The sequence below is a fragment of the Schistocerca nitens genome, chromosome 8, assembly GCF_023898315.1.
Source record: "Schistocerca nitens isolate TAMUIC-IGC-003100 chromosome 8, iqSchNite1.1, whole genome shotgun sequence".
Classification (NCBI taxonomy): domain Eukaryota; kingdom Metazoa; phylum Arthropoda; class Insecta; order Orthoptera; family Acrididae; genus Schistocerca; species Schistocerca nitens.
In genome coordinates, this window is record NC_064621.1 from 541,451,140 (window position 1) to 542,027,855 (window position 576,716).

The following is a 576,716-nucleotide window of genomic DNA, read 5'->3' on the forward strand; positions in this document are numbered from 1 at the left end:
CTGATGTAAAAGGGGTGATTTTGTATTGTGGGGGATACGAACTGTATGTTTACTAGATCGACACAGTACTCGGTGATATATTGCTGGGGTGGTGATCGGTTTCATGCTCTAATATTATAGCGAGTACAGTATTTTTTTGATGATCTGTAGACAATTTTGCGAGGGTTTAGTTGTCAGTGCGAAATGGTGATCAGTGTAAAGTAGTTTATTAGCTATGAATGTCGCGTTGGTAGAAAGAAAGATAAGGCTGACGGCGCTTCCCTAGGACTGGGGAGCATGGTAACATATAGCCGGTGTGAGTGTAGGCGTAAGATAATTTTTTCGTGTGCTGTACAGATATAAAAGATAACAGCATTGTTTGTCTAAAATGTGTATATATTGCATTGTAAAGTTAGTGTGGTTTACGTTGTGTAAAAGGTGTATATATTGCATTGTAAAGTTAGTTGGTTTATGTTATGGCATGACTAGAGTGGATGACTGTGTGTCCTATCATGAGGGACGCATAGATTGAGCACATTGATAATGATGAGGGTATGAGTGAGAGTTTTTAAGTGGAAAATTATATGCGATATAGAAACTGAAGCACACTCTTCAATAGGAGAGATTTCCTGAAAATTGATTGGTGTCAGACTGTAGCAACAACAGTAATATTTAATTGTAGTTACAGTGGTAAATATCTACATGGCTTGCAATATTCTGGTGAGTCAGGTATGTATTTGATTATGTGGAGACAATTTTGCATGTTTAACTGTCAATGCAATTTAGCGATCTGTGTTAAATAACCTCCGAAAGCCCCGGAAAGAATACTGGATTGTGCTCCGATACCAGCAGCATAACTAAATCAACGTGTGGTTCCTGAAGAGGGGCAGCAGCGTTTTCAGTAGTTGCAGGGGCAACAGTCTGGACGATTGATGTGGCCCCGTAACACTAACCAAAACTGCCTTGCTGCTTTGGTACTGCGAACGGCTGTAAGCAAGGGGAAACTACAGCCGTAATTTTTCCCGACGGCATGCAGCTTTAAATGATGATGGCGTCCTCTTGGGTAAAATATTCCAGAGGTAAAACAGTCCCCCATTCGGATATCCGGGTGGGGACTACTCAAGAGGATGTCGTTATCAGGAGAAAGTAAACAAAACTGGTGTTCTATAGATCGGAGCGTGGAATGTCAGATCCCTTAATCGGGCAGGTAGGTTAAAACATTTAAAAAGGAAAATGGATAGGTTAAAGTTAGATATAGTGGGAATTAGTGAAGTTCGGCGGCAGGAGGAACAATACTTTTGGTCAGGTGAATACAGGGTTATAAATACAAAATCAAATAGGGGTAATGCAGGAGTAGGTTTAATAATGATTAAAAAAATAGGAGTGTGGGTAAGCTACTACAAACAGCATAGTGAACCCATTATTGTGGCCAAGATAGACACGAAGCCCCACCTACTACAGTAGTACAAGTTTATATGCCAACTAGCTCTGCAGCTGATGAAGAAATTGATGAAATGTATGATGAGATAAAAGAAATTATTCAGGTAGTGAAGGGAGATGAAAATTTAATAGTCATAGGTGACTGGAATTCGAGAGGAAGCCGCCTGGTAGAATTTTGCACAGAGAATAACTTAATCATAGCTAACACTTGGTTCAAGAATCATGAAAGAAGGTTGCATACATGGAAGAACCCTGGAGATACTAAAAGGTTTCAGATAGATTATATAATGGTAAGACAGAGATTTAGGTACCAGATTTTAAATTGTAAGACATTTCCAGGGGTAGATGAGGACTCTGACCACAATCTATTGGTTATGAACTGTAGATTAAATCTGAAGAAACTGCAAAAAGGTGGGAATTTAAGGAGATGAGACCTGAATAAACTGAAAGAACCAGAGGTTGTACAGAGTTTCAGGGCGAGCATAAGGGAACAATTGACAAGAATGGGGGAAAGAAATACAGTAGAAGAAGAATGGGTAGCTTTGAGAGATGAAATAATGAAGGTGGCAGAGGATCAAGTAGGTAATAAGACAAAGACTAATAGAAATCCTTGGGTAACAGAAGAGATGCTGAATTTAATTGATGAAAGGAGAAAATACAAAAATTGCAACAAGTGAAGCAGGCAAAAAGGAAAACAAATGTCTCAAAAATGAGATCGACAGAAAGTGCAAAATGGCTAAGCAGGGATGGCTAGAGGACAAATGTAAGGATGTAGAGGCGCATATCACTAGGGGTAAGATAGATACCGCCTACAGGAAAATTAAAGAGACCTTTGGAGAAAAGAGAACCACTTCAATGAATATCAAGAGCTCAGATGGAAACCCAGTTCTAAGCAAAGAAGGGAAAGCAGAAAGGTGGAAGGAGTATGTAGAGGGTCTATACAGGGGCGATGTGCTTGAGGACAATATTATGGAAATGGAAAAGGAGGTAGATGAAGATGAAATGGGAGATAAGATACTGCGCGAAGTGTTTGACAGAGCACTGAAAGACCTGAGTCGAAACAAGGCCCCGGGAGTAGACAACATTCCATTAGAACTAGTGACAGCCTTGGGAGAGCCAGTCCTGACAAAACTCTACCATCTGGTGGGCAAGATGTATGAGACAGCCGAAATTCCCTAAGAATTAGTAAAATATACAAACGTAGTAGTCCATTCGCAAGATAAGCAACATCAAGGAGAATAAAAGGTTAGGATCGCCGTGGTCCCGTGGTTAGTGTGAGTAGCTGCGGAACGAGAGAACCTTGGTTCAAGGCTTCACTCGACTGAAAAATTTACTTTCTTTATTATCGCAAAGTTATGATCTGTCCGTCCGTTCATTTACGTCTCTGTTCACTGTAATAAGTTTAGTGTCTGTGTTTTGCGACCGCACCGCAAAACCGTGGGATTAGTAAACGAAAGGACGTGCCTCTCCAATGGGAACCGAAAACATTTGATCGCAAGGTCATAGGTCAACCGATTCCTCCACAGGAAAACACACCTGATATATTCTATACGACACTGGTGACGGCATGTGCGTCACATGACAGGAATATGTTGTCGACCCACCTAATTTGTACACTTCGCGAATGGGTAAAAAGATTCTTCTACCTTGCCCGATTTAGGTTTTCATGTGGATGTGATAATCACTCCAAAAAAGTGATGAAAACATAAGAGTTTTTCACATAAACTAAAAATAAAAAATTAAATTTTTCACTCGAGGGAAAACTTGAACCAAGGACCTCTCATTCCGCACCTACTCACGCTAACCACGGGACCACGGCGCTCCTAAGCTTACATTTTTCTTGATGTTGCCTATCTTGCGCATGGTCTACTCAGTTTATATATTTTACTATTTTTTTCATAGTTCCACACAACTTCTTCCTGTTTTCTCGATTGATCTGTGTTCAGTTTTTGAAGGCCTATCCACTGTGTCAACTTATAACTAAATCTGAGGGGGGTGCGATGGGGAGGTTCCCTTGTTAGAAGAAAGATTAAGGAAAGGCAAACCTACGTTTCCAGCATTTGTAGACTTAGAGAAAGCTTTTGACGATGTTGGCTGGAATACTCTCTTTCAAATTCTGAAGGTGGCAGGGGTAAAACACAGGGAGCGAATGGCTATTTACAATTTGTACAGAAACCAGATGGCAGTTATAAGAGTAGAGGGACATGAAAGGGAAGCAGTGGTTGGGAAGGGAGTGAGACAGGGTTGTAGCCTCTCCCCAATGCTATTCAATCTGTATATTGAGCAAGCAGTAAAGGAAACGAAAGAAAAGTTCGGAGTAGGTATTAAAATCCATGGAGAAGAAATAAAAACTTTGAGGTTCGCCGGTGACATTGTAATTCTGTCAGAGACGGCAAAGGACCTGGAAGAGCAGCTGAACGGAATGGACAGTGTCTTGAAAGGAGGGTATAAAATGAGCATCAACAAAAGCAAAACGAGGATAATGGAATGTAGTCGAATTAAGTCGGGTGATACTGCGGGAATTAGATTAGGAAATGATACACTTAAAGTAGTAAAGGAGTTTTGCTATTTGGGGAGCAAAATAACTGATGATGGTCGAAGTAGAGAGGATATAAAATGTAGACTGGCAATGGTAAGGAAAGCGTTTCTGAAGAAGAGAAATTTGTTAACATCGAGTATAGATTTAAGTGTCAGGAAGTCATTTCTGAAAGTATTTGTATGGAGTGTAGCCATGTATGGAAGTGAAACATGGACAGACAAGAAGAGAATAGAAGCTTTTGAAATGTGGTGCTACAGAAGAATGCTGAAGATTAGATGGATACATCACATAACTAATGAGGAGGTATTGAATAGAATTAGAGAGAAGACGAGTTTGTGGCACAACTTGACTAGAAGAAGGGATCGGTTGGTAGGACATGTTCTGAGGCATCAAGAGATTACTAATTTAGTACTGGAGGGCAGCATGGAGGGTAAAAATCGTAGAGGGAGACCAAGAGATGAATACACTAAGCAGATTCAGAAGGATGTTGGCTGCAGCAGGTACTGGGAGATAAAGAGGCTTGCACAGGATAGAGTAGCATGGAGAGCTGCATCAAACCAGTCTCAGGACTGAAGACCACAACAACAACAACAACAACAAGTAATTCGGCGTGTAAATTCGATGAGAGCCAATCAGAGTGCTCGATTCATTGACATCGTTTGTGCTGTGATATGGGGTCTTTACATAGCGGAGGGAACGTTTGCGTATGTTGAATTGTGAGGGGTAAGAAGTTAGGAGCGCTGCGATCAGTGCATTCGATGCTATTTTGGTAAACGGATTCTGAAGAGTAGGACTTTCCGTGCATACAAGCTGCGACATCCAGAAAGCTAGCGTCAAGTATTTCTAGGACACAATACAATTACCGAGAGGTCGATTTGGCTATTATTTCTTTTTTTAGAAAGCCATATGACGTAAGAATAACATTGGGAACTTTGTTAGATGGCGAGCCGCCACGCAAACGTTTTGCCGGGAGACGTGGCGCGAGCCATACTGAGGCGGGTACGCGCGGCTGAACACGTCACGTATGTTCCATTAGATGGAAGTAGTCTGTGCTATTCTGCCAGCCACGGTAAAGACAATGCTGGCCTGAAGTGTCTCGAGTTGGGGGCTGCGCCTTGGAGTTCTGTGACGTCGGTAGCGTTACCGGCTACCACGCACGGGGCCCGGGTTCGATTCCCGGCTGGGGACTGGGTGTTGTGTGTCCATCATAATTTTCATCATCATTGACTCGCAAGTCGCGAATGTGGCGTCACCTAAAAAGGACTTGCGATACGGCGGCCGAACTCCCCCGAACGGGGCCTCCCGGCCAACAATGCCATACGATCACTTCACAAGGGAAACTTTAAAGACGCAAGTTTCACGTGCGTCGGCATCGTCAACCGCATGTGCGTGTGGCTAATCTTGGAGTGCCAGCGCTCTGTGTGTGAGTCTTCGCTCCCGTCCGATCGTGTCATCATCGGCGTCTAGGTGAACACGTATTTGTATAGGAATTTCTCTAGTGTCAAGTATGAAAAGGGATGTATCTGCGTCATCCCTGTGGGCACTTCGAAGCCTGTGAGCTCCGTGGAGCGCCCCATTCTGCTCGCTCACGATGTCTAATGATAACTGAGGTCGCAGATATGTAGTAACTGGCAGCAGGTGGCACCGCAATGCACCTAGTATGAAAAACGTATGTTTTTTGTGGCGTCCGGATATTGATATCATGTAGTGTATGGGAATCCAAGAATATCAAGTGTGCATCCCTATGGCAACGATTGGTGTCCTACTCTATACATCTTTGGTTGGCTGTTCGTATGTTACACTTGTCAAAATGTGCATAGTGTAACAATTCTACCAAAATCTAGTTGCTACAAAAGGCTTTTCAAATTTCTAGTGCACTTTTAAATATTTTAACACACAAGAATTTGTCGATGAAAATCAATCTTGCATTACATTTACACATTCAATATGGGTTTTCTTCTGTTGTACACTAACTATTAGGTACTTTTTCACTCATTGCTTTACTCTACAGACCACATGTGGAACAGTGGGCAGGGCTTTCCTCTTGTAACCACTAGCATCTACAAGTAGTCAAAAGTTGCTGACTGGTACGTTTTCATATGTACAGCAGCCCTGTGCACTTGCTTCACAGGTCACCTAAGGTATATATGTATTTCATTTTGTAACTTAGTTGCTGTATGTTAGTTTGTAAGGTGACTAGCTTATACTTGGCCAGTTTTGTAAATTTTAGAGTTAGTGATCTGAAGATGGTCATGTTTGAAAGAAACTGGTTACCAGAGTAAATAAATATTAGTTGTAATCTAGACTTGTTGTTTTTGTTGCTGCGACTGCCCCTTCTTTGTGTGAATCCATGTGGGGAGAGTGCACTTATTCCCATCTTGGTGATGAATGCTAAAACGCATTTGTTCAGTGAATAGTATGTAGCTTTCCATCTCGGATGAACACAGATGCACTTGGACAATTTTCTCCAGTTTGATCAAAGTTTAATTAAATTTATTTTTCTGAACTTGTACACATGCATGAAATGAAGTCACAATTTCTCTGCTGGGCTCATTAAAGACATGTCGTTACTAGTTGTGACGAAAAATGTTGCTTTCTCCTCATTGTGTAGATGAACAAATGTCTGCTAGATTCTTATGCATCCAACCTTTCACTGTTTCTTGAATCCTGCAACATTTCTCACACCTCGCAATGCTATTCCCAAATGTAAGTGCCTGGGCAAATTAGTGCATGTAAATTCTTTTGTATTAAAGGACAATGTAGATGAATTGTCACAAGTGGTGACAGTTTGACTGATCCCATGTCCCTTTGCTTTTTTAATAATTTATATTATTTGTATGTTTCAGTTTGGTTATTGATTACAAAATCGTTGTAATAAAAGAACAATTAAAAATAAATAAAACTGTTTTGGAATTGCAATGCCACACCAGATGCTGTCCCATTTCAGAGGGTTTGTGACCACTTACTACTAACAGTTCTTCAGGCAGAGTTTGGTTGTGAGACAAGAATGTCAGTTAACAGTAAGCCTTTTTCTCTAAGCATGTGCTTTCGTCTGTAGCTTCATATACTGACTTCATGCCCGCTACTTCGTATTATGCATTGCACACACTGTCATACAAACAGGTATTGAAGGCTGGAATCATGTGTATTTATTAAATTTGATCCTAATTAATGTCTCTTAAGGACAGCAAGCGTGATAGTTTGTCACAGGTGTTTGAACAGAGTGAGTGTAAGTGAATTACAGCTACTTTTCATCTGCTGACACAAAGTTTGGAGATTTAACACCACCCTTTTATTTGGTTACCCCTCACTAGAATCTTTCGAATTCTTGCTGAAATTTTCCAATAAACAGACAGATGTATAGGTTGTGTAATTAATAATCTTCTTTCCAGGAGTAACAAAATTCTGATTTTGTCCAATCACAGCATTGCTTTGGCAGCTTTTAATTGTTTACTATGTGTTGAGATTATGTGCTGTGTTGTGCATTATTGTATATTTTTGGTTTTGTGTATATACTTGTGGGAGATTATTTGTTTGTAGTGACTTTTGTAAGGGATGAAAGTGTCTATCTTGTTTTTGTTAAAAAATTATGTTACCCCTTTTGAATGTCACAAGGTGATGGGCATGACTGTTACGTAGAACAGAATCGATTGGGTAGAAAGTATGAAAATAACGACTTCGAAGTCAATAAGTATATCAAATATGGAAAATGTTCAAGATGAGCTTTCAGCTGTTGACATTGAAGAAACTGACATTGTTGTTGGACAAAATGTGAACTAAATGCCACAGGGTGTAAAGAGTGCTGAAAGCAGTATTGTTAATAGTGAAATGGTTGACACTATGGATCATTCCATACAAATACTTTCATAAACGACTTCCTGACACTTAAATGTATACTCGATGTTAACAAATTTCTCTTCTTCAGGAACACTTTCCTTGCCATTGCCAGTCTACATTTTATATCCTCTCTTCTTCGACCATCATCAGTTATTTTGCTCCCCAAATAGCAAAACTCCTTTACTACTTTAAGTGTCTCATTTCCTAATCTAATTCCCTCAGCATCTTCCAACTTAATTCGACTACATTCCGTTATCCTCGTTTTGCTTTTGTTGATGTTCATCTTATATCCTCCTTTCAGGACAAGTTCTGCTTAAGGAAATGAAAAATTAAGTCTGTTTTCCTGTTAGCCAGTTAGTTACTGTTAATGATTCGGTTGAAGATATGGGTGTAGTTAACAAGACATAACTGGAAACAAAATGTAGATGAACCGAATCGTAATCTGCTAACCATATTTAACAATAATAAGTCTGACAAAGAGACTGGAAAACCTTTTGAAGATTATTTCACTAAAGAAGATTTAACATCATACAGCCTAATACAAATCGACATCATTCATGAAAGTGTATACACTAAGCAAACAGTTCAGATCATATTTAAGTCAGATGAATATGAAATCCAGTTAGAGTTAAAAGCAGTAACTATATTTGTTAGTAACATAAATAGTGATTTGTCAATGCAAGACATTGCTGTTTCCAGAGCCAATCATTAGTTAGAAATAAAGGCTATTTTCTTACAATAATACTAGCAAACACATTTACAACACTACCTGTAGACGATAAAAGTTATTTTTTCTTCGAACAAATAATGAGGAACTATCATTTTTATCCTGTATATACAATTCAATCTCAAATAGTAACAACTAAGAATGGAAGGTAGAGAGTTGATGACATAAGTACTATCTATAAATAACTGGTAAAATCGCTAAAAAAATTGTAAACATGGTTCAGTAGCTGTAAATGTAGAAGAAGAAATTACAAATGAATTACATAAAACAATGAAAAAAAAGTTACTGAAGTAAACGTTGCTTCATTTAACTTACAGAAGGAATATTATGTTCAAATATCTAAAGCTAAAACATAGGTAACGACATTCTTTGACACAGAGCAAGTATGAAACTAAGTTGTTCCAGAAGATACACTATAAGAGCAAGCATCATCACACGGATTTTTAACCTATCAAATTACGCTAATATTGATCTTGAAGCAATACTGCCCATATTTGAATTAATTCCAGGTGCTGTGCACGACCGATACGAGAAAAAATTTGGCAAAATACGAGAATTAAGATCTATAAATTTATGGTCATCCCACTCCTTTCGTATGGGAAGGAAAGCTGGGTGCCAACTAAAAAACATTAAGTGGAATACAGAGCACGAAAATGAAATTCATAAGAGGAACAACATGTTACATACCAGAAATGAAACAATAAGGCCATAACTAGATATGTATACAATCCGTGAAGAAATAAAACAAATACCTCAATTACTGATATGACCACATACAAAGTTTTCGAAATAAATAATGATTCTCACTGCACATCACACAATATAACATCCAAAACATTCAACAGTATGTTTCAAACAGCGGAATTCTCACACATCACCAATGGAATGGAACAGAATGGAATGTAAATGTCAAGTATTTTCTGGTAGAGAGTTTTGATCTTAATGTTGGTGGGACAAATGTGATGTCATCTGCTGACATTCAAAGTTAACCTGCCCTGCCTATACTCATTCATTTTATAGTAATTTATATTGTGCTCTGCTATTCTTAATCTTTTATTACTATTATTATTATTAAATTCCTAAAGGTCCTATTGGACGATGCAGTGCGTTTTGGTTTGCTTTCCTGATCTCCCATACAGCTCTTGTTCTCTTTCTTTATTTAAAAGAACTTGTTCTCTGACTGTATTATCTGTCAGCACACCTTTTGAACGAATAATTTCCTGTCTACTACCTTCACTGCTTAATCTGACCTCTCTCTAAGTCCTTTTTAATTTGTAATTCCTCATGCTTTCCCGGCGATCTGTTGACATCTTGGATATTCGGGAGTCCAGCCAGATGTTCGAGTCGTTCTCGCACGATGTTTCAACAGCGTGCCTCGCTGTCTTCTTCAGGTGCTACCTGGACCAGTCTCAGGTAGCACCTGAAGAAGACAGCGAGGCACGCTGTTGAAATATCGTGCGAGAACGACGGGAACATCCGGCTGGATTCCGAATATCCAAGATGTCCTTCTTAACTTGTTGGATCCATGGTATATTCTTTAATGTTGCTTTAAAAGTTTGTGTGTTAGCTTCATTGTTAGATTGTTTGAATATGTCTTTGTCTTCTAATGTCAGCTGCCAAATTTTATAATTTCTCTGCTACTTTTCGGGTTTTCAGTGTGTATCTATACTCAGTATTTTCTGGGTCCTGAATTTTCTTTGTTTTTTTTCTTCCTTCGAAATGTTTTCCAGATCCCCTTTTCTGTCGAGAATTTCAATTTCACCTGCATACACAGCTCGAGGTTTGATTACAGTGTTCTCACAGAGTTGATGAAAAAACTGAGCAGGCAGACTCTTGAAGATATATGCAAACTGTCCCAACAAAGTCTACTATCAAACTGTGAAGAACCAGCTCTGCATGATGACTCCAGGAATATGCCATACTACAAGCCCTTACATATGGTGAGGATAACATTAGATAAATTACAGCACTTATGGAGGAATTTAAACCTTCTTCCGACACACCACACGTGAACTGAAAGGGAGAAAACCCTTATAAATGATACAGTGAGACTTAGCCTCTGCAATGCACTTCACAGTAGTTTGCAGAGTATAGATGTAGATGTACATTTGAATGTGTGGAAATGTACTTATTCATGTAGAATTCACGGATTCTCCCATATGATTTGCTGAGTTTCCGTAATCAAACTCTCTGTGCTTACTTTTCAAATCCCACTGGTTCTGTGTTTTCAACGTGATACTTTAAACCTTGGGCCCTCTTGATTTGCCTCTATTTTGTATTTAATTTCATTAATTGTTCTGTTTTCTGATACATTCCGAAGGTACCAGGAGGTCTTAGTTATTTTTACTTACTGAATTCCTCCACAAAAGGTCTTTCACTGTGAATTGTGCTTTGACCTTTAATAAAGTCTATCAGTATTCCTGGTAACTTTATTAATGAACGTTATCTCAAAATTCTTTTTTTGTGGTAGATGGCATATTCTATTCTGTTCCAGGTCATGATGCTTTGTTCTGTCCAGTATCACTCGATCTTTCGATTAGAAACGATATGGGTGGATGGACATGGGAAATCCTAAGCAGTCATGAAAAGAACTTGTGAACAGGGAAAAAGCTAAAGGTCTATTCACATTGGATGTTATTTCACAGCAGTATGGGAAATTAATAGAAAAAGCTTTTTGAATTTTACTTTGGCCGTTAATAAACTTTACTATCATTGCTAAATCTTTATTTCGGTTACTCTATTCCGACATTTTGTATCCCAGTTGGTATACTGGTCTAAGTGAAGTGACGTTGTGTGGATGTTCGGACTACCGCTATGGTGAATGTTGCGTTCCCTCTTGTTCCTTTTTACGTTAAGTGTGAATCGACGTTTAAAAGCCTAATTCCTAAAACGAAAAAGAAGAATGTTTCTGTCTAGTGTACCGCAATACACAAATCAACATAAGAGGAGTTGTCGATAACATCCTGCTATCTGATCAATAATATTTTACTGGACTTGGTGATACAAGGAATTTCATACATACACAGATCCGGGTAATTCTCAGCGTGAAATAATGTCGAACTCTTAACTTTTTTTGTAAAACTTCTCTCAAAATACACAATACCCGTAACTCTTTCAGCAGTCAATAAATAAATAAATAAATAAATTTATTGTTGTCACATTATGAGATACAAGAGGTCGATCGTGTAGAATCGATCAATTGATCGACCTTGTGTCGTTGCAAAGCAGTTCAGAAGGCAGAGCAAACTATACTTATGCGATATAAGACCTCAGTTTCTCGTAGAATCGTTTCCGCGCTGTGTTTGGATTTGAGCGCTAGCTTTATTAACCTGCAATTTTTCAAAATAGTAGAACAAACGCTTCTTGAAAAATAGTTTGTAACTGTTTTTTATCCCTTACTTCGTATGTTTAAGATTTTTCTCTAATAAGTACACGAAGCGCCAAAACTTCAAATCTCTCGGCGGTGTTGCACTACAAGTAAAGAAAAGGACGCTGCTCCCAGAATTCCTATCAGTCGCAGTCGAGATCGTGTAGGAATATGGCGGAGGAGTTCAAACTGGGAGACTTAGTGTGGTGAGCGAAAATTGTTCGAACATAGTGATATTAGGAATGATTTAGTGTTTGAAATTGAAATATGTGCTGTGTTTATAACGTGGAATCTTATTCCAGGGCAAAAATGAAGGGGTTTTCTCCATGGCCTGGACGGGTGAGTGTTTTTGTTTACGCTTACGCTAGTGAGAAACCGTTAGGGCGTAAGCCTTCGGCTGATGTGCCTTGCGAACTTTTTAGGCATTTTGCAGGTAGCGAAAACCCTTGGAAAATCATTTGTTGGTGCGCCGCAAGATAAGTCAGCCTCTTAATCAGAGAGCACCCTCTTGCAAGTTACTGGATGCCACATTCGCTGCTGATCAAGCCTTATGTGTTGTTGCTTGTTTACATTTTTAACCGAGGAATTGTGCTGCTATCAGAAGAATGTGCCAGATACTTTAAACTGCAAGCTGTAAAGTGATTTTAAACTGGGTGCAAAATACTTGCGAGAAGCATAATGACTGTGTTTTTGTTATGTTTACATTCACATACAACGTTTTATACGGTTCGACTTCCGACAGATCTTGGATTCCTCCACTAGAACATCAATAATTGCATCAAATTATTTGTTTCCATACAACCGATTGACCCGCACCTCTCGGAGTAGAACTGATAGTTTTTTCTTAGATTTAGACTAGAATGGCAAGTTTATACATTGTTTCTCCAGGGGAAAAGTCAACTCATTGGTTGTCTTCTTGTGTGCAGGAAGAACTATGCACCGATTTTAACAATAAATGTAAGCTGTGATGTGAGCTGAAATATGCTTGTTCCGTCAGAAGTGTCTTTACTGTTTGCTGATAGTTCCTGCTTCGAATACATAAAATATAGTCCATATTTGGCATTTATGTAAAATGAGATAGTGTGCAGTAAACATTTTAAATTTAAAGATCGGTGGGATGATTTCATTCTTATGTAATTCTACTTTGAATTATGCATGACAGATGATCAATCTCTAGAACAGACTAATTGCATTTCCTAATGGCTGGTGCTAGTTGCACTTAATATAAACTGCTTTGTCATATAAATGGAATTCCCTTGTTTTGAATTACCATCAACATGCAATTGCATAGGTGCTGACCTTTCTTTTGTGTCCTCTTAATAACTGGGGGTATTTCTTCATGGCAGTAATCTGTACTACAATTTACTGTCACGTTAACATCATCAATTGTGCATAATTATAATCATAGTGTGAATTATGTGGTGTGTTACTGTTCTGTAGTCACTGAGTTGATTTCATAACTGTATATCAGAACTTACACACCATTGTTAACAAATAAATAAATATTTGAAGGTAACAGCAGATATTGACGCAAACACAATCCTAGCTTGCGTGGTAATTCTGATGGCAGGCTACTTGTTGTCATGCTGCTCTCTTAAGTTCTGACCATTCACACTGCAAAGACCTGTGGATTTTCTATTCATTGAGTGGTTATGGTGTAATAGAGAAACTTGTGTACAAGATGAAGGGTACCCCATTCATTATTTGGTTTCGGTAGAGCTTTGTATTGCTCCCTACTCTCTCTCTCTCTCTCTCTCTCTCTCTCTCTCTCTCTCTCTCTCTCGGGGGAGTGGCAAAATGATTCATGTATGTAGTTATTGGAACATTGTCTTTAAATTATTTTTTTTAGTCCTCATTTTTGTCTACAATAGGCTATACCCCAGTTTTCTTCTTTTTTTTAAAAAAAGATGTGTTACCTCAGAAATATGGTAGGGTGAGGCTAATTACAACACAAATCAACAAAAAGTCTGCTGTAAATACATATGTAACTATTGATTAATACTGAGTAATAAATTCTATTTTTTTCCTTTATCAAGAAACTTTGAATGGGAAGAACATGTAAACAGGTTTGGGGGTAACAAGTGTAAGAGAATTCCGCGGAATCCCAAACTGAGGCAGCACTGAAAGACAAAATGTATAACATTCATTAAGGAAATTCTCTGAAGCACACTGTAGCTTATGACACATCATACAACAAATTCCATGGACTGATAGTGAAGAAGACAGGTTGCCAAACTATTTACCAACTCTGAACAAAGGACTATTTTTAAATTGTGTTGTTAAGTGTCTCATGAAGTTCAGATACAATATTTTGATGATATGGAAGGTATGCTTTCTGGAATCCCATTGTGTATTGTCGATCTATGATGAGATTGACATTATCAAATAGAGTGGAAAATCACATGATTTAATGATGTACAAAGTGCCAAGAAAAGATACATAGTGTGCAGTGTTTATGACCTGTGGACCTGTTATTCATAACTTGCTGCCTCCCTTTCATACAGAGATAACCATATTTAGTAGTTTTGGATAGGAAATATTCCAAAAGATCTCTGGTGTGCAGTACATTGAGGAAACAAATATCGACACGGCAAAGAAAATATTTTTTGGGATGTTCTGGAAGGAGATAGAAGAACTGAACCACAGTTCTGTAGTACATGATGCTCTGGATGAAAAGAAAATGAAGGTAATGAAAATGAGATGAATTAAGGAGTCCACGAAAGAGTTTAGAATGAAAAGAAAAAAAAGAGAGAAAATGCTGATATCTTAGCAGTAGTTATGAAGGAGATTTTATTTCCTTTATCAATACCATGTATTGTTTTTGTTTAAAGTATACATTCTGAAAGACTACATGGTGTACAACAACATGGAACACTTTAGTTTTCCTCATTCTTTTTTTTTATCCTGTGTCTTCAGTGTAATAGAAATAAAAAGTCTAGAGTGAGTTGTTGCTTGAATTAATGGGTCGACAGAAGCGTCCGATCCCACGCGTCGACTTTGACCCGTGACGTAAGGGTGTTGTCGTGTGTGACGTCATGACGGCACGGAGTTTGGTTTGAGTGTGGCTGTCTCCAGTTCTGTTTTATCTTATTTTATTTACTTTTCTGATCTGTTCGTTCTATCTCGTGAGATTTTTTTAAAATTTAAAAACACTTATTACTTACTTTAATTATCTGTTTCCTCCAATTTCTGTTTTAGTTTATTATATTTATCTTTCTGATCTGTTCGTTCTATCCCGTGAGATTTTTTTTTTTAAAAAGACAAAAAACACTAATCGGCTACTGAAGCATCTTTATCTTCTATGGGTTGCAGTGGTTACGACCCCTGGGGAGGTGGGTGGGTATTCATGCATGGCTGTCTTCACTTACACGTCGTAGCTACGCAAGGCGTCTAAATTTGTTTATATTTAGTTTGCCCCCCCACCCAAAACACCCCATTTCCCGCGCTTGTCCCGTTAGTGTCATTAGGCTTCTTGTGGAAAGTGTGTGTGTTTGTTTTTGTTTCCGTCACATTTGTGACATCATGGGTCAAAGCAGACGGGTGGGATCGGACGCTTCCGTATTTCCGAATTAATCTTGCCTCACATAATATTTTGCCCATTGGCTCAGAGTTTCATAAGATATGGAGGAGTTATTTCTAGTTTGCTAGCTCTTTGCACATATTACATAAAATAGACGTGATTAATCTCATCTTAAAACAAGTGTTGTGCACACTTGTCTCGAAAGGTGAAGTTGATCAATCTCACTCAAATGAAGCCATCAGAAGATCAAAGCAAATTTCAGAGCGATTTAGAAAAGATGTCTGTATGTTGCAAAAACTGGCAATTAACCCTAAATAATGAAAAGTGAGAGGTCATCCGTATGAGTGCTAAAAGGAATCTGTTAAACTTCAGTTACATGATAAATCAGTCAAATGTAAAAGCCATAAATTCAACTAAGTATCTAGGGCTTACAATTACAAACAACTTAAATTGGAAAAAAACCACACGAAAATGTTGTGGTGAAGGTGAACAAACGACTGTGTTTAACTGGCAGAACAGTTAGAAGATATAACGGATCTACTAAAGAGACTCCCGACACTACAATTTTGGAGTACTGCTGTGTGGTTTGGGACACTTACCAAATAGGATTAATGCAGTATATTGAGAAAGTACAAAGAAGAGTAGCACATTTTGTATTATCGAGAAATAGGGGAGGGTCTCACGGACATGATACCGTATTTGGGGTGGACATCACTAAAACAAAGGCAGTTTTCATTGCGGCTGAATCTAGTCGTAAGATTTCAGTCACAAAGTTTCTCCTTCGAATGCGAAAATATTTTGTTTACGCCAACCTACAAAGGGAGAAACAATCATCATAATAAAATAAGGGAAATCAGAACTCAAACGGAAAGATATGGGTGTTCATTTTTTCCACGCACTGTTTTAGAGTGGAATAATAGATAATTATTGTGTGGGGGCTTCAATGAACCCTCTGCCAGACCTTTAAGTGTGTTGTACTGAGTATCCATGTAGATATTAACTCTGCTATTTTTACGGTCTCAATCAGTGTACCACTGATAAAATGCAAAACATTATTGGTGTGTGATCTGTTATTTCATCTATGGCCATTGTTATTAAATCTCTCTCAGTAAATCAGTTTCGCAGTAGAATGTATTCATATTCTTGCCAGTGCAGTCAGTGACCTGTGAAATGACCAGAGTTAAGTCAGGAACATACGGGATACCCCCACCCCGCCTACCCCCAAAGATCCATGTGGGAAGGTTGTGCAGTACTTGGCATGATAGCCAGTCGATGTGGGGGTTGTCAGACACTGACATAATGGCAGCCCCTGACTATGCAGAGAATGCACTATTGTAGTCACGTTGTTTCCTCCCTGTGCATGCTAATGAATAGGTGCCTATTTGTTTGGGGAGTGGTCAGGGGTTCTGAGACTCCATGCAGTGACTGTCAAACCAGGTGGCCATTACTCTGGCTGAATGGCATATATGGGGAGGACGCTTGACCAGAGTAAGTGGTAGCATGGAGGCTATGTTGCACAGTCAAGAGACCTGACCCCCAGGGGGCTCACTGCTTTTTGGTGGGTTCGTGCTTGGCTACCACAGGGTTCCAGCCTTTGCAGCATTTTTTCCATTCTGTGCTGCATGTCTGTCCTCTTACTATTCTTTTTCCCCCCTCCCTTGGGGAACATGTCTGGGATGTTTTGGGAATGTGTTCTGCATTTTCAGTAGCTGATATCAGAATACTCTCTCAACTGTTTTTCGTTCCATTTTTTTCTTTCTTCATTCTCCTTCTCCTATCCTTCCTCTGCTTCGGTGTTTGAACGTGCTCTTTTTCTCTTTCTCCCTGTGCCCTCCTGAAGACCAGCCCTTGCATCTGACGCTTAACAGGTGACTGGGTAACGAGTCATTCACAGCCCCGCACGTGCCCCCTGGTGCAGGCCAAGCCCAGGTAGGGGCAATTGCCTGAGCGGTCCCTCTGTCGGGTGTTCAGGAGGTGTATACAATCACGTAAGACGGGTGTGGCCCCATCTGAGGGGGGGGGGGGCTAATTGGAAGCAGCACGCCAGAGGAGACGCTGACTGTTATGGGGGATTATCTTGCAATGAGCCAGTCATCTTCTTCACAGTCAATGTCTACCAAACATAAATGGAATGAAGCTCAGAATTCAAATACCCTCCTAGCTGCACCATGGTTCCTTGTGGTTTCATGTACCAAAGATGGTCAATCCTTTGCAACTGTAAATCTGTTTATTATTCAGAAAGGTGTCGATGCAATTGCCAGACCTGTGAAATCCTGCTCTTGTTTACGCATTGGCTGAAGGTTGAAGGAAAAGTGCCTCACCCAGTCCCTTGCAAGTTGTTGGCTAGTTGCGAACCCTGCATTCTTCCATCTGGCCTTTACAGTACTGTTCTTGCTTACATCTCATTCCACAAAGGACATGGCCACACAGACATGCGATCTCAAATTCAGCACTGTGGTTGTAAAATCTTTAGCCTCACATGGCGAAGTTACCTGCTACACAACCGGCAGGGCGGGCAGGACATAAGGAATATTCCTGCAACAACTTCCTATTTCCTTCCAGCCAACAAACATCTGAGTCTTCCTTCTCCAGTCGGGAGTCAAATAAAGGCAAACTGTCTTCTCCTTGGCTGACTCGGAGATCCTCTTCGACGTGGTGTCACGTAGTATCCTCGTCCATGTCGCCGGTGCACACCACCAATTGTTTTTCTGCCCTGGATGCTGCAGACCGACAAAACGAGAATGCCAGCGTCTCTGTAGATCTCGTGGAGTAGGATCCTCCAGCCTCCATAGGATGACACTCCGCAGCTGTCGAGGCAACACCCCTTCATTTTTCCCTCCTACCCATTCCCTCCTCTCTCCTCCAATGGAAAGTTCGAAGCCTTCGATCCAACAAAGAGGACTTATGGCTGCTTTTGGAATCACAGTGTCCCTTGTTCTCCGCCTCCAGGAGAAAAAATTGCATCCTCACGACCAATTTTGAGTTCTCACATTTCTTCCTGGTCCGTTTTGACACCCTCCCACCCCACCCCCCGAGGATGGCATTCCATCATGTGGGGAGTCATGCTGCTCATACGGGATGACATTCATAGTCAACCCATCTCCCTGACTACCTGCCTTCAAGCTGTTGCACTCCGCATTTTCCTTCCTCACTTGACCTCCTCTCTGCACTGTTTACATCCCTCCATCATTCTATGCCACAAGGGCAGAATTTCCTGCAGTTTATTGGGCAGCTTTATCGCCCCTTTCAGCTGCTTGGTGACATTAATGTGCACCATCTCCCAGAACCTGTCCACAAGGTGCACTCTTGTCTTACCTTCACAATCAACTTGACCTCATCTGCCTTAACACGGGAGCACCCACTTTCCTTTCAGACTCCACGCACACTTATTCCCAGTTGGACCTCTCCTCCTGCACTTCTCAGTTTGCTGCCCATCGCCTCTAGTGATCTGTTCTCTCTAACACGTTCTCCAGCGACCATTTTCCGCATGCTATCCATATGCTGACTCCTAACCCATCTACATGCACACCGAAGCGGCAGCTTTCTCAGGCCAAATGGAGGCTTTACTCATCCCTGGCGACTTTCGCTGAACAACATTTCTCCAGTTACAATGACCAGGTGGAGTATCTTGCAAACATTATCCTTTCCACCACAGAAAAAAGGTAGCTGGATTTCATATACTAGTTCTTCTAACAGTTCCACTCCCTCATCTCTCATGTGGGTGCCAACCTCCAATGGCTCTCTGAGACCAAGGTCCATTCCCCAATTTTCAGCCTGGCAGTAGCAAACAATGTCACAGTGCACCCTATTGCTGTCTCCAACACCTTGGCCACTATTTTGTGGAGATTTTGAGCTGCATCCACTATTGTCCTGCCTTCCTTCATCAGGAAAAAGTGCAGAAGGCTTGGGTGACACTGTTCTCAGAATCATCAGTCCTACAATGCCACCTTTACTATGAGGGAGCTAGATCATGGCCTCAATTCATACCAATACTCTGCCCCAGGGCCAGATGATGTTCACATCCAGATGTTGCAGAACGTTTCTCATGCGAGCAAGCACTTTCTCCTTCATACGTACAATCGCATCTGGGCAGAGGGCATGTTTCCCAGATGCTGGCATGAAGCCACTGTCATACCCATACCTGAGCCCGGTAAGGAGAAACGCGTTCCTTCTAGCTACCACTCCATTTTTTTCACCAGCTGTGTTTGCAAGGTTATGGAACGTATGATTCAGGCCCAGCTGGTGTGGTGGCTCGAGTCTCGCAATTTAATAACCTCTGCATAGTGTGGATTCCGAGCGCGCCTTTCTGCAGTTGACCATCACGTCACTTTGTTTACCTATGTTATTAATAATTTTCTGTGAAACTATCTCACTCTGGCCGTGTTTTTCGATTTGGAGAAAGCCTGTGACACGTGCTGGAGGACTGGTATCTTCCATACTCTCTACATGTGGGGCTTCCGTGGCTGCATGCCCTGTTGCCTTCAGGCGTTTTTAAAAGACCCAGTTTTCAAGGTAAGTGTGTGTGCTGCTTTGTCAGACACCTTTATCCAGGAAAACAGTGTGCCTCAGGGTTCCATCCTGAGCGTCGACCTCTTAGCTATCGCCATTAATCCTATAATTGCCTGTACCGCACCGGGCATCTCCAGCTTCCTTTTTCAATTACGATTTTGCGATCTGTTGGAGTTCTGCTTGGACTTGTCTTCTTGAGTGGCGTCTTCAGTGTAGTCTTGATCGTCTTTACTCATGGAGCATTGACAATGACTTTAATTTTTCAGCTGGTTAAACCGTTTGTGTGAATTTCTGGTAGAGCAGTGGTTTCTTCCACCAACTTTACATCTTGGGCCCGTTGTATTAAATTAGTTGAAACTACGAAAATCCTGGACTCATGCTTGACAGGAAACTTTCTTGGTCCTCCCATGTGTCTTACCTGGCAGCCCCCTGCATGTGGTCCCTCATTGTCTTGCATGTCCTCATTGGTTGTAGCGGTTCCTCCTACTTTTATTTTTGTTCGTTTGTTGTCCTCGGTGTCAACGTGTTCATTGCTGAACAGGGTGGAGAATGGGGTTTGTAATTGGGACAATGACTACTGTAAATGATGTAGCCGACAAACACACAGTTGCGTTTCAGTGTCTTTTACTTTATTATGTTCACAACCCTCCAATAATACACAATTATATATGGCCAGTGCACTATTGTTCTAACTTCCAATAAGCCTCATTGATAGTTAGCAGGCGAACCATCCACATACTGCACTGCTACAATAGATTTCTTGTTGAGCATCTAAGAGCAGTAAAAAACCTAACCACAAAGTTCACGGTTCTTGGAGAATAATCAGGTACGTATGGAGCAGGCGCTGTCCTTGTTTTTACACACGGCCGAATTGTTCAACACTTATTACACTGTTAAGTTGAAGCATTGTTGTTGTTCTAACTAGCGCAAGTTATGCGTCTGAAACTCGGCTGTGGACTGACTGTCTTTTGACCAAAATCGGACCCTTATATATCATCACAATAAGAGGTACTGAAACTACATATTGTTTGAAGTTAACATTTACAGAAATTACAATTAAAACTTAACTCATTAATTTAACTGGATACATCGAAAAACTGGTTCTTTTTAACAGTTTCTTTTACTACGAGGGTTAAACCGAATTATTAACATGTATAGTTATGTAAACAATACTTTGACAAAATTGTTAATTACGTTGGAATTAATAAAGGGCTGGCTTTGCTTACATGTTTTTGAATAGAGGTAAATAGATTCTTTAAGATTACTAGTATTTCATCTTCCAAGTGCTTATAATTAGTACAGGATTTATATTTATTTATACGTCAACGATAGAATTTAAGTTATGAAACAATTACTGATTTCACTCTATACTGAAAGATACTAACTACGAATAGTCAAAATAAATTAGAAAATCAGTTGCCTACCTAAATCAAGCTCAAAATCATATCTGGTGTTATGTACTTTAAAACTGAGGTCCAACCTTTCTCATTTTTGAAAATGCAGATTATGTTAATAGTAATTACTCAAAAATGAAATAAACGAATTTAAAGACGCAGATGGCAAAACAAGAGGGAATTAAAATTATCCCTGCTCTTGCTTCGTCACGTGATATTTCCTGGGGAGCAGATTGAACCTGCCTCCTCTGTTTGTACCAGTCCCTTGCCTGTTTCACTTGTGCACCTGCACGTCCATCCCTCTTATGCCACCTTCATACTATCCACCATTGTGGCATCTGTTTTGCCACTGGCACCTTTTACACGAGCCTGGTTGAAAGTCTGTATGGAAAAAGCTGCCGAACTACCGCTGTCCTACTGCCGTGACTTTCTGCTCAGCAGATAGGCATGCAGTTTGTCTGCCATGAGTTGGCACCCATCGTATGCTTCCTCATTCGATGACTCCTTTGATCGCCAGTATTGGATGTGTCCATCTTCTCTGTTACCTCCTGGAATTCTCGTTCAGCTCTTGCTCCAGCAGCTTAACTTCACACTCCCTGCCACTTTCCTGATGGGTGTGAACACTTCACCACCTTGGCTTCATACGGCGACCCGTGTTCCCCTTGGCCTTCATTCGCTTCCTAAGGATAGTACTCCACCCTCACTCTATCACCGTAAGTTTCACAACCCTCGCACTGAACATTGTGATAATACCTTTGTGTACACTGATGGCTCTCGGACTGACCGTGGCGCCGGGTGTGCTTTTGTCATTGTCACCGAAGTTTTTCAGTATCTGCTTCCAGAACACTACTTATTATTTATAGCAGAGCTCTCCGCCCTGTATCAGGCCATGGAGTACATCCGGCGACATAGGCTTTTCAATTGCGTCTTCTGTTCCAACTCTCTCTGTGCACCTCAAAGCCTCTGGTGATGCACATCATCATCCCTTAGCGCAACGGGTGCATGAAAGCTGTCACTTGCTCCCTCTTGATGGAGCCACTGTGATGTTTGTGTGTGTTGGTCAAGTCAGTCTGACATGAAATGAAGCTCCTAATGCTGCTGCCAAGGCTGCAGGCCTCGTACCTCGGCCCACCGTTCCCTCCGATGTCTCTGCATTGCCGTCTGTCAGCAGGAGGTGTCACTTCGGCATCACCACTGGTCCTCCCTTCATGGCAACAAGCTCCGGGGAATTAAGACTCTCCCAGTGGCTTGAACGACCTCCTCTTGGCCCTCTTGCTGTGAGGAGATCGTTTTAGCTGTGTTGCATGTTGGGCTCAGTCTTTTTAGCTATCGCCATTTGTTAAGTTGTGCTCCCCCATCACCGTGTACTCATTGCCCTCAACCTTTGACGGTCTGCCATTTCCTGATGGAATGCCCTTTTTTTAACCACTTAAGTTCTCATTTGTGTTTGCCATTTGAGTTACCGACCGGTTTAGCAAACGACGCGTTGGCTGTTGACTGCATTGTACTTTTTATCCATCGCAGCAGTATGGCGAAGGACATTAATCTTTAGTTCAGGACCTCTGTTTCTCAAGGGTTTAATTTATAGACCATTCTTCTCATCCCTATATTTAGCTAGCTTTCCTTCTGTCAATTGAGCCTATATTTACGTGCCTTTGTGTTCTACAGTTATGACACGGACGTGTGTGGCCCTAGTTGTTTTACGACCTGAGTCATCAGCTTGTGACCATTACCAAACTCTGGCAGTCTCTTCAGACATCCTTGAGTGCTTCAGTGTAGTTCATTATGACTCCAAGAAGTTTTCTTCCTTCACCACTCCGTGGGAGAAAAGCAAAAACAAGTAAACCACAAAAACCTACTCCCCTCTGTTCCTGGTTTGTGACTTTACTATAAATGATCCTGTCTATCTATTGTAAACAATATCAAAAATGTTTCTGGTGAAATCTGTTAATCTGAACTGAACATTGTACCCAATCCTCTTGCAAGAAACTTGATTACATAACTGTTAACTGAGCCATAAGAGCCCATACATGGTATGGGGTTAAATTTTCACCACAACTTAATGCTGCATGCACATGAGGAATTACATTAAACTTTGGAGAAGCAAGTGACCCACTTCATATCAAGCCCCACTAGACAGTAAGGTTGACACTGAAGCATCTGGCCTCACTTCTGAGACGGATTTGCTTCCTGAGCAATTTAAAATCATGGTCTACAGCTGTGATGTGAAGCCATATTTCCCTCTCCCATAATGTGATGCTGTATTCATCAATGCTTTGGGCATGTGTCTTCTGTTGTACGAAAAGCCCAATTTGTGGAGACTGTGGTCAGCCACTTCATGAGAACTTACGATATGAGCAGTCACTTCTGTGTCGTATCAACTGCAGAGACCACTACCCTTGCCAATACCCGAAAAGTCTGTTACCTTAGTTAAGGAATGTAACTGGTCGCCCCTCATATTTTGAAGCCCAGAAAATAACTTATGTGCTTATAGACCATCCCAGTGATATCTAATTTTGCTGCTATGTCAAGTACTTATTCTCTTCATTCCTGCAACATTTCTGTCTGGTAGTCGTGCAAGTAAATTAGCCCAAAGGGGAGAAAGGCCTATTTCTTGCTGTTCCTACAGCACCATCTTCTGGGATCTCAGTTCCCTGCATCAGGCCAGAAGTAGTACTGTCCTCCTGCAATGTTTAGCAGTGATAGGTCTCCCTTCAGGGAATCATATCCCCAGGAATCTACATACCATCGACCTAGTCAGTGCTTGAAGGAGCCTCAGACTGCTGCTCCCAAGGCTTCCCACTCCTATTCAGTTCCTATTCTTACACCAGTCACGCCCTTGCAAAGTACTGTAAAGTAGTTAATGAGAAAAAGAAAATGTCACTCGAGAAACACACTCCAGTGTTGCCAGACCCTCGACACTGTTGAAATCAAAACCTATGTCCCTGTATATTGTTCACTGGTGACAGACAGTAAACCTGGAGTGTGAACTGTTCTGTTGGGCCCTTCACTCGTAATATGATAATTTAATGGAACTGCATAGGATGTGACTATCACCTGCCATAACTGCATAACAGATGTCTCATTTTGTTAGCTGTGTTGCTCTTCAAAAAACACATTTCACAAATGACCATTAAAATTACTGGCAGCTAGAAATGTCTATTTACCTCCAGGCAGGGTCCTTATGGACCCTGAGATGGCAACATTAATCAGACAACCTTCTCCCCCCAACACTCACTTGGTGACTTCACTGCACACCACTCGCAAAAAGCAAGATAAGTGTTTCTAAAGATGGAGGAATTTGTTAACATCTAATATAAATTTTAGTGTTAGGATGTCTTTCCTGAAGAGATTTGTCTGGTCTGTAGCCTTGTACGGAAGTGAAATGTGGGCGATTGGCAGTTCACACAAGAATACAATAGAAGCTTTTGGAATGTGGTGCTATAAAAGAGTGCTGAAGATTAGATAGGTAGTTCTAGCAACAATTGAGGGGGTAGTAAACCAGATTAGGCGGGGAAAAAAAGGGACAGAGAAATTTATGGCACAACTTTACTAAAAGAAGGGATCTGGCATGAAGGACTCGTCAGTTTCGTAATGAAAGGCAGTTTGGGGGGTAAAAGTTGTAGAGGGTGACCAAGGCTTGAATACAGTAAGCAGCTACAAATTCATGTAGGTTGTAGTAGTTGTGACACACAGAGGCTTGCACAGGGTTGGCCAGCATGGAAGCTGCATTAAACCAGACTTTGAACTAAAGATAACAACAACAATAATAATAATAATAATAATAATAATAACATTCACCACACCACTGACTGATTCATGAACTTCTTTCCAAACTTCTCGATGACAGTACCACTATCCACTTTGGTGTTGCCCATTTTGGCTATTGATCCTGCTCTGTCTCTTCCCCCTGTCTCGTGACTTTCCTGCAGTGCTTGCTATATAGTAGTTTTTCCAGTGATCTTGTCGCCTCCTTGTCACTGCACAATGAACTGACTACCAACTGGGGCTCTCCGAAGGGCCAAGTGGCAGCTGTATACCTCTTTTTATCGGTTCCCTTCACAGGTAACAAGCTTTTCAGGACCATCAAACTACTCTGTGTTTTAAGCAACACCCTCCTCTGACTGCCATCCTCAGTTTAAGTGGCTGCTTACAAAGGTTTGCTACTAAATTAAACATGGTAAGAAGGAATGCTGGGAATGTACACTTCTTCTTCCAAGGTGTGGGCAAACTCCATTGTCTACAGGACTGTCACAGATCAACAAATGTTCTGAGTCTCCTCCTCCATGATGGTTTTCTACCAATGCGTCAGTTCTTGCCAAACACTTCATGACACATTTTTCAAATTTGTCAGTGTCCCTTCTTATCTTGCTACCTTCTGAAGACATAAAGACAAGTAGAAGACACCCGCTTACCTGGATTCGCTTTATCCTGAATATTGTATAATCATCTTTTCATTGACTGGGAACTTTTTCAGGCTCTTAAGTCATCACACGGTATGCCATCAGGCCCTGCTTCTGTTCGTAATCTGTAATCCAACATTTCAGTGCAACTCACAGACTACCATGTGTTCAGAAGGTTTTTCCTTCACTATGGAGAAATAATATCATCCCAATAGTTAAGTCTAGGCAAAAATCCAAATTATATGAAGAACCATTGACTGATTTGCCTCGCAAACTTCCTCTGCAAACTGCTTGAAAGAAGGGTAGCCTGACAATTTTGCTAAGTTTTTGAATTGCGGGGCATCATTGTTACTGGGGAGGATGATCCACAACTGACCATGGGTTAGGTTGGAAATCACAATCCAAAAGTCCAGTGCTAAGGCCAACACCAATATCTCATTATCACGTTGAAGTCTTATTTCAACATACATGAGGTGCACAACAATGCTTGATGAATCCTTCATGCCTCAGAATGTGTCCTATCAAATGAATTTGTCCTTTTAGTTGAGTTTTGCCATAAATTTCTTTTTGCCAATTTGATTCAGTACACCCCCCCCTGCCCCCCCCATTTGTTACAGGATCTACTCATCTAATCTTTAGCTCTCTTTTATAGCATCACATTCCAAAAGTTTCTATTCTCTTCTTGTTTGAACTGCCTATCATCCACATTCCACTTCCATAAAACGCTAAACACCAGACAAATATTGTCAGGAAAGACCTGTCATCACATTTTACATATCCTCCATGATTGGAGATTCCACAGCTGCTTGCCGAAGTTTCAGTTATCACTATGATTCTTATGGAACAATATTATGAAGAGGAAAGTTGCTACTCACTATATAGCAGAGATACTGAGTCTCAGGTAGGCACAAGAAAGACTGTCACAATATAAGCTTTCAGCCAACAAGGCCTTTGTCAAACACACACACACACACACACACACACACACACACACACACACACACACACACACCTGCAGCCTCTTGCAGCTGAAGCCATAATTGAGAACTGCATCCCTCAGGGCTCAGTATTGAGTGTTGCACTCTCCCAATCATCATCAGTGGGCTAGTGACTTCTGTCTGACAAGCGGTTACCCTCCCACTGTATATTGATGACTTTTCCTGTAGCCTTGGTTGAATGCCAGCTTGAAGAAGGCATCTATCTTGGACCATTTCCCACAGTTTCAGTTTTCTCTTGTGAAAATGCATGTTATGCATTTCTGCCATAGTACCATGGTTCTTCTCGGCCCATAACTCTACTTGTGTACCCAATATGTAGAGACTGGGGCATAATTGTGATTTTTGGGGCTCCTCTTTGATAAAAAGCTGATGCGGCTGCCCCACATTTGTCAACTTAAGATAAGCTACATGTGAAAGATTAGTGCTCTCTGCTTCTCCTTCCCGGCCACACCATGGAAGGGATGCCAGGTTAAGGATGTAGTGAATCTTATTCGCCCCGGTACCTCATATGTACGAGAGTTGATGGGGAATCTTTCATGTCTGTGAAGCATCAGTTTTCTTGTGGAGCATTTGGAGGACAAGTTTGGGGAGGTGGAGGGCTTGTCCAAAATGCGCTCTGGGTCAGTATTGATAAAAACAGCATCCTCTGCCTAGTCACGGGCATTACTCGCTTGTGACAAGTAGGGGGATGTTTCTGTTACCATCACACCCCATAAGAGCTTAAATATGGTCCAGGGTATTATATTCCACATGTACCTTCCTTTGCAGTCTGACGACGAGCTGTGTGCCAATTTAGAGCAACGAGGTGTTCATTCCGTCCATCGGTGTCTGAGGGATAAACAGGTTGCCACCTGTTCCTTCATCTTGGCCTTTGAGGGTAACACATTTGCCCAAGAAGGTCAAGGTGATGGTCTACCATTGTGATGTCAAGCCATATATCCCTCTGCCAATGCAGTGTTTTAAGTGCTGGAATTTCGGCCATATGTCTCCCTGCTGTACTTCCAGCGTCACAGTCCACAGCTCATGGTCTCACGGTTGCGTTCTCGCTTCCCGAGCACAGGGTCCCAGGTTTGATTCCCGGCGGGATCAGGGATTTTCACCTCCCTCGAGATGACTGGGTGTTTGTGTTGTCCTCATCATTTCATCATCATTCATGAAAGTGGCGAGATTGGACTGAGCAAAGGTTGGGATTTTTGTACGAGTGTTGATAACCATGCAGTTGAGTGCCCCACAAACCAATCATCCTCATCATGCAGCGTCACATGTCAAGATTGTGGACGTCCGTCACATCCCAATACTCCATGTGCCCTGCCTCCCATCTGTGTCAACTGTGGAGAGAATCATTCACCTTGCTTGCCAGACTACAGGATTCTACAGAAAGGGAGGAAAATCATGGAATATAAGACGCTGGACCGACTGACCTACACTGAGGGTAAGAGGAAATTTGAGCACCTACATCCTGTGGCTGTCCTCTTATGCCGCCACTATGAGAAAAGAAGGTTCCCAAGACTAAGGGAATTGTGGCACCCACAGCTCCGCTACCTACAAGCTCTGCATCTGCGGATGAGGTGGAGCTTCTGGCGTCCACTGAGGACCTAGATCTCGCTGGACCATGGATATAGACTGCTCAGGCAATAAATTGATGTCTGCAGGTGACCCTGAGGTGTAAACTGCCTCATTGAATGTTCCATGCCTTCCCAGTCTCACAATGATGTCATCCTCCAGTGGAATTGTGGCGGTTTTTTCCACTGCCTGGCTGAGCTACGGTAACTGTGAAGCTTTCCACCTGCTTTCTGCATTGCCCTCCAGGAAACCTGGTTCCTGGCAATGTGGACCCCTGCCCTCCGAAACTATAAGGGATACTATAGGAACTGTGGTGACTATAATCGAGTGTCTGTTGGGGTTTGCATTTATGTCCTAAATGCAGTCTGTAGTGAAACTGTGCTCCTTCAAACCCCTCTTGAAGCTGTAGCTGTCAGAATAAGGACAACACAGGAAATAACTGTCTGCTATATCTTCTTCCACATGGTGCAGTTTCCCTGAATGTATTAACTGCACTGATCAACTCCCTAAACCTTTTCTACTGTTGGGAGATTTTAACGCCCATAACCCTCTGTGGGGTGGCACCATGCTTACTGGCTGAGGCAGATATGTCGAAACTTTACTTTCTCAGTACGACCTGTGCCTCTTAAGTACTGGGGCCGTTGCACATTTCAGTGTTTCTCATGGTAGCTACTCAGCCATTGATTTATCAATTTGCAGCTCAGGACTTCTCCCGTCTATGCACTGGAAAGCACATGACGACCTGTTTGGTAGTGACCACTTCCCCATCTTACTGTCACTGCCTCAGCGTCATGCCCACGTACGCCTGCTAAACGGACTTTGAACAAGGCGGACTGGGGAACTTTCACCTCTGCTGTCACCGTTGAATCTCTCCCACACGGTAACATCGATGTAATGGTTGAGCAAGTGACTACAGCAACCATTTCTGTGGCAGAAAACACGATCCCTTGCTCTTTACGGTGCTCCCGGCAAAAGGCAGTCCCTTGGTGGTAACCGGAAGTTGCTGAAGCAATTAAGGAGCATCTGCGAGCTCTACAGCGGCATAAACAGCACCCTTCCCTGGAGCATGCCTTTAAATGGCTACGGGCCCGCGTTCGCCAACTTATGAAACGATGGAAGCAGGATTGTTGGGAGAGATATGTCTCGATCATTGGGTGCCATACGTCACCTTCCCAAGTCTGGGCAAAGATTAAACGTGTTTCTGGCTACCAGACTACAACAGGTGTTCCTGCTGTTAACATAAATGGCGTGTTATCTACTGGTGCAAACGCGATTGCCGAGCACTTTGCTGAGCACTATGCTCAAGCCTGTGTGTTGGAGAATTACCCCCAGCCTTTCGCACACTCAAACAGTGGCTGGAAGGGAAAGTTGTCTAGTTTACTACACACCACAGTGAATGCTATAATGCCCCATTTACGGAGTGGAAGCTCCTCTGTGCCCTTGCACATTGCCCCGACACAGCTCCTAGGCCAGATCAGATCCGCAGTCAGATGATTTAAACATCTCTCATCTGACTACTTCTCATCATCTTCAACCGGATTTGGTGCGATGGCATCTTTCCATCGCAATAGCAGGAAAGCAATATCATTCCGGTGCTCAAACCCGGTAAAAACCCGCTTGATGTGGATAGCTATTGCTCCATCAGCCTCACCAACGTTCTTTGTAAGCTACTTAAATGTATGGTGTGTCGGCGGTTGGGTTGGGTCGGGTCCTGGTGTGACGTGGCCTACTGGCCAAGTTGGTGTTTCCCATAGTTTCCCATAGTTTCCCCCATATCCAGGAGAATGATGTCCTGCAGGGCTCTGTATTGAGTCTCTCTCTATTTTTAGTGGCCATTAATGGTCTAGCGGCAGCTGTAGGGCTGTCTGTCTCACCTTCTCTGTATGCAGACGACTTCTGCATTTTGTACTGCTCCCCCAGTACTGGTGTGCTGAGCGACGCCTGCAGGGAGCTTAAGCGGAAGTGTTGGCAGCATCTCAATGCCCTCCGCTGCCTGAACAAAACCAACTAGCGTGCAGATTGCTCTACCTGCTTCAGCTCTACAGATCCCTTGTTCAATCCCGCCTTGACTATGGGAGTCTGGTTTATGGTTCAGTGGTGCCCTCAGTGTTGCGTTTACTCGATCCGTTGCACCACTGTGGCGTTTGCCTAGTGACAGGAGCTTGTAGGACAAGTCCGGTGACCAGCGTACTTGTGGAGGCCGGAGTCCCTCCATTGCAGGTTAGGCATGCACAACTGCTGGCCAGTTACATTGCACATGTTTGTAGTTCTCCTGCGGATCCGAATCACCATCTTCTTTTCCCACCCACGCCGGTACATCTCCTTCATCAGTGGCCCAGGTCAGGGCTTCCAATTGCAGTTCGTGTCCGATCCCTTCTTTCCGAACTGGGGTCCTTGCCTTTACCACCTATACTTCAGGTCCATTCACATACTCATCCATGAGGTAAACCTAGGCCGCGGCTTTGCCTGGACCTTTCACATGGCCCTAAGGACTCAGTTAACCCCGCAGCTCTCTGCTGCCACTTCCTCTCGATTCTTGACATGTACCAAGGCCACAAAGTTGTTTACACTGATGGCTCACTGGCTGATGCTTGTGTCAGCTTCGCGTATGTCCATGGAGGACATATTGAACAGCGTTTCTTGCCCAATGGCTGCAGTGTTTTAATGGCTGAGCTTGTAGCTATATCTTATGCTCTTGAGCACATCCGTTCATGCCCTGGCGAGTTGTTTCTTCTGTATACTGATTGATCAGCCTACAAGCTATCGACCAGCGCTACCCTCGTCATCATTTGGTAGTGACCATCCAGGAGTCCCTCTATGACCTGGAACGGTCCAGTCATTCAGTGGTGTTTGTCTGGACCCCAGGTCACGTTGGAATCCCAGACAACAAACTTGGCGACAGGCTGGCCAAACAGGCTATGTGGAAACCGCGTATGGAGATCGGCTTCTCAGCAACTGACCTGCATTCAGTACTATGCTGCAAGGTTTTGCGCTTTTGGGAGACGAAATGACATAAACTCAGCACGCACAACAAACTGCGTGCCATTAAGGAGACTACAAATGTGTGGCAGTCCTCCTTGCGAGCCTCTCACAGGGACTCTGTGGTTCTCTGCCAGCCCTACATTGGCCACGCTTGTGTGACACATGGCTAGCTCCTGCGCCGTGATGACCCACCTCAGTGTCGATACAGCGTCTGGCTGACAGTGGCCCATATCTTGGTGAGCTGCCCTTCTTTGGCTGCCCTGCAACGGGCTCTTCAGCTACCGGACTCGTTGCCATTAATTTTAGCTGACAACACCTCATTGGCTAACTTCGTTTTATGTTTTATACATGATGGTGCATTTTATCATTGTGTATAAGTTTTAGCGCATGTCCTTTGTCCCTTTGTGTTCTGCACTCTAATGCTTTTAGGATGAATTGTTTTAATGTGTCACAGAGTGGCTGGCTTTTCCTTTTTATTCTTGTGGTCGGCCAGCCACGGTCATTCTGCTATCTTGATTTTACCGCTTCTACCTGTTTCTTGCTTCTCTCTGTGGTTTTCTTTTCCTGTTTTGTCCATAACAATGTTGGTTGTCGTTCTTCTGGTTCTTCCTTTCTCCTGTTATTGTGCTGTATGTCTCCTTTCTTTTCTTCTTTCCGTTGTGTAATTATTTTACCGGGAACAAGGGACTGATGACCTCGCAATTTGGTCCCTTCCCCCCCTCCCTCTTTTAACAAACCAGCCAACCTATCGGCGAACAGATTGTGCGTTTCGATACATTTTTACCAGGCCATGGCATCATACTGACTTGTAGTACGATTTCCAGGTTGATGTGTGAGCAACACATTCAACTTTGAAATTATTGTGCCCAATACAATGTCATGATATATAGGGTGTCCCATTTATATTGACCACACTAAATGACTGTTCAGATGCACATTACAAATTGTTTCAAGCAAATGTTCTTTAGCTGTCGGGGGGACAGCAATCAGAATGATTGCCTTCGTTGTGGCTTTGTTTTTTACAAAGATGAGCACACGACAGCTTAAACACAAGATTGGCATTCCTAAAACCAGTGTACATTGTATTCTTACGTGTCACACAATGAGGCAATCATGCTGATTTATGTCCCCCTGATGGCTAAAGAACATTTGCTTGAAACATTTTGTGATTTGCATCAGGACAAACAGTTATTTATTATGGGACATCCTGCATATAAGATTGGCCACTGGTGCCTTCCTAACTAGTCCTGCAGACCACCTCCATGCTCAGATGACGATCTGATCTCTTCAGTGCCAACAGTACCAGTTCTTGTTCACTTACACATGGAGCATCAGTGTGGCACGTTTTTTCCAGGAGTCCCAATTGAGGAGGTCTAACACTTGGTGCAAGTCTTCTTATTTGATGCCTTTTCAGTGACTTGTGTGTTGATCATGGTGAAATGATGGGGGTGATAATACTTCACTAGTTCCCAAGAGGAGAAAGTATCTGACTGGGCTGGGAATTGAACCTTAGCCTCTCACATGGCATTCAGCCGCACTAACCAATCACCTACAGAGGCAGGTTTCACTTACACAATCACCATATGGCTCCGTCCCCGGACCTGCCTGCTCCGTGACCTTGGTCAGTTTCCCAAGGTTGGTACCCCTTCACTTGTTTATCGTCGGGCATTTTCTGCTCTATGTGCACAAATTGAGGAAGCCACATTTATTTACACTAATGGCTCAAAAACATCGTTAGGTGTAGAGAGTGCCTATATTGTTGGCGACACCCCAAATCGATTTCGGCTTCCCGACCAGTGTTCGGTTTATACTGCGGAGCTTTACGCTGTTCTCCAGGCTGTCCAATACATCCGTCGCCATCAACGGATACAGTATGTTATCTGTTCAGATTCTCTCAGCTCTCTCCTCAGTCTCCAAGCTCTCTACCCTGTCCACCCTCTGGTCCACCGGATTCAGGACTGCCTACGCTTGCTCCACTTGGGGGGCGTCTCTGTGGCATTCCTCTGGATCCCATGACATGTTGGTATCTGTGGAAATGAGGCGGCCGATATAGCGGCCAAGGCTGCAGTCTCTCTTCTTTGGCCAGCTATTCACACGATTCCCTTCGCCGATCTACGGAGTGTTTTAAGTCGTCGTGTTGTTCTTTTATGGCATGCACATTGGTCGACACTTCCCAATAATAAATTGCAGGACATGAAAGCTCTTCCCTGCACTTGGACCTCTTCCTCCCAACGCGTCGTCGGGAGGAGGTAATTTTAAGTAGACTCCGGATAGGGCACTGTCTTTTTAGCTATCGATATCTATTAAGTGGCGATCCTCCCCCACTCTGTCCCCAATGCTCTCAGCCGTGTACGGTAAGACATCTTTTAATTGAGTGCCCCTATTGTACTCAGTTACGCACCCGTCTACAGCTTTCACCTGATATATCTTCCATTTTAGCAGATGACACGCGCTCAGCCGATCGCGTTCTCGAGTTTATTAGTGCCAGTGAGATGACGTCAGTCATTTGAAGCTCTTTTTGGGGACAACCAACCCCCTTCTATAGTGGTTTATTAAGCTTTCCTTCTGTTTTTAGTTTCTCCAATTTTTTGAGTTTCATTCCCATTGCTGCTGGTTTCCAGTTTCGTTTTTTTACCTTTTCCTAAGTCACAGACCGGGCGCTAATGACCGTAGCAGTTTTGCGCCCTAAAACCATAACAAAAAAAAAAAAATCACCATATGACAGTTTCCTAACCATCTTACTTATCAAGTTACTTTTGACCTTGTAAAGCTCACCCTTGGGTGGATTTCCCAGTTGGAATGTGTGTACAGACCCAGTGCTGGGAACTCTGCCTCCCCCCACCCCCTTAGTGTTTGCCTTCATGTATTTCCTTGCATTCATCCTTGGTTGGTACTCAACCCACAGATTAGGACCTGTTCATTTCAACTATCTGAAGTTTGTCGCCACCCTGACCTTTTGGGGTCTGTTCCTCTCGGTCTTCAGGTTACTGATCAGTTTTACTCTTATCACCCTGACCTTACTTCTAGTACCTGCTCAGCAGTCTTTCTCTGGGTCCCAAATGATTTGGATGTTCCAGGGAATGGACTGTACAAGTGTTTGTGTAGAGAACTGATTATTTGCCCACCATTCACTTTGACGATCGCAGACACACATTTGCGACACGGGTAAGGCCTATACTCACGCGGAGATTGAAGATCAACTGTTGGGCTACTGCCTCCTCCAATAAACTTTGTACTTTCAAGGATACTCCAGCTGCATGGCCTTGCTGGCAGGAGGAATCCACCCTGTTGTTGCCACTGCATCCATCATACCAGATTAACCCCTAGTTCTGTCCTATGTAATGAGCTACCCCCACGTTGTGGATGCAGAGCCTTAAAGACAGTTGCTCACATCCTGCTGGAATGCCTCTCCTGCTTTTGGTTCTCCATGCCAACACGGTCTTCCATAGTCTTTGTATATAACATTGACATATGACGTTTGGACAATTGAGCTGATTGTTTCCTCCAAGAAAGATGTTTTTACTCTCAGATGTAAAGTTTTAAACTCCTTTTTGGGTGGGGTCGGGATTGCTGGAGTTATGGTCCCTTGTGCTGCATAACCAGGGGTGCCGTGATGCTACCTCCTCCACCAGCTGCCCTATTCATCCATCTCATCCTCTGTTTTTATTTACTTTTAAATCTAATTAGCACTTTTCTAGATGTCTCCTTCATATTGCTCTCAGGTGAAGGCAAGATCTTAAGGATTCCTTATCCTTAATACTAGTAGATGACGAAAGAATAGTTCAAATTTTTGTGCTTCTTGTGAAGAAATGGTTTCTATTCTCATCTTAAACACTTTGATTACATTGGTTCAGGAATGGAATGAATGGGGGGGGGGGGGGGGTGCTTTCTCCTACATGCTCGGTTTTGGGAGTCGCCTGACTGTCCACCCACCTACTGACCTCATTATTTCTCTCACATTATTTTATTGTTGGTGTTCATTACTGTTTAGCCTTTTCATTTCTGCTGTTACTGGCTCTCCATCCGATTACGAGGAATTATTTACTCTGTTTCTGTCTTCCGTCTGTGTGCTGGGTTGGTTGGGGCTTCGTCATAGGGAAGGTGTTGCTCACTGCAGGTGAGCCCTTGGGCACCTCATCTGCTCTCTGATGTACAAATCGTCTTGACTCATATACTGTTAGCTCCCGCGCAATTATTTCTCATCCCTGGCGTCAGTATTGCTTTCAGTCCTGTGGTTTTACCTCTCCTGCATATTGTTATAAGAAGATCAGATTTCTGGTTGATGTCCCTTGATCAAGGGACTGATAAACTCACTGTTGAATCCCTTAACCAACACACCAAACAATGACCTCCGTTACCTACACAAGAGAGAATATCTGTCTTAGAGCTGGTTAATATGAGAGCTACTCGTATACTGAAAGTAAGATAAGTGGTACTAACTTCATTGACTGTTGCAGATTGTTCAGACAGCATCTGGATGGAATAACTTTTCCCCTGTAATAAATCCTTACTAATTCTTTTCAACCAGCATTTGAATCCTCTCGGAAAAAGGTCAGGTGTGTGCTATTGTATCTCCTTCTTCATACCCATCTTTACCTCATCTTTTTTCCAAATAGGCACAGATCCAGACCTTATGTTGGATTGGGGTGACCTTGAACAATTCCTATGTGGCAGTTGTTTGATTTATTACCAGTGGACTGTACTTTGGCATATTGTTGTGATATTTATGAATCACTTTAGATTCTTATATAGTTCCTCCATCTTGATGGTTTCTTTAAGCTTCTGTAGTTTCTTAACATATTACTTGCTGATAATGATTTTGCTATATGCGAGAAAATTTGTGGGATGCTCTTGTCATAAAAATAGTCATAGTTCTCTTTGTGCTGATTGCAGACTTTGTCTTAGGCTCTTCAAATGAAATATGTCGTCATTCTGTGGACTGATATTTTGTTTTGGATCATGATGTGCCCATGCTTCTTTTTTTTTTTTCGTGCTAGGTAAGGGAAGCGTATTTTTTTTATAGATTTTGAAAACTTCAAGCAGATCGGAACTCTTCTATTCTAGAAATCAGGTATCGTCTGTGAAGGTGAAGGTGTGCTGTTAAATACCTCAAGTATTTCGCTATCTTCTGTTGGGCGTTGTGACTGCAATTCAGCTGTGCAGCAAGCTCACAAATTGTGATGTATTTATGTGCACAAATAAACTTGTACACTTTATGATAATTCTTTTTAGTGTGTGCCAGGCTGAACATATTGAATGCTGGTTTCCCCTTCTGTTAATTTTTTACAGCCATGTACATAACTCTTAAGTACGTAGTCTCCTCAGATAGCAAGATCTCAAGGAAATGTAAGTTTTGAGACACTTATGTGGAAGAAATGTTGTCCAATGTTCCTTTCTTTCTTGTTATTTATATATGAAGACACATTCTCACATAGGGTAATAATTTCTGTAGTGAGCAGTACTGGTGTCACTTTGTTGGCAGTATATGTTGACAGTTACACACTGAGATGACAAAACTTATTGAATACCTCCTAATACTGTATCAAACCTCCTTTTGCCAGGTGTAGTGCCGCAATTTCACATGGTATGGACTCAGCAAGTTGTTGGAACTCCCCTGCAGAAATGTTGAGCCGTACTGCCTCTATAGCCATCCATAATTGTGAAAGTCTTGCCAGTGCAGGATTTCGTGCATGAAATGATATCTCAGTTATGTCCCATAAATGTTTAATGGGACTCATGTTGGGTGATGTAGGTGGCCAAATCGTTTGACCAAATTGTCCAGAATATTTTTCAAACCAGTCACGAACAATTGTGGCCTGCTGATATGGCGCAATTTCATCCATACAAATTCCGTCATTGTTTGGGAACATGAAGTCCGTGAATGGCTGCAAATAGTCTCCAAGAACAAAATTATTTCCAGTCAATGGTCGTGTCATTTGGACCAGATGACTCAATTCAGTCTATGTAAACACTGCCCACATCATTACGGGGCCATGACCAGCTTTCACAGTGCCTTGTTGACAACTTGGGTCCATATCTTTGTGGGGTCTGCACTGCACTCGAGCCCTACTGTCAGATCTTACCACCTGAAATAGGGACTCATCTGACCAGGCCACAGTTTTCTGGTTGTGTAGGGTCCAACCAGGATTGTCACGAAACCAGGAGAGGTGCTGGAGATGATGATCTGTTAGTAAAGGCACTTGTCAGTCACCTGCTGCTATAGCCCAATGAAGCCAAATTTGCTGCACTGTCCTAAAAGATATGTCCCACATTGATTTTGGCTGTTATTTCAACTAGTGTTGCTCATCTGTTAGCATTGACAACTCTACACACACGCCGCTGCTCTCGGTCATTAAGTGAAGGCTGTCAGCCACTGTGTTGTCTGTGGTTAGAGGTGATACCTGAAATTCTATATTCTTGGCTCACTCTTGACACTGTGCGCAACTACCATTCCACGGTCAAATTCTGGTAATTCTTGTCATGCGTCCATAATCTCATCAGGAATCTTTTCACATGAATCACCTGAGTACGAATGATAGTCCCACAAATACACTTCCCTTTTATACCTTGGGTACATGATACTATCACCAACTTTGTAAATATCGCTATACTATGGCTTTTGTCACTTCAGTGTATGCTGTGGCCATCTCTGGTGCTGTGGGCAAATAGAGGTTGGTGCTTTTGTGTTTTGTTAGAGGGTATTGTTTCAGCATTTGCAGGGCATTTTTTGTGCTAAATGTATCAATGTAGTACATAACCATGGGAAGGCATTGATTTACCTTGTATGATGTGTTCTCAGAGAAATGATAGTTTCATGGTGAAATGTGATGGTCTTGTTACGTGAGTACTTCTGTAATTCACTACAGTTTGACATACAGGTGGTTTAACTCAGTGAAATAATGTCTTACACGTGAAGCATGATGTGGTTCATTTTTTAAAATCAGGACTTTTTTTGCATCATAGTAATTAGTAACTACTAAATAATGCAGTCAGCACACTAAAGTTGAATGTAAACTATTTATTCAACACTGAAATTTATGACAGAGACATGTGTATGAGTTAACATCACTAAAACTCATCCAGCGCTGACCTCTCGTGGCTTCAGCTGCCCCCTTTAAATAACATTGTAACAATACAATACATACAGAGTGATTCCATGATGTTACATACTTTCAGGAATGATTGAGAAGGGCATACATATCAGTTTGAGGTAAGAGACCACAGTCGGGAAATGACTGAATCAAAAGTTTAAACGAAAACTGCTTTGATATCTCTGACAGTGGAATACATGTACTGGTACTGTTGTTGCTAACATTGTGGGGTAGGCAACTTTCAGAGGTGGTAATATAGACCAGTGCAAGAATAAAAAACCATCTGCTAAACATGAGCTCTAAAATGCATACCTTACAAGCTGTAAGCGTTTGTTCATCTTTGATACAATGAAATACACTGCTTATCTTGAACAAGTGCCCATAGCTCTTATGGTATGTGTTTTAGGGCCCATGTTTATTAGATAATTTTTCTTTTCTTGTATTGGTCCGTACTACTACCTCTGAAGTTGTCTACCCTACAATGTTAGCAACAACAGGACTAAAATATGTATTACACTGTCAGATATCAGTGATTTTTTCCTATAACTCTTAGATTTGATCATTGACAGACCAGGATTCTGTTCCCCAAATTGGTACATTTACCCTTATCCATCATTTCTGAAAAATTTTTTATTGGATAGATAAAAATCTAATCACCAAGCGGCGGCAGAACACACACGTAAAAGACTGTTGTAATTGGCAAGCTTTTGGATCCTGTGACTCCTTCTTCAGGCAGAAGGGTTGAAGAGGAAGGAAAAAGGTTGAAGGAAAAGGACTGGAGAGGTCTAGGAAAGGGGATAGATTTCAGGAAAGTCGCCCTGAACCGCAAATCAGGCGAGACTTCGCTAACTTTGTCGTTAATTGGTTGTTTTCGTAGCTACCTCTGAAAGTTTGTTACATCTTCATGAAATCACTCTGTAGATTTCATTGTTGGAAACAGAAGTTTTATCATTGTGCAGTTATTGAGGTTTAAGTTTGTAAAAATCAAGCACATTTTAATTCATAAAGTTCCCCCCCCCCCCCCCCCCCCCCCCCCCCCTTCAGTTCTTTCTGCACCTTCTCCTATCCTTCCTCCGCTTTGTCGTTTGAGGCTCCTCCTCCTCTTCTTCCTCCCTGTGTGCTCCTGAATGCCAGCCCGTGTGTAACAGGTGACTTACTAACACATAATTCCCAGCCATGGGTTGACACGAACCCCCTGGTACGGGCCAGGCCCAGGGAGCGGTGATTGGCGTGAGCGGCCACCTTCCCAAGATGGTCCCTCTGTCAGGTGTTAGGGAGATGTGACCTGAGGTGTGAACAATCACGTAAGATGGGTGAACCCCACTCTGAGGGGGCGCCCAGTTGGAAGGAGTGCACCATCGGAGACACTGGCAATCGTGGGGGATTTTCACACAATGAACCAATCATCTTTGCAGTCCACATCTATCAAACGTCAATGGAGTTAAGCTCTTGATTCAAAGACCCTCCCAGCTGCACCACAGTTCCTTGTGGTTTCATGTACTGAAGACTGTCAGTCCTTTGCAATGGTAAATCCATTTCTCATTCAGAAAGGTGTTGATGCAATTGCCGGCCCTGTGAAATCCTGCTCTCGTTTACGCAGAGGCACTTTGTTTTTGGAGACTACCTCTGATTCCCAAGCACAACAAATGTTTGCCGCTTCACTTTTCCATGGCTATCCTGTTCGTATTGAGGCCCGTATAATTCTGAATTCTTCCTGTGGTATTATCTACACTAGCATACTTGACGGTCTGACCGAGGCAGAAATCCCAAACGTACCTCTCTAATCAGAGTGTAATTGCCATCCATCGGGTGACAAGAAAGGTAGATGCATCTTTAGTGCTCACACGCATTCTTTTTCTCACCTTTGATAGAGTGGTGCTTCCGTCAAAGATCAAAGTAGGCTATGAAGTTATCACAGTCCAATCGTACATTCTGAATCCGATTCGCTGCTACCAGTGTCATTGTTTCGACCACACTCGAATGTCTTGTCGACACTTGATCACAAGTGTAACCTGTGGCAGGGAGTGCATGGGGTGATTATCCATCTCTCTTCTCCCTACTGTATCAACTGCAATAGTGAGCATGCCGCCGCCTCTTGAAATGTATCTCGATGAGTGGACTGCCCCAGAGATCTAGGTAAAGGAAAAAGTGCCTTAACCAATCGCTTGTAAGTTATTGGCTGGTCACAAACCCAGCGTTCTACTGTCTGGCACTTACAGTACTGTTCTTGCTACGTCTTGCTCCATGAAGGACGTGGCCACATGGACATGCAACCTCAAATTCAGCACTGAGGGTTGTGAAATCACCCAGTGTCATGGTAGCATCTTCGTCTCCTCGTCCAGGTGTGCAACAAGCCACCAAACATTCACCTTTTGGCTGCACAACCGGCAGGCTGGATAGGACAGAAAGAATACTCCCGCGGTGACTTGCTATGTCCCTCCAGCCAACAAACATCTGAGGCTTTCTCTGCCAACTGGAAAGGCTCCAAGAAGTCAAATAAAGGCAACCGGTCTTCTGCTTCGCTGACTCCGAGATCCTTTTTGGCGATGTTGTCACGTGAACCAGCTGGCAACGCATGTCGCGTGTTGCCAACTGTTTTTCTGCCCTGGACTCCGCATATCGACAGAGGGAGGGTGCATACGCCTCTGTAGGTCTCGTGGAGCAGGATCCTCCAGCCTCTGTGACCTGTAGCAGTGGGTCTTTGAAGGCTGGCATTCAGCAGCCACTAAGTTGACACCCCTTCATTTTTTTCTCTCCTCCCTTTTCCTCATTATGACTCTTTGCCAATGGAACATTTGTGCCCTTCGATCAAACAAATAGGATTTACAGCTGCTCTTAGAATCCCAACATGTCATTGTTCCGTGCCTCCAGGAAACAAAATTGCATCCTCACGACTGCTTTGAGTTCTTTCATTTCTTCCCAATCTGTTTTGACACCCCTCCCCCCACCCGCCCTCCAGAGGATGGCATTCCATCTTGTGGGAGAGTCGTTCTGCTCATATGGGATGATGTTCACAGCCAGCCTCCCCCCCCCCCCCCCCCCCCTCTCTCTCTCTCTCTCTCTCTCTCTCTCTCTCTCTCTCTCTCGCTCTCTCTCTCTGACTACCTCCTTTCAAGCTGTTGTAGTTCAATTTTTCCTTCCACACTTGAACTTTTCCCTGTGTACCGTTTATATTCCTCCATCATTTGATGTCAACAGACCAGACTTCCTCCAGCTTATTGGGCAGCTACCTCTCACCTTACTGCTGCTCAGTGACTTTAATGTGCACCACCCCATTTGGGGTTCTCCCAGAACCTGTCTGGGAGGTGCCCTCTTAGCTGACTTTCACAATCAGCCTCCTCTGCCATAAAGCAGGGCCACCCACGTTCCTTTCAGACTCCATGCAGAGCTATTCCCATTTGTGACCTACCCTTCTGCACTGCCCAGCTTGCCCATCATCTTGATTGGTTTGTTCTCTCCAATGCGTACTTGAGTGACCATTTCCCGTGTGCGATCCGTTTGTTGACTCCTCCTCCACCCACATCCACATACAAATGGCAGCTAACTAAGGCTGACTGGAGGCGTTACTCTTCCCTGGCGACCTTCGCCGAACATTTCCCCAATTGTGATGACCAGGTGAAATGTCTTACAAATGTTATCCTTACTGCCACAGAACATTCCATTCTTCGCACTTCCTCTTTACCACGCTGTGTCCCGGTCCCTTGGTGGACTGAGATGTGCCGCAATACAATCTGCACATCGAGGAGTACTCTCCATGGTTTTAACCATCACCCTACGATGGTAAACTGCATTCATTGTAAAAGGCTGCGTGCACAGTGTCGCCGCATTGTTCGGAATAGAAAAAAAGCTATATGGATTTTATTCACTAGTTCTTTCAACAGTTCCACTTCCTCTTCCGTTATGTGGCCCAACCTCCGACAGCTGTCTGGGACCAAGATCCATTTCCCAATTTCCGGTGTGACAGTAGCCGATAATGTCATAGTGGAACCTATAGCTGTCTCTGACACCTTGGGCTGCCATTTTGTGAACATTTTGAGCTCCTCCCACTATCACCCTGCCCTCCTCCATCGGAAACGAGAGGAGGCGGCTCGGGCGATTTTTCTCAAAATAGTGAGTGCTACAATGCCGCCTTTACTATGAGGGAGCTAGAGCATGTTCACAATTCATCCCAATCCTCCACCCCAGGGTCAGACGACACCCACATTCAGATGTTGCAGCACCTTTCTCCTGCGGGCAAGCACTTTCTGCTTCTTGTACAACCGCATCTGGGCTGAGGGCATGTTTCCCAGACCCTGGTGTCAAGCCACTGTCATACCCATGCCTAAGCCAGGTAAGAACAAACACCTTCCTTCTAGCTACTGCCCCATTTCTCTCACCAGCTGTTGTGTTTGCAAGATAATGGAACATATGATTTGTGCTTGGCTTGGGTCTCACAATTTACTACCCACTGCACATTATGAATTTTGAGCACAGTGTTCTGCAGTTGACTGTCTCGTCACTCTATACACCCGTGTCATGAATGGTTTTCTGTGGAAACATCGGACTGTGGCTGTGTTTTTCGATTTGGATAAAGTCTACGACACCTGCTGGCGGACTGGTATCTTCCATGTGCTCTAATGTGGGGTTTCCATGGCCACCTGCTCTATTTCCTTAAGGAATTTTTAAAAGACAGAGTTTTCAAGGTAAGTGTGTGTTCTGCCTTGTTGGACACCTTTAACCCAAGAAAACGGTGTGCCTCAGGATTCCATTCTGAGCGTCATCCTCTTTGCTATCACCATTAACCCTATCATAGCCTGTCTCCTGCCAGGCATGTCCCTTTTCATTGATGATTTTGCCATTTATTGCATTTCTTCAAGGACTTGTCTCATTGAGTGGCGTCTTCGGATATGTCTTGATCACCTTCACTCATGGAGCATCGACAGCAGTTTTCGTTTTTCCACTGACAAAATCGTATGTATGAATTTCTGTTGGTGCAATTGCTTTCTTCCACCATCTTTATACCTTGGGCCTGTTGCTCTTCCATTTGTCGAAACTACCAAAATTCCTCTGGCTCATGCTCGATTGGAAACTTCCTTGGTCATCCCACATGTCTTACCTGGCAGCCCGCTGCATGCAGTCCCTCAATGTCCTACTTGTCCTCAGCGGTACTTCCTGGGGAGATCATACCACCCTCTTCTGTTTGTACCAGTCCTTTGTCCATTCAAAATTAGACTACGGATATTTTGTTTATGCATCTGCACGTGTATCCCTGTTGTGCCACCATCGTGGCATCCGTTTGGCCACTGGCGCCTTTTACACTAGCCTGGTTGAGAGTCTGTACACAGAAGCTGCCGTACTACCACTGTCCCACCGCTGTGACTTTCTGCTCAGCAGATATGCGTGCTGTTTGTCTGCCATGTGTAGCCACCCATCCTATGTCTCCTTCTTCGATGACTCCTTTTATCGCCAGTATGGGATGTGTCTGTCTTCCCTGTTACCTCCGGGATTTTGCTTTCGGCTCTTGCTCAGGCAGCTTAACTTCATGCTACCTGCCACTTTCCCGATGGATGTGAACCCTTTACCACCTTGGCTTCATACGGCAATCCGTGTTCACCTTGCCCTTCATTCACTTTCTAAGGATACTACTCCACCCTCGCTCTATCACTGCAAGTTTCACGACTTTCACACTGAAACTGAACTTCACGATAGTACCTTTGTGTTCACTGATGGCTCTCAGACTGAACATCGTGTTGGGTGTGCCTTCGTCATTGGCACCAAGGTTTTTTGGTAACAAGCTTCTGGAACACTCCTCAGTATTTACAGCAGAGCTGTTCGCCCTGTATCAGGCCACAGAGTACATCCAGCGACAAAGGCTTTCCAATTGTGTCATGTGCTCCATCTCTTTCAGTGCCCTTCAAAGCCTCTTGTGTGCTGTATACCGTCCATCCCTTAGCACAGCGGATCTTGATGGAACCACTGTGATATTTATGTGGATTCGTTGTCAGATTGGTCTGACAGGAAACAAGACTGCTGATGCTACTGCAAAGGCTGCACTCCTTGTACCTCAGCCTGCTAGTTCTTACATGTTCTCCCCAGATATTTATGTTACTGTCTGCAGCAGGTGGTATCCCTTTGGCACCACCACTGGTCCTTATTCATGGGAACAAGCTCTGGGTTATTAAGTGGCCTGGACGACCTCCTCTTGCCTTCTCGTCGTGAAGACATCATTTCAGCTAGGTTGCGCATCGGGCACACTCTTTTTAACCATTGCCATTTGTTATGTGGTGCTCCCCCACCACTTCGTACTCAAGCCGCTCTCCCAAGCCGATTTGTATAACTAACCTTTCACAGACTGGGCCACTGGTTCAGGCTCTGCTTCATCCCACAGTATGGCCCCAGACCCTGATTAAATTCATGATAGGATGATCCAACATCTGAATGTTACTCAAAGTGTACAACTACTCAGTATCTTCAACCTTATGTGGCACAAAGGTGTCTTCCTTTTGCAGTCGTAAGATAGTACCATCATCCCCATCCTTACATCTGTTGACATCTACTGATAGATTAGCCTCACCAGCGTGCTCTGCAAACTGACTGAAAGGGTGGTTGTCCTAAGATATTCTGGGTTCCAAATCGTGGACCCTTTGACCTCCTAGCAGTGTGGTTTCTGGAAGGGATGATCCCCAACTGATGATCTGGTTTGGTTGGAAACAGCAATGTGACAGGCTTTTTTTTTAAAATACCAACACATCATCAGTCTTTTTGACCTACTTAAGGCATGTGACACTGCTTGGCATCATCAAATTGTACTTAACCCCATACAACCTGCCCGCCTGCTGGACTGGGGCTTTTGAGACTGCCTATCAATTTTTTTATCCACAAGTTCTTATCCTACCAGTTGGTCCAGGTTAAATTTGGTACTTCACTCACCTCCCCACAAGTCTAAGAGAACTGCACCCCACAAGGCTACATGCTTAATGTCACACCCAGGCCACTGGTCACTGCCTCGCTGAAGGGCCATGACTTTTGCATTTGGTACAGCTCCCACTCTGTAGCTCGGCTGAGCACCAGCTCGAAGGTGCCACCTGAAATGTCTCCAGCTGGACCCTGTCTCATGCTTTCCATTTCTCTTCTGCAAAAAGTGGGCCATGCATATCAGTCATTATACAACAGTCCATTCTCTCCCAGAAATCTACTTGGGTGTCCAGCACTTAGAAGTTGTTGCAAAGTCCCACATTTGGGCCGTGCCTTTAACAGAAAGCTGATTCGCGACTCCATATTCATCAGCTAAAGACCAGCTGCATTTGGAAGTTCAATGCTCTCTGCTTTCTTGCCCATACCCCTTGGAGGGCAGATTGTGCTACTCCTCTGTATACTTACCAGGCTCTGGTTTTGTACTGACTGGACTATGGTTGCCAGTTATGTGGCTTGGCAGCACCTTCAGCTTTGAATCTGTTAGATCCAGTCCATCACTGAAGCATTTGACTGGCACCTTGCGGACTAGCCCTGTAGACAGTCTCCTTGCAGAACCGGGAACTTCTCTCTTGAGTTTTGATGGTACCAACTGTTGCTCACTTGCACAGTTACACTTTGACTATTTCTTCTTAATCCAACTTAACACATTCCTTCTGCATACAAGGACATTGACTCTCTTGGATGGAATTACGAGTAGGAATGTGCCTCGCAGGCCTCTACTTCCACCAAACCTTCTTAGAATGTAATCTCTGTGTTTTCCCACACAACACCCGTTGTTTGGTAACCAGACCATGAATTAGGACCAATATATTTCATTGTCCTCAAGTTTTGATTGCCCGCATGCCCTTTCAGTGTCTGTTCCTTTCGGTTCTCCACAAATATCTAGGTGCTGTTATCATTTACATGGACAATTTCAAAGCAATGAATAGAACAAATTATGCTTTTACACCACTCACCAGTAAGGAACATCATTTGTTGCTAGGAACACAGCGTTTTTACTTCAGAGCTGATAGCAATTAACAGAGCCATCTTCCCTAAAAAAAATATCCAAAAGATCCGCTAAAAGAACAAGTAAGATCTCATGTGAGAGGAACAGAAAAATTTATGTAAATACCAGGGTAAGTCAAGATCCAACATTAGCTGCATACTGCAAAAAATACTGTAGTACTTTAATGACTTTCCTTAAAGTCAGTAAAATATCCAGAAGTATCCATGTTGTGCCAGAAATAAATAATGCAGATAATAAGATTAAAACTATACGGGACATTGTCAAGCGGGAGATTTGACAGCCAGTAAGTGTGTACGATTCCATAACAATTAAACTAAATGCCAGTGTTGTGACTGACAATTCACAAGCTGGAGGTACTTTTAACAATCACTTTCCAGGCATAGCAACAAATATATGATTAACTGGTTTAGTTGGAAAAAGCAAGAGAATGTATTAAGTGTCATTCCACCAAACCTTAAGCAGCTAGAAGTAGCACCAATGTCCTTCACCAAAATTGATACAATTCCAAAGATTCTAAAAAATAAAAGCTCTTGTGTGGTTGATATAATTTCAAACAGAATTCTGAAAAGTTAAGTAATGTCCTTAGTGTTATATGCAGTGCATCACTGGAAGAGGGAATTTTTCTAGACAGGTAAAAATATGCAATTATTAAACCACTTCATAAGAAAAGTGACCTGACAGACTTAAACAATTATCGTCCAATTTCCTTACTGTCATCTTTTACCAAGATATTCGAGAAAGAAGTATACTCCAGATTAGCTGCACACTTACAGGGAAACAATTTATGTAGCATAACACAGTTTGGATTCCAGAAATGTTACTCAACTGAGAGCACTATTTATACATTCATGTAAATAAGTTGTATGGAATTGGTAACTTCACACACAGCTGGTTTGACCGAGCGAGGTGGCGCAGTGGTTAGACACTGGACTCGCATTCGGGAGGACGACGGTTCAATCCCGTCTCCAGCCATCCTGATTTAGGTTTTCCGTGATTTCCCTAAATCGTTTCAGGCAAATGCCGGGATGGTTCCTTTCAAAGGGCACGGCCGATTTCCTTCCCCATCCTTCCCTAACCCGAGCTAGCGCTCCGTCTCTAATGACCTCGTTGTCGACGGGACGTTAAACAACACTAACCTACCCACACAGCTGGTTTGAATCATACTTGACAAATAAAATGCAAAAGGTTGTGATGAATAATTCAGACAATGTCATAATGGTAGAAAGTTGTTCCGATGGGAGGGGGGGGGGGGTGGGCGGGGGGAGAGATCACAAAGGGAGTGCCATAAGATTCAATTTTGGTCCACTTAATGTTAAAACAACCAAAATTTGTACTTTTGGCAGACAATAATGGTGTTACGATAAATCCCATTAGAACAAAATTGAAAGAAAGCAATAGAAGAGTTCATTAGTGCTATTTCCAAAGAATTATTAAGTTGTTCTGTGAAAATGGACTCTCCCTAAATTTTGGAAAAAGCACACTACATTCAATTCGGTACAACAAAAAGGCTTGCCACAACAATTGATGTAGCATATGAGCAGGAGTCAGTAAAGGGGAGCAGATGTTACAAATTTTTGGGTGTACATATTTATGAAAACTTGAAATGGAAGAAGCATATTTCTGAGTTCCTCAAACAATAAAGTTCAACTACTTTTGCTCTTTGTGTAATTGCTAATCTTGAAAACAAATGTATCAACCTCCTGCCAATTTGGCTTGTTTCCACTCAATGTTGTACAGAATAATTCTGTGGGGACTCATTCCTTAGAAAGGAAGCATTGATTGCACAAAAGCGAACAGTAAGAATCATATATGGTGTTACCCACGGACATCATATAGGTACCACTTGAAGGGGCTATGCATTTTAGCCCCGCTGTAACGATACATATTTTTGCTAATGAAATTTGTCATAAAGAACTCATAACCATTTGAGAAGAACAGTTTGCACATACGTACCTCAACACTAGAGGAGGAAAACTGACCTTTATTATCCATTGTTAAAGCTGTCAGTGGCTCAGAGACTAGTTCAGAGTGAAGTCATAAAAATTTTTGAACATTTTCCCAATAACATAACATGTCTGTCAGATACTGAAGCAAGTTTGAAATGTTCACAAGAAATGATTTTAAATTATTCCATTGAGCAAGTTGTACGTAAAAACAGGTAGCCAGCCAAAAAAACCTTAATTTTAAGTGTAGCTGCATGAGTAGGAATAAAATGATAGTGTGTTCATTAATGTTGGCACTGATCTCGTATACATATCGTGTAAACGGACTTGTTCCACATCATTTCATAAAAGAATCATTCAGATGATGTATGGAACATGTAACTAACTAACTAGTCACCCCTGTGCCCCATCCTACCTTCTTCCCCAAGTCTTTTTTGCTACACCTACATTCTCTCCCCCATATTTCCTCCCTCCTTTCCCCTTATTCTCTCCACTCCCCTGATAGTTAACCCCCGTATAAAACCCTCTTCTCAACATCTAAACTCCTCGGATATAACATCTCCCTCTTCATGTCCTCCCTGTCTTCTAAGTATCCACATCTCCTCCTCCATCCCTCCCTCCCCCATCCAGAGCATATCTCCCTCCCCATGGTCCCTCTCCCGTGTAGTCATTTAATTCCCTCCCTTCCTGTAACATATGTGCCTTCCTTCCTCCCATGCATCCACTTTCCTTCCATCATTCCTCCCTCCCTCCATCGAGGCATCCACATCATTGTCCCCCACATCCTCTGTCTTCACCCACCTCATCCCCCCCGCCTGCATGCCTCCCCCGCCCACATGCCCCACCCGTTGCTGACCTCCCCACCCGCATGCACCCCCCCCCTTGCTGCCCTCCCCACCCGCATGCACCCCCCCCCTTGCTGCCCTCCCCACCCGCATGCACCCCCCCCTTGCTGCACTCCCCACCCGCATGCACCCCCCCTTGCTGCCCTCCCCACCCGCATGCAACCCCCCCCCCCTTGCTGCCCTCCCCGCCCGCACGCCCCCCCCCCCCTTGCTGCCCTCCCCGCCCGCACACCCCCCCCTTGCTGCCCACCCCGCCCGCACGCCCCCCCCTTGCTGCCCTCCCCGCCCGCACGCCCCCCCCTTGCTGCCCTCCCCGCCCGCACGCCCCCCCCTTGCTGCCCTCCCCGCCCGCACGCCCCCCCCTTGCTGCCCTCCCCGCCCGCACGCCCCCCCCTTGCTGCCCTCCCCGCCCGCACGACCCCCCCTTGCTGCCCTCCCCGCCCTCACGCCCCCCCCCCCTTGCTGCCCTCACCGCCCTCACGCCCCCCCCCCCTTGCTGCCCTCCCCGCCCTCACGCCCCCCCCCCCTTGCTGCCCTCCCCGCCCTCACGCCCCCCCCTTGCTGCCCTCACGCCCCCCCCCTTGCTGCCCTCCCCGCCCTCACGCCCCACCCTTGCTGCCCTCCCCGCCCTCATGCCCCACCCTTGCTGCCCTCCCCGCCCGCACGCCCCACCCTTGCTGCCCTCCCCGCCCGCACGCCCCCCCTTGCTGCCCTCACCGCCCGCACGCCCCACCCTTGCTGCCCTCCCCGCCCGCACGCCCCACCCTTGCTGCCCTCCCCGCCCGCACGCCCCACCCTTGCTGCCCTCCCCGCCCGCACGCCCCACCCTTGCTGCCCTCCCCGCCCGCACGCCCCACCCTTGCTGCCCTCCCCGCCCGCACGCCCCCCCTCTTGCTGCCCTCCCCGCCCGCACGCCCCCCCTCTTGCTGCCCTCCCCGCCCGCACGCCCCCCCTCTTGCTGCCCTCCCCGCCCGCACGCCCCCCCTCTTGCTGCCCTCCCCGCCCGCACGCCCCCCCTCTTGCTGCCCTCCCCGCCCGCACGCCCCCCTCTTGCTGCCCTCCCCGCCCGCACGCCCCCCCTCTTGCTGCCCGCACGCCCCCCCTCTTGCTGCCCTCCCCGCCCGCACGCCCCCCCTGCTGCCCTCCCCGCCCGCACGCCCCCCCCTGCTGCCCTCCCCGCCCGCACGCCCCCCCCCTGCTGCCCTCCCCACCCGCAAGCCGCCCCCTGCTGCCCTCCCCGCCCGTTCTCGCCCCTTGCTGCCCCCCTCTCACCCCTCGTGCACGGCCACACCTGTTCCCCCCCCCCCATCCGCCAGCTGCCCCTCCTGCTTCCCCCCCACCCGCATGGTCCCCCCTGCTCATTTCCTCCGTTCCTTCCCCTTATTGTCTCCACTACCCTGTTAGTTAACCCCCATATAAAACCCTCTTCTCAACATCTAAACTCCTCCCCCATAACATCTCCCTCTCCTCCATACCCTGCATCCTTCCTCTAGATCCTCTGACATTCCCCTGTATCTTCATGTCCTCCGTGTCTTCTAAGTATCCACATCTCCTCCTCCATCCCTCCCGCCCTCATCCAGAGCATACCTCCCTCCCCAAGGTCCCTCTCTTGTGTAGTCATTTCATTCCCTCCCTTCCTATAACATACATGCCTTCCCTCCCCCCATGCATCCACCTTCCTTCCACCATTCCTTCCACCTACTTTCCTTCTTTCCTATGTCCCATGCATTCCACCTTCCTTCCATCCTTACTCTGTCCCATGCGTCCAGCTTCCTTCCACCATTCCTTCCTTCCTCTATCCCATGTGTCCATCTTCATTCCTTCCTTCCCTCCCTCCCCCATAAAGGCATCCACATTGCTGTCTCCCACATCCTCTGTCTTCACCCACCTCTCCACCTGTTTCCTTCAATTACCATTTGTTTGCCCTCTTTATTCCTCTGTCCTTACCTGTCAGAAAACCTATTTACCCCTTTTAGTGACCACTGGGTTGCCTCTCCCCCCTCCACCTCCTAACCGCTGCTGCCACATGTACACCCATCAAACACCTCTGTTCTTCTTTGGCCTCTTGCCCCCAACTCCCCACATGCTGCCAAACCCTCCCCACCCCCACCCCTCTCCCTCCACATACTAATAATGTATATCATTTCCATTTAAAATATTTTTTAAAGATTTAATTGCGAACATTTTTACTAACCCAGCAATATAAGATACCCATTTCTTAACACCATATTCTTATTTTTGTCTTAATATTTTGCTTTAATTTTTTCAGGTTTCTCATCCAACAAAGGATCTGAAACGACCATCGACGAAGAAGACTGCTCTACATTGCATATTCTTCTTTGGTACAAACAATTAGTTAGTATCCTCATTGAATAAATAGATGAAATAACATAGCTGTTCACTATGTCGCTTGAGTTAATTTCGAAAGTTATCTTTTTGCAGTGCATGGATTGAAGAGACGAACATAAAACCATACTTTGAATTCAAGGATCAACTTGTGAAGTCCAATAAATCAGTAGCATTTAAAGATGCCATAAATGCAATAGAGGATTATATAAAGAATCAAGGAGAGGTAATATGATGGAAATGATTTTCCTCATATTTTTGTATTTTAATGGTGATTTTATTTATAAGTGTTAACTTTTTCATGGCAGTTTCTCCTCGGGTAGCAATTAATTTTAAATTTCTGTTGCTGAAGATTGTTTTTTACCACATGCATTTGTAAACATGTGTGTTAGAAAAGGAGCTGTTTACACCTGTTGTAACCCCCCCCCCCTCTCTCTCTCTCTCTCTCTCTCTCTCTCTCTCTCTCTCTCTCTCACACACACACACACACACACACACACACACACATTGTTATATTGTAAGTTGCCTTATAAATAATGACTTTTTTACCCTAAATATACTGGAAGAAATAAAAATTTTCACTGTTGTAACAAAATATGCTGACATTACTTTAAATGGACAGACAGATAAAAAAAATGGTGAAAATTTCACTAGCATTATTTACTGACAACGTATTTGTTCTACTACTGGAGGTAATGCAAATTACACATAGCATTATATATATTCTGTGATATGTAGCAAAAAATAGTCTTTGCATGTGCAGCAATTGCCAGTGACAACTCTGTATATTTTCATTAAAAGTACCTTACACTGACTGCATATGTGTACATGTCATATAATTACCTCATTACATGCTTGTTGTTGTGGTCTTCAGTCTTGAGACTGGTTTGATGCAGCTCTCCATGCTACTCTATCCTGTGCAAGCTTCTTCATTTCCCAGTAACAACTGCAACCTACATCCTTCTGAATCTGCTTAGTGTATTCATCTCTTGGTCTCCCTCTACGATTTTTACCCTCCACGCTGCCCTCCAATGCTAAATTTGTGATCCCTTGATGCCTTAAAACATGTCCTACCAACCGATCCCTTCTTCTAGTCAAGTTGTGCCACAAACTTCTCTTCTCCCCAATCCTATTCAATACCTCCTCATTAGTTACATGATCTACCCACCTTATCTTCAGCATTCTTCTGTAGCACCACATTTCGAAAGCTTCTATTCTCTTCTTGTCCAAACTGGTTATCGTCCATGTTTCACTTCCATAAATGGCTACACTCCATACAAATACTTTCAGAAACGACTTCCTGACACTTAAATCTATACTCGATGTTAACAAATTTCTCTTCTTCAGAAATGATTTCCTTGCCATTGCCAGTCTACATTTTATATCCTCTCTACTTCGACCATCCTCAGTTATTTTGCTCCCTAAATAGCAAAACTCCTTTACTACTTAAAGTGTCTCATTTCCTAATCTAATCCCCTCAGCATCACCCAATTTAATTTGACTACATTCCATTATCCTCGTTTTGCTTTTGTTGATGTTCATCTTATATCCTCCTTTCAAGACACTGTCCATTCCGTTCAACTGCTCTTCCAAGTCCTTTGCTGTCTCTGACAGAATTACAATGTCATCGGCGAACCTCAAAGTTTTTACTTCTTCTCCATGAATTTTAATACCTACTCCGAATTTTTCTTTTGTTTCCTTTACTGCTTGCTCAATATACAGATTGAATAGCATCGGGGAGAGGCTACAACCCTGTCTCACTCCCTTCCCAACCACTGCTTCCCTTTCATGCCCCTCGACTCTTATAACTGCCATCTGGTTTCTGTACAAATTGTAAATAGCCTTTCGCTCACTGTATTTTACCCCTGCCACCTTCCGAATTTGAAAGAGAGTATTCCAGTTACATGCTTATTATGGAGTATTGCCATTGGCATTTGCTAAAAAGCATTATATATAAGGCAGGTCATATAATTGATATGAAAAATCACGTACATATAAAACACCACTGTTGGTGTGGTCTTCAGTCCAGAGACTGGTTTGATGCAGCTCTCCATGCTACTGTCTCCTGTGCAAGCTTCATCTCCGAGCAACTATTGCACCCTACATCCTTCTGAATCTGTTGAATGTCGTCATCTCTTGGTCTCCCTCTACGATTTTTACCCTCCACCCTGCCTTCAATACTAAATTGGTGATCGCTTGATGCCTCCTATCATCATCTACCAACTGATCCCTTCTTCTGGTCAAGCTGTGCCACAAATTCCTCTTCTCTCCAATTATATTCAGTGCCTCCTTGTTAGTTACGTGATCTACCCATCTAATCTCCAGCATTCTTCTGTAACACCACATTTCGACAGCTTCTATTCTCTTCTTGTCAAAACTATTTGTCGTCCATGTTTCACAGCCATGCATGGCTACACTCCATATAAATACTTTTAGAAAAGACTTCCTGACATTTAAATCTGTACTAGATGTTAACAAATTTCTCTACTTCTGAAACGCTTTTCTTGCCATTGCCAGTCTACATTTTATATCCTTTCTACGTCAACTATTATCAGTTATTTTGATCCCCAAATAGCAGAGCTCATCTACTACTTTAAGTGCCTCATTTCCTAATCTGATTTTCTCACCATCACATAATTTAATTAGGCTACATTCCATTATCCTCATTTTGCCTTCGTTGGTGTTCATCTTATATCCTCCTTTCAAGACACTGTCCATTCCGTTCAACTGCTCTTCCAGGTCCTTTGCTGTCTCTGACAGAATTACGATGTCATCGACAAACTGCAAAGTTTTTATTTCTTCTCCATGGATTTTAATTCGTACTCCAAATTTTTCTTTTCTTTCCTTTACTGCTTGCTCAATATAAAATTTGAATAACATTGGGAATAGGCTACAACCCTGTCTCACTCCCTTCCCAACCACTGCTTCCCTTTCATACCCCTCGACTCTCGTAACTGCCATCTGGTTTCTGTACAAATTGTACATAGCCTTTCGCTCCCTGTATCTGCCACCTTCAGAATTTAAAAGAGAATATTCCAGTCAACACTGTGTACTATAACTAAAGTATTATAATAAATGTGTGTCTTTTGTAACACGTATGTCAGTGATGGGCAGTGCACAAAGCTAGTCCAGTAAAATAAACTAGTATCTGCAAGCAGTTTATAACAAACAATTAATTATCAGTATGATTTGTCACTACTTCTACAGGCTGCAGAGCACTGAATGTATACGCTTTCACTACTGGCCAGTTTCTTCCTGTTCCCTTCACAGGTAGAGGGGCTATCAATGTGCCTCTGCAGGAGTAATAATTTTTCTTATCTTCATGGTGCTTACACAAATTGCATTCTTAAGTCTGACATGTGCAAGGAATGCAATCCATCACTACGGGTGAATGACCTGTTTTTACTGTTTATAAACGTCATCAAGTGACAGTGATTTCAAATTTTCCCGAAGCACTAGTTACTCGAAGGAGTCTCACAGCTGTATTATTGTATGTGTCTGGGTTGAATACGTTGGTATATATACATTTTGAAAATAATAAGATGGACGTGATAAACTTTGGTGTTTGTTTTTATAAATAAGTTGAGAATGGATTATTTGAATTCAAACCACAGGAATAGTATAGAGTATGTATAGATAAGTTTACAAAGTCCAGCAGGAGAATTTGGTAAATAGTTGTTTCTCTGTTGTGTATTTCAAAGTGGGTGTTGGTTTAATGCCACATCCATCAGAAGTCACACTATCGTCTGTACCCTGAAGACAGGTTCTGTCCATGCCATTGGCAATTGGGTTGAATTCAGTAGCTGATCAGCTACATTAGTAGCTACAGAAGACTTCTAAGGATAGCAGATGGAAGGGAATGATGGAGTTTGATAAGCACATTAATAATACAAGAGTAGAATGTGTGGTTTTTTTATTATTATTATTTTTTTTATTATTAACTTGTCCCAATAAACTTGGCAGTAAATCAGGCCATGCCAATGCATTTTAAAAGACAATGCTGCTAAATTTACTGCTCAGCACCAGAGACACGAGTTCTAGTCAAAGGCATAGTTATTGTTTTATAAAAGTTTGTACCCAGTTGTTGAAGGACTTAATTGGAAGGGTGAAGGACGTTTGAAAATAACAGCAGTCAACTTCTAGAAAGATGCATACAAAATAGAATCTAGCATCTGGTGAGGAGGAACAGCTGGTTAGTCTGTTTTGCGTTTTCGGAAGAGCTTGTACCATCAAGTGGCAAAACCTGCAGGAGGGACAGGCTGGCTGAGCTCTGACTGTAATGTACAGTAAACTGTCTGCATACCAGAATGTGGTAAACCACTTCAAACCAAAGGCAATTACTCAAGAAAGTTCAGAAAACTAAATATGTTTTTATGGGAAAAAATTATAGCTTCTTTCTACATAAGCATTAAAGATTGATATAGTAGCTAATTGCAAGAATAAACAGAAAATGAAACTGTCTACGCTGGTGTGATCTGTAGGACCTATGAACTTTAAATTCTACTTTCATAAGTGGAGTCATTAAATGTGAGCTTCCATTGTCAGACAAACAAGAAATTTTATTAGTCCTAGAACAATAGAAACATAAAGCATCAAGCCACTACTGGACAGTTTCCAGATTGATGTTAGGTAGCTATGTTTTGAGATGTTAAGTTTGTTTTGTTTGTATGTGGGCCAGATGCAGAAACAATGTAAAAACCAGATCCAATAACAAAGTAAGAGCTCTGTAGTTTCCCTGCTTTGCTTGTCTGAAGGTATACTGACAGGAAATCAGTATGCCTGATGATTTCATTTTTGATTTCAATCATTTGAAAAGTGACAATCATATTTGTCAGGTGCTGTTAATAATGGTGTAAAATGTGATCTCAGTCTGTTAGCTGGTTTTGTCCAGAAAGGTTAATAGTTAATCAGCTAACTTCCCCATCCCCACCTTATATTTGGCAACTCACCTAGTAATCTTTGTTACATCCTGCAAGCCATGATTCCATCCAGATTACTTTTAATAAACTTCCCAAAGTAGAGCATGAAGTGATTGAGTCAAATGGTGAAGGTTTCAACACAAACTCAGCACATTACTGAGTCTATATTTCCTACACTCTTTCTGCATGCCCACTTGCTTGTTAGATTTGACCAAAGTTTGCATATTATCATTAAAGTCCAAAACTGTTTCTGTTGTCTCCTTTCTAATCCCATTATATATTTAAATTTGTGAATGGCGAATGTATGGAGTTGGAGTACACTCTCTCTCTCTCTCTCTCTCTCTCTCTCTCTCTCTCTCTCTCTCTCTCTCTCTCTTTCCTAGCATTTTGTTCAATGCAACATTCAATAATACTAAAATACAACATTGCACCACTATATATATGTTTGTATTTTCCATATATATGTAGAACTTGTGTTTTTATGATTGAAATATCCAAAACTTTATACTAATGTTTGAATAACTGTTTATTAGTGGCAGATAACTACTTCAGTAATATGAAGTTGGTTATAGATGACACAGTAGTGTATTAAGTGTCATTATTAACTTACTGAGAAATGCAGAGTTGTGAAGATTGGTATCTGGATCTAAATACAAATAAGTGTCTAGTAGGATATGTAAATAGAAGGAAAGATCAGATATGGGTTAACAGAACAGTTATTGATAATTCACCTGAATCATTTACAATAGTAATTTCTGTCCAGAGCAGGGGAAAGACGCCACAAATGTAGCAGTGAGGAAGGAAGATGCCAGACACCAATTTATTGGTATGGTTCTAAGTAGGTATGATATGTACATGAAAAAGGTGGTTCCCTTATTGTGTGAAGCCATAGTCACAAAAATTCCAAGTGCCTATGTTCCAAAATGAGTTAATAAATATATTACATTACCTAGCAACAACAATATTAAGGAAAGGATATATAAGGAGACACTGAGTCACAGGCCATTCACCACAGAGACTGCTGTACATTCAAGCTTTTCGCCAAAGGCCTTCTTCTGAAGTAAAAAGCACAGAAGCATTCGCACAAGCACAAGACGCATGCGCACACACACATGACCACTGTCTCTGGCTATTGAGTCCAGACTGCGGATGCAACTGTGCCAGACAGGAAGAGCAATCTGGTGTGGATGGGGGGGATAAGGAGGTGGTGGAGAATAACGTTCAGTTGTGTCAGTCCTGGGTGAGAGTCTTGAGGGGAATGCTCCTCTGTGGCCAGATGGTGGGTATGTGGGAGGTGGCTGGTGACTGGAAACAAAGTGTGGGAGATCCATTTCTGTACATGGTTGGGACGATAATTTCAGTCTGTGAAAGCCCTAGTAAGACTCCAGTTGATATGGAATGGATGACAGTTGTTGAAGTGGAGGCAAAAGCCTTAGACCCACAGAAGTATCAATTCTTTCCAAGGCCGTACCTTCGGCCTCACTCCCAAAGTCAGTCAGCCAGGACTTCTGAAAGACATTTACTCCTTCTTCCATTCTGTACAGTGGAAACATTTTGTCACCAACCCTACCAATAGGACTCAACTCAAAACTGTAATTGAACCGTGCCTGCCTCACTACATTCCTCTATCCAACTGTGACCTCCCTTGTTAACATTGCAGAATTTCCTAATGTCAGACTTTGTCTCACCATCCTACATGGAAACAAACTTTACATTCATAGAGAGAACCACAATCCACCCTCTTAACACTGATCCTGACAAAGACTCCTTCACTGTTGTTTTGAACTGCAGGCATTACCTGACAGAGGGACTCCACCAGCTGTCACATTCATCCACTTACAAACCCTGCCATGTGACCCTATTCCAGCACTGGAAATCCTTAAGCCCATCACAGAATCTCTCTCTCTCTCTCTCTCTCTTTCTCTCTCTCTCTCTCTCTCTCTCTCTCTCACACACACACACACACACACACACACACACACACACACCTCCACCACTCCCCATATTCCTACCCAGTCACCCAGGGCACTTCATTGTGACCAGTTACTGTCCCTCCATTGAGAAAATGTTCTCTCTCGTGGGCCAACACCTGCAGCCTGTTACCTGCCCTTCTATATAAAAGACAACAACCGCTTGCTCCAGCAATTTACCCCAATTCCTATTCCTGTACTACACAGCACCCTGCTCAACACTTTTCATGCCACCTCCCTCTACACTAACATTTCCAATGACCATGGAGTTGCCACTACTGAACACTATATTTCCCAATCCCCAACTGACTCCATTCCTGCAACCTCCTTTGTGGCCACCATGACTGACTGTACCCTCATCCACAGTTACTTCTCCTTTTGAAGGCATCACCTACAAACAGATCTGTGGTAAAGCAGTGGAAATCTGCATTGCACCGTCCAGTGCGAACCTATTTATTGGCCTTCTAGAGAAATCCTTCCTAACCAACAAGAATATTAAACCCCTCACTTGGTTCAGATTCACTGATGGTTCTTTGTGATCTGGACCGAGGGTGAGGAAACTTTATCCACATTCTGCCAGAACCTCAACATCTTCTCCCCAGTTTGCTTCCCTTGGTCCTCCTCAACCCAACAAGGCACCTTTCTCGATGTCTACATTCACCTCAAGGATGTGCATGCATATCAAACATACCAACCACCAGAAATACCTTCACTTCAACTGAAATGAGGAATAACCTACCCACTATTCGTAACACCCCTCCCATAGTGGTATTCTGCCACCTGCTGAACCTAAGTAGCATCCTTGTCCATCCCTACTCCCAACCCTTTGCCTCAGGGCTCATACCCCTGCAATAGACCTAGATACAAGACCTGTCCCATACATCCTCACACCTCTAGTCACAGGCATGTTGTCCTATCCCATCAAAGACAGGGCTATCTGTGAAACTATCATTTGATGTACAAACTAAGCTGCAATCACTGTGCTACTTTCTGTGTGAGCATGACAACTAACAGCTCTCTCTCCACATGAATTGCCACTGACAGACTGTGGCCGAGAAACAGGTGGACCACACAGATGCTCATGCGGCCCAATACAGTGTGCTTCATTCATTTCAATGACTGGTTCACGGCCTGTGCTATATGGATCCTTCCTGTGAAAATCAGCTTGGTGCTTTTCCAATTTACCCAGATGGGAACTCTTCCTGCAATATGTCCTACATTCTTCTCTCTCTCTCTCTCTCTCTCTCTCTCTCTCTCTCTCTCTCTGCTATCTCGCCCCTCACCCATGCGTCCTTACCCCACCACTCGCGCCAGAGTGCTGCTCTCATCAGGTACAGTTGCTGTCCACTGTCCAGCTCAGTGGTTTGTGTGTGTGTGTGTGTGTGTGTGTGTGTGTGTGTGTGTGTGTGTGTGTGTTTTGGATTTTCTTTGGAAAGTTATTGGAAATCAGTACTGATGTCAATAATCTTGAGGTTCTTCTTTGAAATAAAGATTACAAGTGTTTCACCTCAATGGATATTTAATTAATATTTATAAAAGCTGTACCATTTGTACATACATTTACATACTATTTTAAGGTAACAGCTATGGTGTCTTCAAACCATACATTTGGCTTCAGATTGGGCAAAGACAGCCACCACTGACTAGTAATTACCTTACAGGCATCGGCCTGGCAAATAAATTTCTCAAAAAATAGTTCAAAGCTAACTGCTGTTAAAATGACAAAACATAAAGTAAAATATTTAAGAAAAGTTGATGTGGATGATAAACTAATGTTTTTTTCCACAGTTAATGAGTCAGTTTGGATTTACTGATTTATTGAATAGAAATAAACATGATAGACATTTTAGAACTGAGAGGTTATCAGCTTATGTAAACAGTCCATAAATGAATAACAGAACCAAGAATGGGCGCAACTCATTATAGATGTTAATCTTATCCCATGTGAATATAACTATCGGACATTAGTTTAAAATGTAATATGTTATAAAAAAAAATTTTAAATGTAATATGTTATAAAAATTGTGTTGAGTGTTTGTTGTTTTACAAGGTAGAAATTAAAAAAATTAATGACTTTATAACTATGAAGTATATTATGAACTGCAAAATTCATTAGTGTGTGCACTATTAAACTTGTGTGTTCAGACAGTATTGCTTTATTGTAGAATCTGTGTTTTAAAAATACTAGTGGTTCCTTGCCTATTATTTATGGTTTTATTTGTCATACTTTTTCACAGAAATACAATGACCTTATGGACCCAGATGCGGAGTTCAATAGGTTAAGGGAATCTGTAGCAGCCAAGAAGGATGCAAAATCTAAGGCATTAAAAAAGGTGTGTGTGTTTCTCTTCTCTCCCCCCTCCACTCCCCCTTTCTGTTAATTTCTCAACCATTTCTGTAGTCAGTATAAGTATGACAACTGTTTGAATTTGTATGTTGATTTGCTACCTATAGCAACTTAATTCCAGGTTTTAAAATTATGTTGTGACAGTTTCTATATTTTAAGAAAGCTCAGGGCACAATTAATGGCTTGTAACACAGTATTGCATATTAAAATTACCAGTAAATGTTACTGAGAATCAGTGATGTATTCTTAGTATAAGAAATATTAAATTTAAGACAAAGGCAGTATGAAGCAGTTAGAACTTTGAAAGTTTTTAAGAGCCCATTTGGAATGGAAACTAAAACATAATACATGAAACCTGAGGTTTCAGAGTTCTTTGTAGGAACACAACAAATTCAGAATTATAGAAAATCTTGATACAGTAGAAGGAAGAACAAATGTATGTGTGGTAGGGAAGAATAGTATCCTGCACTGAATGGCGTCATTGAATGCAGTATATCCTTGCCTTCTTTATTATTTGAAACCAGTCACACTTCAGCTATCTTTGATTAAATATGGACTTCCAACCTTATAATAGTTTGGAACTTTTACACATGCAAAAGTATTGGGAGATGCAAGTCACATCTGGATTATGAATACATAAATGGTTGGCAGCTGATACGGTAAACCACAAGATTGGTTTTCATTTGGATATCATTATAAATTAATGTTTATGTCAATAGTCTTGAAGTTATTCTTTGAAATAAAATATGGTTGTGTCACTGTAGTGGATTGTCTAACGACATTAAGAAAATATTAACCACTTTGGCAGAAATTTAATATTAAATCTTGATAACACAAATTTGATGTTACAATTAGAATGAATGCACGACTCGTCTCAGTAACACTATAGACAGATCTGTGATAAGAAGTACGTACATGCTAACTGTTTTAGACATTATTTTTCCTGACCCACTGACCATTACAGTGAGGTAAAATATATCATAACAATTAAAATTCTCACAGAAACAGATGCACAGTATCTTGCCGGATCTGTGCTTCCTTGTACGAATGTACCTCTCAAACTGATTGCTTCACACAGTTTATTTGAAGTCACTGCCATTGGTGCCAGATGTCACAATATTGACACACTTTGTAGCATACAATGTGTGTACTTTCATCTGCTGATGACCTTAAGGCTTACTCCTTCCCACTTTTGTGAGACTATATCTTGAACCAGTCACTTTAATGAAACAGAAAACAAACCACAGAGTATGTTGTTTGGGATAGCAGCAAACTCTTTCTTGATGACTTCAAGAATGAGTTAACAATTAGCCATTCTTGACTTTTATAATCTTATAAACCAGAATAAGATGAAATTAGCAGACAATCTTACAAAGATATTTACTTTGAAAGTGAATGGGATATGTCCATAGTACACTGTTAATTTACAAAAGAAACTCTTAACCCGCCATATGGATAGAAAAATAAAGTGAATCGGGTGTCTATGAGGCATTAAAGTGTTCTTCTGTAAATAATATGATAATGGTTGACATGATGACTGAAATACTTTTTCCTGGGCCTTTGATTCACCAGCCATGCAGTGAAGGTATGCACTAACAAAACATCATAAAATAACTTTTATTAAAATCATTAATTTTGGGTATTTATTTTGAATTAAATTGATCCATGTTTAATTCTGTCTGCTTACTGCTGTCAGAAGAAAAAAGCGATTGTGGCGTTGCTGCTGTCTTCCAGGTATTTAGGTGGCTCTCTTTTCAAGAGTGATCTGTAAAGGAACATTTGAACAGAGTTAAAATTTCAGGTTTTGCTCTGCTACCATTAATTTCAGTTCCTGTCTCATTCGCTAGGGACTGGACGCTACCTTTGGTGCCACTAACAGCCTTTACATGTGACCAGAATTTCTTTGGGTTTTTTGAAAGATCATTTGACAGTGTTTTGCTACAGTAGTCATTGAAGGCTTCTTGCACTGCTCTGTTGACAGCCAAACAGGTTTCATTCAGCATCTGTAGTGTTTCTTTATAGTGGCTGTATATCATGAAGGATCCCTCCCATTATGAACTGTTATACTTGGTACATATCTATCCAGTGCATGCTCAACTATTCTTTTAAACTTGAACCATAGTTCCTATACATGCTCCTGCCCTGCACTGAAAGTTTAAAGTTTCTCTTTGCGAGGACAAGATTAGAATAATTACAGCACACACAGAGGCACTCAGTCATTCCACCTGTGCTCCATGTGTGAAGAAACGGGAAAAAATCCCAGTAACTGGCACAATGAAACGTGCACTCTGCCATGCACTTCATTGGTTTGCAGAGTATTGATGTAGATGTAGGTGTAATGGTAGGCTGTAGTGAGCAAGCAGCACTGTCAGAAAATAGTAAAAAAAAAAAGACTGCTGCAACAGTAAAGAACCAGAGAATATTAGTTTGTAAGCAGGTTCAAAAGGATGCAGTAGTTATGTTGATATGAAAACAGTTGCACAAGATAGACTGACATGGAACAACAACAACAACATGAATAAAGAGCTTCCATTTGCTGGTTTGAAGTTGTCACAATAAATTCCCAATTATATAGAGTTAAGGTGCTCTAGGCATTGTCCTTATGATGTACATTTGGCAGTGGAACCTTTGATTTTCTACCTGAACATCTCCCTCATTCCCACTCCTGTCTGCTTGCTACCTTCTTCCTTTCCACCCTGTCACTAGGCCTATTTGAGGTCTCCATTCCTCCCTCATATTATGTGCTTTCCATGTCTCAATCATGTACTCTGAATATGCTGGCTGCCTCTCCCTCAGTTTCTCTCTGATTGCTTGCTGTCTCTCAACCTCCCTTTTACTCTGCATGCCATCTCCCTTTTGATTCTACCACTTCCCCGTATCACACTCTGTTCTACAAACCTGCTGCATTCTCTTTGTCTTTCTTTCCTTTTGCCTATATGCCACGTACATCCCTTCCTGTGCCACTTGTCTCTTCCTCTTCCCCTCTGTGGCTTAGCCTTTCCATTCTCCATCTACCCCTTTTGTCAAACATGCGTTTTGACATGTCAAACTATTAGTAGATGCAAGTATTGAATGTATTACACTTGAACAGTCAACAAGTTCACTACTATGTGCATCAATGAAGGAAAATGTGTATCTGGAGACTTTATATGATCTGAAGAAGTATGCAAAGCTATATAAATAATGTGCCTTTTAGGATATTCTTAAGCCATGTTAGCACAGATTTTACTCTACAAGCCGTTACTGTATACATGGCAGTTTGATTTTTGTGTTTGAAATCAATTGTGTGTCTGACAATGTAGGACTCAGAAGCAACATTTTAGTCACCTGAATGATGCTTTGGATATGGTAATCCTGTCATGAAATGAAAGCATGTTGTTAATATTTCCTACATCTTTTAGAGTTTACTACTACTACAACTATGCAGAATCATAATTTCCCCTTTATACCAGTTAATTAGTCCCATCCTTCCTGTTTCCTCATTGCTGGGAGAATACAACACAGTACACATCACAGACACTAGGGGATTATCAGGTTGATGTATGTCTTATTTCTTTCATAATAAAGAAATGCAAGAGGACTCCCCTATTAATGAATAGTAATTAATAGCCGATAGCATTGTCGGGGGCATCATTTCTTGATTTACGTTCCTCTTTCTTTCCCCAAATGCCTAAATGCTTTAGAGGCTTGGCAGTTGGAACTTGACACTTAAAGTTAAATGTGTGTTGTAGGCTGATGAAATGCCTTTGTGACATTGCACAAATGAAATATGTAAATTACAAGGAACAGAATGGAGTTGTAATTTGATAGATTTAAAAAAAAGTACTCACCAAGTGGCGGCAGAACACACACATAAAAGGAGATTATACAGAAAATAAATGAGTGGATTAGGACATAAGGTAGAAAACAGATGACAGTTTAAACAAGACAGACAACAACAAAGACTGTAAAGAGGATTACATAAGAAGGAATTATGTCCACATGGGCTAATATAACAACGAAAACAATCAACAGAATGGAGTTAGTTCCATTAATTATTGGAACATGGCGTATAATTTGAGCTCTACTGTGACCATTTTGTGCAGAATCAGAAAAAAATAGTTCTTTGGAAAGTTTGTGAAGGTCTGAATTACTATATATAATCATTCAGTTTTAATCTGTTTTTTGTAGAACAAATATATTATTGATACAGTAAATGCTAAGGTAGTGCCATTTTTCTCATCTTAATATAATAGTAGACATTTAACTGATAGTGGTAATTGTCTTGTGTTACAGGAGACACCTGTTAAAAACATTAAAAGAGGGCCTTCAGATAAAATGAAGGATACTCCAACACCGAAAAAGGCTCGAAGTCAATCTTTGGAAGATGATAGTGTTAGGATAAAACATAACATTTCACCAAATCTTGTTAATCACAGCCCAAGTCCAAGGAAAGGAGCTGCATCAAATTTATTGGAGCGCCCGTCAAATATTATACGCCCTGTGAGTATAACATTCTTCAATTTTGTAGATATAAAAATTCAATTAGGTTCAACTAGGTGCAGCAACACAATTGTAGAACACATTTAAAAGCTACAGAATAGATTTGCTTTCACCGCAGTTGTGGTGGTGGTGGTGGTGGTGGTAATGTCTGTAGGTGGTGAGAGTATACTGAGGAAATAAATAATGTATCATACATAGTGTATAACTGAATATTAGAAAAGTCAATCAGGGATGATTCGAAATATTCTGTTGACATTTAGATGTCTTTCCCAAAGATGCACTTAATAGCCTTGTACCCACATTAAATTTTTATGCTTGATTGTATATGTACCACCTTTTTCCATTAGGCTACAGAAGATTAAACGAGTAGATCGCATAACTGATGAAGAGGTAAGGGATCAGATGTGAGAAATGAGCATTATGGCACTTGTTGATTAAAAGAAGGAATAGGGTGACAGGAGCTACCTGAAGCATCTGCGAATAGTTAATCTGATGATGGAAGAAGTATGGGGGTAAACACTATAGAGGGAGACCTAGGTTTGAATATAGTAAGCAGGTTCAAATTTGTGCAGGGTCATACAGATATGGAAGTAAAAGATGGATCTGTGTAGCTGCATCAGACCAATCTTTGGACTGATGACCTCAACTGCAGCTACCATCCGACAACAAAAACACATTTAGAGAAAAACATCTGTTAAATTGTGGTATAATGCTCCAGTAAATTTCTTCCTTTTCCTCTGCAATATGTTGAATTGTTGTATAGTATTGGTGTGTTGAGTATGATACCTCTCTGCAGATTAAAACTATGTGCCAAACTCAGACTTAGAAAAGTCAATCAGGTATGGTTCTAAACACTCTGCTGACATTTAGATGTCTTTCACAAAGATGCACTTAATAGACCTGTACCCACTCAATAGAGGTCTGCGCGGATAAGAAAAGTGCAATCCGCATCGCAAGGTCCTAATCCGCATCCGCAGCAATTAATCCACATCCGCAAGTTCCTTATCCGCATCCGCATATATTTAAGTTTTGAATGAGTAATTACTAGTAATAGACAGTAGTACTTAGAATTATGGTATGTAATGACATAGTTATTGTTAGGGTGCCATTTCTGTGACAACTTAACTACTTTTGACTTCTTAAATCACAGGAAATGCATTGTACCTACTCTAAAGCAGACCATTCCAAACAGGAAAGCATTGGCGCTCCGGAGCACACACAATAGCGGCTCGGATGTCGTGAGATTGGAAATGCTATTTAAAAAAATAAAATTCAATGTAATAGTATTAAATGATGAAAATACGTATATAGAAACAATTATATTTCGCTGTGCCAAGGCAGCTGAAAATGACGATGGTTTTAAACTGTTACTAGCACATTGCATCATTTACCGACAGTTTTTTTTTACTCACTGCTTGGATGTGTCAAATTTTGAAGCCATTCATGTCAGCTGATGATTACATTATAGCTCACGCTTTCAGTCCTCGTCATTTCCGGGTGAAAATATTTACAGTATTAGGCCTTCACTGCAAAACGCTGGCGCACCTGTGAAAAAGTTGAACTGCCAGCGATAATTGACGTTTTCTGGAAGAAATAATTCGTCTTCTGAAGAGTGACAACAAAATCGGTGGTTATAGAAATTAGGAGTGGTTGGATGAGGTAGCAGTTCCTTAGCACTCACTGCACCGTACTTGGCCCCCATATCAATAAGAAACTGTACCGTCTCGAGAAACCCAGATCCACATGCAACTTGGAATGGTAAAATGTCTTTGCTGCCAAGATTGATAAGTTTTTCTGTCGCGGCTGTCTTCAAATTTGGCGGAACTTCAGGAACTTTCACGTCTCTCTTGGTATTTAAATAAGTAATTACGCTACTTTGTCGAGCCTCACACGAGTGTTTTAGCAAATTTGAAGTTCCACTTTTGTGTTCAGTGTAGGAATATACTTTTTTACATGCAAAACAAGCCACTATATCTTTTATCTTTTCGTTGCCATCAAATACGTATGCGAATTTTTTCCAAATTGGCGATTTCAATTTGTTTTCCTTCACTAATGTAAAATCACCTTTTTTCACCTTACACGAAATTGAATCCATCAATATGGTGTTCATTTGAAGAAAGAACTCGCACTGATATTTGCTACGATGCACGTTGTCACTCGGTCACTACAAAGCGTTAACTGAAGTTGGCGGAAAATTGCAACAGTCACCTGTCTGGTAGACAGTGGGCAAGTTTGCCACACAGAGAGCACTTCACAGGCCACACAAAAGACACCGTCGTGGAAACGGATTAGGCGCAGGTCTCTTGGGTACAGCTACGTCGGTCGTAGCCAGGGGCTGAGGACAACAGACATCTGCTCTACCCGAGCCCTGCAAGATTCCAAGAATGTCAACAGACTTGAAGTTTTGAACTAACATTGCAACATACGTACTGGGCAGATGCCTTGCTCATTATCCGCAGATGACCCGCGGATATCCGCGCCGGTCGCGATTTTATTCGTCAAGTAACAAATACCGCGGATATCCGCATCCGCGCAGACCTCTACCACTCAGGATCTCTTCCTTTCCCAGGCAAGTGCTCCACCAACCGAGGTAACCAAGCACAACACATGATCTGTCCTCACTGCTTTACTTCTGCCAGAACCTCTCCTATCTTCCAAACTTCAGAAGTTCTCCTGCAAAACTTACAGGACTAAAACTCATGGAAGAAAGAATATTGTGGAGACATGGCTGAGCCAAAGCCTAGGGGATGTTCTCAGAGAGAAAGTTTTACTCTGCAACAGTGTGTATGACCATGAGTCGCACGTGGGTAGTTCAGTCATTAGAGCACTTGCCCTCAAAAGTTTGGCACACAGTTTTAATCTGCCAGGATGTTTCATATCAGCGCACACCCCATTGCAGAGTGAAAATTTCATTATGATGTTGAATGTTAACATCACTGTGTTATTCCGACTGGGTTGGGATCAGTTCTGTCTTAAGTACTCATGAAATTTCATTCCCTGCTATTTCATCAAACCACATGATTCTGGCCTTAAGATAATGTATAGGAGTTTCTTAAGTTGCCAGTCTTTTTACTGGTTTGATGTGGTGCACTGACTTTTCAATACTTGTGCTATCATCCTAACACAACTACTACACACAGGAACGTTATAACTGTGCAAACTAAAACCCCAGTTTCAAATTATTGCCACAGGAGTGGCATGAAGAAAATGTTCAGTGTTTCCATCACACGTAATAAGAGGAACAAAAACCATTGAAGTAAAAATGGTATTAAGTGTAGATTTGCAATAGCAAGAAATGTTTGTGTAAAATACACCTATATAAATTTGTGGTAGGAAGCCTTTTCTGAAAGTATTTGTCTAGAGTGAATCCTGGACAATAAACAGTACAGCCTGATGAACCTAGAAATATTTGAAATGAGGTATTACATACAAATGCTGAAGATTAAATGTGTGAAGAGATTAAATGATGGAGAGCTGTCGAGTTGAAGAGAGAAGATGTTAAGGTATGTCCACATGATGCCTCTTTCATTGTGCACAATCGCAGACACACAGGAATAAAAGGACATGCACAAAAATTCGTGGAAAGACTCCATGTATGCATAGGCATTCTGCAGTCCATGGGTTCCTCTTCACGCAAGCAGTCTGCTGTGTGAATCCCCTTATTCACTTTGGAGCTTCTGTTCCATTTATTATGATGAAAAGGCGACAGAAAAAGTAAACAAAAAAGATTGCAGGTAAAGAAGTGTTTATACACGGTAAAAGTGAAGACATCATTGTGCCTGCAAGTTTCAGGAGGAGGTCATGGCGAGATTTTAGATTTTCTGCTTGGGAAACTGCAGCGATAAGCCTGGCAATAAAATTTTGTTACCTAGTAAATAGCGATTTATATATTCGTTTGAGTCATTTATTCCTCATTTCAAAACAAAGCATTTCAGTTCTATCACATTTGTAACTTGTAATGTGGAATAATTGTAATTTATTATTTGATTATTTTATACCTCTTTTCACTGTAGGAAATCCCTAAGCTTTTAATTATTAGCATATTTTGTTCCTATACAATATTAAAATTTTTATCTATGAGCATCCACAAGTACTGTTCTCATGTATAATTATGACTCGTTCCATATCCATGCAGTTCCCTTTCATACTGGATCAAAGGAACACAAATAAATAAATAAAAATAAAAAGTTATTATTCCTAAGACTGACATACATACTTAAGGGAGGTTCTTTGTCATGTGTGAAGGTTAATTTACTGTCAATGCATCATTTGTATGTAATCATGAAATGTGATATGTAGATTAGCGTCCTTGGACATGGCAAATTTGGGAATTTCATAAATGCCAGAATCTACTAGAACAGAGGTTGTGTTTTTCAGTTTCTGTTGTTCAGATGTCAGGCTACTCAGTTATTGTCTTTAAGTCACCACAGCACAAATATTTGTCCACCAGAGTTTTTATATACACTGTTCATAAATTTTTGGGTTATTCTTTTCAGTTTTCCTACTTCAAAACTTATGGTATCTTATTGTTTACAGAAATATGATGGGAGCCTTTTTATCTAATACGTGACACTCAGGGTGACACATCTCGAATTTTTATTCAAATAACTGTCAGAAGCAGTTTTACACATGTTTTTTTCCTTGTCTGTAATCACCTATAAACTTAAATGTGCTTCCTGTTGAGTCAACAGACATTATTGCACATAAATCATTTTACAGCATAACCTCAACACAGTACACAATCAAACACATACAGAACCCAGCTGCCCATCGTCAGCTAAAAAGCGCAGTGTCCCGCCGAAGACAGGTAGCAATGTGCTTTATGCACAGATTCCATTTCCAGGAAATTACGCATGCACAAATGCACATGTGTGGTTGCACTATTGGAAATTAATGTGCGAAGTTTAACACAAAAAATGCATCGTATGGACACGGCTTTGTGGTATAACTTGACCAAAAGAAGGGGTAGGTTGAAATGACACAGTCTGACCATCAAGTTAGTGTGGGGGCAAAAATTGTAGAGGCAGACAAAGGCCTGACTACAGCAAACAGTTTCAAGTAAATGTAGTTTGCAGCAGTTATGCAGAGATGCTATGTAAACCAAATTTGATGGTTGTCAAATGCATTTAAGCAAATAACTTGGGTAAAATTTTACAGGCCTGTTCAAGTCGCTTGAATCTAGAAATTATGATGATGATAGGATTTGTTGATAACTCTGCTCTTTCCCACTTACCACCTTTATGTTTTGAATGCAGGGTCGGAAATTTTGTACAAATTGCATGTGACCATGTATTGGGTGAATCAAAATTTGCACCCTCGGACACCACAGCATGATAATTGCATACTAAGAGTGAAAAGTGTTTCTAACAAATTTTCACAAAATTGGGCAGATTTTCAGAAGAAAATATTCTTCAAAGAAAGGTAATTTGGCAACACTAATCAGTCACCTGTATGACACTTATCTGCGTTCAGTATTCTGTTGGTGTGCTGCCTACTTAGTACAGTGAGTAGTGTTTTTGAGATACAGTACTCAAGTTTGATTCTTATTTATAATTTTAGGCAGTGTAATACATTATCAGGCTTCTTAATTGTTAATGCAGCAATTACAGCAAGTCTTACACAAAATGTGAGCAATTATTTATTTCTAACACAGAAACGAGACTACAGTTGTTTTTCTTCACATTTACACATGTATGTTCCTGCTTCATGCTATCCATTCCATTGTGAGCCTTTAAAAAAAGAAAAAGAAAAAACCATTAACCACTGTTACTTAATATAAGAAATTTGTTTAAAATCTCCAAATTAATAAGTTTTGTGGGTATTTCTGTCTTAAAACAGATAATTTCTTTAAACTAAGTATGAACATGTTTCACTTATATGGCCAATAATTATATTCAACATTGAAGAATACTGTAGTTGAGGTATATACGCATTATTTAAGAAACAGTGTACTACAGCATTTTTGGGCAAATCAAAGTTAGAAGAAGAAAAATTACCACTAGACCCGGAATCAAACTCTAATATTCTAAATTTCTAATGCAAAACTCAACTGACTGCATTAGCTGGATGGCGCAATTACAGAGTATTGAATGATGAAGCTGCTTGTCATACATGTGATTGATTACATTGTTTCCAAATTTCCTTTTTGTTGACATCCATTTTCTACTGAAAATATTTAAGGGACAAGATTTTATTACATTTTTGGAAGTGCTAGCAAGGAAGAAAGCACCCTATACTTTCAGTGTTTACGGATTTTGGCTCACCCTGTATTGGTATGGACATTGTGGAGGATCAGTAAGATAACAATTTAGTGTAGTGGAAGGTAGGAAGTTGTTACTCATTAACGGCACGCTAACACAGCAATTGACATGTTGAAAGCTGCAAATCCTTTACCACATAAAAGTAATTGTGTGTAGAAGTGTGACTAGAAGAGTGTTTAATTTCTAATTGATGATGGTGACTTCCTTTTAGTCATTGAAATTCTTGTTAGAAATCATGTTAATGATCTGACATTGGTAGTTGACTGGTTCAGGCCAGATACCAATTTTGTCTTTGTAAGTCATGAGATGTGCTGTGACAATATGGTTGCCAATATATGACTTTTGTAAGAGGCATATAACATTGTGTGAAAAGGATTGTTGGCAGCATAAATGATGGTGGGTGTTACCATAGATAACATTGGGTTAAGAGGAATGTTTGCAGCTTTCGCCAGTTTTGTATCGTTAATGGCTGCTGTCACCTTTTGGTGCATATATTCATAGTTTTGTTGTTAGTTTGTGAATCCAATGACTATGAAGGCAAACAAATAAAACTGGTTGTTGTGACATACCAATCTGTAGCATAGCTCAAGGTATGTGTTACGTTGGAAGGTGACAATTGGGTTGTGAGTTGGCGAAGCCAATGAATGTTATGCTAAAATATCTGGTTGTGATGACGGACTGATCTGTACATTAATCCATTTGAAAAAATCACAAACAACAACATGTTATAGTCGCCATGTTGTTTATGGCATTTGTTGCATGTTTCCCACGTCAGTGGTCAAAGCTGACGATGTGTATGAAACATTCCTCCATTTCCGATAAGATTCATATGGCAAGCAATTTGATATGAGACGCCTCATACATCCACTTAAACAGACCATCTTCTGTAAATCTGTATAAATTTGACAGAAATGTGCATGGATGTTTAGCTTTCTTACAATGTTTCATCACAGTGACTGAGCTGTTTTATGATTCTGTCTCTATCTTTGCTATTATTTTGACACCTGCATACTTCTTGTTGAAAATGTAGCTCCTTCAGTAATTTGTCGGTATAATTCATGTGAAGCAAAGTGAAATGCCAGAATACTTTGTCCCCCAACAAGCTTTTTCCATAATGTAGAACAAATGCCAAAGTAAGACCAAAACTTCGTGTATTAAGATACGGATAAATTTTAAGAGGTGAAGATGGCAATTACCTCTCACTGATAATTGCAGCCTGTGGTTTCACTTAGAAGTATTGCTAAATTTCTCTTATAAATTGGCTAGTGGCTTAAAATGTGTTTATCTCATCATCAAAAAGCTTGTGGCATTGTTGTTTGATTTATCATCTTCTTATTATTTCTGCTGTTTTTGCATTTGCACTTTTATTTTGTATGCTGTCTGATCTGGAACCCCAGGACATTACTTACATTGAATGCATTCCATTAAGAAATAATTATATTCAAAGTTTGTCTAATTGTCAGTTTTGTTGTAGGAAACTCCTATTTTGGATGTAGAGAGTGTTACACAGACTCTAAAAGAAAAGAATATTCTACCATCTGATCTCAAATTTGGCTTTCTCGGTCTGGGAATCATGGGCTCAGGAATAGTGAAGAATTTACTAAATTCAGGCCATTCAGTGATTGTCTGGAACAGGACGCCGGAAAAGGTAAGACAGCTATGATTTTTAATAATTAAATAGAACATGTTTGTTGTTTATGATTGATGAGATGTCTTGAAGACATTAAAAAGATAAAGCTTGAAGGTTGGTTTGAACACCACACTGCTGAAGTTGATAAGGTCCTATTTGAGGTAATATGCCATTACCTTCCTCTGACCACTGAACTGACTTACTAGCTGTTTGTAGGGGGGAAAAGTTCAAGGTGGACACCAAACCATGGTGCAGCTTTTTTCCCCACATTAGCACACATTGCCACAAGTGAAAATTGACAGAAACAAATATGGGATCAAACCCCATTCTTGACACTTTCCCACTTGCCTCAAGACATTGAACAATGAGATGATGTGAACTTTAATGAAATAGGAAACTTTCAGAAGATTTTTGAATTGTCACAGTATTCTGTGTTGTAGTATCTATCCAATAAAACACTCAATCTCTATGAACTATGTATATTCTAATAGAGTGGTGCACACTGCTGAAATAGGTTGGTGGTGCCCATAGATCAAGATGTCAAATGTCCAGTATCCAATCTACATGTTCTGAAATTAGGTGGTTTAAAATTTTTTAGATGCAGGAAACAAAACTGACTCCTGACGACGTAAAATATAATTAGCAAGAACTACCACTTCTCAAATTTTTGAAAACTAGACATTGAAATTCATTTTAATTTATCACTGCTCATGTTTTATCGCTGCTCATGTTGTAGAAATTAAATTTGCCAATTTTAAAGCATACTGAACAGGGCAGTTTTACATGTGACACAGTGGAAAATCTCTGGTAATGGCAGAGCTGAGAATATCAGTGGAAACAGCAAGCAATAGTTTTCAAAAGCTGTTTATTTTCAACATTACAGAAATACCACAAAAATATAAGTATCCATTCTCAACACTGTTACTAAAATGGTGCTTTTTAATCTCAGTAACTTTTTAGCTAATTATTGTATTGAAGAACTTCCTTTGTCTAGTTTGTGGTAGGTAATGAATTTCTTTTCCATGTTTTTGTATTTCAACTGGGAAAAAAAAAAAATCAGCTTTTCAAGATGAACCGTAAAGTGAAACATCCTGAAACTTACTCTGAGAATAAGTTTCATTGCTGATAGTTCAGTTCCTGTCTAAACAATACCCAACCCCTCAGTCTTTTGTATGTTTTATAATTGTATGGCAGTGTCTCCTACAGGATTTTTAACGATGACAGTGCATCTTGAAAAGCTTTTCTTAAAACAAGAAAACACTTAGTTATTGAGATTCCACGAAGGACAAGATCCCCCAGTGTACAATTCGATTGCTAAAACAAGTTCCATTACATACCATCATTTTTACTGTATTTGTGATGTTTCAATTAAAAAATGCCAATTTTGTTGACAATGCACTAGGTAACAAACTTGAGAAAAGCAATTACTGTTCATTAAAATGTGGCCCTACATTTGATTTAATTATTTATTGCATGAGAGAATGACTAAAGAAATTTTAGTTGTCACTAAAACCTAAAATTTCCAAAAGATTCTTTGCAGAACATTTTGGAAATTGTTGAAACAAAAGACTACAGTAGAGATTTTAAGCTTCATCTACCTACCACTGGCAGCCATGAATGCTTATTACAGTTCATGGAAGTTGAGAAATCACAGCATAGGAGAATCTCTCTCTCTCTCTCTCTCTCTCTCTCTCTGATACGCACGCACGCGCGCGTACACACACACACACACACACACACACACACACACACACACACTCTCTGAGCACATTCTTGAATGGAACATATCACAGTTATTTAAATAAGTAAAATACCACACCCAGCTTTCCTTAGCTCTACAGCGCAGTTTCATGACTTGGTGTTGGTTGCTTTCCCTGGTCACTTGCCGCATTATCATCACATTTTGAGATGAACACTTCTGATGACCCATGTGCACTCAAATGGAGCTGGGGTAGTAGCACTGCCACTTCTTCAGGAGTACCTGCCTCCTGCACTTTCACATCACTACTATTTCCACTTCTGTTCACTTTAGCACACTGAAACACAGCACAGTCTTCTGTTGACAATTTGGTTGCTGCTACACTTCTTGTTCTCTTTCCTTTAGACTGGCACAGGACAGGAGAAAAGTATGGAGAGGTTTGTGGTTCCACAGTTTCTTCTTCAGGCAACTCTCTCTCCATACTGATGTTAAATTTAGACTCCAATTGACTAACAGTACTCACTGGAGAAAAGTTAGGACTTTCTGATAATTCACTTGGTGTGTAATAGAGTGATATATGACTCTGTGTATCATCAGAGTTATTTGAATCATTTATTGAAGTGCTGGCATGTGCTTTTGTTTTTAGGTAGACTTCAACATTTTCCTCTTCAGGTTCAAAAACTGCAGAGTCCGTACGACCACAGGACCCAGAGCGGCAGTTTTCAAAATAGAATCCCGGTAGATTTTCTAGAAGTTTGGCAAGTGTTTGTTGCTGGAATTTGTAAGATTCCCTGAAACGAAGTATCTGATGAGCACTGAACTTGCGAATCCTGTTGCGTTGGAAGACATAATTTTCTCGTACCCAGTTAAGCTGCCCAGTTGAATAATCTCTAACTCGCCTTATCTGCAAAGAGAGAAATAGTGTAACTTAAAAGAATTCCACCATATAATTCTTGCACAATTCTTTTTATTTATTTATTTTTTATACATTACCTGATCATAGTATTGATCTCTGATGGATGTTAAATGATTTGTGCCATAATCTCTAAAATCCTTCAAGTGCTTAACTTGACCCTGGTAGCTTGTTTGGATCCATTCTACTTGCTGAGCACAATTATCCCTAATTCTATGCACCTGTGAACAAGGAAAAAAGATAATTTTTGTTATTTTTAAATTTTACAGTTCTTCTGGGCTGTTTTGGAATATAATTTAACAAAATTGGAAATATACTTCCAAATAGAATGATCAATTTAAGAAACTGTCCATTGCAGAATATAAAGTCAAATGCAGTACATACAGATGTTTCCACAGATCTTTGTTTCATACCTGTAATGTATAATTTTCTCTTAGTTTTTCCAATTGCTGTGTCTTATACTGCTCAATATTGTCTAGCATTTGGTAGATCTGCTTTGCTCGGGGTGATATTCTGTCTCTTCGACAGCAGCAGCAGTACTGGTGCCAGCCAGTCCTTTAATACAGTAAGCATAAATATATTTTCACTGTGCAATTACTGTAATAATAATGACATTGTAAAAGTGAAGGCAGTATAACTGTGCTCTACTTACTTGTGTATTAAATAAATGAACAGTTTTATCACCAGAGTTAGGAGAAGAAAAGCAGCAGCACTTGCTATACCTACAAGAAGACTTATCACTTTTATTTGCTGAATTGTAATTGGGTCAATGTTAAGTATTACTCGAGCAGTGGCATTGGATATAGGGTTTGAGGCAAAACAAATGTATTCACCGCAGTCAGAACGTTTTATATATTTAATGTACAGGGTGCCATTTTCGAGGACTTTTATGCGTGACTTGCTGTGATCTATAGGCTGCATGTTTGTAAAGTGTGCTGGTGGATGATGATCAAAAACACCACGGATACCAGGATCAGGATTCCAGTGAAAAACTTCTGCTGTCGGTGTCATCCACGTTATGGAAGGGGCAGGGCTACCACTAAATGAACAATGGAGCATGGCATGAGACCGCAGTGGGTACATTTTCTGAGGTGTTGCACTAACAAAGGTTGTTGGCCTACAGTTCAAGCTCCTCAGAATTAGGATCATATTGTTTTGTTTTACGTTGTGAGGATTGTTCGCACAGTGTAGTTCAGTCTTTGGGATAGCAACATTCTGGCTCCATTCTAAAAACCAGAGCATTTGGCAGTCACAAGCCCACGGATTGTTTGCCAGTCTTATCTCTCTCACATCACTCAGGCTCCTCAATGAAATTGGCAAATGAGTCAGATTGTTACTGCTGAGATCGACATGTTGTATCCTCGGAGTGTGGTTAAGGACAAAATTATCGATATGTTCGAGATACGAATTTCTTTTTAATACGAGAGAATTGAGATTAGACAGACCTCTTAAGTCGGAACCCTTGACTTCGTGAATTTTCGTATCTTCCAGAATGAGGGTGTTCAGTTGCCCACACGGGAGAAACAGATCTGTCGGTATCCTCTGTATTGGATTACTACTCAAATTGAGCAATTTCAGCTGATGGAGCCCAAAAAATGAATTACTTGTCAGATTTTTTATGTAATTGTGAGCTAGATTCAGAGTCTGTAAAGTGCTCAGTTCCCGGAAAAGACGGCTGGGAATTTCCGCTAGTGAATTGTTGAAGAGAGAGAGCAATTTTAGTTCGTGTAGACCATTAAAGGCATTGATAGCAATTCTACTTATGGCATTACACTGTAGATTTACTGTACGCAGTTTGCTGTTGGGCAAGAAAAAATCGTCGTGTATCGTAGTGAGCATGTTAAACGATAAATCCAGAAATGACAGTTGCTTCAAGGGGGCAAATATTTGGAAAGGTATCACGTGAAATTCGTTATAACTAAGAGACAGCAGTTCTAATTTATCCAGACCGTCAAATACATTTTCTGGGAGGTCGTGCAATTGATTGTAAGATAAATTGAGCACTCTGAGTGAGAGGAGAGAGTGAAAGGTGTGAGATGAGAGGGATTCGAGCTCATTGTGACTGAGATCGACGTTCTCTAAAAGCGTCAGCTTGTGGAATAAGGTTTCGTTGGCGGATTTCAGCCTACTAAACTGCCAGGAGAGATAATCGAGCGAAGGGGAATCGTAGAAGGTGTAATTGGAGAGGCACTCTGGCTGTACGTCGGTGAAGGAGACGCGGACGGCGCCGGCGGGGACTTGCACGTGCGGCAGGCAGTCGGTGCATTCCACGTGGAAGTGCAGCTGTGACGAGTGGTGCTCCCTGAAGCAGCGGCACTCGGTGGGGCACGCGGCGCTGGAGTGCCGGGAATGGTGGCGCGGGTGCAGCGTGGTGGAGGCGCCGTGGCACAGGGCGGCCGCCGCGAGCACGGCCGCGGCCACCACGAACGCCGCGCACGGAGCAGAAGTGCCGGCATTTCTGCTCGCGTCGCAAGCTCTCATCTTTCACAGCTGTGCATTTTGCTGCGGCCGAGCTCAGTTGTCGGGGCTACCTGCAACACGCCACAAGCGGACTGCCGTCACACACTCGGGCCGCACCAGTCCACACTACTCGACAGCTTTGTATCGAACTGCATTGACACTTCTACATATGAAGTGACGGAACGTCGGAGTTTTGGCAGCTGTAGTTAAAATGGCCGTTCCAGATTATACTCACCTTTCACCATCGGTGAAGTAACCCGCGACACTTTCCCATAATATAACGGACGTGTAGGAGTAACTTGGTGCGGGAGACTGCTTTGCTGCTGATCGGCGTTGGCGCGAGAGTTGCGGAGCTATTCACGGCATGGCGTACGCTACACTTGCCACGACGGGAACGGATACGGAACTGCAGGCCGGCCGGGTCGCACACCGCGCTGCCGTGTCTGCGCATGCGCGGAACTCGCCTCCCCTTCCATACACGCGTCTCTCTCTCTCTCTCTCTCTCTCTCTCAACCGTTGTACGCTACCCCTAAGCTCGTTGCCTGCACCCTGTATCTAACGGAACCGATTTATATGCTTTGTAATTCTTTTCTTTGTGGTTTTGAGCTTAGGGAGCAGCAGGCAAGCAACAGTATTAATAATGCTGAATGAAATTAGTTGTGCGACGACGCCCTTGCATGAAGTATTCTCGATCTGCTAATGTGGCTCTTTATAACCAATACTTCACCCATCAGGGGCCCACCTGCGCCTACTCACGCGTCAGGCACGAGTAGACAATTTTACGATGCTGTGTTGTTAACGAACTTCTAATTATTTTAGGTTTTCACTAGTAATTCAGTGATGTGCACAAGCGTAGCATTTAACCCTTCTGCTGAAATGTTAACGTTATACACGTGTACGATATTCGTTTGCAACGTTATTGCGTACGATTTTGTCTACTTCTTCAGCAGGCGATTCTAGGTGCTGCTATGAAGAGTGCAACCATATCTTGATTCGTCGTGCTCAAAACAAGAAATATTTATTAATAGTTATAGTCTGACAGGCAACATTTAGATTAAATTGGCGATTTTGTTGAGTGAACTGCCACAAGACCTCTCTACTTTGTTTTAAAAGTTCTGTCACAAAGAGTTTAAGCGGAAGTTGTCGCACAACACCACTCCTGGGTAGCCAATGTGTTGAATTTGCAATTTCATTACTTTTTTCACGTGGCATGCAGTATTTCTCGACTTCCGTAAAGCATTTACGCTTACTATCAAACGTGCGATCGTATCGCTTATCAATCGAAATTTGGGATTGGATTGAGGATTATTTTGGTAGGGTGACCGCAGCTTGTTACCTTGGATGGTGAGTTATTGACAGATGTAGAAGTAACGTATGTGTACACCAGGGAAGTATGTTGGGACCATTGCTGATCGTGTTGTATATTAATGTAACGACCCAGCGGGCAATATTAATCTTAACATCAGATTTTTCGCAGACAAACCAGTTATTTATAACAAAGTAGTGTGTGTGTAAAAAAAAAAAAAAAAAAAAAAAAAACTGCGCACACATTCATGAAATTCATCCTAAGATTTTTAAGTGGTCCGAAGACTGGGAACTTGCTTTAAATGTTTAAATACGTGCGCTGCATAAAATGGAAAAAGAAACGTAGCACCCTGTGATTCCAGTATCAGTGAGTCACAGTTGTAATAGGTCAACTCATGCAAATATGAAACTATCACATAGGTTCAGTATTACCCTAAAGCAGGAGGCAGACTTCGGTTTATTGGTAGAAAACTAGAGGAAATTCAATGAGTCTACAAAGGAAATTGCTCGCAGGTAATATCTACGACCCATCCTACAATATTGCTCAATGTATGGGATGCTTACCAAAGAAGGATATTGAACGTATACAAAGAGGGGCAGCATGAATGGTCATGTGTTCGTTGGAAGCATGGGAGAACGTCAGGGAAATGCTGTAGAAACTGAACTGGCGAACGCTTGAAGACAGACGAAAACTATCCCAAGAAGACGTACTTAGAGTTCCCAACCTTTAAATGATGAATCTAGGAATATATTTAAACCTCCTATGTATCACTACCGTAGGACAAGTTTACATTAATTATAGCGCTCACAGAGGCGTTTAAAGTCATTCTTCTCGCGTTCCATACGTGAATGGAATAGGAAGAAGCCCTAACAACTGCTCTGCAGTGCGTTTGCAGAGTTTGAATGTAAATGTACAAGGGACGCCCAGTGAGTAATGCCACAGTAAGTAGCCTTCGAAATGGCGTCTGTAACGAAGGTGCGTTCGAAGCAGAGTGGTCACTTGAGTCTTCTGGCAGAGAACCAGAGCATCGCAGATATTCATAGGCACTTGCAAAATGTCTTCGGTGACCAGGGAGTGAACAAAAGCAGAGTGAGTCGGTGGGTAGGCGCCTGTCATTGAAACGAGGTCGCGCAAACCTGTCCGATCTCCCCGCGTGCCAGCCGGCGAACCGCACAAAACTGACTCGTGCTATGTGGGGTCGTGCGGACACTCATTCGTCGCTGTAAAATCCAAACGAACTTCTCCTTCTACATGACAACGCAGGACCTCGCCCAAGTCTGCACACCGTCGAGGAGCTCACAAAATTTCATTTCTCATCCATCGTACAGCCCGGATCTCGCGCCTTCCGACTTCTATCTGTTTGACCCAATGAAGGATGCAGTCCACGGGAAGCAGGACGTGGATGACGGGGAAGTTATTGATGTAGCAAGACGCTGGCTCCGACGTCGACCAGTAGAGTGGCATCATGTGGGCATACAGGCTGCGCAAGGTCGCCGCATTGAACGGATACTATGTTGAAAAATAGGGTTTTGTAGCCAAAATTATAGGGAATAATATGCTGTAATGGAATCCTCAATAAAACGAACATGATTTCAGTAAAAATGTATTGCATTACGTATTGAAAGCACCTCGTACATTAGCGATTCCTGCATGTGACTGCTGACTGTTTTCCAACTGCCGAAACAAATTTCGAGGAACGCAACCAATGACCTTTATTTATGATCACGATCTGACAGGACATCGGGAAGAGCTGCGTGAACGATCCACCAGGCGGCAGCCGTGCAATTACCAGGTACGAAAATGAGCCAGCAGGCACACGGAATCTTGACGGATGTTAAGCTGCTTGCACACGGGACGTCGTCTTGACCACACTGTTGAACGCTCAGAAACGTTCTGGCTTGTGCATACGGTGCTTGTGATCGTTATCACAGAATAGACGATACACAAAAAGGAAAGTAGAAGGCGTTTCACGTGGTCTGTGCGAAGTCAAGCGTTCGCTTGACACCATATATTGAAACCGAGTAAACGCGAAACGATAGCTGCTTACTACTGCGGCTCTTACGAAATGGAACTAATATAAGCGAGTAAAAGGAACACTTACGAAGTTGTGATGAATCGTTCGTTAAAAACATGCCATATAAGCCTTTAAATTCATAAGTCTTCACATGTGCAAATTCTGAACTGCCGCTGCTTTTGGCTTCAGAGGACAACGAACCTAATTTTTTTTTGTAAATGTCTAATTTTCCTTGCAAAAATTTTATTTGATTTTTCTTTTATGGGATTTCACTTCCAACAGAAACAGCTGTTATGAGACACTGCAGGAGTTCGTGTTTGTATCATTGCGGGAATATTCATTCATGTCTTCACTCCGAAAAACATTACATTAGGTGAAGGTAATAACCTGCATTAAAATTTAATGTGTACAAATGTTTTGAATTCGGCCCAGAGCCATAAGTGCTCTCTAACATATTACGTAATGTGAATCATTCGTTTAATAAACGATTTGTGTCGCAAAATAACTCCTGCCTAGTTGTGTCCTGAAAATGAGATGTTTCAGCTTTTCCATTACGTACCTGTTGTGGTGGAATGTTTTGCTTGTCTTTTTCTTCAAGCACTAACTGCAATAAAAAAACGCTCCACTAATTTGAGAAATGTGCGTCTACTTGCACAAAATGTTGACGACAGGCTACTTGCACGTGGAAACGTCAGAGAGCGCGCTCAAATGAAATACTTCTGTTTCGTCCATACTGTAGTGAGACGTGGATTTCCTTGCAACTTTCTAAGCAATTTCGATACGCTAGCTATTTTAAAGGGATAGGAGAACCTCCACCGAAAAACTAACTCACGGAGTGGATTTAACTTTGCTTCATTTACATAGAGAATCTTTTTTATTTTTCAATTAACTGTTATTTGCAGGAAGAAAATTGGAAGACTCATTTCCCTCATGTACTGCTATGAACCGTTCTGTGGCAACCGATCGTTATTTTCGTGTGTAGTCTTTCCACTTACTACTGCTCATTATATATTTCTAACTTTAATAGTACGTCAAACAGCTGCTTAGTTAAAAGGTAAGCCCTGCAGCTGAAATGCGCAGTTAAAATAAGCAATACATAACCGTTCGCCCTTGGTTTCAATATGGCAGACTTCGCGCATGTGCACTAAATTTTGGCGCATGGATTGCTACCGAGTTTCCATTCTGTATACATTCCCTAGTCTGTTACCATAACCGACGTGAGACAGAGCCTCTGAGAGACTATGGTAATTTGTACTTTTGACAAACTACAGGCATTCTTCTTTAAATGCATATATGAAGAGACACTCTGTATTGAAAAGACAAGCGACCTGCAAGTGACGTGCTTCATTGGCCCTCCCACGAACAAATGGCGGTTTCGGAATATCTGACGTGCTTGGTATTGGTATTCACGCTTGTAAGTTCTCTGCAACGTGCGTTTTCCGCGCTATTAATGTGAGGTACTCGTCACGTTTAAAGCTGACACTCCAGTTCACAACCTGTGTGAGGATGGCATTGGTCTATTAATGAGTTTAAACTATAGTTGTAACACCAAGCGGTCTTGATAATCGTCCAAAAGCTCGTTCGTGGTCTGGAAGCAACAGACATATAAGCATAAGCAGACATATAGGCGACGTAGGACGGAGATCGGCGGAATTCAAATCTGGTTTTCTTATGCCGAGGTTCCCAGTCGGCAGTAAATGGATTGTAAAAAAAACCTGTTGGTGTAAACAAACTTCCCGAAGTAGTACACTTCGTGTAGGTATTTCCAGAACTAGTTTTTTAAGTAATGCTTTACTTTCTAGAAGATAAACTTCTTTTCTCTTTGCGCAATCTTTTTGCCCCCAGTTTCTCGCTCGATTTTGAAACAGATAGCCTTTGAAAAATGTTGTTTATTTTACAATTAACAGAATAGTTTGAAACTTCCTGGCAGATTAAAACTGTGTGCCCGACCGAGACTCGAACTTGGGACCTTTGCCTTTCGCGGGCAAGTGCTCTACCATCTGAGCTACCAAAGCACGACTCACGCCCGGTCTTCACAGCCTTACTTCTGCCAGTATCTCGTCTCCTACCTTCCAAACTTTACAGAAGCTCTCCTGCGAACCATGCGGAACTAGCACTCCTGGAAGAAAGGATATTGCGGAGACATGGCTTAGCCACAGCCTGGGGGATGTTTCCAGAATGAGATTTTCACTCTGCAGTGGAGTGTGCGCTGATATGAAACTTCCTGGCAGATTAAAACTGCGTGAGTCGTGCTTCGGTAGCTCAGATGGTGGAGCACTTGCCCGCGAAAGGCAAAGGTCCCGAGTTCGAGCCTCGGTCGGGCGCACAGTTTTAATCTGCCAGGAAGTTTCATATCAGCGCACACTCCGCTGCAGAGTGAAAATCTCATTCTGGAACAGAATAGTTTATATTCCGTAAAGAACTACGTATTATTTCTCTCATTATGAAATGTAGTCATTAGGCAAGAAGTCGCGTGTGCTTCGCTGAATTCAGACAATTATTATTACAGTCAGCGAAAGAATACCTGACAGTTCGTGTGGAATTGTTGCGGCTGTTCCGCGCGGCTAAATCAGCCAATCGCGTAACACAGTATGTATACGTCTCTACGGCAACGCAACAGTGTTGCCGCAGTCCTATAAACGGATATCGTTTTTGCTAATAGCCGCTTGCGCTTCGCTGTTGAAGTATGGCAACATTGCTGCCAGCAGTCAAGGGCTCGTCTCTGGTCGTCTGCAAGGACGTAGCCAAAGGAGTGTTCGGACCTCCCCTATCACCTGAAGGAAATTAATCACGACCTAGTTGCTGTGTAGTGAAATTTAAAGGTATCATGAATTTCAGTCATATGACGGAAAAGGGATACACACTATCGATACTCAGCAAGGCCAACGGTAGATTTAAACCATCTATATATCCATAGCGCAGTCGGATATCGTCCATCCCATTTTAGCCAAGCCATTTTGTCGGCCTTGCTTGAGCTCATTTTTTTTATTCAGTTCCGTTCTTATTTCCAGTTGAATTTAATGGAAGTACTACCGTTTATTGTTTTGGTGCTGTGTGCCGTTGTGATATAATTTTTAATGAAGGGTAAGTTTGTAACAAGAAAGAAGAGGAAAACATTTTGATTCGTCCGCTAGCGTTATGTTAAATTAAAAATATGTAGGCAGTACTATAATAACCTGATTACCTATCTAGAACAGTTCAATATTAGCACTGAACTCGTTATTTGGAGCCTGGTAGAACTTTGGGGTTACAATGTTTTAGTATTTCAGACGCATCATCGGTAAATAATATTACAAATAACATTAAATTAAAATAATTGCATGAAAATACCCTCGGATTTGTCTCATCTAAAAGCCGCGTCGTTCAACAAAAAACACCGAAACGACGATGGCTGCATTTCTTTAACAATTTTGCTCAATATTCTAGCATTAGTAGTCCAAATGACAAAAAATCGCCCAATGTCGTCACCGGGGCGGTACTGTTTTATGAAAACCAGGGTGGGGGGGGGGGGGTATTTCATGACAGCACATACTATAATACGTTCACTTCAAAAAGATTTTTTTAGCGGGCAGCTTGTGTCCGTTCCACATCTCCTCCAAAACCACTGGACCGATTTCAACCAAGCTTGGTACATACATCCCTTGCTGTCAGGCAACAATTGCTGCGGGAATAAGAAGCGCCTATCATAGCTGAGGGGATATGACGTCATAAATAATGAGATGCGTGAGAAACTGCCGTATCATGCATGACGTTTAAATTTATTTCTTCTTCGGTAGCAACTGTACTCGCAACACATTCCGGAGACAGTATCCATATATGCCGCTGAATGTATATACACAAACATATCATTGTACGAAACATAGTTCAGAAGATACGATATCATAAACAATGAGATACATAAAAAAATGTAGTACCATGCATTAAGTTGTACTACATTTATTCTGTATTACTAACACACTCATACAGTCCAGTCACCTTAAGGAAATCCGTGACACCGGGTAGGCTTTTACCACCTTTCAAATTAGAAGCGCAAACGGCTGTGGGCGGAAACAGTAGCTGTCTATAGAGAGATGAAGCGGTGTTGCCATAGAGACGTTTACAAAATTTAGTTACAGATACGCGGTATAGAGCGTACATTAATTCTATGATCCAAATTTTCCTCATTTAGGCTCATTCATTTATCTGCCGGCACTTTTTTAATGCAAAAGAGTAACTTAGGTAATGAAATTTGGGAAAGCGTAAGGTTGAATAATTTCAGATCCCTTGCATTGTCGGCACCAAGAATTTTTGTGTGTTCTCTGTCGAGCAGTGATCTCTTTATTCCAAAGCCATGTCTGTAATAATTACAGTGCCCTAAAAAATTAGCGCTCGTCCATCCCGGATCACTTAGCTCAGATCCGTAGCGAAAGAAGAGTGTAAAATGACCAAGGAGTGCAAAGGGAGATTCGAGCGTGATTGCTTATTAGTGGTTTGCCAAAATACAACACTCCTAAGTAACGAGATTACATCTCAGCACGGTGAAAACTCCGAGTTTTGTCGAATAAAACGGTTTATCGTTCTTTATGGAAATTTTCAAAGTAAATTAAAACCATGAGTCTCTTTAATGCCCTCATTAAGAAATCTGACCCCCCTTCTTACAAAATCGTGGCTACGTCCTTCCCGTCTTTGCAGTAGACTTCTTAGGGGCAGCTCGACCCAAAACGTGAATGACCTATAGCATTACAGCGTAGCGAGCGCCAATATGGTTGCTTCGTTTTGGATGAGCGTTGGTGCCGTCTGGCGGAGATACAGACGAACGAAAGCTAAATGTTTCCGTATGAAACATTGCGAGAACAATTTGTCAGCAGATGATTCATGGAATGTTTTATTTTGTAACTGTAGTTACTTTTGTAAAAAAGAGGAGAGAAATAGAAGTTGGTCCATGTTTCCAATACGTAGAGTGCTCGTTTTGCTGTCTTCTGCTTCTGGCATTCTCGTGTTGTAAAGGTTCACTGAAAACTTTTTTTTGTAATTCGTAGCAGTCAGTATATTGAATAGTTGTCTTGGCGAACAGTTTCTTGCTACAATTAGCTGCATATTTTGTCTTGAAATGATCATGTAGTGAGATGTAAAAGACAAAGGTGGAAATTACGGTACAAATTACAGTCGGAAACTGTAGCAACAGTGTCCATTATCAATTTTGCAGAAGTTCATTAAGTGTAAATTTTGACTGCTACGATTTGATCGCAGCCAGGTACTTTAACAAGCGAGATTACAAAATTTCATTGCTACTTGTTTCACTTGAAGAAATTTAAGCCGTCTTAGTTGCCTGCCCATCTACACCCTTGGAAACTGCAATATATTGGGAATATTATACGAAAGCGTGCTGGCTGTTCTTTCCGAATTTGCAAAAGAATGGGCTTCACGTGAAATCCGCAACTGTGCTACATTTTATGTAAATTGAAGGTGGAGGGGGAAGAAAGCAAAAGAAAGGGAAATAACTCGTATCCTCAGCTGGATCGGGACTTTATGCGGAGTCAGTGGCGACGAGTGAAAATATGCGCCGGACGGGGACTCGAACCCGGGATCTCCTGCTTGCTTATATGTAACCCAGTTGTGGATTCAGCGTGGCGTTTGTTGTTTCGGACATGACGGAAGGAAAATATGCAGTCTTTCTCGATTTTCGAAAAGCGTTTGCCTCGGTGCCACATTTACGCTTATTATCAAAGGTACGATCATATGGTTGTGTGACGAAATATGTGAACCGGATTGAAGATTGTATATTTATGATCTTGTGGACAACTTTAACAGTAACCCCAGACTTTCTGAAGATAATGCAGTTATCTACAGTGTGAAGTGCAGTCTGAACGAAGCTGTACAAATATTCAGTCAGACCTTGATGATAGTTCAAAATGATGCATGATTGGGAGCTTGCCTTATATGTTCAAAAATTTAAAACAGTATACTTCACAAAATGAATAAAACCTAGTATCCTATGACTATAATATCAACGAATCTGTTGGAATCGGCCAACTCATACTAATTCCTGGGTGTAATACTTTGTAGGGATATGAAATGGAATGATCACATAGACTCAATCGTGGGTAAAGCAGGTAGCAGACTTTAGTTTATTGGTAGAATAATAGGGAAATAAAATCGTTCTACAAAGGACATTGCTTACAAATCGCTCGTGCGCGCGATGCTAGAATTTTGCACAAGTCTGTGGGACCCGTACCAAGCATAGGAGTACCGGTACCTTGTGATATACAGGGCCACTCGAAAGAGGCCCCACAAGCATATATATAGGCCGGTATTACACGGTCAGATTTCTTTGTTAAAGATTTGATCAAATATTTGTTAAATTTGACCAAAATCTTTGACGTGGCGCTAAAAAGGGGTATTACACTGTCACCATATTTTTCGTCAAAGTTAAAGATGGCTGACAACAACATGTTATTAACCGGAGCAGTTGCATGTACCACAATTGCTGTGTGTGCACATAGGGAAGAGAAGCGGAAAAAAAAGGAAACGTACCAGGGTGAAGCCGTGTGTTTTACGACGAGATGATAAAAGCATTCAACAAAACTTGTTACGTGAGTTTGTAGAGGAGGACGTCAAGTCATACATAATTACTTAAGAATGGATGAGCACACATTTCAGTATTTGCTCAGTGAAGTGTGTCCTAATATCAGAAAGCCTTAAGAACTGCTATATCTGTAGAAGACAGACTCACTGTAACACTCAGATTTCTTGGTACAGGAGAGGGTTAGGTTAGGTCTCCAATCTTCTTAATCTATTTTTTTTATTCAGGGTGCCTCACGTTGTAAAGCGCCTCATCAGCTTCATACCTCTCCATTAATTTTGTAGTTGCCGGTACACACCAATTGTATTCATTGGCCTTGTAAGATGACAGCGATGCTAGTGCTCCACGTGGTAACATGTCACATTGCAGTGAACAGAAGACAAGCGACTTTTATAATCAAATCGACAGCGAGGCCCTACATTTGATCACATTTATTTGACGACAGACGAGATTTGACAAAGTGCCCTATTACACCATCAAATTTCTTTGACGTATCAACTTTGACAAAGAAATTTGATAGTGTAATACCGGCCTAAGAAAATCCCTGACAGCTAACAGCACTGTTGTCAGCTTTCAACTGAGAAGCGCCTACGGCTGCAGCCGAAAACAGTAGCCATCCACAGACAGAAATGTGACAACACTGAGGCGTTGCCATAGAAACGTTTACAAAATCGCGTTACGTTATTGGTTGACGGAGGCACGTGACCCTGCTGCGCCTAGACCTCTGCAACTGTCAGAGTGTAGTGAAGCAGGGGGGGATTCACCCCGTCGGCTTTGACCAATGACGTCAGAATTGGCCAGAGTGCTTTTATTACACAGATGAAAGAGCAGACAAAGACCCTTTAGGAACAAAGGAATACGAGAGACAAAAAATATAGTTGACATATATCAAGGCAATTAGTGTTATCACGTTAAGGATATAGCGTGTTTGTATCGTATTATTTCTGTGCAAAATAAAGGGGGAAAAATGGATGGAAATCCCATACTTCCATATATATGCTGCTAACGAAAACGTGGAAATGGACGTACGTTACATTTGCAACCTGTACCGCAGTTGAACTACGCAATGAGGCAATAAGACGACACATATACAATTTGTATCCCTTACTTCACTTTTCGCCTTCGATGCTAATAGTATCCCATTCTGTACTTGAGCTATATAGCTATACACAACATTTGTATCCTCCTCCTCAGTTGACATATGTTTGTAAATCTCATCAATGTTACAAATGTCGTACTTTCCGAATACGTAGTGTCAAGAGTTAAGGTCAACTGAAGGACGCGATACAAATTTCAGTTGTGTCGGCCGTTTCGCCTTCAATATTGCTAGTACAGATCCGAAAAAGTCGTACTGATACTAATGCTGGGACACGAAAGAAGAACGACAGCTGCGAAATTTCTATTACTTACTGGATTACACGAAAACATACGTATCGGTGTAATACAACAATAAAATTCGTCAAAATTGTCAAATGCAGTAAAAGAAGAAAATGGAAAAGTCAACTTACCAGACGGGAACTTCCTAAAAGAACAGAAGCTCGCCTAGAAAGACTTCAGCAAAAATCACATACGGCGACGAGATACACCTGTGAGGCGCATATCTTCTCCGCACTCACGACTGAATATGTTCAGCAACGAGACCATACGTAACATTTGTATCCTGCTCCTCAGTTTACTTATATAGGTAAATCACATCAATGTTACATATATCTCTCTTCGTCTAGGTAGTACCAGTATCCCGTATTTAAGTTGACCTTTCTACGCCAGCTAATGTACAGGATACAAATTGTACGTGTGTCGGTCTTTAGTAGTGCTAGTATAGACTCTAAAAAATCGTAGTGATACTAGTGCTGGGAAAGGGAAGAAGAGCAACAGCTGCAAAATTTGTATTACGTACTGCAGTTGACGTGCCCATACGTAACGGTGTAATACAACAATCAAATACGTCAAAATAGACAAACGCACTAAAGCAAAAAATAAAAAACTGAACTTACCACACGGGAAGTGCAATGGACCGATGCACGCCTAGAAATACATCAACAAAAATCACATACGCAAGAAACACATTACAAAAAAACACATTACAAAAAAACACAACACACACACACACACACACACACACACACACACACACACACACACAATTCACCCGCCGTCCTAATCTGAAATTGACAAATTTTGGACGATACATTTGCCCAACAGGTTTAAAAAAAAACACTTAAACGGGCAGTATGTACCGGGTACACAAAACCTCCACGAATATTCATCTAAGTGACTCTGTAGTGTCGAAATACGTTCTTTCCGCCTCCCTAAAACAGATTTTATGGCTGACCAATAACCTTCTATACTATTTGTACAAGCCCCAGTTGATGAAGATCTGAATTCAGTATTATGATAAACAACAAGGTGCTGAAAACCCCAATTCCCCAAATCCCTGTATGAAGAAAAACTATCAGAAATCGCTACGGAACCCTCTGCAACATGATCTTCAATTAATGTGACCAAACTTACTTCGTTCGATTGGGAACTACTTTAAAAACTAGATCGCCACATTCTGGACCTGAAACTACAGCGCCTGCCCCCAAACCCATAATCCTACCGCAGGTTCCCCCGTTGTAATTCCTTTTGCCAAAATGCGACTCATTGATTTCGACTATAACACCCCCCGCCCCCAAAGGCCCCCTGTATTTTATATATTCCCCACAAACTTCCCTACAAAAAGAGTACCAATCTACAACTGTACGCTCACTTACACAACATTCATGCATACACAGCCACACAGGATACCTCAAACACCAACAGTGTGTCATTTTTATGATATCCCTCAAGGCGAGCTTAGATTTCTCGAATCTTGTTCCTCATCTAATGGACCGCCACTACCGATCTTTGCTGCAGCGCCATACGAATAAGTCGTGAATACGACGAGTAGACACACTTGTCAGGCGCATATGTTCGCCGCACTCACGACATCGAACGTAATTGGCAACAAGACCAGACATATTTAAAAATCGAATCGTGACCATCATGTCTACGCCCCTTTAAATCCAGATTCATTAGAATAGTTAGATTGTTAACATCGAGTATAGATTTAAGTGTCAGGAAGTCGTTTCTGAAAGTATTTGTATGGAGTGTAGCCATGTATGGAAGTGAAACATGGACGATAAATAGTTTGGACAAGAAGAGAATAGAAGCTTTCGAAATGTGGTGCTACAGAAGAATGCTGAAGATTAGATGGGTAGATCATATAACTAATGAGGAGGTATTGAATAGGATTGGGGAGAAGTGAAGTTCGTGGCACAACTTGACTAGAAGAAGGGATCTGTTGGTAGGACATGTTCTGAGGCATTAAGGGATCACCAATTTAGTATTGGAGGGAAGCGTGGAGGGTAAAAATCGTTGAGGGAGACTACGAGATGAATACACTAAACCAGGGATCCCCAAACTATTTTGGACAAGTGACCCCTTTTCCAAAATGAACTGTTACCTCAGACCCCCATGGCCAAATTACCTACTTTTAAGATCAACCCCCTGATTCATAATGGTCCGCTAACTTAAAACAGCGGCTGCAGAGTGTTATTTTTCATTCTGACTTAGGTCAATAGAAGAAGACAGAGTGAGAATTAGCAATGCTTTAAGTTAGCAGACTATTATGAATAAGGGGGCCTATCTTTAGGTTTTTCCTATTGATACAAAATACCTAGGTACTAAGGTACCAATTGGAAAACTTTGCACTTGGTTAAGTGAGTAAAGTTGACTTCATTTTCTCATCAGAATTTAACAAAATAAAAAGACATACAATTCAGTTAATACCAAGTTTAGGTTATAATGATTATTACAAATTAAGTACTTAAAGAATTTTAAGTAGGTAGGAAATTATATTTAAAAAAGTATTAATTCGCAAAGAGAAAATAAAACATTCAGTGTGATGGATGAACCTGGTGACTACCATCCGGTTCAATATTGGTGAGTTGCAGCCTTAAATCTCCACGTTTGTTGATTTTCAAACGGTTTCTTTGTTTCGTCAAAATGTTTGTTACCACACTGAAGCTTTTTTCAACTAGGTATGATGATGGAAAAGCGATAAGGTATTTTTCAGCAATGTTCCACAATGTAGGATACTGTGTTTCAATGTTGCGTTGCAACCAGAACTTCTGATAGCCTTGGTTGCTGATAGCCTTGGTTGAACTTCTGCTTAAGCTCTTCGTCTGTGCTGATGGTAATCAACTCTTCTTGCATTATCACATTGGCTTCTTCTATGGCTGTGGTATTGTACGGATTTATTATCCATTGGGGAATTTGTAAATTTAAAAGATCCTCAAACCTCTCCGTAAAATCCATGTGTAATACGTCCAAGTGAGTGACATATAATAAAATGTCACCATCTTGAAGAATTTCTGGTAATTTTGACAAATGCAGAAACTGCGAATATTCTTTTCTGCCTAAATTTTGTTTATAAAGGAATAGTTTACACACGAAGGCCGATATTATTGATTTTGTTTTAATCAAGTTAAGATCGTCACTCTGCAGTTGCAAATTAACTTTGTTGAACATTCCAAAGATATCAGTCAAGTAATAAATATGTTTTACAATTGTTCAGATTTTTTTTTTTCAAGTACGGATCTTTTTCTTGTAAAAACTCCAACACAGATTCAAAAATGGCTGAAAATCTTTCTAAGCAAGAACCTCTTGATAGCCTGCGAACTTCGGTGTGCAGAAGTAATCGAGTAAAGACTTTTCCTCACATAGCTGAGCAAATAACCGAGAGTTCAAAGAATTGCTTCGAATCTTGTTGATAGCATTTATTACACATTATAAAGACTTATGCAATCCAAGACTCAGCTTTTTTGCTACTAAATGCTACCTGTGAATCACGGAGTGAATGACCAGTACATCAGGCAGTTGTTGCTTTAAGTGAGCTATAAAACCACAATGACGACCAACCATAGACGGTGTACCATTAGTCGCAACAGAAACAATGTTCTTCCATGGAATGTTCCACGGCCTGAAAAATCGATTCTCCTCTGGTATCAGTCTCTAAATATGTAGCAAAAAGCAGTTCTTGGCACATATTTTCATGTTTGATAAATCGAACCTATCCTAACAACAGAGCTTCATTGCCGGGTAATGTAGACTCGTCCAACTGGAGAGAGAATCTGTTGCTCTGTAAGAACTTGCATAAAATGTTTTCCGCGTCGCGTCCCATCTTGTCTATGCGTCTCCGAACGGTGTTATTGCTCAAAGGTATTCTCTTTAAAATATCATGTGCGGGGTTGTACAATACATTAAGGACCTCCGCAATGGCTGGTAAGATAAGCTGCTCTCCAATTGTGTGGGGTTTCCCCGACTTCGCTATTAGTAAAGATATATTATAGGACGCTCGTAAACCATCATCTAAGAATATACTACAATCCCATTACATGTAGTGCTACCGTTGAGATCGTGAGGCTAATCACTTATCCCACGCTCCAGATGTGAATGGAACGGTAAAAAGCATTAATAACTGGTATGATACGACGCACCCTTTGCGATGCACTACAGTGGTTCAGAGTATAGATATTTCGGAAAGTCAAATTGTGTAAAGGAAAAGGTAATTGAGAGTCGAATTAGATTTATAGTCTCCCCCTTAAGTTGTTCAACGTGTACATTGAACAAACAGTGAAGGAAACTGATTCCGTCTCAGAAATTCCCTCTATTGTTCATCGAGAAGAAATATAAACTTCCAAGTTTGGAGATAACTGACAAGGAAGAGCTTTTGAGTGGCATGGATGTATTGAAGAGGGGCAATATTATTAACATTAAAAAAAAAGTAAAAACAGGGGTAATAGAATGATATAAAATTTGGACGAGTAGTGGGAACGAAAGCTTGCCAGAGAGAGAGAGAGAGAGAGAGAGAGAGAGAGAGAGAGAGAGAGAATATGGCGGGGGGAGGTGATACATCATTGTTAAGGCACTGAACTAATTACTGGAAAGATGCACCAAATTTTTGCGTATAAAAACTAATCTTTATCCACGACAGATTGTTTCGGCATTTATCACCACTGTCAAGTACGTCTATAGATTGATGTGACTTCCATATTTCGTCGGTAGTGAACTGGATTATAGCTGTCACTGTTTTAGTAAGACAGTAAATGATGTAAATATTTTGAAAATAAAATGTTAATTACGGTCTGATGCTAATTTTACAGTTCAACTTCGGGATGACGGGGATTCAATAGTCCGTCTGGCCATCTAGATTGTTTTCCGTAGTTCTCCTAAATCGCTTACGTAAATACCAGTATGTTTCGAACTAGTGAACGGGTACTGAAACGAATTGGGAGAGAGGGAGTAGAGAAGACATTTATGGCACAATTTTACTAAGAGAAAGAGCATGTTGATGTGACATATCCCAAGGCATCAAATAGTTAATAATCTTGTTGTGTAGGAAAGTGTGGGCGGTAAAAATTGTAGACGGAGACCAAGACTTGACTACAGTAAGCATCTTGGAAAGTATGTAGGCTGCGGTAGTCATTCAGAGAGGAAGAGACTTGCACGAGATCGACTAACCAACATCAAATCGGTCTTCCGAATGAAAAGTTGGGGTCGGATGTAAAAAGCTACTGTACTACTGGCAGCTGGTTGCACCCATTGAATACACGCAAGCCTGTCCTGAAACTCGTTCGTTTCGTGGCATTCGACCTTTGTCGCAAGTATCGACTTTTTGCCCTAATGCTTTCGAGCTCCGGTCTGCTGGAATCGATACGTACCTCCATTAAAGACAAACATCGCAATATCGATGTGTCCTTGGCGTCTATGACCTTTCCACGTCCGTAAGTGCTGCGGAACATGAGGGACCACACGTTTGCTGCGACGGATCCGGAGGATATTGACCTTTGGGAAGACCTCGGGGGGGGGGGGGGGGGCGGCTCGATGCGCGCCGCCCCACCATTAAGGGAGAATTGTGGAAGGAATGGTTGCGTTTCAGGGCCCGTTTAAGGCCCAAGGGATATAAGCGGCCGCTTAGGGTGTGAAAGTGAGAGGGGCGCCAGACACTCGCACGGTGCAGATTTTGTACACAGTGTGTATCGTAATAATTAGTAATGAAAACAGCGTTTCCCACACTCACCAGGTCGAGATTTATGTTTAAAGATTTTACCGAGCCCAATGAACAACTAATATATGCGAGACAGGCGCCGAATCATATGGCACTTGTGTGAAAAAATGGAGAGGGGGAGTGCCAATGATATGTTGCTTTTGTGGAAAAATGTTATAGAACCGGTTGTGCTGTCCTCCTACAAACGTCACAGAGTCGTATACAGCGGCACTACGCACATTCGTCCGTATTGCACTCTTTGAATTGCATTGTAAAAGTGCTGCTCGTATTTTGCTTAATTTCTGCTCTTATCTGTAATATTGACTTGGGCAAATGATTCTGTATCTATTTATGTTTCATATGCGCCGTCCTACCGTTAAGGGATAATTATCGAAGTGAATGGGTGCCTTTCAGGGCACGTTTAAGGCAGGGTTCGTCACATGGTAATCTGTGAACTGATGTCTATTTGTTACTGCTAACGAACTCTCATGTGAACGGTTCAGTTTAGCTGCATTGTAAGTATGTTGCTCGTTCTACGTTTTCGTACTCTCGCGTTTAATGGAGGCCACAGAAGTTTCATCGACTTCTACTAAAATTTGTTTGTACTGATGTGTGAAAACATTTGCTTAACTATTGTCGCATTTTTAGCATTTATAAGGATGAATGCTCCAGTCACCAACAATACAAAGCATACTCATCTACGTACATACTCCGCAAACCTTTGGGAAATGCATGGCAGTTAGTGGCAAGAAGCAACAGCATTCAAAGCAGAATTCCGTACTCATTCCGTAAAAGGTTGTAATAAAGTTAAATACCAATACTGTCAGAATCTGCTAACATTAAATGCGTCAAATTGAGGAAAACCGGGGCATACAAAAATAAAGTAGAATAAAAGCAATATACTTAACATGCATTTAAATCGAGCACTTCACATACAAATTGGCAATAACAAATACATAAAAATCCACAAGACACCATGTGACGAAGCTGGCTTCTGTTTTGTATGAAAAATACCAAATATGAAATCGTTTATTCCATCCAGTATTATGGATGCGAGCAGAATCGATTAGAATATGAGTAACATATTTACAATGCTATTCAAAAGAGCGCAGTACATAAGAGAAGTCGTAATCAGATGTTTATATTTTAATGGAAGTTGCTGAGTGTTCTCATTAAGAAACAATGGGTAAATATAGTCCTGTTAATCTGGCCATCACGAGCTACGCTCCCTCAAGACACATATTCACTTTCTAACTGTAATACTTGTGTTACTGTGTTTACCCCGTAATGTGTAGATTATGATAGCATTTAAAATTTTTAAATTCGATCAATAATTGTATGAAATACTTGAAATCAAATTTTCGTTACCCGTGGTATCCCTGCAACTGGGATCGTGTGGCATGAACTGGGTTTGCCGTTTAGTAATGCAGATAAGCTCGACAGACAATTCGGACAATGTAAGACAGTGATGTGATGAACGGGTAATCGCAATTCTGTTGTACTACACGCGGAAAATATGTATTTAGTAATACCCAGTAGTCCAATATTTTTCTTGCCGATTAGATTGTAATAATATAACTGTACGATATCAGAAAACAACATTGAGATTTTCATTGAAATTTTAAGATATCTTAGTTTAAAATGACGGTTGTGAAAGCATAATTTTTTTCCGACGTATAATACAGGATGTTTCAAAAATAATTTACATATTTCGAATGCATATATTTATTAAACTTTAAGACATACGAATAAACTTTACACACACATTTATGAACCTCTCCAAGTTCAGATTACAGATGTTCAATATGTCCTCCATCAGCGACACGAACATCACATCGATACTCAAATTCCTCCCATACTCTGGCAAGCATGTCATTAGTCACTGTTATGGCAGTACTGATCCGGTTCTTCAACTCTTCCAGGTTCTGTGGCAGTGGTGGTACATCAACGTTTTCTTTAACGAAACCCCACAGGAAGAAGTCAGAGGGTGTCAAATCAGGTGACCGTGGAGCCCAGCTGAGACATGCTAAGTCGCCATCTCCTTGACGACCAATCCAACGGTTCGGTTGAATTTTATTCAGATATTCACGCATTTGGCGACTCCCGTGAGGGGATGCCCCGTGTTGTTGAAAAATGAAGTTGTTAACCGTGTTTCTATCAAAGAAAAACGGGCCGTAAACAGATGATCGGGATATCGCACAAAACTCATTGTCTTTGGGCAAATCTTGTACATGTTCAGTGGCTGCATGTGGGTTCTGTAGGCCCCAAATTCGAACATTGTGTGTTTACCTGATCACTAACATGGAAAGTCGCTTTATCACTGAACTCGATGCGTTTTGCGAAAGCAGTCAGTAGCATCAAGGATCTCGTTAAAAAATGCCACACGTTTGCGTTAGTCATCAGGACGCAGAGCCTGTAACAGCTGTAACATGTACGGCTTCATAAACAACCGACGTCTAGAAACACGCTTAATTGTTGTCATAGGCAGTTGTAACTCCCTACTAGCACGACGAGTTGAATTTGAAGGACTACGTTGGAAAGCAGTTTGAATTCGTGCAATATTTTATTTATTCAGGAAAACGAGGGCAGTCAGGACTCTTCGCACTGTAATCACAGAATTGCACTTCGCAAACTCGAGAACACAGAATGAGTTCTGCTGCGGGGTAGCCATTTTGAACATATGACGGCTACCAAGCAAAACAGAAGACAACTGACATCTAGCTGCTATTAATATAAACTAGACTACGTATTCGGTTCACCAAGAGGCGAGGCGCAGCGATCGATAGTTTGGACAAAATAATCCATTGTAATACGTATATTCTTTTTGAAACATCCTGTATATTGCCTTATCTCTGGAACTGTCGCTGAAACTACGACGAAGCAGCTGTCAGTCCTCTTAAAGATGATGTCTTTAATAGCACGCTTCTCCCTGTGTACGTGTGTGTGTGTGTTAGTGTGTGTGTTAGTGTGTGTGTGTGTGTGTGTGTGTTATTTAGATGACGTCTTTTGCCGAACGTTCATCGGAACGATCTTGAGAAACGAACACTGGACCAGAAGGAACACCATTCAGCCACTAAAACGATGTAAATTGGTACCGATGTTTTGCATAACACGGCGAAATTATGGCGATGGCAGTGGTCGCGGATTTTGTGTTAGCTCATGACAGAGGTGGCATGTGCGTGGTAGATAGGGTGTGTGCTACTATCGTAACAGCTGCTTATGGCCAGTTGGCAGTGGTGGAAGGCTTTTCGCTTGCTCGGCGCTTGGTGTGTAAGCGTACCAAGTCGAAATGTGGAGAACGCGTAGTGTCAGTCATTGTGGGAAATTAATTTACGCGCGTCACTCCCAATTAGAGTACAGCGTCTGCTGCTAAACAAGTAGAGCAGAACCAGGCGCACCAAACACGCTAGAGAAATGTGGGATGAACAGCTACACGAGTATTTTTCTCTGCGGTATCTGTTGCACGATTTCTCCGTCTTTGAAGACGAAACGCGTATTCTGACTGTGTTATCTATAATATTAGTCAGAAATGTTGGCTCCGTACTGCGTAATTTTTAGCGGAATATATGGCTTAGCTTTAACGGGACCATATTCATCATGAATGTCCCACAGGCCGTAGGGATCAAGACACTGATTTAACCTTTGTTAGTATGTGCATAACACATACAAATGTTAAATCTTTCAGTAAACATCATTGGGATTGTGGGAATTTCAAAATAGGACGAGTCAGGCAAAGAGATTTCTTATAACAAAAATTATCAAACAGAGAAAGTTTCCGTATGCAGTAAACTTATTCCTTTTTTTCCTCAATTTAGCCACCTAAGTTTTTCGGGTGGTATTGCACGGCTTACCTCTAGTGCAGGTTAACTCCAAAAATGAAAGAAAGAGCTCAGTAGAATGATTGTACGTGAGGTCGTGACTGTATTCAGTTTGAAAACAAAAAATGTAATTTGAGCCGAACACCAAGCAAAACCATTAATTTAACACGTTTCGAAGTTACGTGCTTCAATGATCAGAATTATCTGCACACAAGTATCTTCATTGCATGGCATACATTTGGAAACGTTTATCCACCCAAAGACCTCACGATAGTGTCATTTATATATAAAAGGAATAAAAGATAGCATATAAAACTATATTTTTGGTTTCTGTGTGTATTTTTCTTTTTATACATTGACCGTACGATGAAAACTTCGTGGGTAAAGGCTTCTAAATAATGTATTCAGTGCGATGAAGTGTGTGTAGATATTTCAGATGAAGAAGGCATGTACGTCATGCACAATCAGAATAGTGAAAAGAAAATTGTAGAAGATAATAATGATGGTGTAGAACATATTGATAAGCTTTTGTATTGAGAGCAGTTGAAGACAACAAGTAAACAGACAAAAAAAGAAATACACGGAAGAGTGAAATTGGTCTGCAGAGCATTTAGATTAAACTAAATAGGATTTTCAAAACTATAGTAGTATATGTCGTCAGTATGGACGAAACATGGACTTCACTGTGAAAACCATTGAAAACCGTAAACGTGTTCAACAATCAATTGAGAATGGACAGAGGCGTGTTGGGACAGTAAGAGAGACAGAAAACAAGTGGACCCTTTAACAAAATGGAGTGTAAGACGTAAATATGGCTGTAATGAAAATGAATTTGAGCTGATGGAGACATGTATCGAGGTGAATGGGTGATGGATGGACAGAGAAGACGACGCAATGGAAACGAGGGGGGGGGGGGGGTAGTAGATGTAGATGTTAACCATGCAGGTGCTGCATGAGTACTCACAACTGAAGAAGTAAGGAGGGGGCCTGTATAAATCTACATTTAAAATGTCTGATGTCGCATGTTCCCAGACACTTTAATGGCCCAGATAAGGCTGAAAGGACGATCCATGATAACCGTCGACCGCCTTTTAAGCCCTGACACTGTTTGAAGTAAACATAGCTCCGCTTTCGGGGCGGAATAAAAGTGTGTGCATTTCGAAACATGAGCGTTTCATGAAAACAAGATTAAGTAACAGGTGCGAAGAGCCTGCGTGACGAAACAGCTTCGGCAAAAAGTGCAGTTCTTTTCCAGCAACGTCGATACTAAAAACAATGGTTTTAAAGCATCCTCCATAACTTTTTACCATCAAGCAAAATTTTTCCGTACGTTCTCCAAATCTGAAAACTGCAGTTTTGATTCTCTGTTGTCTTATAACAGACAGCTCGCGTCGCCGTCCCCGTGTCCGTGTATATTAATCGACGTAAGCTAGGCATTGTAGGGAGCAGAAGTAACAAAAATCTAAATAGAAAGGGAAAGGTCAGCCATTAGCGCCAGTGGTATTAAAGATTCACACTAGAATTATGCTTTCGGTATTCGAAAGTTGTAACCTTGTTTCTAGGATGTGCACGATTCAAAGATAAGAAAAGCAATGCTTTAAACTTGTGGTTCTCTTTTACATAGTTAAAGTGTTTTTCCTGCTACAGTATTAGTATTTAATTTCGCAGGCGCATTTAGCCTTGAATATGCAAGGCATCATTCAGGCGTGACTCATCCCAGTCAGCGCTTACTGTCATTCAAGTTAACATCGCACCACTATCTTACGTCTACATATTGAGAATCGAAATGATATGACAGAATAGCTCTCATTTTATACTTCAGGTTTTATTTTCATTGCATTCAGTAACTTCACTAGACATTCAAACAAAATTCGCTTGGACTTTGCTGCTCAAACATGTAAACACTATGAATATAGCAAACATTTCTCATGTGCTTTATGCATTTGTACCTCAGTACTTATTATAGTGTGTGTCCTATTTGAAATTCACGTCTTGTGTCCATTAGCTGTGTGGGTAACATTTCTGCGTCGTGATATAACTAATAATAATAATAATAATAATAATAATAATAATAATGCTTCGATGGAAATACCTCGCCTACTAATCCCTAAATGCGTGGCCGACTCTCACGTCGCCTATTACTTTCCTATTCCCAATCGTCATATACGAGTGGTCGAATTCTGTGGTCGATCCAAAACTCTCATTATCATTTATATACGACTGGTCGATCCAAAACTCTTTCATCATCGTTTAACTGCGGCTGGACTCATCCTAGCCTAAATATACACACATCAAAAAAGTTTTCCATCACTCCGGTTCCCAGAACTCCTGAAGATAGACGTTGACTGTGGATATTGTATCAGACACAGCCGCTTTGACTGTTCAGAGATGGCACTAAACCCGCCCAAAGATGTAAACAACCATGCATGAGCATGAGTGTCCGACAGCCGATCAGTTCCAGTCATTCCACCAGGAAGCAGATACACGGCTCGTGTTGCCTGTAGTTCAACCATGCCGAGACGATCAATCCCGTGGTTATCGCGTCCGCATTGTTACTTTGTGCCAGGAAGATCTCTCAACAAGTGAAGTGTCCAGGCGTCACGGAGTGAACCAAAGCCATGTTGTTCGGACATGAAGGAGATACAGAGAGACACGAACTGTCGATTACGTGCCTCGCTCAGGCCGCCCAAGGGCTACTACTGCAGTGGATGACCGCTACCTACGAATTATGGTTCGAAGAAACCCTGACAGCAACGCCACCATGTTGAATAAAGCTTTTCGTGTAGCCACAGGACGTCGTGATAAGACTCAAACTGTGCGCATTAGGCTAGCTGCATGATGCCCAACTTCACTCCCAACATCCATGGCGAGGTCTATCTTTGCAACCACGACACCATGCAGCGCGGTAAAGATGGGCCCAACTACGTGCCGAATGGACCGCTCAGGATTGGCATCACGTTCTCTTCACCGATGAGTGTCGCATATGCCTTAAACCAGACAATCGTCGGAGACATGTTTGGAGGCAACCCGGTCAGGCTGTGAACGCCTTTAGGCCGCCTCCTACGTAAGTGACCGACAGCAGACGACAGCTTCAGGCGACAAAATACAACCGCGGGGTGTGTCGCTGCCTGTCTTCCGCTGCAACTGGCGACGTTTGAATTCAAACGTGTTTGAATCTTGTCGCTGCAGCACGCGCGACAGAGAGCGACAGCAACGTGTCTTCTCGGCTAAGCGGTAGAGCGGACGCGACGGCAGCTATGAAATGCTTATCATCCGATTTTAAGAAAAGTATTCGGTGAAACAAATTGATTCTTCCGCATCTTATAGCTTGATATCTTTTCTCGATAATGGCCTGAATTTATTTTCGTTATTCGCTCTAGTTACTGTGGTGCACGAAATTGAGTCTTGCGTTTCGGGAATTAAGTGGTCTTAAAAATCGTCGTTGGTCATAAACGGTTCAAGATACGGAAACGACGATTTTTGGTAGTGGCAGCACGTAAGGAGGACTATTTTATCGTATGATTAACACTAAATACGTTTTTGTAAGCGCGTGAGCAGAGCGAAAACAAGACTCCCTATAAATTACGCTATGAAGTTTTGTCCGAATTTTCATAGCCAGACAAACAGGTACACGAGGTATCAAAGTGACCAGCGTCAGATCTAGTTTTGCTTGAAACTATTTAATTACTTGAAAGTAATCAGGATAATTAACGAAAACTTAATAGATGGATTGAGAAAATTGAAATATTTAACGAAAAGTTGCTGCCAAACTACGTAAATGAAGTGTCAAAAATTTCATCTGTTCAAGGCCTAGATACTTCGCACATAAAAAGATACATTGGTGCGATATTTAAATGTCAAAATCAAGTACCAGAGTTATAAAAACGTTAGGAAGGCTAACGAGGGGTCAGTAAGATCATGCTTTCTGAATAAAACTTGAAAATAAAAAAATGAAAGTAATCGGTAAAAAATGTTATGGAGTTATTTGTATAAAAGAAATAAGCAGATAAAAGAAACGTTCTACGTGCCTTTGAATGATGCTCGAAATCACGAACAGAAAATGAGGTGCACCGAACGTTTCCCTAATATTTTTTATTTCATACTTTTAGACAAATCAATTCACAGAACTTTTGACTTTCTTTTCAAAAATTTTGTATGCTTCACTTTTACATACTACTTAGATTAATTGAAACGCTTGGTCTTAACACTGACTGCTGATGAATGACGTTCGCAACATCAAATATCTGTAAAATTTCATGGTGCATTGTAATTTATTAGAAATGTAATGTGTATGATGTACTGGGCTAGGTATGTGTACACTTACAGGTCAAGTTCTTTGGCAAGACCTTAAAAATATACTTATGGATACAGTGTAAACACTATACATAACACTTAGTATACAGAATTATAACTGAGTCAGTTAAAATATAAGAATAACATGGGATCGAACCCGGGCCTTCCGAAGCCGCTATCACAAGCTGATACGTTTCCGCTACACCACAGCTAACGGAAACTTACATTGTCAATCTGGCTATTTATGTGTGTTTAGGGTTGTCAGTCATTCTTCCGCATTTATTGGCTGTTAAAAGTTATTGATCATGTGAAAAACAATCGTCTTTAATTTATTGATGAGATAGTCGAATGCTCCTCTGCTCATTCACGTGTATTAGAATAATTTGTCTGGTGATCTTTGTAGTTGAGGATATTTATGAAATTGTCCTTGGAGATTCCTCCCTTTGTAAATTTCATGAACAGCATTCCTTTTTGCTCTATTTTCTTAAATAAATATAATTTTGTAGCCTTACTCTCCAGCTACAGTATTCTACAGTTTAGGGGCATCGTCTTATAGAACCATCTGGTTGGCTCTAAGCAGCCATCTTGTAGCGCGACATGGTCGCTCGCACGCAGGACACCGGAGCTTTTAGCCCGATGCTGCTGCTGCTTGTCGCTTGAGTGTCGCGTATCCAGAAGGCACTCGCTGTCGGTAGCTTCTGTCGCTCACGTAGGACACGGCCTTGAATGCCTTCCTCCAACCAATAGTGCAACCATATCGGCAGCATATTGGCGAGGCATTAGTCTTCATGGATGACAATTCCCCTCCCCATCGTGCACATCTTGTGAATGACTTACCTCAGGATAACGACGTCGCTCGACTAGAGTGGCCAGTATGTTCTCCGACATGCGTGGGATAGAATGAAAAGGGCTGTTGATAGACGACGTGACCCACTAACCACTCTGAGGGATCTAGGCCGAATCGCTGGACCAACAGTGCCTTGATGAGCTTGTGGATAGTATGCCACAACAAATACAGGCATGCATCAATGCAAGAGGACGTGCTACTGGGTATTAGAGGTACCGGTGTGTACAGCAGTCTGGACCATCACCTTTGATGGTCTCGCTGTATGGTGGTGCAACATGCAATGTGTGGTTTACATAAGCAGTAGAAAGGGCGGAAATGATGTTTATGTTGATCTCTATTCCAATTTTCTGTACAGGCTCCGGAACTCTCGGAACCGAGGTGATGCAAAACTGTTTTTGGTTCAAAAAATGGTTCAAATGGCTCTGAGCACTATGGGACTCAACTGCGGAGGTCATTAGTCCCCTAGAACTTAGAACTAGTTAAACCTAACTAACCTAAGGACATCACAAACATCCATGCCCGAGGCAGGATTCGAACCTGCGACCTTAGCGGTCTTGCGGTTCCAGACTGCAGCGCCTTTAACCGCACGGCCACTTCGGCCGGCCTGTTTTTGGTTGTGTGTATATGTATTGCAGCGGAAATCTCGTAACTGCTTGTAATCACTCGCATACCACCTACCAGTTGTTGCTAATACAGTTTAATCGTCCCAGGACCATTGCGTATTGTTTGTTCCAATTGTGTCCACTTGGTTGGCTTGGTATCGTCCTCTTCCTTTGCGTCAGCTACAAGCTAGCTAAATAAAGAAATATAAAAGATTGTTTTCTCTGTGTATATGAGTATATAATTTCTTCGTGTTTCGTAACATACATAAAAAGTTTTGTACGTAGCTTATAGGGTGTTCTCCCGCCTGTATTGAAGATGATTTTAGATCTTATAGCGTAGGTTCTGTACGCCTTTGGCAAACTTTATGCTAAATGTTATCTTTCGTTGTATGTAAGTATAATCTATGACCGGTTGCTTAACTATTCGATTAGTATGTCTTTTGTTTCAATTTCATTTGGACGCATGCTTTGTAAAAACAGTTTCAAACATGTAATCTTGAAATATGCTTGCGATAATTGTTAGTGTATTCGTGGAATGGTTTCTGTTCTTTGCATCACACTGTCGCTTTGGAAGGATGGAACGTAAAGAGTGAGATTAAGTGCCCCAAAAGCATTCCATTTTACATAATTTATGGACGAGGGCGTCGTTTCTGATGCGACCAAACCTCTTTCAAAGCCAAGAACATCGCATTAGTAACTTACTTCTTTTGAGCCTGGCCTACAGTGGTGCTTTAAAAGCCTAGTTATTGCTGAATTGTGGAACGCTTTGCGCAGTTACCAATCTGCTCGGTATCAGAAAATTGCTGTCAGAAATTGGTGAAGTAGATAACTTCGACATTTTTGTCTGTGTTTTGTTAGTAGAGTAATTGAATAACAGCTGTCTGGAAAGTAGTCATAATTATTTTATCAGTTTTCACCGGGAAACCACAGTTACTTGCCACGCCGAGGAGAAGTAAATTAGTTTGACGTGCGTTGAAGATGTTCCCTGCTGTTTGAAGGCTGATTACTTATTCGATCTATCCATCTAATCTTCAGCATTTTTATAATATATTTCAAAAGGTTATAGTCTCTCCTTGTCTAAACAGCTTATCATACATGTTTCACTCCTACGCAAGGCTTCTCTCCACATAAATACCTTCAAAAACGACTTCCCAGCATTTAAATTGATATTACCTGTTAAGACTTTTTTTTTTTTTTCAGAAATACTTTTCTTGCTATTGCCAATCTGAATTTTATATGCCTTCTGCGTCAGGTATCAGTAGTAATTTTGTTGCCCAACTGGCAAATCTCATTCTACTTATATTGTCTCATTTCCTGATATGACTCTCCCAACATAATCTGATTTGATTCGATTGCATTCCATTACCTTTATTTTACTTTTGTTGATGTTCACTTTGTCTTTTCAGTGCGCTATTCACTCCGTTCGACAGCTCTTTCAAGTCCTTTGCCGTCTTTGACAGTGTGCCAGTGTCGCCTTCAAACTTCGAAGTTTTTATTGCTTCTCCCTGAACTTTAATTCCTTCTCCAAATTTTTCTGTGGTTTCGTTTCTACTTGCTCAGTGTCCACCTTGAATAACATGGGGGATAGACAACATGCCTGTCTCACTCCTTTCACATATATGGCTTCCATTTTATGCCATTCGGCTCTTACAACTGCAGTCTCATGTCTGCACAACCCTTCGCTCCCTGTATTTTATCCCTGCTGCCTTCAGAATTTCAAAGAAAGTATTCCAGTCAAGCTACAAATACTATAAACGTAGGTTTACCCTTCCTTAACTTCACTTCCAAGCTAAATCACAGGATCAGTATTGCCTCGCTTGTCCCTACATTTCTTCGAAATCCAAAATGATCTTCCCCGAGGTCAGCTTCTGCCACTCTTTCTTTCTCCTATATTCGCGTCAGTATTTTGCAACCATGATTTATTAAACTGATTGTTTGGTAATATTCACACCTGTCAGCGCCTGCTTTCTTTGGAATTCGAATTATTACGTTCATCTTGAAGTCTGAAGGTATCGCCTCTCTCTTATATAGAGTCTTCAGAAACAGAGTGGAAGAGCTTGTAAGGGTGTTGCAGGGTTTCCGGGTTAATTAGCTTTGAAGTTATTCAGTCAGGTATTGCGCACGCAAATTCAAGCGGTCCGCCAGATACCATTAATGTCAGTTGTTCTCATAGAGTAGAAACAGCACACGATACTTCTCAGCCTTTGGCTCCAGTTCGATCCTTGCTACTGTCCCGTATCCAATTTTTGTATGGTTCTCTTGTTTGCTTTTTGCGAACCAAACGAAGAACACGTTTCACGACATACACTTTGGCGGGCCGCTTGAATTTGCATTCGCAGTGGCCTGATTAACTTCGATGCTAATTAACTCGGAAACTGCTCAACGTATCTATTTTTTTTTTCGTAGTAATTATTTCTCTGCACAACCTACGCAGACCTGGACGGGAAACTGTAACTATAACCTACCCTGTAACCAGTGGCGGATACAGAAAAACCTCAAGGAGGGGGCGATGAAGGTATCTTGAGTTACCTTCACTTTTAACGTAAAAAAAAAAAACATGAAGTCACATGAAAAGTTAAATAAAGTTTTATTTGAACTGATTATACACACATACAAGACAGTGTCATTTTATGATATAAAAATGTTACACTTATGGTTATCTTCCTTAGATGATGAATTCTAAGCGCCTATTCTTCCTGCAAATTGGTTAACTACATCTTCGATGAGACAATCAATGTAAGGGCGAGTGTTAAACAGAGCTAAGCCATTATCCTCTTTCATTGTCGACCTCAGCCATGTTTTCGTACGCCGCAATGTTGAAAATCTTTAGCATATATTTTGTACGGCGTGTGCAAAGTAGGATAGTCATATATAGGACAAACAGACAACGCTTGCATAACAGAATCACGATCACTAAGGGTGTTTATGCCCGTTTGCTTGTATTGAAGAATCTCTCCCATTAGTCACTTTTTAATCACAAAGAGTGATTCTTCAAAGAACGATAATTCAGTTAAGCACTGATTTAATTTATGTGCCATACCATTACTGTCATGTTTCAGTAGTTGTGAGGGCAAAAGTATTTTGAATTTTATATGATAAATATTTTCTTCAGAAAAACATTCTCTCATGCCAGTCGTAACATGGTCCATTCTTGGAACAAAAACAGTTGTTTTACAATATGTCATAGCTTCATCATTCTGATCGCAGTTTTCCTTGTGACTTTGTCCGCCTTTAAGACGAGGAACACTCATCTCCACATCTAACACTTCAATAACTACCTTCCCCTCTTCAGCAACAAGAGCAAAGTGGCTATCAGCATTAGCTCTCATGCCGTCTTAAACCTTGAGCATCGAATCTAATTTTGCTTCTGCCATAGCGACGTCCAAGCTAGGGTCTTGTAAGATTTTGCTGACTGGATATGTTATGCTCATAATGTCACTCGTTGTAAACAGTGTGATAATAAACTCGCAATTAGAGATTAAGAACTTTGGAAATTGTTCCGAGATCAACTGCGAATTGAATAACAGCATCGTGTCGCTCAACCCATCTCGTTTGAAAATGTGACTGCAGCGAGTGTTTTAGGTGACTCTTCAGTGTTGCGAACCGCTTGCTAGACGCTGTAAAGAACGATACTACTACTTCAATAGTACGGGGTGACACAGGAAAACGGGAACATTTCCACAATCCCATAAAACTAGAAGTGATGAATGAAAGAAATTGCATTCATAGTAATTGGAACTTCCCCCATGAACCATGGACCTTGCCGTTGGTGGGGAGGCTTGCGTGCCTCAGCGATACAGATGGTCGTACCGTAGGTGCAACCACAACGGAGGGGTATCTGTCGAGAGGCCAGACAAACGTGTGGTTCCTGAAGAGGGGCAGCAGCCTTTTCAGTAGTTGCAGGGGCAACAGTCTGGATGATTGACTGATCTGGCCTTGTAACATTAACCAAAACGGCCTTGCTGTGCTAGTACTGCGAACGGCTGAAAGCAAGGGGAAACTACAGCCGTAATTTTTCCCGAGGACATGCAGCTTTACTGTATGATTAAATGATGATGGCGTCCTCTTGGGTAAAATATTCCGGAGGTAAAATAGTCCCCCATTCGGATCTCCGGGCGGGGACTACTCAAGACGACGTCGTTATCAGGAGAAAGAAAACTGGCATTCTACGGATCGGAGCGTGGAATGTCAGATCCCTTAATCGGGCAGGTAGGTTAGAAAATTTGAAAAGGGAAATGGATAGGTTGTAAGTTAGATATAGTGGGAATTAGTGAAGTTCGGTGGCAGGAGTAACAAGACTTTTGGTCAGGTGATTACAGGGTTATAAATACAAAATCAAATAGGGGTAATGCAGGAGTAGGTTTAATAATGAATAAAAAAATAGGAGTGCGGGTTAGCTACTACAAACAGCACAGTGAACGCATTATTGTGGCCAAGATAGACACAAAGCCCATGCCTACTACAGTAGTACAAGTTTATATGCCAACTAGCTCTGCAGATGATGAAGAAATTGATGAAATGTATGACGAGATAAAAGAAATTATTCAGGTAGTGAAGGGAGACGAAAATTTAATAGTCATGGGTGACTGGAATTCGTCAGTAGGAAAAGGGAGAGAAGGAAACATAGTAGGTGAATATGGATTGGGGGGAAGAAATGAAAGAGGAAGCGGCCTTGTAGAATTTTGCACAGAGCATAACTTAATCATAGCTAACACTTGGTTCAAGAATCATAAAAGGAGGTTGTATACCTGGAAGAATCCTGGAGATACTAATAGGTATCAGATAGATTATATAATGGTAAGACAGAGATTTAGGAACCAGGTTTTAAATTGTAAGACATTTCCAGGGGCAGATGTGGACTCTGACCACAATCTATTGGTTATGAACTGCAGATTGAAACTGAAGAAACTGCAAAAAGGTGGGAATTTAAGGAGATGGGACCTGGATAAACTGAAAGAACCAGAGGTTGTAGAGAGTTTCAGGGAGAGCGTAAGGGAACAATTGACAGGAATGGGGGGAAGAAATACAGTAGAAGAAGAATGGGTAGCTCTGAGGGATGAAGTAGTGAAGGCAGCAGAGGATCAAGTAGGTAAAAAGACGGGGGCTAATAGAAATCCTTGGGTAACAGAAGAAATATTGAATTTAATTGATGAAAGGAGAAAATATAAAAATGCAGTAAATGAAGCAGGCAAAAGGGAATACAAACGTCTCAAAAATGAGATCGACAGAAAGTGCAAAATGGCTAAGCAGGGATGGCTAGAGGACAAATGTGAGGATGTAGAGGCTTGTCCCACTAGGGGCAAGATAGATACAGCCTACAGGAAAATTAAAGAGACCTTTGGAGAGAAGAGAACCACTTGTATGAATATCAAGAGCTCAGATGGCAACCCAGTTCTAAGCAAAGAAGGGAAGGCAGAAAGGTGGAAGGAGTATATAGAGGGTTTATACAAGGGCGATGTACTTGAGGACAGTATTATGAAATGGAAGAGGATGTAGATGAAGATGAAATGGGAGATAAGATACTGCGTGAAGAGTTTGACAGAGCACTGAAAGACCTGAGTCGAAACAAGGCCCTGGGAGTAGACAACATTCCATTAGAACTACTGATGGCCTTGGGAGAGCCAGTCATGACAAAACTCTACCATCTGGTGAGCAAGATGTATGAGACAGGCGAAATACCGTCAGACTTCAAGAAGAATATGATAATTCCAATCCCAAAGAAAGCAGGTGTTGACAGATGTGAGAATTACCGAACAATCAGTTTAATAAGCCACAGCTGCAAAATACTAACACGAATTCTTTACAGACGAATGGAAAAACTAGTAGAAGCCGACCTCGGGGAAGATCAGTTTGGATTCCGTAGAAACACTGGAACACGTGAGGCAATACTGACCTTACGACTTATCTTAGAAGAAAGATTAAGAAAAGGCAAACCTACGTTTCTAGCATTTGTAGACTTAGAGGAAGATTTTGACAATGTTGACTGGAATACTCTCTTTCAAATTCTACAGGTGGCAGGGGTAAAATACAGGGAGCGAAAGGCTATTTACAATTTGTACAGAAACCAGATGGCAGTTATAAGAGTCGAGGGACATGAAAGGGAAGCAGTGGTTGGGAAGGGAGTAAGACAGGGTTGTAGCCTCTCCTCGATGTTATTCAATCTATATATTGAGCAAGCAGTAAAGGAAACAAAAGAAAAATTCGGAGTAGGTATTAAAATCCATGGAGAAGAAATAAAAACTTTGAGGTTCGCCGATGACATTGTAATTCTGTCAGAGACAGCAAAGGACTTGGAAGAGCAGTTGAACGGAATGGACAGTGTCTTGAAAGGAGGATAAAGATGAACATCAACAAAAGCAAAACGAGGATAATGGAATGTAGTCAAATTAAATCGGGTGATGCTGAGGGGATTAGATTAGGAAATGAGACACTTAAAGTAGTAAAGGAGTTTTGCTATTTGGGGAGCAAAATAACTGATGATGGTCGTCGTAGAGAGGATGTAAAATGTTGACTGGCAATGGCAAGGAAATCGTTTCTGAAGAAGAGAAATTTGTTAACATCGAGTATAGATTTGTCAGGAAGTCTTTTCTGAAAGTATTTGTATGGAGTGTAGCCATTTATGGAAATGAAACATGGACGATAACCAGTTTGGACAAGAAGAGAATAGAAGCTTTCGAAATGTGGTGCTACAGAAGAATGCTGAAGATAAGGTGGGTAGATCACGTAACTAATGAGGAGGTATTGAATAGGATTTGGGAGAAGAGAAGTTTGTGGCACAACTTGACTAGAAGAAGGGATCGGTTGGTAGGACATGTTTTGAGGCATCAAGGGATCACAAATTTAGCATTGGAGGGCAGCGTGGAGGGTAAAAATCGTAGAGGGAGACCAAGAGATGAATACACTAAGCAGATTCAGAAGGATGTAGGTTGCAGTAGGTACTGGGAGATGAAGAAGCTTGCACAGGATAGAGTAGCATGGTGAGCTGCATCAAACCAGTCTCAGGACTGAAGACCACAACAACAACAACAACAGTAATTGGAACCTTTACAACTTTGCCATTTACGAAACATTGATGTCACTTATCATTAAAAAAAAATGTCCTTTAGGTGGCGTCGTCCTGTACGAATACATCCGTGAAATCTGCGGTTGAGATTCATCATTGACCGCTGCAACATCTCAGCTGGGATACTGTGAATTGCATCCCGAATTATCTGTTTTAACTCATCCAGGGTTCTTAGTCGAGTCGTGTAGACTTTGCTCTTGAGGTAAACCCACAAGAAAAAATCACGAACTGATAAATCTGACGATCTTAAGGGGCCAGGGAATGTTACCGAATCGTAGGATCACACGGTTGCCAAACAATTCTCGCATATGCTATTGATTGCTGTGCAGTGTGTGATGTCTCTCCGTACTGTTGAAACGAGGCTTCTTGAACGGTTGGAAAGTTGTTCAATGCAGATGTAATGAAAGTTCGTAACATCTCCACGTAACGATAGGCATTGGCGGTTATTGTGTTACCTATTCATTTGCGAAAAAAATACGGCCCTATAATCCCGTGTGATGAAAACACCACACCATAGTGTCACTTTACTAGCGTTTAAAGGGCGCTCATAAACGTCGTTAGGTAGGATGTGTGTTTGCCCAGTAACGGTAGTTCTGTTTATTCACGTAACCAGTGAGATGAAAATGTGCCTCATTTTACATCCATAACTTGTTTAGAAATTTGTCATTATTAATTTTTGTTATTATTTGTTGACAGAATCGTAACCGGTAATCGTTGTCCTTCAGTTGTTGCACCATCTGTAGTTTGTACGGATGAAATGTTACCTCAAGATGAAGAATACGAACACTCTACTGGAACATTCCAACCACTGCTGCTTGCTTACGAATTGAACGCCGTGGGCTCTGTAAGACAGGCCCGCGTACATCAACTTTCGCTGGAAAACCCACACTTCTTGGTCGTCCTATTGGTTTCTTCTTGAAGGCAGATCCAGTCTCTTCAAAGCTATTAATCCAACATTTTATCGCATGTTTCGCTGGAACGGCACTATGACGTCCTAAATTATAAAAACGTCGAAAATCCCTCTGTGCCACTACCAAACTATCATTGTTTTATAAAACATTTTTGTGGCTAACGCACGCTGTTGTCCGTTCCACTGATTCATGATTACTGAAATGGCGGCTTGTTTATTTGCTGTCACGAATCATTTCAAACATTCCCGTTATTCTGTGTCACCCTGTACTAAGTGAGTTTCTCACACTTGTAACTTTGCAACTGCCAGAGACAGCGAGGTTGAGCTGATGACTTCGACACAGTGCTACTTGCGCATTGATAGCTTTCTTTTTTATTGTAGCCACAGCTCCTTTCAATTCTGACATGTTAACTGAGAAACCATCAGAATTCTCCAACGACGAATTCTACTTAGGCTCGTAGTACCTTATACTTCACCAGTAACGCTACGTTCTTCATCTTGACTTTCATCGTCACTGTTTCGACTACAATCATTGTCTTTATGGATGTCAACGAAACCCGAAAATCTTTCGTGTAATTTGCCGTCACCATCAACATATCTTGCAGCTAAACTCGGTTGGACGATGTTCGCAATGTCCGTAGTCTCATCGAAGATTATGCTATAATAACGAGAATGCTTGATTTCGTCCAAGCGATAACATCACTGTTTCACAGCGTGAAATAAGTCTCAAGGTTGCAAGTCTGCAGGGTCAATTCTAAATCTTAGAGGAGCTCTAAAGTTTCCCTCGTTATTCACTATACTTTCACGATCATTTTAGTTTTCTAATCCATCATCTCTATGCCCCCGCAGAGCCACATATTGCTTTCCGTGAAGCACGATTGTTTTTATTATAGGTACAAGACGGTCTCTGTTTTCCTAAATGCTTTCCATTCTCTGTCGTGACAATTGATTTATGACCTCATGTTCGCGGTTGTCTCGTGTCGCCAGAAATAATTTTGCATCAGTTGACGCTTCAACGTGGTACTTCAGCTGAGAGTGGGTCTCAAGTCTTACCAGTAAGTTTGGTAAACTTAGTTGAGTCAGAAATATCTTGGCGATAATGGATTTCTTTCCTCCAACCTTTCTATTATTTACAAAAATCGAACAGTTCGTTTGGTTCAGATGGCTCTAAGCACAATGGGACTTAACATCTGAGGTCATCAATCCCCTAGACTTGTTGTTGTTGTTGTTGTTGTTGTTGTGGTCTTCAGTCCTGAGACTGGTTTGATGCAGCTCTCCATGCTACTCTATCATGTGCAAGCTTCTTCATCTCCCAGTACCTACTGCAACCAACATCCTTCTGAATCTGTTTAGTGTATTCATCTCTTGGTCTCCCCCTACGATTTTTACCCTCCACGCTGCCCTCCAATACTAAATTGGTGATCCCTTGATGCCTCAGAACATGTCCTACCAACCGATCCCTTCTTCTGGCACAAATTGTGCCACAAACTCCTCTTCTCCCCAATCCTATTCAGTACCTCCTCATTAGTTATGTGATCTACCCATCTAATCTTCAGCATTCTTCTGTAGCACCACATTTCGAAAGCTTCTATTCTCTTCTTGTCCAAAGTATTTACCGTCCATGTTTCACTTCCATACATGGCTACACTCCATACAAATACTTTCAGAAATGACTTCCAGACACTTAAATCTATACTCGATGTTAACAAATTTCTCTCCTTCAGAAACGCTTTCCTTGCCATTGCCAGTCAACATTTTATATCCTCTCTACTTCGACCATCATCAGTTATTTTGCTCCCCAAATAGCAAAACTCCTTTACTACTTTAAGTGTCTCATTTTCTAATCTAATACCCTCAACATCACCCGACTTAATTCGACTACATACCATTATCCTCGTTTTGCTTTTGTTGATGTTCATCTTATATCCTCCCTTCAAGACACCATCCATTCCGTTCAACTGCTCTTCCAAGTCCTTTGCTGTCTCTGACAGAATTACAATGTCATCGGCGAACCTCAACGTTTTTATTTCTTCTCCATGGAATTTAATACCTACTCCGAATTTTTCTTTTGGTTCCTTTACTGCTTGCTCAATATATAGATTGAATAACATCGGGGAGAGGCTACAACCCTGTCTTACTCCCTTCCCAACCACTGCTTCCCTTTCATGTCCCTCGACTCTTATAACTGCCATCTGGTTTCTGTACAAATTGTAAATAGCCTTTCGCTCCCTGTATTTTACCCCTGCCACCTGTAGAATTTGGAAGAGAATATTCTAGTCAACGTTGTCAAAAGCTTTCTCTAAGTCTACAAATGCTAGAAACGTAGGTTTGCCTTTTCTTAATCTTTCTTCTAAGATAAGTCGTAAGGTCAGTATTGCCTCACGTGTTCCAGTGTTTCTACGGAATCCAAACTGATCTTCCCCGAGGTCGGCTTCTACTAGTTTTTCCATTCGTCTGTCAAGAATTCGTGTTAGTATTTTGCAGCTGTGGCTTATCAAACTGATTGTTCGGTAATTCTCACATCTGTCAACACCTGCTTTCTTTGGGATTGGAATTATTATATTCTTCTTGAAGTCTGAGGGTATTTCGCCTGTTTCATACATCTTGCTCACCAGATGGTAGAGTTTTGTCAGGACTGGCTCTCCCAAGGCCGTCAGTAGTTCCAATGGAATGTTGTCTACTCTGGGGGCCTTGTTTCGACTCAGGTCTTTCAGTGCTCTGTCAAACTCTTCACGCAGTATCTTATCTCCCATTTCATCTTCATCTACATCCTCTTCCATTTCCATAATATTGTCCTCAAGTACATCGCCCTTGTATAGACCCTCTATATACTCCTTCCACCTTTCTGCCTTCCCTTCTTTGCTTAGAACTGGGTTTCCATCTGAGCTCTTGATGTTCATACAAGTGGTTCTCTTATCTCCAAAGATCTCTTTAATTTTCCTGTAGGCAGTATCTATCTTACCCCTAGTGAGATAAGCCTCTACATCCTTACATTTGTCCTCTAGCCATCCCTGCTTAGCCATTTTGCACTTTCTGTCGATCTCATTTTTGAGACGTTTGTATCTCTTTTTGCCTGCTTCATTTACTGCATTTTTATATTTTCTCCTTTCATCAATTAAATTCAATATTTCTTCTGTTACCCAAGGATTTCTACTAGCCCTCGTCTTTTTACCTACTTGATCCTCTGCTGCCTTCACTACTTCATCCCTCAAAGCTACCCATTCTTCTTCTACTGTATTTCTTTCTCCCATTCCTGTCAATTGTTCCCTTATGCTCTGCCTGAAACTCTGAACAGCCTCTGGTTCTTTCAGTTTATCCAGGTCCCATCTCCTTAAATTCCCACCTTTTTGCAGTTTCTTCAGTTTTAATCTACAGGTCATAACCAATAGATTGTGGTCCGAGTCCACATCTGCCCCTGGAAATGTCTTACAATTTAAAACCTGGTTCCTAAATCTCTGTCTTACCATTATATAATCTATCTGATACCTTTTAGTATCTCCAGGGTTCTTCCATGTATACAACCTTATATCATGATTCTTAAACCAAGTGTTAGCTATGATTAAGTTGTGCTCTGTGCAAAATTCTACCAGGCGGCTTCCTCTTTCATTTCTTAGCCCCAGTCCATATTCACCTACTACGTTTCCTTCTCTCCCTTTTCCTACACTCGAATTCCAGTCACCCATGACTATTAAATTTTCGTCTCCCTTCACTATCTGAATAATTTCTTTTATTTCATCATACATTTCTTCAATTTCTTCGTCATCTGCAGAGCTAGTTGGCATATAAACTTGTACTACTGTAGTAGGTGTGGGCTTCGTATCTATCTTGGCCACAATAATGCGTTCACTAAGCTGTTTGTAGTAGCTTACCCGCGTTCCTATTTTCCTATTCATTATTAAACCTACTCCTGCATTACCCCTATTTGACTTTGTGTTTATAACCCTGTAGTCACCTGACCAGAAGTCTTTTTCCTCCTGCCACCGAACTTCACTAATTCCCACTATATCTAACTTTAACTTATCCATTTCCCTTTTCAAATTTTCTAACCTACCTGCCCGATTAAGGGATCTGACATTCCACGCTCCGATCCGTAGAACGCCAGTTTTCTTTATCCTGATAACGACGTCCTCGTGAGTAGTCCCCGCCCGCTCCGGAATATTTTACCCAAGAGGACGCCATCATCATTTAATCATACAGTAAAGCTGCATGTCCTCGGGAAAAATTACGGCTGTAGTTTCCCCTTGCTTTCAGCCGTTCGCAGTACCAGCACAGCAAGGCCGTTTTAGTTAATGTTACAAGGCCAGATCAGTCAATCATCCAGACTGTTGCCCTTGCAACTACTGAAAAGGCTGCTGCCCCTCTTCAGGAACCACACGTTTGTCTGGCCTCTCAACAGATACCCCTCCGTTGTGGTTGTACCTACGGTACTGCTATCTGTATCGCTGAGGCACGCAAGCCTCCCCACCAACGGCAAGGTCCATGGTTCTAGGGGGGGGGGGGGGGGGGCTAGACTTAGAACTGCTTAAACCTAACTAACCTAAGTACATCACACACATCCATGCCCGAGGCTGGATTCGAACCTGCGACCGTTGCAGCAGAGCGGTTCCGGAATGAAGCGCCTATAACCGCTCGGCCACAACGGCCGGCTACAGTTAGTTTCCTTGTGAGAAGCTTGTATTTTGTGTCATCACTAATATTTCCTGACGCTAATATATCCAAATAATTGCCAATGCCCGTGGGACTAACGATGAACTTTGTTGTGGTAGTTTCGACGAAGTGCTGGGCTCCGCCTGTACACCTGGTGTTTTTGCGGCTGAATGGTGACCGGAACCCTCAGATGTTTCTCCTTTTCTTTTTCTTATTACATAACGATCCATTTTATTATATTGTTACGACGTAGGTAAATTAGATGCCAATTATTCTCGAATAAACATTTTATTCGCGTTGAAAAATGCAACACTAATACACTTAGCACTAAAACACACACGGTCACACACAATGTATTTCTAATATCACTAAGCACAACACTGACTGAAGTCCGTAGTAATAGTCAATAACATCAGTTGCTCACTTTTTATCACTTCCAAGTTATCGCGACGATTGTAGCTTTCAAACTGACTACCTGGCAGCGACTGAACTTCCCTTATATTATGGTTCGGGTGTTTCGAGAACATTCGCTGCCAGAATGTTCGCTTCCACACTTTTATGGAGTGTGAACAAGTACCTACTGTGAAAGCGACAAGCTAATATGTACCTTACGACGTATAATGTAAGGGCGAGTTTCCAATGATGTCATCCGGCAATTTGTGTGTGGAACTTTTATTGTCGATTCCGTTCTTTTCTAGTGCATTCGATAGAGGGCCTATATAGTAACAATGAGTTTTTAGGAATCTTCTCGACAGTCACTATTGCCGGAGATACACGCATCAATAGTTTCCCATACCTAACTCGTATTACTGTGGGAAACTGTTGTTACGTGACTAGTAAAAATATTATTAAGAGTCTAGTAACAATACTTTTACTGAGAAATTACTGTGAATTACTGTTATTAATACTTCACAATCAACTGATCACTCTCGACTAATTTTCATACTTGCGCTTGCTACAACTAGGACTTTTTGCTTATTCATTCTTCAGTCTTAATATTACTTCTTCTGAATGTAAACTAGCTTCCTATTCGGCGAATAGTCCGTATTTATAACGCTAAGTATCGAAGGTTCTCTGTGCAAGAAAACAGAATATTCGCGACTTTTCTCGAACAAATGCCACACAGAATAATGTATCGAGGTCATTAGAATGGCCGCGAATTTTCTCGTAGGTATGTGTTAGCTAGCTGAGTGCCAGATAGAAACGTATAAAATACGATGACATTGACGCGCGTGCTACGTAGGAAAGTACAACTACTTAATAACTCGATTCAGTCGAGTCGGCTGACGAAAGAAACGAACGATTAGCGTGCGGGCTGACTGGTGGGGGCGGCGCGGGTGGCAATGCGGATGGCCCCGCAAGGGGCCTGCAGCACCCTTACAAGCTTTTCACTGTTTCCAGACCACCCTGTACATTGCGCACTAGACACGATTTTTGGCGTGGCTGGCTCTCCGAAGGCTCTCAATAATTCTGAGGGAAAGTAATCTACTTGTGAGACCATGTTTTGGTTCAAAAATGGTTCAAATGGCTCTGAGCACTATGGGACTCAACATCTTAGGTCATAAGTCCCCTAGAACTTAGAACTACTTAAACCTAACTAACCTAAGGACATCACACACACCCATGCCCGAGGCAGGATTCGAACCTGCGACCGTAGCAGTCCCGCGGTTCCAGACTGCAGCGCCAGAACCGCTAGGCCACCGCGGCCGGCCCATGTTGTGGCTAATGTCTTTCAGCGCTGTGTCAGATTCTTCTTGCAGTATCATAACTTCCATCTCGTCATCATTTACTTTCTTTTCGCATTCTATAATATTGTCTTAAAGATCACTTGCCTTGTATAGCTCTTCTACATATTCGTTTCACCTTCCCTTCTTTATCCGGCAATTGCATCATTTCTGTGCGTGGTTGTTGTATATACTTATTGACCGGCACTTAGACCCATTATAGCTTGCATCGTGTGCTTAGCACTGGCTTCCCATCCGAGCTCTTGATAATTTATATAGCTGCTTCTCTTGTCTCCAAAGGTCTGTTCACTTTTCCTATGGGTGGCATCTTCCCCTGCTTATGCATTCCTCTGCAGCCTTGCATTTGACATCGAGCCACTACTATCTAGCCAATCTAGCCAATTTGCATTTAAGGCGTCTGTATTCCCTTTCGCCTGCGTTATAAATTACTAATCAGATTAGTGCTTCTAATCTCTTTTTACCTACAGGGAGCCGACTGAGGATCAAGCTGGCATTTAGGGGAATAACGCTTTTTATTGCAGACCCGAAACCTGTTCAGGAAAGCCCTCGTCTACACCTCCCGGTCATGCTCTTCAGCACATCTATACTGTGCCTGCTCCGAGCTGTAGATTTGTTATGCGTAGTATCCGTGGCGTAACTAGGGTAACTGGCGCCTAGGGCAACGTTGGGGGCACTACGGTTCAGCAGAACCCTCACAACAAATATGTATTCCATTCACCTGGATTTTGCGTTTTGGACCCATTTCATATCGCTTCTTAGTATTGCTCAAAATGTTTAGTACTAATTTTCTGCATTCGGGAGGACGACGGTTCAATCCCGCGTCCGGCCATCCTGATTTAGGTTTTCCGTGATTTCCCTAAATCACTCCAGGCAAATGCCGGGATGGTTCCTCTGAAAGGGCACGGCCGACTTCCTTCCCCGTCCTTCCCTAATCTGATGAGACCGATGACCACGCTGTCTGGTCTCCTTCCCCAAACCAACCAACCAACTAATTTTCTAATTAGATACGCTACGTTTCTTTCTCGTTGTTCTGCTAGCTGAGCTTACTTGGGGTTGAAACTACTATCTAACCTATATAGCTGCTGCTATTTCCAGCTTTAGGAGGCGAAAAACATGCCTGAAACCACAGCCTAATTATTATATAACAAGAATCAACAATTGGGTAGTATTTGAAAATGAAGAAACAAGCCCCTGACTGATAAACATTGACGCAATTCACATGAATGGGCAATAAACTTTTCAAAACTTTTAAAGTCTAGCACTGCACGGTATTCCAGTTCATTGGTTTGAACGAAACTCAAAACGCAACTATTAAAAAAAGTATAAACAAAACTATTCTTGCGAGCGAGTTGATATTCTACTTGAGTCACTGCGCAGCACGTACCAACATAATAGAATGAATATTGTATTTATATTAACACTATCTGTGCACAAGCTGTTGAAGCACACTGCCATTGTATCATGTTATTTGAGTAAAAGATGTAACGTCGACATAAATTTCAAACTAGGTATAATACTTCACAGGTGGGAAGAAAAATTTATATTAGTAAGTAACTGCAAAGAATTCTACTAGCAGAATTACTGTTATCTTCGGTTTTTACTAAAAACCTGTTAATAATGTCAATTCAGCGACTTAACTTAAAGTCCATGAAATTGCGACAGATCAAAAGTTTAAGAAATTGGAAAGGTATTGTGCCATTAGTCATTAACGAAATTAGCGATTAAATTAATTTACATGCTTCCTATGGACTGTAAACTTCAGTGCAACATTTCTATGCGTGGTTGTTGACCGGCACATAGACACACTGCATCGTGTGCTTAGCGATATCTCATACTTACGCACCTATATACTCTATCGGATCAAAGAATCCGGATACCTATTAGTGGATATTAATATGAGCTGTGTCCACTCATCTCTTTTATGATGGCGTGAACTTTGCTGCGGACACTTCCATTGAGTTATCTTAATGTCTATGGAGAAAAAGCAGCCCATTCTTCCGCGAGAATCGAAACCAGGAGGTGATAATATTGTTGGATGCAGACTCGTCCAATTGAGTTTAGGACGGAGCTCTGGCCAGGTCAGTGCAGTTCAGGAGTGTTATTATCCACAATCCAATGCGTCAGATGCTGATTCATGACAGGGTGCAGTGTCATGCTGAACAGTTATCGTCTCCCAACTGTTCCTCTACTGCACGCAGTACACAAAGCTGTAAAATGTGTTCATATCCTTCTGCTTCTAGCGTTTGCTTAAGCACAATAAGGGGACCACACCCTAACGACGAAAAACATCCCCATATCATAACACCGCCTTCTCCATGCTTCTGTTGATACTACGTATGTTGACATGTAAAGTTTTCAATGCTTTCGCCAGATCAGAACCGTTCCATCGGATTACCACTGCGTATAGTGAGATTTATCAGTCCAAATTACTAGTTTGAAATCATCTGCTGTTCAGTGGCATTGCTCTTTACTCCTCCTCAGGCGTAGCTTAGCATTGACTAAAGAAATGTGTGGCCTGTGAGAAGCTGCTTTACCATTGTACCCCTTTAACTCCCTATAGCCAGCCACAGTGCTAGCTGGACTGCTGTGGCATTTAGGAACTTAAGAGCGATTTCTTCCCCTAATTCTATGCTACTTTTTTTTACAATACCACTCAGTAATTCTCGACGTTGCCTGTGCATCAGTACAACTAGGTTTGCCTGGTCTTGTTTTACATGTGGTTTTTCAATCGTATTTCCACTTCCAAGTCAATTAACAGTCGACTTTAGCAGCTTTGGAAGGGTTGAAATGTCCATGGATTTGCTACTCAGGTGGCCTTCAGTAACTAGTCCATGTTAGAAGTCACTGTGATCTCCTGGCTTTTCTACTGGCAACACTACATTCCCCGCCTCGTTTTATAGGCCTCTCGTGACATATGGGCGTCCGTATACTTTTGATCAGATAATATATATATTGGACTGAATATAGTGTAGTCCGTGTTGATTTGACAATAGTTGGTCGACGGAACATAACCAGTAAGTTACAGTTAGTACGCGTTTCGCCCTATTTAGGCATATTCAGGTTGATCTACATAGAAAACAGAGAACAAATACATCTATTTAAGAATCGTGATCGCGTTGTGCAGACTTGGATAACCTGAAAGCATGTATAAACAGATCAAATACTGAAAGAGCAAATAGCATAATTTGGTATTTCTTAGAACGATCCTTTAGACAGTGTAGCCAAAGGGCATCGTCGATTACATCAGGCCAAAATCACCTTCGTTAAACTCAGTAAAAACTAGAAATATAAAATAGTAAAAACAGATAAGAAAATTCACCAGTGATCGGACACTCAGAAATGCAATCATATTGCCGAAGCCTTATGATAAGGCCTTACCTTTTCTAGATGGACGCGAGTTACTCCAAGACACGTATAACGCGTTCCCGTTCACAGGAGCTAGTAACAGAATAAGCTGGGGCTCAGGTAGTAAGCATAATGCACCACAGCGTCGTGTGCTAGTACTGACACCTAATACAGAACCACCTCAATAGGTGACGTTGCCACGCAGCTGCTGGTAAGAATGAGAGATCGTAAACTGGATACACATACCCACTAAAACTATATAAATGTAATGCACATAAAACATTAATAAGATGGAATTACTAGGGGCAACACCTGTGCAATAACTTATCCTAAAATTTGGACGAAGTAAAATACAAATGAAGGCGGTAAATTTAAAATGAGAAAACAGGGTGTATAATGCAACACACAGATGCAATACATAAACAGATTTTACGTATCATATACCACTAGAACGAGAACATTAAAAACACAGGACCGTAATTTCAGATGAAGAGGCCCCCCATATAACACTCAATACTGCGTCATTCGGAACTAGAACTTCTACCTAACAAGAAAACTCTTTTTATAAAATACAAGTAAAATTATTACGCTTAAAAATCACACCAACGTGGAAGACGGACGTAATGCGGGTAAACTTTTTCCCCGTTTCCATTTTATAGCTACATTGAAATGTGTAAAATGCGTCGACATTTAAAGCGTCAAACTCGCAAGTATCATAATTAAGTTAAAAACCACTAATGGCTTGGCTAACAAGACGACACAAGGCCAGAGAGGAACAGGGCTCATATTTAGGCAGAATTACGATAGCTCCAAGATTACATTAATAACACCGATTTCACAACTTCTAAAAAGGCCTGATTGGCGCCAAATATTTGGCCGTTATCCTCCATATGCCTAAATATTTCAATTTATTCCTAAATGTTTAACTCCTTACCCTTTTGCGCAAAATGCAAAATCTTAAGATTTTGTACTTGCGGAGGACTAAGGACACTGGCTTTAAGATGTTGGGCAAAGGCAGAGCTCTGTTTTACCTGTCCCCATGTATTGAGGAGCTGTTCTTGCAATCTAATTTTGAAGGTTCTGCCTGTCTGTCCAACATATCCTACATTACAATCGCGACACTCCAGCAGATATACGCCCGATGCCAAAAGGTTGTTCATTTTAGGTGATTCATTATGTATGTACATAAACTGGAGATAGGTAGCCGCGTCAAATACTGTACGAGAGCCCACTCCCCGAAAAAGTTTTGCCAGTTCATAACTAAAATTGCCCATAAATGGCAAAGAAATGTAATTGTGCTCCGCGGCAGAAGCTGCATTGGGTGTACTCCGCGTCTATGCGAATTGCCATGATCTGAAGCAGTTAATAGAGAACTTGACAATCTAAAGGAGGGCCGCACAAGGTGCATGCACCGGTGCATCGCACAGTAGACGGCTGCGCTATGTTGAGGACGGTGCAGACCCGCCACTCCTCGGCTTTGCGCAACAGCGCTGCCTCTCACTTACTTGGCTTGTCGCTCGCGCCGCCTGTCTCGACCTGATTCAAAGCTTTTACCCTGTTGTCTTCGTCATTGCCAAATACTAATGTACACTAGGTGCAGAGTTTAGTTTGGTGTACCGGTAAAAAAAGAGATTTATATAATAACTGTAATGGTAACAATTTTAAATTTGGTTTCAACACAAATGTATCTTCCTATGCGCTCTTTATTTTATTTGCAATTATGCTACTAAGATCTGGAACAAGAGAGTGGCTGACAGCAATTCTGAGAGAATTTTTTAAATTACAATTAGAAATACTCGCATGCAATCTAGTTTTTGTACAAGACAAAACAGAAAAAAACCTTTCACATACACAAGTGGAACCAAACATAGAAATAATCTTCGCTGCTTCTCTGTGTAACTTGGGAAATTCTTCCTTCGGCAAATTCTGGTAGAATTGGAGCAAACCTTTTGTATTGTAAAACACATCCTTTCGGTGAACATCGCTTTGAAAATCAATTAGTTCGAAATGTAAATCTGAAGGCGTACTTTCAATATCCATCGAAAATGGTTTCACAAAAACTTCGAGAATTGGCTGCAGGTAGGTAATTTCCTGAAACAATAACAAAGCCAATGTTAATAAATGAAAGTAATCTTAAGCCGTTGTTTCGAAGTACTAAAATGCGATAGATTTTAATAAACATGTAATGGGTACTGTTGGTTTTAATGTAGTGTTACACTTGCATATGTAACGCAATCTCCTTTATTTAGCTGTATGTCATATACCGGCACATTACCTGGAATCGGTCGTTAAACGCATTTTCAAGAGATTGTAGCACCTCGACGTATTTTTCAAAGCGCGCTCCTTCCTGCACAGATGCTGTCAAACAAAAACATAGTACCGTTTTGATTAGAGCGGTTATAAAAATCATGCTGTTTTAATAAAGGTATAATTTATATCTCGCTTACCTAGTTCAGGAAAGTGTTGCGTATTTTTCTTTGCCGGCCGGAGTGGCCGAGCGGTTCTAGGCGCTACAGTCCGGAACCGCGCGACCGCTACGGTCGCAGGTTCGAATCCTGCCTCGGGCATGGATGTCTGTGATGTCCTTAGGTTAGTCAGGTTTAAATAGTTCTAAGTTCTAGGGGACTGATCACCACAGCAGTTGAGTCCCATAGTATTCAGAACCATATTTTCCTCTGAAAGGTTGTTTTTGAGGAGCTTCAGTTTATACTGGAAAGCGTTTATTTTGCTGATCATATCGTTGAACAGATTGCTTTCTTTTTGGAGTTTCAGACTTAAATCATTTGAGAGAGCCATAATGGCCTGCTAAAAATCCTAAATTGGCTACCGATTCAGACTCCGGACGTCCTTTGCTCTCCAAAAACTGAGCCACATTGCGGCGTAGTCGAAAAATTCGAGAAATCACTTTCCCTTTGCTCAGCCAGCGCACCTCAGCGTGGTAGGGAATATCTGGATACTCATCTTCAAAGGAAATAAAAAAATTCCTTGAATTGACGATGAGTGAGACCATGAGAACGAATGTAGTTCACGATACGCACCACTACCTTCATCACATCTTCAAGACCGATAACTGTCGCACAAAGAGCCTCTTGGTGTGCAAAACAATGAACGGAAGGTAAATTCGGCATGTTAAGTTTTTCCGTAGTAGGCCAATAAACCCTTTTGTTTTACCGCACATTGCTGGTGCCCCGTCTGTGGTTACGGAAAACAGCTTTTCCCAAGGGAGTCCTATTCCTTCAGCTACCATTTCAACAGCTGCTAAAATATCCGCCCTGTAACAGTGTCCTTCAACGAAATCATATCCAAGAGCTCTTCCGTTACATGTAGGTCGTCGTCCACGCCACGCAAAAATATTGCTAACTGAGCCGTGTCGTTATATCCGTGGACTCAAGTGCGATGGAGTACGCTAGGAAGTTTTGAATTTTGGCTGCCAGTCGTTCATGCAAATTCTCAGCAATGTCGTTGATTCTCCGATGTATTGTCATTCTGGAAAGTGGTATTCTGCTGTACGCGGGAGCTAATGCGGGATTCATTGTCTCTACTACGTCCAACATAATGTTTTTTTATTAATGGCCCGTCCATAAATGGCCTCCCAGCTCTTGCTAAACGTAGAGCAACTTTGTAACTAGCTCTGAGAGCCCTTTCGCAACACCCCTCATCTTCTTCACCCTAAAGTAGAGAAAAAAGATATGTTAGAAATAATTTATGCGAAAACGAAAACTAAGGAATCTATTTCGTTTCGCATGACCTTTAACTAAAATATACATGCTAAAGTACTTGCAACAAACCTCGTTTGTAGATACAGAATTCTCTTCTGCAAGAGTTTGCAACTTTCGTATTTCTTCCTCTCTGGCATCCCCTGTTATATCACTATACTTTTCTGAATGCAATTTGCTGTAGTGACTTTCAATAGACGATTTTCTGACACGTAATTAGTGTACCGCAGATTAGACATTTGGCTTTATCGTCACAACGCTCAAAAAAGTAGGAGAGTTCCCATTCCGGTTTAAATTGACTTTCAGCAATTTTCCCTTTTTTTGGAGCAGATGGTTCGATTATTCCGGTAATTGTCTTGCGCTTACGTATTCCAGTGTTGACTAAGCCGTCTGGCAGCGCATTCGGCAGCGCACAGCGTCGGCCTCACCTAGCAAGCCGAGTTGAAAGTATGCCGAGTTGAACCGATGCACTGTGCAGGCACTCGCTGCACCTCGCTTTGCACGCGTGGGGTTTTCCGTGTTTGTGCGGCCCTGATCTAAAGTATATCGCCCGTAATAATGGCTAGAGTGTTACGCTCGTTGATAAGTTATACCTAGACATAACAACGATGCCCCTTCGGAGTAGCCTCCAATTGCGAAAACATTCTGTTGGCACTCACCTACATAGGTAGAAATGATCACCACGATAAAATAAGAAAATTTCAAGTGCTCGAATTCCCGCGCGCCATTCGAGAATGGAACGGTAGACAGACAGCATGAAGGTGGTTCATTGAACCCTCTGCCAGGCACTTTATCGTGAATAGCAGAGTAAACACGAAGATGTACTCGATTTCGGCCAGGTAGTCAGCTAGAAGTTGAATTCTAGTGCTTGTTCAGTGGAAGTAGTTAACTGCATTTATAGTGAAGTAATAAGAGTTCCGCCATTCCTGTGGATAGATGGCTGATTCGCAAGTATACAGTTCTAATAAGGATAAAGATTCGATTTTAAGCACCAAGTACATTTTCTCTCTCTCTCTCTCTCTCTCTCTCTCTCTCTCTCTCTCTCTCTCTCTCTCTCTCTCCCCCTCCCCCCCCCCCCCTCCCCCTCTCTCCCCCCCCCTTGGTTCCGATCAGCAATGTTAGTTCTAAACGCAAAACAAAAGGGGATAAATATAAAGTTGATCATCTGGCGTTAGGCTTGGCCAGCATTCTTCTGAATAATGAGGAAACACCAGTATGTCTTCTTTGTTTGGAGATTTTAGCCAACGATAGTTTGAAGCCTATAAATCTAAAGACACACCTGCAGACAAAACATGCTGATCGCGTAATTAAACCCATCGAGTTTTTTAAGCGTCATGAGTAACAGGAGAATCCCTGGAAGTGTTGTACTTAATTGCCAAATCTGAGACACCGCACATAATCGGTGAGAAATTACTATTTCTCGCAGCCGTCACGGAGAAAGGTTTGGCTAGAGTCTGATGTCGACGCCTCTCCCATATAATACGTTCGTCGTGTTGATGCAACAGCTACTGACTCGAAAAATCAATTGCTATTACGCCTTCATGATAACCCAAAATTCGCCCAGTAACCTGATAACAGTACTGATATTCAAAATATTTTCCAGCTTCTTGTTTTTGTGCGCTGCTGTTACGAAAATGAAATGCACGTAAACTTTCTATTTTGTAAAGCTGTGGAACGGCGGACTACTGGCGAAGAGATTTTCTTTTTTGTGACTTCCTTTTTTGTTGACAACTTCCTGTAATGGACAAACTGTGTTTGTGTGTGTGTGTGTGTGTGTGTGTGTGTGTGTGTGTGTGTGTGTGTGTACCGAAGACACAGCAGCATTTATAGGAACTGAAAAGGGGTTCGTGGCAAGAGGGTGTGCTGTTTCTCCTTCTGTAAAGTAACATATTGCTTGATTCTCAGAAGCGTTGGCTTCTAAAGTAGTACAACCGGAAGTCAGTAAAGTGCCGAATGATACAGTCAGTATTGTAAATTTTGTGAAAGGTTCTTTGTCGCGTTGAGGAGCTGAATGATGAACATCTTTTTCCCATAGAATAGGAGTCCCACAATCCCGGCTCTGTTTCTGGAAAAAGGCTTCAGTTATTGTGCAGATTGTCCTACGTTTTTGAGAAACTCAGTGATCTCAACGTATCATTTAAATGCCGATATAGTAATTTATCTTTCTAAACGAAAGTGTTCGCGTTTAAGAGAAAACTTGGCCTCGGAAAACCTAGATGGAGAAGGGTAACTGCGTGTTGTTTCATATGTGTATAATTTCATGAAGGAAACAACTGGATGTAGGTAAAACAGTTGAATTAGCTTCGTACATGTGGAAAACCTTCGTCAACAATTAGAGGATGAATTTCCCGTATCTTCATCTGAATGACTGATTCCACAATCCGTTCGATACGATAACAACAGACCACTTGTCAAAAGTAGAACAGTAGGTGCTAATAGAATTCTTCGAAATGAATTTAAATCAGTCGCTTCAAAATTTTTGGGTTGCAAACTCGGAGTGAATACCCCAATTCAGCAAGAAGGGCAGTGGACTTCTTGTTACCCTTCGCATCAACTTACATGTGTGATTAAAGATTTTCCGCAAGGTCATTAATCAAGACGAAATATGTGTCGACTGCAGCTGCAGACTGTATCTGCTTTCTTTCCAGGTTCAAGCCACACACACCTCTCTAACACTAAATGGTTCAATGTTCAGTGTCAGAAAATTTCCGAATTTTGAACTTTCATTTTTACTCCAATTTCCTTTTATACGTCGTTATCTTTCAAACAGTAAAACATACTAAATGGAATAAAAAGCAATATAGGCGATAACAGCTAAACTTTAACTAATTTGTGAGCTAATTTGTAAAAAAAGTGTAGTGAAATATACCTATTTGCTCAGTTCCTATAACTGCCCAAGCAGCTGTGGTTTTTTTAACGATTTTATTATCAACTTTCGCTACCTAAGGATAATACACATGTATGATAATTTTTTAAAAAATTGTTTAACTCTGATGTGCTCAAAATACGCACTCTAGTTATTATTACTATCGTCCTTGTAAATGGTACTTGCAGTAATTAGAAGCAAATAGTGTAGGCCGGTTTTGAGCCAAGTCTGGGAAGTGCTGGGGAAGGGTGGAAAAATAGGAGACTAATTTGTTTCAGAAGGGGCGCGGCGGAAAAAGTTCGAGAACCCCGCACTGAGCGATGCTGTAAAGTTTATCATATGACGTACCCTTTTCCTTTTGACAGGTTTTTTTTTTTTTTCACCCTTTACGAAGGGATCAGCTGTAGAAAGATTGCCCCCTCATGAATATTACACAGTTACCGACGATGAAGCTGGAGTTGCTGTCGTCGTTACTTTTATCGTGGAGCAGTTCTGTGCTATTACATAGCGTGATTTCGTTTCTTTGTCATGCGAGAATACTTCCGTCCTATTTGACACTTATTACGGTCTGCTTAATTATACTCCAGTGAGCACTTCACAGTGGCGTAATGCCAAAATTGCTCTGTAGTGAAACAATAATGCAATAATTTTGGCTGATGTGTTGTCATTCAAACAGATTTAAACTCAGTCTTGACATGGACCAAAATAAGAGTTCATTATAGTTAGGACATTGCTATACTTACCACTGATTTTGAGGTTAATTGCTATGTTCCCTACATTTTAAAATGCTCCGCCACACACACTAAATTTTATTGGATGTTTGCGTCGGTCACACCGTGGACACGAAGCTCACATGGAAGAACAGAGCCAAGGGAGTAGACAAAGACCTCGCCAAAAACGCGAGCGCGCGTATTTATATTCTTCGTGACGTCACAGTACTTTGCGAGGCTGAATGCCGAAAATGTAAAAATATAAACGAAAAACACTAGTTCCGGACAGATATTTAACAATGTTGTAGAGAAACCGAAGTATTTGGGAACGGTAGAAGTCTGGCTACTAATTATTAACCCTCCCAATATCAGGGAGGAGGGGGCGCTTTGTGCCCGCCTTTTGAAAATATTGTAATCTTGTAAGGTACTTTATTTTAAAATTTTGAAAAAATATTTACTGTTTTTAATGAAGTCTTCTACCAGATTCCGTAACTGTTTTAAATTTTTCAGTTAAACTTAACCCATAAATTTAAGTCTCAGTACTAAATGTGACGTTTCACAAAGAATGTCGTATTCAATATTTTCAGGTTCGGCACCCTACTTAGACATCAGTATCACTGTAAGAAGTATGTTGCGAGTTGAAATCAAGAGTCATCAACGAAGTTTGTATTTTCATAAACCATTATAAACGAGACAACATATTAAAGACGTAAGATATGCACTACAGTCAAATAACTTACTGAACATTCCTCGGTCACTGGAGGGCTTCTATGGAGACGTGGTGGATGACTTTAATTCCTCCTCCTAACACTGTAAATTACGCAACTTAAAATATGACCCAAAGTTCACTGCGCACACACACAAAGGATCATTGGCAAGATCCCACTTGCCATTAAGAGTTTGCAGTGATCCGTTACAGACCTTTTCTCTTTAATCTTGTCAAGGGTCTTCTTGGAAGGTCAAAACCAGGAACTTGTTTGGTCATAGCGATAAGGGTTCCATTTTGTGGGATGTTCCTTCGCCAGTATTCCTGCCAAATCTTCTAATCTTTAGATGGTTTTAGAGAGTAGCATCCTGGACTGCAATCGATTCGTTGTGTGTAAAAGACGATAAATTGGAAGATCGCATTGGTTGGATGTCTTCTTCCAATCTCTTTTTATTGCAACCTTGCGTCTGATGTTTGATGGTCGTATGTGGGCTAACTCTGGTAGCCAGGTTGTAGGGGTCGGTTTCAGTGATCTATTGAGTCATTTAGATCTACATCAACCTTTTTTTTTGTGGGGCTGCTCATTTCCCATATTCGGCACAGTATTCTGCAGTACTATGTACTAGTGCTAATGCTGATGTTATGTGCGCATCGCTTTCCCATGAGCAGCCTCATAGTTGGGAGTTCATAAATTATTTCTAGGTGGCGCCTGTATGAAAGTGTACGGTCAACTTTAACTCTTAAGTATTCATCCGTGTTTTTATGTTTAATTGCCTCTCCATTAAGGCTCAACTTCCTGCCACTCTTTATTGTTGAGATACGCAGTGATACTTTGAGGTTCGGAAGGATTTGGTTTTATGTGCCACTTGGTATAATACTGATGAAAAGTATCTAGATCACTAATTAGGGTAGCTTCTAGCTGTTAAAATGACTTTGATTGTGTGACAATTGCTAACTCATCGGCATAGACAAATTATGTGACTATGTGCTGGGTAAATCCGATGTATATAAGTTGAAAAGTAAGGGGGCTTGCACTAAACCTCGAGATAGGCCGTTGTGAAGTGGTTCAGGTAGTTCTTATCTCTCAGGTGTACACTTGAAGTTATTTCAAGTAGCATAATTTCATCATCTAAGGCGTTTCCTTGCATTTGGTGACTTCTGCAAATTTCAGTTAAAAGCCCTTGGTCCAGACTGTGTCATATGCCGATGTCGATCCAGCAGCCTATTCCTGTCTTCACTGCACCTTGGAAACCTGTTTCTATAAACGTAGCTAGTGTAAATACTTGTTCATAGCAGCTCGTACTTTTCCTGAAACAAGATTGTTCCACAAGCATCACCTTTTCGATAAGTGGCATTAATCTCGAGGAAAATGACCTCTCAAACAGTTATCAGGTCGTACACAGTAGCAAGATAGGCGTAAAGTTCTTTGGATTGTATGCTGTTTTCGTGGTTTAAGTATTGGAATCACTTCTGTCTCCTTCGATATCTGTTTCCGTGAAGAATCTGGCCAATTAGATTTTGGCTTTTGGTCCCGTAATAAAAAAATCCGATGGTAATCCATCCACACGTGAGGTCTTAAGCCTTTTCGCTTGTTTTAGAGCAGCCTCTATTTCACCAATATCAATTATACGCGCAAATTCTGTTTCTTTAGAGCAATTTTCTAACTAGCAGCTTATCTTGCTTCTCATTTCCTTCTTTTCTGAAATGCTCATTCTTATTTTTTAGTTTTCTGAAGTATGGAAGCAACCATTCTTGACGAGAACACTCTGAGGTGAGGTGACGGGAGTCATGGGATGCCTTCTAATATCGTGTCGGACCTCGTTTTGTCTGGTCTGGTCTAGTCCAGTAACTCGACATGGCATGCACTCAACAAGTCGTTGGAATCCCTCGCAGAAATGTTGAGCCGTGCTGCCTCTATAGCCGTCCATATTTGCAGAAGTGTTGCCGGTGCATGATTTTGTGCACAATCCGATCTCTCGATTATCTCCCGGAAATGGTCGATAGGATTCATATTGGCTATTTGGATCTCCAACTCATTCGCTCTAATAGTCCAGAATGAAACATATCGCAAACAGTTGTGGCCCAGCGACTTGGCGCATTTTCATCCATAATAATTCCGTCATTGTTTGGGAATATGAAGTCCATGAATGGTTGTCAGTGGTGTCCAGTTAGCCGAACAAAAGCGTTTCCAGTTGGACCTAGACCATTATAGAGCCACTGTTAGTTTAACAGTGCTTTGTTGACGAGTTGGATCTATGGCTTCGTGGGGTCTGAGTCACGCTCGAACAGACAACCAGATTTTACCAATTGAAATCGGGAGTCATCTGACCACGCCACGATTTTCCAGTCGTGTAGGGTCCAACCAACGTGGGCACTACCCCAGGAGAGACGCTGCATCCGTTGTCACGCTGTTAGAAAAGGCATTCGCGTTGGTCGTCTGCTGCCATAGTCGATCGAAACCATTTCATCGCACTGTCATATCGGATATTGGACGACATTGAATTCTAAGGAATAATTTGTCTTTTTTTGTGTCACAGCAGTTACGGCTGTATCGTTCAGTTGACGGCCTATGGACTTTGTTCCTTTTGTCTTTCGGACGTTTTCAATGTCAGTGATACATACTTTAAAAAGGGATTTGTCTCGCCTCAGGAAAAGTTTTGCATAATCCGTATGTGACATAAATGAAGTGAACAATGTTACTTATAGTCCTATCACAAGCATACTCATTCCATTGAATGTCTACTTTTGTTTATTAAAAACAGTTTAGGGCTTTTGTAAATAGTGTACGGACGTTGTGGGATGCCACGATACGGATATCAATGTTTGATCGCGCATGAAATATTGCTCTGTGTCAATAAGGACTGTGTTCTCTTTAGTCTTTCGCGGTGACATGCTTCAATAAAATCTTCTCGGTTTACATGCCGCATCACCTCGAATAAATCACTGGAGTTTCCATAGCTGTGTCCGCCATCGTCAGGAGTTCAAATCAGTGACTGCCGCTTTTATAAGAATGCGGTGTCAGCCTCGTTAGTCAGTCAGTGATTTCAACTACTGATGACTATGGCGGAGACAGCTATAGAAAGCTCGAGTATTTTATTCGAAGTGAGTTGGCTTGTAAACCGAGAAGATCATTAACTGCTATCAACAATAGAAGTTGCGAGGCAAATAGCAGTTACCGAGTGTGATATATGGACACGCAATCGTTTTCAAAACGCAGGTGCTGTTCATGACCCTGCCCCGCAGCGGTCGACCTACGGTAACAGCTTCAGTAGGTGACCAGTATCGGCGACTTCTAGCTTACATAAATCCCGACTATACTACCACAGTAATAATGACACTGTGTGGACGTTCGGTTGACACGTGTCCAACCAAAGTGTACGAAACAGACTCCGCAATGCCTCTCTCTAGTCGACTTGGCCATGGAGACGTCCGGCTGTACGCTAAACAATACAGATGGGCACAAAATCACCAAGAACGGGATAGTGCAACATGGTACAAAACTCTGTTCATAGAAAGCTGTCGTCAACGTGTGTCAATGGAGCGTGGTAATGCTGCACGTCAAGCACGTCCCGTCCGTAGAATTCAGCAAGGCGGTGTATCAGTGATATTGTGGGGTAGTTTCATGTGGGGAGCGTTGGATGCTACTGTTCTCCGTCCAGCGCGAATTCAGTACTCCAGAATTCAGTGATAACGTCTTTCAACCTATTGTTGAGCCGTTTCATCGGCACTTTGGCGAAGAATTGAAGTTTACGCATAACAGCCCCAGTATCCATCGTGCAAGCGTAGTCGTGCCGAATTTGCCCAAGTGGACTAAACTGCATCCCCCCCCCCCCCCCGACATGAATCCCATGGGATAGATTGAGAAGGTGTACTAGTGCGTCCTTTGACCCATCACGAGATGTGCAGGATTTATAACAGGAGCGTCACTGAACAATGGTGAAATGAATTCGTGGGCAGCGTACTATATACAGCTCGGGCGTGCATTTATGCTAGGGGACATTTTATCCTGTTTGTAGCTGTAAATGAAGCTGATACCCATTGGGACTACCTTAAGAAAAGTTGTTTTTGTTTGATAGGTTATAGTAGAAGTGATTTCTTATGTTTTGATTGTCAGTAAATTCGAAGAGGCATTACTTGTGAATGACCACTTCACCTTCTACCGACTGCCTTAGAACTTTAGTTTGGTACATAACTTTTTTTGCCGTGCGGATATTGTACGAAGACATGATCTTGAATCTTTCCATCAACGAACCCACACTCGTATTCTTGGCTTTCGTATACCATTCTTATAGGTGAAGTGATTCGGAAAAGAAGAAAAAGAAAAAAAAGGGGGGGGGAATCCAGAGGATGTGTGCATGTCATAAAACATCGCTTTCAAGAACCACTGAGCAAATCCTTAGTTTCCATATCATACATGAATCAACACATTTTGATGGCTGGATGAAATTTCGGAATAAAAGAAGAGGCAGTGTTTAGCGACGTCTGCATTGCAGACGAGCGAAAAGTACAGTGTCGCCAAAAAGTTTAAATGTACACATAAAGGCCTAGAAATATTGATGTCTTCTCTGAGAATTTGATTTCCAGATTTCCGGGTTTGCCTTGAGATTTAATGTCATGCTTCTTCCATGATATTTCGAAAACTTCTGTATTCAAGTATTGAGCACAGACTCCATTTCTCGTGTTTAGACGTCAACCGCTTTAGTGACCTCAAAGTAATTTAAGACTTACCAAAGACTATGGCAAATCGTAAAAAAAAATTAGAAGTAAGAATAATATATAAAATTGTACTATTCACAAAAATTGCCTTAATGGGCACTTCATCTATGAATTAAGAGAATGTTTTTCCGACTTAATTTAAACAAAAGTGAGCGCCAGGTACCACGCTTCACATGAATTAAATCCACTGTACCTGTTAATTAAATTATCATCCTCTCTTAATTTAGATTGCTTTATTTATTACATTCTCCCACAACTTCGAAGCCTGCACCACATCGCCCGTATATTCGTATTTCATTGCATATTTACAGGTGAGGCAGTGTTCACCGACAGCTGAAATAGTTGGCTGCGTGAATCTATTCTTTACTCCTTTTCTCAGTGGTGGTTATACTCCGTCAGCGCGCAGCGTGTCAGCATTAACTCAGCTGCAAACCCAGAAATCTAGTGGTAACAGAAATATTTTATTCTGTTTTTCTATTTGGTAATTATACCACAACTTAAACTAAATTAAAATTTAGGCATATCCTTTCTGTTATTTAATTGTCTATTTGCTGGACCGATAGTTACGGAAAACTCTACAGTCTACTTAATAATTAAAAACCATCTATTCAATAGACTTTTTTTAATACGACAGATATCACTTAAACATTATTCCGAGCAAAACACAAATGGTAGCGTGATACGTGTGGTACAATTGTCATCCATTTTTATGGCTGGGAATACCTATATTCCGTAAGATCTACGTGAATAGATAATGGAAAGTAGTGGATATTCGTAATTAAGAAACAAACCACAAGCTGGTAAATGTCTTTTAAACACAAACTAATCAAATTTTGAGAGTAGACAAGGAAATAAAGATCAGGGCGTCTGTAGGTTTCTTTTTTTTTTTTAATCGGACAGAAAAATAACAAAGTTTGTGCTGATTTGTAACTGCCTTGCTGTCTTAGTCTCAAACGACAGCTTTTTAAAGGTTCTTTGCATTTGAAGGTTTTCCTAATGTTTCGTTGAATTTAAATTTTGTAGGCAAAGCACGTATACAGACCGTGTTTTCAAAATAAAAATTCGTTATACGCTCTTGCCTTATGAGTTTTAAACTACTATCAGTCGGGATATTCTCTGTGCGTATAACAGCACTATGCTCTATGCGTATAAAAAACACTAGGCTTCTAAGGATGATAACCGAGATAATTGCCCATTATATTTTAGTTTGTATTTACAGTAAGCCAATGAGAAATACTTAATCTAAGACATAGGGCTTCTGCAAGTTCTAGACGGTAAGAATTTATGACTTATTTTCGGTATTAAAATGTTTTAACTGCTTATATGCGTTAAGAGATGGACCTGTACGTACCAAATAACGATCAGTTTCAACCATAAAGCACTTGTGTTTTCAAAGGCGTCATTAAATTTCTATTTCTGCACTGAAATCTCGTTGTTTCGAGCTAGTTACATAGAGATGATCACATGTGGTAGGTAGAAGTTTGTGTACGTGGGAAGAGCTATTCGCGTTGTGAGGGGAAACCGGTTCCTGTTTCCAGCAAAATGCGTTTCATAGCACTCCAGTTATTAATGAAGTTGGCCTGAGGAAGTTAGGCAGTAGTTGGCTCACCCTGTTGCCTCAATTATGGGCGCCAGCAGTCAAGGCTGAGAGGGGGCGGAAGACCCCATACCACAGCCGTCGCGGGCGGTACGATCTCCACTTGACTTCCTGCTCGGCTGTCGCCATTGTGTGCAAGAAGGAGCAATTCCAGCAGCTGCAACGCTTGGCGGTCTGCATTCCGCGGAAACGAGCTTTCGAAACTAGACGGCATCTCTTTGTCTGTGTGACGCAACGTCTGTCGTCTGCTGCTTTGTATATGAAACTTATAACATTACGTGACTCGAATCAACTGCGTATATCATGCAAGGAAGGGGCAATTAGCCCGATTCTCCATGTACGTGTGTACCTAGTAAACCACTGTACTGTTGTGGGTGTCATAACTTTGCAGTCACTTTGTCCATTTCTTATTCCATTCGCGGGAAGGAAATTTGGATACCTCCAGGTACGCTGGAATTTTGTGATAGCGTCCCTATGAGTTCAACACAAGTAAAGTGCAGGAACTAGCATCACAAACGTGTTCATATGTAAGATGGAAACGTGCAAACGAAACAAAACATTAAAACTGATCGGCGTAACTATTTAGCTAAAAATATACTTCACATGGTCAGTGCCTTCAAAAAGTTACAAAAATAAAAAGTAAAAAATTTAAGCTATCTACGCTATTTGTATTTTACATTTCAGTAATTATCGTGGCCCATTTTATTGTATTATGTATGTTGGTAGCTTTTTTATTATTTTTTTATATATGAACACACATGTGATAGTTGTGCACTTACCTACCTCACGCTTCTATGTGGATCGTACTATACATTTAACATAATTTTTGGTGGGATGTATCTTGATAATGCCCGGGTGGCGGGGTGAAATGAGCTGTTATTGAAATATGTTTCATTCAAAGTACGAAAACAGTCTGCGCAGGAAAATGGTATTTTCTTCCGGCTTAGTTCAGCAATTTCTTAAGGCTTCCAAAGCGACAATCAGCGTTCGTGAGTTGGTTAAAAGAGGGTTTTATTGACGACTTACTTCTTGAGCGAATTACGCTTAGTCGTGATCGAAATGACCTGTCACGTCCCATAAACGTTCGGGGGGATTCTTGCCAGGATATCTGGGCGGGCAGCTCATTCGGTAGAATTGTCCAGAATGTTCTTCAAATCAATCGCGAACAATTGTGGCCCGGTGACATGGCGCATTTTCATCCATAAAAATTTCATCGTTGTTTGGGAACATGAAGTCCATGAATGGTTGCATATGGTCTCCAAATAGCCGAATATAACCCATTTCCAGTTGCATACAGACCATTATGGAGCCACCACCAGCTTGCACAGTTTCTTGTTGACAACTTTGTCATGGCTTCTTGGGGCTGCGCCACACGCGAACCCTATCATCAGCTCTTACAGATTGAAATCGGGTCTCATCTGACCAGGCCACGGTTTTCCAGCCGTCTGTAGTCCAACCGATATGGTCACGAGCCCAGGAGAGGTGCTGCAGGCGAGGTCGCACTGTTAGCAAAGAAAGGTACTCGTGTCTGTCATCTGCTGCCATAGCCCATTAACGGCAAATTTCGCCGCACTGTCGTTTTGGATGCGTTCGTCGTATGCCCCATATTGATTTCTGTGGCTATTTCACCCAGTCTCTTAGCACTGACAAACGCCACAGCCCTCGGTCGTGGAAAGTGTAAAATGGACCCCCCCCCCCCCGTTTTACACACACACACACACACACACACACACACACACTCTGCGTTGTCACTGGTGCAGAGGTAATGCCTGAAATTTGGTGTTCTCTGTACACTCTTGAAACTGTTGACCTGGAGCATTGAGTTCCCTAACGGTTTCCGAGTGTCCCATGCGTCTATCTCCAGCTACCATTCTGGGTTCAAAGTCTGTTAATTCCCGTCATGCTGCTATAATTACGCCGGAAACCTTTTCACTGTAATCACCTGTATACAGATGACAGCTCCGCGAATCCACTGTCCTTTTATTTCTCTTGTACGGTATACTACCGCCATCTGTATGCGTGCATATCGCTATCCCATGACTTTTATCACCTCATTGTAGATGGCCCTAGTAGCGTTGCAAACTCGATCTTGGGTTCCATACCCGGCCGAGTCGGGGATTTTCTTTGCTCGGGACTGGATATGTGTGTTATCATCACCACTACCACGGTTGTGGTCGAAATGACTTCAAATAAGATGGCTTCCACCAGGCGGCCGAACATTCCAGATGGCGTTTTCCGACCAGTAATGCCATACGCACATTCCAGTGTAGGTTTCAGTGATTAAAATTTGCACATGATAGCCCAAGAGGCAGATTGGTCGTTCTGTCTACTGTTGCTTTAGATCCACACTCAAGAGGCGATCTCCAATAATCCCCGTCCTCACATTGAGGCTGAACCAGCGTTGATGGTTCCATGCCACCATACTATGGGGATTCCCCGTAGCCCAAAGGTGGGTGCTTGAACGTTGACCATACCACCCCTCCCAAAGGTAGGCTAATCTGTAAATAGGACGGATCACAGAAAACCCAGAACCATGGTGACCTGTGAGACGAACCAGCGACTGAATCCTCGCCGCGGAGGCAAGTTTGTTGGTAAGAAGGTCTGCGCGCGTTGTAAATGATATAGATAGTGTCAGTTGTCGTGGAGAAAGATCTACACGATCGTCTGGCTTACTCTATGATGGAGAGCCACCTGCCTGGTACTGGTACCAGAGTCACATTTTACAGCGTTCAACACAATTATTTTCACCTTCAGGTGGGTGTACCTCTCGTGAAACGCGTCGCCGGCCTTTTTTGCTTCTTATCCTCTTCAGGATCGTTTCCTGCAGTTTTTCTACATTTTGCAACAACGTCCTAACGGCGTCACCCACCACCTTTTACCACAAATATCGAACAGTCTGTACTAGAAATCTCATGTGACACTTCGTTTATGAACCGTAATGGTACGATTATAATAGTTCGAGGTAGGCCGATCGCTGCGTTCGCTTCTGCGGCGGTCTCCCTGTTGAGAATGACGTACTGAGTTCCAATTGTTCGGTCTCCATAAAATTCGTTTTTACGCCAGTCAAGCCTTAGGCGATGCTGAGGCAATTAGATTAGGAAGTGAGTCACTCGAAATAGTTGATGATGATAAAAATGGCTAACATTGTAAAGAGTGACCAAGGCGTGGTCACAGTAGGCAGGTTGAGATGGATGCTAGTTGGAGTATTTTTGCAGACATAAAGGAGGTTTTACTGAATAGACTGGGGTGGAGAGCTGCATCAGATCAGCCATCGGACTCGACGAAGACGATAATAAGCCTCTTAGTTGTCTTTTTTGAGCATATTAATTACAGTCAGCCCACATACTAGTATTAAAATGTAATAAACATAGCTAGATTTATTTCCGAAGTTAACTTTGGCCATTATGAGGAATGTTTCTGCATATTTTTCTCGTCTGCTCTCTCATATCTCAATGGACTTTATTACAGCTATCAGTGTAGACTACACTTAATAGATGTTGTTAGTGCTGAATACTTTCAGATAATCGTTTGACCAGATAAATGGTTGTAATACATGAAACTTTATTCGTTATCGTGATTACTGTCCAGTAGTAATTATTGATAATACATGAACTGCTACAGATACGAATGGGACTGCGTGAAAACGATCTCAGGCATTTACTGCCCGTAAATAACTATCTGCCGTGCACAGTATCTCATGAAGTAATCGGCGTATCATTGGAATGCTGAGACTTAAAATAGGACTGCCCAGTAGACAATACCGGTGTCTGTTACACTTGTGATGGTGTCGATGGTACTTCTCAACGAAGAGCTTCGGAATGTACCACGACCTGGTACTGCACTTTCATCTAGTACAGAATTCAGCCAGAGAGAAGAGGTAATAGTTAGATGACGGGTGAGCTAAATAAACTGCCCAACCGTTCAGCTAGAGAATAGCCTTCTCTCTGCATTCGTGTTATTTCTTCACAAAGAGCACTTAGGACATTGGAGAGTTTAGTGAATTAACTTGTTTTGTAGAACTGTGAAGCATCCGCCCTCTGAAGATAGCCTTAACATAACGTGGTCACGACAGAACTTCGCATCTTACTAAATGAGAACTAGCTATCCTCGCATCTATTATCAAGAACGGTAGGCGTTAAATGTGTGTAGTAAGAACTTTTATTGGTAAGTCAAAATTCCAATTATTTATTTTTTGTAAAGGTATTGAAGTACCAGTTAATTGCAGTTTTTACTGTTACCTGTGTTTTTATTAATTAGATGTTGTGTTCGACTCAAATTGAAACTTCCAAATAAAACTGCGAAGAAAGCTAAAGGCGCTGAAAATTTACAGCTACATTTTGTGGGCACTTGGTGATAGAGCTTTAAAATTTGTTTTACATACATCAGTATAAAACTTATTTTGATTAATCTAGCATTTTTGAAGTTGTTTTACACATCTTAGATTTAGCGCTGCCTGTGTCTAAGACATGGCATCTCACAACATTTTCATGTGGTTTCAGTATAACTCGTGTTACTGCTTGGAAAATGCCTTTGTGTCGTCGCAAGGGTTGGTTGCTGTCTTCACACGTAGAACTTCCAGCGTAAAACTGCCACCCGATACAAATCCAAAAGACGCTGCAGTGTTCTCCACTCCTGCATAGACGGACCTGCTTCATGCCAACAGTTCCTACGATCATCAAGGAATGTAAGATGTGAGGTTGATAACTTAGAAGATCGAATCTGGTCATCTAAAAATAAAAAGCTTTGCGATCACGTCTATGTGTATTGAAAGAAGTTACAATATTATAAAGAAGTCCGTTTTCCCCGGAACGATGTACCAAATAATTTTGTTTAATGTTTGCGATTCAGAAATCTTTGTAGTGGTTAGATTCTTCGCCAACCAAATAACTTTAGACTTCTTACTGGTTTTATGCGGCCCACCACAGTTTCATCTCCTGTGCTGCTCTATCATCGTGTCTTCTTTCGTTTTTCATCACCAATGCTGTGAAGAACCTCATCTTTCCTCATCAGTTTACTTGTTTTTTCAGCATCCTTCTTTGCCTTGTTTGTCTTTAAATGCCTACTGCTAATAAACTTATTTTTTCTGTCGTGAGATTCGTAGTTTCCAAGGCACTGTTTCATGTCCTTATGTACTGCTGTGCTTTGACGATAGTAAAAGAACAAACTTTGCGGCTGCAGTTAGGCCAAGTTGCAGATTTATGCCATCGCTGAGCTTACAGTTTATTGCGAAGAAACAAACATTCTAACCGTTGTACCATAAAAACACGGGAGAACTGCCGGATTTCAGTAACTTCCTGCCACGATATTTCGGCGCAGAGTCTTCTGGCCATCTTCAGGTGAATGCCACTGTAGTAGTACTGGCGAGTACGTTAGAGATGGGGCCCCTCCACGCCCGCACCAACGTGGTGACCAAACCAAAAGTTCTACTGTCACCTCCGTAAACATGTTAGTTATCTAGTAAGTGGATCACAGGATGCTGGGCTGTGATGTTGTCCGTGCGTCTGTGTAAGGCTACGCATTAACACGGTCCATGAGGTGATAGATAGTGGACGAAACGGGAGTGAGGGTAGCGATTTGAAGAGCAGAGGGAAAAAAGTGCCATGGCTCGTGCCGTGGGAAAAAAACCTCTGCGACAGTGGGATGGGTAGTAAGAGCAGTAGTGGCTTACTAGCTGCTCTATCATCGTGTCTTCTTTCGTGTTAACATTATGCATATATTCTTTTCATCACCAATGCTGTGAAGAACCTCATCTTTCCTTATCAGTTTACTTGTTTTTTTCAGCATCCTTCTTTGCCTTGTTTGTCTTTAAATGCCTACTGCTAATAGTTGGATTTGTTAGTATAGGTATCATGCATCATTACCGTGACAAGCGATGGCGATGTGTCCCAGTTGCTGCAGCTGCTACATTCCTGGAACAATCAAGATCGTTATACAGTAGTGGGAGATCGGCCATAGATCATCTCACTGTGTGGGGGATGTGTGGAGCTTGTTTGCATGCAGTGTACGGTACGGCTTCCCTGTGTGGTGCCAGTTATTCGACAGTGTATTTCAGCTGGAAATCCAGTAAATGCGTCTGATTAACAGGGGCTCGCCTGTGCCGTTATGTTTGCGTATGCTTGGCCATAGATGTTATGTCCTTGCAAGTATGTCTTTTGGTCTTTTATGTTTCCATCTATGGTTGTGGTCGTAGTTCACCAGATTCAGAATAAACGGGTTCTGCGAATGTCTGGAGTTTCTGTATAGTCTTGTGGTGAGTTTGTGGATTACCTCCGTGAGAGTCTCAAGTCGGTATTCCCGGTGATGGTCCGCGATGCGTGTGTATCATGGAGCATTGCTTATGATTTTGAGTACTTTGTTTTGTATGAGCTGCAGACGGCGCAGGCGTGTAGGCGCAGCGTATCCCCAGACTGGAGCTGCGTACGTCATCAGGGGCGGATAAGTGTCATGTACATGGACCTCGACACCCTTCTGTTCAGTGTGCTACGCCTGTTGAGCATAGGATAGAGCTGTTTGAGCCTCGCGCTAGCTCGGTTGGTCATGTGTTGTATGTGGTCCCCCCAGAGTAATTTCCGGTCCAGCCAGACACCGAGGTATTTGACTTTCTCGCGGAAACGTATTGGACGTGCATGTAGAGTTATTGGTCTGCAGTAGCGGTGTTTGCGCAGTTGCTTCGGTCTTTTAGTGAACAGAACGGCTTCGCACTTGTCGACGTTTACTCTAACACGCCATTTCTCCAACCAAGGCTCGGCCACTCTGAGTGCAGTCTGTAGGCGTGACGTAATGTTTGATGGTTTCCAATCTTGCGCAAGGATGGCTGTGTCATCCGCGTAGATTGCCATCATTGTGTTGTGTGTGGTTGGGAGATCGTTTATGTAGAGGTTAAACAGTAGGGGCCCTAGGATACTTCCCTGGGGTCTCCCGCGTGTATACCGTGTCGTGTTGATTGTTTTCCGTGCACGTCAGTGTTGAAACTCCTGTCTGTGAGGTATGAGTGTATTAGACGCAGCAGCCCGTCGGGGAATCCCGCGTCGCTGAGTTTGCGGATGAGGCCGTTGTGCCATAGACGGTCGAAAGCCTTTTCGATGTCCAGGAACACTGCCCCTGTAGCTTTGTTTATGTTGAAGCCATGTGTTATATGTTCAACGACCCGTAGGAGTTGTTGCGTTGTGGAGTGGTGATTCCTGAAGCCGAATTGCTCCGGTCTTAGAATGTCATTTGTTATGCAGTGCCTAGTGATGCGTTTGAGAATCATCTTCTCAACAACCTTACTGAGCGAGCTCAGAAGGCTGATGGGTCGGTAATTTTGTGGGAGGCTGTGGTCTTTCCCAGGCTTCCTGAATATCAGGACCTTGGCCGTCTTCCAAAAGGCGGGGAAGTGTTGGTGTTTTAGTATGGCATTCGTTATGTGTGTTAGGTACTCAGTTGCTTTATCCGTGAACTCCTGGAGGACACGGTTTTGAATGCCATCATGACCAGGGGCTTTGCTAGCAGCGGAATGCATTATAGCCCAGGAGACTTCGGCTGTGCTAGCATGTCGAATGTCGTCGAGCGATGGTTGGGCTAGAATGCGTGTAACCTCTTGGTCAGTAGCAAGTGTGAACGCTGGATCTGATGGTACCAGGTTCGGTGTGAATGACGCTGCGAGTGTTCGGGCCATTAGTTCTGCTTTCTCTTCCGCTGAGTATGCAGGTCCGTCAGGCCCTTGAAGCGCTGGGGTGTATATTTTCTCCCTGGTGAAGTGTCCGGCTAGTTGCCACACGCCAGGTCGTGTGGTGTCCAGCCCTTCGAGTTTTTGGTTCCACTGTTGTGTTCTGTGTGTTTGTATTTTATCGTGTATGATGCCCTGTAGTCTGTTAATGTGCCGTTTGAAGTACGAGCGCCTGGTGCGCTGCCATTGTCTCCTGAGGCGATTCCTCATTGAGATAAGGCCCAGGATTTCCTGGGGCAGGGCCGCACTGCGTTGTTGTGAGGTGCGATCAGGTATGGTGCCTGCCATTGCGTCTTGGACGGCGTTGGTGAGACGTGCTGAGCTCCGCTATTTAAAGCCTTCTGAGGTGACATTGCGCATGCGCTGCTCAGCGTGCGCGTTCATACCGGCTCCGTGCGCTGCGCCTCGCGCCCTCCACTGTGAAAGCCTGGCGTATCGGTGTCAGGTCGATTTCCATGCAGATAACTACGTCGACTACGAAGTTTCTCTATAACAGGATTCCAAGCAGAGTTCAGCTGATAACCGCTATCTCGATTGATGAGAGTCTCGTTGTCAGACAACCGTATTTCCACAGATTCATTGATAATCGAGCTCCAAAAGTTTGATGTATGGGCCAAAATTTTTGTGTCGTTGTAATTCATGGAATGGTCTGTGGAAATACAATGTTCTGCGATTGCGGACTGAGCAGCGCATGCGCAATGTCACTTCAGAAGGCTTTAAATAGCGGAGCTCAGCGCGTACTCGCCAGTACTACTACAGAGGCATTCACCTGAAGATGGCCAGAAGACTCTGCGCCGAAATATCCTGGCAGGAAGTTACTGATATCCGGCAGTTCTCCCGTGTTTTTATGGAACAATCAGTACGCCGGGAAAGCTTTAAACATCACATTCTAACCGTTAGACACTGAAAAGTTTGTTGCCCCCACTATGAACTACGGATCGTGCCAAGGTGGGGTCGCTTGCGTACCTCAGCGATCCAGATATCCATGTAGTAAGTGCGTCCACAACGGAGGGGTATCCACGGAGAGGTCAGACAAACTTTTGGTCCCTTAAGAGTGGCAGGGGACAGTAGTCTGGATGTAGGGACAGTAGTCTGGATGATCGACTGATCTGACATCGTAGCACCGTCCATCGTTGCTTTACTGTGCTGCTACTTCGAGCATCTGAAAACAAGGGTAAACTACAGCCGTTATTTTTCGCAAGGGCATACAACTATACTGTATGGTTACATGGCGTCATCCTCTTGGGTAAAATATTCCCAAGGCAAAATAGTCGCCCCTTTGGATCTCCGGGCGGGAACTACTCACTAGGTAAATTCCCCATCGCATGCCCCTCAGATTTAGTGGTCAAATGTCCCGGTGGATGGCCCGTCGAAAACTGAACACAGATCAAGCATGAAAACAGGAAGGTGTTCTGAACTTTGATAAAGAAGCAAAATAGAAACATTGAACGGTCCAAGCTTAAGAGATGCAATATCGAGCGAAGTGCTAGAGCCGCCGCATCTTGGATGTGTGATCATGGTGTCTGTACGCGGAGCGGGAGATTCGTGTTCAAACCTCCCTCGTACCCCCCTTCTTTTTTATTCACAGACTTACGAACTGTCCGTCCGGTCACTAACGTGTCTGTTCTCCTTCCGCAATCTTGGCAACTGTTATACTATACATAGCGTATAGATTGAGTCATGTGTATTACCGTCACAAGTAAATGTGATTAGTATTGGGCCAGAGCCGCATAGACCTCTTACAGAAATAACAACAAATAAACTGGCGTGAACTATGTTACAGCAAAGAAATTTAAAGAGTCAACACTTAAAAAACGAAATGAGAGTCATAACACGTTATACTTTTGTAGAACAAATAGGAGATACATGCCTATGGACGTCCGTTCCTTACACCTCGCTGTTGCAGACGTTACATCAAGACACAGATACAAATTTTAATACAGCGAACAGACACGTCAGTGACCGTATGCACAGTTCATAAATTCGTGAGGAAAAAAAGAACGGGACACGGGGGAGATTAAAACCCAGACCATCACCTTCGCTAGCCAACACCGTGTCCACGTAACGACGACGACGTTACTATTCAAATACATTGGTCATTGCACATCTTGATCTTGAACCATTCACTGTTTCTATTTTGCTTCGTTTTTCACAGTTCAGTCCACCTTCTTCGTGTTTTCATGCTTGATCTGTGTTCAGTTTTTGACGCGCTATCCATTCGACGTCTGATCACTAAAGCCGAGCAGAGTGCGATGGGGAGTTTTCCCTTGTTAGGAAGAAAAAATTAAGAAATAGCAAAAGATAGGAAATTATGAAAATTGAACCTGGATCAGTTGAAAGAACTATGGGTTGCAGTTGTCCACAGTCATGATCTATAGAAAGAGTATTCTAGAGATATTGGAAAATGAGTTTAACTATAAAAGTGAGCCGTTGGCCAAGCTGAATTGTTAGCACAAGGTATCAGTCTAGAAGTTTTTTGCTTCGTGTAAACTGGTACTCATCAATAGCGGCGTTTCATACGCTTAAGCTGTAGCAGTAATTAACTAGATCAGTTTCTAAGTGAACTCTTGAGATGAGATTTGCTGGATCTACTGTTCACAAATACATTCTGTATGGCGTGTGTTAAAGTAGACACTGTTTCGTTCTCAAATAAAAGAGCTGGTTTCTTTGCGAAGGCTTAGATATTGATCTGCTCAGACTACCACCTAATCATCTCGGTGTCGCTGTCAGGGAAACATTAAAGCTGTATGAAGGAAGTGAATAATACCGTTCGACATCTTACGAAATGTTTAGGAAAAATCCGTAAGAGAAGCAGGACTACAAGTAAATTCACTCTCTCTCTCTCTCTCTCTCTCTCTCTCTCTCTCTGCCGGCCGCGGTGGTCTAGCGGTTCTAGGCGCTCAGTCAGGAACCGCGCGACTGCTACGGTCGCAGGTTCGAATCCTGCCTCGGGCATGGATGTGTGTGATGTCCTTAGGTTAGTTAGGTTTAAGTAGTTCTAAGTTCTAGGGGACTTATGACCACAGATGTTGAGTCCCATAGTGCTCAGAGCAATTTGAGCCATCTCTCTCTCTCTCTCTCTCTCTCTCTCTCACACACACACACACACACACACACACACACACACAATATCTTAACGTTATTCAACGCGACCTTTGGCTACCCGTAATCGTGACATTTTTCAGTCATTCGTCTCTCTTCATCCGTTCTATAAAGCCGATCTCTCACTGCCGTATGAGAATAATTGACTGTCTCCAGCAAACTTTGTTACGCGAATTGGTTGAGCAGTTTGCGCGTCTGTGTCGCTTGTTCTTTATTCGAGCAGTTCTCTCATGAGACTTGATAGACTGTGGTGATGCAGCATACATGTTGTAGCTCCGTGCGATCGTGTCAAATATTATCTAAATTCTCCTGAAACAACCTCTGATAGAATTCATTGGTGGAAACATACAGGGCGACAATTATTGAACTACGTGAAATAAAGTCGTCTTAACTTCTGAACGGTTTGCGTTAGGACGTTGAAAGTGCACGGTTGGTCGCGGCGCAGGGTGGGAATTAGTATGAGCATGTGCATTTGGTTTAGCGACGAAGCTTACTTTCATTTGGAAGGGTTCGTCAGTATGAAAAATTGGCGGATTTGGGGGGACTGAGAATCCGCATTTGGCGATCGAGAAGTTTCTTCACCCGCAACGGCGACTGTGTAAACGGCGACTGTGTAAACGGCGACTGTGTAAACGGCGACTGTGTAAACGGCGACTGTGTAAACGGCGACTGTGTAAACGGCGACTGTGTAAACGGCGACTGTGTAGTGTGGAGTATCCAGTCACGGAATAGTCGGTGCGATATTCCTTGATGGCACGGTAACTGCCGAGCCTTACGTGAAGGCTTTGGGAGATGATTTCATCCCCATTATCCAAAGTTTCACTGATTTCGACAAGGTGTTCATGCAAGATGGAGCTTGAGCCCATCGAAGCAGGAGTGAGTTTGATGTCCTGGAGCAGCACTGAGAGGACCACTTTCTGGCTCTGGGGTACCCAGAACCCATTCGAAGGGGCCTTGATTTGCCACCGTATTCCCCGGATCTCAACACACGCGACTCGTTTTTGTGGGTCTATATTAAAGGCAAGGTGTACAGCAATAACCCCAAAATCATTGCTAAGCTGAAAACAGCCTTCAGGAAATCATCGACAGCATCGATGTTCCAACACCTCAGCGGGTCATGCAGAATTTCGCTGTTTGCCTGCGCCACATCATCGACATGTCATAACTTAAATCCGAATATCTTTAGTGGCGTTTGCATGATGAATAAAGTGTGTGCAAACCGTAGTTTGTAACTAATTTTTTTCGTATAGTCCAATAATTATCACCCTGTTAGTGACAGTGCGAGGCCTGTATGCTTTTAGCACACTGGACTCGCATTCGGGAAGACGAAGGTTCAAACCCGTCTCCGGCCATCCTGATTTAGGATTTCCGTGATTTTCCTAAATCGTTTCAGACAAATGCTGGGATGATTCCTTTGAAAGGGCACGGCCGATTTCCTTCCCTAATCCGAGCTTGTGCTCCGTCTCTGATGACCCCGTTGTCGTCGGGACGTTAAACACTAATCTCCTCCTCCTCCTGGATGTTTGTCAGCCTTGACAAAAAGACTGATGGTCATTGCGATTGCTCGTAAAAATAGGAATTGAAGATTCGAGTCTCGATAAGGCACATGTTCATTACATTGCAGGTTCTGCACATCTGTTTTTTTTTTTTTTTTTTTTTTTTTTTTTTTTTTTAGCATTTCATGCCATTGCATCTTAATTATTTCCTCCGCATAGAGTCCATATTCATTTAATGATTCCCGCACTACAAAAATTTATAAACCGACCATTCCTACACACGAACGCGAATCATTCCTTGTGTAACAACATTGTCGTTGATGGGGGCGTTAAAGCCTAGCCATACTACTTCTTCCGTTACAAGGTTATTAGCTGGATTTATGTGACCTTCCGCAGTTACTGTAAGTCATGACAGCGCAGTGATGCGTATGTGCCAGTCTGTTGTAGGGAGTTCGCGCTGTAAGATGGGCCGACGTGGTGAAGTGACAAAATGACAAAAAGGAGCGGTCGTGTTTCGATGTGTCCATGGCAACAAAACGAAGTTGACTGATTTGTGTATCAGCACGTGCCTACAAGGAACTGAGTACCAATCGCCGCCATATAACTCGACGTAATAACATCGGTCGTACAAAGAGCCTGACCGAAGGGACAGGACACTAGTGTCATGCCTTGTCAATGGCATTCGGTGTCTAACGCGACAGGACTTGTTGTGAGTGAGTGCAAGTCCATCTCAGTTTTCAATCGAAGATGGCGAATTTATTTGCATGCAGTGGACGTTTGACGCACCCCCCCCCCCCAAAAAAAAAAAAAAAAAACTGTTTCTGCCGGCGGCAGCTCCACATCTTGAGAGAGCCAAACGACACAGATATTGGGCAGCAACTGACTGGGATGCATGTACAGCTACCTGTCAAAAGACTGAATAACCAGCTTTTGCAGCGCGGACCACCGCGAGATGTGGAGGAAGAGTCAACGATGTTCTGGAAAGTATCGACAAGGGTATGGAGCCATGCCGATTCCAGTGCCATGGCCAGGTGCACTTGAGGATCCATGGCGCGCCAACAGCTCGATCGAGGTGGCCCCACAGATTTTCGATTGGCTTGAAATCCGGGGAGTTTGGTGGCTAGGGGAGTACAGTAAACGCATCCTGGTACCCTTCCAACCACGCACGTACACTGTGAGCTGTGTGATACGTTGCACTGTCCTGCTGCTAAATGCCACCGTGCCGCAGAAATACAAGCTGCATGTACTGGTTGATATGGTTCCCAAGTCCCCAATGATAGATGCACACTTGTATTTATCCATTTTGCCTTCCAGGACGAGGTCATCCAGGGTATGGTCTCTGGCCTGGACGCTTCCAACGATTGTTTCAGAACATTTGCTTTCAGACGTTTCACACCGTACACGCAAACGGCCATTTGTGTGATGGAGAATAAAATGTAATTTATCCGAAAAGAACACCTGTTGCCACTCAGTGAAGTCTAATTGCGATAATCGTGTGTAAATTCCAGTCCTCGTCGCCGATTAACAGTAGTCAGTATGGGCGCGTGAATCAGGTACTACTGCGGAGAGGCCCATACGCAGCAACGTTCGCTAAACTGTTGTTGACTAGACACTGTTGGCAGCCTCCTTCGTTCATATGGGCAGTCAGTTGCTCCATAATTGCACGTCTATTCGCTCGTACATATATCCACATCTGTAGTTCACTGCCGGCCGGGAGTGGCCGTGCGGTTCTAGGCGCTACAGTCTGGAACCGCGAGACCGCTACGGTCGCAGGTTCGAATCCTGCCTCGGGCATGGATGTGTGTGTTGTCCTTAGGTTAGTTAGGTTTAAGTAGTTCTAAGTTCTAGGATACTGATGACCTCAGAAGTTGAGTCCCATAGTGCTCAGAGCCATTTGAACCATTTTTTTGTAGTTCATTCCTCTTTTATGGCCCTTCGTGCACTACTAGCCGCGCGGAGTGGCCGCGCTGTTTGAGGCGCCATTCACGGATTGCACGGCCCCTCCCGCCACAGGTTCGAGTCCTCCCTCCTGCATGGGTGTGTGTGTTGTTCATAGCATAAGTAGTGTGTAAGTCTAGGGACCGATGACCTCAGAAGTTTGATCCCTTTGGAACACACACACACACACACACACACACACACACACACACACACACACACACACACACACACACCACTGTTACCTCGGCGCTGGTTCTGGATAGCGCCATGTTGCCATACACAGTATACTTTAATTAGGGTGGTACGCCTACTATTTACAAACTTAGCCGTTTCCCAAATGCTTCCACCTCTGACCCAAAAGTCAGTGATCATGCCCTTTGAACGTCAGATAAATCGCTCCTTTTCTGCATAACGACGATTCCACTGCCCCCACCCCTCCCCCTACACGCTTCGTGTACCCCCCCCCCCCTCCACTCTAGTGCAGCCCCCTGCCGCCTGTGAATGGTTATTGCACGTTGACGTCGATCACAAGCGGTGGTCACATTAACACAAGGTGCATTCAAGTTCTAAGGCCTCCGATTTTTTTTCTCCGGACTGGAAAGAGATAGAAACATGCGCATTGTTTTAAAATGAGACCGCGTTCATTGTCAATACGTCCCAGAGATGGCAGCACCGTACGGCAGATGGAATTTTACCGCCAGCGGCGAGAATGAGAACCGTTTTAAATACTTAAAATGGCGACGTTTTCCTTACTTGAACAGCGTGCAATCATTCGTTTTCTGAATTTGCGTGGTGTGAAACCATTTGAAATTCATCAACAGTTGAAGGAGAAATGTGATGGAGTTATGGATGTGTCGAAAGTGCGTTCGTGGGTGCGACAGTTTAATGAAGGCAGAACATCGTGTGACAACAAACCGAAACAACCTCGGGCTCGCACAAGCCGGTCTGACGACATGATCGAGAAAGTGGAGAGAATTGTTTTGGGGGATCGCCGAATGACTGTTGAACAGATCGCCTCCAGAGTTGGCATTTCTGTGGGTTCTGTGCACACAATCCTGCATGACTATCTGAAAATGCGAAAAGTGTCATCCAGGTGGGTGCCACGAATGCTGACGGACGACCACATGGCTGCCCGTGTGGCATGTTGCCAAGCAATGTTGACGCTCAACGACAGCATGAATGGGTCTTTCTTTTCGTCGGTTGTGACAATGGATGAGACATGGATGCCATTTTTCAATCCAGAAACAAAGCGCCAGTCACCTCAATGGAAGCACACAGACTCACCGCCACCAAAAAAATTTCGGGTAACCGGCAGTGCTGAAAAAATGATGGTGTCCATGTTCTGGGACAGCGAGGGCGTAATCCTTACCCATTGCGTTCCAAAGGGCACTACGGTAACAGGTGCATCCTACGAAAATGTTTTGAAGAACAAATTCCTTCCTGCACTGCAACAAAAACGTCCGGGAAGGGCTGCGCGTGTGCTGTTCCACCAAGACAATGCACCCGCACATCGAGCTAATGCTCCCTACTCACCTGACCTGGCTCCTAGTGACTTTTGGCTTTTTCCAACAATGAAAGACTCTCTCCGTGGTCGCACATTCACCAGCCGTGCTGCTGTTGCCTCAGCGATTTTCCAGTGGTCAAAACAGACTCCTAAAGAAGCCTTCGCCGCTGCCATGGAATCATGGCGTCAGCGTTGGGAAAAATGTGTACGTCTGCAGGGCGATTACGTCGAGAAGTAACGCCAGTTTCATCGATTTCAGGTGAGTAGTTAATTAGAAAAAAAATCGGAGGCCTTAGAACTTGAATGCACCTCGTATGACTGAACCGTGCAATGTGGTCCATCAGTCACGATCTAGCCCCTTTTTCAAATGGTGCAATGCATCGAGTTCACCGACGGTCAAGTTGGGTGTTTAACCGGCAGTGTCTGAAGAGTGTATTTGAGGCCGGAGGTGGTTTTGTGATAGCACGAATGTGAACCATGATGATTATTTCAACATTCTCGTTGGCCAAGTGACACCTTCATCGTCTTCGTAACGAGTATGCCGTACACTCTCCCGTCTTCCAAGGTAACAGCCGTGTACACAAGTCAAGACAAATACGTTCGTATTTTGACGAACACCCAGCTATCTTACAGCACCTCGACTGGCTCACTAAATGATCCCGTGGCAAATGTCTGGGACCATTTGGAGCGTCAGGTGAAATGTAGTAGGGAATGTCACCACACTTTGGTAGCTCTAAGGCATCTATCTCAACAAGGAGCATTTCAGGATATGGTAGCCATGAAGAAACTTGTGGTCCCTCTCCCTCCCCGAATTGAGACCATTATCAAGGCTAAAGTTGGTGTTACGCGGTATTAGCGTGATTTATACTGGGTGTATCGAAGGTTTTGTTCGGAGAGTTTAATTCCGTTGATAGACGTTTTGGAAAGAATGGGTGTGGATGTCCAGATAATTTTGGCCACATCGTTTAGGTGTTCCGCGGAAATTTGAGATACCAGCAAAACGAAGTCGCGAATGAATAAATCGCAGGAAATAAAAAATTGTGCCTTACTTGGCCTCCAACCTGTTCCCAGATTTTCGAAAGCTGCCGCTAATTATTAGGATGTCTGAGTACGCTTCAAGATTAGACATAAAACGTCATACCGTTAATTTTTCCTTTGCGAACATTACAAAACTTAAATTCTCTCACGGGGTATGACAAAATATCGCCACTGGGGCAACTGATATCTTTAGGAACCGCGGCTTATCCTGCCATAGGAATCAATATACATTCAATTGAATTCACTGAAATGAAAAGGCTAGAGTCTACGGTTGTAAATCAGTGAAGATGCAATGAATCGGTGAAGGCTGCTCAGAAATCCTGAACCGTCAATGTGACGAATATGTTGTGACAGTGTTCGTATCGTTCTGAAGTAATAATGTGGCTGTGAAAGTTTGAGTCAGGTATGGAGACGTGCGGAGTTTGCCTAATGGTTAAGGCGATTGCTCGTGAAAAGTAGGAAATCCGCATTAGAGTCCCTGTCTGGCGCAATGTTCAATTGTCAGTATGCTCATTACATTGGAGGTTTAACATTTCTGTTTTGACATCACTTCATGCCATTTCATCTTCAGAGATGGCAACCCCCATTTCCATTTTTCCCTTCGGATAACTAAATTGCAGAACGTTCAGAACTTTTAGTCCTTATGTCTTACGACTCCTACGGTTAGTGTTCAATCATGAGCTGTTAGAAGTAACCTCGGCATTACACAGTATCCCCACCCGCCTCCGCCGATCTTTGCTACAGCACCGGCGTGCACTCCTTAGCGAATGAAGGACGTTATTGTTCCTCTGTCGTCCGCACCAACTAAATTGTTTAGACAAGTTTACGGAACTATAAACTGTGTTCTTAACACAAGTGGTTACAGATCCACACAATATGAAGACGTGCATTCAGCAGTCCCCCTTTTAGAGTACATTAGCCAGTTTTCAGTTGTTAATGCAAAATCTGTGCGTAACATGTTAATGATGGAAATAAAATTGTGGAAATGCAGTGATCATTAAGAACTGTTACAAACAAAAGTTCTCTTAGTTATACTCTTATCTCAGTACTTACTACAATATTTTGTGAAACGTTTCGGTGTCCCCAGATTCAAACTTGCAATAAAACCTATGCAGGCACGGGCGTCAACTAATTGCAATGTAAACGGTGGCCCGCTTAAGTTATTAACATACATACCCAAGTATCTTTGCCAAGTGCTTTGTACCATTATTACTTGTTTCCATTTTTGCTGCATTCTCACATGAAACTCCAGAATTTCTTCGCCATTACGCTCATTAAGAAAGACAGTTTCAATCATTCTGCAAGATCTTTGGTTTGAGTTGCAGAAACGTTGTACTGTCTGTGATTCCAGGAATGCGTTCTGCATGTTCCTGCTACACACACATTAGTCACTCGTCTTTTTTTTACCGAAAAATCGTGTCTGCCACCCCTGTGGAATCGTCGTATGGGCTCTTAATTTTATTACCTATCTCAGTGAAGGAATATTCCTCAAATAATAAAGCAAGTAAGATATCTAATAAAAGGGCCCACCGTGATTGGTATAAAATGTTCAGAACCAAGATTAGTTTTAAGAAGCTTGCCATACTAAGACGTAGGGGCCTATACTTATAAAAAGCTATATTCCTGTTCGCGAAACATGTCCATTACGATTCAAATGACACGTATCTTAATAGCTTCAACACACTTAATCACCCTGAACACTCGAAATATCAGAGAACGTATGTCGCGGTTGTGTTGGATGATTGTCTATTTAATCTTATAATTTTAGGACCGTTAGGCCGTTTCTTACATCGGACAAAGTTTTTGAACTTGTAACGGTTTCTTCAAGAGTGGCGATCAATTTAGATGTGTAACAAGTCTCTTAAGTCCTTCCAACAAAACCCAGTTGTATAACAACACAGCCTGCACCTACAATTGTGTGTGCCTTCAGTTTCGCTTCGTAATTTTCCCGTCGTAAATTTAATCGATGCAGCAGATTCATGCGTCTCACAAACGGTGCTGTAATCGAACGCACTTGCTTATCGTCATGGGATATTAGAAAGTCTTTTGAAAATATTTGTCTTCCTACTAGCTTACATAGAAGTGTAACGTATACGGTAAAAGATGCATGCAATAAGAAGCTTTTGGACTGTGGCGCTACACAAGAACGCTAAACTTACGGTATGTTGATGATTTTTGCTTTTTGATTGTCTAATTACAATTGCTATTTTAAATTTTGTTTTTGAGATTTACAACACTAGAAACTGAACACTAGTTTTGACGCTATGTTGTACCAAAACGTAGCATCAAAATAAGTGTTCAAAAATAAAAGAAGAAGAAGAAAAACACCAAAAATGGAACAGAAACACAACATATAGAATAACATTCACGGAACCTACCACTGAAGATTCCTTGCAACGAATAAAGGCGAAACGAGTTTGGCACGAAAACTGTTTCATTAAGTTGTAGTTAGACCGTCCAAAAGTAAAAATTATCAACATACTGTAACATTACACGCACCTGAGGACGACAGGACGCTAAACTTCAGTTCGCTAGATAAGGTGACTTGGTGCCTGGATCGAGTTAGGGGGAAAAGGCCTTTATGGGAAACATCAACTAAATGATGGGGTATTTGGTACGGCCACCCCGAGCTATTAAGAGAGAATTTGGTAACAGTGGGAAATGTCAGGGGGTAAAATTGTTGGAGATAAAGGTTCGCGTTGAGAGCTACGTCAAAACAGTCTTCGGGTTGATGAGTAGAACATGACAGCCATTGTCTACCGTTCCTCCACACTGAAGGTTGGGTGTCATTAAAAACAACAAATTAGTATGGAAGTGTTGATTGTTTTACAAGAGATTGTATTGTGCGGAACAAAATGCAATATTTACACTTTTTCTTGCATATTATTTCGCGGAATATAAAGCTATTTAAAAACAAGGAACAGTGCCCTAAAAATTACTCAAGATATTCGATGTAAGTAAAAGATATGTACTTTCATGCAAGAGTGAAATATATGAAAACATATATCCATTGGTAGGGTAGAAGAAAAATTTAACGACTCTGCAATTGAGGTTGCTTGCTGAACACTCCAGCTTCCAACCCTAGGATATTGCCCAAATCTTCGGAGAACTATCATATAGGGCTGACGAGGGGTATTAAAGGTTACAAAGAAGGGCATCTCGAATGGTCCCAGGGTTTTTACCCACTGAAGAGCGCCACTGCGATGATGATAAAGCTTAACAGGGAGACTGTTGAACCCTACTTATCAAGTTTAAGATAACAATAAAATGAGTCTAAAAATATATCACAACCCTCTATATATCGCTTCCGTAGGGGCTGGGAAGACAATACTAATTATAGCGCTCTACAGCCATTTAAGGAATTATTCTCCTTGCGCTCTGTGCGCAAAATTTTAATACACGGTACAGTAGTAAGTACTGTCTGCCATAAACTTCACAGTAGTTCACAGAGTGTAGATGAGGTGTAGAAGCTGTTGGTCCAGTTGTTACACGTAGATGAATTTTGGTGAATGGTTATGGTGTGTTCCTGTTGCTTTAGCAGTGTAACGTAGTCACGAATACAGCCGCCACAGATACGACTATGTACGAAGACGGCAGTTGCTGATGCAAAAACGAGCAGTATGCGAATTCTCAACGTCGGTGGGCTGTTCTTTCCGGATGGGCTGCGAGAGAGCAGAGCTGTAGATGGCCCCGTAGCACAGGAGAAACGTGGCAACGCCGCGAGGCAGCTGACGGCTGCGGGCGCAGCCGTTATAACACCGTAGCCTCGCTCGTTCGGCGGCGACAGCCTCCACCGAGTAGCAGCTGGTTAGGGATGTCAGCGGAAGCACGCTGTCTCAATGAATGGCTCAGCCATTGACTTTGTAGGGCATAAAGTGGAAGACAGTTTTGATAGGAAGACTAGGGTTGCGAAAGGATACCAAGAGCCCCCTTATACCTTACTTAAGCTCTAAAGCTCGAGTAAACGTGTTACCCGGGGTATAATTATACTGCAGTGCCCTTAACAGACAAAAATCTTGAAAGCAGACGAATCTTGCCATTACATCTACATCCGTACTTTGCAAACCATGACAACGGGTCCTCGGATTGTACCTTGTATTAGTTCTAGACAAACATGTTTGGGAAGTTCCCCGTATGTCAAGTGCCCAAATTATTAATGCCTTCACAAAATATTCTCAATTGGGAAGCTCTTGGTTCATTTCTTTCTCGCTGGGAAAGAACTGAAAATTCTAAAACGGCCCGTTCTGCCTACATATACAGGGGAAGAAAAAAATTCATTAAGTCAGGCAACGAGGTACCAAGATCTCCGCTAAAAATTCTGGTTCCAAACACAGCTGTGGAAATATCTTGTATAGTGGTAACTGCAAACTTGGATGTTTTACGTGTTATCCGCATGCCTTAATTCCCCAGAAATGATTACTTTCCTGTGCAATGAGTCTCCGTTGAAAGTCTTGACTTCATTCTCCGGTATTATCCCAACTTTGGCCGAGCGAAGTGGCACAGTGCACTTACATTCGGGACGACAACGGTTAAAATCTCCCTCTGGTCGTCCACATTTAGGTGTTCCGCGATTTTCCTAAATCGCTCCACGCAAATGCTGGCATGATTTCGTTGAAAAGGCGACCAATTTCCTTCTCTATCCTTCTAACAATCCTAGCTTGTGTTCTGTCTCCAATCACCACGTTGTCGATGCGGCAGAACGGTAAACCTTAAACTTCCTTCCTTCGTACTCCAGTCGTAGATTTTTCTGTATGTATCCAAGAGCATTTCCTTCCATCACCCAAGCAGCTTTTATTTTCCTGCCATTTATTTGTCATCTAGCTTTTGCGATTGAGTTTCAAAACTAGGGTTAATTTTTGGCAGTTGCCTATAGTTCATAACGGGGTACGCTACCGAACGAACACACTGATGCGATGGTGCCTATTATTATTTCCACAATGTCAAGCACTTGAGAAATTACGTACCTCTTCCTGACAGTCCTCCGTCCAAGAGACACAAATTTTCTCTTCGAAGTCTTGCTTCCAGCCGCAGTGTTCCTAATAATGCTCAACCAATTTTGTTTACTTTTTCTCTCGGTCACACCATATTTTTCGGTGTTCCTTATGCACAGCCTCTATGTATTCTAATATTTCGACTCTTTGAATCACTGCGTTGTTGTGCGACAAATCAGTAGTGTCAGCAAAACGCAGGAAAAGCCTGTAGGACTACAATTCTCATTTATATAGCCGTTGTATATATGCAGGGTGAAGAATATTTTGGTACGTGGGACCTGGTGGTTTCCAGTGGCTGGACCCGGTGTGATTGCAGTTCGTTTTGATTTGTTACCGCTGTTTATCTTCGCATGTGTGTCACACCGAAAATATCTGCACAGCAGTGCAGATGTTGACGGTATGTGCTGTGTATCTTGTTTAGAAACAAATCACAGCTTTTGCTGCTCGCAGCCGAAATGCCAACTTTTCTTTCGCCCCCAAGCTTGCGTTCAGTAATTGTCGATTCTGTCTCGTGTTTGTTTTTCCTGCAGTGCTAGTTGTACTATAATAATAATAATACAAAGCAGTATGGATAGGTTTACTGGTGAAGAGTTGGCCGGTGTGCACCTCGTGTGTGAAGTCACAGAATGAAATGCAAAAGCATCACAACGATGCTATGCAGAGCTGTTCCTAGGGCGGTGCGTGTTGTATAACTCTGTTTTGTTTTGTGCGATTTGTTGATTGCATGTTACAGACGTTTTCACTGTTGTAAAGGTATTTCCACAGAAACAAAGCCAGTTAGGGTAAAAGACCAAATAAATAATTACATTATTACTCGCAATGCGCCACTGGAAATCACGAGTCTGTTATACCAAAATATTCAGAAGAAATCCCTTCCCTGAATAATAAACGATTTTGAACTCCAACACCATCCACAAAATTTCGCATAAGATTCCCCAGGCAACAAGTAACTCATGTGTATATGTTGTAACCCGAAATTTAGGACCTAGTAGTCAAAGATTGCACCCCGTATTGTTTAAAAGAACGTTGACCCACCAAGAGGAAGGCCATTGTGTATGGTGATCATTTAGAGAAGAGTTTTTTGGTTCTTTTGTGTAACCATGTGTCATCTCACGAAAGGGGTATTTGAGTTACGAGGCGACTTATGAGTGGAACTAATGTTTTGTCCTTTCGCGTTGTCTAAAATAGTCGTAACGGGCCGTTCGGCTAGCGATGCGTCCTTTAAGACGAGTGACCAAACTAGGCGCTCATGCTTGTATTTGTAGTCATTCTCGAGGGATTTAGGACGTTGATTAGAACTTGTTTTACAGATGATCTGTGCGCTGCAGGTTTGTTTCTGAATTCATGGCCCATGCTTGTGAGCGGCTAAAATACTGTCCGTATTATTTTCGACTATCACCTGACGTAGTCGCCGGACGAAACAATAGCGGGTCGTCTTTGTTTGTGGGTTAAAGACCTTGCGCTGTCGGTATGTACTTTGGACTTAAGCTTTGCACATAGCAATCAAGTGATACACAGCAAGTTCGCGCTCTTATCGCGTCTCAGCTTTCACTGAGGACAAATGCTGGTGTCATCCATCATACTGTGGTTTATGTGATAGTCCATCATCCATTTTACTTAAACAGAATTACCTCTGAAACACACACACACACACACACACACACACACACACACACACACACACAAAGAAAGAGGGAGGGAGAGAGAGCTTACTTACGAAGCCAGGCAGCAATTATCTTTTATTGAACGTCAACCAACTGTCTTAAGTTATTAGACAATTTGCCTTCAATGGCTCTGAGCACTATGGGACTCAACTGCTGAGGTCATTAGTCCCCTAGAACTTAGAACTAGTTAAACCTAACTAACCTAAGGACATCACAAACATCCATGCCCGAGGCAGGATTCGAACCTGCGACCGTAGCGGTCTTGCGGTTCCAGACTGCAGCGCCTTTAACCGCACGGCCACTTCGGCCGGCAATTTGCCTTCAATACAACAACGCGTATCGCATGAAATGTACTCCTGACATGCTGAAAATCGTGCCTAGTTACAGCGGTTACTATGTTTATTACTATCTGAGGGAACATAGTTCCTACAAAAATTATAGCTCCATATGCGCGTGCCCTCCTGCACCTACATCATCGCCAAAAAATTTCGATCTCTTAATAAACTTCATAAGAACATTTCTCCCATCTCAAGCATCTTGGAAAGTAACACAAACGTCTTCTTACGACGAAATACATAGGCTACTCCTCTTCCACGCAAGGCGTATACCCTGCAAATTTCAGAACTGTTAAATTCATAACGAGGTTTTCAGTAAGTAATGGTATTAGAAGGGCACGTGTTCCTATAGCGGCTTAATGATTTCAAATATTATTGTCTATTAAGAAGTGGATCCGACTGTGGTTATTGTAATGAAGTACTATATACTTAATAGCATTCGATAGTCCTTAAAAAGATGCCTAGATGAAAAAAGCACCAATGTTCACAGTGAACGGTTTAGGAAAATAAATGGCGATTTTGCTATCTGTTCAGGTCAGAGTCAACTCCAAAGGCACGCCAACGACGCATAACGGGACTGTGCTGGCGCATTTCCACCTCATTACCCGGATATTTTTGCGAAAAATTACATACAGTGCCACCTGTGCTATTTGCGTGTGTTTTTGAGTGCGGAATTCGTATAAGATATGAATGTCAGGCATTAGCATAGGACGTGACCAAGTTAATTGCCGTTTGTGCTGTTATGTACCGTAATAACAAGCGATACTGCTAACAGTAATTATAAATGGCATGATTTTTCTTTCCCTGTTAATGTCCTCTGCAGTGGCTGTTCTTTACCAACGTTTTAGTACATGCGCTCAAATAGCGGATTGTATGGTAGCCGTAAATTCGCCGGAAGTAAAAACAGAATTTCAAGCTTTGTGGAACACGAAACACTGTGCTGTACCGGTTAGACGTTTATGTACCCTTGTATAAAGTAAAGTCACCATGTGCTGGCTTCGATATGGATCTGCAGACCCGGGTAAGTGAGACCAACATTAGACGTCAATGTCAACTAAGCGTGCCAAGGCTGGGCAGAGATGTGGCTCAGGAAATATTTGGCAGGATGGGATCAAGAATGTGTAAGACGCGCACTTTATTTACTTTCAATATGAAGGCGTGGGCTGTTGCGATGAGTGAAACGAAAGTCAATTGAGATGTAGCTCTTATGATATGCTTTTTTAAAGTGTAATTGGAATTTTGTTGGAAACAGTACAACCATATAAATGTGATTTTTAGGACTGTGTGATACATTAATTACGATACTGTTGAAACTTATTAGAATTTCAGAGTATGTTGGGGAGGGGAAAATAAATATTATCGTATAGTTTACTTTGATCAATGTCAGAGCATCACAATATGACGTGGCTCAGATTACCGTCGCCTTCTGCGTGTTCACAATGTGGGGGAGCGTTTATGACTCCGATCTTCCGTAGATATGCTGGGTAACCTGTGTTCACCCAAAACTTATTCCGAAAATTGATGTAACACCTCTGCTCGAAAGATTCTTCTGATAGTTCCGCGGTTTTGTTGGTCCGATGAAGTGGACTGGAGTGTACGTAAACCTCTTCCCCTGCTGAGGTGTTTGCCACTGCTTTTACCTTTCTTATACGCCTCTTTACTTGAAAAATCGTTTTGCCTTCATTGATGTATTTTACAAGGTCATCAACCACTTCATTGTGTTGAATATCTGATTGTCCCTTTAACCACATTGTACAATTTTTTCTGTTTTGAATTTGCTAATTACATCACGTCGGAAATATAGCTGTTTCTGGATATCCATTGGAATTGCTCCAAAGCACTTCGGGTAGGTAAGAATAAGAATTTTGCTAAATTTTTGGTACCAAGCGTAATTACAGTTCTGGTAGTATACACAAATTAGATTTTTTATTTGCGAAACACAGCAAGGTAAAATACGTCAATTTGGTAAATTTTAATCATAATATTTACTAAAAGATGGTAGTATTTGATTCTAGGAATCAAAGAAGATATGAAACTGTGACTGCTGAATTTCAAAAAAGATATTAGATTATAGTGTCACTTTTACAGTGCGAGGCTCTTGTACTGCACGGTTTATGAATAGTCCATGATCCACGTTTTCACAGCTTTGTGTTGATATCATCATACTGACCGCCTGTTATTACTGCCTCCCTCACATAAATATGAACTGCATTACGATAGTTTTGTCAGGGCAGCCAGAAGTGTTATGCCCAGGAGCGGCTGTGTACGAAGTTTCTGAAGAAGACGAAAACAAGCAGCAGAAAACTGTAAGTTTCGGCAGCAGTTAGTATTCACTTCGAACTTTACGAATCGTTGGCTGTTAGTCGTCATTTCACGAGTTAGTGCACGTGACTGCAACTTTAAAAAGCATAATGACGTATGATGACGCTTATTTGTAGTCCAGAGAGTGAGAGTCAGTGACGGATAGTCACTGCCACGTTACACATCTTGTTACTTACGTTTAGATCTGCATATTAATGATTTTCAGGGTACTCAGCTGCCGAGTTTTCGAAGTAATGGGAGCTTCGGAACTCAGCCGTTATTCCGAGAGGTGGGTGACCATTGACCTCCAGTCAATAACGTACAGGACGATAAAAAGTGGCGAACTTGTCTACGGTAGTGTTGTAGTGACAGCAGCCAGTCATTAGACAAAGACGATTTTGAATGTCGTTACAAATGAAAATTTGTGCCAAATTAGAATGCAATCTTCCTGCGTATTGCGAGCAGCAACTTTAACCATTACATAATTAAAAATTTCGCTGTCATTGACGTTTCCACTTACTGGACACTAATACCTCAGATTCGTTCACGACTTGTTGTTGTTGTTGTTGTTGTTGTTGTTGTTGTTGTCTTCAGTCTAGAGACTGGTTTGATGCAGCTCTCCATGCTACTATATCCTGTGCAAGCTTCTTTATCACCCAGTACCTACTGCAACCTACATCCTTCTGAATCTGCTTAGTGTATTCATCTCTTGGTCTCCCTCTACTATTTTTACCCTCCACGCTGCCCTCCAATACTAAATTTGTGATCCCTTGATGGCTCAGAATATGCCCTACCAACCTATCCCTTCTTCTAGGCAACTTGTGCCACAAACTCCTTTTCTCCCCAATTCTATTCAATACCTCCTCATTAGTTACGTGATCTACCCATCTAATCTTCAGTATTCTTCTGTAGCACCACATTTCGAAAGCTTCTATTCTCTTCTTGGCTAAACTATTTATCGTCCACGTTTCACTTCCATACATGGCTACACTCCATACAAATACTTTCAGAAACGACTTCCTGACACTTAAATCTATACTCGATGTTAACAAGTATCTCTTCTTCAGAAACGCTTTCGTTGCCATTGCCAGTCTACATTTTATATCCTCTCTACTTCGACCATCATCAGTTATTTTGCTCCCCAAATAGCAAAACTCATTTACGACTTTAAGCTTCTCATTTCCTAATCTAATTCCCGCAGCTTCACCCGATTTAATTCGACTACATTCCATTATTCTCGTTTTGCTTTTGTTGATGTTCACTGTCCATTCCGTTCAGCTGCTCTTCCAGGTCCTTTGCTGTTTCTGACACATTTACAATGTCATCGGCGAACCTCAAAGTTTTTATTTCTTCTCCATGGATTCTAATTCTTACTCCGAATTTTTCTTTTGTTTCCTTTACTGTTTGCTCAATATACAGATAGAATAACATTGGGGAGAGGCTACAACCCTGTCTCACTCCCTTCCCAACCACTGCTTCCCTTTCATGCCCCTCGACTTATAACGGCCATCTGGTTTCTGTACAAATTGTAAATAGCCTTTCGCTCCCTGTATTTTACCCCTGCCACCTTCACGACTTACGGGAACATAGTACTATTAGGTTAACTGATTAGGTAGAGAGCCGTGGCTTTCCTTGCTACAGAACAATAAGAGGAACATAAAGAAAAGTGGAACGAGACTAATGGAGTGTAGTTGAATTAAATTAGGTGATGTTGAGAGAATTAGATTAGAAGGTGAAACGTTGACAATAGTAGATGAGGGTCCGTATGTGGGCAGCAAAATAACTGACAATGGCAGAAATATAGAAGATATAAAATGCAGGCTGGCAATAGCAAGTAAAGTGTTCCCGAAACAGAATTATTTCAGTATTAAATATATTTTTTTTCTGTGAAAGCGTATGTCCGGAGTGTAGCTTTTCACCGAAGTGATACGTTGACGATAAATAATATGCGAAAGAAAAGAATAGGAGCTTCTAAAATGTGCTGCAGAAGACTAGACTGCTAGATTAAATACCTACCCTAAAGAGAGACTGAGCAGAATAAGGGGGAAAAGAAATTTGTACGTGAACTAAAAGAAGGGGTTGGTTAACAGTACACATCCTAAGGCGACAGGGAAATAGTCACTTTGGTAATAGAGGTAAAAACTGTAGAGGAGTACCAAGACTTGACAACAGTAAGCAGATCGAAGTAATGAAGGTTTTATGCATAGATCAAGAGGAGGCTGATAAAGATACGCTAGTGTAGAGAACTGCTTCTAACCAGTATTCGGATTGAAGACCGCAGAACAGGGCTCTACACAAATTGAATTAAATTTACCGAGATCGGTGGGATGAAATTGCTGAACCTGGAATGTATCGAGTATGCCGAGACAAATAGAAATTTGTACCATTCTGGGACTCAGACCTGGAACTACCGCTTACAAATTTCTTCGCCCAAGGATGTTATCACATTTCTCGTGACCTTTGCCCGTAATATAGGGAAGTGATAGAGAAGAAATATCAGTGGAATGAAAGTAAATAGCCCCTTAGTGGATTTACTGATAGATCGCTGACCATATAGTGAAACGATATGTGGGGTGTTTTCATCAGCCTAGTCTCATTGCATTGCCAGGTAGTTGCCGGCACAGAAACAAACGCTGTTCATCTTAAAAGGTTTTCCGCATTTGGTAACGTTTTTCAGACGAATTTACCTCTGTACACCAGTCTTGAAAAGGTACGGAATGTATTTATCGGGTCTCTGGTTTACATTCCGCAAGTTGTCAGTTGCGTGTGGGTTCTATTCTGCATATTACTAAAAGTGAATACTGGTATCCGTTTAGTAAGGACGACGGCATATTTCTTCCCCGCGTCTAGCGTGATTTGAACTAGAATCAGTAAACACACTGTAGTAATTAAACAATACTGCCGACAAGAATTAACGACGTGGAGGCGTTTTGTTTACCTTCGACTTCAGTACTATATGCCATGGACATTTGAGTGGGTGTAGTACTTGCTGCCACCCGTTGTTTGTAGTAGAAACCCAGGTCTGTCCATAATCTGATTGGCTCGGTAAATATTTGACACCGTGGCGGACTCTCCGACGCTAATGCGATGGGCCGCTGTAGCCCCTTGTTGCCGGGCAGTGAAGTAGTTTGCGGGCTCTGCCAGCAGCTGGGAAATCGATTGACGGTAGCACGTTGTGAAGCAGCTCGTCTCGAGTGCAAGCTACAAGTAAGCGCTCGTTACCATCGAGTACAAGGACGCCTGCTCTGGCCGCGTTTGGCCTTCTCGCGTCGCCGTGTGTCAGTGTGTGCGTACCCTGCTGCGCGTTACGTAAAGGCGGTTAGGAACAACCCGGCCATGCTCGCGCCGCGCTGCTGTGTCGGTTTTGCAGGCGCCTACGCAGCCACAGCAGCTGCGCTAGTGGCTGTGGGGACCAACTGCTGCTGCTGCTGAATGCACTTAAAGGAGTGCGAGTTGTATCCGATTAGGGTTCCCCGACATCCCGGTTTTCCAGGATAGTCCCTGTATCAGATTAAAGAAATCGGGACGGCCGTTTGTCCCTGCTTTCGGATTTCAGAGAAATATTCTCATATTACTTTTTTTTTCTTCAAGTTCTTGCGTGGATCTGTATTTCAGCTCCAGCTGTTAACCTGAATACAGGAAGTTTCTATCAGCGCAGCTTGACTGAGTCCTTTACGAAGTATTTTGCGCTGTTAAGCTGCCATTACTGTCCCTTATCTCACTTCAGTATAAATTGTGCACCATCGTGGTTTTCTGTTTGAGTCTTATGCAGTTAATCTGTTATTAAAGTGTCTGTTTCAAGTGAACTCGAACAGCCAAAGAGGAAGTGTTCATTCCGAAAAAAATATTCAGAAAAATGGTTCTTCATAAAACGGAAGAGAAATGAGTATGAAGTAGAAAGTGTTATTTGTGTTATGTTTCCATTGCACATGTGGGAAGAGAACATACTAAGGATCACTTCGCTTGCGAAAGCCATAAATCAAACGTGTACTCTGCAAGCACTTAAAAATGGACAGCTATTTTGTTTCAAATTTGTTTAAACAGAGCAAATTAGTAACAACAGCTGAATTAGCAACCAGCTATCATACCGTTAAACATCATATATATTTGAAATCAATGGACTGTACTTGTAGACTAAGCTCCAAACTTTTTAATGATTCTGAAACAGCAAAAGATGTGACATTGGGCGGAAAAAATCAACACCGAATGTGAAGTCATTGTTAGCGCGCGACACAGTCAAACTAATAAGTCTGTTATTTTGGTTTGCCTTACAGACAGTAGTAATCACAAAGCCGAGAAAATAATTCCAGTAATTAATTCCTTTTTTTTTTAAGCTTAAGAAAAGTGTCCTGATTTTTCTTCCCTAAATACGTCCATTTTTAGTCAGCTTGAGATAAATGTCCCTGTTTGACAGACAGAAATAATGGAAACCCTGATCCAGTATCCAATATATTCTCACAGAAGCATCCCTAAACGCAGCTCATTATTCCCGCTGGGCGCAGCTTGTTATCTTGGACAGAGTGTCATCGATAGATGTAGAAGTAACTTCTGGCTCTACCTGGGGAAGTGGGAGGGGGCCCTTGTTGTCAATGTATGTTAATGACCTTGCAGACAATAATAATAATAATAAGACATGTGGCATCAGGATAAAGTTGACATACCAATTATACTATCAACTACAGGAGTCATACCACACAATATCCACCAGTATATCAACGCAATACAGCTACATCCAAACGTATACATACAACTACAGAAATCTGTAATTATTGATACATGTTCAAATACCCGAAAGTTCCTAAATGCAATGTAACATATACCGTACAGTTAAAAGGACGTCACGCTTGATTAAGGTCCGCGTCACTTTCCATTTTTAACCAGACACAACGTCTGAGAAAGGAAAGTAATAATAATAATAATAATACTAGTAGTAGTAGTAGTAGTCTGACAGATGCAGTTACCTATAATGAATTACTGACTCCAAAGGAAGAAAAGAGTGGCAGCTCCTTTTAAATGGACAGAAATGTAAAATTGTGCTCTTAACAGACGCAAAATATCTAGTGTCCTGTGACTGCAGGGTCACTGAGTCGTCATTTGCATCAATCAGCACATACAAATGCCCGTGTCAAACAATTTGTAGGTGTGTGAAATGAAACGCTGACATCGAAGACTGAGTCGTACTTGAAGCTGGTGACAACCTTGATCCATTTGTAGCATATAGATGAAATTCGTGCGACACGTCCTGGAATATTGCTCAGGAGCGTGTACCAATAGCAAATATGACTAACAGGAGATACTGAACAATACAAGGAAGGGCAGCTCATGTGGTCACAGATTGGTTTTTCCCAAGGGAGAACGCTACGGAGATGTTAAAAACATCACCTAGTAGACTATTGAAGATACACGTCAACTATCTCGCGAATGTCTACTTGCAGAGTTTCAAGAACCAGTAGTGGATGAGAAATCTAAGAATATGCTGCAGCCCCTTGGTATCACTCGTACGGACAGCGAATATAAGATTGATTATAGCGCGCACAGAGGCGCTACGCACTCGAATCGAACGGGAAGAAATTCCAGTAATTGGTAGATCAGGAAGTACTTTCTACCATGCACTTCACAGCGTTTTGCAGAGTGTGGTCGCAGATGTAGATTTTGCCCAGCAGACTTCTGTGTTTAGAAAGCCGTTTTGTAAAGATTTCGGTGATTGTATGTTTACGAGTATATGATTTACGATGGCACTGTTATACACTAAAGAACTAGCGAGAGTGGACTGTGTGTTTCATCTCAGGCGTCGAGTTGTTGCGTACCTAACGAATGTGGCGTGTGCTGCCATGGACACATGTACGAGGATTGGAACTTCAGTAGTGGCAACTATTTATTTGGAACTTAATAAACTATAGATAAAGGTTTTAAAGTGATTCTGTCCTTCAAAGTAGTCACCAGCATTGTATTTAACTCGTTGCCAGGCATTGGAAGTCGTAGGTCACTCTTTGCAGCGTCAGTTGTGTTGATGGTTCGAGTGGAGCTTGCTATTTCTCGACGAAACTGTGTAACAGCTCTGAAGCGAATGCCATGAAGTGCTTTCATCATCCTACGATTCAGTTCGAAGCAACAAGTGCGTCGATCCCTCCCGCTGGAGGTTCAATTCCTCCGTGGGGCATGGGTGTGTGTGTTGTTCGTAGCATAAGTTAAAGTAGTGTGTAAGAGTAGGAACCGATGACCTCGGCAGTTTGGTCCCATAGGAATTCACTCCACGGGTAGTGAGCACATCCCACCCCATCGATCGAACAAATCCTCTACAACTTGAACCATATGCGCCCGAGCATTGTCTTGCAAAATGATGGGCGGCTCCTGCAGAAGGTGTCGCAGCTTCTTTTTCTAAGCTGTTGTTCATTTTTTGAAAACAGCCTGCGACCAGCTGGCAACGGGTTATACACAATGCTGGTGACTACTTTAAAACGCAGTAAAACTTTTGAAATATGTGTGTATTGTGAATAAACAAATAGTTCCAACCCTTGTATGAGCCATATAGCATTTTGAGCTAACCAATTGTGACTAGAGGAAACTTCGACAGTCCTGAAGCCGGCGAGAAAGAGAGAGCAATATTTGTTACGAAATTTCTTTCTTACCCGACAGAAATGTCAAGCATTAAGCTGAAAGTCTGAAATAAAGCTCTTAATCACTTAGTTCCAAAGCTCGGCCGGCGAGGACGACGATGAATGGATGTCAAGGGGCCGTCCACTGTGGCCGCCCGGTTCTAGGCGCTTCAGTCCGGATCCGCGCTGCTGCTACGGTCGCAGGTTCGAATCTTGCCTCGGGCATGGATGTGTGTGATGTCCTTAGGTTAGTTAGGTTTAAGTAGTTCTAAGTGTAGGAGACGATGACCTCAGATGTTAAGTCCCATAGTGCTTAGAGCCATTTTGATGCCAGGGGGCGGCGGCGGTGAGTATTATTCCGGGGCTGTCTAGCTGCTGTAGAACAAAGGTTCGTCGGCATACAACAACAATAATCCGTCCATCGTGTCGTGTGTAGAGTTTGTACATTGCCCGATGAAACCATTTTCATTATTTAAGAATTAGCAGTCAATATATTAAAATATACGCTGAACTCCTTCAGACCATGGACCTGATCGTACTAACATGCTTGCCCCGTGACTCGTGAGAAAGACTATACTTCCGTTATATCGTGGTGATTACTGCCCATTTGCGGAATCTTTCGTATGAGTGAGTAGCGTGTGAAGTGGTATTATCTAGTGCTGGTCCGCAGGCGGGAGTATCCGCGCCATTTGCCGGAATTCAATTGCTGAGGTTGAGTAGTAGCAAGGGATTTCCGAACAGCCTACCTCCGTGGTCCCAGGGCAGCATCGCTTCCTCGAATGCCACATAGAGGGTGAAACATATATTTTAATGTAGATGCTTTATTATATGCTGAAGATATTGATAAGCTATTTTCATTTTGACAAATAGTAAGACTTCATGAAGTAGTGAGCAGCCTGGTATTGTAACGATCTACCTGTTTATAATTCAATGAGATGAAACTATGAGGGTTGTTAATTCCGAAATAGTTTTGCAAGAGTTCAGCGTATATTTTAAGATAGTGTCTGCTAATTCTTAATTAATGAAAATCATTGTAGACCTAAAAAACATTAACAAGGTAATAACGCCACGAGACAATATTTATGCTCAGAAATATTCATGGACATGGTTTTCGTTACACACTTAAAGACGTCATTATTTTTTGGCCCACTCATAATAATAATTATTTTTGTGACATCGTTTTAATTGTTTGTGGACATTAGACGTTCCGCCACCTGTGTCACAGGGCCACTCACGTTAACTATATATAATCATATCTCAAGACTTCCGCCCGTACGAAATACTGTCGTCCACCTGAACTGTCATATAGGAAACGGAGTAGGATACAGATACGTATCATCAGGCGGAAACACTACCGTCTGGTGGCCTACATAGACCGGAGATTGGGTTATCTGCAGCGTACAATGACGCGACTTCACACAGTGAAAAGGGGGACTGCATCTTCACGCCAGTTTTGAGTTCCAGTTTAGTTGGTAATGCCGTTATGCTCCATGCTCTACCATTGCCCATGACTAACAAGGTAGCAAATGCCGACGGCTACAAATAATCTGAAATCAACATATGAATATTATATGTTGCGGATGTATTTGAGAACACTCGTTATTATCTTGCGATACACAGAAATCCATCGTATTTACGAAACAATTACTCATCTTACGTGTTAAGACCAAGAATACTCAAGTGATTATAAACATTTGGAGTTTGGCATTCCCTATCCACACGAAACTTTTTGTTGTTGCCATTAATGTCGGTATTCGGGACACAGCAAAGAAGGAAACCTATTTTCGTCGCGTTCTTAAACGGGTGAAAAGCGTTCGCATGATTTTAGCCCGTGTTCCGAAATTTGGGTCCGCGGTTTCAGTGACAGTTTCATTTTATGGTACTCTCATATAATGTTGCCAGTAGGCAGAATGTGAATTAATCTTTTATTCAAGGTGTCGTGCACCAACCCATCGGACACTACATCCTGATAAACCACACACATCTGGTTTCTCCCTTTCTGATTTGGCATCTGGAAAGTCAGAGCCGCTCTGGGTAGCCGTGCGGTCCGGGGCGCATTGACACGGTTCGCGCGGCTTACCCCGTCGGAGGTTCGAGTCCTCCCTTGGGCACACGTGTGTGTGTGTGTGTGTGTGTGTGTGTGTGTGTGTGTGTGTGTGTGTGTGTGTGCGTGCCCTTAGGGTAAGTTAAAGTTATATTAAATAGTGTGTAAGCCTAGGACCTCTGAAGTTTGGTCCCATAGAACTTACCACAAATTTCCAAATTCTGTTAGTAAGTCAGTCAGTCTGTCTGCATTCACCTAAGTTCGTATTTGTTGTATTCTAGAGCTGGGCGTTCATACCTGATACATTTGAAGCCCACAACGCTTGAAGGAAAAGGTACTCGAGTGGGAACGGCGTCAGTGTGCTAAATTTTTCTTCCGGAACGGCGTCGCAGTGCTCACTCTGCATCGTTTCTGCGCAAACCGCTACCCATGAAACCTGTTTTTCCAGATACGTGTTCCAATGGCAACCATACGACTTGAAACGACGCTTTTAATTGAGACTTTGTGGATGGGATTCTTTTCGTGTATGTAATTATGTGCGTCATCAGGTTCTGTCGCCATTGAACATCCCAATGCATAGTTTTCTTGGTGGAACAAACTTAAGTGATGAATTCAGATGGGAAATTCCTCCTTTCGGGTATTCGATTTGCAAACGCAATGTGATTTTTTCCCCTAACTTTTTATACATACACGAAGTGAGATGAAGCCATCGTTAATGTACAGGACCTGGATTTGGTAAGAGAGGATTTCAGATCCTCGACCGGCTATCGAGGTTAGGGTTTTCGTGATGACCCGTACCACTTTAGACCATTATCAGGAAGGTTCCTTCGAATATATCACGACATATTTTGTGCTCCATGCTTGTCCGGACCTAGTTTTTGCTGTCTAATTATCGTTGCGGAACGTTAGTAGCTAATCTTATTTTTGCTCCCTTCGTCAGACTACAGCATACCTTTCCCTGTTGCTCCGTGCTTGTTTTTCGGATTCTAGATAGGTCGGTTCTATGCAAGGATAAAGATCGTTTATTTAAGCATATTTTCTGCTCACTTAAACTTGCAGTATATTTTTGCACCTATTTGAAGTTTGCTTTGAGAACACGTTATAACTGGAACTTAACATACGAAACTACACAACTTTCTTTACGCCGAGAGTTGTTACGCATATAGTGAGGAAAAGTGATGCGCCCACATGCTTTGACCCATAATCCGCAATGCACACACACGTAACACACTGCTCTGAAAGAGCTACGCAAACCAGAAGAAACCATTGCATCACTCACCAGACCGCGACCTATGCGACAATGTGAACAAATACAAGATACTAAATCATCATCATCATTTAAGACTGATAATGCCTTTCAGCGTTCAGTCTGGAGCATAGTCCCCCTTATAAAATTCCTCCATGATCCCCTACTCAGTGCTAACATTGTTGCCTCTTCTGATGTTAAACCTATTACTTCAAAATCATTTTTAACCGAATCCAGGTACCTTCTGCTGGTCTGCCCCGACTCCTCCTACCCTCTACTGCTGAACCCATGAGTGTCTTGGGTAACCTTGCTTCTCCCATGCGGGTAACATGACCCCACCATCTAAGCCTGTTCGTCCTGACTGCTACATCTATAGAGTTCATTCCCAAATTTTCTTTGATTTCCTCATTGTGGATACCCTCCTGCCATTTTTCCCATCTACTAGTACCTGCAATCATCCTAGCTACTTTCATATCCGTAACCTCAACATTGTTGATAAGGCAACCTGAATCCACCCAGCTTTCGCTCCCATACAAAAACGTTGGTCGAAAGATTGAACGGTGCACAGATAACTTATTCTTGGTACTGACTTCCTTCTTGCAGTAGAAAGTAGATGGTAGCTGAGCGCTCACTGCATTAGCTTTGCTACACCTCGCTTCCCGTTCGTTCACTATGTTGCCATCCTGTGAGAACATGCATCCTAATTACTTGAAACCGTCCACCTGTTCTAAATTACCATATTTTTTTACTCAGTAAATTTTCGTTTATGAAAGCTGCTAAGAGGTAACGTATGTCTTGCATTTACATCTTGTAACCGCATGATACGCTTGTGCCTGATCGTAAGAGTCGTGTACTGTTATTGTCGTAAGTCTATAAACAGCCCCGGTCGATACTACGACCAAGCAGTGCGTATGATCCTGTTAAGTGAAGCCATATGTGCTTAGGTCACTAGAAAACATTGCGTCTGCTTATGTAAACTTCAAACCGATACTCGGTGCTTTAACAATTAGCCGATATGCTCGTAACTGGTAGTCTCATCTTTTCTGCCGTCGACTCTCGGTAGATTTGCGCACGGTTTAGCACTTGCCAAGGCCTTCGCGGATAAGAGCCTAACCAAGCTTCTTGTGCGATGTTAGATGAGCATTGGTATTTCTTCTAAGCATGAAAACACACATTGTATATTACGTGTTTCTTGATGTCTTCCTTACGGATAGAATATTCCAGCATCTTTCGGCTGAGCATCCGTAATATTTATTTTTCCAGTATACGCGCCCGAAAGATGATGCAACATATGGTATGCTGGTTGTCGTTGTTGTTGTCGTCGTCGTTGTCGTTGTCGTCGTTGTCGTTGTCGTCGTCGTTGTCGTCGTCGTCGTTGTTGTCGTCGTCGTCGTTGTTGTCGTCGTCGTTGTTGTCGTTGTCGTCGTCGTTGTTGTCGTTGTCGTCGTCGTTGTTGTCGTTGTTGTTGTTGGGGGTCTTCAGTCCAAAGGCTGGTTTGGTGCAGCAACTCTCCATGTTCCTATATTATCCTGTGCAAGGCGCTTCATCTCCGAGTAACTACTGCAACCTACATCCTTCTGAATCTGCGTATCTCTTGGTGTCCCTCTACGATCCCCCCCCCCCTCACCACCACCACCACCACCACCACCACACACACTTCCCACCAGTACTAAATTGTTCCCCCCAGGGGGTCCACAACTCTTTTGTGGATACGTGCGTGGCGAGCACGGGGCCCCGAGCCATTGCAGCCTTCTTTCTCTCCCGGGCTGCATTTCCTTTTCCTTCCCCTCCTTTCCCCTCCATGCTCCTTTCCCCTCGCCCTCTCCTCTCCCACTATTGGTGTCCTTGCTTATGTTGGCCCCGCTATCCTCCTGGTTCTGTTGGTTTTACTCTCTGGCTTTGTTGCGTACTTATCTCCTCTTTTTGGCATTCCTTGGTCCCCCTCTGGGGTTTGACCTCCATTCCAAAATTTCTCTTCCGTAGTGTGAGCCATTTGGGGAAGAGCACCTTACCTAGTGTCTCCGACGTGCGCCCTCCTAGTACATTCCACCTTTTCTTTCACGTCGTGGTCTGATGCTAGGGTGCATAGCCAGCACGGTAGCCAGCCCGTGTGGTGGGGTCGCTATGTACCCTTTTGGTTGAGCCCCCTGAACACACAGGGATCACACTTCTGATACCTGAGCTGTGACCTCCTCATGCATGCCTTGGAGTGGTTGCTCGTCATCCTGGAGCATCGGAACTCCCGGCAATGGCCGCCGTGCCAGACGGCCCTTGCTGTGGCTGGGTGGCGCCCGTGAGGAGAGCCCCTGATCGGAGTGGGTGGTATCAGGGCGGACGCTATGCAGATGAAACGCATAAGGGTCCAAAACTCTGGCCGTTCTGCGGCCGTCTCTCTGCGAGGTACTGATTCCTCAAGTGCTGCTTCTCTTGCCCCTTCGGCCTTCCCTTCCATGGCTACCCCCTGGGAAGAGGGTCAGGCCCGTCGTCTAGGGGCAAAACCTTTCCCCCGTTATCTCGTTTGCACCAGGACTGATGGAGATACTTTCACCAGTGTCAAGCCTTTATTCTTTGTGGAACACATTGAAGACAAGTTTGGCGAAGTGGACTCCCTGAGCAAGATGCGGTCGGGTTCGTTGCTGATTAAAACTACTTCAGCTGCCCAATCTGCGGCCCTTCGTGCCTGTACCCATCTTGGCACAATTCCTGTGTCTATTACCCCTCACCAGTCTCTAAATATGGTACAAGGTGTGATTTTCCACAGGGACCTCATCCTTCAAACTGATGAGGAACTTCGGGACAATCTCGCACGGCGAGGTGTTCACTTTGTTCGGCGTGTTCAGAAGGGTCCTAAAGATAACCGTATTGATACTGGTGCCTTTATCCTGGCCTTTGAAGGGGATACCCTTCCTGAGAAAGTTAAGATTATGGTCTATCGCTGTGATGTGAAGCCGTACATCCCACCTCCTATGCGGTGTTTTAAGTGCTTGCGTTTTGGCCACATGTCTTCTCGCTGTTCCCAGGACCCTCTCTGTGGTGACTGTGGACGTCCACTCCATGAGGGGAGTCCCTGTGTTCCCCCTCCTGTATGTGTAAATTGTCGTGGTAGTCATTCTCCACGTTCACCAGATTGCCCAGTTTATAAGAAAGAAAAAAAGATCCAAGAGTATAAGTCCCTCGATCGTTTAAGCTACACAGAGGCCCGTAAGAAATATGCACGACTGCACCCTGTGTCTCTGACATCAAGTTACGCCTTGGTTACATCTTCCCCCCTTCCCCCCCTTCCTTACCCCCATCCCGGACCCCACTCCTCCCCCCCTCCCCTGCGGCTCCCACACCTTCTCCTCTGGGTGCTGCTCCCCCTCCCCAGCCGGAGAAGTGTCCCACTCCTTCGGCGTCTGCCGGTCGAGGGCGCCTCTCCCGGGATGCCCCTTCCCGGCACCTTCCAGGTCAAAGGTCTGCTGCCGCGCGGCGACCGCGAGAGCCGCGGTCTGTCGGCCCCCAGGTCGCCCGGTCTCTTTCTGTTCCTGATCTTGCTGCAGCTGGCTCCTTTATGCCACACAGCCCTCCTCGATCTCAGCCTGAAAAGAAGAAGAAACATAAGTCCCGGGACAAAGAGCCTCTGGTGTCACCGGAGGTCCCTTCCCCGACTTCACAACTGGATTCTGACCTGTCGTTTATGGATGTCGCCCCCTCCTTGTCTGTGACGGGTGGGGACCCGGCAGTATGACTGGATTTAGCGTGTTCAGCCCTCATTTAAACCATCGTTCTGTGGTTCTCCAATGGAATTGTAATGGCTACTATCGACACCTTCCGGAATTGAAATCCCTTCTTTCGTCCTACTCTGCAGCTTGTGTGGTTCTCCAGGAATCACATTTTACTGATGCTCACTCACCGACCCTCCGTGGGTTCCGTGTTTTCTGTCGCAATCGGGTCGGACCCTTGCGGGCTTCTGGTGGCGTTTGTACGTTGGTCCGTACCGACATTGCTTGCACGTGGATTCCTCTCCAAACTACATTGGAAGCGGTTGCTGTTAGGGTCCACTTAGACTCTGCAGTCACCGTTTGCAATCTTTATCTCCCTCCTGACAGGGCTCTTACACCTGCTGCCTTAACCACCCTTCTTCAGCAACTTCCTCCTCCCTTCCTCCTCCTTGGGGATTTTAATGCTCATCATCCTTTGTGGGGCAGTGCCTTTCCATCTAGACGAGGTCTTCTTATAGACCAATTTATTGCAGACCACGACCTGTGCCTTCTTAATGATGGCTCCCCTACTCATTTCAGTGCTGGTCATGGTACCTTTTCTGCCATTGATCTTTCTCTTTCTTCTCCCTCTCTCCTCCCTTCATTACACTGGTCGCCACACGACGACCTTTGTGATAGTGACCATTTCCCGTTGATTATCACGCTCCCTTCGCGCTCCCCGATGGACAGGTTACCTCGTTGGTCTTTCCACCGCGCCGATTGGCCTCTATACACTGCACAGGTCGAGTTTTCTCCCTCTTTGTCGGGTTGTATTGATGACGTCCTACGTGACGTGTCTGACGCGATTGTTCGCGCTGCTAACGTTGCTGTCCCGCGCTCATCTGGACTATTTCGTCACCGGCAAGTCCCGTGGTGGAGTCCGGCCATTGCCATTGCCATCCGTGATCGCCGTCGAGCTTTGCAACACTTCAAGAGGCACCCATCCGTAGCCAGCCTTACTACTTTTAAACGCCTTCGCGCTAAAGCCCGTTATTTAATCAAACAGAGCAAGCGGATATGTTGGGAACGATTCGTTTCTTCCCTTGGTTCCACTGTCCCTCTGTCACGGGTATGGGCTACACTTCATTCTCTCCAAGGTTGCCATCGGCAGTCCACCCTACCAGGCCTTCACCTCCCAGATGGCATTTGTACGGACCCATTAGTTCTCGCCGAACATCTTGCGACCCATTTTGCAGTGGCATCGGCGTCAGCCTCCTATCCCGCTGCTTTCCTTCATCACAAACAGCAGGCTGAAGCTCTCACCTTATGTTTCACCACTTGTGAGTCAGAATCTTATAACGAACCTTTTACTGAATGGGAATTTCTTTCTGCTCTATCTTCTTCTCATGATACGGCCCCTGGCCCAGATTCCATTCATAACCAACTGCTTCAACATCTCAGTGCTCCACAACGGCAACATCTTCTTCGGGTGTTGAACCGTATCTGGCTCCAGGGTGACTTCCCTTCTCAGTGGAGGGATAGCATTGTGGTTCCTGTCCTTAAGCCTGGTAAGAACCCCCTATCTGTTGACAGCTATCGGCCAATTAGTTTGACCAATGTTGTTTGTAAGTTACTTGAACGGATGGTAGCCCGTCGGCTCACTTGGGTCCTCGAATCTCGGGATCTATTGTCCCCTTACCAGTGTGGCTTTCGAGAGGGACGATCTCCAATCGATCATTTACTTCGCTTGGAATCCGCAGTTCGGCAGGCTTTTTCCCAGCGCCGCCATTTGGTTGCAGTGTTTTTTGACCTTCGCAAGGCCTATGACACGGCCTGGCGCTATCACATCTTACTAACCCTTCATCAGTGGGGTCTTCGGGGCCCACTCCCGAATTTTATCCGCCAGTTCCTGATCCATCGGTCATTCAGAGTTAGAGTTGGTACTGCTTTTAGTTCTCCGCGGACCCAGGAGACGGGCATCCCACAGGGTTCTGTCTTGAGTGTCCTTCTTTTCCTCATTGCTATCAATGGACTTGTGGCCTCTGTCGGTCCCTTGGTCGCCCCTGCCCTGTATGTGGATGATTTCTGCATTTGGGTTAGTTCCTCCTCGATGGCATCTGCAGAACGGCAGCTTCAGGTGGCTATACGGCGTGCCTCTGCATGGACCCTCTCACACGGGTTTCAATTCTCTCCTTTAAAATCGCGGGTGGTCCACTTCTGTCGCCGTACTACGGTCCACCCTGATCCAGAGCTCTATCTCGCTGCACAACGATTGCCTGTGGTTTCACAGTTTCGTTTCCTGGGTCTTCTTTTCGACAACAAGCTCACTTGGTTGCCCCATATCAGACTCCTGAAGGTAGGATGTTTACGTAAACTCAATGTCCTTCGCTTCCTTGCCCACTCCTCTTGGGGTGCGGACCGTTCTCTCCTCCTCCGTCTTTATCGTGCTCTAGTTCTGTCTCGTTTGGACTATGGTTGTCAAGTTTATGGTTCAGCTGCGCCTTCCACACTGCACGTGCTGGATCCAGTCCACCATCGTGGTATCCGTTTGGCCACCGGTGCCTTCCCTACTAGCCCTGTTGATAGTCTCCTGGTTGAAGCTGGGATCCCACCCCTTTCTGTTCGGCGGTCCCAGCTTCTGGTGTCTTATGCCCTCACTATCCGTTCTTCTCCCTCTCATCCTTCCTATTCTATCCTGTTCCCAGACCATGGACGTCGCCCACCCGACTCCCGCCCTCGGGCGGGTTTACCGGTTGGGTTGCGCCTTGCGTCTCTTTACCGTGATTTTCAACTTCCTTCTTTGTCCTGTCTTCCTCGCTCCCTCCCCTCCACCCCTCCTTGGTTAGTTCCTCGGCCTCGAATTCGGATGGATCTCCGCCGCGGTCCGAAAGATTCCATCCCCCCGGTGGTGTTTCGTTCCTTTTTCCGCAAAATTTTATGGGAGTTTCGGGATGCTGTTGTTTTTTACACTGATGGCTCTAAATCTGCTGATCATGTTGGGTATGCCTTCACGTCCTCTGTTGGAACGGAAAATCATCTGCCGCCACCTACATGTGGGGTGTTTACTGCGGAATTGATGGCAATTTCCCGGGCCCTTACCTTTATTAAACAATCCCAACACAACCGCGTTTTGTTATGTACGGACTCGATGAGTGGCCTTCTTGCTATTGACCGGTGTTTTTCGCGCCATCCCTTGGTCTCTGCCATCCATGACCATCTCGCTGATATTCACCGTGCTGCTTGTTCCATTGACTTCCTATGGGTCCCTGGCCATGTGGGTATCCCGGGAAATGAGCTCGCTGATCGTTTGGCTGGGGGAGCAGTTACTTACCCCCCGTTTCCTGTAACCCCTCCTGCAGCGGATTTACGGCTTCACATCAAATCCCACTTCGCGCAGTCATGGGCCAATTCTTGGGAGGCTACTCCACTGTCTAATAAACTTCGTGCAATTAAGGTGACACCAGGCCCATGGCGTTCTTCCTTTCGCCTCTCCCGAAAGGACTCGACCACACTGTGTCGTCTCCGCATTGGTCATACCAGGCTGACCCATGGTTTTCTTTTGCGTGATGAGCCACCCCCGCTATGTGGTTGTGGAGCCTTCCAGTCAGTGGCCCACATTTTGGTTGAATGCCCCCTTCTTTTGGCTCTGCGTACTAAGTACAGACTCCCCCACACTTTACCTTTGATGTTGGCTGACGATTCCCGGATGGTCTCTCTGGTTCTCGGTTTCCTCCGGGAGAGTGGTTTTTATTCTCAGTTTTAAGGTTTTTAATCTCTCTGGTGTTGGGGCAGGGCGGTGAGTGTTTGGGTGTCTCCCACTGTAGGCAGTGTTCAGAGATTCCCGATTCACCTCCCTGACCGGAATCCTCTTTTCTTCCCCTTTTACTCTTTTTACCCTTTTTTAAGGCTTGGTTAGTCTTTTTATTCCCATACGTATTTTCTGCATTATAGCAGTTGTACCTTTTAAGTCACAGGTGGTCTTGCCTATGCTGCTTCAGCATAGTGTTGGGTTCGTTCTCTTGCCGACTTCCCTCATTTGTTTTTACCAATGACAACGTGACTGCCCTTTACGTTTTTTCCCTTTTTCCGTTTTATTGTTCTGACTTTTCTGAGATGTCCCGTTAGCAGAATGGAGTATATTTGAAACAAGGGACTGATGACCTCGCTGTTTGGTCCCTTAAACCTCAAACAACCAACCAACCAACTAAATTGTTGACCCCTTGATGCCTCAGAATGTGTCATACCAACCGATCCTTTCTTTTGGTCAGGTTGTACCACAAATTTCTCTTCTCCCCTATTCTATTCAGTACTTCCTCATTAGTTACGTGATCTGCCCATGCAATCTTAGCATTCATCTGTAGCACCACATTTCAAAAGCTTCTATTCTCTTCTTGTCTAAAGTTTTTATCGTCCATGTTTCACTTCCATACATCGCTACACTCCATACAAATACTTTAAGGAAGAGCTTCCTGACACTTAAATCTGTACGCGTTTTGAGTAACACTTTTCTTGCCATAGCCAGTATACATTTTATACACTCCCAAATTCGACCATCATCCGTTATTTTGGTTCCCAAATAGCAAAACTCATTTACTACTTCTAAGTGTCTGACTTTCTAATCTAATTCGCACAGCATCACGTGATTTAATTAGACTACATGCCATTATCCTCGTTTTACTCTTGTTGATGTTCATCATATATCCTCCTTTCAAAACACTGTCCGTTTCGTTCAACTGCTCTTCCAGAATTACAATGTCGTCGGCTTACCTCAAAGTTTTTATTTCTTCTCCATGGATTTTAATTCATACTGCAAATTTTTCTTTGTTTCCTTGACTGCTTGCTCAGTGTACAGATTGAATAACGTGGGGGATAGGCTACAACCCCGTCTTAGTCCTTTCTCAACTGCTGCTTCCCTTTCGCGCCCCTCGACTCCTTCTGGTTTCTGTACAAATTGTAAATAGCCTTTCGCTCCCTGTATTTTATCCCTGCCACCTTTAGAATTTGGAAGAGAGTGTTCCAATCAACATTAACAGCTTTGTCTAAGTCTAAAAATGTTATAAACGTAGGTTTGCCTTCCTCAACCTATCTTCTCATAGAAGTCGTAAGGTCAGTATTGCCTCGCGTTTTCCTACAGTTCTCCGGAATCCAAACTGATCTTCCCCGAGGTCGGCTTTTGCCAGTTTTTCCACTCTTCTGTTAAAGATTCGTGTTAGTACTTTGCACCCGTGACTTATTAAACTGATAGTTCGGTAATTTCCATACCTGTCAGCACTTGCTTTCTTTGGAATCGGGATTATTATATTCTTCTTGAAGTCTTAAGGTCTTTCGCCTGTCTCATACATCTTGCTCCTCAGATGAAAGAGTTTTGTCATGGATAGCTCTCCCAAAGCTGTCAGTAGCTCTAAGGGAATGTTGTCTACTCCTAGGGCCTTGTTTCGACTTAGATCTTTCAGTGCTATGTCAAATTTTTCATGCAGTATCATATCTCCCCTCTTGTCTTCATCTAAATCCTCTTCCATTTCCATAATATTGTCCTCAAGTACATCGCCCTTGTATAGATCCTCTATATACTCCTTCCACCTTTCTAACTTTCCTTCTTTGCTTAGGACTGGTTTTTTATCTGAGCTCTTGAAATTCATGCCGGCGGTTCTCTTTTCTCCACAGGTCTCTTTAATTTTCCTGTAAGCAGTATCTATCATATCCCTAGTGATATATGCTTCTACATAGTTAAATTTCTCCTTTGGCCATTCCTGCTTAGCCATTTTGCACTTCCTGTCGATCTCCTTTTTTTTTAGACGTTTGTATTCCCTTTCGCCCGCTTCATTTGCTGAGTTTTTATATTTTCTCCTTTCATCGACTAAATTAAATATCTCTTGTGTTACCCAAGGATTTCTAAAAGTCCTCGTCTTTTTTCGTATTTGATCTTCTGCTGCCTTTACTATTATTTAATCCCTCAGAACTCTCATTGGCTACAGAAATGTGTGGCATATGAGGGGCTGCTCGACCATTGTATCAAACTTTTTTTTTTTTTCTAACTCAATACACAAATAATGGTGCCAGCTGGATCCCAGGTATCACTTTGAAACTCTACGAGTGATTCCTCCGCCGAATTTATTTGATATTTGACAATCACTCCCCGCAATGCTCGACGTTGACTGTGCGACATACATAAGGCCTGCGTGGTCTTGGTTTAACTGTAGTTGTTTCTTCGCGTTTCCACTTAACGACCTCGTCACCAACAGTCGTGTTGGGCAGCTTTAGAAGGGTGGAAATGTCACTGATGGATGTGGCACTACTTATGTGACTATCTGTGACTAGTTCACCTTCGAGGTCTTTGAGCTCTCCGGACCGACCCATTCGTTCTCCTTTTACTGCATCTCTACCGACAACACAATACTCCCCGTCTCCTTTTATACTGGCCGGTCCACTACCCTTAATGTCTAGTGGCCGATTCCGTATTACATAAGGGTTTCCGTATATTTTTGACGAGGTGGTGTACTTTCTTGTAATTCTTGATATGCGCATTGCTATGGTTTCTGTAAATAAGCAAGAAGCCTTTCTCTGTTGGGTAATGGAAGTACCGAAAACTCATCTGTGTTGCATACAAAACTTTCTGTAGTATATTTCAGAGCAAGTAACGATACTTTTAAAGCGATTGGACATATCGACTGGGCGAATCAGTGTACGTCGTCTGTCGTAGGCGATTGGTACGTCAGATATGGACATGTATATGTGTAGTTTCCGAGTGACATTTAATGCAGTGGGAGTACTGTAAAAGGCATGCAGGATGATTCGTGGAGTGCAGCTGGATCGATCTGATGGTTTTCCACTTTTTGACAGGTGTGCTCGTTGCCCAAAACTGTTTCCTGGAAAATTATAGGCGGAAAGCATCCGGTGTTTGGGCGGTTTGTATCTTACGGAAATAAGAATTTTCAGCTACGTGGCAAATAAATCTCAGAGATCTGGCTTGGGATACGAAATGTATGCGTAAGCACGGGCTATGGAAACCTGGAAAAATGACAGTATCCCAGGCTCTTCCTTAGGCAGATATAACAAACTCATTCGACAAGACGGAAAGAGTGACAATAACATCAATGACAATTGCTTTGCCACAGCTGGTGACTTGCTGAAAGATTAACATGGAATGATTGCTCGAAGAAATAAGGCTAACGGGCTTACGTGAATTATGAGGAATCGTACATTATCGACGGAGCCAATAAGTATAAATTCCTTGTTTCTTGTCGAACGGTGTTTGTGTATATGGGGTAAGGAGGAATGAGTGACGGTTTGATTGACTTGAATCGTAGTGGTACGCATATAAGCAAAAGATGAGAAAAAGCAGCAAAAGAACTAATCACAGTGAATCATATAAAATTGTAAAAATATTTCAGATTTATGTGGTCTGCTCGTCAACAAGAGAAATTTAAATAACTTCGCGTGGTCTGAGGCGCCTTGTGACGGTCCGCGCGGCTCGGAGGTTCGAGTCTCCTCTCGGGCAAGGGTGCGTGTTTTGTCCTTAGCGTAAGTTAGTTTAAGCAGTGCGTAAGCTAAGGGACTGATGACCTGAGCGGTTTGGTCCAATATGCATTTTTTTCTATCACGTAATGGATTTGTTTGATCCGTTTTCTGTTTCCGAAAACCTGAAGCAAAACTTTTTTCAGAGAATTTAGCTCTCACGTTTTGAAATTGAGCAGCATGACATTAGTTCAGACGAATAAGTTTATGATTCCCCTCCTGGAGGCTTCCAGATGCGGCCGCAAAAGTTCACTGATTTCACCTTGTTGTTTGTATACCTATAGTGCGTCTTCTTATGCGAAATTTGGTGGCACAGTGTATGGATTGCTTCTTGCCTGTTGGAGAAGATTGCTGTTTCATCACCAAATCGCTAGACCTTGTGCCTGTTCATAATTTCAAACATTATCGTGAACAACGTAGAAAAAAAGAAGTCGCCATTATTTGTACTTGCTTGTGTGCTGGAGTTCGCAGCTGTCGAGCGTGCCTATATAGTCAACTGTGTACAGCAAAACAGCATCCCAGCTGTGCGTGCACTCTGTTGCCTGGGACACGCGAGGTCACGCGGTGAATGCAGCTGCGTGCCTCGCTAAACGCCGCTAAACTGCCTGCGGCCCTCCTCACCACGGGCCTCTAGCAAATGAGCATTCCCAATTAAACCACACGTGCCGGCTGATTTACACCCGGCCGTCTGTGTGCCCCTGAAGCACCGCCTTTGGTCTTCCTCTCGAGGGAAGGAAGATCAGATTTTAACGTCCCGTCGACAGCGAGGTCATTAGAGACAGAGCACAAGCTAGGACTGCTTCAGGGATGGGGAAGGAAGTCTGTCGTGCCCTTTCAAACAAAGCATTCCAGTATTTGTCTCGAACGATTTGCGAATCCATTGTGCTAACCATTGCGCCATGTCGCTCGGTCCCACAGGCGACGTTACGCGTGTGTAGCGTGCTGGAGATGCGTTCTGAAATGTTAAGCCCGTACGTATCACGCAGACTAAAGTTCACTAACACATAATGAGATACGCTGTAAGTTTGACGGCTCGCGCGATTGCTCCCAAATAGGCTTTGTTGGGTGTTAGCCGTCTGGGGAGCTCCGCACGTTTTCTGGTGATAGCTACGGTGCTATTTTCCATGTAAAATTATTGGTTTCACGTACTCAACGGTCAGGAATCCTTTCGGCGTCTGACATCAACCTGCAAGCAAGCGCCTTCACGATCGGGCCGTTAGGTTGGAACTCGATCTCACGCTCCTTTTAACTAACATGGGTACCTCCACAGTGGACTAAAGAAAGCATTTTTACGTTAATGGATGCATATAGGGAAGAGTCGTGCTTATACGCTGAAAACTGCTGATTACACCAAACATCTGCGTATTGAAGCTCTGGCAAGTTTTGTATCTTGAGGCCAAATACATTTTCTATCCTATTAGAAAAAAAGACGTGTGTTGCAATCATTTTAAAGATATCTAGAACGTCGATTCGCAATGAAATACGGTACTTGTTAACAAAGTAGTTCAAACTGAACAAAACACTTAATTCAGACGCAAATCTGTATTCTCCATGAAACACAGAGCACACCCAAACGACGAAGTTATCAACACAAAATGTTCGCTACATGTGATAAGACTTTCACAGTCCACGAGTGACTGAATCATGCTCGCCATCATTTGAATCCCGTACTGTCGTCATCCATTTCTACAAGCGCGGAAGAAATTAATCTGTTAATTTATAGCGTAATTTAAATGGAAAGCTCAGTCTGTTGCGAATGCTGTAAATGGTTGAAACTGGCGTATTACACGGGCTCAATATTACTATTTTTTTTTTTTTTTACAAAATTTCTGGAAAGAGTACTACAGTCTTCCACTACACAACTGTACGATATCGCAGTCTGTGTACCTGACGTCGTACTTGTTCGGAGGAAGGAAATATTTCAAAGCATGTTGCCAAGAAGTATTTGTAAGCCTTGAAACGATAGCTTCCATTGCAGTTGAGGGGGCAGTCTTTTGAGACTTGAATTGTGTACGTCTTATGATAAAATAGCCACGTGCTAACCTGGCACGAGGCAATGTCTGTCGTCTCCGTACTAGCTGCAGGGCTTGCGAAACACCGGCGAGGGTCGCCGCAAACCGGCTTTTGCATCTCGCTTGCGTCTTAGTTACGTCCACTGCACAACAGGATTTCTTATCTTTTTATTTTTTCTAACTGATAGGGAATTGTTCTGTGGTCATTTCGCCACGCGTTGACAGCAGCTCTCCATTCAGTCCCATGAGTGCGGTGTTTTTGAAGATATTTAGTTGTTTTAGTGTGTGTGGCAGGGGCACAACTAACAACATAGCTGTTGGTGGACAGAAGAAATATCGTCCAGTTATTCTGGATTTGAAATAATTTGAGGATAAGTACACGGGCAGGATAAATGAATGCTCATAAAATGCAGATTTCTTGCGGTGGACGCTTACGTTCTTGGTGACGTGTTTCCTGCGATTTTTGGAGCTATTTAGGGTATATTGAGTGCTGTTAGTGAGGACTCTAAAATAAAAAGAAGTAAATAATATAAAGCTCACTCCTCACTGTAGGCTAAATGACGCATATTTTAATCTCCAAACCTCGGCTTTTCCCAATTTTTGATCCATTTACCTATCAGAAGCCGGTATCAAACGTCAATACCTTCATAACTTACACATTTCAAAATTCACATAATGGCATCTTCTAAGGAATTAAAATAGTGCATCGACATAAACATTGATTTACACAGTGAAAAAAACTTTTGCGGCCACCTGGTGGCATATTACCTGTTGGGTTTTGTCTGTATCTTCGTGCGACGTTTGTTGAACGATTCGTCTGACGTTTCTCCAGCGCGATGCCTGGTGTTGCCAAAGGGCCGGTAGTGGCCAGATATTTACTTCGCATATGTTTTGAAATGTAATGCATAATTGTTGTTTTGTACGTCAGATCTGGACAGACTAAAAATTGTCAAAGGTTCAATTTCCATTGCTCGTCGGGGTTTGGGGTCGAGGCCGTTAAAGATCCGAAGATCCCGAAATAAAAGCCAACAATCGATGCGTCGGTTCAGTAAGTGATGCTGAACCTTTCGGGCTGTCCTGTCTGAAGACTGAGGTTTTTTTTTCCGACATGAATAATGTTAGTTATTGTGTGGACTACCGTTTAATCACAAACTTAAATCATCATAGTCATAGGAACTATCTTCCCTTGATGTCAGTTTTAGCCGAGCGGTCTGAGGCGCTGCAGTCGTGGACTGTGCGGCTGGTCCCGGCGGAGGTTCGAGTCGTCCCTCGGGCATGGGTGTGTGAGTTTGGCCTTAGGATGATATAGGTTAAGTAGTGTGGATGCTTAGGGACTGATGATGACCTTAGCAGTTAAGTCCCATAAAATTTCACACACACATTTGAACATATGAATTTGATATCAGTTCCGCACAGACCTGTCGGAAAACTTGCCCAATCCTCGTACCACCCACACTTACAAAAGCAAGCAGCACTTCGACACATACTCCATAGACTCAACACAGTACCACTCACCAAAGAAAGCTACCAAACAGAACTGGACACAGTAATACAGATAGCACAAAAAATGGTTACAATGATAAAACAGTCACATAGCTAAACAACAAAATTAAAAGTAAAATAAAAGTAGAAAGCACCAAACCACAGACAACAACACAACATAACCAAACACAAACATGCAGTCCCATAACAACTATACAGGATAATCAGAAAAAGATGAAAGAAAACACAAGATGGTACATTATGACATACAAACACAAACTCACCCATATAATCACCAACATTTTCAAAATACAGGGAATAAACATAGCATACACAACAGACAATTCTATACAAAAATACACTCCAAAACTGACAAAAAAGACACATACCAGAAAGCAAGTATATATTCACTGCAGTGCAACACGTGTGAAGGCAGATACATAGGACAAACATGTAGAACATTTGATGTCGGACACAAAGAACACATGAGACCCTGGAAATATGGGACAAACCACTCCAGATTTGCAGAACACCTAAGAGAACGTGACCACAAACCAACCACTAGAGAAGATGACATGATAATAATTAGAATCAACAATATAAAAAAAACACCTCTTAACCTTGCAAGAAAATTGCCACATACAGAAAACCAAAGCAGAAAGGAAGACCCTGTTGAATGACGAAGTATACATGCAAAGCAATTCATTATATACACTAACAGATAAAATAACAACTCTCCCAAAGAGGATTTATATAATAATACTGTCCAATATAATAATAATAAATAACACCACCCAAGATCTGCACACTCACTTATCCATGAACCCCTCCACAGAAAATTGAAATGAAAAGTCAAATCAATACTTCCGTGTAGGTTTTAGCGCATGTCCCTCTGTGTCCTCCACCCTAGTGCTTTCATGGTGGAGGTTTTAATGTGTTGCAGAGTGGCTGGCTTTCCCTTTTTATTCTCGTGGTTGGCCAGCCACTGTAATCTGCTTTCATGTTTTACTCTCTTCTGTTTCTAGCGTCTCTCTGCTGTTTTCTTGTCCTCTTTTGTTCCTTTTAGTGTTCGTTGCCTTCCCTTCGTTCTTGTGGCTTTTCCTTTCTTTCCGTTTTGTGTTAGATGTTTCGTCCGTTTTATTCTCACACTTAGGCATTGTTTTATTAGGTACAAGGGACCGATGACCTCGTAGTTTGCTCCCTCCTCCCGCCTTGAAACCAATCAACAAACCAAGCAAGCTTAGACCGTGGAGTGCGCGCAATGTCGCTTTGGGGCAAGGAGGGTTGTCAGACGAGTATTTGCCCGCTGAAGTGGTGTACACAACAGTGACGTCATTCGAACATCAAACGGTTTTACTGACACGAGAAATTGAAAATCGGTCTCGTAGTGGTCGTCCGCGGCCAGAATCACCAGCTGATATGTGCTGCTTATCTATTATGACTATTATGTACGCCGATGTGTGTGCAAGAGAATTGCGAGCTGTCTTTTTGGAGGCAACTGGTAGGTTTCGTCGATCTAGACTAGTGGTTCCCCAACCTTTCTTAAACCATTACCATTGAGTGCAATCAGACATTACCCCTGCCTCCTCCCCCTCCGTCTGTTACGCCTAACTGAACTGTAGAATGAAAGACTTCTTAGAACACTTTTTAAAATGATGTAAGTTGAATGATTTTTAGCGTGGGGGGGGGGGTGTAGGGGGGCGGCGATAGAATGAATGGTGCTACCCACAACTCCTCCCCTACTCCTCAGATAAGAAAGCTAGCTACCCACAGTGAGTATAGACACTTGTTACTCCTCTCCATTGCTGTACTTGCTTGACCTACACACTATGGAACAGAATCAACCAAGTTAAAATGTGCGCACTATACTTATTGTTCGTAGATAACTTAATTGCTGCACGCCTTACTTCTGAACTGGCAGAAATTGTAAGATTTTAGGCTGTTACTGCTTTGTGTCGGACCACAACCACTAGCAGTAGTAGTAGTGATTTGAACAGCACAACAGTAGGCCTTATGTAGTTACTATGTCGTGCTGCCAATTCATTTATATGATTGGAAGCGAGTAATGAAGCTGTTTCTGGACTACTGTGGGTACTATCTGCAACTTGGCGAAGACATTTTCTTCAGATATTTTGCATTTGTTTCGTATATTTCTCACTTTTATCATCAGCTATGTACGGGACAACGCACAACATGGGTTTAGTGCGTAGATTATGTGAGGAACCTGTGATCTCCACCATAATAATGCTACTAATTGAGGAAAGGTAATTATTGATAACTTACATAAGCAGTATTAGAGTCTTACAAGATTGTAGCCGGCCGAAGTGGCCGTGCGGTTAAAGGCGCTGCAGTCTGGAACCGCAAGACCGCTACGGTCGCAGGTTCGAATCCTGCCTTGGGCATGGATGTTTGTGATGTCCTTAGGTTAGTTAGGTTTAACTAGTTCTAAGTTCTAGAGGACTGCCCGCATCTCGTGGTCGTGCGGTAGCGTTCTCGCTTCCCACGCCCGGGTTCCCGGGTTCGATTCCCGGCGGGGCCAGGGATTTTCTCTGCCTCGTGATGGCTGGGTGTTGTGTGCTGTCCTTAGGTTAGTTAGGTTTAAGTAGTTCTAAGTTCTAGGGGACTGATGACCATAGATGTTAAGTCCCATAGTGCTCAGAGCCATTTGAACATTCTAGAGGACTAATAACCTCAGCAGTTGAGTCCCATAGTGCTCAGAGCCATTTGAACCATTTTTTTACAAGATTGTAATAATAGTAAAGATATTTTGAAAATAATTCAGTTTATGACTGAAACAGAATCGATTCGTTTAGCTTTTACCCCTCAGAAAATTTCAATTTAGCACTCAGGGGGCAATTACGCCCAGGTTGGGCATCAATGGATTAGGCAGTACAAAAGGAAGAAGTTTGTTTCTGTATCTCCATTATTAGCAATTATACGAATTCTGCAGCACAGTGTGCGCAAGGACTGTGGACAAGGGAATACCAGCAGCGATGGCATAGGGTTCCGTTCGTCGAAGAGTGCAAGATTCATCTGATGCCTGATGATGGTCGTGTGTGTGGAGGTTGCCAGATACCAGAGCACGTTACATGTATGCAATCCCACGGGTCAAACAGCGGCTGGGCCACACGTATTTGGGGCTAATATCGCATCCGAACGTCATTGCTGTCGGGGATAATTTTAGGGCTGTTCAGTCCCGTTACAGGATCATCCAACTTCTTGTCAAGTCCTACATTCAACGTTGTTTAATACGATAATATACGAGCGCACTACGCCGAACTCTTGAATCACTCGATTAAAGTGACATGAGGTATCTACTGACATCACGTCGATATAACATGTTTGAGAACAGTTGAAACTTGGAGTGTATCGGGGCAAGTATCCTCTTCGCACTCTGAATGGCCAAAGGAAGGCAGCCGTCGAAGAATGGAACAGGTCTGAACAGCAAGCCAAGGAAGATGAAAACATGCTATAGTGCACCAAGTAAATCGAGATGGTATTGAATTTCTGAATGATGAAACCAGTTTTTTTGTGAAAACTGTGTTTATTGGATCATGTATATATTTCACATTACAGGCTAGTTCCTGCCTTAGGCAATTCTGACGTCTGTGAATACGGTACCAAATGAACAGTAAATAGGTACTACACATTGTTGAACATAACTACTTGCATATAAAATTTTATGTTAAATTTGATTAATCGGAGAGACTGTTTTTATCGTCATGTGATATGGCGGTGTTTGCTGAGTAACATTGTGTTCCTGCGTAGGAATGGTTTTCTATTTTTACGAGTGACGTAAATCCTGATTTTTATATACTGCTTTAGGGAAAACGAGCACATCGAACCATCTTAGGAGAGTCTTACGAAAATTACTTTATTTTTGCATAGCGATAATGAATGTAAATGATGAAATTATTTGAGAGTATTTTAAACAATTTTATTAGTTCACTGATTTGTGTGGCATAGAGTTTTTAGTCGAAAGTAAGGACTGTCTTTTTAGTGCAGTGGCGAGGCACAGTGATGAAGTCACTTTGTTTTTTTGTAATGGCAACGAGTGCGGAGACCACTTGTAGCAATGGCATATAACAAAAGAAAATTTAATATTTTTTTAACACCACATCGAAAATCTATATAGCATAAAAGAACTGATTATACTAGTGATGGTTGAAAGTGGCTCAGTCCATTATGTAATATTTTTATTAAGAATTAACCGCAGGTACGCTATGCTTTGTCCTATGACTGTAGCTCCATCTGTCGATAAATTTTGACTCGCCGCAAAATGGCATGCCCACGTATGGTCTTTGGATGATGCATGTTTCCCGCGTTTTTATAACAGATATGTTTATGTACGGGGAAGCAAAAGACATGTTGTGCCGTTAAAGGAATTTGAAAGGAGTACGAAGCTAGTTGTGTTGTGTTTGTACTAACATGGCGTGTTGCATTATATGAGCTTCGAAGCAGGTTATGATGTGCGAGGCCATGTGTGTAAACGTTCGATTGGTGTGTGAATGAGGAACAAAAAGTGTCAGTCCCCACATTGCACGAAACAGGTGTTAAATGTGTCACAAACATCGCCAACATTGAATGTAATATACAAGCTTAGAGATGTACCCTAATGTACGTTACCTTTTACTGTTCTTCTGGTATCGTATTCGCACACGTTTCAAATTGGCCAAAGGCCGAAACTAGCCTGTAATGTGAAATATGTACAAGATGCAATAAAAGCTCTTTGCATAATAAAACTGACAGCCCACGGTGGTTTCTAAAATTTTCGTCATTTAGAAGTTACATCGAGGTTGTGCACCCATACGTGAAGAAATTGTATTAAATGTTGCCCAGCAGCAGATTTTGCTTTCACAGACCTGCGGATGTGTTCTCTTTTCGACAGGCTATGGAGCGTAAGACTATTTACAATTTGTACAGAAACCAGATGGCAGTTACGAGTCGAGGGACATGTAAGGGAAGCAGTGGTTGGGAAGGGAGTGAGACAGGGTTGTAGCCTCTCCCCAATGTTATTCAATCTGTATTTTGAGGAAGCAGTAAAGGAAACAAAAGAAAAATTCGGAGTAGGTATTAAAATCCATGGAGAAGAAATAAAAACTTTGAGATTTACCGATGACATTGTAATTCTGTTAGAGACAGCAAAGGACTTGGAAGAGCAGTTGAACGGAATGGATAGTGTCTTGAAAGGAGGATATAAGATGAACATCAACAAAAGCAAAACGAGGATAATGGAATGTAGTCGAATTAAGTCGGGTGATGCTGAGGGAATTAGATTAGGAAATGAGACACTTAAAGTAGTAAAGGAGTTTTGCTATTTGGGGAGCAAAATCACTGATGATGGTCGAAGTAGAGAAGATATAAAACGTAGACCGGCAATGGCAAGGAAAGCGTTTCTGAAGAAGAGAAATTTGTTAACATCGAGTATAGATTTAAGTGTCAGGAAGTCGTTTCTGAAAGTATTTGTATGGTGTGTAGCCATGAATGGAAGTCAAACATGGCCGATAAATAGTTTGGACAGGAAGAGAATAGAAGCTTTCGAAATGTGGTGCTACAGAAGAATGCTGAAGATTAGATGGGTAGATCACATAACTAATGAGGAGGTATTGAATAGAAGTGGGGAGAAAAGGAGTTTGTGGCACAACTTGACGAGAAGAAGGGACCGGTTGGTAGGACATGTTCTGAGGCATCAAGGGATCACAAATTTAGCATTGGAGGGCAGCGTGGAGGGTAAAAATCGTAGAGGGAGACCAAGAGATGAATACACTAAGCAGATTCAGAAGGATGTAGGTTGCAGTAGGTACTGGGAGATGAAGAAACTTGCACAGGATAGAGTAGCATGGAGAGCTGCATCATACCAGTCTCAGGACTGAAGACCACAACAACAACAACAACCTTTATTTGGATATTTTGTTTTTACTGAACAGTAAAGTTCATTATTTGGTTTGATAAAGCGTATTCTTTCATTCCCTGTTCCCCTTGGACTTAAGCGCGTACACGTTCGCAGATAAGAAAGTGCTGCAAAACGTTTAAGTTTTTGTCGCGGGAATGGTTGATTAACTCCATTGCTTGTAGTGTCACAACATAAAACCATCTCGACGAATCTGTAACTGTCCACCTGCCGAAGTCGGTGGACATCTAAGTCACGGCTTACACGACTTCCAGATTTGATTTTTATTATTTACGTGTAAAATGGGACAGAACTTGAAATAAAGTCACCCAATGAGTGGTCAGCTTTTCTCTTTCCATTTTGCCCCTAGTTACGGTTAACTATGGAACAGTTCTGTAGTAGAGCAGGAGACCCAGCGGCGGCAGCGTGTTGCAGCGGTTAAAGACGCGCTGTGAGTGGTAAAGCTGACGCTCGGAGACGGCGGACGACCGCATGCAACGCGTATTGATCGCGCCGCAGCCCAGGGTCGCTGCCAGCGGCTGGCGCAGCGCGCCTTCTGCTGCCCCGGGTCCCGGCAGGCGGCGGGGCGGGGAACGGACAGCTGTCCTCAGCCGAGTATTGGACAGAGGGAGCACACTGCCGACCCCGCTAGCCACCTTAAGACGTGTGGCGGACGGTACTTGCGGTACCATAATCAGGTCCTACCATTCCTGATTCCATTTGCAAATGGTGTATTCCAATTTCTGTCTTCCTCTTCAGTTTTTACCCTCTACAGGTTCCTCTAATACAATGGAAGTTATTCCCTGATGTCTTAACACACCTCATGTCATCCTGTCACTTTGACTTGTTAGTCTTTCCAATATATTCCTTTCCTCCCCTATTCTGCGGAGAACCACCTCATTCCTAATCAGTCCACCTAATTTTCAACATTCTTCTATTACAGCGCATCTCAAATGCTTCGATTCTCTTCTGTTCCGGTTTTCCCACAGTCCATGTCTCACTGTCACAGTGCTGTGCTCCAAAAGTATATTTTCCGAAATTTCTTCTTCAAATTAAGACCTATGTTTGATACTAGCAGATTTCTCTATGCCAGGAATGCCCTTTTCGCCATTGCTTGTCTGCTTTTTATATCATCCTTGCTCCGTCCGTCACGGGTTATTTTGCTGTCGAGGTAGCAGAATTTCTTAACTTTATCTACTTCGTGATCCCCCAATTCTGATAACTTTTTCTCAAAACTTTCATCTTTCTTATATTTGCTCTCAGTCCATTTCGATGCTCATTAGAGTGTTGATTCCATTCAGCATGTCCTATAATTCTTTACTTTCACTGAGGATAGCAATGTCATCCGCGAATCGTAACATTGATATGCTTTCGCCTTGAATTTAAAGTCTACTCTTGAACCTTTCTTTCATTTTCGTCATCGCTTCTTCTACGTATAGATTGATCAGCAGGGGGCGAAAGACAACATCCCTCTCTTTACACCCATTTTGTTCCGTGCAGTTCGTTCCTGACCTTTCACCCTCATTCTCCCCTGTTGGATCTTGTACATATTATTACCCATCTTTCCCTACAGCTTACCCAATATTTTCTCAGAATTTCGAACATTTTGCACCATTATACGTTGTCGAAAGCTTTTTCCAGGTCGACAAACACAGTGAATGTGCCTTGATTTTTCTTCATTCTTACTTCCATTAGCAACTACAACGTCGGAAATGCATCTGTGTTACCTTTACCTTCTCTAAAGCCAAACTAATGGTCATCTAACAGATCCTCAATTTTCTTTTCTGTTTTTCTTTATATTATTCTTGTCGCCAAGTTGGATGGGTGAATTGTTAAGCTGATTGTGCTATAATTCTCGCCGTAATCGGCTCTTACAATCTTCGGAATTGTGTGTATGATGTTATTCGTGTGGATGATGTTATTTCGAAAGTCAGATGGTACATCGCCAGTCTCATGCATTCTACACACCAACTTGAATGAATATTTTGTTGCCACTTCCGCAGTGATTTTAGAAATTCTGACGGAATGTTATCTATCCCTTCTAACTCATTCGATCTTAAGTCTTCCAAAGCTCATATAGATTCTGTTTATAGTACGGGACCCCTGTCCCATCTCTATCGACTCCTTTTCCTTTTTCTATCGCGTTATCAGACTTGTCCTTCCTCTCACAGAGGCCTTCGATGTACTTTTTCTACCTATCCGCGCTCTCCTCTGCATTTACAGTGGAGTTAGAATTGCACTCTTAAAGTTACCATAAAATGGTTCTGAGTACTTTGGGACTTACCATCTGATGTCATCAGTCCCGTACAGCTTATAACTACTTAAACCTAACTAACCTAAGGACATCACACACATCCATGCCCGAGGTAGGATTCGAACGTGCGACCGTAGCGGTCGCGCGGTTCCAGACTGAAGCGCCTGGAACCGCTCGGCCACACTGCCGGCTTAATGTTACCGTTTTTTATTTCAGTTACACATAAGGTTGTTTCGATTTTTCTATATTCTGAGTCAAACCTTCAGACAATCGTTACTTTTTCGATTTCTTCAGATACACTGATGAGTTGAAACGTGATGACCACCTGCATAATAGCTTGTGTGTCCGTCTTTGGAACGAAATATATCACTGATTCTGCGTATCAGGGTCCGACAGTTTGTTGGTAGGCTTGTGAAGGTATGTGGCATTAGATGTCTATGCACAGGTCATGTAATTCGCATCAATAACGGGGATACTGATTTGCGTACGCGGTGATGGCGCCCGATACCCATCCAGATGGCTTCCATAGCATTTACATCAGGGGAATTTAGTCGCCGAAGATATCAAAGTGAATTCACTATAATGCTCCTCAAACCACTGTTAACATGGTTCTGGCTTCGAGACAGGGACGTTTATAATGCTGAAAGATGACATCGCCGTCGGGGAAGACATCACACATGAGGAGACGCAGGTGGTTCATAGCTGTCAGCGTGCCTTCCATTATAACAACGGGTCCCATGCAAGCGCAGGAGAATGTCTCCGTAGCATAACACAGCTCCCACCAGCCTACGTCCGTGGGGCGCTGCACGTTTCTAGCCGCCATTCACCCCATGGTGGCTGGTTTGGAGACGACCAGCAACATAGTGTAGCAAAAATGTGATGCACCCGAAGAGTCGACACGTTTCCATTGATCGACGGTCCAGTCCGATGGTCCCGTGCCCACTGCAATCGTTGGGTCAACAAGTGAACACGTAAGGGTGGTCTGCTGCGAAGCTCCATGTTCAACAACATACATGAACGCTGTGCTCCGAAACACTTGTGCGTGCATTAGCATTGAGCTCTTTTGGCAGAGATGGCACAGATCACCATCTATCCTATTTTACAGAACAGACAAGCCTCCGAACCCCACGTTCTGTGAAGAGTCGTGGACGTACAACCATTTAACGTCAGGTGATATTTTCACTGCCCTATCTCTTGCCGTAGACACTCACGACAGTAGCGCGTGAACCTTCGACCAGCTTCGCCGCTTTCGAGATACTCGTTCATAGGCTCTGCGTAATGTATCCAACGTCGCGGTATGCATTGGCCGTAATGTTTTGGCATGTCGGTGTATTTCGTGTAGCCATTTCGCCTTAGATCCCTGTACTTCCTATTTACAAATATTTCAATCCTAAGTGACATGTCTTTCTGAATTCCTGAATTTCCCTGAACATTTTTGTACTTCCTTCATTCGTCGAACAGCTGAAGTATTTCTTCTGCTATTCGTGGTTTCTTCGCAGTTGCCTTCCTTGTACCTGCGGTTTTGTTTCCCACTTCTGTGATGGCCGTCTTTAGAGATGTCCATTCCTCTTCAATTGTACTGCCTATTGAGTTATTCATCAGCTCAGTGTCTGTAGTTTGAGAACTTCAAGCGTATCTCTTCATTCCTTTTTGTTTCGTATCCAATTTCTTTATGCATTGATTCTTCCTTACTACTCTCTTAAATTTCAGCCTACTCTTCGGTACCAAATTGTGATTTGAGTCTGTATCTACCCCTGCGTACGCTAAGAATATCTGTCAGTAAACCTCCGCATGAGTTTCAGCTTTCTCGGATTTTTGTAGTCGTGATTGTTCCGCAAGACGTGTGAAGAAGTAATATGGTGTCAGACCCTTGCAACACACACACACTCTGAACTTTCAATGTAGCATGATGCACAAAGCCATTGGACTTTCATCAGCACATCCGTAACACCCTCTCTCTTACTAAACGAACTATGGACAAAACGCACCACTCTTCCATGGATCTTCATCACCTCTATCAATCCTACCTAGTAAGGGGCCAGAATTGGCAACTAATGCTCAAGAATCGAACGAACGAGGTTTTTGTAATTCACTTCTTTTGTGTGTGAAGTGAGATAGCCGCTCGACATCACCACGTGGTTGCTCCTTGCCAGCTGCAATCAGCAGCAACGGTCTGACGATGTCGAGCAGCTGCCTCCAAGAAATATTGTGGAATGTACGCGTGATCCGTTGGCAGACCAGTTGTTCGTATTGTGGTCAACAGTCCGAAACCTGGTTTGCAGCAGCTCTCCACGCTACTGTCCTGTGCGAGCCTCTTCAACTCCGAATAACAACAACAACCCACATCCATTAAGGTCTGCGTACTGAACTCATCTCTCCCTATACTATTAAGCTTCCACTCCCCTTTCACGCCCCCCCCCCCCGCCCACACACACACACACACACACACAAACGCACACGATATCCCCCTCCCCCTCCAATACTAAATTGACAATTTAGACAAGATCCGCTAGGAAACATACTGGGTATCACTTCTTTCCCTCCCTGTATTCTTCTTTGGTTCTTTTGTCCATCTGGAGGGGGCTTCTGAGCCGTTTTATGATAAATATTGATATGAATTTCACTAATTCTTTAGTTTCTTCGCCGATAAAATTCCGAGCGTAATTTGTTCGGTGAAGAAACTAAAATACAGATTAGATTTCAACCTAACAGAAAGAAACCACCAATGAACAAAACAGTTAGAAATAATCCAGAATATTTTAAACTTAACAAGAGGGGAATTTCTCCAGGAAATTGGGCAATCAAACACAACGAACTGGAAAGTACTTGAAAAACAATATGAAATTTGGCGATCCACCACGAAAGAGAAAACACAGATGGTGGAATAGCGCATGTGATCAAGCAATAGAAGAAAGAATACAAGCTTGGAAAAGTTTCAGTAGCAACAAAACTACAGAAAAATGGTAGGAATTTTTGAGAGCACAGAAGAGTTCGTCCAAGGCAATACGAAGAGAAAAGCATAGATATGATATAAGCTGGCTTAAAGAAATTGAACAAGAATTTATCAAGAACAACACCAGAAATGTTTTACGAAATTTTCAAAGAAATCCTAACAGGCTATCATCCACCTAATCTTTGCTTTCGCCGGCCCGATGGATCACTGGAAAACAACCCTAAAAAGAACTGTCAAATTTTAGCTAAATATTTTCACTCACTTCTCAACTACGAGCGTCCGACAGAACAACTAGATTTCGAAAACACACACCCAATCAGGATTCAAATCCACCATTACGTAAAGAGGAAAGCAAATAATCAATTCTTTGAAGAACAAGTCTCCAGTGGAAGAGGGAATCATAGAAGTATGGAAATTAAACGACAGTAATCTCACACAAGCAACCCACAGAATTATACAGTAATCTCACACAAGCAACCCACAGAATTATATCAAACATTTGGGAAACCGAACAAATATCTGCAGAGTGTAAATGTGAATTAATTCACCCTCTCCACCTAAAAGGTGCAAAAACCGATCAAAACAATTACAGGGGAATTTCACTGCTCCCTGTAATACACAGAATTCTTTCAAAGGCCCTGTCAAACAGACTAGAACAACAAGCGGACCAGTTAACAGGGTAGTAGCAGTCAGGGTTTCGCAAAGATCGATCTTGTAGATGTAGAAATACTGTGGTAACTTTCGTTGATTTTAAAAAGGCTTACGATTCAATAAATAGACTAACATTATTAATTTAGCGGAGTTTAGGATTGACAGAAAAACAAGGTCAATTATTCAACGGACATTAACAGATACAACCTCCAAAGTTAAATTCATGGGAGAAACATCAGAAGCATTTCATATCCATACTGGTGTTCGCCAAGGAGATGGAATGCACCCCCCCGCCCCCTTCTATTTAACATGGTTATGGAAAAAGGAAATAAAATAATTTCAGCTTGGGAGTAAAAAAGAGCAGAGAATCAGGGTGAAGTGTCTGGCTTCCGCGGACGATCTTGCCATTCTAACGAACAATAGAGAGCGAAGCCAAACTTGTGTTGGAAAAAACTACACGAAATCTCACAGAAAACTGGGCTACAAATCTCCTACGAGAAAACACAGTACATGGAAAACAAACCTGTAGATAATCTCCCCATTAATACTTAGTACGGGAAAGTGGCAAAAGTTGCTCACTTCAGATATCTGGGAGAGATAATCCAACCATCATGACTGAACTCAATAGCCAATGGAGATGGAATCTCCAGATTACTAAAAGCATATAAGCTCACTTGGAATCACTATAGTAAGAAATCTATTTCTGTCAATGCGAAACTAAGGCATTACAACACAGTAGTCCTACCAGAAGCGCTTTATGCTGCAGAAACTATAGTGATTCATGGTCATACGAAGATCAGAGAGATTGAAAACCAGGAAAGAAAAATTCTGTGGAAAGTATATGGACCAGAGTTTCGGGAAGGAATTTGGATGAAGAGATTTACTTCGTATGACCATGAATCACTATAGTTTCTGCAGCATAAAGCGCTTCTGGTAGGACTACTGTGTTGTAATGCCTTAGTTTCGCATTGACAGAATTTACTTGCTTGAAAAGAAAATTCGAGTCTGTGGAACGATACGGCAAAGTAGAGGATTTCAGGAAGATTAAAGCGCGCAAAAGTCAATGTGTTTGAAGCGTGTCATCAACTGAAAGGTGACAAGCAGCTGGCGCCAAGCGAATAAATTTGTACGAGACGTGCGGACAGCAAAGTGTTAATGATCTGCACACAAAAAACGCCATAAAGCAAAATAATTACTTTGTGCGAAATTTCGTTTGTCATGAAACGTTATTTAATAATTACTGTGGACTTGCGGTCCAAGACAGGAGGGTACAAACTGTTTTTGATGTATTTATTCCTTGAAGTTAGTGAATCTAATCAAATTTCGTATCTAATCGCTGTTGCACATGTGTACATTTTAATTGACAATTTAATTATAGTGACCCCTCAACGTCTATCAAAGTAGTAGTGACAGAGCACTACCAAATTCTAGAAAGGTTTTACCGGCAACTCTGTGGCTTTAACAAATGTAAAGCTCCATGATACGCCAAACCAACCGGCCATTATTTAATAGTTTATAATGAAGATAATTATCACGTTATACAGGGTGATTCAAAAATGCATGTAAATATTTTAAGGGTGTATTTGTGAGGTAAATATAAGACAAAAATGTTCTATAAATGTTTTTCCATAAACGTTTAATTCCAGAGTTATCGTTAAATACGAAAGTCATGTCCGTATCAAAACGACGGCAGTGCAAGCAGCAGGATGCCATATTCTGGTACGTAATTCACATACGTATCTCCCAACAGTTGATTCGAAACTGCATGAATAGTGTTTGTTTTTGTTTGCACGTGATGTTTACTCCTACTGTACGGAAGATGGCGCTGATGTTGTTGGTAACGGAAAAGTACGTCCTGTCGTTCATTCATCGTCGGAAGGCTAAAGGTTTCGTGCACATGATGTACTCAAACAGTGAGTATGCTGATATGCACCTTGTGTATGGTGCAGCAGATGGAAATGCACTTGCAGCAAGACGAAGGTACAGTGAGCTGTTTCCAGGAAGACGGTTACCAAGTCATCAGACGTTTGTATCTGTGGACAGACGTATGCGGGAGTATGGCATTCGTCCTGGGCCACATTCAGGTCGACCACTTGAGCATGCAGTGAACGTCGAGGAACATGTTTTGGACCTGGTAGACCAAGATCCATCTATCAGTACGAGACAAATTAGTGCAGCTGTACGACTTCCACAATCTACTGTATGGCGGCTGCTTCGGAGACAACAGTTGCATCCATTTCACCTGCAAAAAGTGCACGAATTGACACCTGAAGACTATCCTCGCCGTCAGCAATTCTGCCAGTGGTTACAAGAGCGTCATTTGAATGATCCAATGTTCATTCGGCGGATATTATTCACAGATGAGGCCATGTTTACTCGTGCGGGTGTAATCAATTCGCATAATATGCACCAGTGGGCTGTCGAGAATCCTGGCGCGAGAATTGTGCGTGGATATCAACATCAATTCTCCATAAACATTTGGTGTGGTATTGTGGGGAATTACTTACTCGGACCTCATGTTCTGCCTCCAAGGCTGAATGGGCACGCGTACTGCGAATTTTTGGAGGGAGAATTGCCTGGATTGTTACAGGATGTCCCTCTTGCAACACGAGCCACCATGTGGTTTATGCACGATGGTGCTCCCGCCCATTACAGCCGCAACGTAAGGGCGTACCTCAATTCTGCGTATCTACATCGATGGATAGGTCGCGGAGGACCAATTGCTTGGCCAGCCAGATCACCTGACCTGAACCCTTTAGACTTTTATTTATGGGGCCGACTAAAGACATTGGTGTATTCTTCTGCAGTACCGAACAGAGAAGTGCTACAACAAAGAATTGAAGGTGGTTGTGAAATTATTCGTGGAGAGTTGAACGGACTGTGTAATGTGCAGAGATCATTGATGCGACGAGCACGGGTCTGTCTGCAAGTTCAGGGACAGCATTTTGAACATGCATTGCATTAAGATTTGTGCAAATACAGTACAGTACAGTACAGTCTGTAAAATGCTTCAATTTTCCTTAGTTATTGTGCATTGCTGTAGTTCAATCAACAGGACCTAAATTAATACAGTGTTCGCGAGGAATTGTTTCAGTTTGTTACGTCACGTTTATTTATCAGTTTGCGTTGTTAGTCCAAATGCACTGTAATTGAACTGTGAACTCTGGGAATTAAATACCTTACGTTGTATTGAATGTATTATCCTGTTTTGTTCATAACTCTGTAATAAGCCAAGTATGGAAAAAATTGTATAGAACATTTTTGTCTTATATTTACCTCACAAATACACCCTTGAAATATTTACATGCATTTTTGAATCACCCTGTATAGAACTTCTCCATATACAGTGTAGCACCTGGCAAGTCGACGACAAACAAAAAATAAGAATATTGGTACTCATGTTATTGGAACGTAGTTTTTGGAATGATACCTCCACATCCCTCCTCGCTACATGTAGCCGACCTACTTGGATGAAGAACAAATTAAATGAACTTATTATCTCACCCACTCACACACCCTCACCCACCCTCACACCCTCACCCACCCTCACACCCTCACCCACCCTCACACCCTCACCCACCCTCACACCCTCACCCACCCTCACACACCCTCACACACCCTCACACACCCTCACCCACCCTCACACCCTCACCCACCCTAACACCCACACACACCATCACCCACCCTAACACCCGCACACATCATCACACACCCACTCACGCACCCTCCCTCGCCCACCCACTCACGCACCCTCCCTCCCTCGCCCCCACACTCACGCACCCTCCCTCCCTCGCCCCCACACTCACGCACCCTCCCTCCCTCGCCCCCACACTCACGCACCCTCCCTCCCTCGCCCCCACACTCACGCACCCTCCCTCCCTCGCCCCCACACTCACGCACCCTCCCTCCCTCCCTCCCTCGCCCCCACACTCACGCACCCTCCCTCCCTCCCTCGCCCCCACACTCACGCACCCTCCCTCCCTCCCTCGCCCCCACACTCACGCACCCTCCCTCCCTCGCCCCCCCACTCACGCACCCTCCCTCCCTCGCCCCCCCACTCACGCACCCTCCCTCACCCACGCACCCTCCCTCGCCCCCACACACACACACTCACCCTCACCCCCACACACACACACTCACCCTCACCCACGCACCCTCCCTCGCCCCCACACACACACACACTCACCCTCCCCCACGCACCCACCCTCACCCACTCACCCACTCACTCACCCTCACCCACTGACACACACACACACACACACACACACACACACACACACACACTCACACACCCACTCACTCACTCACTCACACACACACACACATATTCTTTCTCTCTCTCTCTCTCTCTCTCTCTCTCTCTCTAATAAGTTAGCGATGGAACTTAAGTAGTCATGATTTCTTCTTATTTCTCTGTTCTTCCCAAACCATTTTCTTAGTTCGGGTCCCGTAACGTCGACAAATTTGGCATTTTTTAAAATCCAGTTTCTTTCTATTGCAATTTTGACTGTAGTAATTTGTGTTTTCGTTGCTAATATATTGAATTAGATCGTACCCAATATATAATTCTAAGATATCCTCGACGCTCTGTGTATCTTTGGGAAATATGTTTGGACCCTGCGATCCTTCATATTTATTGTTGGTCCTCGGTAAGTCAAAGTCTGAACACTGTGCACTGTCTTTTTCGTCTGATTCAGCCGAATCAGTTGGCAAGCGTAGCGTTCGCCAAATTCTTGGTCGTATTTCACTATCTTCCTACGATTCTGCTTCTCTTTATTTCTTTCTTTCTTTCTTTCTTTCTTTTTTATGTATCCAATGTGTTCTTCCCAATCGGCTAAGTGGTCCAGAACATCGGATAGGACGTCCGCGCATTCATCGTTTATAATCCTATTGTCTCTTTCGTCCGCCATGATGAAAGGGCACAAGTACTTATAAAAACAAAAAACTTGTGTGTAACTTATTACCTAAACAAAACACCAACAGAATGCAAAAGATACTGAAGTGCTGTCGCCGGCCACTGCGCGATACTATGCTCACGACACCACTGTGGTGTCGCTGGCCACTGACCGATACTACGCAGACACCACTGTGGTGTCGCCAGACGGCATAGTGTTAACATATAATTGTTATTGTATCACATCAGTTTCTGATTGCAATAACGTTGATAATTTATTACACGCCAAATAGTGTGTTGGTGATGTAACGCTGATGGGATTACTTACATGCATAAAGACTGTATTACTCAGATTTTCAGCGGTTAAGGTACCATTCTGGGAATTGAGAGGTACAGAATTCAATGCACTGTACGTCCTGCGATTGTATCTGTAACTTTTCGCTGCTTTGACGTCTGGCAGTGATTTGCATATGTCAGAAATTTTGAGCTGCACTCTGTTTCAGAACCTACCTTAAACTGTATGTCCCCTTACAACTAGCTGGGTCAGTCTGTCCGTTCGGAGTTCGGAAGGAGGCAAGGGAATGCCACGGAACGCCACTCCATTAAGTCCATATGTACCCCTTCTACAAATATTATGAAAATGCAACGACATACGATATTATGATGTACGTGGTCCCTTGAACAAACCGTAAGCACGTGCCAACTCGTCTATTGTCGCATGACTATCTTCACAGATAGTGTGGCCGAGCGGTTCTAGGGGCTTCAGACTGGAACCGCGCGACAGCTACGGTTGCAGGTTCGAATCCTGCCTCGGGCATGGATGTGTGTGTTGTCCTTAGGTTAGTTAGGTTTAAGTAGTTGATATGGCTCTGAGCACTATGGGACTTAACTTCTCAGGTCATCAGTCTCCTAGAATTTAGAACTACTTAAACCTAACTAACCTACGGACATCACACGCATCCATGCCCGAGGCAGGATTCGAACCTGCGACCGTAGCGGTCGCGCAGTTCCAGACTGTAGCGCCTAGAACCGCTCGTCCACCCCGGCCGGCCGTTTAAGTAGTTCTGAGTTCTAGGGGACTGATGACCTCAGATGTTAAGTTCCATAGTGCTCAGAGCCATTTGAACCATTTTTGGGAAACTACACCGGACTACCACGACGCTCCTTGTTTATGATTATTTCCCGTCCTATGTTAAATTACTGTATCCAGCTGATGCAGCATTTGTGCGAAATAAAGTTGTGATCGTATCTGAAACGTATTTTACTTCGAACGTGCGCCGTTGACAGACCCCTGACAAGAAACAGTCGCACAACTGCTCGAGGCTCTAGCCGGTTATACTCCTATTGCATAGCTGCCATTTTGCTCGAGCTATATATGGTTTACTATCCGCCCACCGCGGAATATTGTGTAGAGGCTGTTTGCCACTCACCATGTGCTTTCACCTTCCAGAAACACAGAAGATCGAAATTTAAAACGGCATTCTTGCATTTGCGACTTACGAGGTTCATTCAAATGAAAACCAGGTCAGTGCGTCTACCTTTGCCCTACACCTAACATGGCACTACGTAACTGCGGGAGTGGTGGCGCCATCTATTGGTAGAGAGACTGACGCGTGTGCACCGTTTGATATTGCATAGCGCCAGTTTGGTTTCACGCCGAAGAGAAGATAGTCACACAAGCTATCGTCCACTACCGAACATGCAGGCGAGTTAACAGGAACAACGAGGCTTGATTAGATTTCGTACCCAGCGTTATGAAGCCACTTTACATAACCTTAGACGAGCCTTCAAGTCGAAACGCCGAGGCATGTTGTCCAATGGCGTTATCCTCCTACATGCTAATGCCCGCCCACACATGGCCAATGCGGTGAAGACGACATTGGAGCAGTTTCTTTGGGAAACGCTGGAACATCCACTGTACAGTCCCGACCTTTCACCTTGTGACTTTCTAATGTGTTTGGACCTCTAAAACAAGCTACTCGCGGACATCGATTCGCAACGGACGACGAAGTGTGTGGCTGTGTCCAGGCCTGGATCCGACAGCAGCCTGCTTGCTTTTTCAAGGTTCGAATCGAACGGCTAGTGTCGCAATGCTATACATGTGCCAACAGTTTTGGCGACTATTTTTGAATATGTGTATTGTGTATAACTTCATTTTTGAGTTAATAAAGTCTTTACCGTTACTTTACACTAGTGACCGGGTTTCATTTGACTGCCCCTTACATCGTCGTACTGGGGGAGGCCCGGAAGAGAGAGAATCACCCACAAAAACGGGCTGCTCTGCCCTCATAGCTTTTTTTCATGCTTCTTGGATTTTAAGCTCAGTATCCGAACATTCGTTTACTAAAACAGTTCGATGCAATTCTCAAACTCAAAAAATTTGCTTTGAATATTAGATGATTTTATAGAGATATGCAGTAGTAAATACTGCAAACTATTCAACACAGTCGTCGATGCCTGAGCGCGTAGCGCGAGTCCCGTTATCACGAAGTAGCTGGTTCGGTTCTCACGGCTAACCAATATTTTATTTTACTTTTGATGCCTACATTTATTATGAGCCATAATTTTTAAATAAAAGAACACATTTTTGTTTTTAATTACTAATTGCATGAAAATAAATTAATATCTGATGGAGAAGTGCCTTATTGTTAAATGGGAAGAATTATGCCTATTGTTAAATGGGAAGAACTAAGTTGCGTACAGGAAGTACTCAATCTCTATAAATAGAAAAATATTTTATTTTATATCTGATGTTTCGCACTATTACATGAAATTTTTATCTGTCATGAATACTCGCGTGTTATGAAGTTAGTAATTAAACCTAAAATATTATTTTTATTAATTAATACACTGGGTGACAGAAAAGTGACTCATTCAGAAGGGGAATACGAACGAAATTAAAATTCACAAGTTCTGAGAGCATATGTGATCTTATCTCAATGATTAGAAAATCATGTCAAATTTTAAAAAAAAAGCCAGTATCAGCCCACTTATCAGTATAACGTTGCACTCGCTCTGGCTCTGGCTTGGATGCCCGCACTACTTCGGTTGCGAAGATGTCATAAACCCGTTGTATACTGTCTTGAGGCAAACTGGCCCACAATTGTAACTGCCCCTTGATATCCTCGGTACTGGTGATGGGACGAAGTTGACGAACGTCCTGATCCAACAAACGTTCTTTCCGAGACGGATGTAGGGATTTTGCTGACTATAGGACTACCTCAGCATCACGCAGAGACAGCTCATGGACAGGCAGCTTGTTTGGACGAGCTTTGTCCTGTTGAAAAATGGTACCACGATAGTGTCGCATGAGAGGTAACACACAAGGACGCGGGATGTCCTTAATTTACCGTTGGACCGCCAGAGTTCCTCCAATCACTACCAGCTGTGGCCTGAAGTCATACCCGATGGCTTCCCACACCATGACAGAGTAAGACGGCTGTGCCTGTCCGAAACACTAGAACTATTTGACTTCTCACCAGGTCACCAGCATACTCTCCGACGATGATCATCCGGGGGTTTGCAGAAGCGCAGTTAATCGCTGAAGACAATGCGACGCCTTTCATCAGCACTCCGCGCTTCCCGATCACAGCGTCACTTCAATCGCAGCCCCTTTGTAGCGTTTACGGCAGTCTACGCATGGTGCAGCCAGTGCTGGCTGGTCTCCGAACAGTGGCGCGGGATGACAAAGAATGTTGCAAGGAATCAATTACTTGTTCTTGGATCGCAAGCACGGATGTGAACGGGTTAAGACGTGCTTGGTGCGCGATACGGCGAACCTCCCTTGTGCTCAGACGTGGTCTAAGAACCTTGACGACGAGTATGCTAGCCTTCGCGATTTTATGCAGTCCAGCGTCGGGACACTGCCACTTCCGAATGCTCCACAAATGTAGATCTTGCACCATTCGACCAGCCGATCAAATGAGAACCAACAGTAAGGCCCCTGTCATACTACTTTCAAGTGCTGATAACACTGTCTCGCACTAGTACGTGGTCTCTCCGTGTCCTTCAAAGTGTTCACTCAACACCTGACGCTGTTCACGCCCCTCGTATTCCATACCAGCTCTGATGACAATACTACAACACCAATGGGCTCTGCTGACCATTCTACATGTCTCAGAGAATTGCAAAGCTAATCATTTCCTTACCTACCGACCGTGTGTGTGTGTGTGTGTGTGTGTGTGTGTGTGTGTGTGTGTGTGTGTGTGTGAAATTACGTAGACATTAAATACAAGGAGAAAAATAAGAACGTTGCTCCTAGCTAGAATAGATCCATCTACTTCGCGATTACAAAACTTAACACACTATGCCCTTAATAGTGGTGACTCTGTCAAATAGTTTGCAATATTTTGTTGTTGACAGCTCTCAAAAATCTTCAAATGTTCCAAGGCGAGATTCTTGAGCATGTTTGAGAATTACGTTATTTTCGTGTGTTAAAAATATGGTTGGGACTGTTGTTATTTTGAGTAATTATAACATTCACATCGCATTTACAGTCAGTATTCTCACAAAATATGTTTTATGTCATTAAAGCTTAAATGTCATTATATATCAATATTTGGTCTCGTGATCGAAATCGCTCTGTTATTGGCTGATGCTCTGATTACGTCACAGACTAGGAGCAAGAAGAAGCTACGTCTTACAGGAGTGGTATTCGCAGTTAATAGGATTTTATGTACTTTTATGGAAATAACTTAGCTATTTAGTGATGAAAAGCGCATTTACAACTGCAAAGAAACAATAGGAAGGAATTTTGTGAACGCAGATAGTGTTAACCTTATGAAAGTTGATGCGTTTATGCTCCACGCATTTAGAGCGACGGTATCTGCAAGGAAGGACATTCCTTTCCCTGCTCCCTGCAACATCATTAAACTCTCTCAAAACTAAGGAATTGTAGAACTTTCGCAAATGGGCCCGTATCTTTTATCTAGATTGTCGTGAACTACTACGACCCAGAGCATATTAAAATTATTCTTGGCAAATCTTAGTGCTGCTTTCCGCTATGATACTCAACAGACGTGCCACCCCTAGCTCGCGTTATGTGCCGCATGTGACTACAGAGAAGCAGAACACAGTTACGAATCCTGGGAGGGTCGTATATTTTTAAAGTTTTACGCACAAAACGAAAATAGCGTTAGCAAGAATTCATTGTAGCAGTTGGTTCGATGGTGAGATGTATTAGATATAGCTTCACATTAAGGCATTTACTTTGCTCACAAACAATTACCTTTTAGGAAAGCAGTGCTAGTGGTGAAGATTACACCATGCTCCTACAGTGCAAGGAGGTGTAGGACAATGAGGTTTTGTGTGCGGAGAGATATAAAGCATGTACAATATGAAGGTAACAGAAATCTAAGGGCTGTGCTGTTTGTGAGTGTAAACTAATGTCAGTGTCTGAAGCAGACTTAACTTCATCTTATGTAAGTAAGATAATGAAGCTTCAAAAGTCTGAACAATAAGGAGATAAAAAACATTGTTTCTAACAAAGTAAAAAGTGTATGGTCACATTACATAGAAATATCTTTTAGAACGTGACACGTGTGAATAGTTATTGCAAATGTAAGTGTATGTAAACCCCAAGGAAAACACAACAATACTCTGTTTCTAATCGGTGTGCTGAAGTTTTACAATTGTGATTTGGTTTTCATATGAAAGGGCTGTCGATTTGTTTTACAAACAAGTTAAAATATTTTTGCAGGCTTGATTCGAACCTGCGACCTATGGATATCATCTTCTGATATTCGATAGCCCATCACTCTACCAACCGAACGTCCAAATTACGTGCAAGAAAGCGGGTATAACGATAATTTTTACTTGGATTTAATGTCGCTGAATGATGATATCCTTCTTTGTAACAGTGGGAAAGCGTATCAAGACATTTTTAATTAAATAAGGGAACTTCGGCATCGACGTGGTGGCATTTTGCCGATACAGTGCAATCACTTTTTACATACTTTCTCATTCTTTGGAACACTCAGACATGTTTTCAAGGGTTTTTATGGATGTATTTGTACAGTATGGCGCTACACTTAAATTTGTAATCCATTTTACGAAACGTAAATGCCAAAACAGGACATCACTGTGAATTAGCCTAGACATAGGAGCAGGGAGCTGGCCACTTCACATGAGTCAAATGGAGCGTTGTAACGGGCTTTCAAACTATTTTAATTTCATTTCCGTTTTTATAAAATAATACAAGAATTCAGGAGGGAAAAAGCCTGCTATGACCATAAAATGACGTAATTAACCATTTAAGACGATTTCCAGAAAACAGTTTTAATACTGTACTGCGTCGTACTGTTTTAGGAAAGTCAAATGCTGTATGTATGTAGGAAGTCGAAGAGGCCAGTCCGTATGAGGTTTTGTTAGTAAATCTGCGCAGTGGAATGCAGGATGGATGCTTGCACAGGCTGCCCTCGCTGGTGGTGTTTGCAGCAGCACGGCTGCCATTGAGACGCCGGCGCCAAGGGCGCGGCTGCGGGTGCAGACGACGTGGGGACAGCGCCGCCGTGACAAGCGCTGCGGCTGCCGCACGAGGCTACGGAAATAGCGGCCCACCTCTGCCTCCGCCTCTCCCCTAGCCAATAATAACGCGCTGACCGCCGACATCACATTCCACGCTCCTGCCCGACACCCTCAATCATCGCTCCGCTCTGCCGCTCCAGTTTACATTCACAGTTAACATATTTTGTTCTTCGCTAGCCACCACGCAAGCGCGCGGCGGAGGGTACACAGGCTACCAGAAATGAGACAACTGCACTGTCAACTAAACTTCGTATTACGCATAAATGACATTGATTCGGCGTTATTCAGCCCGCCACGTGACTGACGTTGTTTACAAAGTTCAACCAGGCAGACGTAAGGGCATGAGCAAAGGATATGTATACCGGTATGTGGTCTAAGGCTCCGTTGTAATAGTACCCCTCCGTCGGTCACCGTTTGATACTAGTTCTCCATGACCCATTTATTTCTTGGACTAATTGGATAATATATAGTCCGCAATGTCATTCAGTCTGAACGTAAAGCAAACTGCAAAGAAAACCGAGGACAAAACTGTAATCCTGTCAGGTACCAAAGAATTCGGAAGAGCAATTGAAAATAATGCAGTGTCTTGGAAAGAGCTTGTAAGATGAAAATCAACAAAAGTAAAACGAGAGTAATGGGATGTAAATTCAGGCGATGTTTAGGAAATAACTTCGAAAGCAGTAGATGAATTTAATTTTTTGGGGGGGGGGGTGGGGGAGGGGGGGAGATATCCGATTACGGCAAAAGTAGAGAGGATATCGAATGCAGACTGACAATAGCAAGAGAAGTATATCTAAAAAAGAGAAATCTGTTAACATCTAGTTTACTTTTAGTGTTAGAATGACTATTCTGTAGGTATTTGTCTGGACTGTAACCTTGTATGGGAATGAAAAGTAGACGATAAACTGATAAGACAAGAAGGGAGAAGAGCTTGTGAAGTGTTGCGCTGTAGAAGAATACTGAAGATTAGGTGGGTAGATCGAATAACTAATGAAGGTGTACTGAATAAAATTCGGAGAAACAAAAACGTATGCTGAGTCTTGACTAAAATGGGATCGGTTGATAGTATACAACCTAACACACCAAGGATTCGTCTATTTGGTAATAGAAGAATGTGTGAAAGTATCTTGATATACACTCATGCTCGTAAATTAAGAATAATGCTGATACATTGTGAAACAACGCTCTGGCGGGCGGTTTGCGGGTTTAAACCACCTCGGGGTATGACCATGCGGTGCATTTGACCTGCGGTCGTCGCACGGTGGCGCTGGCAGCAGTCCACATACGCAGAGGTGCGGTGCATGAACGAGTACGGTGCAGCGAGTAAGTGTGCCGACGTTCTCAGACGTGCTAATGGTGACTGTGTGTTGAAAATGGCTCAGAGAACACATATTGATAACATATGAGGGGTAGGATACTAGGGCGACTGAAGGCTGGTCAAACACAGCAGGTCACAGCACGGGCCCTCCGTGTACCACAAAGTGTGACCTCAAGATTATGGCAACGTTTCCAGCAGACAGGAAACGTGTCCAGTCGCTACAGTACAGGACGTCCACAGAGTACAACACTACAAGAAGACCGATATCTCACCATCAGTGCCCGCAGACAGCCACGGAGTACTGCAGGTGGCCTTGCTCGGGACCTTACCGCAGCCACTGGAACAGTTGTCTCCAGACATACAGTCTACAGACGACAGAACAGACATGGTTTTTTCTCCCAGAGACCTGCAAGGTGCATTCCACTGATCCCTGGTCATAGGAGAGCCCGTAAAGCTTGGGGTCAACAACACAGTACATGGTCATCGGAACAGTGGTCCTAGATTATGTTCACGGACGAGTCAGGTATAGTCTGAACAGTGATTCTCGCCGGGTTTTCATCTGGCATGAACCAGATACCAACCCCTTAATGTCCTTGAAAGGGACCTGTACATCTACATGTACATTTATACTCCGCAAGCCACCAAACGGTGTGTGGCGGAGGGCACTTTACGTGCCACTGTCATTACCTCCCTTTCCTGTTCCAATCGCGTATGGTTCGCGGGAAGAACGGCTGCCGGAAAGCCTCTGTGCGCGCTCGACGCTCACTAATTTTACATTCGTGATCTCCTCTGGAGGTATAAGTAGGGGGAAGCAATATATTAGTTACCTCATCCAGAAACGCACTCTCTCGAAACCTGGACAGCAAGCTACACCGCTATGCAGAGCGCCTCTCTTGCAGAGTCTGCCACTTGAGCTTGCTATAACATCTCCGTAACGCTATCACGCTTACCAAATAACCCTGTGACGAAATGCGCCGCTCTTCATCTCCTCTGTCAACCCGACCTGGTACGGATCCAACACTGATGAGCAATACTCAAGTATAGGTCGAACGAGTGTTGTGTAAGCAACCTCCTTTGTTGATGGACTACATTTTCTAAGCACTCTCCCAATGAATCTCAACCTTGCACTCGCCTTACCAACAATTAATTTTATATGATCATTCCACTTAAAATCGTTCCGCACGCATACTCCCAGATATTTTACAGAAGTAACTGCTACCAGTGTTTGTTCCGCTATCATATAATCATACAATAAATCATACTCTATGGAGGTCGTGGTTTGATGGTGTGGGGGCAGGATTATGATTGGTGCACGTACACCCGTGCATGTCATTGACAGAGGAACTGTAACAGGTCAGGTGTATCGTGAGGTCATTTTGCACCAGTATGTCAGCCTTTTCAGGGGTGCAGTGGGCCCCACCTTCCTCCTGATGGATGATAACGCACAGCCACCACCGAGCTTCCATCGTGGAGGAGTACCTCGAAACAGTTGATATCAGGCGAATGGAGTGGCCTGCCTATTCTCCAGACCTAAACCCCATCGAGCACGTCTGGGATGCTCTCGGTCGACGTATCGCTGCACGTCTTCAAACCCCTAGGACACTTCAGGAGCTCCAACAGGCACTGGTGCAAGAGTGAGAGGCTGTACCCCAGCAGCTGCTCGACCATCTGATCCAGATTATGCCAACCCGTTGTGCGGCCTGTGTACGTGTGTAGGGCAATCATATCCCCTATTGATGTCGGGGTACATGCGCAGGAAACAGTGGCGTTTTGTAGCACATTTGTTTCGGGACGGTTTTCTCAACTTACCACCAATACAGATCTGTGTCGTGTTTGATCCCTATGGGCCTGTGCTATCAGCGCCAGTTTTGAGTAGTGCCACGTTGTGTGGCACCACATTCTGCAATTATTCTTAATTTATGAACATGAGTGTATATTGCAGTGGTAATGCAAATTTGTAGAGGCGTGAATAGGATAGACTATCGTGGACAGCTGCATCAAACCAGTCCACGGACTTGAGACCACGTCGTTGCCAGGTTAATTTTACTGATTCCCCTGAAAAACCATTAATCGAAACAGTTTTTACAGAAATTCTCTAGATCAAAGGGCAGTGTTCGATTCTACTTGCACGGCTTAACACCAATATTGCGACCATGGATCTATTCTAGCGTTTCAGGATCGATGGGTATAGCAACACACACCCTATTCAATGGGCTGGCCTTGCAAAGGAATTTATGAACCCAAGAATCTTAGAAAAACTGTGTATATTCTTAAATATTTTCAATGCACAAGATGTGACGAAAAAGAAGTACAGAATTTTGTTGAACTTGGGAAAAATCAAAGGAACAATTGCTCCCGGGTTTTGCTACACACGGGGAGTTTACCTGCTTACCACAACGTGGTTCGGTGCTGCGACAGTGACCTCCGTGGCACATGGACCCTACACCGAGAGCAGAGACTCATCCTTCTCGGAGACGGCCGCACGCCCTGTCTCCACTTTGACACTGTGTGCATAGACAAGAGCTCTTGATACACTTCGAAAACCATTGGCCTATATTCGGCGGTTGGTTTCAAAGAATCTTCAGCATTGTTTCCTCTCATGTTATGTTGCCAACACAATTGGCTCCTCGCACAGGAACTACTGCTACACGATTACTCTGCAATGCACACTTGTTTGGCTGAGGCTTCATGGCATCACTTCCAGACCATTTCTCGATCGTCCCTCTCGAATAGCACATGGGAAAAATGCACAGACAAATCCTTACATCCAAGCTCCGATTTCAAATATCACGATATGATTATTCCCAATGTAAGCGGCAGTTAAAAAAACTGGCATTGGGAGCAAAATGTTGGTGATTGTAATTTCGTGAGAGACCACAACGCAACTAAATAGCCTTGCTTTACAGATTGCCACCCCAACTCCGTAATCATGTCGGTGACAGTTTCTTTTTTATGATAATAGAAAGTGAGCTACCCTTGTCTTTATTTTTTTTTTAGGTCTTCCATTAATTCTATCTGGTACTTGGCTCTGTTACATTTCCTTTTAACGTCGATTTTGTACGATACATTACGTAGTAAATTCTAAAATAATAACTTTTACGTACTTGTAATTGAATATTTGTCGTGATGGCTTCAAGTAAAAATTTGATTTAAGTAGAACACAATTATTAAAGAACATTAGCTATTACCACTCAGTACAGACATGATCACAACCAGCAGAGTGCCCACTCCTTGCTCTCAGTACCCCCTCCTGCATCCCCTACCTGGCGTCGCATTCGCCAATACAGAGAATGCATTCGCTACACGAATACAAAGTCAAATATATCTCTGGTCACATTTGTAACGACTTATTTTACCCCAAGATCACACGTCCAGCTGTGTGGTGACGAGTTAAAATATTCGTATCACTACACTGTCCCGTTAATGCGATTTGACAATGTTCCCATCTCACTGAACAGCAGTAAAAAATTGAGGGAACGAATGATTTCCAAGCGACCTCTTTCGTGCATCGGTCACACCTTACATTATAGCTGAGCCTGATATCTACCTTCTTACGAACAGCTTTTCGTGCTCATTCTACCTTAAATTGCTGCTCATTGACTTGGTTCGGATTGTAGTGCCTGTGGATTGTCGTGTCAGATGATGTCGGGTCCATTTTTTATTTACGCTCTGTTACATTTATGTTATGGCAGTCTTTGAACCAAACGCCGAACTTTTGGAAGTTTTCATAATCTTCATTACTATGTTTAAGTGACTTCCCTGTGCACAACTGGATCGACTGCGTACAGATCTGTAAACGTTTTTTATAAAGTCATTTACATATATCGCGGACAGCGAAGTTCTTATCAAACTTGTTTGAGGTACAGCGAAGACCACTTTCTCTTCTTCCGCAGTCTAACCAATGGCAACGGCGTATTGAGTTCTATTTGGTTTTTGATGCAGTCACATATGTGTGCCGTAATGTAGTACTACGCCGATACAGACATTACGAAGCCGTCTCCACGCCATAAATTTAGCTTCTAGGTAGGTGAGGGAACACCTGAAACGGAACCTGGGTCATTGGCATCGCGTTATCGCCACCGACGAGCGCAGGAGCTGCCTGAAGCCCGATGTACGCCGTAGAATAATGTGGAGGCGGCCAGGGCCAGGTACAGGTACCAGCAAACGTCTCACGCACGCGGTCCCACAGGTTCAACAAGGAGGTAGGTCAGTAATGTTCTGAGGGCAGTACCGTCCTGTCTTCGATATCGAGGATGATTCGAGGGCTGGGCAATATCGGGGCAGGATCCTCTAACCTAGTGTGGAGACGACCATTTGGGCGAGTACTTAATCCTTCAAGACGATAATGAACGAGCACACCGCGCCCAACTCGTGAACACCTTCCACCAGGAGGCAGGAAACAACCGAATGGCCTGCTGCATCTGATGATACGAGCCCAAATGAGCGTGCTTAGAGACCGTTCGTAGCAGAAAACTTTCTCTCGCAATGGATAATCTCAGGAGCGCTGCCATTGGAGTGGGATAGTCTCCGGCAACGACGGTCTGGGCCACTTCGCGAAGAGCATGCCCAGAGGAGGATGAGAAACATGTTACAGTGCTCGGGGTGGACTAATGTAGTATTGAATGTTACACATCAACAAAATTAAAATTTCGATTTCACATACACTATCTGACCAAAAATAATTGAACATTAATATAGGATAAGTCACTCTTCGCCTTAGGTTTGAACTCTGCTGGGGACACTTTTTGAGGTGCCTGATTGTGGAGGAATGGCAGTCCATTTCTGCTCAACAGCCTAAAGCAGCGGAAGTGGTGGTGATGGACGCTAGGGTAGGTAGCGAAGTCTACGCTCTAATTTAGCGGAGAGGTTCTCCATTCGGCTAATCGGAACTCCGTGCAGGCTAGTGCATTTTAGGAATGTTACTGCCCATAAGCCATTGCCTCACACATGCTGCTGTATGACAGAGTGCATTGTTACGCTGATACTATCAGTCATCGTCTCCGAACTGTTACGCAGTACGAAACACTAAAATGTGGTCATATTCTCCCACATTAACCATTTTTTCTAACACAATAAGGGAAGCTAAACCTAACTACGAGAAACACTACTACACCGTTAACATGGCCTCCTCTGTGCTTCAGTGTTGGCACTACACATCAAGACAAGTAACGTTCTGGTTTTCACCAACCCCAGACCCTTCCATTGGATTTCCGTGGGATACAGCATGATTCATCGCTAAAATCACTCGTTTCCAGTCATCTACTGTCCAGTGGCGTTGTTCTTCACCTTAAGTGTCGCTTGGCACTGACTACAGAAATATGTGGCACATGAGGAGCTGCTCGACCATTGCACCCCATTCTTTTTTTACTCCTTACACACATTGTGCTAGCTAGACTTCTGGTATCACTTTGGAACTCGCGAGTGATTCCTTCTGCTGATTTCATGCGGTTCTTCACGAGCGTCGTCCTCGGTGCCCGACATTACCCGCTCCATCAGTACATGAGGTCTTCTTGGTTTAGCTGTAGTTGTTCGCGGCACCGACAGTAGACTTGGCCAGCTTTGGAAGGGTTGAAATGTCCCTGCTGGATTTCTTTCTCATGTGACATCCAATGAATAGTTCACGTTATAAGTCAGTGAGTTCTGACCAACCCATTCAGTAGTTAACTGCTTCTCTACTGACAACGCAGCAGTCCCCTGTCTTATTTTATTCTGGTGGGTCCACCTCTCGTTACATCCAGCGATCGTTTCCTCGTTACACGGGGGTTTCAGGATACTTTTGATCTGATCTTTTAAGTTCAGTTTCAAACATTCTGCCTATATTTGATAAGTGGACTTATTCTCACAGTAAATTTATTTTTTAATTTGATAAGGCCTTCATTTAATTTCCTTCATCCGTAGAATATAAGCCTACACACGTTCGCAGGCACGCACATAATGCAATACTTTTTTCAGCAGTTTATCACACGCTATTTGAGATTAATGCGACTGTGTTCGGGATTCACTGCGTTGGCCAGCTGAGCTGCAACCAGTATTCAGCAGTTACTTGGCGCATTGAGCACTATGTATCACTTGTGGTGAACTGTTAGCAAAATTCAAAAAATGACAACGGTAATGAACAACTGCTACGACTAGCATTCAAAATTTGACACTTTCGAAAGTCGATTGGGATAACTTTAGTGCTATCCACCAATTTAGGGAGGACGAAGGATGACGGTTTTAGATCCTGTCCACGACGAGTTCGGGGTATAACACAAGCTCGGGTAGGAGAAGGTTGTGGAAATAAATAGGTCGTGTCCTTTCAAAAATAAGCATCCCCCGTTTATTCTTTAGCGGAAAGCGTACAAAGTAGAAACCATTTCGTAGTGTACTTACGAAAAATTCACTAAGTGCAGCTTCGGCGAGGTCAGAGGTAGACGCAGTCTTCAGTAAGTTGTCAGGAGACATGGTTACTAAGACCCTAACATACCCCTTTATATAGTGCATGGCGCAAATGGCTGTGACCGATTACGCGCGATTTCTTTCTGTCGCCAACCTTTTGCTGGCGTGGGTGCTTGTCCAGATAGCCGGCTTGAAAAGCCAGCTATCTCAGCAGCACAGCCACAGGCGCAATGGCGTCCTTGACCCGGGGGGCGGGGCGGGGGGGGGGGGGTAGAGCGTCATGATTCCTGTAGAATGAGAGTCTTGAACTCTGCACTATTTCTGTTATATCCTTTCATGTCAGCCAGCGTCGTCTGCTGTATGTGACGGCGTCAGTTTGTAAACGCGACCTGTCCGTAACGCGAAGGTTTCCCAATCTGGGTGGGTAATGCGATGGATTTTGCAAGGCGCGAAGTTTAGGCAATTTGCTTTCCCTCTGACGTCGGTTAGGAAACGCTTTCACGTCAATAGCGGCCTCTAGCTCCGAGAAGTTAACCTCGCTCGCACGGCTAAGATAATGAATCGGGCGACTCCCTCCCGGAATTTGCTGTTCTATAACGCTGCTTTTTTTCACGATGGTAGAGAGAGATCAGACTGTATCTGGTGTGTTGGAGATTGAGAACTGATTTTTTGTCAGTCCTTTTCTTGTAGGTACCAGAAGCACAAGCCAATAATGAACCGTACTAAATTTGTGCCGAAGGTGGATTCGTTCCACGATCTCTACAAAGAAATAAGTCAGAGTAAGGCCCACTCTACATCTCAATTTTTTTTAACTGCCGTTCTCTCTTCATTCTGGAATAATGACACTTCAGGAATTCGTAAGTGCAGTGTTAGATGCCTTCGACCAGTTGTGAAATGTGCAACACTTACAATGTGTGGTAAGAGAGCGAGTCGGTAAGTACCCCTGTTCAGAATGAAGACTCCATTTTTTTCCTTCCAAAATGTGCAAAAGTGGAAACATGAAAGCATAACTTCGTATTGCCTGGGGCAGTTTCAACCTGACATATAGAATACATATGAATTACAGCTGGGAAAAATACTGCTGGGGTAAGACACTCCTACGATCTTCGTGGTTTTTGTTTTATGGGCTTTAGGTCGTGGTCCAAGACACCTGCCGAACATTTCGTCTCTCAGTGTTAGGGACAGCATCAGGGCCAATAAAGACTCAGAAAGCACTATGAAACAAGCTCCCGAACTGCTATCCACGCAACTGTAGGTTAACGATGTCATCAGATTGCGGCATTGCACCGATGTGTGTTACAGAGCTTTAATGGGGAAGAGTTAGCGCTACATCTGCGTGACAGCTCTGCAATTCACAATTAAGTGCATGGTAGAGGGTTCACCGAGTCACCTTTCAAGCTTTTCCTCTACCGTTCCACACACACTAACAGCGCTTGGGACAAAGAAACACTTAAATCTTCGTGACCTTTCTGACAGGAAATTACGAATTCAGTCGCACAACTGAGATGATACTCTGTAGGCGGGTTGTTTGATTAGAAGTGACGTGTGAGGGATGGTGTCAAAAGCCACTTAGAAATCTGGAAATGCGAAACCAGTTTCCTTAATTTAACTCTAAGGCTCTCCGTAAGTTTAATTTCAGTCCTCCTCCTCCTCCTCTTCTGTTAAAGTGGTTTTCGTGCGTTTGAATTTCCTTGCCTCTGTATATCCTAGCATAGTAATGACTGCATCCTGATAAAACCGTAGTATAGCAGAAACTAATTTGGCTGGTCTCCGGCCCTGTGCATGAACTGCTGCTACCGATCTATCCGCGGTTTCCAAACGACGATTGCACTTCCATTTGTTAATTCGTCTTGCTGAGCTTGTTTTTGATACTGCTTTCTGAGTCTTTATAGCCTAGAATGATCTCTAGTACTGAGACAGTAAATATTAGGCAGATAAATATGCCTTAGGCCACGGCCTAAAGACGATAAAACAAAAATCATCAAATGTGCAAATACCTGGTATGAAACCCTGCATTGTATGATGAGAAAATCTAGCACCATTAGTGGTGGGAGGTGTATTTGAGGAGGGTTGAAGCATCTCACCTTAAGGAGAGGCAAGATATCGAACTCTAAAACGTACTCGAAAGTGTTCGATCGTAGTGTCGAATACATAGTGCTGCCAACGACTTTCAAAACTTTGTGGTGTGAGTGATGGTAGGACGAGGTGACCTCTAAAGCTTGGAACAATTTCAACTGAACTTGATCTACAAATAGCTTACTTCCTGTGATAAATATAAGGACAACATGGATAATCAACTACCGTATTAGCGGGTAATTGTGAAGTGTTTGATAAGTGTAAAGGCTTCGACAGCTACTGTCAATTCAGTAAAGTCCATTTGAGTACTAGGATTGCTGTGGATACGGTCTAAACATGGGTTTTAATTTCTAAACGACGCAGCCTAATGTCCAAACGGATTTTGTTCATAGTAAAATTTGATAGTTTGGATCAATGTGGAATAAAATACGCTATCTCAACTCTTACATATTGCGGGAAAGTTGATGTAGCGCAGTACCAGGCAGGTTCGAGCTATTGCTCCTCATCAGGCAAGTCCACAAGCTACATTTCAGTAAAACAGTGTCCGGCCACATGAGCGGTTAATTACCCCACAACCATAAAAAGGGAACGGGTAATTTGACACCCTGCCGTGCACGCTCGCCTGGTGTGTCTCCCGTTCAACATGTCTGCGATGTGTTAGATCAGCACGTTGTTAATCACGAACGTCCAACAACCACCGTTGTTTTTCTTGTAAACACTCGTGACAGCATGGAGGAAGATTGCCCTGGAATATGTCTAGATCCTCCGTGTATTCATGGCACGACGGTTAGGTGTTTCGAGTGCTCACACCATTCTGCAATGTCAGAAATTATTTACAGTTCTGTAAAGTTGCGAGCTTGAGTTCCAGCTTTCACAAAGGTTGTAAGTGTCTTCCTTTCTTTTCTTGAATAAAATACACCTCTATGGCTGTCTGCTGGTGACAGGATGTTTTGACAGCACCTCATTCGTCTAAGGATACTGCGATATGCGAGGCCTTTTTTAAAATCTGGCTAGGTAACCAGCTGTTACTTCTCTGTACAAACAGCGATAAAACTGGCACAGAGCGCTAGATAAGCACACTCGTGCTTTATATTGTCCAACTACTCTTACATGGGTAATTTATAATACTGTCGAAAGCAAGAGTGCAAAGATCGCTCTGCTTTGCTGACAGCTTCATTTGCAATTAGTAAATATCACAGTTTTTGAACTGCATAGGCTGTAACAGAGAGATACGGTCAAACTTTGTGGACACATTACTCACGAAAATATTATTCTAATATGAAGAGTTATAGAAAATGACGCTCAGTCAGGAACCGCGCGACTGCTACGGTCGCAGGTTCGAATCCTGCCTCGGGCATGGATGTGTGTGATGTCCTTAGGTTAGTTAGGTTTAAGTAGTTCTAAGTTCTAGGGGACTTATGACCACAGATGTTGAGTCCCATAGTGCTCAGAGCCATTTGAACCATTTTATAGAAAATGAATCACTTAGAGCATATCCAGACCCATGTACATACTGTTTTTCTGTGCCTTTAAAAACATATTTCTCAATTTGGCCCTACGTTTTTTGTCACATCCTGTATGTACAGTACAGTGTTACTGAGCCTCTAATGTGAAACAGCTCTGTCTCCCAAGTTTCATCTGTACACAGCGCTACACGTGATCATATGTAGAGGGTAAGCCTTTGCCATGTTCTTACCCGAGATTAGATTATAAAGCCGATCACAGGAGGATGGCACAGTGTAATGTAGAATGCAAACTGCACCGTGGCATTTTTGGCATACATACTTGTTGCCATGTAACTCGGTAATACCTGTCTAGCGTCCAGAAAGAACCGTATTTGGAAGAAAACTAGACGTTGAAATCTAAAGATCAGTCTTCATGCGTAACGTATGCAGGAAATCCCATATCGCGTGCAGTCACTTAGTGTTGTGTTTTAAATAGATTACAGGTAACCTCCACTAACTAATTACCGCCTATTGTCCATGATAGGGCGGTTCAGTTATGGAGGTAGCAAGTTACGAGTAAGTAGATTATCGTTACTTTACGCTGGGCATATGAACGCCATTTTTAGTTCAGAGGACAGAGGATACAAATATACGACACAGAATGTTAATAACATTATATTAGTGTAAGTGAACTGTACTCAGTGTATCATTTCACTGACATTATGTTACCACCATTCTTTCTAATATTAGTACACCCGACAAAAACGTAACAGCCCCTTCCCATATAGAACGCATATAATATCGTGTGACACTGCCTCCAGCCTTGGGAATGGCCTCAGTTTGGTGAGGAAAAGTGTGTAAAAGTTTCTGTGGGAATGACGTATCCAGCTCAAGCATGTCATTGACGATTACATCCCGCAGAGGAACCACACTGTGGGGATGCTGAATGATAATTCTACCCTTTGCTCCCAATAGTTCTAGACATTTTCTATGGAATTAAGATCGGATGATTAAGCGAGCCAGTCGTGGTGCTGTAAGCTGCCTGAGCGTTTCTCATGCCAGAAGCATATGCGTGTAGCTCTGTGAACAAGGTTGTAGTCGCCTTGGAAGATTGTAATTTCCACAGCATATTTATCATGAACATATAATTGAAAAGGTATTTCTAGGTCACTGAGAATGGTTATTTTAACATCCTGGTTCATATCGTGGGAACCTGAATGAGCGGGCCCAATTCATACTGCAAATATATCCTAAAATGTCTCAGAACCACTACACCCACCATTTGAATGCCTGTTTCCAAGTGATTGAACGTGTCGAGTGCTTTGACGGCCCAATAGCGCTGTGTGTAGCGTAGTGTAGGCAGTCTCATTTATAGATGTGTTGCATCTTCTAAGTGTTCTGCCACTAAAACGCAGTCTTTAGTTCGCCTTCCCTACAACATTTTCGGTGCGTTCTTTTCAATTTAAGTTGTTCGTAATTGTAATTCATAGGTATTTAATTAAATTTAGGGCCTTCAGATTTGATTGAGTCGTCGTGTAACCGAAGTTTAAGGGATTCCTTTTAGCACTTACATGGATGACCTCACACCATTTTCGCTGTCTCCATATCCACATCAAGCTACTTTATTTACACTACCCAAGCTCTTGTGTATCACCTCACTTGAATACTGGAATTTATCCTCCAACAGCACCACGATAATATTTTTTTCGTCCTCAATTGGCTGAGGTAGTGCTCAACTCCCTAGCTGTCATCAAAACCTACATCAGCGTCTGGAGTTAACTAAAATTAAATGGTCCTGCCCGTCCACCAAATGCATTCCGCCAATGGTGCTTTTCCCATATACATCGCGGGAGAACGTCGGCTTGTAGAGTTCCAAATCTTTTATTCACAAAATATGGAAGTAATAGGATTGGAACATAATTGATGCACAAAATTTTGGTCGGTCTTTGCGAAGGCAATAAAATTATATACACTCCTGGAAATTGAAATAAGAACACCGTGAATTCATTGTCCCAGGAAGGGGAAACTTTATTGAGACATTCCTGGGGTCAGATACATCACATGATCACACTGACAGAACCACAGGCACATAGACACAGGCAACAGAGCATGCACAATGTCGGCACTAGTACAGTGTATATCCACCTTTCGCAGCAATGCAGGCTGCTATTCTCCCATGGAGACGATCGCAGAGATGCTGGATGTAGTCCTGTGGAACGGCTTGCCATGCCGTTTCCACCTGGCGCCTCAGTTGGACCAGCGTTCGTGCTGGACGTGCAGACCGCGTGAGACGACGCTTCATCCAGTCCCAAACATGCTCAATGGGGGACAGATCCGGAGATCTTGCTGGCCAGGGTAGTTGACTTACACCTTCTAGAGCACGTTGGGTGGCACGGGATACATGCGGACGTGCATTGTCCTGTTGGAACAGCAAGTTCCCTTGCCGGTCTAGGAATGGTAGAACGATGGGTTCGATGACGGTTTGGATGTACCGTGCACTATTCAGTGTCCCCTCGACGATCACCAGTGGTGTACGGCCAGTGTAGGAGATCGCTCCCCACACCATGATGCCGGGTGTTGGCCCTGTGTGCCTCGGTCGTATGCAGTCCTGATTGTGGCGCTCACCTGCACGGCGCCAAACACGCATACGACCATCATTGGCACCAAGGCAGAAGCGACTCTCATCGCTGAAGACGACACGTCTCCATTCGTCCCTCCATTCACGCCTGTCGCGACACCACTGGAGGCGGGCTGCACGATGTTGGGGCGTGAGCGGAAGACGGCCTAACGGTGTGCGGGACCGTAGCCCAGCTTCATGGAGACGGTTGCGAATGGTCCTCGCCGATACCCCAGGAGCAACAGTGTCCCTAATTTGCTGGGAAGTGGCGGTGCGGTCCCCTACGGCACTGCGTAGGATCCTACGGTCTTGGCGTGCATCCGTGCGTCGCTGCGGTCCGGTCCCAGGTCGACGGGCACGTGCACCTTCCGCCGACCACTGGCGACAACATCGATGTACTGTAGAGACCTCACGCCCCACGTGTTGAGCAATTCGGCGGTACGTCCACCCGGCCTCCCGCATGCCCACTATACGCCCTCGCTCAAAGTCCGTCAACTGCACATACGGTTCACGTCCACGCTGTCGCGGCATGCTACCAGTGTTAAAGACTGCGATGGAGCTCCGTATGCCACGGCAAACTGGCTGACACTGACGGCGGCGGTGCACAAATGCTGCGCAGCTAGCGCCATTCGACGGCCAACACCGCGGTTCCTGGTGTGTCCGCTGTGCCGTGCGTGTGATCATTGCTTGTACAGCCCTCTCGCAGTGTCCGGAGCAAGTATGGTGGGTCTGACACACCGGTGTCAATGTGTTCTTTTTTCCATTTCCAGGAGTGTATAATCTTGGAAAGTACGCAGTATGTAATGACACAGCACCCAATCTTAAACGCTGTGAAAAATCAAGTGTGAAGCTCGCGTCATCCTGTGACAAGATATGAACACGTAATTTTGTTCTGTAAACTGTATGCGCCAAATTGTTAAAATGCCTGTTGTGACTACTCACCGTAAAGCTGCATTTTGAGTATTACCTCTCATTCAGACGCATCAGTCTGACGCCGCGAACAATTGGAGAAATCTATTCGGGAATCCCAGCCTGTCCGTGGCAATGGAAGGTTAAATTTTTTTGTCTTTTTTCCTTTCGTCAGACTACGTGATACCTTGCCAACAGTACGTTGCATGCCGTAACTTTCCGTCCCCAGTGGTTAGCCATGAAACGTCACGTGGACAGTCTGCTTCCGCGTAGAGCTCTGTGACTAGAAGTTCAAAATTCACTTGCGTATTGTGTAGCGCCAAATTTGTATTGTGTTACAAACTCTTATATCGCATCATCCACCTATTATTACTGGCGAAAAATTGATAGACTGACGAGAAAGTTTACAAACTCCCTGTTTTGAGGATATCTAAATATAATGTTTAACACGAAGGTCTATCTGATGACAATTTTATACAGGGTAATTCAAAAGTAACTGTACGCACTTCTTGGATGCAATGTATGGGTCAAAATAAAAGTAAAATGTCAAGTAAAATTTTGTCTGAAACAGATTTATTTCCGAGTTATGATGCATAATGTCATTTGTGATGGGCATTACATCATGGACTAGCACAGGCTTCTGGCGTGTTGTGTTCGCCTGTATATCGACTGATATTACTTTGTCGACGGCTCCTCTCCACATTTCAGTCTGGAGGCAAGAGAGTATCTGAAAGTTGCGTATCCCGGTAAGTGGTCGTGCAGGACCAGTTGCTTGGCCCGCCAGATCTCCGGATCTTAACCACTGGACTTCTACTTTCGGAGCTCTCTGAAGGAACTCGTGTATAATGTTGCAATGGAGAATGTAGCACAACTACAGCATCTAACTGAAAAAAGCCGTACAATTGTGTGTCACTGTCTTCGTCTACATGTACATCATTTTGAACATGTCACGGGGTGAACGTATTGTACGTAACTGAGGTGAATTTCGGCCCCTTCGTGTCGTAGCTTTCTGAGAAGAATTAATCTTGTATTTTTTGTGTTGCATTTGGGACCCCTACTCTACTGCATAATTGAAATAAAGCAATTTCAAATAAAACTTTATTTAACGTTTTACTCTTATTTTGACGTATACATTACACCCAAGAAGTGTGTACATTTGCTGTTGAATCACCCTGTGTAGTAGTGACCCTGTGTTTCGTTGTTACGCGGCTTGTGTGTTAACAGCTTTGTAGCTGTGAGTTACTACTGAAACGATTACGTGAAAATTCTTGTTTATTTATTCGTGAAACCGCTGCACAAACGAATTCAGATTCAATGCTGCAGTTTCTGAGACAATTCTGGCAACACTATGAAGATGGGCTAAGACTTGTATTTCCATTTCGTTGTTCAAATAAAAATGCTCGAATCATTTGTTTTATTGTTTCTTTAAAACACATGTATATTTCTACAAAGTGGATGTTGAGTTTTGCAGATGATATGGATCCGTTATAGGTTCATGGTGCTGCTTCGGAAACAGTATTTGCCGAAAGTGGAAGAAATGCCTGTAAATAATATTTGTGAAAACGAAAACGTGACATGTTGTCCTGTGATAGCCGTCAGTCTCTCTGCTTACGTAAGGTGTGTTCTACGTGGTTACCAACTGTTGTTAACTGTCTGGCGGCGACTGTCGTACTCCATCACATGCTCCACTTACGTATTCGTCAGTGGATATGGCATACACGAATATTTATAAACGCCCCCATTGCCAGAAATTTAAAGCGTTAAGAACAGGGAGACCATGCCACAGGACATATTTGATCAATCCATCACTCATTTAACGTTTGGGTTAGCTACTGTGTTGCCAAGAATAAAAGTACGGCTTGCCCCATCATATATAATTAATTAACTTCCTTGATTTTCTGAAAGGTTAACGTTCTACAACAGGATAGAAAATTTGTCGCGCAGAGATCATTGATAAACAGCACTTGTTAATGTGCCGAGTGCGGTGTGTCTACAAGCCTTTCCCTCAAAATGTCTGCCTTCACATTAAGTCTAAAGCGAATGTCATGTCTTGCGTAAATGATCTATCGAGAACTGATACGCGTTTCCCTACATGTGGCTATTGTGTTAATTTATTATTTCACCCTGTGTGATCCCATCTGATGCGTAAATTGAAATATAAACTGTGAACTGCGGATCTTAAGCTCTCAGCCGTTACTAGGCTTGCAATCTGATATCGGCAGCGCAGTCGGCAAAATAAGTACTGACAAGTGAGACACACAGTCGTTACGAAAACAGAAAAACATGGTATGGTACGGTACGGTCTTCTGAACTTTCCCGTCATAAGGGCTACGTATCTCAAAATGCATTTGTTTTCGGACATATACTTTCGTGACTTCTTAACCGTCGACCAGTGCTCTCTCCTGAGTGAGTGATAACAGCTGGAGAAAGGAAGTGAAGTGTCGTTGGTACTCGAGTGGTTGTATAAATTTAACTCATGGAAATGCGGAGTATGCTGCTACAACTATGTAATAGATACACTGTTTAGTAATAAACACTGACATAGTTTTTCTGGTAGCCTTTAAACAAAGTCAGAATTTTTCTCCGAGAATTAGTAGCACATGTGATTCAAAAGTCCACTCTTAAGTAATTTTCATTAATTTTAGTATTTATGTAAGTGGCCAGCATGTAACTGTAAACGAAATAAGAAGCAGGGTCTTGTAAAGATTGTATAATGCTACAAGGGTTGTATCATGCTGTAGCATTTCTCAACCTGTGAACAAGTTAACTTCGTTATTTTTTAGGATCAGAATTATTGTTGGTAGAAGATCGTAACTCAAAGGGACTAATTGTCAGAAATGTAATTTTTTATCGTAAGTAAATCTCATAGCAACAAATTTAGTTGTTATGGAACAGGAGACACGAACAAGAACGCTAACGAAAGGACGCGTCTGCCAATCGCCCTTGTTTTGTATTCCGAGTATTTATTTCAGCTCTTTTAACATTTGAATTATTAGTGTCGTAGTTTCATTCGCACGTTGAGAATAGCTCATACAGTTTTAAATAAAAGGGAACTTCTGTTGTATGTACGAGCGAAAACATTAATTTGTATAACAGAAAAGTAGATGACAAGAACGGATACCTATTTCTTTCTTTTCGCTTTCTTGTTGATAAAGATTTTAGAACATAAAATCCATGCATCTAAACAGCAGACTGAATGAAATTTTGGCAGAGAATGAATGCTGTCGATCGAGACGTCATCCTTACGAAAGCGTTAGCATATATGAAGCCTTCGACATATATATCGATGTATTTTTCTTTATTGTATAAATAAGTACATTCAGTGCCTAATACTGGCCATTTGCTGCTGTTTTTCCGGTATAATGCATGTAAATAATTTTATCCACTTTCAACAGGGGTAGACGATGTCAGTGGACTTTAACCATACAGTTAACAGCACCATTGTATGGTTTCTTAAGTTTTACCTTGTTGGAGACCTCACAGCGTGCGCTTGTTAAGACCATCGCTGGAGGCCACTGTCGAAGACGACTATGTCAGTCGCCGAAATGTTTTAAATATTGGAGGTGAATTGGATAAAATAATCAAGGTAGGAAATATGGAATCTGCCTATGAATCAAGTAAACAGTGCTTTGGAAACAGACAAAATGCAGTGAAGTCCAAAACAAAAGTCTTAAAAATGGTTCAAATGGCTCTGAGCACTATGGGACTTAACATCTGTGGTCATCAGTCCCCTAGAACTTAGAACTACTTAAACCTAACTAACCTAAGGTCATCACACACATCCATGCCCGAGGCAGGATTCGAACCTGCGACCGTAGCAGCCGTGCGGTTCCGGACTGCGCGCCTAGAACCGCTAGACAAAAGTCCTATATGAGCAGAAATATAAGGGGCGTTCAAAAAGAAACGAGCCACAGAAACCACTACCTGTGTATTAGAAGTATTGACCCTGTTTGTTGACACACTTGCATCACTGTGACACAAGGCGGTGAATGGCTGTCTCGTAAAATTCCCGGGGCTGCGATGGTAACCAGTTCCGTACGTACAGCTGGACGTCGTCGTCCGAGGTGAATCGTTTGCCCCTCAGAGGCTTTTTAAGAGGAGCAAAAATGGCGTAATCACAGGGAGAGTGGTCCGGACTGTATAGACTAGAGGGTGGCCGAGAACCTCCCATTTGAATTTCTGCAGGGGTGCCGCGATTGTGGTGGCCGTATGAGGCTTCGCATTGCCGTAGAGCAGAATGAGCCCACGGGTGAGATTGCCTGGTCGTTTTGATCTGATCGCTTGGCCAAGGATGGTCATCGCTTGCGAGTAACGCTGGGCATTCACTGTTGTTCCGTGCTGCAGGAAGAGAATCAGAAGATTACGCCATTTTTGATCCCCTTATAAAGGCTCCGAGGGGCAAACGATTCACATCGGATGACGACGTCCAGCAGTACGTGCGGAACTGGCTAACATCGTAGCCCCGGGAATTTTATGAGACAGCCATTCACCGCCTTGTGTCATAGTGGGATAAGTGTCTCAACAGCCACGGTTAATACTTGTAACATACAGTTACTGGTTTCTGTAATAATGTCTCCAGCTCGTTTCTTTTTGAACGCCCCTTATACATAGTAGAAAGGTGGAAATAATACCTTCAAAAACTGTATGTAGGAAATTATGGTGATCTGTAAGAAGAGAGAAGACATCGTGCGCGATGAGTTCGACTTTGGAGTCGTGTAACTAAAACCTGAGAAAATCACTGGAGTTAATAATGCACCAGCAAAACTCATCAAGGCTGCTGGAGAATAGTGCCGCCAGCTTTTTAAGATGCTGAGAGAGATTGGCGTAAATTATATGAACAGAGGTGTGGAGAACATCAAAAAGCAGCTATTATGCAGGGTGCATGACAGGGCTGCTCACTCTCTCCTGTCTTGTTTAGTGGATACATTCAGAGGGCGATAGATGAAGCTAGGGAGAACCTGGGAGCTATAGGAGGAATTAAATTAATAATATGCATGCTGAGGTTTGCTAATGATATGACTATGTTAAGTGAAGATGCAGGACAATTAGAAACGATGCTTGCCCAAAAGGAAACCACCCTCAGCTCTTCGTATAATACAAGTATTAATAAAGTAAAACAAAAATATTAGTGGTGAGCATACAAAACACCGTTGCTCAGTGCTCACTTAACAATAACCGACTGGAGACCGTCGAATTGTTTGTCTACCTAGGGAGTAATATTACATCAGACGGAAGGTCAAGGAAGAATATTGCAAGTCGAATCTACCAGGCAAAAAGCATATTTTAACAAGAGAAGAAATCTTTTCACGTCCAGCAGCATAGACGAGCTTCTCAGGGAAAACCTTATAAATACGTTTGTTTGAAGTGCGTTGCTGTACGGAAGTGAAAAGTGGACACTTGAAGAAGCAGAAAAATAACAGCCTTCGAGATGTGGGCTACCGCAGAATACTCAAGATTCCCTGGATAGACAAGACATCAAACGAAGAGGTGCTCCACAGAGTGGAGGAAGAGAAGCCTTGTCTCCGCAGAAGGGACACATGCGTCGGCCATCTGCTGAGACATGATGATATCATTAAAAATATAATTGAAGGGACAGTAGAAAGGAAAAATAAGAGAGGCAGACCGAGACTAGAGTACCTCACCAGCTAATGGAGGATACAAGCTGCACCACCTAAACCACACTCAAGAGGAAGGCCGAGACAGAAATGCATGGCGAATTGCTGCTAACCAGCATGATTGTTTGAAGACTTAAGAAGATGGAGGGAAACATACCTCCTAAAGTTTGAGAGTATCATCGAAAGCTGTTTAAAATTTTTACAGCATTTTTGGAATTATACAGGGTATCCCAGAAGAAAAGGTCTGTGGTCAAGGATATGACAGGAACGACCATTAGAAGCAAAAAAGAAATCTGGTAAACATGGGCTCTGAAATGCACACCCTAAGAGCTAGGAGCACTTCATCTTCACTACTGTGAAGCACGGCTCTTCTTCTGAACAAGTGATAATAGCTGTTGAGGTATGCATTTTAGAGCCCGTGTATACTGGTCAATTTTCTTGTTTTGGTCCATACTACCACCTCTCAAAAGACGGAGAGAGAAGAGCTTCCAGTGCAAGAGATTTATTTTACAGTATCGAAGATGTGGTGCCGTATACCTGAACGTTGACCACTCCTCCAGGGTACCCTGTGTAGCAGTGGCCCAAGTGGCTTTAAATGATGGGAGTAGAATTATAAATTCAGTACTTACATATAGCCAGAAGTTCAAAAAAATGTAATTGTAAAACATGGATGCTGACTGGTGGCATCGATAAAAAGTGTAATACCGGACAGAAATGAAGACGAAGCAGTGATTTTGTCACCCATGCATGTGTATAGAACCGTGAAGGTACTGTATCAATCGCAGTCGCGAGATTCGTATTTCAAAAGTGGTTCAAATGGCACTGAGCACTATGGGACTTAACTTCTAAGGTCATCAGTCCCCTAGAACTTAGAACTACTTAAACCTAACTAACCTAAGGACATCACACACATCCATGCCCGAGGCAGGATTCGAACCTGCGACCGTAGCGGTCGCGCGGCTCCAGACTGTAGCGCCTAGAACCGCTCGGCCACACTGGCCGGCGAGTCGTATTTATCTGGTAATCATAAACAGGAGGCTCTGCAGTGGAATTATGTCGTTCGTATCATGCACGTCACTTCCTGTGAGAGAAAGGGCTTCGAAGGGTTCCAGCTCGTTGTTCGTAGCGCCTACCTCGAGTGCCTGTAATGACAGTGGCCGCTTTATCGACAGGTTAGCCGCACCAACCGCTCACTGCACACAATGTTGCCAGCGCTACCTGACGGCCGACTCCCTCCCAGGAGACCTCTTTAAATATTTCATTGCGCTTGGAACCATCGCACAGCCGTCGTGTATTCGAGACAGTATAATAAATGGGTGTGGCACGAACTAAATCAACAGCCGCAAAATACATTTAATGTACATAAATATGGAAGTACACAGATATCTTCCTGGGCAGTTTCAGGGTGGCAGGCCAGTAGTCTGCTAGTTTGACACTACTTCAAGTACTTTACACAATAAACAAATGCGCATCATGTACTTTTTCCTCATGTGTTTTCTCATCTTGCACGGCAATTCTTGCTTACTGATGCTGTGTGTTCGTGACGGCCGACCCATGCCGCCTTTCAGTTATTATTGTTCACGAAGTCCATAAAAACTGCCGTTGGACAGGTCGTCATAACACATCAGTCGATACTCGGTACACCATTCTTCATATTTCCTTGTTGACACAAGGCATGTGACTTCCACTTCCTCTAATTGGGAGGGGGGGGGGGGCAAATCACGTCGCTTCTTTAGAATCGTTAGAGTTAATACTGCTCACTGTGTCGTTGGTGATAAATTTTCAGTGTATAACAGCAATTTGTGACGTTGGTGATTTTGGTTGTGTGATTGTGCTAGTTGTTTGTAGTGTTGCATTCTCATTTTGTATATGCTCAGCATATCGAGATTTTAATTTCTTTGCAAAGTGCTCTCTCGTAGCATTTTCACCTTGAAAATGTGGCTTAAGCGCCTGACGAAATATAGACGGCTGTCGAAAAGCCACTCGATTACGTTCCCGTAAGCTGTTTGGCCAGAATTGGACCATTATCGCCCTCGTACCTTTTACTGTAGAATTATGAAAAAAATAAACTTCTTAAAAAAGTAGCTGTACCCCGCGAACGCAATGAGAAAAGAAGCAAAGTATAAATCAAAACTGTAGCACTTTTTATAGTTTTGATTGCTGGCGAGAACAACATGATATTCTGGAAATATGCTGGGTTTCTTGATTACAACATATCGCATGTAGTGCATTTAATGTAATACAAACTGAGTGGATATGGTGATTCGCTATTTTCGAGGTACCACTCCTAATAAGAATTTAATGTTACATTCCCCAATCCGTAGCGGTTAGCTCGATATCCGATAACTGTCAAAGAAACCTCTCTTACATGCAAGACATTCTTTGTGACATGTCTGGTAGGTTTCAAGCTCCCGCTTTAATAAGTTACGTGGATTGTGGGTGGGGGCCTCAAATATCATAGTTGGTTCCTATTCATTCACGGCATCTCTTACCGCACATCTTTTTTGACTACAATCAAATGGGAAAAATCACAGGGCATGAGACCTGGACCACGCGCTGGCCACCCGTGTGGACGATGTCTTCTCACCCGTTAGTTAGCAAAAGATACAGTGGCCGTAATCCAGTGCCAAACCATTATCTTCTGCCCTAATTGTTCTTTTTCAGCACACACATGCCGGGTCTTGCTCGCCATATATTGACAACTGTATCTTTCAACAAAACAGTGAGAAAAACCACTTCACATGAGCACACCACAAACAATTGCCCGCTTTGATACCACCAAAGTTCCAGCTAATATCATCCGTCTGTCACCATTTTGTACGAGATAATGTGGTTTCGAATGCTTACAGGTAATATTCTTCGCAGTGGTTCTGACCCCAAGAGATGTTGGATCATTAACGAAAGACATTCCCAGCAAGGACTTCTTAAATTTCTGGTGAACATATCATTATTGATAACAGCATTGGCGTCTTTTCTCAAAGTAACAGTGTTCCTTATGTTGAATCCACGACACTGCCCGTTATCAGCTGCCGCCGACAATGTTCAGTTGGATTTTTATCAAAAGTATTACGAATTCCACGTTGAGCCTTTCAGTGCCTTTGCATGCTTACCAGTGATCCCGAAACTTCATACCGCACCGCTACCTCACCTCTACTTAATTCTTAAGCGCCTTAGTTTTCCTGCAACAAAAAGACATGCCAAAACCTGAAGGTCTAATGCATATAATGAGCGAAGCCTCGGTGTTAACACACAGTAAAGCTAGGTGACTTTAGATGTCACCTTTTTTATTGTACTTGAGACTCACGCTGTTACCATTTTTTCCTGCTAAACCTAACAGCTCTTGTAATGAACAGTAGTAGTCGTCTAAAGAACGGAGACACAGGTGAACATACTTCGTACATTCTCCATTCCTGTTCGCAGAGAAAGTTATTTTTGTTCTCGTAACTTCATAACAGCGGTTCGAGTTCTACTGCTGGTAAAATGTCCGTTGTATTCCAGTCTGTACGTTGAGCTTTTAGTGTACATGGAAGTTACTGCTGGTAATTCGTTCTCAGGCACTTTCACTGATATGAAAGCTGTTGTGACAAAATGTCATGCTACCGCACGGCAACTTATGTAATAGGGAAGGGAAATTGGTGTTTAAATGTGTGATCAAATGTGTGTGAATTCGTAAGGGACCAAACTGCTAAGGTCATCGGTCCCTAGACTTACATACTGCTTACACTAACTTATGCTAAGAAACACACACACACACACACACACACACACACACACACACACACACACACACACACACGTGCCCGAGGGACGATTGAACCTCCGACAGGAGGGTCCACGCGATCCGCGACATAGGGCCTCAAACCGCACGGGCACTCCACCGGCAATTACTGTTTAACTTCCCGTTGACGGCGAGGTCATTGGAGACTGAGTACAAGCTCGAATTCAGGAAAGGTGGTGAATAAAATCGCCTGTCCCCCTTCATAGGGACCACGCCGGAATTCACCGTAAATGGTTGAGGGAAATCACGGAAACCCAAATATGGGTGGCCGGGAGGGGATTTTAATAGAAACCAGTGTCACCAATGTGCCACCTTTCTCGGTGGCACATAAAATGACATTTCCTTTTTGCATACGAGTCCACGTACAGTGAAGGCCAGAACCACAAGTCATAACATCACATGCGGAGCAGAGGTGTGTCTTCGCTAATACTACGTCAGGGGAGATGACGCGTCCACACGATTCTAAATGTAACGAAAACGGTTAGGGAGGGAGACTAGGGACGTGGAAATTTTAACTAGGAGACCGTCGAGTAGTTTGTGCAGCCGCTTGCTTCTCTCTCTCTCTCTCTCTCGCATTTTAATCGTGTTTATTGGCATCTATCTTTCGCGAAACAGGATTACAATGTCACATGCCCTCACTCTACGAGGCATTGCGTAAAGATTTGGAATTTAAACCCAGGGACTGGCACACCTGGTCGACGATAAGTAACCCTAAATCAACACTCCGCCTCTTCTTTTTAGTGAACTATTAACAACGAACTAGGATTCGAACGAGCTCCGACGTGTCGAGCGGAATCGCACTATCACCTGTGAGCGATTTGAACGATGAAAGAGAGTTTGTCGTATTGAATGTTTTGCCGATACGTATAGGTGGAGTGAAGAACATGCGCACTCTAGTATTTTATTAGAAGTATGCATTGAAAAAAATATTAGCATGTATACCAAAATTCAGTACCGCTACGTCCATATCGAAACACGGAGTGAGCGGACCAAGTGCTTAAGGCCACGTTCTCATTCAAATGAACAAAAAACAGGGAAAGTTTAGAAATTTTTTTGAGACGGTGGGATGACATGCAAGGGATCTGTTTGGGGATTAGGATTGATCATACTTTGAACTATATTTTAAATTTTCAATAAAAAACAAAATGGCGCCCGTAATTGTGGTTTGATCGAGGGTCTGAGAGTTCGAAGTACGAAGACTGGGTGCAGTGTTGCCCCTCAGCAGTTATCTGGAATCAAAAATGGATAACATCAGTCGATGCTACTTTAAATTTATGGGAGATTGTACCTAATCACAATGAAAACAGAAAATGTTGTGGGGAAGGCTAACGAAAGGCTGCGTTTTATTGTCAAGACACTTAGAAAATGTAACAGACCTACTAAGGAGACTGCCTGCACTACGCTTGTCCGTCCTCTTTTAGAATACTGCTGCGCGGTGTGGGATCCTTACCAGTCAGGACTGACGGAGTACATCGAAAAAGTTCTAAGAAAGGCAGCACGTTTTGTATTATCGCGAAATAAGGGAGAGAGTGTCACAGAAATCATACAGGATTTGGGCTGGAAATCATTAAAAGAAAGGCGTTTCTCGTTGCAACGGAATCTTCTCACGAAATTCCAATCATCAACTTTCTCCTCCGAATGCGAAAATATTTGTTGACACCGACCTACATAGGGAGAAACGATCGCCACGATAAAGTAAGGGAAATCAGAGTTCGTACGGAAGGATTAGGTGTTCATTCTTTCTGCGTGCTGTACAAGATTCGAATAATACAGAATTGTGAAGGTGGTTCGATGAACCCTCTGCCAGGCACTTAAATGTGATTTGCAGAGTATCCATGTAGATGTAGAAATAAACGTAAATTTAACTATGAGATGCTAACTCGAACTTTGAGTTAGATTTTTGGTGGTTTGTTTCACTCTTTATGGCTTTACAAAACATAATTCATACTAACAAATTTCATGTATTAGGTATAAGTCCAAAAGAAAAGTGTTTACTTTTCGTGGATCAAAGGTAGAAGTTAATATGTTGAACCGTTTTTATTTTATACTGGACGCAGTTTTGAAATATCATCTCACGCGAAAACCCTGTTGAAAGCTTAGTGTAAACTTTTATATGTATTACTAGTTCAATTTTCATTAAACTTACACTTTATTGTATTGTTTTGATGTCGCTGAAGACAAATCTGAAGTTAGATTTTGAAAATTCAAAATGTCCACTTTAGTATAGCGGATCAAAATTTTACAAGAAAAAGTGTTTTCGTTACTTACATTTAGACTGAAATTCCAGGACCGTGTAACAACCCTTCGTCTAATTCGAATTGTTCCTGGAGAGCAATTCCTTCGTTCCTCGTGGCGAGAATAGCCAATCTAGCTGAGCTGGACGAAATGCGATGTTAGTCAGCTTTTTTGCGTGCATACTGCAACAGAAATCATTTTGTGAACGTGCGTCACGGCATGACAAGTTTTCTACTGGAGCCTGACGTCTGGCCGAGAGCGTCCCACGGCGGCCGTAACCCCGCTTGCATTATTAACATTCTAGACCACAACCTTTCAAAAAATGCAGTAAAAATATCGAATTTTCGACGATTTTGAATCAGAACTTGACTGTAAGGCAGTGATTTATCATTTAGGGTAAGTGGGAATCGAAGCCGCGTTCACCCACAGTTGTTTCCCTAAATCGTTTAAGGCGAATGTCACGATAGCTCCGTGAACAGTGCCACTGTTGATGTCTGCTGCTTAAGGTACTGAAGTTCACATTGACGGGCTATTGATAGCCAAGCATTTTATAAAGGACGAAAGTGTTGAAGCTGCTCATATGTTAATACAAATACTTTGCGATTTAGTAATGGAATCACTCTACGGGAAAGTAAACTCTAATTACTTTCTTTCTGTACAGATTGACGAAATAAGGATCTTAGCCGGCCGCGGTGGTCTCGCGGTTCTAGGCGCGCAGTCCGGAACCGTGCGACTGCTACGGTCGCAGGTTCGAATCCTGCCTCGGGCATGGATGTGTGTGATGTCCTTAGGTTAGTTAGGTTTAAGTAGCTCTAAGTTCTAGGGGACTGATGACTACAGCAGTTGAGTCCCATAGTGCTCAGAGCCATTTGAACCATTTTAGGGATCTTAACGTCCTGTCGATGATGTCATTAGAGCCAGAGCACAAGTTCGGATTGGGAAAGGATGAGGAGAATAAACCAGACGAATCCTGTCCAAAGGCATTTGCGTTACGCGACAAAAAGCCTGAAGCTGGGCGGTCGAACGGGAATATAAACCGTTGTCCTTCCGAATGTGTCCATTGTCTATCTGAACACTGCGCTGCCTCGCTCGGTGCTTCCGATCTACGTATTTATCCCTACACTTGAATTAGGCACTGCAGCTGCTATGTTCACACGACACAGACATCCTCCAGTCTTCCATACCAACCAGTCCTCGTAGGAGAAAAAGGACTCATCTCGTACCATTTGAAAATCTCATACTACAGTAGTGCGCGGTAGCAGAAGTTGTGAAGGATCCAATTTTTTTCCGAAGAACGATATTTTCAGTACTGGGGTATAATGGAACGTCTGACGCTCAAGTTGACTAAAGTTAACGTAGGATGAATAATTTCAACAGTGTGATATCCCAGTCTACACTTCTCGTCGTTCACTCAATATTTCGATAAAAATGTTGACTTTTTGATCTTATATTATTCCGATTTTATCGATTTTATAAAGCTCTCCTTGGAACTGTACGGCAATTAATGGGCACAATGCGACAAAATGTTCCAAGCCATGGAGATCATGTGTGAAAGTCTTCAGTAGTGTTTTGTGAAATATGACATGGTCAATATCGAGTATAAGAAAGCCGCATTTAAAAAGTGATTGTATTCTTTCCTTTATTGTACCTGATGACTATCACTTATTTTTGTAATGACCAGTTTCAGCTGTGATCTACAGTCTCTTCAGATCACTGCTGCAGCATAAGAAGCCTCGTAAAACAGAAGCGCGCGTTCTCACTTGAAACATCATGCCAAAGCTTATGCCTGTACTACGGGGATTCTATACTGCGATTAAATGAAACAACAAGTTCACTGTTACCAGTCAACGGTGACTGGTAACAGTGAACTCGTTGTTTCATTTAATGTCATTAAAAGTCACGGTAAAGCCTAACCTAAAAATGTTCGCATTTAAAGCTATACTGTGATATTTATCTGTAGATGGCTGTTGAACACAGATGAAACTAGTTTCTTTGAAAATAAAGACAGTGGTTGTCGTCAGGTATAATAAAACATGAGTCGATAACTATTACGAACTGAGCAATGTTACTTTCAAAATTAATTGAAATCAATTTAATCGATTTGTTTTTTTTTTTTTTTTTTTTTTTTTTTTTTTTTTATATATGAAACAGAATTTTGTTACCTGTTTCGTATGGTCTTTATTGCCATTAAACTGTTAGTCTTGGCAGTAATAAAGTTAAGTGTTGCACTCGGCACTTTACGTAAGAGACGATATCCGAAAAAACTGAAAGTCTCTTGCATCATTAACTGTCGTTTAAAATCACCGTTTGGCGGCATAGATTAATCTTCGCAATAATAAGGGAGGATGGTACTTCAATATGCCCACCTCATTATATATTCTGAAACTTTTTCATATTCTAAAAAAAAAAAAAATTTAATGAATTCTTCTACCAGATTCCACAAAAGATTTAAATGTTTCAGTTAAATATAACCCAAAAATATAAGTCTCAGTAGTAGATGTCATTTTGCCCAGTGGATGCCTTATTCAGTGTTCCCAAGTTCAGGGCCTTCCTTACACATCCGTATCTCCGTAAAAAGTATGTTGAGTTTAAAAGTCAACAACAATGAATGAAATATGCATTTCTATATATTTTTTGTGATGGACATAAAGTCGTAGTACACGTTATTGAACGAGCGTTGATATTGCTAAGAGTGTGTTAAAGAAATTTTCAGGTTTCTGGACAATCCGCCTCCCCCCCTACCCTCCCTTGGTAATGCGCGTAATGGAAATGTATTGGTACTGCTAGTGTTAAATGATATCCATGACGCAGTTTCGCCCACACGTGCTTCGAGCAATGTTTTCGTTAACGTAAGTGAGAGGCAGCAGCGAGAGCCAGTTCCGGCGAGTTCACGGCTGCGAGCGGTGTTGCCGGCCTATATTGATTTCTGCGCGAGCGCGCATGCGCGGACCCTGTGCTGCCCGAATGTACCGACCGTTCACCGAGGCGAATGTACCGACCGTTCACCGAGGCGCTCCGCTCTCTCGGCTCTGCCAATTCGTGGGAAAAGGAATTTGGCTACGGTTCGCGGCGTGTTGCCTGTCTTTGGCAGCACAGGGACAAGTGATTGCAGAGATACCGTCTGGATGCCTGAAGAAATTAAATTCGTATAGTATTTTGTCAAACGAGATTACAGAGGCATACGACGTTTTTAATATAGGAATCTGATTCTATTGGTCGTAGCCTGTCCACAAAAATCATACAGTTCTATCACAGAAACGTTGGGACAGCAAGCAGCAGTAATTCGATAACTGGAACCTTCTTTGAATGATCATCCACCAATGAACGTTTGCGATCATGTTTTCCATAACATCTCAGTTTTTTGCGGTATTCGTCAGCGACTAAATAATACGTAGCCCAATTTATTGCCTCGTGTTTCACAGCCAAGGCGTTCTCCTTCTTTCAGCTCTGCTTTGTTTCGATTTCTCTTCTGCCTACAGTTACCAGCTACAAGAATCAATGTTTTTCGTTTCGCATGATATGCTCTAAACACGCAGTCTTTTCTTAATTCTGCTGGGTGTTTCTTTGTCTCTGCTAACGCTTATAGACTTCATTTGTCAGTCTCATGATTCTCGGTATCTTTAAGTACCCTGCAGTACATCCACATCTCGAAAACTTCGATTATTTTCTTTAATGTCCAACTCGCAAATCGCAGAGAAGTAGTGAGCATTTAAAATTCCTTAGTACACGGCAAGCTCAGATAAAAACTTTTTTTTTTAATTTTACTAATGATGTCCTTAGAGATTGCCGGTGCGGAATTTTACTTTGTCATATATATAAAAACTCGCCGCCTCTTTGTACGGAAAGTACAGTGAATGTTCTGTTCGAATTTTGGAACAAAATTTTCAGCAGTGTGTGGCACATGCCACATGTGGCGTTCTCCGCACCCAATTTTACTTACTATGAAAGGCGATCCAGTAAACTTATTTAACGATTACTGTCGATTCTTGTTTTATGCTGTGGTAGCTCAACCTCTTCCATTTTCCCTTTCCGATCCGTCTCCTTTTATTTAATTTTGGAATAAGGGTCATAATAATCCGAGCTAAAATTGGAAGATGCGAGTTTGGCTTATAGGCTCTTTTGGGGCGAACAACTGCTAGTATGGCCGTACATAAGAATCCCCAGGAAATATTAATTTACCGGCACAAAACTCATTATTGGGGTTTTAGAGTACACATCTGACTCTGATGTTAAAATTCCGCCACTGCGGACGTGGCTCAACGTAAGAATACTAAATGACAGAATGTGGAATAATGATTCTTAGGTCCACGTGGCAGTAAAAGAAACTACAGACACTGAAATTAAGTGAAAATAATTTCACTTCACGTTTACTCAGTTTATAAAAGAAAATCAAGAATTGCTGAGAGCAAATAAAATTAATTATTCATTAAAGAAATGTACAGGCACCGCGTTTCACAGTGATTGATTGCTAACTTTAAAAAGAATCAATTAATATTAATTTCAATAGCTCTAGCTTCTCGCCATCATATATCACAGTCAGTATATTACGGATACAAAACACAGTACCGAATACATTTTATAAAATTTGTCTTATTAGACGCTGCAACGGCGAGTTGTGGTCTCTACTCTGATTGGCCGTTGCCTGCGCCTACACCTCATGTTCTTTAATTTCCCGGGTACTGAATTCCTCGGAACTCAATGCTTGGTAGCGCCATGAGTAGATATATAGTGTGAGCAGATTTATTTCAAAAATATTAATAATATCTTGCCCTACTTGGCCTACTTCTGGAATCACGCAGCAGCAATTTGAAGTGAATATTTTTCCTCGCTTATAAGTTTGAAATCAATAAAAAAAATATATTAATCCGGGCCGTTACATCCTTCCCCACATAACAGAAGCAAATCTAGCTGAATTTGCCGAATCCATGGAACAAGCTAACTAGTTGGTTGATTGTCAACGGTGGGAAAACCAGAGATAAATACTTCTAGACACATGGGCGTGGGTGGTGAGAAAAAGATATAAACAGCCCTAAACATAAAGGGACTGCTGGGCTGCACTGGAACAGCTGGATGTCTCTACGGAATACCTAGGCTCTCCTTCTGGGCCAACGCTAGATACCTTAAAACGTTTTTAAACGTAAGAAATCATACTTACCTTATCATATCATATATCATGTCTCTATAACCTTTTACCTAAGTGAAAACCTTCCTTTGGCTTGTAGTGCTTTTATACATGACAACTGAAATCCAGTGGGGGCCCTATATTACTACTTAATAATAATTGCGACATCAGAAACATCAAATTCGGTCATTCTCTGTCACCACTTACAAGCCAGTGTAGTAAAATAAAGTATTAAATGGCTCTGAGCACTATGGGACTTAACTTCTGAGGTCATCAGTCCCCTAGAACTTAAAACTACTTAAACCTAACTAACCTAAGGACATCACACACATCCATGCCCGAGGCAGGATTCGAACCTGCGACCGCAACGGAAGCGCGGTTCCAGACTGTAGCGCCTAGAACCGCTCGTCCTAAAGTATTTAAACACCATAAATATATTATTATATATTTTTCTAAACAGTCAATTTAAGCTGCTACTCACTAAAATAAATAAACTACTCTATGTATGAGGGAACCAGAAAGTAATTTACACATTATTATGGCAGGTCAAGTAACTTTCAACATAGTCATTAGCTAGCTGTAAACAGCCGTCGCAACGTTCTACTAATCTTTCAGTTCTTCGACAACGGATATTGGCTCCTTGGTCACGGAGCTACGCGAGAACCGCTGTGTTAATGCTTTTATGGTTGGGAAATATCTTTCCTCCTCAGGTGTTGTTTCAACTTGCCCACAAGAATTATACCGTCCCGCATACTTAAGAGTATGTTTCCAGCTGCTGCACCATTTCACTCCCGTGTATACCATAGCAGAACCGTCTCGACAGGAAATGCGGAACACTCTTCTGACACTCTTTTTGCGCATTGGTCTTACCGTGGACTACACATGTAACTTACCTTATTATATATAAATATATACACACATCAAAAAAAGTTTTGCATCACCCCGGTTCCCAGAACTCCTGAAGATAGATGGTGACTGTGGATATTGTATCACAGACACAGTCTCTTTGACTGTTCAGAGATGTCTCTAAACCCGCCCAAAGATGCAAACAACTATAATAAGCAGCGCCTCTTAGACGGAGGGGGTCCGACAGTCGATCAGTTCCAGTCATTCCACCAGGAAGGAGGTACACGGCTCGTGTTGACTTAGAGTTCAATCAAGCCTAGACGGTCAATACCGCGGTTCAATCGCATCCGCATTGCTATTTTGTGCCAGCAAGGGCTCTTAACTAGGGAAGTGTCCAGGCGTCTCGGAGTGAACTAAAGCTATGTTGTTCGGACACGGAGGAGATACAGAGCGACAGCAGCTGTCTATGACATGCCGCGCTCAGGCCACCCAAGAGTTACTACTGCCGTGGATGACCGCTACCTACGGATTATGAGTCCGAGGAACCCTGACAGCAACGCCACCATGTTGAATAATACTTTTCGTGCAGCCACAGGACGTCATGTTAAGACTCCGACACCATGCAGCGCGTTAAAGATGGGCCCAACAACATGCCGAATGGACCGCTCAGGATTGGCATCACGTTCTCTTCACCGATGAGTGTCACATATGCCTTCAACCAGACAATCGTCGGAGACGTGTTTGGAGGCAACCCGGTCAGGTTGAACTCCTTATACACACTGTCCAGCGAGTGTTGCCTACAGTTTTGGGACGGCGTTATGTGGTGCCGAAGTACGCCGCTGATGGTCATGGAAGGCGCCGTAAAGGCTGTACGATACGTGAATGCCATCCTGCGATGGATAGTGCAACGATTATCGGCAGCATATTGGCGTGGCATTCGTCTTCATGGACGACAATTCGCGCCCCCCCCCCCCCCCCCCCCCTCGTGCGCATCTTGTGAATGACTTCCTTCAGGATAACGACATCGCTTGACTAGAGTGGCCAGCATTTTCTCCAGATGTGAACCCTATAGAACATGCCTGGGATAGATTGAAAAGGGCTGTTTATGTACGACATAACCCACCAACCACTCTGAGGGATCAACGCCGAATCGCCGTTGAGGAGTGGTACAATCTGGACCAACAGTACCTTGATGAACGTGTGGATCGTATGCCACGACCAATACAGGCGTGCATCAATGCAAGAGGACATGCTACTGGATATTAAGAGGTACCGGTGTGTACAGCGATCTGGACCACCACCTCTGAAGGTCTCGCCGTGTGGTGGTACAGCATGCAATGTGTGGTTTTCATGAGCAATAAAAAGGGCGGAAATGATGTTTATGTTGAACACTATTCCAATTTTCTGTACAGGTTCCGGAACTCTCGGAACCAAGGTGATGCAAAACTTTTTTTGATGTGTGTATAATGAATATCCTTCCTCTCCACATCACTCCAAACGTAGCTCGGCTACCCACAATGACCATTGCCCATAAAAATGGTTTGAAAATATTTATATTCATTTTCGTCTATTCTTTAAGAATCTCTCTTGCTACTGTTGAATGTTGTTATAAATATTTCTCAAGATTGCTTAGCATCAATATCGACAGTGTATCCATTCATACTAATCTATTCCATTTCATTCATATTTATGAGCCAGTTCTACAAAAACTAGCTGCGAGGAGCTCTAATTCACCTAGGCAGAGCTTCCGATTTTGTATACTTCTCTGTTATGTATCAGCGATAATATTGGAACGAGTTCAAGCTGCTGTTGCTGCTACTGCAGTTAATTACTCTAATCACTAAGATAAGTACTTTTAACACTGTTATTCTCGTTAACTAAATAAAAATAAACATTAATGAAATATGGATTAATAAATAGTTCTCCAACTAATAAACTGTCTTTCCCAGTTGCATCACTGGTACATTAAGGAACACAGCATACGTAACGTTCATGGCGCCCTCCATACAAAAAAATTGCTGCCTCCACTCGGGTCTGGATAATAGACACTTAATGACTCTTGCTCCACAATTATCGTCAGTTAATATACTTTTCTCAATTACGTGTAGTTGTCCTAAGTAGTTCTAGACCTCTGACCCTGAGTCATAAATGCACATTGTGCGACATAATAATCCACGACAAATGTGATAACGTTATTTCGTTGGTTCGCGTCACCTCAGATTTTCCTAGACTTAAACTATTAGATTTGCTAGACACTGATTTTTGTGTGTTGTCTCCCAAAAGCTTCTCTTTTTTTTTCCAACCACAGAGGTATTTCCTGGAACCAATTGGAGCTTTCTCACCTCCCGATCCGTAACAACCCATTCTACTGAACTACGCCTTAGTTTCTAATGATGTTTCCTCCACTTCAAATTCATCACTGTGACCTCCCTGCCGCTTTGATAAAATTGAATAACCAGATATCGTTGCTTCTGAGCTTTCTTCCATTTCCGTGTTATCTGTAGGTTACTATTTTAAATTAACCCTCGCAATACTGAGAGGTGGTACTTAATGCCCAATTTTTGAAAACATTGTAATCTAGTCATGTACTTCGATTTTTAAAATTTTGAAAGTGTTTATTATTTTTAATGGTTTCGTATACCAGATTCCGTAGTTGTTCTGAATTTTCAGTTAACAAAAATTTAAGTCTAATAGTAAATGTTACTTTTTGAAACGAATGTCATCTGTTTGAAAATTGAGGGCCCTTCTTACACATCTACATATCTTTAAAAAGTACGTTGTGAATGAAACTTAAGGATGATAACGAAATCTGGACTTTTTAAAAAAATTGTGGTTATAAAGTGCCCCTTCTCCCTGTGTACTCACAATGGAAAATGCAACGGTACTGATAGGATTGTACTAAAAGACATTTTCAGATTCAGGACCTTCTTATTCATCAATACATATTTAAAAACGATGTTGCTAGTAGAAGCTCACAACAATGAACGCTTTATTTTTTATTTTGTTTGTGGCGGCCATAAAGTACCTCCTTCCTGGTGTTACGCGTTATGGAAAGTACTTTGGTATTGCTAGGGTTAACATCACTCAATTTATTGTACTCTGCTGCACCGCCATTGTGCAGCCGCCGCCTTGGTCAGGCACGGTCAGGAACGTGAACGCCGCTGTACCTACTAGACGCAGGTACCGAACCTGCGCCCCCTGGTTGCGAAGCCATCGAAACTTCAGATAGTGAGAGCGTAGTCCACCGGTCGTCTGCGACGGGTTTCAGTGGTTCGCCTCGACAAGTTAAAGAGGCAATATATCTCCTCTTCCTGATCGGTTCAAGACCCACCAGATTGTGGTAGGCCCTCGCGACAACACGAAAACCCTCGTGTCGCCACGTTACTTTGAGCAAGTCAATAATCTCACAGCCAGCTCCGAACACGTAACTGTTGTGCCGCCTGTGTCCGTCGATCACCCGGCAGCCGTCGGCGTGTTCATTCACGATATTCACCAGGCATCGCAGCAGTTGTACACATGTAATGAGAGATGAGCAGTAATCCCGCAACTTTTCGTTCGTTCAACTCTTGCTCGCCGTACCGCATCAAAATCTTGAATCTTCACCATCTAAAACTCCCTTCCTAACTTAGAAATAGCCCAGTTACCTGGTAGACGCCATTGTGGCGAGTCCATTTTCTAACAAGTTCACCTTAGAGCAGAAATTTGAAGACTTTTCTACAGTCTGGGCCATAAACATTATGCATGGGGCCCTAGAATGCGCATCTGACTCAGATAAATTTCGCTACGCCGAGCGCAGTTCTACTCGAACAATACTACGTACTGAATGACAAAATATGGAATAAATTATTGGCTCTACTCCAGGTAGCAATAAATGAACAACGAGAACTATTAAAACTGTGTTCCTTGGAAAAATACACACATCTACCCTCGCAGTAACTGATTGCTAAATATCTTGAAGTACATCGATATTAGCTTAATAGTCTTAGATTAGTTGACGTGAAACATTTTCTTTTTTCAAAAATATTAATAAAAGCATTTTGCGCCATTCGCTACACTTCTCCCATCATTTAGCAATAATTTGAAATTAATATTTTACTAGGGAATTAAAAAATGTAAGTAACTGGTTTGGCACCCGACTTTCGAGAAATATCTATTTTATTCGGAGTTCTTGACAGATATACTGTAATTGTAGAGTTCTCTGTACCAAATTTGAATAATTATCCGGAATTTCGCGAAGAAAGCAGTAGCACCAGAGAAAATTTTGATCTCAAAAAAATGCGAAAAAATATAATTCCGAATACCTCCCAAAGAGTTCTACAGAAATCCCTAATGACATTCTTTGTGCAGATAATAGTTTGAGACAACTACTGCCGAGAAATATACGCCTCATGAACTATTATCTGCGCAAAAAAATGTCATTAGGGTTTTCTGTAGAACCCTTAGACAGGTATTCAGAATTCTTCTTTTCGCAGATTGGCAAATTACCTTTTTTTACAAGATTAAGTTTCGCGAATATTATTATTTTCTTCGCGAAATTATGCATATAACTATTCAGAATTTGTACAGAGAACTCTGGAACTATAGAATATCCGTCAGGAGCACTTAAAAACTTTTTCTTTCGTTTTGATCGAGAGAGGGAGGTGGGGAAGGGGGGGGGGGAGAGAATCAGTATCTCTAAATATAGCAGTAGTGTCTCAGCGTATTTAGTTTTTCAGCTGTGTTATTTATGGCCTTGGTCTAATCGCAACTGAAATGTAGGGCCGTTATAAGCCAGTTGAGGCGGTCTCGATTGTGTGCGTCTGATACTGACGTCCTTGTCGACAGCTTCATACGCAAGGGGCACCCACGCTCACTACAGACTCCATACGTGCCTCTTTGGTTGTCTGATTCGCTACGGCGTAAAATCTGTTCGTTCGCTTGTGTTTCTTGCGATGAGAGGAACTGAACATACGTGAATAGTGCAGATTATACTGGAGTACCGCCGAAGTGTGCGGATCACATATCACGTACTTCCTGGTGTCGAAAAAAAAGACTGCTGAGACAGTTAGAATATCTACAATGGATTGTTAACAGGTTTCACGAGAGAAGAAATGTACCGCGTCCGCGTAGTTGTGGTGAATATTCCTAATTGTTTGTAAATCTAATTACTTGCATTTTTTGCGTTGAATACTTTTTGTCAAATTGAGGACTTACCCCAATAGGACATCATTGAATGTCAATATATGCAAAATATTAACTGTACTGTGTCTTCTGTATCCCTAAAATTAAAAATTATTCTTATAGCATAAGTAGCTGAATTTAAACGTTTTTGGAACATTTTCACTATGTTTTCATTACGGAAGCCGAAGAACTTGGAACTTTATACCCTGTTCCCCCCCCCCCCCACCCCTTTTTTTAACTACATTACTACGGTTATTTCTTTTTATTTTTCCCCTCTCTGAAGTTTATAAAACTAGTCCATTTGAGCAGAGCTAGTTATTAATTTTAACAAAAACACAATTTATTATTTTCCCCGTGGGTGCTTCCTTAACCGGCTTGATTCATCTTTGAATAGGATTTACATTCCCTCCCGATTCACATAAAGTAGGAATAGTCATGCGTCTGTGATCATCCCCTGATGAATGCGCTTCATCATTTGTCCCCATGAAGATATGACGTTCATGTTTCCACTACTCAAACATCCTAGTGTAACTTTCTGCCTCTTGTTTCTCAAGTACACACTAAACTAGGCATGTGCTGAACCGTGAAAATATAAGGCAAATAGCCAGCACAAGCGGTAGACTTTGCCTTGCACTGGCCGTAAGTGAAATGGGATGGAACTCTTAACATGTGATGCAATAAACTTCTTTCTATCAAACATTGATGACTATGAGTATGGATGCTTATAAACACGTTTCTTCAGAGTACAAAATTAATTTGATATCTAAGATCAGCCTTTTTCGATAATCTTTGACACGAGCAAAATGTATAGAAACGAATATTGTGCCCAGAATGCTCATCCAAGTTTCTATGGTTGACGTTAGTAAGAGATGACATTGAAGGGAAACATTTCGAAGGCAGAAGCCCTTGATTTCATAGACGCGAGCTGAAAGCGACACGAATTTCGAAAATACCACCACATAAATGACAGTTATCTTTTTAACACCATAGAGCGGAAGCCCATTGTATTGAGTAATGTGTGGTTTTTGTGGACGATGCCACGTCAGTTTTCAGAAGCGTAATTGGAAACACCTGTTCCCAAGGACCTACACTACGCACCATTCTGTTCTTACTGGACACCGTATAGAGCATTGAGGAAGATGTACTTGCAGAGCTCAGGCAGCAAATTATGAACTTACACTGTGAGTATTATTACAGTAGACCATTCTACAATCGAAGTGTTGGTCAGCTATAGAGCACCCCACACCCCATCCTCCATGAAACACATGGTGCTTTTTGTGCTGCCAGTGTGTCTTCATGATATTTCAAGCACTTGAAGAGATTTGTTTCACTTTGAAACAAATTATTTGGACAACGAAATGGAAAAAAGAAAAACGCAGTTTAGCGCATGGCATTTTCTCCTTGTAATATAATTTATTGAACTCCGTTTACTGATAAAATTAGAGGACGCAGTCGGCCTGTCATATGTTACTGTGACCCTCTTTATTAATAAAATATTGGCTGTGTTATGGTAGCAGACTCGTTAAATTTCATTGAGTGTTGGCCTGTAATTGAAAGTGAGAACTACATCGGTATTAAAACGCAGAAGCCGTTGACAAATCTTTGAAAGTGGTGTGTGTTTTCTAATCGAAATGTAAGGGTTGTTATACGAACATCCGCGTTGTCATGAAGCGAACTTTCCTCACCTCTGCCATTTTGCCTTCGTAGTTCGCAAATGCGCAATTCTCATTAATCATTCGTTCTCTGGTGTGGAGCGATTCAATTCAGCAATATTTCTATTTTTTAAAATAAAAATATGCAGTAAATGTGTGATTATGCATCCGAGGACGTGTATGCAGTACGTGGACGTACGCCTTTGCCCTCCATCAGGAACCGCTCAAACAGCACGTCGATCCGCGCAGTGTAGCGGACGCCAGAGCCATCTATTAAGCAGAGACGTAAGCATGAACTGTAGACGCTCCTACATGACGATGAGGTAATGGCGCAATAAACGCGTCTTAACTTTAAATTGAGGTGTAGGAGAGTACCTTTTCAGTGTATGGCCCTGCGAAGCTGTTAATACCGAAGACCGTAAATGACCCTAATTCGCCAAAGAACAAAATTTGAAGTTGTCCACATTATGAATTTGAAGGAAATTCACGTTTTAGAGCATGAACTTAAAAAGCGCCCGGCGACCTTTATTTGGTGCAGAATTGAGTACCACCCACTTCTTCGCTTCTCCCTCTTCTGCACTAGCTTATACTATGACACTATGTGTTCCGGGTAGAGCACATGAAAGAAATCGATACCAAAACTACTGCTTCGCTATTTGAGACACTGTATTCACCTCCTCTCCCTTAGTTTTTCTCCTCGTTCGAAAACAAGCCCTTAATGTGAGTTCCTGTTAGAATTTGTTACTGGTTTACTATGCCAAATTTAATAACATATTAATCCCCTTGCTACAACTGTTCTTCAGGCTGTACACATAGCTACGGTACATATTGTAGGCGATCTATGCATAATGTTGCAGCAGACGAAATTTTGGATTGTAAGGAAGTAGTCAATCATTGGAACACTGACAATAGTTTACACAGCGAGAAGCAGTAAAAGCACATGAAAGCAGTTTACACAGTGAGAAACAATACAACTACATTAATGATTAACAAACACTGTTTATTAAGGAGGTATTACTGTTTCCATGCATGAAATAACTTCCATGATGTTGCTGCAAAAGTGGGGTGGAGGAGGAGGAGTTAGTTGGCTGTGTGTTTCACAGACCACTTGCACAATTGTTTGTGCGGAGCAGTCATTTTATAAATTGTGCATAATATTGAAGTAGATATCTTTTTTTAACTGTAAGTGTATTGTTAAACATTCATTTATGGTATAACAGCTGTTGTCGAGAAGAAATAATTCCAAAATACACTAAAAATTCACTTTGCTATCTGTCAGACATTTTTATGTTTTTGGGGAGGTGACTAAAGATTTAGGCCGCAGCATAGTGGATCCTTTCTGAGCTTAACTAATGTGTAATACAGATCATTTTTTTTTTTTTCTTGTAATGTTGTAACTATGGACATTCCTTTGCAAACTGTGATGGAATATTGATGATATTTTTCATTATCGAGTAAGTATGTTAGAAAATATTTAGAAAAAAGGTCAACTCCTTGAAGAAAGCACCTACAAGATAACTTTGATTGAATGTCATATATTGTTCCTCCTGTCCACCATTGTGAAATCAGTACTATCTTCCCAATTGATGAGTTACGCCATAAGACATTAATGAGTAGAAATTTGCAGAGTGTAAAGTGGTTTTATTCGTTCCAAAACCATCAGTTATGTGTAGAGCAACCATTGCTGGACTGGACTGTTTGAGAAGCTCAATAACTATTTTTTTTCATGTACATTTCTTCATCATAGTGTGTACCAAAAAATTATAACTTTCTACATGATCCACACTGACTCCTGTTCACATGCTTCATTTGTTATTGAATTATTGTGTGTTATGTTGTAATGCATATGCTTTTTTTTCTTTTTGTCCTTCAAAATTGAGAATCCATTTCTCATAATTAATGACTTCATGAGAGTACTAAACATTCTAATGCTACTGTGATATTCCAAACAACATCTGAAATTTTTTATGACTTACCAGATATCACCGATTGAAGCACACACTGACGCGTTCACAAGGTTATGGAGTGGAATTGTGACTAGCTTTCTGTCACTGTCTATTTAGTTAAGTCAGTGGTGAAAATAAGAAATAACTTTTAAGAGTGAATCTTCCACTTTGCCTGCATTGTCAGCTGGGACATTTCTTTAGAAACAGATTTTAATTTTATGACTTACCAATAAAATTGTGGCTGATGCGAGTTAAATTCATAACTCTTTTAATAACACTTTGTTTTTTGAAGTTCACTCTGCAGAATAGCTCGCTTTATTCAGTATTGTACAGGTACATCTACATCTGCATGCATACTTCGCAAACCAACATACGGTGCGTGGGGGAAGGTACCCTGTACCACTACTATTCTTTTCTTTTACTGTTCCACTCACAAATAAAGCAGGGGAGAAGCAACTGTCTACATGCCTCTGTATGAGCCTTATCTTTATGGTCCTTACAATGTAGGTTGGCAGCAGTAGAATCATTCAGCAGTCAGCCTTCAGTCCCGGTTCCATAAATTTTCTCAATAATGTTTCTTGAAAAGAACATCGCCTTCCCTCCAGGGATTCCCATTTGAGTTCCTGAAGCATCTCTGCAACACAAAACTTTCATATTGTTCTAACCTACCAGTAACAAATTTAGCAGCCTGCCTCTGAATTGCTTCAATGTCTTCCTTCCATCTGATTTGGTACAGATCCCAAACACTCAAGCAGTACTCAAGAATAGGTTGTACCAGTGTCCTATATACCGTCTCCTTTACAGGTGAACCACTGTTTCCTAAAATTCTCCCAATTAACTGAAGTCGACTATTTGCCTTCCCTATCACCGTTCTCACGTGCTTGTTACATCTTGTATTGATTTGCAGTGTTACACCCAGAGATTTAAATGACTTGACTGTGTCAGGCAGGACAGTAATATTGTATCTGAACATTACAGGTTTGATCTTCCTATTTGTCTGCATAAACTTACATTTAGGGCTAGGTGCCATTCATCACACCAACTGGAGATTTTGTCTAAGTTGTCTTGTATTTTTCCCACAATCACTCAATTTTGACACATTACCATACGCCAGTGCATCATCAGCAAAGAACAGCAGATTGCTGCCCGCCGTGTCCACCGAATCATTTATGTGTGTAGAGAACAACAGCGGTCCTATCCCAATTCCCTGGGGCACCACTGACGATACCCTTGTCTGTGACAAACACTTGCCGTCAAGGATAACATACTGGATTCTATTACTTAAGAAGTCTTCAAGCCATTCTACCTTCGCTAATAGCCTGCAGTGGGGCATCACGTCATTTGCTTTCCGGAAACCTAGAAATATGAGATCTGCTTGTTGCCCTTCGTCCGTAGTTAGCAGTATATCACGTGAGAAAAGGGCAAGCTGAGTTTTGAACAACTGATGCTTTCTGTAACCATGTTGATTTGTGGACATGAGCTTTGCAGTCTCAAGCCCGTCATGGGTGCTTATTACGATGTTGTCCATATGGGAGTCTGCCCGATGGTCAAATGACAACGTTTTTACGATTCCCCTGTGTGAAATTTAAAACTTTGGCTTCTGTTTTGCTATCATGGCTAACATTTCTTACTGCAGTTTGTACTGGGAACTTCTCAGAATTTTCAGTCATCTGAGAAAACTGAAATTATAAGACTGAGTGGCTGATGAGTACTTACTTCAACAGAAGTCTACATTCTGATTCATCCTTTGCACCATGAATTACATTGTTTCTGGTCCTACTCTGTATTTCCATGGCTAGGACACACATTCCTAACCTCCTTGCAGTTATTTATGATAAAATAGCTGTTCCCTCTCATGTTTCTAATATGGATCACGTCTTTTTCAGTGCCGAGATTTTGTGAAAGCAGGTGCTCAGCAAGGTCTCACACCCTCAGATGTAATACAGGCAGCAGACATTACCTTTTCTTGTGTTGCTGATCCACAAGCAGCCAAAGATGTAAGTATGAAAGTAGTCTCAAATTTATTGGACCTGCACACAACACTCAAATTTTACATTGAGCCCAGTCTCATTCAGGTTGACCGTATTGTCTTCTTTTTCCAGTGGATATTGTCACACAGTGCTACCTTGTACAGTTGTCTGTTAAATAAAGTGATTTTTTAATGAACTCATTTAACCAAAATATGTTGAATTGAAAACTGCTAGCACCTGGAGAATGACAATTTAAACATTATAAATGTGAATGTCTCAAACCTATTTTTATAATCTGACCAATCTAAGAACTACAAGAAAGTTGCCTAATTGTATCATCATTATCATCACAGTTTCAAACAGTAAAGTGGTCTTGATTTGTTATGTTACAGATGGTTTTTGGCAATTGTGGAGTCCTGGTAGAAATTACAACAGAAAAAGGTTATGTGGAAATGACTGGAATTGATGCCGAGACATCACAGGACATAGCAGAGGTGAGATGAGTATTAATGTCATCCTTATATATTTACTTTAATCTGAAAATATGGAAGACTTGTACAACTTGTGTCTTACCATGTAATACTGTTGTTTTAAAAATGTGAAATTATACACAAAACAGTACACACATATCTGAAACTTACTTTTTTTTTTAGATGCTCGTGGTCTCTCTCTCTCTCTCTCTCTCTCTCTCTCTCTCTCTCTCTCCCTCCCCCCCCCCCCCTCTAGCTACTTAGGAGATGCACATTGTAGTGTGATGCTGGAAACCCGCTCTCACAAATGCATGGCATCACAAGTAGTGAACATATGTTCCAGGTTGTGATGTGTTGAATTATAGAGAGTAAATAAATATCTGGTAGCAGTGTTACAATTACCTTGTCACCATATGGACTTCGTATATGAATGAAACATGCGGACTTGTATAGGTAAACAGAGGCTATTGCTGGGAAAAAGTCAGTGTTTTTACAAACATGAGTGTGTTGTATATTTACTGGATAATAGGATGATGCATTTGAATGAATTCATCATTGCTGCATGGGGTATTAAACAAAATGCAGTTGCACAGAGTAGATATAGTGCCCTGCAATTTTGTATTATTTGTTGCAACTCCAATTCACACAAGTATTACCAGTGTCGAAGTCCGCAGCCCGTGGTCTTGCGGTAGCGTTCTCGCTTCCCGCGCATGGGGTCCCGGGTTCGATTCCCGGTGGGGCCAGGGATTTTCTCTGCCTCGTGATGACTGGGTGTTGTGTGTCTTTCATCATCATTTCATCCCCATCGACACGCAAGTCGCCGAAGTGGCGTCAACTTGAAAGACTTGCACCAGGCGAACGGTCTACCCGACGGGAGGCCCTAGCCACACGGCATTTCCATTTATTTACCAGTGTCGAAAAAGAAGGTAATAATAAAATGTAGGGTATAGCATGGAAACTTCATTATTTTTACACACACACACACACACACACACACACACACACACACACACACACACACAATGTATTGGAGATACTAATGTAGCTGACTTTCTTTACACCTAGAGGTACATTTAAAGGCCCATTTCATTAGATTTTGAAAGTGATATCTTGAATGTGGCCTCCGTTTCTACTCAAATCGTTTGGCGAGTTGAAATCTGAAGTTTCAGTCCTCTTTGTTCAGCATGTTACTGTCTTTTTTGGCAATAGCTGCCTCAATATTGTTTGGCAGCTTGCCCAGGATCCACAGCTGATTGGTATACAGCAAGAAAAAGTTGCAGGGAGCTAAATCTGAAAAGCATGCTGACCACAGATGATCTCTCCTCAAAGAGATGAGATGGTCGGGGAACTGTTCGCGCAAGTGTGTCATTGATATTAGTGCTGTATGAGCCATGGCCGTCTTGTTGGAACCAGACATCCCCCACATCCGTTTATTCAAGTTGGGAAAGAAGGAACTCCTCAATCATCTGGACAAAATGCTCATCTGAACAATTCTCATCTGAACATAATTCTCACCTGAACATAATTCTCACCTGAACATGATTCTCACCAGAACATGATTCTCACCAGAACATGATTCTCACCAGAACATGATTCTCACCAGAACATGATTCTCACCAGAACATGATTCTCACCTGAACATGATTCTCACCTGAACATGATTCTCACCTGAACATGATTCTCACCTGAACATGATTCTCACCTGAACATGATTCTCACCTGAACATGATTCTCACCTGAACATGATTCTCACCTGAACATGATTCTCACCTGAACATGATTCTCACCTGAACATGATTCTCACCTGAACATGATTCTCACCTGAACATGATTCTCACCTGAACATGATTCTCACCCGAACATGATTCTCACCCGAACATGATTCTCACCCGAACATGATTCTCACCCGAACATGATTCTCACCCGAACATGATTCTCACCCGAACATGATTCTCACCCGAACATGATTCTCACCCGAACATGATTCTCACCCGAACATGATTCTCACCCGAACATGATTCTCACCCGAACATGATTCTCACCCGAACATGATTCTCACCCGAACATGATTCTCACCCGAACATGATTCTCACCCGAACATGATTCTCACCCGAACATGATTCTCACCCGAACATGATTCTCACCCGAACATGATTCTCACCCGAACATGATTCTCACCCGAACATGATTCTCACCCGAACATGATTCTCACCCGAACATGATTCTCACCCGAACATGATTCTCACCCGAACATGATTCTCACCCGAACATGATTCTCACCCGAACATGATTCTCACCCGAACATGATTCTCACCCGAACATGATTCTCACCCGAACATGATTCTCACCCGAACGTAACACTCAGAAGCGATAATAATAAGAGCCCAATTGTTCTCTTCGAAAAACCGTGGGGCAGTAATGCCAATTTTGGATGAGACACCCCAAGCGGTCACACATTCTACATGTAGGAACCACTTGCGAAGTTTTTTTTAGGTTCGTACCACTTCAGTGTCGCATGTTTTGGTTATTCAAGCATCCAGACAAATTAAAACGTGCCTCATTACTGAAGAAAACAATGTGCGTTCTGAGGCAGGTTTTCGAATGAAACAAAATTACGTGGATTAAGTGTGTGCACCAATGCCAGTTTGCATGGATGAAATTTCAAGTCTTCATGAAGAATTCATCTTGCTGTGCAGTCAGAAATTGCAAGAATGGCTGCGTGTGTTCATGCATATCGCTTGGGGAATTCAAAATTGCCAGCCTCGTTTTCTCGACATTTTCTGGTGTCCTGCTGGTTCTTAAGGTCCTGGTTTATTTTTCTGCACACTACCAGTATCCATAAATGCGTCCACCCACAACTGATTTTCTAGCAGGAACATGACTCACAGGCCTATTCTATTATTGACCTGTTCGCTAAATGCACACTAGGCAAGATGTTCAGCTGTTTGCTGAATGCACGCTAGTTTGTGATGAACGAATGGCCTCTGGAAAAGTATGTGACCATAGCAAATACACTCTCCTCTCTCGTCCACTGCATGATCAATGCTAAGTCCACCTTAAAGAAAAGTTAGGACCTACACTTTCAAATGCACTTGACCCCACACAACCACACAACAATGAGTAATGGCCGCTCTGTGGCCTATGTTTCGTGCGCGCGCGCTTTTTTTGTGTGTGTGTGTGTGTGTGTGTGTGTGTGTGTGTGTGTGTGTGTGTGTGTGTGTGTGTGTGTGTGTGTGTGTGTGTGTGTGTGTGTGTGTGTGTGTGTGTGTGTGTGTGTGTGTGTGTGTGTGTGTGTGTGTGTGTGTGTGTGTGTGTGTGTGTGTGTGTGTGTGTGTGTGTGTGTGTGTGTGTGTGTGTGTGTGTGTGTGTGTGTGTGTGTGTGTGTGTGTGTGTGTGTGTGTGTGTGTGTGTGTGTGTGTGTGTGTGTGTGTGTGTGTGTGTGTGTGTGTGTGTGTGTGTGTGTGTGTGTGTGTGTGTGTGTGTGTGTGTGTGTGTGTCCGTCCTTTCCTGAAGAAAGCTTTGGCCAAAAGCTAAATGTGTAACTGTCTTTTGTTTTGTTTATGAGCAACTGAATGTGTTATCTTTACAGTGAGTAGCAATTTAACTTCTAATACTATTGTTAATTAGATTCATTAGAAAGTTTCTTGTATACCACATTTAATGGAGAGCCTTCTGCACTGTCATTTAATATCTAATTTTTAGCCTTCTTTCAACATGCACTCATAACCAGCAGCATATGTATTCTTTGTCCTGTCTTTAATTATGTTAGCTGTTTAAATACTTCAATTTATTTGTTTTGTAGCACTCAGTCCAAAGGCTGGTTTGATGCAACTGTCCATGCTACTCTATCCTCTTCAAGCCTCTTTATCTAGGAGTAACTACTGCAGTCTACATCTCTCTGAATCTGCTTTTTGCAGTCCTCTCTTGGTCTCCCTGTAAGATTTTTTCCCACGTGCTTCCCTCCAGTGCTGAATTTGTGATTCCTTGATGCCTCAGAAGGTATCCTACCTACCGATCCCTTCTTTTCTACAGGTTGTGCCACAAGTTTCTCTTCTCCTCAATTCTAATCAATACCCCCTCATTGGTTGTGTGATCTACCCATCTAATCTTCAGCATTCTTCTGTATCGTCACATTTCAAAAGCTTCTTCTATTCTTTCCTTGTCTAAACTGTTTATTGTCCATGTTTCACTTCCATACATGGCTACTCTCCACACAAATACTTTCAGGAAGGACTTCCTTACACTTAAATGTATACTCGGTGTTAACAAATTTCTCTTCTTCAGAAATGCTTTTTCTTGACATCGTCAGTCTACATTTTATATACTTCCTACTTTGACCATCATCAGTTATTTTGCTTCCCAAACAGCAAAACTCATCTGCTACTTAGTTTCATTTTCTAATCTAATTCCCTAAGCATCACCTGATTTAATTCGACTACTTTCCATTATCCTGGTTATGATTTTGTTGATGTTCATTTTATATCCTCCTTTCAAGATACTCTCCATTCTACTCAACTGCTCTTCCAAATCCTATGCTGTATCTGAAAGAATTATGATGTCATCAACAGACCTCAAAAATTTTATTTCTTCTCTCTGGACTTTAATTCCTACTCCAAATTTTTCTTTTTTCCCTTTACTGCTTGCTCGATATACAGATTGAATAACATAGGTGATAGGCTACAACCCTGTCTGACTCGCTTCTCAACCATTGCTTCCCTTTCATGCATCTCAACTCTTACAACTGCCATCTGGTTAAATAGCCTTTTGCTTCCTGTATTTTACCCCTGCCACCTTAAGAATTTGTAAGAGAGTATTCCAGTAAATACTGTCAAAAGCGTTCTTTAAGTCTACAAATGCTATAAACATAGGTTTTCTTTTCCTTAACCTATCTTCCATGAGAAGTTGAAGGGTGAGCATTGTCTTGAGTGTTACTATTTTTCTCTGGAATCCGAACTGATCTTCCCCAAGTTCGGCTTCGAGTTTTTCCATTCTTCTGTAAAGGATTCATATTAGTATTTTGCAGCCGTGACTTATTAAGCTGATAGTTCAGATAATTTTCACACCTGTCAGCACCTGCTTTCTTTGGAATTGGGATTATTATATTGTTCTTGAAGTCTAAGGGTATTTCTCCTGTCTCGTACATCTTGCTACATCTACATCTACATGGTTGCTCTGCAATTCATACTTAAGTGCTTGGCAGAGGGTTCATCGAAATATTTTCATACTACTTCTCTACCATTCCACTCTCAAATGGTGCATGGGAAAAAGGAGCTCTGATTTCTCTTATTTTATTATGGTGATCATTTCTCCCTACATAAGTGGGTGTCAAAAATATTTTCACATTCGGAAGAGAAAGTTGGTGATTGAAATTTCATAAATAGATTTCGCCGCAAAGAAAACCGCCTTTGTTTCAGTGACTACCACTCCAACTCGTGTATCATATCAGTGACACTGCCACCCCTACTGCGCGATAACACGAAACGAACTGCCCGTCTTTGCACTTTTTGATCTCCTCCCTCAATCCCATCTGGTAAGGATCCCACACTGTGCAGCAGTATTCCAGCAGAGGATTGGACAAGTGTAGTGTAGGCTGTCTCTTTAGTGGGTTTGTCGCGTCTTCTAAGCGTTCTGCCATCAAAGTGCAGTCTTTGTTTTGCCCTCCCCACAATATTATCTATGTGGTCTTTCCAATTTAAGTTGCTCGTAATTGTAATTCCTAGGTATTTAGTTGAATTGACAGCCCTTAGATTTGTGCGATTTATCGTGTACGCAAAATTTATTGGATTTCTTTTAGTACCCATGTGGATGACCTCGCACTTTTCTTTGTTTAGTGCCAATTGCCACTTTTCTCACCATACAGAAATTCTCTCTAGATCATTTTGTAATTGGAATTGATCATCTGATGATTTTACTAGACGGTAAATTACAGCGTCATCTGCAGACAGTCTAAGGGGGCTGCTCAGATTATCACCTAAATCATTTATACAAATCAGGAACATCAGAGGGCCTATGACACTACCTTGCAGAACTGTGAGCTCTGTAAGAGGAAATCACGAATCTAGTCACACAACTGAGGCAATATACTCTATATGCACACAATTTGATTAATAGTCTCTTGTGAGGAACGGTATCAAAAGCCTTCCGGAAATCTAGGAATATGGAATCGATCTTAGATCCCTTGGCAAGAGCACTCATTACTTCATGGGAATAAAGAGCTAGCTGTGTTGCACAAGAATGATATTTCCTGAATCTGTAAGTCATTTTCTTCAAGATGATACATAATGTTCAAGTACAGTATATGCTCCAAAATCCTACTGCAAATTGAGGTCAGTGATATGGGTCTGTAATTCAATGGGTTACTCCTATTTCCTTTCTTGAATATTGGTGTGACCTGTTCTACTTTCCAGTCTGTAGGAACAGACTTTTTGTTAAGTGAGTGGTTGTATATTATTGCTAAGAAAGGTGCTATTGTGTCTGGATTCTCTGAGAGGAACCTGATTGGTATACCATCTGAACCAGAAGACTTTCTTAAGTAATTTGAGTTGTTTCGCAATACCTAAGATATCTACTTTTGTCACTCATGCTAACTGCTGTTCTGGTTTCTAATTCTGGAATATTTACTTTGTCTTCTTTCGTGAAGGAATTACGGAAAACTGTATTTAGTAACTCCGCTTTAGTGGTACCATCATCGGTAACATTTCCATTGCTATCACGCAGTGACGGTATTGACTGTTTCTTGCCACTGGTATACTTTATATACAACCAGAATCTCTTTGGGTTTTCTACCATATTTTGAGACAATGTTCCATTGTAGAACCTATTAAAAGCATCTCGGATTGACATCTGCACTAAATTTTGAGCTTCTGTGAAATTTAGCCAGTCTTGGGATATTGCGTTCTTCTGAATTTGGAATGCTCTGTTTGTTGCTTCTGCAACAGTGTTCTGACGTGTTTTGTGTACCCTGGTTGATCAGTCCCATCTCTTATTAACTTATGCGGTATATCTATTGCTGTCGATACTGTATCTTTGAGTTTGAGCCACATCTGGTCTACACTTACATAATTAGCTTGAAAGGAATGGAGATTCTCTCTTAGGAAGGCATCAAACAAATTTTTATCTGCTGTTTTAAATAGATATATTTTGTGTTTATTTTTAGTGGTTTTGGTTGTTACGGTTTTGAGCCTCCCTACAATGACCTTGTGTTCACTAATCCCTGTATCCATCATGACACACTCTATTAGATCAGGATCATTTGTGGCAAAGAGGTCAAGTGTGTTTTTGCAACCATTTACAATTCATGTGGGCTCATGAACAAATTGTTCAAAGTAATTCCCAGAGAAAGCATTTAGTACACTTTCAGAAGATGTTTTCTGTCTACCACCAGCTTTGAACATGTATTTTTGCCAACAAATCGAGGGTAGATTGAAGTCTCCACCAATTATAACTGTATGAGTGGGGTACTTATTTGTAGTGAGATTAAAAGTTTTCTTTGAACCATTCAGCTATTATATCATCTGAGTTGGGGGGTCGATAGAAGGAGCCAATTATTATTTTGGTACGGCTGTGGAGTATAACCTCTACCCAAAGTAATTCGCAGGAACTATCTATTTCAACTTCACTAAAACATAAACTACTACCAACAGACACAAACGCACCAACGCCTACTTTATTTAATCTATCCTTTCTGAACACGGTTTGTGCCTGTGTAAAAATTTCTGCAGAATTTATCTCCGGCTTTAGCCAGCTTTCTGTTCCTATAATAATTTCAACTTCAGTGCTTTCTATCAGTGCTTGAAGCTCTGGTACTTTTCCAACAGAGCTATGACAATTTACAACTACAATACCAACTGTTGCTTGGTTGATTCTCGTAGTTTTTTTGCTCTGTACCCTTTGAGACTGGAGCCCTTTTTGATCTTTCCCGAGACTGTCTAACCTAAAAAACCACCCAGTCGACGCCACACTGCCCCTGCTGCCCGTGTAGCCACCTCCTGTGTGTAGTGGGCACCAGACCTATTTAGCGGAACCCGAAACCCCACCAAACTATGGCACAAGTCGAGGAATCTGCAGCCTACACGGTCGCAGAACCATCTGAGCCTCTGATTCAGACCCTTCACTCGGCTCGGTACCAAAGGTCCACAATCGGTCCTGTTGATGATGCTGCAGATAGTGAGCTCTGCCTTCATCTTGCTAGCAGGACTGGCAGTCTTCACCAATTCAGATAGCCGCTGGAAACTGTAACACCTCCGTTTTTATCCTGACCTGATCTGATCGAATAGCAGCCCAATATTTATTATTAACATGACCGTGAACCTAATGGGGCTGGTAATCGGAATTGACTGCTACGGAAGTTGTTACTTTCCAGTTCGTCCTGTTCAATACTATAATACTGAATGTATGGTAATAAGGAACACCAACACAGTTTTACTAATTACGAACTTATATTCTTCTCGAAACACAAAAAGGACTTATATTCTTCTCGAAACACAAAAAGGAGACAGCCACTGCCTTCGTCATGCATATCTAATTACGGCTAATCTCAGCACAGGCTTTCTTCATTTGCCATTATCGTCACACACTAGTCCATCACTGCATCCAACTCTGCAGTCCAAGGTTAGGCCGACGCGGTAGACGCGAAACTAAATATCGGCACTAGTAACGTCACTGCTCACTTTTGTAAAGATACTTCATCACTTTCCCGGTATTCATTTATTATTTAGGGGTCTAACCACGGCGATGGTGACACCCTTCTCGGTTAAAAACCCTGTATTCCAATAATGGCGTCCACACACAACATTCCCACCAACCACATTGGCGCATCTCGACACTCGCTCTCTCAACACGTTACAATCAATTGTTCGCCCTATAGACCTGTGCCGAGTGCAAAGTTATAGTAAGGGCCCTTTTTTTTTTGGTCATCAGTCTACTGACTGGTTTGATGCGGCCCGCCACGAATTCCTTTCCTGTGCTAACCTCTTCATCTCAGAGTAGCACTTGCAACCTACGTCCTCAATTATTTGCTTGACGTATTCCAATCTCTGTCTTCCTCTACAGTTTTTGCCCTCTACAGCTCCCTCTAGTACCATGGAAGTCATTCCCTCATGTCTTAGCAGATGTCCTATCATCCTGTCCCTTCTCCTTATCAGTGTTTTCCACATATTCGTTTCCTCTCCAATTCTGCGTAGAACCTCCTCATTCCTTACCTTATCAGTCCACCTAATTTTCAACATTCGTCTGTAGCACCACATCTCAAATGCTTCGATTCTCTTCTGTTCCGGTTTTCCCACAGTCCATGTTTCACTACCATACAATGCTGTACTCCAGACGTACATCCTCAGAAATTTCTTCCTCAAATTAAGGCCGGTATTTGATATTAGTAGACTTCTCTTGGCCAGAAATGCCTTTTTTGCCATAGCAAGTCTGCTTTTGATGTTGTCCTCCTTGCTCCGTCCGTCATTGGTTATTTTACTGCCTAGGTAGCAGAATTCCTTAACTTCATTGACTTCGTGACCATCAATCCTGATGTTAAGTTTCTCGCTGTTCTCATTTCTACTACTTCTCATTACCTTCGTCTTTCTCCGATTTACTCTCAAACCATACTGTGTACTCATTAGACTATTCATTCCGTTCAGCAGATCATTTAATTCTTCTTCACTTTCACTCAGGATAGCAATGTCATCAGCGAATCGTATCATTGATATCCTTTCACCTTGTATTTTAATTCCACTCCTGAACCTTTCTTTTATTTCCATCATTGCTTCCTCGATGTACAGATTGAAGAGTAGGGGCGAAAGGCTACAGCCTTGTCTTACACCCTTCTTAATACGAGCACTTCGTTCTTGATCGTCCACTCTTATTATTCCCTCTTGGTTGTTGTACATATTGTATATGACCCGTCTCTCCCTATAGCTTACCCCTACTATTTTCAGAATCTCGAACAGCTTGCACCATTTTATATTGTCGAACGCTTTTTTCAGGTCGACAAATCCTATGAAAGTGTCTTGATTTTTCTTTAGCCTTGCTTCCATTATTAGCCGTAACGTCAGAATTGCCTCTCTCGTCCCTTTACTTTTCCTAAAGCCAAACTGATCGTCACCTAGTGCATTCTCAATTTTCTTTTCCATTCTTCTGTATATTATTCTTGTAAGCAGCTTCGATGCATGAGCTGTGTGCGATAATTCTCGCACTTGTCAGCTCTTGCCGTCTTCGGAATTGTGTGGATGATGCTTTTGCGAAAGTCAGATGGTATATCGCCAGACTCATATATTCTACACACCAACGTGAATAGTCGTTTTGTTGCCGCTTCCCCCAATGATTTTAGAAATTCTGATGGAATGTTATCTATCCCTTCTGCCTTATTTGACCGTAAGTCCTCCAAAGCTCTTTTAAATTCCGATTCTAATACTGGATCCCCTATCTCTTCTAAATCGACTCCAGTTTCTTCTTCTATCACATCAGACAAATCTTCACCCTCATAGAGGCTTTCAGTGTATTCTTTCCACCTATCTGCTCTCTCCTCTGCATTTAACAGTCGAAGTCCCGTTGCACTCTTAATGTTACCACCGTTGCTTTTAATGTCACCAAAGGTTGTTTTGACTTTCCTGTATGCTGAGTCTGTCCTTCCGACAATCATATCTTTTTCGATGTCTTCACATTTTTCCTGCAGCCATTTCGTCTTATTTCATTCCTCAGCGACTTGTATTTCTGTATTCCTGATTTTCCCGGAACATGTTTGTACTTCCTCCTTTCATCAATCAACTGAAGTATTTCTTCTGTTACCCATGGTTTCTTCGCAGCTACCTTCTTTGTACCTATGTTTTCCTTACCAACGTCTGTGATGGCCCTTTTTAGAGATGTCCATTCCTCTTCAACTGTACTGCCTACTGCGCTATTCCTTATTGCTGTATCTATAGCGTTAGAGAACTTCAAACGTATCTCGTCATTCCTTAGTACTTCCGTATCCCACTTCTTTGCGTATTGATTCTTCCTGACTAATGTCTTGAACTTTAGCCTACTCTTCATCACTACTATATTGTGATCTGAGTCTATATCTGCTCCTGGGTACGCCTTACAATCCAGCATCTGATTTCGGAATCTCTGTCTGACCATGATGTAATCTAATTGAAATCTTCGCGTATCTCCCGGCCATTTCCAAGTATACCTCCTCCTCTTGTGATTCTTGAACAGCTATTACTAGCTGAAACTTGTTACAGAACTCAATTAGTCTTTCTCCTCTTTCATTCCTCGTCCCAAGCCCATACTCTCCTGTAACCTTTTCTTCTATTCCTTCCCCTACAACTGCATTCCAGTCGCCCATGATTATTAGATTTTCGTCCCCCTTTACATACTGCGTTACCCTTTCAATATCCTCATACACTTTCTCTATCTGTTCATCTTCAGCTTGCGACGTCGGCATGTATACCTGAACTATCGTTGTCGGTGTTGGTCTGCTGTCGATTCTGATTAGAATAAACCTGTCACTGAACTGTTCTAGGTCTAGGGGTAGCGTCTTTGATTCATAATCAAAACGCCTTTGGTCCCGGGTTCGATTCCCGCCACTGCCTAAATTTTGATAAATAATCAACATTGGCGGCCGAAGACTTCCGGCATAAGAAGTCAGCCTCATTCTGCCAACGGCCTTGTCAAAGAGGGCGGAGGAGCGGATAGAGGTTCAGGGCACTCTCTTGTCCTAGGGGTGGGAAATTTCCCCTAAAGGCGGAAGAATCAGCAATGATCAACGACATGAGGATGCAGAAGGCAATGGAAACCACTGCATTACAGACACGTAACGTGTATCCACAGGACATGTGGCCTGTAATTGAAGAAGTGTCATGATGATCTCTCCATTGGCAAAAGATTCCGGAATAGTCCCCCATTCGGATCTCCGGGAGGGGACTGCCAAGGGGGCGGTTACCATGAGAAAAAGATTGAATAATCAACGAAAGGATAACGTTCTACGAGTCGGGGCGTGGAATGTCAGAAGCTTGAACATGGTAGGGAAACTAGAAAATCTGAAAAGGGAAATGCAAAGGCTCAATCTAGATATAGTAGGGGTCAGTGAAGTGAAGTGGAAGGAAGACAAGGATTTCTGGTCAGATGAGTATCGGGTAATATCAACAGCAGCAGAAAATGGTATAACAGGTGTAGGATTCATTATGAATAGGACCCCTTACAAAACCAGAGAGAATCACTTTCGATCCGTAGCGACACACGTCATTAGTGCCGACATGAGCCACCACCTGCAGTTGGCTGCACCCTGTACCCTTCATGGTATCCGGACCCGTCCCACATCTTGGATGACTCCCCCCCCCCCCCCCCCCCCTGGTATGCTCACAGAGTGCACATTGGCTTTCTTCCCATCCTTAGCTGCCATATCCCTAAGGGGCTCCATCACCTGCCTAACATTGGAGCTTCCAATGACAAGCAATCCCACCCTCTGCGCTTGTCCGGGCCTCTCAGAAAGACCGGCCACTGCCACAACAGATGAGGCTGCCCTTGCTGGCTCAGAAGTACTTTCAGCAGTGGGCAGTACCTAAAACCTGTTACGGAGGCATAAGGGTACAGCCTTGCGGCCAGCACCAACTTTCGCGTTCCGCCCAGGGATTCGCGACCCCGCCATGGTTCGCCAATCACCATCAGACAAGTGTCGACCGGCAGGGACGTCCACATCAGAGGGCGCAGTGGCATCAGAGATCCCAGGCGATGCTGCAGGCTCCAGAGGCACCAAACCACTCACCTCAGGTGTCCCAATGTCACCGCGGCCCAGGGCAACAGCCTGGAGCGTGTAGACAATGGCCAACACAGCTTCAAGCTGTTTACGGACTGTGGCCAATTCCCCTGAATCCGTACACAACAGGCGCAGTCCCTAACAATTTCTTTTCCTCTCTTTTATCTCACAAGCCGTTCAAAACAAACAAATGACTGACGATTACATGAATTTACACTATACGGGCACTAAAATGCGATGCTACAACTCTCGAATACTATAATACGCCCGAAATTTGTGAATTAAACTATGCAAGTACCCAAAAACACACAAATAAATTAATTGCTTACTACATAGAAGAGTTTCATCATGCCTAGCTCTCTCAAAGTTATCAGTAGCTCTAATGGAATGTCATCTATTCACATGGCCTTGTTTTGACTCAAGTCTTTCAGTGTTTTGTCAAAGTCTTCACACCATGTCATATCTCCTTTCTCTTCGTACTCTATGTCCTCTTCCATTTCCATAATATTGCTCTCAAGTGCATCTCCTTTGTATCGACCGTCTGTATTCTCCTTCCACCTTTCTGCTTTCCTTTCTTTGCTTAGGGCTGGTTTTCTATCTGAGCTCTTGATATTCATACAGGTGGTTCTCTTTTCTCCCAAGGTTTTTTAAATTTTCCTGTAGGCAATATGTATCTTACACCTAATGATATATGCTTCTACAGCTGTACATTTGTCCTCTAGACATTCCTGCTTAGCCATTTTGCACTTCATGTCATTCTAATTTTGTAGACATTTGTATTCCCTTTCACCTGCTTCATATATTGTGTTTTTGTATTTTCTCCTGTCGTCGATTAAATTCAGTATTCCTTGCATTACTCAAGGATTTCTACTAGCCCTTGTCTTTTTGCCTACTTGATCATCTGCTGCCTTCACTATTTCATTTATCCATGTTTCATCTCCTTACATTCCTGTCTTTTTGCAATTTGTTTAGTTTTAAACTGCAGTTCATAACCAATATATTGTGCTCAGAGTCCACGTCTGCACCTGGAAATGTCTTACATCTGAAAACGTGGTTCGTAAATCTCTGTCTTGCCATTATATAATCAATCAATACCCTTCCAGTGTCTCCAGGTCCCTTCCATGTGTACAGCCTTCTTTCATGATTCTTAAACCAAGTGCTAGCCATGATTAAATTATGCTCTGTGCAAAATTCTACCATGCTGCTTCCTTTTTCATTCCTTTTCCCCAGTCCACATTCACCTACTACTTTTTCTTCTCTTCCTTTTCCTGCTGTAGACTTCCAGTCTCCCATGACTGTTAAATTTTTGACTCCCTTAACTGTCTGAATAATTTCGTTTAAGTCATAATACATTACCTCAATCTCCTCTTCATCTGCAGAGCTAGTTGGCGTATAAGCATGTACTACTGTGGTGGGTGTTGGCTTTGTTTCTATCTTGGCTACAATAATGCATTCACTATGCTGTTCATAGTAGCTTATCCGTGTTCCTATTTTTTTTACTCATTGTTAAACCTTGTCCTGCACTATTGTAATTTGATTTTGTATTTATAACCCAATATTCACCTGACTCTAAGTCCTGTTCTTCCTGCCATAGTACTTCACTAATTCCCACTATATCTAACTTTATCCTATCCATTTCCTTTTTTAAATTTTCTAACCTACCTGCCCGATTAAGGTATCTGACATTCCACACTCTGATCCATAGAACACCAGTTTCGTTTCTCCTGATGATGACATCCTCCTGAGTTAGTCCCCATCAGGAGATCCAAATGGGGGACTATTTTACCTCCAGAATATTCTATCCAAGAGGATGTCATCACCATTTAACCTTACAGTAGAGTTGCATGCCCTCGAGAAAAATTATGGCTGTAGTTTCCCCTTGCTTTCAGCCACTCGCAGTACCAGCACAGCAAGGCCGTTTCGGTTGATGTTAGAAGGCCAGATCAGTCAGTCATCCAGACTGTTGCTCGTGTAACTACTGAAATGGCTGCTGCCCCTCTTCCGGAGCCACACGTTTGTCTGGCCTCTCAAAAGATACCCCTCCATTGTGGTTGCACCTATGGCATGGCTGACTGTATCATTGAGACACGTGCAAATTCCTGGCATAAGTTGTCTTTATCTGTATCCACATGGTTATCAATTGACTGTACCTGCATATATCGATAATTTTATTTTTGCAACAGTAAAACGGCAAAAGGCAACAGGGAATGACAATATTAATTTGGTAATAGTAAACTGCAGGAGCGTCTATAGAAAGGTCCCAGAATGCTCTCCTTAATAAAAAGTCACAATACCCACATAGTACTAGGGACGGAAAGCTGACTGAAACCAGAGGTAAACAGTAATGAAATTCTAAACTCAGATTGGAATGTATACCGCAGAGACAGGCTGGACAGTGAAGGGGGAGGCATGTTTATAGCGATAAGAAGTGCAATAGTATCGAAGGAAATTGACGGAGATCCGAAATGTGAAACAATTGGGGTGAAGGTCATGGTTAAAGCAGGCTCAAACACGGTAATGGGATGTCTCTATAGGCCCCCTGGCTCAGCAGCTGTTGTGGCAGAACACCTGAATGAAAATTTGGAAAATATATCCCGACCATGTTATAGTTTTGGGTGGAGATTTTAATTTACCACATATAGACTGGGAGACTCAAACGTTTATAATGGGTGGCAGAGACAAAGAATCCAGTGAATTTTTTTTAAGTGCATTATCTGAAAACTACCGTGAGCAGTTAAACGGAGAACCGACTCGTGGCGATAACATATTAGACCTTCTGGTGACAAAGAGATCTGAACTATTTGAAACAGTTAACGCAGAACAGGGAATCAGTGATCATAAAGCGGTTACAACATTGATGATTTCAGCTGTAAATAGACATATTAAAAATGGTAGGAAGATTCTTCTGTTTAGCAAAAGTGACAAAAAGCAGATTTCAGAGTACTCGACGGCTCAGCACAAAAGTTTTATCTCAAGTACAGATAATGTTGGAGATCAGTGGACAAAGTTCAAAAGCATCTTACAATATTCATTAGATGAGTATGTGCCAAGCAAGATCGTAAGTGATGGAAAAGAGCCACCGTGTTACAACAACCGAGTTAGAAAACTGCTACGGAAGCAAAGGGAACTTCACAGCAAACATAAACATAGCCAAAGCCTTGCAGACAAACAAAAATTACACGAAACAAAATGTAGTGTGAGGAGGGCTATGCGAGAGGCGTTCAGTGAATTCAAAAGTAGAGTTCTATGTACTGATTCGGCAGAAAATCCTAAGAAATTTTGGTCTTATGTCAAAGCGTAAGGGGATCAAAACAAAATATCTAGACACTCTGTGGCCAAAATTGTACTGAAACAGAGGATGACAGACTAAAGGCTGAAATATCAAATGTCTTTTTCACAGAGGAAGACTGCACTGTAGTTCCTTCTCTAGATTGTCGCACAGATGACAAAATGGTAGATATCAAAATAGATGACAGAGGGATAGAAAAACAATTAAAATCGCTCAAAAGAGGAAAGGCCTCTGGACCTGATGGGATACCAGTTTGATTTTACACAGAGTACGCAAAGGAACTTGCCCCCCTTTTTGCAGCGGTGTACCGTAGGTCTCTAGAAGAGCGTAGCGTTCCAAAAGATTGGAAAAGAGCACAGGTCATCCCCGTTTTCAAGAAGGGACGCCGAACAGATGTGCAGAACTATAGACCTATATCTCTAACATCAATCAGTTGTAGAATTTTGGAACACATATTATGTTAGAGTATAATGACTTTTCTGGAGACTAGAAATCTACTCTGTAGGAATCAACATGGGTTTCGAGAAACACAATCGTTTGAAACCCAGCTCGTGCTATTCGTTCACGAGACTCAGAGGGCCGTAGAAGCAGGTTCCTGGGTAAATGCCGTGTTTCTTGACTTCCGCAAGGCATTTTATACAGTTCCCCACAGTCGTTTAATGAACAAAGTAAGAGCATACGGACTATCAGACCAATTGTGTGATTGGATTGAAGAGTTCCTATATAACAGAACACAGCATATCATTCTCAATGGAGAGAGATCTTCCGAAGTAAGAGCGATTTCAGATGTGCCGCAGGGGAGTGTCATAGGACCGTTGCTTTTCACAGTATATATAATATAATAAGGGATAGATGAAAACACCAGAAGACTTGTTGAACAAACCCTCACAGATACAACATCAAGAATTAAGTTTCAAGGCGAAATTTCTGAACCATTCAAAATCAAAACAGGAGTTCGACAAGGTGACGGACTGTCCCCAATTCTCTTTAACTTTGTTTTAGATAAAGTAGTAAAAACATGGGAAAACACATTAAAAAGCAGAGGCACAAAGAGTATAAGCATTGGCCAAGGAAAGAACAAATTTGAAGTAAAATGTTTAGCCTTTGCGGATGATATGGCATTGATAACTGAAAACCGAACAGACGCAACAGTTATGCTTGATATGTTACACGAGATTGCTGAAAAGACTGGGCTAAAAATATCCTACGAAAAAACCAAGTATATAGAACACAAACAAAATACAGAAAAGTTTATGAAAACAAAGTATGGAAAAATTAAAAGAGTTGATAGATTCAAATACCTGGGGGAGTGGATCCAAGCCAATGGACTGGATAACACAACAAATAAAGAAAGAATAAAAAAGTTGGAATTTGCATATAAATTAACACAAAACTACTACAATAAGAAATCAATATCCATACAAGCAAAGATTAAACATTATAATTCAGTTATTAGGACACAAGCAACATATGGATCAGAGCGCCTAACATTGAATAAGAAAGGCAAATTAAGAGAACTAGAAAAAAGAGAGAGAAAAATATTAAGAAAAATTCTAGGTCCTGAGAAAAACAAGGAAAATAGGTGGATTAAAAGGAGAAATGAAGACCTATACAAAAATACAGAAAAGATCACAGATACAATGAGGAAGAAACGGCTAAAATTTTATGGACATTTAAAAAGAATGGAAGAAACACGGATTACAAAGAAAATTTTTAATTACGTTAGTAAGCTGAAAAAAACTGTAGGATGGATAGAAGCAGTAAAGAAAGACGCCAACAAAATAGGTGTTACAGAAGAAATAATACGTAACAGGAATAACTTTAGGCTGCTTATAGAAAACGCAAACTATGAAGAAGATGCGCCAAAACCTCGACCCAAGAGAGTGTGGACAGATGAGCAGAGATGAGCAGTTGGCGAGAAAATGACCTTGTGGATAATATCAGAAGTTCACTGAGGCTTTTTGCAGATGATGCTGTAGTATATTGAGAGGTTGTAACAATGGAAAATTGTACTGAAATGCAGGAGGATCTGCAACGAATTGACGCCTGGTGCAAGGAATGGCGGTTGAATCTCAATGTAGAAAAGTGTAATGCGCTGTGAATACATAGTAAGAAAGATCCTTTATCATTTAGCTACAATATAGCAGGTCAGCAACTGGAAGCAGTGAATTCCATAAATTATCTGGGCGTAGGCATTAGGAGTGATTTAAAATGGAATGACCATGTACAATTAATTGTCGGTAAAGCCGATGCCAGACTGAGATTCATTGGAAGAATCCTAAGGAAATGCAGTCCGAAAACAAAGGAAGTAGGTTACAGTACACTTGTTCGCCCACTGCTTGAATACTACCAGATAGGGTTGATAAGAGATAGAGAAGATCCAATGAAGAGCAGCGCACTTTTTTACACGATTATTTAGTAATTGCGAAAGTGTTACAGAAATGATAGATAAACTCCAGTGGAAGACTCTGCAAGAGAGACGTTCAGTAGCTCAGTATGGGCTTTTGTTGAAGTTTCGAGAACATACCTTCACCGAGGAGTTGAGCAGTATATTGCTCCCTCCTACGTATATCTCACGAAGAGACCACGAGGATAAAATCAGAGAGATTAGAGCCCACTCAGAGGCGTACCGACAATCTTTCTTTTCATGAACAATACGAGACTGGAATAGAAGGGAGAACCGATAGAGGTACTCAAGGTGCCCTCCACCACACACCGTCAGGTGTTTTTGCGGAGTATGGATGTAGATATAGATGTAGGTGGAGATGTAGATGTAGATGGAGTCAGCCTAAGCAAATACTGCTCACCATGTCTTTCATGCTGCTGTGAATCGTAAACGTGGCTGTAGTGGGGTGCCGTACATGCCCCAATAGCACAGATGGCTGTATCACAGATGCAGTCACATCAAACAAGTGTCTGTGGAGAGGACAGACAGACCTATAATTCCAGTAGAGGGGCAGTAGGCTTTACAGTAGTTGTAGGGGCAATGGTCTGGATGATTGGCCAGTCTGATGTTGTAACATTAACCAAGGAGAATATACAGCTGTTATATTTACTGAGCATATAACAGCTCTCTTGTATGGTTTCTTGAAAAAAGAAAACAGATCTGGCATTCTATGGGTCAGAGTGTGGAATGCACGTCCCTTAATCTTGAGGGCAGATTACAAAACTAGAAAAGGAAGAGGTGGTTTTAATGTTTGTTTGAGATGGAGCACAAGCTGGGGTGGTGGAAGGTTGTAAAAGATAATTGACCATGTACTTTCAAAGAGAGAATCCCAGCAATGGCATTAGGTGATTTAAGGAAATCGTAAGTATCTCTGTCTAGGTAGGGACTTGAACTGCCATCTTCCTGAATAAAGAGTCAAATGCCTTACCAAATTCGGACAGAGGAATGGATCTGTTGAAATTAGGTACAGCAGAAGTTAGCAAAGGGGCTGCAAACCATGGTATCTGAACCGGGTGGCAGTTTCGAGGGAAGGGGACAAATCTACATTCTTGAGGAAAAAAACATTGTTCCACAAAGCACCTAGCATCCAGCGCATGTTGGTCTATTAATTATTCATATGATTTTGAAACGCACCCCTGGTGGTTTTTGGACATTTTTGAACACATTCTAAGTTGATTTCTGAATGAATTACAAGTTGATTTTTGAATGCATGCATAGTGTACGTGATGTCTCTGCCAGGGGAATCCTCGTCGCATCTAGAAATGAACTTTCCTGCAGACAGAATGGGACAGGGCTATACGAGCTGAGTGGGATAAAGCCAAACCGGTGAATGTCAACTGCTGCTTGTTTATGTGGTTAATTCAGTTTGCGAATGTTCAGCATTATTATAGTTACTATCGAAATCCATAGGTTCAGACTACCAGAGTGGAAATAAACGACTAACAGGAATAACAGGTAAGAAAGACTATGTATTATCTTCTCGGTGTATCCAAGAAAGTGAAATTCCTACAGAAAATTTTTGGCCAGCTCGCTACACTAGACAGGGCCAGTTGTAGTCCCCGGCTAGGGGCCACTTAAGTTCCATTCTGGGAGTAGTGTGGAAAATGCATTGTACGAACACGTAATAACACCTAACTGGAGAATAATTGCTGGATAACTAAACCGGTGATTGTAGCAGGGTTAGTAAAGTTAACCAGGGAATGGGTTTTGACAGTGGTAGGGATAGTTACATAATTAGTGATGATAAGATTGTTTGTTAGAACGAGGAAGGAGAAGAAACAGGGACATCACACAAATTATGGAAGAATATGACGATTCCAAAGTTATACAAAAATTTCGTTCAACTACTTTTCGGTCTCGAGTGTGAGAAACTGGAGCGTATGAATAAAATGTGAAACTATTTCCTAACATAAAGCTTTTTGATTGTAGTATACTTGATAGGTATTTCGTATTGGTACTTCATGAATTATATTCTCGTACTATAGAAATGATCATTATTGCCAAAACAGTCTGGCTTATTTGGTGTGTGCTATAATTGCTGCAATATTGGAAAGGCCTGTTTTGTTTAATCCAGCATGCAGGGACAAAATAGACGTAATCAGATTTTTCATGTAGCAAAATGTTTGATGAACTTTGAGGTAATAGATTCTTTCGCAGAAAGGAAAGCGCACCATGTAAAGCTGCAGCAAGATTAGAGAGAAAATTGCTAGGACCTAAGTATTGAAGAAATGTGTGCTGTCTTGCCTGTCTCTTGCCTTTACTGGTTTTAGGTAACCTATATTTGATTTTATGTCACTCAGAAGAGCAAGTTATTAGCAAATAGGCAATGAAGAGTCCAGATTTTCTGAAGAGTTCTTGTTCTCCCGGTTACAAAGAATCCCATCAAGTATTAATTGCCCCCCCCCCCCTCTCTCTCTCTCTCTCTCTCTCTCTCTCTCTCTCTCTCTCTCTCTCTCTCTCTCTCTCTCTCTTTTGGGGGGGGGGGGGGGGGGGGCAGAATGTCAAACTGACCAAGTGGCAGTAGGAGAGGCACTACAGGTCATTTTAATTTCCACTGTCCTGCGATAGTTTGATGGCATCCATTGCAAAATATACACGCTTGAGTTCCACAGAGCGAAATACAGTGACGCGCTGTAAAAGAATGTGGTTTGAAGAGGCGTGGCACTGCACTTGGCACACTAAAGACCAAATAATATGTCTTACATTTCCTCAAAGATATATGTTTTATGTATCAGACTCTTCAGAAAGATGTGCGCTTCAAAATGAACTTATTTTTGAGAAGTCTTCTGTTTATTATTATTGTTATTTCTTTACTTTCTCGGACGTTAAGTCTGGTTAAGAATGGAAAGTGACGCGGACCTTGATCAAGCGTCACTTCCTATTAACTGTACGGTATGTGTTATATTGCATTTAGGAACTTTCGGGTAATTGAACATGTATCAATAATTACGGATTTCTGTAGTTGTATATATAAGTTTGGATGTAGCTGTATTGCATTGATGTACTGGTGGATATTGTGTGGTATGACTCCTGTTGATGCCACATGTCCTTGATTTCCTCAGCCAGTTGGATGTATTTTTCAATTTTTTCTCCTGTTTTCTTTTGTATATTTGTTGTATTGGGTATGGATATTTCGATTAGTTGTGTTAATTTCTTCTTTTTATTGGTGAGTATGATGTCAGGTTTGTTATGTGGCATTGTTTTATCTGTTATAATGGTTCTGTTCCAGTATAATTTGTATTCATCATTCTCCAGTACATTTTATGGTGCATACTTGTATGTAGGAACTTGTTGTTTTAAAAGTTTATGTTGTTAGGCAAGCTGTTGATGTATTATTTTTACGACATTGTCATGTCTTCTGGGGTATTCTGTATTTGCTAGTATTGTACATCTGCTTGTGATGTGATCTACTGTTTCTATTTGTTGTTTACAAAGTCTGCATTTATCTGTTGTGGTATTGGGATCTTTAATAATATGCTTGCTGTAATATCTGGTGTTTATTGTTTGATCCTGTATTGCAATCATGAATCCTTCTGTCTCACTGTATATATTGCCTTTTCTTAGCCATGTGTTGGATGCGTCTTGATCGATGTGTGGCTGTGTTAGATGATACGGGTGCTTGCCATGAAGTGTTTTCTTTTTCCAATTTACTTTCTTCGTATCTGTTGATGTTACGTGATCTAAAGGGTTGTAGAAGTGGTTATGAAATTGCAGTGGTGTAGCCGATGTATTTATATGAGTGATTGCCTTGTGTATTTTGCTAGTTTCTGCTCGTTCTAGAAAGAATTTTCTTAAATTGTCTACCTGTCCATAATGTAGGTTTTTTATGTCGATAAATCCCCTTCCTCCTTCCTTTCTGCTTAATGTGAATCTTTCTGTTGCTGAATGTATGTGATGTATTCTATATTTGTGGCATTGTGATCGTGTAAGTGTATTGAGTGCTTCTAGGTCTGTGTTACTCCATTTCACTACTCCAAATGAGTAGGTCAATATTGGTATGGCATAAGTATTTATAGCTTTTGTCTTGTTTCTTGCTGTCAATTCTGTTTTCAGTATTTTTGTTAGTATTTGTCTATATTTTTCTTTTAGTTCTTCTTTAATATTTGTATTATCTATTCCTATTTTTTGTCTGTATCCTAGATATTTATAGGCATCTGTTTTTTCCATCGCTTCTATGCAGTCGCTGTGGTTATCCAATATGTAATCTTCTTGTTTAGTGTGTTTTCCCTTGACTATGCTATTTTTCTTACATTTGTCTGTTCCAAAAGCCATATTTATATCATTGCTGAATACTTCTGTTATCTTTAGTAATTGGTTGAGTTGTTGATTTGTTGCTGCCAGTAGTTTTAGATCATCCATGTATAGCAGATGTGTGATTTTGTGTGGGTATGTTCCAGTAATATTGTATCCATAATTTGTATTATTTAGCATGTTGGATAGTGGGTTCAGAGCAAGGCAGAACCAGAAAGGACTTAATGAGTCTCCTTGGTATATTCCACGCTTAATCTGTATTGGCTGTGATGTGATATTATTTAAATTTGTTTGGATATTAAGTGTGGTTTTCCAATTTTTCATTACTATGTTTAGGAACTGTATCAATTTAGGATCTACTTTGTATATTTCCAATATTTGTAGTAACCATGAGTGGGGTACACTATCAAAAGCTTTTTGGTAATCAATGTATGCGTAGTGTAGCGACCTTTGTTTAGTTTTAGCTTGATATGTCACCTCTGCATCTATTATCAGTTGCTCTTTACATCCTCATGCTCCTTTGCAACAGCCTTTTTGTTCTTCATTTATAATTTTGTTCTGTGTTGTATGTGTCATTAATTTCTGTTTAATGACTGAAGTTAATATTTTGTATATTGTTGGTAGGCATGTTATGGGGCGATATTTAGCTGGGTTCGCTGTGTCTGCTTGATCTTTAGGTTTCAGATAAGTTATTCCATGTGTAAGTGTATCAGGGAATGTGTATGGGTCTGCAATGTAACTGTTAAATAATTTAGTTAGATGTGAATGTGTTGAGGTGAACTTCTTTAACCAGAAATTTGCTATTTTATCTTTTCCAGGGGCTTTCCAATTGTGAGTAGAATTAATTGCTTGGGTGACTTCATGTTGCAAAATTATCACTTCAGGCATTTGTGGTATCATCTTGTATGTGTCTGTTTCTGCTTGTATCCACCGTGCATGCCTGTTATGTTGTACCGGGTTTGACCATATGTTGCTCCAGGAGTGTTCCATGTCTGTTATGTTTGGTGGATTGTTTATTTTAATGTGTGTGTTATCTATTGTCTGGTAAAATTTCTTTTGGTTTGTGTTGAATGTTTGGTTTTGTTTCCTTCTATTTTCACTTTTTTTGTATCTTCTGAGTCGTTTGGCTAATGCTTGTAATTTCTGCTTCTTTTCGTCTAATTGCTCTGTCGCTTCTTGTTGTGAGATTTTACCTAACCTTTTTCGTTTTTTTTTCCGAGATTTCATTTCTTATAAATTGTGTTAGCTGTCCGATGTCTTTTCTCAGTTTTTCTATTTTGATCTGTAGCCTGTGTTGCCATGCTGGTTTTGTGGGTTTCTTCTGTGTGTTGGTTGGTTCTGATCTCTGCCTAGTGTGTATATTTAGTGTAGTGTGTGCTCCTATATAAACCAGTAGTTGTAACTCTTCCATAGTTGTGTTTTCATTTATTTTGTTGTGTATGATTGTGTTGATAGTTTTTATTGTTGTTTCGACTTGTGGGTTATTTGGTGGTCTATGCAAGAATGGTCTAATGTCTGTATTTGTGTCTTTGTATTCTATATATGTTAGCTGAAATTTTTCTTCTATATCTAACATGTGTGTCACTTCGTGTTCTATTTGTGCTTGTTCTGGTGGCTGTCTTAAGATTTCGTTTTCCTCTCATTGTTTAATTGGTGCGTGTTGTTCTTTGTTTGTTTGCTCTGGGATGTTTGAGTCCATTACTGTATTTTCTTCTTCTTCTGATTGCACATTATTTTGTTCCAGTATTTGTTGTACTTGTCGTTTGATGTGTTCTAATTCTGACTGGGGTATCCTGTTATTTTTGATTATTACACGGATCTGATCAGCTAGTCGTTGTTCTGTTACAAATTTTAATTCTGGGTATCTGGTAATAAATGTTGTGTATACTTGTGATCTGTATCCAGTTGTGTTGGTTCCTAGGTTTGTTGCTTGGTAATAACAGAACATGAGGTGTCGATTAACTTCATCTGACCATCTCATCCTCTGTCTTTGTTTTCCTTCTAGGGTGGTTGCAGGAAGCATATCCTGCAAAACACCTCTATTTGGATTTAAATCATTTTCAAGTTCACTAACAGTGTTGTTACCATTGTGGGCGGGCATAGGGTTCAAGCGTCGTCCTCGACCATGACGGCGCTTCTCCGAGGCTTCTTTAGTTCTGTCCTGAACCAACTAATCACACTAAAAGGGGGGTTAGCCCTATTAGTGGTCTGATTCCTCTTCGTTTAGTGCTTTCACGTCAAATGAAAACAAGGCGGATTTCTGTGGCTGGGAGCTACCAAGTGAATTATGATGGAGCAGTCAGTCAGTGTTGCACGGGCTGATATACAAGACGGAGCATGCCGTGTGTGAGGAAGTAATGCCAACACTTCTTAATCAATCTTCCAATGTTTGTTTTTGTTACAAATGAATAGAGAATAATCTGTGTAAGTGCAGTGCTAATACAGGTCAGTTCTGTGTAACTTTTCAATACATTGTCACAGAACAGGCTGGCGACTTTGCTGTTTGTCACTGCTGAGTTAGTGGTTATTCTTAATATTTTTATGTCCCTGAAAACACACGTTATTGAAGCAAATATTGCACTAGTGATAATTTTGAACTGCTATATCAGATGGTCACATAAAATTTTACTTTAAAACATTTTGTTTGTTCTGAGAAAGAAGTCAGTGTTTCCTATTCACACTTGATCTCACATAAAAATGTGATGAGCGGAATTTGTGGGGGATGTCTCAATCCACACAGTTGTTGTTGTTGTTGTTGTTGTCTTCAGTCCTGAGACTGGTTTGATGCAGCTCTCCATGCTACTCTATCCTGTGCAAGCTTCTTCATCTCCCAGTACCTACTGCAACCTACATCCTTCTGAATCTGCTTAGTGTATTCATCTCTTGGTCTCCCTCTACGATTTTTACCCTCCACGCTGCCCTCCAATGCTAAATTTGTGATCCCTTGATGCCTCAAAACATGTCCTACCAACCGATCCCTTCTTCTAGTCAAGTTGTGCCACAAACTTCTCTTCTCCCCAATCCTATTCAATACCTCCTCATTAGTTACGTGATCTACCCACCTTATCTTCAGCATTCTTCTGTAGCACCACATTTCGAAAGCTTCTATTCTCTTCTTGTCCAAACTGGTTATCGTCCATGTTTCACTTCCATACATGGCTACACTCCATACAAATACTTTCAGAAACGACTTCTGCACACAGTATAAAAACGAAATTATAAATATATGCAAAAACACTAGAAAAAATGCACCCGACTTCTTAGGAGAGAACCTAGAGCTGTATGTACATGCAATAGTTATTCTGATCTTATCTTCACAGTCCATATGCAAAGCGGTTGCAGTTATTCCCAGAGTAATCATTTAAAACCAGTTCTTGAAATTTGGCTAATAGACTTTCTCGGGATAGTTTACGTCTATCTTAGAGAGTCTTCCAGTTCAGTTCTTTCAGTATCTCTGAGAGATTCACCGATGGAGTAAACAAACCTGTGCCATTCGTGCTGCTGTTCACTTGTAAACATTCAATATCCCCTGTTAGTCCTATATGGCACGGGTCCCACCCACTTGACCAACATTCTAGAAGGGGTCACATGAGTGATTTGTAAGCAATCTCCTTTGTAGATTGATTGCACTTCCCCAGTATTCTACAAATAAACAGATGTCTACCACCTGATTTACTTATGACTGAACCTAAGTGATCATTCCATTTCACGTCCCTAAAAAATGTTACATCCAGCTATTTGTATGAGTTGGCAGATTCCAGCAGTTACTCATTGTTGTTATAGTCATAGGATACTAGGTTTTTTAATTGTGTGAAGTGCAAAGTTTTACATTTTTGAATATTTAAACAAGTTGCCAATCTCTGTACCACTGAAATCTTATCAGTATATGACTGAATATTTATGCAGCAGCTTTCAGATAGTATTTCATTATAGATAACAGCGTAATCTGCAAAAGGCCTAATTTTACTATTAATATTGTCTGCAAGGTCATTAATATACAGCATGGACAGCAAGGGTCTCAACAGGCTTCCCTGGGGCACACCTGAAGTTACGTCTACATCTGACGATGACTCTCCATCCGAGATAATGTGCTGTGTCCTCCATACCAAAAAGCCTCAATCCAGTTATGAATTTCATTTGATAACCCACGGGATCGTACTTTTGACAACAAGCATAGGTGTAGTACCAAGTTGAATGCTTTTCCGAAATCAAGAAACACTGCATCTACCTGATTGCCTTTATCCTACACTTTCAGTATGTCATATGAGAAAAGTGCAAGTTGGGTTTCACATGATCGATGTTTTGGAAATCCATGCTGGTTGGCATTAATAAGGTGACTGTGTTCAAGATACCACATTTTGTTTGAGCTCAAAGTATATTTTAAGATTTTACAACAAATCAATGTTGAGGATATTGGACAGTAATTTTGTGGCTCACTTCTACTACCCTTCTTGTAGACAGGTTTGACCTGTGGTTTTTTTCCTCCAAGAACCGGGTATGGTTTTTTGTTCGAGGGTACTGTATCAACACATTCAGTTCACAATACTTTTCGTTTTAAATACAGTCCATGACTACACTAATGGATGGTGATTAAGCAGTGCAGTAGTAAGTTTCGACATTATTACTTGCATTTACTCTCGGGTCTGATAAGGTGTGTGTGTGTGTGTGTGTGTGTGTGTGTGTGTGTGTGTGTGTGTGTGTGTGTGGTTTTGTTTACAGCTGTGAATTTGTGAGAGACAATTCCATTTTCCATCCTGGGTGTTACTCAGTCACTGTTATTTATACTATGATCAGCTGAATTCAGCTCTTTGCCATTTTTACTCCTACACTTGTAAATTTACACAATTGGCCTTTGTGGGCCTGTACAAATGTGCATCTGTCATTTTAAAACTTAACCAATGTCAAAGAAAATATGAGCAAGAACAACATTTTTTCCCCTCATTGCTTTGAAATAACATTATTACCATAGTGGAATATGTATGTAACCTTAAGAATTAATAATATATCACCAAGAACATCACTCTGTGTGGATCCAACACTGCCAGTTTACTGTAAACAGCTGTTGAAAGATATACCAGCAAAAAGTCACCACTGGGCAGCCGATTGCACTTACCAATATGTGCTGGGTAAATGGTGTCTCGCTATTATGTATATTTCATTGGTGTGTGTAAAATTTTGTTCCACCTCTCCAAAGTGTTCCAGTAAATTTTGTACAAAGACATTAGATAAAAATTAACTTCTTTAACTCTGAACTAACAAGACTTAGGCTTCCTTGTCTCTGGAGTTGAAAAAAAAAGTGAGCTGCTACCCCCCCCCCCCCCCCCTCCCCCTCTTCCTCAAGTAGTAGAATATCTCTCAACTTTTCTTTTCTGATTCCAATAATACTATCTAGTTAAAGTCTTCCCTTAATGTTCTGATGAGTCTTAAAGTAAAGACAAAGAAGCATATTGTTTAGTGTCAGATCAATGTATTTGTATGTAATATTTGCCAATATTGAATGATACTTGGAAATCTCTTAGCATTTCATAAAATTGCCAGCATGATTGTAATGAATGTATGTTCTTTAACTAGTGTTTCTTGCAATAGGCGATAAATGCCAAAGGTGGCCGGTACCTGGAAGCCCAAGTACAAGGAAGTAAGATACAGGCGGAGGAAGGAACTCTTGTAATCTTAGCAGCTGGTGACAGATCTCTCTTTGATGAATGTCAGTCCTGTTTCAAAGCAATGGGCAAAAATTCTTTCTACCTTGGTGAGTATAGTACTGGACTTGTTCTTCAGGCTTTGTATTATTTGCTTGTGTTTTAAATTTCTCAGGACTCCTTGAATAAGAGAAAAGGTTTCATTCCAGTAGTGACTGGTAAAATTACTTAACTGGTACAATAAATGTTTTTTACATAGTTCCCTTTAATGGAAATGCATTTTCTGCAGTGTGTGGCCAGCTTTTTGATCCCCTCTTGAAAGAAAACTGATGATCATGCCAACAGCAAATCACATATATACTGCTTAACTTCCATTTCAATGTTGGACTGTTTCCACCCAAATACCATCCATCGGGGGCGGGGGAATTGCGTATGTGCATGACATGTAATATAGTGTGGATTGTGAAAAGATTGTTAAATGCTATGATCATATTGTTTTCTGTAACACCTAAGAACTACATTCTCTTATCCCTCCTCCCCTGTCCATGTTTCTACTTATTCGTCACATGCATATCATAGCAGTGATCCTTTTTTTTTTATAGAACATTTTACGACCCTTTGACTCCCGTAGCGGTAGATCCCTGTATTTTCTGTTGTACATACATTAATCCTTCTTCCATAGGTCATGAATTTGGCATTTCGTAATGATGTGGAATGTGTCACTTTAAAATAAGTTCTTTTTAGATATATTTTTTCCACGTGGAATGTTTCCCTCTGTTATATTCATAAAATAAGTTTTCTTTACACAAAATAATTTAATGTAACATTTTTTTACTGCTTCATATCTAAGAATTCATCTATTGCGTAGGAGGAGTTGTCATTCAGAAATTTGCTTTTAAATGTTGTTTGGCTATCTGTCAGACTTTTAATACTATTTGGCAAATGGCCAAAGATTTTTGTGGCAGCATAATTCACCCCTTTCTGTGCCAAAGCGAGGTTTAATCCAGAATAGTGAAGATCATCCTTTCTTCTAGTGTTGTAGCTATGTACTTCGCTGTTACTTTTGAATTGGGATGGGTTATTAATGACAAATTTTATAAGTGAATATATATATTGTGAAGGTACTGTGAATCTCCTGAGTTCCTTAAATAAATGTCTGCAAGGTGATCTTGGGTGGGCTTCATATATTATTCTGATTACACGTTTTTGTGCAATGTATACTTTCTCCCTTAATGACGATTTGCTCCAAAATATGATGCCATATGAAAGCAGTGAATGAAAATAGGCATAGTAGGCTAATTTACTGAAACGTTTATCACCAAAATTTGCAATAACCCTAATAGCATAAGTAGCTGAACCTAACCATTTCAGCAGATCATTGATTTGTTTCTTCCAATTCAATTTCTCATTGCTGCACACACCCAGAAATTTTAGTATTCTGCCTTAACTACAGACTTCTGTTCATTATCTATATTTATCAATGGTGTTATGCCATTTACTGTACAGAATTGTATAAACTGTGTTTTCTCAAAATTTAGTGAGAGTCCATTTGCAGAGAACCACTTAATAATTTTCTGAAAGACGTCATTTGCAATTTCCTCAGCTGCTGCTTGCTTGTTGGGTGTGATTACTATACTTGTATCATCAGCAAAAAAAACTAGCTTTGCATCTTCATGAGTGTAGAGTGGCAAGTCGTTAATATATTGTTAAGAATGGTAAGGGACCCAAGACAGCCTGCAGAAAACTGTTCTTGATACCTCCTCAGTTACAGGACTCTGCTGGTTTTTGCAGGCTATCTGCACTGTTAATTTCAACCATCTGCATTCTCCCAGTTATTCCGATGCCTCTTCTTTAGTCTTCTTCTTATTTCTTGTTTATTCCGGCTTCTTGAGATCCCTTATGAAGAGGCACGATACAACACAGTCAGTAGTGGTGTGGGACAAACAATGAAGTTACACAACAGTTAGTAACTTAACTTCTGAAACCACCAGTTTATTGGCATTTCTGGAAATAAAATCACTGTCATACTCTCATGCGGTCAGCAAATTTCATGTAACAGTTTATATGTGTAATGGGACTTAATACGTCGCAAATCGTTCTAATGAATAAATTAATCTGCATTACAGTGTTGCTAAGCAACATGATCAACAAGGTGATATGTGTCTCAATTAAAACAGAACCTTGATATTTTGAATAAACTTTCGGTTCATTTTTGTCAAAATCAGCACTTGTCTCAAAATTAATTTCCAACTTCGTGCATTAAGTTCAAGCGTGTTTGCAACTATTGTATGTGATTAACTGGACAGCTCGATCATGCACTAGTGTGTAACGTATTTCAGATGAAGCATGCAGGTTTGTTTTTCCTAATTGGCTAAATGACTCTTTTGTAATAACGTGATGTGTCTGTCTCGCGTCAAGTCTAAATGAAACTGGATTTGTCTCCATTCGGGTCAAAATCACAAAATATAAAATTTATTGCGCAGGTCAGCGAACTGTACACATGAACTTTTTAGCACTCTAAGTGATAACTCGTCTCGGAGTGAAAGCCGCACATAAATTCACACTTTTTCATGCACACAAAATTCAAAACGCCTTTATATTAAACAGATAAATTATGGCCTGCAATTACTAAATAACATTTCCCATTCTGAGTAAACTTCAAGGACTTGTATTTCATAATCAATAAAACTTTATCACCTGAAAGAAACTATTAGTTTGCTAAAACTGATTCAGATTACAGTCGACTCGTGTGTAGACGATGACGTCACAAATTGATACTTGTTTGGAATGAATGAAATACCTATACTGAAAAATACTGTCTGTTGAGTAATTTACTGACTTTTATAACAAATTTGCTACTCCTTGCATCACTACACAGTTAAGTATAAATTAAACCATTTGTGCACTGTCTCACTCGTACCACAATACTTCTTATCTAGAATAATTTCATGATTCACACAATCAAAAGCCTTGGAGATATCGCAAAATATACCAATGGATGATGTTCGGTTATTCAATGCATTTTATATTTGAACAGTGAAAGCATATATAGCATTTTCTGTTGAAAAGCCTTTCTGAAAACCAAATTGACATTTTGTTAGTACTTTATTTTTACTAATATGTGATGCTACTCTTGAATGCATTACTTTTTCAATAAATTTGGATAAAGCTGTCAGAAGTGAGATTGGGTGGTAGTTGTTAGCATTAGATCTGTCCCCTTTTTTATGCAATGGTTTAACAATAGCTTATTTCAGTCTGGAAAAATGCCCTGTTTCAGTAAGCTATTACATATGTGGCTGAGAATCCTACTTATTTGTTGGGAACAAGCTTTTAGTACTCTGTTGGAAATGCCATTAATTCCATGTGAGCTTTTACTTTTGAGTGAATTTATTATTTTCCTAATTTCAGTAGGAGAGGTGGGTTGAATTTCAATTTAATCAAATTGCATAGGTACTGCCTCTTCCATATACTGCCTTGCATTTTCTAATGAATAGCTGGATCATATTTTCTCTACAACACTTAAAAATTGATTATTAAAAATGTTATCTACTTCTGACTTGTTGTTAACAAACTTTTCATTGTGTTTGATAGAAATACAGTCTTCCTGTGCTTTCGGTTGCCCTGTATCCCTTTTAACAATATTCCAACTTGTTTTAATTTTATTATCAGATGTTCTGATCTCAGACATAATGCACATACTTCTGGACTTTTTAATAACTTTTCTTAATACAGTGCAGTAGTTTTTATAATGTTCCATTGTTTCAGGATCATTACGCCTAGCTAGTAGATAAATTTCTGTTTTTTTTGTTTACAAGATATTTTTATCCCTTTAGTAAGCCATGGCTTTTTACACGGTTTCTTGCAATTATATTTCACTGTTTTCTAACCATTTTAAAATATACTCACAAAGGTATCATGAAATAGATTAAGTTTTAAATTAGCATCATGTTCCCTGTACACCTCATCCCTGTATAACTGTTGCAAGCTTTTCCTAAAATTTTGAATTGTTAAATCGTTAATTGAACGTACTGTTTTGGAGGATGGCTTTGCGTTACTGCATGGAACTAAGGGGTGTTCAAAAAGCCTCTCCGCAGTGCCGTATGATTGTTAGCCCCGCATGCTGTATGATTGTTCGCCTGCCTGGCTTACTTCCCTTCAAGTGGACTCTCCCAACATTCCACTGTTTCGTTATCTCAGCCATCATCAGTAGTATCTTTGTTGTGTGTCGTTACGTGTTGACGTGAACCCTTAAGTTTAGTTCCTTTGTTTTGTTTTTGTCACTGTTAAAATGCTAACCATTGAAGAATGAGTGTTTTTAGTCGAACAAGTGTTCAAAGCTGGCGGTAAATAAGCAGTTTCAGTTCATCAAACATTTAATTCAATTTTCCCGGAGACAACACTCCCACATCACGATACTGTGCGAAATTTGATTAACAAATTTTGAAGTACAGGTTCAGTGACAGATGTTCTGAGAAGTGGTCGTCCTACTGTTTTGTCCGAGGATAAACTACTCGATATTCCTGATAAAATGTCCATGAGTCCGAACAAGTCAGTAAGTAAACTCACCCAGGAAATCAATGTTAGTGTCGGAACGGTCCACACAGCTGTAAGGAAAAAAAGTAGAACTTTTATCATACAAAGTGACAGTCGTGCAAGAACTGAAAAATACTGATCATGGCAAGAGACTACATTATTGTCAATGGTTCAAAAATTTTGTTCAACAAAATGGAAGGGATATTCTTAATGAAACATTTTTCACTGATGAAACGTGGTTTCATGTATCCAGGTACATGAACTCGCAAAATTCTCGTATGTGGAGTACTGAAAATCCATTGTGTATTCATGAGGAACCACTTCATTCTGTGAAAATAGGAGTCCATTCTTGTATTTACTGAACGGTTATTTTCAGCAAGATGGTGCAACCGCACATACAGCTCGCGTTTCAATGTCACTGCTTGCTGATGTTTTTGGTGATCGCATAATTTCACAGGGACTTTGGCCTCCACGATCGCCTGACCTAACGCCACCTGACTTTTTCTTCTGGGGTGCAAAGAAAGCAACTGTCTATAAAAACCGTCCAAAATCCACCGATAAACTGAAAACTGCAGTATCCACTTTCACTGCTTCTGTTACAGAAGAAATGTTACAGCTTGTGTTTGGAAACATGATCAGATTAATTGAATTGTGTATTCAACAACAAGGCTGACACTTCCAACATTTAATGTGAAAATTTGTAAGTAAAAATGAATATTCAATAAATGAATAACTTGAGTTTCATTTCGGTATATTCACTGCAGCATACGCACGCGCGGCTAACAATCATACGGCACTGTGGAGAGACTTTTTGAACACCCCGTATGTCATATACTGTAACCAGCTGTGCATCATAATCAGACAGACAATTCTTAACGGGGAAAAGTTTTTATTTCATTAAATTTATCTTCGTCTATGAAAACATTATCTATCAGTGTGCTGCTTTCCTGTGCCAGCGGAGTAGGAAAATCAATAACTGATGTCAAATTGAAAGAACCAAGAAATACTTAAAGGTCAAGCTTTCTGTCAGACTCTTTGTTCTGTCTGACCAATAGCCCAACAAAGAGTCAAAGTTTATCAAAAATAGTTGAAAATTTCCCAATGGGGACCTGTACATGGCTACAGTTATAAAAGTGCCATTATTTAGTTAAAGCTTACATGCACGTACTTCTATAGGTTGCTCTATGCAAAAATTTTTAGTTTCCAAATTTTTCACACTAGGGCAGATTTAACATATATGGCAGCTGCTCCCCTCTCCATTGTGTCTCTACTTACGTTTGCTGAAAGGTCATATCCACCTACATTTACCATTTCCATATCTGTGACCATATGATGTTCAGACAGGCGTAGTACATCCATTCCACCCTCAGTTTCTAAATCTTCTAAACAAACAAGAAGCTCATCTACTTTGTTTTTTAATCCCCTGATTTCTGATGCAATATACTAACATTATTTTTCACTGTGCTTTTACATTACTCTTGTGGCATACTAACATTATTTTTCACTGTATTTTTATGAGAGTCTTGTGACTCACTGTACTGTTATGAGAATCTTGCGATATTTTAACATTTCTAGTACCTGCCTGTCTGAACTTTGCATTAAGCCTAATTTCAATCAATGTAGGATGATTGGACACTGATCTTAGCCTAAAAAAGTACTCCCATGAGTTTGTGCCCCCCACCCCCCTCCCCTCAAAAATTTTGCTATCATCCCAGCCAGTCTACCCTTCCCTTTCCTATTTAGATGCAGGCCATGTCTTGTAAAGTTCCACCTACCAATACCATCAACAGGAACCAAACCTATGCCTGACAAAGTAGCCACCCGAAGCAGCTGATCTAGCTCCATTTTGACCTTCCTGACAGAACTGTTCAGTTGGGGCCAATCATACCTCATGAAAGCAGGAACCAAGCCGACATGTGTATGGTTCGTTACAGATGCTATTTCTACCAGGTCACACTCAATATTGTACCCCTGATTCCTATCAATACTGTTTCCCACTCCACCCACTACCACAACATGATCCTGCTTTGTAAAACCCTTGCACAATGATCCTACATCCTCTATCACTTGGCTAAGACATGCACTGGGCTTGAAAATACTTGTGACTTGGTACCTGTCACTTAATATTTCCTGCAAGATCTAGCCCACACATCTTCCATGGCTACTACCTAACAACAGAACTTTCCTCCTACTTTCAACTTTTTTTGCAACAGTTGGTTTCCTAGTGAAAATCTGTTGAGTGCTGACTACACTTACATCTACTTGAGCCTCTTCCTTAGTTGACTGAAGTAACAAGGCATGTCTATTGTTTGTGCCAATGATGAAACTGTCAGATACTGTTCTCTTTCTGTGGCCCCTGTCTCCTGCTACCACTTCGCACCTGTCTTCACACTTCTCCCCCCTTAATCTCATCAGTTCCTCCATTTCAGCCTGAAGGGCTCTAATCTTCCCTTCCTGTTCTGCTATTTTCCTATCCCTTGAACATAATCTTCAATACCATGGAAGAGACCCATTTACTTCCCCAAATCCCATGCCACTACATTCACCCCAAAATAACCATCTGCCACAACAGGTGCACAGAACCCCAAAACTGACTTGTTATTCTGCTCACCCTTAGAACTTTCTGCTATCACCTCTCCTGCTCTAGCTGTTCCTTCTCAAAGGTACCCACATTTGTTTTGTTGCATCAGCTTTAACTGAAAAAAAGTGTCAGAGTAAGACTGCTTTCATTGACCCAGGTTTTTTTAAGAATAGTGTGCTGCATAATTGCGAAAATAAATAAGGAAATGTAACATAGTAGAATGCTAAAATGCTGTTAATCGCAAGTACCAGAAAAAAGGGAAACAAATTGGAAATAAGATGGATTTTGCAACAAATTATTCACATGTGACACAATGGTTTTATCAGTCAAGTATTTCTTAAATCAGGGAAACAGTTCACTTATATGAAGAACCATTTACTTGAAGAATAAATATTTTTGCATAGTTACATAACAACCCCATAATAGCATAGTACTTATTATAGTGCGATGAAAATGAATTTTGCAGACGAAAACTGATACCAAAAACCACATAATAAATGATTTAATAGCAGGTTTAGTAATTATTATATTCTTGGGGATGTAGTCCATATATGCAACTAAATAAAAGGCTATTTGTGTCTATGCCATATGTATTTCATTTATTTTTAATTATTAGACATCATGTATTGCAGGCCACTGTTAATACTTCATAAGAAAAGGAAGTAAGATGTGTGTGGCATCGAAACAAATAGCCTTGTATTTAGTTCCACGAATGGAACGTATCTCCCAAAAAATTATTAATGATAATATAGATGCATCTAAAAATGACAGAAAACATAAAATTAACATCAAGTTTTCATTGAAAGTGAGTGACTAATTTATAGCTTGGGTACTGTTGCCTCTGTATTCATCAGGTACATCAACAAATCATCTTTCGTACACTGTCCTTTCTGCCACATATACTCAAATAACTATTGAACATGTTCATACACAATCTATTTGTGTCCAGCGATCTCCTTACGGACAATCAGGTGTCTTCAATTTCCACAAAACCACCTTCACCACAAAGTTGTTCACTTTCTTCCGCACACTTTTCTCTATGACAGCTTTTCCAATCTACTAATGTCTTCTCTATTACATGCAATTATTCTGCAGTAAGAAAGTTCCTACAATGTTTAACCCTTACGTATTTGACTTACAAAATTTTTATGAGATTTACATTGTTTCACACAAACAGAGCATCATTAAAAAAAAATCCTGCAGTTAACTCTCTCTCTCTCTCTCTCTCTCTCTCTCTAGCCTTTTACCTGCACCTTTGCCTGCATATAAATGTCCCTCTTTCCTTTCTACCAGCCCACTACTCTCTCTATCTTCCTGTGTCCCTCTACACCACCCCCACCTCACCCCTCTCTGTCTGTGCCCTCCTCCTCTCTGCAAATATCGCATTAGAACGTATTCCGATGCTACTCACAGAAAACATCAATCGTGCAAGGTGGCCTAGATTTCTGGTGTTAGCAACTATTTTTCAACTCCTCCCTCATGCCTATGGATCATGGTGGTATTTACCCCCCACAGTACTTATTTATAGACGATAAATAGTGTGTGTACCAAATTTGGTTGAAATCTGTCCCATGCTTTAGGAATAGATATGGAACATGAACATGTGTACATACATTCATATATAACAGAGAGAAACATGCCACTTGGGAAAAATATACCACGTGGGAAAAATATATCTAAAAACAAAGATGATGTGACTTACCGAACGAAAGTGCTGGCAGGTCGATAGACACACAAACAAACACAAACATACACACAAACAAACACAAACATACACACAAAATTCAAGCTTTCACAACCAACGGTTGCTTCGTCAGGAAAGAGGGAAGGAGAGGGAAAGATGAAAGGATGTGGGTTTTAAGGGAGAGGGCAAAGATGTTGTTGAAAGACAGGTGAGGTATGAGCGGCGGCAAATTGAAATTAGCGGAGATTGAGGCCTGGCGGATAACGAGAAGAGAGGATATACTGAAGGGCAAGTTCCCATCTCCGGAGTTCTGACAGGTTGGTGTTAGTGGGAAGTATCCAGATAATCCGGATGGTGTAACACTGTGCCAAGATGTGCGTGCTGGCCGTGCACCAAGGCATGTTTAGCCACAGGGTGATCCTCATTACCAACAAACACTGTCTGCCTGTGTCCATTCATGCGAATGGACAGTTTGTTGCTGGTCATTCCCACATAGAAAGCTTCACAGTGTAGGCAGGTCAGTTGGTAAATCACGTGGGTGCTTTCACACGTGGCTCTGCCTTTGATCGTGAACAACTTCCGGGTTACAGGACTGGAGTAGGTGGTGGTGGGAGGGTGCATGGGACAGGTTTTACACCGGGGGCGGTTACAAGGGTAGGAGCCAGAGGGTATATAGGGAAACATTTCACCTGGGAAAAATATATCTAAAAACAAAGATTCTGTAACTTACCAAACGAAAGCGTTGGTATGTTGATAGAGACAATAACAAACACACACACACACACACACACACACACACACACACACACACACACACACACACACAGCCAGCCATTTTTAACATTTACTATCTGGAAAAGCATTTGGGGGAATGGGGGTTGGAAAACCATGTAGCTACCATTTTGGGGTAGCAGGAAGGGATGGATAAAGCTGCAGTAGCAGAAAATGAAAAAATTCGCGTCAACAAACACAAGTAATTCATACCAGTCAGTCACAACAACCAATATTCTGCATTTCAGAGGAAATCATTAATAGTATTTCACTATGAAAGTGCCAGTGGTAACCAAAATGTCCACATAATACAACTAATTTGAGTATGTCCCTGGCCAGAGGCACAGTTCCCTATTTTCTACCAATTAAGTTGTATCAGCCTGTCACCATTATAAATATTCTGTAGTTTAAATGTGCTCTTAAACTTCCACGTAATACTGCGAACAATAGCAGCCTGTGGTCCACTCCATAATAAAGTTATTTTTCAATGACTTGCGTAAGTTGAGACTTAACAAGAAGAAGTAGTCCTTTATGTTAATGCAAAGTCATAGTGGAACTAAAACTGCATGCGATAATTATGTTGGGTATTTTTATTCAGGTGAAGTTGGAAATGCTTCGAAGATGAATCTTGTTCTTCAGCTGATGACTGGTGTAACATTGGCTGGCTTAGCTGAAGGCATGGCTCTTGCTGATCGGGCGGGGCTCCAGCAGAAAGATGTGCTTGAAGTATTAGAACTTACTTCCTTGGCGTGTCCAACCCTAGTTGACAAGGGTCGAGGTAATTAAAACAAATTTTATATTAAAAAATTAATACTTCTCTCATTTGTATCTTTTTAACATGACCTAATTTTCATAGCAGCAAAAGGAAATATTTTTCTACAAATTAGATTTTTTACACCATCATATATAATTAGACAAGTTGTCATTTTTTTGTTAACATTCTCAGAGAACATATTAAAAATAATAAAAACTATAGAATTATGTATTTGCTTTTAGAATCCTCTTTACTTTTCAAATGGCAAAGAAAATTCCCTCAGAGGATAACTCAGTACAAATAGGCAGAGAAATTTTGGGTGTAGATTGTGGTCATAGTCATGAACAGAAGTACTCTGGAGGAGCAGAGGACAACACGTAAAATTAATAACATAAAGAAATGCAGATTGCCACAGAATGAAAGGCAATTGTATGAAGCACCGGAATCACATTAGTTAGTAACTAAGATTAAAGTGATATCAGTTGGTAGGATATATACTGTATAGTGGATGGACAAAAATTAATAGGTTTTAGTTTGTGCTTGTAATTTCGTCATTGCAAAATTACCAATTGTACTAAAATGTTAGGACTTGTTCATGATTTTTTGCATTGATATCAACCAGTTGCGTCATAGAAAGAAGATCGGTTGTTAAACGTGATATCAGAATACGTGTTTCTGAAAATTATGTGAATTGAAAATTGGAGTGACAATCTTGTAACTTTTAATCTTGTTGTTTCATAGTGATAGAAGAGATGGAGATGACAGGTGCTAAATATCTTATTAACGGAGAATAAAAACTATTTCTGTGCCTGAGATATAATGGAGAGTGAAGACCAGCTTCCTCACTTTTGACTTACGATCTTGTCTGTAGTATCACTGCTTCATTTGTGTAAGAATGATGGTAGTCCCGCTTCTCCTGTTAACTGATTTAGGCAGTGGTAAAAGGGCGCATATCCATCTAACATTGTCTAAATCAGCAATGGACTGGAGCAGGGATGTCACCATTCGTCGGCAAATGAAGCAGTAGTAATACAGATATAATTTAAAGTCAAAACTGAGGGAATTGGATCTGCAATACTTATACTTCTCAAGTACAGATTTATTCCTTGTTTTTGTTACTGTTGTTGTTCTTGGGGTTATTAATGTCAAAATAGTTGTATTTATTATGTTTCATTAAGTGCAACCATTTCAAAACACGAAAGGCTTCATCCTCTGGTTTGCAAATTGATGATTGGTGTGTTACACATCAGGTCATCATCGCACAACACCTATACATCACACAGTATGATATACAGTATCGTATACATGAGGTACCTAGAAGCTGTCTCATGACGACCTGATACCTTTCCAAGTGTGTAATACATAGAACAACATGCTATGTACCCAAGGAAATAATCTTGTACTTTGAAAGGGATTGTAGGTAATGAAAATAGCGATTAATACATTTGGTTGAACATAAAGAATAGTAATTACAGGGAATAAATAGTCCTTAGCTGTTGCAGTTTATTAATGAAAAAGCAAAAGACAAGTCTTTCCTGGTGGTGGTGTTGGAATAGCAATGATGATACAAACACAGCCAACTTGGGCTTTGATAAATAATGTGCAGATGTACAATTTTTATATGCAGATCGTAAAGCACAATAAATAAAAATTTTATGAAAGATGCTGGAAATTCTTGCATGGAATACAAATTAGGGAAGGATTAAGGGTAGCAACTCACAGTCTATTTCATGTCAACAGGCTCAAAAGGAGATTGAAATTATTGTTAAACTTGTGGACAGTGTCCATCGTCAAAGTTAACTGGTAAAAACACTTTGTGGGTATAGTGACAACAGTGTTATATGTTTGTTTCAGTTCTGGTTTTTGTGTGTTGTGAGGAGCTTTGGTGGTTTTGGTGTATGGAAGAGGTGGCAAGAGAGAGTCTGTGTGTTGTGAGGGGTTGATGGGAGGTTTATTATAGCAGGATAGTTCCTGTTGTGCTGTGGTAATGTAAGACAGGAGTAGGATAACAGGAAGTTAGATAACTTTTGGAAACGGTATGTGGAATGGTTTTCCAGTTGTTCATGACAAAGATTTTCAGTTTGGAAGTTGGATTGTGGGCAGTTAGGAAAACATAATAAGAGTGTCTTACAGAGAGGCTGAGGTAGTTCAGGGATGCCTGTGTCATGGGAATTTGTTCTTATAGTGCTAGTTTTATGGGGGGATGGGCCTCAGATGAGCCAGAGAACTGGGAGGTGGTTGTTGGAAGGAGGGGCGACATCTGCGGAAGGGGTTACTTGGGGCAGTAGCATCAGCACCAGCACCTGGAGGTGAGGGGCGGGAGGTGAGATTTCATGTGTTAGGCAACATTTCAGGAAAGAGGCAAGAGACTTTGTTACAACTATGAATAGGTATGCTTCTCTGAATTGATGGATAAAGCAGAAATTAATACCAATGGAATTTAGTTATAAGGTGAGAGAAAAAATGTGGATAAATGCTGTGTGGAAAAACTGAGATAATCATTGGAGGTAAATGTGAAATAAAAAAAAAATGGTGCAGACATGGGAAATGAACAAATAAAGGTGGTGACAGTAAAAAAGACCTGTGGACAATCCCCCCCCCCCCCCCTCCGAGCGCGTGCACGCACACACGTGCAGGGGGGGGGGGGGGAAGGATTGTTTATTATGCTTCCTTGGATAACTTGAGAACTGTGGCTTCTAGCAAAAATGTTTCTCAGTGCAAAATTAAACTACATTATATTTTCTACAAATAAGGTGCTATTCATGTTTTACTAGGACTAACACATTTCGTGTTACAGGGGATGACAAAAATCACAGATTATTAAAAATAGTGTTTTAATGGTATGAAATTACTGTGTACTGTTAAATGAAGAGCTTACTCACACTTTCCACAGTTATTACCGACTCTACCTACACCACTACATCACAAGAAGTGACTACAAGGTGTTCCACAAAGTTATACCAGCCCTGTGCAGGTCTTACAAATCAATGGTGATGCAACGTGCACACACATTTTGGGTGGCTGCATTAAAACGACATGAAATACATATAAGATTTGCTAATGAAATACAAATAAGATTACTAATAATACTGACAGAAGAAAGCATGAGGACAAGATCTCTGCTCACTGTTCTACACTGCTAGAGGGCAAATTGATCCTTAGTCATCCATTACAGCAGATGCAGCATTCCTCTAGGAAGGGCAACTTCCGCACCACGAACACTGCTCTCTTTTCATTTTGTAGACAGCATATGCCTCACCAGCGTTTCCTGTCCAATTCTGTTATGGACAAAATAAATCCACTGAGCTCATTTTTATATAGTGCTATTGTTTTCAGTTTATTAAGTGCGTAGTTTTTTGCAGTTGTTACATGAGCTTTTATATAAAATGCTTACCTATAAACCATGGCTGAGAAGTGTACAATATGTAGTTGCGATATTTTCAGTGACCTTTGTAGTGTTGGTGGAAAGAATTGGTAAATATGGCACCTTGCTGCTATCTCTGCCATTGACAGCATATTGTAAGGCCATGTTACTTTGTTGTAGTCACTTGGTGGTGAATTAAGCTTTTTAGTTGCTTCTTGTGATGTAGTGGTGTAGATAGTGTGGGGAATTGCCTGCTTGCTCTTTGGTTTGCAAACCTATGAAGGAGGAAAGTGCAAGACTGCAATCGAGTGACCTACCTTACCTTGTGCTATTACCCCCAATACAAAATATTGTAGTTTAATCAGTTATTTTATATTTTAAAATTTTGAGAAACAAATGTTTTTGATGAATTCATCTATCAGATTCCATAAATGTTTTAATTTTTTCAGTTGAACTTAAACCCAAAATTTAAGTCTTATTAATGAAGTCACTTTCCACAACGTTATACGCAATATTTTCAGGTTCAGGACCTTACTTCCAAATCAGTTTTTCTTTAAAGTATATGTCCTAAGTAAATGTGAACAGACTAGGACAAAATTTGCAGTTATTAAATTTTTTTCTGTGGTCATAAAGTACCTATAGCTGGGTAATACACATAATAAAAAAGTGTAGATACTGCTAAGAGTGTTCTAAAAGATGTTTTCACCTTCTTGACTATACTTACATATCAGTACCTCTTTAAAGCTGTTGTTTATATAAGCCATCAACAGCTAACGATTTTTTAAAGGGGGATATGAAGTACTCGCCTTTTGTAATGTGCACTGTGGAAAATTTGTTGCTGTTGCTAGGATTAATATGGTCCTACTGCACTTAGATGTGATAAAATCATTTAATACGAGGGTAAGTCAATTATTATCTGCAAAGTAGTTATAAAATTTTATTGTAATCAAATAGGAACCTTACAAGAACGTCATTTTTCGACATAGTCTCATTGTGGTTCAACGCACTTTGTCCATCGTTGTACAAGCTTCCTGATGCCCTCATAAAAAAAGGTTTTCGGTTGAGCTGCGAGCCAGGAATGCACCGCTTCTTTCACTGCTTCGTCTGAGGCAAATCAACGGCCCCTTAATGCCTGTTTGAGTGGACCAAACAAGTGATAGTCAGAAAGGGCAAGATCATGGAGGATGATCCAGTACTTCAAATTTGAGTTTCTGTAGCATTTCAGCATTTGGGCAGCAGTATGCAGTCAGGTATTGCCGTGCAACAACACAACACCTTTTGACAGCAATCCTCAACATTTGCTTTGAATTGCAGGCTTTAGCCTGGCACTAAGCATCTCAGTGTAATGTACACTGTTTATTGTTGTGTGCATTTCCCCATAATGTTCCATTGCTGAACTTTGTGCATCCCAAAAAAACTGTAAGCATCACTTTTCCTGCGGACGGTTGGGTCGTGAACTTTTTCTTGCACGGCGAATTTGGATGTTTCCCTTCCATACTCTGCTGTTTACTCTCCGGCTCGTAATGATGGATCCATGTTTCATTACCACTAATGATCCTGCCTAAGAAGTTGTCCCTTTCATTACCGTAGGGATCCAAATGTTTTTGCAGATGTCTAAACGTGTTTGTTTATGCAACAGTGTGAGTTGTTTGGGGACCCATCTTGCACAAACTTTATGAAACCCAAGTCTGTTGTGGATGATTCTGTAGGCAGAACCACAACCAATTTGCAGACGATGTGCCACTTCGTCAATAGTTAACCGTCTGTCTAAGAGAATCATATCCTGTGAATGCTCAGTGGTTTCTTCATTTGTGGCGGTAAACGGTCGTCCGGCTCCTTCATCGTGCATAACACTTGTGCGACCATTTCGGAATTTTTCAATCCATTCGTAGACATTCCATTGTGGCAAAACACTATTCCTGTACTGTACCGAAAGTCTTCGATGAATTTCAACCCCTGATACGCCTTCCGACCACAAAAAACGGATCACTGAATGTTGCTCTTCTTTGGTGCAAATAGACAGCAGAGCAGCCATGATTAACAACAGAACAGCGATAAATAAACTAACCTAGTAGCTTGAAAATTGCAAGGATGTAACAGCAAATAAACAAAGCATGCCTCATCAACGTAAGATGACAGTACTACCAAAATAAACAGTAATTAACTAAATTGCAGATAATAATTGACTTATCCTCCTAATTGTTCTTAACCCAATTTATTTAACAGTAAATTGTAATTTTGTACAATTAACACACACAATTTTTTAATCATATGTGATTTTTCCATCACCTACGACATAAGAAGTATTGGTCTTAAAAGGAAGAATGAATAGGGTCTTTTTAATAGGAAATTTACTGTAGTTTAATTTACTACTGGGAGCCTTTTTTGCAAGAAGCCATAGTTTTTGAGTTATTGAAGGAATAAAAAATTAAAAAAAACTTTCTTGGTCTTCATTTACAAGGGTTTTTGCAAAATACTTCCAATTGGACATTCATGGGGGGGGGGCGGCGGCATGTCCTTAAACTTTGTAAAATATTTCTTGACTACCTCGTCAAACACTGTTGGTGTATGATGCTGATCTGTTACTGGTTTGCTTACAAGTACTTCATCACTAAAAATATTCTTCATGTCTGGATCAACAAAAATTCCTAGTTTCAGTTTTGTTTCTGATAATGCACAAAGTTTTCACAAATCCATTTAAAACACCTTCTTTCTTTAGACAAGCCATCTGATATTGTTTCATTAACCTCCTACCTTAATCTGAAGTGATTGTGTGAGAAATTCCTTTAGAACAACTGAACGTTGCTGAACCATATTTTTGCAGTCATGCATTTTTTAATCCAGTCCTGGCTTCTGTCAGAGCTGTCACATTCACATAAAAGTTTTAGATATTTTGTTAACATTGCTTTTGTCCAGAAAATATGGAAATAATGATTTATCAATAATCATTGTGCTTCAGTTGTGTGAGAATAGAAATTCTTATAGCATTCTCTCAGTAGCATGGGAAGCTCTACAAATAGTTATGCAAATGATCTCTCTCTCTCTGTGCCACAAAGGAGTAGTTCCATTGTCAATATTTTTTTTCCTCTTGACTTAGTCTAGTGATTATGATAAAACCTGAGATGTAAGTCTCTGACTGTCGATTTCAATTTGGCTTTTGTGAATATCCCAGGCTCTTGCAGTGTCTTGAAAGTCCTCACGAGAATCAAAGCTAGTCTTCTCAAGAGGATCTATAAATGCTTTTGATCTCACTTTTATGCCAAAATATGCATAATACACTTTCTTCATAGATGTTGCTGTTTCTTGGAAATGAAGCCTCAGATATGCAACAAAAGTTATCAGGCAAAGGTAGATACAGCAATCGGTTGCAACAAATAAAAAGTAATGTTATAGTTTTCATTATATAGCCACGTCTTGTGATTTCTTTTTAGTAAAATCAGCATCCAAAATTCTATGGGAATCAACTATTCTCTTAGAGTGTTGTTGTTGTGGTCTTCAGTCCTGAGACTGGTTTGATGCAGCTCTCCATGCTACTCTATCCTGTGCAAGCTTCTTCATCTCCCAGTACCTACTGCTACCTACATCCTTCTGAATCTGCTTAGTGTATTCATCTCTTGGTCTCCCTCTACGATTTTTACCCTCCACGCTGCCCTCCAATGCTAAATTTGTGATCCCTTGATGCCTCAAAACATGTCCTACCAACCGATCCTTCTTCTAGTCTAGTTGTGCCACAAACTTCTCTTCTCTCCAATCCTATTCAATACCTCCTCATTAGTTACGTGATCTACCCACCTTATCTTCAGCATTCTTCTGTAGCACCACATTTCGAAAGCTTCTATTCTCTTCTTGTCCAAACTGGTTATCATCCATGTTTCACTTCCATACATGGCTACACTCCATACAAATACTTTCATAAACGACTTCCTGACACTTAAATCTATACTCGATGTTAACAAATTTCTCTTCTTCAGAAACGATTTCCTTGCCATTGCCAGTCTACATTTTATATCCTCTCTACTTCGACCATCATCAGTTATTTTGCTCCCCAAATAGCAAAACTCCTTTACTACTTTATGTGTGTCATTTCCTAATCTAATCCCCTCAGCATCACCCGATTTAATTTGACTACATTCCATTATCTTCGTTTTGCTTTTGTTGATGTTCATCTTATATCCTCCTTTCAAGACACTGTCCATTCCGTTCAACTGCTCTTCCAAGTCTTTTGCTGTCTCTGACAGAATTACAATGTCATCGGCGAACCTAAAAGTTTTTACTTCTTCTCCATGAGTTTTAATACCTACTCCGAATTTTTCTTTTGTTTCCTTTACTGCTTGCTCAATATACCGATTGAATAACATCGGGGAGAGGCTACAACCCTGTCTCACTCCTTTCCCAACCACTGCTTCCCTTTCATGCCCCTCGACTCTTATAACTGCCATCTGGTTTCTGTACAAATTGTAAATAGCCTTTCGCTCCCTGTATTTTACCCCTGCCACCTTCAGAATTTGAAAGAGAGTATTCCAGTTAACGTTGTCAAAAGCTTTCTCTAAGTCTACAAATGCTAGAAACGTAGGTTTGCCTTTTCTTAATCTTTCTTCTAAGATAAGTCGTAAGGTTAGTATTGCCTCACGTGTTCCAACATTTCTACGGAATCCAAACTGATCTTCCCCGAGATCCGCTTCTACCAGTTTTTCCATTCGTCTGTAAAGAATTCGCGTTAGTATTTTGCAGCTGTGACTTATTAAACTGATAGTTCGGTAATTTTCACATCTGTCAACACCTGCTTTCTTTGGGATTGGAATTATTATATTCTTCTTGAAGTCTGAGGGTATTTCGCCTGTCTCATACATCTTGCTCACCAGATGGTAGAGTTTTGTCATGATTGGCTCTCCCAAGGCCATCAGTAGTTCTAATGGAATATTGTCTACTCCCGGGGCCTTGTTTTGACTCGGGTCTTTCAGTGCTCTGTCAAACTCTTCACGCAGTATCTTATCTCCCATTTCATCTTCATTTACATCCTCTTCCATTTCCATAATATTGTCCTTAAGTACATCGCCCTTGTATAAACCCTCTATATACTCCTTCCACCTTTCTGCCTTCCCTTCTTTGCTTAGAACTGGGTTGCCATCTGAGCTCTTGATATTCATACAAGTGGTTCTCTTCTCTCCAAAGGTCTCTTTAATTTTCCTATAGGCAGTATTTATCTTACCCCTAGTGAGACAAGCCTCTACATCCTTACATTTGTCCTCTAGCCATCCCTGCTTAGCCATTTTGCACTTCCTGTCGATCTCATTTTTGAGACGTTTGTATTTCTTCTTGCCTGCTTCATTTACTGCATTTTTATATTTTCTCCTTTCATCAATTAAATTCAATATTTCTTCTGTTACCCAAGGATTTCTATTAGCCCTCGTCTTTTTACCTACTTGATCCTCTGCTGCCTTCACTACTTCATCCCTCAGAGCTACCCATTCTTCTTCGACTGTATTTCTTTCCCCCGTTCCTGTCAATTGTTCCCTTATGCTCTCCCTGAAACTCTCTACAACCTCTGGTTCTTTCAGTTTATCCAGGTCCCATCTCCTTAAATTCCCACCTTTTTGCAGTTTCTTCAGTTTCAATCTGCAGTTCATAACCAATAGATTGTGGTCAGAATCCACATTTGCCCCTGGAAATGTCTTACAATTTAAAACCTGGTTCCTAAATCTCTGTCTTACCATTATATAATCTATCTGATACCTTTTAGTATCTCCAGGATTCTTCCAGGTATACAACCTTCTTTTATGATTCTTGAACCAAGTGTTAGCTATGATTAAGTTATGCTCTGTGCAAAATTCTACAAGGCGGCTTCCTCTTTCATTTCTTCCCCCCAATCCATATTCACCTACTATGTTTCCTTCTCTCCCTTTTCCTTTTGACGAATTCCAGTCACCCATGACTATTAAATTTTCGTCTCCCTTCACTACCTGAATAATTTCTTTTATCTCGTCATACATTTCATCAATTTCTTCATCATCTGCAGAGCTAGTTGGCATATAAACTTGTACTACTGTAGTAGGCATGGGCTTCGTGTCTATCTTGGCCACAATAATGCGTTCACTATGCTGTTTGTAGTAGTTAACCCGGACTCTTATTTTTTTATTCATTATTAAACCTACTCCTGCATTACCCCTATTTGATTTTGTATTTATAACCCTGTAATCACCAGACCAAAAGTCTTGTTCCTCCTGCCACCGAACTTCACTAATTCCCACTATATCTAACTTTAACCTATCCATTTCCCTTTTTAAATTTTCTAACCTACCTGCCCGATTAAGGGATCTGACATTCCACGCTCCGATCCGTAGAACGCCAGTTTTCTTTCTCCTGATAACGACGTCCTCTTGAGTAGTCCCCGCCCGGAGATCCGAATGGGGGACTATTTTAGCTCCGGAATATTTTACCCAAGAGGACGCCATCATCATTTAATCATACAGTAAAGCTGCATGTCCTCGGGAAAAATTACGGCTGTAGTTTCCCCTTGCTTTCAGCCGTTTGCAGTACCAGCACAGCAAGGCCGTTTTGGTTAATGTTACAAGGCCAGATCAGTCAATCATCCAGACTGTTGCCCCTGCAACTACTTAAAAGGCTGTTGCCCCTCTTCAGGAACCACATGTTTGTCTGGCCTCTCAACAGATACCCCTCCGTTGTGGTTGCACCTACGGTACGGCCATCTGTATCGCTGAGGCACGCAAGCCTCCCCACCAACGGCAAGGCCCATGGTTCATGGGGGGGTCTCTTAGAGTAAATGAAGAAAAATGTGAACCAACTTCTAACACTGATCGATAATATGCTGTAAAAATTCAAAAGCATGAGATCCAATGATGACAGTGTAGCTCTGTCAAAACCGGTCATCCAATAAAACGCTCTTTTAGCGATCTTGGCTTGTGAAGTTTTCTTCAGTTACCATACACTGCAAATTGCCCCCAGAGTGAACAAGTCAGAAATGTATATTATCATTTTCATAAGTTTATCCACTACAGGCCTGTATTATACATAAAATTGATGCAAAAAGGTGCAGTGAGAAAGAAAGCTGGGTTTGGGTTGTTCATAACAACTTGTGAATCAGTTCATAATGTGTTAACATTACACTGGGTATGGTGCCAGTGAAAGTGTACTAAAGAAATCACTGGCCTGAAAAATTTGCTTTATCCAGAGATAAGTGATGGAGTTTGTGTATACACATTTCCCAAACACACACCAAAAAAACAAGGTTTGGATTTGAAAACATCTGAAATAAGAGTCAGATGTTATACATGAACTTTATCAGAAATAACGTTTTCGAATAAGAGATCGCTCTACTTACTAAGTGAGGTGCTGCATTGTATGAACATCATGTAGTATTTATTGTGTGTGCTTTGTGTTGGTGGAAACTATCATTTGCAATTTTACAAAATTCTTACAGAAGTAAAGTCTAAGATTTGTACTGTTCATGTCTTTGAATCAGTTACTGATTGCTTTAAATAACTTTCATTTTCAGCCATTATAGATGGTTCTTTCCCTACGCATTTACCTCTGGAACATATGCAGAAGGACCTAAAACTTTCTCTAATCATGGGTGACCAGTTGGAGCAACCGCTGCCGCTGACTGCGTCAACCAATGAACTTTTCAAGCACGCGAAAAGGCTTGGATACGGTTCACATGATGCATCTGCAGTCTACATCCGTGCACGATTTTGAAAATTTGTTAAATAGATGACTGCTGTTTTATACAATGGTTTCTTCAGGGTCGTGGAAAGAGGCTCTATATACTTTTACAAATAGTGTTGAATTATGACATATTCCACATGATCATGACAGTGCTGCAGCCCATTTATCACTGAATAGTATTGACCAGAAATATTTTTGAAGTGGTTACATAAATGAACTGACACTTTGAAATCTGTGTAATTACTGTAACCCGATTTGTTTTATCAGTGATGAATTTTTGTCAGGCTGCTTTAATACTGGTAATTTAATACCAAACAATTCTACTGCCACCTTTGGTGGATGAAGGAAAAATTATCTTGAAAAAATAGTTTTATTTTTTAGTAATGCAAGAGTGCAATTATGAAACAGAGACTTCTGTGCTTTAAATATGACTTTCGAGAGAGCTGATATCATTCACAGAATAATGTATAGAATCTTGTATGGATACATTTCACAAATAAATTTTTATTAAAATAACAGAGAAGGTGCATTGTTGTGACTTTTTATTTTTCCACATATTCTGTCTTGAGAGAATTTTATCTTATATGAAGAGATTCATGACTGAAAACAGCTTTCACAATATTTTGTTACGTTTTTCAGAATTGCAGTATTTTGTGATTTGGACAGATTAGATGTACTTATAGATGTACATAATACTTGTACATCCTGTTAGTTTTTCTGTCTGGCACACAAAGATAAGTTTGTTTAACACCCCTCCCCTTAAAAAAATACTGCATAACTTTCTTATGTGTGATAAATGTATGTACTTTAGCCTTCCGTGCTGTTATTGCATGTTAAACAGAATTTTTCGTGAATATACTTGAATACATACTACATTTGTCTCTTTGGTGTAATGCATGATGGATTTGAAGGATCAAGTTGAATCAATATTGTGCTGTTTACACTTATTGTGCATTTATATTTTATTTCTCTCAAGTTAGACATAAAATTTAAGTAAAATAAGGAACAATTATTTGTGCAATTAGTTTGTTACTGAAACTTTTGTTCAAAGGAGTCAAAATACAAGCAACTTGTAGATAAAAAGAATTTAAAAATTATTGTCTGAAGTAATGATACTATGAGCTGTTTCGTAACCACTGTTTCACGTTTTTCTGTAACCTGTGCATAGACTACTCTTTTGTATTTTGTACCTCAATTGAAGAATTATTATGGTTGGGGGAAGGGCAGTTTTATTAATTTTGCCATCCATTCTTTGTTGCATATGAAACTGTAGGTTGATTTTTTTTCCTTTCTTCTTATTGTTACTTAACAGACAGTAAAAACCCGAAGATATCATGTTTTGGCTCTCATTTGTGATGTTAGAAAGGCAGACTCTTTCATTATATCGCACACAGCTGCTTATCCTGTAAACAAATGTGTACAAGTGTCTTAAACTGAAATAATGGCTTGAGACACTACTACATTTTGATTTTAGAGAAGTAACAGGAAATTACATTTTTATGCACAGTTGGCTGTAGTTCATTTGGCTAACACCTCTACAACCATTGCCTGCAGTACATAACCAAGACTCGAAGATGTCCAGCCCATAATGCAGTCTTCATACATCTAAAAGTATGGTTCTTATGGAAATTACATATTTTTGGGTAATCAGATGAAAAAGCCAGTGCGCTAAGTGGATTTAGATTATCTATGGCACGTGCAATGTGGGTTGACAGTTTTTAAAAACCTGTTTTCAGGCCGTGATTGTGAATGTTTAAAGCACCCGGATTTTCTTTCATACACTTGCTGTAAATGAGGGCAGAAGTAATTCTGATCTTCCATTTTTGTGAAGTGTGCAATTAAGTAACAGACCGCAACTCGAAAAGGTGAACTTGATGGGAAGAGAGCAATACACAACAGAGATGAAAGTTTCAAGTGGTTCTTTATGGAAGTTGTTGAATAATTAGATTGACAAAGATATATAGTGAAGGCAACACTTAATTCGGGGAATGGAAATTTTCGTATGTGTTAGTTGGCAACCATGTGAAGAGTGTGTGTCATTTTTTTATTAATTTATATGTAAACATAACACCTAAGATCCTATGATGTGTGTCCATTCAGAGAAAATACTTTTGAAGATGAGCATTGTGTGATCTGTGTACAACTGGCAAAAATATTCTCTATGACGAAGAAACAGTATGGTAGTAATTGCATGAATGAGACAAGTTTTAAATGTTGTTGGAAAAAGCTTAAAATTAACTGCAAAAGCATGTGTGAAAAGCCCTGCTGGTGGTGAGGAGTAGCAATACCAATATTGGCGTTGCCGAATGATATTGATTCTCTTATCCGAGAAGACTGACTACTTGGAACTAAAAAAATTGCTGAAAATTTCAATTACATGTTGGTGAAAACAAATTGAACTGCTGTAAGACTTGTGCAAGGTGGGCTCCTACGGAGCTGTCCATTCCTCTCAAAGAAAAGTGTTGACATCTGCACCAGGCTCAAAAATCACTTCGGTAGTGAAGTTGTTAAATTTTTGGACAGGTTTTTAACCCGTTATGAAACTTTGACAAAGCATTTTGAGCCTTAGCACAAATGTACAGTGGAAACACCCTGAATCAATTGTGTGTATAAGAAAGACATTCAAAGCAACTGTTTCCCCTTAAAATAAAACTGTGCTCTATATGCATATGATTACTTGTGGGCCTGACAGATAACAGTCAAACCTGCACTGAAGAAGAAATGTTTGGGATCATAAATGAAAGGTATGCTGCATCTTAAAGACAACGTTCAACATCATACAGCACAAGTAATGCTCATGCTGGAAGTGATGCTCCTATGCCATCCTCCGCACAACCCCAACCTTGCTTCTTTTTATAATTATCTACATTGGTGTCCAAAATTAAAGTAATAAACGGAAATTTTGCAAGATTGTGTTTATTTTTCCACAAAAGTGTGCAAACAGATGATAACAACATAAAGAATACAGAACATAAACAACTGCAAAATGCGTAATAGTTGACAAAAGTATTCTTAGTTTTTTCCAACTTAACAGATTTGCGCACACATTGTGACAACTGATTAGTGTGCTCAATATGGGGTGCGACCACCTCTGGTAGCAATACAGGCCTGAAAGTGACGGGGCATGCTGTGAATGATGTAATCAGTTTCGTGTTGAGGCAATAATGTCCATTCTGCCTGCAGAGCTGCTCGCAGTCTTGGAGAGTGGTTGGTGGATGCTGACGTGATGCAAGCCCTTCCCTTGTGCATTCCATACTTGCTCAATGGGATTCAGATCGGGAGAGCAAGCAGGTCACACCATGCATGCAGTGTCTTCAGTTTCCAAGAAAACATCAACCACCCGTACTCTGTGAGGTCGAACATTATTTTCTATCCTGAGTGGCCGAGCGGTTCTAGGCGCTTCAGTCTGGAACCGCGCAGCCGCTACTGTCGCAGGTTTGAATCCTGCCTCGGGCATGGATGTGTGTGATGTCCTTAGGTTAGTTAGGTTTAATTAGTTCTAAGTTCTAGGGGACTGATGACCTCAGATGTTAAGTCCCATAGTGCTCAGAGCCATTTGAACCATTATTTTCCATCAGTTCAAAGTCTGGGCTGACAGCACCTCGCCATTACTACAGGTGAGGTCCCAAGATGTCGTCACGATACCTGACAGCAGTTAAACAAACTAATGATGACTGGTCGAAGTAAAAGTCTTTCTGGGTGTTGACGTTAGGGATCCTCCTTGATATAGATCTCTTTTCACAATGTTTGGGTCCCAAAATCCTGTTCTACATTGCCTCCAGATGCGAATCCTTTAAAAATCACTCTCCAGATTAAATCGGGACTCACCTGTGAAAAGAACATTGGCTTACTGTTCTACTGTCCAGCTGATGACTCCACTCAGGACATTCCCTTCTGTGAAGACGCATCAGTCAGTCAGATAAAGTTGCCTCATTGTGCAGTAATTGCTCATTCTGGCAACACAACCCTAATGAGGTTTGCTGCCAGAAATCAACTGCAGTTCGATATCATCAGTAATGTTCATTAATATAGTATTAAAAGGAGAAAAGGCTTAAAATATCTACCACTAATGTTAACTAATTCTCCCATCACTTCTTGGTTGAACAGCTTCATAATAATTAATGAAAGACACAAAAATTACAGATGTTCTACAGTATTAATTTATTTTGTTAACTAGTTTTAGGCTTTAAAGGCCATCATCGGACTTTCTGCTATTTTGTACTTTTTATTTATAATTACCTATCACACAGTGTTAGTGTGAAACGGAAAGGAGTGAAGTATTTACTGATGAAATTCTTTGAACATTTAGTGGTGTCAAGAATCTAATAAGGAAATTTTTATGAGGATGCTGACTGTTTAATCATGTGGTTTTGTTAATAAAATAAATTTTAAAAACAAACTGAAACCGAATCTGTTTCACAACTCCTTCTAATCAATAGAGATGAATTTTTGAATATACAGGGTGATTCAAAAAGAATACCACAACTTTAGGAATTTAAAACTCTGCAACGACAAAAGGCAGAGCTAAGCACTATCTGTCGGCGAATTAAGGGAGCTATAAAGTTTCATTTAGTTGTACATTTGTTCGCTTGAGGCGCTGTTGACTAGGCGTCAGCATCAGTTGATGCTAAGATGGCGACCGCTCAACAGAAAGCTTTTTGTGTTATTGAGTACGGCAGAAGTGAATCGACGACAGTTGTTCAGCGTGCATTTCGAACGAAGTATGGTGTTAAACCTCCTGATAGGTGGTGTATTAAACGTTGGGATAAACAGTTTACAGAGAATGGGTGTTTGTGCAAAGGGAAAAGTTCTGGACGGCCGAGAACGACTGATGAAAATGTAGCACGCATCCAGCAAGCATTTGTTCGCAGCCCAGGAAAATTGACTCGCAGAGCTAGCAGAGAGCTGCAAATTCCACAATCAACTGTATGGAGAGTCCTACGAAAAAGGTTAGTTATGAAACCTGAACGTCAACTACCCGAGGCGATGGATCGGCCGCCAGGCAGCCCGTGACAGAGCACTTAATCACTGGCCTCCAAGAAGCCCTGATCTTACCCCCTGCGATTTTTTCTTATGGGGGTATGTTAAGAATATCGTGTTTCGGCCACCTCTCCCAGCCACCATTGATGATTTGAAACGAGAAATAACAGCAGCTATCCAAACTGTTACGCCTGATATGCTACAGAGAGTGTGGAACGAGTTGGAGTATCGGGTTGATATTGCTCGTGTGTCTGGAGGGGGCCATATTGAACATCTCTGAACTTGTTTTTGAGTGGAAAAAAAACCTTTTTAAATACTCTTTGTAATGATGTATAACAGAAGGTTATATTATGTTTCTTTCATTAAATACACATTTTTAAAGTTGTGGTATTCTTTTTGAATCACCCTGTATAATAGTGTAATGTGTGTGACTGAACGTAATTACAAATCATTGACATGGTCAGTATTAGAGATGGGCAAACTCGTTCATCCTTGGGAACTGTTCATTTTTACTCATTCACTGTTCATTGTGTTTGGTATATGATTCTTATGAAAAATTGAAAATTAGTAGCATAGGTGACTGAAGATGGAAGGCACCAAGAGGGGGCACTTGCCTCCCCCCTGGAGTACAGAGTTTTTATTCATAACAGAATTCTCACACACTTGTAATTTTCATGATTCTGCAAAACATCTCATTTAGGCAACTGTAGCGTTATGTGGCTGATCACAGCGAAATAATAAGGTGGAGCACGAAAAACCGGTCCCGAGTACAGACTGCTTGCCAATTACGCACGATTTGTTGACCGCTACGAGCAGAATAGATAAGCATGTAATAATTAGGCAGTGAGGAAATAACAAATAAGCTAATGCAAACAGCTTCGAAACAATAGGTGACAATTGGTAAGTGACAATGAACTGTCTAGTACTCGGGGCCGATTTTTCGTGCGCCACCCTGTACCTCTGAAATAATATTGTAGGAGTTATCATATTCTCTTTACAAAATGTGACACCATACACTCAATTACGAAGTGCAGGCTTCATTCGGTTGTAAGTCAGTCTGCCTTCCATAACAATGAACATGCTCTTTTACCTTGGATAAAAAAAAAAAAAAGACAGAAAATGAATGCTTGTGTGTGCCGTGTCGACATCCTTTACATGTGTAATAACAAAAAATCTTGCCTTTTTAAAAATATTTCTTGTGCTGTTAATCGGAATAGTGAAGTAAGCTGACACGTCGTTTTGTTACCTGAAAAGATGTGTGTATCACATACCGTTTAATTTTTATGTAGTTTATGTAATTATAAATTATGTTTTAATTACGGTTTGTGGATGCTGAATAGAATACAGAAAGAACCAGAAGTTCAGAGTTCAAAACCGGTTTGAAACAGATCTAGAATGGGCATGCGAAGTGAACGAAACGCTCAACAACTCGATACTGAACTAACTATGAGTAATCGGCAGTGGAACTGCGACAAGTGGCCACGTAAAGAAGGACGAGTCCAGCCAAGCGAGACAGAGACAAATGGGAATGGGACCGAGGCTGGAACGAGACCGGCTGACGTGCCGTTCGGGAATGAGACCAGCTGTTTCCCGTTCCCGGGAACTATAAGTAGAAAGCAGTTACCGAGACAGTCAGACAGGAATGGGACCGAGGCTGGAATGAGACCAGCTGACATGCCATTACGGGATCCAGACCGACCATTTCCCATTCCCGGGAACTATAATTAGAAAGCCATGACCGAAGTGAACTATGAAAGACAGTTCCTTACAATTCGTTCCTCGCTCATTCCGTTCATCTTGATGAACTGTTCATGTGGACCAGTTAGTTCATGAACGACCCATCTCTAGTCAGCATCATGTCATCTGTATATTTTTTTGTTTTTCGGAATAGATATGTAACTTCTTCTCTCTTCTGTATCCCACTCATCACTGTCTTACGCTAAATATATATATGGGTAATACCATATCAATTCAACATAGAAAAGTAAAATTTTCAGTGAGACCACCTCGAATTTCTTTCAGGTTTGGTGCATCCAATGGTTTGCATAAGAGATGGAGAATTACCAATTTGCAGAGGTATATGACGACTGTGGAGAACGTAACAGGACTGAAAAAGTTAGGAAGTTGTGTGAAGTTTACGGGTATATCAGAAAACGCAAATTATGGAGATATCCACATTTATGCAAGATGCTTGTCTGTACATCATAAGTTTATAAGTAATACGCAACCCACCAGTGACTGATACATGTTGTTGTTGTTGTTGTTGTTGTTGTTGTTGTCTTGGTCGTGGTCTTCAGTCCACAGACTGGTTTGATGCAGCTGTCCACACTACTGTATCCTGTACAAGCCTCTTCATCTCCAAGTAACTACTGCAATCTACGTCTTTCTGAATCTGCTTACTGTATTCATCTCTTGGACTCTCTCTATGAATTTTACCCCCCCCCCCTCCCTCACTTCCCTCCAGTACTAAACTGGTTGGTGATACCTTGATGCCTCAGAATGTGTCTTACCAACCAATCACCCTTTTTTTTTTTTTTCTGGTTGTGCTACAAATTTCTCCTCCCCCCCCCCCCCCCCCAATTCTGTTCAGTACCTCCTCATTAGTTGCATGATCTACCCATCTAATCTTGAGCATTCTTCTGTAGCACCACATTTCAGAAGCTTCTATTCTCTTCTTGTCTAAACCGTTTATCGTCCACGTGTTACTTCCAAACATGGCTACAGAAAGGACTTTTTGCCACTTAAATCTATGCACAATGTTAACAAATTTTTCTTCTCCAGAAACGCTTTTTGTGCCATTGCCAGTCTACATTTTATATCCTCTGTGCTTCGATCGTCATCAGTTATTTTGCTTCCCAAGTAGCAAAACCCATCTCCTACTTTAAGTGTGTCATTTCCTGATCTAATTCCCAAAGCATCACCTGATTTAATTCGACTGCTTTCCATTATCCTTGTTTTGATTTTGTTGATTTTCATCTTATATCCTCCCTTCAAGATACTGTCCATTCCACTCTACTGCTCATCCAAGTTCTTTGCTGTCTCTGACAGAATTACAGTGTCATCACCAAACCTTAAAGTTATTATTTCTTCTCCCTTGACCTTAATACCTACTCCCAACTTTTGTTTTGTTTCCTTTACTGCTTGCTCAATATACAGATTGAATAACATTGGGGGTAGGCTACAACTCTGTCTCAATCCCTTCTCAACCACTGCTTCCCTTTTGTGCATCTCGACTCTTATAACTGCCATCTGGTTAAATATCCTTTTGCTCCCTGTATTTTATCCCTGACATCTTTAGAATCTGAAAGAGAGTATTCTAGTCAACAGTGTCAAAAGCTTTCTCTAAGTCTACAAATGCCGTAAATGTAGGCTTTCCTTTCCTTGACCTATCTTGTATGAGAAGTCATAGGGTCAGTATTGCCCTGTGCCTTTCTAAATTTCTCCAGAATCCAAACTGTTCTTCCCCATGGTCAGCTTCTACCAGCTTTTCCGTTCTTCTGTAAAGGATTCTTGTCAGTATTTTACAACCATGACTTATTAAACTGATAGTTCCGTAATGTTCACATCTGGCAGGACCTGCTTTCTTTGGAAGTGGAATTATTATATTGTTCATGAAGTCTAAGTGTATTTCTCCTGTCTCATATGTCTTGCTCACCAGATGGAAGAGTTTTGTCGTGGCTGGTGCTCCCAAGGTTATCAGTAGCTGTAACAGAATATTGTCTGTTCCCGGAGCCTTGTTTTGACTTAGGTCTCTCAGCGCTCTGTCAAATTCTTCTTGCAGAATCATATCTCCCATCTCATCTTCATCTACATCCTCTTCCATTTCTGTAATATTGCCCTCTAGTACATCTCCCTTGTATAGACCCTCTATATACTTCTTCCACCTTTCTGCTTTCCCTTCTTTGCTTTGGTTTTACATCTGAGCTCTTGTTATTCATGCAGGTGGTTCTCTGTTCTCCAAAGGTCTCTCTAATTTCCCCGTAGGTGGTATCTGTTTCTACCCTAGTGATATATGCTTCTAAATCCTTACATCTGTCTCGAGCCATTTTGCACTTCCAGTCAGTCTCATTTTTTAAATGTTTGTATTCCCTTTCGCCCGCTTCATTTATATATTTTCTCTTTATATTTTTATATTTTCTCTTTTTGTTTATTAAATTCAATATCTCTTGTGTTGCCCAAGGATTTATACCAGCCCTCGTCTGATTAGCTACTTGATCCTCTGCTGCCTTCACTATTTCATCTCTCAAAGCAACCCATTCTTCTTCTACTATATTCCTTTCCCCTGTTCTTGTTAATTGTTTCCTAATGCTCTTTCTGAAACTCTCTACAAGCTCTGGCTCTTTCAGTTTATCCAGGTCCCATCTCTTTAAATTCCTACTTTTTGCAGTTTCTCAATTTTATTCAGCAGTTGATAACCAATAAATTATGGTCAGAACCCACATCTATCCCTGGAAATGTCTTAAAATTTAAAACCTGGTTCCGAAATCTAAGTGTTAGCTATGATTAAATTATGTCCTGTGCAAAATACATATATGTTGTCATATGTACAGGCAGCAAATCTGTGTAAGTCTTAACAGTATTTCTTTCCACATAGCAATACTGTATCTTCTCTGCTCACTAAAGAAACAGAAAATGTCTTTATTACTACTATACCTTTGTTGTTATGTATTACACATTGAAACTTACTGGTACCTGGAATCATATTCTTGAAATGTTGCTTCAACTTGGCAATGTCATAATCATGGTGGGAAATTGATGTTTAGCCAAATACACATGAAGGAATATTTTCTTTGCACCACTGAAATAACTGTCTTGATGTCAAAATATGGGTTTCATGGGTCACTTGATAATGGCAAGTGTGGCTGACCTCTTCACAGCCCCTGCAATCTTATCACAAGGTCCTTTACCATGTGCTATAGCAAAAAACTGCCATTCAAAATCTTCCCGATGGTGGGATGCATTGAAGAAATTCTGTCTGTTGTTGTATTGGGCAGTATATCCATCCAAAAAGGAGTAAATATGCTTTGTGGTTGGAAAGTGACATATTAAGAACTTGATGAAAATGTGCTGGAAAGAAAAAAAAAGACACACACAGTATCATGTTGAAGGCAATCCATGTTTCTACATATGACACATGATGTGTTTTATAAGTATTTGCATCTTGGTAGTAAGCTACAAATAGATGAATTGTAAACTGTGAATTTTTCTAGGGAAATCCCTGTACTTCGTCGTGGATGGTGAAGGAGTAATTCTGAACAAAATCACAAACAGCAAGATATTAATTTACGTTGATTTCTTCTTTTGTGATTTTAAAAATCAGTGACTGTTGCTGGGTGGTACACAGTGAGGTAGGAAGTGTTATAAACTAGATGCACACACTTCAATGAATTCATCTCTCTGATTTTGTTGTACTCTCTGGAACTACCCTGCCTTGTTGGTTATTTCATCAATGCAATTTGTACCAAACAGTTAAACCGGTTATTAGTCAGTTTTGTCAAAGTGGGACAGTAGGGATGTGCACCTAAGAAGTGTGATAGAGATACAGGATTGCATGTAACAAATCCTACTCAGTGCTTTTATAGTGGGAATGTGTATTCTTCACACTCCATTAGATCTTTCAATTAATGCCCTTCAACCATGAACGTAAAATTCCGGTGTAGGGCACACAAACAGCATAGGTCCCACTGGCACAGGCAGTAACACAGTGCTTTGGCTGCAACCCAGAACATTTTTAAGCAGACCTATCAGCTGACTTAAATCTAAAATAGGTGTAGTTCTAAGATCAACTATACAGGAATTTTTCCATGTGTGATACTACCACTACCACCATCACCACCACAACCCACTACACTGTCACCTATAAGCTTTGCCAGCCTCCCCTTCCCATACCTATTGAAGTGCAGGCCATGCCTAGTGAATCCCGATCTACTGATAGACCTAACTGACACCACTGAGATGTGACCTATGCCCTCTGCCATCAGTGCCCTCCCCACCCCATGTTAACACGCTTAACAACCACATTAAGGTGAGGCCGATCATGACGATGAAACAGATGCACGAAATGCACATTAGTGCCACTGGTTTGAGTAGCTATCTTTACCAGATCACCACTTAACATCATATTCCCTGTTCCTATCAAGACTGTTCCCTGCTCCACCCACTATCCCTACCTGATCCTCCATAAAATTCCTACGTAGCTCACCTATGCTGTCAGTCGCTTGAGCCAACCCTGCACTAGGATTCACAATTCTGGTGACCTGGTACTCACTCCCCAACACTTCCTGCAATACCTCTACTGTACGAACTACCTAGCAGCAGAATCTTCTTCTTTCTATTAGACTTTGCAACTGGCCATAAGCCTCCAAACTGCTGAGGACTGCTGCATGTTCCCTACATCTACATCTACATCTACAGCTACACGAGGCTCCTCTCCACTCAACTCTGACAGTTGGTCAAATCTATTGCATATGCGCAAAGTATAACTGTCTGAATACCTCCCCTTCCTAGCTGCCTTCGTGTCAACTGCCATTTCCCAGTCTCCAGCACGCTTCACCCTCCTCAACCTACCTAGTTCCTTCTTTGCACATTGTAACTGCACCTGAAGGGCACAGATCTTATGCTCCTGCTCCTCTATCAACTTATTTCTACTACAGATTCTGCATTCCCAGGAGAGGATCTCGCTAGAATGCTCACTGGCTTCCTCACTGCATTCCCCCAATGAAAATACTTTGAACACATCCCACACTGTAACCCACTACTCACAAACCTATGACAGAGCCCACACTTCTCACTCACAAAAAATTTTACAGTTAATGAAAAAAGCTATATGTCTATGTTACCAAAGTTCAGTTACACCAGTAGAACTATTTATAGAACTAACAATAGCGGTCTCGAAATTCTCTGTCTAAGAAACGTCAGCTGAAAAGTAAAGCACGAAATTTACTAAATGACTTCAATGCACAGAAAACTCTAAAAGACACAGTGAGCGAACGTTTCCAAAAGTTTATTAAATCATTATTTTGCCACAAACAACATGAAACACCACTGAAAACTATTGAATTTAATAATTGTATAACAGTGCACAAATAAGTTTGTCAGTACTTAGCTTTATAATCGCTACAGCTGCGTTGAGTGCTGTGTTGAATTGACATGGAATTATCTATATATAGAGAGAAAATTAACCTTTAATATTAATGTGAACTTTATTTTATATGCTTAAGTTCATATTTTTATCCTTTGCCTCTGATGGTGAAGTAATTACTCTAATGTCATTTTTGCAATCCCTATGTGAGTGAAATGTAGGGGATTGTAATGTATCCCTACAGTAATCACTTAGAGCCAGTTCTGGGAAACTTAGTTAACCCTTTCATGGTTGTTGGGACACACATGTCCCACTAATTTTGGGCCTTATTTAAAACACTGGGAAACGAGTTGCATATTTCTGCTCAGTCCTTCCATCTGTTGGCAGCTCTCCTGAACTCGGGAAAAAATCGAGGCACTGAAATTCTCAGTCTATAGAAGGCTGTGACTGTTGCAGTGCGTTGTCGCGTGAGTTTCCGCGCCAAAACTTCTATTTCTTGTGTCTCGAGACAGTTTTTGGCGTATTCTGACTACTAAAAATGTCCTAAGTAAGTATTTTTGCTATTTTCAATTTCTTATATATTTACAAATGACAACTACACTTTCTAAAACGTATTTTACTTCTAAAATATTTTTTTTTTTGCGTAGTTACAATTAGTGGGACACTAACCATTGTGTGACCCTATAGTTCCTTTATGTTAGGATGTTGTAGGACTTATATTTCAGAGAAAGAGCTTTTTTCTGTAACATTTTGTGCTAGTAAAAGTACGGTATGTGGTTTAGAACTAAGACATATTATTGTTACTTTATGCAGAAGCTGCGAGACAGCGAGATCCTGGATTTTTTATTTTCACTGCCAGATAATCCAGAAGAATCGGACATTGAAGCTGATGATGATGATCTAGAGGAGGTTTTTTCATCTCATGATCATCGTCTACTCCAAGCACACCATAAGAAACATGGACACACAATTATATGGAACAGATTGTCAACAACGATGTGCAACTAGATTCGTTGATAGATGAAAACATCAGTGTTGCGAGTGAAAGTGGAGTGAATTTTGAGCAAGATGATGAAACTGGTGAATTTACAGATTCTCACTGGGATGATGATGAAACTCACTTTGAAGAACTAAATTTATCCTCAGTGTTCGACCCAAAACCAACAGTAAACTTTGTTTTGGCAGACAATGAACTTGTGTATTTTGAAAAATTATTTGACGATTCAGTGATGCAACACATCTGCTTTCAAACAAATTGCCAAACAGAAGAATAGTGCACAGTGGAGGGAACTCAGTTCAGGAACTAAAAGCTTTTCTGGGTATGATAGTAGTAATGGGTATTCATCAATTACCTGAAGCAGCCAGTTACTGGAGCTCAGACCCATATCTAAATGTAAATGCAGTATCGAATGTTATGACACTTGCTCGCTGTAAGAAAATAATAAGAGAACCTTCACTGCAATGATAATTTGTTTCAGCCAGCAACAAACGATCCTGGTTATGACAAGTTGTACAAAATCAGACCACGTATCTCAGCCCTGAACAAAAACTGTTTGAAAGTATATCACCCTTCTACTTCACTTGCAGTTGATGAGTCAGTGGTTGCATTCAAAGGAAGAACAAGCCTGAAACAGTACATGCCCATGAAACCTGTAAAAAGAGGCTACAAAATTTGGTGCCTTGCTGGTGCAAACACAGGTTTTATTTCAAATTTTGATGTCTACACAGGTAAATCTGCTGCCAGTAGACGGGAATTCAAAGATTGCCAAATGTGTGAAAGAGTAGTGCTGGAACTCTGTAAACCATTTTTAATTCCAATAGAACTGTGGTTTTTGATAATGTCTTTTCAATGTTTAGACTAATGAAGGAACTGAGAAAACGGGGGCTTTATAGCTGTGGTACCGTCAGAGGAAACAGAAAAGGCCTACCTCCTTTTTTTGCGAGTAAATTACCAAGTCTAAACCATGGAGAGTTTACATTTGCTGTCAAATCTGGTGTTGCTGCTGTTAAGTGGCAAGATAGCAAAGCAGTCTGTCTCATTTCCACTGCACATAATCCTAAAGGTGTTGTATTCGTCAAAAGAAAATTGAAAGATGGATCCACAATCAGCATTTCATGTCCTGAAGTAGTACATGTTTATAATAGTACTAAGGGTGGACCGAGCGAGGTGGCGCAGTGGTTAGACACTGGACTCGCATTCGGGAGGACGACGGTTCAATCCCGCGTCCGGCCATCCTGATTTAGGTTTTCCGTGATTTCCCTAAATCGCTCCAGGCAAATGCCGGGATGGTTCCTTTCAAAGGGCACGGCCGACTTCCTTCCCCATCCTTCCCTAATCCGATGAGACCGATGACCTCGCTGTCTGGTCTCCTTCCCCAAAACCAACCAACCAACTAAGGGTGGAGTAGATTGTTTTGACCAGCTACAAGAAAGGTATATGGTTGGCAGGCGATCAGTAAAATGGGGGCACCGACTATTTTATTTTTTTGTTGACTTAGCCATCGTCAACTCTTATGTACTATTTCGAATGTCAAGACGAAACGCAAACCAGCTTTGAATGAGACTAGCAAGGCAGTTGATAAATAGATTTTCATCAAGAATGAAGAAGGGCCCATCACCTGCTTTCTATTCTAGCAAAAGAGGTGTCACTGCAGTGCCACAGGAAGTAACGCTTATGAATGTCGGGTCTCATATTCCCAAGGAGCAAAAGAACAGGCGGTGTAGGTTCTGCAGCTCAAAAGACGCTGAAAAACGAACAAAATATATTTGTTCATCCTGTAATGTGCCACTTTGTATTTCACCTTGCTTTCCAAAATTTCACGCAATGTAAGTAATATTCACTAAGTAGCAAAATGTATTTTTTTGTTGGAAATAATAAAGTATACCACATGTTTGCATATTGGCAAAATGAGTTACATTTAATTTCCAATACATTAATGTTAAATACTGGTGCAAATAGGCCTTGTTCATAAATTTTACACCAATTTGTAGCAACTTCATTGTGAGGAAAATCGGTCCCAGAAATGATATGTCTCCTTTTTTTTTTTTTTTTTTTTTTTTTTTTTTTTTTTTTTTTTTTTTTTTTTTTTTGAGGAAATGGTTAAAGTTAAAAATTATTCAAAGGCATATTTGTAATTCTGGCCCAAATAAGACTCTGTAACAGCTGAGGTACCTTAATAAATTCTAAAAAATGAGTAAAAACCACGAAAGGGTTAACAGACTTTCTCGGGATAGTTTACATCTGTCTACAAGAGTCTGCCAGTTTAGTTCCTTCAGTATCTCTGTGACACTCTTCCACGGATTAAACAAACCTGTGACCATTTGTGCTGCAATTCTCCGTTTACATTCAATATACCCTGTTTGTCCTATCTGGTACTGGTCCCATACACTTGAGCAATATTCCAGAACTAGTCACACAAGTGATTTGTAAGCAATCTCTGTTCTACCAATAAACTGAAGTCTACCACCGTCTTTTACCTTGACTGAACCTATGTGATCATTCCATGTCATATCCCTACAAAGTGTTACACCCAGGTATTTGTATGAATTGGCCGATTCCAATGGTGATTCATTGATACTATAGTTACAGGATACTATGTTTTATCATTTTGTGAAGTGCAAAATTTTACATTTCTGAACATCTAGAGCACGCTGAAAATCTCTGCACCACAATGAAATCTTATCAAGATCTAAATGAAAATTTATGCAGCTTTTCTCGCATAGTACCTCATTATAGGTAACTGCATCATCTGCAAGAAGCCTGATTTTACTATTAATACTGTCTGCAAGGTCATTAATATACAACATGAACAGCAAGGATCCCAACACACTTCCCTGGGGCACATCCGAAGTTTTACATCTGATGATGACTCTCCATCCAAGATAACGTGCTGTGTCCTCCCTACCAAAAAGCCTCAATCCAGTCACAAATTTCACTTGATACCCTATATGATCATACTTCTGAAAATAAGAATAGGTGCAGTACTGAGTTGAATGCTTTTTAGAAATCAAGAAACACTATGTTTACTTGGTTGTCTTGATCCAAAGCTTTCAGTATGTCATGTGAGAAAGGTGCAAGTTGGGTTTCACATGATCGATGATTTCGAAATCCATGCTGGCATTGAGGAGGTGACTGTGTTCAAGATACCTCATTTTGTTCAAGCTCAGAATATGTTATAAGATTCTACAACAAGTTAATGTCAGGGATATTGGACAGTAGCTTTGTGGGTTACTTCTACTACCCTTCTTGAAGACGGTTGTGACCTGTGCCTTTTTACAAGAACTTATACACTTTTTGTTTGAGAGATCTATGATAGATTATAGTTAGAAGAGGGACTAATTCACCTGCAAATTCAGTATAGAATCTGATAGGTATCCCCGCAGGACCTGGTGCTTTGTCTAATTTTAATGATTTCAGCTGTTTCTCAACACAACTGACACTAATATTTATTCCATTCATCTTTTCAATAGTAAGAGGATTAAATTGGGACAATTTCCTTGGGTTTTCCTTCATAAAGGAACGTTTGAAAATTTCAGCTTTTGCTTTGCTACCCCCAATTTCAGCTCCTGTTTCATTCACTAGGGACTGGACACTAACTTTGGTGCCACTAACAGCTTTTACAAATGACCAGAATTTCTTTGGATTTTGTGAAATGTCATTTGACAATATTCTGCTACGGTAGTCATTGAAGGCATCACGCCTTGCTCTCTAGACAGCCAAAGGAGTTTCATTCAGCATTTCTCTATCTGTAGCCCTATGCTTTGTTTTACACAGTGAAAGTAGATTATGACACTTGCTTATGTCTGTATGTGGAATGATGACCACCTGGGTAAGTAATAAAAATATATTCGACCTTCACCACTGAAGTGATTTATTCCTCACACTACATGTTTCGTAAGGAATCTTCCTTTATCAGGAGTGTTAGGTTGAAATATTTAGATTATTTCCATGAATGCATTGCCAAGACGGGTTGCCACTGACAACATAATTACCTTTGTGTGTTATTGCTGTTAATATCCATAAATATTTTTTCTATTTTCTCGTGCTTCAATTAGATAGAGAAGTAGTAGTAGTAGTAATAATAATAATAATAATAATAATAATAATAGGCAAGTAATTGTAACTTACATTGAAAAGAAAACCCAGGAGATACTTTTAAGAACATATGTCATAAAAAGGCTTTAGCTCTCAATGAACCCACCTTCTTCCTCCACAGAAGGAAATGAAAGATTTTTTTTATTTTAAAATAAGTACATCCAAATTATTTGCCATTTTTGAATCTTAATTTTGTGATATATGCCAGATGTAAATGTTTAAAGACGGTGTGGGATTACTGAAAAAACACACACACACACACACACACACACACACACACACACACACACACACAGTCCCTTTACAACTTCAAAATTTTATTACTACGGCAGTTGTTGAAATATTTTAATGTTTCTTTTGTCGTAATCAGTGTTTATAACAGTTTTTTGACAGTGTTTAATAGACCTCTATATGGGCGCCTTTAGTTGCACGAAGCACATCAATGTTGGCAATGGCATTACGAGTCCTTTGCTTCAAGTCAACAATGTCCCATATCTGTGTTTGATACACAATATCTTTTACATACCCCCATAAAAAAGTCCAAGGGAGGGTGAACGTGGTGGCTAAGGAATTGGCCCATTCCTCACAATCCATCTACCTGGAAATTTTCATTGAGAAACCGACGAACATGCAGTCCCCAATGTGGTGGTGCACCATCTTGCTGGAAAATGATAGTTGGTTGTAAGTCAGTCAGTTGTGGTGCTACATCTTCAGTCAGAAGGTTGAGGTAAACATCTATAGTAATTGTTGACTTGATGAAGAAAAATGGACCAATTATTCGAATTCCACACCACACATTCACTTTTGGACTATTCCGGTGAAGCTTCCTAGTCACATGGGGGCGTTCAGATCCCCAGATTTTCACATTGTGTCTGTTTAATGTCCCATAAACATGAAAATTTGCCTCATCACTGAAAGAAACTCGCTTGAGGAATGCTTCATCCTCCAAAAGGCGTTCTAGCATGTTGAGTGCAAACTCTGTCCATTTTTGCTTGTCATTTGGCTCAAATGTCTGTAACAGTTGCACTTTGTAAGCGTACAACCATAAGTTCTTGTGGAGGACCTTACGCACAGTTGAACGTGGTAGTTGCAACTGTCTGGTAGCAGTGCAGATGGAATTCGTAGGTGAACGAGTGAAGACGTTCAATAGGCAATTGATGTTTTTTTTGGATGTTCTTGGTCACCTGCTCCTCTCTTTATCCAACACTGTCACTGTCTCCATGAATTTTTTGTGTCATGCACGGATTGCAGGGTGTGCTGGTGGATCTCTTCCATACTTCGTTCTGAAGTTTCATTGAGTCTGAACATCTGATTTTGTCTCAATAAACCAGGACACACACATTGTGCCTTCTCTTGAGGAGTTGCTGTTTTATAGAGGTTCAGTTCCTTCCATCAACTGAGTATCTGAAACACGAAGTTTTAGTATACATAAAAACTTTAGTAAACAATGATTACAATAAAAGAAATTTTGTTAAAATATTTCAACAACTGCCATTGTAATAAAATTTTGAAGTTGTAAAGGGACTTTATGGACACCCTGTATATCCTCAGTGTTTGTGAAATGTTATCCAAATGATTTTAAATAATGTATATTGCTAGTGATTTTTTTACATCGTCATACCCGTTCCCCTCCATTCAATGTAGTTCCAGTGTAAATCTAACCATGAAGGTTACCAGTATATTCAGGTTTGTCCTTTTCCCATATAAATAACATAACTAAATAGCTGGTCATGAAGCCCACTTCCTTACAACAATTCTCACTATTTAAGTAAATAAATATACAAATCGAATGAAATTGGTGAAAGAACAAGATGAGAAAGAACAGACTTCCACCAGGAGCTCCTTTGCCACAACAGTTAAGCTCTCTAACAAACGGACAGTGGGGAGAAAATGAAATGATCCCAGTAAGTTATTTGACTTTGATACTAAAATAACCTCATCTGCAGGAAATAATACAGATTCTACAAACAACAGTCTTAAGAAACACAGTGCACTTTGTTCATCTATAGAACTAGGAAGGCAGACAGTACCAGTGCCCAGCCCAAACCCATGTTTCTTGACTTCTGTTAATATGCTCTGCACAGTTCCGCAGGGTCACCTAGTGAACAAAATATGAGCATACAGAATATCAGGCCAACTTGTGACTGGAAACAAGAGAATGAAATATGCCATTCTTAATTGAGATAAATTTTCAGACATAGGAGTAGCTTTGGGTGTGTTGCAAGTTAGTGTCATAGGACCCTTTCTGATCACAATATACTGAGTGCACCAGAACTCCAACAAACTTTCAGAGGTGGTAGTGTGGACCAAAATTAGAAAAAATGTTGTGTAAACAAGGGATTTAAAATGCTTTCATTTAGAGCTGTGAGCATTTCTTCATTTTTTGCTGCTGTGTAGCACGTATTTTCTACTGAACAAGTGCTCATAGCTCTTAAAGTATGCATTGTAGAGCTCATGTTTACTTGACAGTTTTTCATTCTGTTTGTCCATACTACCACCTCTGAAAGTTTGTCTGTGGACTTCTGGTTCTTGATCTAGTGGATAATGTTGGAAGCTCCACAAGCTGTTTGCTGATAATACTCTTGCATGTAGAAAATTTGCAACTCCGAAAAAATTTTAGAGAAATATAGGAAGCCCTGCAGATAATTCATGCTTGGTGCAAGAAATGGCAGTTGACTCTCAGCACATACAACTGTAACATATTACACATAAATAGGTTGCAAGACGTATTACTGTTTGACAATATGATTCACAAACAATAAATGGGAACAGTCATATGCATTAGATATCTGAGAGTATACATATAGATGGTTTAAAGTTGAATGAACACACACAACTAATTATAAGAGAGGAAGATGCCAAAGAGATTAATTGAAAAAGTCCTCAGTGTTGTCCTCCCACAAAAGAGGTAGCAAGGCTTGCCAACCATCTCCTCCTAAGGGCTGACTGGTTACATTTCTTGCAGTGTCGCGTCTCTTGGTTCGAGATTATTGTCAGTAGTGACATATTTCAGCAATGGATTCATGGGAATAATCTAAATATTTTACTTAAGCACTTCTGAAAATGGATGATTCGTTATGAAACATATCATGAGGAATAAATCAGTTCGGTGGCTAAGTCTGAAATGTTTTTATTCCTTACCTAGACTGCTGTCACCATTCCATCTATAGAGGTGGATAATTGCTATAATCCACATTCTCAGTGATAAGTAATATCACAGATAGTGGTAAAATGCATTAAAAAGAAATACAAAAATTAAATGTAAAAAGACATAAAGCTAAAAAAGACACAAGGATAAAAACATAAATGTAATTTTGCACAATAAAGTACACATTAATATTTAAGATTAATTTTTTCTGGTACATATAGATATTAATTTCAACGTAAGAGAATCATGATTGGCAGAGAAAATAAAAAATTACAAATTTACTTAACACTTTTGCTGCGCCTTCGGTGCAGGCGCGCAACTCTCCAGTGCGGCCCTGGCAACGCTCGAGGGCGGGCCGGTAACACTCTGAAACGGCAGGTACCGCTCGGAGCCGACGCTCCTAAGCACACCTGAGCTACAGGCTGACGTCAAGACCTTGTAAGATCTGTACGATCATATTCTATACTGACTTAATGATGACACCTTAGATGCATTACTTCAAATAAGCTTCGACTGTATTGTGGTTATGTTTTAAAGTCTGTTTGCTGTCTGACACCTATAGGGGTCACAGGCGTCATTCAGATGTTCGTGGTATGTTGCTAACGTAACAAAAAATACAATTCAAACAAGCAACAAATCCACTGCATTCAGGAAAAATTTGGATTCCAAAACACAAATTCTTAAGAAGAAAAAAAAGGGAATTGGATTCATTTGAAATTATATTTACTTCAAACGCGCATTTTTAAGATTGACTCTGATAGAGGTCGTCAATTTAGTAGCATGTTTGCTCCTGGTATGAGAGAATTAGCTGTCTACATTTATTATAGACACCCAGGGGATGCCGGGATGTTTAGAAATTAGTAAGCAAAACACACCCTACGTGGAGGCTTCTCTCATGTCCCCCATCACTTCAATTGCGGTGCTATTAAAGTAAATTTAGCACAACAAATTCTTACACAAGAAACTGAAGTGAACGCTTTACAACGCAATGAGAAATAAGTCGACTTAACACAAAAGAAAACCTCATTTTCTGAGTACTCATGAAAAAAAGTTCTAACCTTTCACATCGTAAAAAGAAACCCTGCAATGTCAAAAGAAATAAAAGAAGTTGTCTTTGATAATCGGAATTTCCTCGATATTATCGCGTTTTTGCTACTTATGGGAAATTATACAGCAGTTCAAGCAGTATCCAGGTTTGTCTGGGCAGGTTGTACACTCTTATGGTGTACCAGTGCGCTTGCCTTGTTCCGCACACTTTTTACACCGCTTCCTCATAACTTGCTTCTTCCCTGCAGTAGCTTCCCGCTTTTGCATATCATGTGTTTGTTTGTGATGTTTCTTGCTCACATTTCGTGGAACATCCATTGGTGGAAGGAAGCCCTTTACAATGTTCATTCTGTAATCGTACAATGTCATTTTATTTCCTGTGTGTTTGTTGTACAGATATAGAGAATTGAAAACTAGCATGTCAATGACATGAAAGAATAGTTTTTTCGGCCAGCGGATAGTATTTTGTTCACATAAATAATACGATAACATCCGATCTTGTTTATCAGTCCCAGACATAACGCGCATTGTACCTAATAATAGGCAAAGGTTTCGTTACTATTTGCTGGCACGCATTCATCACTTGCTCCATAACATTTAGATGTTCTGTGGAAATGTGGGAAACCTCTCTTCGATCCTTCCATTTTCCAATAATAACTCCATTAGAATACCACACAACTGTCTCTCCCCTCCCAAGTTTTGCCGATACAGCGTCTTCAGGGGTATATTTCCTATTTAATTTCAGAGCACCTGTGGAAAGTGTTTTTAGGTTCAACAGAGTTGTAGCTAAATGAAAACGGTTATAACAATTGTCCAAGTAAATGTAATGACCAACATGCAGTTTTTCTGCCATCAAATGCAAAATGACCTTTTCAGCGTGACCTTTTCCCCCCATATCTCCACTTCTTCCCATGTACACAGTGCACTTATTTATGAAACCGTCTGGATTGTTGAGCATGTACATCTTAATGCCATATTTATTACGTTTGCTTTTTATGTATTGTCTAAATGACAATCTTCCCCTCCAAAGAATTATTGATTCATCTATTGATAAATCTCTTCCCAGGTAATACACTTGAGACATTCTCGTGTTAAAATAATCCAATATAGGTCGTATCTTATATAAACGATCGTCTGGTTTCGGGTTTCCTGGAAGTGGATTTTTTGCAAAATGCGGGGAGCGTAATATGATCAAATACTGGTCTCTGCTTGTACTCATCGCTATTCCTCTATTCTCAAACAGCGGTTCTTTCTTCCAGTAGTCTTGTAACCGCAGATATTTAACGTTACCCATATGTAATGAAACGCCCAGGACAGCTAGTAATTCACCTATACTTAGAGGTTTCCATTTACAGATCCTAGATCCCTCTTTTGTATTTTCGCTCAGCAATATGTTGAATGCGTTATCGTTCGTTTCGTCAACTACAAGAAGTTGCAACAATTCGTCTGTTACCAATAAACTGAAGAAATCCATAGGAGAATTGCCAGCAGGATGAATTTGCAAAACTTTTTTCTTCATAAATGGGTGATACTGCATATTATGTGGTTATTTGTACCAGGAATCACCTGGATTATCTCCTTGTGACAGGTCGGGCTCTTTTTCGTCGTCGATTTTCACACAATTGTCGTGATCCGTATCGTCAGATTCGGAACTGTCACAAAACAGATTCAAAAGCAGTGCTTCCACCCTATCATCACTCTGCAATTCTTCTGCAGCCTCTAAATGATAATCTCCGTGGTATGCCTTGCCCTCACTACACAGAAAATCTAGTACACTAAGTAACTGTTCCTCTGTCTCCCCTGTCAATTTAACACTTTTCCTGCTCCTTTTCACATTGGAAGGTCCATATGTCGGTTCATTAGCCGTCATTACGAACAATATACGTTCGATAGCTGACCACACAAAAGTTTACACCGCTTTGATGCTAGGTTAGACGCTGCAACTAGACTGAGTACTCTGACAGCGAGTGCGGACGCTTATAAGCGTCAGCCGCACTGGCTCATGCCTTGTTGTGACGCTTATAAGCGTCAGCCACAGCAAAAGTGTTAAGGAAAGCAACAATAAACATAATATACAGTGCATGAAGCTAAATTTGTTTGAGACTTGAGATAATTTATGTGGTTAGATAAAAATTATAAAGAAAAACTTATTTTGGCCATTGGTAGCTGTGGACAGAAAAGTCCACATTTACTTTGCAGGATGTTTACATGGTTTTATGCTTTAATTTGGTTTACATTGTTGTTTTATATTTAACTTGCTGTTTGATTGATTTCACAAATATAATGGTGTATGTTGTCAGTCGCCTGTTAGTCCTTTCATGACATTAATAGCAAAGACCCAAGTGAGTGGGCAGTGGCATATCTTGCATGCATCAGAATGAAAAGTTCTTTGTAGTGGTGCCATATTCATTGCTGCTGTTCGCTGTGGCTGTCAGTGGGTAGAAGTACTTGCCCCAGGTTTGGTTGTGAAACAAGGTCATTGTATAAGGACGTCACTCATATCTCCTTTGTTCTTTAAAATATGTCTTCCGTGTCTGGCACAAGGTGATGAAAGTCATGTATGCAGTGGAATCACATTGGCTGCAGTGTACGAATCCTTAGTTGTGACATGACTGGTGAAGGATGGTTCACAGTAGTCATCATTTGGTGGCATACAGCCATTCTGTAATTGGTTTGGTCAGTTCTATGAAGGGATCAGCTGCTTATTCCTTTGTGGTCTTACATACAGGGTTATTCCATGGTTGCAGAACATGTTTGCATGAAAACTGCAAGACAAGTAGAACAATGTCATGTCAGCCGATAGTACATCTCTCCACGTTTTGATTTGTAGTAGGTGCTGTGGCATAGTTACACCAGGGGGGCAGGAGTGTCAGCACATGTAGACAAGTCTTCTGCTCTGTTGTCACAATGAGATAGTTCGTACCGCAGATAGGCAACCCAATGAACAGATGTCCAAAGCAGGTTGCCTTTGTGGCTTGTAGGGTAGTTCACGTCAGTGACTTCAATGAATTACACTCATATATTTGCCATGTCACAAACAGTGCTCATATTGAGAACCTGTATTGTAAGTTAAAGACATGGAGAGACGCTCTATGCATTGGTGTGTGTCTATTTTCTTTATGTATCGTAGTTTTCATGCAGTCGCCTTCAGAAACCCCAGGGGTACTTGTGAATAACCCTGTCTTTTATACAGATTAAGGAAATGCTCTTGCACAAGTTGTATTAGTTTTTTTTTTTCTTTTGTATACTCTGTCAAAGGTCTTCCATTAGGTATTTTGTGTTGTCTGATACTGTCAGCAGAACATCACAGGTGTCTCTTGTTTGCCATTTTTGCTGGGATAGGTTATGGTGCCTAAATAGTATTGTCTGTGTATTATTGCAGTCTGGCTTTAATATCCCATCCATTTCTGAAGTTAGTCAAGGTATTGGTTTGTCTTATCTGTGTACAGTATGGGTTGAAGGCACAAAAGCACCTGTGAGCAGTGTCATCTGCGTCCATCCCTAGTTTCTCATTTGTCCTGGCAGATTGTGGAGTGTCTGTGTAAATTCATTTCCGTATTGATTACATGTCTGGTTATAATTAAACTTTTACTACTTGAGAGGGCTCCCATGAAAAGCAAGCGATCCTAGGACAATGAAACTTTATGGAAACGTGTGTAAAGACATGCTGAAGAGAAATAACAAATAAACATTGAAAGAAACTAATTTTAATTTCCACATGAGAGGGTAACATTTGTTATTGCTTACCATGTTTAGATTTAGGGCTCCATACTTCACCCAATGATGCGACCATCTGCTTCCATGATAGCCTGAAACTGCACTAGAAATACTGTTTCAAACTTGTTCACAGCACTTTTCGAATGGTGGACCCCAGAATGTTCAGCTTTCGTGACACAGCTTGTGTCCAGCTTGAAGATCTCACATTTCACCCAACATTCTCAGCCGTGGAAACAGTAACTTCTTCAATTTGTAGCTCAATTGTCTGTCTCCCTCTTCGAGGAATAGTTCCCAAATCACTAGTTAATTTGAACTTCCAATTGATGCTCTTCAACCCCTGTGTGGGAAGAGGACCTCTCCTTATTCCTTTAATGTGTTGATACTCATGAAGAGCAACAGCACTACTGCTGTACTTTTCATAAAACAACTTTACGAGTAAATCCCTGCTCACGTTGTCCAGACCAATACTGACTGCAGCTGTAATTCACACTGATGCCTGTGTTTCAACTCTACATTGCTGCACCAGTACCCGTGCCTAACGGCAAGTCATGATGCCAACACTACTAACAATGCAGTTACCGCAGCACACAGTCTGAACACCATTCCTGTAAAGTTGGGTTGCCTTGTGGTAAACAGTTTTCTGTCTACACTGGCTCAAGTAATGAAAGTTTAACCATCCTGTGCATTGCATATGAGTCATACTATTTTTTCAGTATTCTTATTTTTGTCAGCTTGTACATAAGTACTTCCTGCCAAATTGTGTTGAAAGACAGCTAGCACTGAATGTCCAACATTGGTGGATTCTGTTGTGTATGTTGTAAGTCTTAGAAAAGGGTGATTTGTTGACTTATGTTTCCAGAAATGAGCATGTGTGTCTGGTAACAGGTGGTGTTCATAAGCGTATTATGTCAGTCGGTCAGTGATTATTCTTTCAAATGTATTTCTTATGACTCCTAGAAATGAGATAGGTCTACAAGACTTTGAGTCTGTCTGTGGCCTGTCTGCTTTGCAAATCATTATGTTCACCATCAGTCTCCACATCAATTGTGTTGTTACTTTCACCAAGCAATACTCAATAATATGAGGCTGGTGGTGCTGGGGAGAACAGTCATAAGTGTTGTCTAGTTTTATCTGGGGCAGAATAATGTCCTGCACTCATGGCATAAGTAATTTCTTGGACTGGTCCAAGCCGCCGGAGATGGTAGTCATGTATATATATGTGTTTGTGTGTGTGTGTGTGTGTGTGTGTGTGTGTGTGTGTGTGTGTGTGTGTGTGTGTGTGTGTTGTTGTTGTTGTTGTGCCTTTCTCAGTGTACCATCTTTACAGTAAGTAGCAATCTATCTTTTCCATTCATGATGGTGAAATGTTAACAATAAAGAGGTAAAGACCAAAGAAGAAACATGTTTGTTGTTGTTGTTGTTGTGGTCTTCAGTCCTGAGACTGGTTTGATGCAGCTCTCCATGCTACTCTATCCTGTGCAAGATTCTTCATCTCCCAATACGTACTGCAGCCTACATCCTTCTGAATCTGTTTAGTGTATTCATCTCTTGGTCTGCCTCTACGATATTTACCCTCCACGCTGCCCTCCAATACTAAATTGGTGATCCCTTGATGCCTCAGAACATGTCCTACCAACCGATCCCTTCTTCTTGTCAAGTTGTGCCACAAACTCCTCTTCTCCCCAATCCTATTCAATACTTCCTCATTAGTTACATGATCTACCCATCTAATCTTCAGCATTCTTTTATAAGAAGAAACATATTGTATCGCAAATTATACAATGATTTCATCATTGAATTTAGAGAGAAATTATGAGTAGAATGCTTGGGGAAATTTATAAAACATATAGTGTTAACTGAAAATTTAACGCTTCCGTAAAACCATTCCTACAGCACTGCATCTTGTTTTCTCCTCGAACAAAATGGGCAAAATTGAAAAAAAGGCAAGGATAGGGGGTGGATAATTCCTGGGATTAAAGGATCACCTAGTAGGAAGATAGTGCACCATGTAATTTAGTGAAAAGGAGTTGTCAAGATCTGAAATGCCATTACTCCCAGTACCGTAGAATCCTCCACTCTCCCATAACAAAATAAAACTCAGGTCTTAACTTCAAAAAATAAAGCACTCCAAGAATATTGCAAAAAAAATTTTTGGAACATTCAAGAGACAGATAAAAATAGTCATCCAAAAGAAACTGAGGCGGCAGAAAATAGTTCTGGCAGAAATGGTGACAATTTCAATCCACTGGCCACCAAATTCATCAGTGACTACTTCTCCACAATGGCAGCAAACACTGCACCCAGAAATAAACAATGATATACAGATCATTAGATTTACTTGTGGTGGTACAGCAGACAGATATTAGTTTCAACAATGCAACTCCCACAGAGATTACAGAATTTATTGCGTCATTAAAATGTATTATTCTGATGCCTATGTGGGTGTTTCTAACACAGGTTAAAATCTTGTGCTGACTTTATAGAACTAGCCCTAAGCTATCTTTGTAATCAGTTAATGACACTGTATATACTTCCTTCTGTAAATACACTTTGGCAACACCCATCTACAAAACTGAAGATAAGAAGAGCACCTCTAATTACAAACTTACATCACTCCTTCCAGTTTTTTTGCTGTAACTATCAAATTTGTGTGTGTGTGTGTGCGCCACTTCATAGTTCATGCGTGAAGCTTGTGCTTGATTTGGTCACCTGGCCTGCTAGTATGACAGCAGTTGTATGCGCAGCCTGCTGGCTGCGCCCCCTATTACAGCTAATGACTGTATAGGTCAGAGCACACGGATACTCTGGCCACTTGTGTGTTGTCTGTTGTATTAATTTGTCTCTCATGTGTTTACACTTTTTCATGTAATAAAGCTACTGTGTTGTAGTGTTAGAACTCATTGGCACCAAGTACAGTATTCGACTCCACGTGTTCCACTTCTGTCATTGGTCCTGTGAGTTTAATTTCCATGGAAGCAGTGCTTAAGTCTCTTCACAAGCAACAGGAGTTACTATTTCCAGATTAATGTCTACATTGCCACAATGTGCAGCCCCGCCAAAAACATATATGCTGCTGTTCCCTGCACATGATGATGAAGCAGAAGATGGAGACACTTATGAAAAACACCTGTGACAACATTTCCAGGCATTTGGGGTAACTGAAGTAAACTTGTTCAAGGCTCTTTTTTTTTGTTTTGGATCTCACCCCATGTGTATCAGTTGTCTCCTCCCGCTCCTGTTTTTTGCGGGTCCACCCAGTACCAGTTATTCTACGAGATCAAGTAAAAGGAAAATTAGATCATCTTCAACTCCTTGATATTATTCAACCTATTTCTTCCAGTGAATGGTCAACACCACTGGTGATAGTAAAAAAAACCTACAAGTAAATTATGCCTCTGCAATGCACAATTAATGCACAGTCAATAATCGATACCTATCCTTTACCACACCCTGACTAGAAGTCAGCAAAATTGTCAGGGGGCCATTATTTTCCAAAGATTGACTTAGTAGATGCATATATACAGCTGCTGCTAGATGAGAAATCTAGACATCTTGTAGTTATCAATACACCATTTGGGCTTTATCTGTATCAGTGTTTGCATTTTACCCTGTGGCAAGCACATCAACTACTTTTCAAGGCTTTTTAGAGCAACTTATTGCAATCAGTTCCAGGCTGCATCAGCTACGTAGATGACATAGTAGTGTCTGGTGTCTATACATAGGAATATTTAAAGAACCTTTGTGCTCTGTTTTCTGTTTTACAGTCTACAAGGTTAAAGTGCAATTTGGACAAGAAATAGTTTTTTCAACCACCTGTTATTTATTTGGGTTTTTAAATGTTGCACACTGGCAATAAACCATTGTGCCAGCATATTGATACTATTGCTGCGTTGTCACATGCCATATCTGTCAAGTACTTATAAGCAATTTTTAGGCGAAATTGTGTACTGCCACAAATTCACACTGAATGCTGCCATTTTTGCACAACCACTCCATGTATTATTACATAAATATGTTCCTTTCCAGTGGTCTCTGGCTTGGGAAAGGGCATTCAAGTTGTTGAAATCCAACCTGCAGTCAATGTCTCATTTGCACGCTTTTCAGCCAAGTTAATTATACTAGCGATGGATGCATCTTAGTCGGCCTTGGTGCCGTCCTTGCTCATAACTATGCATACGGATCAGAACACCTTATTGCATATGCCTCTAAAATCTTAAGTTCAGTGTAACAGCATTGTTCTCAGATAGAGAAAGAAGCTTTAGCAATTGTGTATGCTCTAAAAAAATTTCAAGTTTTTCTATATGGGTCTAAGTTTCATCAGATCATAAAGCACAAACCACTGGTGTCTCTTTTTAACCCTTTGGCATCCTTGCCAGACAAAGCTGCACATTGCTCACTGTGATGGGCTCTTTTCCTGTCATGATACAATTATGAGATACATTTTCGACCTACGGCACAACATGAAAATGTTGACGCCTTATCACATTTGCTGATTGGTCGAGATTGCTTTGTTTTCATTAAGAAATTCGAAATGTTTTTGATGGTTTTCCTATATCTAGTACTAAAATTGCAGACACACTAGCTGTGGATCCTGTTTTTAAGTAAAGCTGTTTCTTTTGTGCAATACTGCTGGGCAGACAAACCTCTGGGCCGTGCTTCTGATTTTTAAGAAACTGTTTTGCATTACAAAAATGTCTTTCTGTTTGGGATGGAGTTCTGCTGTTGGCTACAGAGAGCACCAATCCCTGGGTTGTAGTCCTGTTTGCACTTTGGTGTGAGGTTATGCTTTTATTACACATGGATGACTGGGGTGTATCGCGCACAAAAGTGTCCGCAGCTCATGGTCTAGTGGCTAACATTGCTACCTCTGGTTCATTCACGGGATCCTGCATTCGATTTCCGGCCGCATTGGGGATTTACTCTGCCAGGAGACTGGGTCTTTGTGTCGTCCTTATCATTTGATCATCATCATCATCATCATCATCATCATCATCATTTGTGACAGTTGCTGGACTGGATTGTGTGAAAAAATTAGACTGTGTGAAAACTGGAACTTTGTATGGGTGCTGATGATCATGCAATTGAGCGTCCCACAAACCAAACATCATCATCATCACGTACAAAAGTGTTAACACACAGGTATGTTTTTCAGCCTGACAATGGCAGGGAAATAGCGCAAGTTGTTGCAACCTGCCCACAGTGTGCCATCCATCAGGCCTGTGCATCTTCATCATGATGGCCAGCTCCACAGCAGCCTTGAGGATGAATTCGTGTCGATTTTGTAGGACATTTTTTTTAATTTCAACAGGGATGTTTCAATTGATATGTTTTCTAAGATTCTGTATGAGGTGCATTGTCTGTCTACTTCTGCAGTGACAACAGTTTCAGCTCTGTCAAAAAAATTTTTGCAATGGAAGGTCTTCCATATACATTAGTTACAGACAATGGCCCCCATTTCATATCTTAGGAATCTGAAGAGTTTGTAAGAAAAGTGATGTTCACCAGGTCACGGCTCCTCCTTTCCACCGTCAATCAAATGGGGAGCAGAATGACTGGTCCGAACATTTAAGACAGATGAGAGAATACGTTTCGGGTGTGTCACTGGAAGTGGCTCTTGACCTATAGGTTTACCCCTGGTAGACATAAAAGAGTCCAGCAGAGTTGTTGCACAGCCATCAGCCCCAAATGCTGGCACATCTGCTTCAGTCAATGCCCAGGCATTTGCCTACATTGGCAGCGCAACACTTCCAGTGTGGCACAACTGTTTGGATTCATGGTTCTGGCTGTTGACTGAAATAGGTGCTGGTGGTCATTAAGAGTCACCATGGCCAACACCTCTGCATCATCTGCACTGCTGAGGGGAGGACGTGAAACTTTGACCAGCTATGACCTCATGTGGGTGGCTGTTCATCACAGCCGGTGCCCGCACCTTCTCCACCAGTACTGCCAACATCTTCACAACTGTATCTTTTGCTTTGAGTACTACTTTCAGCTGTCGGTGCAAGACCCCACCTCCCGTGCTGTTGCAGCTGTGCCTCCACTGTTGCCGCCCCCATTGCTGCTGGTGCCACCTATTTAACTGCCTTTGCCGTGGCCGGCATCGGACATGGAAATGGAATATGCGCCACTGTTGCCTGTCCTACCATATGGTCTCTCACAGGAGGCCGGGCGCCAGTCCTGTTCACGCTCGTGCCACTTACAGCCCTACGCACCAGTGGCAGTGTGTCACATAACCAGCATGGTCGACAGGAGAAATGGACACGAGCACAGTGCTTACTTCTTCACAAAGAAAGAGGAGTGCTGTAACTACCAAATTTGTGTGTGTGCACAGCTTCATAGATCACACATGAGATTTGTACTTGAACTGGCCACTAGATGCCACCTGGACTGACAGTACGACAGCAGTTGCATTTGCAACCTGCTTACTGTGCTCCCTGTTAGAACTAGTGGCTGTATAGGCCAGAATGCAACACTCTGCTCACTATTTGTGTGTTGTCTGTTGTATGTACTTTATTTTGGGTTAGAATACTGTTTTAGAAAAAGGCCAGTGATAGAATATTGACTCATTCAACTTAGCAGAACTTTCCAACTGCCTTTCAGTGTGGCTTCCATAAAGGACTCTCAACACCGAAAGCAATACAAGATCTCACAAATGAAGTGCTGGCAAGAGCTAGTCAAGAAGTATTATCCTATTAGTATAATCTGTGGCCTCCCCAAAGTCTTTGTGTGGATCACAAATGTCTACTTAAAAACTGAAGTGCTAGGGTGTCAATGGCACCCATCTTGCTTGAGTGGAGTTTTATGCCCATAAAAGAAAGATGAGAGTGCCATTAACAGACTGTATCTGAGGAATGAAAATAATCTCAGAGTGGAGGAAAATAATGTTGACATTGAGTGACTATATAAGGTTACATGATGACTCTGACAAAATTTCTAGTGGTGTGATGGGTGACAGCTAGCTCCAAATGTAGAGAAATTTAAGTTAATGCAGGTGAGTAGGAAAAACAATCCCTTAATGTTTGAATACAGCATTGGTACTGTGCCACTTGACACAGTCGGGTTGATTAAATATCTAGGTGTAATTGTGGAGGTTTCAACAGAATGATGTCTCACACAGAAGTTAGTACTTCACAAGGGCACCATGAATAAAGTCACTGCCAAATGCAGCAATGAACCAGAGACATAAGCATAGACATGCCCCCTAAGGTGTCCATGCAACACTGCTGCAGTCGGAAAGTTGTTTATGTTTGAGATCAGTCTCTATGTTACAGCCCAGGCAGCAGATTTTTCAGAATAGCAGCTTTCTTACTAATTTACTTGATTAAATTTAGATGGCAGATTCATATATAGCATCAGGCAGTGTAGTGATGGTTTACTGTTAATACAGTATACAGATTAAGTTTCTATGATTTTTGTCTTACGTTAATGTATCATTGACTAGTTGCACATCTTGAAGATATCCTTCTATGATGGGATCTGTGAAACACAATGTACGAATCTTCTCTAGTCATTGCTTTATGTGTAGCTAATAGTTCTTGTAATTTTCTAGCAATGGAATGAAATTGTCATCGAAGTATCTTATGAGAATGAGTTACCTTCTTCCAATACTTTTCTGAAGGACTTACCCTTCTCTCTGTCATGGCCAGTGTTGCATCTATGAGAGGGTGGGAGCTGTCTGTAATGTTTTCACATTTCTTCCATAGCCCGTGTTCACATTAAAGTCCAACTTACTACATATATCATCCCACTGCACTGCTGTCAGTAGTCTGTTTTTTTTTTTTTTTTTTTTTTTTGGTCTCATGATATTCTACGGAGCTTTGTGGTTGCAGTAGTTTGTCATCCTAATTTTCTCATAAATTCTATGTTTTTCCTGTACTAGCCACAGAAATAGGCTATTTGTAGTTTTTTATTGTCTTTAATAGTACAGCTGTGCTCATAGCTGTTTGCAGTGTCTGTTCAAATCTATTGTTCATCTACCCCATATCTATGTCATCAGTTTCTATCACAAGGAATTGCAGTTCTTTGAATGTAGGCTCACCTGGCTTATAGTGTTCAATGAAAAGCTTTAGGTTTTCCAGTTGGGTGGTAGTGTTAAAATACTATGATGTTATGATGAGTGCCATGCTCATCATCTTCTGATGAAGTGTTGAGATATGTGGATGCTGTAATATTTATACTAGTGGGGAGGGAAGTGAGGCTGCAGTGATGGGGGTAGCGAGTGCACCATTTGCTTCTCTTTGTGAGCAGTCCAGCCATGTCTTCCAAGCTATAGGCTGCTGGCCATGCTCTCTTTGCATTGCCACTAATGCGGGATTTGGTGCTGCAGTTAGTTGGTATTCTTCGTCTCTGTTGATGAGATTCTCGTGAATCTGTATTTCAGTGGATTCATTTATGAACAGTCCCAATAGATAGAGGATACCAGCTATGACACTGAATCCTGCATCATTAGTGACAAATGACGAGAATATTGCCACAGCATCCAACTCGGAAGACATGGTCAGAATGCCCACACAGAAATATGAATGGTGCACCCACTACCCCCACCAATGCAGCCTCATCCCCTCCCCATCTTCCAACCGGACATTACCCAGCCACCTCTAACTAGGTAGAGGGAGGGGGCGGGGGCGGGGGGGGGGGGGGTACACTGCTAGTATAAATATTACAGAATCCACATATCACAACACTTCGGAAGAGGATGATGAGAATGGTACTTGTCGAAATGTCATAGTATTTGAACACTGCCACTCAGCTGGAAACCTGAGAGCTTTTTACCAATTGCAGTTCTGATTGAATAAACCCCTCACAGATATTCCAGTTTGCAGCTGTATGGTGCTGAATTTTCATATTGTTTGATTTTGAAAGCAGTCCATCATTTATTTATTTATTTATTGCATGACTAGAAACTATTTACAACAAATGTATTCATTTCTAACAGACTGTAACATTACATACCAGCCTGCTCTCTGAAGCAGAACACCCTACTCTTTATTGGTTAAAAAAAAAAGACTTAGTAAGGCATCCCAACAGCAGAAGTGATGAATGACAGTCCATACTTAACAATACACCTGGACCACAATGACAGAATGGTGCATTAAGTGACAGCTTTACAGGGATGCATGATGGGTCCTTTCCTTGACTTACCAGGACATTGGCAGTGTAGTCAGCCTCAGCACTGTCTCCACCTGTAGCCTACCTGCCCTTACCTGGAGTGCAGTCAGTGTGTGTTGTCCACCACACTGTGAATTCTGTCTCTCTACAAATGCATAAGACTAATGGATGGAAGTGAAGGTTTGCCACTACTAAAGAAAATGACAAAGTTCTGATAAAAATGAAATATATTCTTGAGGCACATTGGCCTCTATTAAATCTTCTTACACAGTTTCACAAACACCACAACTTCCGTACTGTGCAACTCAGAATCCACTATGATGGATGATATTGGTATGATCCTCTGTGTGATGCATATGCCACTACTGCAACCTCACGTCCAGTATGATTTATAATGAATCTTGTCACAATTACACTAATCCCTATTGTGCTTTCCTGGGGATGATGCTCTTTCTTGCCTCGCAGGTCTTCCTTACACAAAGCCAGGATCTTTTCCAAAGAAAGGATTTGGAACTACATCCTCATCCACTAAAGCCTACAGTACAAAACAGAGCGACCACAAGCAACTGGTTATCATTGACTGCTGCCTGCGACCACAAATGAGGATTACAGCTGCAGGCAAAAACACAGCAGGTTAGTTACCATCTCTGACATAATCCATGTGGTTGTGCAGAATAAGCTTTGCTAAGTGAATTAAATTCACATAGATCTCTATTGTTGTCACAGTTCAAATCAAACTTTAATTCACAGTTATAAAACTGAACAATCCACGTGACAGTTACTTCACACACTCTGGCTCTGCGTGAGCAAAATGCAATTCATACGTCTGAGATAAGGGCGAGTAATTCTGATGCCCATCCATCCCATTTGCCGCCAGAATTCCAAGTGCATGACAATGGTATTCCTGCTGCCCTTACCTCTCACTGCAACACTGAGACATCATCCATTATCTTTCTCATGAAATTAATCATAACCATGGCTAACTCACTCTTACTGACTCCCTAGCACTCAAATTATGGACTTATAACTTTACATAATTTTTACCGGTGCTTCCTGCTTTACCTTAGTTATTAATCGACATAACTATTTTGTCTTTGCTGGAGGACACTTGTTGGACCAGTCCACCTTTACTAGTGTGGAGGGGTGTCTGTCTGTGGATATTGTGTTTTAGTTTTTGTCCAAATCTTCTTTGGCTGTCTTCTCCTGCCTTCCTGCTAATGTTGTGCAAGTCAAAGTGACCCACGTGAACTCCCTGATTTGGCTCAGTCCATGATCATTCAGCACTGTCAACCACATGAGCAATGTTGATTCGCCTCTTGCCTGAGTTCAATATCAAACTGGATTTTGATTTGTGCCTCTTAATTAAGATCACTATAACTTCTGTTCCTTTGCTCGTACAGCGACCCCATTTGCTTCTCCAATTAGCAATTACTCTTACTTACACGCATTACAGTTTTAAGTAGTACTAAGCTAGAGTGCGGCATTAGTGCTCATCACGTTGCCGTTGCCACATCTCAAGATACAAACAGTCTCAATGGGTTCAAAGCCCCAGGCAGAAGCTTCTGCCGACATATTGGGAAGATCTTCCACTGCCCCTTTGATGGTGTGAGGGAATATTCAAATGTTCTATGATGTATACTGAGGTGATGAAAGTCATGGGACACCTCCTAATATCACGCCGGATCTCCTATTGGCCAGTGTAGTGCAGCAACTTAATGTGGCATGGTCTCAAAACAAGACACTGGAAGCCCCTGCAGAAATATTGAGATATGCTGTCTCTATAGCTATCCATTATTGCCTAAGTGTTACTGGTGCAGAATTTTGTGCTCGAACTGACTTCTCGATTATGCACCATAAATGTTTAATGGGATTCATGTTGGACAATCTGGGTGGCCAAATCATTTACTCAAATTGTCCAGAATATTCTGAATATTCTGACTTGGTGCATTGTCATCCATAAGAACTCTATCATTGTTTGGGAACATGAAGTCCATGAATGGCTGCAAATGGTCTTCAAGTAGCTGAACATAACCATTTCCAATTAGATCGGTTTAACTTGACCAGAGGACCCAGTCCTTGCCATGTAAATACAGCCCATTCCATTGTGGAGCCACAAATAGCTTCCACAGTGCCTTGTTGACTACTTGGGTCCTTGGCTTTGTGGGGTCTGTGCCACACTCGAATCCTACCATCAGCTCTTACCAACTGAAATTGGGACTCATGACAAGGCCATGATTTCCAGGCAACTAGGGTCCAACCGATATGGTCACACCACAGCCCATTGACACCACATTCCACCACACTGTCCTAATGGATACATTCATCATACATCCCACATTGATTTCTACAGTTGTTTCATACAGTGTTGCTTGTATGTTAGCACTGACAACTGTACACTAACAGTGCTGCTGTCTGTCATTAAGTGAAGGATGTTGGCCACTGTGTTGTTCATGGTGGGAGGTATTACGTGAAATTTTGTTTTCTTGGCACGCTCTTGACACTGTGGATACTGAATTACCTAACAATTTCTGAAATGGGTTGTCCCACATTTCTAGCTCCAATTACCATTCAGCATTCAAAGGCTGTTAATTCCCATTGTGCAGGCATAATCACATAAATCACCTATGTATAAATGACAGCTCCACCAACACAATGCCCTATTACATCTTGTATACACTGTACTACCCCCATTTGTATACATGGATACCACTATCCTCTGAATTTTGTCACCTCAGTGTACAGCATGCTGTTCTTCACCACAACCACATACTCCAACCCCCGCCGGGGGCTCACCGCTCTTTGGCGAGTTTGTGCTTGGCTACCACAGGGCCCAAGCATTCACAGCATCTTTTTTCTTCCACGTTGTGTGTCTGTCCTGTTGCTATTCTTTTTCCCCTCCCTTGGCGAACATGCCTGGGATATTTTTGGGGGTGCATTTTCAGTCCCTCCCTGTTTGTTTCTTTCTTTGCTCCTCTTCTCCTATCCTTCCTCCACTTTGGCGTTTGAAGTTCCTCTTTTCTCCTTCCTCCCAGCCCCAGGTTGACAGGTAGCGTTCATATGTAACCCTGGTACAGGTCAGACCCAGGGAGGGGTGACTGCCTGAGCTGTTACCTTCCCAAATAGCCAACTGGTCCCTCTGTCAGGTACTCGGGAGGTGTGACCTGAGGTGTGAATAGTCACCTAAGGCAGGTGAGTCCCACTCTGAGGGGTACCCCTAGTTGAAGGATCACACCATCAGAGATGCCCGTAGGTGGAAGGAACACACCACAGAGATGGTGGCAATCATGAGGGATCTTCTAGCAATGAGCCAAACATACTCTTCTCAGTCTACTTCTACTAAATGAAAGCGGAATGAGGCTAATGATTCAAAGACCTGCCCAGCTGCACCACAGTTCCTCATGGTTTCACATCCTGAAGACAGTCAGGCCTTTGTTACTGTTAATCCATTTATTATTCAGGAAGGTGCTGATGAAATTGCCGGCTCTGTGAAATCCTGCTTTGTTTGTGCAATGTCACTTCACTTTTGGAGACAACTTGTGTTTCTCAAGCACAACTGCTTGCAGCTCTGCTCCTCCAGGTCTATCCTGTTCATGTTGAGGCCCATTGAATGCTGAATTCTTCACATGGTGTTATTTACATTAGGCTGCTTGATGGTCTGACTGAGGCAGAAACCCAAACTTACCTCTCTGGTCGGATGATGAGAAAGGTAGATGCATCCTTAGTGTCCATGCACAATCTTTTTCTCACGTTTGATAGAGTAGGGCTTCCCTCAAAGATCTAGATAAAGTTATTGCAGTGCAACCTTACATCCCAAACCCAATGCGCTGCTCCTAGTGCCATCATTACTATCACAACCCCCGGCCAAATGTGTAACCTGTGGTAGGGATACTCACAAGAGTGACTGTCTGCCTCCTTCTCCCTGCTGTATCAATTGCAATGCTGACCATGCAGCCTCCTCCCGAGATCGTCCTGTGGATCTAGATGAGTGGGCCATCCAGAAGATCTGGGTGAAGGAAAAAGTGCCTTACCCTGTCACTCGCAAGTTGTTGGCTAGTGAGAAAATCTGTTTTTTGTCATCTGGCTCTTACAGTACAGTTCTTGCTACATCTTGCTCCATGAAGGAAATGGCCATACAGACATGCAACCTCAACTTCAGCAGCATGGTTGTAAAGTCATCCATTGTCACAGAAGCATACCTGCTACACAACCGGCACGTCAGAAAAGGCAGAAGGAGTAATCCCATGAAGACTTGTTACGTCCCTCTAGCCGACAAACTTCTGAATCATCATCTGCCAAATTGAAAGGTTCCAAGAAATCAAACAAAGGCAAATGGTCTTCTCCTTTGCTGAGTCGGAGATCCTCTTCAATGGTGTTGCCACATGATACTTTCACGTGGGTGGTCATGTCACCGGCGTGCACCACCCTGGAGTCTGCAGACTGATAGAGGTAGAATGCTGATGCCTCTGTAGATCTCATGGAGCAAGATCCTCCAGCCTCCACACCCCATAGCAGTGAGTCCTTGGAGGCTGGCACTCGGCAGCCGTTGAGGTGATACCCCTTCATTTTTTCCCTCCTTACTTTTCCTGTTTCCTCATCATGACTCTCCTCCAATGGTACATTTGTGACCTTAGACTCAACAAGGAGGAGTTACAGCTGCTCTTTTGAATCACAGTGTCTACCAGTTCTCTGCCTCCAGGAAACAAAATTGCATCCTCACAACCGCTTTGACCTCTTGCATTTCTTTCGGGTCTGCTTTGATCTTCCTCTCAAGTGTATGTGTGTGTTTGAGGTTTACGGGCGCTAAACAGTGTGGTCATCAGCGCCCAGTCCTCTCAAGGATGGCATTTTATCTCATGGGGGGGGGGGGGAATTGTGCTGCTCATCTGGGTTGACATTCATAGTCAAATCATCTCCTTGAACACCCGGCTGCAAGCTGTTGCAGTCCACATTTCCCTTCCTCACTTCAGCTTTTTGATTTGTACCGTTTACATCCTCTTCATTTGGTGTCCCCAGGGCAGACTTCCTCCAGCTAACTGAGCAACTCCTTCATCCATTTTTGTTGTTCGGTGACTTCAATGCACACCATCTCCTTTGGGGCTCTCCCAGAACCTGTCAGAGAGGTGCCCTCTTGTGTGACCTTCTCAATCAACTCGGCCTCATCTACTTTAACACTGGAGCATCCATGTTCCTTTCATACTCCACGCACACTTATTCCCATTTGGACCTCTCTTTCTTCACTGGCCAGCTTGCCCATAATCTCAAGTGGTCCACTCTCTCTGACATGTACTAGAGTGACCATTGCCTGCATGCTGTCTGTTTGCTGACTCCTACCCCACCTACACGCAAACCCAAATGGTAGCTTTCTAAGGCTGACTGGAGACTTTACTCCTCCCTGGTGACCTTTGCCAAACAATTTTTCCCCATTTGTGATGACCAGGTAAAATACCTTGCAAATTTTATCCTTACTGCCACAGGATGTTCCATTCCTGGCACTTCATCTTCATCGTGTCACAGTCCCTTGGTGGACTGAGGCATGCCATGGTGCAATTCAAATGCGGAGATGTGCTCTCCACGTTTTTAACAGTCTTCCTACAATGGAGAACTGTATTCATTATAAACAGTTGCATGTGCAATATCTTTGCGTTCCTCAGGATAGCAAAAAAAGCTAACTGGATTTCATATACTAGTTCTTTTAATAGTTTCACTCCCTCTTCCACCATATGCTCCAACATTCAGTGGATTTCTGGGACCACAGTCCATTGCCCAATTTCTGGCCTGTCCATAGCAGAGATGATGTCATAGTGGAAACATCTTGCTATCTCCAACACCTTGGACCACTATTTTGTCGAGATTTTTGAGCTCCACCCACTATCACCTTGCCTTTCTCCAAAAGAAATGAATGGAGGAGGCTCGGGCGATACCTACTCTTCTCAGAATCGTGAGTGCTTCAACGCCACTTTTACTATGAGAGAACTAGATTGTGCTCTCACTTCATCCTGATGCTCTGCTCCAGTGCTGGATGATGTTTACATCCAGATGTTGTAGCACCTTTCTCTTGCAGGAACAATCACATCTGGGCAGAGGGCATGTTTCCCAGACACTGGCAGAAGCCACTGTCATGCCCATACCAAAGTCTGGTAAGGACAGACCCCTTCCTTCTAACTACTGCCCCATTTCTTTCACCAGCTGTGTTTGCAAGATGATGGAAAATATGATTCATGTCCAGCTGGTATGGTGGCTTGAGTCGTGCTTTTACTAACCACTGCACTGTGTGGATCAAGAGTACGCTGTTCTGTAGTTGACCATCTCATCACTTTGTCCACCTACATCATGATTGGTTTTCTGTGGAAATGCCAGACTGTGGCCATGTTTTTCAATTTGGAGAAAGCCTACAGCAGCCTCTTTGCTATCACTATTAACCCTATTACGACCTATCTCCCACCGGTCATCTCCAGCTCCCTTTTCATTGACAATTTTGTGATCTATTGCAGTTCTCCACAGACTTGCCCCTTGAGCAGCATCTTCAGTGATGTTTCGATCATCTTTACTTGTGGAGAATCGACAATGGCTTTTGCTTTTCCACTGATAAAACCATTTGTATGAATTTCTGCTGTCTTTACATCTTGGGTTATCCATCTGCACATCTGTCTATCTTATGCCATGTCAATACAATCCACCAATGTGGCATCCATTTGGCCACTGGTGCCTTTTACACGAGCCTGGTTGAAAGTCTGTAAGCAGAGGCTGTCGAACTACTGCTGTCATACCAATTTGATGTACTTCTCAGCGGATATGCATGCCATTTGTCTGCATGCCTGGCCACCCATCCTATGCCTCCTCCTTTGATGACTCTGCTGACTGCCAGTATGGGGTGCGTGCCTCTTCTCTGTGACCTCCTGGAGTTTGCTTTTGGCTATTGCTCTGGCAGCTTAACTTCATCCTACCTTCCACTTTGCTGATGAGGGTGGACCCTTCACCATCTTGGCTTCATATGGCGACCTTTGTTCACCTAAGACTTAATTCTCTTCCTAAGGACTTGACTCCAGACTCAACCTATCGCCATAAATTTCTTGACCTTCACACAGAACTTCACAGTAGTACCTGACGGCTCTTGGCCTAACCGTGGTGTCGGGTGTGCCTTCATCATTGGCACCAATGATTTTTGTCATCAGCCTCTGGAACACTGCTCAGTATTTACAGTGGAGCCCTTCACCCTGTATCAGGCCACGCAGTACATATAGCAACACAAGCTTTTCAATTGTGTCATTTGCTCCAACTCCTCTCAGTGGACTTCAGAGCCTCTGTGTGCTGTACATCATCCATCCCTTAGTGCAATGGGTGCAAGAAAGATTTCACTTGCTCACTCTTGAAGGTGCACTGTGGTGTTTTGGTGTTTATGTGGGTCCCTGGTCATGTCGATCTGATGGGAAACGAGGCTGCTGACACTGCTGCCAGGGCTGCAGTCCTCCTACCTCGGCCTGCTAGTTCTTACATTCCCTCTGATGATCTCTGGGTTGCTGTCTGTCAGCAGGTGGTGTCACTTTGGCATACACACTGGTCTTCCCTTCATGAGAACAAGCTCCAGGGAATTAAACCTCTCCCAGCAGCTTACCTAACCTTCTCTTGGCCCTCTTGCTGTGAAGAGATCATTGTAACAGTGTATTGGGCACTGTTGTTTTAGCCATCACTGTTTGTTAAGTGGTGACCCCCACCACTTTGTGCTTATTGCCATCAACATTTGATGGTTCGTCATTTCCTTTTGGAATGCCCTTTTTTTAACCACTTACATTCTAATTTATGTTTACTGTCTGAGTTAATCTTTAGTTCAGTACCTCTGATGTCTCTATGGTGTATTTTATGGATCTTTCTCCAAGAGAAAGTCCCTGTTTTTAGCTGTCTTTCCTTCCATCAATTGGGCTTAACATGTAGTCACTTTTCACTCCTTTTTTGTCTTCGTGTTCTACAGTTCTGACGTGGATGTGTATAATCTTAGTTATTTTTGCACCCTAGAACAAAACAAATAAACCACAGCTACATTGAAGAGAGGACTTCTGTCACCATTTGTGCAGCAGTGCTCCTCATCTGGCATTGAGTATTGTGGCCAGAATCTCCAATCTTGATTTCTTATTTCAGAAATGTCTGTGTTAAATAGTATGTGATCTGGCAGGGAATGTCCTTGAAATCCAGTGGATGTTGTGGTGGAGAGTGTCAGTCAACTTGTGTTTTTACTAATCAAAAAGTAATAAGGTTGTTACCATTATTATGGGTTGGAGTGTCACCTAATGACTCATGACTAGCATTGAAGCCTCCCATGCTCATAAACTATCTGGAGATTGTAAAGTATTGTAGGAAGTTTGTTAGTGTTTCTGTGTGGGGTAATGTATAAACACTTACTATAATTAAGCTCTATTGTCATGATCTCTTTACATATACCTTTGCTGCCTTCATATTTCTGAACTGACGGAGGTATGGGGATTCAACTGTAGAGATTCCTTTTCTCATATAAAGTGCCACTTCTCCTTGCTCATCTTGTCTGGGTTGTATGTAAGAGTTGTATCCCAGTAGATTAGTTCTACTATCTTGTCCTACCTACATTTCTGCAAAATGTGATAGATAAAGTAACATAACATACTATCTACTTTGTGGAAATGAATGAAAGTGTGGAGCATGTTGCCAGAGGTCTCACAGTCATACGCAGAAAGATTTGTGAACCACAGGCACTGCTGCCCAAAGGTGAGAAGGTGGTTGACCAAGGTCCGATACAACAGCAGATGACAACTACATCGTGCAACAGGCAAGGTGAAACCCATGTCAAAAAGCAGTTGCAATTACAACCACATATAATAGGACTGTATGGCATGCAAACTAACCCTCCACAGTGCCACGGTGACTGTATGGGGGGTGATCTTTCTACGTGACAACCAGTATGTTGTGCTCTTTTGGCATCTGCATGTCTGTGGTATCATTTATGATTATGCCAAGAGCATAGGGACTGGACCAACAAGGAGTGGTGTCATGTGCTCATTTTGGATGAGATTAGATTCAGTCTGAGTAGTGACTCTGGGTGTATCCTCATATGGCAAGAGGAAGGAACACATAATGCGTCCAGGAACATAGTCAAATGTGATTGTTTTGTTGGTCCAGGAATTTTGGTGTGGAAAGGCATAATCTTGTATGGACGTACTGACCTCCAAATCTTTGAATACAGTACACTCACTGGTTAACAATATTGTGACACTGTTTTCCTTCCCCGTGTACATCTTTTTAGGGGTGCATTTAATCATGACTTCATTTTAATGGATGATAATGCACAACCACACTGAATAGCACAGGTGGAGGTGCTGCTGGATTGAGAGGATATTCAGCAAGAGGACTGGCCTGTGCATTCCCCAGAATTAAATCCATCAAGCACATATGGGATGCAGTGGGGAGATGTATTGCAGCACATTCACATGCACCAACAGCCATCTAGCACTTGTCAACCACACAGGTTAAGGAATGGAATGCACTGCTACAAGAATTACTTATCAACCTTGTGGCCAACATGAGGGCACACTACACAGCATGCACTGCTGTCTGCGGTGATCACACACCCTACTAAGTTCCATAGCACGCATTTTGTAATGTCTAGGGGAACATTGTAAGTCACAGTGGCCTCCGAATAATTGTCTTTGAGTAAAAGTGTCATTTCTATTTGTCTCACTGTGTATTTCTTTCAGTCACCTTCTGTATTATACTGTAGCAGTTCTTTCTGTGGTTCTTTTAAGTTTCATCAAGCTGTTTTACTTGTCGGTGACATTTCATGTGAAAGTTACTTTCATCCTTAAGTTTTGCATACCATTGTGTACTGCAGTGGACAACTGCATATTTAAGGAATGGCTTTTTATTCGAGCTGGCAAACAGGAGATTGAGTGACCTTCTGTTTGTCATGAACTTAGCAGCTGTTTAATGAAAGAAAGAATGGATGGTCAACCTTTGGCAGCAGAGAGCTAAGTTATAACTGGGAAACAAACACCAGAATGCTCCCCTGCATTCTGTGAATAATCTCTTCACCTTTATTCCTTTCAGAGAACAAAAACTAATCACTCCTCTCATATCTTCCTTGGTGTATATGAACTATGGGTTTCTGACAATAAAATACTTCGAAATCACTATCAGTACGAGCAGTTCACTGAACCAACACAAGTAACTCACAAGAGTAACTGAAGGGTTAAGATATCAAACAATCAAAGCTCCAGGTAGGAATATCAACATGTAGGAAAAGATATATTGTTACTTACCATAAAGAACACATGCTAGTTGCAGACAGGCACAATTAAAAGACACTTACACAAAGGGTTCAGCCACAGTCTTCATCAGCAAAAGAGAAACACACCATTAATACACACAAGCACAAGGTGTGCTTGCTTGTGTGTATGAATGGTGTGTGTTTCTCTGTTTCTCTTTTGCTGATGAAAGCTGTGGCCAAAAGCTTTGTGTGTCTTTTAATTCTGCCTGTCTGCAACTTAACATGTCTTCCTAGCACTCTGCTCTTGTCCTTCATTATTAAGGTTGAGGTATGTTATTGTTACTTCAGTGCTGTCAACCTACAGAGCAGAAAAAATGGCATTTACTTATTGACTTGCCCTCATAATAACAAACACATGATCATGCTCCTATGACACCCAGTTAGCAAACTCCACACTAGCAGATTATTTCACAATTATGATACATTAATAAGAAGACTGATGGAATTGAGCAGAAGATATGGGAGGAGAAAAGGCAGATTGACTATCAAAACATACAGTCAAAAGCCAAAGCATTATAACCTCCTACTTAATAGTATTTGGAGATGAGATAAGAGAAATATAGTGGTGGTTAAGAGTCATCAACTCATATTATTTGATGGATTGCCATGTGTGGATGATAAACTGGATTGTGCTGAGTTGAAGGAAGTGTGATAACTGTGGAGTACTAGCAGAAATGTTGGAACACGTGAGGCAATACTGACCTTAAGACTTATCGTAGAAGAAAGATTAAGGAAAGGCAAACCTACATTTCTACATTTGCAGACTTGGAGAAAGCTTTTGACAATGTTGACTGGAATACTCTCATTCAAATTCTAAAGGTGTCAGGGGTAAAATACAGGGAGCGAAAGGCTATTTACATCTTGTACAGAAACCAGATGGCAGTTCGAGGGACATGAAAGGGAAGCAGTGATTGGGAAGGGAGTGAGACAGGGTTGTAGCCTCACTCCAATGTTATTCAATCTGTATATTGAGCAAGCAGTAAAGGAAACAAAAGAAGAATTCGGAGTAGGTATTAAAATCCATGGAGAAGAAATAAAAACTTTAAGGTTCACCGATGACATTGTAATTCTGTCATAGACAGCAAAGGACTTGGAAGAGCAGTTGAACGGAATGGACAGTGTCTTGAAAGGAGGATATAAGATAACATCAACAAAAGCAAAACGAGGATAATGGAATGTAGTCGAATTAAGTTGGGTGATGCTGAGGGAATTAGATTAGGAAATGAGACATTTGAAGTTGTAAAGGAGTTTTGCTATTTGGGGAGCAAAATAACTGATGATGGTCGAAGTAGAGAAGATATAAAATGTAGACTGGCAATGGCAAGGAAAGTGTTTCTGAAGAAGAGAAATTTGTTTACATCGAGTATAGATTTATGTGTCAGGAAGTCGTTTATGAAAGTATTTGTATGGAGTGTAGCTATGTATGGAAGTGAAATGTGGACAATAAATAGTTTAGACAAGAAGAGAATAGAAGCTTTTGAAATGTGGTGCTACAGAAGAATGCTGAAGATTAGATGGGTAGATCACATAACTAATGAGGAGGTATTGAATAGAATTGGGGAGAAGAGGAGTTTGTGGCACAACTTGACAAGAAGAAGGGACCAGTTGGTAGGACATGTTCTGAGGCATCAAGGGATCACAAATTTAGCATTGGAAGGCAGTGTTAGGGTAAAAATCATAGAGGGAGACCAAGAGATGAACACACTAAGCAGATTCAGAAGGATGTAGGTTGCAGTAACTACTGGGAGATGAAGAAGCTTGCACAGGATAGAGTAGCATGGAGAGCTGCGTCAAACCAGTCTCAGGACTGAAGACCACAACAACAACAACAACAACTAGTGATTGTGAACTTTAGGACATTCAGGACAATTTAAATCTCAGTGTGAGTTGGAAGAGTTACAGCTTTTACATCCGTCTCTAATGATAACATTGTTATTGAAAGAAATGCCTCCCATAGGTGAGAGTATTAAAATCCTAATGGTAAATTGCTGAAGCATTTGCAACAAAGTGCCAGAGTTTGAAGTGTTCATGAAAAGCAGTGAAGCCCACATAACACTAGGCACAGAAAGCTGGGTGAAACCTGAAATTGATAGCAGTGAGATTTTTGGGGAAAATTTAAGTGCATATCAAAAGGGTAGGCAAAGGGAAATGGAGATGGTTTATTTGTCACAGTAGACAAACTCAAATCCACCTAGATAGAAATTGAAGCTGCATGTGAGATTGTTTGGGCAAGGCTCAGTGTCAAGGGCGGGCATAAAATGGTAGCTGGATCCTTCTATTGCCTACCTGACTCATCTTCTGATGTAACCAAAAACTTTAGAGAAAACCTCAGTTCACTTGTACGTAAGTTCCCAGGTCATACTGTAACTGTTGGTGGAGACTTAATCATCCAACAATGAATCAGGAAAAATTGTTTTGTTAGTAGATCCTTCAAATGAAAAACCATGCCCCATTCTTGGAAAAAGGCACAGGTCACGCCCATTTACAAGAAGGGTAATAGAAGTGACCCACAAAACTACTGCCCAATATCCTTGACATTGATTTGTTGTATAATTCTGAGCTCAGACATAATGAGGTATCTTGAACAGAATCACCAACTCAGTGTCAACTAGCATGGATTTCAAAAACATTGATCATGTGAAACCAAACTCACACTTTTCTCACATAACATATTGAAAGCTTTGGATCAAGGGAACCAAGTAGATGCAGTGTTTCTTTATTTCCAAAAAGCATTTGACTCAGTAATGCACCTGAGTATTGTTGAAAGTATGGTCGTATGGGATATCAAGTGAAATTTGTGACTGGACTGAGGACTCTGTGGTAGGGAGGACACAGCATGTTATCTTGGATGGAGAGTCATCGTCAGGTGTAGAAGTAACTTCAGGTGTGTCCCAGGGAAGTATGTTGGGATTCTTGCTGTTCATGTTGTATATTAACAACCTTGGAGACAATATTAATAGTAAAATAAGGATTTTTGCAGATGATGCAGTTATCTATAATGAAGTACTGCATGAAAGGAGCTGCATAAATATTCATTCAGATCTTGATAAGATTTCAATGTGGTGCTGAGATTGGCAGCTTGCTCTAGATGTTCAGAAATGTAAAATTTTGCACTGCCAAAGTGAAAAAACATAGTATCCTATGACTATAATATCAATGAATCACTGTTGGAATCTGCCAACTCATACAAATACCTGGATGTAACACTTTGTAGGGATATGTAATAGAATGATGATACAGGCTCAGTCGTGGGTAAAGCCGGTGGTAGACTTTGATTTGTTGGTAGAATACTGGGGAAGTGCAATCAGTCCACAAAAGAAATTGCTTACAAATCACTCATGTGACCGGTTCTAGAATATTGCTCAAGTGTGTGCAACCTGTACCAGACAGGACTAACAGGGGATATTGAATGTATACGGAGATATGCAGCAAGAATGGTCACAGGTTTGTGAGAGTGTCATAGAGATACTAAAGGAACTGAACTGGTAGTCTTTTGAAGACAGATGTAAAGTCTATTAACAAAGTTTCAAGAACTGGCTCTACTGTACAGGTGTACCACAACCCCCTACCTATCACTCACATAGGGATCATGAGGATAAGATTAGAATAATTACTGCATGCACAAAGGCATTCAAAAAACCATTTTTCCTGCACTCCATACGTGAATGGCACAGGAAGAAACCCTAATAACTGGTAAACTGGAACGAATCCTGTGCCATGCATTTCACAGTGATTTGCAGAGTACAGCTGTATAAGCAGATGTAGGTCCATCTTTGAAACAGAGTACAGCAATATTCTGTGCGTCATAGATTCAACAAGGTTTCTGGTGGTATGTGGCACCACATGCCTATGCACAGGTCAGTCAATCCTAATAAATTATGGGCCAGTGCTTTGTGCAAGTGGAGCTGGTGTCCAATAATGTCCCATATGTGTTCCATCAAATTCATATATGGTCGATTTGCTGGCTAAGACTTCAACTTGTGCTCACTATCCTATTGCTCAGACAACTGTATCATCATTTTGGCTTTGTCACATGGACAGTTAACATGCTGGAAGATGCCATAGCTGTCAGGGAAGAAATCATGCACAAAGGGATACAGTTGGTCTGCAGTAATGTTCACATAGTCTATAGCTGCCATGTGCCTTTGATTACTATCACAGGTCCATGGACACCCAGGAAAATATCCTCCATAGCATAGCACCTCCCTAAACTGACCTGCATCTGTGGTGCATTGAAAGTTTTGAGCAGCCATTTGCCTGGATGATGGTGTATCCAGAAACGACCATCAATCTGGTATAACAAGAAACATGATTCACCAGAGTGACACTGCAGGCCAGAGGGTCGACAGGTGGAGTGTGGGTGGGGGAGAAATGCAGAGCAGAAAAGGAGAGTAGCAACCTCAAGGCCAAGATGCACTATCCTCATTCCTTTACAACCTTAACACCTTCTCTTCCACCCAGTTCACCTGATCCTCCTCGACCCAGCATGTCACCTTCTTGTACATTGACCTCCCCTCCTCTTTGATGATTCCATCCACAACTCTGTCCACATAAAACCTGCCAACCACCAACAGAACCTGCATTTTGACAGATGCCATCCCTTGCACAGCAAAAAATTCCCCCCATAGAACCTGAAAAAAGAGGGAGCAGAGAAAGAGAGGAGCAAGGAAGGGGAAAGAATGGGCAGGTACATTGGCAGAGGGCAGCATACAACGAGGATGGGGGATGTGGTGAGGGAGGAGATGCGGGGGATTTTGGATGGAGGGTGTTGGGACAGTAGGTGACCATAGTTTGAGACCAGTATAATATCAAGAGTGGAGAATATGTTATAAGAATAACCCCCACCTGCACAATTTGTAACAGCTGCTGGTGGAGGGGAGGGCCCAGGTGGCCTGTGCTGTGAAGCAGCCATCGAAATCAAGCATGTTGTGTTCAGCTACATGTTATGCCACAGGGTGGTCAACTTTGCTCCTGGCCGCAGTTTGGCTGTGGCCTTTCATCCTGGTGTACAGCTGGTTGGTACTCGTACCAATATAAAAAGCTGTGCAATTATTGCAGCACAGCTGCTAAATGAGATGGCTTCTTTCACAGATGGCCTGGCCTCTGATCGGGTAGGATAAGCCTGTGACAGGGCTGAAACAGGAAGTGCTGGGTGAGTGGATAGTGCACGTCTTACACTTGGGTCCTTGGGTCTGCTACAGGGATATGAACCCTGTGGCAAGGGGTTGGGACTGGGAGTGGCATAGGGATGGACTAGGATGTTGGGGAGGTCAGGTTGGTGAGGTAACACCACTTTAGGAGGGGTGGGAAGGATCTACGGTAGGATGTCTCTCATTTCAGGGCATGTTGATAGATAATCAAAGCCGTGACAAAGGACGTGGTTCAATTTTTCCAGGCTGGGGTGGTGGTGGGTGACAAAAGGGACACTCTTTTGTAGCTGGCTCTTGGTGGTGGTGGGAGAATTGGAGGTGTGTGGGGAAATAGCATGGGACAATAGGTGTTTGCAGACTGGGTCTGGGTAACAGTGACTGTCTGTGAAGGTCTTGGTGAGATTTTCAGCATACTCCAAAACAGAGTTCTTGACTGCAGATACACTATCCACTGGCGGCCAGGCTGTCTGGGAGGAATTGTTTGGCGAGGAAGGGATGGCTGCTGTCAAAATGCAGATTATGTTGGTGGGCTTAATGTGGTCTGAGGTGCAGATGGAGTCATTAGAGAGGAGGGGAGGTCATGTGGCATGCTGGGTTGAGGAGGATCAGGTGCACTTGATGGGGGAGAAGGTGTTAAGGTTGTGAAGGAATGAGGATAGGGTGTCTTGGCCCTGAGGTTGCTCCTCTCCTTTTCTGCTCCCCATTTCTTCCCCACCCACACTCCACTTGTTCACACTGTGCCTTGCAGTCTCACCATGTCACCATCTAGACCCTGCTTGCCCTGCCAGACAGTGTTCTTCTCTCGATCCACCTGTACCCTGCTATCCCTCCCCCTTCCGCGTCCCATTCCAGGTTGCTATTCATCTGACTGTCACCTTCTGGTCAAAGCTGCTGGTGGTGACAGTCTTGTCTGCATGAGATGTATTTGTTTGTGTGACTGTGTGCATATTTTATTTGATGAAAAAGGTGTTGGCCGAAAGCTGTAATGTGTAATGGTCTTTTTATTGTGCCTGTCTGCAACTCAACTCTTCACTTTATAGTGAGTAGCAATCTATCCTTTTCCTAATATTGTTGATATTCCAACCTGGAGTTTCCATTCTTTGATCATTATACATTGTGGTCAGATTTGCCACAGATAGCCACTTATCCTCATTTACAGAGTGGGCAACTGTCTGAGCTTCACATTCTACGAGGAGGTACAGACATCCAACACCTTGTTACATATTCATGATTTCACTGTCCTTCAGCCACTTTCGATAGGTGCTCATGAGAGTAGTACACAAACAGCTGACCAGCTTTGCCATTTTTGAGATGCTTGTTCCCACATGCCATGCCATAATAATCTGCTTTCCGTCAAAGTTGCTTACCTCAAATCCATTTGGTCCCATATCATCACTAGAATGATACCCCATTCATCTCTATTCTGCTTCCCTTACCATGTCATGTACCCACAACATATAGCAGTATGCAGATAGTGTTGCAAATAACAACTGGCACAAGTTTGTCATTTTATGTAATTACTAATACTACTACTACTACTACTACTAATAGTAGTAGTAGTAGTAGTAGTAGTAGTAGTAGTAGTAGTAATATCTTAATTATGTTACATGTCCAGTCAACAAAAGATTAACGAACAAGTAGCAAGAAAACAGAACAGCTAGGTGCCTGGAGAGGTAATCGAAGCAAGAAATAAACTGAAACTGTATTATGATCTGTCTGAGCAAGAAAGGCTGATGTATGTCATGTTTTAACAAAATAAAACGAAAAGGGTACTGCAGATTCATCAGAGAAATACAGGCTTTTTACATTAAAACAGTTGTAGATAAAGCAGAGAACTATTCAAAAAAATTATGAGCCTTTCATAAATGAGGAGAGTGGGAAAGTGTCAAAACATACAGAAGACAGCTGCCCAACAAAATATACTGAAAGAGATGTAGATCCTCTAGAAACAGCAAAAAACATCAACAAAGACTTCGTAACTATTGTAGAATTGAGAACTGTGTTTTATTTCTAATGATGTACATTTGCAATCCATTTTGTTTGCGTACAGGAGACATGTCAAAAATTTATAAAACAATTACAGTGATTTTTACATTAATAAATAATAGCACTATAATAAATAACAACACAATAAGGATATTTCTTGGACTGTGTAACACATTGTACCCAGCTCATATTTCCAGTCTGTCCCGCATGAATTCATCCACTGCGTAATAACACTTCAGTGTCAGTACCTCATACTGCTTTCTTTTAAGTGAACCTAAATTCATCTGCATCAGCTTGTTACCTTTTAATTTATTAGAGATTTTAATTCCCATGTATTGAGGTCCCTGGGCATACAGTCTGAGGTGGTACATGATATGTAACTTCTTCTCTCTTCTGTACCCCACTCATAACAGTCTTATGTTAAATATATATCTAAAAACAAAGATGATGTGACTTACCAAATGAAAGTGCTGGCAGGTCGACAGACACACAAACAAACACAAACATACACACAAAATTCAAGCTTTCGCAACAAACTGTTGCCTCATCAGGAAAGAGGGAAGGAGAGGGAAAGACGAAAGGATGTGGGTTTAAAGGGAGAGGGTAAGGAGTCATTCCAATCCCGGGAGCGGAAAGACTTACCTTAGGGGGAAAAAAGGACGGGTATACAGTCGCACACACACACATATCCATCCACTTCCTGACACTTACCTCTATACACGATGTTAGCAAATTTCTCTTCTCCAGAAATGCTTTTCTTGCCATTGCCAGTCTACATTTTATATCCTCTGTACTTCGACCATCATCAGTTATTTTGCTTCCCAAGTATCAAAATCCGTCTCTTGCTTTAAGTGCCTCATTTCCTGATCTAATTCCCTAAGCATTATCTGATTTAATTCAACTACTTTCCATTATCCTCGTTTTGATTTTGTTGATGTTCATCTGACCTTCTAGTAAACAGAAGTGATGTGTGTCATTTTACAAGAACTGGACACAGTTTCTCATCCGCAAACCTACTGTCCAATATCACTGATACTGATGACAGGATGACCTCCTCAATGCCAATCAGCATGGATTTTTAAACATTGATCATGTGAAACCAAACTTACACTTTTCTCACATGACATACTGAAATTGTTGGACCAATGCAACTAGGTAGATGCAGTGTTTTTTGATTTCCGAAAAGCACTTGACTCAGTACTGCACCTACACTTATTGCCAAAAGTACGATCATATGGGTATCAAGTGAAATATGTAACTGGATTGAGGACTTTTTGGTAGGAAGGACACAGCATGTTATTTTGGTTTTTAAAAGTCGTCGTCAGATGTAGAAGTAGGTTCGGGTGTGTCCCACGGAAGTGTCTTAGGACCTTTGCTGTTCATGTTGTATATTAACAACCTTGCAGACAATATTAATAGTAAAATAAGGCTTTTTGCAGATGTTGCAGTTATCTACAATGAAGTACTATGTGAGAGAAGCTGCATAATTATTCATTTATATCTTGATAAGATTTCAATGTGGTGCAGAGATTGGCAGCTTGCTGTAGATGTTAAGAAATATAAAATTTTGCTCTTCACAAAATGAAAAAAACCTAGTAGCCTATGACTATAATATCAACAAATTACTGTTGGAATCAACCAGCTCATCCACATACCTGAGTGTAACACTTTGTAAGGATATGAAATGGAATGATCACATAGGCTAAGTCAAGCTGCATAAAGCAGGTGGTAGACTTCAGTTTATTGGTAGAATACTGAGGAAGCGCAATCAGTCTACGAAAGAGACTGCTTACAAAACATTGAAGTGACCACTTCTGGAATACTGCTGAAGTGCGTGGGACCAGTATCAGACAGGACTAACAGGGTATATTGAACGTGTACAGAGAAGTTCAGCATGAATGGTCACAGGTTTGTTTAATCTGTGGAAGAGTGCCACAGAGATACTGAAGGAACTAAACCAGCAGACTCTTGTAGACAGATGTAAACTATCCCGAGAAAGTCTATTAACAAATAACGTAACAGTTTTCTGGGTACAGTACTGCATCATAATGTAGAAGACCCAGAAGAAGGCCGCTGCACCTGTCACCGAAACATTGGTTTTTCTCCAGCAGCAGTAGTTTTATACATTACGATGCGGTACCATACCCATAAAACTTTTATGTCGACTGACTCTGGCCACAAAGCCTACACAATTATATTTATTAACAAAATTTCAAGAACTGTCTCTACTGAAGAGATGTACTGCAACCCCCTGAATATCACTCACAAAGGAATCTTGGGGATATGATAAGAATAATTACTGCACACACAGAGGAATTCAAACAATAATTCTTCCAGCACTCTGTATGTGAACAGGAAGAAACCTAATAACTGGTACAATGCGTTGTACCCTCTGCCATGCACCTCATGGTGGTTTGCAGAGTAGATGTAGAACTGCAATTTCATCAAGAAAGTTCTACAGAGTGCTAAAAGCTAGGTAATGTCCTGAAATTATAGCTAGAGTTATTTTAAGTATACAAGACATAGGAAAAGTGGGATTCTTACCTCTCGATAAATAATCCAGTTAAAGGCCTTGGGAACTGCAAAGATGCATATTACGTACAGAATTCCAAGGGAATATTAGTTGGTGCTACATGGCTTATGTGTAGAAGCGCTCTCTTTATCCATTTTTTTCTTTGAAGAAGTACTTCACTAGCAGACTACCAGAAAATTTTTCCAAGAAAGCTATCCACTTCCAGAATTGTGTAATACGAATCAGGCAGTAGCACTCTTAACCATTACATCAAATGGGCAATGCCAGCAAGACTTGTCAAGAAATACCAGGGTGGACAAAAAGTATCTCACTAAGGACAACTGGAAATGGAATACAAAGAATTACCATGTTGTTAGTTTCTGCAGGAGGAGTAAAGCTGCCCCATCCCCCACATTATTCTGAAACCCAAAACAGATCAAAGAAAATTTCCCTAAACAATTAGTGGTCCATAGCCTAGATGACAGAATTATCGATGGACTGGCTGGCTATCTTTTGGAATCACTGACTTGGTAGATTGCTTAGTATGAGAACTATGCTAGTGTTGGATGTCTTTGAAGGTCACTTCACAAATTGAATAAAGAATAAAGTTGCTGCACTGTCGACATAGCTAAACGCTGTACCTATGATTTAAGCCTATATTGAACTTCTGAAGGTGACAGATTAATGTGCTGAAACCAGCAAAGTGAAATTATAATTTTTGTGCAGCCGAAATCTGATTTTTATTATGGTGAAAAGAATATGCTGTGAATAAAATGTATAACAGGATGACATAATAAACAAACTATTTGAAGACCATCTCCAAAAATGTTGCTTTGATTAGCATCTAGAAAGGGATTATGCACTCATCCCATATGGCAAGATTCAAAAGGCATCAGGAATCCTTGTTACTGAATGGATTTGCTCTTCATGTCACACATTACCCGATTCCGCCATAAAAAGGTTCAAAGAATTGTTGTATGTCCAGCACCCTGGATAGTAGTGAGCACAACATACTTAAAGAGGAGAGTGATTAAAATACTGACAGTGATGAAATAAATACTGGTAGTGAAGTACAGTGACACCAGCGAAAACTGTGATTAGAAGACTTATTTATCTACAGTACAACATAAAATATGTGATTAAGAGTCGGTAGATTGTAAACAGTTTTTTGTAAATGAGTAAAATGACAAATTTTTCTCACTGAGCATGTCTTTTTTTTCTCTCCCCTCAACATTAAAAATACAGCTTATATTTGGATGTGGTTTGTATTTAGACCAATACAGTATTATGACAGTGTCTTCACTTTATACATATCAGAATGTAATAAAGACATACACGAACATGCAACAAGAGGAAAGGATAACTTATGCAAGACAGTGTCCACCAGACTAACAATGCCTACCCCACGTAAAAAAGCAATATGTTGTCTAGTAAGCTGGTAATAGGTCGTCTAATAAGCTACCAATACAATTAGCAAAATAAAAAGGAATTAAATCTTTAAAAACTGTTAAATGTATACACAATATGAATGAATATTTATGATGCAATTTAATTTCAGATAATGCAATAACAGAGCATATTTAATATGTATCAATCTTTTATGTGATGCTCTTTTTTGTTGTATATTTATGTAACTAAGCCCTGATATAATGTCAAGTGTTAAATGCAGTCAGAACACAGATGTCAGCTTATAAAATTATCTGGCACACTCAATACTCTCTGCTGGAAACTGACAGCTGAAGTTCACAAGCAAAGAATGAGTAATAAATAATGTGTTTGCTACACAACAAGCAATAAATTTCCTCCTACAGACAAGCACACGTGTAGGATACCAGCAAGAAATGTGGACAACCTGCAATCTTACGACTGTATCTGCTGAAAATTTTGAAAGCAATGAAGACTCAATTTTTTGTGGCTATAATTTATTATCAATTATGGACATTGAATAACAACAAATATACATATTTACACAGTACGTGTGTTTGCAACAGTGAAGCTCTGAGAGTGCAGTGAAAGTTATCTACATTTTATATTATAAACAAACAATATGAAAGCACCAAACATTCACATTACACTTGCCTTGATAAATAAGTTAGTATTTCATAACTGAATACAGTGTTTTGTTCACTAGATTAGTGTGACCTCTCTAATTAAATAATTAACAAGTATTAATCAAAATCATGTAATTTAAATGGCAGTAAAACTATATCTTCCAGAGACAAAAAGTGCTTATCCAGGAGCTGTTGTTAATAAAATGTGTGTGTATGGGAGAGGGAGAGAGAGAGAGAGAGGTATTCCGGCTGCTAGGACTGACAACAGTTGTACATTAAAGCAAACACTGAATACTGAACAGGCCTCACTTATGTGAAGATCGGTAGTTTAAAATAAAAAAAAAAAAAGTGTGTTAATTAGTCAAGGTCAGGCTGGCGAATCCGGAGTTGTCTCTCCTTGTTTTGTACATGCTCTTTCAGCAGCTTCATAGCATCATTTTCGAACTCTGCAGGAGTTGGCTTAACACCAGTAACCCAGTAATATAAGTCCCAGTCATTTGATGGTAAATTGATAAGACGATCGTACTGCTGTAGCAACTCTGGTGTCATTTTTGAGAGATGTTTCGCTGCAAAAGTACTCAGCAGAAGTCCATTCTCCAGCATACCACGCTTCCGTGATTGGTACAGCAGCCTACATACAGAAAAGCATGTTTTAACGTTATAATTGTTACCTGGAATTCGATGTTTTGTTAATATTTACTAATATGCAGTCTGTATTTTAATACATAAATCACTGAAGGAAGTTATCGTCAATCACTAATCACAGGGAGGCAAATAGGGGCTATTTGCAGCGTCTATTTTAAATGACGGTAATATTACCTCGCCCTTTTCAAGTCAGTTGGTTCGTCCACCCTTTCCTTATATGGGGGTATCTGTGGTTCAGTAATATTTCCTGGCGGAAAGAGTTCTTGACTGCTGAACTTGACTGACATAAGAGAGACAGGCCGCGTTACCCAAGGACAGACTGTCGCCTGTAAAAACAAGTATTGTACAATATTCCAGAAAATACCACAGTAATATTACAAGAATTTTCATATAAAACGCACCAGAATACCCCGACACGGTGCAGATCGGCTGAGTAACACTGGAAACATTTTAACACTTCGTTCTCCACAATATTCGCAACACAGTCAATCTGATCTGCGTTTCTCCGTCAGCTGTTTGATGTGTGCTTGTTTTGTTTAGTGCATATTATAACCACAGTGTTCAAACATTTTCGCAGGCTGTGAAAGACAATTGAAACCTAACAGCCAATACCAACACCGGTAGAAAAAAAATCTTACATTTGGCGAGTACCGATCGTATTGTTTTTTATGGCGCTAACAATGTGTTTATTGTTGATAGTTGAATTCCACTTCGCGTGACAGGACGAAAATTGCGTCGGCTGCAAAATCAACAAATGTGCTCTGATTTATTATATCTTGAACACCAGAATTGGAATGAAGGTCGAATTACGGTCGTCAAGAAGTAAATAATGGCTGCAGCTGTGAGGATTCGCGTTGCCCAGTTGGTTCAAAAGCACGCTTTTTCACTATTGACACAACCCAGGTGCTTGGCAGCTACTCAGAAACTATGTTTTCACAATTCTTACTTGCTATGTGGTATGTAAATTAATTCTATTTCTTTTTACCGGTTTAGTGTTTCAAAACCACGTGAATCTGTGTTGCAGTAATTAAATCGGCGTTAACGGGAGATTTTAGTTTATATACAAAATATTTTCACGACGTGACCGCGCAGTTGTAATTCAGGGCTGGTTATGTTTCAGTTGCTGGGCAAGAAATCAAGATGCCTTCACTTTCCCCTACCATGTCAGAAGGGACAATTGTGAAATGGTTGAAGAAGGAAGGAGATGTTGTTCAGCCAGGTGACGTTCTCTGTGACATACAGACTGACAAAGCTGTTGTCTCATTTGAAACTGAAGAAGAGGGCGTCCTTGCAAAAATCCTGGTATGTAAAATATGCAGCTGAATGGTTTCTGCCAGACGTAGTGTAAAGTGAAGGCCAACATTAATTACTACTGTATACATTGGCACATGACAAGTATTATAATTGCAGACAACTCCCATAGGGAACTGTTAAAGCTCGCAAACACATGTGTAAGAGCACTCTTGTACTCTTGTGGAAACAGGACAACTTTGACAGTTATTTAGCTCTTATTAACTGTTAGTTGGCAAAGGCCTCATTTTGAACATCATCTTCGTGTGCTGTACCGTTTTCTAATCTCCACTGACTATATGCTCGAAGCTAAGGAGTTTCATTGCTAATATGTTAATATTTTAATTTATAAAAACTTAATAGATGTAGTGCGTTGTAGGTACCAAAAATAGCCCTCATATATCACAAAGAAAGTGTCAGTGGATCCAGCTTGGTATCAACTTTAAAGCAAATCAGTGCAGTGATCAATTAATGAAGAACCTCAGTTAGAAGTTTCCAGTTATACTGTTCACATCTCAGACATGCTCTTGTGTTGAGTAATATTAACTTTGTAAGAGATTATGACCTGTTTCAGTTGTTTTGGAATTGCCAATTAGGGTTTAGGAAAAATTATCATATGTGCTGCTGTTATTGAGCTACGTAAATAATTCATAATAAATTGAACTTGAGTAAAACTGCAAACAACTGCTAATTGATAATTTATTCGTGATTGGTTTCGATTTGTTAAAGAATCATCATCAGGTGGTTAGCAGTATCACATAGATTGGCACATGGAAATGATCGTAGTCGCAGAACCCAACCTCATGATGAGGGGAAGTAGTCCACTAACGATAACCAGCAGAGCATTGGGTTGAATAGTGCAGGGGATGAGGCACAATAACAAACTATTCAGAACTGAGAATGAACATCAGATAATTGGGGATCACATTTAGAGTCAAGAGGAATATTCGATAAGAGCTAACGGCTTTGGCCAGTGACCTAATGATAATGGCTGCAGGCATGTCACCATCTGCTATGTATACTCACACTTTTGTTGTTAGTTGGTTAAGTGAATGAATGTTAAAGAAAAAAAATCTATTTGTCATGACACTTGGTTAAGTTGGAAGGTGACAGTTTGGTTCCTAGTTGGCGAAGCCAATGAATGTGGTACTAAAAAACCCTGGTTGTGGTGACAGTCTGATCTGTAGCTGAACCCATCTCAAAAAAATGTCAAGAACATTGTTTACAACATTTGTCACATGTTTCCTATGTCAGTTGTCGGAGCAGATGACTTGTATTGAACATTCTGGTACATCACCACATTTGTAATGGCAAACCCTGTAGTTGGTTTTTGTGAGGCTAAAGCATTGGAGGCATTCAAGTATAGGCTATACCAACCCAACACTCATACCCCATTGGTCAGGATGTTTAGTATGTTGTTCATAGCACTCCCACGTACCACTGAACAAAAGTTTGTGACTACATAAATTTTTTCTGCAGTCGACCTTTTTCGATCATTACTAACCAAGCTTTGTAAATGCAAAGTTCTTTTTTTTTTTTTTTTTAATTATCAAAGGCTTTTGACACTGTGTGCCACAATACTCTACTGCTCAAACTAAAAACTGTAGTTTCTATGCCTGCTGTTGAAATTATCAAATCACACTTGTTTAATTGAACTCAAAGCATTTACTGTACTTCAGCAACAAGTATCCTAGTTTCTAATTTGTTAAGTACACTTTTCCTCAGATGTCAATCTTGGTACCACATCTGTTTATATTATGCAGGGTCTTAAATAATATGTGGAAAATATCTGAGGAATGGATAGAGGACGTGTATTTTTTCTTTTCAAATTTCTTCTGATGGCTAAATGAAATGCTGAAAAGGTCCACCATCAGCTCTTAACACAAACTTCTAAATGCTGCATCAGGGGTTATCTACTGGCTCTCATATTCCAGGTGTCTGCTGTATATGCTGAAATCCTTGAACCCACTGGCAAAGAATGTCAGCATTTGTAGTAGGTCTTGAATACACTACACCCTTTAAATGCCCCAAATTAAAAATCCAATGCACTGGGATCAGGAGGACTACAGGACAAGATATTGCTGCTTGATGACCTATCGGTTTTTTTGGGAAACACTTATGTAAAAATTTTCTTGCTTGCCGAGCAAAATGAGGTGGTCCCCCATTGTGCATGAACCACATGTTCTGACATAAGTCTAGTGCAACATCTTCCAGTGAAGCATGTCAGGGTTCCATTAAAAATTCCCCGTATGATACTCCAGATGCTATTCCATGGAAAACAAAAGGTCTAATTAAACTGTCTCCAATTATGCCAGCCAATGTATTACTGCTAAACTCTTCCTGATGTCTTATTTCCAAAACTGCAAAAGATTTGTCACCTGTCCATACATGAGAGTTGTGAAAATGCTGCACTACATCCTTGATAAACTCTGCATCATCAGTGAATAGTGTGGTAGACAGAAAGTGTTGGTCGTGAGCACACACCCCCAATAACCAAGTAGCCTACAAAAAGCTTTTCTGAATAGAAAATCTGTTTTACTAAGATGTGGCACTCTCTGAAGATAGCATGGATGAAGAAGTTGCTCTCTGAACACTTTCCTCATGGTCACGTGAATCACATACTCAATTTTGGATATTTCTGTTGTGCTTCTGCCTTATTGTCCTCAATATGGTGAAGTACTTGATCTTCAAATCAGATGTTCTAACACTGTTTGGTCTTCCACAATGTAATGTCCTTTACTGTAAAGAGCCTTTCTCCACAAGACATACATACATTGTTTGAAAGTTTTTATTGTTTGGTAAATGTCTGTTGTCCGCTGCTCGTGGTCTCGCGGTAGCGTTCTCGCTTCCCAAGCACGGGGTCCCGGGTTTGATTCCCGGCGGGGTCAGGGATTTTCCCTTGAGATGACTGGGTTTTGTTGTGTTGTCTTCTTCATCATTATCATTCATCCCCATTACGGTCGGAGGAAGGCAATGGCAAACCACCTCCACTAGGACCTTGCCTCGTAAGGCGGTGCGGATCTCCCGCATCACTCCCCTACGCTCTGTAAAGAAGCATGGGACTTCATTTCCATTTCAAATGTCTGTTAGGAAATTTTTCAACCTACCAATGTCTGGTCTCAGATGCACTACCAGTCCATATGTCTGGTGCATTGCCAGTCCATACGTCGAGAGCATGTTTACCATGTGTTGATTAGAATACATTTTAGACATAAGTGTATGATAATGCACAAGACCAGTAAGAGTATGACTGAGCAGGCATAATGCGTGTGACTGGAAACCAGGCACAACACATTGCACTCCAGCTGAGGTCACTAAAGCACACTTGTTCGGTCGCACCTCTCTTGAAAATAGCTGATTCACTTCCTCATGGTGGAAAAATGTACATTACTTACTAAGCATTAGCTCAGTAAGTACTGTACAGTAAGCTTTCACTACTGATTGTGTTCTCAATACTAAAAGCATTTATTTATTTACTAGTACCAGCAATTAAGATAACCATTAGAGGACTTTGACTTAACGCTTCCCAAAACAAATAGCATTTGAAAACAAAAAATCTCTGTAGAACCAAGCTGGAAATTTGAAAACAAAAGGCAGAAACAAATCAACATGTAACAACAAAAAAGTGTTTGTAACTACGGAAATAAAAAGAATTGGCCATTTTTTTGCTTCTTTTTAAGTCCTCTAGCAATTACCCAGGGGCATCCTGCGTATTTGTTAACACCTTGTATATGAATTACTTGCTAAGCAAAATGGAAGGATTAGATTGCTACTGACCACATAGAGGAACAGTTGAGTCACAAACAGGCACAGTGAAAAAAAGTCGGGTAAAATTTTTAAGCTTTCAGACTTAATCTTTCTTCCAAAGTAGAAAACATACACACATTTAGACATGCACAACTCGCATGTGCATGGCCACTGTCTGTGGGTGCCGGAGCCTGATTGCAACTATGTCTGGTGTGAGCAGCCTTCTGTTGGGGTGGGTGCTGGGGTAAGGGGGAGGTGTGTGTAGGGAGGGGGAGGTATAGCTGGGTAGGGGTGGAGGGAAGATGCTGTGTTGCCTATGGAAGCATGCAGAGATGTAATGGGGACAAGACAGGGGTGCAGTGTCAGAAGGCTGAGCTAAGGGAAGGGAGGAGTGATGGGGAGGGGGAAAGGAAGAAGGGAGAGGAGAGTAGTAAAGAAAGAGAAAAGACTAGTCAGTGCATTGGTGGAACAGAAGGCCTGTGTAGTGCTGGAGCTGCAGTGGTATAGGTAGGCGGAGGACAGGGACAAGCAAAGGTTGAAGCCAGGGTGGTTACGGGACTGAAGGGTGTGTTGTAGGGAGAGTGTCCACTTGCACAGTTAAGAAGAGCTAGTAGGAAGAATGCAGATGGCATATGCTGTGATGCAGTCATTAAAGTGAAGCACATGATCTTTGCATGGAATGTTCAGCAACTGGGTGATACACCTGTCTCCTGGCCACAGTGTGGCCATGGCCATTCATGTGGGTTGACAGCTTATTATTTGTCGTGTCTGTGTAGAAAGGAGCATGATGGTTGCAACCTAATTTTTACATCGCATGACTGCTTTAAAAGGTGGCTCCGCCTTTAGGGGGACAAGAGTGGAGTAGGTAGTAGTGGAAGTATGTATGGGACAGGTCTTGCATCTACGTGTATTGTAGGAATATAAGCTATGATTCAAGGAGTTGGGAGCAGGGCTGGAGTAGAATAGGGTGAGGATGTTGTGTAGTTTTGGTGGGCAGCAGAATACCACTTTGGAATGGGTGGGAAGGATAATCCTCATTTGAAGGCATGATGAGAGGTAGTTGAAACACTGTCGGAGAATGTAATTGGTTGCTTCAGTCCTGGATAGTAATGGAATCATGAGAGGAGTGTTCCTTTGTAGCCGGAGAGTTGCCAACCAACTCCCACATACCATCTGTCCGGCCATAAAGGAACTTTCCTCGCATGACTCATTACTATTCAGGACTGGAACAACTGAACCACATTCTCCACCAGGATTTTGACTACCTCTTGTCATGTCCTGAAATGAGGAACATCCTCCTCACTATCCACTCCTCCCCTCCCACAGTGGTATTCTGCTGCCCCCAAACCTACCCAGTATACTTGTCCATCCCCATTCTACCCTGCTCCCAACCTTTCGCCTCATGGCTCATGTCCCTGCAATAGACCTAGATGCAAGATCTGTTCCATACTTCCTCCCACTACCACCTATTTCAGTCCAGTCCCAGGCGTCCCCCTACACTATAAGAGGCGGGCCACATGTGAAAGAAGCCATGTAATTTATTAACTATAAATTAAGCTGCAACCACTGTCCCACTTTTTACATGGTCATGAAAACTAACAGGCTGTCTGTCCTCAGAAATGCTTATCTCCAAACTGTGGCCAAGAGAGCTACCTAGTTGCTGAACATGCTCTCCAACATGATGTGCTTCATTTTAATGATTGTTTCGTAGCCTGCACCATCTGTATTCTAGCTATCAACACCCGGGTTTCCGAACTGAGCAGGCGGGAACTCTCTCTACAACACACACTATATTTTATGGACTATAAGATGCAATTTTTTCTTCAAAAAGTTGCCTCCAAAATTCAGCTGCGTCTTATACTCAGAATCAATGTAAAAATGGCCAGTGTTTGATATAAAATTCCCAGTAGTCTTAAAAAGACCATATATTCGATGCCGCGAGAAACCTGCCTTGGTTGTTGGCAACATTGGATTCAACTTGCAGCAGCAGTGCACCCATGTGTTGAACATGAGTTGCGGGATTCACAAGCTTGCTAACACTGTCTCCCTCCTGCCCCGCCATCCAAATCTAGAACACTGTCTAGCCTGTGATGCATCATTGCAGTCCACAGTGCCATTGTATTGAATTGAAAGTGATTTGTGATATTGGTAACAGTATAATATTTTTGTTAGTAGCTAGTTTGATAATGGGTGGAAATACAAGGCATTCATAGGATGCAGGCTATATATCAAAAGTAATAGCATATGCAGAAGAATATGGAAACATAGCAGCTGAGCAACATTTCGGCCGCCCACCAACAGAAAAAGCCGTTTGGGATTGGTCAGCTAGTAAAGAAGAACGGAAAAAAATGAGGAAGACTAAATGTGCAAATAGAGGGCTGAATGCAAAATAGTCAAAACTAGAAGGTGATGTACATATTGAAATGGATCGAAGGACACTGTCAAAATGGCAGTGGAATTAATACAAAAATAATACAAATACATGCTCATAAGCTAGTGGTACAGTGGAACTTAACAGACATTAAGGGGGGAATTGGTTGGCCTATAGGTTTATGAAGCGTCACAGACTTAGCAGGTGAACCAGAACCAAAATACCTTAGAAAATGCCACAAGAGTATGAAGAGAGAATATTATTTTTTCATCATTTTATTATTCAAAACTGAAAGAAAACCACTGTGGAACTCCCCCCTGCGGGTTCGGGGGTTAGAATAGGCCCGCGGTATTCCTGCCTGTCGTAAGAGGCAACTAAAAGGAGTCTCAACTGTTTCGGCCTTATGTGCAGGTCCCCTCTCGGGTTTGACCTCCATCTTTCTAAATTATTCCGAAGAGCGAGCCAATTGGGGAAGGGCGCCTTACATGGTGCACTGTATCCGTCGTGCAATTAGACCTTTAGCCGGCTTTCTCGTCGTTGCAATGGTGTCCCGCTCGTTTTCGATCTCTTGGGCGCTTACCACGCTGCACTCTGCAGTGTTTCTTTTATCTGCGACGACGACCTTGACAGTTTTGCACCTAAGATCCAGCACGGTAGCCAGTCCGTTGTGGTGGGGCCGCCATGTACCCTCTTGGTTGTAGCCCCCTGACAACACAGGGATCGCTCTACTGATGCCTGCGCCGTAACCTCCCCACGTATGCCAAGGAGTAGATGCCCATCTCCCTGGGGCATCGGGACTCCCGGCAATGGCCATCCTGCCAGGTGGCCTTTGCTGTGGCTGGGTGGCGCCCGTGGGGAGGGCCCTTGGTCGGAGTAGGTGGCATCAGGGTGGATGACCCGTAATGAAGCGTGGTACATCATCTCTCGCTGGCGGCCAGCCGTCAGCAGTCTCTAAGCGTTCCAAAGCTCACTTTAAGGCTAATGTGTATGACCCCAAATCATTCCCCTCCCTGGCCACACCATGGGAGGAACGAAAGGCTATGAATGAGAGCAACAGGTATTCGCCCCGGTATCTCGTCTGTACCAGAGCTGACGGGGAATCGTGTGTGTCTGTGAAGCCTCAGTTCTTTGTCGAACATTTAGAGGACAAGTTCGGGGAGGTGGAGGGCTTGTCCAAGATGCGGTCAGGGTCAGTCTTAATAAAAACGGCATCCTCTGCCCAGTCACGAGCCTTGCTCGCTTGTACGAAGTTGGGGGATGTTTCTGTCACTATCACCCCCCATAAAAGCTTAAATATGGTTCAGGGAACTATTTTTCACCGCGATCTCCTTTTACAGTCCGATGACGAGCTGCGCGCCAACTTAGAGCGACGAGGTGTACATTTCATCCGGCGTGTTCATCGGGGTCCGAGGGACAATCAGGTAGCTACCGGTGCCTTCATCTTGGCCTTCGAAGGTGATATCTCACCAGAGAAGGTCAAGGTGATGGTCTACCGGTGTGACGTCAAACCCTATATCCCTCCCCCGATGCGGTGCTTTAAGTGCTGGAAGTTCGGTCACATGTCCTCTCGCTGTACATCTAGCCTCACATGTCGAGATTGTGGACGCCCATCTCATCCCGATACTCCATGTGCTCCGCCTCCCGTCTGTGTCAACTGTGGAGAGCCTCATTCCCCTTGCTCGCCGGACTGTAGTGTCTTACAGAAAGAACGCAAAATCATGGAATATAAGACCCTGGACCGACTGACTTACACTGAGGCTAAGCGGAAATTTGAACGGCTACATCCCGTGCGCATGATGTCATCTTATGCCTCCACTGTCACTCCTGCTCCAGCTCCTTCAGCTGCAAGATATACAGTCAGCTCTCAGAATCAGAGGACCTCACCTGCCCCCTTGACAATGGGGGCCCCTTCTCTTGCTGTTGCTCCCACACCATCTACCTCGGGAGCAGCACCCACTAAACCATCGGGGACACCAGTCCCCCCTTCTCAGCCGGAGAAGCGTAAGTCTTCTTCAGCTTCTCTCGCTCGGAAGGGATCCCTTGGGTCACTCCCTTCCCAGGTTCCTACCAGCGGCACAGCAGACACCAGCCAGTGGCTGAAGCAGCCACAGGTCGCTGGTCGACGGGCTTCACGTTCCACTTTGGTCCCAGAGACTGACTCCAATAAGCCCTCTCACCAACGGCAACCAAAGGAACAGCGAGAGAAAACGACCTTGAAGACCCTGCGGTGGCACCTACTCCACCGCTACATAAAAGCTCTGCATCTGAGGTTGAGGTGGAGATCCTTGCGTCCGCTGAGGACCTCGATCTCGCCGATCCCTCAGACGCAATGGATAGCACTTGCACGGGTGCTCCATCGGATGTGGCAGGTGACCCAGCGGCGTAATCTGCCTTCCCAGTACCGTCACGCCTTTCTCCACAATGGCCAATACCAGCCTCCAGTGGAACTGCAGCGGTTTCTTCCACCATCTAGCTGAGCTCCGCCAACTTATCAGCCTTCACCCTTTCTTCTGCATTGCTCTCCAGGAAACTTGGTTTCCAGCAATGCGAACCCCCGCCCTCCGTGGCTATCGGGGTTATTATAAGAACCGAGCAGCTTATGAAAGGGTGTCTGGTGGCGTCTGCATATATGTCCTTCACACTCTGCACAGCGAGTCTGTCCCTCTCCAGACGCCTTTAGAGGCTGTCGCTGTACGCGTGTGGACGCCACAGGCTGTTACCGTCTGCAGTGTTTACTTTCCACCGGATGGTGATGTCTCGCAGCATGTCCTGGCTGCACTGGTCGCCCAATTGCCGCCACCTTTCTTGCTATTGGGCGACTTCAACGCCCATAACCCTCTGTGGGGTAGGTCAGTGGCAACAGGTCGAGGCGCCATCGTTGAGCGTTTCTTGTCGCAGCTCGATCTCTCGCTGTTAAATGATGGTGCCTTCACACACTTCAGTGTGGCGCATGGCACCTACTCCGCCATTGACCTTTCAATCTGTAGCCCTAGCCTCTTACCGTCTGTCCAATGGAGTGTGCATGACGACCTGTGTGGTAGTGACCACTTTCCGATCTTTTTGTCACTACCACAGCGCCACTCTTCTGGGCGCCCTAGCAGATGGGCTATGAATAAGGCTGACTGGGACTTGTTCTCCTCCACTGCCGCTTTTGAGCCTCTCTCTACTGATGACATTGATGCGGTGGTTCAATCGGTCACCACCGGCATCGTTACTGCCGCCGAATCTGCCATTCCCCGTTCTTCTGGGTCCCCTCGGCGGAAGGCTGTGCCTTGGTGGTCGCCTGAGATCGCTGAAGCGATTAAAGATCGCCGGCGGGCGCTCCAGCGTCACAAGCGACATCCCTCCATAGGCCACCTTATCGCCTTCAAACGGCTGCATGCGCGGGCCCGCCTCCTTATCCGCCAAGGCAAGAAGGAGTGCTGGGAGCGGTATGTGTCCACCATTGGCCTCCATGTCACTCCATCGCAGGTCTGGGCCAAGATTCGACGCGTCTACGGCTATTGGCCACCTGTCAGCGTCCCTGCGCTCTCACTGAATGGAGCAGTTTGTACTGACTCCGACGTCATTGCAAATCGCTTAGCAGAGCACTTTGCTATGAGTTCCGCTTCTGCGAATTACCCCCAGGCCTTCCGCTCCATTAAAGAGTGGATGGAACGTCGGAGCCTTTCGTTTCGCACCAACCACCTAGAATCTTACAATGCTCCACTTAGTGAGTGGGAATTTCGCAGTGCCCTAGCTGCTTGCCCTGATACCGCTCCTGGGCCAGATGGCATCCACTGTCAGATGCTGAAACACCTTTCAGTGGACTGCCAGCGGCGCCTTCTCGATCTTTACAACCGTCTTTGGGTCGAGGGGGAGTTTCCGTCGCAATGGCGGGAAGGCATTGTCATCCCCGTTTTGAAACCTGGAAAGAACCCTCTGGAGGTGGACAGCTACCGTCCCATTAGCCTCACCAACGTTCTTTGCAAGTTGCTTGAACGGATGGTGAGCCGGCGCTTGAATTGGGTACTGGAGTCTCGGGGCCTTCTGGCTCCGTCTCAGGGTGGGTTCCGTAACGGCCGCTCCGCCACAGACAATCTGGTGAGCCTGGAGTCGGCCATCCGTACTGCCTTTGCCCGCCGTCAGCACCTGGTCGCTGTCTTTTTCGACATGCGGAAGGCGTACGATACGACATGGCGTCATCACATCCTTTCTACGCTTCATGGATGGGGTCTTCGTGGTCCTCTGCCGATTTTTATCCGCAATTTTCTGTCGTGTCGTACCTTCCGCGTGCAAGTCGCGGCCTCGTATAGTTCCTCCCACGTCCAGGAGAACGGTGTGCCACAGGGTTCTGCTTTAAGTGTCTGTCTGTTTTTAATAGCCATTAACGGGCTTGCTGCGGCCATGGGAACTTCTGTCTCTGCTTTCCTGTATGCTGACGACTTTTGCCTTCACTACAGCTCTACTGGCATTGCAGCTGTTGAACGTCAGCTACAGGGCGCTATCCGTAAGGCGCAGTCTTGGGCTGTAGCGCATGGGTTTCAGTTTTCGGCAGCCAAGACCCGCGTTATGCATTTCTGCCGGCGCCGAACAGTCCATCCTGAGCCGCGGCTTTATCTTGCCGACGAACTGCTTGCTGTGGTGGAGACCCACAGGTTTTTGGGGGTGGTTTTCGATGCCCGGTTGACTTGGCTGCCTCATATCCGCCAGCTCCAACAGGCGTGTTGGCGGCATCTCAATGCTCTGCGATGTTTGAGCCACACCCGCTGGGGCGCCGACCGCTCTACCCTGTTATGGCTCTACCAGGCGTTAATCCAGTCCCGCCTGGATTATGGGAGCCTGGCTTATGGCTCAGCATCCCCATCTGCGTTACGGGTGCTGGACCCAATTCTCCACAGCGGGATACGCCTTGCCACTGGTGCTTTCCGCACCAGCCCTGTGGACAGCGTACTAGTGGAGGCAGGTGTACCTCCACTGCGGTTCCGACGCCAACGTTTGCTGGCCGCTTATGCTGCCCATGTTCTAAGCTCGCCCGGGCATCCTAACTATCGTCTCCTGTTCCCGCGATCGGTCATCCGTCTGCGAGAACGTCGGCCCCGCTCTGGTTGTACAATAGCGGTCCGCGTCAAAGAGCTTCTCTCTGGGCTTCAGGTTTTCACTGTTCCACCTCCTTTCCGGGCTACTTTGCATACACCCCCATGGTGTGTTCGTCGCCCTTGCCTTCGGCTCGACTTGGCACAGTGCCCGAAGGACTCAGTCCCTCCAGAGGCCTTCCGCCGCCGCTTTTATTCCATCCTGGCCACGTATCAGGGCTCTGGCATTGTTTACACTGACGGTTCGATGGTTGCTGGTCGTGTCGGGTATGCGTTCACTCTAGGGGTCCATTCTGAACAACGTTCCTTGCCGGCTGGCTGCAGCGTTTACACTGCGGAGCTGGTCGCCATCTTTCGAGCCCTAGAGTATATCCGCTCCTGCTCAGGTGAGTCCTTCGTTATCTGTAGCGATTCCCTGAGCAGTTTACGAGCTCTCGACCAGTGTTTTCCTTGTTCCCATCTGGTGATGGCTATCCATGAGTCCCTGCATACTCTTGCGCGTTGCGGCCGCTCTGCGGTCTTCGTGTGGACCCCAGGCCATGTTGGGATCCCCGGCAACGAGAATGTTGACCGGCTGGCGAAAGAAGCGACTAGTGCACCATCTCTGGACGTTGGCCTCCCAGAGAGAGATTTGCGAGCATTCCTACGCTGCAAAATTCTGGACCTTTGGGACACTGATTGGCGCGCCCTGCCTTCACGCAACAAACTTCGGGCCATCAAGGGGCTACCGGTGTGTGGCGCTCCTCCTTGCGGGTCTCTCACAAGGAGTCTGTTGTCCTCTGCCGGCTGCGCATTGGGCACACTCGGCTGACACACGGCCACTTATTGCGCCGTGAGGACCCGCCTCTGTGTCGCTGCGGCTCCGTTTTATCTGTGGTGCACATTTTACTGGAGTGTCTGCTTTTAGCTGTGCTCAGGCAGACGTTCGCACTGCCTGACACGCTCCCTGCCCTTTTACTAGATGACTCTGCCATGGTGGACTTAGTTTTGCATTTTATTCGGGCAGGGGGTTTTTATAGTTTCATCTGAGTGTTTTTTTTTTTTTTAGCTTTGATTCTGGCTTCTAGCCTCTGATTTTAAACTGAGTTTTTAATGTGTTCTTGGTGGTTGCCTTTTCCTCTTTTTTTCTCTATGGTCGGCCAACCACCGTCACACTCTGTGTGTTTTACTTTGTTTTGTCTGATCTCTGTCGGAGTCTTTCTCGTCCTGTGTCGTCTGACGTCTTTCCTGCTGTTCGTTTTTTATTCTCTTTGGGCGGTTTTAATTTTTTGGAAAAAGGGTCCGATGACCATCGCAGTCTGGTCCCTTTAAATCCCACAAACCAACCAACCAACCAACCACTGTGGAACTAAGCCAGATAGCGAATATGGATGAAACTTCTCTGACATTTGACATGCCAAGTAACAGAATTATTGCCATGAAAGGTGTTAAAACTGTAACTATAAAAACAAGCGGACATGAAAAAATGCACAATTTCCTTTCGTGTTGTGCTGATGGTACTAAACTTAATCCAAATGATCATTTTTAAGTGCAAAACAATGCCAGAACCTTCTGAAATAACTCATATACATGACAAGGGTTGGGTGGAAAGGCTGGTATGAAATTATGGATTAACAGTGTGTGGGAAAGAAGGAAAGGTGCTTTATTGAAGGAGAGTTCTCTTCTTGTGCTATATGAGTTTAGCAATGATTTGAAAAACAATGTGAAAGAGAAATTGGTACAGAGAAATACAGAGCTTGCTGTTATTCTGGGAGGACTTACTTTACAGTTGCAACCTCTTGATGTGTTGATAGATAAACCATTTAAAGTGTACGTGAGAGAGGAACGGAACAAGCGGATGATGAATGAAACCCAACATGAATTCTCACCGCAGGGAGCTTGAAAATGACCTACTATCAAACAAGTGTGTCGGATAAAACAGTTGGTCTAGAGTGAGGCAAGACATTGTTGTTAAATCTTTCAAGAAGTGCAGCATAAGTTAGTGGAGACCATTTTATCTATGAAGAGGATGATGGTGACGACAAAGAGGAAGGAGGAGGAGAAGAAATTTTAGATGACAATTTTCAGGGATCTTAAAGGTCAGTTCGGTTTTATGAACTAAGATGTTTTTCAGTCTGGCTTTGCAGTCTAATGATAAAAATAGTAAAAATGCTATTTTTTAAAAAAATTCCTTAAAAGTTTGGATGCATCATATAATGTGTAGTGTCTTATAGTCCATAAAATACGGTACTTCGTGCCTGTAACCCCCATGGCTTCAACTTTCGCTATTCCCCGTCCTCTATGTACTTATCCCTCCCTGTCCTCTGTGTACACTTCCCCTTCCCTGCTTCCACACCAGCACTACACTGGCCTTTATCCCACCAGTGCATCTACTATTCTTTTCCCCTTCTCTACTTTTCTCCTCTCCCTTCACCTCCAAACCCCACACAACAACCCCACACTGCACCTATCAGCCGTATCCTGTCCCCACCATCTCTCTGAATGCTCCTACAGGCAGCACAGCATTTTCCCCCACCACTGCCGTGGTATCCTACTCGCTCCCCACTCCTGCTAGCTCCATACCCCCACCACATACCCCAGCAGATAGCTGCTCATGTCAGGTGCAGTCGGAGTTGGGGCCCCAGAGCCGGAAACTGCTGCCTTTATACTAAAATTGTATACATCTTGACACTCATATCCATTAGATTATTTTATAAATTACCATATTCAGTTAAGAGCTGGAAAAGTTTAAAAAAGTTATAAGTAATTTATTGATTCAAAATTATTTTTGTACCGTGGAAGAATTCTTTGAACATAATTTTTAATTAGCCTGTAGTTTAATTATATATGTACTGTATTTATTATCTACTTTGTATATGTGTTGCTTATGCAAATTTTACACTCTTGTTAATGTTTTGGTTTTGGGCAGCAAAATCAGTCCAATTCAAATCTGAAATATTATTTTAACAGTAAGATATTTATTGTGGAGTAGTGACCATAAGCCTGTTTAGGGAACTAGGGATACTAACTACTGCTTCCATATATATTTATTCCTTAATGAAATTTGTCATTAAAAATATATCACTTTTTCAAACCAACAGCTCAATTCATGGAATCAATACTAGAAGTAAGAATAATCTTCACAAGGATTTAAAGTCACTTAGTCTTGTACAAAAAGGTGTGCATTATTCAGGAACACACATTTTCAATAACTTGCCAGCAGCCATAAAAAGCTTAACAACCAATGAAATTCAGTTTAAGAGAAGCCTAAAGGATTTATTGGTGGCCAACTCCTTCTACTCCAGTGATGAATTTCTTAGTAAAACCAACTGATTTGTATATAAGTACAACATAACTTCTGCACAATTTCAGTGCAGTAATGTGTTCATTGAAAATTTGTGTGTGTGTGTGTGTGTGTGTGCGTGTGTGTAAGTATAATCTAACTTCTGCACCATTTCAGTGCAGTAATGTGTTCATTGTAAATAAGTATTACAGCAGTTGTATTACATGTTTATTACCTTATAAATAAATAAAAACTTTTTTATTTTAAATTCAGTGCATTAGTATTTGTAAAATGACTCTTAGTGTTCATTAAAAAATGACGATCATTCCACTTGGGACCTGTGGAATGGTACATTAGCTTATTTGTTTTAGTTGTAAATATTTGTCATGTATTGTTGTTTTTCTGACATGTTCCACATCCTGGAGGACCTCCTCACTACGGATCAATTGGAATGAAAGTAAATCTAATCTAATAACAGAAAATCTAATTAAAGAGTTTTCTTTGTGCCCTTGTGGTTAACTTCTCCATGAAAACTTGTTATTGTGTAAGCAGTTTGCATCTCATGAAGAAGCCACTAAGCTGAGACAGAGTAGCACTTTCAAATATCTGGTGAAAATGGAGATAAATGATGTCTGTCTTCCTTACTTCCCTTTTTAAACCTTGATTTGACCACCCTCAGTTTTAAGCAGTCATCAATGAGGTACAGAAAGTCCTGGTAGAATATAAACAATTTTGGAGTAAAGGCAACAACTCACAAGGTAGTGGAAACATTGAATCACCGACAGGCACACAGGGAAGACTGAAAACATTGCTAGCTTTTGGATGAATTCTTTGTTGAGCTAGAGGGGATGTGCACGCGTACGCATACACACACATGCGCACGCACGTGTGCTAACACACACACACACACACACACACACACACACACACACACACATACACGTACACTGATGCATTTGGCAAGTACAGTGTGGTGATGTGCAGTCTCGGGAGGAGTGGTTGAGGGGAGGAAAGAGGCAAGGAGCGGCGTGGTATGTTGGGGAAGAGTGGCTGATTGCTCAGAGGGAAGCAGCAGGTGAGCGAGGCAGGAACATGGGAAGGGGGGGCAGTAGAAATGTGGCACACAGGCATTGAAACTGGTGAGTTTGTGGTGCACAGTGACATGGGTTAAGGGATTGGTGCGGGATGGCAGGACAGATGAAAGGGGAGACTGTGGGGAAGAGGATGTGGATGCAGGGGATGTGTGTGTGGGCGTATGCGCACGGGCGCCTGCCTGTGCCTGTGCCTGTGTGTGTGTGTGTGTGTGTGTGTGTGTGTGTGTGTCATTGCATTACCGTCATGTCTAATACTTAATGGTTCTGTGTTTTACATTGTTTGTTAGTTAGTTCCCAAGATGCTTTATGTTTGTAGAGTACTTTATTACTTTGATTCTCAGCTGTTCATAGTAGTTGTGGTGGTTGTTTTTGTTATTATCGTCCAAAGACAGATTTTATGCAGTTGTCCATGCTAGAATGTGTTGTGCAAGGCTTTTCACCCCTGCATGCTTACTGCAATCCTACTTTAACTTCCTTATTGTGTTCAAGCTTTGGTCTCCCTCTACAATGTTTACCCCCACACTTTCCTCCATTACCAAATTAACTGTTCCCTGCTATCTCTGGATGTATCTTATCAATGTATCCCTTCTTCTAGTCTTACAGTAGGTATGACCTGTGAGATATTGTTTTGTGTATGACACAGCAAATGTTAAATTGTGCAACAAATTGTAGTATTCTATTTGTGTATGTTTTGTATTTATAAAAACCATGAACCATGGGCCTTGCCATTGGTGGGGAGGCTTGCATGCCTCAGCGACACATATAGCTGTACCATAGGTGCAACCACAACGGAGGGGTATCTGTTGAGAGGCCAGACAAACATGTGGTTCTTGAAGAGGGGCAGCAGCCTTTTCAGTAGTTGCAGGTGCCCTGAATGATTGATTGAACTGGCCTTGTAACATGAACCAAAACAGCATTGCTGTGCTGGTACTGTGAACGGCTGAAAGCAGAGGAATCTACAGTTGTAATTTTTCCCGAGGGCATGCAGCTTTACTGTACGGTTAAATGATGGTGGCATCCTTGTGGGTAAAAAATTCTGGAGGTAAAATAATCCCCCATTTGGATCTCGGGGTGGGGACTACTCAGGACGCCATTATCATGAGAAACAAAACTGTCCTTATACGGATTGGTGGATGGAATGTTAGATCCCGTTATCGGGCAGGAAGATTAGAAAATTTATGAAGGGAAATGGATAGGTGAAAGTTATAGTGGGAATTAGTGATGTTCGGTAGCAAGAGGAATAAGACTTCTGGTCAAGTAAATACAGGATTATAAATAAAAAATCCTCCCCCTTGAGTGTAAATTCAGTTTTTTAACTGTCTTCTTAATTTAATTTAGTGTTTAATATTTTCGAAAGTCTATTATTTATATTATAAAACTGTAGCTCAGTCACATTTTACCTAAAAATTTACATAGTAGTTACTTTATAAAAGAGATCTTGGTCACATTATTCTACCTAACCCTAACCAGACTGTGTAGAGGTTTGCCTAGCAGTATTTATGTAATCTCCACTGGGTTGAATATGATTGTTTCTGAGCTTATTTTTGTTACACTTTTCAACCTCCAGTCATGCAGTTGGTATAATAACTGGTTTTTACTTCATAACATGTCATCAACATATGGTCTCAATGCATTACATAATAACTCGTCAAAATACAATTGAACATCCCAGGAGTCACTCACAACAACAACAACAACAACAACAACAATAATAATAATAATAATAATAAAATTCATATTGTGCAAAGAACCTACACTTTTTAATGCTTTTTACTTAATAGAACACTGCTTTTGGTTTCTTCCACTTTTCTGCTTTATTTTACAACCATGTATTGAGTATTATCCTCACTCAAATCTCTCACTTTGCTTTAGCTTCAGACCTTCACATCCAGCAAAAACCCGGTACTTGGAATCAATATTTGTGTTATAACGTCAAGTTGAACACACATATTTCAGAGACGACACAATACATGTAAGTCACAGATCAAGTAGACAAAGTAGGACATGTGTACACGGTAACAGTCAAATCAGCACTGAGTTCAAGTCTAGCGGCCGCTGGCTGGCTGGCCACTTAGGTGGTGCGGCTGCTGCATCTCTGGCAGACAGAGCCGCATGTAGAGGACGCGTGTAACTGCGCGGCGGCACTTTGAAAGATCGGCGAGTCACAACACTTTTCCCCCCCCTTTGAATTTTTTGCACTGGTCTTGATGGAGGTGGCCTGTAGATTGCTAACGTCCATAGGTGTTGTTTGACTGGCCGTAAAATCTCGAGGAGGAGGCTTTCCGTACGGACGGAAGTGTCCCCGATGATAATGGGTCGAGATGACAGGAGACATAGGGGTCGAATCTGCTGGGTCCCTGTGCACCAATCTGCCCTTTGCGGCAAGTCCGGTTGTTGTAACAGGAGACATGGGCGATATGTCGGCGTCCATAGGAGAAGGAGGCGAGTAGAGTTGCTCCGACAGATGATGGTCATCCGGTTCCTGCATGGGCACGTCTCCTGGTGGCGTCCGTTCTTGTGCTGGCACTGAGATGATGGTGAGAGGGCTGCGTTGTGAGTAATGAGAGATACCAAGATTCCGAGCGTCAGGTAGAGCTGAAGGTGGTGTAGCGACATTCAGAACAGGCGGTGCTGGCACACGAGGCTGAAGCTGGTCCGAATGACGCACAGCAACACCCGTGTCCGTCTGGATTTCATACAGGCATCGGCCACGGTGTCGTAAGATGCGGCCAGGACTCCATTTTGGCCGCCTACCATATCCCCGTACCCATACAAGGTCGCCGGCGTTGAACCGGCCAAGCGAAGGCACCCGCAGCCACGAGGTGGAAGGCCGCAGAAGATGAAGTAGCGTTCGGGGCTGTCGGCCATGTAAGAGCTCAGCCGGGCTGTGGTCGCCCATAGGGGTGAAATGGTAAGAAGCCAGAAATTGGAGAAGTGCATCATCAGCAGCAGAAGAAGTCAGGAGTTTCCTCATCTCAGCCTTAAATGTGCGGACCAGTCGTTCAGCCTCACCGTTTGACTGTGGATGGAACGGACGGGCCGTAACATGCATGACGCCGTGACGGGCACAAAAATCCGCAAATTCGGAAGAGGCAAATTGCGGACCATTATCAGTAACAAGAATAGAGGGAAGGCCTTCCAAAGAGAAAATGCGAGCTAGAGCATGTGTGGTTGCCGCGGTGGTAGGCGACGTGCAACGGACAATGAAAGAAAAGTTAGAGTAGGTGTCAGTTACGAGTAGCCAATAAGTACCTAAAAATGGTCCCTTGAAGTCAGCATAAATACGCTCCCAGGGCTTCTCAGGCAAAGGCCACGGTGATAAAGATGACTTCGGGGTGGCGGCCTGTGAAGCACAAGGGCCTCAGGCAGCGACCATGTGTGCGATTTCAGAGTCGATGCCGGGCCAGTACACATGACGGTGCGCCAGAGGTTTTGTGCGAGAGACACCCCAGTGCCCTTAGTGAAGGAGGCGCAAGATCGACGCACGCAAAGGTGCAGGTACCACAACCCGCGGCAAAGGATTGTCGGTGGAAAGGAGGATAACACATCCCTAGCCGTGAGGCGGTAGCGCAAAGCATAGTAGTTCCGCAATGGAAGTCTTAGCGGACGGATGATCTGGCCAACCCTTCTGAATACAGCTTAAAACCTGGGAGAGGGTAGGATCAGAACCCGTAGCAGCCGCCAGCCAGTCCACGGTGATGGGGAACCCGTCCACAACCCGCTGCTCGGTGACATCCAGGTGGAAACACAAAAGTTCGTCCCTATCGAATGCCAGATCAGGACCCATGGGAAGGCGAGACAGTGCATCAGCATTCGCATGTTGAGCCGTCGGCCGGAAATGAATCTCATAATTGAAAAGAGACAAGTAAAGAGCCCAACACTGGAGGCGGTGTGCAGCCTTGTCGGGAAGCGACGTTGATGGATGGAGCAAGGAAACAAGTGGTTTGTGGTCCGTAACAAGATGAAATTTGGATCCATAAGGAAAAACACCAAACTTATGAAGAGCATAAATAATGGCCAAAGCTTTTTTTTTCAATTTGAGAATATTTTTGTTGGGCATCCGTGAGCGTTTTGGAGGCATAAGCAATGGGTTGTTCAGAAAAACGGTGCGCTAGGACTGCACCAACCCCGTATTGAGAGGTGCCCGTGGCAAGAACAAGATGTTGGCCAGGTCGATAAGTAGCCAGGCACGGGGCCTGTTTCAGCATAGTCTTCAGGTTCTGGAAAGCTGCATCGCATGGCGCGGACCAGTGAAAGGGCACGTTTTTGTGCAATAGGCGATGCAACGGCTGAGCCACCGAAGCCGCAGACGGTAAAAACCTGTGATAGTATGCTATTTTCCCCAAGATGGCCTGCAGTTCCTTAACAGATGTAGGGCGAGGAAGGGCATCGATCGCAGCGACAGTTTGCTGAAGCGGACGAATACCATTCCGAGAGAGTTGAAACCCCAAGTACGTGATAGATGCCTGAAAAAATTTGGATTTCTGAAGATTACACTTAAGACTGGCAGTCTGTAAGACATGAAAAAGTGTGCGGAGATTCTGAAGGTGTTCTTCACTGGTGTAGCCATTGACAACAATGTCGTCCATGTAATTGATACACAAAGGGACAGGGAGCAATAATTGTTCCAAGAATCGCTGAAAGAGAGCAGGGGCACTGGCAACCCCGAATGGCAATCGTTGGTATTGATAGAGGCTGAAAGGCGTGTTAAGGACCAGGAACTGCCAGGAAGCAGCTTCTGACAGGTCAATTTTAGAAAAATACTGGCCTCCAGCAAGTTTAGTGAACAATTCTTCAGGTCAGGGCATAGGGTAAGTGTCGATGAGGCATTGAACATTTACAGTGGCTTTGAAATCGCCACAGAGACGAATATCACCATTGGGCTTAGCTACGACAACGACAGGAGAGGACCACTCACTGGAAGTGACGGGAAGCAAGACCCATGAAGCAGTGAGACGATCCAGCTCCCGTTTGACCCGATCACGAAGGGCCACAGGAATGGGCCAAGCCCAAAAGAACTTAGGCCGAGCAGTAGGTTTGAGCGTGATATGAGCTTCAAATTCATTTGCACGGCCTAACCCAGTAGAAAAAAGGGACAAAAATGTCGGCGACAAGGAATCCAAGTGAGCGTAAGGAATAGCGTCAGAGACAATATTGACAGTCGTCTATAGAGAACCCAAAAACGCGAAAGGCTTCGAAACCAAAAAGATTCTACGCGTTACTATGCTCGACCACAAATATGGGAACAGTGCTAATGACAGATTTGTAAGATACCTCAGCATCAAATTGTCCCAAGAGAGAAATCTTCTGTTTATTGTACGTCCGTAATTGCCTAGTGACAGGTGATCGGGTTGGAGAACCCAACTGAAGATACGTCTGAGAATTGATGATAGTGACAGCAGAACCAGTATCCACCTGCATGCGAACATCCCGACCAAGTATTTGGACAGTGAGGAATAACTTCCCTGAAAGGGACAAAGTACAATTGACAGACAACACAGAAACAGAATCAGCATCACGGTCATGAACATCATGTATGTGGTCAGATTTGCAAATGGAAGACACATGACCCTTCGTTTTGCAATTGTGACACACGGCCCAACATTGGGGACAATCCTCCTATGAATGTATCGTAAAACACCGCGGACATGAAGGAAGTTGCCGGGGGTTTTGCTGCAGTTTCTTAGAGGGTTGTTTACGGTTAGGCCGAGGCTGCGCGTGGGAGCGTACTGTGGCCACATCGGCCGGTGGGGACATGCCGCACGCGTCGTCAACAGTGCACAGAGGTTGTATTTCCCTGACGCCTCTATTTGCACTCCAGCGGCGCGAGAAATTTCAAAAGACTGCACGATGGATAGGGCTTCATCTAGAGTTGGATTTGCCAACTGAAGGGCACGTTGCCTAACTTCTTTGTCGGGCGCCAACCGGATAATAGCATCCCGTACCATGGAATCGGCGTAGGATTCTTTGTGAACGTCAGTAACAAATTGACACTTTCGACTGAGACTGTGAAGTTCAGCAGCCCAAGCGCGATAGGATTGATTCGGTTGTTTTTGACAACGATAAAAGGCAACACGAGAGGCTACCACATGCGTTTGCTTTTGAAAATAGACGGACAGAAGTGAGCACATTTCAGCAAAGGACAAAGACGCAGGACCTTTCAAAGGAGCCAATTGCGCCAACAACCGATACATTTGAGGTGAAATCCATGAAAGGAACAGAGACTTACATGTTTGTTCGTCCGCGACATGAAATTCCAAGAAGTGCTGTTGAAGACGTTTTTTGTAATCAGACCAGTCTTCCGCCGTCTCGTCCTAAGGAGGAAAAGGAGGTATAGACAACGACGAGAGACGCCCCGCATTGGATGCCGCGACGAAATCACAAATCGCATTTGTGAAAGCGTTTGCTGTTCGATGAGACCTTGCAATAGTTGCTCTAAAGTAGCCATGGAAGTCTGTGGGTCAACGATGGAAAAGAAAAATCCCATCCTCGTCACCAGTTGTTATAATGTCAAGTTGAACACACACATTTCAGAGACGACACAATACATGTAAGTCACAGATCAAGTAGACAAAGTAAGACATGTGTACACGGTAACAGTCAAATTAGCACTGAGTCCAAGTCTAGCTGCCGCTGGCTGGCTGGCCGGCCGCTTAGGTGGCGCAGCTGCTGCATCGCTGGCAGACAGCGCCGCATGTAGAGGACGCGTGTAACTGCGCGGCGGCACTTTGAAAGATCGGCGAGTCACAACAATTTGCAAACTTCTTCTTTATAAAGTGTTTGCAAACACTTTCAACTCCACTTAATCATTTGCTCACTAAAGACATACATGATACAGAAGTGCATACCCTGAGCCCTCTTCAATGACTGGCAACTTTTATTGCAAAAATACATGACATGACGTTATGTATCAATAGTGGTTTATGACACTATTCAAGCCCTCTTAGGAATTACATATTCCATCAGAGGCCGTGCAGGCCTGGTCAGTGTACAATGGCCCTTAGATGCACCCTGCCACTTGCTCTTCATTATACTCGGGCATTAGTCATACACTGTGCTGGGAGACTGAAAGTTATGAATAGGCCGGTATCATCTTTTTAATGTATAACTAAATAGATCAGAGATAACAGCTGATCTTATTCATTTATGAAGTCGATGCCAAGGCTTGCACCCTTAAAACGGTCACTTTGTATCCATAAGACAGAATGCCTAGTTTGCGTGGGAACTCATTTCATTTGCTGTTACACTCTTTCACCTGGTAAACAATTCCCACTTCTCCTCTGCTAGCTTATTTTTAGGTGTTTCTGTTAAGAGCTATTCAAGTTCATTCTGGGTGATATAGTTTTTAATTTTTGACATAGCAGTGGCTAGTGCCACTGCTGTTTTAAAGTGAGTGATTTGTAAAACTGTTGTGGTTCATTTATTATAATTATATTTATAATTCAAATAAAACTAGAGATGTTGAGGACAATGATTCAGATCCCCGTCCAGCAATCCAGATTGTGGTTTCTGTGATTTTCCTCAATGCCCCAGGAAATTGCCGGGATGGTTTCTTTGGCAAAGGGCACAGCCGTTTCCTTTCCCATCCTTCAGTAATCCGAGCTTGTTCTCAGTCTCTAATGACTGCGCTGTTGATGGGATGTTAAACTTTAATCTTCCTTCCTTACAGGCACATACAGAAGAAAGAAATCTTGTCAGCTTTTGGATGAATCCTTTTTTAAGGTAGAGTTCATGTTCACACACACACACACACACACACACACACACACACACACACACACAGAAGAGAGAGAGAGTTTGTCTCACATGGAGAAAGGAGGCAGAGAATGGTAGGGTGGGTTGTAGAAGGGTGGCTGACCGATTGGAGTGGTCAGCTGATACTCAGGATTGGAATTTGGAAGGGAGAGGCAGCAGAGCTGATAACATGGCATGGTTGCTTTCACAGATGGTCCTACCTCTCCTGGGATAGGGTAAGACTGCTGTGTTCTTAGGTCACACCCACTCCAAATCTCTTGCCGGATGGGTCATATCTCTGATGAAGACCAGGGGCAAGACTCAGCACATCCCACTCCAGTGTTGTCACAAGCGTATCCTGTCCTATTGGAGGCAGTGCTACCTGTGAAACCAGCTGTGTCATATACCAGCTCTGCTGCAATTTCTACACAGCATTTTATGTGGACATAAGCAGCAACCAGCTGTTTGCCTGAATTAATAGCCACTGCCAAACTGTGTGTTAGAGCAGACCAGACCATCCAGTGGCAGAACACACTGCTGAACATAACATGCTCAGTTTCAGTGTCTGCTTCTCAACCTGTGCCACCTGGATCGTAACTCCCCAACACCATCATTTCTGAGCTACATATATGGGAGTTGTCCATGCCACATGTACTTCATTCCTGTAATCTTACAAGTCTCTGTCTCCACTAGTCCCAGCCCCACATGCACCTTTACCCTGCTGCAGGAACCTAACTTCGCTAATCCTGCACCCACACGCTCTTCCCACCAGTCTCTGTTTCCTCTGTTGTGTCATATCCTTCCATTTGATTCCTCCGTATCATCATCATCATCATCATCATCATCATGTGCTTATAAATTAACAGGTGCCAGTGTCACACTCCTATCCCTATTCTCATCTGAACTGTCAGCCACCTTCCCCAACTCTCCCTCATGGCTAACCACCTCCTTTTTCCCCTCTCCCACTGGACCTGACACAACCACTCACCATAGTCAGGCTGCTGAACTGCAGTTCCAGCTTTGTGTATTTAGCTGGCAAATGATCATCAATTGTACTTGTGTCTAGCCTAATTAAACTGAGTATGTTTTGTTTCTAACTGACTCAGTTTTCTTTTTGAAAATCGCAACCATATGTTTCACATGCTCACCAGCTTTTGGGTCAGTGCAGTGTTTTCAAAGTGTCATATATTCTGCACAATTTTAGAAAAAGTAAATTGTTTCCCTACATCTAAGTAGCACAACTTTTCAAGAAATGATTTGAGTCTGTATATTTGTATGCATTCGTTGTAGAGGAGAAACAACGAGCAATTTGCACGAAGATGTACTTTTTAGACTAAAGGTGAGCTTAAACTTGGAATTGTTGTAGTAAAGTAGAGGCAGTGTTGTAATTCTAAACAGTGACAGAGCCTTTTACTGTTGTGGATCAAATAACAAGTACGAATTATTTTACAGGTTCCAGAGAACACAGCTGATGTCAAGGTGGGGACGCTGATAGCTCTGATGGTGGCTCAGGGAGAGGACTGGAAGTCTGTGGAAGTGCCGGCTTCGGCTGGGGCACCGCCCCCTGGCCCTGCTCCTGCTCCTGCTCCATCTGCCCCAACTGCCCCACCCCCGGCTCCTTCTGTCGCTGCGAAACCTGGCCACCCAGAAACACCACAGTGAGTCCATCCTCTCTGGTCAAGTGGTTCAGTATTGAGATTAATAATTATTTTTTTCTTTATGGCATGGTAAACTGACAAGGCAAAAAATCGTGTTTAGGTTTCTAGTACTCACTGTACAATGTCATATAATTCAGCAAAGTTCAACTGTTGAAGTTCACATGGTATCAAAAGTGAAATGAAAAGGTATATCCCTAGCTTAACAATTAACAATATTTTTTTTTTCTTTTCGTGATCACAGAACCTTAAGAAATTTTTTACACATTACAGAAATAGAGTACAGTGTGTTAACCACTGTAATTGGTACTGTTTACTTTCACTTGTGAGAAGTGCACATAATTGCCTTAGTTGGGGTCTTTACTAAATGTGTCAATACATGTAATGATTTCACTTTCGTTTACAAACAGCGTTTAAGTGATTTTTTACTTCTGTTTTCATGGAAGCATGAAGCACAGTTTATGATGCTAGCACTGCAGGTGCCAGACATGGCGTATTCCCTCATATGGCTCCTTTCCCTGTGGCTCTCCATGACAGCTGGGCTTGATCCTCCACTCTTTGCCCCCCCCCCCCCCCCTTCTGAAACGGGCCTACGTACAGTTAACATATGGTAACACTGACTCACTTCAATAACTCTTCTTGTAGGACCTTAATTTTTTTTGCAATTATTTAAGCAGTAACAGGATTAGTCTCTGAATTTGTGCTCAGAAGGGGGGGGGGGGGGGGTTAGTTTTTGTTTGTTTCCTTATGGCACTCAACATTGGGGTTATCAGCATTTGCTGCGTTTTGGGAATAAGCACCTGTACTGAGAGGCTGCATACATCATCCAGTGTCTATTTGTATGAAAAAAACCTGAGGTGCTCAGGAGCGATTAGTACTATAATCCACTGTATCCACTACATATATTTTTCCCCTGTTGACACTAGATTGTTCAACTTTGTTTGAGCTATGAGACTGATCAATTTGTTCTTAATCTCAGAGGCAGTAATTTGTATCTGTGTCACTGAGCGGGAAGCTTGGACAGCACTCACATTACCTTGAGATGCTGTTCTATGGTTCCAGAGGTTTTGTGCAGTGTCCCATATGGTTTTAACAAATGATTGTTCTAGAAGTAAAGAATGTTTATAGATGTGATGACCCATGCAGTTTTTGTCCCACCTCAACAGCAGGGTCGCAGATCTTATAAAAGCATGTTGTAAAATAAATTTTCTTTCATTGTTGTGAACAAAAATATCTAGAGAAAAAAAATCATTATTTACTTTTAAAATGATCCTCATGTTTCATGTGTGCATGTCATTGGACTGCAGAGAGTCATAAGATCATATGTGAATCATAAATTAAGTCAGTTGAATGTCATCACCGTGTCATATGTAGTGTCAGTCCATTTCCGTTTTTACAGTAGGTATGGCCTGTGAGATATTATTTTGTGTATGACACAGCAAATGTTAAATTGTGCAACAAATTGTAGTATTCTATTTGTGTATGTTTTGTATTTATAAAAACCATGAACCATGGGCCTTGCCATTGGTGGGGAGGCTTGCATGCCTCAGCGACACATATAGCTGTACCATAGGTGCAACCACAACGGAGGGGTATCTGTTGAGAGGCCAGACAAACATGTGGTTCTTGAAGAGGGGCAGCAGCCTTTTCAGTAGTTGCAGGGGCAGTAGTCTGAATGATTGATTGAACTGGCCTTGTAACATTAATCAAAACAGCTTTGCTGTGCTGGTACTGTGAACGGCTGAAAGCAGAGGAAACTACAGTTGTAATTTTTCCTGAGGGCATGCAGCTTTACTGTACGGTTAAATGATGGTGGCATCCTTGTGGGTAAAAAATTCTGGAGGTAAAATAATCCCCCATTTGGATCTCGGGGTGGGGACTACGCAGGAGGACGCCATTATCATGAGAAACAAATCTGTCCTTCTACGGATTGGTGTATGGAGTGTTAGACCCCTTTATCGGGCAGGTAGATTAGAAAGTTTATAAAGGGAAATGGATAGGTTAAAGTTAGACATAGTTGGAATTAGTGAAGTTTGATAGCAAGAGGAATAAAACTTTTGGTCAGGTGAATACAGCATTATAAATAAAAACTCAAATATATGTAATGCAATTAGGTTTAATAATAATCATCATCATCATCATTTGAGACTGATTATTCCTTTCAGCGTTCAGTCTGGAGCATAGCCCCCCTTATAAAATTCCTCCATGATCCCCTATTCAGTGCTAACATTGGTGCCTCTTCTGATGTTAGACCTATTACTTCAAAATAATTCTTAACCGAATCCAGGTACCTTCTCCTTGGTCTGCCCCGACTCCTCCTACCCTCTACTGCTGAACCCATGAGTCTCTTGGGTAACCTTGCTTCTCCCATGCGTGTAACATGACCCCACCATCTAAGCCTGTTCTCCCTGACTGCTGCATCTATAGAGTTCATTCCCAGTTTTTCTTTGATTTCCTCATTGTGGACACCCTCCTGCCATTGTTCCCATCTACTAGTACCTGCAATCATCCTAGCTACTTTCATATCTGTAACCTCACACTTGTTGATAAGGTAACCTGAATCCACCCAGCTTTCGCTCCCATACAACAAAGTTGGTCGAAAGATTGAACAGTGCACAGATAACTTAGTTTTGGTACTGACTTCCTTCTTGCAGAAGAGAGTAGATGGTAGCTCAGCACTCACTGCATTAGCTTTGCTAAACCTCGCTTACAGTTCTTTCACTATGTTGCCATTCTGTGAGAATATGCATCCTAACTACTTGAAACCGTCCACCTGTTCTAACTTTGTTCCTCCTATTTGGCACTCAATCCGTTTATATTTCTTTCCCACCGACATTACTTTCGTTTTGGAGATGCTAATATTCAGACCATAGTTCTTACATTTCTGATCTAGCTCTGAAATATTACTTTGCAAACTTTCAATCGAATCTGCCATCACAACTAAGTCATCCGCATATGCAAGACTGCTTATTTTGTGTTCGCAAATCTTAATCTCACCCAGCCAGTCTATTGTTTTCAACATATGATCCATAAATAATATGAACAACAGTGGAGACAGGTTGCAGCCTTGTCTTACCCCTGAAACTACTCTGAACCTTGAACTCAATTTGCCGTCAACTCTAACTGCTGCCTGACTATCCATGTAAAGACCTTTAATTGCTTGCAAAAGTTTGCCTCCTATTCCATAATCTCGTAGAACAGACAACAACTTCCTCCTAGGAACCAGATCATATGCCTTTTCTAGATCTATAAAGCATAGATACAATTCCCTGTTCCATTCATAACACTTCTCCATTATTTGCCGTAAGCTAAAGATCTAGTCCTGACAACCTCTAAGATGCTTAAACCCACACTGATTTTCATCCAATTGGTCCTCAACTAATAATGAATAAAAAAAATAGAAACGCGGATAAGCAACTACGAACAGTGTAGTGAAAGCGTTTTTGTAGCCAAGTTAGACACTAAGTCCATGCCTACCACACTAGTAAAAGTTTGAATGCCAACTAGCTCCACAGATGATGAAGAGATTGAAGAAATATGTGATGCAATAAAAGAAATTATTCAGATAGTTAAGGCAGACAAAAATTTAATAGTCATGGGGGACTGGAATTCGATAGTAGAAAAAGGAAGAAAAGGAAAATTAGTAGGTGAATACGGTAAGAAATGAAAGAGGAAACTGCCTGGTAGAATTTTGCACAGAGCATAACTTAATCATACCTAACCTGTGGTTTAAGTATCTTGAATGAAGGTTTTATATGTGGGTGAGGCCTGGAAACACCTGATAGATAATATCTATATCTACATCTACATTTATACTCCGCAAGCCACCCAACGGTGTGTGGCGGAGGGCACTTTACGTGCCACTGTCATTACCTCCCTTTTCTGTTCCAGTCGCGTATGGTTCACAGGAAGAACGACTGTCTGAAAGCCTCCGTGCATGCTCGAATCTCTCTAATTTTACATTCGTGATCTCCTCGGGAGGTATAAGTAGGGGGAAACAATATATTCGATACCTCGTCCAGAAACGCACCCTCTCGAAACCTGGTGAGCAAGCTACACCACGATGCAGAGCGCCTCTCTTGCAGAGTCTGCCACTTGAGTTTGCTAAACATCTCCGTAACGCTATCACGGTTACCAAATAACCCTGTGATGAAACGCGCCGCTCTTCTTTGGATCTTCTCTATCTCCTCCGTCAACCCAATCTGGTACGGATCCCACACTGATGAGCAATACTCAAGTATAGGTCGAACGAGTGTTTTGTAAGCCACCTCCTTTGTAGATGGACTACATTTTCTAAGGACTCTCCCAATGAATCTCAACCTGGTACCCCCCTTACCAACAATTAATTTTATATGATCATTCCACTTCAAATCGTTCTGCACGCATACTGCCAGATATTTTACAGAAGTAACTGCTACCAGTGTTTGTTCCGCTATCATATAATCATACAATAAAGGATCCTTCTTTCTATGTATTCGCAATACATTACATTTGTTTATGTTAAGGGTCAGTTGCCACTCCGTGCACCAAGTGCCTATCCGTTGCAGATCTTCCTGCATTTCGCTACAATTTTCTAAAGCTGCAACTTCTCTGTATACTACAGCATCATCTGCGAAAAGCCGCATGGAACTTCCGACACTATCTACTAGGTCATTTATATATATTGTGAAGAGCAATAGTCCCATAACACTCCCCTGTGGCACGCCAGAGGTTACTTTAACGTCTGTAGACGTCTCTCCATTGATAACAACATGCTGTGTTCTGTTTGCTAAAAACTCTTCAATCCAGCCACACAGCTGGTCTGATATTCCGTAGGCTCTTACTTTATCAGGCGAAAGTGCGGAACTGTATCGAATGCCTTCTGGAAGTCAAGGAAAATAGCATCTACCTGGGATCCTGTATCGAATATTTTCTGGGTCTCATGAACAAATAAAGCGAGTTGGGTCTCACACGATCGCTGTTTCCGGAATCCATGTTGATTCCTACAGAGTAGATTCTGGGTTTCCAAAAATGACACGATACGCGAGCAAAAAACGTGTTCTAAAATTCTACAACAAATCGACGTCAGACATATAGGTCTATAGTTTTGCGCATCTGCTCGACGACCCTTCTTGAAGACTGGGACTACCTGTGCTCTTTTCCAATCATTTGGAACCTTCCGTTCCTCTAGAGACTTGCGGTACACGGCTGTTAGAAGGGGGGGCAAGTTCTTTTGCGTACTCTGTGTAGAATCGAATTGGTATCCCGTCAGGTCCAGTGGACTTTCCTCTGTTGAGTGATTCCAGTTGCTTTTCTATTCCTTGGACACTTATTTCGATGTCAGCTTTTCGTTTGTGCGAGGATTTAGAGAAGGGACTGCAGTGCGGTCTTCCTCTGTGAAACAGCTGTGGAAAAAGGTGTTTAGTATTTCAGCTTTACGTGTGTCATCCTCTGTTTCAATGCCATCATCATCCCGGAGTGTCTGGATATGCTGTTTCGAGCCACTTACTGATTTAACGTAAGACCAGAACTTCCTAGGATTTTCTGTCAAGTCGATACATAGAATTTTACTTTCGAATTTACTGAACGCTTCACGCATAGCCCTCCTTACGCTAACTTTGACATCGTTTAGCTTCTGTTTGTCTGAGAGGTTTTGGCTGCGTTTACACTTGGAGTGAAGTTCTCTTTGCTTTCGCAGTAGTTTCCTAACTTTGTTGTTGAACCACGGTGGGTTTTTCCCATCCCTCACAGTTTTACTCGGCACGTACCTGTCTAAAACGCATTTTACGATTGCCTTGAACTTTTTCCATAAACACTCAACATTGTCAGTGTCGGAACAGAAATTTTCGTTTTGATCTTTTAGGTAGTCTGAAATCTGCCTTCTATTACTCTTGCTAAACAGATAAACCTTCCTTCCTTTTTTTATATTCCTATTAACTTCCATATTCAGGGATGCTGCAACGGCCTTATGATCACTGATTCCCTGTTCTGCACTTACAGAGTCAAAAAGTTCGGGTCTGTTTGTTATCAGTAGGTCCAAGATGTTATCTCTACGAGTCGGTTCTCTGCTTAATTGCTCGAGGTAATTTTCGGATAGTGCACTCAGTATAATGTCACTCAATGCTCTGTCCCTACCACACGTCCTAAACATCTGAGTGTCCCAGCCTATATCTGGTAAATTGAAATCTCCACCTAAGACTATAACATGCTGAGAAAATTTATGTGAAATGCATTCCAAATTTTCTCTCAGTTGTTCTGCCATTAATGCTGCTGAGTCAGGAGGTCGGTAAAAGGAGCCAACTATTAACCTAGCTCAGTTCTTTGAGTGTAACCTCCACCCATAATAATTCACAGGAACTATCCACTTCTACTTCACTACAGGTTAAACTACTACTAACAGCGACAAACACGCCACCACTGGTTGCATGCAATCTATCCTTTCTAAACACTGTCTGTGCCTTTGTAAAAATTTCGGCAGAATTTATCTCTGGCTTCAGCCAGCTTTCTGTACATATAACGATTTCAGCTTAGGTGCTTCCTATCAGCGCTTGAAGTTCCGGTACTTTACCAATGCAGCTTCGACAGTTTACAATTACAATACCAATTTCTGCTTGGCCCCCACATATCCTGACTTTGCCCCGCACCCTTTGAGGCTGCTGCCCTTTCTATACTAGCCCGAGGCCATCTAACCTAAAAAACCGCCCAGTCCACGCCACACAACCCCTGCTACCCGTGTAGCCGCTTGCTGCGTGTAGTGGACTCCTGACCTATCCAGCGGAACCCTAAACCCCACCACACTATGGCGCAAGTCGAGGAATCTGCAGCACACACGGTTGCAGAACTGTCTCAGCCTCTGATTCAGACCCTCCACTCGGCTCTGTACCAAAGGTCTGCAGTCAGTCTGTAACCTCCCCCTCACTTATCGTCCTTAATGACAGTGAAAAATTAATAGATGGAAATAGGAGGATATGCATTTCCGGCGTTAAAAGTCCTGTCGACGATGCTGCATATGGTGAGCTCTGGTTTCATCCCGCTAGCGAGACTAGCAGTCTTCACCAAATGAGATAGCCGCCGGAAGCCAGAGAGGATTTCCTCCGATCCATAGCGACACACATCATTGGTGCCGACATGAGCGACCACCTGTAGATGGAGTGCACATTGGTTTTCTTCCCCTCTCTTGCTGCCATAAGATAATGGTAAGACAGAGATTTAGCAAACCAGGTCTTAAATTGTAAGACATTTTCAGGGCAGATGTGGACTCTGACCACAATTTATTGGTCATGAAATGTAATTAAACCTGAAGAAACTGCAAAAAGGTTGAAATTTAAGGAGATGGGACCTGGATAAACTGAAAGAACCAGAGGTTGTACAGAGTTTCAGAGGGAGCATTAGAGAACAATTTACAATAACAGGGGAAAGGGATACAATAGAAGAAGAACAGGTAGCTTTGAGAGATGAAACAGTGAAAGCAGCTGAAGGTCAAGTAGGTAAAAAGGTAAGGGTTAGTGGATTTCCTTGGGTAACACAAGTGATATGTAATTTAATTGATGAAAGGAAAATGGAGCAGGTGAAAATGAATATAAATGTCTCAAAAGTGAGATTGGCAGGAAATGCAAATGGGCAAAGTAGGAATGACTAGAGGACATATATAATGATGTAGAAGCATATATCACTAGGAGTAAGATGGATAAGATAGGTGCTGCCTACAGGATAATTGAAAAGACCTTTGGAGAAAAGACAATTACATGTATGAATACCTAGAGCTCAGATGGAAAACCAATCCTAGGCAAAAAAGGGGAAGCAGAAAGGTGGAAGGGGTAAATAGAGGGTCTATGCAAGGGCGATGTACTTGAGGGCATACTATGGAAATGGAAGAGGACATAAATGAAGATGACATGGGAGATATGATACTGCGTGAAGAATTTGACAGAGCACTGAAAGATCTAAGTCAAAACAGGGCCCCGGGAGTAGACAACATTCCATTAGACTACTGATAGCCTTGGGAGAGCCAGCCATGACAAAACTCTTCCATCTGGTGAGCAAGATGTATGAGACAGGCAAAATACCCTCAGGCATCAAGAAGAAAAAAAAAAAATTCCAACCCCAAAGAAAACAGATGTTGACAGGTGTGAAAATTAGCAAATAACAGTTTAATAAGTCACGGCTGCAAAATACTAACACGAATTCTTTACAGACGAATGGAAAAACTGGTAGAAGCCAACCTTGGGGAAGATCAGTTTGGATTCTGTAGAAATATTCGAACATGCGAGGTAATACTCATCCTACGACTTACCTTAGAAGATAGGTTAAGGAAATGCAAACCTATGTTCCTGGCATTTGTAGACATAGAGAAAGCTTTTGACAGTGTTGAATGGAATACTCTCTTTCAAATTCTGAAGGTGGCAGGGGTAAAATACAGGGAGCGAAAGGCTATTTACAATTTGTACAGAAAGCAGATGGCAGTTATAGGAGTTGAGGGGCATGAAAGGGAAGCAGTGGTTGGGAAGGGAGTGAAACAGGGTTGTAGCCTATCCATGATTTTATTCAATCTGTGTATTGAGCAAGTGGTAAAGGTAACAGAAGAAAAATTTGGAGTTGGAATTAAAATCCATGGAGAAGAAAAAAATCTTTGAGGTTTGCCGATGACATTGTAATTATGGCAGAGACAGCAAAGGACCTGGAAGAGCAGTTGAATGGAATGGACAGTGTCTTGAAAGGAGGATATAAAGTGAACATCAACAAAAGCAAAACGAGGATAATGGAATGTTGTCAAATTAAATCAGGTGATGCTGTGGGAATAAGATTAGGAAATGAGACATTTAAAGTAGTAGATAAGTTTAGCTATTTGGGCAGCAAAATAACTAATAATGGTCGAAGTAAAGAGGATATAAAATGTAGACTGATGATGACAAGGAAAGAATTCTTCAAGAAAAAAATTTTTGTTAACATCGAGTATAGATTTAAGTGTCAGGAAGTCTTTTCTGAAAGTATTTGTATGGATTGCAGCCATGTATTGAAGTGAAAAATGGATTATAAACAGTTCAGACAAGTAGAGAATAGAAGCTTTTGAAATGTGATGTTACAGAAGAATGCGAAGATTAGCTGGGTAGATCACATAACTAAATCAGGAGGTACTGAATAGAATTGCAGAGAAGATGAATTTGTGGCACAACTTGACTAGAAGAAGGTATTGGTTGGTAGGACATGTTCTGAGGCATCAAGGGATACCAATTCAGTATTGGAGGGAAGCGTGGAGGCTGAAAAACGAGTGGGAGACCAAGACTTTAATACAATATGCAGGTTCAGAAGGATGTAGGTTGCAGTAGTTACTCGAAGATGAAGAGGCTTGCACGGGATAGAGTAGCCTGAAGAGCTGCATCACAAGTAGCAATCACAAATAATCGTTGACTTTCTCTCTGTGTGTTGAGGCTCCCTTAGGAGGCTTGTTTGGCTCTGTGTGTGTGGCCTCACTGCTCTTTTTGCCCAAGAACAGACTTGTTTCATTAAAATGATTTAAACACATCATTGATCTCACATAAATAAAGTCAGCCAATATTGTAAATAAATAAATAATTGAGGGAATCAAACTATATGATTCAGAGACATTTTCAAGTCTCAAACATCTGTGATATATATATATATATATATATATATATATATATATATATATATATATATATATATATATAGAGGGAAACATTCCACGTGGGAAAACTATATCTAAAAACAAAGATGATGAGACTAACGAAACAAAAGGGCTGGCAGGTCAATAGACACACAAACATACACACAAAATTCAAGCTTTCGCAACGAACGGTTGCTTCGTCAGGAAAGAGGGGAAGGAGAGGGAAAGACGAAAGGATGTGGGTTTTAAGGGAGAGGGTAAGGAGTCATTCCAATCCCGGGAGCGGAAAGACTTACCTTAGGGGGAAAAAAGGACAGGTATACACTCGCACACACGCACATATCCATCCACACATATACAGACATATGTGTGGATGGATATGTGCGTGTGTGCGAGTGTATACCTGTCCTTTTTTCCCCCTAAGGTAAGTCTTTCCGCTCCCGGGATTGGAATGACTCCTTACCCTCTCCCTTAAAACCCACATCCTTTCGTCTTTCCCTCTCCTTCCCCTCTTTCCTGATGAGGCAACAGTTTGTTGCGAAAGCTTGAATTTTGTGTGTGTGTTTGTGTTTGTTTGTGTGTCTATCGACCTGCCAGCGCTTTCATTCGGTAAGTCACATCATCTTTGTTTTTACATATATTTTTCCCTCTGTATATATAGAGGGAAACATTCCACGTGGGAAAAATATATCTAAAAACAAAGATGTGTGACTTACCAAACGAAAGTGCTGGCACGTCGATAGACACACAAACATACGCACAAAATTCCTTTTAATACATTTACACGTATAGTTTTTTCGAAATTTTCCCAAATTTCTCCACCTTTTAATCCTTTAACGTGTTCTGACGGCAACACAACACAACCACCTAACCCTTATGCACATCGTTGTCCACCAACCCAGGTTCACCACAGGATCAACACAGCCCAGCTTTAACCAACACTTTTTTCACACCAGATCTCCAGTTGCTTTCTAGTTCACCTTTATCTCTCCCCATATATTTTTATTTTCATTCTCCCCCCCCCTCCCCCCCCCCATGAACCATGGACCTTGCCGTTGGTGGGGAGGCTTGCGTGCCTCAGCGATACAGATGGCCGTACCGTAGGTGCAACCACAACGGAGGGGTATCTGTTGAGAGGCCAGACAAACATGTGGTTCCTGAAGAGGGGCAGCAGCCTTTTCAGTAGTTGCAGGGGCAACAGTCTGGATGATTGACTGATCTGGCCTTGTAATGGCCTTGTAACATTAACCAAAACGGCCTTGCTGTGCTGGTACTGCGAACGGCTGAAAGCAAGGGGAAACTACAGCCGTAATTTTTCCCGAGGACATGCAGCTTTACTGTATGATTAAATGATGATGGCGTCCTCTTGGGTAAAATATTCCGGAGGTAAAATAGTCCCCCATTCGGATCTCCGGGCGGGGACTACTCAAGAGGACGTCGTTATCAGGAGAAAGAAAACTGGCATTCTACGGATCGGAGCGTGGAATGTCAGATCCCTTAATCGGGCAGGTAGGTTAGAAAATTTAAAAAGGGAAATGGATAGGTTTAAGTTAGATATAGTGGGAATTAGTGAAGTTCGGTGGCAGGAGGAACAAGACTTTTGGTCAGGTGATTACAGGGTTATAAATACAAAATCAAATAGGGGTAATGCAGGAGTAGGTTTAATAATGAATAAAAAAATAGGAGTGCGGGTTAGCTACTACAAACAGCACAGTGAACGCATTATTGTGGCCAAGATAGACACAAAGTCCATGCCTACTACAGTAGTACAAGTTTATATGCCAACTAGCTCTGCAGATGATGAAGAAATTGATGAAATGTATGACGAGATAAAAGAAATTATTCAGGTAGTGAAGGGAGACGAAAATTTAATAGTCATGGGTGACTGGAATTCGTCAGTAGGAAAAGGGAGAGAAGGAAACATAGTAGGTGAATATGGATTGGGGGGAAGAAATGAAAGAGGAAGCCGCCTTGTAGAATTTTGCACAGAGCATAACTTAATCATAGCTAACACTTGGCTCAAGAATCATAAAAGAAGGTTGTATACCTGGAAGAATCCTGGAGATACTAAAAGGTATCAGATAGATTATATAATGGTAAGACAGAGGTTTAGGAACCAGGTTTTAAATTGTAAGACATTTCCAGGGGCAGATGTGGATTCTGACCACAATCTATTGGTTATGAACTGCAGATTGAAACTGAAGAAACTGCAAAAAGGTGGGAATTTAAGGAGATGGGACCTGGATAAACTGAAAGAACCAGAGGTTGTAGAGAGTTTCAGGGAGAGCATAAGGGAACAATTGACAGGAATGGGGGAAAGAAATACAGTAGAAGAAGAATGGGTAGCTCTGAGGGATGAAGTAGTGAAGGCACCAGACGATCAAGTAGGTAAAAAGACGAGGGCTAATAGAAATCCTTGGGTAACAGAAGAAATATTGAATTTAATTGATGAAAGGAGAAAATATAAAAATGCAGTAAATGAAGCAGGCAAAAAGGAATACAAACGTCTCAAAAATGAGATCGACAGGAAGTGCAAAATGGCTAAGCAGAGATGGCTAGAGGACAAATGTAAGGATGTAGAGGCTTGTCTCACTAGGAGTAAGATAGATACTGCCTACAGGAACATTAAAGAGACATTTGGAGAGAAGAGAACCACTTTTATGAATATCAAGAGCTCAGATGGCAACCCAGTTCTAAGCAAACAAGGGAAGGCAGAAAGGTGGAAGGAGTATATAGAGGGTTTATACAAGGGCGATGTACTTGAGGACAATATTATGGAAATGGAAGAGGATGTAGATGAAGATGAAATGGGAGATAAGATACTGCGTGAAGAGTTTGACAGAGCACTGAAAGACCCGAGTCGAAACAAGGCCCCGGGAGTAGATAACATTCCATTAGAACTACTGATGGCCTTGGGAGAGCCAGTCATGACAAAACTCTACCATGTGGTGAGCAAGAGATATGAGACAGGCGAAATACCCACAGACTTCAAGACGAATATAATAATTCCAATCCCAAAGAAAGCAGGTGTTGACAGATGTGAAAATTACCGAACTATCAGTTTAATAAGTCACGGCTGCAAAATACTAACGCGAATTCTTTACAGACGAATGGAAAAACTGGTAGAAGTGGACCTCGGGGAAGATCAGTTTGGATTCCGTAGAAATGTTGGAACACGTGAGGCAATACTCACCTTACGACTTATCTTAGAAGAAAGATTAAGAAAAGGCAAACCTACGTTTCTAGCATTTGTAGACTTAGAGAAAGCTTTTGACAACGTTAACTGGAATACTCTCTTTCAAATTCTGAAGGTGGCAGGGGTAAAATACAGGGAGCGAAAGGCTATTTACAATTTGTACAGAAACCAGATGGCAGTTATAAGAGTCGAGGGGCATGAAAGGGAAGCAGTGGTTGGGAAAGGAGTGAGACAGGGTTGTAGCCTCTCCCCGATGTTATTCAATCTGTATATTGATCAAGCAGTAAAGGAAACAAAAGAAAAATTCGGAGTAGGTATTAAAATTCATGGAGAAGAAATAAAAACTTTGAGGTTCGCCGATGACATTGTAATTCTGTCAGAGACAGCAAAGGACTTGGAAGAGCAGTTGAATGGAATGGACAGTGTCTTGAAAGGAGGATATAAGATGAACATCAACAAAAGCAAAATGAGGATAATGGAATGTAGTCAAATTAAATCGGGTGATGCTGAGGGGATTAGATTAGGAAATGAGACACTTAAAGTAGTAAAGGAGTTTTGCTATTTGGGGAGCAAAATAACTGATGATGGTCGAAGTAGAGAGGATATAAAATGTAGACTGGCAATGGCAAGGAATGTGTTCCTGAAGAAGAGAAATTTGTTAACATCGAGTATAGATTTAAGTGTCAGGAAGTCGTTTCTGAAAGTATTTGTATGGAGTGTAGCCATTTATGGAAGTGAAACATGGACGATAACCAGTTTGGACAAGAAGAGAATAGAAGCTTTCGAAATGTGGTGCTACAGAAGAATGCTGAAGATAAGGTGGATAGATCACGTAACTAATGAGGAGGTATTGAATAGGATTGGGGAGAAGAGAAGTTTGTGGCACAACTTGACTAGAAGATGGGATCGGTTGGTAGGACATTTTTTAAGGCATCAAGGGATCACAAATTTAGCATTGGAGGGCAGCGTGGAGGGTATAAATCGTAGAGGGAGACCAAGAGATCAATACACTAAGCAGATTCAGAAGGATGTAGGTTGCAGTAGGTAGTGGGAGATGAAGAAGCTTGCACAGGATAGAGTAGCATGGAGAGTTGCATCAAACCAGTCTCAGAACTGAAGACCACAACAACAACAACAACATTTTCATTTCAGGTGTGCTTGTGTCTGTGTATGTGCGGATGGATATGTGTGTGTGTGCGAGTGTGTACCTGTCCTTTTTTCCCCCTAAGATAAGTCTTTCCGCCCCCGGGATTGGAATGACTCCTTACCCTCTCCCTTAAAACCCACATCCTTTCGTCTTTCCCTCTCCTTCCCTCTTTCCTGATGAGGCAACAGTTTGTTGCGAAAGCTTGAATTTTGTGTGTATGTTTGTGTTTGTTTGTGTGTCTATCGACCTGCCAGCACTTTCGTTCGGTAAGTCACATCATCTGTGTTTTTAGATATATTTTTCCCACGTGGAATGTTTCCCTCTATTATATATTATTATATATAAAACAAAGATGATGTGACTTAGCAAACGAAAGCGCTGGCAGGTTGATAGACACACAAACATACACACAAAATTCAAGCTTTTGCAACCAGCGGTTGCTTCATCAGGAAAGAGGGAAGGAGAGGGAAAGACGAAAGGATGTGGGTTTTAAGGGAGAGGGTAAGGAGTCATTCCAATCCCGGGAGCGGAAAGACTTACCTTAGGGGAAAAAAAGGACAAGTGTACACTCGCACACACACAAATATCCATCCGCACATATACAGACACAAGCAGACATATTTAGAGACAAAGAGTTTGGGCAGAGATGTCAGTCAATGCGGAAGTGCAGAGGCAAAGATGTTGTTGAATGACAGGTGAGGTATGAGCTGCGGCAACTTGAAATTAACGGAGGTGGAGGCCTGGTGGGTAACGAGAAGAGAGGATATACTGAAGGGCAAGTTCCCATCTCCGGAGTTCTGACAGGTTGATGTTAGTGGGTAGTATCGAGATAACCCGGACGGTGTAACACTGTGCCAAGATGTGCTGGCCGTGTACCAAGGCATGTTTAGCCACAGGGTGATCCTCATTACCAACAAACACTGTCTGCCTGTGTCCATTCATGCGAATGGACAGTTTGTTGCTGATCATTCCCACATAGAAAGCTCACAGTGTAGGCAGGTCAGTTGGTAAATCACGTGGGTGCTTTCACACGTGGCTCTGCCTTTGATCGTGTACACCTTCCGGGTTACAGGACTGGAGTAGGTGGTGGTGGGAGGGTGCATGGGACAGGTTTTTCACCAGGGGTAGTTAAAAGGGTAGGAGCCAGAGTGTAGGGAAGGTGGTTTGGGGATTTCATGGTGATGAACTAAGAGGTTACGAAGGTTAGGTGGACGGCAAAAGACACTCTTGGTGGAGTGGGGAGGATTTCATGAAGGATGGATCTCATTTCAGGGCAAGATTTGAGGAAGTCGTATCCCTGCTGGAGAGCCACATTCAGAGTCTGATCCAGTCCCGGAAAGTATCCTGTCACAAGTGGGGCACTTTAGGGTTTCTTCTGTGTTAGGTTCTGGGTTTGAGGGGATGAGGAAGTGGCTCTGGTTATTTGCTTCTGTACCAGGTCGGGAGGGTAGTTGCGGGATGCGAAAGCTGTTTTCAGGTTGTTGATGTAATGGTTCAGGGATTCTGGACTGGAGCAGATTCGTTTGCCATATAGACCTAGGCTGTAGGGAAGGGACCGTTTGATGTGGAATGGGTGGCAGCTGTCATAATGGAGGTACTGTTGCTTGTTGGTGGGTTTGATGTGGACGGACGTGTGAAGCTGGCCATTGGACAGATGGAGGTCAACATCAAGGAAAGTGGCATGGGATTTGGAGTAGGGCCAGGTGAATCTGATAGAACCAAAGGAGTTGAGGTTGGAGAGGAAATTCTGGAGTTCTTCTTCACTGTGAGTCCAGATCATGAAGATGTCATCAATAAATCTGTTAGCCTCATTTTCGTAATCTGCCACCACAAAACAACTCCTTTTAATACATTTACATGCAGTTTTTTTTTTGAAATTTTTCCATATTTCTCCACCCTTTAACGTGTTTTGGCGGCAACACAACCACCTAACTCTTGTGCACATTGTTGTTTACCAACCCAAGTTCACCACAGGATCAACAGCTCAGCTTTAACCAACAGTTTTTCGACTTTTTTCACACCAGATCTCCAGTTGCTTTCTAGTTCACCTTTATCTCTTTGACATTTGTCTGAAATTTGGCATTACCCCCATAGGCCTCACACTTAAAGTTCCCATCTCTGGCTGTAACCCTTCTTTCCATCAGTTCCTATACCAGTTCCAAACTGAACAATCCATTACCCTCACCCACCTAATCCTTCACCTACACATCAACTCAGCCAATGAACACACCCGTCAACTCCTATCCTTAATAAAAGGCCCCCTACAAAACCTTTCACTTGTCTCCATCAACCTCCTGACCCCACCGACACCACGCACCCCTACCTTCTACCTTCTTCCTAAAATTCACAAACCCAATCATCCCGGCCGCCCCATTGTAGCTGGTTACCAAGCCCCCACAGAACGTATCTCTTCCTACATAGATCAACACCTTCAATCCATTACATGCAGTCTCCCATCCTTCATCAAAGACACCAACCACTTTCTCGAGCGCCTGGAATCCTTACCCAATCTGTTATCCCCAGAAACCGTCCTTGTAACCATTGATGCCACTTCCTTATACACAAATATTCCACACGTCCAGGGCCTCGCTGCGATGGAGCACTTCCTTTCATGCCGATCACCTGCCACCCTACTTAAAACCTCTTTTCTCATTACCTTAGCCAGCTTCATCCTGACCCACATCCGCTCCCGGGATTGGAATGACTCCTTACCCTCTCCCTTAAAACCCACATCATTTCGTCTTTCCCTCTCCTTCCCTCTTTCCCGACGAAGCAACCGTTGGTTGCGAAAGGTTGAAATTCTGTGTGTGTGTGTTTGTGTGTTTTTTATTGTGTGTATCTACCAGCGCTTTCCCGTTTGGTAAGTCATGGAATCTTTGTTTTTAATATATTTTCCCCATGTGGAATGTTTCTTTCTATTTTATTTATATCATTAATTTGAAGCCAACAATTACGTTTGTTATTGTCACTGTTGCATTTCGAAATCTTTTCTGTCATCTTACTTTCTCTTTTTGTTTGTACAAGTAGTTTCACTTTGTATTCATCTCCCCTTTTTTCCGTAATCTACCATACATTTTATCCTGCCTAAATATACTCAATAATATGTAATTTACTTCCAAACCATTACCTAAAAATTTATAACGCTTTCAACATTACCGCTGCTATAAAATCCACTGTTCCCAGTTTACAAACATTTCGTGTAACCTCGTAAATACTATTTCACAGCTTCAGTTCCTTTCACCCATTAAACAACCATTTCAGCTATTTCCAACAACTTTCATTTTATTTCCATTCCCGTTTTTTCCCACATAACCGATCATTTTTTAGCAGCTTCCCACAGGTTTAAACGTTATTATTTCTTCGTCAGACAATTGTTAGCCTCATTTTCATAATCTGCCAGTACATAACCAGTCCTTTGAATAGTTTTTTCGAAATTTTCCTGAATTTCTCCACCCTTTAACGTGTTTTGGAGGAAACACAACTACCTAACCATTGTACCCATCATTGTTCACCAACCTAAGTTCAGCACAGGATCAACATGGCTCATCTCAAACCAACACTTTTTCAACTTTTTTCACACCTTTATCTCTCTCTATATATTTTTATTTTCACTTTAGCCTCAAGTTACCCTTTCCAACTTCTAATACCATGTCACCCTCACAACATCCCTACAACGACCCCATTAAATTTTATTTACATTCCCTCCGCAAACATGCCTTCACCCTAGCCAAAGGTTTCCGCTCCCGGGATTGGAATGACTCCTTACCCTCTCCCTTAAAACCCACATCCTTTCGTCTTTCCCTCTCCTTCCCTCTTTCCTGACGAAGCAACCATTGGTTGCGAAAGCTTGAATTTTGTGTGTATGTATGTGTTTGTTTGTGTATCTATCGACCTGCCAGCGCTTTCGTATGGTAAGTCATATCATCTTTGTTTTTAGATATATATACACACACACAAGCTGCAGTGATGAATGAAAATTTGTACAAAGGCCAGGACTCCAGGGCGGGTCTCCTGCTCACTAGGCAGATGTGCTGACCACTCACTACACCACCCTGGCACAGATGCTTTGCACCACTGCCTGAACTACCTTAGCATGTCTTCCTCCACAGTCCAAATTCCTATTCCCATTCACTTCGCAGACTTCAGTGCAAGATGCTTATAACAGTTTTCACAACGAAACTTTGTCTCGAAACGTGGGAGAAAATCCAAAGAGATTCTGGTGTTATGTGAAGTATGTTAGCGGCAAGAAACAATCAATGCCGTCTCTGCATGATAGCAATGGAGATACTGTCAAAGACATTGCTGCCAAAGCAGAGTTACTAAACACAGCCTTCCAAAATGCTTTCAGAAAAGAAGACAAAGTAAATATTCCAGAATTCAAATCAAGAACAGCTGCCAACATGAGTAACGTAGAAGTAAATATCCTCGGAGTAGTGAAGCAACTTAAATCAGACTGTGTACCAATTAGGTTCCTTTCAGAGTATGCTGATGCATTAGCTCCATACTTGACAATCATATACAACCATTTGCTTGACAAAAGATCTGTACCCAAAGACTGGAAAGTTGCACAGGTCACACCAATGGTCAAGAAAGGTAGTAGGAGTAATCCACTTAATTACAGGCCCATATCATTAACGTCGATTTGCAGCAGGATTCTGGAACATATATTGTGTTCGAACATTATGAATTACCTCGAAGAAAACGGTCTATTGACACACAGTCAACATGGGTTTAGAAAACATCGTTCTCGTGAAACACAACTAGCTCTTTATTCGCATGAAGTGTTTGTAGAGTGCTAGTGACAAGGGATTTCAGATCGATTCTGTATTTCTGGATTTACAAAAGGCTTTTGACACTATACCACACAAGCGGCTTCTAGTGAAATTACGTGCTCATGAAATATCGTCTCAGTTATGTGACTGAATTTGTGACTCCTTGTCAGAGAGTCACAGTCCGTGGTAATTGATGGAAAGTCATCGTGTAAAACAGGAGTGATTTCTGGTGTTCCCCAAGGTAGTGTGATAGGCCCTTTGCTGTTCTTTATCAATATAAACGATTTGGGAGACAAACTGAGCAGCCGTCTTAGGTTGTTTGCAGACGACACTGTTGTTTATCGCCTCAGAAGATCAAAACAAACTGCAAAATGAGTTAGAAAAGATATCTGAAGGGTGCCAAAATTGGCAGTTGACCCTAAATAACGAAAAGTGTGAGGTCATCCACATGAGTGCTACAAGGAATTTGTTAAACTTTGGTTACATGATAAATTAGTCAAATGTAAGGGCCGTAAATTCAACTAAATACCTAGGAATTACAATTACGAACAACTTAAATTGGAAGGAACACATAGAAAATGTTGTGAGGAAGGCTAACCAAAGACTGTGTTTTATTGGCGGGACACTTAGAAAGTGTAACAGATCTACTAAGGAGACTGCCTACACTACGCTTGTCCAACCTCTTTTAGAATACTGCTACACGGTGTGGGATCCTTCCCAGATAGGACTGATAGAGTACATCAAAAAAGTTCAAAGGAGGGCAGCATGTTTTGTATTATCGTGAAATACGGGAGAGAGCGTCACTGAAATGACACAGGATTTGGGCTGGACGTCATTAAAAGAAAGGCGTTTTTTGTTGCGACGGGATCTTCTCACGAAATTCCAATCACCAACTTTCTCCTCCGAATGCAAAAATATTTTGTTGACACAGACCTACATAGGGAGAAACTATCGCCACGATTAAGTAAGGGAAATCAGAGTTCGTACGGAAGGATTAGGTGTTCATTCTTTCTGCGTGCTGTACAAGATTCGAATAATACAGAATTGTGAAGGTGGTTCGATGAACCCTCTGCCTGGCACTTAAATGTGATTTGCAGAATATCCATGTAGATGTAGACATTTGGAGAGCTTCTGCAATGCTGTTTGAGTTTTGGGGGAATACCAAGTGGGTTGAGGTGTGAATGGGAATTTGGGTTGAGGAGGGAGGCATGCTAGGTTAGTTGGTGCAGTTGCAGAAAGTGACTGACTGTGTCAGGTTGGCGTAGTGCTTAGCGCATTTGCATAGTGGGCAGGAGACCTGGTTTCAAATCTCAGTCTTGGTACAAATTTTTATTTGTCACTTCAGTCTGAATATATACAAAATAATTGCTAAAACACTTTAAATAAAATTGAAGGAGTAAATGAAATGGGTGACTGAATAATGTAGTCAGCACAGTGATGAGTTTTCTTCAAAATGAAATACTCTGTTGTCAGTAAAACTCATTCAAATATGATGATGGCTTTACAGAAGGTTATTAAAAGCATGTTTGCTGTGCCTCAAGTCAAATAATGAAAGTACTAGTGAGCACAGTTAATTTGGGTAAAACAGAGACACCAGTACATTCAGCTAACGCATTTGTAATATCAAAGTTCAAATCCTGATGAAAAGTGCAATGCAGGTTCATCAGTTATACTGTGCTCCTGTACAAAAGTTCACCTCAATATACATTTAATTGCACCAAGATAATGTCCTTCAGTGATGAGAGGAAACAAAACACTCAGGAGCCATGTGACAACAACTAAGTCCATGTGGTGCTCAAACTCTATCCCCATGAGTTTTCTAAGTGTTGAAATGCTGCTCAGAAAACTAAGTTTAACTTCAGCCAAATGCTATCCCTTGAACACGAAACAGATACCATTATGTCCCTACTTCAAGCAAAAGACCATGAGGTGCTCCAGTACCACTTATTTCAAACCTTGGATACTAGACCATGTTAGCCAAATTCATGACTTGTTACAGAATTGTCATTAAAATGACAATCATCAACAGTTCATACATTTCATTACCGTACAACATATCAAAATAAGCCTCTTCTCATTCTGATTACTCTCCCACCTTCCAAATCATTCCAACATGAGTATTAACGCAGTTATCAATAAAGGCATTGCGTGGTGCTGTCATGCTCTACTTTAAGATGAATAAAACAAAAACAAACATGCTTTTGTAAATGACTGTGCCATATCAAAAGGTACACAAGCTTCTACCCTTCCTTGTGACATACTCAGTTCATAGTTAAGATACACCAAATTGAAATTGTGATTGATTTATGAAGAGCTTTACTTCTGTCTAGGAACATGGTATATAATTTTTCACATAAATGGTTTTTGGGAACTAACATTAAACATATTTGGGGAAAGGTTAAAGTTGTAGGGGAACACATACTGACATTATGCTAAGATTTTTTTTTGGATTATGTTGTGCTCTGGTTCATTTGATTGAATCATATTAATTCAAGTCACCATTACTTGAGTATCATTTGAGTTTAAGATAAATCAAGTTATTATGTGTTTACTGTGTATAGAAGCATCAATGAAAAGGTGTGTTACTCCTGAACTAGAGGCCATACAACGAACTGCAATGCTGTTATGAGCTCATGAAATCAAGATGCAAAATTTGATATCATCATATTCTGTGGGACACTATTAAATTCAATTTTAGTATTTTTCATGTACTTCTAAGTTATATAGAGTAGCTGGCAGTTGTCACTTGGCCACAAGTGTGCAAGTCTCCCCTAATTCTTGGGTTTTACCTGCGGTTTTCTGCCACCTAATCCTTTTGTGCTTGCCCTAAGCATGCATTACAGGGCCATCTTTCTGCTGTGCAACTCGGTTGTATACAGCCAGGCCTGTAAACTAACACTTCCTCCCCTCCTCATCACCTCACCTCTTATACACCACTAAAACTGCTGACATCCCCATAGCTTCTGCCAGTGCACCAGTGGTGTTCTCAACAAGGGGAGGTTGTTTTATGCCATGCTTATCAGGCGATTAGGAAAGGTTCCATCCCTCTCTTGATAGTCTTTTTTTGGTCAGTAGTAGTCGCTCGGGTTCTGTCCGTGTCGCAAAGGAGGGCGAAATCTCTCGGTTGATGTGCCACAGAATTTGTCGCACATATAATAGGCCATTCCATTGTTTGAGGGACAAGCTGTCACGATTCATGGCTCGCATCTTGCAGGAGCGCTCGGAGACTGTGGGACTTAATCTTTGCTGGCCCCAACTACTGCTCGGAGGTGTTGCAGCCCCATCCTGACATATGTGGCTTTTTGTTAAGAGCTGCAGCCTGTTCTAAAGTCCAAGCACAACACTTCCAACTCAGAGGATAAGTGTTAGCCACGAACGTCATGAAATCTGCAACCTTTTGTCTCACTTCTAAGATGGCTGCTTCCTTAAAAATATGAAACACCATGCTACATCTTTATTCTGTAATGAATTTCCCTAGTTTCGTCCTCCACATAGCATAACTTGAATGACAATAAACTAACCCTTTAATGTTTCCAGCGAACTCTGACCAAAAGGTAGGGGTTGCTGTATTTCAGTTTGATGTTAGACATTTCACATTTTGTGTGATCCATTCTAGTGTGAACATTTCAATCAGTCATTCAAAAACTGAAAGCTGTTTTAAAGGAATAAGGTTTTATAAATTACTTTTTATATTTGTATTAATTTTTTCTGTTATTAGCAACATTGGTCCCGCTGTTAGACTCCTTCTAGAGCAATACAGTCTGCAGCCATCAGACATACCTGGAACTGGCAGAGGAGGGAAGGTGCTCAAGGGCGATGTCCTCGAATTTGTCAAAAAGAACGCACTGAAGCCAAAGCCACCAAAGCAAGGTATGGTGACTACTGGGACAGCTTTTTGCTTTTTTTGAATTGTAAATTGTCAGAGTAGAGCAAGTAAGTGCACAGGTGCTGAATCAGTGGCCTAATAAATAATTCCAAAACTTAAATATGCTTCTCCACAACATTTCTATCCTGGTTCAGCAACAGTGATCCAATTTTCAAATAAAAAGGCAGTCTCTGTTACAGGTATTTATTTTAAAATTAACACGTTTCACGCTAGTGGCGCATCTTCAGAATTTCTGTAAATTAACATTAACATATGAATTTATAAAGTTGTGACACTTATTTATCACTTGGTGCTTAAAACAAGCCATGCAGTTATTGTTTTCTATTGTGCGATATGCCTGTACCCTGCAAGCCTCTCCACACACCAATTTTTTCTATGATTTGCAGCCTGCCTACCTGCACCTCATGTCTCTTGATCCAGCATTCCCAATGTTCTGTTCCTTCTAGTTGACAGATATTGTTTTCTTAATTTTTTCTCTTTGTTGCTTCTGATTGTTTTCTTTTCTCTGGTGGAATTGTGTCATATCTGTTTGATTTAGAAATTTGAAGAATGTCTCTACGTACACTAGGCCTGCTCTAGTTGTTCCTGTTTTAGCAATGAATGATAAGTCTTTTTCATATTTTGAATTGAAACTTAATTTATTTATAAATTTACTGAGCACATAATAAAATCTGTATATGATGTAATACCATTTTATCAGTCATTAAGTTCTTTTAGAGTAGTTATCTTCTGTTAGTCTATCTCCTCCTTCCCCCTCTCTCTCTGTCTCCATCTCATCCTTCATCCCCTGTCTGTCCATCTCCTCCTCCCTTCTCCCTGTTCATCTCATCCTCTTTACTTTGTCTGTCCATCTCCTCCTCCCCCCTCTCTCTCTGGCTATATTTTCCTCTCCCTGTCTCTGTCCATCTCTTCCTCTTTACTTTCTCTGTCCATCTGCTCCTCTTGACTGTCCATTTCTTCCTCCACCTCTCTCTGTCCCCACAGGATTTCTTTCTGGGTTGTAACTAATGTGTGTTCTAAAGTTGGTTGAAATCATTCTAGAGTTTAGGATGAACTTTTTATCCATGGCTTTGCCTGTATGCTACAGTCAAATATATTTCTCATGTATTTAACATGTTTCAGAGATATTTATACATATAAGGCCCCATATCTCTAATGAATTTCACCTTACATTTTCAAGCAGATTAATGTTTATGACATCTTATCTTGTGACCATTGTGCTGTACAGTGATATAATTTAGCATGTACATCCAGTGGTATTGTGGCTGCTGTCTGTGAAATGTGTTGTGAATAGAGTTAGTAGTAAAGAAGCAATAAGTTAAAACACCATGTGTGATTCAGCAGTTTTTCACTCGTCTCAGTGTTCATGACATCATATATCTTAAAATATGTGTCATATGTCGTACAGAGATATAATGTTTTTAGTGCATCCAGTGGTGTGTGTGAATACTGTCTGAAAAATGTGTCACAAATACAGTTAGTAGTAAAGACATAGTAAATTAAAATGTAATGATTCATGCGGTAGTTTTACTGCATGAACAGCAAGAATGCAGTAAGTGACAAACTTTTTTTCCTTTCATCATTTTGTATGGGTTGTCAGTGAGAAAAAATTTCATAGATGTTTGAAATTATGTGTGAAGTTTGTTCCATGTTACTAGTTGTTCTCATTCCCAAATACTGGATGACTGAAGTATGGCTACTCATGTGTTGTGAGCGTCATTGCTTTTTGCCCCCACAGCGATGATTTCCAGACAGTAAGTAATATGTGTACCAAGTTTGGTTCAAATTGATCCAGTGGATTAGGAGGAGATGTGGTACATACATATGTGCATCCATTTGTTTGGGTGTGCTTTGGCTTGTGCCTGGTTTAGTTCCTATTTAAGAAAAAGAATACAGAAAGTTACACATGGATGCTTGATCAGCAGAAATAGAGATGCCACATAAAGTCTGCTGTGGAAGAAGTTGCAGTGGATTCAGTTGTACACATGCTAATGGGTTTGTTCTTCTTAATGATCCACCATTTCATGTGGGTTCCAAAGAAATGTAGGAACGTGTGAGGCAGTACTGACCTTATAATTTATCACAGAAAGTATGTTGAGGAAAGGCAAAGCTGTGTATAGCATTTGTACATTTAGAAAAAGTTTTTGACAATGTTGACTGGAATATGCTCTTTGCAATTCTCAAGGTAACAGGGATAAAATACAGGGAGAAAAATGTTATTCACAACTTTGTACAGAAACCGGACAGCAGTTACAAGAGTCATAGGATATGAAAGAGAAGCAGTAATTGAGAAGAAAGTGAGACAGAGTTGTAGGCTATCTCAGTGTTATTTAATGTGTACATTGATCAAGCATTATAGGAAACCAAGGAAAACTCAGTTTCAGGGAGAAGAATAAAAACTTTTTTGAGTCTTGCCAAAACAATGTAGTTCTGTTACAGATGGCAAAAGACTTGGGAGATTGGTTGAATAGCATGGGTAGCGTCTTGAAAAGAAGTTATAAGATGAATATTAAAAGCAGTTAAATAGGAGTAATGAAATATTGACTATTTAAATCAGGCAGAGGGAATCAATTACAAAATGAGGCACTGAAAGTAGTAGATGACTGTGCCGGGCAGAAAAACAACTAATGATGGCCAAAATAGGAAAGATATTAACTGCAGACTGCCAATAACAGGAAAAGTGCCTCTGAAAAAAAAAAAAAAAAAGATACTATGTTAACATCTAATATAAATTTAAATGTTAGGGAGTCTGTGCTGATGGAATTTGTGTGGAGTGTAGCCATGTCCGGAAGTGAAATGTGGATGATAAACAGTTAAGATAAAAAGACAATAGGCACTTCTGAAATGTGGCGCTGTAGAAAAATGCTGAAGATTAGAGCTCTGAAGCAAATTGAGGAGAAAAGAAATTTATGGCACAAGTTGACCAAAAGAAAGGATTAGTTGATAGGACCTGAAACATCAAGGAATTTTCAGTTTCATAATTGCGTGTAGCGAGGAGGTAAAAAATGTAGCAGGACACCAAGGCTTACTATAGTAAGCAGTTTCAAGTGGCCATAAGATGCACTAATTATGCAGAGATATGAAGAAGGCTTTCATGGGATAGAGTAGGTGTGGATGGCTGCATCAAACTACACTTTGGATTGAAGACAACAACAACAACAACAACAACAACAATGGGTAGAATACTTTTGTTTTGTTTGGTCTTCCCAAGGATGTTAATAATTCTGAGAAATGTCATCTACTTCGGGTAATTTGTTTCACATTGGTTCTCTATTTTTTTGTTATATTCTTTTCACAGTGTCACATCCCCTATCTTATCTGCTCTTCCTTTTCTGTAATATTGTCAGCAAGTTCTCATTTATAGAGCTTTTCCACAACCTTCCTTGCCTCTTGTTGCCTTGCATTTGTTCTCTTGACATTATACAGCTACATGTCTTTTCTCCAAAGATTTCTTTAAGTCACACCTATCTTTCCTGTAGCTGACTGTAAAGCTTTGCATTTCTCTTGTAACCATTCCTGCTTTGCTACATTGTACTTCCTCTTAATCTCATTTTTGTGTGTCTGCTCCACTTGCTTCATTTTTAAATCTTTTTCTTTCATCGAAGAAATTATCTTGTGTATTATCCAAGGATTGCTACTGGGCCTACTTGTCTAGTTATTCCCCTGGTGCTTTCACTGTTTCATTTTTCAAAGATATTCATTCATCTTCTAGTACATTCCTTTCCACTGTGTCAGTCAGTAGTTGTCCACTGCACCATCTGAAGCTCTCAAATAGTGTGCCAATCTTCTTTATTCCCCGATCTTTGCAATTTATTCATCGTAAGCCTGCATTTTGTAACTAATAAGTTTTGGTCACAGTTCCCCATCTGCTCCTAGAAAAGTTTTGCAGTTTGAAACCCAGTTTTGAAATCTCTCTTGCATCATTACAAAATCTATGTAAAGCCTTCCAGTGCCTCCACATCTCTGTCTCTTCTATGTCTACATATATACAACCATATTTCATGGTTCTTGAGTGAACTGTTTGCAGTATTCCTGCAACATTTCTCCACACAGCTTCTAATTCCATTCCTTTCCTCCTGTCAGTGTCACTGACTGTTTTACGTTTTCTTCCTTTTCCCTTTTACAGAAATTCCCAATTTTTTAATTCATTATTAGGTGTACTGCTATATTACCTCTAGTTGATTTTATGTTGCTAACCCTGTACTTGCCTGACCAGAAATCCTGTTCTTCCTGTCCTGTGTATTTCACTATCTCCCACTATATTTAACTTTGACCTATCCATTTATTTTTTCTAGTACTCAAACCTACCAACATGATTACAGGAGCTTACATCTCATGCTATGTCCTTTCCCCCTCCTTATTTGAAGATAAGTCCATGGAAAGTCCCTGCCCAGAAATCTAGTGGGGGTCTGATTAATCTCTAGAATGTATTACCCAGGAGGATGCAGTCATGATTAAGGTGGAGGGTATAGCTCAATGCCAAGAAGACAGATCCAAGCTGGAATAACAATAATGCTCACCATGTAGAGGAGATGTTGAGCCAGAGAAATTAAAAGTAAACTAAGTTATCAGATGAATCCTTCTTGATATTTAGAAAAAAACACACACATTTATATACGTGCGCGCGCGCGCACTCACACACACACACACACACACACACACACACACACACAGGAAGCAGCTCAGACGAAAGATCTATGCATGTGAACTGCAGGGATAGAAGACATGTTCAAGGGTTTAAAGGTAGGTAGAGGACAAGGACTAACAAAGTTGAGGCCAGGGGGCTTTTGAGAATGAAGGATTTGCTGCAGTGAGAGTTCCCACTTGTGCAGTCCAGAAAGGCTGATGTTGGTTGAAAGATTCCAGATGACTCAGCTGCAAAACAGTCCTTGATGTCAAGCACACCAAGTTCTCTGGCCTGCTTGACAACTGGCTAGTCCAACTGTCTCCTGACCATAGTTTGTTAGTGGCCGTTCATGTAGACAGACTACTTGTCAGTACTTATGCCCAGAAAGAAAGCCGCATAGTGGTTGCATCTAAGTTGGCATGCCACATGGCTGCTTTCACCAGTGGCTTTGCATTTGGCGGCATTAGAAAATGCCTGTGATGGGACTGGAGTCTGTTAGTGGGAGGATGTGTGGGACAGTTCTTGCATGTAGCTCTTCATCAGGGATATGGACCACGGGCTAAGGGGTTGGGAGCAGGGATGGAATAGAGATGAACAAGGATATTGTGCAGGTTGGGTGGGCAGCAAAATACTGCTGTGAGATGGCTTGGGAGGATAGTGGGGTGCTATAACTCACTTCGGAGCATGACAAGAGGTAATTGAAAACTTGTCAGAGATCTTGATTCAGTTTCTCCAGTTGCAAGGCCAGCTAGTGGTTGTGTGGGGAATGGTAGGTGACAGGTGAGACACAGCATGAGATACCTGTTTCAGGGTAAGGTGTGGATGGTAAATTCAGTCTGTGAAGGGCTCATTGAGATCTTTGGCTGTTTGAATGTGTGTCACTGCAGCTGTGATGACCATATGTGGCTAGGCTCTATGGAAGGCACTTCTTGTTGTGGTATGGGAGGCAGCTGTTAAAGTCTCTCTCTCTCTCTCTTGTGTGTGTGTGTGTGTGTGTGTGTGTTGAAAGCCTCCATGCTCTGTAAATCTGTTGAGTATGCAGCCCATCTGAGACAGATTTATTTTTGTTTTCTGTTGTATGTTATGCCTGTAATAGTTTTATTAAGAGTTACCCTATCCAGTGAAAAAAAGTTATTTCTGTTTTATTCTCTTTCTAAAAGAAAAGCTTGTAGATTTATATTTAATGAAGTTGCTTAGCAACACATTGATGACAGTTGTATTTTTCAGTTCCTCCACCTCAGGCGGCCAAAGCACCTTCGCCAGGTGCTGTGCAAAAACCAGCTGCGGGAGCAGCAGCGAAAGTTAAGCCCCCGGGCGCAAAGTTCTCAGATCTTGAGCTGACTAACATGCGCCGCACCATCGCAAAGAGGCTGACACAATCCAAGGTTAGTTTGTGTCATGTTTGGTCTCCACTGCAGATAGAAAAGTGTTACTGGGTTACACAAACATTTAATCAATTTGGTAGTCCCAAGTCTAGAATGTTTGGAAGTGCAGTACTCGATACTTGCTTGATGAGCTTTAGTGGACACATTGCTGGAGGTGAAATTTTGAGAATAATAAGCTTCCTAATACTGCATTTGTTTTGACTCTAGTTGCAAGTTAGTGCAAAATCTAGAAAATATTCAAATGATTCAATGCCAGAGTTGATGTAAAGATATTAGAAACTCAAAACTGTAAAGAGAGGGACATCTGATGCACTATGACTGTTCAGGCTTGCAAGGCTGTTTCGTTTCCATAGGACTATAGTGGCTCCTATTGACACCCACGGAAATGTTGATGAAACACCTTTGGACAAGCATTGAGTTAAACCATCCGAAACAAGCAGTGACAGGAATTTGGACCTTAAAGTGCCAACAGAGCACAAATCAGTTACCAAAAGGTGTTAATGAAAGAAGAAGAGAGTTTTCAAAACTGTCACGTTGTGCAGGCTTTGTACAGCTTTACAGGAACTCGGAAGTGTGCAAAACAGATCAAAAATCGAACTCTACTCGTACAGGATCCCTAAAATCGAACTCCAATAATGTGGACTGTGAAGTCACACCATGCTATGTTAACTTAACATTGATCAAATTCTCTGTCAGTGCTCTACAGAATGTGTCAGCAATATCAAAAACTGTGGCAAATCCTCCAACGCCTCATCAGAACCTTCATCTGTTTGAGAGCTAGTCAGATAGTTGAAGAATGGCAAGGGCAAAGTTGCGGAACATAGAGCAAGTGTGTCCCATTTGGATATCAGGCTACAGTGCTTCAGATTGCATCTGCCCAGGACAGTTGTTCAAATGGTTCAAATGGCTCTGAGCACTATGGGACTCAACTGCTGTGGTCATAAGTCCCCTAGAACTTAGAACTACTTAAACCTAACTAACCTAAGGACATCACACACATCCATCCCCGAGGCAGGATTCGAACCTGCGACTGTAGCGGTCGTGCGGTTCCAGACTGTAGCGCCTTTAACCGCTCGGCCACTCCGGCCGGCAGGACAGTTGTTCCCAACATTTCTGAGACCATTACCCCTGAGAGCAATCAGATATTATCAGGTATTCCCCCCACCTCCCTCCATCCCTGTTCCGAGCACCATCACCAACATTAGCTGTAACTAAACTTTAAAATGAAAACTAATTTTTCTTCCAACACTTTTAATGTTAAAATGATGCAAGATAAATTGTATTTACTTTTTGTAATTATTTTATTAAACTGGGAGCTAATGAGTCCATGAAACAATTGGTTACTGCTCATTTCTAACAACCTTTTCTATATTTGGTCTGGTCTCAGTGAGTGCACATCATAAGTCTTGTTCCAAACCCATTCACTTTCTTGTTTATGTTTTCATTGCAATCATAGTCAGTAATTTACTTTCTCATCTATAAATCTTGAATCTCACATTTCTTTTCCCTGTGCTATATTCGAGTAGTGTGTATGTGCAAGACCACCTACAATACATCAGACCACAACACAGAAACCAAGATGGCGGCCGTCTTAGGCCAAGTATTTCAGCGCTACCCTAATACGAATAATTTACAAACTTCATAAATGGAAAGTAGATTCTAAATTGTGTAAGAAATGTATTGTTATGTATTTTTCTATCTTCAAACTTAAATAAAAAGTTGTCACTAAAGCCACAAGTTACGTAATAAGTACTATGACTAAGTAAAATTATGAGATGCAACTCAAAATCAAATCCAAAAAGTTTGGAGTCAGTAGGTCCAGTGATTGGGCTAGAATTATCATCTGATGTGTATTTGCCTTTCATGGGATGCTGTACATTAGAAACTGTCCACAATTTAATGATTAATTTCAAAAACTGAATAGTGCCATCAGAAATCTCAATCCCCTGACTTTTCAAAATTTCTAGTGCTGCTACATTTTTAGAATCAAAAACACTGAGAGCAAGGGTAACATTCTGTCTCTCAATAGTAGTTTGATACACTGCCTTTCTCACTAGCTTTGGGGCAAATTTCAACAGTTTATTTTCTCAGAATGAAACAGGTTCCTCAAATCTGAAAACTTTGCTTCACTGACAGTATATTCACACGCAGCATTCCCTTCATCACTGTGTAGAAAGGTATTGATGAAAGCAAATGTATCCTCAATATTTGGCATTAAGAAGGATTCATTTTTTTCCATTTAACCAGTTATTTCTGATACACTTAAGCAAGTGCGCATTGTCAAACAGAAGAAAGAGAAATTTGGATGGAGTGACTGGATTTGTAATACAAGGCTGTAAAGTGTCACCACACATAAGCTGATACATTTTTCTATTAGTGCTATGGTTATCTGTTACCAGGCATATAACATCGTACTGAAGCTCATGCATTAACTTTAATACATCAATTGTCATTTTCAGTAGAGTATCAGAATTAACATTTTTTACAGGAAAGAGAGCTATTATTTCTTTGTAATCAGAATGTAAAGATGATGCCATGAAAACCTGCATTGTACCTGCTGTTGTAGTATCTGAAGTATTCTCAGCAACACCAAGTATCTTTCCTGCCTTATAAGAGAATTTTGAATTAACATAAACTTCATCTAGCATCACTGAAATTACCTTGTCACTTCCCTCAAGAAATTTATTTTTTTTTCTCTCAAAAAAGCTACCTGTAATGGACCAATACAAGGTTTATTTGGACCCATTTTGCATAGAAACTGCCTTAAATAGATAGGATGAGGTAATGTTAACACATTTGTGTTTCTCAAGTGATGGTAGGCACCAGGAAATGAAAAGCAAATGATTGCTGCCCATATCAAAGTTCAGGAGAATATCTACTTTGCTTCGTTATTGCAAGTTGTAATTGCTCAAAAAAAAATTCTATTTTAGGTGCTATTTCAGCGTCAAAATCGCTACCACCTTTCAGTGCTTGTTTGAGAACACTGACTAAAATTATAATCTTGTCAGTGGTGCCAGTAGAGTTATCTGTGAAACCATTTAGGTGACTCACCAGATTATCAGATTTCGTCCACTTGTCACATTTCAAGTTCTCTTCGTCCCCAGACTGTAGTATCCATTTCAAGGTTTCTGTAGGCAAACACACATTTTTGTGAAACACTTTTACTTCCAAGGAACTTGATATCTTGAAGCACACTGAAACTAATGGCACATCACTGACTGAATCATCCTTTAATTTAATGAAAGATATGTAGTCATCCTTTACTAAAATTGTAAATGGACAAACAGTCCTTTTCTGCACTTCGCTTTTAAAATGCTGAAAGTCAGGTATATTGTCATTTTCTACCACTTACTGAAACTACATTCATCACGTTCCAGTAGCTGTTGAACATGATCTTCAGGACTCTTTCATTCCTTAGGAACTGGTACTGTGTGATAAGAAGGTTGATTAGGAAAGAAGGTTGGAATTGCATCATTTGTTAGTTTTGGTATTTTTCGTGGCACACGTATTGGTTCACTATTTTCCACAGGAAAAATGTCTTCCCTAACCACAAACTTAGGTTCAAAATGCTTAATGCATACCACAGCTTTATCGTTCACTTCAAAATTATCTCTATGAATTAGTTTAATCCATTTGTTCCTCAATGCTGTTTCCTTGGGAAACTTAAATGTTGAGGTATAGTATGTTTTGCCGTAATTGGATTTACATCCTGGTACACAACAGCTACGACTCATCGCAAGAACAGTTTACACTTTAAATTATGCCGAACTTACTACAGAATCTAGAAAATAAATACTAGCGTAGCACTTGTGACGACATTCACAGCATATAGCATAAATAACAGCTAGTAATAAATGCTTTCGCTTCTCTTGAACGTCACGTATACAATGTTACACACACGCATTATGGAAACACAAGCACGCTGGTTTGTTTCCCCCACGATTGCCGCCATATTGTCAACTATCGATATCTGCCTTAAGGTCTGATTTATTGTAGGTGGTCTTGGTATGTGTTTTAGACTTAATGGTGAAGCAGTTCAAGGAATGTTGTATAAGTGTTATCTACAACTCCTCCTCAGAAAAGAAAGCTAACTATCCACACTGCCACACTTGTTACATAACATTCTTGCTTCACACCACTGTGCTGTCAGTCAGATCGTTTATCTGTTTTGAAGTGAATCCTGAATTAATTTCTGGATCATTCCAGGAACTACCCATGCTTGGACAAGAAATTATCATGATACATTTAGCATTTGGTACTTGTCTCACTTTTATTGTCATAGAAGCACAGTACAAAGCAAAAGCATACATTTATGGGATGTATATTTGAAAAAGATTTTGTTCATATATTTGTTTTATGAGATGTTACCTCCACTGCACTGCATTATGCATTAATGATAATATTTGAAAAGAAGTAATTGTTGGTCTTATGTAATCAATATTGTATTAAAAGATTTAAGATAATAATAATGATTTTTTAAAAATATAACTTGTGATTGAGACACAATCAAATCATTTTGATTTCTACCCTCTACTCATTTTAACCCATGGGGGTAATTACTCGCAGGTTGGGAGCCACTGGCCTAGTAGATCCCCATACTTTGCGGAACTGCACAGCACATTCAGTCTTAGACAAGGTGTTGTGACATGAAAAGACATAATGGATATGCAAAATAAGAGAAAATCATGTAATCGGAGACAGGTGGCATCAGCAATGTGAAAAACTTAACAATCAGTAAATTTCAAATGGCAGGAAACACATATACAGGGTGTATACGACCCGGGACAACTGGGAGATCCGGGAAAATCCTGGAAATTTTTTCATCTGGGAGAAAACCGGGAAAAACCTGGGAATTTTTTAGAATTCCGGGAATTTTTCATTGTTTTTGTTTTCAGTTAAATTTTTGTCATTTTGACTGGTAAGAACCGATACTCTAGCAAAGGATATCACTGTATCCCGCAACTGCAGAATAATATTGCAGCAATAAAACATGAACAGGAGAAAAAACTAAAATAAAACTTAAATTGCAAAGGAAATGCGCCCTATACAGCAACAAAACACAGTGCTCATACTAGCATCTGCCAGCAGCAAAATGTGTCAAATGCTTTAGGAACACTATGCAATGCTTCGTAACAACCAATTGCCTCCAATGAGCGTGACGTCACAACTGTTTACTTCAGATTCATTTTAGCAGCTAAGAGGGGGGTCATGCGCATGGCCAGTCTCAACTGGTACCTTCTTCCTCTTCTGGCTACAGAAATGTGGCTGTTTGGCAGTGTAAGCAGTTGCAGCAAGCATCTAGATGCTACCAGGAAAAATTTTACTGGAGTGCCCAAGCTGTCAGATTCATGCATGCGCAGCAAACCCAGATCTAGGAGGGAGGGGGAAGGGGGGGGGGCACAAATTCATATTCTCGAGGGAAAAAACCTTTTGTTTCACAAAGCGACTAACATCCAGTGCACGTTAGTCTATCGATTATTCTTGTGACTTTGAAACGCATCCCTGTCGGTTTTTGAACATTTTTGAACACATTCTAAGTTGATTTCCGAATGAATTGTAAGTTGATTTGTAAATGCATGCATAGTGTACATGATGTCTCTGTCAGGGGAACCCTCATCGCATGTAGAAACAAACTTTCATACAGACAAAAGGGGCTATACGAGCTGAGTGGATTAAGTCCGAACGGGTGAATGCCAACCACTGTCTGATTGTATGGTTGATTGGGTTTGTGAATGATGAGCGTTGTTATAATTACTAGCGAAATTCATAGATTCAGACTACAGGAGTGGAAATAAACGAATAACAGGTAATAAAGATTATGCATTACCTTCTCGGTGTATCCAGAAAATGAAATTTTGACAGAAGATTTGTGGCCAAATCGCTATACTAGCAGTCGCTTAAGTTTTATTCTGGAAGAAGTGCGGAAAACGCGTTGTACGAACATTTAACAATGCCTAACAGGAGAATAATCGCAGGATAACTAAACCGGTGATCCTGGAAGAGTTAGTGAAGTTAACCTGCGAATAAGGTTTGACATTGGCAGGAATAGTTGCAGAATTAGTGATAACAACACTGTTTGTGAGAACAAGGAAGGTGAAGAAACGGGGAAACACACAAATTATGGAACAATATGGCGATTCCAAGTTTGTATAAAAATTTCGTACTACTACTTTTCGATCTCGTGCTTGAGAAAATGGAGCGTGTGAATGAAGTGTGAAACTATTTCCTAACATAAAGCTTTTTGCTTGTAGTAGGTCTAACAGGCATTTTTAATTATATTCTGTTGTTACAAAAAAGACCGTTTGTGCTAAAACAGTCTCGTTTATTTGGTGTGTGTTGCAATTGTTGCAGTATTAGAAAGGTCTATTTTGTTTTATCTAGCAGACAGTAACAAAATAGACGTAATCAGATCGGGAAACCACACCAGTCTTGGGTCCTATTTGTATTAACAGCTTTTTCAGTATTAGACAACGACATTTCAACTTTTCATGTAGCAAAACGTTTGACGAGCTTTGATGAGGTAATATACTCTTTCGCAGAAAGGAAAGCACACCATGTAAAGCTGAAGCAAGATTACAGAGAAAAAAAAAGTCTAGGAGCTAAGGATTGAAGCAATATGTACTGTCTTGCTTGTCTCATGTCTTTACTGGGTTTATGTATCCTATATTTAATTTTATCTCACATAAAGCAGCAAGTTGTTAGCTGATACGGAATAAAGAGTGCAAATATTCTGAAGAGGATGTCAAACCGGCCGCCTGTAAGCAGGAGAGGCACCACAGGACACTTTAATTTCCACTGTCCTGAGTACGGTTTGATGGCATCCATTACAAAACATACTTATTTCAATTCCACAGAGTGAAATACAGTGACGTGCGATACGAGAACGCTGTGTGAAGAGGTGTGGCACTGCACTTTGGTACACTTATGACCAAATAACGTATCTTACATTTCCTCGAACACATATGTTTCATGCATCAGACTCTTCAGAAAGATGTGCGTTACAAAAATGAACATACTTTTGAAAACTCGATTTTTTAAAATTTTTGACGTCCTGTCTCAAACGCTCGAGGAAGTGGTGGGGTATTGTTCCGGTTCGGAAATATCGTAGATAGGGGGCTGATGCTCAGAGCAGTTTGAGTTATAGTGGGGAAGTAAAGATTTTGCTGTTTCCTCTTCGTTTACTGCTAACACGTCAAATGAAAACAAAACATATTTCTCTGGATGGGAACTGTCAAGTGAATTAAAATATATTCACATAATTATGGAAAGCTAAAATGTGTTATTAGTTGCAGATTTTGTTACTTCCACCTTTCTGACAGCTAGGCATTAATTACCTTGCAGAACAGTGAAGTTATTTTTGTCGGTTTGCTAAAGTAATTTTCTTCTATTAATCTTTTCCGCTGAGGCAGACAATATATTTGAAAGGAAGTGTTTAATTCCACACACTGTTCGCTGCATTTCAAGTGCACGTTTTCAACTTTTAGCACATATGGCATTATGCCATAATAAAGAACCAAACATGAGATAACACAGTACTGGTACTCCAAGAAAATTTACATCCCAAAAACCACATTGAAAGGCTTACTTCACTGGGAATCTGGACATAGGAATGTGCACATTTTAGTATGGGTCACAAAATTCCGATGCTCTTGGAGTATCCTCTGATGTCTTATTTCTTTTATGACATAATGTAAGATCTTTTAATGTTTTACACGTACGAACATACGGGCTCCCTACGACATCGTAGCTGCGCAAGCGTGGTGACGCTTGCTATCTGGCGCTCTGTGGCAACTGCATAAACGAACCTATTTCTAACAGGTCACGGGAAAATATCCCGAATGGTGGTTTGAAAAGCGTTACCATCATAGTAAATTTTCTTTTACGCAAGTTGATGTGCGAGAATGTACGATGAATTTCTTAAATCACAGAGCATTTGATTCTCATTTAAAAATCAACTCTTTTATGACGAGCCATTTAGATGAATTTCGAGCCCAGAAGATCAGACTTTTATGTCGTTATTAAAAATTTTAGTGGCCCATTTGTGTCATATGTCTTAAATTTTAATATGCGCATAAAAGACCAACGTTATGTGAAAGCTTAGCTTCTCTTGCAGCGTATTAATCTTATAGACCAATATTATATGTAAAAGCTTTGCATTTCGTGTAGCAACACTATGTATATTAATTTAAACCATTAACTTTTTCTGTTTGTGTGTTCGCGCTGTTTAACAGTGATGTTACTACTGAATGACTACATCACGTGTCCTAAGCTCTGAATAACCGCTGTCATAGGCTGGCGAGATCATGTGATATGAGCTGTGACTGACTTACAAAAGCGCATCGCAATCTCGATTTCAATGCTTCGGAAAGTAACATGTGGTGTTTGGTGGAATTCGAATTTATACTTTCGTAATACGAAAATATGCATTGTACATGTTACTGCACATCAAAGATCTTTCCAAAACGTGTTTTTTCCCCCTTGTGTTTAGTTTTCTAAAGCACTGGGAAATTCTATGCTCTTGTATAAAACCATAATCATTCAAAGGACTGATAAGTTATCCAGTTCTGAGAGAAAATATACTGTCAGTTAACAGGGAAAAAGTATGTTTCCACCCGGGAGAAAGTGTATTCTTAACCGGGAAATCCGGGAATTTTTTTTCCTTGTCCGCGTATACACCCTGATATAGCAAGCTTTGCAGTTATTTTTAATAACTGCATTTCAGAGACAGTGTTCCGGTATGTAAAAGCCACACAGTATGCATCTGTGTAGCAAAGTAGCACAAATCAGGAACATAATATTCATCTCTCATGCCTGTATTTGATGTTATGCCATCTGGAATTTTGATACATTTGTCTGATTGTAGGAGGTGGGTGAGGTGAAGAGGATGCAGGAGAGAAGTCACCTATAGTATATTTCAATTCAAAGTTGAAAATGCCTTTCAATTGCAACTTAATTTTGAACTGAGAGTGAAAAAACTTCCTTTAAAATCAGTATACTGACATAGGCAAAACCAAAACCTTGTGTCTACAGCTCATGTCTTCTAGGCTGTCTGTACCAGTATTTTACAGCTCACAGATTTTTTCTGATAGGTAGATAGAAAAAAATTGATGTGTGTCTTCCCAGCTGTAAAGTATTTCCCACAATTTTGTTTCCCCAGCACAGCTATTTTGCACAAGCAGCCTGTACTAATAGCAGGCATGCCTGCAGAACACTGTGCCCATCCAATACAGGCTGTGGGCTGCAAACTCTGTACAGTTGCTGATTAACATTTAGATCACTTCAGTGGCCATTCTCAATTTGGCAGAAAATTTAAGATGGAGCAGACTCTGAAAATGAGACATCCCATTGGCAAAGTGGAGGCCCAACAATCAGTAAGCTATTAAGTTTATCTGAATGGTGCACCTGAAGGTGTGGTACCTCAGAGTGAAGAATGTTTGCTTTAACATTTATTACCTTAAATCTGTATGAAGGGGAGTTGGAGAGAGGACGGAGGGCCTGTAGACAGATGCAAGTTGACTATGATTGCACTGTAACATGTTATTCAAAGATTATTTGTGGAAATACGATATGCAGTTAATCAAGAGGGAATTATAAATGGGGACAATTTTAGGATGATCCATATTGTTATTGGAGGCAACACCTCAGGGTGTAGTACAGTGAAGGTGTAGCATATAGATTATATTCTATACATGAAGCACTCACATACTGTACTATTGCAGTCACATAAGCCACAACATGTGGAATTGTGGTGCAACTCTGTGAAGCCACAAAGAAATCTGAACAGTTCTGTCTTGTCTACTGGTGTGGCAAATTGCATGTCTGAGTTAGTGAGGACACTGCTTCACAAAGCAGAGGATGACACTGAGCTTCAGTTTGACATGTATTACACTTTTAGTTGGTTACCCTCATACCAGTTCTGCACAACATTGTGTCAAACTGCTCAAAATTACACAAAATGTCAGTACAGGAAGAACGTGTTGCTCGATCAGAAAGTAGCTAGCAATATATGAGACCATATTGTTATAGTATTGTTTGAAATCTGGTACATGACCGAGGTCAGTAAATGACAATTACATAAATAATCCAAAGGGACTCTAGTTCCCAAATTTGGGCAGTGCTACAGTTGCTGTAATGTGTTCCAGCTGAAAAAACTCAGAGGTAGCAAGTCGGTGTTGAAGCTGAAGATGATTGGTGGGCTGGTTATTTCTACCCTCGGATCGCTAGTGGACATGGGTTGTGGCACTCAAACGTGATAGCCCATGCCCACCTTAAGCTGTGCTGCCCACCAGTCCATTACAGTCAGTCACTACTCTGTCATCTCAAGAGACTTGATGTATTGGTATCAGTGACAGACTCCAAAGCTACTAACCCACAGCAGGTGGTATTTGAGGAGACACCTCAGATTGGATGTGGCTCACTGGTGCACATTCTCGAGTTTGAACTCTACTCAGACTGCAGTTGAGCTGAGAATAATGCCCTAACAACCTTGGGTGGGATGCTGTAGCAGCAGAAGGAGAAGAGAAGCTTCGCAGACAGTGAGGTCCATCAGTAGAAAAGGAGTTGCATGACTGCACTGTGCCAGTGAAGGTTTCTTTTTCCCACTGTGATACTTAATCTCAGTACATAATGGCTTGAACCATATCTTATCTAAAATTTTCTAATTTCTGTAGAGCACCTTCATAATTTGAAAGTACAAGAATTAATCCAGAATTATGTAGCCCCTAAAATACCACTTACTTGACAGCCATCACTTCTGCAGGATGTTCTGATTCCTCAGGTGCTGCGTAAGTTGCTGTCATATATCATGGGTGAATTACTTGTGAAAATATTGGATTGCTTTTGACATTTTATTCTGCAGAAGCACCAGATTCACAAATAAGTATTTTTCCAAGCATCTCAATAACAGAGGTGTTAGTCTTGTTGTCCACTGGATGTGACAACAAGCAACTGCGGGAATGTGGGAACATGCGTTACAAGCGACCTGAGTTGTACATCTCTAAGCAGCTGGGATTGTCCCCAGTCAGCGACTTTACGCATATGTCAGTCCGTGATCAGTGCCTGTTGGCAGTTGATCAAAATAATACACTGAATCAGCTCAGTGGTTGCTTTGGACATGAGTTATTTTTTGTGCAGTTCGTTATTTTTTGTGCAGTTCATACTGGACTAGGTTTTGGATGCAGACTAGTAAAAGAAATGGTATGCGTTGGATGAACTAGTTAAAAGGAAATCCATGGGAATTCCATGACCTTCATGTTGATTTGGAGAGTGTCCCCAGAAGTACTTTGATTATTACTTTATGCGTCCACAGCACATGCACACGCTAAACCCAACTGTGACCCAACTGTGTGTTGGAGGCCCCTAGTTGGCTCAGTATGTAGTTTGGGGGCATTTCTGCACATGAATGATCTGATTACCATTCTGTATAAAGTCAGTAAGAGTGATCCCGTAATAGTGATGTCTTCGGATGCCTCAATTGTAGCCATCATTTTGTGTCCAGTAACTAATCTTCAAGGTGTTTAAACAATTTTTTGGTAATCAAATCAACTCCATCAAAGTTAATTTTCAGTTAATGTACTTTAATTTTTATTGCTTACAGTGCTGATGATAGCTTAGAGGTAGTAAGTTCCATAATTACCACAAAATAAGAGGTCTGCTCAAAAAATTCTCGAACTTTGTCCACAAAATTTTTATATACTTACCTTTTACTTATTGTGCGTGGTCTCCTTCGAAATACTCTCCGCCACAGTTGATACACTGCTTTCGATGCCTTTTTCAGTTCTGGATGCCCTCTTAGTATGCCTCTTGCTGGATTGTGCAAAGAGCCATCTGCGAATTTTATTTCATCTAGTCTATTGTTGCAAATCTTCAAGCTTTCTGCAGGGTTTTCAACTTCGGAAGTAAAAAAAGTTCTGCAGGGGTCAGGTATGGAGGATGAAACGGCACAGTGATTTCATTTTTTGTGCAGTTGTCATGCATCAACAGGGATGAATATGTGGCTGCATTATCATGATTGAAGAGCCATGAATTGTCTTGGCATATTTCAGGCCATTTCCTTCTCACATATTCTCGCAGGTGTCGCAACATGCCCTGATAGTACCATTGATTAACAATTTGTCCTTGTGGCACGAATTCATGATGAACTAATCCTTCAAAGTCAAAGAAAAATATCAGCATGGTTTTGACATTTGACCTGACCTGACAAGCTATTTTTGGTGTTGCGGAACTTTTCCTGACCCATTGTGAACATTGAACCTTAATCTCAACATTATAACCGTAGAACCACATCTCATCACCAGTTCTGATTCTCTTAAGGAACATCATTCCAAGATGCTGTGTCAGGATTTTGTGACATGATCCAACTGAAATGTTACATTCTTCTACAATATCTCGCATAGTCAGTCTTCGATTGACATGCATTGTCAGTAGATGTCAAAGGGCATCTTAAATGAGGGTTATCTTTAACTTCAGTCTAGCCATTTTTAAACTGTGGGAACCATTCATAAAACTGAGTATGGCTTAAGCACTCATCACCATAGGCGCCCTTCATCATTTGGTATGTCTCTGTAAAGGTTTTCTTGAGTATCACATAAAATGTAATGCACATGCGTTGCTTGTCTAACCCTGCCATCTTGAAATTCGCAAACTGTGCAAGGCCATGTCCTACATGAGCGACAGAAGTGAGTGACATCGAGTGACTTCTGGATACGCGACACTCCAGCAACAATCAGCAGCGTCGGGCGCAAAGCTTGGGTGTCCTGCATGCGAGTGACCATGTTGTGCTACAAGATGGCTGTTTAGGGCCAACCAGCTGTTCCTATAAAACGGCATCCCTAACCTGTAGAATACTGTAGCTGAAGAGTAAGGCTACAGAATTAGGTTTACTTAAGAAAATAAAGTGAAAATGAATGCTGTGCGTGAAATTTACAAAGGGAGGAACTCCATGGAGGATTTCATAAATATCATCAACTACGAAGATCACCAGACAAATTCTTCAAATACACGTGAATGAGCAGAGGAGCATTCGACTATCTCATCAATAAATTAAATACAAATATTTTTTACATGATCAAGAACTTTAAACAGCCAATAAATGCGGAGGGATGACTACTACATGACTAACTATGCTAAATATGAACATAAGTACACAGATTGGTACCATTAAGCCGAAGCTAGCTGTGGTGTAGGGGTAGCGTACACAGCTCATGATTACGTGTTGGGAAGAGGTCGTGGGTTCGATTCCGGGATTTTCTTATATTTTTACTGACTCTGTTACCATCTGTATACTAAGTTTTATATATACTGTTTACACTTCATCCCTAAGTATATTTTTAAGGTCTTGCCAAACAACTTGATCCCAGTACATAACACACATTTTATTCCTAATAAATTACAATGAACTATGAAATTTTACAGGTATTTGATGTTGTGAACGTAATTCATCAGTAGTCAATGTTAAGGCCAAGCATTTCAATTACTGTATTTATTGATGTGATAGTCAAATGCTCCTCTGCTCACACGTGTGTATTCTGTGAAAGTAAAGCTTCCAAATTTTTTTTTTTTGGGGGGGGGGGGGGGAACGTCAAACATTTTGTGTAATGATTTGTCTAAAAATATGAAATAAAAAATATTAGGAAAACATTTGGTGCACCTCATTTTCTGTTCATGATTTCGAGCGTCATTAAAGGCACGTAGAAATTTTTCTCTGATCTACTTATTTCTTTTACACAAATCATTTCATAAAATATTTGAATTATTTCTTTCATTTTTTAATTTCAAGTTTTATTCAGAAATCATAATCTTACTGACTCCTCGTTTGCCTTCCTAACATACTTGATTCGAAAGAAGCCTTTTTGACATTTAAATACCGCAACAATGTATCTTTTTATGTGCAAAATAGCTAGGTCTTGAACAGATGAAATTTTTGACACTTGACAGCTTTTCGTGAAATATTTCAATTTTTCCTCAGCATATTAATTTAGTTTTCGTTAATCACCTTGATTACTTTCAAGCAGTTAAATATTTTCGTGACAAACTGGACCACATGCTGGTCACTTTGATACCCCATTTACCTGTTTTTCTCCCTTTGTCTGGCAGTGAAAATTTGGACAAAACCTCATGGTATGAGTTATAGGGAGTCCTGTTTTTGGCTCTGCTCACATGTTTACAAAAACATATCAAGTGTTAATCATATGATAAAATAGTCCTTTCTACGTGCTGTCATTTCCAAAATTCGTCATTTCGATATCTTGAACCTTTTATGAGATACAATGATTTTTACGACCACTTGATTCCCGAAGCACAGGAAAGGTTCGGATGCACCGTGAGCGACCCGTCCGCGGATATAACAACCAATATCTCAAGAATTAAAAGAGATATCATTCCGGTCTCAACTTTCAATACAATTTAGATATATTGGTTACATTTCATACCCAATAATGTATGGCCTTAAATAAACTACACTAAAAGTCTACATAATGTGATTTTACCTCTGCAAATTTTTAAAAATTTCGTGCGGCCATGTACTCAATTTCATGCAGCACAGTAACTATGACGAATAACGAAAATAAATTCAGTCCTTTATCGTTTAAAGATATCAAGCTATAAGTTATGGAAGACTCAAATTTTTTTCGCCGAATAGTTTTCTTAAAATCGGATTTTAAGTAATTCATAGCTGCCATTGGGTCCGCTCCACTGCTTTGCCGAGAGACACGTGGCTGCCGCTCTCTGTCGCACGTGCTGCAGTGACAAGATTCAAACATGTTTGAATTCAAATGTCGCAAGTTGCAGCGGGAGACGTAGTGACACAGATGTCGCTCACGTAGGACATTCCGTAACTACACCTGCGGTTGTGTTTTGTCGCCTGAAGCTGTTGTGCGCTGTCGCTCGCTTCTGTCGCTCATGTAGGACACAGCCTAACACAACATTCTACTCAATACAGCACTGAACAGTAACAGACAAACAACAATCAAACTTCCGGCAGTTACACATTAAACACAGGCATGTGCAGGGATGCCTACCGCATTTCGCTCCAATACACCATTGGCGCTAAATTATGAATGTTCTGGAATTTTTTGAACAGACCTCATAGGTATGCAAGCACAAAGACTTCAAGGAATCCAAGTTAAATAAACAAATAGACATTCATTATTATACAGTTGAATGACCTCGTATAACTATACTCCTTGAGTACTGAACATGGAAGCTTCGACTAAGACAGGCTGTTACATTGTTCACAGCATCTGTTGAAAGAGACACGTAGGAAGGTTTTTCAGACAATACATTGTTCACAGCATCTGTTGAAAGAGACACGTAGGAAGGTTTTTCAGACAACTCGGGTTGTCCGGAAAGTAAGTACCATTTCATTCTACCATCACAGCAGCATTAGTGTTGCAGTTCTGTACATTCGCACTCTGGTTCATTGTCTTTTCACTGATGCCATTACAACTAGACTGTGTTGTGTTTGCATCTGTTAGTGATCATTCAAAATGTTTAATACAGTCTCGTAGCCCACCGACTGTGAAGTGTGTTCTGTAACACGGTTTTTAAATGCAGTGACTGTTAAACTAGCTGAAATTCATCATTAACTTGTAGAGATTTATGGTGCAAACTAGCTTAGTGCCCACTGCTTCACTCGCGTAAACTATATGGCCAGCACACATTCTTTTTCTTTCTCTTTAATTGAATTTTTATGTTGTTCACAAATTGCAACAGCTTCCAGAATTTCCATGCTAATTAAGGCCGTAGAAGCATGGTCTTTTTCGAAGGTACTTCTGACCAAAAAGTGATTCTAGTAGCTGGAGTGCAAAGTTTTTGTTCATCATGCCTTCTGTGTTCTCCTGGAGATATTTCCATAGAAACTTTCATCTCCTAACACATATTTCTTTATATGTAGCTGAGAAGTGAATTAAGAATTCTCATAGATTTAGTTTTAAAATTTTTTAACATAAATAAATATTTTTAAGAAAATTTTCATCCTCTATTTCACCCCCTTAGGGTTTGAATTTCCAAAAGCAGTGAAACACACACTTTTAAAAATCTAACCAAGAAGTCAAGTACCAATTTTTACAGATATAGCTTTAAAAATGCATTAGTAGTTCCTTTAATAACGATTTATTTTCAAAAAAACTTTCACCCACTATTTTACCCCCTTTTGTGGTTGAACTTAAAAAAATGCTGAAACACATACTTCTTTATTTCTGACTGAGAAATCAGATATCAGTTTTTGTGAGCATGGCTTCAGAATTGTCCTAATAGCAACATATTTTCAAAAAGCCTTGCATCCCATATCTAACTCCCATAGGAGTGAAATTTTGAACAGCCCCTTCTTAAACGGTGCCTACAATATGAGATCCACACTCGTTTCAGGTTTCTGTCCTTAGTGGATTGGACTGGCCGATGTTGAGTTAGTGAATAAGTGTGGCACTACTTCACCCCCTTGGGGATTGAATTTCCGAGAACACTGAAACATATAATTTTTCTTTTCTAAACCGAGAAGCCAAACACTAATTTTCAAAGATTTAGCTTTAAAAATGCTTTCACAATGAAATAGTTTCGTAAAACATTTCATCCCCATAGGGGTTGAATTTCCAAAAACACTGAAAGGCATAACTTTTTATTTGTAACCAGGAAGTCAAATACCAATTTTCTCTCTCATTATTTCACACCCATAGGGATTAAATTTTCAAAAATGGCGAAACACATATTTTTTTATTTCTGACTGAGAAATGAAATACCAATTTTCGTAGGTCTAGATTCAAAATTGCCTTAATAGTGACATATTTTTAAGAAACCTTTGGTCTCCTTTTCACCCCCGTAGGGGTGGAACTTCAAAAAATCCCTTCTTAAACAATGCCTACAGCATAAAATCAACACTTCTCCAAATTTCTAGTTTCTATCCATAGTGGTTTGGGCTGGGCGATGATGGCTTGGCGAAAAAGTCAGTCAGTTGGGACATTGCCTTTTATATGTAGAAATGAAATGACTAAGGGATTGGTGAGCAAGTGGGTGAGACAATTCAACTCATGATCCTCCAAAAAACAAAAACTGAAAACAAAGTTGTCAGCACGAAAAACTCAAGTGCACTGTTTTCTGGGACGGACAGGGCATTCAGCTTGTTGAGTTCCTTCCCAGAGATAAAACTGTTGTGATGGTATGTTACTGTGAAACAGTGAGAAAGCTTTGATGTGCAATTCAAAACACAGGTGTGGAATGCTCAGCCAAGGTGTTGTGTTGCTTCATGACAGTGCATGCCCCCATTATGCTGGTGTCACTCAATACCTTATTCAGCACTTCAGTTGGAAGCAGTTTGATCACCCACCATACAAATCCAATCTTGCACCTTCAGACTACCATTTGACTTGAATTTGAAGCGTTACATTGGAGGTAGGTGCTTTGACAGCATGACAGCACAAAAAAATGGTGTTCAGCAGTGTCTGTCTTCATTGGGTGCTTCTTTCAATGAAGAGGGCCTAGAAAAGTTGGTTTCCCATTATGACTAATGTCTGAACAATGGTGCAGCAACCATGTAGAAAAATAGTTTAAGACATGCTTTAAAAAAAATTGGTTTGAAAAATTGGTTTCATGAATTTTTTTCCAAAATGGTACGTAGAGGGTGGTTTGTAAAGTTCTCAGAATCACGACAAGAGGTCAATGTTAGCACACCGAGTTATTCACGTGATATTCATTGGGCTGTTGCCTGTAAACATGTGCCACGTCAGTGCTCTTGGAAGAGAACAGTGGCGGTGACGTGGCTCTGTTGTTGTTCCCGAGTAGTGATTTGTGAAGATGGAAAAAATCTAGATTTGAGCAGAGATTAAATACTTTGTAAAGAAAGGTATGAAAGCCAAGGACATTCGTGCCAGTTTCCAGAATACACTGCGGGACTCTGCTCCTTCATATTCAACTGTTGGCAAGTGGACAAATGAATTTAAATTTGGTCAGGAGAGCTTTGATGATCATCCAGCAGTGGTTGGCCAAGATGTGTCACTACTCCAGAAATCATTGCAAAAGTGCATAAAGGTCATGGAAGATCACTTATTGAAAGTGCGTGAAAATGCTCACACTTACCATATGTCATCTGAAAGGGTATATTACATTTTAACTGAAGAGTTAGAAATGAAAAAGTTACAAGAAAAGGATAGAGAGCTACTCATCAGGCCACACTTAGGCACCTGGACACAGTTGCCATATTTGTTTGACACAGTTGCCATATTTGTTTATGTGTTTTCTTGTGTGAATGTGTATAACTACTTCTTAATGACTTCTTCCAAAATTTAAATATTTCAGCATTCTGTTTCTTTGTGCTTATCTGCTACTCAAAGCCTCCTCTGTTTGAGAAGTAGCAATCTATCCTTCACATGTTGTTTTTCTATCCTGGCCGTTCCAAAGCTGTTACATATTCAGTTACGACTCAAAAGTCTGGAATTGTTGGCATTCTTTTTACACATTTAGTGATGAAGCCGTATTGTGTAATTATTGACTGTTTGTTCTTAAAATAGTGTTAATATCAGATTATAATAAACTGGTCAGTACTTAACCTTTGGGAGGGAAGGATAGACATATTTGTAACTGGCGGGTGTCTCTCATCTCCCATGAAGGACTTGTTAATTCCGAGAGCTATGTAGTGGTTCCCTTTTACTGCCATTTTTATCTTATATGCAGTTCTATATGTTTTGCCTCCTTAAGATAAGTACTGGCCAGCAATTCTGACTCATAATTTATTAATTTTCTAGCTAATGTTTTCTTTGATGTAGCTAGTATCAGGCTCTATTTTCTGTAGTGGAATTTCAGATGTACACATTTATCCCACAGTTCTAGCAAAGCCACAGACATTTTTCTAATTCTGTGTTTATAATATTTCACTAACACAATAGAGTGTGAAATATGATAAACATAGAGTTAGAAAAATTGTTGTGACTTTGCTACAACTCTGGGATAAACGTGTGCATCTGAAACTCTATCACAATTACACATTTTTAAATACAGAAAATACTTTGAAAAGACAGCATTTTAAGATTCAAAATTCTGTAATTATTACAATAACAGTAAATTTGGATAAAGCCATTTCTTGAATTACACAAATTTTAGAGAAGACAAGATGTTCCTTATAAAGAAGGAACATGAGGGCTTTAAAAAGTATGTCATACCTAAAACTGATAGTAATTGGTGGAGTAGGATTTCCATGTGCATATGGTTTTCCTGACTCATAATTTTGTGAAAAATATTACTTTAAAGAAAATGTCTCATTGTGAAATTTGTGTTCAGTTATTATCAGCCACAATTAACTTATATTCTGAATAATACACTTTAGAAAAATGCAGCCCACATGTTGCCAAGGTTGTTTCATCTATGCTGCAGAAGTTTTGCTGGGAAGCCCTTACACATCCCCCTTTCAGTCTCTATTTTCCCCCATCCAATTTCATATTTTTGGTCATATTGACCATAAATTTGTTCTGGACGAAGAGGTCCTGTAGATAACCACGAAAGTTTTTCCATGAAGTTATTGACCATCTTGTCTCACAGTGGAATACATGTATTAACAATTACGGTGATTACTTTTGAAATAATAAACTATTTATTCATTTTTTCCATTTGTTTCATTTTCATTTGACTGTCCAATATGTCCTCTCCCCCGAGTCAACAGTGCAGTACATTGAATGAATAGCAGAAATAAGTATAATATTAATATAATAGAGGGAAACATTCCACGTGGGAAAAATATATCCAAAAACAAAGATGATGTGACTTACCAAACGAAAGCGCTGGCAGGTCAATAGACACACAAACAAACACAAACATACACACAAAATTCAAGCTTTCGCAACAAACTGTTGCCTCATCAGGAAAGAGGGAAGGAGAGGGAAAGACGAAAGGATGTGGGTTTTAAGGGAGAGGGTAAGGAGTCATTCCAATCCCGGGAGCGGAAAGACTTACCTTAGGGGGAAAAAAGGACGGGTATACACGTGCGCACACACACACACATATCCATCCACACATATACAGACACAAGCAGCCATATTTAAAGACAAAGAGTTTGGGCAGAGATGTCAGTCGAGGTGGAAGTGCAGAGGCAAAGATGTGGGAAGGTGTACACGATCAAAGGCAGAGCCACGTGTGAAAGCACCCACGTGATTTACCAACTGACCTGCCTACACTGTGATGCATTCTATGTGGGAATGACCAGCAACAAACTGTCCATTCGCATGAATGGACACAGGCAGACAGTGTTTGTTGGTAATGAGGATCACCCTGTGGCTAAACATGCCTTGGTGCACGGCCAGCACATCTTGGCACAGTGTTACACCGTCCGGGTTATCTGGATACTTCCCACCAACACCAACCTATCCGAACTCCGGAGATGGGAACTTGCTCTTCAATATATCCTCTCTTCCGATTACCCACCAGGCCTCAATCTCCGCTAATTTCAAGTTGCCGCCACTCATACCTCACCTGTCATTCAACAACATCTTTGCCTCTGCACTTCCGCCTTGACTGACATCTCTGCCCAAACTCTTTGTCTTTAAATATGTCTGGTTGTGTCTGTATATGTGCGGATGGATATGTGTGTGTGTGTGCGAGTGTATACCCGTCCTTTTTTCCCCCCTAAGGTAAGTCTTTCCGCTCCCGGGATTGGAATGACTCCTTACCCTCTCCCTTAAAACCCACATCATTTCGTCTTTCCCTCTCCTTCCCTCTTTCCTGATGAAGCAACCGCTGGTTGCAAAAGCTTGAATTTTGTGTGTATGTTTGTGTTTGCTTGTGTGTCTATCGACCTGCCAGCGCTTTCGTTTGGTAAGAAATAAGTATAAACTACACAAATGGTTAAAGTCACGTAGTTTGGTGTAGAAAGGTGTTCTTATCCAAAAAGACATATTTATCAACAACTATAGAAGATGTAGCTGCTAATGAAGTAACACTGCAATTTCCGAGGAGCACAAAAAATCTGCCGATTTTTGACTTCCAATCCATTGACAAATTTGTAGTAGAAACAGTTGATGTGTATATTACCCACAAGGTCAAATAACAAATCACAAAAAGGGTGGTTGTGGCTGGGAAGGAAACAGGATTGCAAAGAGTAACAGCAAAGGAGCAAGCCATCAGGAAGGGTGCTGTTCCAGTCAAAACTGGAAGAATAACAGACTTCCCAAAGGAGTGACAAAACAACTGACCATTTCCTGAACTGTTGCAAAAAGATCATACTGACAGATTACAAATAGAGGCACAGTGTTGAGTTGCAAATAGTATATTCGGACTTGTGCCAAGAATACCAGCTGCCAGTTATGAACTGGCAGTATTGTAAGATAGAAAGGGTGGTCAGAAAAGGATTATCTTAGCTACTAGGCTCTTTGGGCTGATGAGACATTGAATTATAATTCACTAGACTTCTCAGTAGTTGAGAAAAAGTAATTGCAGGTTGTTGATGTCATCATTCCAGGTGACAGTAGAGTTGCATAAGATGGTGGAAGAGCTTCTGAAATACGGAGCCCTGAAAAGTAAACTTCTGCAACTTTGGGATAAATTGGTAAAAGTGATCTTAGCGGTTCTCTCCGAAATTGGACACGTTACTAAGAGATCTTGGTGGGCACTCAGAAACAGTCAGCAAAGACAGAGGTCTGTTTCCCAGCTGCAAAAAGCCACATTACTGGGAAATTCGCATATTGTCCATTGGTACTTCATTAACTGTTGTCATTTATGTCAGTAATAATGATTTAAGATCAGTTTTAGGAAGGACAAACAGAGAAGTTAAATTTATTGTGGGACTTTTGAAACCATTGTATATCTGCAAAGGAGACCATGCAGAGGCAGTGGAATACTGCTAGACCATTTTAATCTACAAGTGAGCTTGCAAGAAGGGTTCATAGGAATTGAAAAGCATACTTAATGGTCACATGCTTGGGGAATTTTATAATAGTGAATTTATGCAAGATTATTATGTAGAGTTAGAGAACTGGTGTCCAGCACAGACCACAGAACAATTTTGTTTTCTCCATCACAGTTACAATGACAAAATAAATGAGTCTACTTACATATTGTACACACTTCAACTTGGTAATGGTGCTGTACATTGGCAAGACAATATGTAGATGTAGAAGTCAGTAATGTAATAATGCAAATAGAAAAGAATATAGTTAAACCACAAGAGAAGGAAGTACAGTAAGGCAGGGATGATTTGAGAGGGTAGTGTAGGAAATGAGAATAATGATTCAAGATACTAGTGATAAAAGAGAGAATGCGTGCCATCATAATGATTCTCAGAGTTTTGCGCAAGTAGGAATTTATATGTTTTTGCTTGCTGAGTGGATAGCACATTAAATAGAATAATTAGCCTCATTTTCTTGAAGGTTCACAGGATGCAGTTATAAAGGATGAGAGTCAGTGTGGATCTCTGAGACTGTGTGCACTACTGCCTAATTTTCTTTTGTTGTGCAAGAGCAGATGGTGTTTCCTGCCTGTGCACTGATATTTTTCCTTTCTGTTTTTTCACTCCTGTTACTGTATACAGGGAGTCACATTTAATTGTGGCCTCTGCAAGAACCATGTTAAGCTTGATGTTTTTTTTAAAAAAATAGAGAGAGCAGTGTTGTTTGTTTCAAGATGATGTACCTGCTTTTGCCACTGTAAATCACTGGAATGACATATTCTAAAACAATACAGTGGTCATAAGCATTTTCTTATGTGTAGCTACGTATCTTTTGTGCACCAGAATAGCAGATCTGTATAAGGAAATTTCATTGATATAACTATTTTCTAAAGCCAACAAGAAATTGTTCCATTCTCCACAAAAAATAGTGGTTCTCCATTGAAAAAGGTGCCAAAACAAAACAAAATTAATTCAGCTTGAAGGCATTTTTATTTTTTTCGGGGCTACAGAATAGTTAATCTGCTATTCTGGTGCCAAAAAAAAAACTGTAGTCCTATTTAAATTCTTTAAAAAAATGTTGAAGTTCTGGATATTTACAGGTGTTGTCTCAGTTGTGTGTGTGTAAAATTTATTTTTATTTTTTATAGTTTTCTTATGAAATTAATGTATATTCAATTGCCATTCTTTCTTTTCCAGTCAACAATACCACATGCCTATGGCAGCGTCAAATGTACAATAGACAAAATATTAGCTTTAAGGAAGCAGTTGAAATCAGATGGTATATCTGTATCTGTGAATGACTTTGTTGTGAAAGCTGTTGCAAATGCATTGCTCCAGTATCCTGAAGTTAATGTACATTGGATTGATGGAAAGGTAAAACACACAATGGACTCTCGAAATTGTAATTCTAATAATGCCAGTCATGAGTGTTGTTGTTGTAATTTGATAGTGTGCATTTTTGCATTTATTTGTAACAAATATAACATTAATTAATAATATACTGAGTCTAAATCTGTGTGGGCACGGAGTCTTCTGTAAATAAGTTGTAAATAAAAGTGCCTGTTACTCAGTATTTAATGTATTCCAAAATTAATGTTTCACTATACCATACATTTATATATACATTTCTTGTGATATTTATTGTGATGAAGAAAATGTGCCAAACAAAGCTCGTTTAGGAATGACACTAAAACATATTTACTTGTGTGCTGTCACATTCAATAACAACTTGGGATTTATTGTCTCTGCATGTGTGGAGTTTGTAACTGTTATTCTTTCATAGTTAATGAAATGGCAGTTAATCAGCTGTAATGATTCATTCTGATAAATCCTCATCTGTTTGGTAGTGAACTAAAATTCCCAGACGTTTCCTGTCTTTTTACATGGTCATTAGGCTGCATTATGTATAGAACACATTGCAATCATTTCCACAGAATCTTGCTTACTGTTGTGGTTCATCTGCCTGTGTTTGCTGGAGTCTGTGAACTGATTTCCATGGGAAACTGTAATACACTTCATGGACTGGAGCCTCATTTCATTCGATTGTAGAGAGAGAGAGAGAGAGAGAGAGAGAGAGAGAGAGAGAGAGAGAGAGAGAGGGAGGGAGGGAGGGGGGGCAAGGTTGCACACACACATATGTACATGTGTTACCGTCAAAACCCGTTTTTAGTTATAACGTGTTCTTATTAGTTTGTACTGAGCCACTTCCTCAAAATGCGTTTTGCCTAGTTAAAACTAGTTTTAACTGACTTTCGCTTTTGACCAGCAGTAAATTCTAGTTGTAACTAAAGTTATCAGTATCAAATAGTTTCAACTAGTAAGAACACATCCTAACTAAACTAGACAGAACTAGTTTCCACTAAATTTATTTAGGGGCAAATATAAAAATTAAGAGCAACTATGTGACGAAACAGGCCAAAAGAATGAAGATGGCTTCAGATTCAGTACATGCCACTGTAGAAATCAGTGACAATATAATTATACCGATCCTGTTACCGACAGATCAAAACCAGATCTCCCCAATATTATTGGAGTTGTTTTTCAGAAAGATGAACAGGGCTTGCACAAGATTGGAACTAAATATGGGATATTCGACAAATTGTATTGCAGGTATGTATTTCTGAACTGATTTCAATAATTAAAGGACAAATGTCAGACATATTCATTACTTCATTGATTTAATGCTTTGAAAATGTTGCTAACTATTCAAGTAATTAATTACTTGAATAATATGGGATACTCGACAAATTGTATTGCAGGTATTAATTACTTGAATAGTTAGCAACATTTTCAAAGCATTAAATCAATGAAGTAATGAATATGTCTGACATTTGTCCTAATTATTGAAATCAGTTCAGAAATACATACCTGCAATACAATTTGTCAAGTATCCCATATTTCGTTCCAATCTTGTGCAAGCCCTGTTCATCTTTCTGAAAAACAACTCCAATAATATTGGGGAGATCTGGTTTTGATTTGTCGGTAACAGGATCGATATAATTATATTGTCACTGATTTCTACAGTGGCATGTACTGAATCTGAAGCCATCTTCATTCTTTTAGCCTGTTTTGTCACATATGTTATAACCTTTACTTTAATCACTAATAATTTGCGTGGATATGCACAAGTAGAAACACTAGCGGGTTACATACTACTAACTCCGTATCTGTCATTCGACTGCTGTGCCGTGACATGCGGCCGGCGCTGTTCATAGCCAGGTGGCGCTCCCGCGCTCGGCCGAGCTGCGGAGCGCCTCTATCGCCGAGTTCGCGTACTGACGTAGTGGCACTTTTAAATGTCGTGGCACTGTCACAACAACATAGTTGCTCTTAATTTTAATATTTGCCCCTAAATAAATTTAGTGAAAACTAGTTCTGTCTAGTTTAGTTAGAACGTGTTCTTACTAGTTGAAACTAGTTGGTACTGATAACTTTAGTTACAACTAGAATTTGCTGCTGGTCAAAAGTGAAAGTCAGTTAAAACTAGTTTTAACTAGGCAAAACACATTTTGATGAAGTGGGTCAGTACAAACTAGTAAGAACACGTTCTAACTAAAAACAGGTTTTGACTGTAACACATGCATGGAGAAATATTTGACTATTTCTGCTTTTGATTAAGAACATAAATTTGAAAACTAAATAAACATGTCTTAAAAATAATATTTACTTTAATTCTAGCTTTCTGTCATAGAATATCTTAGAAATATTAAGACAAGATACAATTAGTAGGCACTAATATCCTGTATCCAATGAATCTTATCAGTGTCAGCTCGTGTTCATGAGGATGCTACCTTGTTTGATGAAAGCTAAAATCTGGTAGTTAAAGCTACATTTTGTTACAGATAGTTCATATTCCAACTGTGGATGTATCAATAGCAGTTGCCACAGATGCTGGTTTGATCACACCCATAGTGAAAAATGCAGCAGGCAAGGGTATCGAAACGATCTCAACAGAAATACGCAAACTGGCAGAAAAAGCACGATCTGGGAAACTCCAGCCTCATGAATTCCAAGGAGGAAGCTTCACGTATGTATCACAGAAATTGTTACTCCTAAAATAAGTGCAAACAGTGTGCATCAGTTACATTTAGTTATTAGCATTAGTGCTTACTGGAAAACAGTGCTTTTCTCAATACCTACTACTTTGAAATGTGCAGAATATTACAGTATCTCCAGAGACAATACCACAGAAGTGTTGATGTCATTTTATGCAGGAAATATGCGCAGGTCTTGGACAGCTGTTTTTGTCATCACAAAGTAGTAAAGAGGCTTTGGTTTTTGACAAATCCCTAATGTCAGTGTGACTGTTGCTTCATATTGCAACTTGTGCAATAGCTCAACTCTTTTCCATATTGAGTTCTCAATTTCACTTGTATGGTCTTTACAGCAATGTCGCAAGAGTTATAGTGTCCAGGTTGCATATAAAATATTAAATACAGGCTATAAATAGAGAAAATATTTAAAAATAGAAAATGCAAAAAAGATATTCTACCAATGGATTTAAAAATGTTTAATGTTGTTACTAACAGCACCAGATTACTACAATTTAGTAATGTTAGCCACAGACATGTGAGTACACTTTATTTGGCTTATTACTGTGACACAGTAAAGACAATAACTGATAAGTTTGAAGAAGCTAACTTGTCAATATTAAGGTCGATACATAGTTGAAGACAAAACAAAAGTTGCCAACAGATACTGGCCGGTACAGTGAGTACAGAAGAGAACGAGTCCTCTGTGTGGCAGGCAAATGATTACAGCCGATTGTAGGTCATGGGATCTCACCAGATGATGTGACGTGAGCTCCAGGGCCTTGGCCTTTTCCCAGATCGCTTTTTGCAGAGACAGCTTTTAGATTGTGATGCCACTTGTGATGAGAGCTTTAGGTAAGGATTGATCTCAGACAGATGTGACAGTTCCATGTTGCTGTCGGAGTCTGTTACTACATGAACTTCACACTCAATGGCCAGTGCCTCTTTCTCAATCTGGGAGGTGTTGCATTGGGCAACATTGAGTGTATTGGACATGAATGCAACAGGATGTTCAGAACCATCCATCTCCTTGTGGGACACGACTACTCCGACACGATGCTGCATAACGCCTGTGGCAAGAAGAGGAATCCCTGGTGAAAATGGGATGAGGCACAGTACCCGTTTAAGTGCTGAAATAGCTGTGTCCCACTTCAGAGACCACCAGAACAGAACCCCTTTTTTCTGCAATGCGTATACTGGATAGGAAATTTTTGTAGCATGTTAAATGAAATGGCAGTAATAGTTAATTTTTTCTATAAAGGGTTGCAATTCCTTGAGATACTGGGGCCTGGGCATGTTTTCTGTTGCATGGATGCACTGCTTGGTGGGCAGATCCTCTGTTTGCTAATGATAGTACCAAGGTAGTCAACGAACTGTTGGAAAAATTTAGATTTTATAGTTTACATTTGGGGCCAGCCAGAGGTAATCAAGAAAACAAAGACTGCAAGTTCTGAGGGTGTTCATCAGTTGGTGTCCCTGTCACTGTGATGTCACCTAAATAATTGCAGCACGAAGGAATGTCCTATATCAGCTGTTCCAAGAAATGCTGGAAGAGTGGTGGTGTGCTAGAAAAACCGAAGGTTTGTCTGTTATACCTGTAAAGGCCAAAGGTGTGTTGAGCACCAGTAGATCCCACTTTAGTGGCAACTGTAAGTATGCCTCCGAAAAATCGACCTTAGTACAACAGACACTATTTTGTAACTTAGAAAACAGGTCTTTTGTGCGGTGAACCGAAAAAGTGTCGATGATGTCCTGGGTATTAACGGCCTTAAAATCACCACATAGGCAGAGAGAGCCATCCAATTTTTTCATGATTCCAAGGGGGCAAAGGCCCATTTGCATGATGAGAGAAGGGTAATCACCGAGGGCCTCCAACCTATCCAATTCTGCCTTAACCACATCCCAAAGGATGTGTGAAATTGAGCGGGGCCTGCAGGAAGCAAGGCACAGACCTGTTTGTAAGTGAATTTTTACATCTACATCTGCAGCTGTTCCTAAACTAGGGGTAAACAGATACAAGTATGAGGCACTTAAGTCATCAGTGCCATGAAATGGGATCAATGTGGCAATCAAACACGCATTCTCCAAAATCAGAAATCCAAACTGTTCCAATATGTCTACCACAAAGACGTTTTCTGCATTACCAGAAGTAACAACAAAACAGGATAGTTTTTATAAACATTTTATAGGAGATATCTTTAGCAGGAATGCCTTTCATGTGAATGTTATGGCCACTGTACACTGTTACTCTCTGACAAGAAGGTTGTAGCAGATCAGAATCTAATGCAACGTAGGTAGTACTATTCATAAGAGAAGAAGATGCACCAGTATCCACCTGCAAAGGGACTTCCAAACCATTCACTCATAACATGGTTACCAATTTGACAGGTGGACATCTAGTGGGATGAGTCATTGTTTCAGTAGAGCATTATAATGCATGGCTTCAGTAGGAGAGCTGTGAGTAGATCCCACGAGGGAAAAGACGGGAGAACCAGACTCTGCATCGTATCTGTGGTTCCGCATGTCAGATGACCGATGCACACTTTTAATGTGACCCGGAATGCCACATGAAAAACAAATAGCTGATCGATGTGGACAGAGGGAGTGAGCGTGTTAGTGGAAACACTGAGTACAAGAAGGTAGACAATACGGATTGGAGTTCCATTGAGACGGAGAACCCAGAAAGGTTCTGAAATTGAGTTATGAGAGGAACTTGAACTGTCATTTCCCTGTTTGCTTGCCTTTAGACCATTCTGTTGGCATGGCATAACATGTTTACCAGAATGGCTGACACGGGGATGTGATTTCCTGTTGCACTGATGGGAAGATTTTACTGTCAGACAAGCGGTGACAGCAGACACTATGGACTGAGCCTCCCAATAGCTTTCGGTTTCCTATGTGAATTTGAAAACCTGAGCAATTTTAAGGATTTTGTCTGAGGAAGGATCCATATGCCATAAAGCCTGTGAGTGGACTTCCTTGTTGGGTGAAAGATGGAGAAGCGAGTCCTGAACCAAGGAGTCTGCATACAATTGGCAACTTGATTCTTCAGAGCACACGAAAGCACAATGTTGACTAAGACCATGAAGGTCAGTAGGTTCCCGATGGTTGTGCACAATGTCTATAACATTTCAAACGAGCATATGCCCACACAGGATTGACACTCATAATGGTCCAACTGCAGATAACTATGTTCAGCAAAATCAAGCAATGGAAACTCCAGGTTGGGATATCAATGATTGCTACTTACTGTAAAGGTGACAAACTAAGTTGCAGACAGGCACAATTAAAAAGTGTAAGTATCTTTTAATTATGCCTGTATGCAACTTAAAGTGTCATCTTTATGGTAAGTAGCAAACTAAAAGACAGACCATCAGGATGTTTCATGGGGTATAACTTTTACGGAGCAAATTCAACACACTATGAAAAGATCGGGAAACAAAAAATGACTGTTTACAATCTGAATTGGTTACCTTGTAGGCAGTGAAGTGATGGAGCAGGTGTCATGAATATGTTTCCCTATCATCAGTGCCATCCATAAATGAAGGAAACAGTAGAATGATGAAGTATCTTGTTCATAGTAGACAGTGCTGTTATTTGTTGCTGTAGTAATACAAGCTACTGTTGCTGTTGTTCCAGTAACTGCCGATCAAGAAGTGATTGTTCCTGCTGTTACTGGAGCCACTGCTTCATAAATTGTTCATCCATGTTGTCCAGTATAGTAATGCAAAGGGTGTGCTATGACGAAGCAAGCTGGGAGAATTTTGATTCCTCTCTTGTTTTGCCTTCTGCCTCCTTAAATTAGTTTTTTCACTTTTAACAATTCACCATTAACATACATGAATATAAATTGGGTCATTCCACGCCAAATCATCCAGCCAAAAGTAGATATAAAACCCAAGGTTTTTGGATTTTTTCCAAAATTTATATGTGAAATGTATGCATAAAGGTAAGAAAATATCCAAAGTTTAATCCAATTTTATCGAGTAGTTTCTGAGTTATTACCATTTAAAGTCATAGGCTAATTGTATTTCTGAGGGCGATTAAGACATAACTAATGCATGCATGCTTTTACAGAATTTGAAGCAAAATTGTTAGTTTTGAAGCTAGAGCCTTGATATGGGGGAGAAGAGGAGTTTCTGGCACAACTTGACTAGAAGAAGGGATCGGTTGGTAGGACATATTCTGAGGCGTCAAGGGATCACCAATTTAGTACTGGAGGGCAGCGTGGAGGGTAAAAATCGTAGAGGGAGACCAAGAGATGAATACACTAAGCAACTTCAGAAGGATGTAGGCTGCAGTAGGTACTGGGAGATGAAGAGGCTTGCACAGGATAGAGTAGCACGGAGAGTTGCATCAAACCAGTCTTAGGACTGAAGACAACAACAACAACAACAAAAACAACAACAACCCAACAAAATAAATAGGAATTCTGTATTGTTCATCATCCTATGTAGCATCCTTTCAAATATTCATGGCAACAAACATAAATTTCTTTATGCAAAAATACCAACAATGCACAAGGCTTTAGGATTGTGCAGGAGTTGACACGCTGGGGCTCATACAGATTTCATGTAGCGGCACCTATTGCTTCGTGGAATTTTGTGAAGTGCTTGTTGGTGTTAGTGAACCATAATGAAGCGCTTTCATTATAGTGCCAAATTCAAGAGGGGAGTTTTTTTTTTTTTACGGAACAAAGTTCTAATTGTGCTGCAGGTCTGTGATACTGGATTGATGAGAACAATGTCAGGCGATGGTGACTGCTGAGAGACAAATTATTTGAATGTTCAAGTAGCAGGAAAGCATTTGGTGGGCCAAAGTGTGGCCGATATCATGCACTAGAAGTGATTTTAAATGAATCTATTAGGGAACTGCATCAGAAATTCCTGCCTGTGAACGCCGAAATTTTAAAAGTTATGGCATGTGAAATTGCTAGAGAGCAAAAAATCGAGAATTTTAAGGCTAGTCGCAGCTGGATTGATCTGTTTATGAAGGGCTGGGGTTTTTCACTTTGGAGGCGAACATTTCATGTAAGATGTATTACAAACCTAATAAAATTTTATTTTAAATTCTAATTTCTAAGTTATTTTCATTCTTATTTTATAAGTGTTGCTACTCTGCATTGCACAGGATAGAAAAGTCTGGAGAGCTGCATCAAACCAGTCTACGGACTGAAGACAACAACAACACACCCTGCATTTCAAGTCATCACCAAATATCTACTACGAAAATCCGACTGGCAAGGCTGTTTGGGATGTATGTCAATATGGCCAACTCTATGTTCTGAATTTTTTCCTACCTGTGACAAGAAATGGTTGCTAATAGGAATTTTTATAAATCGTGATTCACATGCAGTATTTTCTTCACCATAAGAATGATACGAATGTAAACATTAAGCCGTGTATTATTTCGTGTTTGCTGCTATCTCATTTAAATCCTGTCTGCCTAATAAATTATGAAACTAGAGCGAGACAGCAGCAAATGCGGAAGAATATACATGTCATGTCATGATTATATTCATATTATTCTTATGCTGAATAGTGATACAGTCAGAAATGAAGCACGGCAACTGACTAGATTTTTAAATCTAAGATGATTCTAATTTCTGTGCAGAATGTAATGTACTAAAGAGGCGTCTGCAAAGATTTTCAAATGGAGAAAAATTTTCGCTAAGCTCTCGTTCAGAACATTTTCTATCATACGCAGTCTATTATTTGGTTTTTGTTGATCATTATCAAAGAAAGCAGCAGTGTACGTAACAACAAATAGCAGTCTCTTTGCCATTGTTTCGCTAATGATACAATTCCTCTCTTTTTATTTATTGTAAGCGGCTGTAGCGCGCACAAAAGCAAGCCATGCTGCGAGCAGTGACAGGTTGTAAACATTCATTATCAGAATGTGACAAACAATGCACGACACAGTACAATAATGCATTTTCAGCTTAGAGTGGCGTAAACACCTATAACAAAGAGAATGGCAAAATAAGCAATTTATTCAAACCAGACGAAGCACATGAAAAAGGAAGGGTACCCGTATAAATACGGACAGAGCGCCTGGTGCATAGTAATGGCTACCTGGTGAAGCCAAACTACTGTAGCTTTATCTTCATCCATTCTACCTAAATTGTTTCTCATGTTACAATGAACCAACTTTATTTTGATTTGGAGGTGCGATATAAAACTTTTCTCTCCCCTTAAATTTCAAGTGCGGCTTAGATTTGGGAAAACATTTTTTCCGTGATTTCGAGTCTCATTTTTCAGGTGTGGCTTAGATTCGAGTGCGGCTTAGATTCGAGTAAATATAGTAGGCATAGAAAATTATTAATAGCTAAAATCTCCTTGCAAATAACCCAATACAAGCATATATTTTTGAAAACAGCATAAAATTACCTTTCAGATGGTGCAAAAAATTTGGTGGGGTTCTGAGTTGTAACCATTTTTTCTTACATTGAAGTGGAAACAAGTTTTATCTATTCAGACTGTATAGAATGGCTATTTTAAGATTCAAAATGGTTATAGTAGAGGTTATATAGAAGTATAAGGTTTTAAAACTATAATTTGGAAGATCAGCTACTTAAAACAGTAAATCATTAGTACATCTTGTATTATGTATTTTTAAATTGGGTCAAAGATTTTACTGTAGTTGTAATTTTATTTAACTTTTTTGTTTTATTTAGCTGAAGTTAAAGTCAAGAAACATACAACATTTTTTGAGTCATGTGAAGTGTGTTGAAGTTCAGATAAGGCAGTACTCCTATGCAAGTATGCACATCGAAAATTCACCAGTCAGCAGTTTGCCTGCTGTTTTCCATCAAGACATGAAATTTAAGTCAGGACATGAAACCCTCCCTCCCCCCACAGTCTGACTGTACTGCAAGTCTATCAGTGTACATTTGGCTCTGTTCAAGTTAACTGCCTAGTCTTTCGTGCTTAGTGACATTTTAAATAATTGTTATGTAAACACAGTTTGTGTTTTGTACCATGGAGATAAGAGCAAGTTCATGTAAAGATTTGAAGTGTTCAGTAGGTTCATTACTAAATCTTTCATGTGAAAATAGTTCACTGACAAAAAGCAAAGAAATTTATTTAATTTCGGAAAACTTGTGTAAAGAAGAAGTAGAAATTTTAGTTTGGCATACTAATAAGCAGTACAGTGAAACAGATGATATTTGTTCCCATCATTTGTGTTATTTTTTAAAGTATTTTGAAAAGAACCAAAAATCCTGTTGTGATCCATTTAAGAAACATTCTGTACCTTTAACAGAGAAGAAAGATTTGAGGATAATTACCCTGGAAAAAGCGAAATATGTTAAGGAAAATAAGAACACTGTTTTAGTGCCAGGAAAGCTGTTGTGCAGTACATGTAGAAAATTGTTGAACGAGACAACACCTACTTTAGATCAAGAAGATATTGCTCTACTTGAAAGTGATGAAGCAAATGAGGGTGAATTAACCAATGCAAAAAGATTAGTAGGAAGAGAAAAGTTGAATGAAATGCTTTTAGGGTTGGATGTGGCACTATTTCAACTTCAGTCATTATCTACCCAATCGAAGAAAAAAATATGCCAAAAAGAAGTTTAAAAAGGCAAAAGACTAGGTTAAAAAAAAGCTGTCATTTGTTTTGAAAGTACAAGAATTCAACGATTCAAGTGAATCTGACAGTACAACTCATGGTAATAAATTGAAGACAAAATCTAAGGATCTTGATCATTTAGTGGATGCTATAAAGGAAAAATTCAAGACAAACTTGACCAAACAGGAAAAAATACAGATATTAACAATCACTCCAAAGTCTTGGTCTTGCATAAAAGCAGTGGAAAAATATAATGTATTGGAATAGTTTGTGCGAAAAGCCTGAACGCTTGCAAACGAGAAAGGTATTTTGGCTGTGACAGAACCCAAACATGGCAGAACCCTTCCCCAGTAAACAATAGACACTGTCCAACTGTTTTATGAAGATGATGAATTTTCTTACATGTTGCCAGCTGCTAAAGACAAAAAAATACTTACAAGCAGGAAAGAATTCTTTTATGCAACTTATAGGAACTATTTATTGCGTTTAAAGAAAAACAGCTAAATATTAAAATTGTATTTTCCAAATTTTGCTCCTTGAGACCAAAATGGTGTGTGCTTGCTGGTTCACCTGGAACTCACAGTGTGTGTGTTTGCTTGTACCACCAAAGGGTTGAGCTTTTAGCAAACGCTCTGAACCAGCATGATAAAGAATCAATACACACTATGACGGACAAATTGGTTTTTGATAGACAAAACGTAGACTGTATGTTAAGATGTTGTGATGTGTGCCCGAAAACAAGTGAATCAATGCAGCTACATCTAAAAGAAATACTAGGAGACTATGATGAAAATGAAGACATTAAATTTTCGCAGTGGGTTTCAAGTGACAGCAGAATGACTTTAGATGATCTAAAGCCTGATGTACCATTTGTTTATTCAGTACAAGATAAAACCATAGATTTCATAAAACAAAACTTTCCTGGCATTGAACAAATTGAGTATTTTACAGATGGTTGCAGTGCTCAGTATAAAAACTTCAAAAGTATAATAAATAAATAAATAAAAAGATTTTAAATTAAATGCAAGCTGGTCATTTCATGTTACGAGTCTTGGTAAAGCAACTTGCAATGGGATAGGGGCACAGTCAAGAGAACTGTAACAAAAAAAACTTGCAGAGCAGTAGGCAAAGTGAGCAGATAGTAAACACTGAACAAATGTACAATTTTTGCAAAAGTTTATTCTCAAAAATATATTTCTTCTTTTTAAAGGAAGAAGAAAATGAAACTAAAAGAACAATGCTTGAAACTAGATCTCAAATGGTCAAACAATACCGGGTACATGAACTTTTCCATTATTTTAAGCCAGCTTCTTGTGAAGAAATTACAGCCAAACGAGTGAGTTCAGACTCAGAAATTTTGTTGAAACAGAATATTTTTATGACTATCACAACTATTAAACCTAACCTACATTCTTTCATTGCATGAGTTTATGAGAAGAACCTGGTGGATAGGAATGGTTCTGGGTTTCAGTGAAGAAGAAGGGGACTATGACATTCTTTTTATGCACCCTCACGGACCAGCAGAAACTTTCTTTTGGGTTCAAAAAGAAGACAGATGTTCTCTTCCACCAGCCCATCTTCTATGTGTAATAGCTCCTCTAAAGGTAGCATCTCAGTTCGGCAGATCATATTAGATTGATGCTAATTCCAGAAAGGAAATCATCAAAACATGGAACAATTTCAATGCTTTATTGTAAAAAGAAAAAAAAAAAAATTAATGGACATTTAAATGTAATTGTTGTACATACTGCTTTATATAACCTTAGTATAATACTGCAACTGAATAATTATTGAACTGTAAAATCATCAAAAACGCTTTGTACAAAGAATTTGTTTGAAAACGAATAATGGCCAACTCGTATTCAAATGTAACTAAACCTATTTTGTAAAATTCTCAATGTATGTATCTTTTATTTTAAAATAATCGATACATAAAACTTGAGTTCATCTGGTATTTTCACAGTTGCATTGACTTCAAATATTTAATTATTGTATCAAACATGTATTTTACAAAGTAAATTACAAAATTTGACTTCAATTTGTCATAAAATTGTTACAACTCAGAACCGCACCAAGTTTTTTTGCACCATTTGAAAGGTAATTTTGTACTGTTTTTAAAAATATGTGGTTGTATTGGGTTATTTGGAAAGAGATTTTAGCTATTCCAAATTTTTACACCTATGTCACAGTTTTGAAATTAACAATATTTTGAGTTTCAGTACAGTTTTTCAATATGAATGAACATTACAAATCGGAATTTTGTAGATCTGTCAGTTTCAGTGTTTAATTTAGAAGAAAACAGTGAAAATTTCAAGGCTCTAGCTTCAAAACTAACAATTTTGCTTCAAATTCTGTAAAAGCATGCACGCTTTAGTTACGTCTTAATCGCCCTTGGAAATACAATTTGCCTAAAACTTTGAACGGTGATAACTCAGAAACTACGTGCTAGAATTGGATGAAACTTGGAATATTTTCTTATCTTTATGCATACAATTCAAATATAAATTTTCATAAATATCTGTGACAGGTGGGTGTAGGGCCCTGGATGACATAGTATGGGATGACCCATCTGTATTTTCATAATAGAGAAAGATTGACCCTCAGTTTTAAAGCATATAACACCAGATCTAATTTTGTGCTTAGTTTTATTTATGTAATTGATTTTCTAATTTATTTTTGACTATTCATAATTAGTATCTTTCATTATAGGGTGAAATCAGTAATTGTTTCGTATCTTAAATTCTGTTGGTGACTTATAAACAAATATAAATTCTGCACTAATTATAAACATTTGGAAGACGAAATACTAGTAATCTTAAAGTATCTAATTGGCTCTGTTTGAAAACGTGTTAGCAAAATCAGTCCTTCATTAATTCCAGAGTAATTACAGTAACAGTTTTGTCAAAAGTATTGTTTGCGTAACTATATATGTTAATTTCATGATTTAAACAAATAATTGGCGTAACCCTTGCAGTAGAAGAAACTGTTAAAAAGAATGAATTTTTTGATGTATTCAGTTAATTTAATGAGTTAAGTTTTAATAGTAATTTCAGTAAATTAAACTTCGAACGATGTGTAGTTCCAGTACATATTATTGTGATGATAAATAAGGGCCCAGTGTTTGGTCACGAGACTGCCAGTCCATGGTAGAGTTTCAGACGAGGAACCTGTGTTGCTTAGTACGACAACAATGTATCAACTTAACAGTGAAATAAGTGTTACTCCAATAGAATGTGTGTTAAAGCAGTAACAGTGACTGTTCAATTTATTTGAAGGACTGTGAACTATGTAGTTATGTTTTTCATGCTCGTAGATGTTCAACAGAAAACTGTTGTAGCAGTATGTGGAGGTTTGTCTGCAAACTATTAATGAGGCTTATGAAAAGTTTAAAACAATAGTGCACTGGCCATACATATGTAATTGTGTATTATTGGGGGTTTGTGCAAAGTGAAATAAAACTGTGGCGAAATGCAAATGTGTACCTGTCAGCTACAGTATTTACAGTAGTCAGTGTCCAAATTACAAAACCTATATTTCAGCCAGAGTAGCAACGCAATACGTCGACACCAAGGAGAACAAACGAAGAAATAAATATAGCAGGTGGAACTGTTACATATGGTGCCCTTGTGGGTGAGGATTATTGTATGTGGGCACAATAAACTAGAACTCATGACATTTGACAGTGAAGTGTGAACTCGAGCAGTTTACAGCTTTAAATGAAAGTGGTGTCAGACAATCAGTGCTGGGGTTTCCTAACGAAGAATGTGCAGCAGCCAGTCAGCGAGAGGGTTCTACGGAAGCATCCACTGAGTACAGGAGCAGCCAATCAGCACGCAGATGGACACAGCTGACCAGAGATAAACAAGAAACTTGGCCGAGAGAATTACAACTTGCCGCAGTCGTGCAGACTGTATGGACTGAGATGATGGCAGCAGCAGCAGCAGCAGCAGCAGCAGCAGCAGCAGCAACAACCACAACTGCAGCAGGAGACGAGTGATTGAAAAATAAGGTATTTCATAGCAAAAGGTGTTTTATATTAAGTGATGCATAATGAGTGGCCTTAACGAACAAGACAGTGTGCTTGAAAACAAAGCTCTAGAGGTTAAGTTCTTAAATAACGAGAAAGACTTAATGGGGACTGAGTCGCAGGACAATAGTGGTTACGGAAATTTGGAAGCGATGTTGAGGCAAATTTTGAGTAATGCCAATAGTTCAAAAGACGGCATGAATAGGATGGAAAGTAACATGAATAGGTTTGAAAATAGTTGAAAAGAAGGCATTAGGAGGTGGGAAAATAGTATGAAGAAAAGTAGTACATAATACTAATGAGGAATTAACATTGAGTAGTAAATGTGTAGAAGAGAGGGAGAAACTTTGTGATGACAATAGTAGGAAGGTGGAGGCTTGTGAAAAACAGTGTAAAGATGAAGTCAAGGCTACTGAGAAATTTTGTACTGAAAGTATGGTTAAGCTTGAGAACCAAATCGATCACATTAGAAATGATTCAGAAACTGAGGTAGAAACCAAGTGTGCAGTAGTGGTAGAGGAAAAACTGGAAAAAGTAAATGAAAATGTAGATGTAAAATTGGCTAAAATAGAGAAAAAGGTGGAAGAGGTCCCAAATCTAAAACATAGCGTAAGTGAAAGTGTGTCTGATTCTGACTGTAGTTGTAATGATGATAGCAGTGAAGAATCCAGCAGTGATGAGAATTGGGTATTTGAATCTATAATTAATAATGAAGGCAATATGTTAAGTAAAGAAATGTTTGGACAAGATGACATGGTAAGTAAAAAGGAAGTGGGTCACCCTGTAATAACAGCAAGTGTACAGGGTAAACATGTTAAGTTTCTACTGGACAGTGGTAGTCATTTGAATGGCATGTTGCAGCCATTTTCTGAATCTATTAAGAACCCAGAGGTTATAGTAGTAATGCATGTTTCTGGAATAAAAATTATTGGTGCTACTGGTAAGCTATTGAAGAGTGTGAAACAAGATATACTATTAAATGTAGAATTGGCAGAACAGCTGTTGAAGTACAGTTTGTTGGTGATTCAAAAATCTCAGCAGTGATGTAATATTTGGGACTAATCTCTTGTGTAAAAGCAAGTAGGGGGTTCAACATTCTGTGTTGGATTCATTATGTGGTGATAATGCTTACCCCAGCTGTCTGTCTCATTTTTCATGTTTCATGAGGCAGTCAAACTCTTCTCCTATCCTATCTGTAGTTTGTAAGTCAATCAGAGACACTCTCATCTTTGACTTTCAAGTAATTTTGTACTGTAGGATGCTTTAGTATAGAAATATGTTAGAAAAGTTTTTCTCAGTGTTATATGTATATCTATATATAGTATATTAAAAACAAAGATTCCATGACTTACCAAACGGGAAAGTGCTGGTAGACAGACACAATAAAAAAAAAAAAACACACACACACACACACAAAATTTCAAGCTTTCGCAACCAACGGTTGCTTTGTCAGAAAAGAGGGAAGGAGAGGGAAAGACGAAAGGATGTGGGTTTTAAGGGAGAGGGTAAGGAGTCATTCCAATCCCGGGAGCAGAAAGACTTACCTTAGGGGGAAAAAAGGACAGGTATACACTCGCGCACACACGCACCCATATCCATCCACACATATACAGACACAAGCAGACATATTTAAAGGCAAAGAGTTTGGGCCAGTTTTTCCCCCTAAGGTAAGTCTTCCCGCTCCCGGGATTGGAATGACTCCTTACCCTCTCCCTTAAAACCCACATCCTTTCGTCTTTCCCTCTCCTTCCCTCTTTCCTGCGAAAGCTTGAAATTCTGTCTGTGTGTGTGTGTGTGTGTGTGTGTGTGTGTGTGTTTGTGTGTGTGTGTTTTTTTTATTGTGTCTATCTACCAGCGCTTTCCTGTTTGGTAAGTCATGGAATCTTTGTTTTTAATATATTTTTCCCATGTGGGATGTTTCTTTCTATTTTATCTATATATAGTATGTTGTGTTAGTGATCAGAAATGCAGTCATAAGAGGATGGAAGAAAGTAAAGTGGTACTATGGTTAAAGAATTTATGTCAAAGAGGTAAGGTAAACAGAAAATGAAAGGTATCAGCATATGTGGATAATAATTAACATCTGAAGTAATCAGCTCATTGGTGCGGCAGCAAGGGTAATATTCAGTAAAAAATCATCTTAAATATGAGATATTAATATTAATTGTGGTATAATAGAAGTGTTTGTGTTCAGTGCCATCAGTATATTGAGATAACTATCTAACCAAAGAAGTTTATGGTACAGCCTTTTCTAATATTAAGGAACTATAACTTTAAACATAGATGCCTGGAGTAATGTGTGTGGAATATATTAGCAAGACTTGTATGTATATTGCCCTTCAGGCTAGAATACAGGGAAATAATAGTTTAACTATATATAACGGTAGTATGTGTTCCCGAAAGAACAGTTACTGTGGATGACCATGCAGCTTTGCTAGAAATGAAATGATAATTAAATGGACACCCTAGCTGCAAACAGGCGTATATGTACGTCATTGGGGACATGTTGAAAATGTGTGCCCCGACTGGGACTCGAACCCGGGATCTCCTGCTTACATGGCAGACGCTCTATCCATCTGAGCCACCGCGGGCACAGAGGATAGTGCGTCTGCAGGGACTTATCCCTTGCACGCCCCCCGTGAGATTCACATTCCCAACATGTCCACACCACTACATTCGTAGTGCGCCTAATAGATGTTTGCCCATGATACTCATTACTCGTGGCAGATTAATCTACCAAGTCCCGTACGAGTTCAGGCATAGCGTGTGCGTTCGCACAAGAAGGTCAATGGCCGGGAAGCCATATTTTAACTATATATAACGGTAGTATGTGTTCCCGAAAGAACAGTTAACATGGATGACCATGCAGCTTTGCTAGAAATGAAATGATAATTAAATGGACACCCTAGCTGCAAACAGGCGTATATGTACTTCATTGGGGACATGTTGAAAATGTGTGCCCCGACCGGGACTCGAACCTGGGATCTCCAGCTTACATGGCAGACGCTCTATCCTTTCGGGAACACATACTACCATTACATATAGTTAAAATATGGCTTCCCGGCCATTGACCTTCTTGTGTGAACGCACACGCTATGCCTGAACTCGTACGGGACTTGGTAGATTAATCTGCCACAAGTAATGAGTATCATGGGCAAACATCTATTAGGCGCACTACGAATGTAGTGGTGTGGACATGTTGGGAATGTGAATCTCACGGGGGGCGTGCAAGGGATAAGTCCCTGCAGACGCACTATCCTCTGTGCCCGCAGTGGCTCAGATGGATAGAGTGTCTGCCATGTAAGCAGGAGATCCCGGGTTCGAGTCCCGGTCGGGGCACACATTTTCAACATGTCCCCAATGAAGTACATATACGCCTGTTTGCAGCTAGGGTGTCCATTTAATTATCATTTCAAATAATAGTTTGTCTAAGTGATAATTTTGTGTGATCAGTAATGATAGTTATGTTTGCCTGAGCATAAGGATCTGTTACTGTGGAGTGTTTTTCAGTAAGTCAATTTTGCATTAGATAAGCAGAGAAAGTGTTTATTTATTAGATAATGAAACAATAATGAAATAAGAAAGTAATAAGTAATGTTAGTTTCTTAATGGTTAGGGAGCCTGTCTCTGCAGCAGGGATATTTTTTGAGAATGCACTCCACTGGCTAACAAGGTGAGAAATGTAAGTGAAATAATGGAGCTGACAGACATGATTAATGCAAAAGATAACTGTATACAAACAAATGTAGTGTAACTGTATTAATGATCTAATTGTGAACTAGGCAACATTGGGTACTGTACATATTGTGCAATTCATGACACTGCAGTTAGGAATGAGAGCTTAACTGAAAGAGCGAAATTTTAGTGTGGTACAAGGCATATAATGCTGCGTCATTGGACCTATATGTTATTTGAAAACTTCTTTTTGTGTTCTGAGCTTGAAGTGGTAACACTGGTACGAAGAACAATAATTTTTCTGATTCACCGGAAACTGTGGTGCTAGACTGATGTGAATATTCTGACAGGTAAACTATTTGGTAACATTTTGTGACTTTGTGAGGATTTAATTTTCTGCTTCAGTGAGAGTAGTACTCAGAGTTGAGAAATAGGGCAATGATTTGGTACAACTTCCATCTCCTTAATTTTGATTTGAATAGTAATTGAGCTGTGTAATAGTGACTATTCTTTTTTCATAATGATCTGTAAATCTATGCTACTGCACATCTTGAGTTTTTACTAAAGGTAATGCACATATTTTAGGTGATGTTTTGCAAGTGGGAAATAAACAAGTCTTTCAAGTCTAACCGGTTTCAGTCAGTTATGACTTAGAGTAATGTATTGTAGTGTAATGTGTAATTGATTTTAAAATTTTTGTAGTCACCACACCTTCCGTACTATAGTCAGTTTTAGTGTTAATTGTTGTAATGTTATGAGAACTATGTAATGTATTTATATATGATGTAATGACTATCAGTTGCCATTAGTGTTACTTTTTTTCTTGGACTTAAGTTAGAAGTAAAAAGAAAGGAGGGTACTAAAGTAGGATATTTTGTCTCATTTTTTCATGTACTGTGGCGGAGGAGAACCGCCTCCAAGGGAACTGATAGCAGTGTATTTCCTCGCTAACTGCCACTTGGACCTGTTGAAGGTGTGGACAACTTGGTGAGAAAGTGTGTAAGAGCTCATTGAAAAAGTGAAAGTGATTGCGAAAAATACTAAACAGTGAGCAAGTGAAATTTTTTGTCTAAACATGAATTGCAATGCATAGTGTAATTTAACTTCTTTGCTACCCATGAGGATTAATTTTTGTTAAGCAAGACAGGACTTATACAAAGTGATACGTATTTTAAAATACAATCTTCGCTTAACAAAAAAAAGGCATCACTTATGATGAAGATGCGTAAATTTTGTTAAAAGTTTAACTTGTGGATATTTTGTGATATTGTACAACAACTCGCTGTATGTAAATATTTTGTATTGTGATTTTCATATGGCCAGTTCACAAAAGTATAAATTTGAAAAGACATATGTACTGTATTTTTGATAAGCTTTCTTATGTAATATTTTTTGTGTGTATATTTTAAACCCAATTTCTATCATCACTTGTCATTGAGTTGTCCAGTTAGCTATTTCCAATATCTATCTAGTCAATTCAATGAGGGGGTGATGTGACGAAGCATGCTGGGATAATTTTAATTCTCCCCTTGTTTTACCATTCGCCTCCTTAAATTCGTTTTTTCACTTTTAACAATTAACCATTAACATACGTGAATATAATCTGTATTTTCATAATAGAGAAAGATTGACTCTCAGTTTTAAAGCATATAATACCAGATTTTGTGCTTAGTTTTATGTATGTAATTGACTTTCTAATTATTTTGACTATTTCTAGGTATTATCTTTCATTATTGGGTGAGATCAGTAATTGTTTTGTAACTTAAATGCTATTGTCGACATACAAACAAATATAAATTCTGTGCTAATTATAAACATTTGGAAGATGAAATACTAGTAATCTTAAAGTATCTAATTGGCTCTATTTGAAAACATGTTAGCAAAATCAGCCCTCCGTTAATTCCAGAGTAATTAACAGTTTTGTCAAAAGTATTGTTTGTGTAATCATATATGTTAATTTCATGATTTAAACAAATAATTTGGCTTAATTATTGCAGTAGAAGAAACTGTTAAAAAGAATGAATTTTTTGATGTATTCAGTTAAATTAATGAGTTAAGTTTTAATTGTAATTTCTGTAAATTAAACATCGCACAATGTGTAGTTTCAGTACCTATTATTGTGATGATATATAAGGGCCCGGTTTTTGGTCACAAGACAGGCAGTCCAAGGCCGAGTTTCAGACGAGGAACCTGTGTTTCTTATTACGACAACAATGTATCAACAGTGAAATAAGTGTTACACCAATAGGATGTGTGTTACAGCTACGACAGTGACAGTTCAATTTATGTGAAGACTGTGAACTATGTGGTTATGTTTTTCCTGTTCATAGATGTTCAACAGAAAACTATTGTAGCAGTATGTGGAGGTTTGCCTTCAAACTATTAATGAGGCTTATGAAAAGTTTAAACAGTAGTGCACTGGCCATATATATATAACTCTGTATTATTGGGGGGTTGTGCAAAGTGAAGGTAAACTACGGTGAAACGCAAATGTGTACCTGTTGGCTACAGTATTTACAGTAGTCAGTGTCCAAATTGCAAAATCCATTTTTCAGCCAGTGCAGCAACATAATACGTCAACACTGAGGACAACAAACGAAGAAATAAATAAAGCAGGTGGAACTGCTACAGTGGGAAAGACTCATTGCCACTTTAGATGTCTGCTGTTATGAACACAATTTATTTGGCTTATCACACTGAGACAGTAATAACCCACAGTAAAGCAGTAAAGTATAGGACAGTGTCACACAAACAGAAGGTAGTCGGCCAGTATTAAGGTCTGTATGTAGTCCAGAATCAAAGCAAAAGTCATAACAGCTAGCAGCCGGTACAGTGATCATTCCATCTAGGTAGTACACATGAGAACGAGTCCTCTGTGCGGCAGGTGTGCAGTTATAGCCAATCTGAGGTGACGGTGTCCTGCCAGGTGATGTGACATGAACTGCAGTGGTGTGGCCTCTTCCCAGAGCGCTTCTTGTGATTACGGCTTGTAGATTACTGTGCCACCGATGGTGAAGGCCGGAGGTAGGGAATGATCTCTGACAGCTCTTTGTCACTGTACAAATAATTACTACAGAAACCTTTTGAGGTTCAGCACATTATGATCCTCTGGTCCATTTATTTTTGTCCTACTTTGACAGTATTTTTTCTTTACATTACTTCATGTGACCCATTTAGCGACCAGTTAGTGAATTTTTCATTCCTTGTAGCATCGTTCTTTTGTGTTTATAACTATCAAAAGATGCAACTGTCTTTAGAGAGAAGTTGACCTTTTTGTTTTAAACTTATAGTGTATAACAATACTCAAACAAGTTTGGTAATTTGTGAATGATAATGAAAGCTTAGCTGTATTCTATTTTGAACTGTGACAAGCTACTAGTAATTGCAGGCTAAATTTAAATGTTACACGTTTCTAGTTATCTGTGAACAATTCTGTATTGAGATAAAATTAAATTGTAGCATTTTCTGGATGTGTTCGTCATTAAACGAACTAATGACGTTTCCACATTCTAGTTAACATCTGTCCCACACGTTTGCATTTTAGAAATGTGATAAAAAAAAATACCTGTAGATACAGAACTCCCTTTCTCCGAAACAGTAAGTAAGCTACAACAGTCCTAGAAAGTACTAAGGGAAGTTTTATCAGAGATTGTTATTTGCATTTTGCTTCATATCTCAAAGAAGATTTTTAATGTAGTCATTGTGTCTCATTGTAAGAGCCTAAAGCTATCATCATCCTCCTCCTCCTCCTCCTCCTCCTCCTCCTCTTTGGTACAAAAGCGTGCTATTCCGGCTACAACAAAACAATACCATGACAGGGTGATTATTTTTTGTCATTTGTGTTTTGGAATAATTAGTTCCTTTTAGAAATATCATTTTTGTAATGTGTTCAAGTGTTTTTTGTTGCTTTCAACTCTGATTTGACAATTTAAAAAAAAGTAAATTATATATTTATTAAAAATTAGATTTTATGAGATTTTTTAAGCAATTACATTTAATACAAAATCTTCTGACTGTATTATAAAATCCATTATATTCATAGGGTATCCAATTTGGGCATGTTTGGCGTTGGAGAGTTCAGTGCTATCATCAATCCCCCACAGTGTGCCATTCTTGCAGTCGGAGGTGGGAAACAAGTAATAAGTAAGTAATTATGCAGATAAAATTGTAGTGAATAAAAATTTAAGTGCATATGTGGATAAATAAATGGATATTACTTTAGTTCCATAGATTCATGGTGGAGAAACCCACATGGAAGTAGAACATACCATAAAAACAAAAATACAGATTGCATATTCATAAAAGAAGTGACATGCAAATGTTCCTTCCACAGATCCTGCATGAAATTACCTTCAGCTATTTAGAATAATTAAAAAAATCTGAATATTACATTCATTTACAAATTAACAACAACCTTTGCCTCCAACTCTATATGCAAGAATAAAACTCATCCATCCCTGTTTTAAAGTACAATAGAGGATTGTGGTATCGGCCTAACATTATGTTATTATTCATGTAATGCAAGTAAAAAGCTTTCAAAGTGTCAGCAGCTCTGGAAAGTTTGTAAACAGTTGCATAGAAAAAACTGCATTACAGATTGTGCACTTTATTCTAAGTTTGTACATAGTAAAATGGAAGGAAGTCATATTTTAACTTATTACCAAAACTTAGATCATTTCAATAAAAGAAATTAATTCCTGAACTATGTTATAGTAATGACTGTAAACATTCCTAGATCACTCAAAAAGAAACGTGAAACAATGTAATAAAAATCCTTAAAATGTCTAGAAGGAAGTATTTGCAACACATCATTAGAGATGGATCACTCGGTATTTTAACTGGAGAATGGTGGGGGAAGGAGGTGATTGGGGCAGCCTTTTAGAGGAAACATCAGTAATGTTTTCTCACATTTGCATTTAATATTTCTCCTCTATATAGTACTACATAATAAGCATAAAGCAGTCTCTATAGATTCATTGACGGTGAACACATTGGACTTCATACTTATGAATCAATCTTTTGTGTGTCTACAGATATGCACAAAATCTCTTTGAGTATATGGTGTACAGAAATGCATCAAAATGCACAAACACAGCCCCATACTTTCAAAAAACATGAAAGATAACAATGATCGAATCCTGTACTTCAACAGGAAGCTTGAGGAAAAATGAGACGAGATGATTGTATGACATTATTGGCTGGGAGACCCCAATTTATTCGACACAACTTCAGCGGCTTGTGTGTCGATGACGATGAAACGATGATGAGAATAATACAACAGCCATTCCCAGAGCGGATAAAATCTCCGAACCAGCCAGGAACTGAAGCTGGGCCCCAAGCATGGCAGTGAGCCATGTTGACTGCTCACCCACTTAAGAGGAAAAGCATGAGTAAACCAAAGCACAACTCTCATACTTCAGAGAAGTTGAGGATAGCCAAGATGCCATAAGCAAGTGAATGGTCCAAAACAATAATGAGGAGAGAGATCCAAAAACAATAGGAAAGCAATACAGCATAAATTTGGCAAAACAAACAGCTTACTAGATTGAAGCAAAGTGCTTTAAACTGTTCTGAAATAGCACAAAGTACCATGTAGCTTTGGCGTACAGCGATTTTCATGGACACGATGGAAATGACTATTGCCACATGTTGACTCTGTCGTAATTGCTCTTATGGTCAACATGTTCATTTCTTGTGGGAGATATGAAAAGACAAAACACAGTGACACACAATAATATTCTCTGACACAGATCTGTACTACTTTGCTTCTTTTTTTTTTTTTTTTTCTCCGTTTCCATTTGTTCTTCTTGCAACTTGTTTAATGTATTCCAGAAGGCACATGGTTTCTTGAAAGACTAATTTTACCTTTGTGAACTAAAGTTCAGTTTCAAACACTATATATAATTTTTTTCAGTAATAAACTAAACTTATATTCTCTCTCTCTCTCTCTCTCTCTCTCTCTCTCTATCTATCTCTGGGAGATAGAAGGGTTACAGAAAGCATAAAATAACAAAACTAAATATGAGAAGTAAGTTGAAACAAGACGACACTGAGGCAGGAAAAAGGCAATACAAGTGTGTTGAATGAAATAAACCTGGAATTTTTTGAAGGAGCATTGCAAAGAGGTGAATGAAATGATGAAAGTAAGGAAACTGGAATGTGCCTATAAATCATTTAAACAGTTATTTGGAAATAGATGAGTAAAATGCATGAAGTCCAAAATTAAGATGGAATGATAATGAGCGGAAAGGTGGAAACCTTACCTCAGAAAGCTGTATGCAGAAAATAATGAAGATCTGGAACTGGATAACACCAAGGAAGCAGATGCGGAAGACAAGGGAGACTGTTATCTTATCTGACGACTTCCAACATTGCGGTCAGACAGTTAAAACCAGAGAAAGCCACAGAAGTTGTTACACCAGAAAACTCATCAACGCTGCTGGAGAATGGCTACATGATGAACTCTTCCATCTCCAAGTTGTATAAAGAACCAGAGAGCTTCCAACAGACTTCCATAATGTTACAGTGCAAGTACCCAAGAAAGCGTCTGCATACAGATATGAACACTATATGACCCTCAGTGGTAACCTGTGCCTCAAAGATCTGATATCTATCAGTCTAAGGAGAATCAAAGACAGGATAGATGCAATGATCATAGAAGACCAATTTGGCTTCAGGTAAGGTGTGGGCACATGAGAAACTATTGTGAGCTTATGATTAATGTGTGAGCAAAGACTAAAAAAGGCTCAGGACACATACATTGCTCTCATTGACTTAAAAACAGCATTGGACAGGGTAAGTTGGTGACAATTTTTTTGAGGTACTGAGAGAAAATGGCATAAAGTGTGACAGAAGAGTAGTGCAGAGACTCTGTACAGAAGAGATGGCTGTGATAAGATGTGGAGAATTCAGGAAGCAGAGACTGTTAAGCAGGATCTAGGATAGGATTCTCCTGTCTCATTCAATGGGTACAATCAGGAAGAAACTAGGAACGATATGTGGAATTAAAGTTCATGGTAAGAATATGGTCTGGTTGAAATTTCATGATGATATTGCGCTGTTAAGTGGAGATGTGGAACAATCAGAAACGGTGCTGGCTGTGGTAGAAGCCAGCTTCAGCTCTTCCTTTGAAAATTAATAAACCTAAAACAAAAATATTAGTGCTGAGCAGACAAAGCACCATTGCTCAGTGTTCACTTAACAGTGGGTGACTGAAGACTTTCAATCTTTTTCTTACCTGGAGAGTAAAATTACATTAGGTGGAACTCCAAAGAAGCAAGTCAAATCTACCAGGCAAACACTTCTTTTAAAAGAAAAGGAACCTTTTCATATCAAGCTGCATAGACAAACATGTGGGGAAAGACCTCATAAAGACATTTGTTTGGTGTGTGTTGCTGTACGGAAGTGAAACATGGACACTCAAAGAAGCCGAACAACAGAAAACAGTAGCCATTGAAGATGTGGTTCTACTGCAGAATGCTGATGATTGTCTTGGTAGACAAGATATAAAATGGAGAGGTGCTTCGCAGATTGGAGGAAATGTAGCTGTGTCTTTGGAAACATATCCAACAGAAAAGGGACATGAGTCAGCAATCTGCCGAGGCATAATTGTGTCATTAAAAGTAACATTGAAGGGACAAAAGAGGGAAAGAAGGTGAGGCACACCAAGGTTGGAATGCATCACCCAGATCAAGGAGGATACCAGCTACACCACCCATACTGCTCTCTAGAAGACGGCAAAAGACAGAAAAGCATGGTGAGCTGCTCCTGACCAACATGATGGTAACAACATAAGAAACAGATGTCTCAATATTTTGGCAGATAACAAGGACCAACAAAAAAATATATTTTATTATATTTTGGTAGGTAACAGAGTAATTATAACTTTTTTGGGCACTAAATCCATATCTGGCCTCAGCTTCTTTCTGTCACATATAGTTTTGTTACAATATGACTTCGATATAAACTAGAAAATTATCAAAACACATGTAATTTGAATGAAGTGTCATGTAATTTTTCATTATGTTTTAGTGAAGCATACATGTTGAGGGAGATAAGACAGGCCACCTCAAATATAGCCAGAGTGAATAAATATATCAAAGTGCACTTTTTGCCAAGCTATAACAGACAATATAGCAAATTTCCTGACACTCGCGAGTAATTTTGTTCATTTTTGTAAGTTGCTGCATTACTGCACCTATTTTTTAAATGGAACTTTGTGCTTGTTTCTGTGACATTTGGAAGAAACTTCTAAGAGAACTTCAGCAACGTAACGTGTATGAGACTTGATCAAATAGTATCAAGATAACAGTCCCGCAAGCCACAGGTTCACTATCAGGAGAGGATAGTCCACAAATGTTTGCCTTACTGTACCAAGTATAAGGAAACACATAACATGCTTGAAGCCCAAAAGTCTGTATTCTGTTGTTGTAGCGATCAGATGACTTGCTCCTAAAGCTTCTGAGACATTTACATTATATACGACTGTCAAAAAAGTAAATATTGTTTGGCAAGCGTGGCAAACTATTAGAGCAGGAGTGTGGTTGTATGCTTAAAAGTATCCAAATCGTGCCAAGTACTCATGATCCGTCTTTGCAAACATTATAATAAAAAGGTTCTCAAGACTGGATGTGTGAAAATAAAATATGCCAAGAGCAGGTGATGAAAGAAATGAAATTAACGTTTTAGCAGTAGTAGCACACAATGCAAATATCACAAGAGGCATCTTGGAAGTACGACAGGGATCAACCAAATTAGTGTGCTCTGAACACTACATTTCATCCTCTTCATGTTTTGCCACACCTACAGCTTCTTGGCAGCGACTTCCAAAATTGGTTGTAGTTCTCTGAATTCTGTCTTTGAAAAGTGCAAAGTGATGTGGCGTATCTGTGCAGAATTTTGTTTAAGAAATAAGCATCGTTTACAAACCATGAGCAAGTCAATCTTTGCAATATGCTCTAATTATAATTTCAAAATTCACTCAAAATAAAAAGTAGATAAAAACAACTCTATTGGTCTGTCAATGTTTGGTGCGTGTTTTTGAAGACCCAGATCGTTGGTCCCTGTTTTGTCGATGGGAATCTAAATACATGCAAGTATCTTGAGTTCCTAAGATATGCTGCTGCTGCAGCAGCAGCCGTAATTCGAAGACATCTCACTGTACCTATGGCAGTCAGTGTGGTATCAACATGATGGAAGTCCCTTCTACCCTGCACATGTAATGATAGACCCTGTTAAGAGAACATTTCGAGAGCAATGCTTGTTTAGGAAACACAAAGTGATCTGCACACTCACCATACTTAACACTTTGTTCTTATAAATTAAAACAAGAGGTCTGTTATGAAACACCTGTGACTCTCAAAGGCCTGTGCTTGTTTTACCTCCAGATGAAATTCAACGTGCAGTATTATTTTTCCAGAATCAGTTTATTGCATGTAGCAATCATCAAGGTCAACGTTTTGAGCACTTGATATGACAGCCATGAGAATGAACACTGGAACTGCACCTGAGTTACACACTTGAACTGTACCTGAGTTACAAACTTGCCTACATTTTATATAATAGGACAGACATTTGTGGAACCTCTTTCGTGACAGTGGGGCAGTTATTTGTGGTGCTGTTACTTTCATATTGTTTGACCAAGTCCCATACAAGTTATGCCACTGAAGTTCTCGTACAAGCTTCTTTCAAATGCTTCAGAAAAAGCATATTGTTCCATTAGAAAAAAACAAAGTCAGTGTTGTAATTCAGTGACTATAAACAATAAAAATTACTTGAGAATGTCAGAAAACTTGTCGAAAACTGCACCTTCATTTATTTATCGTTCTGTATATATTTGGGGTTGCCTGTCTTAGGTGCCTCACCCTGTATACATGAAAATACCTCTTTGTTGCAGAGGTATTTGTGACCACTGCCTCATATTTCCTTCTTCTTTTCTCCTGAAAATATCAAATATAGCTTTTTCACCAATTAATTACTTCTTGTATGTGTCAGCAGAGTAACTGACAGCTGTTTTCCATTTTACTAATATTTCAGTTCCCAATACTTCCATGACTTTGATATCTTCATGAAAGTGCTCATCTTGTTCCTCACTGACATAACCCAAATATTTAGAGGAGAAAAAAATCAAGGTCATTGTTCAAAAATTAAACCGTGAATATTTTTCCAGCATGTTGGCTATTACAGGAATGTAATGTGTTTTTTTCTGTTGCTTAACAATTTAGTAATAATCTTCTTGAATGACACACAAGCCTCCCTCTCTAAGTTGAGGCGACATATATGACTCTTGAGTAGGACAAACACACCTTCATTCAGTTTCGCCTCTGCTGGCTGAGGAACCTTCTCGTAGAGATACTTGAAACATTCATCATCTTTGGCCAAAAAATTTTTAGACTTTCTTCAGTAGGTCCAACTTGCCTAGAATACTGTAACTGTATTACACGAAAAAATGTACACACATGAGAGACAAGGTACATACAACAGACAACCCACAATTGGCTGCCAGAGCCTTGCACATCAGCCTATATAGTCATTAGTTCGAACAGAGGATGCAGCTGTTGTCGTACTAGCAGGCCAGGTGGCCCCTAGCAGCTGAATCAAGCACTCAAGCACAAACTTCACACACAATGTATGAAGAGGCCCACAACAAATTAGTTACAGCACTCCTCTTCCTTTGTGAAGAAGTGAGTACTGTCCTCATGTCCATTTCTTTTGTCATATACGCTGGTTATTGAGTCATGCCACCAGTGGATAGGGTTGGAAGTGGAACGATCGCAGACAGGTGTGGTGCCCCCCCCCCCCCCCCCCCTCCCCCGCACCTCCTGCAGGCCCACTCTAGTGGGAGACCATATGGGAGGACAGGCAACACTGATGTAGTTTCATGTTTAGTCCAACACCAGTGAAGGAGGCCACGGTGAAGGCAGATGAACAGGTGACGCCAGCAGTGACGTGGACATTGGCTGTGACAGTGTGGAGTTGGGGTTCTGCCTAGCTCCTGACAGCTGAAGGGGGCACCCTCAGCAGAGGAGATAGCTGTGAAGACATTGGCAGCAGCAGCGGAGAAGGTGAGGGCACTGGGTCAAAGTGTTGCAACGCTCTCCTCTCATCAGAGCGGATGACACAGATACATCAGCCATGATGACTCTTGGTGACCACTGGCACCCATTTTGGTCAGCAGCCAAAACTGTGAGCCCAAACAGCTGTGCCAGGCGGAAGCATTGTGACACTGGCATCGATTGAAGCATGTGTAACAGAGTATGAGGCTGATGGCCATGAAACAACTCTGCCAGACTCTTATCTCCAACAGGGCAAACCTATAAGAACTAAGGAACCAGTCAAGAGGCACTTCCAGTGACCCATTCGAAACATATTTTTTCGTGTGAATCTTAAATGTTTGTACAAGTCGTTCTGCTTCCCAATTTGATTGAAGATGGAAAGGAGGAGCCATGATATGGCAGACTCCACTTCTTTTTACAGAAATCTTCAAATTCCTGAGATATAAACTGGGGGACCTGCTGTCTGTAACTATCGTATATGGAAGACATTTCACTGTAAAAATTTTTGACAGAGCTGTAATCATTGTCCCCATAGCAGCAGACATGCGACACACCACATACGGAAACTTAGGATATGCATTAGTTACAGCAAAACAGTAGAAATTCAAAAAAGGTGCCACAAAATCTACGCGAGCTAGTTCCCAATGTGGTTGCAGAGCTGGCCACAGCAACAAAGATGGAGGGGGGCCACCTGATGTGTGGTACACTGTGGGCAGGCTGCAGCAACACTCACTGTTTTCCCCATCAGTCTGTAACGAAATTTTTGGCACGGGGGAGACTGGAATTGTCGCAGATTAATCATTGAAAGATTATTTTATTAAACAGAGAATTTGAAAAGTTTGTTGTTATACTTGTGTTCCAATGACATCAAGAACATGTGATCGTCATTCATCACTCTGGCCTCCACCTCTCAGAGAGACTAGAACAGTTATCCAAATAACTACTAGAACAGTTATCCAAATATTACACTTTAGTAATTAGTTCTGCAGTGACATATAAAGTTTAGTTTGTTGCTTATACATATCTCAGTTTGGTGTAACTCCTGCTTCCTGTCGTTGCTGCTGAAGTCATCGTCCCGGTCCATTTAATCTGCAAACTGGATCTAGTTACATGAATTCCATGAAATAATCCAGGTACCAAGTCGTTTTATGGTAGTTTATTAATGACAAGCTGCACAATTTCTTCCTGGTGGCAGCCCACTGCACAAAATAGGCTACACAGTCACAAAACAGTAGTAATACAACTACTACATTAATACAGTGACGGGCGACAGTGGTCACATCTGTCAACTGTCTCCAACTGAGCTTTTCTGAGCCTTCTGCTCCCCCGGTTTATATGTTCTTAACAATGAAGTTAAATAACTAGACCGCAAATTTTTAAAAGTTCAAAGTTATTATGAATAACTATACACAAAACCTTTGGTATTTTATGCCCAAACTGGTGTATACACATAAAAGATTTTTACGCAATATTTACGTCACATTATACAAAATACTGAAAAACAACAATGCCAACCTAATTTTTCTTAATTATGGCTTAATTGTTGAATGCAAAATAATACTAGCATATATTGGATGAACATGACATACAGGTAAAGAAAAGAAGTAATTAAGTTTATGAAATTTAATGTTTATACAAAATCACTCTTTTAGATACAATTGGAATTACGAAACTTTCAATAAATTACCTCTTTGGAGACTATTTCATTAGGGTGTTGAAAAAGGAATGTAAAACATGGGGTTGTTTTATTTCAAGTGCCTGGCCAAAAGACTTGTCTTGCATGCTAATGCTTTTGTATGTGAAACCCCCAGTGGTCCACATGTAATAAAAGCATAACCTCACTGCCGAAGGGAGGATGGGAATACAGCCTGGGGAGCGGTGTCCTTTGTAAATAACAGCACAACTCCATCCCAGACAGAAAGATGATTTTATAACGCAGAATAATTTCTTAAAAAATTAGAAGCATGGCCCAGAGGTTTGTCCAGCCAGCTATTTTGCATTATAGAAACAACTTAACTTAAAACAGGAAGAGAAATTTTAGTGCCAGTAATAGGAAAACCATCAACAATATTTTGAGTTTCCACATCTAAATAAATAAATAAAAAAAAACAATTCCTCTTTATCAAACTCTGGATCCAGACCAGTTGGCAAAAAGCGACAAGGTTTTCATGTTGCACTGTAGGTCGAAAATGTATCCATGATTATATCCTGACAGAAAAAGAGCCCAATGCTGTAAGCAGTGTGCAGCTTTGTCTTGCAAAGACATTGAAGGGTTAAAAAGAGACACCAGTGATTTATGATCAGGTGAAACTTAGCCCGTATAGAAAAACATGAAATTTTTAGAGCATACACTATTGCTAAAGCTTCTTTCTCCAGCTGCGAATAATGCTGATTCACTGAATTTAAGGTTTTGGAGGCATATGCACTAGGGCGTTCTGGCCCATATGTCTACTTAAGAACAAGGACAGTGCCATGGCTGAACTGAGACATGTTGTGGCTAACACAAGGTGCTGACCTGACTGAAAAGTAATCAAACAAGGGACCAACTGTAGCTTAGATTTCAACAATTTGACTGCCCAGTCACAAGCCAGGGACCATTGGAAAGTAATATTGTTATGTAATAATAGATGGAGTGGTTCTGTCACAGTAGCAGTGTCCAGTATGAATTTGTGGTAGTACGCAATTTTGTCTAAAAATGCCGATAATTGCTTGATGAACGTGGGGTGTGACAACACGGCAATTGTTTCAATAGTCTGTTGCAATGGTTTAATGGGACACTTCAAGATCCAAGTAAATAATAAATGGTTGAAAAAATTGTGTCTTGTCCAAATGCACTTTAACCCTGCAGACTCTAAAACAGAAAATGAGCACAATGGTTCTGCACATATTCCTCTGCAGAGCCACCAGACACTGCTATGTTGTCTGAATAGCTGATGCAGCTTGGAACTGATGCAATAAGTTACTGTAAAAAGCACTGAAAAATAGCTGGTGGACTAGCCACACCAAAAGGCAAACACTGGTATTGATTAAGCCTAAATGGTGTTTTGGTAACTAGAATGCATTGAGTTTCCTCGTCTAGTGGTAGCTGTAAATATGCATCTTTTAAGTCAATCTTTGAAAAATAATGCCCCCCCTCCCCAAATAATTTTGCTAACAACTCATCAGGGAGCAATAAAAGACAGGTACCAAGGATTGACAGTGCATTAATTGATTTTTTTAAAATCACCATAGAGGTGTAACTCACCTGTAGGTTTTCTACTATTACCAGTGATGGTGACCATTCTCGAGAACAAAAAGGTCGAAAAACATCAAGGGAGTGAAGACGATCTAATTCTGCTTTTATGTGATCCTGTAAAGTCCCTGGTACTGGGTGGGACTGGATGAAAGGGGGGCAGGCAGACTTTCATTTTAATATGAGCCGAAATTGTGATGCACAACACAGTACTGGAGAAACTGAAGAGGAAAATGTGGCACAGAGCACATATAATTGTTGTATGGAACGTGATCAGAAATGAAATGCTCTTTTTCATCGATGGAGAATCTAAAAAGTTAAAAGTGTCCAAATCAAACAGATTTTCAGTGTAAGCATTGTCCACAACTACGAATGTTAATGAACTAACCACAGTCTTGTAAGTCACAGGTGCATAAAACTATCCAAGAATAGGAATCTTTTGTTTGTTATAACTTGACGGCCTCCGTGACACTGTATCCAGAGGGAGAGAACCCAAATCCGCGTAAGTTTGAGAATTCACCAATGTTGCTGCTGCATCCATGTCCACCTGCATTCTCAATGGGTTTTTAAAGACACATACTTCAATGTAGAATTTGCTTGTAGATACCTCACTGCTGATACACTGTTGACATCCATGTTCGTTTCGTCCTCACTCAGGTTCAGAAGAGTGTTCACACAAAAGTAGTATGTCCCTTTTTATGGCACCTAGTACATGTTGCCTAGCACTTGGGACATGTGGTTCGTTCGTGTTGATTGAAACAGTGCAGGCATGAAGGCAGTGAAGCACAAGGCTGTTGCTGTTGTGATGCTGACTGCTGTTGCGAAAAATGATTACCTATACAATGGCGACATCTGTTGGAATGCTGCAGTAGCTTCTCCGTTCCCTTGTGAACTGAATGAAGGCTAGGAGGGGTGAGAGAAACTGAATTTTGTAACTTTAGACCAGGCTTATATCTGCCTACCTGCAGCCCATGAAACTTAAAATGACTGAGCTATATTGAGTACTTGAAAGCGTAGGATTTTCACACTGCAGAGCTCGCTCTCAAACTTCCCTGACGGGCACAAGATGCATGACTGCACCTTGAACCATTTGTTGTGAATAAGATTATTGATGAACATTTGTCACAAAATTGTTGTTGTTGCGGCCTTCAGTCCAGAGACTGGTTTGGTGCAGCTCTCCATGCTACTCTATCCTGTGCAAGCTTCTTCATCTCCCAGTACCTACCGCAACCTACATCGTTCTGAATCTGTTTAGTGTATTCATTTCTTGGTCTCCCTCTATGATTTTTCCCCTCCACACTGCCCTCCAATACTAAATTGGTGATCCCTTGATGCCTCAGAATATGTCCTACCAAGCGATCCCTTCTTCTAGTCAAGTTGTGCCACAAATTTCTCTTCTCCCCAATTCTATTCAATACCTCCTCATTAGTTATGTGATCTACCCATCTAACCTTCAGCATTCTTCTATAGCACCACATTTCGAAAGCTTCTATTCTCTTTTTTTCTAAACTATACATGGCTACACTGCATACAAATACTTTCAGAAACGACTTCCTGACACTTAAATCTATACTCGATGTTAACAAGTTTCTCTTCTTCAGGAAACTCTCTCCTTGCCATTGCGAGTCACATTTTATTATATCCTCTCTACTTTGACCATCATCAGTTATTTTGCTCCTCAAATAGCAAAACTCCTTTACTACTTTAAGTATCTCATTTCCTAATCTAATTCCCTCGGCATCACCCGACTTAATTCGACTACATTCCATTATCCTCGTTTTGCTTTTGTTGATGTTCATCTTATATCCTCCTTTCAAGACACTGTCCATTCTGTTCAGCTTCTCTTCTAGGTCCTTTGCTGACACATTACAATATCATCGGCGAACCTCAAAGTTTTAATTTCTTCTCCATGGATTTTAATACCTACTCCGAATTTTTCTTTTGTTTCCTTTACTGCTTGCTCAATATACAGATTGAGTAACATCGGGGAGAGGCTACAACCCTGTCTCACTCCCTTCCCAACCACTGCTTCCCTTTCATGTCCCTCGACTCTTATAACTGCCAAAATTATGTTGATGATTAAGTCCATGTAGTTGTGCTGCCCATGCCCTGTATAACTGTTTTGGCTGCTTTTGGCACTGATAAAAACTCCACTCAAGCATCTATAATGTGAGTACATTTACAGTTATAGGCAGACAGTAACTCACACATCTGAGCAAAATAAAGACTTGAAGGTTCTTCTAAGGCAGCAAGCTGACACAACAACTGATACACACAAGGTGAGATCCATGACAATAAAAAGACCCTTGCACAAGTTTGTCTGTTACCCCAGATGCCTGGAAATGTTGTCACAGGTGTTTTTCGTTAAGTGTCCCAGTCTTCTGCTGCATGCCAATGTGGAGAATCTCAAGATGATGCACACCGCTTGTTCTGCCCGAAGTTGCCTGAATTCTGCGCACTTGATGACCTGGTCGCATCAAATGTTCCAGCAATCAAGGCTGCCAATTTCTGGGCCTCGAAACAAGTTTGACTTGTATAAAATCCTGTGTATATATTGTAGATATGTTTGAGTTTGTAAATAATTTTATTGTACTGTGCTGGATACAAAAATCATAACAATAATTCTGCTGCGTTGTCCAGATGTGCCTGAAATAAAATCAGTATTGGCTGTATGGGAGCTATGAGTAGCCATTGAAATGTATTATCCTTAACTAACTTTGCATCTACAAATTTATACTGTAAAAAAGAATAAGAATTACTGCAAAAATGAATAAGAATAATCAGTAACTGAAATCAGTGCATCAGACGTTGTTTTCGTATGGGGTGTCACACTGTGACCTACATGGATACTTCTGCCGGTAATTCCTGGGGATGCTACGATTGCCACTTCTGCTGCACATTATTGGGAAAAGAGCAGAAAACAGGGAAGTCTAGAGCCAATTTGGTAGTTGCATGGAAATAGTTAGCTCATATGGAAGGTGCAGTTGCGTTAAGGCGGGATAAGATGTATGCCAAATCAATGAAAAACACTAAGATATTCTGGAAGCCTGGTGCTTCCAAGGCTACAAACAAATACAATCTGGCTGCCTGATGAGTTGAGAAGCGACCTGACAAATATAGGGCATAAAGCGTATGCTAATGACACAGAAGAAAGGACTGCTAAGTTGTAATCCCAGGAGAAGGAAATGTCAATTACCAAGTAACTAGCAAAATGGTCTCCATGTCAAATGTGATTTAGACTCTTTGGGAAAAGAGCTCGGTAAAGATGATTATATAATTATAGTTGGATTTGCAGGCAACAGTTTGGGCCAGGAACTTTGTTACATAATTCAGAGTGACATCAGGTAGGTCAGTGAGAATGCTACTCACATTACTGTGAAGATTATATCATTCTTTGAGTGGTACAGCTAAACTCTGATGAATATATGTGCACATTGTGTTACAGCAGGTCTCGGATAGTCACTTGAGAAGGTCAATTGGAAGTGTGTGTGATCAATGCGTCACCTTCACAAGGCAGCACAATATGCATCTTATTGCTTTTGCTAACATCTAATAACTAACATTACACAGTGTGGCAAAAACAGATGGAGCTCCAAAACATTGCAGATTGGTCAAATATATAGATAGAAAGAACACTAATTTAGTATTTCCCAACAAAAAAATGAAACAGATTAACTTCTGATATCAGTACAAGAAAATCAAAGGGCTTGTAGATTACTAGGAGATGTTTTTTTACTTATGTTATCATCACTTGGAAATTACCGAAATTGATTGGGTAAATTTATATGGATACAGTCTAATTTCATACTATCCAGCATCCAGTGAAAATATAGGGGGAGTGACTATATACTACAGTTTTGGTATTAGGACCCATGCCCGGGGTAGTGAATATAAAAAATTTTGGTGTTAGGATCCAAGCTCCACAGATTAGTAAATGTTGTTTCTCCAGTAGTGTTTGAAAGCTGTTCCAAAAAGTTGCAATTACCAACCTGGTTCACATGCCTTTGTCTCATAGAATTTCTACTTTAATCTCCTTCCCATGGTGATTGATGGTGGTGAACTATTAAATAATGCACACAAACACCTAGAATTAAGTTTTCATTTCTTTTCACATTTATTAACACACAGTTAGGTTAGATGATCAGTTTTGTAAACTGTAGGACATTTGTATCTTTGCATAGGTCAATAAGTTACACAAACTTGAATAACATTCCAAATATTCACAAGTGATTCACTGTGAACTTTACATAGTAAATTCTCACTTAAGGTTATATATTGTGACTGCTGGGCACTGACTGACTGACTGTGCGTACAAACAGAATACCAGCTGCAGAGTTACTGACGGTGACTACTGCTTGACTAGCAGAAATGAACTAACTAAACTGTAGGTGATGCTCGTTTGCAGATTCATGTATTACAGAAGCTGTTCTGTTGTAGATATTAATGTAAAAGACAGAAAACTTAAAAGAGACAGAGATACAATAGGCAGATAAATAAGTATGTTTAACTACTAGCTGTATGCTTAGCAAATGGGAAAGTTATCGGTACTCTTTTGTGGGAAAGCAGTTTTAGTGTGCGTGAAGATTCACAAAGTTCGTCAAAAAGTTTTGAGAAAGTGAAAAATTCTAATTTGAATAATTAACAAACATGTAAAATATGGGAAATGCAACCACTGACCTATAGCTGATTGATGGGTGCAGTGCAGTTATCATCCCCCCCCCCCCCCCCCCCACACACACACACACACACACACACACTCCCTTTCCCTCACCTCGCATCATCCAAGTTCTCCTACAAAGTTTCTTCTTCACCGTTTCCTATTATCAAATTCCAGGTTTCTGTCACAACTAAATTTTCAACTCTCATAACTATCTGAATAATTTTACTCATGTCATCACATACATTCTTTCACTCTCTTCATCTGCTTACACATATTCCTGTTTTCTTATTCATTATTAGACCAACTCCAATTTGGTTTTATCCTGATAATCCTATATGCACCTGACCAGAAGCCCTCTTGTACGTGCCAGTGCTTTTCACTAATTCCCACTGTTTCTAACTTCAACCGATCCATTTCCCCCTCTGATACTCTGTGTTCCATGCTCTGACCCACAAAATGCCAGATATGTTTTTCCCAGTGGAATATTTTACCTAAGGGGACACCATCATCATTTAACCATACAGAAGAGATATGAGCCCTTGGAAAAAGTAATGCCTGTAATTTCCCCTTGCTTTTAGACATTCACAGTACCAGCAGAACAAGACTGTACAAGGCCAACTCAGTCAGTCGGCCAGAATTTGCCCCTCCAGCTACTGAAAAGATGGCTGTCTCTCCTCAGAAACCACATGTTTGTCTGGCCTCTCCACAGATATCCGTTAGTTGTGGTTGCATCTGCAGTGTGGCAATCTATATCGTTGAGGCACTCAAGCCACATCACCTCGACAAGGCTCATGGTTCATTATTTTATAACTGTTAAATTGACAAATGCTTACCTGATGCCGCTGTGGCTCAAAAGACACTAGCATTGCTGTTAATATTTGTAACACTGCCTATCTCACAAACGAAAGTCAGGCAGAGTTCAATGACAGATATTATACTGCCCATGAAGTTTGAACATATGGGGCATAACTTGTTCTTGGCAAATTAAAATGGTATTACATTAATTACATCCCTGTTTCACAGGTGGATTATATCTTCATTACTGAAAGCAAAGTGTCATAGGAATGAAATTAACCTTAGAATCGGGAAACATGCCTTCCCATATGATTTGGCATTGGTTTCATTCCTGTTTATAATTAACATAAGTGGCTTTCAAGTGACAAAAGGACTATTTAGAATATGTAATGCTCATGTTGACACTAATGACACCACCATACTAAATGAGAGTTCAAACTTGAGCATATCAAACATACTCAAGCAACAGAAAAAATACTGTTCCACGGCAAGCCTTAATCTCGTGACAATTCGTGTTAAATTGAGTTATTGTATGCATAAATTACTGAGGGAGCTAGTACAGTAAGTTTTGCCTTCGTGTGAATGGAAGTCTGGAGCTATAGGCATTTGTTCCTTCTGCATACAGAAAAACTGGTCCTTGATAAATAACAGTTTGGTATATATCAGGTTGGTGTATTAAGTTAGCAAATAGCATTAAGTGAATTTTCCCTCTAGGAAACCCTTCTCAGTGCTCTGCGAATTTACACTTATTTGGTTACAAACCAGGTTTTGACTGCTTAGGCCATCGTACATGCATAATGTTTACATGTAAGAAAGTAATAACTTTTTTTAAAAAGTCATGTAGAAATAGTTACAGTAACTAAAAAAGAAACTTTTTTTATTTCGAAGATACATTTAACAACTGAAGAAAAATAAAGTTGGATTTACAATTTTAATCTAGTACTTGTAACTAAAACTGACTTTTAACAGAGGGGAGACTTTCATCATTTGATAATTTCTCCCCCCCCCCCCCTTTCATTACACAATACAGAAAGAGATTAATAAATAATGCTAGAAGTGGTCTTTATCTCCATGACCTACTGCCTAGTCCGTGCTTCTTATCCATTTAATTTGCTTGCCCTGTTGTAGTAAGTGTTTTCACAGATTAGCTTTGTAGTCTTAAATCATGGGTTACAAGAGATGGCTTTTTTTACAGACTCTGAAGGACGACCGGAGACCCGCATGGTGGCAACACTGTCGTATGATAACCGTGCCATTGAGGATACAGTGGCAGCTCAGTTTCTGCGTGCTGTTGGTGATTCTCTTGATGATCCAAATATGCTGCTACTTGGTAGTGCCCCAGGACTTCGTTCTGAACTCAGTTCGTGAGAGAGAGAAAGAGAGAGAGGCATGATTTTCAAAGTAGGCATTTTCAGGGAGACAGAAGAATGAACTTTGAAGACCATTACTCTTCGACTAGTGAAATCCTTACGAACAGTTGTTAAAAACCGTAAGATGTTGTTGAATATGTTGTAAGCATTTTGTTAAATGGAGATATATTTATTTTAATGTTTTGTGTGACAGTGTCCTTGTTCATGTTGTATATGAAACAATATGCACTGCCTATGTATGTTGATTTATTTGATTGATTGATTCCAGAAACAAGAAGGTTCTGTAGACACTGTGTAGACTGTGTAATGTACATAAGAAATAATTCGTGTGACTGAACTGTTGTTTGTGAATCTTTGAACATGCATTTGTTGCTTGTGTAACTTATTCAAAATTTTGTTGTTATGAATGCTAGATTTATTTTATTGCTCAAATTGGTACCTGAGCAAGCAGTTTGTATACTTTCTAGGTCTGTAGAATGTGATAACTGTACAAACGTATTAAAAAAAATTAATAGTTCATGATGAGCAAATGTAAGTATTAAGACTTAGCTATATGTAACGTGAAGTACCTCTGCTCTAAACACTGCCAAGCAACTGGAAGTGCCAACAACATCTGGAATCCAATCCTGTACTGACAATACATATTATGAAACCTTAAGGTCTTGTTCATGAAGATTATGTTTCAAGCCTCAATATAATTACCATGGAAATGGCGAATCCGCATGAAAATGGATTGAGTGTAAACTTTTTTCCTGTTTTGTAATAGAATGAGAGTTGCATAGAGGAAAATAATATCTCTGTATAATTCCCACTGCATCTGAGTTTCCCCTATGGGAACGCTCAACAGATACCATTTTGAATAAAATGGTGACTTTACCTGTCATTGCTGTACTTCACAATCTACACTCCAATGCCGAACCTGAAGTTTTCCCTTGTGAAATAAGTGTGGTATAAGTGAAAAGCACTAGTGCCAGTTGGTCAGTGTTGGGAGGAAGGAACCCAAGTGTATAATTATTACTTGTAGAATGTGGGACAAACATGATTACATTAAGACAGATTACTACAAAATATATCCAAACCCTTATATACTCAAAGATTGTCATAAACAGTATTTCTGGATGGGCAGTGATCCCAAAAGCTGTTTTGTGTTTCAAAGAGACAACATAATCATTCTTGCTGATGGGTACATGTGAAATTTCTTTATTTAGTATCAGTTACTGATGGCTCGATTTATTGCTTGACCTGGTTGTCCATGATGGTAGTGAACCAAAATTTAATCAGCAGTAACTGTATCCCTAGGATCCACTTATGTTGTCAACATTTTGCCAACTTTCAAATTATCATGGCTCTTGCAGCCTATTGATCCAGATGTTGTGTGCAGCTCACAGACTGCTGTTTTTTGGAGTATTTGATAATTCTGGCTGGCATGAGAGAGACTTCTGTAAATGCATTGTATAGCTAGATAATGCATCATTTTGCTAACTGCTCTCCAAATTATGTAAAGAGTACTCTCAACTTTCAGTACAGCAATTCCATATTAATTTTTACACACAGATGACTTTTATAATGCATCTGCATCTTCCACATTACATGCATTCAGTTCTCTCATGGATAGCTTTTGTTGCCTCCCTTGTGATGAACAATTCATTCCCTTTCAGCACGTATTCAGCTCTGGTAATTAAGTCCTGAGAAAGGACCTTCTGTACACAGTTAATCTGTGTATAGAGTTGTAGATGCAGTTTGTAGTAGCCTTTGTTTTCTCTGACAACAAGAGGAACACAGAAAAGTTTTATGAATTTTTATCCAGCTGTTTAGCAAACCAATAGTAGAAGAACTAAATGCAACCATTCACTGTACAGTTGAGGCATTGAGCAGATGATAGACGCATTAATGTTGTTGAAAATGTTGATGGTTTTCAGAGTGTGTCCTCCTTCAGAGCTAACCCCCCCCCCCCCCTCCACACACACACACACACACACACACACACACACACATGCGTTATACCAGCAGACTACATTGTGCTGGCACTGCAGTATGTTTTCTCCTGTAAAAGGCAGGGTAACCTGCAAAGGTAGTCATGTCATGAAAACAGTTATACTGCAACTTTTTCACAGCCTTTTCACTTGACACTTCCATCGACCAGGTGTCTGCCCAAGTGGATGGGCACCATCAAACTGTGGCTTAGAGAAGAGTTTGCCACACGGTGGGGGAGCATGATGAGACTTCAGTGATGGGTTAAAAATGTGTTCCATTTGGATCCTCTGTTCCAACACAACTTCTCCGAAGCATGTAGATGGGAACTGTCCACACAACTTCTCTGAAGTATGTAGGTGGGAACTGTCCATACAACCACTCCTGTCCACAATCTTCAGTGATTCATTCCATCCACCTAACCCCACAAACCAGTCAAGTTAGTGATAGGACAATGTATTCAACTGGGACAATGTGTTGTGTGTGTGTGTGTGTGTGTGTGTGTGTGTGTGTGTGTGTGTGTGTGTGTGTGTGTGTGTGTAAGTTACTGCTGGAGAAGGATATAAAGACCAGCAACACCTCAACTTCATGAAGAGTGGTTACTTTTACTCCTTCCATTATTTGTATCCCATCTAGAACTTTGCATTATAACAAGTTTTTTTCTGTGGTTTTTTCACATTGTGACATTTATTGAATTGTAGATATTTGTGTTCATAGCCTAACTTCAGTTTCTTGTGATTTCTAAAAAAAACATCCGATTTGTATATTGCAACTAGGAAGGTAAACAGTGTACTGTAAGTACAATCATATTTCTTACTCACTAATGAACTGATGGTTTCTCCATGCTCTGAACTTCTTGATCCATGTTCTCTCTTGGATAAATAGAAACTGATAGAACCTAATACCTGACTTCTTTCTCCTGTCCATCTTTTACAGTTCCTTTAATTTAGCCCCGTAATCAAGTTTCCTGATGTGCATATACAAGCTGAATTGCATAAAGTGTAATTATAAAACCCTTGTCACTGTGTCACCTGTGATAGATGCCATTTGTAAATGAATCTTTGTAGCTTTAGAGGCCATGTAGGTGAGATTTATTATGGCTTATGAAAGATTCATTCTGTTTTAATGAAGGAATATTTGAAGTTGTGTTTGCACCAACAGTTAGTTGTAAACATTGAATTTTCAAGGAGTGTTGCATTGCAGCTCTTTGGAAGCCATATATTTAAGAAATTTTACAAAAAATATTTGAGAACACATGATTAAGCATTTTAGGTTTTGTGTGGTCTTAGTGATTAAAATAATTAACAATACTCAGTAATCTTATCCTTCTTTTTATGAGTTCCACTGTTGGCTTCAACACGCATAAAGTCTCACCACCATAGCATATTGGACCATTAGAGATTATTCTGCAGCCTTTTGTTGAGTTCAATATTCTTGTTATTGTCATCAGAAACAGGCACACACAAATCACAAAAAAATTTGCTTTCACAAGCACAGCTTCCTTCAACTAGCAAGACTGAGTTTTATTTGTCCCCGTACAGAATTAAGATTGATTATGTCGGTGGTCAGTGGATTTAACCATTACAGCCAATGTATCAGTTATGAAATTATTGTTGACATATTTCACTGTTTGAATGTGCAGGAGTCTGTCATACATAAAAGATCATGCCATGTCATGTAACTGTAGCAAGTAAACAAAATAATTATCTTGCAAGAAATGTTCATATGCAGATCGTCGTGACTCACAGCAGTAAGAAAACAGATGATGTTGCAGGTTATTGCTGTACCATTTGTGTTTATGAAGAGTTTGTGCCTGCTGGAATAGTGGTGCATTTTGATACTATTTAAGATGCTGTATTGTTCCTGTCACCTAGGTGCCTTCTCCCACATTCCTTCTTCAAAGAGAAGCTCAGTACAGACTATTAAGCTCAGTACATACTATTCATTTTCTTTGAGTGTATGATGAATTTCTGTTTCTCATAGTGAAGCTCAGAATGTTAGCAAACTGTCTTTGTCATCCACACATACAGTCAGCTGTACAATGCATTGCTCAAACACATCTGTATGAAATACAAATTTTTGTGCTAGTCATATGTTACAATTTTGTATACACTTTACAGATTCATGTGCAAATTCATTTATTGGCTTCAAACAACTGTTGAAAAAACACTTACCCTTCAAAATTGTATACATCTTTAAATACTCCCCTTCTAACTGCAACCCCCCCTCCCCCCTTACACACTCTCTCTCTCTCTCTCTCTCTCTCCTCTCCCTCTCTCTCATCTCTCTGTACAATACTATTTTATGATGGTGGAATATTGCCAAAACATGGGTCAATTCAGTGTATCCTTTTTGTTAGCCTAAACTTCATTTTAAAATAGTAGTGTTGATCTGTATATTTTGAATTTTTCATACATACAGTTGAATCCTAAATTCTAGTCAAATTATTTATTGCGAAAGCCATGTTACATTAAAATATTAATGTTTATACTTTTTAAAGGGACTGGGGTATTAATTTGCAGTAATTTTATAATTCACTTTTGTAAGCAGTTGAAATTATTTTTTCAGCTTCTCATTGTGATGTCTTTGATCTGGCTTTTCATAAATGCTATATAAAACATACAACTGAAAGCAGATGTTTATATTGGAAATGAACTAATAAATTTACAACTTAAAATTCAGCAGTAGAGAATACAAATAGTCAACTCAGACCTGTGCCTCTTTAGCTTTTACTTTTTTTTTGTTCTCTGTTGATTCATAGAAATGTCTGGGTTTGTCATTCATTTATTTTTCAATTTCACTGGTAAATAGATAACTCCACATGTTCATTGCATAGTAGAATATCCTTGCTTTCCAAAAATATCCCAAAAGACATAAAACACGGTGACAGAAGTACAAACTAATTAATGTATGTAATTGAAATTGCAGTCTTTTAGAGCAGTATGGCAAATTTAAGCAAGGAGTGACAAAGGTTAATTTATGCATTTGGTCCTTGAGATTTGTAACTACCCAGTGTATGAATGTTGTGGGACCATTCCTGAAAAACTATACATTTTTTATACTAGCACTACATTTTCCAACAAGAAATAATAGTATGCAATATTGCTTTATTCACAACTCTTCAAAGGGTGACACAATTAGTGAAGTCCTTGTTGGTTTGTTCTTTCCTTTACTGTAATTATACTTTTTCTGTAAGATGATTAATGCTTCACAGTTTTGTGGAAATATTATTCCTTATTTCAATACCAAGTTGATATTTCCAAATACTTAGTCCATTAGTTGTTACATGTGACAGTTTCTGTGTATTCTCATTTTGAAACCTGTTCTCAATTTAAAGTCAGTGCAAGTATTCCATTTTATGTTTTGTTGCATCATAATGCCAGGAAATATTGTATTCTCTGATAATTTTTTGTCCATTAGTTTAATAGGGAGTTTAGCTGGTGTCTTTTTGTTAAAATTAAAGTGTTTCATCTAACTGCACTACTGTATACTCTGTATCAGCTTTAATGGATTTTCAAATATTTCTCTGATATTTTCTGTAATTTAAGACATGGGTTTCTTCTGCAGCTTGGAATATTTTTCATTCTACCATTATTTTTGTTTAAATAATTTATGTACGTAGAGGCAGAATTGGGCCAATATGGAACCTTGAGGGACATTTTTTGACAGCTAATAAATCAGACTAGTGGGTGATTAACTATGCCATTTTCGTCTGTCCGTCTTTTTCCCATGGCATTAGGATTTATCCCAGCTATGCACTGCCACCCTAATTCCTAAATTTTGCTCTTTTTAAATAACATACTGTGAGCGACTCTATTAAAGGTCTTTGATAAATTTAAGAATGTGCTCAAAATGTAATATCATGTAGTGCTGCAAATAGAAAAGCAAATACAGCTGTTTCAGTCAAGTAAAGTTGTGTTCCATTACTATGCTATTCAATTGTATTACTATGCCGTTTAATGACAATATTATGAAAAGAATAAATTGCTTCTTATCATATAGCGGAGTTATTGAGTTGCAGACAGGAACAACAAAAAGACTGCTAAACGCGAGCTTTTGGCCAAAAGACCTTCTTCCAAAGTAGACAATAGACACACATCCGTGCAAGCACAACTTGCACACACACATGAACATTAAGACCTGAATGGCCAGAGACAGTGGTCGTGTGTGTGTGTGTGTGTGTGTGTGTGTGTGTGTGTGTGTGTGTGTGTGTGTGTGTTTACTTTAGAAGGCCTTTTGGTCGAAAGATCACATTATTATCAGTCGTTTTGTTGTGCCTGTCTGCAGCTCGACATCACTTCCATATAGTGAGTAGCAATCTGTCCTTTTCATAATATAGTCATTATTCCTTTTTCATAATATTGTCATTATTCCAACCTGAATTTTCTATTGTGTGTCTTTCTTATTCAAGAAATCTAACAATAATTTATGAAAATTAATATCTCAAGTACTTTAGAAGTGGAAGACATTTAGAAAAAAAAGTGCCTTATTAGGCAGTGAGAGAGAATTTTTATTTCTGTAACTTGAGCAGAAAATTATAAAATAATTGTGGTGTCACCGCTAGACACCACACTTGCTAGGTGGTAACTTAAATCGGCCGCGGTCCTGTAGTACATGTCGGACCCGCGTGTCGCCACTGTGTACTCGCAATCCTAGCGCCACCACATGGCAGGTCACAAGACACGGACATGACCTCGCCCCAGTTGTACGGACGACATAGCTTGCGACTAGACCTACCTAGTATTCCTCTCATTTGCCGAGAGACAGATTAAATAGCCTTCAGCTAGTCCATCGCTACTACCTAGCAAGGCGCCATGTGTATCATTGCTAATTGCTTACTACTATGCAAGAGATGTATTTCAACAAGAACAAGACTACATTAAAGTTAAGTATATTAAAATCTCTCTTCTTTTCTTTATAGTTTTCATCCAGTCTCCTGTTTCAGAATTTACGCCCGTCTGCGTTAGTTTCGCGTGCACCTAGCCACTCATTGTGTCGAGACCTTAGGGAATCGACACAACAATATTATCATACTTGTATTATGGAGATGCTCTTGGGAGCTCGAATGAAAATTACTAAAGAGAAGGCAACATTCTTTTTAGGAATACTATTGAGAAAATGTAGAGAGCAGACATTTGAGGCTGACTGCAGAATGATTCTACTGCCACCAACATACATTTTGTCTAAGGACCATAAAGATAGTGTAAGGACTGTGCAGATAAGATTATAGAGAAATTAGGGCCCGCATGGGGGCTTTTACGAGGGGGTATCCAAAAACACTAGAATTATTTTTTAAAAGCTATATACTTTCAGATTGTTTACAAAACAACGTTATTCGCTTTAAAATACTCTTCATTACAGCTAATACCTTTGTCCCACCAGTGCGTCCACTGTTCGAAACATTTCTGTAGTCACTAGAAATGGCTGACAGCTCTTCCCTCATGTTTTGTTGACTTTATATACAATATGGCGGCCAGTGCAAAATAATGTCGTGCATCCCCTCGGAAAAATTTAAATATTGCCAGTAAAAAGAAATCGTGTGCAAATTGTAAGGACGAAATTTCGAAACTACACGAACGAGTATCCAGTCTACAACTTATTATCAGTACACTAAAAATGGGTATTACTAAACTTCAAACACCAAAATGTGAACAGCTGAGAAAGAAAAGTGCGCCGAAAAATCCGCCACAAACAACGCCCTTTCCCGATGAGTGGTCTCAAGTGATCAAGAACGAAGTTAAAAAAAAAGTGTTGCAAGAAGAAAACAGTGCTATGAAGATTAAATCAAATATTCAGAAGCGCAAATACCTCGTGATGAGCAAAATGCAATGAAAAACCGTAACCATGTTTCGTATGAAAACTCGCAATCTGTAAGGCCTCGAACAACTGCTACAAAAGGAAATAAAATTCGTTTTAAGTGACAGTCATGGCAGAAACTGTTGGAGTATACTACAAAACGAATTAGGCAACAAATTCAGTGTGCAAAGTATTATAAAACCTGGGGCGCCAATGAAGGAAGTTGTGAAAAACGGAGACAAATTAACTGATAACTTGTCCGATACTTTAATCATTATTGGTGCCACAAATGACACTGATAAACCTCTGGAAAAAATGCAGAGGAGCATGAAAGATTCTTTGGAATACATACTTAAACTCACGCAAAAAAACAAATGTAATAATTCTTCCAGTACCGCTTAGACATGACGCACAAGGTCTAAATGGAAAACCGAGCGAGGTGGCGCAGTGGTTAGCACACTGGACTCGCATTCGGGAGGACGACGGTTCAATCCCGTCTCCGGCCATCCTGATTTAGGTTTTCCGTGATTTCCCTAAATCGCTTCAGGCAAATGCCTTCCTTCCCCATCCTTCCCTCACCCGAGCTTGCTCTCTCTAATGACCTCGTTGTCGACGGGACGTTAAACGCTAATCTCCTCCTCCTCCTCCTCCTCTCTCTAAATGGAAAAATCAAAGCTGCAAACCGCATTTTGTTAGAAAAAATCGACACTGCCACAGACGTTTGTTGGAAAAGATTATCTGTGAATTTAAAAATCGAACGCCCGAAAAGAAATGAATATACAACCATGGTTTATATCTAACCAAACAAGGAAAGATTCGCGTTTGTAATAGGCTTACTTCTTTCATTCACATGGCGAAAACTGAAAAACCAAGTACCCGTACAGGGAAAAAGCATACGCAAACGGACAATCAGATAGAAATTGCCAGTCTCGAAGTGAAAGTGCCACCCACGAAAAAACAGACATTTATGGACCATTTTATAACAAAAACTAAGCCCAATAAAAGTCATAACAACACACTTACGGCCTACTAGGTCGAATTTCAAGCCATCAAATGCAGCAACAAGGCAGTAAGGCAGTCGTTAATGTACAGATGGGTGAAAAAGGACGGAAAATTGGGAACATATCGGCAGAAGAAAGGCAGGAACCCACTAACGGTGAACCAGCAAGCCACGGGGCAAACACCATGAATACCAACCAAGAATTTTTTACAACAAAATACACTAGCTCAAATAGTGAGGTAAGTGGTCAAGTAAGAAATGATGTCCTCCCTGTACCTAATTTTAAATTACTCCATCAAAATGTTCAGTCACTCCGAGACAAACTAAATGTAATAGAAATTATATTAAATGATCTAAATGATATGTCTGTAGTATGTTTTACAGAACAATGGCTCAAACAAGATATGTTTGAGCAAACATACCTTCCTCAATTGCCGCGTGGGATTAGCCGAGCGGTCTAAGGCACTGCAGTCATGGATCGTGCGGCTAGTCCCGGCGGAGGTTCGAGTCCTCCCTCGGGCATGGGTGTGTGTGTTTGTCCTTAGGATAATTTAGGTTATGTAGTGTGTAAGCGTAGGGACTGATGACCTTAGTAGTTAAGTCCCATAAGATTTCACACACATTTTTTTCTTCCTCAATTCAAACTTGCAAGCATGTTTTGTAGGAAAATGGAAAATATCGAGTCATGGGGGTAGTTGTATATATGTTAAAGAAAATATTGAATTCAATAGTGTAACTAAATACCATAAACTGTCTTGTGAAAAAGATATAGAACACTCTATTGCTGAACTACCAAGGCAAAATACAGTTATTTGTGTATACAGGTCACCAGAGGAGACAAAAAAATGTTTTAGAATCACATGGAAGAAATTCAATCTCCCAAGAAAAATATAATTATATGTGGTGACTTTAATATTGATTTCTCGAAATCCAATAAATTCAGAGATGACATTATAAATTTGCTACAATCGTTCAACATCAGTCCAACGGTAACTGAAACAACTCGACAAACACCTAACTCTGCATCTATTATTGATCAGATCTTGATAAATACGTGCAAATATGCCTATAACACACGAGTTCTAAACATGGGTTTTAGCAATCACTATGCTCAAATTCTTTCAATGAATGTTTCAGGACACCCCAATACAGCACACTGTAAGGAATTTCAGTATAAAAAAATGTGGAATATTTTTGTTCACTCCTAGAGGATGAAAGTTGGAAAGATGTTATGTGACTGTAATGAGACCAATGAGAAATACGATAAGTTTATGGCTACAGTCAAACATTTTTTTTGAAATGGCTTTTCCCAAGAAAACAACTATGTTGATCTCTACTCAAAATACAAACAAGTGGATTACAAAAGGGATAAGGATATCATGTCAAAATAAAAGGAGATTGTATGAGTACTCCAAGCATAATACTAGTCCTGACTTTATTGCATATTTCAAAAGATACAAAAGAATACTAACACGAGTTATTTCAAAAGCAAAAAAACTAGAAAATGACAAAATATTGTGTGATTCCAAGAATAAAACTAAGGCAACCCGGCAAATTATAAGGAAAAAAATGGGTACCAGGCCAGTTAATCACAGTAATATAGAGCTGATTATGAATAAAAATAAACTAACTGACCCCAAACATGTTGCAAGTGCTTTCAACAATTATTTCGCAAATATACACAGCACTTAATAAACACACACCATGACAAACAGCCAACCAATCACTCGGATAAAAAAATTCATTCGAACACAATATTCCTGTATCCAGCAACACCTGAGGAACTGTCAAGAACCCTAAAAGAATTACCTAATAAATATTCAGTGGGTGTTGATGAGATACCAGATGCTATTATCAAAGCTAGTGCAACATTTATTGTGGAACCACTAACAGACATAGTAAATTCATCTTTTGAGAGTGGTGGATTTCCTAATAATCTAAAAACTGCAAAAGTAACACCGTTGCATAAGAATGGTGCAAAAAGTGATATAGCTAAGTATAGACCAGTTTCAGTTTTATCAGGCTTCAACAAAATTATGGAAAAAATTTCCCTTGGAAGATTAACAGTTTTCTTAAATAAAGAGAGGCTGATAAGTGACTCCCAACATGGGTTCAGAGCTGGAAAGTCAACTCCGTCAGCAATTTTTGCCTTCTTAAATGAAGTATTAAAAGCAGTGGATGATAAACATGTATCTGAGATATTTCTGGATCCGAGTAAAGCCTTTGATGTAATTGATCATGGCATTCTCTTGTGTAAATTAAGTAATTATGGAATTAGAGGCCAGTCTGAAAAGTGGATCCAGTCGTACCTCAGAAATCGTCAGCAAATTGCAGAAATAAAACACAAAGATAGTGAAACACAAAAAATTTCTAGTTTTTACAGTGATGAGAAGAAAATCAAGTATGGAGTCCCACAAGGGTCAGTTATAGGATCTGTCCTATTTCTGCTGTATGTAAATGACTTGGCTAGTAAAATACATGATGGAACCACTGCACTGTTTGCAGATGACACTAATATTCTAATTAAATCACAGAACGAGGAAAATCTTCAGGAGGCTGCAGTATCAGTTATGCTTACCTTAACACACTGGCTCAAGACCAATAGGCTCATCATAAATTCTGAAAAAACTGTGGCAGTTAACTTTCATACCACACAAAACCTCCATCCTGCAAACCCTGTTTTCACTGTCGAAGGAAAAAATGTGTTGAAGGTCAGTCATACAAAATTTCTAGGTGTACATGTTCAGGCAGATCTGAAGTGCGAGGTACACCTAAACAATTTAAATAAGAGACTGAATTCACTAGCATATGTTGTTAGGATCCTCACTCAAAATACAAGCTGCTCACCAGTGCTGGCAGTGTATCATTGCAGTACACAGTCGCTACTTATGTACAGAATACTTTTTTGGGGGAATTCCACAAATACTACAAAAACATTTAAAATACAGAAAAAGATTATCAGGGTGATGAAAAAAGGTAAATGTAAGGATTCCTGTAGACCCCTTTTTAAAACTCTGAAAATATTGCCACTGCCTCGCTTGGGTATATGCACGAAACGCTAATTTTCACAAAAGGGAGCATATTAAAAAACGAAAATCTCTTCAAAGACAACTATGATATACACACATATGAAACTAGACAGAAGATGAACCTACACAGGAACACAGTAAATACAAACTTACGCAAAAGAGGAGTATATCATTCTGGAGCTATGTTATATAACCATATGCCTTCTTACCTAAAACGCATGCCAATATTAAATGCATTTAAAATAAAGTTAAAACAGTTCTTGCTTCACCACTGCTCCTATTCTTTGTCTGAGTTTATGGAACATCATTATAAGTAAACCTCATTTACCAAATTTCACTAATTGGCAATTCATAATATAGTTTACATTGTGCTTATCATGTCATCTAACTTAATAACTGCTATTATCACATCTAGAAGTAATGTAGTACACCAACCTACATTATTATGCATTTTTATTAAGTCAACAATGTAGTCAAAATGACTACTGTATTGTAAACTAACTAGGTTTACCGCTGTCCTATATCACATGTACAAACAATGTACAAAACTGATTCTTGGACCAATAAATAAATAAATAAAATAGGACTAAAATGCAAAGAAAATCTCCAAGGTCATGGAACATGTCATTACTGGAAATTACAACATAAAAGTAACGACAGATAAAAATAAATATTTATGAACCTAGAAAAAGTCAAGCCATGAGTTTAAGTACATGCAGTCAACAATATAACACAGGAATCAGCTTAATTTTTCAAGGAAAAACTCAACAGATTAGGAGTGACCCATGAGGAAACACTTCAGTTTCAATTTGAAAGCATGTGGATTACTGCTAAGATTTTCGAATTCTTGTGGTAGCTCATTGAAAATGGATGCAACAGTATACTGCACACCTTTCTGCACAAGAGTTAAAGAAATCTGATCCAAATGCAATTTTGATTTCTGCCTAGTATTAACTGAGTGAAAGATGCTTATTCTTGGGAATAAGCTGACATTGTTAACAAGAAACAACAGTAAAGAATATATATATATTGAGAGGCCAATGTCAAAATACCCAGACTAGTGAACAGGGGTCAACAAGAGGTTCGTGAACTTACACCACTTATTGCCGAAACCACCCCTATATGAGCCAGAAATATCCTTTTAGAATGGTAAGAGTTACCCCGAAATATAATACCATACAACATAAGCAAATTGAAATAAGTAAAGTAGACTAATTTTCATGTCGAACAATCACTTACTTCAGATACCGTTCGAATTGTAAAAATGGCAGCATTAAGTCTTTGAACGAGATCCTGAATATGGGCTTTCCATGACAGTTTACTATCTATCTGATGACCCAGAAATTTGAACTGTTCAGTTTCACTGATCACATGTCCATTCAGTGAAATTAAAATGTAGGGTTTTGTTGAATTGTGTGTTAGAAACTATAAAAACTGAGTCTTACTGTGATTTAGCGTTAGTTTATTTTCTACAAGCCATGAACATAGATCTTGAGTTGCACCATTTGAAACCGAGCCTTTACTACCAAGCTAGTGTCATCAGCAAACAGAAATATTTTAGAGTTACCCATCATACTAGAGGGCATATCATTTATACAAATAAGGAACAGAAGTGACACCAACACTGATCTGTGGGGCCCCCGCTTTGACCGTACCCCACTCAGAAGCCACATCACAGCCATTCTCCACACTGTGACCAATGACCTTTTGCTGTCTGTTGTTAAAGTAAGAGGTGAAACAATTGTGAGCTACTCCCCATATTCCGTAATGGTCCAACGTCTGATGCAATATTTTCTGATCAACACAATCAATCGCCTTAGTTAAATCAAAAAATATGCCTAGCCCTCGAAACCCTTTGTTTAACCCATCCAGTACCTCACAGAGAAAAGAGAATATAGCATTGTCAGTTGTTAAATGACTTCTAAAGCCGAACTGTACATATGATAGCAAGTTATGTGATATAAAATGATCAATTATGCTTACATACTCAGCCTTTTCAATAACTTTAACAAACACTGATGGCATAGAAATAGGTCTAAAATTGTCGACATTATCTGCTTCTTCCTTTTTATAGAGCGGCTTTACTACTGAGCACTTAAATCGTTCAGGTAACTGACCATTCCTAAAGGAAAAATTACAAATATGGCTAAATACTGTAGTGCTTCAAGAATTTCCATGTAAATGTTAAAACCACTTGGCCTTCCTCCATCTTGAACTCACGATATTTTAAAGAGAAGTGTGAGAGAGACGAATCTGACCTACTATGCATTGCATGTTTGTGTGTGCAGCTCTAAAAACAGTCACGAGCAAACTGTGGATGTGGCAGCCGACAAGTACCTGCTGTACGATCCATAGAGTTTCAGTGTAAGTGTAGAAAGAACAAGGAATGTTTATGTATTATTCTGTGCTTTTAGTGACTGTGGTGATTGTTAAGGACATATGCAGAAATGAAATTAGACTTTCAAGAAATTCATGTGTTGGACTTGCTAGAAGCAAGACATGTTCATAAATTACGAGTCGTTCATAAACCAACTCGCTTATGAATGTCAATTTAATGTGTTTCTAAAACTCGAAATACGAGTGAAATACAGGAAGATGGAGATATTTAGATGTGGAATGCGAGAATGTTATTCTACATACTCCAATACATTGTTAATTGGTGAAAACATAAAGTTTGTTTATGTACTGCACACATTTTATCGTTTAAAAAGCGTTAGAGCATAGCGACCAATGAAAAGGACTCGGGAAAAAAAAAAAAAAAAAAAAAAAAAATGGGAATTTGAGAAGAAATCGAAGAAGAAGATATGATGTGTTGCCATAGCAACCAGATATAACGAGACGAGAACTGTTTTGTGTAATTGGATTAAGTCCAAAAATCAAATGGAAAAATATGTGGATGCAACAAAAGACAAGACGTAAGGAAGTAATAACGTTAAAAGAACGGAAAGAAGACCTCGACGTATTACACTAAGAAGAGATATGATGAGAATAATTCAACTAAGAAGATCCAGTGGGTGGAGTATACAACTCACACACATCGCGGCGATGACGACGCGAAAAACAACATCTGACGACACCGGCACCAGTTGTGGTTCACCGATGCTGACCTGCTTCCACAGCTGCCTACCGATGCCGACGTCAACACCAACGTCTGACACCGCCAGCTTGCTGTTCACTAGTGCTGAATTGCTGTCACATCCGCTTACCTACGTTGCGAGAATTCTACGCCGGGTGAACGCAAAATAGAACTTTAGTACCTTAGCAAGGAGGGATACAAACAGTAGAGTGACTTTTATTGGTGTAGTTATTATACTTAGAGTTCATTCGTTAAATGATTACTAGGTCTAAAACTAATAGGAATATGGATAATACACAGAGAATTGGGGAAACTTCAGAACCAGCCATGGCTATGAAAGTGGGTAAGGAAGTGCCAGACTGGTCTGAATTAGTAAATTTAATCAAAGCTCAGAGTCTACAGTTAAATGAAATTTTAAAAGCTCAAAATGCTAAATTAGATGCCCATAGTGCAGCTTCAACTGCTCAAAATGCTACTTTAAGTAAAGAACTAGGCTCAGTAAATTCTCAATTAAATTTATTAATTGCCAAAGGAGAATCGCAAAGCAAGGAATTTAGTAGTCTATGTGAAAGCACATAGCTTTAAAGACTCAATTTGACGATTTAAATAATAAAGTAGAGGATTTGAAATAAGAATTAAAGAATGAAGTAATTAACTCTTTAAACCTCCTTGTAAATCTACTGTTCACTAATTTTACTCAGAAATAGAATGATCAAATCCAGGATTTGATAAAAAAGTTAGAATTTGATACTGACGATAAATGTAATAATGTGGAATCTGAATTTAGTGGGAGGTTAGGATCATTTGAAAATGTGTCATGTTAAGTTTGATACTGTAAAATGGAGACTGCATACTTTAAAAGGGAGCGTCGATAAGATTAGCAAATTAATAGCAATAATCCAATTGCAAATTGCAGGCACTAATACACGAGTAGAAAATGTAGTAAGAAGTTTCCAAGAGAGAATAGCTAACTCTGATACAGTAAATATAAGTAGTCTGGAGGAACAGGTAGAAGAAATTATAGACCGAAAAATTACCTAGAGTACAACCTCCGGAAGTGTTTCGACTATTACTTCGTCCAAACTTAATTAAACTAGCAAGGTTACATATGACACGTGGAAAGAATTCTACCTTATGCAAAACAAAATAGAAAAAAGTGTATCGTCACTTAATGTTGTGTTATCCAGGGAAGTGGTGATTTAACGAGAAGTACTGGTCTGCACTTGTTCAAGTGAAGTTAATATCAGATCCATGGGACCCGGGCAGAGTCATATATCCCCCAGGAACGTTAACATTCTTAGTTAATGGGTGGAGTGATGACCGTCGGGTCCCGGGTTGTTTTCGGTGTTTCTTCTGTAATAATTTTTCTGCACCGAATTTCCCCAAACTCTTAAACTATTCTATCCTCCCACACTTAGAGGTACTGGCAAAAACCTTACCAGTGAGCATTTGTTATTACATCATCCAAAATTGCTACTGGTATGAGATTTTCTTGTTCCAGTCAGTTAGATGTCCCAACTTTGCTCGGCTGCAGCATGAGGCAGAGAATTGCACAGATATTGTCTCCAATCTCAGTCATTGGGCACAGCCTTGGGACAGGATATATTAGGTGCCTGGTCAGTTCTTATCTCCATCGGTCATGGGAGTACTATTCTCATGCAAAATGTAATATAGTGAAGCCAGCTTTTGCCTTTTTGCTCTAAACGAGGTTTCCGTCCTCGCTGAGCTGGCCTTAGGACAACTGCATTATTCTTTGACAGATGTACCGTCACAGTCGGTCCAGAGTTCAAATTTATATTTCCTAATGCATGTTTGTCTTAATGAATGGAAGTGTATATGGCGTTAGCAGAACATATAATGTTGAATGAATAATTAAAAAATGATGATACTACAGCATATAATGTTCTATTTTGTATAGACTATTTTATACTTTTTATGAGATGTGATGTAGACGGGAGGGTTTGTATTGATTTTGAAAGGGGTGGGTAGTGTAAATGAGAGCATGATTTACACCAACAGATAAATCATGGCTAACACAGAACACACATCACACCTTTCAAACAACCCTCACAAACAAGTGTGACTGGTGCCGTTTCCATAGGGTTCCTAAGATTTTCTTCAGGGACCTCAAGGCTGAAGTTGGGAATGTCCATTTTGTAGGAGATGATTTAACACCATACCTCCTCCGACTTCTCACTCAAGTACCGGCGACGTAGGGATCCTGGGGAAGGGGGTGGGAAGGGTTTCCTGTCTTTGGGGCTGTCTTCTTTCTCTTCTTCAATCTTAGCAACCATTTCTATTTATTCCTTTCTTACTTCTCTTTTCAGGACCTAACTATTTTTTCCCCTCTTTCTGTATTCATATACTTCTATCACAGAAGTCCTTCCTAGTCTCCGTGGTTTCCAATAACCTACAATTTATTTTCACATAGGAAGGCCGAAGAATCAGAACACACAATCATATTTACGCATTCACACAAAGAAATACAAATACACAAACAATTAAGTCACAGATTAGAAGGATGTAAGAACCGCTAAGGGTTGTAGGGGAGGAGATATGTGTACATCTAGAAAGATACACATATTGTTTTTATTATGACGGTTCTACATTGCCTACTTACATGAAAAGCCATTGCTGGTCCCAAGCCCAGTTGAAAAAGGAGGAGGGGGGGGGGGGGGCGTGGGGGAGTAACACCTCATCATGGTTCACCTGACTCGGGTAATAGTACCTTGTGAGGGCCCCTTGCCAGGGATATGGTGAAGACCTCAACGGCAGTGAAGGCAGAGATGAAGATCATCGGTACGGCGGAACTGGAGGAAGAGGCAGCCCAAATGCACTAGCGACTGTTCTGGAATCCAGCGGGTAGTGGTCAGCATCTGTTCACTTAGTTGGTGCCTCTGCTTGATGCTCTTCTTGATCTCAACTATGAAGTTGTAAACATGTGACCTTCATAGAAGATCACTACAAAACAAGTGTCAACTTGAATAAGCATGATGGAACAAAAGGAAAGAAATCTATTACCCCCGGCATTAGTCTCTAGACTGAATCTTTCTGGTCATCGGATTCTGGAGGACCAGGAATGTCATGCGCAGAAGAGTTGGATCTTCTCAAAATTTCTAAGACCAAAACAGAAAAATTTCATAGGAACTCTCAAAACAAACACACTCTCTAAAGCGGGTAAATTCAAACAACTGACAAATACTATAGAAAAATTCCACACAAAAATCCTTGCAATTCAAGAAACATGATTTACTGACGAAAATCATTTTGATTCAGGAAACTTAAGAATCTACAAAGGAAAACCTGCAGTCCAGCTGAATCATGACTACTCAAGTTCAATCGCTCTCCCAAAAGGGAATAATCGAAAATAACATTATATATATATATATATATATATATATATATATATATATATATATATATATATGTCTTTAAATGTCTGCTTGTGTCTGTATGTGTGGATGGATATGTGTGTGTGTGCGAGTGTATACCTGTCCTTTTTTCCCCCTAAGGTAAGTCTTTCCGCTCCCGGGATTGGAATGACTCCTTACCCTCTCCCTTAAAACCCACATCCTTTCGTCTTTCCCTCTCCTTCCCTCTTTCCTGATGAGGCAACAGTTTGTTGCGAAAGCCTGAATTTTGTGTGTATATTTGTGTTTGTTTGTGTGTCTATCGACCTGCCAGCGCTTTTGTTTGGTAAGTCTCATCATCTTTATATATATATATATATATATATATATATATATATATATATATATATATATATATATATATAGAGGGGGAAACATTCCACGTGGGAAAAATATATCTAAAAACAAAGATGTGTGACTTACCAAACGAAACCGCTGGCACGTCGATAGACACACAAACAAACACAAACATACACACAAAATTCAAGCTTTCGCAACAAACTGTTGCCTCATCAGGAAAGAGGGAAGGAGAGGGAAAGACGAAAGGATGTGGGTTTTAAGGGAGAGGGTAAGGAGTCATTCCAATCCCGGGAGCGGAAAGACTTACCTTAGGGGGAAAAAAGGATCAGTACCTTTACCTTACATGTGGGTTGACCCTATGAGTTCACTTCCTCCTTCCATTCTGGTAGGTACATCCCTTTATAAAACATCCCTATTCATCTGGCCACAGGTCGTCCTATCTCTTTGTAGGAACACCTGCCCTACATCCTTAGCAAATGCCAGGTACACCCCTCCTTATCCTTTATGAGTAGGCCTCATAGTTCATTGTCCTAGTATACATCTTTATGTACACTATAATTAAATATTTCCTGATAAAATAAAAATCTATTTCACAATTCACTCTCAATTCTTAGTACCTCATTTAATACCCTAGAGTGCTCTACTTTTCAACTTCTACAATCTTAGTAGATACTATGTCTACACACATTATATTCATCTCATGGTAGATACTATGTCTACCTATTGTTCAAGCCCCAATATCCTACTATTCATCAATTTATCCGAGTATTCGCTACACTGACTTTTCTTAAATAAGTATCACAATTTACTCCAATCTGGCTTGTGTTCTCCTCCATTACTCATGCTTCCTACTTATGTATACTCATTGTAAGATGATCATAGTTTTTCTATACTTACGTACATATGCGATATGGAATATTAATTGTTCTATATATATATATATATATATATATATATATATATATATATATATAGTGCTTGAATTTTGTGTGTGTGTTTGTTTGTGTGTCTATCGACCTGCCAGCGCTTTCGTTCGGTAAGTCACATCATCTTTGTTTTTATATATATAACAATTAAGATTCCATATCGCATATGTACATAAGTATAGAAAAACTATGATCATCTTACAATGAGTATACATAAGTAGGAAGCATGAGTAATGGAGGAGAACACAAGCCAGATTGGAGTAAATTGTGATACTTATTTAAGAAAAGTCAGTGTAGTGAATACTCGGATAAATTGATGAATAGTAGGATATTGGGGCTTGAACAATAGGTAGACATAGTATCTACCATGAGATGAATATAATGTGTGTAGACATAGTATCTACTAAGATTGTAGAAGTTGAAAAGTAGAGCACTCTAGGGTATTAAATGAGGTACTAAGAATTGAGAGTGAATTGTGAAATAGATTTTTATTTTATCAGGAAATATTTAATTATAGTGTACATAAAGATGTATACTAGGACAATGAACCATGAGGCCTACTCATAAAGGATAAGGGGGGGGTGTACCTGGCATTTGCTAAGGATGTAGGGCAGGTGTTCCTACAAAGAGATAGGACGACCTGTGGCCAGATGAATAGGGATGTTTTATAAAGGGATGTACCTACCAGAATGGAAGGAGGAAGTGAACTCATAGGGTGAACCCACATGTAAAGTAAAGGTACTGATCCTAGGGGAAAGGGACAGTATCATGACAGAAGTCACACACTTAATAAGAATTATTCAGGCAAGTTTGAATTCTATATATCACTAGCGTTATTGTGTCCTCCCCCCCCCCCCCCCCCCCCCCATGAAACATGGACTTTGCCGTTGGCGGGGAGGCTTGCGTGCCTCAGTGATATAGATGGTCGTACCGTAGGTGCAACCACAACGGAGGGGTATCTGTTGAGAAGCCAGACAAACGTGTGGTTCCTGAAGAGGGGCAGCAGCCTTTTCAGTAATTGCTGGGGCAACAGTCTGGATGATTGACTGATCTGGCCTTGAAACACTAACCAAAATGGCCTTGCTGTACTGGTACTGCGAACGGCTGAAAGCAAGGGGAAACTACAGCCGTAATTTTTCCCGAGGGCATGCAGCTGTAATGTATGGTTAAATGACGAAGGCATCCAGAGGTAAAATAGTCCCCCATTCGGATCTCTGGGCGGGGACTACCCAAAGAGGACGTCGTTATCAGGAGAAAGAAAACTGGTGTCCTACGGATCAGAGTGTGGACTGTCAGATCCCTTAATCGCGCAGGTAGGTTAGAAAATTTAAAAAGGGAAATGGATAGGTTAAAGGTAGAAATAGTAGGAATTAGTGAAGTTCGGTGCAGGAGGAACAAGACTTTTGGTCAGGTGAATACCGGGTTATAAATACAAAATCAAATAGGGGTAATGCAGGAGTAGGTTTAATAATGAATAAAAAAATAGGAGTGCGGGTAAGTTACAACAAACAGCATAGTGAACGCATTATTATGGCCAAGATAGACACAAAGCCCAGGCCTACTATAGTACAAGTTTATATGCCAACTAGCTCTGCAGATGATGAAGAAATTGAAGAAATGTATGATGAGATAAAAGAAATTATTCAGGTAGTGAAGGGAGACGAAAATTTAATAGTCATGGGTGACTGGAATTCTAGAGTAGGAAAAGGGAGAGAAGGAAACATAGTAGGTGAATATGGATTGGGGGAAAGAAATGAAAGAGGTAGAATTTTGCACAGAGCATAACTTAATCATAGCTAACACTTGGTTCAAGGATCATAAAAGAAGGCTGTATACATGGAAGAATCCTGGAGGTACTAGAAGGTATCAGATAGATTATATAATGGTAAGACAGAGATTTATGAACCAGGTTTTAAACTGTAAGACATTTCCAGGGGCAGATGTGTACTCTGACCACAATCTATTGGTTATGAACTATAGATTGAAACTGAAGAAACTGCAAAAAGGTGGGGAATTAAGGAGATGGGATCGGGACAAACTGACTAAACCAGAGGTTGTACAGACTTTCAGGGAGAGCATTAGGGAACAATTGTCACGAATGTGGGAAACAAATACAGTCGAAGAACAATGGGTAGCTCTGAGGGATGAAGTAGTGAAGGCAGCAGAGGATCAAGTAGGTAAAAAGACGAGGGCTAGTAGAAATCCTTGGGTAACAGAAGAAATATTGAATTTAATTGATGCAAGGAGAATATATAAAAATGCAGTAAATGAAGCAGGCAAAAAGGAATACAAACGTCTCAAAAATGAGATCGACAGGAAGTGCAAAATGGCTAAGCAGGGATGGCTAGAGGAAAAATGTAAGGAAGTAGAGGCTTATCTCACTAGGGGTAAGATAGATACTGCCTACAGGAAAATTAAAGCGATCTTTGTAGAAAAGATAACAACTTGTATGAATATCAAGAGCTCGACAGAAACCCAGTTCTAAGCAAAGAAGGGAGAGCAAAAAGGTGGAAGGAGTATATATATGGTCTGTACAAGGGCGATGTTCGGGAGGACAATATTATGGAAATGAAAGAGGAAGTAGATGAAGATGAAATGGGAGACATGATACTGCGTGAAGAGGTTGACAGAGCGCTGAAAGACCTGAGTCGAAACAAGGGCCCGTAAGTAGACAACATTCCATTGGAACTACTGACGGCCTTGGGAGAGCAATTCCTGACAAAACTCTACATCTGGTGAGCAAGATGTATGAGACAGGTGAAATACCCTCAGACTTCAAGAAGAATATAATAATTCCAATCCCAAAGAAAGCAGGTATTTACAGAAGTGAAAATTACCGAACTATCAGTTTAATAAGTCACAGCTGCAAAATACTAAGGCGAATTCTTTACAGACGAATCGAAAAACTGGTATAAGACGACCTCGGGGAAGATCAGTTTGGATTCCGTAGAAATATTGGAACACGTGAGGCAATACTGACCTTATGACTTATCTTAGAATCTAGATTAAGGAAAGGCAAACCTACGTTTCTAGCATTTGTAGACTTAGAGAAAGCTTTTGACAATGTTGACTGGAATACTCTCTTTTAAATTCTAAAGGTGGCAGGGGTAAAATACAGGGATCGAAAGGCTATTTACAATTTGTATAGAAACCAAATGGCAGTTATAAGAGTCGAGGGGCATGAAAGGGAAGCAGTGGTTGGGAAGGGAGTGAGATAGGGTTGTAGCCTCTCACCGATGTTATTCAATCTGTGTATTGAGCAAGCAGTAAAGGAAACAAAAGAAAAATCCGGAGTAGGTATTAAAATCCATGGAGAAGAAATAAAACTTTGAGTTTCGCCGGGTGACGTAACTCTGTCAGAGACAGCAAAGGACTTGGAAGAGCAGTTGAACGGAATGGACAGTGTCTTGAGAGGAGGATATAAGATGAACATCAACAAAAGCAAATCGAGGGTAACGGAATGTAGTCGAATTAAGTCGGGTAATACTGAGGGAATTAGATTAGGAAATGAGACACTTAAAGTAGTAATCGAGTTTTGTTATTTTGGGAGCAAAATAACTGATGATGGTCGAAGTAGAGAGGATATAAAATGTAGACTGGCAATGGCAAGGAAAGCGTTTCTGAAGAAGAGAAATTTGATAACATAAAGTATAGAGTTAAGTGTCAGGAAGTCGTTTCTGAAAGTATTTGTATGGAGTGTAACCATGTATGGAAGTGAAACGTGGAAGATAAATAGTGGTGCTACAGAAGAATGCTGAAGATTAGATGGGTAGATCACATAACTAATGAGGAGGTATTGATCAGAATTGGGGAGAAGAGGAGTTTGTGGCACAACTTGACAAGAAGAAGGGACTGGTTGGTAGGACATGTTCTGAGGCACCAAGGGATCACAAATTTAGTACTAGAGGGCAGCGTGGAGGGTAAAAATCATAGAGGGAGACTAAGAGATGAATACACTAAGCAAATTCAGAAGGATGTAGGTTGTAGTAAGTACTGGAAGATGAAGAACCTTGCACAGAATAGAGTAGCATGGAGAGCTGCATCAAACCAGTCTCTGGACTGAAGACCACAACAACATTATGTTTTGTGTGGGTTTACAAGTGTCGAAAAGAACACTTTCAGTTGCCCAGAGTTCCTCTAGAATACAAACTACTATAAATAATGATACTAGTATGTACCAAGGAAAAAATAGCACAAGGAATTAGAATAAAGAATAAAGTACTCAAGTATCATGAACACCTTAAGCTTACAATTGGAAACTAAAGGTTTAGTCCTCACAATTCCTAGATTTAAGAAAACTAACTCCAACATTGATTGAAATGTTCACATTTTATAATTAAAGTTAAATGAAAAAAGTAGGGAATAGTAAATAATAAGAAAAAGGGTATTCATGGTTATGCAAAGAACAAGGTATACTGTTGAAATATGAATTGTTATTATATGTGATATAAATGTACATAATGATTGTATGTAAAATATCGCGTGTTTGGTCTGAGGGGGGGGGGGGGGGGGGAATATGTAGTGCTTCGATAATTTCCTCGTAAATTCCAGAACCACTTGGCCTTCCTCCATCTCGAACACACAATATTTTAAACAGAATTGTGAGAGACGAATTCGACCTACTGCGCATTGCATGTTTGTGTGCAGGTCTAAAAATAGTCACGCGCAAATTGTGGATGCAGTGGCCGAACGGCGGCTGACAAGTACCTGCTGTACGATCCGCAGAGTTTCAGTATAGTGTAGAGAAGAACAAGGAGTGTTTATGTATTTTCTGTGCTTTCAGTGACTGATGATTGTTAAGGACAAATGAAGAAATGAAATTAGACTTTCAAGTAATTCATGTGTTGGACTTGCTAGAAGCAAGACATGTTCATAAATGATGTGGTTGTTAAACCATCGCTATTGTAAATGTATTTAATCGAGCCTAATGCGAGACGAATCGGGAGACTTGCAAACTTTCGAATATTTATGTGAGAAATGGTGACTTTGTTCTTTGTGGAAGTTGAAATATACGAAGACTAAACTAAAAGTATTTTGTGAGTATCCAATTATTTCATGAGTAGAGAGAGAGAGAGAGAGAGAGACAGAGTCGGGTAAATTCCCTTAACCAGCTTTATTCTTCGGAGAATTCTTTGGAGAAGTTTTTGGAGATCGACGTGGCGGACTATCCAGAGCGGAAGATCGGCTGTGCATACTAAGTAAGTCAACTGATGTGAGAGCAGTGTGAAGTTGGCAAATCTACTCCACATCAATTCTTGTCATCTAGAGCGTTAGAATACGGAGCTAACATGTGCAGCACAGTACTTTAATGTTCTGCTAGGCACTCCATCATATCCGTGAGAGTCCTTAGTCTTCAGTGATTTAATTATTGACTCAATCTCCCCCTTGTCTGTATCACAGAGGAGTATTCCAGACATCAATCTCAGAAAGGCATTTGACAAGAGAGTTATATGATTTCCTGTAGAAACTAAATTTTTATTTAGTTCATGAGCAATGCCCAGAAAATGGTTGTTAAATACTGTACATATATATGATATATCAATAACAGAAACATTTTTAGTACAAACTGACTTTATATCACCAACCTTGTGCTGTTGACCAGACACTTCCTTCAAAACTGACCATATGGTTTTAATTTTATCCTGTGAATTAGCTATTCTATTTGTGTATCACATACTCTTTGCCTTCCTAACAACATTTGAAACACTTTACAATACTGTTTGTAATGGGCTACTGTAGCTTGATTGTGAATACTTCTAACATCATCATCATCAGCAGCAGCAGCCAATTCAATCATTAAATGATGTGGCCTCTTCGAGTCATGGATTCAGGTAGGCTTTCAGCAGTCTCCTCCAAGTGGGACAGTCTTGGGCAGTTCTCTGCCAGGTGTTACCAGCGATCTTCTTGATGTCTTTGTCCCATCTGTCTGGTGGTCTTCCTCTAGGCCTCTGGTGCTCTCTCAGACTCCACTCCAGTACTAGCTTCGTCCATCTGTTTTCTTTTCTTCTTGTGGCGTGGCCAGCCCACTGCCATTTCAAGAAACCTACTGTCTCTAAGATGTCATTAACCTTCGTCACAGACTGGATGTTATCTGCCCTTTTCCTATCCTTTCTTTTATAGCCCAGCATTGATCTCTCCATGGCTCTCTGTGCTGTCCTAAGTTTCCCTTTTGTAAATGAGTTCAGTGTCCATCTCTTGCAGCCATACGTCATCACAGGAAGAATGCATTGATCAAATACTGCTTTCTGCAGATTTACTGGCATTTTTGATCTGAATACTGTTGAATTCTTCCCAAATGCTTGCCAGCCAAGCTTGATGCACCGATAGATTACTGGCCTTATGTCTCCCTTCATATTTATAATCTGGCCAAGGTAGGCATATTCACTGACCTCTTCTAATAGACTGTCCTTGACGTTCACATCTCCAGCTGGGACCCATTTGTTGGACATTACTTTTGTTTTGGAAAGGTTCATGTTCAATCCAACCAGCTGATATTCCGATGCAAGATCTGTAACTAAGTTCTGGAGCTCTGCGAAGTCTTTGGCCAGTACTTCTAACATTTTGATGTAATTCTCACTTTGTTCTACATGATATCCTTATCCCACTAGTCAGCCACACATGCGGCCTTTTACTGCTAGTACCCTGTTTAGAACGTTCTAATGAAAAGAAACTCTCAAAGAGCATGAGAAATGTGTTAGGGAAAGCATTATATTTGTCATCTATGTTATTGGAACTATGAACATCCAGCCACTCTTGTTGCTTGTTGAGTTTTAAAAAACTCTATTACTGTTGGATTAGATTTCCTACATTGTTTGTAATTACATGTGACATTTGTTTGAGTACGGAAGTCTTTTAGTGTTAAAATTTGTGCATCATGGTCTGAAAGGCCATTCACCATTTTACTAACAGAATACCCATCTAGTAATGAAGAATGATTAAAAATATTGTCTATGGTTGTGCTACTGTTCCCCTGCACCCTAGTTGGAAAAAACACAGTCTGCATCAGATCATAAGAATTTAGGAGACCTACCAACATCCTTTTTCTTGCACAATCACATACAAAATTAATGTGGAAGTCACCACTTATAATTAATTTCCAGTACTTCCTATAAGTGAATCGAGAACCTTCTCTAGCTAGAGCAGAGATGCTCTGAAGCTAGAGTTAGGGGACCTATAAACAACAAAAATTAGAAGTTTGGTTTTGCTTAATTCAACTGCCCCTGAACAACATTCAAATATCTGTGCAGTGCAGTTCCGTAATTCATCTATGGACTCAAATGGAATACTGTTTTTTTACATACATGGCCACTCCCCCACCCCACAAGAAACTCCTTGAAAGACAGCTTCCTAATCTGTATCCTGGTAAACTAAGCCTCTGAATTGTCAAATTGTTTAAGTGGTGCTCCCATATACCAATAATTTCACAGTCAACATCTATAAGCTGTTCACTAACTTTATCCCCAATACCTCTTATATTTTGATGAAATATGCTAATTCCTTCTCTGCTTGGAAATATGACGTCGTCTGAAGGTGATTCCTTTAGTTAGAGGGACTTTCTTTAAGCAAGTATACCTATCAGCTGACCTCAATCTAAAAAAGGTGCAACTCTAACACCAACTACTACAGGAATTTTTCCATGCATTATCCTATCACCACCCACTACACTGTCACTTATAAGCTTGGCCAGTTTCCCCTTCCCATACCTATTGAGATGCAGGCCATGCCTAGTGAAACCTGATCTACTGATAGACCCAACTGGCACCACTGCAATGTGACCCATGCCCTGAGCCATCAGTGCCATCTCCAGCCCCATGGTAACACACCTAACAGCTGCATTAAGATGAGGCCGATCATGACGCTGAAACAGTTGCATGAAGTGCAGTCAGTGCCACCAGTTTGAGTAGCTATCTTTACCAGGTCACTAACTACATCATATTCCCGGTTCCTATCATGACTATTCCCTGCTCCACCCACTATCGGTTCTTGTCATCCTTCGTAAAGTTCCTACGTAACTCCCCTACTCTGTCAGTCACCTGACCCAACCCTGCACAATGCTGGTGGCCTGGTACTCATTTCCCAACACTTCCTGCAACTGCTGGCCCACACCTCTACCATGTGAACTACCTAGCAGCAAAACCTCCTTCTTTATGTTACACTTTGCAACTGACTTAGGTCTCCTAAGTGCTGAGGATGGCTGCATGTTTCCTACACCTACAGCTACAAGAGGTTTCTGTCCACTCAACTCTGACAGTTGGTCAAATCTATTGCATATATGCAAAGTACAACTGTCTGAATACCTCCTCCTCCTAGCTGACTTCTTGCCAACAGCCAGTTCCCATTCTCCAGCACTCTCCACCTTACTCAACCTATCTAGTTCCTCCTTTGTGTACTGTAACTGCACCTGAAGGGCACAGATCTTATGCTCCTGCTCCTCTATCAACTTGTTTCTACTACAGACTCTGCTCTCCCAGGAGAGGATCTCGCTAGAATGCTCACAGGCTTCCCCACTGCAGTCCCCTCAATGAAAATACCTTGAACAAATCCAAAACCGTAACCCACCCTTCTCACTCATATCAAAATTTTACAGTTACTGAAAAAAACTAAACGTCTACGTTGCCTAAGTTCAGTTACATCAATAGAACTATTTATAGAATTAACAATAGCGTCTCGAAGTTCTATATCTACTAAGAAAGCAACAACTTTTATTAATACTACTAAACCACACCTAACGCCAATACCAACCAAACTTCACAAAACTATATTAGCTAAAACCAAAAATTCAAGTGAAACGGGAATACTAAACGCATCTAAAACAGTGAATGAAAATGTTACTGAAATATTTCACTAGAAACAATAAGAAATGTCAGCTGAAAACTAAAGCAGGAATTTTCTAAACGACTTCAATGCACAGAAACCATCGTTATTTCGCCACAAACAGCACAAAACACCGTTGAAAACTATTAAATTTAATGACTGTGTAACAGTGCACAAACAACTTTGTCAGTTTCAAATAACTTCCAGGAATTCAGCCAGGTAACACTTTCAGCTACAGCAGCAACAGCACGCCACTAAATGTAAACACACTGCTTATCAAATCGGTGTCCTTTCATGCCCCTTTTCATGCGTGGAAATAAGAAAAAGTCATACAGGTGAGTAAGGTGCATGGGGTAGTGGGACCATGCCATTTTTAGCCAAAAACTGCCTAACAGAGATGGCTGTGTGTGCAGATGCGTTGTTGTGGTGGAAGAACCAGTCTCCTGACTGCCACAAATCTTCCACTAAAATTTGCAGAACCAAGCTTCAAGATAATTTCTGACAGTTGATCTGTTGACTGTTGCTGGTCTGTGAGTACAAGCTTTTTCAATATTTTCGTTGATTCGGCCAGTTGATGGATGTCCAGAATAAGATTTGTAATCAGTTGACATGTCGTCATTTTTAAATCGAGCAAACCACTGGTACACTTGAGTTTTTCCCATAGCGTCACCCTTGGTAAGAGTTTTCAACATTAAAACACTTTCATCGGCATTTTTACCTAGTAGAAAGCAAAATTTCACTGTTGCACATTGTTCACTTAAACTTGCCATCATAAAAAATGAATATGAAGATGTAGATGCCCAGGTATGTGAGATCATGATAAAAATAAATAAAATAACAGCGCAATCAGTCTGTTAACAGAGTGGAATGTTGTGGGTTAGCTAAGATTAGGGAAACATGTACCAATAAGGATAGACTTTCTCATGAATTGTAAGTAATGCATTTAAAGTTTGCCAAGGTGTTACCTCACTGGTTTTTGGCTTGTTTCAGATTAATAAAAGGAAATATTGTTGCAAGACATCAGAGGATATGTAAGAATGTGCAGTGTGGCAATAGGGAGAAGATTGTCACTGAACCACATGTGCATGAACTCTATGGCAAATTCACTGGTCACAAGAAATCTCTTCTTTCACAAAGACGATATTATAATTCACAGCCTGCATTGAGAATGATGAGGAAATTAAGCAAATAATTACTGAACGAAATGTGTTAAGTGACACAGCAAATCTGGCTATAGGTCAGAAAAGTGATATTGTAAATAAAATTACAAAAGCAACTTCAAAGAGATGCCTGAAAGAATCAATACAGTGGACTATACTGAGTACAAATAAGAAATTAAAGCAGTGAAAAGCTTTCATCATGAGGGCTGATACAGGAAACACTGTGGTGGCGATGAAGATAACTACATCTAAAACAGAAGCTTTATTGTGGGCAATGTCATAAAATGTGTTAATAAGGTCCTACAGGAAAATTTCGCAATGAACTTAAATACGAATATGCGATGTTCTATTTAATGAAACTGAAAAGAACCTCTTTTGCATTAAGAATCTGCAATTACCAGATGTGCTAGCATGAGACTAATATCCAAAATGAAATGGTGTCCTAATGTAGCCATTAATAGTTCAAAGGCTTATACAAATTAAACTGGTAATTCAGCACTTATGATTTTGCCAATATGGTTGAAAATATAGTAATGTCAGCGTATGTGACACTTGATACAGTGAACTTTGCACTAATGTACCAATGAGTGGAACCTTGGATTTAATCAAAAGTAATTTACTGAAGAACAAAAAAGGGGAAACAGTATAATTAATAAAAGTTTAATAAACTGATGTATAATTATTTTGCTTTTAACACTTAAATTTACCTTGAAGCTGGAGGGCTAATGATTGAATTCTGGCTGAAATTTTTTATGGAGCATATAGAACAGAAAATCTTCCCCGAATAACTAGAGATAGCTAAGAAAATAATACAGTTGTATAGATAAAAAAATCTACTCACCAAGAGGTGACAGGAGAAAACATGAATAAAACATAAAAATAATATACTAATGATTTTATTTTGTTACCACAGGGGAATGCTAATGATATTAATGAATTTTCTGCAAAATGTAGCACCCTACACCCCAAAATAAATTTCTGTTAAAATGAATATAAGATGATAATTTTCTTGACATAGTAGTTGCTAAAGAGAACAACAGGCACTAATTCAGTAAGCATAAAAACTCACTTGCACTGGTCTTGTCATATAATATATAAGATGATCCTAAACAATTTGTTGGTCAAATGGGCAGAACTTCACTGTAGTGAGCATATTGCCCAAAGAAATATTGAAACAGCATTAGCTGATCATTTAAGTACAACTAAATACTAAATAGGCCAAATAGATAGGTACCTTGAAATTTTACACACAGTGCCAAAAGGATTTTTTTTGAACTCTTAAGTATGTTATGAGCCCTCAATAGAGTATCCATAGTAAGGGCGCCAGTAAGTTGGTTGCTGGTCCCCAAATACACTTCGCATTGACTGTTCTCTATTTCAGGTTTCTGCCACCCTGAGGGAGCCCAAGGTTGTGACACTGTAAATGCTTGATGAAGTTTTGTGTTGTCTCTCTGACCAGATGATTAACTGTACTTATACAGGGTGGAGCAAATAAAAGTGGCCCGGAGAACTGAGTACAACACTTCTGGGTGCTGATCACCAAATTGCTGAAGGTAGATTGATGTTAGACTGCTGGAATTGCTGCAGTCTCATCCAAGGTGTTCTGCTGCAGTTTTTGAGGACCATGAGGGCTCCCCACAAAAGTAATAACACACTGACGATCAGGTGACCTGGCTGGCCAGCTAGAGCCATGACTCAACTGACATCTGTGAACAACCCTGTCAGGCGTGAAGACAGTGTAAATGTGGTTCAAAATTTGGCCAGGTCTATAGGCAGTTGCTCCATCCTTTTGGAAGCAACCATAGGTCTTTTCCTCCTCCATTAATGCTGACACAAATGGTTTCAAAATATTTGCAATGTAATGTGCTGAAGTCAGTGTCTGATAAAAGATGATGGGACCAATAACGTGGGATGCAGACACTGCAAACCAAACCTCAAGCTTCTGATCATGCAATGGCGTTTCATGAAAGTTATGTGTGTTCTCTGCTGCCCAAAACCTGTGATTCTGTGAGTTGACATAACCACTTAGGTGAAACCAGGCTTCAACAGACATGAAGAACAGATCCATGTTCAAGCTTTTCGTTGTTATCTCTATGAACAGCCACTCACCAAAGTGGAGACACTGGGGAGAACCTGCTGGTTTAAATGAATGAACAACAGACACTCGGCCAGGATGCATGTGCAAATCCAGATAGAGTATTTGTCCACATATGCCGATCTCTTGTGACAGCCGTCAGGTTGATTTGGTAGGACTGAAGCATTTTCTAGCGAACTCCAGCCACATTTTCTGGTGTGTGGGTATGTTTCGGAACGTTTTTTGACTTGTTCTAAACAGGCCTGTCTGAGGCCATTTTTGGATGGAGCATTGCATGGCACTCTTTGCTGGCACTTTGACACCATTAAACCTCTCAGCAAATAACTGACCACACCATTTCCATGACTGTGTTGTCACATAACATTCCACAAAGAACAACCACTGCTCCACTGTGAGTACCATCGTCCCCTTTTCACTGTTCCATACACACTGACACAGCTCCCACCATGCTCTGAACTGGTATGGATCATGTGATGAACATACACATGGTGTGCGCATCACAGGGTGTGGTTATATGCATACATCATGCCCAATCTCATCCACTCATCCAGGCTGCATTTATTTCCTCACCCTGTATTTAAAAGCAGTATGCAATTTGAGACACAGTCATAAATGTTTATTAAACGTTTTGCAAGTAACGTTTTTTCTACTCATTGCATTGTATTACAACAGCAGTAATTTAATTTCACTTTCTTTGCTATAAAGGTATACTGCATTTGAAGAAAGGCATCTGTATAATGGACATTTACAAGTCCATGTGTAGGGGTAACGTGGGCTTGCTGCATGGGATTAGCCGAGTGGTCTAAAGTGCTGCAGTCATGGACTGTGTGGCTGGTCCCGGTGGAGGTTCGAGTCCTCCCTCAGGCATGGGTGTGTGTGTTTGTCCTTAGGACAATTTAGGTTAAGTAGCGTGCAAGCTTAAGGACTGATGACCTTAGCAGTTAAGTCCCATAAGATTTCACACACATTTGAACAACATGGGATTCTCTGGAATAACACGTTCCAATCTTTTCCTGTTAAGGCGTCGAAACATGTTTCTGAGAGCCGAAGCACACTCAAACAATTTAAAATCAGAGATGGTAAAATAGTGTATAATAAACTGAGTGACAGTCCAAATCTGCAATAGCTGTTTATTGTGTTTTCACTGCATGACGACCAATTTCATACCCAGGAGGTTTATCTTCAGGTCACATCTGTATATAGAATGAAACTACATGAGTAAAAGCACTAATAGTCAACTTATGTTACCGAACAAAGCAGACAATAAAGCAATGTACTCACAAAACTAATACTTCATATGCCACGACTTCCAAGCTGCAAGTGCACATAAAAATGTGTAATTCCTCGGTAAAACCTTGGATGAAACAAGAGGTGGACATCCAATCTCAACCGTGCAAGATCAGTAAAAAATCTCCAAAACTCTTAATAGATGAGCCTAATTAGCACATGACAATACAAGTATGGTAAGATGAAACCTATGAGCACAAATCACTGAAGAATGAATGTAATGTAAATTAAAGCACAGCTCGCCATATCGGTAGAGTGTAAAAGAGGAGAAACCTACCGTTGTCAAAAGCCACAGGGGAAACAGACAATTAAAAGACACACAGTCATTGGGAGTCGTCAGTCTACTAAATTATGTTGGTATGTGTCAAATAGAACTGCATGTTACAGCACTAGCCAAGCCAAGCATGTGCCACTCCATCGTGTGTTGAAAATGGCAACCAACATCTTGTGGTAGAAACAAAATTAATGGACATGCAGACTGGATGAAAATGGATCTCAGTGTTAAATAACAATCCAGTACAAGAGACAAAAATATTAACGATTCCACTTATGAGAACTAAAATCAACTTAAAATTATGTATAGCTATGGAAACTGAACTACCTGTTGCATCCATCACATAATAGAATCCAACTGAAGTCACAGTCCTTGATGGCAAAGTATATTAAACTAATAAGAATATAAAAACAAGTGTCTGCAATAGTGTTAAGTAATGCTAGACCAAGTTATAATAAAAATCAACCCCTATCATTTTTTAAACAACCCAAATTAACATGGAGGATATAGAGACCATATGGTGTATCTTGATAAAGCAGACCAGAGTTGACAGACAATTCATGGACCAAAACCCTCCTAAAACTGACCTCACAAAACCGACCAAAACTCCTCTTTGACGGGATGGGAGTGGGGAGGGAAAATGGGAGGTGGTTGTGAATAGAGAAAGAATGTAGAAGAACTGGATCTAGGCGACAGGAACAATTATTTATCCCGGATGAATGGAAACACACATGGACCCTATCACTTTTGTACTCTACCAACACTGTGAGCTGTGTTTTAATTTACATTACATTCATTCTGCAATGTTTTGTACTCATAGGTTTCATCGTATCATATGTGGATTGTCATGTGCTGTACAGGCTCGCCTATTGACAGAGTTTTGGAGATTTTTAATGATCATGCATGGTTCGGATTGGATGCCCATCCATCGTTTCATCCTAGGTTTTACCACGTGCTGTGGCGGAGCACTTGTTCTTTGGATGTCGCAGCTTGGCGGTGCTTTGGAAGTCAAAGAGCAGAGAGACACACCCAAGAATGTAAACGAGCAGAAACAAATGCAATATCTTTTTAAGAACTGTCACTAACTCACTTTGGATCGCTAACGTAATAGTGAGACGCATATCTGTTTTAAATAGTCTGTCATGAGCTATGAGACCCGTCCAGCCATCATTTCAATTGAAGCTGTGTATCAAAACAAGTGGACATAAAGTACAGAAGAATTTGTGCTAAGCTGTTTACGTCATTTAGTAGCTAGGACGGATTAAAGCTCTCTTCCACCACAAATGCATCACAACAAAGTGAAGGAGACAGAGCGGTCATGTGGCGCTGCATTAACTTCGAGAATGGCAACCAGAAATTACTTACGAGATAAACTGATGCACATGTGTTCTAGGTGACAGATCATGCTTTAAGTGCAGAAAGGTGCTTGGTTAACAGAATCAAACACCTCACATGTTACTTCCGTTTGAAATTTATGCCTTAGCAGTTGATTGGTATGAGCCACCCACTCGCCGACCATAGAGATCCTCCAGTTACGTAGCGGAGTAGCATCAAGTGCTCCACTGTTGAGTGATATGTGTAGGTGGCAGCTGTGTGACCGAACATACTAACCATGTTAGCGATAGACACATCTTTTGAGCAGTAGTCATTTTCTTGTGATGTGACATAGGTGAAACGACGCTGTGACAACAGCTTGTGTTTGCAGTGATGAGCGGAATGAAAGACGTCTTCTCGTAGGCATGAGACGGGAGAATCAGGGGTAGCAGAACTCACGTACATGTCCTGTTTAATTCTTAAACAGTCTTTCCTCCTTTTTCCCCAACCTGCGGGTGCACACTTGGCAGAAACATACGAGGGTTGCACAGAAAGTAATACATTGTACTTTTCTTCAACAAATCTTTATTGAACATAATGAGAGTTACACACTCGAAAAAATGGCGTTTTATCTACACACCCTATTTTTCCAAGTAACCTACATCCCGTTCTATGTCCTTCCTCCAGCGCGAAACAAGGGCGTTTATGCCTTGTCGGTTCTAATTCTTGTGCTGTCGTCCTCAAAATGTCTTCCACGATTGGCATCCTTTAATGGCCCAAACAAGTGGAAGTACGAGGGGGCTAGGGTCGATGGGGCAACACCGTCCAACTCTGTTTTGCGATGTGTTTAGCAGTCCTCAGACTTGTGAGGGGCCGAGCGTTATCGTAATGCAGCAAAACATCTCCTATGTTGCTGTGGCGCCAAAGTCGCCGGAAGTGCGTCTTGTGCTTTGTTAATGTGTTGACATATGCTTCTGAATTAATGGTAGAGCCTCTTGGCACCACATAAATGAGAATCACACCTTCACAGTCCCAGAACACGGTGATCATGACCTTACCAGCGGAAGCAGTTGCTTTAACTTTTTCTTCTGTGGGGAGTGGGAACGGCGCCATTCTATCTACTGTCGTTTTGTTTCGGTCTCAAAATGGTGAACCCAGGTTTCATCACCTGTCACAATCTGGGACAAGAAGGCCTCCCGCTCAGCTTCAAAATGTTGCAGCAAATCGAGACAAATGTTTTTTTCTGTACAATTTGTGATCCACAGTTACACACCGTGGGATCCATCTTGCACACACTTTTGAATATCCAAGACAGCGGATAATTGCATCCACACTTCCTTTGCTGATTGACAGATGCAGTGCCAACTACCGAGTCGTAATGCGTCTGTCCTCACGAATGACATCAGCTCGCTGCAACATGTCAGGTGTGACAGCCGAACCGCCTTCTGGTGACCTCACCCTCCGTGCCCAGCGACTAACTGTGCTTCTGTCGACTGCAGATGCTCCATAGACTTTGCACAAGTGTTTGTGAATATTCCCCACAGTTTCTTTCTCTGCAGTGAGAAATTCAATGACGGCACGTTGCTTGTAACGTACGTCACCTACAGATGCCATTGGGCAACCCTCATATGTTGGCACTTCCTCGGTACGGTACGGTCCTGGATTCGTTACTGACAACAAAATTTCACGGAAGATAGAGGACATTCCACTTATCCCTATAAAAGGAAATTCTCCATTAGTGCCTAGTCTTCAATGTTCATGTCACGTGGCAGATGCTTTTTGACGGTGCAGGACAATTGATTTCGAAGTACTTTTATGTAAGAAAAAATTAAAATTTTTTTGACATTATTCAAATGGCCACAAGAGCTTTATTCTATAGCCATTAATCTTTAATTTTCAAAATGACACAAAGCCGATGAACATCTTCATTTCCGATACCATTCGCGTTACAAAGACTTTGTATAAAAAGCTACAAGTTTGATGTTAAGTCTGGATTTTTGTTGCGAAGTCTTAAGTACAAAAATAGAACTGTTGATTAATATGATTTGTGATGTATATTTTTGCTATCTCATCTTTCGTGTCATTTGGACAGCAAGCAATCCTCATTGCGTCATCGAATTTCGGAATATCTATCATACGAGACTGTATTCTCATTATAGTGCGATTAAAAATACTTTGCACCTGAGAGCCGACGCAAGGAGCGTTCTTTGTTGCTATCTGTCACAGTGCAACACAGTATATCAGACAGATGGCAACTGTGCAGACTTCGTACGCTAGGCTGCAAGATAGATATCAGGTACCACGTGCGCGTAAATTAGATGCAAAGTAATTTTAACAGCACTACAGTTGCAGTAAACATCTACAACACTTCGGGAAATTTCTCGTCCTTGCTATGCTATTTACTTTGTGGTAAGTACACCGAAAACATTTGAAATTAAACTTCCTCACAGGTGTTTTTTCTATAATTTGAAGTGTGTTCACAAATTCCGCTTCTTTAATTACTGATCGTTTTTTATTGATAGTATTATTTTATAGTAGATACGGGAAAAGTTGGCCTGCGTCCCCAAAGTTCTGATCCCTTTATGTCGGCACCATTCGGAACACTTAGTGTTGACTGTGGTCTGTTCCAGATTTCTGTCAACCTCAATGATCTAACAGTTGTGACACTTAAGTTACATGCTGAAGTGCTGCTTTTACTGTGTGTATGAATGAATTGTACACTCCTGGAAATGGAAAAAAGAACACATTGACACCGGTGTGTCAGACCCACCATACTTGCTCCGGACACTGCGAGAGGGCTGTACAAGCAATGATCACACGCACGGCACAGCGGACACACCAGGAACCGCGGTGTTGGCCGTCGAATGGCGCTAGCTGCGCAGCATTTGTGCACCGCCGCCGTCAGTGTCAGCCAGTTTGCCGTGGCATACGGAGCTCCATCGCAGTCTTTAACACTGGTAGCATGCCGCGACAGCGTGGACGTGAACCGTATGTGCAGTTGACGGACTTTGAGCGAGGGCGTATAGTGGGCATGCGGGAGGCCGGGTGGACGTACCGCCGAATTGCTCAACACGTGGGGCGTGAGGTCTCCGCAGTACATCGATGTTGTCGCCAGTGGTCGGCGGAAGGTGCACGTGCCCGTCGACCTGGGACCGGACCGCAGCGACGCACGGATGCACGCCAAGACCGTAGGATCCTACGCAGTGCCGTAGGGGACCGCACCGCCACTTCCCAGCAAATTAGGGACACTGTTGCTCCTGGGGTATCGGCGAGGACCATTCGCAACCGTCTCCATGAAGCTGGGCTACGGTCCCGCACACCGTTAGGCCGTCTTCCGCTCACGCCCCAACATCGTGCAGCCCGCCTCCAGTGGTGTCGCGACAGGCGTGAATGGAGGGACGAATGGAGACGTGTCGTCTTCAGCGATGAGAGTCGCTTCTGCCTTGGTGCCAATGATGGTCGTATGCGTGTTTGGCGCCGTGCAGGTGAGCGCCACAATCAGGACTGCATACGACCGAGGCACACAGGGCCAACACCCGGCATCATGGTGTGGGGAGCGATCTCCTACACTGGCCGTACACCACTGGTGATCGTCGAGGGGACACTGAATAGTGCACGGTACATCCAAACCGTCATCGAACCCATCGTTCTACCATTCCTAGACCGGCAAGGGAACTTGCTGTTCCAACAGGACAATGCACGTCCGCATGTATCCCGTGCCACCCAACGTGCTCTAGAAGGTGTAAGTCAACTACCCTGGCCAGCAAGATCTCCGGATCTGTCCCCCATTGAGCATGTTTGGGACTGGATGAAGCGTCGTCTCACGCGGTCTGCACGTCCAGCACGAACGCTGGTCCAACTGAGGCGCCAGGTGGAAATGGCATGGCAAGCCGTTCCACAGGACTACATCCAGCATCTCTACGATCGTCTCCATGGGAGAATAGCAGCCTGCATTGCTGCGAAAGGTGGATATACACTGTACTAGTGCCGACATTGTGCATGCTCTGTTGCCTGTGTCTATGTGCCTGTGGTTCTGTCAGTGTGATCATGTGATGTATCTGACCCCAGGAATGTGTCAATAAAGTTTCCCCTTCCTGGGACAATGAATTCACGGTGTTCTTATTTCAATTTCCAGGAGTGTATTAATAATAGTATTCATACTCGTATTTAGATGCACTATTGAAGATGAGACACCTTCACAGAAATTTGATAAATGATTTAAACGTCAGTTTGCTTGTACTCACTGTGTAGTATTACAACAGCCTTATTTAATTTAATGTTCCTAGCTACACATAAGTACCACATTTGAAGATGACCATCTCTGTAACGAACAGTGACGAGTCCATGTTGCTTTCGTGTCAAAATTTATATCATAGTAGGTGATCGGTACATGTCGCGTACGTCTGTGAGCTGTCAGTACTGGAAGACAAACAACGAAATGATCTCCCCATCACATCCTCTAACCGTGCAGTGGCCGCACTACTTGCCCCTCTGCCCCTGAGGTAAGTAGCCAACATCACCTAGTTTGCTGCCGATTCCCCACGTCATTTAAAATTTAGCACATCTAAAAATATTGATTTCAATATTTTTACTGAGTGGAAGAACATTTAAGATCTTCTTAACGTTAGTTCATGTTTTCGGATTCGAGTGTCAGTTGCTATATGCGAATTATTACAAAATACGCCAGAGAACCGCGGGCTCCACGAATACTGTATTCGGGTCGCAGTTTGACTATTGCTCTAGATCTGCCGACATCACCTGCAACAACCTGCTAAAATATTTGGTATCCAGTGCAGTTTCTGAATTTCTGTACATTTTAAGAATTTTGATGTCCCACCCAGCAATGTCGTTACTAGTCTGCAGGACACAACTGTCGCACTTGACGCAAGGTATGACTATTGTAGCAATGCGCACGCTACTTGCAGGCACTGTGGAGACTCACCCCAGGACACAGTAGCAGGAAAACATACCATCTAGTCGACAATAAACAGTTAAAAACACAATAAAAATGCGCTACGTATCACTCTCGTCGGTTATTTATCAAAATTAAGTTTTATTTTTGAAGTTAATCCTAATTACCTTTTTTTAGTAAATATGAGCTCTTTTTTGGCATTTAATACCACATAATCTTGGCCCATCCGTTCTCCCCTCTCTCACACTATGATACACCCCCTTCCCCCAGCTCCCTCCCTCTCCACCTCCTTCCTCTTTACCTCTTCCTCTTTACCCCTACAATAGAAATTGTTTGTAGTTTTATGTTTGAAATTATTTTACGTTTTAGATTAATTTTCTTGTTTTTTAATTTATTGTTTCAAATGTTTCTATCTTTGTTTATCTAAAATAGTACGTAACTAATTACTACGATACAAAATCATTACAATAACGAAAATCTGTAAGTAAATGCTTAAAACATAACGTTTCCTTACACCCTGCACAGAAAATGAACGAAATTTTTTCACGTATATATAAATAGGGTGTTACAAAAAGGTACGGCCAAACTTTCAGGAAACATTCCTCACACACAAATAAAGAAAAGATGTTATGTGGACATGTGTCCGGAAAGGCTTAATTTCCATGTTAGAGCTCATTTTAGTTTCCTCAGTATGTACTGTACTTTCTCGATTCACCGCCAGTTGGCCCAATTGAAGGAAGGTAATGTTGACTTCAGTGCTTGTGTTGACATGCGACTCATTGCTCTACAGTACTAGCATCAAGCACATCAGTACGTAGCATCAGCAGGTTAGTGTTCATCACGAACGTGGTTTTGCAGTCAGTGCAATGTTTACAAATGCATAGTTGGCAGATGCCCATTTGATGTATGGATTAGCACGGGGCAATAGCCGTGGCGTTGTACGTTTGTATCGAGACAGATTTCCAGAACGAAGGTGTCCCGACAGGAAGACGTTCGAAGCAATTGATCGGCGTCTTAGGAAGCACGGAACATTCCAGCCTATGACTCGCGACTGGGGAAGACCTAGAACGACGAAGACACCTGCAATGGACGAGGCAATTCTTCGTGCAGTTGACGATAACCCTAATGTCAGCGTCAGAGAAGTTGCTGCTGTACAAGGTAACGTTGGCCACGTCACTGTATGGAGAGTGCTACGGCAGAACCAGTTGTTTACGTACCATGTACAGCGTGTGCAGTCACTATCAGCAGCTGATTGGCCTCCACGGGTACACTTCTGCGAATTGTTCATCCAACAATGTGTCAATCCTCATTTCAGTGCAAATGTTCTCTTTACGGATGAGGCTTCATTCCAACGTGACCAAATTGTAAATTTTCACAATCAACATGTGTGGGCTGACGAGAATCCGCACGCAATTGTGCAATCACGTCATCAACACAGATTTTCTGTGAACATTTCGGCAGGCATTGTTGGTGATGTCTTGATTGGGCCCCATGTTCTTCCACCTACGCTCAATGGAGCACGTTATCATGATTTCATACGGGATACTCTACCTGTGCTGCTAGAACATGTGCCTTTACAAGTATGACACAACATGTGGTTCATGCACGATGGAGCAGATTCGGTGACCGATGGATTGGTAGAGGCGGACCAATTCTATGGCCTCCACGCTCTCCTGACCTCAACCCTCTTGACTTTCATTTATGGGGGCATTTGAGAGCTCTTGTCTACGCAATCCCGGTATCAAATGTAGAGACTCTTCGTGCTCGTATTGTGGACGTCTGTGATACAATACGCCATTCTCCAGGGCTGCATCAGCGCATCAGGGATTCCATGCGACGGAGGGTGGATGCATGTATCCTCGCTAACGGAGGACATTTTGAACATTTCCTGTAACAAAGCGTTTGAAGTCACGCTGATACGTTCTGTTGCTGTGTGTTTCCATTCCATGATTAATGTGATTTGAAGAGAAGTAATAAAATGAGCACTAACATGGAAAGTAAGCGTTTCCAGACACATGTCCACATAACATATTTTCTTTCTTTGGGTGTGAGGAATGTTTCCTGAAAGTTTGGCCGTACCTTTTTGTAACAGATATATATGACAGATTACAATACAGAACAAAATTCAGCAGAATTCCAAATTTTCGTAGACGACCTAAACATCCTGATTTGTATCAGGCATGTTTCACTACATTGGTAAGCCTTGGCGAAGAGAATTGATTATGTACTAGTGACTGCAGCTTTATTATACTGTTTCTCAAGTCGAGATCGACATCATAATCATTCAACTGAACTAGATCTGAAAACCTTCTTCCAACATCTAAATCAGTCTCATGAGTATCTGTGCCATTGAGCCCTTTGAGATCAACACATGAACAAGTTCCTTGTCCTCAGGTACCTATACGAGTCTTTCACTTTTACAGCTCTAATAATCGTAACAATAATAGATTTTTCTTCCTCTCTGGAAAAGAAAACATCTTTCAACTATCTTTTGACCTGGTCAGACGTTTGTTTACCATATTTCGATGTTTTCACAAGGATATTTGGAGCTTCAAAAAGAGATTCTCGAATTCTCAGTCCAAACTCGCCATTAGTTTCTATAAGGCGGGCGATCAGTGTGAAAAAAAAAACCGTTTTGATCATCATACCTGAGGGCAAGGAACCTGTTCGCCTATCATCGCACAAGGCTCGATGGCCCAGGCACAGATATGAGACGTATACAGCTGTCGATGTTGGAAGAATTTTACGAGAAGATTTCCAGATTGAGTGATGTTAAATGATTAGGATGCCAGTCTCCACTTGAGAAACAATGTAATCAAGCTGCAGTCACTAATACATAATTCTCTTCACCAAGACTCACCAATGTACTGAAATGTGCCTGATGCAAATCAGGATATTTAGAGGGTCACCCACTACAATTTGAAATCCTGCTGAATTTTGTTTTGTATTGTGTTCTCTGTCGTGTATATTAAGTGAAGAAATATCATTAATATTATGTGCATGGCGTAAGTAAACATTATGTTTTAAGCATTTTTTTACAGATTATTACTGCAGTTATTTTGTATCATAATAATAAGTTACTTGTTATTCTCACTTAACAAATACACGCATGTTAAAGGGTAAACTAAATAAAGAACGTGAAGGTAAAATAACAGTTCAAAACATAAATCAAAAAAGTAAAATAAATAACTGTGTTAATAATAAATGGTTAGACATTTTAATTAGGTATGTTGAAAATACTATGCCAGCATACTGTGTACAGATTATTTTCCAGGACTGATATTTCATAAATCACCTTTATTACATATGGATGTACGTAGCTTGAAAGATTATTTAATTTACGTTGTGATTAAAGTTTTAATTTTTCAAAATTAATTAATAGTGGTAGGGTATTTTGATGAAGTTCAGATTATTACAAAATTCGATTATACACTTTTCAAGAATGTTAATTACATATCAACTTTTATATAAGGAACGTTTTTTATGCGCATATATCATCGTTCCGAAGACATTACCTTACGACAAATCGCCTGTCTGGAAGTGTTTTACCCCTTAAAAGTGCAATTGGGACAAACAAAAAATACATATTGCGTTGTTTCACCCACTATATACACCCACCAAGTTCCATCACGATCGTTTGTTGACACCTGGGACTGTTCCCTTGTAAGTCACACTTTTTTGTGTACACGTATTTGATGCTGGTCGCTTTCATCTTGAGTTTCGAACCATAACAAGGCAGGACATTATCTAAACACGTAAATGCTTCAGAAGCAGTCAGTAGATTTTCATCTTCATTTTCATTTTCTCGACCACTAGTTGATGAGATGCTGGCGGCGTCAGATTTATCTGTGATAAGCTTAACTGTTTCACTATTCTGCATGACCCGTACTCGTTTGATATATTGGTTGTAGATTCACCGTCTTTTAACCTTTTAATAATATCGTATTTGTCTCTCAGAGGAAGGACAACACGTTTACGTTTAGGCATTTCATATCACAAGTTTGCTATCCGAAAGTTAAAACAGGTGATCGTAAAAGAGCGCAAATGGTTACAGGTTACTATTGTCGGCTACACGGCAACAGCGGAGAAGAATTGGGGGTGGACGGTTCAGTTAACCAACCGGTCGTTCAGTTGGCCGAAGTTCGGATAATCGACGTTCTACTGTGCGTCCATTCTAAATCCCTCGTCCGATGATCGGCAGGGTAATTTCTGCAGCTCATCATCAGCAAATTTATTCCTAAAAATTTCTCCTTTTCTCGGCCAGTGACTGCAAGGTTTTGCTTTCCATTCTTTGATGCAGAGATATTTTTGTGATAGACAGTGTATACCACTGCAAGAAATAAATATGTGGGAGTATCTATCATTATATTTAACTTCGTGGCATTTAGAAATTGTGGAAGCTTGCAGCTAAAAATTTTTTCTTCTTTTCCCCACTTCGGCTGTGATTGCTTTGAGTTACCGTATCACTATGGCAATTAGTACCTGCTGCTTCAGTCTCAAGAGCATCACAGTGACAGTTCTCGCCAGAACTTGAACTTGTTTCACTTATTACATCAGAAAGACATAAGTCAAATGGCTCCCAATCATCGGTTTCACTATGATCATCTGTTATTTTGGTTTGCAAATCAGAAGGAAATCTTGCGTCCACATCCTGAATTTCAAAAACCCTTGCAAAACTTACAAATTCATTTAAAATAAGTAAGTAAGCTAAACACTACAAAAGAACAAACGGACGGTAACGCTTTATAGTGAAGGGACACACACGGCGAGAGAGAGAGAGAGAGAGCGAAACAGGGGGTGAGAGGGCGAGAGGGTGACAGGGCGAGAGAGGGAGAGGGCAAGAGAGAGAGAGAGAGAGAGTGCGTGAGAGAGAGAGAGAGAGAGAGAGAGAGAGAGAGAGGGCGAGAGAGAGAGGGTGCGAGTTTGAGAGAGAGGGCGTGGGAGAGAGAGAGAGAGAGAGAGAGAGAGAGAGAGAGAGAGCGCGTGCGAGAGAGAGAGAGAGGGTGGGCGTGAGAGGGTGAGAGAGGGCCGCGCGAGAGGGAGAGAGAGGGCACACGCGCGAGAGAGAGAGAGGGTGAGAGAGAGTGAGAGAGGGCGAGAGAGAGAGAGAGAGGGCAAGAGAGAGAGAGAGGGCGATAGAGAGAGCAAGAGAGAGAGATAGGGAGGGCGAGAGAGAGAGAGAGAGAGTGAGTGAGAGAGAGAGAGAGAGAGAGAGAGAGGGCGAGAGAGAGAGAGAGAGAGAGGGAGGGCGCGAGAGAGGGCGAGAGGGCGAGAGGGCGAGAAGGCGAGCGGGCGAGGGGGCGAGAGACCGAGACGGCGATGGGGCGACGGGGCGACGGGGCGAGAGGGCGAGAGGGCGAGAGGCGACAGGGCGAGAGAGGGCGACAGGGCGACAGGGCGAGTGAGAGAAAGAGAGAGAGGGCGCGAGAGAGAGAGGGAGAGAGAGAGAGGGCGAGAGAGAGAGAAAGAGGGCGAGAGAGAGAGAGAGAAAGCGAGAGAAAGAGAGAGTGGGCGAGAGTGGGCGAGAGTGGGCGAGAGTGGACGAGAGAGGGCGAGAGGGCGAGAGGGCGAGAAGGCGAGAGGGCGAGAGGTCCAGAGGGCGAGAGGGCGACAGCGCGAGAGGGCGAGACAGGGCGACAGGGCGACAGAGCGAGAGGTCGAGAGGTCAAGAGGGCGAGAGGGCGACACGGCGATAGGGCGACGGGGCGACGGGGCGATGGGGTGACAGGGCGACAGGGCGAGAGGGCGACAGGGCGAGATGGCGAGAGGGCGAGAGAAAGAGAGAGAGGGCTAGAGAGAGAGAGAACGAGAGAGGGCGAGAGAGAGAGAGAGGGCGAGAGAGAGAGAGAGGGTGTGAGAGAGAGAGAGGGCGAGAGGAGAGAGAGAGGGCGAGACGAGAGAGAGGGCGAGAGAGAGAGAGTGGGCAAGAGAGAGAGAGAGAGAGAGAGAGGGCGAGAGAGAGAGAGAGCGAGTTAGTGGGGGCGAGAGAGAGAGAGAGAGAGAGAGCGAGAGCGAGCGAGAGAGAGATAGAGGGCGAGAGAGAGAGTGAGAGAGGGCGAGAGAGAGAGAGAGTGGGCAAGAGAGAGAGAGAGAAGGCGAGATGGAGAGAAGGAGAGAGGGCGACAGGGAGACAGGGGGAGAGGGCGAGAGGGAGAGAGAGGGCTAGAGAGGGAGAGAGAGGGCGAGAGAGGGTGAGAGAGAGAGAGGGCGAGAGAGAGAGAGAGAGAGGGAGGGCGAGAGAGAGAGAGAGAGAGAGGGAGGGCGAGAGAGAGAGAGAGAGAGAGAGAGAGAGAGAGAGAGAGAGAGAGAGAGAGAGAGAGCAAGAGAGAGTGAGCGTGGGAGGGAGGAAGGGAGGGAGGGATCAAAGAATGATGACACTGCTTCATGAAGTCCATTGCGGTAGATGGATGTTTCTCGCCCATAGTGATCGTAAAAATATGTTAGGCAGTCTGATTATTTAGAAATGGAGAAGTATCCATGAAGATTTTATGGGAGTTTGGTTATGCCTATCGTTTATGTCAAACGCTGATAGAAATACACTGAGGTGATGAAAGTGATGGGATAGTGATATGCACTTACGCTGATAAATCAAAACATTACGACCACTACCCGACGCGACGCTGGATGCCACCTGGTGGCGTTGTGGCTCGTGAAGCGATTAGAAAAATATGGAAATTTGTGGTAAGTTCCTACTGGACCAAACTGCTGATGTCGTCGGTCCCTAGCCTTACACACTACTTAATCTTTCTTACGCTAAGGACAACACACACACACACACACACACACACACACACACACACACACATATGGAGGGAGGATTCGAGCCTCCGACGGGGCGAGCCGTGCGAACTGTGGCAAGGCGCCCGTAATTGTGCGGCTACCCCGAGCGGCACACAAGTATGTAAGCGGAGCAAGCACGGGTGGAGGATTACCCAAGCGAAGATATGGGCTGTAAATGGGGAAATCCAATTATACAAGCGACTTTGACAAAGGGCAGATTATTATTATGCAGCGTCTGTGAACGAGTATCTCGAAAACGGCGAAACTTGTCGAAAGTTCACATGATACTGTCGTGAGTATCTACGGAAAGAAACTATCATTAGGGGCTAAATGGTTGTACGTCCACGACTCTTCACAGAACGTGGGGTTCGGAGATTTCTGCTCTGTAAAGTAGACAGATGGTTCACTGTGGCATCTCTGCCGGAAGAGTACAATGCTGGTGCACGCACAAGTGTTTCGGAGCACATCGTTCATTGTACATTGTTGAACATAGAACTTCGCAGCAGACCACCCCTACGTTTTGACATGTCGACCCAACGACGTTTGCAGTGGGCATGGGGCTATCGAGATTCGACCGTCGAACGATGGAAACGTGTCGGCTCTTCAGGTGAATCACATTATTGCTACACTAGATCGACGGTCGTCTCCACAGACGCCCTTATCGAAGTACACGGCACCTCGAAACATGCAGCGCGCCAAATACCCAGATTTGTGAGAGCAGTATTATGCTATGGAAGACACACTCCTGCGCTTGCATGGGACCTGTAGTAGTAACCGAAGACACGCTGATAGCTGCGAACCACCTGCAGCCTGACTGATATCTTCCCCGACGGCGATGTCATCTGTCAGCACAACAATTGTAGTTTGAGGAGCATTATAGTGAACTCATCTGCATGTCTCAGCGATTAAATTAGTCTGATGTGAATCTTAGGGAACCCATCTGGGTCAGGCGCCATCATTGCCTATGCAAATCACGACCCATTATTAACGCGAATTACACAACATGTGTGTAGACATGTATTGCCACATGCCTCAACAAACCTACCAACAAACTATTGGGTCACTGATATGCGGGGTCGGTCATGTATTTCGTTAGTAAGACGTACAAACAAGCAATTAAACAGGTAGTTATAATGTTTTGGCTCATCAGTGTATACAGATGGAAGTACACTACTGGCCATTAAAGTTGCTACACCACGAAGACGACGTGCTACCTACGCGAAATTTAACCGGCAGGAAGAAGATGTTGTGATATCCAAATGATTGGCTTTTCAGAGAATTCACACAAGGTTGGCGGCGGTGACGACACTTACAACGTGCTGACATGAGGAAAGTTTCCAACCGATTTCTCATACACAAACAGCAGTTGACCGGCGTTGCCTGGTGAAACGTCGTTGTGATGCCTCGTGTAAGGAGGACAAATGCGTACCATCACGTTTCTGTCTTTGATAAAGGTCAGATTGTAGCGTATGGCGATTTCGGTTTATCGTATCGCGACATTTCTGCTCGCTTTGGTCCAGATCCAATGACTGTTAGCACAATATGAAATCGGTGGGTTCAGGAGGGCAATAAGGAACGCCGTGCTGGATCCCAACGACCTCGTATCACTAGCAGTTGAGATGACATGCATTTTATCCGCATGGCTGTAACGGATCGTGCAGCCACGTCTCGATCTCTGAGTCAACAGATGGGGACGTTTGAAAGACAACAACCATCTGCACGAACAGTTCGACGACGTTTGCAGTAGCATGGACTATCAGCTCGGAGAGCATGGCTGCGGTTACCCTTGACGCTGCGTCACAGAGAGGAGCGCCTGTGATGGTGTAACAGACAGTATGGAATCTGTCATTACTCGCCCACTTGACTGCGAGGGGCGTTTCAGTGGTAGATCTAGGAGTGCTGTAGAGTGTGCACAGGGGACAGGGAGGACCCGGGGTGTTATACCGATCTCCCTGACCAATAGGTTCGAGGTGCTGTCTTTTAGTGAAACAGTAACTGAGCCAGTGGGACTCACTTCAGCTGTTTTGGGGAAGCCTGTTTTGTCCAGTGTCAAGAGGAGGCAAATGCAAAAGGGCAGGGCTCTATTAATCGTCGGCAGTTCAAACGTAACCCTTAGGGAAATGACATTTATTTATTTATTTATTTCATTGACAGTACAGAGTAACCCACTGCCTTGAAATGTAACATGGGTCGGATGCTTCTGAATCTAACAGCAAAGACTTCTCATTGTTACAGTCTTATTGGTATACAGTTGTTAATGCTTTTTTAAAAAAATATAGGGAACATAATATATAAAGATTTCTCTAAGGTTACAGCGAATTGAATGATTAACAATTGTTAAAATGGTTCCATATAATTTGTTACTACCTAGTTGATGAGAATATAATTTATACAATGCAAATGTCAAAGAAAAATTAAAAAAAATAAAATGTAACACAATGAGCGTGGTTAAGAATAATTTGTAATATATAGAGGGAAGTGATATGCTGTATTTGGATGAGTAATACAGTCTAAGTGGCGTGTTGGTTGGTAATGGCCTATTTCTATGTATTTCAGATGAGAAGGTCTCAGTACAACCTCGAGCTATTCTCATTTGAAATGGTTTTCGTTAATGTATTGTAGGGAAGCAGCATACTCACGCCTTATAAAATTCACATCAGTCTTTCCATTGTGTGCCAGCCTAGTCCGCTGTAACTAGCTCTGACGTCATAAATATTGTGCAATAGGTGGTGGTGGTTGTTGGGATGTTTAAGGGGGACTAAACAGCTAAGGTCATCAGTCCCCCTATTGTGCAATACTTTAAAATGAAGTAAATAACCTGAAACGTTTCTAGCATGTCAGGAGTAATACAAAATCAATATGTGTTGGATATCAGTTCAATAACTTTAACCATTTTCGAAATTTGGATGTTTTCTGTAAAAATCATTGGCACAACAGAAAAGAGCTAGAAACTTAAAAATTTATATTTAGATTCCTTTTGCATAATAATTTAGTAGAAACAGTATTCTGGATCTCACAAATTAAAATTTTAGTTAAAATTCATGATTTTCTGGTTTTTGTCTTAGAAATTAAGGAAGCAAGTTAGATTAAGTAGGCGAATAAATAAAGCTAGGATGTTTAAATTTAAGCAGAATGGAGGTCCGCTATAATCATAAAGATGTGAGAAGTTTCAACTGAATAACCATAAAACTATAGCGATAGCGTATCTCCAAAGGGCAAGTTCAGAGCTCGTCTACTGTGTGTAGTGTAATTAAATTAATTCTCTCGCCCAAAATATTTGACTTAGCCACGTCAGACTTTTATTATGATTACTTACTTGTGTGCTGATTGCACAATTAAATTGAAAGCTTCATCGGCCATGAGCAAAGGAAGCAATGATTTATTCGATAACTTAAAGTGGTGCATTACTAGCCCAGCGGCTAGTCGGGAGAGCAGATTTGATCAGGCGTTCCTTTAGCGTCCGTACCGCGGCTTTATATGTAAGAACGCTGCCCGAGAAGAGAAGGCCCCAGTTCTCTCCAGACGCTGATTAGCGCACCACCTGTGCCGGGAGTCGCGTCGCGTCGGTATCGTTGATATAAACAGCCTCCGATGCAGTAATAAGTTACTCGGGATATGCGTAACCATGAAATCGTTTTCGAGTGAAGTGGTAATTTTGGGATGACGTTAATGATCTATCTTTAGTTTGCGTATGTCGTATTTTCACATGCCGCCGCAGGACAGACATTCTACCATTATTTAGCATGGTGTTTGATGAACATTATCATCAAGTTATGGCGAGCATTCACTTAAACATTTAATTTGAACAGTTATAGTTGCATCAGCGCATTAGACTCTGAACTGCTCTGGTAGTTGGATTGTGTGGATCCTTTTTGGTCTGTGACTTTCAGAATATAGTGAACATTTTAGAGAGAATGGTTTTTGATTATGAATCCCAGACAATCTCCTAATTCCTTAGAGCTATAAGCTGTAGCTATAAATGTGTTTCTCAGATGAAGTGGGCACTAGGAATTCTAATTACAGGCTTCACATTTTGCTAATCACTTTCTGGTTGCCAATATTGTAGTTAGAGAGCCAGTGTTGAGAACGGCAAACAACAGCATTAAATAAATAATAGGAACATTAACAATTATTCCACCCGCCGCCCCACAGTATGTTTACACAGATTATACAGTTTAAATGCTGATTGGGCGCCTCATACATGGAATACATGAATTTTAACTTCACACGAGAAATAGACTTATGTTTGTAACTAGTTAGTTGAAATAGAATATAGTTCATTGCTACTTGAATGCATTACTCCTTAAATAACTTAATACATTTCTGATATATTGATTATAGCTTTGAATAGAGAAAATATACTTCTGTCTGACGAGCAATACATGACTGCTTGTGTGCAGTATACTTTAAACACTATGCAGGATGCCATTGGGGAGGAGGAGCCTCGGAATAAAAGCTCTTCGAGCCTTCTCCTTCCAAGCGACATTAACTTATTACTACAGTCTTAGTATGTGGTGCCGGTGTTTGTTTGATGATTATTGTGTTGTTTGTGACTGTGTTGTGGCATGCAGTGTCATACATTGTTGGCTTTGGTCCTTTACATGTTGATCCCTTCTGAGTCATGTCCACTTAGTGTTCCTTCCTCGGTTTCGGAATCCGTGGTCGTGTTTGTGTCCTCCCATGTGGTTTGTTGTGTTGTTTGTGCTTGTCTACGCCTCCTCCCATATGGGTTTTGGCGCTTGTATTCTACGTGCAGAGTGTTTGATACAATATCAGCTACGCTATTTATTTTGTTCCAGCCATCGGGATTACGTATTATTCTGGCGATGTCATTGTCATTCTGTATAGGTCTCACTTGTGCTAGCGTATTGCATAGCAGTGTGACATGTTCTGGTGTCCCAGTTTCTCCGCATACGCATACTTCATCGTCAGTTAGTCCCATATGGTTTAAATGTATTGGATACGGCCCGTGGCCTGTCAGGAAATGGACCATCCCCTGGCTTGGGTTGGCATGTTTCAGTTTTAGTCTTTCGTGTACATCAGGAAAGAAAGAGTGCACTCAGCGACCCTTATAGGATGCATCCCACTCTCTGCCATGTTTGAATCCTCCATTGTTTCATTTGTGTTTTGTTCATAATGTTGGTTCCTGTAATTTCAGTGGCTTTATCGACCCTGTCCCTCTTAAGCCAGTGAAATGCAGCTCTAAAATGTTATGTCTATAGGGCAGGTCCCCATCACAACACAAAGTGCCTCTAGTGACGTGGTGTTGAAGGCTCCGGTCATTCTCAGGAGTACACTACATTGACATCGTCTAGGGAAATGAAAGTAAGGGACAGGAAAGGACACCAGTTGCACGCAGTGTGTATGCGTGGGGGCCTCATTCAACATGCTGAAGAGGCTATTCTGGCAGCCATTGAGGGATCAGGGTGCAAGAAACTGCAGATTGTCGTGCTCATTGGAAAAAATATGCCTGTCGTCTGGGCTTCAAGATCTACTTGGTTCATTCCAAAAACTGGCAGAGAAGGTTGAGGAGCCCAGCATTGCTCATGGAGTAACTCTCAATTTGCAGCATTATCCCCAGAACTGATCGTGGCCCCGTGGTTCTGAACAGAGTGTAAGGACTAAACCACAGGCTTAGGAAGTCCTGAGACATCCTAGACTTGTGTCACAGGATTGAGAACTGTAGGGTGTCCCTAAACGGGTGAGGTGTGAGTACACCAGAGAGGCTGCTACCCAGGTAGCTGACTGTGTAGACAGTTTTTTTTAATTAGGGGACTCTCCATTTAGTCCAGATGACAGCAGCTGAAGAAACCTCAGAAGCATCAGTGTAAGATCGAAAAAATGTCTCCCACAGGTGAGAGTATGAAGACCCTAGTGGTTAACTGCTGAAGCATTCGCAACGAAGTCCCAGAGTTCGGAGCTCTCCTGAAAAGCAGTGAAGCTCACACAATACTAGGTACAGAAAGCTGGTTGAAACCTAAAATTGATAGCAGTGAGACTTTTGGAAAAAAATTGAGTGTCTTTTGAAAGGATAAGCAAGTGGGAAATCGAGGTGGTGTATTCGTCGCAGTAGACAAGAAACTCAAATCCACCGAGATGGAAATCGAAGCTGCATGTGAGATTGTTTGGTCTTCTATCGCCCATCATACTCACCTCCTGATGCAGCCGAAAACTTCAGAGAAAAACTCAGTTCACTTGTACGTAACTAAGATGACTGCCGAGGTGGTGGCATCGTACGTAGCTCCGTATTCGGATGCAGTTTTCTTATGCTAAAGTTGAAAAAAAAAAGTTTGGTATTTACGTTCGCACAGTGCGTTTATCGCTTACTCGTTAGATATTGTAATTTGTATAGGAAGAGTGAATAAAGTTTTGTAGTGATTCGGTTTTGGGCGCTTTTCCGCGCTCCAGCTGGCCCGGCGCATGTCGGCCTCCCGCGTCGACTCGTCGTGTCTCTTCCATCGCGTCAGCACGCTGCGCAGCACCTCGACGTCAGCGGCAACGGCATTCAACGCGTCAGCACCCACCAGATGTTCTCCCCGCTCACCGAGCACGCCTAGACGGCTGCCTCAGCGAACCGAACCAAACGAACGCTTTGCAGATGGCGCACTTTACTACGACTGCTGCTGTTGCTAATGGAGATGAGTGGACCATAAAAACCTCTTTGGACAAACTTATAGAAGAGTTATATCAACACCAAGGCGACACTAACTCTAAATACTTCGTACAGTGAAGAATCTAAGACGTGCGTGTCGTGTTTCCTTGACGTTGTCATCTCTGTCTCCACGTTGAAGAATAGACACTTGAGAAAACTACTTGGTATGAGCTGGCGGCAGCCACAGCCAGTCCCAGTAGTGACAGCGCCATATTCTCAGGGGTGATTTGACACACGTAATGCTGGTGCAGTGAGACGGCGTAATTCTACCGATGTGGCAACACCAGTTAGACACTTAGACGTGTCAAATGCAGACAAGATCGCTGTAGTTGATGACGCCTTTGCTGAATTTGCAAGTGAATTGAGACAGAAGAGGGCATCCACTGTAATCTCAGCCAATTTACGAAATAAAATTTGGGCGCTTGCTCTTATACGATGTAAACTAGAAGGCCAAAACGAAGAACTTCGTAAAGGCAATCACAGACTGTGGAAACAACTGGCTGTTACCAATGCCCCAGATACGCAGGACATCACCCGACACCTGGAGGCAGAAGTAACAGACCTTAAAGAAGAGAATTAAAGACTTAGAACAGAAAATAAGCCCGTTCCACTATCATGAAAGAGTGGTGTCTTTTTCCGCACATGTCCAAAAGAACACACACTATGCAGAATCCGCAGCAGTGATACATTATACGAGGATTTGTCAAATGAAAACCTTAAAATTGTAATAACAAATCGAAATTTCGCGCCGTAAGTTGGTAAGCGTGCTACAAACGGCGTGCAGAATGGTTTATAGGTGGCAGCATAGTGCAGATGCACACATACCGTCGCAGTATCAGTATAAAGATGGCCGCCCCACTTGCGACTTGCACCAGGGAAGAACAGCGTTCTTCGGTTTTTGCGTAGTGGAGGTGTGAAACCTACTGAAATTCATCGACAAATGAAGATTCAGTACTGCGATGCATGTTTGTCACAGCAGCAAGTCTACGAATGGAGTAGGAAGTTCGAAAATTGTGTGGCTTCAGTGGAAGATGCTCCTCGTCCAGGTCAGGTACAACGAGTTGTGACTCCGCAGAACAATGCAGCAGTTGACGCAATAGTGAAGGAAAACCGCCGAATGACACTGAATGACATTGCAGCATGTTTGCAGATTATTCATGGGTCAGCACACCACATTGTGCATGATGTGCTCCAGTTTCACAAAGTGTCTGCAAGATGGGTGCCACGGCAGCTGACTCCTGAAATGAGAGAACGACGTGTTGATGCTTGTGAAGAACTTCTTCGGCGCTTTGAACGAGAAGGTGATGGCTTTCTCGCAAGAATCGTTACTGGGGACGAAACCTGGGTTCACTTCCACCAACCGGAAACGAAGAGAGCGAGCAAGGAATGGCGCCATACCTCATCACCAAAACCAAAGAATTTTAGAACAGAACCATCAGGTTATGCTGACTCTCTTCTGGGACGAAAAAGGCGTCATTTTGGAGCATTTGCCTAGAGGGACCACTGTCACCAGTGCATCATACACAGATCTCCTAAAGAATCACCTGCGACTTCCCTAAACTCGTCCTCGAAATGCTCAACAAAAAACTGAGGCTTCATCATCATGAAAGGTTCCCCATCAGTTCTCTAACATACAAGGTACTGGGGCGAATAAGATCCGCTGCCATCCTTAGCCTGACGTTCCTCCCATGGTGTGGCCAGGGAGGGGAACGATTTGGGGTCATACTTCTGTGCGTTGAATTGAGCTCATGATCGCTTCGAGACTGTTGGTGTTTCACCACCAACACGAGATGGGCCACGCTTCATTGTGTGTCATCCACCCTGATGCCATCCACTCCGACCAGGGGCCCTCCCCATGGGCGCCACCCAGCTGCAGCAAAGGGCACCTAGCAGGATGGTCATTGCCGGGAGTCCCGATGACCCAGGGAAATGGACATCTACCCCTTGGCATACGTGGGGAGTTAACAGTGCAGGCATCAGGAGAGCGATCCCTGTGTGGTCAGGGGGCTACAACCAACAGGGTACATGGCGGCCCCAGACTGGCTACTGTGCTGGAAATCAGGTGCTGAGAAGTCCATGGTCATCGTCGATGCAGAAAGCGATACTATATAGTGCATGGTGGAAAACGCACCCAGGAAGGTGTCCTCGCCCAAGAGATGGGGAATGGGCGGTACTGCAATGAGACGACGAGAAAGTGGGCTAAAGATCTGAATGCATGATTGTCACGATGCACCATGTAAGGCGCCCTTCCCCAATTGGCTTGCTCTTCAGGAAAATTTTGAAGAATGGTGGTAAAACCCTTCAGAGTAACATGACATAAAGGCCAAAACGTGTGAAACTCCTTTTAGTCGCTCTTACGACAGGCAGGAACGCCTCGGGCCTGTTCTAACCACTGGACCCGCAGGGTGAGCGTGAAGTGGAGAAGAAGTGGTTTAGCTATGATACTGAAACTGAGAAACATGCCGTCACATCATCGGTCAGTGTTGAAATTATTGTAAAATTGCTAAAATTGTTCCCACTATCAACTGTAATGCTTATTTCAGTACATCTGCAGTGTCTTTTCCATGTCATTCGTCCACCAGCACGCTGTTGGTTACCACATAATGTGACTGACAACGTTTGAGTTACAGAAAGAGTTTTGAGAAGGGGTGACACCTTCTGGGGATGGCTAGCACCGAAACAGTGATCGCATCCATGTCTGCAATATGAGGAATTAGTCGAAACTAGGTAAAATCCGTCGCTAAATAATTTTTTCCAAAAATAAAGTACACTCCTTCCTCTCTCCAGCAGCCCAGAACAGGCTGATTCCTTTTCACACCAATTTTCTCCCCTCCAGATTGCCGGCAGGGTGAATTTTGTATCAGCGTAATAAATAAACTATGTGAAATCCATCCCTAAATAAATTGTTGAAGAAATAAAGTACACTCATTTCTCTCTCCACCAGCCCAGAACCGGCTGCTTCCATTTCCCACCAGTTTCCCCCACCAGACTTCAGGGGGTTCAGGATGTTGGGGCAGACGTGCAGCTGAGAAAAACATGTGACGTCATGGTGCTATGCTCCTATGGACTGAAATGCACGATCACATGAGCTGTCGCGGCACCCTCTAGTGGTGAATTCGCCAACTACCTTAGTTCTTTGGTCTGGTGGATCGGAAGCAGTTTTCTCTTGTGTGTTGGCAGCCTATTCGTAGCTTTTAGAAATGACAGACAATTCGAGCAGAGACAGATGTTTCCATGCATTGTGTAATGCAACTTTAATGCAAAGAATTTATATGCAGGACCGTATTCTTCCTCTTAATATGTTCAAGCATTAATGCTCGCTTCCATTCCTCAGCTGAATGAGTGCATGTAATGCAGATATGAAAACACTCCCTGGGTGGCATCACCCTTGTTCCACAGCGACAACTGATCTCGGCCTCTTGTGGCGGTAACATGACACTAATGCTACAGGTAGATTACAAACTTATACAAATTATATTCGAATTGAACGGCATCATGAGCAGCCTCTAGTGGGGACAACACCATACTAACTCCCTCAACTTCTGGAGTAATCTCTTACAACGAAATTCCCTAAAAATTCGAAATTCAAACCCATTTTCTAAGAGGATGACGCGCCAGAACCCCAAGGTGAGCACACTTATGGTGATACTGCCTCTAATTGTTTAAATAAAGTCTGAAAATAAAGATTTATGTCCAACACAGGCCAAGTCCTTTAGCCACAGTTCCAAGGAAGAGGTGGCGGTCAGGTGACTTAGGTTAGTGGAAGTAGCCCAAGTGCATTTCTTTCCTGCTGTTTTCTTAGGTTAGTAGAGGTATCCCAATTGACCAATCTTCCATCCAAAAATTCACACTTCACAACAGGAGGAGCGTGGTACTTTCCCGCCATCTTAGGTAACAGTACGCGCGACATCAACTGACGTCACGGCCGCCATATTGGATTTGGGCCATACGAAGGTTGCTCACCTACTGGCGTACTTGTCAATTGCATTAACTTAGAAGCTTCTATTCTGTACAGAAGGAAGAGAAAGGATCCCTTAGTACGTGACAAACTTCCACCCGATGAATATAACCATTCCAGAGAGAAAGGCGAGCAATGTAATGTTCTGGCATTACATAAGTAGAAAAAAATGACAAAAACGGCCCGTTTTCTTAAGGTTTTATTACAAATTAATACTTTTCAAGTTTTCTCCTATAATGCTGCTGCTACTCCTCGTCTCGTGCCAGATATAACGGTCCTAGGTCATCTGCATGGCACCTCAAACGCTCAAGAAATGAGTTTTCGATAACCAAAGTATGAGCCGCAATATGGCGTACTTGTCGATTGCATTAACTTAGTAGCTTCAATTTTGTAATGAACGGAGAGTTGAGATACCTTACTACGCGACAAATTTCCACACATTATCTATTACCAATCCCAAAAGAAAGGAGAGCAATGTGATGTTCTGGTATTACGACAGCTCGAAAACAAATGACAAGAACTGAGCGTTAACTTAAGATTTTATTACAATTTATTACTTTTGGTATTTTCTCATGTACCGCTGGCGCTACACCTTGTCTGGTGCCATGTATTACGGTCCTAGTACAACTGCAAGGCACTTTAAACGGTCTGCAAGGCAGTTTTTAATCAAAACAAGAGTTGCAATATGGCGTACTTGTCGATTGCATTAACTTAGAAGCTATTTTGTACAGAACGAGGAGAATAGACCCCTTACTACGTGATATAAATTTCGATCAGATAACCCCCTCTAGAGAAAGGCAAACGAAGTGATCTGTCATTACGACAGTACGAAAGCAAGTGACAAAAGTGGAACGTTTACTTGAAGATTTCGCGTTTTCTCGTGTAACGTTGGTGCTACAGCTCGTTTCGTGCAAAGTGTTACTCTCCTAGGTGAGCTGCAAGGCACTTAAAACGAGGGAGTTTTCGATAGCCAAAACAGGAGCAGTAATAATATGGCGTACTTATCGATTGCTGTAATTTAGATGCTTCTATTTTGTACAGTACGAAGAGTCCGCCTACCTTAGTAAGTGACAATATTTACTCGATACCAATAACCATTCCCTAGAGAAAGGCGAGCAATGTGATGTTCTGGCATTACGACAGTACGAAGACATGACAAAAACTGAATGCTTACTTAAGATTTTAGTACAATTTATTTCTTTTCGCGTCTTCCTGTGTAAGGTCGCCACTACTACCCTCGTCTCATGCCAAATACGAAGGTCGTCCACAAAGTTCCGTTTTTATTTCTATCCGCGGCAGCACTACGATCGCAGTTCCGAGCATGCGCGGCAGTTACTCTGACTCAAGGAGAAGACATGCACACCATTTTCAGGTCGCTGCTGAAGACATGTGCTTTGTAGTGCTTCTTTATAATGTCAGCCGCAATTGAAAATGCCGATGCGTGTGAAATCAGATCTGCGATTAGTTTTCTAAATGCAAAGAAGGTTAAACCAAAGGAAATTCATCGGCAAATCTCCAAGGTTTACAGACAAAATGCTATGAGTGATTCAATGGTTAGAAGATGGGTCAGACTGGCCCATGAAGGACGTGATCAAGTACACGATGAAGAACGAAGTGGACGCCCGTCTGTGGTTACTGATGAAATGGTTCACACAATTGAAGAGAAGATTAAGCAGAACAGTAAGGTGCCCTTGCTATGGAAGTTCCTCAAACCTCACGATCACTAATTCATGAAATTGTTACTGGAAAACTGAAATTGCGGAAACATTGCTCACGCTGGGAGCCCAAAATTCTTAGTGAATACAATAAACAACGGATGGGCAGTGCACTTCAGTTTTTCACTCACTACAATGAAGAAGGCCTTGGTTTTCTTTCTCGGAGAGTCATGGGGATGAAAGTTTGGTAATGTACGACACCACTGAAACAAAACTGGAATCAGTGGAGTGGAGACACACTTCATCCCCAACGAAGGTTAAGCCTAAGCAAATCTTGACACCTCGAGAAGTCATGAGCACCGTTTTTTGGGACAGATAAGGCATTTTGCTGATTGATTTCTTACCACGAGGCCAAACAATCAGTGCACATGGTTACTGCGAGACCATTAAGAAATTGCGCTGAGCAATACAGAACAAGCGCCGAGGATTACTGTCAAAAGGTGTTTTTTCCACGATAATGCCCGACATCACACGGCGAATGTGACCAAATAACTCTTACGGGAATTTCACTGAGACACGTTTGATCATCCTCCGTCCAGCCCAGACCTCGCTCCTAGCGACTTTCTTTTTACACAAAAATCTGTCCTAGGTGGTCAACACTTCAACGATGATGAGCTGAAAGAACATGTTACCACATGGTTGAATACACAGGCGGCAACCTATGAAGAAGGCATACAAAAACGTTGGCCATGCTATGACAAGTGCCTACAAAATTTCGGAAGCTATCTAGAAAAGTAGGTTAACAGTTTTAGATTTTTGTACAATAAATATTTTTCTGTATCTGTACACGTTCGTTTTATATAACCAAATGGAACTTACTTTGTGGACATACCTCGTATTACGGTCATAGGTCAATTGCATGGCACTTAAAGCGATCAATAATTGAGTTTTCGATAACCAAAACATGACCTGAAATATGGCGTACTTGTCGATTGCATTCCCTTAGAAGCTTCTATTTTGTACCTAACTTAGAGACTAGATACCATCGTACGTGACCAATTTCGAGCCAATAACTGTAATCTTTCCCTAGAGAAAGGCGAGCAGTGTGATGTTCTGGCATTACGTCAGTACGAAAACAAATGTGAAAAGCGGTACGTTTTCATACGTCTTTGTTACAAATTAATACTTTTCGCGTTTTCTCATGTAATGTGGCTGATAACCTTCCTCTCGAGCAAAAAATTACGTTCCTAGGTCAACTGAAAGGCACTTAAACCGGTTGATATTTGAGTTTTCGATAACCAAAACATGACCTGTAATATGGCGTGCTTGTGGATTGCATTAATTTAGAATCCTATGTTTTACAGAACAAAGAGACTGGATACCTTAGTATGTGACAAATTTCCAGCGGATAAATGTAACCATATCCGAGAGAAAGACGAATAACCTTATGTTCTGGCACTATTATTAAGTTATTAATTTGTAATAAAATCTTAAAACTTTTCGTTTTTGTCATTTGTTTCGTACTGTAATAATGCTACTGCATATTGATCGCTTTTCTGTCAGCAATGGTTATTAACGAGTGCAAATTTGTGTCACATAAAAAGTTATTGGGTTCTTCGCTCTGTACAAATTAAAGTTCCTAAGTTAATGCAATCGACAAGCCCGCCATATTACATGTTGCGGCCACACGTAGTAAGCGTTGCTTCACGCAGTGGAGAATGGCAAAACAGAGGCAGCCGGCGACCGAGGCGTTGCGAAGTAAGCACGGCACAGATAGCCTTGCTGACAGCAGCAGTCTACTAGGTGGCTGACGCAAGGACGCACACAGACCGAGCGCCGAGTGAAGCCTGGAGAGTGCTGAGTAAGGGGAAGTGAGACCAGCACGCTAAGTTACGCTGCAATATACTGCGGGAGTAAGAACAAAAAGCTACCACCGAGGGTAAAAAACGTCCTCCTGCCGGATATAAATAGTGGAGCACAGGCAGAAACAGACAGAAGCCATTAGGAAGCAGTTTGGATCTGAGGACGGACGTGGTCCATGTCCGAATGTTCAATCTTCATAGGTGACGATTCCGGAAGTCTGTTCCAGCTCACAGGAGTCATCCGGTCGCCGCCGGATGTCAACTTCAGCTCTGGAGGTCGGCCTAGGTTCGGTCGGCACCATGGATGACTAACTACAGCGAGAACTTCCAGCAGGACCGGCCGCAGCGTGGTCTCGGTCACAGGCGCCGCCGGGGCCTGACGCCCGGACTTTACTGCAACCCGGAGCCACGGCTCTTGGTCCATCCATGATGGGACCTCGCGGACATTGCGACTGATGGCTTCCCACTCGCCGGTGCAGTAGGCGTCGGCAGCTGACCTCACGGCGACGCGGCTCAGTGGGCAGCGAGTGGCGACGAGTTCATCTCAACCACAGGGCATCCTGGCTTCAGCGGAGCACTGGTGGCCTGAGGCTCCAAGTGCGATCAGTTGCGCGCGTCGCGTGCATTGTCGGAGAATCTACACAGCAGCAGCCAGGTGGAGGGATCGGCAGGGCTGGGCAGCGACGACGAGGGAGAAATTGTAAAGAAAGTTCAATAAATAATTGTAAAATTCCACGCCGTCTCAGTCTTTGGTGCAGCCACTGTGTCTGCTGCTAACAAGTAGCAAGAAGGTCTAACAAGTCCAGACGTGGACATAACAAGTGGTGCAGAAGTCGTAACAAGTGCCACCTCCGTAACATACACTACTAGCCATTAAACTTGCTACACCACGAAAATGATGTGCTTCAGACGCGAAATTTAACCGACAGGAAGAATATGCTGTCATATGCAAATGATTAGCTTTTCAGAGCATTCAAACAAGGTAGGCGCCGGTGGCGACACCCACAACGTGCTGACATGAGGAAAGTTTCCAACCGATTTCTCATACACAAACAACTGTTGACCGGCGTCGCCTGGTGAAACATTGTTGTGATGCCTCGTGTAAGGAGGAGAAACATGTACCATCACGTTTCCGACTTTGATAAAGGTCGGATTGTAGCGTATGCCGATTGCGGTTTATCGTATCGCGACATTGCTGCTCACGTTGGTCGAGATCCAATGACTGTTAGCAGAATATGGAATCGGTGGGTTCAGGAGGGTAATACGGAACGCCGTGCTGGATCCCAACAGACTCGTATCACTAGCAGTCGAGATGACAGGCATATTATCCGCATGGCTGTAACGGATCGTGCAGCCACGTCTTGATACCTGAGTCAACAGATGGGGACGTTTGCAAGACAACAACCATTTGCACGAACAGCCCGATGATGTTTGAAGCAGCATGGACTACCAGCTCGGAGACCATGGCTGTGGTTACCCTTGACACTGCATCACAGACAGGAGTGCCTGCGATGGTGTACACGAATGGCAAACCGTAATTTTTTCGGATGAATCCAGGTTCTGTTTACAGCATCATGATCGTCGCATCCGTGTTTGGCGACATCGCGGTGAACGCACATTGGAAGCGTGTATTTGTCATCGCCATACTGGCATATCACCCGGTGTGATGGTATGGGGTGCCATTGGTTACACGTCTCGGTCACCTCTTGTTCGCACTCACGGCACTTTGAACAGTGGACGTTACATTTCACATGTGCTACGACCCGTGGCTCTACCCTTCATTCGATCACTGCGAAACCCTACATTTCAGCAGGATAATGCACGACCGCATGTTGCAGGTCCTGTACGGGCCTTTCTGGATACAGAAAATGTTCGACTGCTGCCCTGGCCAGCACATTCGCGAGATCTCTCACCAATTGAAAGCGTCTGATCAATGGTGACCGAGCAACTGGCTCGTCACAATACGCGTCACTACTCTTTATGAACTGTGGTATCGTGTTGAACCTACATTGGCAGTTGTACCTGTACACGCCATCCAAGCTCTGTTTGACTCAATGCCCAGGCGTATCAAGGCCGTTGTTACGGCCAGAGGTGGTTGTTCTGGGTACTGATTTCTCAGGATCTATACACCCATATTGCGTGAAAATGTAATCACATGTCAGTTCTAGTATAATATATTTGTCCAATGAATACTCGTTTATCATCTGCATTTCTTCTTGTTGTCGCAATTTTAATGGCCAGTAGTGTACATCTCATGTTTTGGCTATCGAAAACTCACTGACCGTTTTAAGCGCCATCCGTTTGACCTAGGACCATAATATTTGGTACGAGACGAGGAGTAGGAACAATGTTATACGAGAAAACGCGAAAAATTTGTAATAAAATCTTACGAAAATGTACCGTTATTGTCATTTGTTTTCGTACTGACGTAATGCCAGAACATCACATTGCTCGCCTTTCTCTCGGGAATGCTTAGATATTTTGGGCATAACAGACCATTAGGTGGAAGATATGGGGGTGAGGCGATAGGCGTAATACAACAGTTCTAAGCATAATATTATTGTAATTAACCATCCAGCAAAATTCACTGATACTGTTAAACGCAAAATTTTAAAATCACACGAAATAATTGATTTAAAACAAGCTAAAAAAACTTTATAACGTTTACTTTAATGTGGTAGCATGACCAAGAATATGTTTGCAACCGGAAGTGAATAACACATGCGTTCATCCTATCACAATTACTGCAGTTCCTCATTCGTCTTTGTTCAATGCAAACAGTTACAAAAGACAAACAACTATCAGAATGTCCCTGGAAGGGGCACGAAAATAACTATCTGAATACAGTAATATGAATAACATACGTTTTCTGACTCCTCCTCCTGCAGAGTTCTTTTAGTTAAATATACGCCACAGTTGAGACACACAGAACACTGCCGGTATTCAGCCCCCTGGGCGTCGACCGTTCCAATCACCACAGCTCACTACAACTCAAAAAAGTTAGTGATGGACACTATCCACGGTGTCATCGATACCGACCAAAGTCATCTATTGGCCAGAACACGTCGTGTAGCAGGTTGACGCAGTCCGGGGCTCCGCTCTTTCGTCTCGCTCCCTGGTTGCAACCGTTCTCCCTGTAGCTGGCTCCAGCCGTCCCTCGTGGCAGTCGGCAGAGGGCGACACCTGAGTGGTTCTGGTCGCGCCACACTGTAGTACCGGCGTGGGAAGGCTGCGCGCGGGATTCAAAGGCTTCGGACATGTGGCGAAGACACCATTGGCACAGGGGGGGGGGGGGGGGGGGAGGGGAGTATTTATGTCATGTACCAATGTATACGATCTTTTCGTTCTGTACGAAATTGAAGGTTCTAAGTTAATGCAATCGGTAACTACGCTATATTACGGTTCATGTATTGGTTATCCAAAAATCATTTTTTGACCATTTTAGGTGCCTTGTAGATCACCTAGGACCATAATATCTGGCACGACACTATGTGTAGCAGCAACTTTACACGGGAAAACGCGAAAAGTAAGAAATTGTAGCCGGCCGAAGTGGCCGTGCGGTTAAAGGCGCTGCAGTCTGGAACCGCAAGACCGCTACGGTCGCAGGTTCGAATCCTGCCTCGGGCATGGATGTTTGTGATGTCCTTAGGTTAGTTAGGTTTAACTAGTTCTAAGTTGTAGGGGACTAATGACCTCAGAAGTTGAGTCCTATAGTGCTCAGAGCCATTTGAACCATTTTAAGAAATTGTAGTTAAATCTTAAATAAACATTCCGTTATTGTCATATGGTGTCGTACTGTCGTTATACCAGAACTTCACATTGGTTGCCTTTCTATCGGGAACGGTTATTGGTATCGCGTGGAAATTCATATCATGTACTAAGGTATCCAGACTCTTCGTTCTGTACAAAATTGAAGCTTCTAAGTTAATGCAATCGACAAGTACGACAAATAACGTCAGTAGTGGAACAACCTTCATATGGGTGCATTTTGTTACTGTCGGTTGGCTACATCAGGGCAGGTATGCACTCAGGGGCAAACCTGTTGTTCTCCTTTCACTGACAGGTACTTGACCTATTCTTCTCCTAAAAGGATGCTTCCTTTTGATTGACAGGCACTTAACCTATTGTTCCCCCCCCCCCCCCACCCTCCCCGCCCCGCCCCGCCCAGCAGGAAACCTCTTCTTTCAGGTCTGAGTTATTAGAATAGCTTCTCTCACTCCTATCAATTTGTTTTACTACTTAATTAAATTCATCAATTAATTAATCTCTCCCCCATGGTAAACCCCATCCCCTCCCTGTGGGAAATTGGCGGGAAAAAGACTCGGTTGATCGGTCATTTGGAGGGAATTCGATTATAATGTATGGAATATTGTTTAAACAATTTATACAATGTAAAATATTGTTTAGTTATTTGTGGCAGTGTATGGCATATCGTTTATTTATTTAATTAAAATCGTTGACTGGAAATCGATTACTGTGTATGGAATACTGTTGAATCAATTTAGACATTGTCTGGTATATTGTTTTCAAGGCAGTGTATGGAATATAGTGTATTTCTCTATTTAAAGAATTTTTCAGGAAATCGATAACCACTCCTGCCAAAACTTCCCCGCCCCCCTTGATCCCTCCCCTCTCCCTCCCCCGCCCCTCCACCACCTGGAAATTGGCGGCTCTGTGGTGGTGAGGAAGGATCTCACGAAGGGAAATTTGAGGGTATATTATTCTTTCACAAAAAAATAACTTTGCGGGGCTAGGGTTACACTTGCTCATGAGTCTCTGCTGTTTGGGAAGATGCAGGTCTTGTGAGAAGTAATTACATCGATCGCATTTCTTTTTTTATTCTAATTGCGCAAGGAATACCGTCATGAAACACACATCACACGTAATTAACACACAGTTGAAAATCTTTTGATCGTAAAGCATTCCCCACTCGCCGTCCCTTTCCGCTGGACCGCACAGGACGCTACCACACACGATTCCAGAAGTCGGGATGCACCTGCGACCCCGCGAAGTGTTGACGTGGCCGTCAGCTGCCAAACCACGTGCAGGGGTCAGTTCGGGTCTACGAGGATGAGCAGGCGGCATCCCTTTGATTCAGGACACCTGAGATATACCTGTCGAAATACGTGTCCACCTAAGCATCGTTGCCGGCGCGATGACGCAGAGTTGCAGGTCCAGCGCTGAGAGAGATGTAACGGGACAGCCCGTCCATTACTTATCAGTCCCTTCCCGGAATTGGTAGAAATAGTTAACCGTCGCTTTTGTAGGAGCTTTCGTAATGTCTCACCTTCCTGCATGGAAATTCTCGCCCTAACTGGACCTGTTAACGAAAATAGCCCAGAATAACACCGAATGCATTCTTTCTGATGGCCCTAACGAGACACCACGTGTTCTCTTCCTGGAAATCTGACGTCCTGCTTTCAACATACATCTCAGAAACGGTAAAAGTTATCACAGCTAAAAGCCCTCATCATGTCTGTGCATGCTCGCTAAATCACCGGTAATCATAGAAGTATTCTTGTTGTTTGGAAATAGCGCATTATCTAAGCACAGATGGGAAAATCGGAACTATTACGCAAACATAATTTGAAGCACTGTCCTACAGAAGAGAAAAATGGCTTGAATTTTCGGTATCCTATAGCTACTGGTCTGGAGATGTCCTAATACCACAGTGGCGGATGAGTGAAAGCATCTCCGCCAGATATGGATGATCTGCTTCAACTTCTCTTTGAACACTTACTTTCTCAGAACTTTCCGTAGATACCTTGCCTCCATCTTGTTGGGGTAACTACAATTAAATATTAGGATTTCTGCCGCAATCTGACACCGAGGAATGTACTGGACATGTCTCCTCTTTACGACAGTGGTTCTGGAACGAATCTCAGTATCTGTAGCGCACCTGATTTTCCATGTAAAAAAAAATCTTTCATTTCCCTTACGAAATTGGAAATTTGCGGTAAGTTCTATGGGATCAAACTGCTCAAGTCATCGCTCCCTAGGCTTACACACTACGTAATCTAACTTAAACTAACGTATGCTAAGGACAACACACACACCCATGCCCAATCCCCTTACATCAAATGGTTCAAATGGCTCTATGCACTATGGGACTAAACATCTGAGGTCATCAGTCCCCTAGACTTAGAACTACTTGAACCTAACTAACCTAAGGACATCATGCACATCCATGCCCGAGGCAGGATTCGAACCTGCGACCGTAGCAGCAGCGCGGTTCCCGACTGAAGCGCCCAGAACCGCTCGGTCAGAACGACCGGCTTACGAGTATCGACGTGCTGAATATATACCTCCCTCACGATAGGACACACAGTCATTTTCTCTGAACGTGCCTGAACATAAGCCACAGTAACTTAACACTGCAACGTATACGCATTTCAGACAAACAGTGCAGTTATCGTTTATATGTCTACTGCACCTGAAATATTTATGGCATGCCCATATTCACACCAGCTACGTGTTTCGATTCTTTTCAGTTCTAGGAAATTATTTGACATTTAAGTTTTCCAGTCAACGATTCCGGAAGGTGCTGCATCCTCTCAAGACTCTTTCAAACAAGTTTTATAAAGCACAGGTGACCGGTACTATGTGATAATCAACAACGCGCCCGCGGTCGCAAGGGTTGGAAAGATATCACCGATACGGGTTGGTGTACGGTAATCAACGTCATTGTCGATAATACGACAAGGAAAACGCGAGGATACGCTTAGGTGTTGCTATGAGGGTTCAAATGGCTCTGAGCACTAAGGGACTTAACAGCTATGGTCATCAGTCCCCTAGAACTTAGAACTACTTAAAGCTAACTAACCTAAGGACATCACACAACACCCAGTCATCACGAGGCAGAGAAAATCCCTCACCCCGGCGGGATTCGAACCCGGGAACCCGGGCGTGGGAAGCGCGAACTCTACCGCACGACCACGAGCTGCGTACGCTGATGAGGGGAAGACTTTTTTACAGCCGTATTGCCCGCCCTGTCATTACATTACAGCAGGTCCAGTTAAGCCCTTGCATTGCTATTTTATGCAGCCGTTTACGAAATGAAACCATCACCCCTTACGTTCGGATATATTACTCAATGCATTGAAATCACAATTACGAAGTGAAATACTTCCTTCCCTTACGACTTTCTTGTTTACGTCAATAGTAGTTTGATTACGTCCCACAAATGTCTGGTTGTATGTCGGAATATAATTCACAGTCCCTTTACATTCAAGCAGCAGCGTAATACTTCTGTCAGTTATGGGTCTGTAGAAAAATTATGATACGTCCACACTTGCACCAGCTGGGAGTAGTTTTCGCATTGCAAAAAAGCCTCCCGCCATCACATACTTGTCGATGAATAAAGGATGTAATTACAATTTGGAAAAAGCACTAATGTCTTTCCTGTTTATCGATTTCACCACTCCCGCGAAACCTTTTGGTATTTTCCATACTTGTAAATCCAGCCAACACACAGTGGCGTCTTATATACATATATTCAGACGGCCAAGTCTGGGTTTGTGTCAGTGCATTCCATGCATAGCTTCCACCAACCAGATCACACAATTTTCCCCTGACTATAAAATCATGGTGAGCCATTGAATAACTAGAAACTTTACGTGAAAACTCGCAAAAAATAGAGGAAACTGATATTTCCACTCGCGAATACCGATGCCGGTGATATAACATATTCCAAATCATCCTTATAATTTACAAAGTCAACTAAGGTGTTTCTCATGTCTAGAGAACCAGCAAACGTGTCCTCCACCCATATTTCACCTGCTAGATGCAGTCAACACACAGCAAAATCGCTCTTCTCTCAATAAAATAAAGACGGGAAATGTGAAGAAGCAGTCAATCGGACAATTTGCATGGGAGGTAATAATGGTCCAGCGGAAACTCATGTCCATATTAAATCTTTTCAAATTTCCACGCGATCACGAAAGCTGTCCATCACATTCTAAGTACTAATCCGCTACTCGGCCGTCTAGAGAACAACATGGTTTATTCAACTACATTGCCGCATCGCAACAGGCCTCTCCATTTGGACGGCTCCTGCTGTTAGCCACAAATATGGATCATTCCCTCCACAGGGCACCGGTGCCACGACAAGTCGCATAGACAGAATTTCCTACGAAAATGGCCAGATATATATTTGATCCGTATATTTACAATTAAATGCTATGATTGCGGTCTCAGTTGAATGACACTCGACAATGAGCGAAGTATCGGAAATACACCCTGCTGACGGCTGTGGCTCTGGCAATAGAATTATCTCTACCATTCTTATGACTCACAGTATTCCACGTCAAATCGAATACATTCCTTACGACTTTGCACATGTCGGAATACAAACACATACTTTATAAGCCTGATGCTCAAGGCGAACCTATCACGCATTCCGTGCTACTAAATATAATACTTCGCCAAATAACTGATTGGTACCACTGTGTCTTAGAAAGAGAGGCGTAATCGTGTTACAAACCGCCAGATGTTAAGAAACACGATCGCAAGTATTACTGAATGTTACTGTCACTAGCGGTCTTGGTTCTACAGGTGCATACTGGCTTTATATATCGAGGTATGGCATCACCTCCAAATGAAGTGGTTTTCCCAGACAAATACCGTTACATTGAATATGGACGGTGATCGCCAGACTGTATATTATCAGACTAACAGTGTTCTTACACGTCGCTGACGGTGCAACCTCGTAGTAAAATTACCGAATTTAGAAAGTGATTCGGCTAAGAAACGTCATAGATTCGATGATATATCGACTGGGTTATAGGTGATAGTTGATTGAGAAGGATCACAAACAGTAGATGGTGTGCTGATGAGGTCGTAAGAAATGTGCTCTAGCTTTCCGGATCTCTAGTGCTACGCTTTCTGGTAGAAGAGGTGTCTATGATTTGGAATCGTCTTTCCATTCAACCACATACCTGCGCTGGATCCTATGGAGAAGCCCTTTAGTGAATTAGTGAATCATATATCTGGCATTCTTGTATCCTGAATCGAGTCACCTTTTTCGAACCTATCAGCTACAGTAGAATTTTAGATAGTCCCTATGCCTCTTATAACTTCCGCCATTTCTGCAACTTTGCGCATGTGATCGTTCCCATTTAAGTAGGAACGAAGCAGAAGTCGGAGAGATCAGTATTTACCACCTTCTGCAACCCGTGTAGAAACAGAATCAATTGAGTTAGTGCGGCAGGACTGTGTATTGACCATTTGGTGGAAATGGGAACATGTTGTCGTAGCTCTGGCAACAGAGTACGAAGAGTAAGGTCAGCGCCAAACATAGCCTGCTCATGCAACATGAGGAAGTATAAAAGATAGTACGGGAACTGGGGGCAGGATGAGGATTTTGCTACTGCATTGTGGTGCGACCCCAAACTACATACAAGTACTGCTGTCCGAAGCAAATCCGCGTGCCATCCAACACAGAAAAATTACGAACTGTAGAAGCTCCACTAACTTCATCCAATAGAGAACTCGATAAGATATTTACCCCATCTGTCTCCTCCTATATATCGAAACAAATACCATCTGTGTGTTGTCATCGAGATCATGTGATGATCCTAATAAATATACAGCTATTGATCCATTGCAAGGACCAATGTAAAGTTGCATCGCCTGTACTGTAGGAGGATGACCCTACTCACATTCTATACTATAAGTTGAAGAGATCCTCCCTGTCAACCTGTATCGTTGTTTCAAACATTGTTTTTTTTTCTGCTGTAATACGCTTTGTACATTGCCATACATTTTCTTTTTCCACCACGACTTCGAGGTCTGTGTCAGGTTCTAAACTGACATTAACTCATTCTGATCCCTTGCCTCTCGCAGAAAATTAGGCGTCCCACTTTATAAGTCATGTTGATACTGCTGCTACCGTAATACACTACACACACTGGATGATTTTAAATAAAAGACAGTTACAACATAAGGAAACTGGAAGAGTTTGGCGGCGTTGTGGAGAGTTTCCACGCTGCTGTCCGAAGGTGACTGACGACTTCTACATTTAAACTTGTCTGTCTCAGTGACAGAATAGCTGATGGCTCTGCATTCCATTTCGATTGATTCCTCATGTTGCAATAGTGTACATAATCACTGTTTCGGTGCTACACATCCCCAGAAGGTGTCACCCCTCCACCAGGACTCTTTGTCTCAAACAAGCGATGTCAGTCAGTCATTATGAGGTAACCAACAGTGTACCTCTGGACGGATGAGATGGAAAAGACACTGCCGATGTACTCTTATAATAAGCATCACAGTTGATAGTGCGAAAAATTTCAGCAATTTGACTGTAATTTCAATACTGACCAATGACGCAACAGCATGTTTCCCAATTACAGGGTATCATATCTTAACAGCCCCTTCTCTGCTTTGTGAGAATCATTGCGTATGAAGACAGATGGCTGTGCAGTATGTCCATACATACTTAATTTTCGAACACTCACATCATCAAAGTATACCAGACAGTGCTCCACATATTTCTAGCATCTCCAGCATAGTGCATAATTTACGATCTGTCTCTCTGTGGATAGGAGTCACAGAGCATTCTTGCAGTAGTAGGATAAAATTAGAGATGGAAAGACCCCGCACAATGTCTTTGACCAGCCCGCCCTGCAGCACCATTACCGATTTAATCTGCAGTGACCAGAAGTAGACCGGTACATGTTGTCTCTTACCAGGTACTGATCCCAGACTACATAACAATACTTTAGAGTTGACAGCGTGGCTGATTTGCATAAAAACACTTCGAACTCCATTCGCCTGGAGCTCCAACATGCACAAAAACCAGCCGTTTCTTGTTCTGCTATTACATCACAACACTTTCATAACTATTACTACAAACCCATAAGGAGTGCTAACCTCCTCAATATGGGCGCATCTGGAGAAATCTTGTGTACCTGGATGGGCGAGGACTCGCCTAGTTCCATTCATTCACGAGAGCAGAATGTGGCGATCTACTTCTGGTGCTGCAGGGCGGGCTGGTCAAAGACATTTGGGAGGGGGGGGGGGTCTTTCTCTCTCTAATTTTATCCTAAAACTGCAAGAATGCTCTGTGACTCCTATCCAAATAGAGACAGATCGTAAATTATGCACTACGCTCGAGGTGCTAGAAATATGTAGAGCACTGTCTGGTACACTTGGATGATGGATGTGTAGAACCAAGACCGCTTGTGACAGTAACATTCGGTAGTTGAAACGATCGTGTTTTTTCAACATCTGGCGGTTTATAAGACGATTACGCCTCTCTTTCTATGACACAGTTGTACCACTCACAAGAAAAACGTATGAGACGTGTCCACCCGTCGCTGATTTTCGGTCAGTATTATTTCGTATCGCCAGCAGTCAGTTATTGGAGAATTATTGTACTTAGTAGCACAGAATGCACGATAGGGTCGCCATGAGCATGAGGCTTACAAACTATATGTTTGTGTTCCGACATGTGCAAAGGAAATGACTATGTTCAGTCGTAAGGACGGTATGGATTTGACGTGGAATAGTGTGATAGCAACGGTAAGAGTACGTAAAGGCATAAGAATGGTACAGATATTTCTTCTTCTAGAGCCATACCCGTCAGCAGGGTGTTTTTCTGATACGTCGCACATTGTCAAATGTCATTCAACTGAGACCGTAATCATAGTATTTAATTGTAAGAATACCGGTCAAATATATATGCGGCTGTTTTCGTAGGGCGATTCTGTCTATGCGTGCTTGGCGTAGCGGCGGCGGTGCCCTGTGGAGGCAATGATCAAAATTTGTGGCTAACGGCAGGAGCCGTCCAAGTGGAGAGGCCTGTTGCGATGCAGGAATGTAGTTGACTAAACCATGTTGTTCTCTAGACGGCCGAATAGCGGATTAGTACTTAATATGTGTTGGACAGCTTTCGTGATCGCGTGGAAATTTGAAAAGATTCAATATGGACATGAGTTTCCGCTGGACCATTATTACCTCCCATGCAAATTGTCCGGTTGACTGCTTCTTCACATTTCCCGTCTTTATTTTATTGAGAGAAGAGCGATTTTGGTGTGGAGGACACGTTTGCTGGTTCTCTAGACATGAGAAACACCTTAGTTGACTTTGTAAATTATAAGGATGATTTGCAATCTGTTATATCACCGGCATCGGTATTCGAGAGAGGAAATATCAGTTTCCTCTATTTTCTGCGTGTTTTGACGTAAAGTTTCTGGTTACTCAATGGCTCACAATGATTTGATAGTCAGGGGAACATTGTGGTGGAATCTATGCATGGAATGCACTGACACAAACACCGACTTGGCGGTCTGAATATATATGTATATATAAAGACGCCACTGTGTGCTGGCTGTATTTACAAGTATTGAAAATACCAAAATGTTTCGAGTAAGTGGTGAAATTAATTAACCGGAAAGACTGAAATGGTTTTTTGAAATTGTAATTACATCCTTTATTCATCGACAAGAATGTGATGGCGGGAGGCTTTTTTGCAGTGAGAAAACGACACCCAGCTGTTTCAAGCGTGGACATATAATTTTTTTCTATGGCTATAATTGATAGAAAATTTACTCTGCTGCTTGAACATAAAGGGACTGTGGCTTATGTTCCAGACGTTTGTGGGACGTAATCAAACTACTATTCACGTAAACAAGAAAATTACCTATGTCTAGTCGTGAGCGAAGGACACATTTGATGTGGTGAATTGTGATTTCAATGCATTGAGGAATATATCTGAATGTAAGGGGTGATGGATTCATTTCGTAAACGGCTGCACAATATAGCAATGCAAGGACTCAACTGGACCTGCTGTAGTGTACAAACAGGATGGGCATACTGATGTAAAAAAATCTCCCCTCATCGGCAGCACCTAAGCGTATCATCGCGTTGTCCTCGTCGCATCATCGACAATGACGTTGATTTTTGTACAGCAACCCGTATCGGTGATATCTTTCCAAGCGTTTCGACCGCGGGGGCGTTGTTGATTGTCACATAGTACCGGACGCCTGTGCTTTATAACACTTGTTTGAGAGAGTCTTGACAGGATGCAGAGCCTTCCGGAAGGGCTGACTGGGAAACTTAAACGTCAAATAATTTCCTAGAACTGAAGAGAATCGAAACACGTAGCTGATGTGAATGAGGGCATGCCATAATTTTTTCAGGTGGTGCACACATATAAACGATTACTGCGCTGATTGTATGAAGTGCGTATACGTTGCAGTGTAAAGTTAGTGTGGCTTATGTTCAGGCATGTTCAGAGAATGACTGTGTGTTCTATTATGAGGGCGGTATAGATTCGGCACGTCGATACTCGTAAGGGAAATGAAAGACTTTTTTTTTACGTGGAAAATTATGTGAGCTGTAGATACTGAGATTCGTCCTTGAATCACGGTCGTAAAGAGGTGACATATCCAGTACATTCCTCGGTGTCAGACTGCACCAAGACAAGTTGAAGCAGACCACCCATCTCTGGCAGAGGTGCTGTCACTCATCCGCCACTGTGGTATCTCCAGACCAGTAGCTGTAGGGCACAGAAAATTCCAGCCATTTTTCTCTTCTGTAGGACAGTACTTCGAAATCTGTTTGCGTAATTGTTCCAATTTTCCCGCCTGTGCTTAGATACTGCTCTCTTTCCAAACAACAAGAATGCTTCTATAACTAACGGTGTTTTCGGGAGCATGCACAGACATGATGAGGGCTTTTAGCGATGAGAATGTTTACCGTTTCCGAGACGTAAGTTGAAAGTAGGATATCAGATTTCCAGGAAGGGAACACGTGGTGTCTCGTTAGGACCATCAGAAAGAATGCATTCTGTGTTATTGAGGGCTAGTTTCTTAAACAGGTCTTGTTAGTGCAGGAATTTCCATGCAGGCAAGCTGAGACATAACGAAAGCTCCTACAAAAGCGACGGTTAACTATTTCTGCGAATTCCGGGAAGAGACTGATAGGTAATGGATGGGCAGTCCCGTTACACCTCTCCCAGCACTGGACAAACAGCTCTGCATCGTCGCGCCAGCAACGGTGCCTAGGTGGACACGTATTTCGACAGGTATATCTCAGGTGTCCTGAATCAAAGGGATGTCGCCGGCTCATCCTTCCTGGACCTGTTCTGACACTTGCACGTGGTTCGGTAGCTGATGGCCGCGTCATCAGGACCCCTGGGATCATGTGAGCTAGCTTCCTGTATGGTCCAGTGGTCAGGGAATGGCGGGCGGTGCTTGCTTTGCGATCGAAAGATTTTTAGCTGTGTGTAATTACATGTGATGTGTGTTTCATGACGGCAAACCTTGCGCAATCGGAATTACAAAAAGAAATGGATCGATGTAATTACTTCTCACAAGACGTGCACCTTTCCAAACAGCAGAGATTGATGAGCAAGTGAAATCCAAGCCCCACAAACTGACTTTTTTTTATGAAAGAACAATATACCCTTGAATTTCCCTTCGTCAGATCCTTGCTCTCCACCACAGAGCCGCCAATTTCCAGGTGGTGGAGGGGCGGGGGAGGGAGAGGAGAATTTCTTGATTTGACTGCTTGTTATCTTTATCAGTTATTGAGTCAGATAGTGAATGGGCGTCTGGTCCAACTGTTAATGGACGTTAGGCGTCGTGGGTTGTCGTTTGGTGTATTTCTGGAGTTAATCTGCCATAATTGGCCCCCGAGTGCGACCTGAAGCTATTGGTAGCGGATATCTTGAAGTCCAGCACGATAACGAGCCGTTACAGAAGTATGTTAAAAGGATAAAGGATAGTGCCAGAAGCTTATGTCTTGGAGAGACCACTCGAACGGTACGGTAGTGCCATCTTCGCCAGGCCAGGAATTAGTCACTTCTGCATCACTGACATACAGGCAAGACATTAAGATATTAACTCAGCAGTATAACGTTACCTCTGTGTACAAACCCCCAGAATCAGATTTTGTCTTCACTTAGCCTGGCAATTTCAGTTACCAAACTTTAATTTTGTGTCTCGTTAGAACCATCAGGAAGAATGAAATCGGTCTTATTCTGGGCTATTTTCGTTAATAGGTCCTGTTAGGACAAGAATTTCCATTCAGACAAGCTGAGACGTCACGAAAGCTACAACAAAAGCGACAGGAAATTATTTCTGTGACACTTTACCAATTCCGAGAAGGGACTGATAACTACAGGACGGGCTGTACCGTTAGGATCGCGAGGGAGAAAGCAGTCGATGTTATCCTGGGCTATTTTCGTGAACAGGTACTGTTAGGACAAGAATTTCCATTAAGACAAGCTGAGAGGTCACGAAAGCTACAGCAAAAGCGACGGTTAACTGTTTCTGCCGTACTTTACAGTTTCCAAGAGGTCGACTTGGCTTTACATAGCCATGTTACGTCAGTATAACATTGAGAACCTTTTAGATGCGGCTGTGATGGTGAGTCACCACGCTAACATTTCATGGCGATGCATCAGGAGCTCTATGTAGGTAAACAGCTCACATGGCCCATTAGGATCGCCAGGAACAATGCACCCAGTGCTATTATGGGAAGCGTTGGAACAGATTTCTATAGCGCGAACTGTGACATCTGTATCCACAGGTAGAGAGGTATTGCGCCAGCAATAGTAAACACACACGTGGCCCAGAGGGTGACTTGGCTCTTATTTACATATACATGTGACATCAGTATAACACTCGAACTCTGACTGTATACCCGAAAATAGATGCGACTTTCACCTGCTGGCTGTATAATGTCTGCAGTGACTAATAGTGAGATATGAGTGAACAATATGGCATTACATTATTTAATAAGTTATTTGCAAAAAAAGTATTGTATACCAGGAGTAAACCTAATGATTGTCTCTAACTAGAAGTCTGTAAATATATGTGTATACGAATTAGCTTATTTTAAATTGATCTAAATTTGTAAATACTTTGACATGTCCTATATCCTTGTAAAAAGAGATCAACGGATGAATAAAGCTACTACTACTACTATTACTACCACTAAACCATCAGGTGGATTCGTGCCAGGGAATGGGACGTCTTCCTGCCCGTATTGCGGCGCATTAGACCGCACGGCTAAACGGGTTGGTTCGATAATGGTTACAGCTACGGAGTGGTAATTTGTGTCACATATTAATATACTAGATATCTTCGTTCTGTACAAAATAGAAGCTTCTAGTCAATGCAATCGAGAAGTTATGGCGTCCCCAGTGCTAAATTTTTATCATGTAGCCGTAAAATAATAATTTCTCTGTGTAGGTTTAGATTGCAAAGAAATCATTTATGACAGAATGATCTAAAGAGACGACGAGATGCGCTCTTTTGTTAATTTTTTAGTCGACTTCACTTCTTCTTCTTTTGTCTTGAATGTGTCTAGAGGGACATCTTGCGTGTGCTGACAAATGTAAGCATATTTGTATGAGTTAAGCATATAATATAATGATTTTATTTTATTGTGCACTTTTAATTTGTAAGAGGTGATCCCGATTTCATGTCCGCCTTTCTTGAATTAACCTGCATTCAAGTAATTTGCAGCTCAACAATCGCAGCGGCCGATGCAGCCAACGACGCCATTACGTGGCGATATTAACTTATGAAAAATTAGCGGAAGCTGAAAACTCGCCCGCTATTAGCATAATATTAATTTTTCTCCACAGCCGTCTGACGTTGCAGAAAATACTTAGCTTTAAGATTCTTATTTTCAGGACCATAGCCGAGAGCCAGAGCCAGGACTCTGACTACAATACAATGGTTAATGGAGGTAAGAAAAATACTCTCGCGCGTGTGTGGGCCGCAATTTTTATTAATAACTAAAGATCTAATGCTTTAAAGTGCACCGACTAGCCGAGGAAATCAATATGAAAAGTTTATTACATTGTTCAACTTAAATATCATTTTTAATAAGGCCCACCACGTAAGTCGGCAACAATCAAAAAATAATAATAACAGTAATAATATATATATTAAATTACGACGGACTGCGGACGCGAGAAAGTATGGCATGTTACATCTTACATTTTACCATCGAAAACTCGATTATTGACCGTTATAGATTTCATGCTGTTGACAAAGGACCATAAAATTCGGCAAGAGACGAGGTGCAGCTGCTAATTTACATGAGAAAACACAAAAGTAGTAATTTGTAATAAAACATTAAGGAAACGTTCCGTTTTTCTCATTTGTATTCGTATTGTTGTAATGCCAGAACATCACATTGCTCACCTTCCTCTCAGGAATGGTTACAGGTATCGAGTGGAAATTTGTGTCACTTACTAAGGTTTTTGGTCTCTTCATTCTGTACAAAATAGATGCTTCTAAGTCAATGCAATCGAGAAGTACGCCATGTTAATTCTTATATTTTGACTATCGATAACTCACTTATTGACTATTTTAGATGGCATGCTGTTGACCTAGGATCGTAATAATATGGGAGAGACGGGGTGCGGCAGCAACGTTGCTCAAGAAATCACGTTAGTATTAATTTGTAATAAAATCTTAGGAATATGTGCAGTTTTTGTCATTTGCAATCGTACTCTCGTAATGCTAGAACATCGGCTTTCTCGAATTTCTCTCGATAATGGTCACAAATATCGAGTGGAAATTTGTGTCATGCATTAAGGTATTTGGTCTTGTCGTTCCGTACAAATCAATGCTACAGAGAAGGCGGCATGTAATGTCTCATATTTTGATTATCGAAAATTCACTTATTGAGCGTTGTAAATCTCATGCTGTTGACATAGGACCGTGATATTTTTCAGGAGACGAAGTACGGCAGCAACATTACACGAGAAAAGGCGAAAGTATGAATTTGTGATAAGATATTAAGAAAACGTGTCGTTTTTGTTATTTTTTTTATTACTGTCGTAATCCCAGTACATCACATTGCTTGCCTTTCTCTCAGGAATGGTAAAAGGTATCGAGTGGAAAATTGACATGTACCAGTGTATCTGATCCCTTTGCTCCGTACAAAACAGAAGCATCTAAGTCAATGAAAGCGAGAAGTACGGAATGTTATGTCTCATATTTTGTTTAATCGAAACCTCATTTTCAGAAAGTTTTATATGGCATGCAGTTGACGTAGGACTGTAATATTAGGCAAGAGACGAAGTGCAGCAGCAACATTACACGGGAAAGCGCGAAAAGTATTAATTCGTAATAAAATATTACGAAAACGTGTCGTTTTTGTTATTCGTTTTCTTACTGTCGTAATGCCAGAACATCACCTTGGTCGCCTTTCTCTCAGGAATGGTTACCGGTTATCTAGTGGAAATTTGTCACGTGCTGTTGAATTTGTTGTCTTCGTTCCGTACACAATAGAAGCTTCCAAGTGAAAGCAATCGAAAAGTACGACATGTTGCGTCTCATATTTTGCTATAGAAAACTCACTTTTTGACAGTTTTACATGCCATGTAGTTGACCTAGGACCGTAATATTTCGCAAGTGACGAGGTGCGGCAGCAACATTGCACGAGAAAACGCGGAAAGTATTAATTTGTAATTATTTTTATGAATTTATCGTATGTCATACATCACAAGCTTTATACATTTGATACGGATGTTAATTACAGATTGACATCAAGACATTTAACACAGTCAATTGCCTCCTCTGTTGTAGCGTGGAAATCGTTGAAGGTTAACTTGTAGGCTCGAACCGAGCATTCTTCTACTATGACTCGGACTGTTTGTTCTACAGATCCGCAGTCGCGATTTGGTGTTGGTATCCCTATTTGTAGCGGGCGTCAGCACATCTTCCATAGCCAGTGCGTATGCGGGTTAGAGCTGTCCACATTTTGGTTGACTGGTTGAAGCCAGGCGGTTTCTCAGCTGTCATGAAACTTTGGCATTTTGGTGGGCAGTGTTCTTATCAGTGTTGTTTCCACTGATTGTCGGCATCGGAGTTGGAGTTCGTCATGTATTTAGCAAAGAGTAATGCTGGTCTTCTCGATTTAAGTCTTCTGAGCTCCAAGTCAGCTATATCGCTGTGTATGGTTTATTAGTTATCTTGTTGAACTCACTAAGAAGAGTATTTTTTCGCCGCAATTCTGGAGTGGTATATGGCTCAGGGTTGGCAGCCGTACTGTGGGCGTTGATTTTCTTGTGCCACTGATAATGCGCATGGTGCCTAAGGCGTTCCCCTTCAAAGATGACATTAAACTTTCTTCTCGCTGAGTGGTTGCAAAGGTGGAAGCATGATACTTCAGTCTTAGTCGGATTCGGCTGCAGTCTCCATTTGCAGAAATAGCTACTCAGCAGCTTCAAATCGGAGCAAAGAGTGTCTTCAGTGGCCTCGAATGAGTCATGTTGCGTAGCTATAACCCACTCGTCTGCATAGCCAAACTTCCTAGATTGTGTGTTTGGGATGTCAGATGTATAAACATTGAAGAACAATGGAGGAAGGACTGAGTCTTGTCGTACCCCATTGTTGACAATTTTGGTAGAGCTCATTTTTTCTTAAGTAGTCACTTGAAAATCTCTCCTGGTAAGCTTGTTATCGACGAGTCTGTGATTGCTTCATGAGTTTGTACAGCAGGCCTTGTCTCCAGACAGTTTCATAGGCTGCTCTCAGGTGTATGAATGCAACTGATTTTTTGTTTTGTTTTTTCTGGTAGCCTGCCTCTCTATATTTTGTCAGGGAAAGTACATGGTCAGTGTAGCTTCTATCAGGTCGAAATCCTGATCGTTCGTCTGGAATTGATTCCAGTATTTTTGGGCTCAGTCTGTTATACAGGAGTCTCTCGAGCGGCTTGTATATGACACTGAGTAATGCGATTGGCATATAACTCTTTGGCTGATCGCTTGTTTTTCCTGGTTTAAGCAGTACAATGCTCCTTGAGTGATTCAATTTCCGTGGTTTGTTCCCTGTTGCCATTATATTTGAGTAAAAGTCTGCAAGCCAGTTTTTTTGCATATTCTCCACAGTGAAGAAGGAATTCTGGGTGTATTCCATCCAATCCATGTGCCTTTCCCGCCTTGACGCTCTTCAGTTCTCCTCAGAGTTCGTTGGTGGTAAAGTTCGAGGAATACTAGTCCAAAGGTGTGCTGTTTCTCATAAGAACACTACGTTCACGGCATATTATTCTTGTATGTCTCTAGTCCTTTGACACTCTAGATTTTGCCTATACGTGAGCTGAAATCCTATTTGCAGAAAAATCTGTTGAGTTATGATGTAGTTTGTTAGCTCCATCTTGTTTTCGGAGGAAGGACTGGGCCTGTCTACTAGATGTCTTGAAATCAAGCGACTCAACGGTTTCAATCCATTTCTCTCTCCGAGCGTTGTCTAGGCTGTGCAGCAGGTCGTCTGCAATCTCAGAGTCTCCACTCTCAAGGAATCTCTGATACTTATTTTCGCTCTCTTTGTCCCATCCTGGTGCATATTGTTTACGTAACCCCTTTGGGACAGCAGCTTTCGCTGCACTTTTAACTGCACCTATGAGTGTGTCATAATTACTCGCTGTCGGGTGAAACCATCCCAAGCACTTATCCAATTTTTCCACGTAGATACCCCACTTTGCCTTTCTGAAATGTCTAGAGAACCAGCAAACGGGTCCTCCAACCATATTTCACATGCTAGAAGGAGTCAACACACACCAAAATCGCTCATCTCTCAATCAAATAAAGACGGGAAATGTGAAGAAGCAGTCAATTGGACAACTTGCATGGGAGGTAATAATGGTCTACAGGAAACTCATGTCCATATTGAATCTTTTCAAATTTCCACGCGATCACGAAAGCTGTCCAACACATACTAAGTACTAATCCGCTGTTCGGCCGTCTAGAGAACAACATGGTTTAGTCAACTACATTCCCGCATCGCAATAGGCCTCTCCACTTGGACGGCTCCTGCTGTTAGCCACAAATATGAATCATTCCCTCCACAGGGCACCGCCGCCACGCCAAGTCGCATAGACAGAATTTCTTACGAAAATGGCCACATATATATTTGATCCGTATATTTACAATTAAATGCTATGATTGCGATCTCAGTTGAATGACACTCGACAATGAGCGAAGTATCGGAAATACACCCTGCTGACGGCTGTGGCTCTGGAAATAGAAATATCTGTACCATTCTAATGACTCACAGTATTCCACGTCAAATCGAATACATTCCTTACGACTGGACATAGTCATTTCCTTTGCACATGTCGGAACACAAACATATACTTTTTAAGCCTGATGCTCAAGGCGAACCTATCACGCATTCCGTGCTACTAAATATAATACTTCGCCAATAACTGATTGGTACCACTGTGTTTTAGAAAGAGAGGCGTAATCGTGTTACAAACCGCCAGATGTTAAGAAACACGACCGCAAGTATTACTGAATGTTACTGTCACATGCGGTCTTGGTTCTACAGGTGTATACAAGTATCCATGCTAAACGCTATACTGGCTTTATAAATCGAGGTATGGCATCACCTCCAAATGAAGTGGTTTTCCCAGACAAATACCGTTACATTGAATATGGACGGTGATCGCCATAGTGTATATTATCAGACCAACAGTGTTCTCACACGACACTGACGGTGCAACCTCGTAGTAAAATTACCGAATTTAGAAAGCGATTCGGCTAAGGAACGTCATAGATTCGATGCTATATCGACTGGGTTATAGGTGATAGTTGATTGAGAAGGATCACAAACAGTAGATGGTGTGCTGATGAGGTCGTAAGAAATGTACTCTAGCTTTCCGGATCTCTAGTGCTCCGCTTTCTGGTAGAAGTGGTGTCTATGATTTGGAATCGTCTTTCCATTCAACCACATACCTGCGCTGGATACTATGGAGAAGTCCTTTAATGAACTAGTGAATCATATTTCTGGCATTCTTGTATCCTGAAACGAGTCACCTTTTTCGGACCTATCAGCTACAGTAGAATTTTAGATAGTCCCTATGCCTCTTATAACTTCCGCCATTTCTGCAACTTTGCGCATGTGATCGTTCCCATTTAAGTAGGAACTAAGCAGAAGTCGGAGTGATCAGTATCTACCACCTCCTGCAACCCGTGTAGAAACAGAATGAATTGAGTTAGTGCGGCTGGACTGTGTTTTGACCATTTGGTGGAAATGGGAACTTGTTGTCGTAGCTCTGGCAACAGAGTACGAAGTGTAAGGTCAGCGCCAAACATAGCCTGCTCCTGCAACATGAGGTAGTATAAAAGATAGTACGGGAACTGGGGGCAGGATGAGGATTTTGCTACTGCATTGTGGTGCGACCCCAAACTACATACAAGTACTGCTGTCCGAAGCAAATCTGCGTGCCACCCAACACAGAAAAATTACGAACTGTAGAAGCTCCACTAACTTCATCCAATAGAGAACTCGATGAGATATTTACCTCATCTCTCTCCTCCTATATATCGAAACAAATACCATCTGTGTGTTGGCATCGAGATCATGTGATGATCATAATAAATATACAGCTATTGATCCATTGCAAGGACCAATGTAAAGTTGCATCGCCTGTACTGTAGGAGGATGACCCTACTCACATTCTATACTATAAGTTGAAGAGATCCTCCCTGTCAACCTGTATCGTTGTTTCAAACATTGTTTTTTTCTGCTGTAATACGCTTTGTACATTGCCATACATTTCCTTTTTCCACCACGACATCGAGGTCTGTGTCAGGTTCTAAACTGACATTAACTCATTCTGATCCCTTGCCTCTCGCAGAAAACTAGGCGTCCCACTTTATAAGTCATGTTGATACTGCTGCTACCGTAATACACTACACACACTGCATGATTTTAAATAAAAGACAGTTACAACATAAGGAAACTGGAAGAGTTTGGCGGTATTGTGGAGAGTTTCCACGCTGCTGTCCGAAGGTGATTGACGACTTCTACATTTAAACTTATCTGTCACAGTGACAGAATAGCTGTAGGCTCTGCATTCCATTTCGATTGATTCCTCATGTTACAGTCGTGTACATAATCACTGTTTCGGTGCTAGACATCCCCAGAGGGTGTCGCCCCTCCACCAGGACTCCTTGTCTCAAACAAGCGATGTCAGTCAGTCATTATGAGGTAACCAACAGCGTACCTCTGGACGGATGATATGGAAAAGACACTGCCGATGTACTCTTATAATAAGCATCACAGTTGATAGTGCGAACAATTTCAGCAATTTGACTGTAATTTCAAATCTGACCAATGATGCAACAGCATGTTTCCCAATTACAGTATCATATCTTAACAGCCCGTTCTCTGCTTTGTGAGAATCATTGCGAATGAAGACAGATGGTTGTGTAGTATGTCCATTCATACTTAATTTTCGAACACTTACATCATCAAAGTATACCAGACAGTGCTCCACATATTTCTAGCATCTCCAGCATAGTGCATAATTTACGACCTGTCTGTATGTGGATAGGAGTCACAGAGCAGTAGTAGGATAAAATTAGAGATGGAAAGACCCCGCGCAATGTCTTTGACCAGCCCGCCCTGCAGCACCATTACCGATTTAATCTGCAGCTGACCAGAAGTAGACCGGTACATGTTGTCTCTTACCAGGTACTGATCCCAGACTACATAACAATACTTTAGAGTTGACAGCGTGGCTGATTTGCATAAAAACACTTCGAACTCCATTCGCCTGGAGCTCCAACATGCACAAAAACCAGCCGTTTCTTGTTCTGCTATACATCACAACACTTTCATATCTATTACTACAAACCCATAAGGAGTGCTAACCTCCTCAATATGGGCGCATCTGGAGAAATCTTGTGTACCTGGATGGGCGAGGACTCGGCTAGTTCCATTCATTCACGAGGCGCAGAATGTGGCGATCTACTTCTGGTGCTGCAGGGCGGGCTGGTCAAAGACATTTGGGGGGGGGGGGGGTCTTTCTCTCTCTGATTTTATCCTAAGAGTGCAAGAATGCTCTGTGACTCCTATCCAAATAGAGACAGATCGTAAATTATGCACTACGCTCGAGGTGCTAGAAATATGTAGAGCACTGTCTGGTATGAGACGTGTCCACCCGTCGCTGATTTACGGTCAGTTTTATTTCGTATCGCCAACAGTCAGTTATTGGAGAAGTATTATACTTAGTAGCAGAGAATGCACGATAGGTTCGCCATGAGCATCAGGCTTACAAAGTATATGTTTGTGTTCCGACATGTGTAAAGGAAATGACTATGTCCAGTCGTAAGGAAGGTATGGATTTGACGTGGAATAGTGTGATAGCAAAGGTAAGAGTACGTAAAGGCATAACAATAGTACAGATATTTCTTCTTCTAGAGCGATACCCGTCAGCAGGGTGTTTTTCTGATACTTCGCACATTGTCGAATGTCATTCAACTGAGACCGCAATCATAGTATTTAACTGTAAGTATACCGGTCAAATATATATGTGGCCGTTTTCGTAGGGCGATTCTGTCTATGCGTGCTTGGCGTAGCGGTGGCGGTGCCCTGTGGAGGGAATGATTCAAATTTGTGGCTAACGGCAGGAGCCGTCCAAGTGGAGAGGCCTGTTGCGATGCAGGAATGTAGTTGACTAAACCATGTTGTTCTCTAGACGGCCGAATAGCGGATTAGTACTTAGTATGTGTTGGACAGCTTTCGTGATCGCGTGGAAATTTGAAACGATTCAATATGGACATGAGTTTCCGCTGGACCATTATTACCTCCCATGCAAATTGTCCGATTGACTGCTTCTTCACATTTCCCGTCTTTATTTGATTGAGAGATGAGCGATTTTGGAGCGTGTTGACTGCATCTAGCAGGTGGAAAATGGGTGGAGGACACGTTTGCTGGTTCTCTAGACATGAGAAACACCTTAGTTTGTAAATTATAAGGATGATTTGGAATCTGTTATATCACCGGCATCGGTATTCGCGAGTGGAAATATCAATTTCCTCTATTTTCTGCGTGTTTTGACGTAAAGTTTCTGGTTACTCAATGGCTCACAATGATTTGATAGTCAGGGGAACATTGTGGTGGAATCTATGCATGGAATGCACTGGCACAAACCCAGATTTGGCGGTCTGAATATATATGTATATATAAAGACGCCACTGTGTGCTGGCTGTATTTACAAGTATTGAAAATACCAAAATGTTTCGAGTAAGTGGTGAAATTAGTTAACCGGAAAGACTGGAATGGTTTTTTGAAATTGTAATTACATCCTTTATTCATCGACAAGAATATGATGGCGGGAGGCTTTTTTGCAGTGAGAAAACTACACCCAGCTGTTTCAAGCGTGGACATATAATTTTTTTCTATGGCCATAATTGATAGAAATGTTACGTTGCTGCTTGAACGTAAAGGGACTGTGGCTTATGTTCCAGACGTTTGTGGGACGTAATCAAACTACTATTCACGTAAACAAGAAAATTACGTATGACTAGTCGTGAGCGAAGGACACATTTAATGTGGTGAATTGTGATTTCAATGCATTGAGGAATATATCTGTACGTAAGGGGTGATGTATTCATTTCGTAAACGGCTGCACAATATAACAATGCAAGGACTCAACTGGACCTGCTGTAGTGTACAAACAGTACGGGCAATACTAATGTAAAAAAATCTCTCCTCATCGGCACCACCTAAGCGTATCATCGCGTTGTCCTCGTCGCATCATCGACAATGACGTTGATTTTAGTACACCAACCCGTATCGGTGATATCTTTCCAAGCGTTTCGACCGCGGGGGCGTTGTTGATTGTCACATAGTACCGGACGCCTGTGCTTTATAACACTTGTTTGAGAGAGTCTTGACAGGATGCAGAGCCTTCCGGAAGGGCTGACTGGAAAACTTAAACGTCAAATAATTTCCTAGAACTGAAGAGAATCGAAACACGTAGCTGATGTGAATGAGGGCATGCCATAATTTTTTCAGGTGGTGCACACATATAAACGATTACTGCGCTGTTTGTCTGAAGTGCGTATACGTTGCAGTGTAAAGTTACTGTGGCTTATGTTCAGGCATGTTCAGAGAATGACTGTGTGTTCTATCATGAGGGCGGTATAGATTCGGCACGTCGATACTCGTAAGGGGAATGAAAGCCTTTTTTTTGCGTGGAAAATTATGTGAGCTGTAGATACTGAGATTCGTCCTTGAATCACGGTCGTAAAGAGGAGACATACCCAGTACATTCCTCGGTGTCAGACTGCGGCAACACAAGTTGAAGCAGACCACCCATCTCTGGCAGAGGTGCTGTCACTCATCCGCCACTGTGGCATCTCCAGACCAGTAGCTGTAGGGCACAGAAAATTCCAGCCATTTTTCTCTTGTGTAGGACAGACATCGAAATCTGTTTGCGTAATTGTTCCAATTTTCCCGTCTGTGCTTAGATACTGCTCTCTTTCCAAACAACAAGAATGCCTCTATGACTAACGGTGTTTTCGGGAGCATGCACAGACATGATGAGGGCTTTTAGCGATGAGAATGTTTACCGTTTCTGAGACGTATGTTGAAAGTAGGATATCAGATTTCCAGGAAGGGAACACGTGGTGTCTCGTTAGGACCATCAGAAAGAATGCATTCTGTGTTATTGAGGGCTAGTTTCTTAAACAGGTCTTGTTAGTGCAGGAATTTCCATGCAGGCAAGCTGAGACATAACGAAAGCTCCTACAAAAGCGACAGTTAACTATTTCTGCGAATTCCGGGAAGAGACTGATAAGTAATGGATGGGCTGTCCCGTTACACTTCTCCCAGCACTGGACAAACAGCTCTGCATCGTCGCGCCAGCAACGGCGCCTAGGTGGACACTTATTTCGACAGGTATATCTCAGGTGTCCTGAATTAAAGGGATGTCGCCGGCTCATCCTTCCTGGACCTGTTCTGACACTTGCACGTGGTTCGGCAGTTGATGGCCGCGTCATCAGGACCCCTGGGATCATGTGAGCTAGCTTCCTGTATGGTCCAGTGGTCAGGGAATGGCGGGCGGTGCTTGCTTTGCGATCGAAAGATTTTTAACTGTGTGTAATTACATGTGGAGTGTGTTTCATGACGGCAAACCTTGCGGAATCGGAATTACAAAAATAAATGGATCGATGTAATTACTTCTCACAAGACGTGCACCTTTCCAAACAGCAGAGATTGATGAGCAAGTGAAATCCAAGCCCCACAAACTGACTTTTTTTTATGAAAGAACAATATACCCTTGAATTTCCCTTCGTCAGATCCTTGCTCTCCACCACAGAGCCGCCAATTTCCAGGTGGTGGAGGGGTGGCGGAAGGAGAGGAGAATTTCTTGACTTGACTGCTTGTTATCTTTATCAGTTATTGAGTCAGATAGTGAATGGGCGTCTGGTCCAACTGTTAATGGACATTAGGCGTCGTGGGTTGTCGTTTGGTGTATTCCTGGAGTTACTCTGCCATAATTGGCCCCCGAGTGCGACCTGAAGCTATTGGTAGCGAATATCTTGAAGTCCAGCATGATAACGAGCCGTTACAGAAGTATGTTAAAAGGATAAAGGATAGTGCCAGAAGCTTATGTCTTGGAGAGACCACACGAACGGTACGGTAGTGCCATCTTCGCCAGGCCAGGAATTAGAGTCACTTCTGCATCACTGACTGACAGGCAAGACATTAAGATATTAACCGTTCGAACTCAGCAGTGTAACGTTACCTCTGTGTACAAACCCCCAGAATCAGATTTTGTCTTCACTTAGCCTGGCAAATTCAGTTACCAAGACTTTAATTTTGTATTGGGCGATTTCAGCTGTCAGAGCACCTTCCAGTGACAGCTCAGGCTTTGGACTATTTGGAGCTGCGTATTGTGGACCACAATGATCAACTTGTTGGCTTTCGTGGTGAAGAAATCATTGTACGACTACATCTAAGGCAAGATGGGCGCACAGTGTAAAAGAAGTGCACGCAATCCACAGCACGTCACTTCGCTACCGAACCGCAAAGTGATAACACGTCCGAACTACGAGTTTCTTAAATCAGTTGACTTGAAACCTCACTCAATATAACCAGTCCAGCAGAGCATGATGAAAGAATTATACGTCAGGAATACTTCTCACATGAACCTTACGCTTCAACCACATTTAACAACAACGATGAGATTAGGGTTGTCATCCAGTACCAAGACACACTGATGATTCCATGTAAGAGATTCATATATCTAGAGGGGTCATTCAAGAAAACCGACGGCAGCGATACAGAAGGATCCAAGCTTACACCTAACGCTTTAGCATTCCTGTTCCAAGAGGTACGCTATGAACTTATTGAGTCTGAGATCTACTGTACATGCAATGTCGGCATAACATCAATCCTTAAAAACATCTCTCCGTCACCCGCGGATTTGCATGGTTGAGTAAATGCAGGATAGTTCATAGACGATACGGAGGATAGAACAGCTGTAAAGTACAAGCGATTTACTGCATGCATGTCTCTAAAAATGCTTAAGGGGTACTTTGATGACATGAGGCAGATTATTATGAACACTAAACAGGAACTCATTCTGGTACAGAGTGCGACAGAAAAAACTCATACATTGAAGGAGCTCAAGAAGAGAATGTGCTCACAATCAGCAAGATAATATGGAAAATGCCTCACATAGGTGTATCAGACGAGGAGCGTTTGAAGCTTTTAAAAGTCCTGAATTTCGGTACATTTCTGTCTCTGACTTTCGCTCGTGTGATGTTGTCGAGTACCCAGTGTTGCTGACTGTGAGCAGACAAACATGGGCTATTAAAACCTCTTCGCAGCTAGAGACACCTAGATTCATCATCCTTACATTTCAGACTGATAGAAGAGGTAATATAGCAAATGGTTCCACTGCGTTCGACAACTGCAAGTTAACTAATGCCAAAGTCTGCCTGAATTCAGAATTCTACCCATATGACAATTGACACCGGCATTGGAATGAAAATGTATACAATCTAGGATATGACATGTATGCAAGGTTTCATGCTTCTTACTATGAAAGTGCTGAAGAAGAAAGAGGAGGGTGTCTACTCAGTCCACGGAAGTTCAATAAACTATCACCGATCATGGTAATAGACGGCTCGAAACAGAATGATGTAAACAAGTCTGGGCCTATCGATGTGCGAATTGAATTTGAATCTTCGAGAAATTTCCCAGAACGCACTGCCGCGTATGCTCTAGTTCTACACGACCATGTGATCAACTACTGCCCCCTCACCGACGTGCAATGAGCTGTATAAATGAACAGGTGCTGTATCATACCTACAGCATTTCACAATGGTATCTCGAGGTGTGAACATCATTGCAGACGCTCAGGGTTTCTATGATGGTGAGCATAGACAGTTCAAATTAAAAATGTTGCGCTCGTAGCGTGCACAGGAATGCAGGAACAGTTCGACGACGTTTGCAGCAGCATGGACTATCAGCTCGGAGACCAAGGCTGCGGTTACCCTTGACGCTGCATCACAAACAGGAGCGCCTGCGATGGTGTACTCAACGTCGAACCTGGGTGCACGAAAGGCAAACCGTAATTTTTTCGGATGAATCCAGGTTCTGTTTACAGCATCACGATGGTCGCATCCGTGTTTGGCGACATCGCGGTGAACGCACATTGGAAGCGTGTATTCGTCATCGCCATACTGGCATATCACCCGGTGTGATGGTATGGGGTGCCATTGGTTACATGTCTCGGTCACCTCTTGTTCGCATTGACGGCACTTTGAACAGTGGTCGTTACATTTCAGATGTGTTACGACCCGTGGCTCTACCCTTCATTAGATCCCTGCGAAACCCTACATTTCAGCAGGATAATGCACGACCGCATGTTGCAGGTCCTGTATAGGCCTTTCTGGATACAGAAAATGTTCGACTGCTGTCATGGCCAGCACATTCTCCAGATCTCTCAACAATTGAAAACGTCTGGTCAATCAATGGTGACTGAGCAACTGGCTCGTCACAATACGCCAGTCACTACTCTTGATGAACTGTGGTATCGTTTTGAAGCTGCATGGGCAGCTGTACCTGTAGACGCCATCCAAGCTCTGTTGCTCAATGCCCAGGCGTATCAAGGCCGTTATAACAGCCAGAGGTGGTTGTTCTGGGTACTGATTTCTCAGGATCTATGCACCCAAATTGCCTGAAAATGTAATCACATGTCAGTTCTAGTATAATATATATACCCGTTTATGATCTGCACTTCTTCTTGGTGTAGCTATTTTGATGGGCAGTAGTGTAGTTACTTTCAGCCACCAGCTCAGTTTGCATTTGCATCAAGTAAGACAGAGTAAAAAAAGTATGAAATAAGAAAATTTTGAATCGCTATTGTACAAGAACAAATTGCAATGTAAATTATACACAGATGGGAATTCTGGCTGTGAACCCCTCACAGGAGACTGGACTTCGAGAGTCTGCTGCGGTCCAGGCCTCTCCTGTATGTCCTCACACTCAAGACAAAATCCTGGAGGAGTACTATAACAAGAAGACGGAATTAATAAGGTGAACTTAACGTACACGTTCGAAAATTTACACTCAAATAGAAATTACTCACTTGGTAATCCGGTCTCCAGATCTGTACACCTCTTGCCGCTACACTCTGAAGCGTTGCCGCAGGAACCTCTCTTCATCTTGCGGAGAGAAAAGAACAAGTAAACACACACAGAGATGATGGAATGCACAACAAGGTGGACAGTATTGGAGCGAGGACAATGGAGGATGGCTGTGGGTTTATATATAAAGGCGACCAGTGAGAGAGCTTCATTTGAATGTTCAGCGTATGTGATACTTTTATGGAAAGTCACTATTTCTGGAACGGCTTGATGCGAACATCGTCCCTCTCTCTCTCTCTCTCTCTCTCTCTCTCTCTCTCTCCAAGAAACAAGAATGCTTTTATGATTAACAGTGTTTTCACAAGTGCGCACATACATGATGAAGGGTTTTAGCGATGAGAAGTTTACTGTTTCTGAGACGTATGTTGAAAGCAGGATATTATGATTTCCGGGAAGAGTAATACGCGATGCCTCGTTAGAACCATCAGGATGAATGCAATCGGTCTTATTCTGGGCTATTTTCGTTAATAGGTCCTGTTCGGACAAGAATTTCCATTCAGCCAAGCTGAGAGGTCACGAAAGCTACAGAAAAAGCGACGGTTAACTGTTTCTGCAGCACTTTACAGTTTCCAAGAGGTCGACTTGGCTTTACATAGCCATGTTACGTCAGTATAACATAGAGAACCTTTTAGATGCGGCTGTGATGGTGAGTCACCACGCTAACATTTCATGGCGATGCATCAGGAGCTCTATGTAGGTAAACAGCTCACATGGCCCATTAGGATCGCCAGGAACAATGCACCCAGTGCTATTATGGGAAGCGTTGGAACAGATTTCTATAGCGCGAACTGTGACATCTGTATCCACAGGTAGAGAGGTATTGCGCCAGCAATAGTAAACACACACGTGGCCCAGAGGGTGACTTGGCTCTTATTTACATATACATGTGACATCAGTATAACACTCGAACTCTGACTGTATACCCGAAAATAGATGCGACTTTCACCTGCTGGCTGTATAATGTGAGCAGTGACTAATAGTGAGATATGAGTGAACAATGTGGCATTACATTATTTAATAAGTTATTTGTAAAAAAAGTATTGTATACCAGGAGTAAACCTAATGATTGTCTCTAAATAGAAGTCTGTAAATATATGTGTATACGAATTAGCTTATTTTAAATTGATCGAAATTTGTAAATACTTTGACATGTCCTATACCCTTGTAAAAAGAGATTAACGGATGAATAAAGCTACTACTACTACTATTACTACTACTACTACTAAACCATCAGGCGGATTCGTGCCAGGGAACGGGACGTCTTCCTGCCCGTATTGCGGTGCATTAGTCCGCACGGCTAAACGGGTGGGTTCGATAATGGTTACAGCTACGGAGTGGTAATTTCTGTCACATATTAATATACTAGATCTCTTCGTTCTGTACAAAATAGAAGCTTCTAGTCAATGCATCGAGAAGTATGGCATGTTACATCTTACATTTTACCATCGAAAACTCGATTATTGACCGTTATAGATTTCATGCTGTTGACCTAGGACCATAAAATTCGGCAAGAGACGAGGTGCAGCTGCTACATTACATGAGAAAACACGAAAGTATTAATTTGTAATAAAACATTAAGGAAGCGTTCCGTTTTTGTCATTTGTATTCGTATTGTTGTAATGCCAGAACATCACATTGCTCACCTTCCTCTCAGGAATGGTTACAGGTATCGAGTGGAAATTTGTGTCACTTACTAAGGTTTTTGGTCTCTTCGTTCTGTACAAAATAAATGCTTCTAAGTCAATGCAATCGAGAAGCACGCCATGTTAATTCTCATATTTTGACTATCGATAACTCACTTATTGACTATTTTAGATGGCATGCTGTTGACCTAGTATGGTAATAATTTGCGAGAGACGGGGTGCGGCAGCAACTTTACTGAAGAAACCACGTTAGTATTACTTTGTAGTAAAATCTTAGGAATATGAGCAGTTTTTGTCATTTGCAATCGTACTCTCGTAATGCCAGAACATCAGGTTTCTCGACATTCTCTCGGTAATGGTTACAAATATCGAGTGGAAATTTGTTTCGTGTATTAAGGTATTTGGACTTGTCGTTCCGTACAAATCAATGCTAGAGAGAAGGCGGCATGTAATGTCTCATATTTTGAATATGAAAATTCACTTATTGAGCGTTGTAAATGTCATGCTGTTGACATAGGACCGTGATATTTGGTAAGAGACGAGGTGCGGCAGCAACATTACACGAGAAAAGGCGAAAGTATTAATTTGTGATAAAATATTATGAAAACGTGTCGTTTTTGTTATTTGTTTTATTAGTGTCGTAATCCCAGAACATCAGATTGCTCGCCTTTCTCTCAGGAATGGTAAAAGGTATCGAGTGGAAAATTGACATGTACCAATGTATCTGATCCCTTTGCTCCGTACAAAATAGAAGCATCTAAGTCAATGAAAGCGTAAAGTACGGTATGTTACGTCTCATACTTTGTTTAACCTAAACCTCATTTACTGAAAGTTTTAGATGGCATGCAGTTGACGTAGGACTGTAATATTAGGCGAGAGACGAAGTGCAGCAGCAACATTACACGAGAAAGCGCGAAAAGTATTAATTTGTAATAAAATATTACGAAAACGTGTCGTTTTTGTTATTTGTTTTCTTACTGTCGTAATGCCAGAACATCACCTTGGTCGCCTTTCTCTCAGGAATGGTTACCGGTTATCTAGTGGAAATTTGTCACGTACTGTTGAATTTGTTGTCTTCGTTTCGTACACAATAGAAGCTACTAAGTGGAAGCAATCGAGAAGTACGACATGTTGCGTCTTATATTTTGCTATAGAAAACTCACTTTTTGACAGTTTTACATGCCATGTAGTTGACCTGGGACCGTAATATTTCGCAAGAGACGAGGTGCGGCAGCAACATTGCACGAGAAAACGTGCAAAGTATTAATTTGTAATTATTTTTATGAATTTATCGTATGTCATACATCACAAGCTTTATACATTTGATACGGATGTTAATTACAGATTGATATCAAGATATTTAACATAATCAGTTGCCTCCTCAGTTGTAGCGTGGAAATCGTTGAAGGTTAACTTGTAGGCTCGAACCGAGCATTCTTCTACTACGCCTCGGACTGTTTGTTCTACAGATCCGCAGTCGCAGTTTGGTGTTGGTATCCCTATTTGTAGCGGGCGTCAGCACATCTTCCATAGCCAGTACGTATGCGGGTTAGAGCTGTCCACATTTTGCGTGACTGGTTGAAGCCAGGCGGTTTCTCAGCTGTCATGAAACTTTGGCATTTTGGTGGGCAAAGTTCTTACCAGTGTTGTTTCCACAGATTGTCATCTATTTAGCAAAGAGTAATGCTGGTCTTCTCGATTTAAGTCTTCTGAGCTCCAAGTCAGCTTTATCGCTGTGTATGGGTTATTAGTTATGTTGTTGAACTCACTGAGAAAGGTGTTTTTTCGCCGCAATTCTGGAGTGGTATATGGCTCAGGGTTGGCAGCCGTACTGTGGGCGTGCATTTTCTTGTGCCACTGATAATGCACATGGCGTCATTTAATACCACATCAATCCTACTTGTATGCGGGCTGTTAATCCACATAGCAGCGCAGTATTCTGCCACCGAGTAGACAGGCCCAACTGCTGACGTGCGGAGAGCGCTTGCTGTGGATCCCCTAGTGGTGCCAAACAGTTTATAGAAGATGTTTCTTATCCTCATTTTATCTGCAGCCTGTGTCAGGTGCTTCTTGTCAGAGAGCGTCATGTCCAATGTGATTCCTAGGTATTTGGGGTAGTTGTTATGGCTAAGGTGTTTCCCTTCAAAGATGACATTAAGCTCTCTCCTCGCTGAGTGGTTGCAAAGGTGGAAGCATGATACTTCAGTCTTAGTCGGATTCGGCTGCAGTCTGCATTTGCGGAAATAGCTACTCAGCAGCTTCAAATCGGAGCAAAGAGTGTCTTCAGTAGCCTCGAATGAGTCATGTTACGTAGCTATAACCCACTCGTCTGCATAGCCAAACTTCCTAGATTGTGTGTTTGGGATGTCAGATGTATAAACATTGAAGAACAATGGAGGAAGGACTGAGTCTTGTCGTACCCCATTGTTGAAAATTTTGGTAGAGCTCATTTCTTCGCCAGTAGTCACTTCAAAAGCTCTCCTGGCAAGCATATTATCGTTGAGTCTGGGATTGATTCATGGGATTATTTGTATGAGTTTGTACAGCAGGCCTTGTCTCCGGACAGTCTCATAGGCGGCTCTCAGGTGTATGAATGCAATTGATTTTTTTTTTTTTGCTTTTTCTGGTGGCCTGCCTCTCTTATATTTTGTCAGGGAAAATACTTGGTCAGTGTAGCTTCTATTAGGTCGAAATCCTGATCGTTCGTCTGGAATTGATTCCAGTATTTTTGGGCTCAGTCTGTTATACAGGAGTCTCTCGAGCAGCTTGTATATGACACTGAGTAATGCGATTGGCCTATAACTCTTTGGCTGATCGCTTGTTTTTCCTGGCTTAAGCAGTACAATGCTCCTTGAGTGATTCATTTTCTGTGGTTTGTTCCCTGTTGCCATTATATTTGAGTAAAAGCCTGCAAGTCAGTTTTTTTGCATATTACCCACAGTGAAGAAGAAATTCTGGGTGTATTCCATCCAATCCATGTGCCTTTCCCACCTTGACGCTCTTCAGTTCTCCTCAGACTTCACTGGTGGTAAATTTCGAGGAATACTAGTCCAAAGGTGTGCTGTTTCTCATAAGAACACTACGTTCACGGCATATTATTCTTGTATGTCTCTTGTCCTTCGGCACTAGATTTTGTCTGTATGTGAGCTGAAATCCTATTTGCAGAAATATCTGTTGAGTTATAATGTAGTTTGTTAGCTCCACCTTGTTTTCGGAGGAAGGACTGGGCCTGTCTACTAGATGTCTTGAAATCAAGCGACTATTCCACTCGCGAATACCGATGCCGCTGATATAACAGATTCCAAATCATCCTTATAATTTACAAAATCAACTAAGGTGTTTCTCCTGTCTAGAGAACCAGCAAACGTGTTCTCCACCCATATTTCACCTGCTAGAAGGAGTCAACACACACCAAAATCGCTCATCTCTCAATCAAATAAAGACGGGAAATGTGAAGAAGCAGTCAATCGGACAATTTGCGTGGGAGGTAATAATGGTCCAGCGGAAACTCATGTCCATATTGAATCTTTTCAAATTTCCACGCGATCACGAAAGCTGTCCATCACATTCTAAGTACTAATCCGCTATTCGGCCGTCTAGAGAACAACATGGTTTAGTCAACTACATTTCTGCATCGCAATCGGCCTCTCCACTTGTACGGCTCCTGCTGTTAGCCACAAATATGGATCATTCCCTCCACAGGGCACCGGCGCCACGACAAGTCGCATAGACAGAATTTCCTACGAAAATGGCCATATATATATATATTTGATCCGTATATTTACAATTAAATGCTATGATTTCGGTCCCAGTTGAATGACACTCGACAATGAGCGAAGTATCGGAAATACACCCTGCTGACGGCTGTGGCTCTGGAAATAGAAATATCTGTACCATTCTAATGACTCACAGTATTCCACGTCAAATCGAATACATTCCTTACGACTGGACATAGTCATTTCCTTTGCACATGTCGGAACACAAACACATACTTTGTAAGCCTGATGCTCAAGGCGAACCTATCACGCATACCGTTCTACTAAATACAATACTTCGCCAATAACTGATTGATACCACTGTGTCTTAGAAAGAGAGGCGTAATCGTGTTACAAACCGCCAGATGTTAAGAAACACGATCGCAAGTATTACTGAATGTTACTGTCACTAGCGGTCTTGGTTCTACAGGTGCATACAAGTATCCATGTTAAACGCTATACTGGCTTTATAAATCGAGGTATGGCATCACCTCCAAATGAAGTGGTTATCCCAGACAAATACCGTTACATTGAATATGGACGGTAATCGCCAGACTGTATATTATCAGACTAACAGTGCTCTCACACGTCGCTGACGGTGCTACCTCATAGTAAAATTACCGAATTTAGAAAGTGTTTCGGCTGAGAAACGTCATAGATTCGATGATATATCGATTGGGTTATAGGTGATAGTTGATTGAGAAGGATCACAAACAGTAGATGGTGTGCTGATGAGGTCGTAAGAAATGTACTCTAGCTTTCCGGATCTCTAGTGCTCCGCTTTCTGGTAGAAGTGGTGTCTATGATTTGGAATCGTCTTTCCATTCAACCACATACCTGCGCTGCATCCTATGAAGAAGTCCTTTAATGAACTGGTGAATCATATATCTGGCATTCTTGTATCCTGAAACGAGTCACCTTTTTCGAACCTATCAGCTACAGTAGAATTTTAGATAGTCCCTATGCCTCTTATAACTTCCGCCATTTCTGCAGCTTTGCGCATGTGATCGTTCCCATTTAAGTAGGAACTAAGCAGAAGTCGAAGAGATCAGTATCTACCACCTTTTGCAACCCGTGCAGAAACAGAATGACTTGAGTTAGTGCGGCAGGACTGTGTTTTGACCATTTGGTGGAAATGGGAACATGTTGTCGTAGCTCTGGCAACAGAGTACGAAGAGTAAGGTCAGCGCCAAACATAGCCTGCTCATGCAACATGAGGAAGTATAAAAGATAGTACGGGAACTGGGGGCAGGATGAGGATTTTGCTACTGCATTGTGGTGCGACCCCAAACTACATACAAGTACTGCTGTCCGAAGCAAATCCGCGTGCCATCCAACACAGAAAAATTACGAACTGTAGAAGCTCCACTAACTTCATCCAATAGAGAACTTGATAAGATATTTACCCCATCTCTCTCCTCCTATATATCGAAACAAATACCATCTGTGTGTTGTCATCGAGATCATGTGATGATCCTAATGAATATACAGCTATTGATCCATTGCAAGGACCAATGTAAAGTTGCATCGCCTGTACTGTAGGAGGATGTCCCTATTCACATTCTATACTATAAGTTGAAGAGATCCTCCCTGTCAACCTGTATCGTCGTTTCAAACATTGTTTTTTTTTCTGCTGTAATACGCTTTGTACATTGCCATACATTTTCTTTTTCCACCACGACATCGAGGTCTGTGTCAGGTTCTAAACTGACATTAACTCATTCTGATCCCTTGCCTCTCGCAGAAAACTAGGCGTCCCACTTTATAAGTCATGTTGATACTGCTGCTACCGTAATACACTACACACACTGGATGATTTTAAATAAAAGACAGTTACAACATAAGAAAACTGGAAGAGTTTGGCGGCGTTGTGGAGAGTTTCCACGCTGCTGTCCGAAGGTGATTGACGACTTCTACATTTAAACTTGTCTGTCTCCGTGACAGAATAGCTGATGGCTCTGCATTCCATTTCGATTGATTCCTCATGTTGCAGTCGTGTACATAATCACTGTTTCGGTGCTACACATCCCCAGAAGGTGTCGCCCCTCCACCAAGACTCTTTGTCTCAAACAAGCGAAGTCAGTCAGTCATTATGAGGTAAGCAACAGCGTACCTCTGGACGGATGAGATGGAAAAGACACTGCCGATGTACTCTTATAATAAGCATCACAGTTGATAGTGCGAACAATTTCAGCAATTTGACTGTAATTTCAATATTGACCAATGATGCAACAGCATGTTTTCCAATTACAGTATCATATCTGAACAGCCCCTTCTCTGCTTTGTGAGAATCATTGCGAATGAAGACAGATGGTTGTGTAGTATGTCCATTCATACTTAATTTTCGAACACTTACATCATCAAAGTATACCAGACAGTGCTCCACATATTTCTAGCATCTCCAGCATAGTGCATAATTTACGATCTGTCTCTCTGTGGATAGGAGTCACAGAGCATTCTTGCAGTAGTAGGATAAAATTAGAGATGGAAAGACCCCGCGCAATGTCTTTGACCAGCCCGCCCTGCAGCACCATTACCGATTTAATCTGCAGTGACCAGACTGGTCAAAGACATTTGGGGGGGGGGGGGGGGTCTTTCTCTCTCTAATTTTATCCTAACACTGCAAGAGTGCTCTATGACTCCTATCCAAATAGAGACAGATCGTAAATTATGCAGTACGCTCGTGGTGCTAGAAATATGTAGAGCACTGTCTGGTACACTTGGATGATGGATGTGTAGAACCAAGACCGCTTGTGACAGTAACATTCGGTAGTTGATGCGATCGTGTTTTTTCAACATCTGGCGGTTTATAAGACGATTATGCCTCTCTTTCTATGACACAGTCGTACCACTCACAAGAAAAACTTATGAGACGTGTCCACCCGTCGCTGATTTTCGGTCAGTATTATTTCGTATCGCCAGCAGTCAGTTATTGGAGAAGTATTATACTTAGTAGCAG

General features: G+C 41.4%; 4 protein-coding genes across 4 annotated transcripts; 2 read left to right on the forward strand and 2 right to left on the reverse strand.

Annotated features, from left to right (window-relative positions):
• The first annotated feature begins 11,808 nt into the window (after window positions 1–11,808).
• On the forward strand, window positions 11,809–304,231 carry LOC126199066 (putative oxidoreductase GLYR1 homolog). The gene is made up of 12 exons (XM_049935779.1): window positions 11,809–12,095; window positions 12,192–12,228; window positions 51,370–51,455; window positions 51,543–51,672; window positions 60,573–60,668; window positions 64,958–65,164; window positions 72,899–73,072; window positions 253,464–253,574; window positions 253,940–254,041; window positions 282,314–282,476; window positions 292,534–292,713; window positions 303,567–304,231. Exons 1-12 carry the CDS (start codon window positions 12,061–12,063, stop codon window positions 303,764–303,766), a joined length of 1,521 nt encoding a protein of 506 aa, XP_049791736.1. The 5' UTR covers window positions 11,809–12,060; the 3' UTR covers window positions 303,767–304,231.
• On the reverse strand, window positions 73,903–78,522 carry LOC126199065 (uncharacterized). Its single transcript, XM_049935778.1, has 5 exons — window positions 78,362–78,522; window positions 76,319–78,197; window positions 76,080–76,221; window positions 75,747–75,887; window positions 73,903–75,657 (listed from the first exon to the last, which is right to left on the reverse strand). The coding sequence occupies exons 2-5, from the start codon at window positions 78,145–78,147 to the stop codon at window positions 74,890–74,892; spliced, it is 2,880 nt and encodes a 959-aa protein (XP_049791735.1). The 5' UTR covers window positions 78,148–78,197; window positions 78,362–78,522; the 3' UTR covers window positions 73,903–74,889.
• Window positions 304,232–359,748: 55,517 nt separating the features above from the next.
• Window positions 359,749–361,113, reverse strand: LOC126199274 (succinate dehydrogenase assembly factor 2, mitochondrial-like). The gene is made up of 3 exons (XM_049936083.1): window positions 360,946–361,113; window positions 360,719–360,870; window positions 359,749–360,530 (listed from the first exon to the last, which is right to left on the reverse strand). The coding sequence occupies exons 1-3, from the start codon at window positions 360,991–360,993 to the stop codon at window positions 360,257–360,259; spliced, it is 474 nt and encodes a 157-aa protein (XP_049792040.1). The 5' UTR covers window positions 360,994–361,113; the 3' UTR covers window positions 359,749–360,256.
• Window positions 361,114–361,164: 51 nt separating this feature from the next.
• On the forward strand, window positions 361,165–483,332 carry LOC126199273 (pyruvate dehydrogenase protein X component, mitochondrial-like). The gene is made up of 9 exons (XM_049936081.1): window positions 361,165–361,500; window positions 361,665–361,846; window positions 386,570–386,775; window positions 409,210–409,361; window positions 415,232–415,389; window positions 438,446–438,622; window positions 441,091–441,275; window positions 460,596–460,696; window positions 477,490–483,332. The coding sequence occupies exons 1-9, from the start codon at window positions 361,374–361,376 to the stop codon at window positions 477,660–477,662; spliced, it is 1,461 nt and encodes a 486-aa protein (XP_049792038.1). The 5' UTR covers window positions 361,165–361,373; the 3' UTR covers window positions 477,663–483,332.
• The last annotated feature ends 93,384 nt before the right edge of the window (window positions 483,333–576,716 follow it).

Bases quoted from the DNA above. Each gene is read 5' to 3' on its own strand.
- LOC126199066 (XM_049935779.1), top strand. From the start codon at position 12,061: ATGGCGGAGGAGTTCAAACTGGGAGACTTAGTGTG. The intron at 254,042-282,313 runs GTGAGATGAGTA...TTCTTGCAATAG, and splicing joins CATCACAGGACATAGCAGAG to GCGATAAATGCCAAAGGTGG. The intron at 282,477-292,533 runs GTGAGTATAGTA...ATTTTTATTCAG, and splicing joins CAAAAATTCTTTCTACCTTG to GTGAAGTTGGAAATGCTTCG.
- LOC126199274 (XM_049936083.1), bottom strand. From the start codon at position 360,993: ATGTTTCCAGTGTTACTCAGCCGATCTGCACCGTGTCGGGGTATTCTG. The intron at 360,871-360,945 runs GTGCGTTTTATA...TTGTTTTTACAG, and splicing joins CACCGTGTCGGGGTATTCTG to GCGACAGTCTGTCCTTGGGT. The intron at 360,531-360,718 runs GTAATATTACCG...TTCTGTATGTAG, and splicing joins ACTGACTTGAAAAGGGCGAG to GCTGCTGTACCAATCACGGA.
- LOC126199273 (XM_049936081.1), top strand. From the start codon at position 361,374: ATGGCTGCAGCTGTGAGGATTCGCGTTGCCCAGTTGGTTCAAAAGCAC. The intron at 441,276-460,595 runs GTATGTATCACA...TTATATTCATAG, and splicing joins TTCCAAGGAGGAAGCTTCAC to GGTATCCAATTTGGGCATGT. The intron at 460,697-477,489 runs GTAAGTAATTAT...CTTTTTTTACAG, and splicing joins AGGTGGGAAACAAGTAATAA to ACTCTGAAGGACGACCGGAG.
- LOC126199065 (XM_049935778.1), bottom strand. From the start codon at position 78,147: ATGAGAGCTTGCGACGCGAGCAGAAATGCCGGCACTTCTGCTCCGTGC. The intron at 76,222-76,318 runs GTAAGTAGAGCA...ACTGTATTAAAG, and splicing joins TTCATTTATTTAATACACAA to GACTGGCTGGCACCAGTACT. The intron at 75,888-76,079 runs GTATGAAACAAA...CCTTGTTCACAG, and splicing joins GAGAAAATTATACATTACAG to GTGCATAGAATTAGGGATAA.